The sequence below is a fragment of the Scleropages formosus genome, chromosome 19, assembly GCF_900964775.1.
Source record: "Scleropages formosus chromosome 19, fSclFor1.1, whole genome shotgun sequence".
Taxonomy (NCBI): Eukaryota; Metazoa; Chordata; class Actinopteri; order Osteoglossiformes; family Osteoglossidae; genus Scleropages; species Scleropages formosus.
Genome location: NC_041824.1, coordinates 9,976,682 through 10,522,310, shown reverse-complemented (window position 1 = coordinate 10,522,310; position 545,629 = coordinate 9,976,682). Strand labels below are relative to the sequence as shown.

At 44.1% G+C, this 545,629-nt stretch overlaps 12 protein-coding genes and 1 long non-coding RNA gene across 45 annotated transcripts; 5 read left to right on the top strand and 8 right to left on the bottom strand.

Moving 5' to 3' along the window:
- Positions 1–37,438: 37,438 nt before the first annotated feature.
- On the bottom strand, positions 37,439–56,667 carry LOC108931904 (histamine H3 receptor). Its single transcript, XM_018747994.2, has 3 exons — positions 55,721–56,667; positions 49,450–49,616; positions 37,439–39,869 (listed from the first exon to the last, which is right to left on the bottom strand). The coding sequence occupies exons 1-3, from the start codon at positions 56,034–56,036 to the stop codon at positions 38,997–38,999; spliced, it is 1,356 nt and encodes a 451-aa protein (XP_018603510.1). The 5' UTR covers positions 56,037–56,667; the 3' UTR covers positions 37,439–38,996.
- Positions 56,668–69,307: 12,640 nt separating this feature from the next.
- Positions 69,308–109,933, bottom strand: impact (impact RWD domain protein). Of its 2 annotated transcripts, none has more exons than XM_018748007.2 (11): positions 109,862–109,933; positions 108,343–108,471; positions 108,195–108,247; positions 107,652–107,714; positions 107,205–107,290; positions 101,168–101,305; positions 100,558–100,652; positions 91,411–91,484; positions 88,123–88,213; positions 80,479–80,613; positions 69,308–71,455 (listed from the first exon to the last, which is right to left on the bottom strand). In XM_018748007.2, the coding sequence occupies exons 1-11, from the start codon at positions 109,901–109,903 to the stop codon at positions 71,396–71,398; spliced, it is 966 nt and encodes a 321-aa protein (XP_018603523.2). In that variant the 5' UTR covers positions 109,904–109,933; the 3' UTR covers positions 69,308–71,395. The 2 variants fall into 2 exon arrangements, with proteins under 2 accessions (XP_018603523.2, XP_018603525.2); XM_018748009.2 differs by lacking the exon at positions 69,308–71,455 and adding an exon at positions 79,928–80,353.
- Positions 109,934–110,346: 413 nt separating this feature from the next.
- On the top strand, positions 110,347–147,958 carry osbpl1a (oxysterol binding protein-like 1A). Of its 4 annotated transcripts, none has more exons than XM_018748036.2 (29): positions 110,347–110,631; positions 116,392–116,552; positions 117,535–117,620; positions 118,046–118,120; positions 118,811–118,922; positions 119,210–119,295; positions 121,586–121,730; positions 121,977–122,044; positions 122,741–122,785; positions 122,918–122,991; positions 123,096–123,159; positions 123,402–123,503; positions 123,831–123,953; positions 124,671–124,752; positions 125,112–125,218; positions 135,175–135,337; positions 137,141–137,309; positions 140,568–140,643; positions 140,842–140,976; positions 141,077–141,174; positions 141,836–142,018; positions 142,347–142,454; positions 143,329–143,418; positions 143,662–143,788; positions 144,481–144,591; positions 144,682–144,805; positions 144,986–145,076; positions 145,341–145,361; positions 146,318–147,958. In XM_018748036.2, the coding sequence occupies exons 2-29, from the start codon at positions 116,429–116,431 to the stop codon at positions 146,418–146,420; spliced, it is 2,892 nt and encodes a 963-aa protein (XP_018603552.2). In that variant the 5' UTR covers positions 110,347–110,631; positions 116,392–116,428; the 3' UTR covers positions 146,421–147,958. The 4 variants fall into 4 exon arrangements, with proteins under 4 accessions (XP_018603552.2, XP_018603543.2, XP_018603561.2 ...); XM_018748027.2 differs by having other exon boundaries at positions 137,138–137,309; XM_018748045.2 differs by lacking the exon at positions 145,341–145,361 and having other exon boundaries at positions 137,138–137,309.
- A 9,303-nt stretch (positions 147,959–157,261) lies between these two features.
- Positions 157,262–161,846, bottom strand: cts12 (cathepsin 12). The gene is made up of 7 exons (XM_018747569.1): positions 161,706–161,846; positions 160,690–160,812; positions 160,404–160,568; positions 159,955–160,176; positions 159,316–159,484; positions 158,441–158,546; positions 157,262–157,361 (listed from the first exon to the last, which is right to left on the bottom strand). The coding sequence occupies exons 1-7, from the start codon at positions 161,844–161,846 to the stop codon at positions 157,262–157,264; spliced, it is 1,026 nt and encodes a 341-aa protein (XP_018603085.1).
- Positions 161,847–166,938: 5,092 nt separating this feature from the next.
- Positions 166,939–175,987, top strand: ankrd29 (ankyrin repeat domain 29). Of its 4 annotated transcripts, XM_018747513.2 has the most exons (11): positions 166,939–167,035; positions 167,382–167,397; positions 167,519–167,629; positions 170,965–171,063; positions 172,260–172,358; positions 172,644–172,742; positions 173,263–173,361; positions 174,666–174,764; positions 175,072–175,167; positions 175,301–175,399; positions 175,609–175,987. In XM_018747513.2, the coding sequence occupies exons 1-11, from the start codon at positions 167,010–167,012 to the stop codon at positions 175,690–175,692; spliced, it is 927 nt and encodes a 308-aa protein (XP_018603029.1). In that variant the 5' UTR covers positions 166,939–167,009; the 3' UTR covers positions 175,693–175,987. The 4 variants fall into 4 exon arrangements, with proteins under 4 accessions (XP_018603029.1, XP_018603039.1, XP_018603048.1 ...); XM_018747523.2 differs by lacking the exon at positions 167,382–167,397 and having other exon boundaries at positions 166,952–167,035; XM_018747532.2 differs by lacking the exons at positions 167,382–167,397; positions 167,519–167,629 and having other exon boundaries at positions 166,952–167,035.
- Positions 175,988–188,742: 12,755 nt separating this feature from the next.
- On the top strand, positions 188,743–238,442 carry bcl2a (BCL2 apoptosis regulator a). Its single transcript, XM_029246280.1, has 2 exons — positions 188,743–191,552; positions 235,999–238,442. Exons 1-2 carry the CDS (start codon positions 190,956–190,958, stop codon positions 236,134–236,136), a joined length of 735 nt encoding a protein of 244 aa, XP_029102113.1. The 5' UTR covers positions 188,743–190,955; the 3' UTR covers positions 236,137–238,442.
- LOC108931722 (uncharacterized) lies at positions 215,352–225,721 on the bottom strand. 3 transcript variants are annotated; one of them, XR_001965936.2, is made up of 4 exons: positions 219,246–225,721; positions 218,778–218,883; positions 217,211–217,443; positions 215,352–216,998 (listed from the first exon to the last, which is right to left on the bottom strand). It is a non-coding gene; the product is annotated as an uncharacterized LOC108931722 (long non-coding RNA). The 3 variants fall into 3 exon arrangements; XR_001965933.2 differs by having other exon boundaries at positions 215,352–217,443; positions 219,246–219,418; positions 220,043–225,721; XR_001965932.2 differs by having other exon boundaries at positions 215,352–217,443.
- A 4,522-nt stretch (positions 238,443–242,964) lies between the features above and the next one.
- cox4i1l (cytochrome c oxidase subunit 4I1, like) lies at positions 242,965–252,880 on the bottom strand. The gene is made up of 5 exons (XM_018747459.1): positions 252,759–252,880; positions 250,933–251,026; positions 247,305–247,472; positions 245,478–245,609; positions 242,965–243,292 (listed from the first exon to the last, which is right to left on the bottom strand). The coding sequence occupies exons 2-5, from the start codon at positions 251,024–251,026 to the stop codon at positions 243,159–243,161; spliced, it is 528 nt and encodes a 175-aa protein (XP_018602975.1). The 5' UTR covers positions 252,759–252,880; the 3' UTR covers positions 242,965–243,158.
- A 4,085-nt stretch (positions 252,881–256,965) lies between these two features.
- LOC108931742 (5'-AMP-activated protein kinase subunit gamma-2-like) lies at positions 256,966–359,200 on the bottom strand. Of its 9 annotated transcripts, XM_029246430.1 has the most exons (17): positions 344,377–344,660; positions 344,004–344,160; positions 339,623–339,694; positions 329,215–329,494; positions 290,717–290,922; positions 282,882–282,933; positions 272,492–272,601; positions 268,640–268,721; positions 265,665–265,723; positions 263,810–263,855; positions 263,646–263,700; positions 262,999–263,125; positions 261,565–261,730; positions 261,420–261,457; positions 260,917–261,063; positions 260,563–260,656; positions 256,966–257,315 (listed from the first exon to the last, which is right to left on the bottom strand). In XM_029246430.1, exons 3-17 carry the CDS (start codon positions 339,674–339,676, stop codon positions 257,284–257,286), a joined length of 1,548 nt encoding a protein of 515 aa, XP_029102263.1. In that variant the 5' UTR covers positions 339,677–339,694; positions 344,004–344,160; positions 344,377–344,660; the 3' UTR covers positions 256,966–257,283. The 9 variants fall into 9 exon arrangements, with proteins under 9 accessions (XP_029102263.1, XP_029102260.1, XP_029102265.1 ...); XM_029246427.1 differs by lacking the exons at positions 344,004–344,160; positions 344,377–344,660 and adding an exon at positions 358,818–359,200; XM_029246432.1 differs by lacking the exons at positions 344,004–344,160; positions 344,377–344,660 and adding an exon at positions 358,814–358,835.
- A 3,920-nt stretch (positions 359,201–363,120) lies between these two features.
- Positions 363,121–387,526, top strand: galnt11 (UDP-N-acetyl-alpha-D-galactosamine:polypeptide N-acetylgalactosaminyltransferase 11 (GalNAc-T11)). Of its 3 annotated transcripts, none has more exons than XM_018747985.2 (14): positions 363,121–363,371; positions 363,901–363,932; positions 365,735–365,839; positions 372,208–372,528; positions 374,764–374,887; positions 374,978–375,144; positions 380,185–380,310; positions 380,399–380,648; positions 382,254–382,371; positions 382,552–382,704; positions 383,739–383,957; positions 385,137–385,241; positions 385,318–385,455; positions 385,809–387,526. In XM_018747985.2, the coding sequence occupies exons 4-14, from the start codon at positions 372,222–372,224 to the stop codon at positions 385,938–385,940; spliced, it is 1,839 nt and encodes a 612-aa protein (XP_018603501.1). In that variant the 5' UTR covers positions 363,121–363,371; positions 363,901–363,932; positions 365,735–365,839; positions 372,208–372,221; the 3' UTR covers positions 385,941–387,526. The 3 variants fall into 3 exon arrangements, with proteins under 3 accessions (XP_018603501.1, XP_018603482.1, XP_018603491.1); XM_018747975.2 differs by lacking the exon at positions 363,121–363,371 and adding an exon at positions 363,750–363,780; XM_018747966.2 differs by lacking the exon at positions 363,901–363,932.
- A 968-nt stretch (positions 387,527–388,494) lies between these two features.
- Positions 388,495–493,476, bottom strand: kmt2ca (lysine (K)-specific methyltransferase 2Ca). Of its 14 annotated transcripts, none has more exons than XM_029246334.1 (62): positions 492,779–493,476; positions 480,755–480,919; positions 468,007–468,095; positions 463,196–463,352; positions 459,116–459,295; positions 455,463–455,611; positions 455,070–455,179; positions 448,864–449,026; positions 447,553–447,724; positions 445,264–445,378; positions 442,680–442,855; positions 441,285–441,448; positions 436,264–436,380; positions 435,406–436,133; positions 432,766–432,885; positions 430,317–430,433; positions 429,271–429,372; positions 428,676–428,780; positions 426,564–426,745; positions 425,903–426,067; positions 424,460–424,569; positions 424,099–424,194; positions 423,796–424,008; positions 422,769–422,897; positions 420,732–420,851; positions 420,435–420,565; positions 417,729–417,924; positions 416,313–416,417; positions 415,940–415,987; positions 413,364–413,504; positions 412,892–412,924; positions 412,668–412,799; positions 412,251–412,404; positions 411,802–412,016; positions 411,646–411,719; positions 410,760–410,945; positions 410,392–410,463; positions 407,901–409,955; positions 407,455–407,783; positions 405,661–407,360; positions 405,311–405,422; positions 405,149–405,215; positions 404,993–405,056; positions 404,496–404,728; positions 401,931–403,508; positions 401,428–401,634; positions 400,461–400,625; positions 398,928–399,069; positions 398,656–398,791; positions 398,146–398,324; positions 397,123–397,259; positions 396,457–396,700; positions 395,198–395,355; positions 394,593–394,700; positions 392,923–394,039; positions 392,674–392,810; positions 392,357–392,499; positions 391,354–391,522; positions 390,225–390,341; positions 389,870–389,943; positions 388,885–388,993; positions 388,495–388,607 (listed from the first exon to the last, which is right to left on the bottom strand). In XM_029246334.1, exons 2-62 carry the CDS (start codon positions 480,916–480,918, stop codon positions 388,515–388,517), a joined length of 15,003 nt encoding a protein of 5,000 aa, XP_029102167.1. In that variant the 5' UTR covers position 480,919; positions 492,779–493,476; the 3' UTR covers positions 388,495–388,514. The 14 variants fall into 14 exon arrangements, with proteins under 14 accessions (XP_029102167.1, XP_029102170.1, XP_029102169.1 ...); XM_029246337.1 differs by having other exon boundaries at positions 392,369–392,499; XM_029246336.1 differs by having other exon boundaries at positions 398,928–399,066.
- Positions 493,477–506,750: 13,274 nt separating this feature from the next.
- On the bottom strand, positions 506,751–509,423 carry xrcc2 (X-ray repair complementing defective repair in Chinese hamster cells 2). The gene is made up of 3 exons (XM_018747679.2): positions 509,141–509,423; positions 508,319–508,400; positions 506,751–507,670 (listed from the first exon to the last, which is right to left on the bottom strand). Exons 1-3 carry the CDS (start codon positions 509,177–509,179, stop codon positions 506,931–506,933), a joined length of 861 nt encoding a protein of 286 aa, XP_018603195.1. The 5' UTR covers positions 509,180–509,423; the 3' UTR covers positions 506,751–506,930.
- Positions 509,424–510,815: 1,392 nt separating this feature from the next.
- On the top strand, positions 510,816–522,765 carry actr3b (actin related protein 3B). The gene is made up of 12 exons (XM_018747446.2): positions 510,816–511,072; positions 512,081–512,136; positions 513,154–513,278; positions 513,534–513,644; positions 513,915–514,010; positions 514,119–514,226; positions 515,568–515,711; positions 516,262–516,435; positions 516,836–516,928; positions 520,434–520,559; positions 521,069–521,152; positions 521,802–522,765. The coding sequence occupies exons 1-12, from the start codon at positions 511,029–511,031 to the stop codon at positions 521,895–521,897; spliced, it is 1,257 nt and encodes a 418-aa protein (XP_018602962.1). The 5' UTR covers positions 510,816–511,028; the 3' UTR covers positions 521,898–522,765.
- Positions 522,766–545,629: the final 22,864 nt, after the last annotated feature.

Genomic DNA, 545,629 nt, shown 5'->3' with positions numbered 1-545,629 from the left:
AAATATGTGCGCAGGTCTTCCAACTTCTCCTGCTCAGCTGTGAATCCACGGGGCCACGAGTCCCCCCGTCCTGCTCGTTTCGAACAAGCTTCAAGGGCATTTGCGCCAGTCCAAAGTTAGCAACCGGAGTTGGACCGCCCTGCAACATCCATTACTTTAAATGGGGTGCTAACTGGCTGCTCATATTTGTGATTTAATTAAATTCACTTGGAACAAATATCAGACACGCAGTTTCTTTACGGCCAGCTTAGTGGGCAAAGTACCACTGAATTCGAGGCAGCGAGTTTTCTGCCCAAGTGAAGAATTTGTAAAAACTTGGCAGAGGCACTCTCAGGGGCCTGTTTAAACCGTTATAATTACATATACCCTGGCCGTCTCTGACAGTTTGATTGGACCGCATGGGTTGCGCAAAGATGTCTTTGCTGAACCAATTCTCAGTGGCGCTGTAACAGCGCGCAATCTTGCCAACGTGCAGATCTAAATACCAAATCACTCTGCCATACTGTGTGAGGAGAGGCAATTTAAAATTCTAAAGGGCTGGCTCTCGCACCCCTCCCTGTCTTTCTGCGTCTCTCTTACTGCATCTTGCAAATGATGTGTGCGCTGTAATGTACCCAACAGGACGTCTTTAGTAGATGTGTGCTCAGGTCAGAGTTGTTAATTAATAAACTGCTGGTAAGTTTCTCAGTTAGTCGCGTGTTTCAAACCTTCCTTCGGCACTTTTGTGTTTAAGGGACACCGTCTGGGTCCAAGCTGGCTATAGGCTATAGCTTTTTTTAAGTTGTGAAACACATTTCTCTGGAAGTTTTGAGTGTTGTTCTAGCTGTGCTCTTCTACCCCTGCCCATTTGGTGGTCCCACACGCAAACGCTCCAAAATCAAAAGCACCAAGGTTCTCGGTTCTGTCTCTGATGTGGTAGAATGAGTTACCTCTGTCACTCAGAATGCTGAATCCCTCTCAGAATTCCAGAAGGGTCTGAGAAACCTCTCTTTAGTACTCATCTCCCCTGATCTCCTAAGTGCTTGATAAAGGTATACATGCTATGTGTTTAATAATTTTTTGAAAATCCTATATAAAGTTACTCGAGTGATGTACACTGGTTTATATGGTGGTATGTGACCAATTAACTGTAGAATCACCTGTCTGTATCCAAATCTCTGCTTCTCTCAATGTTCGCTGAGATGCACATGACTTTAGAGAAAAGCATCTGCTAAATGAATAATAAATGTAAATGCATGATGCCACCTGATCTACCACCTCTCCTTCATTTACATTTCTTCATTTAGCTTTTCTCCAAAGCAAATTTTACGATGATTTCTCCATTCATACAGATACGTAATTTTTACTGGAGTAATTTTAGGATAAGTACCTTGATCAAGGGAGTTACAGCAGGAGGTGGGGTTCACAGCCAGGGTTAAGCACGTGGCATGATTGTTAGCTTCTACTTTTGGACACGGAGGTTGCAGGTTTGAGTCCCACCTCCTGCTTTGGTATCCTATAATTAAGCACTTAACCCAGGTTGTTTCTCTAAAATTTACCTAGTTGTATAAATACGTTGTTTGTTGTGTATATGTTGTTGTGTATATTGTATGTAAATGTTTGTGTACCTTTAAAAAAAAATTGTAGGAAGGTGATCAGGAATTGTCTATTCTGAGTTGAATAAAGTGTATAAAGTAGAAAGAAAGAAATTAAGTTTACTTCAGAATCACATGCCTGCAACTGTTTCTCTTTCTCCTAATGTAATGCACAAATTGTATTTCTCTGAGATGTATGTTGCTCTGGAGAAAACACACACACACACACGTTGGCTGAAGCCGCTTGGCCCACGGTGAACCAGAGCCTAACCTGGCAACACAGGGTGGAGGGGACACACCCAGGATGGATACCAGTCCCTTATAAGACACCCCACGTGGGACTCGAACCCCAGACCCTCCAGAGAGCAGGACCCAGCCAAGCCTACTGCGCCACCACATCCTCTCCTTTAGAGAAAAGCGGCTGCTAAATGAATGAACGGTAATGTAAATGTAATACGTAAATAGCTACAGGTAGCTTAAAACTGCAAGTTGCTTTGGAGAAAAGCATCATCTAAATGAATGAATGTAAATGTGGTACAAGCACAGAGCTAACTTGCTGCCTCCTTTGTCACTCCTGTCCATCCACTGTTGTTCAATGTCAACCTTCACTATTAAGGAGGCAGTGATCCCCAGCATGTTTTCTTGAATGTTATGTTTAGAACACAGGAAGGGCTCTCTCTCCTTATCATACTGGATACCGTTGGCTTTCCAAGCAGCATGACAAACATCTGCTCAGCGGAGGAGATGTGAAAGATGAGTCTTTATCAGATCATCTCAGTGGAATTGATTCCACAGGGACCCCTTGCATACGATGGGTCCTCTGAGGATGTGCCCACCTACGGCAGTATTTAGTACATCAGTAAATGTGGTCGCACTCCTGAATGCATTTCACTGGGCCTCCTTTCCGTACCACTTTCAAATGACACAACTGCATCACAGCATATTTTTATTGTTTGGTGGTTTGATCTGTCATCTTTCTCTCTTTTTTTAACTCTCTCCCCAAACACTGTACTACACATTGACAGTAACACTGCATTTAATCTATGCTGAAATACTTGATCATGATAAAACTTTCATTATGCGGACATGTTTACACATTTATGGAATTTAGACATCAAAAACAAATATCTGTCAATAGCAGAAGGAGCCTGTGTACATTTCATACCATGAACCTTTATAATTAGATAGATAGATAGATAGATAGATTTTATTGATCCCACAAGGGAAATTATTATGTTACAGCAGCAGAATACAAGTCCAAAAATACTTGCAATATTAAAAATATAAAAACAATAACAATAATATGTTAATATATTAAAACCTGGACACTGGGCATGAAGACAATGATAGACATTGCATACGATGCGTCAGATTCCAAAACCCATATTTTAATGTTAATCATAATTTTATACCTGATTTATGTAGTAATTTTTTTCTGAGCTTCCTGGGCATTTAAATTTTAAACCTAGGCATGTAAAATGTGACTGTTGTGTTCATAACTTTGAGTATTATTATGAGAAACATATGATTTTAGAAGTGTATTTACATGCCCATGTTTTGGGAAATATGGCAAAGACATAAAAATTCCAGAAGACGATACCAGAGACAAATAAAGTTTAGGTTGTAGAGTTTTAAGTTTGTTACATTCATATTTATTCATTTACTACATGCTTTTCTCCAGTGCAAAAACAACTCTGAGTAAACAAAAGTGCATTTTACCAACACACAGGGACAGAAATGCAGTTCTCAAAGCACAGTCAAGTTTTATAAGAGAATGATTTTGACAGCCTGAGTCTAACTCAGTAAACAACATACAGTATTTCCACAATGTGACAATAATTATATCTCATTCATTCAGGGCAGGGTAATCACACACAAACTGTAGGCATTTTAGAGTCACCAGTTCATCGGAAAAAATGGCTTTGGACTGTGAAAGGAAGCCAGAGCATGCTGAGGAAACCCACACAATCACATGCAAACTCCACAAAGAGTAATACAAAATCAGTCCCACATATTTAATCTAGAGCTCAGTTGCTTTGAGGCACCAGTGCTATCTGCTGAGCCTCCATGCCACACACACAATGTGTGCAACTGCTTGTCCTGAGCAGGGTCACAGTGAATTGGAGACCCACCCCAGACGGGATGCCAGTCCATCACAAGGCACCCCAAGCAGCACTTGAACCTCAGACCCACCCCACAGCAGGTCCTGGCCAAACCCACAGTGTCACCACGCTTCCCTTAAATACGAGCCACTTAAATGTAATTAATGTATAGGACACCAAGTAGTACTTTTCTTGCAACAATGACTCATACAACTATATTATTATAAACGTTACTACATGGTACGTAACATGGGGTGGTGTTTTGTGCCATACTGTGATTTAGATTAATTTGCCTACTGTACCGAACGCCCGCCAACCTGAGCTGTTTTCACTTTAAAATAGCGTGCCAAAATATATATGCTCACTTAAAAAGATTACATTCTGTACTTTCCAACGAGTTGTATTCTCTGGGTCTTCACTTACTTCCAGAAAAGAGGGTGTGTGTGTGTGTGTGTGTGTGTTCATAGCCAGTTACTTGTTTAGACTCCTGTTCGCACCACAGTCTCTCTTCTTCTATTTACCAGGTCGCGCTGTACTCCGCATCTGCGTTGCAGCTTGTGATCCGCCTTTGTTGAGCTGCGGTCCCCCTCGGGACCACGTGCATAACCCAATCTCGCCGGCCCGCCATCCCTCAGCGGGAGCCATCTTGTGTTGCAGAGTCACAGACTTGCTGTGCGTTTGAGCAGCGTGCCAGCAAAATGGACACGTCAACTTTGTTTCCACGGTCACGTGCACGTAGGTGAAATAGCCATCGCGGATTTATTTGCATTGCACCAGGAGGGAGAAACTTTGTCTCCCAAACCTGGCTAACTCTTGCAAATACTTTTCTTCTTTTCTTTTGCGTCTGTGTTTGAGTCTCCTTTTGGACTCATTGTGTTTGAGTCCAAAAAAACGGTGGAGGAATGTCACCTGACCTCCAGCGGATTGTCACTACTGCTTATTGACAACTCCAATGCTCTTCGTGGTTCAAACAGGGAAGAGCATGTGTAAGAAGTCACCAAGCACTGGGTTTTGAATGGGTGGGTTGCGATTCGGACGTGGAATTATAACTAAGCGCAGAGAAAACGCGCTGATTTCCAAAGTGGATCAGTAACAAACAGGCCTGTTAGCTTCACCATCGCTCTTGTTCTTCCACTGAAACTGTACGGCAGGTTGACTTGAGGTAGGGATTAACTGACTATTTTTCGACCTAAACCTTGGGATTTGTTCTTGCTTTAGTGAGTTTTCAACAGAAACAAGATGTCCCCACCTCTTGAATGGATTCCATTTGTCCAATACAGTTAGGGGCAATAGCAGCACTTTCCAGATCCTTTTTAAAATGTAACAATTTATAATTTATCTACTATTATTTTTCAATACAAAATATTGTTCATAAAGTTGTTCTACCAGTGCTTTGGCAATACAAGTGTATGCAGTTTGACATGCCAATAAAGGCCACTAAATTGAAATTGAAATTGAAATTGAGTGCGTCCCTGTTGTAGGAAATAAGTAAAACATAAACATGCTGTTAAAGAATCGTTACAGATCGCTGTGTGTCAAGTACCAGGTTTGTAATGTGGAATCTGTAATATGTAGTCATTATACCACCCGAAAACATTTTAAACATTGAATCTACAGTCAATGATACAAAAATATCTGTGGAAACAAAGTCCAGAAACTTGTCCCCTGGGTGTGAGCGATGGCTGGGATTCTGCCATCATCATTCATGCATCTATAAGACTGTGATTGGAACTGGGAGAAGAGCACTTTCCTCAAAGCATATCTTCAAAGGCCCGAAAATGAGATAGTTGATAATACTGAAAATTTGGAAGAAAAAGAGGTAAAATCCATTTTAAAATGTTTGCAATGAGAAAGCCTACCAACCCAAAACCATAACAATTTCATGGAAATTACCTATTTATAGCTGTATAATTACTGTTATGGAAAGTGTGTTTGCTTTTATACTTTTACGATGCCGTGCTCACCCATTTTAACGAGGTGGATGTGAAATTCTAGTTAGGGCCACAGTCGTTTTGCCATGTACACAGCGTGCCGGCAAGGGGAGGGCAGAAGGAGCATGAAGCTCTAAGCACTTTGCACCTACAAAAGGACCACCAGACAACAGCAGTCAGCTCAGCTCCTTGCTATTCCACAGCTAGAACTAAACCCGTAGATGACATAGATGCTATTGATGTTCCCATATTTGGAATTCAAAATATTTTGAAAAAGTAAATGTACATAATGGAGCTATGTTTGTCAGTTTGATTAAATTAAATACTGAGAATGAGCACAATGGCAGAAACTGTAGAAGGCACTTCAGAACATTTAGAAATCACCATAGTAACTGTTGCTGTGAGTCGAAAAGTTGTAAAGTATTATTAGAGACAAATTATGACTTGTTTTGGCAAATGCATAACCATATACCGATGGTTTTATAACTCAAAGTAGCTTTAACAGTCACATCTGTTTTTTAACCTTTCCAGTCAACTTCAATAACTGTGGATTATACAGTATTGCCACAATGAATCAATAATTATGTACCCGCTAAAACTAATTAATGTATAGCTCTCTGAACTGTAAATTTCCTTTGCAACAGGTATGTAAGCAATTTTTCTATAAATGCTTGACTTCAGTACTTGACTTCAGTATTTCAGTATACTAATATTTGAGTACACTAAAGTTTTGCAGGACTAAGTGTTTCACATCATTCTGTAATGACGTAGGTTTAAATACTGAATGTTTGCCAAGCAGAGCTTTTTTTTTTTTCATTTTACAGCAACACATTAAAAATACATTTGCTTAATTAAAAGCTGCATTCAGTGCCATCCAACAAGTTGCATTCTCTGCGTTTTCATTTCACTTACAGTAAGTGTTGGTGTTGTGCTAACCGAAAGCTCTTTTTACAACTGCATGCACATGTGCCAACAAATGTGCATCAGCATATATAAAAACATTGACAATGCAAATACACCAGTTGATATATTACTCCACCGCCTCTCCCTCCTCAATTGCTCGATCCTAATAAGCGCACGTGTTAGAGCAGATCCGTACGCGTGAATGCTGATTTGCTTGAGTGCTCGACTATTTTAATATCCTCCATCCTGTTCCAGCAGCCAGTCATCATGTTCTCAACGGCACGTGCCTTTATTTATCTAATGCATTTGTAGCCTGCTAATAAAATGTTTTGATGCATGGCTCCTGATTATAAAACCAAATATAATCAATGATGCACTCCTCTTAAACTAAATGAACAGTTGGCAATGCACCTCTGCATCTCAATCAAAGGTACAACAGCATAGCCTTTAGCCTTGGTTTTCATAATGCAACCAAGCTGTCTGATCTCTTGACATAAGGAAATAATAGCAATTAATTTAACCTGATGGAAGGTTTAATGTCAGGCTACTGGCTGAAATTAATTAACCATATGGGCTATATGTAAATTTTTTATGATGTTTGTATGTGCAGATTATTTACATATTGGATATAAGACACTTTAGAAGCAGTGAGAGGACAGTTAGTTGCTTAGGTTTTTACCAGAAATTTCCCTCTGGTAGTCACATCACATCACATCACATCACATCACATCATAAATTATGTAAATCCAGAGAAATCGTATAAGATGGTAAACTGTTGGACCAATTCAGGAAAATGAGCATGGGAACATTGTGTTATTAATGTGAATGCAGTCCATGTTGTGCCTCTTTCCCGTGCCATTGTTAGCAATGATTGTATTTGATTTTGCGACAGTGGGCATGGATGTCTCTCTGGATAAGAATAAGAGGATGACTGAAATGTAATTAGAGAAACCGGTATATTTATATTGCCACCCTCAATGCAGCCCCTCAGCTCTCACCCCCTAACCGCAGTCATAAGCTGTCCCCAGATTACATTTTGCATTCCTACTCCATCGGTGTTGCTTCTGTCCAGGTGATACGTCCACCACGTCGTGATCAATGAGCTAGAGGTGGTAAGAGCTCAGTGTGGGGCCCAGAATGCTCCTCCATAAATAGGCAGGTAATGAAGGCAGATCTGTGGCTATTTATGGAGCCGCTCACCCGAGCCTCGGTTTACACCATTACCAAACCCGTCTCATTTATCCGTCCCAAATATATCACCCCTTTGTGCGCCTACCCTCTTTTCATTACATTACATATTTCTACTAATTTAGTGATCTTCTGTGAGTGATTAAGTGAGTTCTCACAATAGCCACAGATCATACTTAATATCAGTTTACCCTCGATTGCTCTTGGCTGTACACCTGAAACGTGTACTGTGAGGTCCCGTAACCTCATCGTGGAAGGGATCGATGCCGATTAAAAACATCGTTTCAAGTGATGCACTGGACCGTGCGCTATCCTGGTTGTGGTGTATCTATACGCCGGTGAGGATGTATCGTTTTGGCTTCTCGGCACCGTCCAAGCTGGCGCGGGACCTGAATTTAAAGGCACTGTCTCCCGTCCCGTCTCTGTTGTACATTTAATAAACACACTCAGTTTGTGTTTTACAAGTCGTTTCAAATCCTAAAAATCCTGCACCGCACGGCAGCGCTAGCTAAACAAGCATGGGTGTGTTTCGGGAGCTACTGCAGTCCAAACCGCCCTCGAGGGCGGGTTGCGGTCAAGCCTGTCTTACAGAGGGGGCCGGTTCATACCCCTGCAACTCCCCAACCTTCACTTCCCGCCAGTGTCCCCAGTACTGGCCCACATCCGCGGCGTGGGCCTTTCTGCTGGTCTCCATGCGCTGGCGTACAGCACACTCCACAATGCATATTTACTAACAGGATTAGCAACCCGGCTGGTGTTCTACATCTTTCAGTGCAAGATTAGCAGGGATCAGTGCTGTTGGAAATAATGAATTCATAATAGTATCAGTGGGGAATAATTTCATGAAAGTCATAAACAATGCCGTTGTAGAAAAGATCTCCTTCTCTGTGGGGCCCACAGCACTATTACGACTGGCCTCCCAGTTTGTGCTTTAACAGAGATTAATATGATGTCTAAATACGTACATAAACATTATCAAAGATTTAATTAGCTTTTTAACTTTTCTATCTCCCTCCTCTGTACGTATGCATATTTTCATATTGGAAAAATATATCTAAATCAGCAACATAGTAACTGCAGTGTGATTAAATTATCATAACATAAATGGCTATGGATTGAAATAAACATTTAATTTTGAGAACATAAAGCAGGGAAAATGGTCTCAGGTTAGAAGTCTGCATTTTAATTGTGACATCTAAATTCAATGGAATGTATTAATGATAATTAAAATATCTTTAACCAAAAATGTTTGTTTTCCATTGTTGTTTGGCTAACTGTAAAGAGTGTATAAACAATTATCAACAAGCTGAGATTGAAATTTGACAAGCAGTTGTGACACTTATGCTTTTTCAGTTGATTCAATCAGAATTTAATAACACAATTGTAATTAGAAGGAAATTAGGTTAAGATTAAATAATGTTAATTAATGGTAATGAAGATTAGTTAATGCAGTGTTGTTTTTTTAACCATGTCTTGTTTTGTCAGCACACCAAAATGTCATTATCACAACAATAACAAACTGCTTGTTTATGAAAAATAATTTACCTCTCAGTTCTAGCATTTTATTCAGCATTTATGTCAAAGGTTTTGACAAATAACCTTTCATTTAAAAATATAACAACTCACAAGAAAACAGCTGAAAATATTTCAACCAGCTATTTAAATCATGGGGGTGCGGTGGCGCAGTGGGTTGGACCACAGTCCTGCTCTCCAGTGGGTCTGGGGTTCGAGTCCCGCTTGGGGTGCCTTGCGGTGGACTGGCGTCCCGTCCTGGGTGTGTCCCCTTCCCCCTCCGGCCTTACGCCCTGTGTTGCCGGGTAGGCTCCGGTTCCCCGTGACCCCGTATGGGACAAGCGGTTCTGAAAATGTGTGTGTGTGTGTGTGTGTGTGTGTGTGTGTGTGTGTGTGTGTGTGTGTGTGTGTGTGTGTGTGTGTGTGTGTGTGTGTGTGTGTGTGTGTGTGTGTGTGTGTGTGTGTGTGTGTATTTAAATCATAGTGGGCGCGGTGGCGCAGCAGGTTGGAGCAGGTCCTGCTCTCTAGTGGGTCTGGGGTTCAAGTCCCGCTTGGGGTGCCTTGCGGCAGACTGGCGTCCCGTCCTGGGTGTGTCCCCTCCCCTTCCGGCCTTACGCCCTGTGTTACCGAGTAGGCTCCGGTTCCCTGTGACCCTGCATGGGACAAGCGGTTCTGAAAATGTGTGTGTGTGTGTGTTTCAATCATGGTTACCTCACTCAGTTTACATGGTAAAAAAGATTACTACAGTGGTAGATTTTATTCCTACTTTGACATCAGAACTGACATTAACACATCTTAAAATGTCTTCTTCCTAATGCTAACTCTGTCATCTTTTATTTGCACAGTCATGGAGTTGTGCAACTCCAGTTATGCTAATATCTGCCCTCTTACTGTGTAGAAATATAACAAGGTATTTATAAATGAATAGCTGACTAGTTGTCTTAAATTTATAACACTTCTAAGATGTAGGCCAATGTGAACAATGCCCTGAAACAAAAATACGACCGTTTCGCAGAATTTCCCAGAAATACTAGGACACCAAACACCATTGTTTCTACAGAAGAAAACAAGGACCATATGGTAACCTATTGTGAAGAGCAGCAGCTGAAATAGACACACATGTGGACATTACTGGATGTTTTAAAGAAGCTTTTCTCTGTGACATTAATGGTGGGCAAAAGTGTATCCAGTCAGTCCTACATCCTTGGACATAAAAACTGAAGAAAGCACACACACACACACATTTTCAGAACCGCTCGTCCCTTACGGGGTCACGGGGAACCGGAGCCTACCCGGCAACACAGGGCGTAAGGCCGGAGGGGGAAGGGGACGCACCCAGGACGGGACGCCAGTCCATCACAAGGCACCCCAAGCGGGACTCGAACCCCAGACCCACCGGAGAGTAGGACTGCGGTCCAACCCACTGCGCCACCGCACCCCCACTGAAGAAAGCCTTATGCCAAATTCTATTATTTTTGATTGGAGTGTATTTTTCCTGTTTTTTTTTTTTTTTCATGGAAACATCAACTATCGAAAAGGGACTTTAAGACTAAACCAGCATATGTGTTATGGAGCGACTGCCCAGAGAGGTTTGACGAAATCATCATCATTATAACAGAACATTTGCACATGTCTAAAATAGCAGAGTACACTTTGAAAGCTTCTTCTGAAGTGCCGTGACCGCACCCCTCGCCGCTGCGTAATGATCTTTTATCGCTGTTGCTTTTGTTCAAATTATGTTTGTCACCGTTCCGCTTAAGCACTTCTATACTTTCCTTTTCATTTTCCACCATGACCTCCTTGAAATCTTAGAGAAAAAAATACGTGGAAAGCACCGAGCTTTCGACTCGGAGCGGCGAATGTCAGACGCCGTGCTACGCAGGCACCCGGGCAAACTCGAGCGAGCGCTGGCCTAGTTCGGCGCTCGAAAACTTTTCAGGTGATAATTGCAGGGGAAGGAAGAAACTTTGCACTGGGAATTCAACTCTCTGTCTTGGGGGAATGGAACGGGAGCTGGCATCGGCGAACACATCCGCCCACGCGGCATCGCAAATGCATCTCAACATACACTTTTCCTCTTCATCATCCGTCTCCGGCTGCTTTTTTCATTCGCTCCCCTAACCTCTCACTCGGAGGGCCACGGAGGCTGAACCGCAGAGCCCCGACGCCTTCCCATTTTCTAACCCTGATCGCCAATTATTCTCCCTCCCTCGTGGATTGGGCTAGCTGAAGGCAAGCGAACCGGCCCTGCCAGCTCCCGCTACGCGCACCGGGAGAATGTTACAACAGAAGGCTGCAGAGAAAAGGGTATTAAAAATACACACGGTGCAGAGCTGCATCCAGACCTTATGAATGTAAGTCCTACACTGTGTAGCAACTGTTGGAAAAAAAAATCCGCGAGGGTTCACTGAGGGGTATTTTTAAAATGTGGCCAAGGACCAAGCAAAGATGCTGCAGGAGACAGCAGTGAAGTTTTTCTTCTTTTTTTCTTTTTTCACGTTTAAACGGTCAGCCGGCGTTCGGTTTACGACTTTCCTTTGTTCTCGTTGGGGCGACAGCTGTCATTATGCTTTTTTGTCAGAAAAATTGAGAGGCGCGGAGCATTGTGGGGAGGAAAGCACTTTCAACTCGGTTTGACTTGTGAAGGCAGCTGTAACAGTGGGACCCTGCTCTCTGGCTCGGGCCTCGATGGGTGAAAGGAATGATGGGAAGTTTTGTAGTCAGGGAGAAGTCCCTACAGAAGTGTGACTGTGAGGCTCCAACTGAAACAGGGAGGGAAATATGCTTTTTTTTTTTCCTTTTGCCCCCGCTCCTCACCTCTAATTCAAATTCATTAGTGCGGGATAGAACAACCGAACACCCTCAGGGGACCAGGCGGTTCTTAAACTCTCGACATAAGAGAGAAGTTAGGTTTTTGATTAGGTTCATTCAGGAGAGTCTTGAGGAGAATCCTCGTTGCGTTTGAACCCCGTCCTTCCTCAGCTTACTTTAGGCAGAAATTAATTTTTCACCAGACTGGTGGGGGTGGGGGCGAGTCCTCGTTGTTGTGATGACTTCTAAAGACAGGAACCACAGCCATTTCTAAGACTTTGCCGGGGAATAAAACGGCTTCAATCGAGCACAGAATCGACTAGCGCCAGCATAAATTTGTCGTCGTCAAAGCGGATGTGCATTTTCAACATTTTCTTTTTTATGTACAAAAGTATTTCATTACAGGAGGCTGTTGCTTCTTGAAAGTAAAACAATCACAGAAGCAACTGTGTTACAGAGTGCTTTTTTCCCCTAATTCTGACAAGGATATTATGCCTTGATGTCAGATACTTAGAAAATGAAACTCTGATGAGCCATTTGTGATTTTCTTGAAATTTGAAGCCAAGAAATGCTAATAACCAGGTTTAAATATGACTGTGAAGTGCAGAGTAAACGTGGAAATATTCAGGTTAAAGTGTTTTTGGTCATGACTAATTCCTGCAAGTTGATGGCATGCCCTTTGCAGTATTTGTTTATTCATTGCTTGCAAACATTAAGGTTTAATTTTTAAAAACTGCATCAGTCATCTCTGGTGCCATGTGCCGAAACATAAAATATTATCCTGTTTTAAAATCTATATCTTTTAGATGGGGTTTTGACACTTTTTTGCTGAACTATGTATGCACTGGTTAAAAGTGCAGCGATACGACCCCACGGACAAAATGGCACGTGGGCAAAAGGCAGCACCCTGTATTTTTGGATATGTTTTTCACTTCAGTGATCAATCGGCAAGTTGGCAGCAATGAGACTCATGTTCGATTGGTCAGGCGGTGGATTCGCCTGCTGTAGCAAGATCCTCGCACTCACAATGACCTTCGGCATCTTTCGCTGCAGCTTGTTGGATCCAACTACAGACACAAGTATCTCCACACTGCTGGCATGACTTTTCAAAAATGATAAAACACACAGAAAAAAATTTGTGGCCAGTAGGCCTGCATGTGTTACAGTAACAAATAGATGGAGATATTTTGGATTATAAATCAATTTAAATACAGTATACATGTATATGCACGTGTGTGTGTGTGTGTGTGTTACTAGGCAGCATCAATCTGAAAGCAGTGGAAACACTGTAGGCCAAAGTGGATTGACCAGCCTGTCTTTGAATAGTGGGAAGAACTGTGGGAAACCTATAACATGCCAACACTCCAGAAACAGAGCTGGAGCTATCATCAAGCTTGGCACCCTGGAGCTGAGACGGCAACACCACCCATCGTGCTGCATGCATTTCCATTTTGGATGAGAAACACCAGAGATTCATTGAGATTCATCTATTATTTACTTTCAGTTACTTTGATTTATTGTTTCATTGTCTAGTGTAGCAGTTAATTTCTAAATGTCAGTTTTGTTACTATTAGTTGTTTGTTATTTATTTTGCCGGGTATAACTGTGCACCTTGTTGTCATGTCATGTTATGTATGAAGTTGGTGTGTGTGCAGATTTCCTAGCATGGGTTCATGAAGTACTATCTTACCCTTATTTAACTGACACTTTTGTCCAAAGGGGCTCACACTGTTAAGCTGCCGACAGCGATTTACCCATTTGTACAGCTGGGTAACTTTTACTGTGTCAGTTCAGGGTATGTACCTCGATCAGCAGTAGTACAGGAGGCGGGATTTAAAGCCGAGTTCTTCGAGTCCAAAGGCAGATGCCCTAACCCCTATGCCACCTGCTGTCCTTTGTTAGCTTATGGAGAGGTTAAGCCTCTATGTTACTCTTATTTGCTTTTTCACACGTGTTTCCACCCTTCTGTACAAAGGGGTAGCCTTGTGCAGCCAATCCCGGTTTAAAAAATGTAATTTTTTTTGCATTATTCATTTGACTGATGCTTTTCTCTAAAGCAGTCTGCAATGTTTATAGGGTTGGGCATTTTTACTGCAGCAATTCAGAGTAAGTATCTTGCTCGAGACTAGTACAACCAGAGCTGGGATTCAAACTTGCAACCTTGGGGTCCACAGGCAATACCTCTAACCGCTATACAAGCCCGTACTAATGAAGTGCTTGTAGGAGCACCTGAATTAGCCTTGAGAACAGTGTGAGAAAGGAACTCGCAACTATGGATCCAGATTATTTTAAATTGTTAGCTTTTTTTTCCTTTTCCTCTTCATGAGTGTGTTTGGTGGGTGTGTGGGTGTGTGGGCGTGTGCCCGACACCCCATAAAGTTGCCAGGCTTGCGAACTCTCCCGATTCATATTCAAAGTTAAAGCACAGTTAATCAAGCCAGCATACCACTATAATTCAAGAATTCAATTCCCTTCAAGATTCAGCGAGACTTTGATAAATTAAGGTTGCGGGGAAAAAAAGTGTAATTAAACTAAAAATAAACCCAGTTGCCATGGCACCGCTAACTCGCTCTATTCCTATGACACACGGCGGCATTTTCACTGTGTGTTCTACAAGTTGGGTACATTGTGCCGAACTTATTGAAGGGGGACGAGAAGTGGCTCCCGGGTGGGCGTCCTATTGCCAGGTCACGACAGCTGTGGGCTGCGTGGGGTTCACGTGTCGCGCACACGGTGACATCCTTCCTGTCAACACACTGACGCGAGCGGCGACGAGTTCTTTTGTGTGCGCGTGCGTGCGTGCGTGCCTGTGCGTTTTTATCATCCCATCAAGTTGGGGAGCTTGCTGAGCACTTTTTTTTCTTAACTTTCTAGTTCCTTACATGCATTTCTGACCTTAGGAACGTCTCGTAACAGAGAGGACTGAGGGATGCCAGCGTTCAGCCCCCCGTCCACCCGCCAAGCACATCCTCGCGCACACCCTCGCCACGCGCCGCTGCGCGGTACCGCGTTCACAAAATGGTTGACAAAAGCCTGACGCGGGGTCTCGCCCGTGTTCCCGGGGCCTCCCTTCTCCGCTCGCAGCTATTTGTTATTGTCTCTCCGCCATCGCGTGTTCAGCAGTAGGAAAAAAAAAAAAAAAAATACAGCAAAGTTAATTAAATATGGAACAAGCCCGAGCAACATCTTTTAAACCATCATGTCATTAAAACCGTGTCCCTCAGAGAGCAGCTTAAAAGAAGCGGGAGAACAATGTCTGTTCAATCAGATATTTATGGCTATAGTTATGTAAACACACTCTTTATTGTCTATGTATATTTAATGTAATTATCAGTTTTGTACCGGCTCTCCCGCGAGAGCCGTAGAAACCGGGAGTGAGCTTTTGAAGAAATGTCAGCAGAAAAGACAATTATGTTACCATCCCTCTATTTAATTAATTAAAATCTGTAGAAAGGAAAGAATCCTGCAGTTACGCACGGGGTTTTTATTGAGGAATGTTTAGCAAGGGGTTCATTACTGCATAATACTCTTCACTTGCACAATCATTTTTAATATCCTGTTTCGGGCGGAAAGCACTGACGAAGCAATGCTGGAGAGGAACCGCTGCGCAATAAATCAGATTTAAACAAGGAAACTGTGGCACAGTAAATCCTTGTTTTGCTTCGCCACGTCTGCCGCGCTAGAAGTTAACGCAGGAATGATTTAAAGTGAGAGCTAATATTGTCCTTTTCAAGGGGTTGGTCAAGGCATTCGCAAGCACCAATAATAAAAAGTGGTTTCCCGGGGGAGGTGGCAAAGTGCGTTGGTTAGAGCTCATGTGCCGGATCTCGTTGCGTTTCACTCCGCTTCATGGAGGAACTACTCGCCGGAAGTGTGCGTACAAACGGTTGTTATATGGCCCCTGCGCAGACAGAGATGTCAGGTGATTATATAGTCCTGCGGAGGGGAAAAAGTATGGATTTCAGCAGACGTGTCCACGACCGGGGTTGTGGTGGACCGTTGTTTACGCTTGACGAAAGATTCAAAGTCAAAGGAGCTGTGGTCGTTCTGTCCGGTTTGGTCCAGGGCAGATGCGCCAAGTGTGGCCTCTGCTTACGACAGACCATCGTTGAAAGTTACATTTTTACTCCAAAGCGACGTACTTCTCCGAGAACAATATATAAGTGTGATATATAAGGACAAGGAGCGATTTGGATGCAGACACGTGATTCTTGAGTACAGTCAATTTGTCACATTCCTCTATGAACCAGTATACATGACACAGGTAGCTACATATTGAAGTGTATTATTGTTGTTGTTGTTGTTGACAATGATAACAATAATAATCACTAAAATATAATAAATAATAAAACAGATAACATATGACACATTTATGGAGTATATAGGAGAAGTGAGTCCAAAAGAGGGGGCTGTGGTGGCCCAGCAGGTTTGGCTGGGGCCTGCTCTGTGGTGGGTCGGGGTTCGAGTCCTGCTTGGGGTGCCATACAGCGGACTGGTGCCCCATCTGGGGTGCACCCCCGTGTTGCTGGGTTAGCCTCTGGCTTGCCGTGCCTCACCGGGAACAAGCAGCTGTAGTCATTGTGCGTGTGAGTCCAAAAGAGATGTGTTCTGAGACCCTTCTAGAATGCTGACAGTGATTTGGAGGGAGGGAGGGAGGTCATTCCACCACATTGGAACAAGAACTGTATCACCCAGATGCTCTTGTGAAGAAAGTGGCTTGGACAGAGGTTGCGATTACATTTTTTTCTTTTAAGGCGGCTGTTGGTCGCCTTGATATTTCATCTTGTGAAAACTCATATTTGGTCGATTTCGGTTACTGTTTCTGAGGTGTAAATTGATGTGCTGAAAATAAAAAAGCAGCAGCGTATCATGAGGAGTGTGTCACGGTATTTGTATTATTTCTGTGGTTTTGCTCCTGGGTGTTACCTGCCACACGCCCTTTTGTTGAATTTGTAATGCGGCATAATTGAGCAGGTCACAAATCTCCCTGATCACAGGGCAACAAGAAGCTCTGTGTCGCTGAAGAGCACTCAGATGGAGTTTTACCATCTTCAGAATCCCCAAACAACCCTTGTGAAGCCCACGACTCCCTCCGTCGATAGCCCACGCGCGGACTTCCATATAAGCTACTTGACGAGCGAACCCACTCAATAGGGCACTTAAAATCAATGGCAGGACTAACGGTTCAAATATGGTAATGCACACATCACAATATGGTAATATAAAGATCAAAATATGGCAATGTGCAGGTCAAAAACAAGAAAAAAAAGTAGCTGATACATTTGAAGCTGTGGAAGTTGTCAGATGTAGGGATTAATGTACACTTTCATATACAAAATCACTTCCATCAGCTGATACTGTTTCTGCTTCTTTGTGCAAGCAATTATTGCTGTAATTTCAAGAGCAAATTAAAATTATTTTCATATAAGAATTAAAGTCATCTGAGAAACTTTTTTTTCTGAATTTAAGGCCCAGTGAATTAACAGAAACTCACAGTACTTTTGGCTAAATGAGTGGGATGTAAGGTACCCAGACCCCCCCCTTTATAATAATTTTTCAGTCTCCATGCACCTTTACTCTGAAGCAGGGGTATTATTAGACCTGCAGTGCCAACACTCTTCCTGACCCCCACAGCCAGTAAACTTTAACCGCCATGGCCTCCAAACTCACCCATAAACCACTGATGAATTACTTTTTAATCAATGTCTAAAATGAGGGTGACTTGCCAAGTTGCCCTGGCTGATTAAAATTAATTGTTAAATTGCCAACTGCTGGGACTCCATCCTGAGAGAATTGTAACAAAATTATTTAAAATCCAAGTCTTGAGACATACAGGCAGAAAATAACACGGAAAATTAGAGGAAAATGGAGGGGAAAAAAAAAAAAAAAAAAAACTCACAGGACCGTCTTAATGAAAGTCATCTTAATGAGAAATCTTGATTTAGTTGTACTTTTCCAACCTCCACTCATTAGTCTGAAGCTCTGCTTCGAGTAATTTGCTGGAGATGAAGCAGCGGGCGATGGGCCTCCTATGGACGAAGATCTCTGTGGAGGTGTGGAGTCCCACCCGCTGGAGACGTGGAACCCCCGGTTCACCTCATACTATTGCTAAGCAGCAGAGCAGGGGGGGCGTCTGGGCACGGGACCCCTTACTTTTACTCACCTGCCCAAGCATCGATAGCGCAGGTGGAGGGGCCTTTTACAGCAGTTTCACAGCTGGGGGGGATGGGGAATGAAGAATAAAGTACCTCCTTTTCCAGTAAGTTCGCAGGGAACTTTTCCATCCCTGCATGGTACATTATAAACAAGACCGAAGGGGACCGATGGAAGCAGCTGTTCTCTATCAGGACGCCCGGTCAACAGCCCCACTGCATTCCTTTCCTGCCCATGATTGCCGGTGTGAAGATAATTAGCGTCACAATGCCATAAGCATCTTAGGAATGTTCCAGAAAACTCCATTAACTGCATCCGGTTTTACATCTGATAACCCTTTTTACCTCCTCCCCCCACCATTATGTGTCTTTCTACCCCACTAAGATGGCCTATAAAGCAGACAGTCACAGGTGGGTGCAATTATCATCCACTGCTTCAAACAGACCGCTGTGGGACACAGATGATCCACTAAGCGCGATACAGGTGTGACCGATCTGACCTCCGCGACGACGCCATCAGTCCCAGTGGTCAGGTGACCACACCATAATTCTGGCATTTTCAGGCCTGATATGGATATGAAAGAGTTAAAGCAGAAATTACTGCAGGCAAACACAGCTGTAAATGTACTTCGTCCACGATACGCACCTTGAAAGCCGGCTTTTTCTCCCGCTGCGATCATTCCGGACCAGTGCCTGTTTTTGCATCACGCCTGTCCCGTTGTTGTCGAGCGAATTTAGCGCAGAGAGTCTCTCCAGCTGCCGGGCCGGTCGACCCATCGGGTCCGAGCGGATGGCCGTGAGGAATGTTTCTAGCTGCAGCCTGCAAACACACCGCCCCACGTGCAGTAACACCAGCAGCGTGTCGGACTGAGATCCCAGCCCGGCGCAGTGACCCAGGACCACACGGAGGAGAGCTGTGTATGTAGATAGGGTCGGTCTGGGGTGAATGTTGTGCCGTCCGCTGGCGCCCGGCCCGGGCGCTTCCTCTGGCCGGGAGTCTCGTCGGCAATCCCCGAGCGCATCCCAGAACCGGCGCAGCTCTCGGCGTCTCCTACGTCACCCGCACCTGCCACGAACGCATCGGTCTACCGACTTACGTCTCGCAATTTCTCCATTTTTAATTCTTTTCACAATGTTGCGCGTTCGCCAGTGGAGGGAGATTGAGCTGTGCGCGGACAACATCGTGGAAAAAAATTTAAAAATTGCTAAGAGCACGATTGGGAGCCCAGAAGGAGAATCGCGGCGGTTGAAGTTCTGCTCCAGGATAGAATTCCGTGAAGTGAATGTTCTGGTTCTGTGCTCTACTGGTTTATTAGCTCATGAAGTTCTCAGCCGTGGTCATAGCAGCGGAGCATTGACAGTGCACCTGTCTTTATGCACATTTGCATTTATCCATTTAGCTCACGCTTTTCCTCCATAAAGACAAAGGTGAAAGAGTTTTGGAGACTCATTCTGTTGCAAACATACTTACTGATATCTTGATAAAAGTCTATTTTCTGATTTATTTAATGAACAGCAACAACCAGAAGGCAGTGCAAATATTTATTTATCAGACACCTTAGTTCAGCATTACAACCTTGCAATGTTAGGTTTGTACACCACGGTACAGCGATTTACCCATCTATTGCATATGGCTGGGAAGTTTTCACCAAAGCAATTCGGAATCACCCTGATTAAGGGTACTACAGGAGGAGTAGGGATTCGAACCTGGGGTCACCAAGCCCGGAGCCAGCAGCCCTAACCACTTCACCACCAGCTCTTACATACGCAGAGCCCATCTGAGATGTCCGTCGCTTTGGAGAAAAGCGTCTGCTAAGTGAATAAATGTACATGCAAGTATACAGAGGGGGGCGTGGTGGCGCAGTGGGTTTGACTGGGTCCTACTCTCTGGCAGGTCTGGGGTTCAAGTCCCACTCGGGATGCCTTGTGAGGGACTGGCATCCCGTCCTGGGTGTGTCCCCTCCCCCTCTAGCCCTACGCCCTGTGTTGCCAGGTTAGGCTCTGGTTTGCCGCGACCCCGCTCGGGACAAGCAGCTTCGGTCAACGTGTGTGTAAATGTACAGAGTGTGTTTAGCTATTGCTTTTGTCCCACAGCAAGACGTCCGGCACCGCGCTCTCAAATTAAACGCAGGTGCAGTCGGATCTCCCCCTCACGCTACCGACGTGTACGGTGCAGTATGATGTTAAAGTGCACGGCCGAGGGGACGGCGGTGACACGGCTGTCATCCGGGGGAACAGGGCGAGGGACGTGAGCCTAACAGGCGTTGAGCTTTTCGGGGACGCCCCCCCCTCCCCCCGCGCCGATCACAGCCAAGGGGGCATTAATGCAACTCTTTATTGACGTGTCCTCACGCTATAAATCATCCTCCAGGAAACTCCTGACACTTTCTCTGGGGGCTTCCGGGGGCAGACAGCTTCTCCCCCGGTGTTGAAACGCTCAAGAAGTCCTCTCAAGTTCATTATGCTGCTAAAGAAAGAAAGGAAAAAGCGGACAGGCCGTTTAAGCGTTGTAGACCCCGCGCCCTCCGCCAGCAGCACGGAAGTGTCCTGTGGAGTTTGCGGCGCAGCTCCGAAAGCGACTCGCATTTACAGATATTAGCGTGTCAAGCAGCGCGGCTCCAAACAAGAGCGCAAAGCCGTCTTGTCTGATCGCTGCGCGGCCCATTTACATGTCACAGGGAATGAAGCTTTGAGCGTGATCAAATAGCAGGCCCCGCTATTCCCCGGGCTCGTCTGCTGCCGAAGGCCGCGCCGCCGCCCCCCGTTTTTCCCGCGAACGTCGACACGGCGCCTCGCTCCAAACGCGACCGTAATTGATGATTATGAATCGAAATCGGATCGCGTCAGCGTTCGGCGTACGCGCCGTGGCGACGTAAATACGGTGAAGGGGAACGGGGGGTACAAATAATGAGATGTGGTAAATACAAGGTAAACAAGGTACAAGAGCGATGAGAGCGCACGAGGCAGACTGGTGCGAGTCCTTGCCGTTCAGCCGTGTGTCATCATATGTGGTTAAGAGCTTAACGGTTCAAAGGGGCGGTTTTGAACGGACTTGAGTGCGACGACTGAATTTCAGTGTACTTTGCGGTGAAGAGACCAGCGAAGGCACACCGCTGCCTTCATCAGTGGCTTTGTCTCAGTGTTGCCGGAGACACCTCTTGTTCCGGAAAGTCACGCACTGGAAATCCAACAGTGACACCTGCTGCCGCGATGAGGCCTGAACAGCAACGTGACCGTTTCTTCCCCGATATTATTATTCAGGCCAGTACTCGGGAGTAATGAAAAGGTTTTCGAACAAATTAGAATTTACATTTGTTCATTTAGCTGACGCTTTTATTCAAAGCAACTTACAGCGTTAATCTGCTTACATTTTTTTACACAGCTGAGCAAAGGGGGGTGTGGTGGAGCAGCGGGTTTGGCTGGAGTCCGCTCTCTGGCGGGTCTGGGGTTCGAGTTCCGCTCGGGGTGCCTTGTGACGGCCTGGCGTTCTGTCCCGGGTGTGTCCCTTCCCCCTCCAGCCTTGCACCCTATGTTGCCAGGTTAGGCCCTGGTTCACCACGACCTCACTTGGGACAAGCAGTTGTAGGCATCGTGTGTGTGTACCGCTAGACATTATTTTACTGGAGCAATTTAGGGTAAGTACCTTGCTCAAGGGTACCACAGCCTGAGCTGAGATTCCAGCTTGCAACCTTTGGGTCTGAAGGCAGAAGTTCACGCACACGACCAGCTGTCACCGAAGGATCCACATTGAAAAGTAATATCTATATCTTCAAAGTGTTTTGCTTATTTGTCAATGTCTGACATGAAAGATGCTATTCAGTGGGAAAGGTGTTGCATTTGTCATTGTGGATATGATTTGCTATTGTTTGTTTTTAATGCATAATTTATTTTCTTTTTAATATTTTGTTGTTATTATGTAGATTATATTATGTATGTACAGGGACAGCTGGTAAAATAGTGGCTGGGGCTTCTACTTTTGGACCCAAAGGTTGCAGGTTCAATCCCCACCTCTGGCTGTAGTACCCTTGAGCAATATACTTACCCTAAAACTGTCCCAGTAAAATTGTCCAGCTTTATAAATGGGTAAGTAACTGTAGGTAGATTAACCTTGTAAGTTGTTCTGGAGAAAAGCATCAGCTAAATGAGTAAATGTACAAGGATGATATGAATTTAACACACACACACACACTTTCTGAACCACTTGTCCCATACAGGGTCGCAGGGAACCAGAGCCTACCCGGCAACACAAGGCGTAAGGGACACCAGTCCATCACAAGGCACCCCCAGCAGGACTCAAACCCCAGACCCACTGGAGAGCAGGACTGTAGTCCAACCCACTGCACCACCACACCCCCATGAATTTAATGTTGATATTTAATAGTGTTAACAGACTAGGGATGGCAATAATTGGCACTACTCTGCATGATGGAAAATTATTTTTTTTAATGACAGATATGTTGTGCTGTGAAGTTGCAAAGTTATGGAGCATGACTGAGCTTTTTTACTGAACGCTCTTCACAACATCTGGCACCAAACAAAGTGTCATTTATCAACATAACTTTACATTCTTGCTCTTCTGTAAACTGTGTGATATTCTTTTACAAGCTGTGTTGATAAGTTATAACACAATCATCAAACGTAGGAGCACAAACTGCGCTGGCTTCTCAGAACGGACCTAATAGCCTAAAGCGACACTAAAACCGCTCCCCAAAAATAAAATTTTACCTAATATAACAGCTTCAGAAAATAATTGGTTCCTTAACACCAAAAAAAAAAATTACATAATATAAAAGTTTCAGAAGACAAATGCGTCCTTAACACTAAGAAGTAAAAAATAAATAAATTTTACCTAATGTAATAGCTTCAGAAAAGAAATATATCCTTAATTCCTCTAAATATAAAGAATGTAGGCGACACAGTCACACTGTGTTAAGAGCATGTTCCTAATTAAGGCCATACTGTTTAATAATTTGTCCATTGTCATAATCCCCGTGTTTTTTTTTCTTTTTTTGGCTGGGAAGCAAACTGAATTTAAATCACACTGATTTTTATTGTGCGCACTGAAGCGGCTCAGTTAAGCCTTTTGTGTAGAGTTCAGCAGAAGTTCCCTGCAAAAATCTGGACTTTATTTCCAATCAAGGCACAACTTTCGGAAGTGAAAATACAGCCAACCACCAGGGGGCGCTGTGAAAACACAGCTGTTGTTCCACTTGAAGGAAATCGAACAAATTTGAACTCAAGTCCAAACAAATATCCATGTATTTATCATGGAAATTGATGAACCCTACAAACATATGTTTTTTTTTTTTTTTTGCAGAAATCATAGAAAAGGTTACATAAAGGAACTTTGATAACACTACATGGAGTTCATTTGGAAGTCGCTTTGTCTGTTAAATAAATACATGTAAGTGTAAAAGGTTGCTACATTGCAGCCAGAATTTGCACATTCTACAAATAACTTTCTTCGTTCAGAGACATCCGAGAAGACAGCAAATCTCTGATAGATAGATAGATAGATAGATACTGACATACTGTCTTCTGCTTGTTTTACCTTTAATGGTAAAAACAATGAAAAAATATGACATAAACCAACTGCATTATATCATCTTTGCATACAGGATCAGGAAATATTCTTCCACAGGAGGGAATTTGGTTTCAGCACATGCCCTATATCAGATTGGCCAGAATGTCAAGGCTAATGGCCCCAGTCGCGTCTCTATCTGTTGAGTAAAGTAAGCCCAGCGGAGTGACGGTGAAGTTTCCTCAGCACCAGCAAAGTGCACTGATCATCTGGGGCTTTTAATTCATTTCTTCTCAATTTTTCCATTATTTTTCATTTCTCGCTTCTTGTAAAACATCAAGAAATTCGATTCTTCCACCCGTTTTTCCATTCAGGTCCACGTGGTACTGAGTATATTAGTAATTCAGATCCCAGTAAAGGGGGCTTATGATAGCCACTCTCCACATGTCCATTTCTGCCAATCACCACTTAGCACTACCGGAATAAAGTGCACCGAACACTCATGTAGCGTCTGCACCCTCTGCAACAGCAGCCAGTTCCACTCATTCCTCAGTTCTGGTCCATCCTTTCTTCCCAAGCTGTCAGGTGATGTGATTTACTGCCATGGCTCTCTGGTCACAGGTCACCTCCCATGGACCTCCCTCTCCACCTGCACCCAGGTTTCAGTTGAGGTTGCATCTCCACTGCGTTTGTCAGGAATGGGTCGTATACAGGAAGGAGCTGTGAGAAATCTGATACCCTCACTTAGACAATGTAATAGTAGACCAGCCAGTTCTGATTTGTTACTTTTTTGTCATGGCTCCAGCGACCCCACAGAGAGGCCTGGACCAGCATCACATAATCCCTGGATAATCCCCAGCACAAGGATCATCACTGGTCACAAGTTCAGATTTATAGCATGTTCTCTGCTTGCAGCAGCCTGTCTCTTTCTGCAGGTGAAGGTGCTCATTTTTGGTCATGTGATATGAATGTTATAATTCCTAAATCTCAGCTTTAGGACCCAGCTAGATTTCTTTACTAGTAGTGACATTTCCACATGGGATGTGCATGATGTATTAATGACAAACTCTATTAGCTGTAGGCAATCTAAAATAATATAATATAGTAATATTATATTGTATTACTTATATTACAGTTTATTATGATATTATCATATAGTATTAAAGGAGAAGCTCAAGTCAATGTGCAACAAAGCATAATAAATATTGGACTCTAACAGTCATCGGCTCTTTGCTAATGTTGCATGCAGGGGTTAGAGTCGACTGGACTCCAGATCCACATTTCTCTATAAACACCAGCACTGATTTCTGCAGAACAGTCAGAGTCTGTATCCTAACTGAATGGGACCTCCAGTTTTGTCAAAAAATACAGCAATTTCCTGATTGTTTGTCGACTGGTACTTTGCAATGTTCCATTGTCCTTGGGGATGGACATAACTAAAATGATAATATAATAGTCAAAGAGTAATAGGACGGTTCAGAAAATGTGTGTGTGTGTAAAACCAGGTTTAAACCGATATCCTGCATAGCCTTTGCAGCTGTATAAATGGGTAAATTGTTATGAATCAATCTGGAGAAAAACATGAATATATATAAATACGTGAAGATTTGTGGTTAGTGATATAATTCTACGTATTAAGTTGGATCTGTATTTGCCCTCAGAAACTTTGCTACTGGGCAGCGGGTGGGATAATGATTAGAACTAATGCCCTACATTCAAAGGCATCGGACTGAAATCTTTCTGTAGTACTGTAGTACCCTTGAGTAAGGTACTTACCCTGAATTGGTACTCCAATAAAAATTACCCAGCTGTATAAACGGGGAAATCATTGGAAGCCACTTTGGTAAAAACTGCCAGCTAATGAATAAATTCAAATACACACACACATTTTCTGAACCGCTTGTCCCATACAGGGTCGCGGGGAACCGGAGCCTAACCCGACAACACAGGGTGTAAGGCCGGAGGGGAAGGGGACACACCCAGGACGGGACGCCAGTCCGTCGCAAGGCACCCCAAGAGGGACTCAAACCCCAGACCCACCGGAGAGCAGGACCTGGTCCAACCCACTGCACCACCGCGCCCCCCCTTAAATTCAAATAATAAGAGGAAACAAGGTAGACAAGAATTTATTATTATCAGCTATTGATTTCTTTAAACTTTACCTTTGCAGAGTCAAGACTTTCAGTGTTAGTTTCGATCAAAATCAATCTGTTAATTCTGATGTGAAATCTCTATCTGTGGTATGATTCCTGCTAAATTGGAGCACAGCAAAATTAAAACAATTTCCTTCTCTTTAAAAGGAAATAAACATTATATACAATCTGCAGCACTCTCACTCACTTCTGCTTACTTCTTGTCCTGGTCAGGAGCCTATCCTGGAATCAGAGTGCAAGGGTTGTCTGTAGCATGCTAGGCTGTTAATAACGCTGGACCAAGCAGGTCGCAGAACCTCGTCGAGCCATCCGCTCACCCACACTTGCGATCTTCTGCAATTTCCTGCTTCCTTGTTTTCCTCCTCGTCCTTGTTTCCGTACCTGTTCCAGTACTCCCCGAACCCAGTCCCCCTGTCTCCTCGTTCTCATCGTTCCCTGACCATTGGCTTCATTTCATGGACTACGGCTTTGGATTCTCCTGGTATCGACATCGGCTCACTGGTGACCCTCGCTACGACAACGCATTCGGTCTGCCGAATCTAAATAGAATAACACCGTGCAACTGCACTTGGGTCCGCATCACTCTGGCAAACATGACACACACACACAGTCCAAAACCGCTTGTCCCAGGTGGGGGGGAGGACAAGATGAACCAGAGCCTAACCCGGCAACACAGAGCGCAAGGCTGGAGGGGGAGGGGACACAAGTCTATCTCAAGGCACCCCAAGCAGGACTCAAACCCCAGACCCACCAGAGAGCAGGACCCAGCCAAACCCGCTGCACCACCGCACCCCCTGTGGACATTTGCATTTCAATTTAAATAAATCGCCTGCTGTCAGTACATCCTTCACAGGGAAGACCCCTAAGCTATGGAGCTGTCTACCAGCCAAGGTTAAACTTGCCATTCAGTCCAATATTCATACCTAGTCTTTCCGTCCACTACTTTCCATTAGCAAACTCTGAGCCAAACAGTGGGAGTCGAGGACCATGCTGCTCTTTGTCCATCTCTGTTGCTACATATTTGTGCTTCTTTGTGACTCCAACTATATTAATAACTTGTATCTGTTCAATATACAGAATTAGGTGTGAGACATAGCTATGTTGTGTTGTTATGGGCACACCCAAGGTAACCTGCAAACTCTGTCTCTGCATGACCCACTGAAGACCACCTGCTGACTAAGATGTCCACCTAAATGTTCACTTTTTTTCATTTTTAATAGCATTGTCTACAATTAAAATTGTCTACTATTAACACACCCATCACATAGAAAGGTGGGCAATCAGATGGACCCCAGAACCTCCTCGCTCCGGCACCAACCTTTGGTTTTCTGTGTTCTTTCTTTTTTCCATACTTGTTTTTAAATGTATGTTGCCGTTATTCCTAATGCAACTTCTCATTCTTTCTTTTGCACATTAAGTTCGCTAAGGACTGCTGCTGTAAAGGAAGCTACACAGAAATAAGCTGAACTGAATACTCTTGTACATACTAATGTAGACTATATTCCAAATTAATTTCTGCAGATTCAATTCGTAGGAGGACCCTTGTTGTACTCTCGAGCAGTGGATTCAACCTTAAGTGTCGCAATGAAATATCAAGATGTAAAGATATATTAATTTGCATAGTTAAGTTGAAATTCAGCTGTTTTAGTATTCTTGTCACAGATGCAGTCTAATGAAGTTGTCCTTTCATATACAGGTGGTGTTCGATTTCTGGGGGGGTTTTGTTATGATGACCTCATCATATGTCGACTTTGCTGTAAGTCGCAAACCCCCTTACGTTGTGTTATACAGATGGTTTACCTACATGAATGCTACATCATATAAGGCTTTGTTATATTTTGCATCGATTTCTTGCATTGTTCTGTTAAAATAATACCAATATAGAAAAATAATAATAATACAAATACAGTATCATATTATAAATACACACACACACTTTCTGAACCGCTTGTCCCATACAGAGTCGCGGGGAACCGGAGTCTACCCGGCAACACAGAGCGTAAGGCCGGAGGGGGAGGGGACACACCCAGGACAGGACGCCAGTCCGTCGCAAGGCACCCCAAGCGGGACTCGAACCCCAAACCTACTGGAGAGCAGGACCCGGTCCAACCCACTGCGCCACCGTGCCCCCCTAATAGTGAACAATTACATAAAAAATTAAAACAAAAATTAATTTTTTAGCACAGCGAGTGTCATAGTGTAGGACATGTCTGTAGTCACTCAGTGTACCTTAAGTAATTTAAAACTGCAGAGGAAAAAGTACGATACTGTTACCTGGTCTATTAATGTTTTTAAAATGTCAGTATTTTGTTTTAATTTAATATATTAATTGTGTTTTCCTGCTGCTTTATTTTCACTTTCATATTCAAATCTGTTTTCTTTCATTCATTATTTTCTGCACCACCACAGTACTCATGTTTTCACTTTGTAGTCATTGTAAAAAAAAGAAAAAGTAATCCGAATTAAAACAAAAATAAACATTGAAAACCTGAAAAAATATCATAAAAAATATATGCTGTTGCACCAACTTGAGGACTAACTGTAGCACATTTTTTGCAAGCAGGAGGTCTCAAAGCACTTCACAGCACATTTTTCCAGAGGTAACAGAAAAATAAAAAACCTAAAAAACCAGTGTTCATTAAATTTTAAAACAATTCCTGATCCCTGCCACCGAAAGCGACCGGCTGCATTAGTCTAGAATGTAACCACAGCCTTGTCCAGTCAACATTAGTGCAAAACTGGTGCAAAAATGGGACGAGAGTCACGTGCACAGATGCAATGGCTCATCGCATCTTTGCATCTCTGGGCATTTTCGTAAATCAATCTCAAACTGCTTTGGCCTTGAGGTCAGTACCATAACCTTCCTGTAACCACAGAGGGCTGGCCTGCATTATCTTGTAGGGGCAGGTTAACAGGCACTTTTGGACAAACCATTTCATCTTGACACAACAAGTCTGACCTTTAATTTCAATCCCTGCCATTGCCAAGCCTGATTCAATTGTGTTCTTAGTATCCACGATGATAAAACCCCAGCCCCATAATGTTAATAGTTTGTCTATTTACTCTTTTGTCACATTTTCTGTCTCCTGTGCCACAACTGTTTGGTAATTTTTGCATGGAGAGTTAATGATCTCTTTACAGTGATACCGTCACAACAGCAGGTTTGTTCATTTTTTATTCATTGCTCCACATTATTTATCACATAGATTTTTTATTATTGTCTAACACTTGTATTTCTGTTTTTCTGTCTAAAAAGTGGACAAAAATACACTGAAGATACAGTTATGCATTAATTACCCCAGGTCTCTACAAAATCAGCACCTCACAATTACCTTTTAAGATGGAATTTATATGTGTCTTCTTTATTATAAATTATTACTATCAGTCTTACAGCTCAGAAGAAAAACAATTGCAAAAATTACAACAGCCATTCCAATAACAACTATATTAGAGTTTGCTTGGTGAAAAATATCCTGCTTTTTCTGGCAGTAAACCTCCATAATTTCTTCAGCCAAATGACCATTGAGTTGGACAGCGTTCTAGCTTCCATCCCATGGCATATACAAGGAAACTTGGCACGAAGCAGAAGAAAACAATTTCCCCAACTGTACAATACACCGAAACACACACAGAAAGCAATGAATTAAGTCAGAATTTCTAAAATATCTAGCTAGTAATAAACAGAGCTGCATGGAACCTTTCCGTACTTGCTAAATGTAAGTAAACCAGTCAGCAGCTCCAAGGCATGAACAACCACTTCTCGCCTTGAACATTAATTGAGATACATTAATCAAAGAACCACTGCTGAGAAGCACATCTAAAAAAAGTGTTTTTTATAATAGTCCAAGTCTATAACAGACTACAGCAGAACTTACGACCCTATGCTCAATATGAACCATCACATCTTCTCTTAAAACTAACACATTACAGCCTGCAAGTACAATTTTCTCCTTAAAGAACATATTGTGAAATCTTCTCTTACTCCCCGGTGTCCAGAGATTGCATTTCTTGTTGTGTTCATCAGCAAACGCTTCCAGCACAGCACTTTATGTTTGTCCTTTGGCCTAATATTTGACAGGGATTCAAGAAGGGGCGGAGCCTTTCAAGTGTCTCAGAATAACAAGATGCTGCTATAAATAACTGAAGAATCTGTATAATACAAATGCTCAGATTTCCGAAACCTTTTTCTTTCCTTCCCAGGGGGTACACTAGCAGCTCCTTCGTTGCATTTGAGCCTGCTGGCCTCAGATAACAAATTGAGCTCTTTAAACACTACATGACATTTCTCCTCCAGCTTCATGCGGAGGCCTGCAGACAGGCTGTCTCCAGCCGATGTAGACATTTTCTCCCTACCTACTTGTGGTTGAGATTACCGGGGTAGGTTTAATGAGACAGCACGGCTTATACAAAAAGATTCAAGAGTGAAAAATCCCATGCACTGTTAAAAAAACAAATCCTCCTAGTTTCATTCCAAGAAAAAGTTTACATTACAGGGAAAAATTTTCAGAAAGTATGCACCAAACAAAGTTTGTACACATAGACACACATTGACTAAAACCACTTGTCCCTAGCAGAGTTGCAGAGAGCCAGAACCTAACCTGGCAACACAGGGTGCAAGGCTGGAGGGGGAGGGGACATGCCCAGGACGGGATACCAGGCCATCACAAGGCATCCCAAGTAGGACTCAAACCCCAGACCCGCCAGAGAGTGGGATCCGGCCAAACCTACTGTGCTACCATGCCCCGCATACAAAGTCTGTCGTTCAAGTGAAATAATGTTTGGATGCAAATACCATAGTGGAACACTCCACACAGTGCAGTTAATCTAATCTAGAGAAGCGGGGACCATGCTGGCTACTGGAGTAAGCTAAGGACTAGGTCACATTTCTGGAATTATCCCGAAATGATGTGCTCTGAGACACAACACATTATCTGCAGGAAGTATCAGTTTGAGAAAGGCTAAACTGGCCATGAAGGGGTGCAACTGATCAACAGCAATGTTTTGGGACGTTCAATGAATGCTTAGTATGTGTTAAAAACTCTAGTTTGTACCAAGAAAACATTTCCCACATCATGACACCCCCACCACCACCAGTCTGTTCAATTAACATCATGGAGGATGAGTCCTTGATTTCATGCTGTTGACACCAAACTCAAACTGTCAGCATGTCACAACAGAAATTGAGATTCATTAGACCAGACACTTTTCCACTCTTCAATCATCCAGTTTCAGTGATCACTGTGGCCTCATTTTTTTATCTTTATTTGACAGCAGTAGAGCTCAACATGATCTTTTGCTGTTGCAATTCTAGGTTCAGTAAGCTGTGCATTCACAAATTGCTATCTGGAGTCAAAGAAAGTGGCTGTTTACAAGATGCTGGAACCATGTACCACAGCTCTATAAGTGTAATGGCCAGGTCTGCCTAGTAAAAGGAAAAGTGAGTATAGATACAATAAAAACCTCAATCCAGTAAACTTGTATGTTATCGCATTCCCAGAAATAATGCATCAAAGTGCCTGGACACACTTTGGATTTAACACAGCTGAGATGACCGCGGGAACATCCTGTGAAGACGCATTAGAGTGAGGTAGATTCTGGGAATGAACTTGAAGTTTTGTTCCTGGAAGTTGAACGAGGTGCAGGCAGAGAAGACTTTAGCACATATAGATGATCATTCATGGTCATTAAAAGACATGACCAGGTCCTGTCCCCAAGTCTCCCTCAGTGCATGAAAAGAGCCAATACTAGCGCTTGATAAAATAATATAAACAATGCATAAATCATCCCCCTGGAGTTGTTTGGTGTACTGAGCTGCTTCTCAGTTTTTGTTAATGCTGTCCATAATCTTTTCTTCTCTGGAGCAGCAATCAAGTGCCATAGTTGCAGATATTTACATACTACTGTATTCAGTAAATTGAGATTATTTCTTAGAAGGTTGAAGCTCACCAGGGACTGATCTGAAAATAAAAATGAAATATACAACATTCCTTTAGACAACCATTCTGAAGTCCAATTTGGTGAATAGTTGGGGTAGATTAAGACATGGATTTAAACAGTGTTAATTCTCTCAAACACTAAAATAGGTAAAGAAGTCCGAGAGGCTTGGTCCTCTTTAATATTTTTAATTAGTACAAGTAGTTTGTGTCTAGAAAGCAATTGAGATCTGGAGTAACAAAGATACCTGGTTATCTCATTAAAGATACACAGGACAAGATGTTACACCCCATGCGTATATTACAACGGCTGAGCACAAGGACCCAGTCCAACCGACTTCACCATAAAACCACAGAGAAAAACATCCACCATTGCCATCATATATCTCCATGACTAAAGACCAAGCAGTTTAAATTCCTCCTCTGATCACTAAACCACAGGGTACCAAACATGGATATTTCATTTAGGTTTCAAGTGGGTGCCTCCCTTCGTCGGTGTTTCGTTGAATTAGGCCCACGACACCTTCGGAAGGCTCAACAGTGTAGTCTGGAGTGCCAACCTGAGAGGAAACGCCAAGTAGAATTAAGAGGGGTATTCAACTGCACGGGCAGAAATTTAGAGAGATTAATTTTATAATCTGAGGGCAGCTGGTAATGTAGTGATTAGTCCAAAGACATGCTGTTCAGGTTTCCCCATAGTGTGTGAGTGTCACAGAGTGAATGTGTTTCACTGATGCATGGATGAGTAACCCCTTGTAAGTAGTGTATCTAGCAATCTAGTCACCTTGGTGAATAAGGTGTGTGGGCTAGTAACACTACATAGTATCCGTTGTAAGTCGCTTTGGACAAAAGTGTCTGCTAAGTGAATAAATGTAAATGAGTGGCTGCCTTTGGATTCAGAAGTTGCAGGTTTGAATACCATGTCCAGCTGTAGTACTCTTGAGCAGGGTATTTACCCAAAATTGCTCCAGTAAAATTACCCCACTGTATAAATGGGTAAATAATTGTAAGTAGCTTAACACTGTAAGTTGCTTAGGAGAAAAGCAGAAGGAAAAGCATGAGCTAAATGAAAGGTAAAGTATTTTATAGTGGGATATCACCTTTAGTGCTGCTGGGACCGAGGTTTTGCGGTGACTCAGGTACAACAATACATCATCAGCATATAGAGAAATACAATGGTCCTCTTCATCTACCCTAATACCAGATATGTCTTGATTTCTCCTAATACCTTCTACCGAAGGTTCGATCATAAGTGTGAATAGTAATGGAGAGAGGGGGCAGCCTTGTCAGCACCCTCTTCCAACAGAGAAATTACCTGACAGACAGCCATTTGTGTTAACTTGTGCCAAAGGATTTGAATATAAGTGCTTGATTAGGTTGGTAAAGTTATTACCCATTTTAAATCTATCCAAGACAGAAAATTGGAAATTCCATTGTACGCTGTCAAATGCCTTTTCAGCATCAAGAGAGATGATTAGAGCTTTCAAGCACTGAAGTTTAGAATATTTAAGGCATGACATACATTACTGGAGCCAAACCTGGCTTTAAAGAATCCAGTTTGATCAGGTTTATTGATGTTTGGAAGGACCGTCTCAGGCCTACATGCCAATGTTTTGGTTACAATTTTAAGATCCACGTTTAGCAAACTGATCGGACGAAAGAAGGAGTATTCTAGTGGATTTTTGTCTTTCTTTAAAACAAGACTAATAGAAGCTGAATTCCAAAAGTGGGGGATAAGGCCCTCATTAAGCGTGTTATTAATTACTGAGATAAGTGAAGGGTAGAATTTGGGCCAGAATTTATTATAAAATTCTACTGGGAAATGGCTGGAGCGCAGTGCTTTACTACAGGGCATTGACTGAATAGTGTCCAAAATCTCTTCATTACTACACAGTGAGTGTAGGAAAGAGCAGTCCTCATCAGAGACACTCGGCAGTGATGAAATTTCTAAGAACGATTGTATTTCAACAAGAATGATCGTATTTCATCTGTTGAACCCTGCCCCTGAGGGGAGTAGAAGGACCTTAAGTATTCTTTAAAAGCGTTATTAATCATCAACGGATCATATGTAATATGTCGGTGTGCATATGGGTTTAATTGACCTCTCATTGTTTTCTGATTTTAGCTGATAGGCCAAAAGACAATTAGTTTTATTCCCAAGTTCATAGTGGTGCTGTTTTGTAAAGAGCAAAGTTTTTTAATATGATTTGTATAAACCAGCTAGTATTTGGCCTTTGCCTTAGTTAGTCAGTTCCATTTCCCCTGGGTTGGAGAATGTTTGTGTTGTTGCTCTGGGTGCTTCACTTCTAATTCTAAATTTTTATATTCCTTCTCTCATAAGTTCTTTTTTTTCTGATAGGAGACTTTGGAAATGATTAGACCCAATAGTGTAGCCTTAGTTGCATCCATTACAGTGGTGGCTGAGATTGTGGGGCGCTGGCTGTCTTGTCAATATAGGTCTATACCTTCACAAATCTCCCTGCAGAAAGCTCTACTTTCCAAAAGAGTGAAGTTCAGTCTCAGTTGTTTAGTTTTGGGAGATAGCCATTGAATACCAACAATAAAATTAACTGAGATAAACTACACAGTTGTTTTACAGTGGCTGAAGAATGTGTGCTTATTATTTGTAATAAAATGTGTAAAAGAACAAAGTGTCTGACATCAGGAAGTATTTCCAGTGGTTCACAGTATGTCGTTTTCTCACTGAGTCTTTAGTAACAAGACATGACATAACAAGGCATCCTATTACTATTCTTGACGTGTTACCTCATCTAGCATTTATATTATTATACTTGGGTCAATAAGATTCAAAAGTGCATATAAACATAAATTCAAACCATGTTTGGTCATATTTTGCATTTTGATACTGAGAAAACTCTTCACTCAGATACTCAACTGACCTACTGCAGAGACAATCCCAAGCTATGGCGCTGTCTCAGCAAGCAAAACTCCATCCCAAAGAATTAAAAATGAGAAAGAAAGAATAAAAAGTAATATCAAAAGAATGCCAGGCAGCTTGGTTTTGTTTATCAGCCTACCTGTGAGATGCGTGCTGTTTGCATCCGAGAACTCGCCAAACTAATGTTTTAAAACTTCACGTCCAACTTGGAATCTGTGAAGCTCAGAGATGTACAGAGAGTTTGTAAACAGTGCAGGCATCACAGAAATCCGAGGTAACTTGCCCATGTTTTGCATGAGTGCTAGTGTTGGTATTTGTCAGTGAAAACCTGTTATTTCCCGCTACAGATAAGCCAGTCTTTGCCCCACGGTGACAGAACACCCCCCATGCTTATACACCTTATATTTTGCATGTGGTTAGTGTATGTTTAGCTTGTCAAGGTGTGTATGAAACTCCCCTTATGGCTTCCCACTTATGATAATCCTTGTTCTGGGTTTAATGGGAAAAGTGTGATCCAGATCTGCAGATGGCACATTTCTAATTTCCAGGGCTATTTGTTTTTAGATTTGTTATTTCTGTTTTTGTTATAGCTGTGTGTTCCTCCAGCGCATCCCTTTCGGTGTCTGCTCACCTTTTGGAAACACCATTAAATCAGGTTATCGGCGTTTCTTTCAAAAACCCTGCAGCTCTTCGCACCGATAGGCTAAAAAGAGAAAAAACCCCCCTTTGAAATTTCATTATGACAAATGAGTGAGAAAAGCAGGAATGTATTTTTGAGAGTCCGAAAGAGGAACTACAACGATATAACAGATATTAATAATTAATCTCATTGAATAATTTGAACACTGTTCCAAACCGCTAATATGCTCTAACGTCTGTGGGGATCTCGAGGAGATGTGGGTCTATTAGATGTTTTGGATTCTTGTTTTGATAGGTGATTTAATGATTTGGAAATTTTGCACTTCATTGGTTTTCTTTGACTGCGTGTGCCTGGCGTGTTGTTGGATGCTCATTTGCCATGCCCCGTTTCACGCTGCTTGGAAAAGGCTGGGTGAAGTAAAGGAGGTAATGCATCGGCTATGGAGAGGTATTGGTCACCAAACGGATGCAGCTTTCCTTCCCAGGGTAGGTCCTGCTATTAAAGAAAGGTACTTAACCTGTACTGTTCCAGTTAATGTACAATAAATGACAATAAATAACAGTATGTTTTAATTCCGCCAGTTGAACAACATAAGAATGGTCATGGAAGACCCATAAAATGCGACAATGTTGGAATTGTTTGTACTATTTCATATCTCTCCATTATTAGTACTTGATACATCTTTTTCATTGAACTGACATAATTTGACTGCCTATTTGTTATTTTCATGTATGCGTAAACGTATCTGTTTATTCTTTTAATTCATCTACACAAATATAATCCAGACAGGGCTGCAGAAACCAGAAGCTGAACCTGGGAAGCACGGAGTGTGAGGTGCAACACCATTCTCGCCCCATTGCACACAAACACTCGGTCGCAAGAGAACTTTTATATGTACCCCATCTTTTTCGAATGAGGAAGGACCCAGAAGCATCTGAAGGAAACCATGTAAACTAAGTGAGGACATGGAAATTCTGCAGAGGTTCAAGACTGAAACCTTGGAGCTGAAAGACAAAAGCACTGCTTGCTGAGCCACCACACAATCTGTTGAGAATATAAAAGCATAAAAACACCCAAAACAGCGGCGAAGCAGCTGGTAATGTAGTGGTTAGAGCTGCTCTTTCTGGGCCCAAAGATCACATGTTTGAATCCCACCTCCAGCTGTAAAAACCTTCAGGAAGGTTTTTTCCCTAAATTGCACCATTAAAAAAAATGGTTAGTTGTGTAAATGGGTAAAAGTTGTAAGTAGCTTAGTTGAAAAAAGCATCATCTAATGAGTAAATGTAAAAAAAAAAAAAAATCACTTGGAAACTTTAGGGGAAGAAACTTAAAATATTGATGGATTTCATGTAATACTCCCAAGGATTAGCTCCTATTTTTTAAACATTTTAATAATCCTGTTTGGAATGAGTTGTTCTCTGTGTACATATCCTTAAAAATATCATATGGGACAGAAACGGTGACTTTTGCTGGTTTACAGAATACACACACACACATTTTCAGAACCGCTTGTCCCTTACGGGGTCACGGGGAACCAGAGCCTACCCGGCAACACAGGGCGTAAGGCCAGAGGGGGAAGGGGACGCACCCAGGACGGGACGCCAGTCCGTCACAAGGCACCCCAAGCAGGACTCGAACCCCAGACCCACCGGAGAGGAGGACTGCGGTCCAACCCACTGCGCCACCGCACCCCCAACGGTTTACAGAATATAATCTTTAAATTAACTCATCTAGTTCTGTTTTAGACTCAGGAAGGAGGAACACCGTCTGGAATGCTAAGTACATGTTCATATAGCATATCATTTTTTGCACTTCCATCATCTATTTAATCACTATGCTAAGATGTGGAGGTGACAAAGATGAGGCTTCAAGTAAAAGTTTATTCCACAAACGGATAAGACCCTAGTCAATTAAAGCAACACAATGACTTTAATTTAAAATCAAATTTTGATGGAACCAGTAACTTTTGAAATATTTTGCTTATTTCAGATTTGCCTTGGGTGACTGAGTTTTAAATAACAATAACAATAAGTGTCCAAAAATGTAGATCTTTAAATAATGATATTCACTTTTTTTTCTTGAAACACATATCAGACAATGATAATTTCTTCATTAATGCAGTCTTGTTATCTTTGTATAGACACAAAAACCATGAAGTTTTTCAATAGCTCAGTCAAAATAAAAATCCCGGAGGGCTTTCTTATCCTGATTGGACAAGGAGCGTTTTTAACATTTTGAGTCTCTTATTTATTTATTTATTTAATCTTAACATCCATTAAGAAAAAAAATACATGCACTCTGGAACATTCAAGGTCATCGTGAGTCCCTTCTGGGATGCTGCATGTTTAAAAGGCTTGACAAACTGCACTGCACAGTCTCACCTGTCTTTATGCCGAAGAGCGAATGAGAAATCAGTCATAAATACATCCCGCAAACGTTTCCGTGGCGATTTTCCTGACTACAACAAAACGAAGCAGCCACTGATGAAGGAACTGTGGAACATGTGCGTTTCAGTACATAGGACGAGCGTCACCCAACACCGTGTTCCCTCTGGGCCCCAGCAAGGCGTACGAAGGCTGGAGCTGCGGGGCAGCAGGGAGCATCACGCCTTCATTGCTGCGGGAAAACCTGCAGCTGTATGCGATGGCATGAGAAAAGTAGAAAAACACACATATTTGTATCCTTGAGTTTGAATGTCATTTTGGACTGTGGCCCTAGAATTGTGTCCCATTGCCTCAACTTCATAGCCCATAACCCATAAGCAACCGCTTCCAGTAGACTGCTATTTTTCCTCTGTTTGCCTTTGCACGAGCAATTAGAGGCAAGTTCTGTTAGGTTTCTCCACTCAACTGTATTAGCGGCGCAGTCGAAAACCTGCTCACCAGGGCCTTTATTTGAATTTCAGTCACATCAAAGGACAAACAAAGCGACTTCATATCCGCAGCACAGATGGTGTATGTAGAGAGTATTCGGAGACAATGACCGTCACACACATACACCAAACCTTTGTTTATCAGTATCTAATATGAGGCACATCGTTATTTTTTAAATAAACCTTCATATGTTCCATATCTGGACTACAACATCTTACATTGAAAAATGTATTTTTTGCCGGTATATCTGATAACGTTTTATGCTGGATGAAATAGGTATGGCAAATATTCACGCAAAAACAATATAAGAACATAAACCAGTTTTTGCAGCTATTATCCCGTGTTGGTACTTCTAAAATCCTTTGAGAAAGCCTTGAAATCACGCCTTTGACTGTCTGAATCGTTAAAATGTGAAAAACAACTAATTGTTTCTCATAAGCATTTACTGCACAAAATGGATCCTCAATTCACAATCTCGTCTCATTCATTTAATTCCAAAAAGTAAATTACTCTCGCCAAAAAACTTATATAAGACTCAGTACAAGGTAATTGCAAGGAATGGGTATTTATAAACGCGCCTCATGTAAAATATTTATATTGACCAAAAAAGCACTGCCTGAACACACCATTTTATACATCGGAAAACTAAATGAAGTTTACCTCTGAGCTTTGCTTGTGATAAAATTCCAGTCAATATTCACACAAAGCCTGTTTTCAGTCCAAGCAAAGCTCTGAAACACATGAAGGAATAGTCTTGAAGGCTCACTTTTGAGACAAAAATTTTACATCGAAGTGATAAGACTGTTACTGGCAAGACTGAGGTTCAATCTGAGGTTGTATAGACTGCCGCTTGGGGCACAACATCTTGGTAAAGGCTCTCCTGAAACTACTGTGGCACAGGGGGTAGAGGAAAGGGTTGATGGCTGAGTTTATCCACAGGAGCCAGAAGGTGATCTCATACCAGTGATGCTCGACGCAGCGTCCGCCGCAAGCGGCCCGGATGATCATCAGCAACGTATAAGGTGCCCAGCAAATCCCAAAAATGCAAACAATAATGGCCAGGGACTTGGCAATCTTTTTGTCACGGGAGAGGCGAGAGTGCTGCGTGCTCCTGTTGGCCACACCATCTAGTCGGCCTTCACAGGAGACGCCAGCGGCCACAGTCCGGGTGTTGCACGGCCTCAGCTTGCTGGAGATGGTCTTCCTCTTCATAGTGAGGGAACTGTTGCTCAGGCAGCTGGATGAAGGGGACGGCTCATCATCCTCGATGACTGCTGACACGGCCGCGGGCTCGCTGGAAGAGACCTTACGTGTCTTCACAAAGAAGACAGAAGATGTTGGGGCCACATCTCGCTGCGCCAGGAGGAAGTCGTTGGCCTGGTCTGCCTGCAGTGCTGCCCGGCTTTTGTTCCTCCGCCGGATGTTCAGGTAGATGCTCAGGTTGAAGAAGGCCACCGAAACAAAAGGGGAGAAAAACTCAAAGGTGGAGGCACAAAGCAGGAAGTACCATGTGTAGTAGAACTCAGCAAAGCACTCATCACTGGGAACATTGCTCTTGCCCACCACCGATTCCCAGAAGATGATGGCCGGACCGTAGAGGAGGAAGGCCAGCACCCACACAGCCACCATCTTCCCCACGGCCAAGTTGGTCATGCTTTGCTGAGCTCTGTATGTGACCTGAGTGAGAAGGAAGACATCAAATTAGTAAAACATCTATCATAAGAAGCCAGATGAGCTTACTTTGTATAGGTTCTCTTACAGGGATTAAAATAAATACCCCATATTTCTACCTGAACTGTACCATGGCTTCAAGTCTCCCCTCCACATCATTACCCATAAGCTCTGAAGTTCACTCAGCTTTTACTCATCTTCTGAGACACACTTTGGCTGAATGCTTTAATCTGGTTTTGCACCTTAGAGCTTTATTAAGAGAAGTGCAAATGGGAATATTCATTCATTATAGCCTTTTTAAGGAAGAAATGTTGCATAACATTCGAATAAAAACCACCAACTGCAACTCATTGACTCAAGTACCACATGCACATATGTACTCCATTAGCATATCTGAGGGCTTCATCTGTAATCAAATAGGAGTGCATGCCTTTTTTTCAAAAAAGAGAAGGTTGTGAAAATATACAAAGCAACCCATTATACTATATAAAATTAAAGACACCCATAGTGCTTGGTCTGATCCCAAAGGCCCAAACAAAGGATCCAATTCACTGAAATGAGAAAAAACATTAACTTGGCAGATTGTATTAACTCCACTGGGGGTAAATTTTATCAGAATGAAGATTTTACTTCTTACAAATCAATCCATTCCCCCCTTATCAATAACAGCTTGTCCAATACAGGGTCACAGAAGCTGGGACCTATCCTGGGATGTATGATGCATGAGGCAGGGCACACCTTGGGGAGGACACATCAGAGGGCAATAACATACCCTTACTCACACACACTAAGGGCAATTTAGCATCACCAGTACACCTGATACACGTCTTTGGACTGTGGGAGGAAAGTGGAGCACCTGAAGGAAAGTCACACAAACACAAAGAGAATATTGAAACTATATATAGAGACTGAACTGGATTCAAACCTATGTCCAAACCATTAGCCGTGAAGCCATGTTGTTATAACCCAACCTTAGAGTTCACACTAACCCTACTGAGTCGTAGAGACAACCCAGTATGATGACTTTTATGCCTTCCTAACCCACAGGATGGCTAATAAAGCCTATGAAAATACCACAATGATTTGTACAACCCAACTGTGAATGGTTTTGTAAAATAATATACAGGCATACCCCACCCTCACAGTATCCACGTTTTTGCTATAACACCTCTTTAAAATTAATATATTCTTCGTTACTCGCCCAGACCCTTCCTGCTATAACTCCTTTTGTCAAAGTGCCTCTAAAAAAATGAAAAAATTTGCCTCTTAGAATATTTTCTTACTCAGACTGACAAAAATGCTACAAAAATGTAGTGGCAGCAATGGAACTGGTAGCTCTCCCATAATGCTTGTGGATATAAGCAGTTTTGGGGCAACCACTGCGGGGAATAATGGGGATTAATGACACCAGTGAGTGTTGTGCGGGGGGCGGGGGGTACAAGGGAACGGTGGTGCAGTGGGTTGGACCAGGTCCTGCTCTCCAGTGGGTCTGGGGTTCGAGTCCTGCTTGGGGTGCCTTGCGACGGACTGGCGTCCTGTCCTGGGTGTGTCCCCTCCCCCTCCAGCCTTACATGCTGGGTTAGGCTCTGGTTCCCTGCGACCCCATATGGGACAAGTGGGTTAGAAAGTGTGTGTGTGTGTGTTGTTCTGGTGTTTGAGAGCTTTTGGCCAGATGTGTGAGTGCTGCTGTCTAATGATTATTATCTGAAGAGTTTTATATAATTTTTAGGCACATTTGTTAAAGTTAGTTGGAGTTTTTAAGACAGGCTGAGAACCAACTATACTTTCCCTATAATGAATAATGGGAAATGGGATCCCGCTATCAGCATTTTAAGGTGAAATGATATGAAGAATTATGACATACACAACTTCAAGCCAGTTTGATGATGATTTATACTTTCAGACATGTAAGAGTTGACATATGAGCATCCTCCTTCACAACACTTGGGAAAACCCTCTTCTTCCTGTCTCACCAATCTGAAGGACAAACTGGGGCTCACAGGAAGCTGCCCCTCTCACTGAGAGCTTCATCTGGTCAGTCCATGGCTCTCCCGGGTCTTGACACCAGGGTCAACAACATACCCGGGTGCTTCCTCTCAAGTAGGACAGCAAACAAACAGCTGCGCATCCCCTGTCTTGCCCCAAGTGAAAGTTCTTTTTTATTTGAAAAGTTCGAGCCTTAAATCTTTGCCACGAGAAAGTTATAAACCACATTTGTAGCTCAGTGTCCTTGGTAGGATGTCCTCCACCTCTCAGTGCAGATCCTACAGTTTTTTTGGGTAGGCTTTTGGGTCTCCTTCTGGCACTAATTTTTCTGTACAACCAACTGCAAGTTTCTCTGTGCTGTTATGGAATACAAGAGCCTCCGTTGAAGAGATGGTTCACATGAACAAGAGATGAAACAGTTCAGGCTGTCCCCACCCCAGGACACCCCTTGTCACCGAAGAGTGGTACCGCTTCTACCAGGGAGTCCACTCCCCAGCAATCTGAAGAAAAGTGCTTTTAAGCAAATGTTCCATACATATTCCTTCCTTCTGTCCAATATGTCCCTTTGAGTGTCCCTTTTTATCATAGACAATGCCTCTACCCAAAGGGGACATGAGAAGATCAAAGAGTACTTTTCGGGATATTATGAGCAAAGGCTATTTTCCTTGATTTGATGGTCTGAGTTTTTTGTTGTATAATGTTCTGAAAGAAACTACTGTTGTCCTTTCCGCCAGCTTACAATGAGAGCGGCAAGGGCTGTGGGAAGTAAATGTGGACTGTGAAACTCTTTCACACCTTTGCTGAATATCCGTGGCTTACGAATAATTTTTGAATATGCACTAATAAATGAACGGTTGCATAACCAAAATGATGCATTGCTGAGTAATCTTCACTTTAGGAAAGGGGGCAGTGTATTTCAGTACTGATTTTAACACTGCAGTACGGACTCGGTGAAGGCAGTAAATTAACTGAAGACAATATATATTCACTGAAGCCACTGAAGCAAATATCATCTTCCTGCACAAATGAGAAGCTCTGAAGGGGCACTATGTGGACCACACAACCCATCCAAGTGACAGCGATGATGCCTAATTACATATAATGACATGACAATATAATTGTCTATTGACTATAACATAGTGCACACCTGCAGTGCAAAGCTGTGATAGGGACACTGTCAGTTCTTTGCTGTTTCTCAGTTTAACTGTAGGGCTAAATGCTGATTCAGCATTGACAGCGACAGTCAAAGAGGTTTAAAATTGCTCGGCATTCCGAGAAAATGTACTTTTTTGTGAAAACATCTATTGAAGCATCCTGCAAGACATTTTTTTCTCTGATAAATTCCAGTCTGCCTTTATACTTCTGTGTAACCTCATTATCTCAGATAATTGCCGTCACATCCAGCTCCCTGAGTGAAGCCCAAAACAGTGGCGGCCAAATCAGTTTGCAAATGGGGCCTGTGGGTCACTATGGGAAGGACAAAAGCGTGATGCTAGAGATACCCAAAAACCTTATAGCCTGGGCAAGGCTACACTCACAAATGCCTCATAACAAAGAACTTATTTGTTTTATATTTATCCTCTGCCTCCAGTTTCTACCTGTGTTTCTGAATGCGATTTAGAAATCAGTTAATATGACCCTGCATTTATACCACCTCAACAAGGTGTAATGAAACCTGCCCATCCACATGTACTGGAGAAAAGAGCAGCTGTGACAACAAAACATAATTCCACTTTTCACATCTGCAATAAAATTAAAATGGCATTAGATGAAATTGTATCTTTATAGCAAAAGAGAATAATTTTGCAACAAAAAAACAAGGCAGCGTGCCCTTGGTGAGCGCTCTTTCTCCCCTTGTGGCTCTGTGGTGTACAAGGTTCACCTGCTTGATATGGCAACACAAACTTCACTGTCCCCTCTCCCGTGGATCATGGTAAGAGTCGGTGTTTTGGGAGTTTTGTTGGGGTGAAGCCGAGGGTGGCAGAAGGGAAGTAATTAACCTGCACAGATGGCCACGTTGGGGGTGCCTTGTTGTCAGCAATCTGAAAGACCCGGGTGATTTGAAAAAGCAACGTGGCAGGGTCTTCATTAGCGCTGATGTGGTTTTCACGGACAGAGCAACAAGAGGCGCCATTTCACTCAACCTTACTTACCAGCATGGAAAAAAGGCGGTTCTCAAATAAAATGTATAAAATCAATTTTTTGGTTTATGCATTGGTTTATTGCTGTGTCTGGTAAGGGGGGGGTCAGAGCAACAGGGAACAGATTGATTGTCATGGAAATTACTTTCAGCAAAAGGTTAAAACACCCTACTGAGAACACAATTAAATTCCACACTGTCCATCTAGAGCTCCATCTAATGTGCGAGTGCGGTCAATGGGACCAGAGTGGTAGGCACTCAAATGTCTCTTGCCACATTTCGGAACAAAAATGTCACTTTTGATTTGCTGCAGAAAAACGGACGCAGACAGGATGCATTTTTAGGATTAGGATTATTAGGATGCATTATTAAAGGCAGTGTTGTAAATGCATTGTTTGCTTTTTTGTATGTAATAAATGTGTGAACAATATAAAACTAAGCCAATTCTTTCACTCCCTGATTAGACATATGACACATCAGTATCACAGGCTCTTGGCAAAAACATATCCTCATCAATAAATATGAATTCCAGGCACATTCTATATAAAGATATAAAATAATTTAGTAACAAAATTAAATCACTTAAATTTGAGAGTTTATGACAATATTTCTAAAGTATTTAATAATGGCCACCTCCATCTATAACAAACAGTTGCAATTTCACTTTAATCTCTTACATTTACATTTCATTTCTCATTAGCAACTTTCACTTTTCCGTTATGTAAGTTATTTCTAGTATAATGAATCCTTCATACTTTCTTAGCAGAATAATCTTCAGAAATCCAGATTGAAGGTTATGTGTCACTGCTCACGGTTTCATTTGATCCGGCTGGGTTCTTTTCAGCATAAGTGACTATGCAAATCTCCCGTGGCACTTGTGTTGATGTACTAAATTCCCCTATAAACATTCCACACTTTTTCATTTTTCACATATGTATTAGGAGGGCCGAAAAATATTAGCAATAGTACTCAAGGGAGTGATACACTGATACGGGCGAACAAATTAAGGCTTTTTTAAACACTGGAGGGCCACATTCCCATTGTTATGCCAATTACTATTATTGCATTGCTTTCTTAACACTTTTATCTTAAGAATTTGTTGTTACATAAATATACATAAGCAGTACAACTGTTTTCCTAAGTTGCTGTCCTTTACTAGTAGAGCTGGGTCTCCTCCTTTTTGGTCCAGCACTGCAATGCAGCTTCACCTCTTACATTCATTTAGCTGATGCTTTTCTCCAAAGCAACTTCCAATGTTAAGCTTCTTGCAACTATTTACCCACTTATACAGCTGGGTAACTTTGGGTAAGTACTTTGCTCACAGATACCACCGCTGGAGGTGAAGGCTCAAACCCGCAACCTTTGGGTACAAATGCAACAGCTATAACCACTATGCTACCAGCTGCCCTAAGGGCCCTACTTTCATTAATTTATCTGACACCTTTCTCCAAAGCAATTTGCATGTTAAGCTATTTACAGTAATTTACCCATTTATACAGCATTTATACAGTATATGGATGACACACCAAATTCTGCTATTACAGCAAGGAGGTGTCATCGGGGAAGTGGTGCTCATATGCATACCATGTATGTGGTACCATGTCCTGTCTAGGTGCAAGAGAGCACTGTCACTACCCCCTGACTTTCCTCCTATAACAATCAAGTGGTTTGTTATAGAGCATTCCTACAAGCTACTTGTCTTGAAGTGCTGACAGAAAAATGTTATACAGAGAGAATAAAAAAAAGAAAAACCAGTGTCAAGTGGGGAAATCGAAATAATTGTTCTGTGACCCCAGAAAACTTAGCTGAGTGAAACTTCTGGAAAAAAGTAATGAAAGGCATTTTGAAGTAAGATTTGACTGTGGGGGTACACCCCAACATGAGCCCCCAGAGTACAGAGATCTGAAATATGCCTTTCTTTTGATAATGTTTTTGGTGACCGCGGGCTCAGCTGAGTGGGTGAGCGAGATTAGAGCTCTCTGTTGGCTCTGAATATTACAAAATGGGTTCTGACAAGGTGAGAATTACATTCAGGGCTAAACTGTCATTCTAATCCAAGGTCCGGTCCCTGTGGCTTTGGAGCCAAGAGATTATATTAACTTTGTTTGTGCCCTGTCCGTCAAACGGCAATAAAGGCTGATGTTTAATGTTCGGTGCGTTTTGGACACAGTTTTGGACACCGAGCGGGCTGCACTGAACATTGGGCTCATATTTCAATGTACTAATCTTTTGGTTGCAAATTCTCACCTGGTGTGATATATCTAGCACCATAAACCATCAATAAAAGGTACTGTGAGCTAGTGGGTGGAGAGTCCATGGCAGGGGGTAGGATAGACCTTGAATGAAAAGCTCTTCACTACCCGGCCCTACCAAGGCAAATAACTGATGACTTGCTGCCACTTAAGAACACATCAACATGGACATACAAGAAGTTGGTCTGAGAGACTTCGGGAGTTAAGTGGAGATCAAATGGACTCCCCTGCAGAGGACTGCTGGGCTATGGTAAGACTTTGGTCTTTAAGTTTTCAGTCTATTTCTGCTATTGGTGTTTGCCCAGCTCAGTAACTTTATGTTCTGCCTTAAACAGGTTATGTCCCAATTTTTGTTTGATTTGACTTGGTAAATAAAACCCTTTTTGTTTGGGAAACCAGCTCTCCTGTTGTCTCTGTTCTGTCCATGTGGCAACTTCCAGTCCACATCTAGCCACATTTTGCTGTCCAGGTTCTCATGCAACCCTAACCAAAGAGAAGCATCAAAATCATGTCATTTTGGCCCCTTTCTGTGATGAATCATAATTCCCTCAATTCCCAGAGTGACTCACAGCTGTTCCTCCCACTGTCGGATTCTTTCTCCCGTAACTGCTGGCTATATATGACTGATGCCTGAGATCAAAATAGAGAACAGAAAGGCAACAAAAATAACAGAAGCCTTTAAAAGACAATTTATACAAGAGAAGTCAGTTAATCAGGACAGCCCCCCTCACATGGCCACACTGTACATCCCTGCATTCCAGTTCAGGAAGGCAAGATGGGGTGTGAGGGGAAGAAGGAAGTCGAGCACCAGCTGTGGATTTCAGAGACCAGGGCAAATGTGTTGTTTCGCTGCTGTTGCAGGACTGATACATTGTAGATACAGGAAATGTCAACATCCCATCCCACAATGCTCTGGAAATATGTCAGCCTTTTTGTGACCTGAAAGAGAAGAATATCTTTTTTGCCAACAGTTCTTGAGAAAATCTAACCAACTTTTATTTCCAATGGAACTGAAAGTATATTGTACAAACGCACAACCTTGAGCAAACACAATGTCTTGAACAAACCTGTCAAACAAAGAAAATATTAATTTTTCTTTTTTGCTTGAATGGTGACAAACCTTTAACAAACCAAACTAGGGGCATAAGCAAACTGATCCAAGGGTGTTTGCTCCTTTTGAATGGACACAAATACACTCTGCTTTAACTCTGTGAAGTTATTGTATGTGCTTCATTGATGTGTTAAAATGAAATAAACAGAAGTTCTCAAAATTTTTGTAGCTTGTCACCGAAGACTGCTTTAATCTGTATTTTTCTCATAAATAGGCCATTCCCACTTTCAATCCATTCTTAAAGTACAGGCGGTCCTCTACTTATGAGGGAGTTCAATTGCAAAGACCTTGTTTTAAGTCAACTTTGTTGTAAGTCTTAAATTGCCTTATATACATCATTGAGATATAAATAGTTTACATGAATAAATGCTATTTTGTATGATTGGCTTTGTTTAGTTTCAGTATAGTTTACTGAACTGGATTTGAACCTACACCCGGGCAGAAGCACTACTCGCTACACCACTGTGCCGCTCAATTTCATACACACACACACACACACTTTCAGAACCGCATGTCCCATACAGGGTCGCGGGGAACCAGAGCCTACCCGGTAACACAGGGCGTAAGGCCAGAGGGGGAGGGGACACACTCAGGACGGGACACCAGTCCATCGCAAGGCACCCCAAGCGGGACTCGAACCCCAGACCCACAGGAAAGCAGGACTGCGGCCCAACCCACTGCGCCACCACACCCCGCTAATTATTCATATTAAAGTAATACCAAAATAAAATGTTAATAATATAAACACAGTACAATATTATAATTATATTTTTATGCTGCACTATTATTTATAATTTCATTTCCAAATGTTTTCTTTCGCTTCTTCCTTTCTGTACAGCCAAAACATATTTTTGTTTGGTAGCCTTTGTAAAAAAAAAAAAGGGGACTTGAATAGAAACACAAATGAATCATGCTGTAAATAAATCAACAATTTTGTAAATAAAACACAATCACTAATCGACACACAGTCAACAAGAAACGTGGTGCCTTGCAGCAGTGCGGACAGCCGATGTTATTGTACAGCAGGTAGAGCGGTCGCTGTTAGACATTATGACTAAGTGGCACGATTCAGAAATAAAATAATAAGGTTGATTGGACAGCTTTCATAAGTCAGGGTCTTCGTAAATCACATATGTTGTAAGTCAAGGACTATATATAAATTCTGAAATACCTTAAAAAGTTGCAGCAAAACAGACATCACACCATACTTCGTTCACAGAAGAAGACAACCGTTAGCACACATTAGAAAAGATGCATTTCAATCACTATTGCTGAATGCACCGAGTTCTGTGAACAGAAAAATAAAAATCACATCAGCATTTCTGCACCATTCACAAAACAAAAAGAGAACACGGCCACGAACCCATCTCGCAGCTGAGCCCTGTCAAGCAGCGTCCTCCTTCTGCTCCTTTCACTCTACGAAACATGCATTACTGTACTCTGGAAGTTTTGGACTAGAGGTCTGCTGTGTGTCAACAAAGGCATCTGCACAATCACCATCACTGCAAAGGTGGCACCGGTCTGGAACAAAGTCATCTCACTGATGCCAGCGTGCATGACTCACTGCTAATGGACACAATTTGGTGTCTCGCTTTTGTGGGAGCGCGGTGCTGTCAGAGTGCCAGCGAGGAGAAAAGAAAGCTCAAGTGAAGTCAAGCTGACTTCCTGTAAATTCCTTCTGTAAATGGTGCCATTTGAAAAAGTCACTTATTGACACAGGTAATTTTGAGAGCTTAATTCATAATGTGAAAGGAATGGCTAATTTAATTATTTGTTCTGCAAATGATAACACCATCCAGATAGAATGAATTAAGGGGTGGCTGATTCACAGAAAATCATGCTCTATGTAGAACTAATGGTCCACAAAACTGGTGTATTTCAAGTGGCAAACATATGTGTGATACAAATGTAAATGACATTCATTTCTCCGCAATTAGCTAGTGAATTACACGTTTCCAGGTTCCGGATAATTTTCTGATGATTTCCGAATGTTGCTGATTTAAAGGCTCACAAAGAGTAAGTTTGTTTACTACATGTCATGTTCATGTTCAGGAATGAAATCAATCATGTGTGCAGCGTAATGGAGTTCCCCCTTACAGCTCTGGTGACGGACAGGAAGCGGTCATAGCTGATGAGGACGATGTTGAAGACGGAGGCAGTACACAGCAAGTAGTCTATCACCAGCCACAACTTGCACAGGCCTCGTCCAAACATCCACTTCCCCGTCAAGATGTATGGGATGTAAATGGGGATGCAGAAGGCACCTGGCAAAAAAAAAGAAATAACATGTCACGTGTGAGCTTGAGAGTTCAGTGCTGAGAAAAACATCAATAAAATTAGCAGTAGCTGAGCATTAACCTGTCTGTACGAAAACTGATATTGCTTCCAGTTCAAAAACTTTGAGCAAAAAACAAGTACTAACTGAAAAATAAAAACCCATGCTGAATAAAAGCAAAGCTATTTTGTTCTGTACAGTTTCCAGTTAAGTCATAACCCTGAGAAATGTACAGGCAGCCCTTGATTTATAAACTCTTATTATCCAAAATTACAGTACAATGACTTGGCTTTTGATACCAAACTTTCAATTTACAGAACAAAAAAAGTTTGTATTATTAAATTTATCCAAACTGTAAAAAAATGTTGCGTGAGTGAAGTGGAAGTGCAGTAATGTACTGTTTGCATATCTGTTTTCCGATCTCTCTATTAGTATTAAGAATGTGAGAGTGCTGCTTTAAAAGAGTGGGGTATATAATGGGAAGTGTATGAAATCCGCAGAAGTGTCTGTTGGCCATACTGAGTGTGTCATTTAATCGAATGGCTGCCGAGACAGCAGAGGAATTACCAGGGTTTTAGCCAATGGGTTTTTAGGTATGTATATGCATTTTAGCAGCAGTGTGTAGTTTAAGAAAATTGTTCACAATTAACAGCACACGCTCAGTGGATCACTGTTTGATTTACTCATCTTGTGAAAAACTCATCAATTAAAAAGAGAAGTGGGAAATACCTAGGGGCAGTAAGTGTGTACATTGACATTTATTCATTTAGCAGATGCTTTTCTCCAAAGCGACATACATCTCAGAGAAAACAATTTGTGCATTACATTAGGAGAAAGAGACATAGCTGCAGACGTGATTCTTAAGTATAGTTTGTTTCTTTCTACTACATGCACCAATGTTCATCATACGTGTGATGTGTGTAAGATGACACATGAGAAGTGTGTACATGTAAGTGTTTTATACTGTACTGAAATCATGGGTTCATAGCTATATAGGGGTTTTATAATGTCCTAGTGATATTTGGGGAAATTGGACTGGGGTTTCCAGATGGGCATTATTATTTTTTCCCCCATTTAAAACAATGGGAAATAGGCCTTTGGTATCTGGAATTTCAATTTGCACACTGTTTTCAATGACTGATTAATTTTGTGAATCGAGGGATGCCTGTACATCAAGTGAGGTGATGTTGCTGAACACATCACTGAACAACCTATCAGAGCATGTTAGACAGGAGTGAACTCATGTGAAGGCCTCCAAAGCACGAGAAGACCCCTGTTACACGCACTTGCCAGCAGCTTCCCCATTAGAGACTGCTAGATAATGGGATAACTGAAGAATACCGTGTGTCTCTCACATCTCGGACAGTGGTGAAAGGAGCCCTGATAAGAGCAGTGGGATCTCAGCACTGTGGTGCAATGGACCCAGTTGATACACTCTGCTTAACAAACTTTGCTCGGGTGTCTACGTCAAAAGTGAAACCTGACAAATGAGAGCGCGAAGCCTGGTTAGCAATGTTTGGGTTTCCCTATTATGTCCTAATTTTGTTCAGAACCATTGATTTGCTCAGCACGTTACCAAGTTGGTTTTCTGTTTTGTATTAAGAACTAAGAAGAACTCGTCCAGCACTTGCAATTTGCACATTTTCCTCCTTTGCTGGTGGTTTAGCATTTACATAAAACAAAAACAATTTTAAATAAAATTAGCTGAAATTTTGAAAAGACTGAAAGTAAAATACACTCTTTAAAAAATAAACTGAAGAGAAGTGAACCAGGCAGGAACTTCACTGCACATCCAAACAATAACATAATTGAAAAAGTAGAAAGTTGTGTATGCCTGGGTCAACTAATTAAAATTAATAATGGTATCAATAAAGAATTTGAAAGAAGAAAAGAGGAGCTTGGAAGGTCTTAAACTGGATTAAAAGCACAATAACAAGCCAAAAAACTAGACATAAAAACAAGAGCCTATCTGCACACAGCCACATTCTCACTACTTTAACCTGCGGCTGTCAAACATGGAATACTGTACCACACTGGCTGAAGAAAAAAGTCTCACTACTATCCTGAGGGCAAAAGAAAGACGAACTTTTAACGTTAACAAAATGACCTACGCCAGACACTCGGAAGTAAGGAGAAAAAAAGGAATCAGAGATGTTGTAGAAACATTATACGAGAGTAAAAAGAGAAGTGCAGGTCACAGGGCAAGAGTGAATGACTAAGGTCACTAACTAGCATCTACAGAACATCAGAAAAAAGACTAGGGAGACCACTTGTCAAGTGAGAAGAGCCCCTTATCAACACTTTTGGAAAAAACTCTGAAGGACTGCCCAAGATAGCTATGGCTTTGCTGTGGCCTGCAACCTTGGAGAAATCTAGGCAGAAAGCACAGATCCAGTACGGGATCAAAGGATCCTACTTCGTTTTAGTAACTGTTTGGTAAAATCGACAGTATTTTAACTAAATAGTTAAAAGTTCAAGGGGGCACGGTGGCGGAGTGGGTTGGACCGGGTCCTGCTCTCCGGTGGGTCTGGAGTTCGAGTCCCGCTTCGAATGCCTTGTGACAGACTGGCATCCTGTCCTGGGTGTGTCCCCTCCAGCCTTACGCCCTGTGTTGCTGGATTAGGCTCTGGCTCCCTGCGACCCCATATAGGACAAGTAGTTCAGAAAGTGTGTGTGGGTTAAAGGGTTGTGTAATTTCTTTTAATGAAAGACTTATCTTATAAATCAGAAATCTTATCTCATAATCTCAAATCTTTTTTCGGCTAAGGATTAACCTCATTGTAAAAAGTTGTGTTTTGGATTCAGTAAACTTTGTCAAAAAGGTGACCCCATCCAGGCAAACCAGAGGCCCAGTGCCAAACTGTCAAAGCAAATGCGCATTGGCTACACTGATGCTGTCAGACATCAGATGAGTTTGCTAAGAATCGCACGCCACATAGGCAAGAGGTGCTGGCATTGACTGGTGATGCTGCTGGGAGCAACTGAAAGCCTTTTACTTCAACCTCCACTCAGCGCCCAAGTGGGATCTCTTAAAACTGAAAACATGAACGAGCTGGACCAATTTAAATTATTTTCCATACAATCATGCATTCATAAAGTCAAGTAACATATGGAACAAGGACAGCAGGTTCAAGTTTCCCTTTCATTTTTTCCAGCCAATGAAGGGATTAATGAATGCAGAATTTTCTTCACAGTTTGAAACATTGCCTTAGCCTTATACTGTTTCTTTTTGGACATCTGGATATTTGCTATAGCAATGTACTGAACTTGAAACAAATATAGATCTCATCCTCTACAGCACCTGCTGCCCTGCAAGTCTTTGCACTGAATTAATTTGAGATTTGTGCATCAGGAAGGAGATGTATCTGAACAGAACACAGCTGACACTTATCAGTTTATTTTAATCAAGGCAAACTATTGGTGTCCTCCCAGTTCATATATGAATATTTAAATGAAAAACTCTACTAAGGAAAACCATTAAGTTGGCTTTTCATCAACTGACAACTTCACATGGAGCCTGGCAAAAATTACTACATGCGTCCTGAGAGAACTACGGGTCGGTTTTCTAATCTCACTTGTTTACAGCGTTTCATCAAAAGACAAGAACAGACATAGAGAACATTTTATACCGCCAACAGATCAGTGGTCATGATGCCCAATCCAGCAAACCCACTTCATGAAGGCCTATTGTATTGTTTATTTTAAAAAACTACAAAAAATATTACATTTGCCTCATAAGTCATCTGAATTTCCCCTTTAAGTCATATGAAATCCACAGTGATTTTTTTTCAGCACACACCACTTTATCTCACAAGAGCAATCAAAAGCCAAGGTTATGACACAGAGTCTGTGTTTTTGCCAAAACTAAGAAATTACATTTACATTTACTTCAGAGTTAATACAGCGTAGGAAGAACTTGTCCTTTAGTTTGCTGACTGTTTCTGTGAAGTTCTATGAAGTGCTCTTATCTAAATCAGTGTAAAAAAAAAAACCACTGCAGTCTTCTTATTCATTTCAATTGTTACCCAGATGGTTCCTATACGGTATTACAGATGAAGTCATGCTAGGTCACAATGAATGGGGAGTTCATTTCTAAAACTTTTGTTAACATGCATTACATTAGCTCATTACTTTTATTTTTTAAGTACTGGTATTACAGCGGGATGACGAGGATGTAATACTTGGTGACAAATCAATGAGGGCAGGAAGGAAAACATTTGTAATGGGATGCACTTATGTGCTTAAAAAATGCCACAACTGGCAAAAAGATAAAAAATAGCTAGTGAGGAAGACGGAGACCTGAAGCATGACTCTGGAGGGCTGACAGAAAAGAGAACATTGCTCTGCTGAGGTCACGCGTCAGTTCACAGCTGCTCTGGCTATGGAAAATATCCTGGGAAACAGGAGTGACATCTGTTGAATGACAGCTAGCCATGGACACAAACTACTATTGACACCTGAAAATTGAACAAAATGGGAGCTACTCCTGGTGTAACCAGTATGAATGACAGCTGACACATCTCACTGCTGACCTGGCAGAAGCCACTTAAGTGAGGGCTTGAAAACTATTACTTTTCCAGGCAATACTGACAGCTAAATGAATTGTAAAACTGGCTGGGTGAAACAATGAAAACAGATTACTAACTAATTTTAGCTGACACTTTTCTCCAAAGTAAGATATAAAATTAAGCATTTTACAAATCATTTAACTGTTTACACAGCTGGGTAGTTTTTTTCAATATCAGCTCAGAGTGAGTACTTTGTTCAAGGGTACTACAGCAGGAGGTCAGATTCAGCCTGTGACCTCCAAACTCAGAGGCAGCGGCTGTACCCATTACAATACCTGCTGCAACATGGTAAAAATGGAGCATACAATCCATTTGTTCTTTAAATTACTTTTCAGCATCCTTCGGGCGGAGAACAGCTGATCAACTTCACAGATGTTGATTTTAACCACAAATCTGAGTGGTAATAACATTGGCATAAAGGAATAAATGTAAATGTGAATGTATAACCACTGCAGGTGGACATATTTAAACTAGGAATCAAAAGATATATGGGCTTTTATATTTTTATTCAAAAAATAATGCCTTTTGCCATCATAAAGGCTGTTTGAGAAGAAAATACTACAACGATACGTCTTTTATAGTACGATATGTTGTTGCTTCCAGCTACTACTTCATTTCATTTTATTTACCGTATGATCAAAGACAGATCTTCAGGAAGACAAGGAAAGCTTTAAGCTGTAAAATTTGCTTCATGTAGCCAAAGTCTAACATCTGTATCATTGATGCTCGTCAAATCCACTGGTGTGAGTGTGTACGTGGGGCAGTAATCCAGCAGATGGTTTGCAGTTTGTTGCCGCTCTCCGCATGGGCATCCAGGGATGTCTGCTAGTCCCATTTGGCTACTACTCTGACTCACTATACCACCATAATGTAGGGGGCTGCATCTTAAACAGCCTGTCAGTTTTGCTGAAAATCAAAGTCTAAAAGTAAATTCAGACATTTGTTATATATTATCACTTTATGCATATTTTGGGTGGACATCTCAACTACACCGGATCAGTACCAAGTATTTTATAGTTGTTTTCAATAGGAACAATGATCCCCGGTATGCGTCGTTTCGGTATAAGGCGCACTTTTGCGGTTCATAGACTACCAGCGTCCTATAGCGGGGACGCCCGCACCTACAAGGTAAACACACAGTTATGGCAAACATTAAAAAAGGGACCGAGAAAGTGGCATGGTACAATACCTTCGTTTACTGTACTGAGTGAGTGGCGCCTCGGTGTCACTAAGAAATGTAAATTGCTAACATTTTCCAGTGATCGCCCTTAAATGACCTCATTTCTTTTATCGAGCTGCAGGCTGGACCCGCACAGCAAAATGATTCCAGAGTAAACGTACTCGGCGGCTCCAGAAATTCCTGTCTTCGCATCATCATCCGATGAATGAACACGGACGGAAAAAGGTGCGATGGGACGGTCGCTGCCATCGCACATCATCCAATTCGGTCGGTTAATTGACACGCACGTGCGCGGGTACTACGGGTGCGTGAATATGAGCGGAGTTCAAGCCCACACACACTCACCTACGAGGAAATCCGATATGGCCAAGTTCAAGAAGAAGTAGTTGCTCTGGTTTCTGAGGCTCCTGTCCACCACGAACGCAAGAATGACCAACGCGTTGCCGACCACGACCACGACCACCAGAGTGACCATGAGCACGGCCAGGATGACCATCACGTATCCCGAAAATGTAGCGCCCGTGCCCTGGAGTCGCGCCGATCCGTCCTCGGTGAAGTTAAAGCTGGAGTTAATCTCTGGGATGCCTGCTCCCATAGTCCCCAGAAAAGAGCGCTGTTCACTTCTGTTTAAAACCGGAATAAAAACGCAAACAAACAGCATCCATCGCTGAGCGCCGCGCGCCGTCTGTTGTACCGCTTAAGTTGCGCAGTTACATAATGTTTACCGTCCGTTCGTAAAAATGTTCTCAAAAAAAAGCCACAGAGAGGGACGCGCGAACGCGGATGCGGGTCCGAGCGCCAATCAGAGCGGAGCGCGCGGCTCGGATTCCGCGAGGACCGCCGCTTCCGCGCGCTCCACTGCCAACTTAAGGAACTGTCCACGAACTGCCCGCTGGCCGCCTTGTCCACGCGACGCGCAACGCGAGCCCCAAGTCGGTGCGCCGGGGACCGAGCAGCGCGCGGGAAGTACGTCTCATGCACTGAGCGAAGGAACGCGCGAGCAGAAAACCCGGGAAAGGTGCCCGCGCGGTTCCGTGGCTCCAGTATGAATATATAAATAAACAAATAATGATTATAGCTGGGCAACAGGCTTGTTCGGAGCACGACCCGAAACCGGAAACCTGCCTTACAGTTCCCTTGTCCAAACTGCATTTATCATGACCTAATAAACCCAAATCCCATCGTCACGATAATCATGCTTAAAAAAACGCACAACCGAAGTGTTTTTCTGTAAAACAAAACCGAAAAACGCTCGTTGCTGTTATTTAATACAAGGGTTAACACGAGCCGTGCGTAAGTTACCGCGTTTGTCGTTCTGCGGCCGTGAAGAAGCAGCGCCTCAGCACCGTCCCCCCGAATGCACGCGCGCGCGCGCGCGAGCACACACAGTTGTGCATGTCAAGGTTACCGTTACTACTGCCCCGCGATAATATTTACCACTACTTAGTGTTTTACACTAAACCATCGCCTCAGAAATTTCCACATTGAAGATTTTCCTTTGCACAAAATGCAGATAATTGCATTTTGTTTCTAATAACAATTAATTAAACGCTCTACGTAAATATAAGCAACACACCCTTCACTAGAACAAAAACAAGCCGCAGTAGCTAAAACATGATGTTTATAACGAAGTTTTTCAACGGTTTTATCACCGTGTTCATTACTACCGCCTGTCCTTCAGTCCTTTAACCTGAACACTTTTCACCTCTGAATTAATTAATTGTGATTAATTTCGCGATCCCTAATTATTACTTTAATACAGCCTCAATAAATCATCTTCTGATTAATTTCGTTCTAAAAATTCTTCTAGAACTATGTTTTCAATGAAAAATGCTTCCAGGCAGGAACTGCCTTACTTTTTGTCTCAGAATTCGGTTTGAACTGAAATAACATACTTTGAAGGCCATAGTAAAAATGCTCTTCTCATTGCGGAGTCCTGTGCATATCTGCATTTTGAAACAAACCCCATTTTTTTCTAAATTCTTCATAATACTAGTAATGCTAGTATTACACCATGAAGAGAAGTATAAGGAAGAGTTAATTAGGCACGACAACAAGGGAACGTAGTGCACAGAAGATATCACGAGAAGCATTTACTGGGGGAATAAAGAACTTCAACGACACAGAAAACAAATGTACTATTCTGGATGGAAGCGCCCACACGTAGACCAGGCTGACATACAGAGCCATGTGACCGTGTCCCTCGTCCTCGCCGAGAATTCCCACAGAAACCGACAGCTGCATCCATGGTACTTCAGAAACAAAATATATCTGCAAAGGTTAGAGGGCCTTGGATGCGTTCCCTCCGTAGCCGTGGATCCGGATCTGGGCCAGAGAGCGAGAGGCCACAGTTGTCCTTCCAGGTGAAACATCTCATCTCAGCCAGCGGTACCTGAGTCCTTTTCTCCAGGAGACCTCCTGATCGCTTCCTGAAATGAATACGACTCTGAGTCAGCCTTGCTGAACTAAATAGCTTTGTCACAGCTCGCAATCTTATTGCCTACAGGAAGATGCGTGTGACGCACAGTAGAAGGTATTAAGAGTGTGAGGTTAAGGGCTCGACAACAGAGTCTCATTGAGGTCATGCTGATTTAAGGGTGGTCCCTTTCCGCTCTGTGCACGGTGCAGTACCTCTTTCCACAGTTTAAATAGACTACTTTCAGGATTTATTTGCCTGACTGGACGGTCTGGCTGGTAGCTGAACTGGATAAGTCAAAAACAGTTGCTGGGATAGTCCTATTTTTCAGCGTTCTTAATACATATTTGATAGTCTCACTTGTGTTTAACAAAGTTATGAAGAGATTGAATAAAAAAATTATCATTTTAGGCTACTTTCTTTTTAGTCTCCTTATTATGTACTGTGGGGGGAGCGGTGGGTTGGACAGGGTCCTGCTTTCCAGTGGGTCTGGGGTTTGAGTCCTGCTTAGGGTGTCTTGTGACAGACTGGCGTCCCGTCCTGGGTGTGTCCCCTTCCCTTCTGGCCATACGCCCTGTGTTACCGGGTTAGGCTCCGTGACCCCGCATGGGACAAGCGGTTCCGAAAATGTGTGTGTGTGTGTATTATGTACTGAGGGGGGCGTGGTGGTGCAGTGGGTTGGACAGGGTCCTGCTTTCCGGTGGGTCGGGGGTTTGAGTCCCGCTTGGGGTGCCTTGCGACGGACTGGCGTCCCGTCCTGGGTGTGTCCCCTCCCCCTCCAGCCTTATGCCCTGTGTTGCTGGGTTAGGCTCCGGTTCCCTGCGACCCCCCTATGGGACAAGCAGTTCAGAAAATGTATGTGTGTGTGTGTGTGTGTGTGTGTGTGTGTGTGTATTACGTACTGTATTTATCTTCACTCGCGTTTAACAATGCTTTCACTCATAAGAAAAAATTTTTTCTTATTCCATTTACTTCACAGCTATATTTGAGTGCAGTCTGTTGAGCATTTAGAAGACAGTGATTTTGAGGTGAATGCGTTTGCTTTTTTAAACCAAATTCAAGCCTGTTGCACACCAATGAATGTGCACCAGTCTGAGGAAAATGTTACAGCAAAGGGTTTGTTGTATGGGGTAAATAATGTTTGCAATCAAAATGATCAACGTCCAAGCTCTTAAGTATTTTTAACATAGATTTGGTATGTAAAATGCTGCACCATCAAAGCAATCTATTTCTTATACATATCTGTTAATGTGTAGCGACATTTGGCAAAAGTACCGTCCAAACTCCAGTTGTCAGAGCCCTTCTGTATTCTGTTCAATGTGAAAGAAAGAAAATGACGAATGCTTCCAACAGCAGATACACTGCTGAGTGACGGAGGCCAATGGTGATACATGTGATTTCACATCCTTACAGAGGTGACTGAATTTGCTCCCTTCTTGAAAACACAGTAATTATGTTTGAACAAATAACATGATCCCTGGTGAAAGTCCCAGCCAGTGTTCCCCGCAAATGGACTTTACAAACAGATGTGTGGCGCATTTAGCATTAAACACAGGTGAGATTTACTGTACGGTGCTCACGAGGGTAAAACTGCACACTGATTAGCTGCAGCACTATGTTATGTGTTCCTGTAAAAGCATTACAGCTCTCCCCAAAATTAATAAAAATATAGTTGTTATTGGAGTGGCACAGTGGGTTGGACTGGGTCGGACTGGGTCCTGCTCTCCGGTGGGCCTGTGGTTCGAATCCTGCTTGGGGGGCCTTGTGACAGACTGGTGTCCCGTCCTGGGTGTGTCCCCTCCAGCCTTACGCCCTATTTTGCCGGGTTAGGCTCCGGTTCCCCGCGACCCCGTATGGGACAAGCGGTTCAGAAAGTGTGTATGTAGTTGTTATTTGTAGACCTTCCATTAAAAAACATAGACAGGTTAATGATTTTCTATCACTTTGCAGCTTTTGCCGACACAGTTGCATAACTTCATTGCTTATATCTTTTCGCGGGGGCTGGGGGGCTAGTTAAGAGGTAATCCCAGGACAAATTACCGTGTAGCATCAATATGCTACCAATTAAAAAAGTCTGGGGCAAAAAGGGTTCAGTTATTAAGAAAGTGTTGTGAAAAGAATTATATGCTATTAATGACAGAATATACAGTATTATTCTCTTCTTAATGGCATTTAAGTGGGTTATTAAAGCAGGTTCTTTTGAAGTTATTCTGAACCTTGAGCTGTGGTAAAATGCAAATTACTAAGTCCTGTTGGCATTTGTTAAAAGCATGGAGAACGAATACATAAAGGTCATTTTGAAACTGAAATAACTTGATGCAGAAAACAAGTAGCCTTCAGTAAATTATTTCACATACTGGAAGAGTTTTCATTAATATACCTGCAGGATGACTTCATTGAATAGATAACACTTTTCTCACATTACTGTACATTTAAAGAGTTAACATCCTAAATTTAAATGTAATTGTTTTCAAATGTGGGGGGCGCGGTGGCGCAGTGGGTTGGATCGCAGTCCTGCTCTCCGGTGGGTCCGGGGTTCGAATCCTGCTTGGGGTGCCTTGCGACGGACTGCCGTCCCGTCCTGGGTGCGTCCCCTTCCCCTCCGGCCTTACGCCCTGTGTTGCCGGGTTAGGCTCCGGTTCCCCGTGACCCTGTATAGGACAAGCGGTTCTGAAAGTGTGTGTGTGTGTGTGTTTTCAAATGCACAGACATGACCCTAAACATGGGCAATTATTCAGTTATTTCTCTTCTTGAGATTTATTTTGCTTACAAGCAGCATACATTTTTACATTAATACCCCAAACTTTTTCATTAGTTCAACAAATGAATTCTGTCAACAAGACTGTCTGACCGACACAGACAGGTCCTTGTTTTTGTTTCAGTGGCTGATCACATAATGCGATTCTTTTTTGTTTGTTAAATTACTGCAAATATCCTAATGTGTGTTCCGGACATTCATTGAATCATTACTTGGAGATGATACTGATTAGATTCTTCAAGCGCCAGGCTCCCCAGACAACCTGTATCACAAGCAAAGGTAATGACTTCTCTGCATCTCCCAGGATTGACAAAAATGTGCTAATACAAAGTAAGTACGTGCTAAATTGGCAGCTGGATCTTTTTTTTTTGGCATGAGTGACTCACTTCCCCGTGAGAATAAAGATCACGTCCAGCCCTGCCAGGGCAGGGGACAAATTTGACGCACAGCTGTGGCGAAGGCGGAGATGGGCGTCCCGGTCCTGCACAGGAAGGACTTAGAGACTGCCAATACAGTTAATTGGTGTCAACCACAGAGAAGTAGATGAGTAAGTCCCTTTTAAAGCAGTGCTCAGTTTCGAGTGCTGCTCTATTAAATGTCAAGGTGATAAGCTTGAGTAAACCAAAATTCTACACTTACGCGTAAAATTGGGCAGGAAAGGAAACCTTTTAACTCATCAGTGACCTCCTCCTTTGACACCAGGCAAATAATTTATCTGGTAGAGTGAGGCATGCACTGAGGAAAAGGTCACCCCTTCTGTCTGCCAGGAGGTCAAAGTGAGAATTCACTGACCCATCCAATTAGTGTGATATCAGCCAGGTGCAAGCACAAAACCAACTGGAAGAGGGCTCACTGTCAGAGAAGCTTCAGAACTTGATGTTGAACCGCCAGGCTGGATCTGGATGCATTTTTTGTGCGACCATGTGTGGCATATACTCTATAAACAGGCATGTGCTCTTTACACGGGCTCCTCGACTTGCGAACAAAACTTGGACTAGAAGTCTATTTGCCGCTGTTTGCAATTTCAGTTTTCAGATTTTACCATTTTAATAATTTAGACGTTCCTTGGTTTATTTGCTGGTTTGGTTTTGTAAAAACCTCAGATCAGAGCTATAATAAATAGGAATTACTCTGCAAGACTTATTTTATTATTTTTATTAACCTCAAACAATTTAGCTGACTGAAATTTGCTGAAAAAATACACCATTTCCTCATCTTAACGGTTGATTGTTTCATTGTTTTATTTAATTTCATTTTAAGTATGTGTTACATTTGCCAGTTTCTGGCCACTTTCCACTTTATTACCTGCACAATCTACAAAAGTTAATTATGTCAAGGTACCTCGAGTTATTTTTAATAACATTTTACTTTAATATTTCCATTAACTTTAAACTACATTAAAATTAAAACTAATTTAAAAATTACATTTATTCATTAGCTGATGCTTTTCTCCAAAGTACCTTGTAATGTTCAGTTACAATTATTTACCAATTTATACAGCAGGATAATCTTATTGGAGCAATTTAGGGTAGCTACCTGGCTCAAGGATATTAGAGCTGGAATTCAAACCTGCAATCTTAGGGTTCAAAGACAACTACTACCCACTTCTCCTGATCAAAATATACACACACACACTTTCTGAAACCGCTTGTCCCATGCAGGGTTGTGGGGAGCCGGAGCCTAACCCGGCAACACAGGGCAGAAGGCTGGAGGGGGAGGGGACACACCCAGGACAGGATGCCAGTCTGCCGCAAGGCACTCCAAGCAGGATTCGAACCCCAGACCAACCAGAGAGTAGGACCCGGCCAAACCCACTACGCCCCCCACTTGATTAAAAAAAAAATTGAAATAAATTAAAATAATCAAAAACAAAAACAGCTGCTTCACATGAGCTCCGACTTTATGTAGATTTTTACCAATTCATTATTATTATTGATCACTAACGCTCAGAAACACCAGACACACACTGTAAACACTGTGGACATGACATGAACTAAGGCATTCCAACACACATGTTCTGTTTGAGTGCATTTTGCTGTCAACTAACAATAGAACATGAAATGACAGGTTCTGCTCTGAAAAGAATGAAATTTTAAAAAATCCATAAGAGCAAAAAATTCAGTTAAAAAGAAATAACTGGGAAAAGCGCTTGTATCATCGCAAACTCGTAACTCAGTTTTTTTGTAAGATGAGGAAGCAATGTACCACACAGGATTAGATGTCATCTTCTAGCTGGAGGTAGTGGTGAGCTAGTAACAGAGCCAAATTGGGGGAAGAGGTAACACATAAGCTTTACTATAAAGATATTCAAACAGACTCACTGTGTCAGTCAGTATTTGAAGAATAACTCTGAGAATGTAATAGGTTCACCCACCACTTTTAGGCAAGGGAAAAAAGTTTGACACATATAATTGCTTAAAAATTAAATCAATTTAGAATGAAATGTGTTTGTGTGTAAGAGTCCTATCACACAGTGGGTTAGGAGGAGAACTGAATGGTTCTTATTTACAATGTTCTCTAACTCTCCATTGGACTAATTTACATTTATTAGATGCTTTTCCCCAAAGCGACTTCTAATGAACACTATGTAGTGTTATCAGCCCACACAGCTTATTCACTGCGGTGACTTACACTGCTAGGTACACTACTTACAATGGGTCACTCATCCATACATCAGTGGAACACACTCTCTCTGTCTCTAACACACTATGGGAAACCTGAACAGCAAGTCTTTGGACTCTGGGAGGAAACCAGAGCACCTGGAGGAAACCCATGCAGACACAGGGAGAACCTTAAAACTGCACACAGACTGAGCAGGGATCAAATCCATGTCCTCTCGCACCACCCAGGCGCTATGAGACTGCAGCGCTGCTCGCTGTGCCACTGTGCCGCCCACAGTAATGTAGTTTAATGTAGTTTACGAAGAGCGTTCAACAGCGACTGAGATTCTCCTTAGATTTCAAAGGAGTTTGAAGACAACTAAAAACATGACCTGCTTAAGTTCAGTAACTCAGATGATAATTGAGCAATATATTATTACTCCAACATTTCTAATTTTACTATTTATGTACAACAACATATCTCAGAGGTAAATTTTCTATTCACAGTGTCTTAGTAAGGAAACATTTTTAGACCATAGGCTTTACTTCAATAAAAGGAAGGAAGCAACTTATTAAATCATTCATCTTAACAGTAATTTAGTCTGACTTTTTCAAAATCCTGTCAACATAAATCAGTTCATTCATCAAATGATCACTTCCAGTGTGGGGAAAAAAAAAGGTTGTTCTTAGCTTTTTCAATCAACCTCAATTTTAAACTGACGTTTTTCTTTTCAAATTTACCATCACTTTCTCCCTCTATGAATAACCAATGAATTGAATTTATTCAACAATTTTTTTCTGACAAGACTGAATATAATTGAATGATCAATGCAAACTGATCTACCTGCACAGTGAAAATATTAGCCATTTATTATGACAGGAGGAATTTGTTCCCAGGAAAATGTGCTGTATATTATGTATATATGTTATGTGGAATGGGGGGCATGGTGGTCCAGTGGGTTTGACCGGGTCCTGCTCTCCAGTGGGTCTGGGGTTCAAGTCCTGCTTGGGGTGCCATGCGACGGACTGGCATCCCGTCCTGGTTGTGTCCCCTCCCCCTCCGGCCTTACACCCTGTGTTGCCAGGTTAGGCTCTGGCTCCCCGCGACCCCGTATGGGACAAGCGGTTCAGACAATGTGTGTGTGTCATCACTATGACAATGGAAATATAACAAACTCTCTGATGGATGGAATTAATGTGTTTATTAGTAAAAAGAATGCAAGCAAGTGAAGTGCTGGACACTTCTGCACATTTTATCGCTTTTTACTTTAAATGAGTTTTACACTCAATCCCTTTAATTATGTTTGATCTCTGAAAATAAAGGTGCTGCATTGTTGTTTGTGTATAAAGCACAAGCATCATCCATTTAACTTGAAAGATCAATAACTAATGAATTTCCATCCCACTCTTCATTGTTATTCCATAAAGAGGTTTCAATGACAATAGTTAATTCACTGATTTAGAGTTTCCTCTCTGTAATTATTCATTGACATCATTGTCACAAAAAAGCTAATGCAGGGCACATGAAATTCAAATAAAGGTGCTATTTTTATGTCAAACAACATTTATCGAAATCTGTGTGTATCCTGAAAATCACTGCACAAGATGTAATTTACATGGGAAATACATTTACCTTTCCTGGAACTCGGCAGTTCTATGTCCGTCTTGTTAAAAACACTGCAGTAGGAGACCAGCTCGAGCTATGGATAGATCACCTGAAATACACCCCCAGGGAAGCCCAAGAGGGATGGAGAATGAGCATCCTGTAGGTTTGGACTAAAAGTTTTCAAAAACTGGTTTTGCATTAATGTTGATAAGCACGGAATATGTGTGTGGGGCAAAGTTTCAAAGAACTTTGAAGAAGTGAAGGTCCACCAGGCTGAGTTGAGGTAGCATGGGAGGAGGAAAGACAACGCACAAACAAAACAAACACAACCGTTCATAAAGGTTATAGAAGACAGAATCACATAACTGTATAGCAGACATTTTCCGAAGCATACTGCAGCATCTAGATATAGTTTTAAATTTATAGTGTCAAAAAATTTGTGCAAACAAAATGACTGCTGTCAACTGTATAGGTGAACTTCTATCATAGTAATCTGTCTTTTAGTGTAAACACAGAGAGCTGGTAGGTTTGAATTCTTGATGCTCAACAGAAAATAAGGACAAATGTAAGTTACTTGGCAAAATTCCAAAGGCTACCTCCAGAGCAATAAAAAAAACAATTAGAATGAGCTTTAACAACTGGAAAATGATGATGATTATTATTATTATTATTATTATTATTATTATACAAGTACTGACATGTCTCTCCCATCTGTTTTCACTTAAATTAGTATATATACTGACAATATTGATAAAGGTGATCTAACTCAAGAAATAAAGAATTTTTTGCAATCATTTTGGCAAAAATGTCAGAAATGCAATTGTCTGCTGTGGAAAAACTAAATACACCCTTAGGTTCAACAGCTCGTGTTGCCCCCAGTGTCTTGCTTTGGCTTGGAGAAGTTGTGTTTGCTCCCTTGTGCAGAACTCATTCGAATGTGTGATGTTTGAGGGATTCCTTGCAGGCATTGCCTGCTTCAAGTTCCCCTCACCCCCCCAGCAGTAGGGCTACGATCTGGGCGTTGACTTGGCCATTCCATAACCTTACATTTCTTCTTTTTGAGTCATTCTTTTGTGGATTTGCTAGAGTGCTTTAGGTCATTGTCTTGTTGCAAGGTTCACTTATGGTTCAGCTTTTTGAAAGATAGCTTCGTATTTTCCTCAAGTACTCTCTGGTACAATGTGGAATTCATGGAGGTAGAAAAGCAGCTCCAAACCATAATGCACCAGCATCATGTTTAAGCACTGGTATGAAGTTCATTTGGACAAAGGCAGGTTTTGGTTTTGCCAAAAATGATGTCTTCCATTATGGCCAAAGAGCTCCACCTTTGTCCCATCTCTCTAGAGCACATTATTCCAGTAGTCCTCATCTTTACCTTGGTGTTGTCTGGCAAACTTCAGTTGTGCATCTATATTCTTTTAAAGACCTCCCTCTAAAATGCAGAGGTGTGCAGTCCATTTCGGATGGTTGACACATTGACATTGACTGAGACAAAACTTACCTGTAATTTCTTTGATGTTTTCCTGGGGTTCAGAGACTTCCTGCAGCACTTTCCAGTTAGCTCTTGGGCTGAATTTGGTGGAATGATCTGGCCTGAAGAGATTGCTAGTGGTCTGAAATTTTCTCTATTTATAGATGATCTTGGAAATGGTTTCAAAATCCTTCCTAGACTCATAGGCATCAAAAATCTTTTTTCTGAGAGCCTCGGAGAGCTCTGTTTGATCCTGGCATGATGTAGCAATATATCTCCATTGCTAAGACCAAACTGGACCACAGCTCTCTAATGTTTATGTAAGGTAGGGCCCCAGGCTTGTCTAAATATGTTCTAATCCTTTGCACCTGTTTTTATAAACTTGATTCTAATTTTAGGCATTTCACGTAATGGTAAAGACAGCAATGTACTAACAATTTCTGCTCAATGAAATTGTCTTTCTACTGATTTAAATAGTACAAATAAGTGTAAAATATGATTTTTCAGTGTTAGACCACCTTTACTGGTGTTTTTTCTTAAATGACTGTCAAATATTCTTTTGTTCAAAAATTTAAAAGAGACAACTTTTCATCAGGTGTACTTTATTTCTATACAATGGCATAATAAAGTAAGAACTTAACTTAGGAGGGTTGTGGGAGAGGAAAAAAAAAAAAAAAAAAAAACTTTTCCTGTGAACCAGATGAATTGCAGCTTTTGTTTATTTAGTGTCAATTTCCTCACAAATTTTTAGCTCCATTTTGATATTTTTTTTCAATTTCGGTGCACATTTGAAGACTGCAGTTATTTTGCTGTGTATACTCAGGGAAATGCTCTCTACTTAATTGCTGTATTCCTGGGGAGATGTGCAGGGCTCTGTACAAAGTACAGATAATTAACTATTAACTGGATCACTTAAGATAAGGAATTGAGGTGAAATGAAAACCAGTTCTGCCAGGAATTGAGGCTGACACCTTTGCTTTATAAGTTTGAGATACTGCTGATTCCTTAAAATGAAAGGAGGGCTTAAGGATATTGCCTAGTATCCCGATGGTCATTTTTTCCAGTCTCACGGCACACCATGCTCCACTACCCTTGTGCAAAGTCCTGCCTTTTAATTTCCTTTAATGAAGTATCCAGCTATAAAAATTTCAACTAAGCAACAAAAATAAATAGAAAAACTACTGCCCAATTAAAACGATACTCGAATGATATATGCCTGTGTTCACAAAACCCAATGTGTTCCCCTTTGACATAACAGCTTTATTAAACACGAACTTCCACTTATGTAGAAGCAACAATGGCCATACATTGGTCATGTTTTTCTTATTCATGCTTGTATATTTATACTATACTCACTAGAGCAATGTATAATCTGACCACATTCAGAATTTAAACTGTGAAACTTGTCTTAGATCATAAGCTAAAATCCAAGACATTTGCAAGGTGCCACACTGGGGTCAGAAAGGAAACATTTAAACCCAAGATAAATAATGAATTAATCTGCTTCCTTTTCATATAAGCACAGTGTGTTCCTTTATGAATTCACACAATTTTTATTCAAAGTAGCAGAAGCAATGTTCCTGATGTGTCGAGACAAACGAAGGCACCATCTTCCATGCATAAAGGGCCAGATGTAAAGTGAAAAGCTGAAAATTAAAGAAGTCTGAAAGCAGAGATGCTTTTGTTTCAGCAACGAAAGTTAAAAAGCTGCAATAATGGACTGTGATAACACTACATGCATAAATATTATTTATGTACACAGTGTTTTGTGTGGTTTCTCAGGTCTTACCATTTAGTCTGATGAGAGATGAGTCCACGCTCTTCTGTCCAACCAGCACAACTTCCATAAAAACCAATTTTTTGAGGGATTGGTGCTACTTATGTGAATGGTTTCCATTATTGTGGGGTGCACTCAAAAACAAATTGATAGTGTGTTCCACAAAAAAAAAAACAAATGAAACTGATTTCAATTGAAATTTAAATGGAAACCCTACATATTCAAACAGAATTCTAGTAAAAAGTGAGGTAATTTGGTTCATCATCAGATTTCATATTTACAGTAAAATAATTTACAATTCATAATTTAATTAATATAAATTTATCATTTAATTTAGATACATTAAATATAAAGGACAATATTCCCACTCCATCACAGGATATTTGTCTTGTGATTTATATATAGTATGCATAATATCACACATCAACACTGTAATGTTTATTACTTAGCTACAACTTTCCCAAAGTCACTTACAATGTTAAGCTACTTACAGTGATTTCATTTAGCAGACACACACACACACACACACACACACACACACACACACACACACACTTTCAGAACCGTTTGTCCCATATGGGGTCACGGGGAACCGGAGCCTACCCGCTAACACAGGGCGTAAGGCCGGAGGGGACACACCCAGGACGGGACGCCAGTCCGTCGCAAGGCACCCCAAGCGGGACTCGAACCCCAGACCCACCGGAGAGCAGGACTTGGTCCAACCCACTGCGCCACCGCGCCCCCCCCCCCCATTTAGCAGACACTTATCTCAAAACCAACTTCCAATAAACACTATATAGTGGTACCAGCCCACACCTTATTTATCCAAGGTGACTTACAATAGTAAATACACTACTTACAATGAGTCATTCACCCAAATACCAGTGAAACACACATTCTGTTTGTCACTCACACACACACACACACACACACACACACACACACACACACACACAGATTACAGATTACTTTTTTTAAGTCAACAATCCACCTGAATGTTTTTGATCTGTGGGAAGAAAACAGAGCACCCGGAGGAATCCCACACAAACAAGGGGACAACATGCAAATTCCGTACAGACTGAGCAGGGATGAAAACCCATGTCCTCCTGCACCACCCAGGTGCTGCGAGACAGTGGTGCTAGTGGATATGAACTTGGGTCTTCACAAGTAAGGTGGTTACTCTAACCACAACAATATGAGTTACCAATGTGCACTGTGTTGAACACATTGAAAAAAGCTACCCCCAGCAATAATTGGTTTGAAACCTTTATTCTCAGAAATTCAGCAAACATTTAGAACAGTCTACATGATGGCCAAAACCTCACTGGGAATGGCTTGTTACTGCCAGCCACCATCTGCGTTCCACATGCTACCAAAACAAAACATGCAAATGATCATTTTGTTGCTTATAAAACTGAAACAAGGACACTGACATCCCCGTGTAATTTCCCATCAACCTGTGCAAGATCCAGCAGAGGTAGAAAACACTGCCGAGAAACAGTACACAAAGAAAAAGCTGACAATAGCAACATTAAAATGTAACAGTGTTCTGCCTATCATGAGCCCAGAAAATGATGCTGAAGTGAAGGCACAAGTCTGAAACAAGCATCCTAGAAGAAAACAAATTGTTAGCTTGGCACTTCTAAGAAATATTGCTATTGAAGCTTCGTCATTGATATTCAGGCATTTTTAGATGTTGAAATTGAAATAAAAAGAGCTTTGACAGTTCAATTTGGATTCTTTCTTTGCTCTCTCCTGATGGGGGAAAAATGGTATAGATACATAAACTAAGCCCATGAAGTCACCCAATGGCACAGTTCTAGCCTTACAAAGAAACAGCCTTCAGCAGCCTGGAGGTGTTAGATGTCTCTGCATTTAAAAACTCAATTTTATATAAGACGCCATATTCTGACTACCCTCGTAGCCTAATTACATGCCTAGCAGCTTATTCAAATATGCTTCCTTGATACAGCTAAAGAGCTCTGTGTAATCACCATACATGGGGAAAAACAAATAGCAGAGACCAACAGAGACCATTTCAACCTCCGAGTCATGCTGTCATAGGGCTTCGTTGAGGCCATTTAATATTGTGCTGGAAAAGGCAGGGGACGCTGAGGGTAGAAACCAGGGAACACAGACGGGGACGTGACTAGAAGACCTTCCTGCGCCAGCAGCCCGCCTGTCCAACCCAAGGCTCAGAGCGCCAGCTGCCGCAACTCCACAGCATGCCAACATGAGTGCGCTCACTGCTGCACTTGCATTGTTATTGAAATCGCAGCACTGTTGTGACCCGCTGGTGAAAGAAAATGATTAATCTCAAATACCAAGGTATTCCCATGTAATGCTAGAGCAGCAATGTATTTGCAAAAGTGAAAATGAGAAAGCAAACAAGAAAAAAGTTCAACAGCACTTTGTGTAATGAAATATGCATGAATCTCACACTGTAATTAAACCAGAATCACAGAATGAAAACAAAGCCTCAGACAAAACAAAAATAATTAAACAATTAAATTCCTTAAGATCCCAAAAGTCTTTGATTTGCAATTGTCATATTTATGGGCAAAGAAGATCTCCCTGGTTAAATATGCCTCTTGCACCCCATTATGCTCATTCTGATTTTACCCTATTGTGTTGAGACTGCGGCACAATCATTACTACAGTGGTGAAAATTAAAAAGAAATAAAAAAGTACACGAATATTAGGCTTAAGAATCCACACTGATAACCCCTATTTAATAGTTCACTAGAGTGAATACCCATTTCCCAGATCGCTGGGCAGGGGATGCTGTTGTTAGGAATCTAGCAAAGAAGAAATCAGTTCCCCTCTCCCCAAGCTCTGTGGAATATTTATTCATTCCTTCCTCTAGGAGGAATGAATATGAATGGTTATGAAAATTGGGGCAATTTCCTTTCGAGTAAGCATATTATTGCTGAAGAAATAAAAACAGAATTCCACCTGGGCTAAATTTTAATCTTGTGAATGAACCCTGACCAAAACCCAGTCTCCAAGAACCTAACTGAACTTGATCTGTAACTCAACATGTCCTTCTCAAGAGGGGTTAATGAAGCACTCTTCAAAGGGTATTATGAAAACCTTCATTTGGATGCCAAAAACATTTATTAGTCACATTCTCTCTGCACGAGACACCTTTACATAAATAGTCTTCCCCATAGCAATGCTGCTTTCGTATCATTGTCAAAAAGTACATTAGAATAATAGAGGATATACATCTGCATCCCTACAGATTAACCAATTATGTTCAATAGATATAAAAGTGAAAGCAGTGCACTGACAATTTTATGAGCTCATTCTCCTAAATTTTTCTTTCAACAAAAGCGGCGTATGGACTTATTTTAGAGTCGAGCTCCACTCCTGTTCTTCACCAACGTCGCTTATTTTGCCTTCTTGCTTTTCTGCTTTTTGTTCTTCCCTCCGGCTTTGGATGACTCATCCTGGGGTGGAAGGATGAACGAAAAGAATAACAAAAGACTCTACACAGGCAACAGCATCTTCAAAAGCTGAGTCAATAACATATTGAATCCCAATCAGTTCATGAACCCAACACTTCCCCCATTCTTCTAGCTACTATAAATGCATAAAATTATTAATTTGCTCTATACCTGTCCACTTCTTGAATGACTTTTAAAAGGTTAGTCTTTTCAAATAGGCATTAAGCTGAACAGCTAAAACTCAGTTGCTGGTGTTGGCACCTGTCTAGAACCACCCAGAGCAATGAAGAAAGGGAAAGCGTCAAACTAACTACAGATAATACTTGATATGAATAAGCAGACATCTGAAAAAAGGCCAATTATTATTAGAGACATTAAATACTGTTAAAATAACATAAAATGTTGGCAAGCATGCATTCCAATATGGGTTCAGTGATATAAAATAGTGGATAATATTTTAAGAATGAAACACTGAAACATCACAATGACAGAAGTATACAGAGTACACTTAGTCCTCAACTGACAAACAGAGCAGGAACCAGGCATCTGATCATAACTCAAAGTGTTTGTAAAGCCATCAAATATGTCACAATGGAAGCGTATTAATATTGATGTCTCGATTTATTCACAAGTTAGATTCCGTGAAATATTGGAAACATCAGTTAAAAGACAGGGAACTCCACTGAGAGGATACCAGTCTGATGCACTTTTATCTTTTATTAACCTGAAGCAATATTAAAATTAAGTCTACTATAAAATGACTGACAATAAAAAATACATAATCTCCACAACCTCCTATTCAATATATCGTGTTCTGCTTTATACAAGCAAAGACAGTATCATGTTCCTTCTGGCCATCAGGTGCAAAATTTGAATGAAAAAGTGGAGCAGAGAAAGGAGAATAACTTTGACTGTAATGGAGGATAGTGTCGGGAAAATATATTAAAAAGTGTCTGACATTAATTACTGGCTGTATGTCTCATTTTTTACTGAGAACTTAAAACAGACCTTGAGCATGGAACAGATTCATCACATGAGTATTTGCAAAGCTTGTCTGCAATTGGTCATAAGTTTACTTTATCGATGGAATCAAAAAAGCACAATATAACAGACACAAACCTTCAATTTGTTTTAAGCTTTTCACTTTACATTTATGCATGGAAGACTTTTTGTTAACTTTGAGCAACATTAAAATTAAAAATACTTAGTCTCCACAAACTCCAATTCAATGGCAATTGTTGTGCATAAATAACAGGCACTGAATAAAAACTTTGTCATCTTGTTATTGATCACTGAATGTCAGCAACATGAAACAGGACCTAGAAACACTGAATAACTCATTCTGTACTAATAAATTGTGGTGAGACAAGCAAGGTGAATTCATCCAGTCCCACATCTCCACTCTGGCTGAATTTTGCTGCCAACTAATGAGTGTTTGCAGAAATGCAGGTGGCATTCTATCAAACACATTTTTGAAATTAGATTTGACGTGAAGGGAATACAATTTAAAAAAAATAAACTGAAAAATGTGTAACTTAAATTTTTGTAACAAGGTACCATCGTATTTGCTTGCACTATGTCACACCACTTAAAACATTCTGTAGAGGAAACTGGCAGCCAAGTATAAGAAATATACTTATTTCTTACAATGGGATGGCACAGTGGCACAGCAAGTAGCGCCGCTGTCTCACAGTGCCTGGGTGGCGTGAGAGGATATGGGTTTGATCCCTGATCAGTCTGTGTGGAGTTTGCATGTTCTCCCCATGTCTGCGTGGGTTTCCTCAGGGTGCTCTGGTTTCCTCCCACAGTCCAAAGACATGCTGTTCAGGTTCACCCATAGTGTGTGAGTGACAAAGAGAGAGAGTGTGTTCCACTGATGTATGGATGAGTGACCCCCTGTAAGTAGTGTATCTAACAGTGTAAGTCACCTTGGTGAATAAGGTGTGTGGGCTGTTAACACTACATAGAGTTCACTGGAAGTCTTTTTGGAGAAAAGTGCCTGCTAAGTAAATGTAAGAAATATATGCTTTTTATGTCAGACTGTAAACTCACACTTTAGCAACTTACTTTCTTCTCTATAAATCCAGCTTTCCTATTGGATGCTAAATCTCTACCACCTAAACCACAAGTTATCTTTCATTTCTCATTCAGCATATTCATTCTGTATATACCTGGACATCTATTCAAAAATTCAATTCCACTAAAAGATTACAGAAAAGCCCATCCTACTTAATCATGATGCGCCCAGTGGGACTTGAAAAAATGCAAAGTCTCCTGACCTTAGGATTGCAATCCTTTCTTCCACTATCTAACTGGCCTGACTTACAATTGACAACTGTGTGGTCATATGACACAATAATTCAAACTCTTCTAATAAAGCCAGCACTGCAGTTTCTTTCGTCCATTTCTCCCGCAGAAGTGGATGATGCAAAAGTAGGAGAAGTGTTTACGAAGTCCCTGTCACAACAAGGTTATCTTCCATAATCTCTGACAGCTTGTAGTGCACCCAGGGGCATCTGGCAGGGGGACGATTTTAAATAAGAGGACCAATCTCCTTCGTATCCTGATTATTTATTGGCTACTCATCTGCCAGATCCAGCTGGAAAAGGCAGGAAATTTCTTGTGTTTTAATTTTTGTTTTTAAAAGAGATCCCTCAGCCAGTAATATCCCTTTCCAACCACTTATTAACAATGTTGTTACTGTTGGCAACAGCCCTGTTTTTGGGGATGGGACTAGTTTTAAAAGAAAAAAAAGCCTAGCAACACCAGAATGTTCCATATACAACTATATGATACCATATACTATATAAAGGAGGTAGTATTTTCTTACATGGAGGCAAAGATATTGCCCTTCCAACACGTAACATATGTACTTAATGTTATAAAACTGCTACAGTATGGCAACATACCCAGAACTGTTCAGCTGTCTCTAACCAAGTAAGATTCAGATTTTCTGAACCAGAGACTTAAATTTTTGATGATACCCACACAAAAACAGCAAGGTACAGCACAGTAGAAAAATCTTCTGCGTTAACATCTTTCCAGACAAACTGTTTCAAGACTCTTACAACTCCTCAACCATAACCGAATGAATAATAGGCTAGTGTGACAAAGGTAATGGTCTTTGTTTAATAAATAAATAAATAAAATAAAATTTAAAAAAAAAAAAAAAAAAAAAAAAAAAAAAAAAGACCTTTCGCTTTGTATTACTTCATATCTGAAATTGTATAGTCTGGGAAAGGAAAATAACAGATTTGACTCTAACACAAAAACCAAGCAGAATAAATGCATTTGCTGAAGCACCCTTTGTTGAAGTTGAATGTTGATGGCAGTATCATAAAGAGGCTTATTTTTGCTGAGGTTCATGGTATTCTATGAGGCAGACACAGGGTTGCACTTTGTGTGTGAGTGTGTGGTCATTTTCTTATTCATTGAGGCGATGCTTTTGAAGGAAAGGGCCTCACTGGAATAGTAAACCCAAGTAAACATTTTATTCTGTGGAAATGTCTTTGTATGTTTTCAGGGTTGTACCCAAAAATGTCTCTAGCTGGCTTAAAATTATCATTGTTAAAAAAAAAAAAAAAACAGGTTAACTTTCAAAGATTTTTGGGTTTCACCGGGGTGGAATCACAGATATGAGAGTCATTCTGAAATCCTTACCCAGATACTAAGACAAACATGCAAACATGAGTGTTCGCTTGTATATACTTGGGTGCGAGAGTAGTTATCTGAATTACTCTCCAGTTTAATCACTGAAGAATCAAACCAGATGGACGTACGTTACATTTATTCATTTCTACAACATTTTTCTACAAAGTGACTTACAATGTCAAACTACCTACAATTATTTACACATTTATACTATACAGCTGGGTAATTTTACTGGAGCAATTTAAATATGTATTGATGAGTGACCCATTGTAAGTAGTGTATCTAGCAGTGTAAATCACCTTGGTGAATAAAGTGTGTGGGATGATAACACTACATAGAGTTCGTTGGAAGTCGCTTTGGAGAAAAGAATCTGCTAAATAAATGAACGTAAGTAAAGTACCCTGCTGAAGGGTACTACGGCTGTAGGTGGGGATCAAACCTGCGACCTTTGGGACCAAAGGCAGCAGTTCTAAACACTGTGCTACCAGCTGCCCCAGCTGCATGTTACACAGCAATTCATGAAGACACTGATTATACAGAGGCTGGAATAATAAGGATCTGCAATTGAGCTTTCTTCAGAGAATCTCATGGCAAAAAAAAAAAAAAAAAAAACTACCTCCGCACCAGAGGCAAGCAATCCTAATTCCATGTCTACAAACACTGAGTCATCCCTACAGCCTTAGATGGTAAAAGCAGCAGAAAAAACTATATACATTATAAAAGCTTATATGATGGAAAAACTGCAAAGACAATAAATCAGTACAGAGAACAGTCCAAGTATTGGAACAGGCAGACATCCACAAAGTGTACTTAAGTACAGTTAATGTTAAACTTCACCCGTCTCCCTAACAAGAAGTCAGCTAGACGGAAACCTGGCAGCAGGATTTGAATTGGTTAAGATGATGAGGAAGTGGGACTTTATGATTACAAGTTTGTAGGTCTGGGCCCCCGAGGGGGTACTGTTGTAACCTTCAGAAACATATTTAACCTGAACTGCCATGTGAAGGAATCATGTCCACAACCATGAGGACCCTCAGACCACCTCTCCCCAGCCCTCAATGGTAACAATACAAAGTTTGAAACACAGACAGCACTGCTAGTCCACCAAAGGCCTTTAATTTACCCTTTCGAACCCATTAGGCTTCATTGAGCTCCTGAAGCGCTGCAATATTGCTGTGTTGCAGTAAAATGAAGATACACGATACCCAAATGAACCAGCTGGTAAGCTACTGCCTTTCTGTACCAGTGAAGCATGGAAATAAACTCCCAAAGCATGTAGAATACCGCGTTTTGCAGTGTCTTTAAATCAGTAGTCAGTGAGCTTGCCTGTGCTCCTAAATAACTAAAAAGGGACATATTTTACATTAATTAAATTCATGGTCACAAACTCTTATTTATGAGCACTCATTTGAATATATGCGATAACCCTGATGTAACCACGGGTGAGTAGTAATGAGTTACATTTTACTCCATTACTTATACTTAAGGAAATCTCTGGAGAAACTTCATTTTTCAGAGTACAGAGTTTTTGGCATCAATACTTCTAACATACTTTCGTACAGTCGTAAAAAAGTATCTGTGCTCTGTTAGGTTTCTGTCACACTATGCAGGAATAATCCCTATTGTTCTTTTTGAATTTTTGATGAATTATGTATTTCCATTTACTAGAAAGAGCGGCTGCACTAAGGGCACTGTTATGAGAAATGTCCACCTACAACAATGTTACAACAAATGTTTGCATACTAATTTTTCTGAACTTATTGCCTATGTACTATAATTTAATACTGAATGCAGGTTTTGAATACTGTGAACACATTTCCATAATTTTACACTAAAGCTGGCTAGTTTTTCCCCCCCACTTTGTGTTGAATGCAGCTTTTGAATACTGTGAACGCATTTTCATAATTTTATAGTCAAGCTAGCAAGTTTTTTCTACGTTGTGCTAAATACAGGTTTTGAATACTGTGAACACATTTCCAAAATTTTATATTAAATACAGTTATTTTTTCCTATTTTTCCTTGTTGTACCTTATCACACATCAACACATCTAAATGAAAGCGGCAGTCTGGTTATGTGGGTTATCTAACATCCATCCCAATCCAAAAGCATACACTGGCTACCCAAACTATAAATTGTGTGTGGTGTGTGTGTATATAGAGTTCACTAAATTGGTCAACAAGCTCTGCCTACCTTTTAACCAGAATGTCAAAGTCAAAATTAGTAATGGAATACCACTTAAACAGCCAAATTAGATTCAGTTTAGCCAGCTGACTGACTAGTTGAGTTCAAGCCAATGCTTGTTGCTGTCTGATTTTGGTGTCCTAAATGAACCATTTCCTAGTTAGACATACTGTAGATCAAATCAGCTAAAATGAGTAAAGCAAGTTTTGGGAATGTGACTAATGCCATAGGGTTTTACCTTTCTTTGGACTTTGAACATCTGAACTGACAGGCCTTTTTCATTTGTTTGTTATTTGGATGTTTTTATTTTGTGTCTGGTTTTGTTTGTTGGTTATGAGGCAGTTGGTAGTGTAGTGGTCAGGGAAAATTACTTAAAAGCTGTTGATTTGGCTTTGAATCCCACTCGTGCCACTAGTATATTCCTTAGGATAAAGGTGTTAGCTAAATGGCAAATGAATGATACAGCCTTGTTTGGGACAGAGAGTAGTGTAGGGATAAAAGCCGTTCCCTGCCTCACCACTCCGTGCTCCCTAGATAGAGGAACACTGAGATCCTGCATCATATGTGCTATTTATGAAGAAAAAAGAAAAAGAGAGGAGAGCAGGAGCCAGTCCAACCCACTGCGCCACCACACCCCCATAACAACAGTACATGAGAATTGTTTTTTATGAATAATGTACACTCCTCTAGATATAACTGAAAAAAGGTTAGGAACTGGTTTGAAAGAATAGCAGCTATATAGATTTTCAGGGGGGAACAAGGAATTAAACATTTTCTTGCGATTAATTTTTTCTAATTATCTTGTGGTTTTAGACTTTAAGGGTTAAAAGGACCTAACATAGTTTGTGTTAATTTTACATAAAAATGGCATAATTTTTCAAGCATTTAGATGTTTAATTCTGACCATTTCTCATACTTACGTACTGCCCTACTTGTAACCTCATGCTTTATCAAAATGTAAAATGTTACGCAGGGTGGGTATTAAAATGCCTGTACCCAGTGATTTTATATATATACATATACACACACAAACACACACAGTGTATATACACACACATTATAGATTGTGTATATATATATATATATATATATATATATATATATATATATATATACACAGTATACACACACAAAATATATATATACTGTATGTATATACACACATATATATATATACACACACACACATATATATATATATTACATATATATACACATATATAGTGTGTGTGTATATATTGCCTACATTTGACTAACAAGCTGTTTCCATTATCTTAAATACTAGAACACACACACACACACACACACACACACACACACACCATCTGAAACCACTTGTCCCATACGGGGTTGTGAGGAGCCAGAGCCTAACCAGGCAACACAGGGCAAAAGGCTAGGGGGGAGCGGACACACCCAGGACGGGACGCCAGTCCGTCGCAAGGCACCCCAAGCGGGACTCGAACCCCAGACCCACTGGAGAGCAGGACCCAGTCCCACCCACTGCGCCACGGCACCCCCTCCGCTAGAACAAACAAACTTGTATTATTACTGAAGTATGATTCAATGGACGGAGACCAGTCGTAATGAGTGAATACTTTGCGACAGCAGGTAACAGAAGCATTTCATAATAACAAAGATTATGGATATACTCAGGTATCTTGCTGAGCGGAATACTGTATTTCAGTTTTAATGAGCAGCAGACAGACATCAAAACTAGCTTTACTGTCATAATAAAAGGACAAATGGTGCTCCATCCAAGTTTGCTGATACCTCGTCCGAGAGCGATGGCACCCTGAAGGGAACATGAGACGGAGCAGCTTTGAACTGTTGCATCACGGCTGCTGTTCCTTGCACCCCCCCTCCCAGCACAAGTACTGACAAAAATCGCCCAAACCTGGTAAGATTTTCACATTTAGGAAGGACAGCTAATTGACACGGGTGTTTCTAAATGCACCTCCTTAGACTTCAAAGGTAGTGCTTCGCTAGGACAGCAGAGGTGCAGGACCTCGGAAAGGGGAAGCAAGAAGACCGTACAGTGAGAACAACCTGCCCGTTGTATGGCAGAGTGTGTCTCTGTGTGGGTATGCTTCTATGCACCTCAGATATTTCCATTAAGAGAAAAACACTTGTGTTTCTGTTATTTCTTTAATTAACGAAAAGCATACTCTGAGACACTGCCTTGCCACACAAAATACCAGCAGTATACTGGGATGTAAACGCTGGTTTTTCAGAGCAAATATTATTGTTATGAAAATAGTTATGGTAACAAGTTCACAAAATGTGAGAAATTAGGCAATATGAAAATAATGGTAAAGATTATAATAAGTTGTTTCTGATCGTTTTCATTTTTGCTGCTAGATGAATAAAAACATTATTTCACTCACTCACTCACTCTCATTACTACTCCCTGAACAACTAAGATGTGGAAAATCATAAACTAGATAAAATCCAACATTATTCTGTTGTTTCAGTTTCACAAATAATCGAATGAGGGTAACATTTCATTAGCACAGATACACATGAAACAGTTTTTCCAGTACTTAACTTGGTTTTACAGAGCAGAAAAATAAAAGTGAGTTCTCAAGTAGTGCATTACATTTAATTTGATTTCAGTTGTGCAATGAAATTAATTAAAACCCCAATCATAGCTGAGTAATTAAGAGACAGGCTGGAAATAAAGCAGTATACCCTGTGGCCTGCAAGGACAAGAAGAGGGAACCTCTGTCTTCGGAAGTAAATTAGAGTGGAGTGTCTCTACAATAGATGATCTTCCAAGCCATCTAACAGATTCACCTTTAATCTTTCAGAGACGCAGACTTCAAGAACAGCGGCTCCCTTTCACTGCGGCTCAAACAGCACCTCATCAAATGGTGTGCAAGGTCCCCGCAGCACAATGTACACAAGCACTTTGCAAACAATAATGGACAGTCTCCCTCACGCTAACTGATGGGGGATGGCACCAATGTGGCAATGACATTCGAGCAGACTTTAATTGCAATAAATGGAGGGAAATGTCAGACAGTGGCAGATGAACTGCAGAGATGGGCCTATTATCGTAAACAGTGAACCTGTGGGACAATGTGACAAAAGTATAGAAATTAGACAAGTCCCTTGCCAGGTCCGAAATTCAGGAGCTTGGCTTCCAGAACTTGCCATGTCCCTACTACAGGTAAGTGCAGAGAAAACCCCTTACCGCAGACTCAGTATAGCCTTCCTGGACAAGGATGTTCCGGGCACAGTTGCAGATGTGTTTGAAGCGATCTGGCCCCAGCAGGATACCTCCGTACCACCTGGACACAACAACCATCACGTTCCGGACATCTAAGATCTGAGAGAAGGCAAAGAGAAGGAGAAGAAGTGGGGGTAGGGCAAGTTCAATGATCCCGCTGGCAACTGACAAACCACAATCCCACTCTCTCGGTGACCTTTCACACTAGAACGCAGTCGGTGGGCCAATGACCCACTGTGGGCTGCAGTCACGCACCTGGGGCAAAACAGTTGACAGATGTTGAAATGTATTTGTTTTATTCATAGCCCTCCCACATCCTCAGCACCTACATCCCACTGCAACAGCTCCTGAGTGGGGAACCTGCTGCTGTGCTACCGTATAAAATCTAAATACCACCTGGTTACTCAGTTAATGAGAAGGGCAACCGGGGGACACTGCTGCTTTGTAATTTATATATAACATACAGAAACACCTGCAGAGTAGTCAACCCTCACTCATTATTTTGCTGTGTCAAAGTCAACTGAAATTATTGTTTTTGTTAAGTGCCATCGAGTTAACGGCAACTCTTAGAAATGTCACAGTATATAAATTAGTGAGAAGGAGGGGTCATTCCACAACATCAGACCCAGAACCAAAAACCTTCATGCTTATGATTTTGGATCTCTTGTATGAGCGATCACCAAAACGGGCTGAGGTGGAGGAGTGTAGCAACCTGGCTGGGGTGTAGCAAGTCTTATAGATATCGGGGAGTGGATCTGTTGATAGTTTTGAGGGCCATAAATAGAGTCTTGAATTTGATCTAAGCAGCTACAGGAAGCCAATGGAGAGAGACAAGGGATATACATGGGAGCATGAGGCAGGTCAAACACAACTTGTGCAGCAGTACTCTCCATTAGCTGGAGAGTTCTGATGGCAGATACCAGAAGGCCAGACAGGAGAGAGTTGCAGCAGCCCAGGTGGGATCATCGCAAATAAATGTCTGAACCTTTTGGGAAAAGCAGAGGTATCGTTAACATAGCAGTGATAGGAGAATCTGTGGGATGACAGGTGATGGGAAGAGATGTCAACTGAAAAGAGCTGGAGGCCCTTTTTATAACAATCTGCATTGGGCCCTGTGGTTCCTTTTTTTCGTACTTAATACAACTTAAAATCCACTGGTGTTGATTCAGATCAACTGGTGTTAATCTACCTGTGTTAATTTTCATAAGTGGACAGCAAGTACTACTGACTCTGTGAGAACTCACAACTGAAACAGCAAAGCCCATCAGTTGCACTGTCACAAAAAACCAAAGACCTGTGCATGGAACAAGACAAAGCTGGAGGCAAAAAGTTGGCGGTAGTTATAAACAGAGTGGCAAATCTCTGAAATTTCCCACATTAAAGTCTACTGTCAAAATAAAAAATAACAGAAAATATGGTACATGGAAACCACTAAGAAGAGAGATCCCTCCAGAGATCTCTTCAGTACTACAAAGATAGAGCCTCAATGGAAAAGTGACTGCAAAAAACATACCTTAGAGAAAGCCCACATTACAGACCCTGATAACATCTGTAAGAAGGTTGTATAGACTGTATGAGACTAAAGTTGAGATCTTTGACCAGAAAACAAAGCTCTATGTTTCACACAACCCAAGGACTCATCAGCCAGGTAACACTGACCTACCATCATGCATGTAGGTTGCATTCTATCGTTGGGGTGGCTTTTTTTTCAAGCAGAAGGAACTGGGAACCTTTCTGCCATGAAAGGCAAAATAGAAAGAACTAAATACAGGCAAACCTTGTAGGTGGTCTGGTTTTAGTTATCAACATATCTACACTTAGGGCAAAGACATCCCAACAGGACAGAGCTTCAAAACAATACTGTCAAAACTACAAAATAATGGCTTCAAAACAAGATGATCAGAATTCTAAAAAGCACAGACAAAACCCAACCTTCAGTCCAACTGAACGTCTGTAGTATGAACCAAAAATGGCTGTCCACTTATACTTTCCCTCCAACTGAACTGGAGGAAAATTGTATGGTGGAATGATAAAAAATTCAAAATGTGCCAAGCTCATGCAGAAATAGCCATAAAAACTCAGAGCTGGATTTGCTGCCAAAGGCCTATCAGCAATGTATTGACTCTAGGGGGGATCCCAAAGCCAAATTTGTCATTTGCACAAATATTTTCCACAGGATCTGATAATAATTGTAACATGGGAATAAATGGCGACATTAACTTACCCAGCACCAACAGCAAACTGTGGAAAAGCTACAGTTTAGCTGACACTTTAATATAGTTTTTACAATTTTTATTTAAGTTTAATATATACACACTATATGCCAGATGACACTTGGACTTTTTGTAAGTAAGAAAAGTATATTTTTTGAAAATGTTAAATAAATAGATTTACATAATGAATGTGCTGAATTTATTACATTATCGAAAGGGGGCAAAAGATTGTCATGGTTTCCAATGACTTCTGGAGGCACTGTATCCCTAAATATCATACCCCAAACCATGAGAATGTGGACATGCATGGCTTCTCACAGGAACCCTGCCTGCCACTTAAAGTCACGGTACAATGACAGCATCTCCCCGCCTAACGTCCTCCCTCTGCTGCGTCCACGGCTATATAAAGACGGCTTTGACGCAAGCCATCCATTAAACTGTAGCTTGTGTACATCCTGCCCAATACGTGGCTTTGTTTCACAACTGCTCAACTGCGTCTGCAATCCTCAGCCTCTTACCGTGTGATTGCTATCCTATATTCTCAAAAGCACTAATACACTGGAACAATCCTGACACTGAGTCACATCAGACAAAGGTGTCAGCTAAACAAATAACAACAACAACGTACTATTGGTTTTACTTAAGTATACCTTGTCACACACAGACACATTTTCTGAACCACTTGTCCCATACGGGGTCGCGGGGAACCGGAGCCTACCCGTTAACACAGGGCATAAGGCCAGAAGGGGAGGGGACATACCCAGGAGGGGACGCCAGTCCGCCGCAAGGCACCCCAAGCGGGACTCGAACCCCAGACCCACTGGTGAGCAGGACCCGGTCCAACCCACTGCGCCACCGCGCCCCCTAGCTATACCTTGTCATTTATTCCCATATCATAATCAGATGTGGTGGAGAACATTTATGCAAATAAATTTAGCACAGAGAATACTGCGTCATTTGCAGCAAAGTTCAAAATAAAATGAAAAGCAATTCTTTCCAAAGGTGTGGAATTTGGTTTCATATTACAAAAATCATAAGCACACCTGTCCGTCACATAAATGAGATAACCTCTTCCTTGAAATCACCCCGTCAGGAAAATTACTGCTTTGAGGAGGTCAAACTATTATGTATTTCTTATGGGTGGGAAATCAGCTTCCAGATTAAAATTTGTCATTTAAAATGCATAAAGATACAAAAACAAAAGGTATTTCTAAACATGACAAAGATAATTTACTTTAAAATCAATTTATTTTAAAATATTTGTGACAAAAATTATTTCCTGCTGGCATTTTAATGACATAATAAATTTGCACTGCTCCTAATTCAGGGACATGGAGGTCTGGAGGATATCCTGGAATTTGTTTAGTTGTTGGATGTAAATGATAGAAATAAAAAAGTTCAAAAGATGACTGCCTGTGTCTTTCACTCTGTGAATCACACTGATAGTATGTGGTTAAAACTGCTGTGCTGCATTACTACCAAACAGCTGAAGCTAGACAATCATTTCATCACAAAATCAAGACTTTATCTTTTATCTTAGACTTTATTTTTCTTCATGTTATAAAAGCTTAGTTATTTTAATTGACTTAATAATTATGTTTACAGTTCAAATCTCACTTCTGCTGTAGTACCTATGCGCAGGGTACTTAACACTAAACTGCTCCAGAAAAAAGTACCCAAGTTCAGTAAATGGGTAAATCATTTAAAGCATAAATAAATACCAGGGGACAGTGGGTAATGTAGTGGTTACAGCTACTACCTTTGGACTATAAAGTTGCAGGCTTGATTACCACCTCCAGCTGTAGTACTCTTGAACAAGGTACTTGCCATACATTGCTCCAGTAAAAATATCCAGCGATATAAATGGGTAAATAGTTAAGTACTTTAACACTAAGTAGCTTTGGAGAAAAGTATGAGATAAAGGAAATAATGGTAGTTCTGAACCTTTTATTTCAGTTGTGCTTTACATTAAGATTTGTCTAAGGTTATGATTAGTTGGGTTCTGCCAAAGTAATAGAGAGAAAGTAGGAAGAACATATAATAGTTGATTTTGAAAGGAGTGTTGGAGTGTTAATAATCCGCTTGAGAGAATATCTGGATTCTGGATTAATTCAGAACTTCACACACTAGATTTAGCCAGAAAATAGCCAGATTGTTTTGTCCATCGGTTGTCAGACGCCAAGTATCTCCGTCCCAAAAGGTCTGATACATGTGGCAATATCAATGTACAGAATAACATTCCAGTCCCAGTGGAAGTAAAATGAACACATTCCAGAAAAAAAAGCTGCAGTAGTGAATAATATAGACGCTGTATGGAAACAGGATAAACACTGTCAACCTTTGTTATTTTTTCTTGCGGACTGGGTTTATGAAGGATGAGTGTACTTCCACAGCACTGTTACATTATTGCCCACAATGCAAGTTTTGCTAGATCAAATGAAATAAAACACATTTTTTGTGCACCACCTCATTGTGCCAGTCCTGCAAGCACGGGGTAAAATTTGACTGTAAATGTAAGCGATGGTAAGCATGTAAGATAAGCAAGAAAATAATAATATTCCTAAACACCTATTTAACCCACTCAAATACTTGCATTGTTGTTGTTGGTGTTGTTCTATTATGCTGATATTTCATTATGTTATTGTCTGCGGTTACTCCTTTGGCACTTATCCTCGCAAACAACGAAGGCACAATTATCCCGATCTTCTTGCTGCACCGCTGTCATGTAAATAAGTACGAGAACACACACACGCTGTGAAATTGCCCCTGGTCCCCATTCGTTCCCGTGCCTCCGTCGCTCCCTCATCAGAATTACACTCAGCCGTGAAAAAAGCCAAATCGGAATGCGACAGAGCGCAGGGCTCGGGAAAAAAAGAGAGTAAGATTAACAGGAAAGGCTGGGCCTCAGTGTAATTACCTGCTATTGGGGGAGGCACAAGTGGAAAATGAATTAACATGGTACAGGAGAAGAGGATGGCTCCGCTTGCCTCTTTATGGCGGATCGCAATCGGGAGCCGGTGGAGGAACCTACCCACATGGGGGATTTTACATAATAATGGGCACATAATTGCATCTCAGCTAACGACACAGCTTGTTCTTTTTCTGTCACACGCAGTTGTTCCCTTTCGGCACCGTGAAAGGCCCTGCACATCTCGACAAGCCGCCCATTTAGGTTTCGCTGGCTGCAGACCAAGCGAAACTAAGCTCATCTGAGAAATAACATCCCCTTTGTTGGGCCATCATCCACTCCATGATTGGTCAACAAGGTTTTCATCCTGGTTGTTGTTCCTAACTAATAACTAACAAACTCTGCCTTCTTTACAAATTTGCCAACCCTGAAAGACAGATGGAAAGGCGAAATACGGCAGGAATACATTATTTTTTTATTTTGTGTTCTGCTTGAACTTTTTATACACAGCAATTTACAATTCTACCCTTTAATACAGACTAGTACAAATACAAATATTTCACTAGTGTATTTTAAAGGTACTTTTCTCCTGGGTCTAACAGGTCCCATCTGGGACATCAATTTTGGGTTAAAGATTTAACCTCCTTGCTTTGAAGTATCAGTGCAGATTTTCAACATGGCAAGGGTTCTTACTTTCAGGGATTTAAAATTATAGCATCCCGCTTCAGACATTTACTAAACAGCACTCCATGGGCAAACAACAGTAGAGCTGAAGGTGCGATTTAGTCAATTTAAATGTCACAATCTAATGAAAACTGACTTCAAAAAGCAGCAATCGGTGAGCTGTGATAAACCCTCGCATTGCAGCTCTACACCCTGAAAGGGACTCCGTGAACATCACAGGGCTAACATATTGTCAATATGAAGTAACTACAGATGGACTCATAAAAATTTCTTTACAGTCAAATGGATTAGAAAAAAAAGATTTAGCGTGCAGCGTCCATTTAAAAAGAAAAAGGACGTATGACTCACCGCACACACCCCAACGACAGTCTGAGATGAAAGGTAACCAGAACGAAATGGGGTTTTGCTTGAAATGGGCTGTTAGTGACAGCTCCACCATCAGGCGTACCCTTCCCACGCACCCACACGACAGATAGTTAGGACAGTTCTTCACAGAAAACCACTGTGACGAAAAAATCCTCCTCCCAGGATGAGTGTGAGACCAAGTGCCCTGCCATCAGCCAGCATGACCCTTGATTACAGGCGTCAGGCGCTTCCGCTGGAGAAAGGCTGCTCAGGCACGAGAGCCAGCCTGCGTACCTGCTTGCTGTTACTGGCGCCGAGCATGCTGTTTCAACTGACACGCACACTAATGCATATGCAGAAGCCTGCTTTCACACTCACAAACACCTACAAACAGGTAGAAACACATACGCAAGCATATGCAGCGACACGTTACACTTACCGTCGTTAATAGACAAAATATCTTGAGGACTCTGGATAGTAGTTGTTTCTGAATCATACAGATTATCGGACTACTCACTGTGTTTAATTAAGCACATTAGATGGGCAGCACACTGGCCGGCTAAATGATGCTTAAAATGTGATCAATCTGAGGGCGTGTGACAGATGACTCCGTCCCCTTCACTCCAAGGATGCGGCACCACCCCGGGTTCAAACCTTCTCTAATCCAACCTCAGAACCCAGCAGATGATCATATGACCATATGGAGTAAGTGAATGAAAAATTATATACGGCCATATTCCAGGAGATTGGGTAAGGGCCTCCAGGCAGAGAGACCCTCATTCCTTAACTACAGCTGTTTGAAAAGCAGGACAGCTGCTCTAAATCAGGAACAGGAACAAATCCAGCTACCAGAAGTATGCACTTCACACTAACCAGCAGGTATAAAGCAGTACCTATCCCATCTGAAACGAGTTAATACATTTTTTTAGAAAAGAAAAAACAACTTGCTTCCAAAAATTAAATCCAACAACTAGACCTGCTATTCCAAGTTATTAGAAATGCATGTGTTACACAAAAAGCATGTAACACACTCTAGTGGCCTGTTGTAATGCATAAAAAAAAAAAAAAAAAAAAATCTGTTTTCTGGAAATACAAAAAATGAATATCAACATGAGCATGATCCATATTAATGGATATTTAAAATTCCCACTGCAGAGGAACTTAAAGAACAGCAACATAGTGACCATCTCCATTACTGGCACAAACCATCACTATCAGTCCCATTTAAACCACTGGAACACCTGTACCTCAGGAGGTCATGGATCAATACACCAAAAGATCATCAAATCAATCATTTTCAGCTATTTTTTTAATCCTGCTACTTTGTCTGCTTTCGTTCAACCAAGCAACAGCTGTTTTTTCCGCCTACTGTCTGCCCGACCTACAGACTCATTTATTCCAGGTGTACGGCTCTGTGTGTGTGTGTGTGCGTGAGAGAGAGATGGGGGGTTTTGATACCTGTAAAAGATGCAGCAGCCTTCCCCCAGCCGCTGTCTCTCCATCATCCTCACAGTCTTGCAGGAATGTGTGCTTGTCCTCGCAAAATATCCTGCAGGTGTGAAGACACACAACACCTTCTGTATCTTTTCACATGTTGTTTTCAATGCAGAAAAATGGCTACCCGCTCAGATAGTTTAAAACGGGGGTTATTAACCTGGGATCCACAAACCCCAAAGATTTCAGGGGGTCTATGAACGTGGATGAGAAAAAAAATTTACATAGTTATTTTCAGTAACCTCTAGCTGAAATGTAGCATTTCCTTCAAATATGAATGTAAGCAATAGTAATATTTTGATAAATATATTTCAATATAATCAGTTTCCTTTACAACCCAGTGGATTTCATTTTATGCATTCAAAAACTTTATTCTGAGAAGGGGTCCACAGGCTTCACCAGACCGCCAAAAGAGTCCATGGCATGAAAAATGTTAAGAACTCCTGGCTTAAATAAATATACTGTGTATATGTGTGTGTACCTAATATATTTAGAGCCATATGTATACATGTGAGTTTATATATCACACACAAATACACACACTTGCCATATACAATATGTGTGTGTGTGTGTGTGCGCGCGTGTGTATATATATTATATATATGACCTGCTGAGATTTTCATTTTTAAAAGATATTACAAATCATCTGATGTCTGCACAATTACAATGGTGATGTTTTGACTCACGGACAGAACCAGCACACTTCCATACACATAACGACTGCGTTTTATCTAGGTCTTCTTGTTCCACTGTCATGACAAGCAGAACTACTCTGGCTTCCTCCAGACAGAATGTGAGATACATGCAGTGATCCAGGTGATGGTGGGGTTCACTGACAGCAGCAGACGCAGCAATGGCAGGGCTACGGATGGATGGCCGCATTCCCCGAGAGTGGATTTCGGCCCTCGTTACCACATAGAAACCCTCATTACAGCAGACTTGAGATGGGACTGGGAACACGGTGCAGTAATTGACACCTGCTGCAGCACACAGCACCTTTCTCTTAAAGGAGCCACTCCATCCATATTCACACTGAAGAGATTACAAGCACTAACCCAACCTGAATCACAGCCCCTTTAAGAGCATATCCATGGGAAAGATTAAGCAGACATAGTGAACTGAGATAGCATCATTTCAAGATTTAAGAGATTATCCATGGAGCACCCAACAAACTGGTAAATCATGAACGTTGTATATTGAGCTGTACACCAGCCGGATCTTGCTCCCAAATGACTTGCCAGTTTCTTGAAGACTGATAAATGTTAGGTCGTGAATGTTGCCTAGCACTGACGCACAGGTCGGTGGGGTCCAGAGGCTGAAATGCAGGAGATAGTCTAGTTTGCCAGGTACAAAGAATTCCCCAATGGCAAGAGCGGTAATGTATCCCTGCTGGCAGTCCTTCAGAGCCTTCGGAAATCACTTTAGCTCCGGTGGCCAGACCAAAATCCTGTCTCACTCCCTCACACCGTTGATTGAGGCAGCAAGTTTACACATAACATCCAAAAAAAAAAAAAAGAGGTGAGAACACAATGTTCTACCAGGATGTCCTTGATCTGAGCATTTCATCAGCTGTCGTCCTCCACCGATTTGCTGCGGTTCTTGTGCTCCTCCCCCACTTCAATTTGCAGCTTCAAAAACGATGTCTTTTCAGTTCAAAAATCAGCCGAGCGCAATTAAAACAGCAAACAGAGTTGGAGAAATGTGGTGCAATAGCATAAATTGCTTTGACCACAGCTCCGTATGTGTCTGCACACATGCATGGCCACAGTAAACCCAGCAAGCGGGAAGGAATTCTGGGTACACAAAAATCTATGTTGTCCTTTTATCATCACATGGCAATTAACACCACCCCCAAAACAACTGCTATAGCACCTAACCATAGTATAACACCTTAGATCAGTGCTAAGGAAATGTTTGACTGTAGCACAGGTGCCCACAGCTAGTCCTGGAGACCACATACGTACGCGCAGATATTTGGTCCAGACAGGTCAGTAATTTAGGCTTCTTTGGAACATTTGCCTCAGTAAAATATCAACATGGACTTTTTTTTAGTTACATGTTTATTCATAGTGGGGGACACGGTAGCGTAGTGGGTTGAACCGGGTCCTGCTCTCCAGTGGGTCTGGGGTTCAAGTCCCACTTGGGGTGCCTTGCGGCAGACTGGCGTCCTGTCCTAGGTGTGTCCCCTCCCTCTCTGGCCTTACGCCCTGTGTTGCCGGGTTAGGCTCTGGCTCCCCGTAACCCTGTATGGGACAAGCGGTTCTGACAATGTGTTTATTCATTTGTAAAAAAAAAAAAAAAAAAGGAAAATATATTTCCCATACCTAAATTTGGCTTATATGTATTTCTTAACCAAACACAGATCCAATTTTCTAACCAATAAATAATCCTGGTGCTAATTATTAATACCGAGGAACCATTAAGCATAATCCACACGGCTTGGCCATAAATAAATTTTTAAATTAATAATGATGCAGAAGTTATATTATTATTTAAGTTGAAACTGCCACCAATTGTAATTAACTAAATGTGGCTCAGCTGGAAAGAAAAACCCACCTACACAGTGGTGCCCTGAGAACCAGGCTAAGAAATGCAGCCACTTCACCTCACAAATTGGAAATACTGCAAAAATTGTGGCATCGCTCTTTAAGTGGGTCACATGTGGGATGTTTTTTAATTACACTGACCCCCACAAGGGTCCTGAAATGCCCCAACATGCAAAATGAAACAACCACTATGGAAAAAAGTAGAAAAAAAAGAAATATTATCAGGCAATCAGACACACGAATGCACTCATCACTCTAAGACTTCCTCACCTGAACAGAGCACTTCATCAAGCAGCCAAACATGACAGCAGAGCCCTTTAACCCACCATGTGAGAATGTTGCAGAACTGAAGTTATCAAAGAACCATAATGTTAAATTCATCTTCCACAGTTTGAAATTCAGAAAATTAAAGTAAGACCTCCTCTCTGCCTCCACATATAACCCATTTTATTCACATTAAAGGTTTATTTTTGCCCCCTTCACATTGCCTTCATGTTTGATGTCACTCGGGAATGTCGAAATGGCCAAAATGGAAAAATTTTAAGCAAAAGGGTTTCTAAAAATGGAATAAGTTATTTGCAAAGGGTGTATCTATACAATGCTTTCTGCTGCTTTAATATGTGTATATGTAGGGTTAGGGTTTGTTCCCATTATATAAAATAATGTACCACTATAATCATCACCTTGACTTCTGGTTTTCACAAACCTGTATGCATAGATGTTGTGCGTAGCACTTGCAATCTTCTTATTTTCATAGAGTTTGTCCAGAACCATCTTGACCTGAAATTAAAAAAAGGTACACTGGGTACTGCCATTTTTCTTGTCCATCAAACATTTACATTTATTCATTTAGCAGACGCTTTTCTCCAAAGCGACTTGCATCTCGTAGAAAATACAACGTGTGCGTTACATTAGCAGGAAGAGAGACTTAGATGCAGATGCGTGATTCTTAAGTGTAGTTAGTTTCTTTCCACCATATGAACCCGTGTTCATCACATGGGTAGTTGCATAAAACTTTATCCAAGCATCCACGATTCCAAATCACCTTCCTAGTATTTTTTTAGACATATAGATATATAAATATTTACATTAGAAACCTCACTAAAATCCCCCACAGCATTTAAGCATTGTCTTTGCACAATAAAATACAATACACTAGTCTATGTACAAACCTTCATTATCAGTGTGTTGAGAATTCAGCCCTGTACCACTGCCAATGTAATGTTCTTAACATTTTTTTTTTGTCTAAATTATGAAAACTCTTGGTGTGATGGTAGAGGGATCAATATTACTGGAATTGGAGGATGAGCAAACCAGGGTGAAAATTATCTAAATTGACTGGGGCACCAATTATTACCTGTATTCTCCAAATAGGCCTACAGCTGAGAAATGAAGCCCTTAATTCAATATAAAAATGTTTTATGAACATTATTACAAAAACAAGACTACTGCCAAAGGAAGTTAACTTAAGACGTGTTGAGTTTGGCCAGCCATTCGCTGACAGCCACAAACCTAACCTCTGGTGGGCCTTGAGGTTCCTCCATTTGTTGTTGGGGAACCAAAACAACACACGGGCCTCATAAATTGGGGTTTCCGCAGAGCAAAAAACCATTACGACAGCTTTTGTGCAATATTTACTTGACACGACAGACAAGTACAACTTAAAATGTGCTCAAAAAAACCACGTAGGTGATTCCAGTTATTGGCTCAGCACAGTCGTTCAACACCAAAGTACCACATACGTGGAACAAGCACTCATTGGAGCATTCAAGTAAAATTTTAAAAACACAAATTAATTTAATTATGTACAGAAACTTAATTATACTTGGCGCAAGGCAACATGCGAGAACTGCTTCGATTTCTAATCACAATCAATCACAACCACTGATCAATGTAAATGCAAGGTGCATTGGGGAGGGGCAGAACAGCTCAAACACACCAATAACACAATGCAACAGAAATTCATTATGTTGATTGTTTTCCATTTTTCATTCAGTTTTGTTAATCATACTACTGACGTTAGTTCGCACTATACGTCTAGAAAAATAGTCCACGTTCTGGAAATTAGAAAATTTTGGATAATTTTGGCACCGGGTTCCAAGCACCGAATATTTCAGTACCTTTTAGGATATGATGATACCTAAAATATTTTCGTGCCTTCTAGAATCTTGCAACGGCTGTAAAGTACAAAAACTGAAACTGACACTGTAGGAGAAGTAGTGGTATTTTGCAATCAGCCAACTTTGAGTAAAATAATCACAATCAACACAAAAATCAAAATAACTAAGAAAAGTTTTGTGTTGTGTGTAAAGAACCCTTTAATAACTGAATCTTCTCCTCACTCAGTACAAAAAAGTGAGAGAAGACAGCCAGACCCAGATGACCTCTGTGCCTCTGTTTCATGCCATTATTATTATTTTTTTATTATTACTACATTGGGAGGGTGCAGTGATGCGGCGGGTCTGGGGTTTGAGTCCTACTTGGGGTGCCTTGCAATGGACTGGCATCCTGTCCCGGGTGTGTCCTCTCCCCCTCCAGCCTTACGCCCTGTGTTGCCGGGTTAGGCTCCGGTTTGCTGCGACCCTGCTCGGGGCAAGCGGTTTCAGACAGAGTGTGTGTGCGTGTGTATTGTTATATTTAGCTGACACCTTTCTCCAAACAGCTTGCAATGATTTATTTATTTATCCAGCTTGCTAACTTTTACTGGAGCTATTCAAGGTAAAAAGCTTGCTAGAGGGTACAAGAGCAGGAGTGGGATTTGAACCTGAATTCCTAGAGAAATAAACCATCAACATGTAACTACAACTCAGTTATTTAAATTACATTCTGTCAAATGCTGCCAGGGTGGCATGATGTGGGGAGGGAACAGCTGCCCCCTAGCACACCTGAACCTAGGTAATTCATCACTGAGAGCTTATGAAATATGTCTCGCTAGCAGGATGTGACAGATGACCAGACTGAGCCCAGAGTCCCAGAGAGGCAGTGTTGAGACTGCCCTAGCTGATCCTTGGTCACACACAACCCCAACACCTAAAGCCAAAGGCATTTCTGTCAAACACCAAAGCAAACACTTATGATAACATCTTACCCTAAAGTCCCGTAGAACCAGCATAAAGTTTCACAACATGAACACCTTTAAACTTGCGATTAAATGAAAATTACCTAAAGGCATAGAATCCAAGTATCTTAGAGACTGAAAGACATAGAGTGATCTTCTGAACTTCACTTCTTTACATCATAAATATCTTTGACCCAAATTATGAACATTTTTCCATCCAGGGTGCACAGTAACACGCACTCTATTCCTCCAGGATACTCTGCAAATTCCTACATTAAACAAGCAGTGACTGATAATGGATGAATGTATGACAGCATTACATTAAAAACAAGGCAGAAATAATACTTTTTGTTACAAATAGTCAAATATATCAGTGTTAACATTTCCATACATAAAACACCTTTTAGTTTTGTAGTTTCAGTTAATTTTAGTAGCAATGCTTTTTGTCCGGGAACCGATTATTTCTTCTGTAAGAAATAACGTCCCCGCAGTGGAAATTCACCTAACAAGGTTACATCCATGATATAAAGAATGGGTGTACTTTGTGTTTTTTTTCCTGGAAATCTGAAAAAGTGTTTCTCAGTTGTTGAACAGTGTCCACAGCTTCTCTCTTCCTTTGGACATCTTGTTTGCTTGCCTATATTGACTTAAGAACCAAGGACTAGGCACTTCAAAACCTACTATTAGTCCTAGAGTGCAAGTTCTCAGTATTTGGAACATCCAGTTTCAAGAACCATCTTCAATTTGTTCCTGGATTCATCTGGAGCTGAGGGAAAACTACAAGCCGGAGCAGCTGAAATGCATAATAGTAAAGTCATGTTTCTGAATAAATGACCTCTGACCTACGATTATGCAGCTTCCCGTACCATTATATGTGACTGCCATCTGTGTAAAGCTCCTTCAGAACTGCGCAGTACTGATCTCATCAATCACGCCTCCTTCTGCAAGAGGAAAAACGACAGTTATTTGCATCTCCGTGGTGTCATTTCATACTCCCTCCCCTTCATACACAGCAACGAGAAGTGTAATCAGGAGAGGCGAGCATGAACCGTGGTATTGATTCCGTTGTGTAACGTTTCATTCTGCAAAACAGTACTAAATGAGAATCCACAAAGTAAAAAGGGGAACTTAGGAGCCATTACAAGGTCTTTTTAGGACTGTCACATCCCAAAAGGCCTGAGGATTGACTTACACACACACACACACACACACACACACACACACACACACACACACACATTTTCAGAACCGCTTGTCCCATACAGGGTCACGGGGAACCTGAGCCTAACCCGGCAACACAGGGCGTAAGGCCGGAGGGGGAGGGGACACACCCAGGACGGGACGCCAGTCCGTCGCAAGGCACCCCAAGCGGGACTCGAACCCCAGACCCACTAGAGAGCAGGACTGCGGTCCAACCCACTGCGCCACCGCACCCCCCGATTGACTTACAATGAAAGCATATTTCAAAGCGCAAAACTGTTGGCACCAGCACGCAACACAGGACATGAATTGCAGCTCACCATTGCCATCAGTTCTCTGTAAAATACATAGCAGACGGTCTGGCTAAAAACATTATTTCAATCTCCTCTATTGTAAATTATGATAAATGCTTCGATCTATGAAGAGTGGGATATAAATATGTAATATTGTGATAGAGATACAGGGTTTCTTTTTGTATACATTTTGTTTTTTTAAAGAAAGTTACCGTTAATGTTCTTCATACTGAAGTATTCACTTTTTCATAACAGTGGCATTTATAAGAAGTGCTGATGTTTATGGGGTTTTTAAAATGTATTGTTCAATGCTTTTATTAGCATAATGTATATGGAGATCCAGTACCTGAAAAACTTGCATGAAGTGTTTTAAAAGTTGAAAGCAATCATTTTAAATAATGACAGGCAGGTTTTCCCTGTCATTACTCAGATCAGTTATTTTTCTGGATACATAAATGACTCAAACAGATATGTTACATTTATAGCAGATGAGCTGCAAAATAATTAAGAAATCCTAGCCAAGAGATCAGACTGCATTCTAATTTGTAGTGCTACTGGAATCATTATTATTGGCTGAAAACTGCACAAGTATAGAAAGAAGACAAGATTAGCCCATAAGCGATGGTTCAGGCAGAACCAGTGATGTTATAATGCTGGAAGTGCTGGATACATAATAGTAGGTGTAGTACCTTACTGCTCGTTCAAAGTCCAAGGAAAACAACTGCTGCTGTACTCATAACTCTGGTACTTTACTACAATTCACACTCTGATGTGGATGTAGATGTCACATCAAATAATTTGCACCACCTCAAAGCACCCACCTACCTACTTAAATCAGTACTCTATAGGGTTCCGCCTTGACGTGCAATCCTTTCTTGAGTTCATCCCTCTGCCCTGAAAAAGCTGGACCCTTTCATAGGATTGCAATTCAGTATTTAGTCAGGACCAGATGCTTTGGATGGCTACAACTGAAGCCATCTCGAAAAGAAACAGTTACATGACCTAACTAATCCAGAGGTGGTCTGACTGATGATGGGGACAAGTAACTGGTCAAGTTAAAGAATGCCAAGTGGTTGTGGCAAAACCAACACAGACCAACAAACAGTCCAACCTATCTTTTCTAGACTCCAAGTGACTCAGGGCTTGAAGAACTGTAGATTTACACTTACATGTATTTACTTAGCTGACACTTTCCTCCAAAGTGATTTACAATGTTAAGCTACCTACAATTATTTACCTGTTTAAGCAGCTGGGGAATTTTACTGGAGCGACTCAGGATAAGTAGTTTACTCTAGGGTACAAAAGCAGTAGGTGAGATTCAAACCAGCAACCTTTGGATCCAAGGGCAGCCACTACAGCATCAGCTGACCCTATTGAGGTACAAGTTAAAGGTGGTGACCTGTTTTTTCCCCACATATGAGAAAGGTATTCATCTGAATGACAAGATCAATCTGAATGAGTGCCGTAAGACAGAATCGACTATGAATGATTAGAGCAATGAATGTAAGCTGTGAAAATTGCTTCCGATAAAAGCGCCTGCTGCGTGACTAAATAATGTGATGTAAATAACATTAGCAGCACAGGTCCGCTCATCAGGGTTCTCGCTGCGTCCATACTGCTTGGGCCCGAATGCAGATGAGTGGGCCTAGAACAGGTGCCCCGGGATTCATCACAGCCCCCGCAGCAACGCTGCCCTTGTTCACGCCCCCTGTGTCACACTGAAATGAGGGGCCTTTTGAGACCCAAGAGAGATTACAAGGGATCATCATCAAGGAACAATGAAGCATAACAAAAACAATGTTTGGTCTCAATTTTATTCTCTTATTTGCAGCCAAAAAAATAGAAGGGGGGGGAACACTAAAATATATCTGGTTTAGCATTTATATGATAGATTGGAAATTTCAGTTGTTGTCATCTCAGGCAGAGGGACCAGGACAGAAATCACATTGCCCGCAAAAGGCCTGAAGGAATATTAACATTAAAATAATCAGAACTTGACTGCGTATTGAAAATTTTCAGTTAACCGTCCTCAACAGTTTTTCTGTCCCCAGCAAATGGCACAGGCGATTGGACATAATCGTTGTTTAATGTCATTCAAAGCGCTCCAAGTTCATTTATGCTCAAAAGACGATGGTGACCAGGTCACTGAGCACGGCAAAATGAACAATGTCACAGATCGACCAGCCACTGTAAACGAGTGAGAAACAAATAAGCCGGGCAGGATTTTAGTCATTCAAAGGTTGGGTGGGTGGTGAAGAGAAAAAAAAAAAAAAAATCACGAGCAATTACGCACATGTCCTATCACTTCGGTTTACGGTGTCTGCTAAGCGAATAATAATGCCATTCTTCTGGGATAAAGAGGGTAAGCCAGATGTATGAAGGGTTACAGCATTAATGCTGAGATTGTTCAGCAGACAATAACTGCCCAACATCGCGGCAACAGATATGAAATAAAAGTACCTCAGCGCAAACAACCGATAAGGTGCGCATCTGTCGGAGGAACAGGTGCGCCTGCATTTGCATTTTGTCCCAGCTCACGTGATGAGAACATTTAATAAAAAGAAAAAAGAAACAAAAAAAGTGTCTAGCGAGACAGAGTTTTTCTTAATGAGTCAGCTACCTATGTCAAAGCTCAATTCTGGTTCTCATTCCCGCCTCCACAGGCAGCGCTGAGGAACCCCTTCACGGAATGGACTTCTCACTCCACCAATATAATAGTGCCATTTAAGAAAGAACATTGCCTGGGACTGGATCCACATAGCTGGGAAAATGCTGGGCTTAACTAACTCAGTGCACACAGTTATGACTGCTACTCCTGCTTAATGCCAGCCCGAAGGCCAGGCTCAGGCCACAAAGGGAAAACTTACTACAAGCGGTCCTTGATCAATGCCAGGGTTCCATTCCCACAACCTCATAAGTCAACTTCATTACAAGTCGCAAATCTTCTTATTCTGTATTATTGTAACTATAAGGATATAAAAACCCTTAACATGCATGGATGCTACATTGCATAATAGAGCTTTGTAATATTTTTTCATTAACCTCATAAATTGTTCATCTTAAAATAATAATATCAAATATAAACTACAACACAATTTTGTAACTGCAGTTATTTTCACTTTCTTTTTTTTCTCCCTTTCGCCTTTTCTTTTCAGCACCACCAAAACACTCACTTTTTTGTGGCAATGCATTTTAAATAAAAAGTAACTTGAAGGGAATCGCAAACAAAAAGTTTTGGAAATGTAATGCAACCACTGCTAGACACCCAAACACCGGCTAAGGCACAAACAATAAGAAATATGGTGCCTAGTGGGAGAGCGACCAGTTGACTTTATCATACAGCAGATGGAGTGGTCAGTGTTAGATGTCATGACCAAACGTCAGGACTCAAGTTTATAATAATAGGTTAACAGGACAGCCGTCGTGAGTGGCACATGTCATGTCAAGGACCACTTTGACATGCTGTTAACCGAACTAAACTCATGCTCACTAGGAGAGACTGTAAGTGGCACAGCGGTCAGTGAAATATAAGGGTCACTGTGTTGGCCTGCAAGAACACAGAAGAACTAGCAAACATTTTTGGGCTCTTAATCCTAAAATCTTCAGTTTATATATGTTTTTTAAAAAAAAAAAAAAATTTCAATTCACAAGCAGCACAAGACTCTTCTAATAAAAGCATGGGTTTTGGAAAATCCAAAAATGAAGGGAGCTGTCCTGAAGTCCTGGGGTTCTCAATCTCTGTAAGTTGTATGGCACACTGGTGTAATCGGTTCTGATGTCCAGGGCTCCTAACACAAACAATGTGGGAACATAAACGTGTGAACAAATTTTGCTTGAGGACAGGAAGAGAAAATTCCGTGCTCCCAGCGCTTAGAGAATTTGGAAGCATTTCATCATCTCATTGTTTCCGTGGGGCTGAGGTCACCCATTTGCAACACAGTGTAAAGCAGAGGCATCTCCATATCAATGGAAACGTTCAATGAAATCCTGGAATTTCATTCTGAAAGTGCTTGACCGCAGCTCCTGCGGTAATTTGCAGCGTAGGAAAGCACGCTTGCGTCACGTTGGGTACGGCACGGTTGCTACGATGTGCAGTTGTCTGTCTGCCCAACATCACACACAAGCATGCCTCTCTCTCAACCCCCCAACACACACACACACACACACACACACACACACACACACACACACACACACACACACACACGGTGCAAACAGTGAACTCACCATCGGCTCCGATTCACATTTTGATGTCTGTGTGAGATTCTCGTTTCTCAGGCAACCGACTCCCCCAGCTCCCCCCACGCCCAAGCCAATTTCAAATAACAACACCATATGCTAATGTAGCGCCTCGCTTGAAAAACCGCCCCCAGGTTGGTCGGCAAATCACAATTTGCTCAGGCTCAAGACACGTGCGGCCCTCACGCATCGTAACAACGTGATGGGAGTTTTATGTACAAGTCCTCTGGCAGGGACCTAAGTTTCACCACAGAGTGGGGAGCGCCACCAGCCCGCAGGCACAGGCACTGCTGACAGTCCACTCTGAGACTCTCCTAAACGACAGCAGCTCTACAGCCAAGGCACAGAACAGTCAAGTGCTTCCCACTGTCAGTTCTTTGCCTGATGTCAGATCATAAAAAAAACAAACAGTGTGTGATCACGTGCAGGGTTGGTATGGGGGTGGGATGCAGGGGGGGGGTGCCAGTCTGCTATCTACATGGTGGCCAAAGCAAAGTCCTACAAGGGTGGAGGAACACGGGAGTCTGATAGGTGAAATCAGTCGAAAGCAGACCTTGATGTAAGAGTTTCTGCCGTAGCTTTGTTTACCCCCAGCAGGACCTGCGGCGACAGTCAGAAGCACGGGTGTGTGGAACATTGCCAAAGGAGCCCCGGTGACTTGAACCACCCATCAATGGGGAAAAAGGAATAAAAAAAATAAAAGTTCCAGAGATTCTCAACATTAAGTGCAAATTAAACTACTTAAAGTCCTCCAGGCTAATTAACTTTAAGCACTTCAACATGGAAGCTCATAAGTAACACTGACAGTAAAAACAGGGGGTGGTGAAAGAGATTCTGGGGCTCCAGGCAAAATACCTCCCCTGCACCCTAAACAGTGATTAATCAATAGGCTGTAAGCATCACTCGGCTGAATGGTGAACTACGGACGCACTCTACACCCCCCCCCAAAGTCTCTGCAGGGCACTAGGTTAAAAACAACAATCCATACTGGAGAAGATGGAGTGAAAACACTTGAAGTGGAAGGGGTATGGAATGGGACGGCCTGCCGGGAGTGATAAAGTACCTGTCGTGGAGTCACCACGGGAGCCAAATGGGGCTGGAAGGTGCTCCGGCGATCTGTGATTGCCTCTCCGTGCTTAATAGGAGGTAGCTCTTCGTCTGCAGAGGAACACGAGACACACGCCAACTGAACGTGCTGACGGCGAAAGAAAAAAGACCTGCACCACCTGGAAAATAATCACTTTTTCCCACCATACTGCTCCATTTAGCCAGGTGGATGGAGGGCTCTGCCAGCTTCCATTTTAAGGTGGTCCTAGAGCTTGGGGAGGAGGTTTTATGATGCAGAGTTCCTACTGGGGACCTGCTGACCTCTCTCGCCTGCCCCTCACCCCACTCACTTAGTTGCCGAAGCACTTCAAGAGCCTCTGGGCTAGTCCTGTAGCACTGGTTTGGGGGACTGCTTGTTAAAAGCAATCAGAGAGAAAGGTTGCAGTGGTGGGCTGGGGGGCATGAGGTGCCCCAATTGGTGTACCTGCTGACACAGGTGCAGCACTGCTGGTACAAAATGGAGGGAACAACGTTGCGTTTCATGTGGAAACCACATGAAAACCATCCCCCCTACTTCCATGCCATTTTCCTTCCTCTCTGTAGGTGAAGTGTAGGGCGGTTTGTACCTTCAGAGGTCTCCAAGCAGAACTGTTCCATCACCAGCCTCAGGGCACAGCCCCCGGAGAGGTCCCCTGCTGCAGCCTCCTCTTCCTCCTCCGCCTCCCCATCCTCCTCCTCTGTCCAATTCCTCGCCTCGGGGCCTTCCGGAGAGAGAACGGCATGAGTGTGCACACATATTCGCTCACATGTCAGCGGGAGGACTTCCTGTGAGGCTGCCTTCACCTCGGGGTGCTCGTGCCAAAGAGAGAGCACTGAAATGGACCAGCAGAGGCATCCCCGCATAGAGCAGCACTGCGTGTGTGTGATCTCCGGAGCCTGACCACCAGAGGCCAGCCAATCCAGATGACTGGAGACATGCCAGACAGATAGAAATAGCAGATGACAGTACAAGACATAGTACATATACATACTCAAATCCTCCTCTACACCTATCAAGGGAAGACAACACAGCTTTGAAAAGGTCTCCAATTACTATTGCTCTTATGTTAAATGGTGCAGAAAGGGCGGGCTTGGTAGAGCGATAAACACTTCTTAGCTTCACATGGTAAAGCAGCACAGGCTTTCCTGATGACTCCTGGCCCAACATATAGGCCAGCTGCAAATGACATTAAAATAATCATTATCGTTCAACCAACGACCTCCAATGGCATTTCCATGTCCAATTCGCCTTTTATTTTCTTAAGCTGCTCTGAAATATTCATCGATTTAGATGCCTTCTCAAAGCAATTTAATCCCTTCTGAGGCTGGCACTGTGAACTTTAGCTGCTACGCATTAACATAATTATGAAACTGGATTACATACGCCTTTTTTTCCTAAAGCGTTAAAGAGTGGTCAATTAAGATGACATGCTCTTTAAGTCCTGCCAATCTCTTCTTTTACACTCTAATCAACTGAAATCAAATAAATGCTTTATTTTCCTCCTGAAATCAAGTTTCTTTAGAAGAAAGACAAGGATCTGTGGCTCAGAGTTAAAAATCTCTACGCATTGGAAGTTTTGGCATAAGAAAACTGAAATAGTATATGTATTCAAACATATGTGGAATTCACTGACTGTTACATCAGAATGATATTAACATTCAAACTGTGCATCACCAACATAAGCCTACCTATTTTACCATCACTTAATTTTGTTGCGGAATTTAAAACAACCCATCTGACAAATCAGTAATGCATAAAAACATTAAATCATTCTGACACACATTTGACGTGCGTTAATCCGGAAAGGGACACTTTTTTTTAAACGTCTCTTTAAACATTTTGATCATTTCCTCAAAGGAACATCAAAAAGCAGCCATACAGGACAAACACTGAACATCTTACTCTCCTTACTCAATTTCCTGTCACAAATCATTTCGACGCATTTACATAATAATTACGAGATGACAGCGAGGCAGAAATACGCCACAGCTACTCTACTCGCCACGTCAGTGAAATTTCAAACATCCCCTTTTCATTACGCCTATTGCAATCCTCTGCGGTTTGTTTTGTCACGCTTCTTCTTTATTATTTATTTATTTATTGAGTCTATTACTGGTGTTTTCAATCTGTTTCTGATGTAATGCATCCACCGCATGCCAACCTCCAGTAACGCGAGTGTACTGTTATGCTGAAAAACAGGGTCCAGGCTTCACTTTTTAGTTACGCCTCCAGTTGTGAGCTTTGCTCGCTGCTGTTTGAGTATCTCCACCCACAGGGAAACACAACCGTTCTCTGCTAGGATTCTTCCTCCGTTTCCAACATCCTAGCCTGAGCAGAAAGGGCTCACTGCTGGAGCACAGGGACAAGACATTAGCATGACACCCCCGTCTGGACTGCGATTTCGGGATTCCAGGTCTGGGGCTCGAGCCCTGCTTTGGGTGCCTTATGGACAGACTGACGTCCCATCCTGGGTGTGTCCCCTGCCCCCTTCGGTATGGCACCCTGTGTTACCAGGTAAGGCTCCGGCTTGCCGCGACCCCACTCGGGACAAGCGGTTGTTGACGGTTAGTTGGACTCTCTTCTGCCAACCCAAAACTTGAGGACCTTTTTACCTTGATTGCTCAAGTTGAGATATAATAAATAATTAAGACTTTTATTGTCCCTTTTAAACCATTCGCAAAGGGTAAACACATGCAAAATGAATTCAGAATTACCTCCACTTGAGACTAACATATGAAGGTAACAGGCTCATTGTTTAATATTAGTGGCGCTGTACTAATATTATGAAGTAGAAATCCGTATACATATGGCTCATTTACACTGTAGTAACATAAGCCCCAGGTTGCACAGCAATGACATCAGTTCTACTCGGCTGGAATAATCGTGCAGATGCTGAAAGGCTGCTGGTTTGAGTCCCTGGAGGGCCTGTGCTGCACTGCATTTTAGCACGTTTATTATTGTTATTATGTTTAGCTGCTATTTCCAAAGTCATAACTGGGTTTTCCCTTTAAAGACATTCAGGTTTAGTATCCGTACATCCGGATTTAAACTGAAAACCATGTGGTTTTGAGCCCGAGTCCTTAACCAGCATACCCCCTGCTGGAGCTCCACCTCACCTCCGCTACACTGAGCTGCTTCACTTCTCTGGCAAAGCGCCTCACTGAACACAGCCACATGCTAACCCAACAAAAGCCATCAGCAGGCTTCTTCATAAAGATGTCTTTCACCACATAAAACACTTGGCAGAAAGGTACCGCAGCGCAATTTCAGATGTAGGCAGAACAAAAGAAAAACAACAAAGGAGATGATACAGGAAAATGCACTGTCAGAAAGGACTTGTTACTCAGCGTGTCTAGAAATTCAGAAAACCAAATTCATGACAGTCTACATCAGAGTCATGGTTGAGATCACAGAAATATCAGCATCTCATTACGGGCTCCTCTTCAACTTTTCTCTCTCTCTAATTAGTTTATGAGCTATAATGGTTTAATATTTAGTGCAACAGAGCCAGTGGTTCTGCTTAATGTATCCGTTTACAGTAAAGTTCATTAAAAAAAGGAACAATGGGGCCTCCCCAGTGGCACATCAGTAAACCACTGTGCTACACCCCCCCCATCCGTGGTGCAGAGGTCTGGGGAACACAGATTGGCCATGTTCCCTTGTGTCCCTTATGCAGATAGGATGGTGGAGGTTCTCTCTCCAAGGTTGCTCACGACATATACGGCCGGCGGGCATCCACAGGGTTGTCGGTGGAATCAGAAAATAAAACTCCTCCCAGCGTGCCATGTCACCTGATGAGGCCTGCGGAGTGAAGACTTAACAGAAGTTGTAGGCTCATTGCATATACCTTGGAGGATCTGTGTGCACCTCTATTTACCATACACTTCGGCAATAGACAAACCGCATTAATGGGTACGACTACACTGGAAGAAAAGGGGGTAAAATACGGAAAACACCCATTATAAGTAACAATCAGTAAGTTCAACTGCAGTCAAGCCATCAGTCTCCATCTCCTTCCTCCTTCATCTACATATCTCATCTCATTGTTTCATCTCAGCCTCTGCCCTCCTTCCCTGTCTGTCTCATCTCTGAAAGAGTGCCACTGTCACATCTCCAAGTTGCCCAGAGTTCTCTCCTTCCCACCATTATCCTGTCATCAGATCACACATCACAGTGCACAAGACCTGGCATGCGCACAACAGTCGTGACAGCTCACATTTAATCGGGGGGCCTACAAGGCGTCGGGAACTACGTTTCTGTGGCCATGGAATGCATGTGCAAAGAACACTGAAAGCAAAACATCTGAACTGAGCTCCAGATTCGTACTTGCAGAAAAACACATTTAAAACAATAAAGGTTTTCAGCTGCTATGCTTAACAGCTGCCATGAATAATATTCAGAACTATGGGCGTGAACCGCGATAAATCAACCGCATCTCTTCACTTACAAATCCAAAAAGAGGTGCCGTAAATAATATTTCAGAACTGTCATTTGCGAACCGTACCTGCAATAAACTAATGGGGGCTCCCAGCTAAGAGTTAGCGAAGCTACCGTAAATAATATTCATTTCCATATTTACGGGATGCACAGTGCAGATATTATGGAGAATGACGGTAATTAGAAGTCACACTCCACTGCATGGCTGCGGCACGCACAACGAGCGCATGGTTGGACGCACGAACAGCTCCAGCAGTCGCTTTGTTCGGTGAAGACAGGCTCTGGTAGTGAGCTGAGAACCAGGTGTCTGTGATGAGACTCATACAAAGAAGGTGTTTAGCTCAAAGGATTTAAAGCAACAGTGGAGTCGCTCCATCCTTCATCATCCTCACCTCCTTGTTCCCCCCATTTCTCTGCAATCAATATGCTCTCCATATTACCTTCAAGTCATCCCCAGAGAGAGCACGTATTGGTTCACACCTCAAATACATCCCAGCGATCACTCTTCAGCAGGACGACACTCATTAGCCTGGTTCAGTGGGACGGGTTTGGAAGGGGTTCTGAGGGGTCAACCGCATCCTTGGGACCTCTGTTCACACTTCCATCAGCCCAAAGGCAGCTGATAGCATAGTGGATCAAGCTTCTGCCTTCAGATCCCATCCTCACAGCTTGGAATCCCACCCACTGCTGTAGTACCCTAAAGCAAGGTACTAACCCTGAATTGCTCCAGTAAAAATTACCCAGCTATATAAATGGGTAAACAGTTAGGTAATTTAAGATTGTAAGTCACTTTGGAGAAGTGTCAGTTGAGTGAGTAAACGTAAATGCAGACAGCACATTCTGATCTCCTTGATCACCATCATTCAATCTAATATGGTAAAGATTAGAGTAAATTGTGAAAATGTATTTCTGAAAGAAAAGGGGGGGTTTAATTGGGGTCTGGAGTATTTGGGATTAAGCAGCTCTTACAAGGAAGGATGTCAAGGTTGACAAAAGCACTGTCATTATTAACTACTGTACACCTGACACCTTTGCCCAAGGTGACTTTCAGTGTTCGGTTTGAAAACTAAGGTACTTTCAAATATTTGTGCAACTGGGTAATTTTTTTTACACTATCAAGTCAGAGTTTTTAGATTGATGAAACACAAGGGAATATTCAATCCCAAGCCTTCCAGCTGCAGTCCTCAGACTAGTACTTTGGAATGTCACCTTCAATTCCCTGGAATTACTTTAAATAGCCAATTTGGTACAAGAAAATTATGACGTTCCACTTTATGTATTACTCTATATATGTTGAATTTTAACTTTTTGCTTTTCAATGATGGCAATGAGATGGGTGACAACTTAGAGAGATAACTAGTATATGAACTCGAATAGCACGATAGCGCCACCTTCTGTGCGTTGCTGAATAACACGGGAAAAGGTTTTATATGGTACTGATTTCATTAAATACTATTAAAATCAGGAAACCAAACAGCTACACAGCACCTTTTGTATAGCAAGTAATTTAAGCAAAAAGAAAACTAGGTTGATTAAAAAAAAAATGAATACTCTAAAGCTGAAAATTAAGCTTATTAACACATGACCTCTACTCATCACACATTTTCCCTTCAAACTAGTTTAGAAGAAATACACAGAAAACTGTAAATAAAATTAAGCAGTTACCAGGGATTTTTTTGGTGGTCGAGTGGCTCCTTTGGAGAGCAAAAATGGAAAAGTGCATTGTAAGACAATACTCTTGGCAGGGTAGCTGATATCATAGCGGTTAGAGTTGCTGCCTTTGGACCCAAAGGTCGAAGGTTCGAGTTTTACTTCCAGCTGCCGTACCCTTGAGCAACATACTTACCCTAAATTGCTCCAGCAAAATTTCACAGCTGTATAAATGGGCAAATAATTTTACGTCGCCATGGAGAAAAGCAACTGCTAAATAAACAAATGTAAATGCAGTCTTTAAATATATCTTGATAACTTTCACAAAAGGGTAAGCCTCCTTGGGGTATTTCAATTAAAATATTTTTCTCTCTTCTTTTTCCACTTTTCACCCTGGTCTCAGGAGTAATTTATCTACTGAGAGAGACAGCAAAGATCTGAAAGCTATTCCCTGCGATCATTAGCTGCTGTGCATAATCAAACTCAATTAACATAATCAAAGACTTGGGCAAAAATGGGAGGGCTCTACACCTCACCTGAGTCACAAGACTGGGATTTCTCCAAGAGGAATTCCCTAATTCTCTCCACCCACAGGTAAAGGATGCACTCTCCAGCGTTCTGCCTGTTGGACAACAAACAAATCTGCTCATCCTCTCCCGACCAAGTGGTCGGAAAGCCTTCCACCTCGCTGAAAGCTCCGGATGCGGAAAGCTGCGCTAGTAGCATGAAGATTGAGGAAAAAGCTCTTCACGCAAACTCAAAAAGTAAACGCAAACATTTCAGTGCTGTAACCTTGTAATTTTGTATAATTAGCAAGTTTGTGTAGCTAGAAGTAACAGCTATACCGAAGTCAACATATACAGAGAGGAACAGCAGGATTTTACATATATCACTCACACACACACAGAGGGCAAAGACAATATAAGAGAATATGGTATGTATATAGTATGCATGTTTTATGTTTTCCCAGGTATTGAACTCACACATAGATCTCCTCCAGGCTGTTGGAAAGCTCGACTCTCTCGGGTCCTCTCAGCCATGCTCCACTACATCATAAAACAAAAGGTAATAACATAATTAGCACTTGAGCATATCAATATAACACTCTACACAATGCATTCAGCCCGTTGTTGTATAACAACCAGAGCGCCCAGAGGAAATCCACACAAACACTGGAAGGACTCCACATGGCGAGCAGGGTCCGAACCTATGGCCCACGAGCTGTGGGGCATTGGTGCTGCATCTATTGGTTGTAATATTTTGTGAAAATAAGCCAAGATGGAAAGATATTCTTTATATTAATGTGTTATTTATTCCTAAACTTTGATAAATTGCTATTTACTATTTTCAGTATGCACTTATAGCTAGGGCCATGGGCTAATGGACCTTTACTATTTGTCTACTTCACTTTACTCAGACTTGCTGTTACTACTTTACAGTTTTCAGCAGAGACCTGTATACTGAGTTTTCCAGTGCATAAATAATAATGGAAAATCTACAAAGGAAAGGGATAAAGAAAAACTTACTTTAACTGGTAAATTGGCGGTGCCGCACTTGGGTAGTCATGTGGAAGAATAATCTATTAAAAAAAAACATTTGCAACCTTATGAATTAACATTAAGCCTATGTGAGAAATGCACAATGGTTTATTATGGACATAATACTGTACTTTACCTGAAGACATATGGTCCATTTGGACGTATTTATGTCACCTGAAATCTTGATACAGAATATCCGTGACGCCTCATCAATCACACACCATTCATCACCATAAATAGAAGAAAGTGCTTCAATCTCATCGATCTGAAAAAGCCCAAAGTGTACAAAATATAAAAATACCATTTTAAAACACATGGGGTGAATGCTTTAAACATCTATAAGGAAATATGGAGCAATAATTAATAGGCAGCTCTTGTCTTAATTGCTCGCTGTTAAATAAATAAAAACAGGCACATTTCCGGGAAGAAAACACGTCAATCCTGTGTAAATTATACTTTGCTCTTTATTTATGACCAAGTCCAGCTATAATGTTTTTACCCTGCAGATACATCTCTACATGTGCGGTAGGATGGGTTTTAACTTCACTTTTATACGTGCTTCACACGTTAATTCTATTTTTATTATTTTTGTAAACCCATCGTTTCTGAAAAAACAAAAAACTTTGCACGACAACTGTTTTCAGTGGACTATAAAAATTTCCCAGATCCCAAATATATTGTTACATCCACCTATGGTGCTACTCAAGAAAGGACTCTAGGAAAATGCTATTTATTAAACACATTCATTATTTTTTTCTACAGATCATAATGGATTTCCAGCCTACGAAAGGTGTCTGGTTCCATACACTGCCCAACTTGACAGATAAAAATTTTTCCATTCATCATTCCTAATGACTGAAATCTTTATTCAATAAATCAGTCCCAAAAACTGTCATGCCAATAATAATGTCTAAAATAAAACAAAAACCAATAAGACCAACTGATATAAACACAGCATAACAGAGTTTAAAATACTATTTTATGCAAAAAATAAAAAAAAAAAGAGGAGAAAAAGAACAAAAACCCCATATCCCAAGAATACCTTCATATCTATTTAATAGCTGCTCGCATAAAGACAATTTACGGAACAACCATGAGTTCCCCTACGTCACTCTGAGCCCCCCTATTCCACCTAATGGTTAGGAGGTCATCCCTTGAACTCCCCCAGAATTCCCCTGTGGCAGACTAAGCATCAGCAACATAACAGCCAATCAGAAAGGAACACAGGACTACGTACAGGAACAGACACCAAGACTATAAAGTTTAGAGTCATCCACACCAGTCCCTCTCAACGCTGTTACTATATATATATATATTTCACTGTTAAAATTTAAACTACCTTTGGAATATTTAGTGCTTGGGCTCCAACTGATAACTACTTCCGACACCAGCAGACTAGGGACAATGACTGAGCCCCGCAGCTGAGCTCGTCGTTTCGTAACTTAAACAGACGCTCGTTTTCAGTCCATTCGTCGTCGAGAGCGGACCGGGATCCCCCTGCACTTTCTCCGCGGACACACTCACTGTCCACCCGCCAACGTCTAAGTCCGACTGACACCTTCTTCCGGCCTTTAGAAGTCTTTTTTTTTTTTTTTTTTTAAAAAATAATAATAATCGCCAGCTGTCACAAGATAGCACCCCCGCCGAACACGTACTTGTGCCTGAAGATCGCCAGCGCTCTCTGCGAGAGTCGCCATTCATTCCTGCCCCACAGCGATGAGCTAAAGACCTGCGGCAGGCGGACACGTGGGCGCGCGCACGGCCTGCTCGTTTCACTTCCGGGGCAAGGCAGCTTAGCCGTTCAACAGCAAATGTGTAGCGCTTATAATATGCTGACGTTTCATATGGCGGCGAAATTCGGACAATTACAATATCCACTTTCTCTGCACTACGAAGTGGGGTAACTGCGATTGTTTTACTTTAACTTTTTAACCGGCGAAAAGCAGCAGGGCCTCGTACACCTTATTACAGTAACGTGTGGGTACGGCAGCCTAAATTATGCAACACTACCATATCTTTTTTTGGCCATGTATAAATTCCTACGTTTTGAAAGTACGTGCTCCAAGCGTTCTAAGCTTTCCTGCGGGCGCGTCCACGTGCCTCGTCACGTGCCGGACTGACTTGCAGCCGGTAGGGGTGTGAGTTTGTGTGTGTGTGTGTGTGTGTGTTTGTGTTTCCACGTGACTTCTTGTCCGGTGATCACCCACATCCACGCGGGGCTTCCGCAAAGTTAAAGATCCGCTCGCGTCTTGTCATCGAGAGCGAAAGTACGGAGGGTCCGTCAGTGAGTCAGCGAGGAGTCACGTGCTCGTTTGCAGGGGAGGACCGGTCCGTCCGACGGTGTCCTGCGCTGCTGCTGAGCTCGGGTTCGAGTCTGTAGCTCGGGGGTGGACAGCAACTGTGACAGTTGCACACTAAGACTAAGGTACGTGTTTCTCCGGCGCACACACACACACTGGTGGCCTGTACGACGACCGTGTGAGACACACACGCCCACCCTCCCATACTCTCCGTGACTCCTCCTTGCTGTTGCCTGCTAGTAAAGTGTTCTGCATAAAAAAACACAGTGGTGGCATTTGCTTCACACCTGTGCCAGGTGATGCGAAAATGGGGTTCCTTCTCTCAGTTCATCTCTAGATCAGGTAAAGTGTGTGTGTCCATGTCCATGCAGTGTAGCGCTCTGTAAACAGGAGGTGAATGGAGCTGTACACTTTCTTACATAATAATAATATATATTAAACAAATGTTTGTCAATCTTTCATTATGAGACAATGAGCTAGGGTACTAGATGTTGGGGGAAAGTCGTTTTTAAATGACCGTCTTTTGCCATGAAGTTTTGTCACATGAGTTGCGAGCCCTTTTTTTTTTTTTTTTTTTTTTTCCACCCAACAGAGAGTTTATGTAAAACTTCAGACTTGTTGAAATGTACAGGAAACCCAGCTTTTGACTGACGTGCACTTCTTCGTGAAACCCGCTCGGCCACGCAGGGTTTCCTCGCGAGCACGTCCTCTTTCCGAGGTGTGTACGTGCGCTGTTCGCTGCTTATGTGCTTTATTCAATGACTTGTTGTTATAATAATAATAATAATTAATAAACTATCGCTTCACACACTCGCTGTGTCATGTGGACCGTGACCAGCCCGCTCATCAGTGCTTCTTATCTCTCAAAGTTCAGCTGCACAACAACCACATCAGTCTGTTATTCCTGCTAAAACCCAGTTTTCAGTTTTGGTTCTTCTGGTACTAAACCTGAATCCATGTAAAATGTTAATTCCTCCCTGGGAAAACTTATAAACAATGACTTTCTTTTAATTGATGGTCCACACGAAACCACAGTGTGTTGGCACGATATCTAACATTTTAAACAAATTCTAACATCCCCTGAAGTTTGGGATTTTTAAAAAAAAAAAAAATGAAATTTTGATACATATAGGTGTAATTTCCTTGTCAGAAATGCATGGTATCGCTAGAAGGTGATTTTTTTTTTTTTTTTTTCCCTAAATTCCCAAAACTGTTCACAAGTTGAAACTAGAGTACATCATGTGAAAGGTGTTTCATGACAAGGAAATCAAACAAATTGTGTTTTGCGTTCTTACAGCAACTTTGTAGGCAACAAGGAAGTCACAAGACAAAGTTTTGAAACAGCGGTTTAATTGTTGTGCTGAGAAGCAAAACCAGTGCAGGGAATTTGTCTAATAATTGTAGCATCTGCTTGGCTTCATTTAAAGTGCATTTAATATAAAAATTATATAGACATATTTGGTGGAAACTATCAGGATTTGGATTGTACAAAGTTTACAGATGTGGAAAATTATACTTCAGGTGGTTTATCTATTGTTACTGCGGTGTGTGAATAGTTTGTTTACACAGGAACTGCAGTGAAATCTGTACAAGAAATGTAGAATCATCTGTCCATCCATTCATTTTCAGTAACTGCTTATTCTGAGCAGGGTCGCAGTGATCCAGAGGCTATCCCGGAAGCATTGCATGCAAGGTTGAGGGTTACATCCTGGGCAGGATGCCAGTTCATCAGAGAGCAGCCACACTCACACATTCACACACCAAGGGCAATTTATCTTCCCCAATTCAACTGAACTGCATGTCTTCGGACTGTGGGAGGAAACCTGAGAACGCAGAGGAAAACCATGCCGACACAGGGAGAACATGCAAATTCCACACAGGCTGAATTGTATTCAAACCTATGTCCGAACAGGCCAAGCATTGTGAGGCAGCAGCACTTCTCACTGTGCCACCATGCTGCCCCGATGCAGGGATCAATCAGATTAAAATAGGACAAGCTGTAGCTATGCAGTGTTTGAGAACTTAAACACAGAGAACAACAGGAATGACATGCACAGTTACTCTATGGTATGGAGGGTGGTCTCATTTAACTGGGTTCTTGCAAAAGAAAAAAACATGTGATCTAAGACTGCAGTCTCTGACAGTCCAGGAATTTGAACCGGTACGGTGGCACAGCGACTAACGTTGCTGTCTCATAGCGCCTGGGTGGCGTGAAAGGACGCAGGTTCGATCCCCACTTAGTCTGTGTGGAGTTTGTATGTTCGCCCTGTGTTTGCGTGGGTTTCCTCCCACAGTCCAAAGACATGCTGTTCAGGTTCACCCATAATGTGTGAGTGACAGAGAGAGTGTGTGTGTGTTCCACTGATGTATGGATGAGTGACCCATTGTAAGTAGTGTATCTAGCAGTGTAAGTCACCTTAATGAATAAGGTGTGTGGGCTGATAACACTACATGGAGTTCATCGGGAGTTGTATTGGGGGGGAAAAAAGCGTCTGCAAACATGTAAACCCATAGCAATAATGCCTCATCCTATATACTAATGCTGTACAGTTTCTGCCTTTTATTGTTGTAAGTACATGAGGTATGGGTCTGAGTGTATTTCTAGCTATGGTATCTGGCTGAATTCCTTTAGTTCTACCAGTTAAAGATTATATTTTAATTATATTTTGTACATTTCTGGGAATTAAAAATTACCATATAAATTAATGGCCTTTTACAATGGAATTCCAGTATAACATTTTTGTCCTGATAGTGAGCATTGAAAATCATTCTGGAAGGATAGTTGTACAAATGATATTCCATTTGAAATCATATTCTTAGTAATATTCATTAAGAAATGTAGTTCAGCCAGGTTTTACATGTTGGTAATTTTTTTAAAAAATATTTTTTAATGAAGAGGTTTTTTCTGATGAATTTCCCATCAGACAAGCTGAGAATTTCTTCAGGTCAGGTGACTAATGATCTAGGCTTTGCCTGTAAGTTAGGTTGTTTTCCACATTATCTGCCCTCAGGAATGCCAGACAGACCTGTTTGGTTTGAGTGTTTAATGTTCAGAACACTTCCTTTCCTTTGACGTAGTTTTTGATGAGAACCACGTGGTTACTGGGTAAGCCAAAAAGACAACTTTGAACCACCTGTGGACCCTTCATCCACAAGGTGAGTTGTGGAGCTCAGGGGGTGGTTAGTCCCTGTAGGTCAACAGGCAAGGACCGAACAGGGCTGTAGGGTTTAGACCCACACATTGTAAACTGGCTGTAGTAACACGGAATGTCACTGCACTGATAGAAAAGTAGCTGTAGTTTGTCCAGGAGCTAGGGAAGTACAGATTAGATATTGTAGATTGTGCGTCCACACACAGTATTGACTCTGCTGCCAGACTTCTTGTTTGGGATGGTCTCTCTCCCTCTTGACTTGCCCTGTGTAAGAAGCCCCAGGCAGGTGTGGGAATACTCCCTAGCCCAGCAGTGGTTGCTATACAGTTAGTTTGTCCCAGTGGGTTGCAAATCTTTTTGTGAAAAACTCTGACACTTGTGCATGTGTATGCTCCAAACAGCTATACTGACACTTCCTAGAGGCGACGAGTGCAGTGCTGGAGAGCGTACCATTTACGGATTCTGTAGCTCTGCTGGGAGATTTTAGTGAACATTTGGGTAGCAATGCAGATAATTTTAGTTGAGAGGACTGGCTTGCCTAATCTGAATTAGAGTGGTGAATTGTTGGACCTCTAGGGTAGTCATAGATTAACCATAACAAGTACCATGTTGAAGCACACACACACACACACACACACACACACACACACATTTTCGGAACTGCTTGTCCTATACGGGGTCGCAGGGAACCAGAGCCTACCCGGCAACACAGGGCGTAAGGCCGGAGGGGGAGGGGACACACCCAGGACGGGACGCCAGTCCATCGCAAGGCACCCCAAGCGGGACTCGAACCCCAGACCCACTGGAGAGCAGGACTGTGGTCCAACCCACTGCGCCACTGTGTCCCCTCATGTTGAAGCACTAAGGTCAAATTTACTCAGTACCTTAGGTCAAAGGTAATTGCTTAACTTTTTGGTTGTGTAAGATGACCTTCGACCATATATTTTGGACACTTAAGAGGGGTCCTAAGTAGTCAACTGATCACCACATAGTGATGAGGTCCTTGATGTATTTGGGGAGACCACCAGATAACCCAGGATGGCTCCAATGAGTAGTAAGGGTATGCTGGGCGTACCTGGTGGAGGACCCTGTTCAAATTGGACTTAACTTGCAACACCAGAAAAGCTTCACTTCCATTCAGAGAAGTCGGTGATATGGAGTCCAAGTGGATCTTGTAAAAGCAGCTGTCAACCTCAGAAACCTTTTCATTTGTGATGGAAGGGGGAATTGCATGACTGGCTAGTGGTTTGGTACAGCAGCTGTTGTACTGTAGATGATGTATAGAATTGTGGTGGTGAAACAGGAGATGAGCTCTCAGTATAAACTTCTGTTGTTCGGTCTACAGCCTCCTCATCACCTGTAATCACAAGCTTTGGGTAGTGACCAAAAAATAAGATTGCAGATACAAGTATCAGAAATGGGTTTTCTCCCTGGGATGGCTGTAACAGTGCAGAGCTCAGCAGATAGGGAAGCCCTTGGAGTTGAACCACTGTCCCTCTTGATTGATGGGAACCAATTGACATGTTTCAGGTATCTAGTTGGAATAACCCATGGATGCCTCCCGTAGCAGATTTACAAAGTATGTCCCACTGAGAGGAGGCCCTGGAGCAGACCCAGGACAGACTGGAAAGAATATATTGCTCAACTGGCCTGGGAATGCTTCAGAACCACTCAGGAAGAGCTGGAGACTAACACTGCAGACAGGGAAGACTAGTCTGTCCTGGTCAGCCAGTTGCTGCCAAGACCCTCACCAGGATGAGGATGGGTGAATGGATGGATGTGCTCTGATGTACAGTTGTTGCACTCTAGATATTGTAATTCATTACCAATGGCTCTGTTTTAATAGTAAATAGATAGATGTGGTAACACTAGATTTGAAAAGTGTTCTTTATTCCTTATGTCAACATAAATATTCTTTGTAATCTTTCCATCTTTGTGTTTCGTTGTATGGGCGTCATCCTCAAATGTTTAACTAGCATCATCTGTTTCTCAAGATTCCCTCAGAAGCTCCAATTACTGCAGCTTTTTTTTCCTCTTTATTTATTGTGAGAAAGTTTTACTCTTCCAGGAGACTCTATAAGGTTGTTGTGGCATTCAGATTATTCTGAACTGATATTAAGGGGCCTAATGTACAATGTTGTAACAATCCGTGATTACCTTATGTGTGGGCAGGAAGATTTGTTTATTGTAAATAGTTGAATTGTGGGTGAAAAGTAATAGAGGGTTCAGCCATTAGGGCGCTTATGAGGAAACTAATGGAGTGACTGTGTTTGGCAGTGTGTCGAAAAAGCCTGGGACCACTATGCAGACTAGGAAGCCTGGCTTGGTGCGCAGGTCGTTGAGGAAACGGGGTCCTCGTACCGAGAGCTTTATTTCCGTGTGTCTGTTTTCTAATAAAATGTTAATTATGAACGCTGCCTGTGCGTCCTCCTTCACCCCATCCAAACACAGAAAGCTCCATGCCACAATATCTTGTTGGAATAGAAACTGAGAGTTTCCAGACTTGGCAACATTTTTCCACTCTTCAGTCATCTAGTTTTAGTGTTGGTTCTCTTCCCCAGGATCTAATAAGTTTTTTACATTCTGTATAATAAATGTGGGTGTTCTGTTTAATAGGCACTCTTTCTATTATAGAAGTGAAATAAAGGTATAGTAAGCCAACATATTTGTGGTATTAAGAGAGGAAATAGGAGGAACCTGAGCACTTATTGTTCTCCATGTTCTTATTTCCAGTGTCATGTCTTCATAACTACACAATAAAAAAGGAAAGATGGAGGACATGGACCCTGAAGAGCAGTTTCTTTATGATGCCAGGAATGGGAACCTCCCTGGCATTCAGAGTCTCTTGCTGTCCAGGGCAAAGGAGGAATCCAAAATTAACATCAACTGCAAAGGTAAGCATGTTTAGTGTTCTTTTGTATGGTACAGCCATATCGGTGACTAGAGCTTAACTGTACTTGGGCCCATTTGTTCATACAGCCCTTACCTGTTTTTGTAGAAACGAGTGACAGTTAAACAGCTCTTTTCCAGCCGAGGGACTGTACAGGCAACAGTTTGATCGCTGTAGTGCAGAGTACTGTCTCATGAACAAGCATCAAGGTGCTGCTAGTGTAACTTTTTTCTCTCCTCAGATTGTGTCCTTGTGCATCGCTGTGCAGCAGGCTAAACGCTCTTCTAATATACCCAGGACAGGAGCTGACTTTATAGGGAGCAGCGTGAAACTGTTGGACAACAAAATCAAAGAGCGTGTGTTTCAATATGCATATGCAAACAACATAGTTAGTCTATAATGACTTAAGTGAGCTTTGTGTAAAGTCAGCTTGCACTCTGCAGTAGATGTGCACATAATCATGGCACAGTATTCAAACATGGTTTATAGAAACTGAGGGTAGTCTGAATAGAAAGTGAAATCTCTCAAAATGTAAGATTTTTAACAAATTCATACAAAATGTATAAGGTACAGCAAAGAACACTATTTGCAGATAATGTCTGTGCAAGGTCATACGGTACATTAGAATTCCTACGTGCATCTATTATCAAAATGTCAGAAACACTGTGATGCAATCCTACAGGTAAACGCAATATGAATCACCAAAATATTTTATCCAAAACAATTTATACTTGTACCCACCCATACCACCTTAAAATTTTTTTTTTTTTTTTTTTTTTTGCTGGAGCAATTCATGTTAAATACCTTGCCTTGGGCTACAACTGCAAGGTAACTCTTGGATTTTGAGCTGTTAGCCTTGACACCCATGTCATTAACCACCCTGCTACCTGCTGCCCACTTAATAGGCATGAGGCTGCGCTGCTGGCTTTATTGCCTTTGAACACTGAGATATTTAACATGGGATGTGTGTTTCCTTATTATCCCAGGGAAAAGCAAGTCCAACCTGGGATGGACACCTCTGCACTTGGCATGTTACTTTGGGCACCGGGATGTGGTGGAAGAGCTCCTGAAGGTCAGTGACACTCACATTTTCTATTTGTTGTCACTGGCTACAATGTGTTGCGGATGACAAACGTTCTAATATGTATTGCACTATAGGTCATTCCATATTGGCTGTAACATGGGGACAGCCAGTAGTGTAGTTGTTAGAGTTGCTGCCTTTGGACCCAAAGGTCACAGGTTGGAATCTAGCTGTAGTACCATTGGGCAAGGTACTTACCCTAAATTGTTCCAGTAAGAAAGCTGCCCAGCTGTATAAATGGGTAAATAATTGTAAGTAGCTTAGCATTATAAGTTGCTCTGGAGAAAAACATCAGCTAAGTGAATAATGTAAATGTATTCTGGTTAATCTCCAGTTTGGGTATTTTCACCATAGATTTTTGTGTCATTCTCTAATATTTGGAAATGCTTATCTTCATCTTCCACCTTTACACACAGGCCGGAGCGGATGTGAACCTGCCCAACAACGTGGGGGACACAGGTCTGCATAAGGCTGCCTTTACTGGGAGAAAGGTGAGGGGTGAAAGCGAACAGGAAATAGGGCCCTTAGTGGATGTGTTAGTCCTCCACCTTCACTTAATTCCCATTCATGGAATTGTGTAGACATGATCTAGCTGTGTTTCTGTGGTGTGACATCTAGCCTCACACCTACTTGGCAGGTCCGTCTGAAAGGGATCGTAGCTGTTTCACTGAATACCACAGGTGTTAGTAAAGCAACTCTATTGGTTGCTTTTGTTTTTCTGCCCAGTGTTATCACACTTACCTTCAGTTGTTGGACTGCAGTAGAAATGTGGGAGGATGCCTGCGTTCATTAGGGTTTGGAGCGCGGCAGTTCCAGCATCATTGCGCTGCACTGTCAAGGAGAGCAGCTCTGTTCTATCTCAGCAAAAGTCAGAACAGTCAAAATTATTCCTGTATCCTAAGTTTACAGTATTATGAAAAACTTTAAAGAATATGTTGGCTGCTTTGTGAAGTTTCATATCCCAGACTTCATCAGCTTGTGTATTTGCATTATGAAATATACTAAAGTGTGTTTTCAATCATGTTTAGAAGAGGGAATAATTTATAATGAGCAATATACAGTACATGTTCTAACATTTCAGCAAGTTGTTTTACAGATGAACAGCTACTAAAATGGCTTGTTCTTCCTGCGGTGTGTTAATGACATGAGTGTTTCTTTTGACGTCACCTCTGTCTCATTAGGAAGTTGTGATGTTGCTGTTACAATTCAATGCATGCGCCACCGTAATTAATGGGACCGCTCAGATACCAAAAGATGTTACAGAAGATGATGAAATAAAAACTATGCTGGAAGGTATGTGCTGTAAATAAATTTTAAATATTCCTTAAATTTCTTAGGTGAAGTGGGTTTTTTTTTTTAAGTTTTTGTATTATTCCTTTTAAATGTATATGTAACCTGTAAATCAGAAATGGACTTAATTGCTTAACAAAACCCCTAAACATGCCTGGGGTAATCATTTGTATCTGTATGATGAAATACTGTGAAACAGGGCTTCAGGGTCTGAAAATACTAATGTTACTGGTGTTATTTGTCTTATGCTCTGCTTGTTTAAATGGCAATTTGTCCCTTTCACCCCTCAGCTGCAGAAAGAACAGAGGAGAGGAAGTTGGAGGAGAAGCTTCTGGAAGCAGCGCGGGAAGGCGATGCCAGCACTTTGACCCAGCTGGTGAGCTTCGGGGCTGTCTGTATACCACTGGCCAGGGGGCTGACTATGGAGGAGGTGTGGCTTGTAAGATGACCTGCCTGTGAGCTCTGATGAAAAGTCTCACAGCATTAACTGACTTTGGAGGTGTACTGCCAGTGATTGCCAGCAGGAGGCATGTCAGGTTAAGGTTTATTCAAAGTTGGAATCTGAGGTCTCATCTCCTTGTCCTCCTGCCTTCTTAGTACAGCCATGCTAAAAGTATTTGTTGGGACTTGGGTGTTGTCCTGAAGAACAGTTCCATGATGAACTTTCTTCAGTACATATCACAACCGTAGTGAGTATGTGTGGCCACATGCTTCAGCTAAGCAATGCAATCATATACTACGGGGCCAAAAGTATGCAAAACCCCCTTTTAATTAATGGTTTTGGCCATTTCAGCCACACTCATTATTGATAGGTGTGTAAAATCAAGCAAACTCTCATACAATCTCCTTAGACACACACTAAAATGGGTTGTGCTAAAGAGCTTGGTGACTTTCAACTTGCTACTGTTATTGGATCCCACTTTTCCAACAAATCAGTTGATCAGATTTCTGCTCTGCTAGATCTTCCCAGTCAATGGGGACAGCTGCTGGAATAGTGGTTAGAGTTATTGCCTTTTGATCCAAAGGTTGAAGGTTCAATCCTTACCTCCAGCGGTAGTGCCCTTGAGCAACTTAACCTACTTGCTACTTACCCTAAATTGCTCTAGTAAAAAAAAAAAAAAGAAAAATTACCAAGCTGTATAAATGGACAAATAATTGTATGCTTGTAACAATTGCAACTCTAACATTGTAAGTCACTTTGGGGAAAAGCATCAGCTAAATGAATAAATGTAAACTGTTTGTTCTGTTATTGTGAAGTGAAAATATCTAGAAGCAACAACAGCTTAACCACAAAGCGGTAGGCAACACAAGCTCACAGAATGGGACCACCGTGCTGAAGCATTTTCTATGTGAAAATAGTCTGTCCCTTGTTTCAAAACTCATTATCAAGTGTTAAACTGCCCCTGGATGCAACGTCACTGTAAGAACTGCTCATTGTGAGCTTCGTGAACTGGGTTTCCGTGGCGGAGCAGCTGCACAAAAGCTTAATGTTGCACAAAATTTTAGGCGCTTGCTAGAGTGGTATAAAGCACACTGTCATTGGACTCTGGAGCAGTGGAGACATGTTTGCACTTCATCTGGCAGTCTGATTGACAAGTCTGGATTTGGTGGATGTCAGGAGAATGCCACACGTCTGTATGCATAGTGCCAACTTTAAAGTTTGGTGGGGGAGGAAAAATGGTCTGGGGATGTTTTTTCTGGTTTGGGTTAGGCCCCTTATTCAATGAAGGGAAATATTAATACTAAAGTGCTACATACAATGATATTCTTCGAGAATTGTGTGCATACAACTTTGTGGCAGCAGTTTGGAGAGGGCCCTTTTCTGTTTCAGCATGACAATACCCCTGTGCACAAAGCAAGGTCCATAAAGGAATGATTTACTGACTGGCCTGCACAGAGCCCAGTCCTGAACCCTTCAGACACCTTAGGGACGATTTGGAAGTCAGGGACTGATTTCTCCTACATCAGTCCCTGACCTCACAGATGCCCTTCTGTCTGAATGTGAGCAAAACCCCACAGACATCTTCCAAAATGTAGTGGAAAGTCTTCCCAGAAGAGTAGAGGCAGTTTTGTAGCATCAAAGGAGGACACTACTTCCATATTAATGCCCCTGGTTTTGAAACTAAATGTTAAACAAGTTCATGTGTCCACATACTTTTCGCCATGTAGTATAGTTATAATAATGGTGGGATGTGGTTTGATGACCACTGCCCATTCATCAGTTGCTGTAAGGTTTAGTGGAACTGCAGCAGTCATTTGAAATGCATCGCTGCCTGTTTTCTGGTGAGAGGACTCAACTGTCTGGGTGTTGGAGGTACCTATCTGTCACCGGTCATTATGCTTTTGTGCATTAATCCACCCATTAGTCACCCTTTGTGTATCATGGTTTTGTGCATTCTAATGTTTTATTTTCTCAGCAACAGATTTGGGACTTAAAAATTAACATTTTCTTGCATACAAAGAAACACCAGCACCTGTTACAGGGAAAAATCTGTATCGTTTATACTGTGGTGATATCTACCACTGTTAGAGTTCTTCAATACCTGACATGTACAACAGGTAGACCTTAACGTGGCAGAGCTCCGCCAAGCATAGCTGACTTGCCTGGAGAGTGGGCTAATGCTGTCAATTCCTCTACCTGTTTATACCTATGTGCTGTGTTCTAGCTCAACAGAAAAAAGCCCCCAGATCTGGGTTGCAAAGACTTGCTGGGCAACACGCCTTTGCACTGCGCCGCATACCGGGGCCAGAGGCTCTGTGCCCTCAAGTTGCTGCGGAGCGGGGCCAGCCCCTATGCCAGGAACAAGAATGGTAAAGAGTGTCCCCCCAGCCTCATTGTACCACACATCTAAACCATACTTTTCAGCTTTTTTGCCCCATCATTCTTTTCTGTGACTTCAGTCATCATCATGAACATCCATATCTATGTGATCTATAAGCGCTTAAAAGGGGATAAGTGCACAAGTCGAAAGAATGTACAGGAAGTTTTCAGCTTACAGTGCTGCGGTTCACTTTTGAGCTAGTTATTTGACCACAACCATCTGACCTGTTCAACAGATCAGACCGTGTTTGACCTTGCCAGTGATGCAGAGATGAAGCAGATTCTTGAATGCAGTGCACTGAAGGTAACTACTTTGTGGCGCATATTTCCCCCCCTGCTCCCTTATTGATTTGGTACTGTGCACAAATCACTTATATTTTAAGTAAACAAGTTTTGAAGCTGCAGTGAATATATAGTTTGTTACTGTTCAGGTGATTCTGTATAAAAATGTGGCAGAGGAGAAAGACACTGTTCTGGCCACTCTCTGAGTGACTGGAACCTGGTACTGTCCTACATGTTAAAGGAACACCAAACTTACTTATGGTACACTATAGACCAAGCTTTGTACAGCAAGTGAGCATTGGTGTTTTCTAATTAAGTTTTAAAATCTTTGAGTCACATGTCTGCAACCATGTCTCTTTCTCTTAATGTAATGCATAAATTGTACTTTTGCTGAGATGTACGTCGCTTTGGACAAAAGTATCTGCTAAATGAATAAATGTAATGTAAATGTAAAACCTCTATTAAAAAAAAAAAATTCAAATAATTTGCATTTAAGTGTCTGACTGAATCTTTAAATGAAGTGTACACCGTATTACTTGTCAAGGACACAATCCTGGACTTGAAGCTTAATCAAATGAACACACAATCCATTTGTATTTGCTATTTAAGTAGCTTCATATTGTCACCAGAACATGTAATTAGCTGAATTGTTTTAAAGTTTAAATGTCTAATATCATTCATGATTTTTTTTTAATCTATTTTTTCTCATTTTGACAAGGGTGTATCTCGGACTGTGCAGACATTTGAAGGTCCGCTTTGGAAGGTAACTTAATACTGTATTCAGTCTTCAGATGAAATTGCTATCTTTTGAGGTCAGCCTTGTATCAACTGCCTGTTCTAGGGTTATTATGCAAAGCCCACGTGGTCTCGTTGGCTTCTCTTTTGACTTCTCCAGAGTTCTCGCTTTTTCGGATGGCGGTTATACTGGGTTGTCCTCCAGGATGGTGTTCTCTCCTGGTACTCAAATCAGTAAGGTCCCCCCTCCCCCGGGCCTCTAGCAGGCGCTCATCTCTGTGACACGCATTTCAGCTGAGTCTGCAGCTAACCATCCACCTATCCTCATTTCTCTCAAGGTCGGATGCAGGTGTCAGTGCCCGAAGGCAGGGGTGCAAGCCTTTGACCCAAGCTCATTGCATGGTGAGTTGCAAGGTGCACTTCTTCAACAAGACTCTTCACACTCCTACTCACAGAAAAATTAAGACACCAAAGTATGTTTGCATCAGAGCAAATGACTTATGACATACAGACTTCAGCTGTTAATTGTGTAGTATAATAGGATATGTTTTTCAATGTGATGTCAGCAGAAATTGATCATATTTTTCTTTATTGTGTTCCTTTTATTTGATGCTGAGATATATTTTCCCCCTGTATTGCTCAAGATCAAAGCACGGGACAGCTGCTTTTTCACGCTTAAGTGCTTTGACGACAGCGTTCATCACTTTAAGGTGTCACCCAAGAATGCGCCTGAAGTGACAAGACAAGTAAGCAGTTTTTTTAATGTAATGCAGGCTGCTCTGGGGGCTTGAGTTGACAAGTTTCATGTAGCTGAAATCACTGCATTAACTTTTGTCTTGGTTGTCTGGGATCTTGCTGTGGAATCATCATCAATTCCTGAATGGAATGCACTGAAAACATTAAAAGTGGTTGTTGCTTTATACTGCTTGATGTATTTTGAATGATGCAACAGACACAACTGAACATAAATGAAAGACCTACAGTTAAACAACCTGGCATCCTGTTCAGTGACCAATGCTGTGTGTGTGTGTGTGTGTGTGTGTGTGTGTGTGTGTGTGTGTGTGTGACTGCAGAAGTGGCTGGATGCACTGGAGGAACATGCAGCCTACAGCACTCACTACTGCTCTCAGGAGCAGGGCAGCGAGGAGGACGAGGAGGATGCGATTTGCCTGGGGGAGCTAAGTGAGTCACTTCAGGTGAGAAAATCTCGGACCTTTGTCAGTATTTTTCCCGTTAGCTGATTCTGTCACTCGGTGACATGTGACCACTGAAGCAAAGGTGTTCTAGAAAGTGTCAGACATGGTCCCTCTAAGGTTAGGTTCAGGATGCAGCTAGAGATGAGATCTTTGCAGGTACTTTGTCTTGGAAGCCACCTGTCTAATGTCAAAAGAAAGCCAGGTGTTTAGTCTGGATGTCCCTATGGACATGTCAGTATTATGGGGATGAGTCAGGGGTTTGTGTTTATCAATAAGATTTAGCAAAAAGTGGATTGTGCAGAATTCATAAACTGCTCTGTTTGGCAAAAAGTGTTGTACATCATAAGTGTTCTGCCAGTTTGAGAAAATGTGGGAGATTTTACAGCATATATCCTGAACAGAAACAGCCTTAATATTTTGAAAAATCTTATACATAAGAAAATGTTATTAAAAGTCTGCAGTGTTATATTGGTGGTGAATTTGTTTCCTCTTTACGGAAGAGGCAATATCTGAGGGGTGCTGATAGTGTGGGACAGTGGGAAAGAATTTCTGTATTCAGTAATAGTAAAATGAAAAAAGATTCTGGGATATCAGTCTATTAATAAAATTGTATGATTTCTGTTAACACTTATTTTACGCATTATCAGATTAGGAAAGATTTCTTCGTTTGGGATTTGGGTGGACATGTCTGGTTCAACATGGTCATCTTCCGCGCAGACTGCGGAGGCCTGTCAGCAAAAACTGGAGACAGAGGTGACTGCCCTCCTGGCCATGGTGAAGAGAGATGAGCTGACTGGCCGTAAGTCCTCCATCTCTTCAGTGTCCTGACTAAGCAGGAGACCCACTCTGGAACCAGGGAAGCATTTCCATAGATGCATTATTGATCTTGCACACATTAAAGCCGTGGTCTTGTCATTTTCTTATTTAGAACATGAGAAGAAGTATTCTATCGCAGGTAGCGATAGTGATTAAAATGGATTTCATATGTACTGAGTGTCAGTAAAAAAAATAAAAAAAAAAAAAAAAAAAACTGGTGTTTAATTGAAGAAGGGGGAAAAAAAATCATACACCCATTTTCGCTCTGTACTTTTTCATGTAGTGTCTTGGCTTACAATCTGAGTGGTCACCTGTTTCTACTCCGTGTCTCTGTCTCTGTAGAGCTGCCTTCTCCGGCACTCCAGAAGCTGAGGGAAACATGTGAGCTGTCCAGCGAGGCGTGTACCACACTCCGTCAATGTTTTGCTCTTTTCTCTCGCCAGGAAGGGGTGTGTACCTCTCTTTCTCACACCAGCCGCTCTCATGCAGGTCGTACTGGAGCTTCCTTGAGTTACCTAGATTTCATTGCTTTTGGTCATTCCTGTGATACTGTGTTTTTATTTACATTTACACTTATGTTTTTGCCGGGTGCTTTTCTCTAGAATGACGTATAGGGGTAAATGCTAGTCTATCTTCCAAAAGGTTAGAAGCTGAAAATCAGTTTTTCACATTGGCTCCACTTACATTTTTCTGATTCTTAATATTGTCTGTGTACCTTTGGCTGTTCATCTTTTTATGAAAGTAATTTCATGAGTTGTAACCTTCAGGAAAAATTTTACATATGTTTTGTCTGATAATTCAAGGTAGTAGTTTGGTTTCAGAAGTTCAATGCCAGTAATATATACTTAACCCCACTTGTGTACTTTTAAAAAAGTAAATGCAAAGCTGAGTTTGAGGAAAAGCTGGAAATGCAGGTTTGGTGATTTCTGAACACACAGGTCAGCCAGCCTCCCTTGGAGATTTTTTCTGAATACTGACCGCTGGTTTCTGAATTCCAGTGTGGCTAATCTGTGGTTAGATCTGCCTCATGGTAGCGTAGTGCTTTCAGGCCTCGGAGATTGGTTTTAGGGGGAATCGCTTAAGGGGTTGCCAAGTAGAACCAGGGCGGGGGGATTGGGGGCAGCATAGGAGGTATTTGTCGTGCACTACTTACACCATCGCTTGCAGTCAGCTTAGCAACGTTAAAAGGCACACACACACCAGCACCTACATGCGGAACGCCAGCAGACTCACGCCTATGTTCAGATGAGGAGGTGTGTCGCTCGCGCAGCCACGCACACACACACGCACCCAGCTGATGCAGAAGGAGCAGAGCAGAACAGGAGCAGCTGAGAAGAGAAGGTATTTGATAAATGTCCTTTTTACAGTGAAGGGTATATTTTTAAAAAAAAAAGCTTTTTCATCCTTTTGAACTTGTTAGTCTTGTTACACTTCATTGCACACTTCAGAATGCAGATTCTGGCAGAACATTACAGTAATAACACTAAGAACGCTGAGAAATCCTATGAAAATGCATGTTTTAGACTGATAGAAACATTCGGTGACGAGTCCAACTCTGGTGCATGTACTCGCATGAAAGCGATCGTGGAGGGCAATACTGTACATAAAACCTTCAGTGCTGGTCTAGCAGCTGTCGCTGGGATTCTGAAGGATATATTTTTTTTTAATGAGACGGTAGTATTTTTCTCTGCCGGAGCTGCATCCATGTGCGATCACAGGCATCGCTAGGTGTAGTTGCTTGTTTGCTCTCATAAAGTTTCAAATGTGTGCCGAGAATCTCTGACATTGTTAAACTGTGGAACTGTACCTTAGATGAACTGACCAAACCATTTATCTATGCGCTGATAAACGAAGGCTTTCTCAAGGATTTCCTGTGTTGTACTTTAAAACCGTGGTTAAGCCCATGATGTCCTGTAAGTGTGCAGCGCACTCAGGGATTAGTGGTTTTGCATGTATTTCTGGCAGGTGTTATGGGGAGCATAGCGCATGGTAACAAACTGTGGTACCATCTTTTACCAATGCACAGTGAATAAAGTAGCCTGTACCTGGTACTAGAAAGCTGTGTTTGAATACTTTTGTACTATGTAAAACATGGTAAATTATACTGTTACCCTCTATGCCTGCCCTCCATGTTTTGTTTTGCTAACAAATTTGTATTTTACTCTCAACACTTAAGACTAGTGCTTACAAGTGTGAAAGTACTTGCTTTCTTTATTCTAGCTTCTAAAACTCAGAATGGTGAAGGGAGATACATGAAATTATTCTCTTCCTGGAAAATTGATATATGATCAGAGTAGAGGCATTTCCTCAAAGGCCCTGACCATACAGACTCATTTATTTGGCCTGAAATGAAAACTTTCAGCCCCTTAAAAATACCAGCGCCCTTAAGCCCTGCTGGTGAATGTTCAGCTGTTAAAGTATGTCCTATGCATCTCCCATTTCAAAGACACCAGCCAACTAAATACATTATGTGGCAAACAGTGTAAACAAGGTTCTGGACTATACTGACAGTAAATTTCCAACAGTAAAAGTTAATATCACTGTTCACTACTGAGCGGTGGAAATGAATTTACTGCGGATTTTGTGTCTGGCAGTTTGTAGGTTACTGCAAAAGTGTTTGAGCACATAAAATGGAAGTGAGATAAAGGTGCTGCCCGTTTGCCAAACTTTGTTAGGGAAATGAGGCGGTAAGTGTATACCGCACTACACCAGTGGCAATGTCCTTGTTATTGGAATGATTGTGCAGAAGCCGTTCAATGACTTGCATGATCTTGAATTACAAAAGTCTTCCTGGGCTGTTTCATCACAACTGTTAAGGAAGTCTCCCCTCTTCGAGTGTCATCTTTGCTGTGTAAAATTCTCAAGGTGATGACAACCCTGAAAGGCACTAGATTGATTTTCTGAGTGTGGAGGTCAGCGGTCAGAAGCATAGTGTCTCAGCAGAGGTCAGTTTCTGTGGCAGTTTTCTTACGCTGCCTGTTCTGACTAAGCAGATCTGTATCCACAGAGAGACATGGCATAACTATAGGGGAAGGAGACGACATCATCCAGCATAATTTTCAGGAACTGTGGATTACACAACATGTACAGCGAATGTAAGCACACGGCCAGCTGTCAGCTACAGCATTAGCCATCATGCTCATTGAAGCCTATCAGGCCAAAGGCTTTGGGAGCATTAAATCATGAAGACACATCTGCATCTTAAATGCTGCAGAAAGCGTAGGCATTCCAAAGTAATCTTAACTGTGACTCATTTGTAGCTCCTGCTCAACCTGAACATAATGTCAGTATGGAGTTAAATCATATTTGTCCTATGACAAATCCTTCAGTAGAGTAGATTACATTGGTTATGGATGTCTGAGACCCTTAAATTTCATACCATTGTTCTGCTGAATGGTTGACTTAACACTGTTATTGATATGAACGTGGTCTGGCCAGGCTAAAGATTAATGGAGGATATTTAATGTAAGGTCTTTACTTAAGGACTGAAGGGAATGCTGACGCCTCACGGCTCCTTAGCTGTTGTTTCTCATCCTGCTGATGCTAGACTGCTTTTACAGTGCATTTGAGGTCTCTCCCATTGGAGGAGACCTCATTGACACCCACCTGGGCTTCATACAGTATGTGCACATGCCAGCCTACATATAGTATAGATGCCAAGGCAGCTAATCCTTGCTCCACCCCACTGTTGAGTTGATAGTTAGGTGCTACCTTGGCTCATTTTAGACTTCTGGTATTCAGGAACCTCTACTTTGTGAGACTGTCGGGTACATAAGCCCAGCAGGGCATTAGACAAAACCTAATAATGTCTCAACTCTTTCCAAGGCGATGCACAGTTCCTTTTCTGTCGTTCTGTCTGTCACTTTAGGAGGAAATCCTCTGAGTTGCTCAGACAGGGCACTCTGGGGTTTCTGTCAGCAGGACAGCCAGACATAGGGATGTACTGTAGCCCACACTGGATAAAGGCTGTCCACAAGCCTGTTATTAGGTAAACAGTGGAAAATGCAGACGATCTCATTTCATGGGCAGGCAGCAGCCCTTGACACCGTATCTCTCCCCATCATTGTTACACCCTTGGACATATCAGGAGAGCAAATTTTAGATCCCTTGAAGTAAATAAAGCATGGTCTGCGTCCACTTCCAGTGCAGCATTTTAAAATGGTGTCACAAGCACTAAGGTTATGCGTAATTGAGGGATGCAGACATTGCCTTTCTCTGCCACACAACCAAGGGCACCAGATGGACCTTTGCAGTGGGATCTGATTGGACAGCAAGCATGTTTACTTCATTGCGGGCGGTCACACAGGTGGCTTTATACACCTTAAGTAAACATTTCCAGTCCATTAGGAGTCGTCATAATGTGATTTCAATCCTTTTTTCCAAAATCTGTTTCAACAGGCTAGAAATAGGTATTGCAATGAGTGTATTATGTTTTGTCTCTTAGAGCATCTGCTGCTGTTTGTTCACTAGTGCGTGTGAGAGTAAATTGGCATAACGTATCTTTTATTGCACTCTCACTGATATCAGAATAGACTGGACTCAGCATATCACAGTCTGAAGTCGAACTTTTTTTTTTCTTTTCTTTTCTTTTCTTTTTATAAGTTAAATTGGTAAATGTCTGACACTGTGGTGTTCCACCAAAGGAAGGTCCCACATTTCAGCAGAACTGCTCGATGTATACTAGTTGCACAGACCTCCCAGCGACAATCGTCCCTGCACAGATATACAGATTAAGACATAATTGATGAAGATGAACTCACGGTATTTTATTTGCGATGTGTGCATCTCTGTCCGCTGTCTCGATGGAACTGTCTGTTCCCCCCCCCCCCCCCCCCCCCTTTTTTTTTTTTTTTTAAGTCTGGTAAACAATTCTTGATTATCATCACTTGAGACTGAACAGCTCAAGGCAATATGTAAGGAGAGCGGTATTAAAAAAGCCATGTTTTTAATTAGTCCAATCCGTCGTCAACAGCCACTTGTCCCAAGTGGGGTCGCGGCGAGCCGGAGCCTAACCCGGCAACACAGGGTGCAAGGCCAGAGGGGGAGGGGACGCACCCAGGATGGGACGTCAGTCTGTCGCAAGGCACCCCAAGCAGTGCTTGAACCCCAAACCCACCACACAGCAGCCACCAGCTGAACCCGCCGTACCACCACACCCTTTTTCTTAATTAGTATTAAAGATTTATGTTATTGGAAGTAGTACAGGTAACGTGCAGCTGCTGGGGCCGCATGTGGTGTAGTGATTAAAGCTACTCCCTTTGGATTTGAGGGTCACAGGTTTAAATTCCATCTCCTGCTGCAGTACCCTTTACCAAAGTCCTAAGTCTAAACTGATATAGTAGAAGTTACCCAGCTTTGTCAGTGGGTAAATAATTGTGTATAGCTTAACGCTGTAAGTCACTTTGGAGAAAAGCATAAGCTAAATGAATAACTGTAATTGTAAATTGGGGCAGCATGGTGGCACAGCAAGTAGTGCTGCTGTCTCACAGCCCCTGGGTGGTGCAAGAGAATGTGGGTTGGATCCCTGCTCATTCTGTGTGGAGTTTGCATGTTCTCCCCATGTCTGCGTGGGTTTTCTTCCACAGTGCAAAGACATGCTGCTCATGTTTACCTGCAGTGTCAGTGATAGTGTTCTGCTGATGTATGGATGAGTGATCCAGTGTAAGTAGTCTATCTAGTAGTGTAAATCGCCTTGGTGAATAAGGTGTGTGGGTTGACGACACTACATAGAGTAAATAAATGTAAATCTGCTGTGTGTGCTGACAGGAGAGGAAAGGAAGTGTTTCCTAATGAGAGATTCTGGACTGAGCACAGCTGTCCATCGACATACAGGGAGAGGGACAGTGATGTGGGGGTGAGAGACAAGAGAGGGAGGGCAAGAGGGAGAGAGATGGAACGGGTGAGTGGGAATGTGCCAGAGATGATTTCACTGAGCTGTGAGGCAGGGTCAGTAGGGCGCAGAGCTCTGGGAGGAATGCGGTAATGCCGCCGCCGCTGCTGTAGTCTCGATCCTCATCCACCTCCGTCCGCTTCCTCGCAAGAGCACTGATGTTTCCGCATCTGAGCACCCAAGGTCCGTCGTGTAAGCATGAAGTGTGTTTCGGAGAATGTGTTTGCCGGTCTAATCGCATTGTCATTTAGTGAAATGGGGAAAAACTTCATAGGAGGCTGTGATGTCTTAGGATGAGTTTTTCAGTTTCTAGCCTCAAATTCATGCACCTGGCGGCGCTTAAACGTACACACATGCGCTGCAGTCATGTAGCCACTACAACTGGAACTGATTGCATAATACTTCACATTTATTATTAATCTCCCCATCATGCTTAAAAATGTGAGGATATTAGGTTACTGAGTAACAGTTTTAAGTAGGATTCATCGGGAAAGTGCTCCGGAAAGCATTTGGGCTTCTATTGCCCAGGAAAGCAAATCTCTAACGGTGCTATGAAATGTAGGCAATGTCCATAGTGTGGTGGAGGGCAGTTAGGGCTCCATGGGGGGTTTTGGGGTATTCATTGCTGGGGCCTGTTGGAGGAGGTGAGGTGACACATTGGTAGGGAAGGCAAGGGCTGCGTTTAGCTGTGGTGTGAATCAGATTGAGTGGGTTTGACTGGGAGAGGTGGTGCAGGATTGTAGGGTGCATCTGTAAATTTATTTCCTGATCACAGCTTTTCAATGATCAGCGTGGGCTGAACTAAAACAGTATGCTTCCTTGGGGGTTTGTTCCTGGTCTGTCAGGGTTGACGTTGCAGTTATTTAACAGGCACCATCACGGTGTTGTGCTGTCCCCCTCGGGCAAGGAATATGGTAGAAACTGCAAAAATGTAGAACTGCAGGTTTATGTTGATGCTTCACAACTAGAAATAACCACAAGCAAGATGCGATGCAGTTAATCTCAGTATGGGGGGGGCAGGAGGTAGTGCAGAGATTAGAGCTGTTGAGTTGCACTCGATGGATCCAGGTTTCAGTCTCATTTCCTGCTGTAATACTCTTAAGTAAAGTACAGTACTAAAGTAAGAGCATAAGAGTAGAAATTACCCAGCTGTGTACTGTAAATTGGCTAAGTCATTGTAAATAGCTTAACATTCAGTGCTCTTTGAAAATATGTGGATTCTGTAGGGGTGGTCATTTTTCTTCTATAAAATATTAAGATGAATAAGTGATGACTTGCACACCCGATTCTACTTACCTACTTGGTTTAACCAGTGCAACTTGGGGTTCACTTATTTTTGCCCCTGCACTACTTCCATGTTTCCACTACACACATGATTTCCTCTAAAGCAACATATGGATTTGGTCATTACACACCTATTATGCCAGATGAGAATGACTGGTTATGATCAAGTAATGTTGTGGTAAAACTAAGGGACACAAGGACTTCCAGTACTTTCAAGCAGCACTGTAAGTCACTGTAGAAAAGTCAGTTCAATGAAATTGTCAGACGGAGGAGGGACTCGTGTTGTTGCACCCTTGCAGAAGGTATTTTACATCGCTGTGCTGTTTGAATTATTTCACATTTTTCCCCTCTAAATTCCTCAATGCTACTATAGCCAGGTCTCTTGCTGTAAGTGTAGAGTGTATCTGCAAAGCGAGTCTTAATTGGTGGGTCTAGTGCCCCTGGATTCTGACAGAGACTCTCATCTCAGTTTTAAAGGCCTAATATGGATGCGGGGGCAGGCAGACGCAGTAGGACAGCTGGCTGGTTCATGGTGGGAAATCCAGGCTGCAGGGGGTGGTGGGAGGAAGGTACTCGGTGAAGGACACAGTCCGGGTAGCCGACGTACACCATAAATGCACAGAGAAACTCGATGCCGGTGGAGCTGTGATGTTTACAGCACACCAAATGGCATCTGAGGTGATAAATTCTAAGAATAATAATAAAGAAGTGCCCCTGGTCCTGTGGTGTCAGTGTTATTGTCATTCATTATGTGGTTGTTCAGGTTTCACTTACTGTTAAATCAACTGTTACTTCTGTACCTGATGGCGATTCTGCATTTTCTGGAGCCCCATAGGAATGCGGAGGCTCCTGGTTTGCGAGCTGGTGAGGGCAGGTCAGGACCTGAGGAGAGGGTTAAGTGAGGTCAGTACCCTCAGGAGGGCCAGGAAAGGTGGCTGTCTGAGGGGAAGGGCAGGGCAGGTATACTTTGCAGATGAGGAATAGGTCAGGTTTGTGCCTTCAGGAAGGGCAAGGAAGGTTGGTATCAGCTAAGAAGAAGGCAGATCAGGTCAGTATCTGAGGGGAGGCCTGGGGCACGTTGGTACTGTGGCCAGAGAGTGGGGCGGATGAGACTTTGCTTGTGTTCCACTCCATCCTCAAAGGTGGTGCTAGTTGTGTGGTGGTGAGGTTCACATCCTCCACAGAAGCCCTTCCTCCAGTTATTGGCCTAGTTACAGGACAGCAGTGGTCACCAACTGTGGACAGAGTGCCTCATCTCCCAGTGGCCTTTCTTACTGCCTCCGCATGTCTTCAGGGTTCTGTCAGTGGAACGAAAGCATCAGCATGTCAGGTCTTCATGTTTTCCTCATTCTGTCACCAGGTTGTGGCTCGCCTGCTGCGACTCATCGAAAGGCGAGTGGGATGTACAGCTCATGAGCAGCGCCAACTCTTGATGAACCTATTCTGATGATTTATTTAAGTTTATACCGCTTCCTGATGTGAGGTTGTACTGCTATCCTGGTCTTCTCACACAGCCTCCTCAGGGCACTTCAGGAATGTCCAGATTGTCTAAATGCAAAGTAAACATAATAATTAATATCAAAAGGAAAAACATCAAGATTTCAGTGAACTTTTAATTCCACACACACACACACACACACGGTTCCCCGTGACCCCGTAAGGGACAAGCGGTTCTGAAAAACTTTTAATTCCATTTTTTAAAATGCTTTGCTCTGGTTGTTATTCTGCCCCAATGTCAGACATTTGTTTGTGTTCCAGCCTCACTGTACATTTCAAATGTATTCCTTTAACTGACACTTTTCTCCAAAACAACTTACAATGTTTAGCTGCTTACAATTATTTACTGACTTACACAGCTGGGTAGTTTTTACTGTAGCAATTCAGGGTATGTATCTTGTTCAAGGGTACTATAACTGGAGGTGAGACTTGAACCCGCAACCTTTGGGGCCAAGGCAATAGCTTTAACCACTACTGTACTGGCTGTCTCTGTATTTATGTGTAATGATGTGTTTGTTGGAAATGTTACATTATATTGTTGACAAATGGCTTGTTTATGCTGCTGAATGTGGGGGTGTGGTGGCGCAGTGGGTTGGACCACAGTTCTGCTCTCTAGTGGGTCTGGGGTTCGAGTCCCGCTTGGGGTGCCTTGCGACGGACTGGCGTCCTGTCCTGGGTGTGTCCCCTTCCCCTCTGGCCTTACGCCCTTTGTTCCCGGGTAGGCTCTGGTTCCCTGCAACCCTGTATGGGACAAGCGGTTCTGGAAGTGTGTGTGTGTGTGTGTGTGTGTGTGTGTGTGTGTGTGTGTGTGTGTGTGTGTGTGTGTGTGCGCGCACCGCTGAATGTTTACTCAGGTTCTACTAGTCTGTTCTTCAGGATACTGCTGTACTTCTCCTTTTGGCAGTTAAACTGGTGCCCTTCTTGTCATCAACATGTTCCTCCTGATTACCGACCGGCTGGTCATCTGTAGAAAGAATCAAATTAATGCAAGAGCAGCCCGCGAGTCCAAGCAGTGCTGGAAGGTTTTGCTTTTTTTTTTTTTTTTTTTTTGCTTGCATGCGATTGTGCCAACCTGAAAAGCGATCAGTTCCTTTAAACAAGTTAGCACAGCTCACATGACCACCTCCTACCCCACCTTAAACCGCCATCCGATCTGTACTGAGGCAAGAGATCATGTTCCGTCGGACGGAAACTGAAGACTCCAGGGGGCATCAGGGCCGCTGTCGCTCTGATGGCGTCCAGAGGCCAGCCTATGAAGTGGGACAGTAATGATCATGGCTGCCCAGGCCTCTATGCAAGGATGCCTGACTTGGTGCTTGTCTGAAGGGGTCTTTCTGACCACAACGTCTCCAAATTAGAGCTTTGTAGGACCCCCAGGTGACACAGCTCTCTGACTGAGAATGCCTCCACTGAGCAGGCGAACAACGTGACTTCAGTGAGAGTAGCACGGAAGTACAGTAATTTTCTTCTGTTGCTGCCAGGGGGTCGATAGTTTCCGCTGATGATGATGAAATAGATTCTGAGGCCAGGAGTGTGTTTGTTTCCTACACCCTAACTGGTCATTTGTCCAAGTGTTGAGAATGTAGTTTATGATGCATTGCACAGGATTTAGCTCTACCAATGACATGCCCCTTTAAGGGGTCTGCTATCTGAACATCCTTATTTATGAATGGCTGAGGATAACCTGGGTGACAGCTAAGAGTCAAATCAGTGCTCCTCTCATTCTTGGCTCAGGTACGGAGCTTGAAGCTGGAGCACGAGGTGGAGAAGAACAAGATCCTCTCCGAGGCCCTGCAGACCCTTGCAACCGAGCACCACGAACTGGAGCAGTCAATCGTGAAGGGCTCCCCACCCCAGTGCGCACTCAGCGAGGATGAGTTCTATGATGCCGTCTCTGGTGAGCATGAGTGGGGGAGACAGATGGCAGGAGAGGTGGGAGAGACAGCGTTCGCTGAAGTTCAAAGTCCACCACAATGTTCCTTTAATGGTCAGTTTTTGACTTTTGTAATAAAAGAACCTTCTCAATTCATCAGATACTTGCACATCTAATGCAGCATTACAAATGCTCATACATGTTTTTTAGGAGGCTTGGGTTGTTTGGATTAGATTTACAGTACCAGTCAAAATCTGAGTGCACCTGATCCCCCTGGGAAATACCTGTATGGGTGAACTGGACAGATGAATGGAAGCAAAGCTACCCACAAGTGTCCTCCATCTCTGGGAAGACATGACACCTCATTTTCTGCACAGACTTGTTAACCTTATGTCAAATTTGAAAAAGGTACTTTCCAGAGGATGTTCTCAAACTCTTGAATGGCACTGTGTTTTTAGGAGGCTCATGTATTTCCCCAGGTGTTTGTGTGATGCAATTTCGCAAAGCTTTTGTTGGGAAATCCATTCCTTCCTTTGTAGTTAAGGGAATGCAGTCTCGCTGTGGATAATGACAAAGGGTTTTGCTCTTCTTTCTTTGTGGGGTGTTACAGCATGAGTGAACAAGAACTCCCTTGGCAACATTAGCATGATTTCAGCCTTAGCTAAGGGTATGGTGAAGAAACGCTTAGTTATCGTTTTCGGAAGCTCTTGTTGTTAAAGGGTACTCTTGCTGAGGTAAGGAGAGCTCTGGTTACAGGAGCATCCAACTTCTCCGTTCTCAGCATCACACATGGCGATATTTTGTGTAACGGCCACCTTTTTGCAGTCCCCCGTTGTACTGGAGACTTCCCAGACTTGTGTTCCTATTAGCTGTCACTAGCCATGTCACTCAGGTGAGGTGTGTCACTGAATCCTAAATCAATGTTTATTGTAGGGTTTTTGCCCCCCTCCTTTTTTTTAATTGCCTCCAATTAACCAGTTTGTTGTAGTAAAAGACAGTGTTCGAGATATATTCCAATTTGGTAGAATCACCTGGCTGGAGGAGTAATCAGGTTTTTTGTTTTCTAGCTGAGTCACTTAACTGCTTTGATGGTTCAAAGAAGTCCCAGACTTGAGTCTCACAACGCAGGGAAGAATCGGTGTGTCATCATTCATTCACATTAGGGCATTAAATGAATGAGAGATTTCTGCTTCATTTCTCCAAAAATGTACTGTGAATGCCCTTGGGATTTTTCCTGATCAAATGTTTTTAAAAAAAAAAATTTAAATTTAACAATGCAATGCATTGTAACCACCTGTTATCAGGTCTGAGCATTAGTTCTTCTAATAATTAGTCTTTACATAGTTCTCATGTTCTTTGATTATTGTGATGAGCATTTTGTCACTGGAATTGTTGCAGTTAAATCTGGCTGATGCTTTTGTCCAAAACAGCTTAAAATGTTGCGTTTGCATACTAACGTACTTTTCGTTATCTTATTTTCATAGTATGGTCATTTTTACTGGAGCAAATTAGGGTAATAATCTTATTTCATGGTGCTGTAGCAGAAGGTGGGATTCGAACCCAGGTCTTTCTATTTCATATAGATAGCTCTGACCATTACGCTACCTGCCGAGTTGTTGATGAAATGGCTGGTTAGCTCAAGGATGCTGGGCCACACAGTAAAATGTCACTCTATCCTCAGATCAGGTTTCCCCAGGCAGGCAGGCGGGACTGAGGGGTGTATAGTGTTGGGTGGGGCTGCCAGGTGAGTCTGCTCCTCCAGGGAAACGTTTGCAGTCCCTGCAGGCTCCTTACATTGACATGCTGCCTCCCACTCATGGCCAGCAGAGTCTGATTCGGAGCACTCCGTGAGCGGGTTCGAAACTGTGACCACTCACTCCTGCGAAGAGGAGTCCATCCAGTTCATCAGCGGTCGCAGCAGCCCTGTCAGCATGTCGCAGGGGGAGGAGAGCCGCTCCCTTCCAGAGGTCCAGTCCAACGGGATCGGGAAGCACAGGTGAGTGGACTTGCGCCTGACACCGTGCACGCACATGCACACGTGCACGCACACACAGAGCCACTTCTGCAGGTTAGTGTGTTTCGGCAGGTGAGTTGTATGGGGAATCATGAAAACAAGCAGTGGCTTGAAAGAGTGCTGGATCAGGATTCCTGTTCGTTGACTGACCTGTTTGTAGAATTCCTCCTATGGCCCCCAGTTGCTAAGAGGCTGTGGAGTTGCTATAAGGTTTATGTCACATGGGACCACAGGGGGCTGCACTGAGCAGGGAGCATTGTTTTCCTGGGATCCACTGAACCATCAACAGCGCGTCTGTATCCTGATCTGCCAGCGGGTATCACGTCTCTGGTGTCAGTGTCGCTCCTGTCCTCATGCAGATGGCTGTCCCTTTACCTCCTCCTCTGCCTCTCGCCCATCCCAAGCTTTCGTCGGTTTCGGACCCCAAGCTGTTCAAGCCCAGTCTTTGGCCCCCCTCACCTGGACAGCAGTGGTTGAGTTCAGAGGAACCCTTGTCACTGGTCCCAAACTGCCACATATCTTGTTTAATTTCTCTGTGGCTGACAACCTTTCGCAAAGCCTGAATAATTTACAGCACCTCTGTGCCTGAGGTTAAGAGGAGAGGAGTCCTCAAAATGAAACTGCCCTCTGCAGAAGGTATGAAACTTTGATGAAGTTCCAGTGTAATATAGTAATTCTTGTAATTAAGTAGTGTCCTGTGCTGAGTGATGCTCATGTGCAGTGTTGTGTTCTGTTGGAGGAAACCCGGCCTCCAAAGGGACACGGCTCTTCTCAGGTGGATCACTGTCATTCTAGTTAACTTGAAGAACCTTCACATCTGTTTGAGGGTGTTTTTTGACCTCCCATAATCACTGTGCCATTAAGACACATCTCACTGTTGGGAGGCTGATAGGTACATGGTGGAGCAATATTTCCAGTGATGGTTGTCCCAACAAGCAGCAGTTAAAGAAATCTTTTCAGGAAGCCATTAATTTTTCATAGACTTCTCCCGAAAGGCCTTTCATGTCAAAGCTTGTGTGCATGAAAAGATTGAGGAGGCATCTGATAGGCCATTTTCAGCTGCCAACCCTTGCTATGATGGTTCCCTTTATGCAGCTGAGACTGAAGCACAAATTGGTGCCACACCAGCTCAGAAACACGGTCACGTGACGGAGCTGCCTGACTTATTGCTTCTTTGTATATTAAAGAAGCCAAAACACTGAAGCTCAACTGCTGTCAATGAAACCTTGGAGCACACGCAAGGCAGCTTGTATTTCTGGGTCTCATTTCTGAAACACAAGGGCTGTGTGTGTGTGTGTGTGTGTGTGTGTGTGTGTGTGTGTTTTCGTGCGCGCGGACACACCTATCACCTGTGTGAATGTGGGCATGTTTATGCCACGTTCTGCTTCGTTAGTCGCAGGTATTAATGGCATTCATTTTTAATGTAGTCTAGGAGAATTGTGTTAACGCTACAATAAATCCTAGAGATCTGTGACATATAAATTGCACTCATGTAAAATCTCATAATAAGAAAAAATACAAGGTGTGCAGGAAACACACTTTTAAATTGTTCTTAAAACTATTCCCTACGGAGTTTCTTTGAAAAATTTCATGTAAAGACTTTTCTAATGCAGATGCCATGTGTGCAGTGCTGTTTAAAAGTATGTAAGCCCTACAGGGTTGGTCATTCTTGTCTAAAGTATTAACATAAATTAATAAATATTACATCTTAAACTAGTAAAATGAATAAATGATGACTTACACATCTGATTCTACCTACTTTGTTTAACCAGTGCAACTTGGGGTTCACTTATTTTTGCACCCACACTACCTTGTTTCTGCTACACACATGATTTCCTGTAAAGCAGCATATGGAATTGGTCATTATGTTCCTATTATGTCACATGAGAATGACTGGTTCTGATTAAATAACAATTTCACGGTAAAACTAAGGGACCCAATGGCTTCACATACTTTCAGGCAGTGCTGTATACATCTGAGGTTCTTGGAAATGTAATCCCCACGTCTCCCGGGAGTTACTGTATATTAGCTGTATGTTTCTTACAAATTTTTGAAGATATATTCTCCACCTTTGATTTTTAGTTGTATTTTCTTCACTATTCTGTTCTCTAAAATGTATCTGTTGCACAGCAGAAGTGACCAACATTTCTTTGTCCAGCTATTGTCTGGCTGCAAAATGAGCTCAGACATAATTATTAGAAAGGAGTGTTGGAAGGTCTTCATTCAACTCACTTCCATGGTGTTTATAGCTCACCTTTGGTGTTACTCAGTGTGGGGGTCACTAAGATGAGAAGGAGGAATGTTGCATACGTTAAGAGAACGACTCAGTAGACAACTGGAATTCTGTAGGGCTTTGTGGAGACTGACTTTTTATTTTCAGTCTTTCTAAGGTTGCTTAAAGTTAATGAATGTAGTTTTTTTTTTTTTTTTTTTTTTTTAATTAGCTATGACTACAAGCAGTGCTTTTATTGAACATTACCCATAAATAGAGGCACATTTGCTTTATTAAGCTTTTTTTGATTGTGTAAATGATAAAATTGAAAGTGGTCTGGCAGACACGACATCGGTGTGTAATAAATCAGTCTATGGCATTGACTGAGAGGCTAGATGAAGTAATTTATAGGAAAAAAAAGTATTGTGTCATACTGTGTGTGCTCTGAGTCCAGGTTTTGTGCTTCTGGGATATGGCACACTGCTGCACTGTTATTTATACAGTTATTTATTACTCTTATTTATAGTATATACTTATACTGAGTATTTTTTATTTTTTATGGCTTTGTTTTTACAGGACCTAACTTGTTAATAATAGTAATGAATTGTATTATTCAGCTTTCGTTGATTGTTATGCAAAAATGGAGTTAGAAATACACTGAAGACCCATTGTCTTTCAACTAATATACAGTATATATGTAAAATGCATTAAAATTGATTTTAACTATACTCTGATCTCTGAAATCTGATATTCTGTGTGAACCTCATGCACTCAGTTTCTTATAGCAAAAGTAGCAGTGATCCTATTAAATATTGACGTTACTGAATTTGAATATATTAATGAATTTGTGTGTAATGTTGTTTGAGCTAATCATTGTGTACAGCCTGTGTATTTGCCAACTGTGTTCTACGGTTTGGGAGACCAGCTTGCTGATGTGAGTGTGGTACTCGGAAAAGCAAGGTGTAGCTGTTACTGGGAGCACGGTTGATCTCCATGTAAATATCTCACTGTTGTTATCTCTATTGCAGGACAAGCCTCCCAGCTCCTATGTTCTCAAGGAATGACTTCAGCATTTGGAGCATCCTAAAGAAATGCATTGGAATGGTGAGGGATCAGAGTAAAGTAATTGAAAATGCAGTATACTTCTCGCATCAGTTTCTGTATTGTGTCAGAGTTCCTGGAATAATGTCATGTCTTGCTGTGAATGCAGGATTTCATTTGGTCCTGGTATAGTCTTACCCACAGCTGTGGTTTATGTCAGGGAGCATGGCTGATCTAATACTTGTTCATGCTCTCTTGTAGGAGCTCTCCAAGATCACCATGCCAGTCATCTTCAATGAGCCCCTCAGCTTTCTGCAGCGCCTCACTGAGTACATGGAGCACACGTACCTCCTCCATCAAGCTAACAGCTCCTCTGACTCCATGGAGAGGATGAAGGTAGCCAGCCCCTGGAGGCTTACTAGTTGGGGAGCTATTCATGGCCTCACATGCCTCATTTGCAACTGTGGCCTAACTCAGCGCTGCCCCGTGTCCACAGTGCGTGGCTGCCTTTGCTGTATCTGCTGTGGCCTCGCAGTGGGAGAGGACAGGCAAGCCCTTCAATCCGCTGTTGGGGGAGACCTACGAGCTGGTCAGGTAAGGGCTTCTAGTTCTACAGTTATCCCACTCACACAGTTGGCATGAGAAGTGGTTCAGTTATGACCAGGAGTTAAACCTGTGTCTGTAACAAATGACTCACTTGACCCCTGATGTAGGATTAGTGCCTTGACATATTTTCAGTGATTGAAGGAGCCAGTCCAGGACTTGCGCTTACGGTTTTGGTTCAGCCAGGGGGTTATGTGACTGCTGGAATCATGTCCCCTGCTCCTGTGGATGTTGTGTGTTGTTGTTTTGTTTTTTTTTTTTTTTTTTTAAATCCTCTGGAGAGCAGTACCGGGGCCTTTGTAAAACCTGAAGGAAGGCAAAAAAATAGAGCAACTCGTGGTGCAGGTCAAAGGATAGGTTTTTTTGTGAGTAGAGGGGTACTACAAGGCCTGTGTTTGTGTGTGTATATGTACATTTACTTATTTAGCTGATGCTTTTCTCCAAAGTGACTTAGTGTTAATCTACTTACAAGTATTTACCCATTTTCACAGCTGGGTAATTTTATTGGAGCAATTTAGGGTAAGTACCTTTATCAAGGGTACAACAGATGGAGGTGGGAACCAGCAACCTTTAGGTCCAAAGGCAGGAGCTCTAACCACTACACTCCCAGCTGCCCTTAATGTAAGATCTTTGTATTCTCGTCATCCGTCAGGGAGGACTTGGGTTTCCGGCTGGTTTCGGAGCAGGTCAGCCATCACCCCCCAGTGAGTGCCTTCCATGCTGAGGGCCTGAAGGCTGACTTTGTGTTCCATGGTTCCATCTACCCCAAGCTCAAGTTCTGGGGCAAGAGTGTAGAAGCTGAGCCCAAAGGGACCATAACGCTAGAGCTGCCCAGGTGAGCCTGTTCATCTCTCCCAAATGCTCATTTATCAGATTACTATTTTCCTCAAGGTCAAGTGACTTGCCAGTGGTGGCAAGAGCAAGTGTCCGGCTTTAATTGAATGTCAAGTTCCTGTACAGAATACAGAGATGTAAATCAGGAAGGTTCTTAAACACACAACACCTTTCAGAAAGTACCAGAAAACTTCTGCTGAGCTGTGCTTTGAATTGATTTGTGATCACATGACTCACTCAGTTACTCCAACGGTGATTTGTCTCCCCGGCTCCATTCCATGCATTATGTTATAAGATCCTGTGTAATTTTAAACCCCACCTTTTGGCAGGTACAATGAAGCGTACACATGGACAAACCCTACCTGCTGTGTTCACAACATCATAGTGGGCCAGCTGTGGATTGAACAGTACGGCAACGTGGAGATAATCAACCACAAGTAAGTGAGACAGTGCTCCTGTCTGAGAGCTGTGGGAAAACAGCACTTCAAAGAACACTCACCCTTGGTAATAATTATATTAACAGAGGTTTGGAGAACTCCGTGTTAGCTGCACTATTCTGTTGAAGATAGGAACATGCATGAGTGGAATTTAAGCATGTCAAGAACAAGAAAGACTCTCTTCCCATTCAACATAGAGACTGGAATGCAATTAATCTTTGTATAACTGGACTGATATGCGGAGAAGGGTTCCGGTCATGCAATTGACCAGTCATTTTAATTTATTATTATTATTTCCTCTCCCCTCTTTCCCCCAGGAAATTGTTTTACTGACTCATCATTGTACTACTAGGGAGAAGTGTTGCTGATTTAAATGAGGGAGGCATACAATGGAAAGAGAACTTCTTTCAACATTTATGTATTGCGTGCGTGCGTGCGTGCGTGCGTGCGTGTTTCAACCAAAACAAGGGGGTATACCCTGGATGGGATGTCATTTCATCCCAGGGTAGCCACACAGTCACTCACTACTGGCAATTTAACGTCATCAGTTCACCTGGACTGTGCTTGGGAAGCAGAGCACCCTGAGGAAACCCACGCGCGCACACACAAGGAGAACGAGCAAAATTCACACAGACTAAGCAGGGATCGAACTCGTGTTCTCTGGCTCCACCCAGGCCCTATGAGGCAGCAGCATTACTAGCAGCTACACCTTACCACCCTGGGAAATTTTTAAAAATTTTCTGATGCTCTTGAGTGTGCAGTCATCATAATCTGTGGTCACATGAGCTTCAATTCTAGACAGAGGTTAAGAATAGAAATGAAACACTGCAGAAAACTGCATTTAAATGTTTTGTTTTATTTATTGTTTTTATAGAACGGGGGAAAGATGCTGTTTGAATTTCAAACCATGCGGTCTTTTCGGAAAAGAATTGCACAAAGTCGAGGGCTACATTTTTGATAAGAGGTAAGCGCTTTATCACTTGGCAAACAAATGTTTCCCATTTGTAAAATCAGCACTGCTTAGATTAGCCTTAGAGCCTCGCTGATCAGCAGAAAAGTTAGTTTGGTCTGAAGCTGTGCTGTGTTGGCAGGTGTTATTGATCATTATTTTTTTCCCCTGAGTGTGTGGTCCAACAAGCTCTGGAAGAGAAACAACGCCTGGTTTTGCAGTGTGACAAAATCAGCCTCTGTGTTTTTGTTGTCGCAGCAAAAAAAAGGTCTGTGCACTTTATGGCAAGTGGACCGAGTGCATGTACATCGTGGACCCCGCAACCTTCGATGCCCACAAGAAGAACGACAGGAAGAACACAGAGGAAAAGAAAGGCAACAAACAAGTATGTGTTGCTTATAGCCCGTTGCCCCACACAGTGCCAGTGCAAACCCAGGGAAGCTCCCTTTAAATTAAATTCATGTTGATTTTAAAAGCTGGTTTCAACAAAATAGTAATAATCCTAAACACAATAATCCTTGCGTCTGTGATGGTGATAGCGATTGATATTTGTATCTGCTACTGCAGAAATGTGTGTTTAGCAGAGACTTTATTGTTTACAGTATATGGCTTATAAGTCTGTTCTGAGTACAAAATACACGTAGTAACATGTTTCAAAGAAGCTAAGTCAATGGTGTTGGAGAGCAACCACACAGGTCTCTGGCAGAAATCTAATTATAGTACTGCAAAGTTCTCAGCCATGAGTGGAGATAACATAGCCAGAGAGTAATTTTCATTTCAGGCCATCAACAACCCTCTGCACTGTAGGACACACTCTACTTCCTTGCAGTCACTTACATTTATTCACTTAACTGATGCATTTCTTCAAAGCAGCTTACAATACTTTACCCATTTATACAGCTGGGTAATTTTACTGGAACAATTTAGATAGAGTAAGTAGCTTGCTCAAGGGTACTGCAGACATCTGTAAGATTCAAACCAGCAACCTTCAGGTTCAAAGGCAGTAGCTCTAATCCCTATGCTGTCAGCTGCCCCCGGGAAACTTCCTTGTAAACTTCCTGTCTGTATTTGTTCCAGGGCACTGAGGAGCCTGAGGAAATGCCCCTTCCAGATGCTGAGACAGTGCTGATGATCCCAGGCAGCCAGTTACTGTGGAGGATAGCCCCCAGGCCGGAGAACTCTGCCCAGGTTTGAGCTGGATAGAGAGAGACTGTCCTGGGACGTGCTACTCTTCATCCCTGAAGCTTCCTGATGAATTTATCTTCCATATCTTTACAGATGTACAGTTTCACCTCCTTTGCCATGCAGCTCAATGAGTTGGATAAGGAGATGGAGGCCGTCATACCCAAGACAGATTCCCGATTAAGACCAGATATCCGGGCAATGGAGAATGGAGATATAGGTGCTGCACTGTGATATTAGCATGGGTGTGCTCATGATTTTGACTTGCGTGTCCCAGTTCTTCACTTCTTATATTTTGTAAAATAGAAGTAGGTATTTACAGCTGTGTAACTGGTTTCCTGCTTTCCAAGCCCTGGTCATGTGTTGGACTTTTGTCTTTTACATTTTTGGCATTCGTTAGATCTGGCCAGCGAAGAGAAGAAGAGGTTGGAAGAGAAGCAACGGGCGACTCGCAAAATGCGCTCAAGGTCCGATGAGGAGTGGAAGACCAGGTCAGTGAAGACGCAGAGTCTTCCAGAGTTCTGACTCCACAGTTTTATTTATTCTAACCAAAGACAGACATGCTATAGCCCACACAAAAGCATCCATGTGTGTTGTACTCAAAAATGTGCATTAGCCTAGCAAATTGTTTGTGCTCATTTCATTGCTGCTGCCTTGTGTTGACGCTTATCTTGCTCTTGCTTCTGCTAACACGTTGCCTCTTTTTCTCCTTTTTCTCCCTCCCCTCCTGTATTGCCCTTTGTTTTGCTGAGAAGAAACCCTGCTCTCGGCCCCAGGTTTGAGTTGCTTTCCGCTGACACGCTGTGCTTTGGCTTACCTGAGGTTGAACTTAGTGTTTCGGCACCACCTGCAGGACTGCTTCTTGAGCAGCTGTAGACTTAGTTGCACAAAAAGTTTTTGCTTTTGACCAGGTCTCAAAAGACCCTCTAGGGTGCGCACACACACACACGCACACACACACACACACACACACACACACACACACACACACACACACACACACACACACACATATATATATATTTTCTGAACCGCTTGTCCCATACGGGGTCGCGGGGAACCGGAGCCTACCCGGCAACACAGGGCGTAAGGCCGGAGGGGGAGGGGACACACCCAGGACGGGACGCCAGTCCATCACAAGGCACCCCAAGCGGGACCCGAACCCCAGACCCACCAGAGAGCAGGACCCGGTCCAACCCACTGCGCCACCGCACCCCACCCCCTAGGCAATTCAAGCAAAAAACAAACATAAATTATATGAGAGAATATAGGTAGTCCTAGAGGGTCACATTGAGTATTAAGCCCTGCATATGCTTATTAAGTTGTACTTTCCAAGGTATTTTGTTTGCAACATAGCTACAACACACATTGAAGTAGTAGTTCTGTATCAAGCCTTTAATAGCTTTATCACATGGCCTAACATGCTAATGACTTTGCAGAAGTTACATAGAAGGGCAGGGCTCAGCACCCCCATCCCTACATGTGTGTACGTGTGCTCAGTTAGAGTGCATTTGTCATGTTCTGTTGTCTGTTGCCATGTTCTGCTGGCTGTTATAGTTAAATGAAAGCACCAGGAAGGTAACATCAGCCTTAGGGAATGTGACTTCAGCGGTGCCCTACCCCTTTTAAAAATTCTATGCTGCTGTTGTCTCCTTGTCCGAGTGTGTGCGATCAGAGGTGGGACAGGTGCATTGCACGCATTGACAGCAAAGTGTGTTTTCATACACCACAGGTGGTTCCACCAGGGACCCAACCCACACAACGGCTCCCAGGACTGGCTATACTCTGGCGGATACTGGGACAGGAACTACTCTCAGCTGCCTGATATTTATTAATCGCCGTTGGCCCTGAAGTGGAAACTCTCAGCTTAAAGCAATTCACTTGTATTTTTTTTTTTTTTTTTTGATTTTGGTGTCCTTGTTGTGGTTGTTGTTTTTGTTGCTGCTGTTTACTGCCGTTTTGTAGGACTCTCACATTTTTTCCAGGACTGGCCTTTACACATGAATAACATTGCACCAATTGTACTTTTTTTAATGTGTGTCCTACTTTGACATGTATTGAAGAAATATATTTTGTTTTATATGTAAACTTTTTCCCCACAATACTATTTTCTCATGTGGGTACCAATGTCAGAGCATCTAATGTGTGGACTATGAATAGCCTCATTTTTTTCTGATCCCAGGGGAGAACCATACCTGGCCCATTACAAAAATAATTATGCACATTGACATTGTTTATTGCTTCTTTATGCCTTTATAATTGGCTACCCAGTTTTTAATACTTTGCACTATGTTGTCTTAAGTTTTCTGTTCTGTTAACACAGTTTCTTGAGGTAAATGATCTTTTGTGTTTTGTTTCTTTCCTCAGGACTTTATATTGTTTCTGGTAACCTGTCTAAGAAAGTGTACAGCTGTTTTATGTAAAGAATATTATTTTATGCATTACTGTCTCAGCTAAATGAAGTATATATTTAATCGGATGTCACCGGTGAGCTTGTACACACAGGTAACTTGTTCAGAAGATGCACATTTGTCGTATTCATGAGGTGGGACACTTGGGTTGAGTTGGCTGGAGAACCTTTTTTTTTTTTTTTTTTCCTGCACATCAGTTGCCCACGTAATACCTTTATGCTGGACAAGATTTCCACTAACATGGTGCTCTGAATGTGAGAATGCACCCAGCCGTTTGTTCCCATTTCGCTGTCTGCTTGGTCACAGCAGTGACGGGCAGTGGTGGTGGGGCCTTAGGCGTGCTCTCACCTCAGTGATCTTCTCAGGACATACATTCAGCAGCATTCAGTCCAAGGCAATACTAGTGATGGAATGAACGTCTCAGTATTTCAGGAATTTCGCTTTCTGAAGTGTGTCGCTAAAGTCCACCTTGTGTGGTTAATATTAAAAGAGGCTTTAGTCTAACCGTTGGGCAATTGACCAGGAAGAGAATGAAAATTGCGATTGTCTGCTGGAAGAGTCACGTGTTGGGTTTTCCCCCCCCCCCCCCCCTCTTCTTTTGGCGGACTAAACCGGGATGTGCAAGAATGTGACTCCAGGAATCTGGGAAACTTTTTCATTCTTCATACCTTATTCGTCAAAGTGTGAACAGCAGCGCGTTCAACTCGCAGCGATTATGCACAGCAAGGAGAGAGACTTTGGACTGAACGCACGGCAGCGTCTTCGCCGGGTCACACTAGCATTCCTCTACCCTGTGTGACCATACTTTAAAGCTAGTCCTCGTGGACATTTTCAGCGTATTGTGCTGAAGCAGATGAGCCCAAGTGCTCTTTAACGATGTGGTTTTATCTAGTGTTGAACTTTTGTGTATACTGACCTGAATACAGAATTTCTAATGCTGCTAAATAAAGGCATATAATTATACCGGATCGGTGCATCGCCTCTCATTTCCTCTTGCGTTTGAAAGTCACAGGAATGCATGTTAGTGGAAAAAGTGTTTTTCCTGCAACCTGTATTTTTTTTTTTTTTTTTTTCCCCCTTCATGCTTTATATTCAACAGCTTTCACACACTGCTTATAATACAATTTTGGATTCCCCCCCAAAATGCTACAGACAAAAGTCCTTAGTGGTTGTGCTGTAGTGTGATGCAGACTCATAGTATGAAGACTTCTCTTATATGATGAGTGCTCTATTGATGAGAATTTGGATTTCGGAACAGATGTAGTTAGTACCATAAAATTTGCCTAATGAGATGTCCTCTTCAACTTACCTTGGAAGACTACAAATTTTGTATTTTTTTTTTTTTTTTTTTTTTTTTTTTTTTTTTTTTTTGTTGTTGTTGCATTCATTAATTTAGCTGATGGGTTTTTTTTTTTTTTTTTTTCCTCTCCCCAAAGCTACTTAGTGTCTAACTACTTACATTTACCCATTTATGTAGCAGAGTAATTTTACTGGAGCATTTTTTCAGTAAGTACCTTGCTCAATAATTGAAGGAACAAGGAGAAGAGGAAGACCCGCAACGAGATGGCTCGATACGTTGACAAGAACAACGGGGACAACACTGGAAGAGCTTGCCAAACTAGCACAAAACCGATTTCTTTTTAGATCTTTAATTCAAGTCGCCATGATTTGAACCCAAGTCGATTCCACTTAACTAACCTTGCTCAAGGGTGCTACGGTAAATTTTAATTCCGAATATGAGCCTTGCCGACATCAAGCTCCATGCACAGTGAGCAGCCCCTCCCCCCACACAAGCCGCAACTTCTGGACTTCTCAGTTCTCACAAGCCTCTGTGCCCACAGTCTTGGGCACCTCCAAAATCTGGTGACTTTGGGGCCAAAAGGAAATTTTTTTTTTTTTTTAAAGCTAGAAGTTGAAAAGGTGAAGGAAGGCTTTCAGTAAGAAGTGATAAAAGGCATGAATTCTATGGAAAGCCAATGTCATTATGCATACCTTAGGGCCATTTGATTTACTGTCTATAACACATTATACTTTGCAGATGGGAGATATGAGTATTGCAAGTGTTTACAATAAGTCCACAAATTCCTGTTGGGTAGTATCATAATAAATACAATGGGGAAAAGTGGTAGTGTAGTGGTTAGTGCTGTTGTCTTTGGATCCAAAGGTTGCAGGTTTGATTCCCACCTTTAGCTGTAGGACCCTTGATCAAGGTACTTATCCTAAATTGCTCCAGTAAAGTTACCCCGCTGTAAAAATGGGTAAGTAATTGTAAATACCTTAACATTATTATTTTCTTTGGAGAAAAGCATCAGCTAAATGAGTAAATATAACATCATGGTAGCTGCCACTGTCCTGAGTTGAGCTCAGGAAGCCTGGGCAGTTCCCGTGGGCACGTCCTTTACTGGCAGTACAGTACAGTAGATGGTGATGCGACATTGATGCACTGCCAAAGTTCGTTTTCACTGTTTCTTCTCACTTTCTGGGTCTTTGCTCATGAAGATGACTCTAATGGAACTCGTGATCTCTGCTCCCGCATGTCTGTCCTGAATTGAGAAGAGAAGCAGAGTTTCTTGCACTCGTTCAGAACTAATTGGCTGAGACTGTGAAACAAGATCTGCGACAGCAAGGAGCACCTCTTCGCAATCCTCGCAATGCACCAAAATACACACAAAGGGTTAGATGACTAGTCCTGTAACCTGGGTGGCGAAATTTGCACCATCTGACAATTGTGAGAACAACCAGAGAACAAACAAGGTATTATTTGCCATCAGAAACTCTGCTTGTTCTTCTCGAAATTAGCAGGGTTGCCATTTATTTTCCTGATGCGTCTTTCATGTTTAGGGAGATCGTGGATTTCTATGGAAAGACTTCTGCTGTGTGATTGAGGCGTAGCTAAGTAAGGAGTAATGATACTCAACTAGAGTGGATGGAAGTCACTTGCTGTGTATGAATATTATGTGTGTCAATATCTATATGGCACCCAGACAAGTTACAAAGTTTTAAATGGCGGAGAGGGGCGCTATGAGTTTATCAGAACCATGGACAGCACCAGGTAAGGAACATTAAAACAACACACACACACACACACACACACACACACACACACACACACACACACACACACACACACACTGTCTGAAACCACTTGTCCTGAGAAAGGTCATGGCGAACCGGAGCCTAACACAGTGCGCAGGGCCGAAGGAGGAGGGGACACACCCAGGACGGGACACCAGTCAACCGCAAGGCACCCCGAGCAGGACTCAAACCCCGGACCCACCAGTGACCGGGACCGAGTCAAACCCGCTGCCCCTCGCTTAAAACAACATAGTTTCAGCAAATTACAATAACTGTATAGCTGAGTATGTTTTGCAGCCTCAGATTTTGTCAAAGGTTCTTTCTCTCTGAAAGCTTACAGAAGCAAGTCATACATTTATCTGACACCTTTCCCCAACACAGCTTACTATTGTTTACCTCTTTATATAGCTGGGTGATTTTACTGGGGCAATTTAGGGTAAGGACCTTGCTCAAGGGTACTAAAGCTGGTGGGGGGATTTAAACCTACAAGTTCAGGCTCCAAAGGCAGCAGCTCTAACCATTACACTACTAGCTGTCTGTCTGGTTTTAATTAAATTACTGTAAATGGAGGGGCGCTATTGGGTCCCTGGTTGTGTCCCTCCAGCAGGATCCTCAGGGCGGGTGCTTTCTCCATCATCAGGGGCTGCGTACATTTCATTTACCACAATTTACTTTCATTCGTTTCGCAGACACTTTTCTCCAAAGCGACATACGATGATCACAATGTTTAGCTGACTCCTTTAGCCAACGTGACTTTACAGTGCAGGAAGCACTAGAGTAAACCTCCCAACGATCACTGATCCAGCTATACGTGGGAACTGTGTACTTGAACTCTGCTGTGAAGCTGAACCAACTGCCATGTGGGAATTATTACTTATGTCACAGGGCTGTACTACATAAAGGAAAGGAAACATGAAGGTTGTTCCACTTTGCGCTGGGTACACTTAAATTTGCTTAAATATATTGCATGGTACAACGACTATGCATAACTTGTAGAAAAAAGGTGGAGATGACACACACACACCCACCGGGGTCACGGTGAACCAGAGCCTAACCGGGAAACAGAGGGTGCGAGGCTGGAGCAGGAGGGGACACACCCAGGATAGGATGCCAGTCCATCACAAGGCACCCCAAGCAGGACTCGAACCCCAGATCCACCGGAGAGCAGGACTGTGGTCCAACCCACTGCGCCCCCATGGCAAAATGAAATCATAATAAAATATATACTGTATTTTAGACAAATGTTAATCACCTGCACTTCAGCATTTGTAATATATATTATATGTATAATTTGTAATAAATATATAGAAATATGTATATAGTTCACTTGCAAATACATATATAGATATACACCTTTTTTGTATTTGTGTCATGTCCAGTACAGTTAGTCCAATAATTTTCCAGAAATACCATTATGGCAGTAAGTACTTTTTATAGTGAATAAATTCTGTGTTATTTCCCAAGGTCTTAGCATCACAGAACACTTACAGTAAGGTTATGAGGAGTAAAATAATGGCATTCCTGCTTTAACTACAGTACAGCGTTAGTTACAGCGTAACTCGTCCAGATACACACCAGCTGCTGAGCTCATGATAATGCAAATATGTATTGCGGACAGTTTCATCATACTGGGGGGCACGGCTCCGGGGGCGAGCAGGCCTTACCTTATCCTTCACTACAATTCACCACATGTTAATGAAGAGCGTGAGCGAACCTGCGCTGCAGTAATAATCTGGCAGGAATGATTTTAAAACATCACTTTTTTCCACTCTCTAAGCCTAATTGGGAAAAGTTACATTTTTCTGCATGCAATGAGCGTAACAAATTACTCAGGTGGGGAACTTACTAAAACGTAAAAGGCAGCCTCCATACACACGGGAGGGGGGGGGAATGCAATTCATTATTCATGGCGCTCTTTGGCAAATCCAAAGTCCTCATTTGTTAAAAGAGGTAAATGATTTGGTTTTAGCTAGTATATAATAATATAGCTATGCATGATTTTGATTCTGGTGTATCAACACTTCTTTCATCTTTTTGTGACACTATAACTGGAACAGTGAGTTATTTGCTAAATCGCACAGAAATCAGTGCAAGTGTACTATATGCCACATGTCCATCAATTTGGGATTCAGAGCGGCTATAAATTTGAATTTCCACTGAATCCCCCCCAGGAATCAATAAAGTATCTATCTATCTATCTATCGATCTATCATCTATCTATCTATCGAAAGAATAATCATAGGTCACCTGTAAATATTTTTGGAAAAGCCAATGTGCCAATTGTTCAACTTGTTACGTCTATGACAGCCGATCATGTCCGTGTTCATCACAGGTATCTACGTCTCTGTCTTCTTTTCATGTGTGAGGTGTAACTGTGAACCTTGTAGTGTAATGGTTAGCGCTCCTTCCTTTGGGTCTGAAAGTTCCTGGTTCACATCTCACTGAGTGCGGTAGTACTCTCAAGCAAGGTATTTTCTGTATCTTACTCCACTGAAATCACTCAGCTGTATAAATGAGATAATAACTAGAAATAGTTTCACACTATGAGTTTCTCTGCTGAAATGCATCAGCTGAATGATTGAATTGAGATGTAATGTGCTCACGGTGCATGTTCTTGGGTCCTTTTCCCAACACATGTCACCCACACCCCCCCCCCATTCACTATCATTAGTCTCTTGCCATTTTCCAGGTTGTGGTGGTTCACACCCTATCCTTGACTGCTGCAGTGCATTCTGTTTGCTACAATTTTATTATCATGCACTTCGCATACACTCTTTATTATATTATGATTTGCTTTTGATTATTATATTATTATTACCTTTTGCCTTTAAATAATCCCTGAGACTTCTTTATTTGGGGGGGGGGCGTGGTGGTGCAGTGGGTTGGACCAGGTCCTGCTCTCCGGTGGGTCTGGGGTTCGGATCCCACTTGGGGTGCCTTGCAATGGACTGGCGTCCCGCCCTGGGTGTGTCCCCTCCAGCCCTTCGCCCTGAGCTGCCGGGTTAGGCTCCGGTTCCCAGCGACTCCATATGGGACAAGCGGTTCAGAAAGTGTGTGTGTGTGGGTGTGTGTGTGACTTCTTTATTGTATTGTTCACCATATGGTAAAGGGTTGAGGAGGGAAAACCTGGACAATCCATCACTGAACATCTGCACCCATCCTTCAGCAACTGCTGTGAAAATGTAACTCTTTCTTAGATCTACTCCTGATCTGCCTTCGCTTTCAACATTTTACCCAACAAGAAAGTAAATTGAAGGGAGCGACACATATCTATCAACGTTACATGCTAAATGAAGGAGATGCACACTGCTCTTGTGTTCATTATGCGTGTTCTACCACAGGTGTTCACGTGCACTTCCCTGCTGAGAAACAGATGCCTTAACCACACTGACACACGCAACCCAGGAATAAATTTTGGTAAAACAAACTGTAAGAGTGGGTGTTCTGCAGTATCTTCTGTCTTGTCATTACAGAGTTTGGGCCCCAAAATCATCCTGAGCTGTCATCCAAAAAATGATGTGGTCTATTTCAGATGACACTTGCTGGAGGGGACGTCACATTTTACACTGCTCTGACTAACAGAAACCCATCACTCACTTTTTTCCCTCTTGAGATTCCCTGCTTTCTATTAATAAAATTTGTAATCCTGTTCATTTATCAGGTCTTTAATTGTGAATTAAAAAAGCACTTTACCTATTTTTTCTATGTGTAATCAATGTAGAAAAAAACACAGATGAAGCAGCGTCGGTTTATTACGGGTGTTTTGAGTAGATGGTGTGTCAAGGAGCTCACCATTTCTGCAGACCAGTGGTTTAGTGATGTTTCTGTTTCACAGCAATCAAATGACAAAAACCCTGCAGGACTTTAAACTTGTTTCTATTCCTTCAATGTGATTTATTGGTCGGAGTCTTTCTGTCATGACACTGTTTCACTGCCAGGGGGCGGCATCTCCAAATAGAGGGGCATCTCAGCATGTAAGTGACGGTTTAAACCTGGGTGAGCTTTTCACCGTGGATAGCCTTACTATATCTCACACACACACACACATCTTCTGAAGCCGGAGCCTAACCCGGTAACACAGGGCATAAGGGTGGAGGGGGAGGGGAAACACCCAGGACGGGACACCAGTCCATCACAAGGCACCCCAAGCGGGACTCGAACCCCAGACCCACTGGAGAGCAGGACCCAGATTAACCCGCTGCACCACCGCACCCCCCTTATTATTATGTACGTTATTATTATTAAGAACATTATTTTTGGAAGCATTCTCACTTTACAGCTTTTTCCCCTAAGTGCCTAAAACTTTTGCATTTTTTTCTTATTTACTTATTATTTTTTTTTCCCATGTATAAATGTACCTCCAGAGAGCGAGAGAGGACCTGAAGAGCCAGCTCAAAGGGAAAAACAAGGTCCAAGAAATCGACACCTACCCCCTACCGGTCATGAGGTACCCAGCTGGTGTAGTGAGGTGGACAATGCAGGAAATAGAAGCTGCCAATATCAGGACCCGGAAACTCATCACGATGGATGGAGGATTCCACCGGAAGTCCAGCCGGAAGGAAGGGGGCCAGGGCTTAGTGAGTGTCAAGGCCAGTGTCTTGGATGAAACGCAGAACATCCAGAAATGCATCGGAGAAATGGCTCTTGGGATGTTAAGCCAATGCCTCTGACTGCACCAGACAGGGCAGATGGTTAAAGAATTAAGAGAAGTGCCATGGCTGGACAAGCTCCTCTATGGATTGTACTGATGGCATATAGCAGAGGTGGATGATATCCAGAAATCCTACCAGTGGCTGGAAAGGGATGCACTGAAGGACAGCACAGCACTAGGCTCTAAGCACCAGATCAACAGAAGGGGTCTACCATACCAGGCACGACCCAAGGTGCAGACTCTGTAAAGAGGCCCCAGAGTTAACACAAAGTATGGGTTGGCGCTCCCCAGGTCCGAGCGGAGGACATGGCAGAAGGTGGTTGAGAATGACACGGCTAAGATCCTGTGGGACTTCCAGATCCAGACCGACAAGCAAGTGCTGGTGAACCAACCAGACATCGTGGTGGTGGATAAAGGACAGAAGATGGCTGTGGGTATACAGTAGATGTATCAGTCCTGAATGACAGCTCTACCCAGAAGAAAGAGTAGGAGAAGCTGAAGAGATACCCGGGGCTGAGGGAGGAAGTGGAACGGATGTGCAAAGCGAAAGCCAAAGTGGTCCCAGCAATAGCGTGAGCCCTCGAGCGACGCCCAGGTTGGAAGAGCGGCTCCAGCAGATCCCAGGAGCAACACCAGAGCTCTTTTACATGCTTACTGCAAGAAATGAAAGCAAAGAAAAAATATTTACATTTGTAATATGTAAAATATACATTCTCACTGCAAGAAATTAGTTATATTATTATACAATATTATAAAATTTTAGGAATATATTTTGTAATATTATAAAATATGATATTTTTTCAGAACCGCTTGTCCCCTACGGGGTCGCGGAGCCTAACCCGGCAACACAGGGTGTAAGGCCGGAGGGGGAGGGGACACACCCAGGACGGGACGCCAGTCCGTCGCAAGGCACCCCAAGTGGGACTCGAACCCCAGACCCACTGGAGAGCAGGACCCGGTCCAACCCACCGCGCTCCCCAAAATATGATATTTTATATATAAAATAAATAAATGTAATGTAAATGAAACACTTTTTGAATTTTTTCTTTTAAATTTTATACAGCTTTTTCGCAAAGTTGTTCAGTGACTGGACTCTTTGCTGTAGTCTGATCTTTGTGGACATCTTTTCTGACCCTGCGCTGAACGAGGAGTCATCAACCGGCTGACCGGCATTTATCTGACAGCTTGCGTGACGTGTGATGCCCCCCGGCGCTGCCCGTCCCTCAGACTGCCATCGAGATCCCGCGTGTGTAACTGCCACTGTGGGCAGGTTTGGAACACGTTGCGTTAATTGACACACGCACTTGTACCCTGTCATCTGTGGCCTGCAATCTCTTGCGGAAAATAACAGTGATCGACACAAAGGAAAGGCGGCGTGTAACGGCTCCGCAAATCTCTGCTGATTCAGGCTGAACACACTCAAAGTGCGTGGGAAAGAAGGGCTTTAGACGCTAATATTGTTGAGTGATTGATTATTAATGTTAGTAATTCTTTATTATGGACCCTAGCAGGACGGGTCACCAGTGAGAGCTGCACTTTAATTTTAATTGTGTATCTCAGGGCTCTTTTCACCCTAAAAATAAAAAAAAAAATAATCAATTCGTTATACATACATAACTGCAACACACATATATATGTACATATTTACCAGCAGATATATACTTGCTAGGGAATGTACAAGCACAGCTAGTAGCACTGTGGTTAGAGCTGCTGGTAATGGATCCAAAGGTTGCAGGTTTGAATCCCACCTTGAGCAAGGTGTTTACCCTGAATCATTCCACTAAAGTTGCCCAGCTATATAAATGGGTAAATAATTGTAAATAGCCTTGGAGAAAACTGTTGTGTATATATATATATTTTTAATATTTATATTAAGGAAACCCTGTATGCAGTTAGTGGCAGGTTGGGCCAGGTCCTGCTCTCTGGCAGGTCTGGGGTTTGAGTCCTGCTGGGGGTGCCTTGCAATGGACTGGCATCCCATCCTGGGTGTGTCCCCTCCCCCTCCAGCCTTACACCCTGTGTTGCTGGATTAGGCTCTGGTTTGCTGTGACCCCACTTGGGATGAGTGGTTTCAACCTGTGTGTGTGTTTGTATGCAGCTACTCATGTGACGTACACTGCTCGTATGAGACAAACTGACTGTACTCAAGGATCATGTGTCTGTATCCAAATCTCTCCTTCCATTGGTGTAACACACTTTCTGTATTGTTCTCTGAGACACACATCACTTTGAAGAAAAGCACCTGCTGCATAAACACATTTATATCATATAAGTAAAGTAAATACGTAAGTAAAGCACGATTCCGAGGACTGGGAGCACACAAATAACGAAGGGGAAGCGCTGGAGGCACGTCGTTCCAAAGAGGCGCTGTCAGGGATCAGTGCAGCGCTGCATTTATTAAAGACGAGTTTTATACATGTAGCTGTGACATATATGAAAAATCTCAGAGTTTGATCCGTCTAGGAATTGATCCATCTACCATCCCTGAGAAGACAAACAAATACATGGGAGTCTGGGCCAAGAGGCCGTCCTGCGGCTGTCATACGATGGGGTAGAGGGAGTAGCTGGCGATGCCGCAGGCGTTGTCCTTGTTGCGGGCGATCCTCATATAGCCGTTCTCTCCCCAGCTCCGGCCCCAGCTGCGGGGACAAAGCGAGTCAAACCCTCATCTCGTCGCTCACATTGCTGGAGCATCGGCGGTCCACCGACTCTCGCTGTCCACCCGCTAAACAGACTTTCGGAAATATCGACCCCAGAAACGTTGCACTCATGCGCGGTATACGGACCGACTGCTCGCGGCATCGTGGACTTTTTTACGGTCTTTGAGCCAAACTTTTTCCCAATGATGTAGCAGTCATGAGCCAATCGAGCACAGACTTTTCGACAACGTATGTCAGCCTCTTCTTAATTCTGCGTTGCTTTTCAACTTGTGTTATAACACTTTTGAGAAATATTTTCCTTTCATTTCTTACATTTTTGTTCATCTACTTCTGCACTGAGAGGGGTCTCAAAACTCATCTCTTTCTGACTCACTTCTCCCTGATCTCATAAGTGCTCAATAAACATGTGCGTTTGTTTTTAATCATTTCTAAGAATAATTTGTTTAATATTGGAAAAACCTCCATTAGCTACTCGTTAAAAAAATAAAATATACAGCTACTCATGTTCGCTGGTTTATACATCGGCGTGTGACAAATTGACTGTACTCCAGAAGGACGCGTCTGCATCCAAATCTCTCCCTTTATTGATGCCGTGCACTTTTTGCATTGTTCACCGAGATGTAAGTTGTCTGCTAAATGGATAAATGCAAATGTAAATGTAAATGTATGTCTTTCGTCTGTTTAAATGTACTTACTGTACAGTAGTTTAATAAACAATAAAATTTCCTAACTTAAGTCTCTGTTCATTTCCTTCCTGATTATTTTAATATCTTGTCATCCTAAAGTTTCGATTACTATTTCTTAAGTCTGTTTTTAAGTCTTCGGACGGCGTTTCAGGAAAATTCTGGGCATGTGCGCAAAGTCCAGGAACGTTTTTTTTTTTTTTTTTTTCCCCCCCATTTAAAATAATGGGAAAGGGCTTCCTGGTTTATAAACTCTTGGTATACAGGCTGTTTTCAGGGACAAAGTGTACCTGTATAACAGGACATACCTGTATTTGTCCCCGTTTTAAGAGCGACCTTCTCGGTTGTTCATTGGTGAGGCAGTTAAGGGTTCACCTGTTTTTGATGATCCAGTACTCCTTCTTCCCTTCGGTGCCGTAGCCGACCAGCAGAACAGCGTGATTCAGGTTCTCAGGATTGCACTTGGGCTCCTCGTAGATTCCTGAAAATGAGTTGCGAAATATCAGGGCCGCAAACCCGGGCAGTTGTCCAGGGGCACCGAAATTAGGGCGAGTCAAATTTTGCAACTGAAATTCGAAAATAAATTTCATCTTAGAAAAAATTTATTTTAAGTTTATTTCTTAACAATAAAGAAACAGTTTTATGAGAAAACTGAAGATCTGCCGTCTGTTATATGATGTAAACAATATAAAGCATGAAAAGTTTAAAAAGCTGCAGCTTTGCATGTCACATTTTCTATGAAACAAACTGCTGCTCTGTGCAATAAACAGTTGATATTTTTCTCCTTAACCAGCTTCAGCCTTCAAACTAAATTTAGCTTTCAGTCTGTTTTCAGCTGTTAAAGTATAAATGTGTGTTCTGTACTTAATAATGTTCACATATGCGTTATTGTAAATAACCATAGAAAAATACCTTCTTTTATTAATAGTAATGGTTTGATTTATATAACTGTTTCAGTTCAAAATTCATTTTCCCTTTATCGTGATCAATATGTAAATTTAGATAAAAATATTTCCCACTGGTGCAAAGAGAACGATCAGGTCAAAATAATAATAATAATAATAATAATAATAATAATAATAATAATAGTAATACAATTTGTCACATTTTTTTGTTTTCGTTTTTGCATGGAACAAAGAAACAGTGTTTTTCAAACCAGACTTTGTGAAAATGAGCTTTATTTAATGGTTCCTTAAAAATGACTACACCGACTGACATTATGACCCTTTGTTTTAGAAGTGGAACCATACCTGAGCTGTAGAACATGAAGCTGGAATGGTCCGCATCCAAGGCAACGGTAATAGGACCGATGGTCGCCACGGCATTGGCCAGCGCCTCCTCGTCCCCAGCGGGAATAAACCTGTAGTCCTTGATTCGCGCTACAATCCTGCTGCTCTCGTAGAGACAAGGCTGGCCGTCCTGGACGCAAACGGGAAACAACACACACACACACACACACACACACTGTCTGAAACCGCGTGTCCCATGCAGGGTCGCAGGGAGCCAGAGCCTAACCTGGCAGCACAGGGAATAAGGCTGGAGAGGGAGGGGACACACTCAGGACGGAACGCCATGCCGTCGCAAGGAACCCCAAACAGGACTCGGACCCCAAACCCACCGGAGAGCAGGACCCGGTCAAGCCCACCGCGCCCCCCAGGAAACAACAGTTCCGCTAATTTGACCGTTCTGTTCTTTACTCTACCATATACTGTCTTTCTCCAATTAAGCAAGAACGAAACAGAAATTTGATCAAAATAATCTATACCCCTTGTTCTCATTACATCATCAGTTAATGCTGGACTGTGCACACAAGTTAAGGCTGCATTATTACATGAAGCTTCCAGTAAAACGTAGCAGCTAGCGTGTACCGTGCAGCACATATAGCTCACCATCGCGGTGTAGGGGTAGGTGTCCTCGGACGGCAGTCCGTTTTTCACCACGTAATCGTAAGCGTTAGCCATCCAGGCCCCGCTGCAGCCGTACGTCCCGTAGGAGCGCGAGCAGTCCATCAAGTGCTGCTCGCTGAGAGACAGGAGTCGGCCTGTCTTCTTGTATATTTGTCCCTCGATGGCTCCCGTGGTGCTGAAGGCCCAGCACGAGCCGCAGTAGCCCTGCAGAGAGGAGGACAGGTGCTCTTGGAAGCCTTTCTCCAGCAGAGGAAAGTGGTGACACCAACGAACAGGACATGAAATGCCACATTGCAATGACATTCGTACAGTATATAGATGCGCTGATGATTCACGTTTCACTGGTACCATGCGGCACGCAGCCTGCCTGACGCTTGACACTAGTGTCCAAACGTGTTCCGGTTCCCAGCGCTGGTGGAAGACGGTCCTACCTGGTCCTTGACGCGTGTCACATAGCCTTTGGTCCTGTAGTCAACTTCGGCAACATTTTTCTTCTTGGCAGCAGCGCGAAGCTTCTGAGCCGACACCGTCTTACCTCGTTTCATCGTCCTGCTGTTTATCATGGCCCCCTGCAGCCTTCTGTACTCCTGCTGGGTCTGAGGAAGGTTTTGCAAAGCATTGGCAATGGACCATCTCACTGCCCATCAGGTACCAACGTGCAGATGAGTACTTTTCATCTGAGAAGACGGATATATGTAAATATTCATTGTCACTCACAAGGTCCCCGTATCTGTTCATGGCCATTATGAATGAGCTGGTTCCTTTGTGGAAGTTTTCGTTGTTTGCCTTTATCTTCTCTAAATTCTCCTCCCAAATGTACTTTCTCTGCTCTTCGTCGTCCTGAAATTTACAACATAATGCCCTTTAAAAAAAAAGATGTGTTCTTACAAATATAGAGAATGTGATGGCAAAGCGGGCTTTTGGCCATGTCGAGCTCTCTGGTGGGTTTGGGGTTCAAGTCCCGCTTGGGGTGCCTTGCAGCGGACTGGCATCCCATCCTGGGTGTGTCCTCCTTGGGCCTTGTGCCCTGTGTTGCTGGGTTAGGCTCTGGCTCCCCGCGACCCCGCGCGGCGGGACAAACAGCTTCAGCCAGTGTGTGTGTGTGTGTGTGTGTGTGTGTGTTACGAATATTCAGCTAAGCCTTGCACAACGGTTAACTGAATGGGAAATCAGATGATAAAAGATTTGCAATACACTAAACAACACATATGTTCTTAAATTCCATTATTTATTTCCCCCTTTGAATTATTTAACCCTATTCTTATGAAAATAGAAAATGTAGGACTTTCTTCTGATACAGAGTACGTAAAATAGCATGTAAAAATTATACCATATACCATAGGTATAATAAGGGGAGTGTGGGAACATATCCCTCTTCGTGTTCAAGCAAACCTAATGTATCACCCAATATTTCTATATCTAATAAGTGCAGCTGCTCCAATACCTGAAGAAGTGTTCTCCACCGAACAATGCTATATGTAATCAATACTTCAGTTTTATATGTACTCACTGAGTTGTTGTATGTAGCATTTGTGGTAAATATAGTACATGTACAAAAGAAGCTGTTGAGCCATTGTATTGTGTATAAATTACAAGATTAAATTGAGCACATCCTTTATTCTATGTCATAAGTGAATTTTATATGTCGTGTAAAATATGACAAAATTGGTATCAATTTTACATTAAAGAGAAAAAAATGGTGGTTTGGGTGTTTCTTGGAGCGTGCACCTGACCTTTGCGCCGTAGGAGACACCGTAGTCCCACTTCCACTTGGTCCACAGGGTGTCCATGTCCTCCTCGGAGCACAAGGCTGGTTGGAGACGATGGTGGCACACGAGGAGCGACACCAGGACTGCTCTTAGGAGTGCAGGCATGCTGGATCCAGATGAAAACTCTCACAAGCGGAACAGTGGACCTGCAGAGAAGTTTTCAACTTGGCTGCAGATGGTTGACTTTTTGCTCCAGATTTCCATTTGTCTTTTATAATCCTGTCCTGTGCTCTGTTGACTTGAACCTGTAGTTAACACCTTCTGCATAACTTGGGTTAACAATAATCCCTGGCCATGGAGAACAACTCTTCCAGAGTAAGGTCCCTAAACACTTGGCTAAGCTCCTAATACGTCATAAATAAAATAATATTCATTACACATGCATGCTTTAACTTCAATGTTTAGTCTTTTCCTTATGCAAGAACCACCATGGTCTATTCTATTGTCAGTCTTTACTGTCCCGTATTTGAAAGATATAAACCTCAAATAGCATTGGCATGGCACGTTCAAGAAAATTCTCATTGTTTTCCAAAAAAAGTCCATCTTTAGTTACAGACAGAAGTTTTCTCACCTTATCGTCACCTGCGCTCCAGTCTGCTGCCCTTCTGGAGTTCTGCGAAACCCTTGAAGCTCAGGAGGCTCCAGCCGTGGGTTGATGTCACTCGGTGCGCAGACTGGTAATGACGCACTCGCGGGCCATCTTTTATTCTTCCGCTCAGTGGGTGTGCTTACTACGGACATCTTAAAATCTCTCTGAGTCCTCCGCCACCTCAATTTAGAGAGACAAAACAAGCGAAAACGAGAAATAATGATACAGGTTGCAAACTCCGCTAACGTACGCTGTGGTCTATTCACATGCAGAAACAGCTACTCAGAAAAAAAATACCGGACTTGGAAAGTCCTGACATATAAAACTTAGAATTCAGATTTTAATAATATAGTGTTACATTCTTAAACATTTGAGAATTTCTGCAATGTTTCAGCCTTAATTTTGTACTTTAATTTTAATTTGTGGTTATATTCCCCAAAAGGTGACATCATCAAGCACTGATGTTGAAATAGCATTGATCAACGTAGACGAATAATTGAGCTGTATATTTGCCCTTTGCACATCTGTCAAAGCTTTCTAAGTTGAGCAGATCTGCTTGTAAACTGTTTTCTCACATGATCCGTAGGGCCTCAGACTGGATTTTGTTTAATGATAGACCACCCTTAAGAAAAACTATAATCAAAGCACGAGAAGAAATATACCTGTCACCTGGTCAACAAAGCATCAAGGCCTCTTCATCTCTCAAGCAGGCAGGTGAAGACTTATTATGTGGCTGGGCTTCTGATGGCTTGCTTAAAAATAAATGACAGTCTGAGAGGTGATAAACAGTTAAATGGTAAGCTGTGGTGGCACTTATGACTGGATTCATAATACTAGCAGTGACAGGGCTTTGAATGAAGACATCTTCTCAACGGTTACCTTCTACTCCTGAAATCTTGGTGATCTTCATCCAATGTTGGGATAATGAATGTCTTACTTGGATAAGCTGACAGTAGCTAAGAGCAAAGTCGGGACTGCCTGAGACGAAGGGTGTGCCACCAACTCGAAGAGAGATGTTGGACAAGGTGGCTGAGCTGAGCGTTGCACTGGTCTGAGGATCAAGTCAGTTGATGAGCCCTCATTCCTTCTGCTCTGTGAATGTTTCTTTCCTTCATAAAGGAGTTGCAGCACAACTGGAGCTATGACAGCTGCCCAACTGTGCAATAACACCAAAGGGTGGCACTGCTACCTAGACAACTACTAAATCCTGTACTCTTAATTAACCCTGTCTGAGCCAGAAACCAAATACTCTGGTCCCCTTGAACTATTAAAATCCAAGGATTAACTTCTGTTTTGTGTGTTTGCTAATATTCCTGAAAAATGGTTGGTAGAATGAGAAAAATATATGTATTCTGATCCTCATCTGATCTGGATGGGCCCCTGCAAGTCACAAAAAGGTCTTTGCCCTTTGCCTGTATGCCTTCATGAAGCCTAGCAAATCAGTCCTAAACTTTATGCCATCCTTTGAATAACAACCTGTCTTAAACCACATATTATAGGTCCCTTGGCCTGATCTTTCCCCTTGCGTCAGTGGGAAAACACTCATTAGACATAAGTGCCCTGCATTTGCTGACACCCTGCTTTCCTCTGATATACAGCATACACACACACACATACACACCCACACACATACACGAGGCATGCAGTGCGCTGATTACTATGACATTATAATAATAGGAGGCAATCAGTTTGTGTTTTTGCCTTAAGTTTCAGCAACAAGCTTAAAGGAGTCATCCTATTTGTTGGAGAATCTAAAGCATAAAGACTCTTGGATGGTTTCAGAAAGTACCACAGGGTTCACTGTACAATATGAGAATCCCTTGAAGAGCCACTTTTATTCCCAGAGTTTATAACTCTGCCTTTGATTTCAAAAAAGTACTTGAAGGCACTTGAATGGTTTAATATCAAGAAAGTGTGCTTTTAATTTTAAGAACTTTTGAGAGCACGCTATGCCCAGACTTAAATTAGCTTTATATTAAAGGAAATAACTGTTACTTAAAAATCAAATATATTGTGCAGAAATAATCAGAAATATTGTATTTTAAAATGGCAATCTTATAGCAATGATAGGTAAATGTATACGTAAGAATGATAAGCCAGTCATCTGTAAAATCACACACACACACACACACACACACACACACACACACACACACACACACACACACACACACACACACACACATTTTCAGAACCACTTGTCCCATACGGGGTCACGGGGAACCGGAGCCTACCCGGTAACACAGGGCGTAAGGCCGGAGGGGGAGGGGACACACCCAGGACGGGACGCCAGTCTGTCGCAAGGCACCCCAAGCAGGACTCGAACCCCAGGCCCACCAGACAGCAGGACTGAGGTCCAACCCACTGCGCCACTGCATCCCCTCTGTAAAATCAATAATGTATATTTGTTCAGTATTCAGGTACTTACAATTTTTTATCCATTTATACAGCTGCGTAATTTTACTGGAGCAATTCAGGGTAAGTACTTTGCTCAAGGGTACTACAGCTGGAGGTGGGAGTAAAACCTTTAACCATTCTGTCCAAAAGCAGCGGCACTAACCACTACACTACTCGCTGTCACGTCGCTAATAAGGGTACTTTACAAACTATGAAAAATAATGAATCACAAATGATTTAAAAAAAAAAAAGTTTTTTAAACAAATATCAGGTAGTGAGAACTAAGTCGCACATGAGAGAATCACACATCTGTGACTAGGGTTAGGCTTCCTGCACCATGCATATGAATTGTTTATGGCACCAATAAATGCATATCTAGCATTGGCTCTTGAGTCCATCCTGTCACCTTAACTGACCCCATATGCTGTAACAGCCTACATGTAATTTGTTAGATCACAGCATATTACATTGTACAGTGCTGTAAATGGGCAACTAAAAGAGTGTAAACACATGCATTAATATATTTAACTATATAAGTATACAAATGTAAACATATATATACACTGTAGAGTAGCGCTGCTGTCTCACAGCACCCGGGTAGTACGAGAGGACGTGGGTTTGATCCCCGCTCAGTCTGTGTGGAGTTTGCATGTTCTCCCCGTGTCTGCGGGGTTTCTTCTGGGTGCTCTGGTTTCCTCCTCCAGTCCAAAGACATGCTGTTCAGATTCCCCATAGTGTGTGAGTGACAGAGAGAGAGTGTGTGGGTTCCACTGATGTATGGATGAGTGACCCATTGTAAGTAGTGTATCTAGCAGTGTAAGTCACCATGGTGAATAAGGTGCGTGGGCTCATAACACTACATAGAGTTCATTGGAAGTCGCTTTGGAGAAAAGCGTCTGCTAAATGAATAAATGTAAATGTACTACAGCTGGGGGTCAGACTTGGACCTGCGACCTTTGGGTCCAAAAGCAGCAGCTCTAACCACTACACTAATCCGGCTGTCCCCAGAGGCACTTTTCACTTGAGCACTTTTTAAAAGTACCAGTATTTTTACTTGGTTATTATTTCTGACTGCACACCCGCTGACGCACTCTTTCTCAGAATTTTGAGGCAATCTTGCTGAAATCTGTTTTCGGTTCGTGTGCTGTTTTATACCAAGAACGAATCATGGAGAGTTTTGCAAAAGAAAGGTTCCTGTCAGCCTGTAGGGTGTAAGTTGACAAAGGTTAACTGTCATTGGTTAATTCTTAATTGAAGCGGGAATTGTTATAGGCCGCACTATGTCCAGCGCGCTCTTTTGTCGCGCGGGAGCGAAAGAGGTTTCACGGTGAGATTGTGGCACGAGCTGCTGTTCTTAATAAACTCTTATTTGTGCACTCCAAGTGTTCCAGTAAAACCTCCAAAGAACGGTGTACCTTCTTTTTGGACACCAGTGTGGTACTGTTCTTTCTGCAAGTTTCAGAAATGATGATGAGTATTTAATCAGAACCAGCATCATCATGATCAGATCATCATGTCGAGACTAGTTTTTTTTTCCCCCCACATTTCCTTGACTGTGTGTTTACTGTGAGAATATGATATCAACTACTCTAGTCCCCTCGCAAGTGATTATAGCGCACTGTTTTCTCTGCGTGAAGAATCTATGTAAATAAATGAAAGTTTACGTGCAATAAATTGGGGGGCGTGGTAGCGTGGCGGGTTGGGCCGGTACCCGCTGTGGCGGCTCTGGGGTTCGAGCCCTGGGGGGTGACTGGCGTCCAGCCCTGGCTCGGCCCTGCGCCCTGGCCTGTGCTTTCAGGTAACTTAAGGCTCCGGCGACCCTGCTCGGGACAAGCGGTTGTTGACATTGGTTCGTTATAAGTTAATAATTCCACTCGGAAGCCTCCATATCGTGTCCCGCACCGAACGAGGGGGTGTGCGCGCGACACAGCACGCGCCCACTCTCTCCGTTTCCCGCCTCTTCGCTGCGCTCAGGCGTCGGCAGCACAGGCACCCCGTGCGCAGGCTGGCGGCGCGCGTGAGCGAGCGAGGGAGGGCGCGTGCCGCGGCTGCCTCTGCCTTCGCTGCTGCGGCAGTACTGCAGTAGCTCTGGGCCTGTGGGTCTGCGCGGCTCCGCTCCGAGTCTCCTCACTCACAGTCCTTGCTCTGCGCGCAACCGGAGGCACAGGCAGCGAAAACGGCTCGAGTGTGTGTGTATGTGGGGAGGGGGGGGGAGAGAGAGAGAGTGTGTGCGTTTCTGTGCGCGCGCGCGCGTCTGCAGGCGAAACTGAGATGAGTCACGAATGAGACCGACACGATGTCTTTCAAGGTAAACTGCGCGCGCGCGCTCCGTCGTAATCACCCCGTAGACTGCGAAGTTGCTCTTTATTCGGGATGAATGGTGCGTTTTGACAGGGGCGCGGTGCCATGCGCATTTTTATGTTATATAACTATAACGACTGCGCGTGTGGAAGAGCGCGTGAGGGGTGGGGAGTCTGAGGGAGGTGGTACGGCATCCATCACTGACCTTCACGTGCTGGGATGAAGCGGTGAGCAGGTGACGGTGGGCGCTGGATGCCCACTCCTAGCACTAAGTTTAGTTAGTCCGGGATTCAGCTCGCATTTTATAATATTATTCATATTTGTTTTATTGCTTTTGTTGTGGTCGATTTTAGCCGTTATCGTCATGTGGTGAGTATAGCTGGAATACCTGGAACTGATCATAACATAGGCCTGATGATTGTTAATAGTGTACAGGGGTGTGTTCTGCATGAATAAAGTGTTTCACTGTTATGATTAATACGTTTTGCAGAAGGAAACCCCTCTGGCCAACGCAGTGTTTTGGGCTGCGAGGAGGGGGAACCTGGCGCTCCTGCAGCTGCTGCTCAACAGCGGTCGCGTTGATGCTGACTGCAAGGACAGTGTAGGGATGCTGCATGCTCAGGCCTCCCAGCTGCACGCTTTACCCGTGTGTGTGTGCGCGCGCGCACGCGATTGTGGTTACTTGTGTCTGTCTGCATGCCTCTGTATGCATGTGTCCGTTCTTGTGCGCACCTGGACGTGTGTTTCTATGTGTACGTTGTCATTTGTGTGTGTGTGTGTGTGTGTGTGTGTGTGTGTGTGTGTGTGTGTGTGTGTGTATGTATGTTTGGGAAGGGACTGTGGTTTGGGCAGGAAATGCAAAGAAACCAAAATTACTTGTTCAAAAGTGAAGAATGTTTCAGCAGATCGAACACAGTATTGTGGTCTTTCGCTGCAATAAATGAAAATCAAAAACAGAAATTTGTTGCAGAAACACAAGCTCTTTATTCTCTGATTAATTTCAAGCAACAAATGGTTTTTGTTTTAAAGATAAATGCCGAATGAAGGACTGTCCCTGGAATTAAATGAAATTAGAGCCAGAAATAATATCAAATTCTCCGGTTCTCTTTATCTGTTGAAGTGCTTCATTAGATGTGAAATTTGAGGGCGCACAAATATTTTTCCACCAGTCAACACTAAAAGGTTTCAGAGAAAGTCTGGATTACAGAGTGATGTGTGTGTCTCAGTGCGCAGTAGTTAAATACACAAAAAAGGATTGTTGGAGAACTTTGGCAGCTATAGTGATCTGAAAAAGAAAGTAGAACATCTTTCAATTTCATAATTTTTCACATTACAGCAAAATTTACCCTATTGTAATCCTTATAAACCTCCTTCAGCAGCAATGTCAAAGTTATTAAATTTTTATGTGAATTTATCAGTTTCTTATATCACATTTGAGGAGCTCTGGCCCCACCCTCCTTACAAAACTTTATTCACTCACTCACTTGCACTAACCACTTGTCCCGGTTTGGGTCATGGTGGTCTAAACCATATTCCAAAATCACTGGGTACAATGCTGAGGGGGTTGCATCCTAGATGAGATTCCATACCAAAGCAGGGTAGCCACACACACTTGCCCATTCGCACACTTTGAACAATTTAGCATCAGCAATCTACCTGAACTGCATATGTTTGGGAAGAAACCAGAGCTCCTGGAGAATACCCACACAAACTCCACACAGACTAACCTACGCCTAAACAGCCCAGGAACTGTGAGGCGGCAGTGTTTCCTGTTGCACCCCTGTGCTGTTGCAGAACTTTACCTCGTTGATATTTGAGTGCATTCATTTAGGAACAGATACTACTATATCTTGGATTTGACTGTTCCAAAACTGATTTTTTTTTTTTTTGGTCATTGATTCATAGATTTTCTTGTTAGTTAGGTCATTATCCTGCTACTTGAGCTGCTTTCAGCCAGATTTTTAGGTGCTGGGAAGATGGTCTTGTATTTCTTGGGAATATCTGGTACAGAGAGGAAATAATGACAGTGTTAATTGTGCAACATCCAGGATCATGACTCTTCCACCACCATGGTTGAAGGTTGGCATAAGGTCCATGTGGTGTTTGGTTTTCACCAAACATGTCAGTGAGCAATACGGGAAAACAATGGTACTTTGGTCTCATGGGTCCAGAGGTTTTCTGGTTCATTCAGGTTCCATGTTGCAAACCTAAGCTATACTACAAAGTATGCTTCCCCCCCCCCCCTTCACCTTGCTATTCATAAATGAAAGTAATACTTTTTCAGTCTTTTCCTCAAGCTGGAATCATAGAATATCAGCAAGGTGCTGTGGTGACATAAGCCTGTAGGTTCGTCTTATTTTTAATTCTTTATTTTTCTGAGCATTATACAATCTTATCTTATTTGCTAGGACACCAGCTTCCTGGTAGACTGACATCATACTTTTTAAAGCGATTTTTCTTACTGTCACTGCATGACACCATACTGTTTGAAAATGGTTTTATAACTCTTCCCAGACCAATTCACATTTTACATTCATTTAGTTTTTTCCATAACAATGTACAGCTGCAGTGTGAACAAAAACCACATCACACAACAAAAAGGTTTTGGTGTAGACCACCAACTAGGAAGCAAAGTCAGTTTGTGCAGTACCACCATTTTTTGTCACATATTACATGAGTAACTGCCTATAGATTTGAGTCTGAGGGTGGTTGGACAGGTAGTGCGACGCAAATTTATGAAGCAGATTAGGAGAGGAGTGGACCTGAGAGCTGTGTTTTGAGGGATTCAGCAATTATGAAGGACAGAGAGAGTTAAGTCCACGATATTGGAGCCAAAATCAAAAACCACTGCTGACTTTCGATTTTGGACCTCTAATCCATGGGACAAGCAAGCAGCCAGATGTAGAGGAGCACAGCACTCTTGCTGGGCACTAAGGTTTGATTAAATCCTGTAGGTATTGGGATGCTGATCCCAATACTGGGATGCTGACTGTCTTATAGGCCCTATAGAGAGTTTTGAACTTTCTATTGGGAAAACAGGAAACCAGTGGAGACAGACTGGGAAAAGGGAGATACAGGAGAATGCTTTTGCACATCGAAAACAACTCTTGCTGTGCTATTCTTCATCAGTTACAGACGCCTGATGGCAGAAACTGGATGACCTGAAAGGAGGTAGTTGCAGTAATCCGGGGTAGTTATCACCTTGGTGTGGACTGGAGTTTTCTTGAGTGAGTGGTGAGATATGGATGCATCCTGTGAATGTTATACAGGAGGTATCTGCACAATCAGGCTGTGGCATCAATGTGCTGGAAGAAGCAGAGTTTTGAGTGTATTCTTACTCCAAGACTCTTGACTGATGAGGCAGATTAAATTAGCAAATTGTCCAGTATATTGGAGAGTTCCTGTAGGTGGGAAGACCTGTTGGGAAATGTTTTCATACAATCTGCTGTAGTTTTTCAGAATTTGTGAAACTGCTAATCCAGCCCTTGAGCCTTCAGCCTTCTTGGCTTCCTAATGTAGAGGCAGTAAGAGTGCACTTGTTTTGTCACACGTGGCTTCTGCTTGCTAATTTATTTTTGGTTGAATAAACAATAGGAAAACAACATCTGCTATGGGTTGCTTGTCATAAAATGTTACATTTATCTACTGTTAGGAAAGGGCCTTTTTATATCCTACTTTGGTAAACCATGGAACTGAAAGGTAGTGTACTTTCTTTTTCATAACTTGTACTTGTGAAATAGAGGAGAATGGTCTTGTTGAATGGTCACATTAATACTTTTAGTCCCTTCAGTAGAGGTTCCATGGCTTTTTTTAAAGCAATGTCCCTTCCTGTTCTTTTTAAAAGAAACGGTCTATCAATGGTAGTACATGGAATAATGGGTAATGAGGAAATTGAAGGCTGGCTGCCAGCAGACCCTGATGTCATTTTCTTTTCAGTATGGGACCACGGCACTGATGGTGGCATCCTACAGCGGGCATTATGAGAGTGCCAGAGAGCTCATCATGCAAGGAGCTGACATTAACCTACAGAGAGAGGTACTGGGGTGGAGCAGAGGATAGTTGAGTCGTACTGGTCTTTCACTCAGGTGCATGTAAGCAAGGCCGTTGTTAAGCAATCTGGGCCCCCAAAACAATATTACTGTGTCCTACTTCGATTTAAATTAAATAAATTGATTACTGCTGGAATTTTTGTGGACCCTCCCCAGCTGTGCATGCCTGGCATTTACCCCAATCGTCAGCATTTACCCCACTGTCCCCTATATAGAGGTTAACTTACAAGGAGGTGTCTTCGTGCTAAACTTGGCAGCCAAGCATTTAACCTAAATTGTGTCAGAGACATATTCATCTCCACCAATGTATTTTTCACATGATTTAGTCATAATTGTTCCAGGATATCCAACTGAGTGATTGGTACATGTCTAGTACAAATATGACCTTAAGGATCTTATAAGACATTGAATAAAACGTTTCAATTAAAAACTCATTTACTGAATTATAGACTGAAAATCCCATCTCTAAATCAAGCTCTTTGCAGTTTGGAGTTAAAGAATGTGAAAAAGTAGACTTCCTTCCATCTTTCATTTTGCTGGAAAGGGACAAGCATTCTGCAGAAATAGCTGCAATTTTCTAAAACCCTTGACTGAGCACAGGGAGGGACTGGTTGCTAGTCCTTTGAAAGTCTTTCTGCCCATGCTGTCAGCTTATTTCAGTTTTCATTTATTCAAGTTTTAAAATGTCCCCCCCCAAGCAACAAATGCTGTATGTAGGTCAGTGGTTTACTCAACTTTCCATGATCTCTAAAAATGCTTGAATATTTAACTTTTTCAGCCTTTTAGTGCCAGTAATGTTTAATCAAGGCAAAAATGCACTTGTGTGACATCAGTGTTTATCTAGTTTCTTCTTTTACTCTGTCATATAGCCCTTTCTTGATCATGCTCTTGATCAAAATGGGCTAAAAGTCTCCAGTCAGGAAGAGCAACAGCTAGCAGAGCATGTAAAAATGCAAATAATGCATTATTCATGTAGACGGGCTCCATTTTTTTTCCCCCTGGGGATAAAATAAGACCACATTATCACTACTGGCACAGAGAAAATTTTTCCTACGCTTTATAGTGTTTGACGTAAGAATCATCCCAGTAATTTCAGAGGGCGACACCTCCAGAAAACACAGGTGTTAGAATTATTTAACAGCAGAATTGAGTGATTGCTAGAAAAGGCATGTTGTCTTTCAGACGGGCTCCACGGCGCTCTTCTTCGCCTCCCAGCAGGGACACAATGACATCGTGAAGCTCCTACTTGAGTTTGGGGCCTCCACAGAGTTCAAAACCAAGGTACCTCACAGCTAAGGAAACTTCGTCCAAGAGTGCTTCAGCAGCCTCCACAGCTCATGAAATATGGGGCAGAGGGGAAACGGATCAAATTTACAAGAGCCAGAGGACGTCAGAAGGATGGCCAGAGCATGCTGACAGGCATGAAACAAGATTGCCATCCACCATGTCAAAAGACTTTTACTCTTAGACAAAATAAGCTGTAGGCCACTAGTGTCTGGTTATCGGTGGTTTAAGACCGAAGTGGTTTATTTTGTATTTACATATGTATTTTTTTATATTTTTTAGGACGGAGGCACAGCTCTTTGTGCAGCATGTCAGTACGGTCACCCCAGAGTGGTGGAGACCCTGCTGAAGAATGGAGCCAATGTTCACGACCAGCTGCACGTCAGTGTTTCGCTCCTCCCTCTTGTCACCAGAGCTGTTCCGTTCCACTGTTCCGCAGTGCAGCGCATCTGCAATGTGTTTATAGCTGGTTTTGATACCTCAGTACCATGCAAAAGTGACTAAAACACAGAACTGGGCAGACTAAAAATGCTGAGTTAAGAGTGATCTAGCGCTCGATCAATGTAGTACAGGACACATGCAGCATTGTTTATAGCTTGCTTGGTGTGAACCTTCTGCCACTTTTGAATTACCATAACCCTGAAGTTGTATAAACTGCTGTAATATTTTCAGTCTTTTATGATCTGATTCATTGGTTAAGAACATAACCCATCCTGCAGGGTCATATCTATATCTCAGCATTCTGGGTTGGGTTTTATCTCTGTGTTGTTCCACACTAATTCAGCAAGAACTACATTTAACAAAAGATTTTTTTTCATGTTCAGTAAAAGTGTCTTACATATGAGGCCTCTAATAAATGTTTTGGATGTATAAAAAAATCAAATTAATTTTCCTTTTTAAGGATGGTGCCACTCCGCTTTTCCTCGCTGCCCAGGAAGGTCATGTGACTGTCATACGTCACCTTCTGTCATCTGGAGCCAAAGTCAACCATCCACGAGAGGTGAGGCCCTGTTACAAATGAAACTCATAGGATCTCCCAGCAGCAGTGATACAGAGCACTGCGCCCTTCACTCACTCGCTCACTCTGACCCCAACATGCAAATAAATAATGTTATTAAATCAGTATTGCAACTTCCTGTAAACAGCTGTCCTGATATACAGTATTAAGTTGTTAAACCCAGTGTCACTGCATATTTATACTGTACATAATCTGCAGCCTGATAATTTGACCCATGTATACAAAGTGAGAAAAAAAAAAGGAAGCATTTCCTTTATCCTTCTCTCCTGCTATAACATGCTTTCCCCCTATTAACTGATCCATATTCATCTATGAAAATTGACCAAATATCAAAACCAGATAAAGAAATTTCTCATAAATTAAAATTTGTTCCAGCCACATCCCAAGTTCAATGCAAAACGCATGCTTAATGTTGCCTGATCGGGAAAAAGTTGTGTAACAAAATAGGAAGAATAACATTATACCTAAAATAAATTTTAAAATAGTGATTTTGTAAACTTAAGTAAACTCACTGTAATAAGTAGGAGCAGGCTATGTGAGCTTTTTTTTTTTTTTTTTAAAAAAAAAAAAAAAAAAAAAATCCTAACCATAGTGTGTGTAGACTGACTTCAGGAATACAAAGGCAGGTGGCTTTAGGCAGTGCAGTGGGAAACAGGCAGTGGAGACTGTGATGGACATTTTCAGCCCTTTCCTTTATTTAATCTCTCATAGAATCATTCACACTGTGGCTTGAGTGAACACTTTCTTAAATGGTTATCTTCCTTAGGGGCTTTTTTTTAAAAAAAAAAAAAAAAAATACAGTGCTATAATGAATGAATAATCCATTGATGAAATTGTAAGGGTGCAAAAGAGTACGCAAACATGAAGTGAATATGAAAACCAGACTGTTACACTGCAACCGAGAGCATGGGTACCTGGTTCCCACAGTGCATTGTGTCAGTCTCTCGCACACAGCTGTCTGACAAAACTTTTTTTTTTTTTTTTTTTTGTTAGACCAAATTTCACTGGTTTCATCTGGATGTTACTGACTGGATGAATGAAAATACGAACCAATTAATGATAAGGGGTATTAGTAATAACGTACTAGATATGTGAAAAACTGGATATTGGAAGATTAAATATCAGAGGATGAGGATTGTGACCTGACCTTGTGGCCTGTATGTCCAGTGCTTTAGTCAACTCTTGAACACCTGCTGCTCTTCTCATGTGCTTTTCTCTTCTGTTTGTTGTTTCAATTCGTCACACCCCATTCCTCACCTCTTCCACATTCCGAATTCTCTTCGCAGGATGGAACTGCCCCCCTTTGGATGGCCGCCCAGATGGGGCACAGCGAAGTTGTGAAGGTCCTTCTGTTACGGGGAGCTGATCGGGATGCAGATCGGAAGGTAGGGGGCGTGCTTGCCCCACAAAGGGTTCTCAGTGCCTACTAGACCAGGTGGAAGGTGGACTCATTGATAACCACAGGTCAATGACTTTGTGTGTTTAGTCACTGTCCCCCAGACATGCTTTTCATGACATTTGTGTTTTTAATGTTGCGTTCTTCTCTCATATCTGTGGTATATGCTGAAAATCACCCTTTTACTTCTTTATCTGTCTAGAAAGACAAGTGAACCTATTGTTGTGCAGTTCAGCGGTGGAAAACCACTGTGTTCAGTGTTTTGGGTCATATTATTCTTTGTTTGTTGTCTGAAGGATGGATCAACGGCTTTATTTAAGGCTGCTCACAAAGGATATAATGATGTTCTTGAGGAACTCCTGAAATTCTCACCTTCTCTTGGCCTTTTAAAGGTGATTTTTATTCTTTATGTTTTTCAGCAATTTTTCTTTGTTATGTTATATATTTAGTTTATTTAAACAGATTACATGGACTCTCAGGCCAGTATTTTTAAACTCTGTCCATCTCACCTCTTTTCATGACCAGAATGGGTCAACAGCCCTCCATGCCGCGGTGATGGGTGGAAATGTGCAATCAGTTGGGCTTCTAATCAGGGCCAATGCAGATCCCACTTTACCAAACGAGGTACTTCTCACCCTTATCTGTGTTCACTTACCTGGTCAGCTCTATCTTTAGGGCTTGATTTGTAAAGCTAATCCAGATAACCCCATTAATCATGACATCATTGTAGTTAAAGTAAATTTAATCTTGCAAGTGGTTAAAACATCTAGGGAAGGGTTAAAAAGTGCAGGGTTCTCTAATGCACTCTGTAATAATATTGGTTTTTGCTGTAGAACAACGAACTGCCAGCCAACCTTACGAAAAATGAGCGCATCCTCAGAGTTCTGCGACCAAAGATGTTGAACGGACGGAGTTGATGATTGCCTCCTGTCTTCATTGCTTGGCCAGTCATTCCTGGGTCCAAAAACTGCACTAAGATCCGATGAAAGGCTGCCAGACACACAAACTAGAAAAGACGGCTGGCTCACAGTGTTCCGGTGCTTGCTTTCAATTGCTGCTTGGGAAGACATGCATTATTAAGTAGCCATAACATATACAGATGAGGAGGGTCAATTAATGTATCACAGAACTAATGTGTTTGCAGCAAGAATATGTGTCTTTTCCTTTTGATGTGCATACCTAAACTGTTTTCTGTTTCTTTTTTATCTTTTCTTCCAGTGCTTTATATCTGTAAATATTTTGCTAACTCTTATTTCTGCATTTCTTATAAATGTAATTATTTGTGAAATAAATATATATATTAAATTCATTTGTGCTTTAGTACTGTTTTTAGAAAACTAATAGATATTTCTTAAATTTTTTTATGCGTCGCATATTTAAAAACCCACAGCAACAAATATTTACACAACAGTAGGCCTAGTATATAATACAATTACATATATTGGGGAAAATACATCATAATTGGTTTCAAGATCTGTTTTTTTCCACTATTATGTATCCGTAAAACTTAAACCTAAATAAAATAGTACTGTCATGTGTTGTGGAAAAATTGGCCTCGTTTTAATAACTCGCAATAACGTGAAAGCGCGTGCCCGTTGTAACCGGAAGTGACGTACCGAAAATGACATCACTGCACACCAGCGAATGGGAGCTTCCATTCGTCACGTGTTCCGAAACGACGGTTGTTACCGTATATAAGTGCTTTTTGTTCCACTTCTCTTCATTCCGCGCTCGGAACTGTCACAGTAATGGAAAGCTGTGGCAACTGACAGTAATTTACAGGTACGAAAACGACAAAGTTCAAAAGAAATTAACGGATAATGATTTTAAGGCTGTAATAAACCTTTTATACGCTTTTGTGCTCTATTATGTCAGCGTTCATTTTGAGTTCGCTGGCCCCGTACTATAGCTACTGAACAAGAACTACTACTAATATTATAATTATAATATTAGTGATTGTTGCTGTTGTTTGGTAGCTGAGCAAAGGACAACCACAGCTGTACGTCCATCATGTTTTGCACATCCGTAGGTGCCTTTCAGTTCCACACATACGCTCTCAGGATAACAGTACACAGTTAAGTGCTAAAGTCAAGAGTACAAACGTAAAAATCATATGAGACCAGTGTGAGATGAAGTACAATGCTCATTTTCTAGACAAACAGCCTATTTGTATCACAAACAAAATTAAAGAAAGGAAATCAAACAATGAATAAGAACACGCTGAGACTGAGGCGTCAGGCGAGGTCCGCTGAGGGACACTTAGAGCTGGGGCCGGACAGTCGCGTCACGTAGTTCAAGGAGAAGGGACTCGAGGAGGTGCGTGAAGATCAGGAGACTTGGAGCATATGTGGTGTTCAGAGGAAGCACGTGGCACCCACCGAGAACTGGAGAGAGAATGAGAGATCGTTTCGCCATCTTCACGTGGGCAGCAGGCACAGGCCATATGCTGGTTTTCTCAATGAAGGTATGGAGAGAAGACATCCTGGTGGTAATGGTGAGAGACGGGAGGTGGAGGTCTAAAGGTCGGAAGCGGAGTCCTCGAGCTGGATCCTGGCTGCGGGAAGAAACCAGTGGAGCAATCGCAGCGGTACAGAATCCAGAAGCTCAAAAGAATTTGTCAGCTTTTGATACATTGGGATGCGTTCATACATGTCTTCCCACCACATCATGAGAACATTTGGCCAATGAGCTATGTGTTGTAGAGCATTTATCAGCTGGATTTTGTTTGCCTTTTCTTGGCACTCTTTCAGTTATTCTTTGAGTAATGCTCTTAGAATAATGCTCTTTCTTTACATAACGCTGTAGACCTGGCAAACAACGCTGATGAGAATGATAAAGCCAAGCAGTACGAAGGGGAGGGGCTCTGCGCTTTCTTCATGCTGTCAAGTATAAGGAGTGTCACAGGGTTGGCCGATATGCGCCGTGTCAGTGCCATGTGATTCCAAAGTGACCTTCATTACAGCATATGAAACACGGTTTCTGAATCACACATACGGTATATATTAACCTAAACGCCTCTGGGTTAGAAGCTTCAGATTAGTGTCTAAAACTGTTGTTCTTGCTGTTGCAAACTGTTGCAGGAAATTCCTGGCACCAAAATCATGGCACTTTAAATTGTTGCTTTTTTGGAAATTAGTTTAATAAAGAGCACAGGGTCACAGCAACATACAGTTAGAGGCAGTACACTGAGAAACTGCAAGTCCAGATACATAGAGAGAGGGCTCAAGGTCAAAAGGTTACAATATATCACAGCTGTGATCATGTTGCACTTTCTAATAACTTCCAGAAGGGTCAGAAGGAGCCATAAATTATTCTCTCTAAATTATTCTTCTCCATCACATCTTCACGCCTGCTGTCCACATGGCTCATGGAGAGTGAAAAGTGAGGACCCACGTGTTTTGGGGTGGGAGTGAGGGACCCTAGATGTGCTGGCATGTCCAGTAGATGGTTCGTTTCTCATCACGGTCGGAAGCACTGTTCCACTGAAGACATGCGGGGTCAGTTTCAAATATATTCCCTTCACTAGTCAACCCTTTCACATGGTACCCTCAAGGGCACTACAGGTAGAGGTGAGATTTAAACCTGCAACCTGTGAGCTTGAGCTCAGCTGCTCTAACCACTATATTACCAGCTGGAATAGGTGAATACCTATTGCTGTGTGAAGAGCACTATATAAAAGTAAATTGTGCTGAACTGAATTGAATACCACACTCACACAAGCACAAGACTGTTCAAATAGACAGTGAATTGCAGAAAAGAAAAAAGCAGACAGAAAGGAAAAAGGCAGATAGCTCAACTGGACCAATCCACTGCTGAAAAGAGTCCGATGAGACTGCGGTGAGTGGACTGGTGTGTCCTGTATGAAGTCTCATGACTGTGGTGTGAGTGACATCAAATGCTGCTTCCACGCTGTCAAGTAAAAAGGTGTGTGGAAGGCTGTGGAGCGTGGGCAGTACGTCGCTACAGCGAGTAGTGCTGCTGTCTCAGCACCTGGGTGGTGTAAGAGGGTGTGGGTTTGATCCCTGCTGAGTCTGTGTGGAGTTTTCATGTTCTCCTTGTGTCTGTGTGGGTTTCCTCTGGGTGCTCTGGTTTCCTCCCACACTCCAAAGACATGCTGTTCAGGTTCACCCATAGTGTGTGAGTGATAGAGAAAGAGAGTGTGTTCCACTGAGGTATGGATGAGTGACCCCCTGTAAGTAGTGTATCTAGCAGTGTAAGTCACCTTGGTGAATATGGTGTGTGGGCTGGTAACACTACATAGAGTTCATTGGAAGTCACTTTGGAGAAAAGTCTGTGCTGCAGACCTGCTCTCCAGCTCTAGTATTTCTGGCATGACACCATGCTCTGTTCAGAAGCACAGCAAGCCCACCACCTCTCCTCCCAGCACACTGCTGGTGATCTCCACGTGGCTCGCACACTCCTCTGCAGCCCAGGCATCCCTGCTCATGCCCACCTTGAAAACCAAGCCTCTGCCAGGCTTTTTTTGGACCCATCTGACCCTCATCAATATAAAAACTCCACTGCTGTCACAGCCGCAACCTTCAGCGAGATAAATCATCCCGTGAAGCGACAGCAGAAGCATAAACGAGCTCCACGGCCACACCACGTTCATTGTGATCAAATAAGCAAAAACTGCCGGTATAGCTTGAGCGGCAAAACAAAGGAAAAAAACTGAACAAAAACACTAAATGAGCACAGAGACCGAAGGAAAACTAAAACATTTAGAAAAATAATGGTAAGAATACATGAAATACATCAAGCTGCTGTACCCAAGACAGCTGCATCACATGGCGCAAACTCAAGACATTTATTGTAGCTTTCAACCTTAACACAGCAGCACCAAATAACAGTGCCAACAAGAAAACAATGGGCCTATCAACTTAACAAGGGACTAAATGGTTGCGTAATCTTTTTGAAATAAGCCAGAAACAAAAATAATGAAATTAATTTGCCTTCCACTGGATGCCAGCATAGGCAAACAATGAGGTGGTTAAAGCAACACTTTTTTTTTCCACTATTAATTCCCATGGATTAGAGCTTCTGCAGGTGTTACTATGGCATAAATTGTTAATGTTCTATGGGTTGGTGTTTATGATGAAGGTCAATTTGAGAAAATAGAGTAAAAACATACAGCGGATTCCAACGACTGAATTAGTTTTGGAAATTCGCTTGCTTCTGCAGAATGACGTGTTGAAGATCCTGTTGAAAATCAAAACCCATAGTGGATAAGCAGGACCTGGGAACGCTGAAGGAGTTCACAGAGGGCTTTGGTCAGGAGGACTGATTTACATTTAGATTTACATTTTCTTTATTATTATTCTTTATATAATCTCAGGAGTGTGGTGGTGCAGTGGGTTTGGCTGGGTCCTGCTCTCTGGTGGGTCTGGGCTTGGAGTCCTGCTTGGGGTGGCTTGTGATGGACTGGCATCCTGCCCTGGGTGTGTCCCCTCCCCCTCCAGCTTTGCACCCAGTGTTGCTGGCTTAGGCTCTGGTTTGCTGCAACCCTGCATGGGACAACCGGTTTCAGACAGTGTGTGTGTGTAGTGTTAATCTCTGTATGCATTTCATTTGTGTCTGATATGACCGGTAGAAGTTCCTGGAGTTTTTCTGCTACTGGTAAAATTCCACTCAACTGGGATTGGGTGAAGAAGACCTTGGATGGTCTTTGTGCCTGGTACAAGGAGATAAAGCAGGCTAAGCGATAGAAAAAGACACCGCAGAGACGTGCAAGTGTGTGCATCTGTGCTGTTGAACATCTGGTGATAAGTGCATATCTGTGATGGATAACATCTGGTGAGAACTGTAATAAACCAACTTTATAATCCTATTGAAAACTCCGAACTGAAAGAGATCAATTCCAACACTCAAGAATTACACATACACACATCATCTGAAACTACTCGTCCCATACAGAGTCACGGGGAGCCAGAGCCTAACCCGACAACACAGGGCATAAGGCTGGAGGGGGAGGGGACACACCCAGGACGGGACACTAGTCCATCACAGGGTATCCCAAGCAGGACTCGAACCCCAGACCCACCCAAGAGCAGGACCCAGTCAAACCCACTGTGCCACTGCACCGCACCATCGCACCCCCCACCTGAGAATTCTTTATTCCAAAATCTTCTGTGCCGGTGATCCTTTGTGCCAAAGAAGCGGCTTCAGTGAGAACAGCAAGACAAAGACAAAGTACCAGCACACGCTGGCCTGACAGAAACCGGCAGCTACCAGTGAATTTACATTTACATCCATCCATCCATCCATCCATCCATCCATCTTCCTCCGCTTATCCGGGACCGGGTCCCGCGGGGGCAACATATCTAAAAAATTTTAATAACTCTAAAACAGTTGCTTCACACGTGCTCAGTTCCTTCAAGCAAATTCCATGTGTTTAATCACTTGAGGTTTTCAACAGAGAGATAAGGCTTACCTTTGCCTTTTCAATATTTACTCAAGAAGAATATTCAGACTCCACACATATTGAGCCAGGTTCAAACCAATATTTGAACCCTCTGCTCAAGAGCAGCGAGGCACCTGCGGCACCACCATACTGCCCAAAAACAAAAAAAAAAAAAAACAGCATAAGAGGAGAAAAAATATTAAGCTAAATGATGACGAAAAGGTGAAACATTCTGAAGGACGACACTTGCCGCTAGCAGGTGCCCCATCAGTTAGAGGCCCCACAACAATTATTTTCCATCAATTCACATTCTCTAAATTTCAGCAAATATACAACATGAATACATTTTCAGGCAATAATGGTTTTCTTTTATTTAAGTGCAAGAAAAACCTAATAAATTAATTGGCTCCAGTGTCAGTCTCTGGGTGACATTAGGTCTCTGATCCTCTTTTACTGATTTAATCTGGTTTTCCATTCTTTTAGTTGCCCAAAAGCTTTTTACATAACTAAATGTTCTCAATGCAGTATTTTCAAATTTCTGTCTTTTTTAAGAAGCAGTGCTTTTTATCACTCTACTGTTATTTTGGTTTACTGAGCCAATTCACCTTGTTACCTGTTAGGATCGACCAGTGTGAAGGAATAATTATACTGCACACCTCAGCAGAACATGCATGTGTAACAGAATAAAAAAAATTATCATTTAATTATGCATTTTTGGAATGGCGTTAGGCCCGATACCACTTACGGTGGCAGTCAGCCTTTAGTGAGTTCATCATTCATTTGCTGTTGGTCTCTTTTCTCATATTTTGGAAAAGTAAGATTCTGGCCCCTCACATTACAACTGGTCTAATCACAGATATACAGATTCCCATTTACTGTTTTTAACTGCACTTTTTCAGACTTCCTCAAGTTTACCGGGGAACAATTACAACCTATATTTACACGGCACGCGTTTAATAGTGCGGGACAGACTTAATGCGGTTCAGTTCCACACCGTTTGCAGCTCATGGCTTTGTGGGCGATGGTGTCAATAATTAGATGACAAACATGATGATGAAATCAACTGGTCAACAATCAGCACCGTATAGGAGTTTGTGGCATGTACGTCATCGATTCGGGAATAATTTCCCAATATTTTTATTGTCAGTCATTGTACATTATTATTATTATTATTATTATTATTATTGTTGTTGTTGTTGTTATTATTATTATACATGTAGCTCATTGTTAAAAATATATATTTAAAATTTTATTGATTGTGGCTTAGTGGCTAAACCGACTTTGGGTTTGCAAACAAATCAAACCGCAAACAGACTTTGGGTCGGAATTGTGCTCGTAAGCTCAGAAGTCAGTGTATTTGTTTCCAAACTGAGGATTTTTCATCCGCGTGTCTAAAAACGTCAAGACGTGAACCAGGAAATGTGTCTTAGTAGCTGTTCGTAGTTTACGTGTTTGAAGAGACTGCGGCCGAAGGAAAACCTCGCGCTAAAGCCATCAAAGATTGCATTTGGTTGCATGAATTGATAACGACATTAAAAAACGGAACGAGTGACATTTATCTGTTGAAAACTGCGCGTGAGCTAGTTATTTCGTACCGTCTTCTTTTACCAAAAACAATCGTGCGGTGTAAACAATGAAAAGAGCGTCTCCTTTCTCCGCTTCTTCGTACACGCGTTGACGAAAGACCCTTTAAAGTCCACGGGTCGATTTCCCGCACCTCTCGGACGGACGCGTAACGTCGGCCCGTCCGGCAGCTCCGCCGAATTCAGACTTGAACTTCCTCATTCTGGCTCTTCCAAGCTGCTGCGCGTTCGCTTTGCCAAGTTGGCTTCAGCGCTTGATATTTAACCGATGCTGTTACCAAAGACGTAGCAGGAAGAAATTGTGCAGAGGGTTGGTCCGGGTCCTGCTCTCCAGTGGGTCTGGGGTTCGAGTCCCGCTTGGGGTGCCTTGCGACGGACTGGCGTCCCATCCTGGGTGTGTCCCCTCCCCATCCGGCCTTGTGCCCTGTGTTGCCGGGTAGGCTCCGGTTCCCCGTGACCCCGTATGGGACAAGCGGTTCTGAAAATATGTGTGTGTGTGTGTGTATTCCTCAAAGCAGCAGCCTGGTGTGTCTTTCTGCACGAGGAGCTCCTCCCTCATCAGTTTAGACGATGTGATGTGCCCTGGGCTCCCGAGGGCCACACCTCAGCATCCGCGAAGCAATATCTGGGACGCTCTGCTTTCACCGAGGACTTCGGCATATTAGATTTCAATGTGATTACTGTATTATTATTTTGCTGCTTAGCTACAGCAAACTGGGAGACACAAATTATGACGTGATAACATAATGTAATGTAATACGACGGGACTGCCAAGGTGTTTCCATGTGCGGCGTCGCGCTCCCGTGTTTTCGCTCCTCTTTCTTAATTCTGTCTACTAACCCATTTGTTCGCGTAGGTGTTGAAAGGCAAAGACGTCAGAAGTTCGGTAATTTCGCCGCGGGTCAAGTGTTTCCCCTGCGACCGATAGCTAAACACCCGTGAAGCTGCTTCGAAACTCATCAGTCAGAATAGTGCGATCTATCATTACAGATGTTAAATTGCTAAGCTTGTATAATTTTATATTTATACAGGCTTAATAATAGAAAATAGATGTAAAGAGGATCCTTTATTCAAAATACTTCAAATCAAAATGTTCATTCATTGACTTTGTCCTTAACCATTTTTCCTTATGCAGAGTCACCGTATTAAAGTATATTTAAGGAAATGATTGTTTTATACTGGAAGCCAGAATAGTAGAAGAGCATTTTGTGACCAGATGAAGGAAGTTTCTACTGTTCTGTTTTGTTTTACCACGGAAGGGGTTTCCCACATATTCCGGGGGACTTTCCTCATACGAGACCATCCTGCTACACACCTGCTGCCTTATTTATTACAGAAACATTGCAGTGCAAGTCAGGCTCCAGGAAAGAGAAATGCAGGGGAACTTATAAGAGCGAGAACCCAGCGTGGGCTCGGGTTACTGACACGCTTCTGCACATCGTAGCTATAGGTTTTCTGCGTTTTAATCCAGTTTTACCTGAACTCAAAAGCATGGTTGTTTTAACATATTTATGTCTCCCGAAAGCACGCTGATTATAGACAGGAACTCACACGTTGGCTGAAACCACAGCAAACCAGAGCAAAGGCTGGAGGGGGGACACCCAGGACAGGATGCCACTCCATCGCAAGGCCCCCCCAAGCAGGACTCGAACCCCAGACCCACCAGAGAGCAGGACCCAGCCAAACCCACTGCACCACCACACCTAGACAGGAACTCGTTGCTTAAAATTCTGGGAGGAAGTTACTGTCGTACGTTGGAAAGATACCCTAAAGTACCCATGGGAAGATGGTCAGCAGCAGTGTCAATTTCATACACAAAATTTCCATCACGGTGATTAGTTCTAGTTACACGAGGCAGATTTTTCTTTGTAACGAAGCGCATGGTGCTCTTTCCTCAATCTGACTTTAAATTTCAGATAAATATGCAGATTCAGACTTCTGGTGCCGAAATGCTCCTACAACTTCACCTTGCAAAAGCCGGAAGCACAGCAGACACTACCTGTACCCCCACACGTGTGCGTTATAATACTGATCGTGTATTTTCTTCATTTTGGTAAAATACTGTGCTTTTAAGATGAAATATTATTTTTCCTTTTGGGGGCAGTATTGGACTTGTACTGATTCCACAGTGTGCGCTTCCATACAGAGGGTCTACTGTGAAATATACTTATAAATACTCATAATTTACTTATGCCGCACATACTAAGCTGTGGGAAACACAACCGGCAGAGCAGCACACGAGGATGGGACGCGCCAAGCTGCGCACGAACTCTTATTCATGCGTCATTTAAAAAAAAAAAACATCACATTTACTTGGTCACTTTGGGTAAAAAAAGGATGCATAATTTTGCCTTGTCAGTAAGCAGCGCTGATTTCACTGTTCTCTCCGAGAGCCTCGAAAGGACTTGGACTGTGACCCCGTAAAGGCCACGTGGGCTCGATAGAAATGTTCCTTTGGCCTGATTTCGGGCGAGCTTATTGCGATGGAGCACGGAGCCCAGAAAAAAGGAAACACCCACAAGAGCTCAGGCCATGCTCTCTGTTTGTTTTCAACCAAAATAGCACCCCTGTCCTGCCCCCATACCAGGAACCCACACAGTCTGCAAAAAGCGTTACTAAAACAATAAAATCTTTGCCTTTAGATACTTAAATGGCTGCCTAAATCTTACATCATTGGCCAATAAAGACAAACTTACACTGCAAAGATGGATAAAAAGGTTGATGTCAGTAGCTGTAATTTCATCTTTATATAATTTTTTTATATAACTCTAATATAGAGTATAATTTTGACTTTAAATGACAGGATAGCTTCTTTTATTACCGGTCTTTCGCTTACTGCGCTGTGATACTGGACTGATCGTACTAAAAATAGGAAAAATGACATGTCGAGAAGGCTGTCACATGTAGTTTCCTGTCAACAAGTGGCAAAACCCCTCGTTCGCTTTATACACACGAACGTCAGCTTTGTCAGCCAGATTTACGTGTGAAGCACCGAAGGTGTCCATGAACAAAAAAAAAAAAAAAAAAAAAAAAAAAAAAAAATCACCTGGGAAAAAACCATTAGCATTTTTCACATTTCTGCAAACTTATTGTCTATTCCTGTGAAAACGATACATTTTGGATTGGATGCCGGTCCATCACAGATTTTACACACACACACACACACACACACACACACACAAAGGGCATTTTGGACAACAGTTCAACTAAAACACATCTCTGGACTGTGCCAAAGGACTGGAGCCCGTTGAAGAGACCCACAGATACGCTGAGAGGACATGCAAACTCCATACGCATTTTCATGTTTCAAAGCCGGAATCAAAACTGTCATTTGTACGTTGTGAGACAGAAGCACTATTAGTTACGCCACCGTGACACCCTTTGGGGAGACACATGAACGATAACTACGTATACAATGGGCTTAACCTGCAGCTCCTATCCAGAAGTCAGCATGTTAGAATTAATATTTTCAATAAACAGTGATGTGACTATATATCTTTAGCTAAATGACTAAAATGGACAAATACACAAAGCAAATAACTAAATAACTTCATCTCTTTTTGTTAATTCCAACTGGAAACTCAGACTAAGAATGCAATTGTCGGACATATATTAATTTTTTAATTTTTCTATTTCACACTAGCAGCTCCAAAAATCAGCGGTAATAAAAATGCTACCCTTTATGACAGGACCTCTAGACTTATAATATCAATAATTATATTACGCCCAGCAGTCTTTCTCTTGAAGCTCCTCCATTCATTTCTAAAGCGCTGACACCCTGGATAATGCACTAACTATAATAAATATTAACATGGTTTTAAACACATACCCAGATATTCAGTCTATTTAGTACGATACTAGTACCTAAACAACGACTTAAAGTTTTTTTGCACTGATTTTCTGTTTCTTGGCATTGAACTGTTACCAGTCATCAATCTACTTTTTGATTAAATTATATTTTTTAGTTTTTAAAAGTTTTAAAACTCAAAATTCACAATCTGCACATGTGCTGCATTTCAGATTTCTACCTCAAGCAATTCTTTAATTAACTAAATTTCAGTTTGGTTTCATGATTATTCCATTTTCTCTGCAAACAGTCGAGATTACCAACCATTAAATTATGTTTGTCTGCTTTTATTGTTTTAATTACTGTTCAGATACTTTTTATCCTGTTTTGCCTTTTACCTTGTTTAAGCACTCATTTCAGATGTAATTGCCACGTTGATTTTGTTATTTCCAGTGACATACGTGTTCCAGAATAACTTGGTTTCACCACCAAGACTTCCCCCTCATTGGAAATTTCCATGTTCTCTCAAAAGAGCAAAGAAAAATAGATCAAATCGCCCTGTGTCATTAGCTATTCCAGGAAGACATGTCCGAAAGATTAGCACAAATCTGTTCCACCCTCACACTCAAGACAGACATAAAGAACATTGTGCGGTGCACAGCTATGATGCCACATGCTGTAAACATGGAAATTTTTCAAAGTATAAAATTCACAGGGGCAGCCCCATTGATAAATATTTGACATTTATGTCTGTTGAAAGAGAAAACTATGTAAAGTGACAATATGCTGATTGTTCTGCTTCACGGTCACTGCAGAGAAAGTCAAAGCGTTTTAATAATTTACGAATTCGAGAAAAGCAGTCTCGCGCAAACCTGTAAATGCTGACCGTGTGCTCGAAAACGCATAGGGGTTATTTTCCATTCGCCTGTTTACCTGCAGGTTTTTGGAGTTGAATTTTCTGCATAGCCTCAGATTGTTGTCATTAAATAAACAGCACTTTAAAAATGTAAAAATTCTCGATGAAATCACCTTAGTAATAACAAAATAGTAACTGTTCCGTCTACGTTTGCTCCATCATTGCAGTTAAAAAGGTAGATAATCCCCCCTAAGCACTTCTGTAATTAATCATAAAATATTCTCAAGGTAGGATGAGAGTGAATGAGTTTCTGCTGAGCAAACATGGTGCTTCTACCTATTAACATTTTGAAAGTCTGGCTAAACCTGTAGACCAATATAATTAATAGATTTGCAAAATGGACCACAGCATCAAGAGAAAGCTGAGTTTGAGCTTTTTCCTTCCAAATGATAAATATAATTTTCTTTTGGCACAATAAGTTGTTAATTACGCTCTAATAGTTTCATTCTTCGTAAATGACAGTATCTTCATGCTCCATCCCATTTGAAAAAGGTAAACCTAAAACTTAAAATACTTGACAATGACACATTACACATTATCTGTATTTCAAGAGCGAATGGAATTCCTTTCCCCCAATTTTGGCAGTTATATTAGTTTGCCGTGAAGTAAACGAAAAACAAAAAAACACACAGAGAAGCAGCCGGTGTTTCTTCACTCTTTTGTTTCTGTAACGTGGGACTCAAGCGTTTGCACGGCTTTCCAGTGACCCTCGACATATTCTTTTCCCGCACGCCACCCATTCATTGCCGGAGCATCATTGTTTGGCTGCAGAGCGGGAGAGCCCCCCCGCCATTGCTCCGAATAATTTTTTTTCTGTTGTTGACCTAGTAAAATAACTGTCGAATACTGGAAGCTGTAGGGGGGAGCAGGTCTCCATTGTGCATCGCTGATCCAGAGGGCTTCCTGGGCCTCTCTCCCCTCCCGTGACCCTCGCACACTCAAAGGACGCCCCTCTGCTTCGGATCATTTCAAGTAAACATGGTGTCATCCTCTCGCTCGCTCCTTCATTCATTGCTCTTCTGAGCAACGCCTCCTCTATCTCTCCTTGATTTGTATGATTTAAAAAAAATTATATATTGGCAACAGCAGCTATGCTGGATCACAGCAACATGTTACGAATATGGGACAGCTGGTGGCATCGTGGGTAACGCTGCTGTTTTTCGACCCACAGGTTCGAATCCCGCCTCCGGCTGCAGTATCCTTGAGTAAGGTACTTGCCCTAAAACAGCTCCGGTGAAAAAATGTCTGGCTGTATAAATGGGTAAATAAGTGTAGGTAGATTAACATTGTAAGTTGCTTTGGAGAAAAGCGTTAGATAAATGAGAAAATGTAACCCGTGGAGAAAACTGGCAATGTCCTGCAAATATTTTTTACAAAATTGCCAGATTCAGTCAGATCTTGAAATACTGCAAGATTCATATTATGATTGTTTTTGGGGGGTGGGGGTATTACCCTCACGATACCCTAAAAGCCCCCTAGTAAGCAATGTGCCTGTACACTCTGCAAAAGCTCATTTGGACACTTTATTTTTTTTTATTTTTTTAAAAAAAAGGGTCCATCCCAGATAGAAAAAAAACGGTGAAGGGTGGAGGCAAAAGTGAGAATGTGTGATATTCACTCATGTCGCGGGATTCAAAAATTCTGTTTGAGAGGCAGCCTTTCATGTGCGGAGCTGCAGCCTAAGCTCAGCGCTCAATAGCAGGACCCCCAAGAGCACAGGCCCAGCCAGAGCCAGGCAGAGGAAGGCAGGAAAAAGAGAGAGAGAGAGAGAGAGAGAGCGAGAGAGAGAGAAAAAAAGAAAGTATGCGCACGGAATCATGCGAGGCAAAAGGCGGGGAAGTGTGTGGGGGGGGGGGTCGTTAACCCATTCCACCTTTTCCTCCCTACTGTCTACTGTATGGTAAAGGGTGCGTGCGTGCGTGCGCGCGCAGGATCTCCCTCCTGCATGCGGACCGCACACACCAAACTACGTACGCAATCCACGCGTGCGCTGGAAATCGGACAGCACGTGTCCAGCGAGTGTGCCTCGCGCGCCGCTCCGAAGAGAGCACGCGCGCGCACGCACACAACCGCCGGCCGACTGTACTTGCCGATTTATACTGGTGCTGTTTCGTGACCCTTCCCTTGAAACGACACACGGCAAATAAAGATGTTTTAAAAAAGAAAAAAAATTAAAAGAGGAATTAATCAGGCAAGCGACGCGGTTCGAACCGTTCCGCAGCACGCACGTTCCACCTCACTCGCAACAAGTAAAGCAGCGCCGCGCGCGCCCGCGTGCCGCCGTAGCGGAGTGAATGGACGGGGTGACGCAGAGGAAATACCTCACAGCGCGAGGAGGGAAAAGAATAAATCGCGAGGCGGAGGGAGCGAGTGCGCGAGAGCGCTTCCAGCCAAGGATTGAGCGCGTGCTCTGTGCACCAGCGGCCCGCGTTACGGGAGCGGCTTCCTTCCCCCCCTCCCCCCCTTCCTCCTCTGCTCTTGACAAGGTGCAAGCATCAAAAGTAAATCGTAACTTGGTTTTGCGGACTGGAGATTTTTTTTTTTTTTTCCTCGGTTGATTTTTTTGAGACTATGTTTTCCTTGCATCTTTTCCCCCCTCCCTTCCTCTCTTCTCTCCGCCGGGATAAAAGTGCATGTCGCAAGCTCGCGCGTTAGCTAACGCATTCTCTTCCGTTTTTCTTCTCTTTCCTCAGTCGCGGTAGATGTCAGTGGATTAATTCAACCCTGGAAAGGAAGAAAACGTTGTTGTGCAAATAGACACGTTGCACTACTATTTCGCGTGACGCGTCCAACCGAGCAATATTACTTTCCAAGTGCTCGATAATAAAGAAGATAAAGATTTTAACGGATTTCAAAATATCGAGAAAAAAAAAAAACTTGCTACTTTCCAAGGATCTTTCTCGCTGCTGGAAGGGGCGTGATCGTGAGGCAACATAGCGCATTCCTTGCGGATTTCTGGTTTTCTTTTTTTTTTTTTTTTTTTTTTTCTTGTGCAGCATTGGATCACGTTTTTCTGCACCGTGAAGTAAGTTTTTTTTTTTTTTTTTTTTTTTTTGCAAGAGAAACAACTTACTTCGCACGAGGAAAGGAAAAAAAACAAAAAAAAAAAAAAAACGGTTGCGCGGAAACGCACGCACGCGCGCACATTTCACGCCCGATGCGAGCTTTTTTTTCTCGGGTGATGTTCGCACGCGCGATTTGATCGCGGCAATAAGAAAGAAAATGCATTTTATTTTAATGGTTGCAGTTAGAAAAACGGAATAGGTATAATCGAGGGAAGGGGGGTGGATCGCAAAACAGCCCAAGAACTGCGAAGAAAGATCGCCGCGAAAAGGAATTGCCGTCGGCGGCTGCAGATTCAACCACCAGAATTCGGAAAGGGATTCGGATTGTTGGAACTGGACGAAGTTGAGGGGACAGAATGCGTCCTTCTTCGTGTTCCTTCTGAAACGCCTGCCTGGGTTTCTCGAACCGCTTCGGGCTTCGGGGCCGTCATGGCAAACGAGGGCGCGTACGACAGCCGGGACATCGTGGAAGTGTACCTGTACCACAAGCTGCTCAAGACGGGCTATGTGTGGGAATTCCGCGCCGCCGCCGCCGCCGACGCCGATCCCTCCAATAACGGATTAACGGACTCCGGCTCGCCCGGCTTGCCCGGGTCGCCCGGCTCCCAGGTGGTGGCACGGAGGTCGCAGGCTGCCGGGGCCGCGGACGCAGAGGACGCGCCCCTCTCCCGCAGCCGCGCGCCCCACTGCGACCCCCGCTGCGACCACCACGCCGCACTGCACCGGGTCCTGCGCGAGGCGGGCGACGAGATCGAGCGGATGTACCAGCGGGACTTCGCGCAGATGCCCGAGCGGCTGCACTTCACGCCCAGCACGGCGCAGCGCAAGTTCACGGCCGTCATCGAGGAGCTCTTCAGCGACGGCGTGAACTGGGGGCGCATCGTGGCCTTTTTCGAGTTCGGGGGCACCATGTGCGTGGAGAGCGTGAACCGGGAGATGACGTCCCAGGTGGATAACATTGCGCGCTGGATGACGGAGTATCTAAACGGACCCCTCCGTAACTGGATCCAGGAAAATGGAGGATGGGTATGTGCGCCAAGCAGAGTTTCGCTGCGAGCCCTGGCTGCCGTGCTTGCGAGGTCCAGCGTGTGTGCGGGTCGGTGTATAGCGTCCCTCCGAGGGGCTCCGCGTTGTCGCCGCGCTCCCCCCTCCTCCTCCTCCCGTCCTCGTGACAAGCGTGGTCGACGTGTGCGTGGCGGGAATGAGTCGTGTCAGCTTCGCGTCTTCGCACGTTGTGTCACGTTGGTTGGTACCATCTCGGAACGGACCCTTTCGAACCTTGTCGCTGTCCGTTCGCCTCCGCGACAGATCGCGAGTAACCCAGCGGAGACCCGCGAAATACGCGGAGGAGCACGAGCTGAGCCTGAGTAAAACGCCGCATGCTGGAGTTGCGTCTCCCACGTGCTCGGTATAAATGCTGGGAACCCGTTCCAAAGGCCGGCGGGGTTGGGGGGGGGGATCTGTTTTTCATTCTTAGTTTTCATTCGATTCTCGAGAATCAGACATGGTTGTCATATCTGAAGTGATGCTGGGAGGATTAAGTGCTTCTCGAAGTGAATGGGGGGGGGAGGAGGTTGTTCCAGCCCCCCCCCCTCTGTGCGCATGCGCGTACTACTGTGCTAGAGTACACGCACACGCAGTCAGTCGGCCTGCTGCCACACGTGAGACTTGTTTCTGGTCAGCGTCACATAGTGCGAGTACTTCACCGAACACCTGGTTACCGCACTTATTTTACTTTCGTCACCATGATAGGCACGCGCAGGTGAAAGTGAGAGTGCGATGAGTGTCACGGGACAGGTGTGTTGCCAGATGTCAAAGTTTTTCCCCCTTCCTTTTTTTTTTTTTTCTTTTCAAACTCGCAGTCGTAGTGTTTCTGATTTTGTTACGGGATGTAAATCGGTAAAGGACACGTTGGTGAATATGCCTCGATAATCTGAGGAGGCAGGTAGCGTAGCGGGTAAGGACATAAGGCATGTAACCTGAAGGGTATCGGATGAAACCTCCTAACCGCCTTACTGCTGTCAATGTTCTTGAGAAAGGTAAGCAAGAAATCACAAAAGAATTTTTTTGGAGCAGAAGTCCAGTTACAGGATGGGAAATGAACCTGTGGGTCAAAGGTTGGATGGAAAAAGCAGCGCCGTTGTCCAGCTGTACCCTTCCAGTGGTCTCTACAGGGCAGATAGAGGCTATAAAAAAAATCACTGTCCTCTTATTCGTGGCGAAGGAAAAATATGATATTGAGTCTTGGGCTTGACGAATGCCGATGGTGCTGCTGCGTGTCTCTTTTCGACGTTGTCCGTGACTCGTCCCTTGGCGCACAGTCTGAATAATACAGAAAATGGTCCACGAGGACCTTTTTAATTTCCCGCAAGATGTTGAATATGAAGAGCATGACCATATGCTTTAACTTCAATCAGTATTTATGTGTTCTGGTAAAGTGCTCACGGTCATTTCCACCCCTTTTGTTCTGCAGGTGATGAGATGTACTGCAATTAGGTCATAATTAGCACATTTTAATGAGAAATTGAAGATGCGCTTACATTATTTAGTAGTCCCCAGCACTTTGTCCAGGGGCTATTGGTGATATATTTCATACTTGATGAAAATAACATTTACTGCTTGCATTTATGCTTCATACAGGTACCGTAGCAGCTCGTGGCCTAAAAACCTGAAAAATCAGATGAGAACAGCACTTTGCTCCTTCCCCTGATTTTGTCAGGGTTATGCATTTAATCATACAAGTGTTTTAAAAAGTGACACTTGACACCTTCACAACGCAAATGCATTTTTATTTTCAGAAAATGATTGTGTTCCTCATGGTTCTGTGTGACATCTGATTCAGAAATAAGGGCTATGATGCTTTCTTTGTTTCTGTAACAACAATTCGGTTCTTTTTCCTCAATATCAGATTGGTAATTTGGGATAAAGAGGAGAAAGTCGTCTCCTGCGAGTGTCTGGCAAGCTGTAGTTTATTCCTCCTGGATTTGGACTTCACGCAGCGCATAGAAATGGCAATAAACCTCCTCTGCTAATTCAATGTCTGAAAATTCCTTCTTGTCTAAGGTGAGATAATCTTCTTAGCAGAACGTTTCATATGGATGCAACAAAGTTAATCCCCTGTTACTGAAGCAGACAATAATTGGGTATCTTAAAATATCGCAGTTTTTCGAAACCAGATGATCTTAACAGATGAAATTTTGAATTGACATATATTGAAGATCAGAAATTTCTGATGTATATTTCAGAGTAAGGGGGTGCGGTGGCGCAGTGGGTTGGACCGCAGTCCTGCTCTCCGGTGGGTCTGGGGTTTAAGTCCCGCTTGGGGTGCCTTGCGGCGGACTGGCGTCCCGTCCTGGGTGTGTCCCCTTCCCCCTCCGGCCTTACGCCCTGTGTTACCGGGTAGGCTCCGGTTCCCCGTGACCCCGTATGGGACAAGCGGTTCTGAAAATGTGTGTGTGTGTGTGTATTTCAGAGTATTCGTGTGGCCATAGACAATCCCAGTTATCACTGCTGAGATGTAGCCAAACAGAATTCCAAAAAAAGTGGAAGGTCACGGTGTAATTGCTGGAAAAATGTGGTCAGGTGGTTGTTCTGAATTAATTTCTCAGTCGATAAACTGAGAGCCAGTTGTGCTCTTTTGAGGACATACCTGTTCGAAACAGTTTAGTGCAATCTGCAGTTTTTTGAGCAGTCGCTGGAACAAAGCAGAAGCAATCTTGATTTTAGAGTGTCTAAGTCTTTGGAAACTCCAAGGATTTAGGGGAATTGCCTTTGCGTTCTGGTCGGGAGCCTATTGGAGCGGCGAGAGCATCTTTGAGCCGTACTCCCTGGTTAACACGGAAAGGCTGATCCACTGGAATGTGGGAGTGATGGAAAGTCAAAGGTATACAGGTTACTTGTTACTGGCAGTGGGACAACCTCTGGTAACCCCCTGCACCAGACTTGTATCCCTTGCTAAAAATAGCATGGGGGGCATGAGGTGGGCTTCTGATTTTTCCGATGAGGACGTCCAGTAAGAGCCGTGACTAACGTTGCAATTACTGGCCCCTTCCCACTCTCCTCGTGTGTCTGGGAAGTGCAGCGTTCATTTCTCAAATTATGAGTCCGTGCCTCATCATTCTGTAAATCGTGGTCTGAGTAAACTCTTCCAAAATAAGATAAAACCATTGCGGAGGGAGGGCTTCCTATTTTAACAAGACCTGCTTATTTCCTATTTGAGCTGGTTTACACTTCCGATCCTTGAGTAGAATTTCCGCTCCAGCGAAAGCGAAGCTCAGGCCATGTAGGGTCAGTCTCCGGTGACGTGACCTGTTATTTTTAGGCGTGTCATTGTCTGAATAAAAATAAAAATTATGAAGCAATCAGATAGATGAAGAGAGTTGGCCTGAAAGACTGCATAGACATCCCTGATAATAAATCACTGAGATGCCAACACAGAACAACCTAGAGAGAAACATAAGCGGAAGGAGACGTTCCTTCTTCCCAGGTAGATTTTTGACATTTTAGCACAGTGAGCACTGATAGAAAGTCAAGAATGGGAAAGTGCATCATCTCAGTCCGAAGTAGTCATTTGGTCAAGGACATGGATGCACACAAATGTTCTTTTTTTTTTTTTTTGCAGTGTGTGAGCAAACCACACAGTTGGGTAATCACGATTGGTGTTTCGGGGTCTCTGGTAGGCTGTCAAGAGAGCGCTGACATATTATGCAAATAACGGCAGGTGCAGCCTAGAGATTTGCAAGTGAAGAATAGGGTCTAGTATAGAATAAATGCCTCCCAATGCTACGCTTCCGCTGTGAGTTCATAAAGAAAACATCTGGAAGAAAGGTTGAAATCCCATGTAGCTTCACAGCATTTATTGGGGAGACAGGAAAAATCTCAAAGAAATTTGCAACAATAAAAATAATTCTAGGAACTTGGCCTTCAGGTGCACAGTCATTTATCTGAAACCGCTCGGGTCAGATGTTTTGGAATTCACATTTTAGAAAGGTAATAGGGTGCCTGTACCGTATATTACGTAACACACCTAGTGTGGTCTGAGACAGCACCCTATAATCCCTATAATAATGTGTTAATATTTCTGCAGTGAAACATATGAATATTGACAGTAAGTGAGGTAAAGACTATAAATAGTGCTATAGTTTATTTACACAGTAGGAATCTGGAGAATGAAATAGTGGGATAAATATAGACTAAGTATCCTAGGACTTCTAATTTCCAAAGAAATTGTTCAGCAAAACTTCAGACATATGCAGGTTTAGACTGCAATAAATATCCTGTACGTATACATGCAATAAATGTTCGTGGCATCTGGTTCCGTGAGGATCTTGGAGAAGAGCGTACATCGGGGTTGTCGTTGCTTTGTTGCCAAATTTACAATAAAAAAAACTTGGCTTTCTGAACTTTTCTGATGTCGGAATTGCAGATAAGGGATTGCGGACCTGTGGTTGATTTCCTGTATGGGTCCTCGTTCGAATTGTGGTAATTACCTTAAAACTGAACTTTTTGTAACGTGTGTGTCTGCAGTGCGAGAGCTGCCTGTGCTCTTTTGACTAATGTATTGTCCTTACTTCAGGCGCCCTGTTATCATCCTTCTGCTTCCTCCATGCGACATCTATTTAGCCCATTACAGCCATTCGGCACGATGTACGTTTTGAAACGGCCGCACCTTCCCTCGGCACATCTCTCGCATCGACAAAACGTGCACGTATGCACCTCGTGAATGAATGGTGGTGAATTTTCCAGTTTCGGTGTTGTCTCGCCCAAATTTCCTGAACGAACTTCTGCATGAAGTCGAGCTGAGTTGACACGGATGAGAATGCAGAACCTGAGCAGGGTGGTCAGAGAAACTTGTGGTCTGGGAACAAGGGGGGATGGTCCCCATCAGGGTCGTGCACCGAGCAGAAGCCGCCGCTCTGGATAAGGCTTTCGGTGCGAACCCCCACCGAGACACAAGTTGCACTCTTGAGCAAGCTCAGCTGTATTGCACCTTAACCCAAATTGCATCAGTAGATACGCTGCTGTATGAACATGCCACCGTGTGCAAATTGTAGGCTTTGAAGGATTCCCTCTTATTAGGGGTCTAAGCGAGCGCGTGATAATTTTCATAAATAGTGGCTACATCAAGACTTTTGTTAAGGGAGCCCATGCAATTGACCAGGAAAGAAACTTTTCACACGTGGCGCTTCATCACCGGTCATGTGTACCAGCGTGATCTACACACAACGCAAGCGCACGCCTATCCAGGATACGCACAGTCGGCTGCAGCACGTCGGTGGCCGTATCAGGCGTGGATGTGCTTGTTTATCGATTTGCGGATCATTGGTGAAACGTGAGGTGGGCACGCCTTTCGCACGCCTACGGTTTCGCGATAGGTGCGCGTAAATGCTGCCGTGCGGCTTTATGCGGGCGGTAAATAACAGGTAAATAGGAAGCAGCGACACCAAGAACAATAGGCTTTGAAGCAGCACTCTGGAAATCCAGTGAAGCCGGCACCTTGTGTAAACAGTCGGGCGGGCATGTGTGTCATTTGCTCGGTTTTGCTCGTCGTGTTTGTTTTGGTCTTAAAGGGCACCAGAGTCTCACAACTTTCCTCGCGGTGCGACGTGGAAATGGAACAAAGCGAAAAGCGGCCGTGGGTGGAGGGGGCGTGCAGCGTGTCCCTCCCCACATGTGACAAGTCGCGTAGGTTGTGTATGCCTATCCGCGAGTGTGTAGTGTGTGGAGTTTTTTTTTTTTTCCCCCCCCCCTTTTTTTAATGGCACGGGGGTTGTGGAACCACGCGTTCCTCTCTGAGCTGCGGATGTGCCAGGTTTCAGACACGCTCTGTTGCATTTTGAGCATTAATCGTCCTTTTGTTCCTTATCGTTTCAAGGTGTGTGTGTGTATTTGAGCATCACGGCGTGTGCAGAGGGCACCTGGAAACTAGCGTGGGGTGGTGGGGAGGAGAGGGGGGCGACTCGCCAACGCCGTGTTTATGCTTGACCCACGCATGTGGTTCCAGACGACCGCCAGGTGAGCCAGGTGACGGCGGAGAGTCACGAGAGGTGTTCCGAGGGGGTGTCGGAAAGAGCTCCCGCCCCCTCCCACCGTCTCCACCAACTCCCCGGGGCTGCCGAAGGAAGGCGCGACGCAGGCAGATGATAAATCACCGCGTGCGTGACCTGTTTTGAGGGCGAGGAGCACAGCGGCGCAGCGATAACAGCGCGTGACGGAGCCAATCAGAGGGCTGTTGCTGGAAACGGGCTGCTTTGCTTGGCTTTTGTTTTCAAAGAGCACTACCTCGTTTCATTTATTTATTTATTTTTTTTTAACTAATCAAGGTGATAGAGGACAAACCCGAGGTGACTGTAAATGGCTGTATCAGCACTGAACAGTCGGGCTTCAAAAGGAAATAACCCCCAAGCGTGCAGCAGTGCGTCATGAGAATGTACTGTTTTTGTTAAAATTTCGTTTTTACTTTTGACTGAGAAGAGCGATATGTGTGGTGAATCTCCAGTCTCATATAGAGGTCTCCTTTTAACTGGTGCATTATTGCATATGACGTGAAACATTGCGTAATTCCCCCGATGTTTGTGATCCTTCTGTTCTCCGTACCATGTGTTGCGAGTTGTGTCAGCAGTGGGTAGATGTAAATCCCGACGATAACGTCGATTATCCCCCGGTGAAGAACACCTTTTCCGGCCAGAGCGAGATCATCCAGTTGGAAATTGATCTTGTTTATCAAAATGTGTAATTGGCTTATTTTTCGGTTTTGGGTAATTAATCACCGTAGCGCGTTATCGTATTTGGCTTCGGATGGATGGTGAATAAACGGGTAACGTGGTTATGTTAATGAAAGAGATGCAGTGATTCACAGGCAGGCAGCTGCAACGCAACTGGTTAACTAAATTACAAGGGTCTAACATTACATAATGCATAATCTGTCCCGGCCTGTAATTTTGCATGGTCGAATGGAGTGGGTGCACGGGGGGGACTTCGACAAAAAAACAAAGTGAGGGCATTAGCCTTTACAGAATCTCATTTATTCACAGTACTTTGGTGTAGCCAGAGAGGCAAGAACTGGAATCTGCTTTTACTAATGCTTTATTAATAGCGAACGTTACCTTATTTATGTGGTACATCACAAAGCACATAGTTTAATGAAAAGGCTCTCGGGGTGGAGGAGGTCAAATAGCAGTTTCCGAGTCCCCTGATCACCCTTCCATTTAGAAGTTGCCCCATATTATGGGTAGTTAATAGGCCGCCAAACACAAGGCTGCTCTGCTTGGTACAGCGGGGCCCCAGCTGCCCTCGCGTCCATTTATTGAGCCGGGGAATGATCGTTGCTCTATGGCGAGAGGTCACTGCGTCATGGATACGCAGGGGAAGATGTCACGCGTGCTGTCGTTTTTCGAGTTCGAAGCGCTTAAAGGGGAACTAATGGTTGCCTTGTCCGTGTCTGAAAACCTGAAAAATGGTCAATATTCTAGGGGTGCATCTGTTCCCAAAGCCACGGGGCAGCCCGTCCAAGTGGCGGAGAAAGCAGATTTTCAGTTTAACACACATATGACTTGTGCCAGGATGTTTTTTTTTTTTTTCCTTCTTAAACATGATTTTAGCCACCCACACAGTTATCAGCACTGGCATTTGATTCTGTGGAGCAACAATAAAATCTCAAAACCAAAACACAGACACCAAGCAGGCATATGGGAGCAGACATGACACGAGGAGACAAAGGCAGACACACACAAACACACACTGCGACTCACATAACTGCAGGCGGCAGACAAAAGACCGAGCGAAAGGCCGGACTGAGCTGACTTTGTGCTGCTGAGATCCTTCGTCGTACGTTTTTTGGACGGGGAAATGGAATCGCTCTCGGCGTTGGGTTTATATCCTGCCAGCTCCCCTTTAGATGCAGTTCATGTCAGATGAAAGGGTAGTTTTTTTTTTTCTTTTTTTTTTTTTTAAATATGTCAGATTTTATTTTACTTAATATGTCTGCCTTTGATACTTTTATGATTAGGATTTTTTTCTCGTCCTTCACAGGGCCGTTTAAGTTGAGTTCGAGGGAACTCTTGCTCTGTCTTGTTTGTATGATTCACTGGACAGATTTTCATTTGTAATGCTTTACTGTGTTACATTATAATGCTTCATAAATTGATTTGTTGAAGCTGGTGGAAACATTCGAAATGTTTTTGTCTATATTTTTTTTATAATGCTATTTTTAAGATCTATATGCAGTGTTTTAAAAAAAAAAAGAAAAAAAAAAAGAAGCCCTACATTAAATGTGAGCTGGATATTCTGAGAAATTCTTGGTCATTACCTTAAACTCTTAAACATTTTACCTGGTTCTTTTATGCAGCTTTACTGACATTAGGCTAGGTTTCGGTCTACATTATTGACATTTCCATCGATCTATGCCCCGTAACAGTGTCTTTTTTACGAGCTGTTAATGCTGGCAACAGATAGCAAGTGGTTAAGAAACTGCACCGAAGGCTCCCGGATCAACACCTTACTACATACGAAGACTGGCCACGTAGGTGAGGAGGGCAAGCTATCCGAAATGAGCTTCTACTAGAATATCCAGCTGTATAAATGGATAAATTTGCTTGGGTGAAAGTCTCCACCAAGCAAGGAAGCGACGATCATACCGAAAACAGTAATAACCCTTCTCTAGGGTATCTCTTAGTAGAGCTACAAGTTGAATGAAAAGTGCCATTAAGCAACGGCTTCAGTTGTTTGGCCGGAGACCCTTGGATTGCAAGCGTTCTCAGTCAGCGCGCGCAAGGGCATCCAGACGCTTGCTCGAAATGTGATTTGCGAGAGCCTGTTGGAAGGAGGGTCTCTGTAAAAAGGCTTCCAGCGCATAAAGAGTTGCTCCAGCCCAGCGCGGCCAACTTTCCCCCTCTCCGGTACCTCCAGGTCAAGTCTGGTCCCGCCGCTTGCCATCTGCCCCACTGTTTGCACTCGGCGCTGCGGTGCCTGTAATCTCGAAAACATTTCCTACCGATGGGCCAACCGGAGCTGTGAATGCTGGGAAACATGAATGCTCCTCTTTCATGCTGTATGTCTGCAGTAATGCGCCTTGGCCTTTTATAGCTGTTGCTCAGTTAGCGGGCTGTTTTGTAATATTCCGAATCGAAATCAGGGCCCAGCGAGCCGGCGTCAAAGTTATATCTCGGCTTTTTTCACAACTCCCGGGTTTTGTCTGTCTCGTTTTTTGGCCAAAAGGGAAAGGGTGCGACACGTATCAAGTATTAAGTCATTATTGGTTAAGTAGGTTCTCTTACCATCTTTTAAATAAATGCTTTACTCATTTCAAATGGAAAGACGACTTTGTTGTTGCCGTTGTATTAGAAAAAGGTAAGCCAAACCCAACGGTTAAGAACACAACAATTTTATTAGGCTACATTTATGCCAGATGTGTCAACCAAGCAACGTGAACGACCGCTTGTCCTGAGGGGGGAGGGGATACACCCTGGACGGGATGCCAGTCCATCGCAAGGCACCCCAAGCGGGACTCGAACCCAGCACATGGCGGGCACCGGCCAAATCCCCCCAGATGTGTCAAATCAAAGTTAAAAAAAAAAATCCAGTCACTAATCTGCCTTTTAGATTCCTGAGATATTTTATTATTGTAATAAATTATAATGCATATCCTAGAGAAAAGGTTTTTTCCCTGTGTTAGTTTTTAACTAACACGTAAATAAAAATAGCTGCGGATCTGTACGGGGCTAAGACCACTGGCACGGGAAAGTTAATAGTAATGATGAAACCCGCAACATTTTAAGAATGAGCTGAGCTTGTGCTACATGTTGTAGATACATATTCCCAATGTGGCATCTGTCATTGGTGCTGCTTGGTATCTATTAATTTGCTGAAGGATTGCAGGGATAGCAGGAAGGACTCTGACAAATCAGACAAGATGTTCGTTTCAAATCAGCGCTCCGCTGCAGCGGTGGCAGATGAGAAGCAAATCTGCCGAAGTTTCTGGGGAGACAAAAGTGTTTCTCGAGTAGCTAGCAGATGGAATTTGAAGGAACACCTTTCACACTCTGAATTTAGGGTGGGCTGTCACACTATTTAAACATGATCAGACATATAGTCTTGTACCGTACGCTCAGTATTTAGCAGTCGCACGTCTCCGTTGGATCAAGAATGCTCGGGAACAAGTTGGCGGAAACACACGGGTGTAAATAATTACGGAAGCATTACCGGCCCGCAGGTATGGATCTATGGACTCGTGCTCGTGCTGTCCGTGGGTGGGGCGTTGAATAGGTATACATTTTGGTAATGTAGAGATATTCTGCTGGATCTGGATTACAGATGTTACGCAAAAAGAGAACCGGGCTCGTAAGTGGTCATTTTGAATCTCGTAAATGGGAATCTTACGCTTTTCATTTGTTCGTGTTTAGAAGCTGTCCGGTAGTTTTGGAAGCGAGCGTCAGCTTTGGATGCCGTCGCTAATTGGGTTTGCTGATCGCTGACTGAGAAATTCTTCATCTTGAGCCCGTTCGGTCCCCATTCCGTAACTTTTCACGATGCACTCAAGTGGATGGCGGGTGAACAGTCTTCTGAACCTGAACTGGGTGGAGAGCCATGCAAGAGGTTATAGGGATTTTGAAAAAACGGATTGAAGTGTTACGCCACTGTAAAGGACTGGACTCGATATATTGACTGTTCTCGGTGGGCCGCCTCTTCTTCGCAGCGGGACCTGCACGCTCAGCTACTCGTTTTTGAGTGTTCAATCCCCGATGATTTGTGGAATGCCGGTTCTTACGCTGGAATTGCAAGTGGATAAATGCTGGCGATGCGGGTGTTGTTTTGCGGCGTGTCCGGTTCGGGGTGCGGAAGGTCTATTCTCAGTGGGGCAGGTCGCAGAGTTCATCCGGAAACAGAAAAGTGGGCTGCTGAGAGCTCTAGCCAGTGTGGACTTGAAGGGCTTTCTGCTGAAACCACACTGCAAACCCTGTGCTACCTGCAAGGTCCTGTTCAGATTCCGGTCGTTGGAAACGTACGCTGTAGGCGCGAGGGAGCTTCGAGTGGCCGTTGTTCCAGGGACATCCTCAGGTGTCACGAGTCCCGCCGCCACCTCCTTCCCTCCCGTCGCTCGTTTGCATTCCCGTGGGTCTTCAAGCAACAGGAGCGTATCCCGTTCGTGCGCCGGTGCCTCTGCCTGCTGTTTTGATTGACGGAGCCTGCCGTTGGGGTCTAACGAGGAGGAGAAAAAGCTTGTAAATAAATAATTGATTGGCGTAGCGAAGTAAGATTCCCCTTTGAGTTGGGCGGAGCAGAACTAGAGCTTCCTCCAAAGCGCCATCCCTCCCCAAGGCTTCCGGGCGCTCTTCACCTGAGGACACCGGGGGTGGTGTCGGATGACAGTCGTGTGGTGAACGAGGCAGGGACATGTGAGACGATTCTAAATATAGGGGCCTCGGAGCGCCAGTGCCTTGCTTATTTGTTACAGCATGAATACCTCACTGTGTAATGTGCTGTACTCTGGTCAGGAGCACGGCGGCAGTTTTCGGGTACTCCCGGCGAGCGCTTGGGCGACGCTCTATGTACGCGCAACAGATTAAGCGCCTTCCGTACAATACGTACATCTGCGTTGTATTGTTCAGAACTTGTGAATGCAGAGCAGTTAATGATTTAGTGAATGCGCCGTACTGTATTCCTGGACTCTGACATCTAGGCATGACAAATTCTTTACCTAGATGTCACAGTGTGCAGTGGAGGTTCGCGCACCTGACAGTGCCCTGTCACCATGACTACATGGCTCCAGGGCTAGAAGCTAATGATGTGTCAGGCGGGAGGTTCCTCACAGCAAACTTATGTTGACTTGTGTCCGCTGCCTATTAGTGGAATGTCTGCCCTGCGGAGGCTGGAGAAACAAACGGTTAATTGCAGAGCTCCGCTTACCGATGCTCATACCGTAAGGCTCGTCTCGGGAGGGAGCGGTGAACAAATAAAAGGCACCGCCCTCTGCCCCGCGCCGCCACGGACAGTGGAGCTGTGGGAAACCCGAAACCGGTTTGTATTCCTGCAAATAAGCCAGCCCTTTTTGTCATTATTTATTTAGGCCGCAGGGTCAGGTCGCGCTTCGGAAATTGACAGGGCGGTTGCGAGGCCAGAGCCCAAGAAGCGCTGGGGGGTTTTGTTCTTGGTGGAGGTATGCACCTGAGCCTTGGCTTCCTTGTCAAACATCTCGGCTCTTCCTTGTGATGGCGGTATATATGGGTGTCTGCCAAGAGGATGAATAATTTGCATACCGATACCTTATCCACGATGGCTTTATATAGCATGGCGTATGTATTGCGAAGCATTGCCACGAGCTTCTGATGCCACGCCGACTCAATCATGTCGGCTCATATATGATGGCCAGTAGTGTTGGCAGCACAGGGCAGCCAGTGGGGTTTGAGGAAGAGACAAAGGGTTGTAAACAGTCAGGATATGTGCTCCAGAAAGCATGATGCATTGCTGTCAGGGTACAGTTCGCAGCAAGCGAGGGGAAATGGGTGGAATGATACAGGAGTGAAAGCGCAGCAAGATGGTAACTGAAGCTCGTTGTCTGTACATTGTTGTTATGGATCGATCCCGAGAGTCTCAATGTTGCGAGGTGTTTGCAGCCTCGGACTGGGCAGGAACTGAAATATAAGATGCGTAACATACCATGATATGTCTGCCCAGGTGCAGTGCTCATCTTGGTGGGATTTACTCCGGACATTGCGGAAGGTGACATAGAAACTAGAGCCAACGCCTTCCATCTAAAGGACTGAATCCCACCTCCTGCTGTTGTAGCTCTTGCCCTAAATTGCACCAGTGAGAATTACCCTGCTGAATGAACGGGACGATCATTGTGAGTACATTTATTTATTTATCAGATGCTTTTCTCCAAAGCGCCTTCCAGTGAACTCTATGTAGTGTTACCAGCCCACACACCTTATTCACCAAGGTGACTTACACTGCTCGACACACTACTTCCAATGGGTCACTCATCCGTACATCAGTGGGACACACACTCTCTCTCTCTCTCTCTCTCTCTCTCTCTCTCTCTCTCACTCACACACTATGGGGGAAGCTGAACAGCATGTCTTTGGACTGTGAGAGGAAACCCACGCAGACACAGGGAGAAAATGCAAACTCCACACAGACTGAGCAGGGATCAAACCCACATCTTCTCGTACCACGCAGGCGCTGTGAGACAACCGCGCTGCTCCCTGTGGCACCCCGCTTGCTGTGCTACCATGCTGCCCCGAGTAGCTGAACATTGAAAGTTGCTGTCAGCCGAAGAAATAAATAACAAAGAGAAGAGCATTGTACTAAGGAGTGAGCCGTGAGGTACGCCTAGCGAGAGGAACACAAATGTCGGTCCGGCACGCATCCGAGTCTGTTGAATTCTTACAACGGAAAGTAAGTGCATGATGTTGGTGGTGCCCCAAATGAATAGGGTAGGTGGCAAACATCAGTCACACAAGGCTGTGATTGAAGAGAGGGGCAGCCCTTGAATCCCAGGGCCCGCGGCTGAGAACGGCCGCCAGCAAATGGGGCTTTCCGGGATTACAGCGGGGCCAGTGTAAAAGGCCATCGGTTGTCTCCTGCTGCCAGCCAGACGTGCCCTAGCGCAGTTAAGGCACCGAGGGCATTATCTCAACAATTTGCAATTGTGGCGCGTGGGGGGTGTACGTCCACAGTGTCCGGTTGGAAAGAGGAAGTCTTTGTGCAGGATGCTACAGCCCCTCTTTCTTATCGAGAAGCGTACACAGTATTTGTGGACTGCCTTCGGGGTTTGCATTTCCACAGAACACATTTGTGTGATGTGTAGCACAGCTGAGGAATTAGTTTTACAGTGGCCCTTTCAAGGGAACCGTGTATGGACCAAGCTCTATTAGCATGGTTTATTTCAGGTGTTTTTATGCATTCGCTTTTAATACCAGTACCATTTTCGGACTGTAATATGGGCAAGGGGAAGAAGGCAATTGTTCAGAAAACCATTTTATTCTCGTTACTGCTAAGGGAATTGTTTTGCAAATTGTATTTACCAGTAGCACGCAGTGACAAATATCTGTAGTGAAGAAGGAATAACTCTGCTGTCACTGTTGAATGAATGTATGAGATGGATGCTTGAACAACCGTAGGAAATATTGAATAGGCCCGAGGCTGACACACTCACCTGGCACTGATTTTAAAGTAAAAAATACGGTAGGAACATGTAATATGCTTGTGTTGTCTGCTCATTAGGCTTATGGTGATATGTTTCAGTGGCCGCAGTGGACTTCTGTGATATAGTCAGTCGGGAGTTCTCCTGCGTAGCTTAAAAAGGAAAGGTGGAAGAAAAGGAGTGTCTATATAATGATCTCTTACAAAAAAGTAATCTTTATTAATGCTTACATTTCTCATGCATGGGGTGTGGCGGCGCAGCTGGTTTGGCCAGGTCCTGTTCTCTGGCGGGTCTGGGGTTCGAGTCCCGCTTGGGGTGCCTTGCAATGGACTGGCGTCCCATCCTGGGTGTGTCCCCTCCCCCTCCAGCCTTGCACCCTGTGTTGCTAGGTTAGGCTCCAGCTTGCTGTGACCGTGCTTGGGACAAGCGGGTTCAGTCAATGTATGTGTGTGATTTCTCATATAGGCTGGAGGTGGTTAAAGGTCCTGTTCCTTCCTGATTCCCCTCCCCCTCCAGCAAATCATCTCAAGAGTCTTCTTTATGGCCAGGAAGAATGAGGAAAAGCAGTACCTGTGTGAAGACACACAACGAGTCGTGAACCTTTGGTGTTATCCAGTGCAGTGCTTGTCTAGTGAACTGGGACGGCGTGGAGAAGCTGTCGACTGATGACCCGCTTTCCGATGAGCCGTGAAAGTGTCAGCCCAACTCCGGGTGAAAGTTTACGGCTGTGACATTTGCACCTCATTTGTGATGTAATAACAGGGGTTAATGACCAATGCTCACACTTGTGCGCTGGACACGTCGAAGTAGAAAATATTCCATTTATTTCTTACGGAAGAACCACTTTGCCCTTGTTTGGGTTTGCCTTGGCAAAGATATGTGGAGAAAGTTGAACTCCAGGATGTCTAGACGTGGTTCACAGTCTTAATAAACAGCATACCAGAACTGCTTTAAGTTAAACCACTGGTTCACTAAATAGGACCAATAAAATGAAATTTGTTCTCGTTGTTGCGCAACAGGCGAATAACGTGAAATGGTAGTAAAAGTCATTTAAAAGAAAATGTTGCGTATCGCCCCGTGCCGTGTTTCTCGTCCGGTTGCTAGGTAATGCCATACCGGCAACCCCAACATTAAGAATAACGGTCTTAAAAACTCGGAGGGAAAGGAGAAAAACTTGAAAGAAAAGTAAGCTTTGCATTATAGTTTGTCGGTATTCTTTATGCCGTTGTCGGATATTGTTTCGCGTCTCTCAAGGAGCGAAGGATTAATCCAGAGCGCCCTACATTTGTTGCTCGGTTACGTGGGGGCGGCAGGAGCTGTGTAAGTTTTTAATCTTCGGAGGAGGCTGGGTGGGGGGGCGGCATCTGTGCTTTGCCGCTCAAGCAGTCCTCCTCGCTTCTGTGCACGGTGAAGTGCGTGAGGCTCAGACCACATGAGAGGCCTGGGGCTACGTGAAGACGCATGGTGCCAACCTTACTGGGGGGGAGGGGTTAGTTCACGGGACCGAGGTAGGTCTCCCGCGGCAGATGGGCGGTCGCGTCCGACGGGGGGGCCCGGTCCGGGACGCTCGGATGGGGACGTGCGTTCTCACACGGGACATACGTCGAATGGAGCGGAGGGCAGTTTTTATTTTAGGTGTATAGGTGCTGTGCACTTAGCGTGCGTTTCGCTTATCTCCGTATTTCCGGAGACTCTCTGGGGCCACGTTCATCACATTCCGCTGCCGGTACGGGTCCGTGCTCCGCTAATCACTTTGCGGAAGAGTCGTAGCACATGAAAGCAAATGTTCGGTGAAGTAAACGGACCGAAACGGTTTTAAGGCTTGACGAAATGTAAGAAAGGCGAACCGTTTTATATCGGCGAGGAAGCAAGGAATTTTCTCCCATATTTTCGGCGTCTCTCTTCCTGGCGTCAGTCCATCCAAGAACCTGCGCTGCTAGGTCGTCCACCCCAGGACAGGAAGCGAAGGAAGAGGAGGAAGGCCGACGGACGGATCCCTCCCGAGAGGCGTACCGCCGCGCACCCTGTCCTCTGCCTCTTGCTGGCGTTCGTTTCGGCCACGGTGCCGTCGTCTTTTCAGCGGGTTTCTTGTCCTCGGCCGCCTCCGTAACGCCGATGCCCTCCACCCCTGGCGCAAAATGTTCCCCGTGTCACGACCGCTTGCTGAGAGCTGCCCAGAAACGGGCTGGCGATTACTCAGTACCGCCTTAATAAACCGTAGAAATCCACTCATGGGATTGCGGTAAGTCAAGTTCGAGTGCAGGGATGGGTGAAATCCCACCTTCTGTCAGCTTTCCGAAGCTCGAAGGCATCGCTTTGAAAGATTCCCAAGGAATGCACCAACGGTCCGTTAACGCTCGTCACAACAGCTACGTTATGAAGCTTGACGCGCTGCGTCGGAAATGAATGCGCGAATGCGTCCGAAGCTTCTGTCTCCAATGCGAACGGGGAATCGAGTCGATAAGTCATTTTGAAAGTCAGCTCGTCTTAAAATGTCTCATTTATTTTAGGATTCAAAACTAGATTTCGGATTAAAAACAAACTGTTTTGACGCTAATGCAAATGGCAAAGTCAGAAAGTCCCCATTTTAAAAAATGGTACCTCTACTTTGTTTACCATGATGTCTATGAGACAGAAATTGAAAGTCCCCTTGGTATTCCCCCTGCTTAAAAAGATCAAAATAATCACGAAAAAAAACTCAAGGACTCTGTGCAGCAACATGAATATTGTTAATTATCTTAATGCTGGATGCCAGAAATAGGTTGGAATGTATATTTTTAATGAAATAGAATATTTAAACAAAACGCTTGAGAAAGATTCTGTGAGGATTTCGTGTTATTACCATAAATCATACTTAGAATATGAGCGTAGAATCAGTCGTCGATAGGAAGCACGGCACAGATACGTCCATCCAGGGTGTAATGTTTTACATTCAGACGGCAAAAGCAATATCGGAGTAATTCAGAAAAATTATTGATGAAATTTACATCAGCATTTGGAAAATGAATCGCATGTGAAACCGGTTTAGAGAGAGCAGTTTCGTGAAGAAATTAATTCATAATTTAATGTATTTCTTATATGAGGGCTGTCGTTTGAGGAACATAAATGAGTCTGATTGATCTTCCATGTTAATGAAAAAAACGTCATCGGACACGTCATTGTACAGCTGCGTCAGTCACAAAACTCTTTCTAAATTGTTTCAAATTCCTGTCTAGGAAGGCAGAACAAAATGTATAAATAAATGTGAGCATTGTGCGCTGCTGAGGTTAACTTCAAAAATGTTAACCCACAATGATGAAAATGTGAATATTAATTGTCCGTATTGACGCTTCTGTGTGTATGAAACACTTCAGGGATTTAGAATTTTAAGTTGATTATGTACAGAACATTTGTCTTTAAAAAACATCACATAATATGTCATTGATATTTTATTTTTTATAGCATTTAACTAAATTGCATGTTATGATATTTAACGTTAAAAGCTAATAGAAGTGGGAAGATGAAATGGAACATCGATTGTTGGTTATTCTCAGGGACATATGATAAAGATTGATGTTAAAAATTAAAACTATTTTGAAATCACAACCGCTCTGTATACAGTTAGAAAGAAAGTTAGAAAGAAAGCCAAAATATTGAAATACAGCAGCCAGATTAACTGGTACCTACTAGATGTCCAAAGCATGACGAAGTTGTGATTTTCCTCTAAAATGCAAGATATATTCATGCATTCATATCCATCCATCCATCCATCCAGAATTGTCAAATTACAAAGCAGAAATTAGTGTGATTTAAACTGCAGTAGGCAGTATTGTAAATATACTGTATATGTCATTGATTAAAGGTTTAAAATCCTTGAGGTCGATGAAGATTACCTCCCTATACGAATGAACAAATGCAGAAAATCTCGTGACTTTGAGTGAAGTGCAGTGAACTTTGGAAGAACAATTTTTTCAAAAAAAAAAAAAAAAAAATTTCACATTGTATCTTTTCACTTTTCTATTCCCGAAGGCAAACATTTTAAAAAAAATGTCATTTATTCTTCTATACAGCGGTGGAAAAAAAAAAAAACAAGAACACAACATTTTGGCTCAAGGAGAGTATGACTCATCTAAGAAATGCGTAACGCGATACACGAAAATGATCGTCTTCAGAAGTATTGTTTTGAGATGTGATGTCCTTTTTCTTTCCAGCGTGAGGGATGTGTCGCTCGCCGTGTCGATACACAACATGCTGTCTCCAAGGAGCCCTTTCCTTTCTTCGTCTCCGCATGAGCTCATGGGCGTTTTTATATGTTCCGTTTTATGGAGAGCGCTTGTTGGGGCACGGAGCCTCGAGGTGTAACGCAAATGAACCCCTCCGTCAGGTAGATGCCATCCATGTGCCCTCTGTTCTGCTGCAGGGTATGTTTATAACTATATAACTATATAACTATGACTATAATGTGTGGCAGTGCTCACCTTCAGCCTAATTAGGCATCATCCTTGCTTTTGCTCGTTAAAGGTTTGTCTTGCTCTCTGCTATCCATCTCGTGTTGTTTATGTGTGTGTCGCACTTAGGTGAGCTCGGACGTCTTATTCGCGGCCCCTCGGCGCGTTTCCGCTGGGACAGCAGCCCAACTTCGCACGGCCCGGACCGGCAATTAAGTGCAGCGTTACATGTGGCTGACGCAAGGCTGGCGTGGCACGCAGTGTAATGTGGGTGCCTCCACAGCCCCGTGTTTTACACCTTCATCCTTAACCAGTATGGAGAAACCGCACTCTGCCAGTAAGCTCGTTTCGTTTAATCGTGGGAAGCGGATCCGCAGGGCGGCCGTCTCGACATGGTACCGGAGAACAGAAATTGCCGACGAAGCAGAATCTCGTGTCTCGAGGTTATTAAAAAAGAAGACGTGCACTAAGCCATCTGTGTTGTGCAGTGGTTATTCCCTACCTGCCGCTGGCGGAGAGGCTCGATGATCGGTGCCTTTTGTTCTAAGGGCTCTTTGCAGTTGGTGAGCAAACGTGGCTGATGGCCCATGTGGAAGGTCTCAGGTTCGAACTCTGGAGTTGGTTCACGCTCCTGCCTTCTAGCACAGCGCCGGGAGTGGAGGGACAAAGAGAGATTGTGTTGTTGTGTTTTTTTTTTTTTTTTGCCCACATCAAGGCATTCCTGCCATGCCTTCCCCAGGTCTTGGCAAGATTGTCTGATATCAAGCAGAGGCCGTTTAGAATTTTTTTTGTTTTGTTTTGTTTTGTTTCCCCTAGCTTCCTTTCTCTGAGAGCAGGAGGTGGAGCAGGGTGGTGGGTGGGCAGGCAGACAAGATCCAGCAGGGCATGGAACTGAAACCTGGATCTGCCGTTGCTCTTTTTATTTATTTATTTATTTATTTATTTATTTATTTATTTAAAAGCCATGTTGTCCTGCAGCATGTGAGCTCACAACGAAAGAATGCCTTACTGGGTTGGTGACAGGGATCCTGCAAACTGGTCCTCTGCGCGGTTGCCACCCACGCTGCCTGCGTAGGCCCGGGAAACCAGTGGGAGGCAACAGGAGGCGTGGTACATTCGCAGGAGCGGTGTATTTGATGGGGATTGGCAAAGGTCTGGCAGCACAGCGCTGAAAAACCCGAAGGATTTTTAATTCCTCTCCTTGTTTCCAAAGCCCAGGAGGGGAGCTGAACACAGACTTCCTCTATCTTGTGATTTGCACATAATTTTCATCCCGATGGCAAACGCAGCTTTTTGGAAAGATTTTGAGTGCCGGTTAGCGACGTCAGTCCGTTGTTGTTGTTGTTGTTGTTGTTTATTGTGGTTACGCGGTGCTGTGCTGCAGGTGATCCGCTGCCGTGCAGTCGCTTCCAAGAAAGGAATCCACGTTCCCATGATCTCCAGCTGCCTTTCTTCCTCGAATACGGAAAAATTGATGCGCGCCGGGGATGTAAAGGCAAGATGGACAAACCCGGCCTCGAAGCCCTCCTCGAGCAGGCCTGGGACCCCGAAACCCGAGGGATCCCTCGTGGGCGAGACGCATGCCGAGCGTGATGTCGCTGCCGTGAAGGGGGACGGTTGAGGTAGCTTAGCCGCATGCTGCACCGCTGATGTCATCGCACCGAGTGCTTATGCCTGGGCTCCAACTCATCGCTGGCATCACTCAGAAGTTAAATTCTTAAGATACCTCACTCCTGTGGTACAGCGGTGATTCATCCCGGGAGCTAAAATAAACATGACCCTCCCCAACATGTGGTGCTCGCGTGAATCTGTACGCTCGAGCCGAAGGGATGTTCCCCTTATTTGCACGGACTGACTCATAGACACAAGGGGTTTAAAGTTGCCGTTTCAGGGCTTTAAATTGCCATTTAAAAAAAAAAAAGAGGAAGCCATATGTTGAAGCGTGAAAGGGGCAATTTTTTGATGTATGCTGGCTTGCGCTCAGAGGACAGGAGGCGTAAAAGGCCGGTCTAGGTGCCACCTTGATGCCGTTGCACGACAAATGTAGAGTTGCACGTGCAATTTGCTGTGCGTGATGAAGCTCAGGTTATGTTTTCCGTAAGAAATTTTTAAATATTTTCAGTAGTTACAGCGATGCTGCTGTAGTAATAATAACAAAGAATACCGTCGCCTTTCTCCAAAGCTACCTACGATGATTTATGTCTTTATACAGATGGGTATTTTTTTTTTTACCGAGGAAATTCACGGTAAGTACCTTGCTCACGGGGAAGCGGGAGGCGGTATTCGAAATTGCGACCTCCGAGAACAACGGTAGCAGCTCAAACCACCACGCCACCCGCTGCCCCAAAAATGAAGCGGAGGCGAAGTAAAGGTGGAATCCAGCGGTTTTGTGCGCTGCCGTCAAGATAAGTGCCAAAAAGTGGGAGACGTGGCACCGGACGTCCGCTCGCTCCCCGGGGCCGGAGGACGGGCTGCATTCCTTACGTGCGGCTCAAGCAGACGCACGGCGTGTAAACTCCCGTCGCGTGTCCTGTGCGGCAACTGCTCAAAATCGGTTTCTCATCCATTCTCGCAGTAGCCACTTCAAAAGGGAGACTCCGAGAAGAAGAAATAACCGTTAGCTCCATTATTACTCGTTACGAGCGTCGGAGAGCCTCTCTTCTCCGACGCGTGCCGCGCTCTTCAGCCTGCGGCTTTTGATTCGGGCTTGCGAAACAACGCACGCGTGCAAGATTTCGGGAGCCGCCGGTGCCTCGGCGGCATACTAACGGGCCGTCTAATGTGCCGAACGACTGGCACGACGGTCCTTGGAAAGATGCAGTAAGGTGATATTTAGATCCGGAAAAAAACAAATAAAAAATAAATAAATTGAGTCGAGTCTGAGAAATGAGCTTTTTCCGGACCTGAAATCGTATCGGACGCCGCGTTACGTTTTCAGTTAAACTAATTTCCATTGTTTGTCGTCTTCCCAAGGTCTTCGTCCAAGTCATCCGAGTTCTGCATCGTCGGTCGGTCGGTCCGCCCGCCAGGTTTTCATTCGCGTCACTTTCACTTTCGCAGACTTTTTCGACTCTTTTACCCTTGTATCTTTTCGCCGGTGGCGCACGGTTTGGCTCGTAATACGCGGCAGCAGACGTTGCTGTGAAATCCAGCCGTTTTTGGTGGCATGTACGCTTACAAGCTGCAGCGCATTTCAGATGATATCGAGGTGCAGCGGAGGGAGGAAACTTGAGCTCGTTTCTTTTTTTTCATCCTTTATTTGGTTTTGTGGTTTCACATAGTTTATCAGAAGCTTAATTAGAATCGCGCACGCATCTGGCGTTACCAAGAAAGCCCTTCCAAGTAATCGGCGACCTCATTTTCCTTTGTTAACCGATCAGCTGAGGCCGTCCCTCCGCTGCAGCCGGGTCACATGGCCATGATTCACAAGTTTGGTGTGTCTTTGCGGAGGAAACGGTGTTCAGACACCACTGCTCTGTGTGTGTGTGTGTGTGTGTGTGTGTGTGTGTGTGCGCGCGTCTGCCCGCACCATCTATTCCGTGAGCTGACCCAGCTCCTGGACAGGGAACAAACACACAACAGAAAGCATCAGCTAATACTTTGTTTTAGCGATGCTTGGAAATTCCCTCTAGGGCAATATTTGATGGCGTACGAACAATGGACATCAGTGTAACAGAGGAGCGCATCCAGACGTGGACTGGTCCGCTTGCACCGATCCAAGGAGGTTATGCTGGAAACATTATACTTTTATAACAGATATTTATTTATTCCTGTGAATGTTGCTATTGCATCCTACAGTTTCCTTTGAGATTGAGCATCCATCCATCCATCCATCCATCCATCCATCATTTTGAACAGTACAACGTGTGGAATGGTGTCGTTGGCAAAGCAGTTCTTTTCCAGTTAAATACTTGACATTTAGTGAACGGCTGGGAGGAGCTGGCAACTGATCGTTGCAGCTGGAGGCGGGAACTTCATCAAGGTCTGGGACGTGGCGAACAAAAGCTGCGACTACAGGCTGAGGAGAGGCGAAGACGCAGGAAGGTCAGGCTTCAAGTGGAACATATGAACGGCACCCGGCACATCTGTTGCAACTGCGGCAAGGATTGTCATTCTCGTTTGGGCCTTCACAGTCATGGCCGGCGATGCAAACCACCGTGAAGTGGACAAAACCAAGGCGCAATTCCATGGTCTTTCTAGACTGATGGATGCCAATGATGACTTGACATTTGCACAGTTAAGAGTAACAAACCTTTCTGAACTTGACCACTACGTACATTTTAATGCAATGATACATTAGCGTTACGGTATCTGTAATATGGCAGCGTTCTGGACAGATGTCACTGTAGGCGAAAGAAATGAATGGGTTAAAATGGAGACATTTAAACCATCGCTTCTGTTCCCGTGCCGTGCGGTGCTCTATTTCTCCCAAATCTTGCAGGACGCATTCCTCTCTGATCTGCTTTGCTGGTTAGTTACGCTCCGAGGTTCGGTGGGAAGCAGCTGACTTCATTGTGCTCCAGGTGTAGTTTATTTCCCCCCCGGCCGGGTAGCCCTGTTCATCCTGCGATACTCTCAGCTGTCATCCACTTATGTCGGGTGAGCTCGATAGTGAGCATCCGTGAAAGGCGCTTCAGAGTTCAGCTTCTCCCTGACTGCGCTGTTGAAATAGGTGTTGATGAGGGCTTTCTTAATGCAATCACCATGGTTTTCTGCATGTGTAAAGGAAGTGTGTTGCTGGGAAATGACTCCAGGTGCGGGACCGGTCGTGTGTTTTGGGGAGGAGGCAAACGCGCATTTCCGTCGCTCGCTTTGCACCACGAAACCATGCCGGTCGGTGACACGGATGCCACGGACTCCCGTCGAGAAGCGGACGGCGGTGGCGTGGGGGCGGCCGATACGCTGCGCGGCGCTTGGAGCCGCTGCCTTTGGGTCTGAAGGTTGCCGCTTTGAATCCCACCTGTAGGGCTCATGAGCAAGGTGCCGAAATTTCCGCAGTACAAATTACCCTGCTGTATAAATGGGTAAAATCGTTGTAAGTGGCTTTAGAGAAGTGCGTCGGCTCGGTGAATGTACGTAAATGGGCGTCTGGCACAGGCCGGCTCGTGGCGCGGGAGGTTCGCGCCGTGCGCCGAAAGCTCCCCGGGGCAGTTGTACGGCACTCCCCCGCCCCTCCGCCCCTCCGCCCCGCCATCGCTCTCGCGGTCCTGGCTGCTCTTAGCAAGAAGACCGTTGGACGGTGTCGTGCGCTCGCTTGGCTTGGAGTCGGATCACGGAAAAGCCGCATTGAGCCAAGCGGTGACTTCAGCCCCCGTGGCCCCCGCCGCGAACATAACCCGCACGCACTCTGATCCTTCTCCTCCTCTTCTGGCCTTTCAAGGGGAGAGAGAGAGCGAGAGCGAGACGGAGGCGTGCGGAGTTCTGGGAGGGCGGAGAGTTGCGGGTGTGTGCGAACTTGACAGCGGCGTCTCGGCCCGAGCCTGGGAAGCACGTGCTCCCCCCCGTGAAAACCCTCCCGAGCGTTTCTCAAGAAACTGTTACGACACACGGCGCTGCGTCTTTGCGCTTCTGGCTGGCGTACAGCGGCAAAGCCACAGACGTCAGCGTCACGCGATCGTCCGCTGCGACGCCGCCGCTTCCGTTGCAATAATGGCTCTTAATGCTAGGGTAAGCGTAGAGGTGGCGCTCGTCGGAAAAGCAAACGCGGGCGGGCCGGGTGCCGCCAGGCCTTCTGCGGTCCGGTCCACGCGAGAGCCCGATTCCGTAAACCCCGCTTTGCAACGAGCTCAAGCGCCGTAATCCCTCCGTAAATGGGGAATATTGGGCACGAGTGTCTCGGGCTGATAAATGTGAAACCACGGGAGTTCGGGGCCAGCCCTCGCACTTTCAGCTCTAGGAACGCGCCCGTTCGTTGCATCGTTTCAGGGCTCCTGTTTCAATATTTCAGGTCTAAACAGCAGCGTATAAATAATAACAAAAGCGACGGTAGAACCCGCAGCGCACGTTTGCGAAGCAGCTATATTTAGACGGGGCTATAGACGTATCCCAGGCTGCCCTAACTCTAAGAATACCGGTTGTGGTGAATACTTACATTCTAAGAACTGGGGTGAGGTTTCCAGAGAATAAGAGTTTGACATTTAAGAAGATTTAAAAAAAGAAAAAAAAATCAAATGCAGAGCTGCAATGTGTGGAACCTGGCAGTTTGCTGAAATGTTGCAGTGTGTGGCATAGCAGAGACACAACTTCACATTTCTTTTTGAGATTATAGACTTGTTTATGAATTGGTTGCACTACTTATATTTACTCACTTAGCTATAACCCTTTTCTCCAGCGTGACTTAGTGTTAAATTACTCACAATAACCCATTCATTCAGCTGTGCATTTTTACCGGAGTAATTCAGGGTGCTCACGTTGCTATAGGCTAGTACGGCAGGGGGTGGGATTCAAACCTATGACCTATGAGCACAGAAGCAGATGGTCTAACCGCTACAGTACTAGTTCACGTTCTGTGGCTGTCTGCTCTGTTCTGGACTTGTTCTTTCCTGGATGGTAGAGTTCAGTAAGGAACGAATATATTAATATCATTACATTTAAATGTGGGGGAAATGGAGCAGGACTATGAGCTTTTATACATGTGCCTCCCTCAGCAGGTGAGGACAAGTGCCGATCGCTGACCGACGAGCGGTCGGAGTGGTTGCATCATCACTTAAAGGACGTTCGTCGTGCCTCACAACACTTGAGTGAAACCCTTGTGATGTTTTTAGTTGCAGAATTTAGAGTGAACTGTATACTTGGAAAATACCCAAGTGTGTGTGGGTTGTGGGTGTTCCTGTTTGGGGGTTGGTCGGGGTGTATTCGGTAGTGGAGGGGCTCGCAGCAGCGTAGATGTGATCCTCCCATGTCCTTAAACGACCGCAGAGAGAGAGAGAGAGAGAGAGAGAGAGAGAGAGAGAGAGAGAGAGAGATGTGTAGTGGTTAGAGCTGTTGCTTTTGGACCCAAAGGTTACAGGTTTGAATCTTATCGCTGCCAATAGTACCTGTGAGAAAGGTTTAAATGGGTCAATAACTATACGTGACTTCAAAGAAAAGCATCAGCTAAATGAATAAACGTAAACCTTTTTCATGTGAATGTGCTACTGGTCTCTTGGGGTATCTCCATAGCCGCTCTCCCCCCGGTTGTGGACGACTTTGCCCTTTTGTCGACTCTTCGTTGGGACGCTGTCCTTCAGGGGTCCCTCCCTGACGAATATGCCCTTCCGGCACAAGTCCACGCGTCGATGCGGCACTGGGAGTACCGAGGCGCCGCATGTCCGAGGACACGGTTCCTTGCGTTTGTGCGTCTTTTTCGCTGTAAAATAAGAAAGAAGATGAAAAAAGCAAGTTAAAATGGGAATGTTGTAAAATAAATGAGGGCAGGTTATCTCTGGAGGGCAAAGCTTCAGTTGGAGAAGCAGAATTCTGGGAACAGATCTGCTAATAGACACAAAACAAGGATTTGGGATCCCTTTTGTAGCGCTATGTTTTAATTTGCTCTTTGTTCACCTTGAAGCATTTTCTCAATCCACTGCTAATTTATGCATTTATTTTTCTAAAAATATACAGATGTGTGCATGGTTATGTTTCTTTCTCATCTCCCGACATTAAGACAACTCATTAAGGTCTAACAGAGACTGTGGGGGATGACAAAAAGCCAATAAAAGAAATGTTTCTGAAATTAAATCTTATAATTTTAATTTCTATTTTGCTTGTTTTTAGTATAAAAATCTCTATTTCCTTATGAAAAATTAAGTTTTAATATATCGTTTTATTCCCAAATAGTTATTTTAAGATATTTAAACCATAATAGTTGTATTAATTTATTATACTATTGCTAATACATGTATAATAAATAAACATAGATGAGCATAATTAGTTAATAGGGAATTTCTGATTTTTGCCTCTTATCGCACTGTTTTGCTCATTTGACTGTTGAGGGAAAACTGGCAGATAACTGCGTGTCCATGTGGACAGATTGAATCCATGGGATTTGTTTCACATATCACATCATCCTAGCAAATGGTCAGGATGTTGGCTTTGAATGAAGCTACAGCTTCCATATAAATTCCCCTTTGTTTCAGCAGAATTTCAAGTTACTGCGAATCTGATTGTTACCATAGCTGTGTAAAAGGAAAAAAAGGTTACGCCACAGCTACGGGAAAAATGAAAAGGACAGCGCCTGCAGTAATTGCAGAATGATATTGCACAGATCTGGAATGGTTCGACTGTTCCGTTTACCTGGATTACCACTGCCGTGGATCGAGGTGGAAGAACAACACACTTTTACATCTCTCGACTCGTCTCTGTACATTTCCACAGTGCAGATTAAAAGAAAGGTTATAGACCGATATGGGCAGAGAGACAAGTGTGAAAGAGATGCAAATTTAAATAAATATTCAAATACTCTGGTATCTCCACAGCAGATGTAAGATTTCATGGGAAAGGTGGTGGGAGCATCGGCACTCATTAAGCAGTCAAGTACGCTTGATCCGCGTCTTAATTTTAATAATTTTTCTGAAGGGTCTATTGTTTTGAAGGTATTGCTTATTCAATTTTTTTTTTTTTTTGCCGCGACAAGAAAATTCTCATTAAAATGATAATGTTAACAAGTTGTCCGTGAATTGAACTGGTCACTCACTCAATTACCTCTCGATTCCGTCCGAAGACGCCGACGGCGCCCGGTAGAATGAATAAAATGCATGTTCTTTTTGTCTTCCGAAGACCTGGAAGCAATCCCGCGTATCGGTCGTCACTATAATTAAAAACAACACAGACGATATTGTACAAGTATGCCACATGCTTTGTGCTCTTCAAAGCGGTGGGAAGGATGTTGGGATCCCTGCTCGCAAATACAGTAATTGGATTGAGTCCCAAACCCCAGCAAAGCCATGGTTTTAGAGTAGCCTCCCATTTCAAATGCAGCCCTGTGCGCTAATTGGACACAAGTGGGCGGGGGTGCGATGCCTGTGGGTGCAGAGGGCTCTGAACCCCATGGGCCTGAGCACGGTAGCCTCAACCAAATGTTTTTACAGTGGAACGCTGAGAGGATTTCAAAAGATTTAAAGGGGCCCACGTGACACCCCCAGAGGCTTGAAATAGACATCAGCATCTAACCTGCGGTATCGTGGTGCAAGCTTGGCGCAGCGGTGACCGTTCCTTGAGCATTTGTAGACATTTTTTCTCGCTGGCTGCCTGTCTCCATCTCCTCCCTCAACTAGCCGTCTGGATGCCACTTTGGGATGCTCGAAGGGCCCTTAGAAGTCGAACCAACGGCGGCGCATCGTTGTCTGTAGCAAAAAGGACACGACAGTGGGCCCGCGTAACCCAAACCCATGCGGGCCAGCAAAAATGCTGCCTTATCCAGTGGTGGTTTGGTAACAGTGGTTGTTTACTGTGGTGGCATGACAGAGAAGTCTATGGTTAGCAACGCAGAGCTGTGTAACCTACAGGAAGAGTAAACGTTTTTTCATTTGACTTGTACGTACAGTCTTTCCCCGTCTTTCAAGGGTAAATTTCCTTGAACACCCCATCGTAAGGTGGATTCTCATCAAAATAAAAAAAAAATGAAGGGCATAATTACCGTTGTTCTTAATTTTTGTCATAAATGCGAAGAAACGCCTCGCAAGCTGAAGCAGGGGTGTTAAATGGAACTCCTCGTAAAGTCAAATTCTTACAACCCAAATGGGAGAATCTTGGGGAGTGGCTGAAATCTTTACTCGGAACGATAACGCTTCATTGCATCGTGTGTTTTGACATACATTTCCACTCTGCGAGAGGGCTGATCTCATTGTAAGATGACATATGGCCTATGGTTAGCATCATGGTGACATAACTGGAAGCTGAAGTCATGACCGTCAAAGATGTTTCCCTTTATCCATTTATTACGCTTAAGTAGGTGGTACTTGATTTACCTAGAGGATCTGCGCCTTCCGTGCCTTCCTGTTGGCGGACTGGCAGTATCTTACATGATGAGCTCCGGTGTCGTAGGAGGAACAAAAGGAACGCCGTGGCAGCTCTGCAGTCTTAAGGCACAACGCCTCTTGGGAACGGGGCCCTGCGGCAGCATGACAACCAGCGCGACTCCCAGAAGACCTGCTGCCAAACTGCAGCGTCTTGCTCTACGCAGCGAGTTCTTGCACCAGTCGGCGACCGTGTTTACCGCTTCTTACGGCACCGGTGTGCGTTAGCGGTGTTGTCGGTTTTAGAAACATCATAGAGGATTTACATTTGTTGCGAGGAAGCCTTTCGGAGCTGGTGTTGACGTGGACTTGGATCGTCCGCTATAGTTCAAGTGAGTGGTCGGTCCCTCTGAAAGCTGAGTACTGAACGATGATGACATTATGACATTGTCTTCTGTGACAGTTTTCAATGCCACCATTGATCCGTTGACTAACACACATGTGAGTTCATCTCACCTACTGTGTTTCAGCCAACACTGCTAAATGTGAAGCCAGACAGGCTGTCTCATGGACTCTATTTGTAGTCAGATGGGTTTTTCTTCTTTTGTTGGGTTGGTTGGGTTTTTCTTCTTTTGTCCCTTTGTATCCCTTGGTCTGTTTTCCAAAGCTTACTCACTAGTCTGGTAGAAGTCTCCAGCTTAGCTGTCGCTGGTGGTCATTTCAAGAGGCCTTGTGTCTCTCACAGCTGCGTGGAAACTGTTGCTGATTGTGTGTTATCAGCTTTTCGACGAAACCTCAGCATTTTGGGTACTTTTATGTGCCCATCTTGGTGCTTTTGGAGCCGCAGCTCTAAAGGAGCTCCATAGACATTCTCACTTGTTTGACTCAGAAATTTGTGTGAATGCAGGCTCATGGTTGGTTGGCATCTGAATGCTCTTCCTTCTAGAAGATCTCCGAGTTACGGCACAGCAGAAAGTGAGCGTTTCTTCTTGAGTGCAGTAGATGGGTGACGATTTCGTAGGTGAGTCAACCTTAAGATGGCATGGGAAACGGTCAAAGCTTTAACAGCGAAAACTTCACCTAATCCCCGAGTTCAATTTTGTACTGCTTTCATGACAAAACTAATTGCGCCGTAACACAACCGGTTTGAAGTGCGACACAGTGTCAGCCCCAGAGCCAAAACTGCAGCGGTTCACTGGGGCAGAAGTGATAAATTGGATTGTTCTGCAAAAATGGCTGAGAGGAGGGCAGTTGGGGATCGGGGGGGGGGTTCGTGGGGTGGTGGAGGGATATCTAAAATGGATGTACTCCCCAGAAACCCCATAGGAGGCTCTCATCCCTCACCCAGGAAATGCGATGACTCACTCACCCTCCTCATTCACAGCAGCAGCCCCTTGCTCGTCATCCCTCGCCTTTAATGGACTCCCCCCAGGATAAAACAGGCTTATTGAATTCTGCTAGGCCTCACTTTTTATTAATAGCAGAGGTCAGCTTGGGCTTCTTTCTCAGCTTTTTTGCACCCAGCACTGTGTGTGGTGGTGGTGGTGGTGGTGGTGGCGGGGGGCGGGGGGTTGCCGTTGACCTTTACGGCACTCGCATTGCCAGGCTGTCCCAGTGGCCCACGCACTGCGGATGAACTTACACCGACCCGCAGGCTTTGGGCTTCCTGCGGCTTCGGTGTAGCGGTTAATGACCGGACTCGTGGCCAAAGGGTTGCATGTTTCAGTCTCACGGGGGTGGGAAAAGCTGCTGTTGATAATTGAACTGCTTCAGTTAAACATCCGGCTATATTTGGACAAGCGGGTTTGCTCGAAAGCACGACGTGAAGGGATAAGTAACGTAGAAATACGGTTCGATGTTTGGGAGCGACAAAGTTGCTACGGCCCGTCCTAGGCCGCAGCGTTTGGTTAAGTATAGGTTTAGTTTACCCAGAAACGATGCCCCCCCCCCCCCCCCTCCCCGAGGCACACCAGACACGCGCGATGTATTGTAGGCAGCGCCATCCTTAACTCCACGCCGGATGAATATTTCATGCGCTAGTAGTAGGAGCAGGTCAGACCTGTATTTACAGCGTACCTTACATTGCTAAATTATGCAGGTATTGCTGTCGATAAACATCAGTTCTAGGCTCCCGGACGGACAGCTGCGCGCCGAGCCACTTTGACTCCAAATTGTCGGGAAAGCCTCCTCGGACGTGAATCGGATAAGGGTCTGAGGTGAAAACATAATCAACAGGATTAGGCAACTATCTGTCTGATAAATGAGAACGAAGTCAGCCGGGTGCCGCATTTTCATAATTACGGCGCCCATTCGTACAGGGCGATATTTCAGCGGAGTAATTTAAGTTAACTACTTACTCGTCAAGCGGGACCTCTCCTAGGACTCGAGCCGATAGCGTCGAGGTTCGAAGTCCGGTTCCTTAACTGCCGTGTTGATTCCGTCGCTCTTTAGGGTTCTTCGCGAATCGCATTAGCCCGATGGTCGATTCCACCGCTGCCCTCGCATCAAGCGCGGCCGAGCACGACGCCACACGCTCGTCGGCGAGTCCTCCGCAAAATTAAGGCCGTATTTGCTATAAAATTAGGTGATGGGCTTCACTAGGTTGCCTTCCATGATGTAGCTCATCAGTTCAAAGAGCCCTGACATGTAATCTTTCATTAAATCGACTATGTGCCAGTGTTTCGGAGTGGCAGAAGCATAGAGCGGTATATGATATAGATCTGTGTTTGGCCTGAGATATAGATCTGTATTTGGGTTGCAACACAGATGGGTAGTTGGGGCGTGAGGCGCGGAAGTCCTCCTCTGCCGGTTCACCGTCCCCTGGGTTTACCAGTTAATAAACCCCTTTGTTTGTAATGGGATAGCGGAAGCTGGCTGCGAGAAAAAATCAATACACAAAGCAGGATATTAAATAATTCAATCGTGGAGCCCGGTCATAAGAGAAGTCCATTTAAAAGGCTGGGCGGGGGGATGTATTTCGGAAAGAAGCCCCGAACCAACGGTCCTGTGTGATATCGAGCCAGATCCCGCCGGGCAGGGATTCGTAATGGTGCCCCTTTCCAGTCAAAATGAGAACATTATCTTGCCGCTCTTCTGCCACGGCACCACGTGAGGTGGCACGCTCTGAAAAATCCAGTCTGAATTTTAAGCAGCTGTAGTGTGCGGCACTGCAACTGTAAGATATTAATGGAATAACTTATTCCCATTTCGGGAAGAGCGGAGCTGTAGCAGAAGAGTAATGGGGTCTCTGGGGGACTTGGTAGTTTGTAGGGTTCTGCCAACGCGTGTTTGACTTTTTCAGAATTGGGTAGGGGGTGTGCCTCATCTTCACTTTCAGGCCCAGTGGAGGGTTGTAATGTTGAGATGACTATTGCGCACGAGGAACGGGCCCTAAACGGATCGAGAAACGGGTCCGCGTGCCCGACCACAAGCCATCTACCTGGATCTAGAGGAACTGCTCGAGAGAAATAGACATCCATCGCGATTAACACCGTGTCCATGGGGAAGACTTCATCTGACAGTTGAGATAGGATGGCGGAAGAAAAAAAGATTTTTTTTGTTTTCTTCTCAAAGACAAATAATCCCAACAGAGAAATGTTGTATTGCATTACAAGGAACAGCGGTCTCGTGTAGGCATATAATAATAGAACAAATATGAATACATTTTGTAGGGCTCCTTTCATCCCAGGATTTCAAAGCATTTTAGACTGAGAAGGTATTTAACCTGAATCCACAGCCTTGTATTTTGTAGTCCTCATGGTGTTGTGGAGTCAAAGGTCACCAAGAGGCATCAAATTTCCCAAACCACCTCGTTTCTTTAGCTAAGTGGGACATGCTCAGTAGCATCAGGCATTGGGTTTAGAGCTCTGAAATGCGACTCTAAGGGAAGGTCAATAAACTGGTCTCCAGAGGGTTTCGCTGCCAGGACTGGTAGACTTGTGACAGGGACACCGTTCCCGATCCCTTCTTTTTTTTTGGAAGGGCTCGGCACCCGCGTTTCGCATCGTAAAACCCGACTGCGGCTCTTCTTCTGCCTCCGTTCGGTAACTGTGACTTACCCTTGAAAAGAAGAGGTCGTTGGCGATCGCTGCGATTACCGCTAGTGAGAACACGTATAATCCCTGAGTGTCTATCCTGTTTGTAGAGGGGAGGGTGCGAATGGACTGGAACCTTGGAGTCAGAGTCACATCCGCAACCGCGCACTGCTCGAAAAGGACTGGTGGAGATTTTTCCTTCCCAAAAGTGGTGAGGTGAGTGTTGGTGGCGGGAGGGGGATTGCATGTCCAGAGAGGTGTTGGGTTACGATGCTCACAGGCTGGAACCAGAGATGTGGGAACCCGGGCAGGCATGTAAATTGGGAAGGGGGTTGGGTTGTGGGGCTCGGACTTCAAACGGCAGCGGCGCATTGTGTCACGTCCCCGTCGCCCACTCCATGGAAAACTGACACCGCACACTTTCTCTTGTTCATGGCCACGGGAGTCGAATGTCAAGGAGGAAGGGAGGGGAGGGAGGTTGATTGGAGGAAGAGGTGGCAGCAGTAGTGACAGAGTGGGTGCGAGTGAGAACGCACACTCAGGATGTTCATGTTAACAGTTGTCCTTGATTCTGTTTTCCGTATTTTGCGGAGCGCGTACCGTCTGCGTTTCCTTCGCCGAGACCCCTTCGTTTTCCCTCCCTTCCCCTAGCCACATCTTTGGCTCGTTTTTGGTAGACGAGATGTAAAAGTCTAAAAAAGGAAGCTCCTCTTACCCGTAAGGCGAAGACTTCCGAGCTAAGTAAGACGGGCTGAGCGGCCCGAGCCGTGTTTGCGTTCGCAAACTCCCGCAGCCGGAGGAGCGCACCGGTGCCGGTCGGCGGCTCTTGGGTAAGCGTCCCGCTCGAGACTGGCGCCCGCGGCGCTCGGGTCGCCACGCCCTCCACCTAGAGGGCCCGGGCGTCGCAGAGGAAGCGCGAGTTACGGCACCATATGTAAACGCACCAGGGCGCGCAGGGATTTTACCCCATGCAAATGAGCAGTGAGTCAGAGTCTCCAGCACCCCCCGACACACACATCGTCAGTTTTCGTGCTGGTTGACCTTTTCTTCTCTCGCGAGAAGGGCTGACTCGCCGCGCTCTCCCCCCGGCATCTCGGGTTCAAGCGAAGCAAGCTTTACTGTCACCGGAGTGACCGCCGTGACCCAAATGGCCGCGCACTTTTTTTTTTTTTTTTTGTGTGTGTCATTTGTCTCCTCTTATTTTGTCCCCAGAAGAAAGCAAAGAGGTTCTTTATTTTGGGGTTTTTCCAGCCACTTCTTTACTTGGAAGCCTTAAAAGCTGCTCATGGGATCAGTTAGGGGTTTTTTTTTTTTTTTTTGCTGTGAAACCTGTCAGCATGCCAAGCTGTCAAGGGCAGTCCCTGATCAGAGGGTCTGTCCCACTGCTCAGCGTAGCATTGCGCTGTCATGCCAGCGTGTCAAAGGCCTGCTAGGTAGGATCCTTCTTCTACAGCTATCCATTTCACCATCACTCCATGGCCATCAGTTTTACCATCACTCCGCAGTCGCCCATTTCATACCGAGCGTTCTGCCAAACAGCAGAAAATTAAACCTCGTTGTTGACAGAAAACGGATAAGTAAGACAATAATGCAAACGGTTGTCTGTTGTAGGGGGTGCAGTGGCGCAGCAGGTTTGCCCAGGTCCTGCTCTCTGGCGGTTCTGGGGTTCGAGTCCCGCTTGGGGTGCCTTGCGACGGACTGGCATCCCGTCCTGGGTGTGTCCCCTTCCCCTCCGGCCTTACGCCCTGTGTTGCCGGGTTAGGCTCCGGCTCACCGTGACCCCTCTCGGGACAAGTGGCTTCAGCCAGCGTGTGTTGTCCGTTGTATCCGCAGACAAACCTTTTGTCAAGAAGTGACCAATGTTCATGCATCTGTAGCGATCAGGGTCAGTTGGTTGATTTTACGTTGTCCGTCTGCCAACTTGGACAGATGTGCTCTCATTTTCCGATTCATTTTTTCCCCCCTTTGGGTAGTTTCATTATTGTTTGTCTTTTTCGTCTAAATGACGTAGCCCTAACCCCAAGAGTGCGGAATAGCAATTTTCTTAATAACGTCAGTAAAACACTGTAAAGGCAATATTAAAAATAGGAATCAAATGATGCGATCTTACCAGAGCAAATGTTATGACCATTCATCTCATTCTGGCTGCAGCGTGAAGCTTGGGTGGTTCACCAAATAGGGGGACTGCAGTGATTTGCATGGTAGGGTGAGGCAGGATTCTCAGGGGGAAGTCCACAGTTCATGAACAGGTCAGCACGGTGGAAACCCACGCAGGCACCGCGCGTCCTTGCTTCCCTCATAGATGCTATCGGCGCTGGTTCTCCATCCCCCGCCCACGGTGTCTCACATCCTGGACTCGGAGAGCTTGATTTACGGTCTTCTTGCCTGCTTGCTTAGCTCTGATATGGAAAGTTCTCATTTTAAAAGGGTTTTTGTGCGCATGTGGTTGAAGGGGAGCTTAAACTCGTCTTTGAGCCGTAGGATCGTACGTGCCGGATGCTTGCGGACGTTGTCGCACCGGGTCTTCTGATAGCGAGCTGCTGGGGGGGTGTGGGCAGGGAGGTTACGGTCAGAACAATGAGAAGGGCCACCAACTGAGCGCCCTCCCATTTTACAGTTGTGGCTTCATGTCTTGATCGTTAGCAATTACAGTTACTTCACAAAACACTTAATTCATCTATCAGGTTCCCCGTTCAAGGACGTCTTCCACATTATTGTCATTTCGGTGAAGTAGTTTTCCTAATTTACACGTTTTTCTCTTTGACAACTCTTACACATCAGCAAGAAGTGGCCGGTTCCGTCATCGACGGTGTCGCGACCGTGCCCGCACCTCAACCAGCAGCAGCCGGCTCCGATTAGGTGTCTGTCGGCAATCAGAGCGCTTCGTTTTAAAAACAACCCTCAGTCCCTTAGCAGCTGCAGAATCTCTTTGAGACAAGCGTCCCTCCTTCGTCCGCGGCGCTTTCGCAGCGCCTAGGCTGTCCTTCCCCGTGGACCTCCCTCCTCGTTCCCTCACCCGTATCCTCGTCTCCTACGGCATCGAATCTCGCTTCGCTTCGTCGACCGCGTCTTCGGATCCTCCCCTCGAACCACGTTTGTACCTCGGATTCACCACGCTCGTCCCCGACTACGAATATCGCCTTGTCCCTAGAATCTTTTTAATGAACGATCCCGCAGTTGGGTCCACACCCAGGTCTCCGGTCTGGTTTGTGTGACAGACGGTCGAACTCGAACCGCCTCTTCCTTTTTCTCACTAAGAATGAGAGAGTCCTTTGAGGTGAATTAACAATGAAACTGGCTGTATGGGCAGTTGCAGCAGAAAAATGAACCGAAACTCATCTCGTAGTGACATCAGGTCCTCGGCGTGTTAAGAGAAGTGACTTCATCAGCGTTGGAGAAAGGGGCGCTCGCGGACTGCGCTTCCTGCTAGCCGTTCCACCTCCTGCTGAATAAGTCACTTTTCACTGGAGACCGTTCGGTGACTCGTTGCTCTCGATATATGCTTTCGTTTGAAATTATTACAATTTATATTATCAATATTGCAGTATTGGGAAAAGTACTCAAAGTGGTACACGTTGCAGCTTTCGGTACTTGTGGTCAAGCACGGTCATGCATGGGATGAGGAGATACTCAGAAATACAGCGCAGCACGAGCAGATTGAACGGGGTTGGTCGTCGGCTGCATCGCGCGACCAGCTCCAGTCCGGCGGTTTCCTGTAGCTCGCTGTTCCGGGGACCAGGACACTCCTAATGGTCCCTGCAGGAGTAGTCGCGTCTGTCCCGGGTACAGGAGGAACCCACATGGGTTCCACATTATTCCACATGCTTTCACACCGGTGGGTCTGGGGATCGAGTCCCGCTCGGGGTGCCTTGCGACGGACCGGCGTCCCGTCCCGGGTGTGTCCCCTCCCCCTCCAGCCTCGCTCGGGACGAGCGGTTGTAGACGTGTGTGTGCGCGTGCTATCGCACTTGGGCCTCAGAAGAGTGAGTGGCAGCAGGTTCGAGGAACGGTTGCACTCCTTTTCACGGGCTGCCTGCCCTGGAGATCGTCTCTAGAAGGAGCGGCGGAAGTTCAACGCTCACGGACACTACCAACGCAAGACTCATTCGGACACTCGGCTGGTGGTGCAGCCTCAAACCAGAGGGTGACGCGGGAGTGGGGGATCTTCCCACTTATTGAAACGGGTGCTCTGGGTGTGCTGGGGATCTTTTACAAGGCTTGACTGAAAAGTTTTGAGGCTGTAGTGCATCTGTCCTGTGTGCTGCGGTTGTGCGGTGGGGGGGGGTCACGGTCAAAGCCTTGTGGCCGTATAACTGTAGTGGCACTGCTTGCTCTTTAGTCCTTGAGTGGTCGCAGTCAGTGGTTCAACCTCTATTCTGCAACAGCGATCACTAAGGGTGTTTCTTCAGCCGAGCAACAAAGACACGAGGCTTGGGAAAGACGGCCGAGGAACGTTTGAGATGTCGATGGGCGCATATGGAACGGGTACAAACGGAATTTTGCGAGGAGGGAAATTTCCGTGTGTCGAGGCAAAAAAGCTACAGCCGCCGCATTGGAGGGGAAGAGGGAAAAAAATTGACCGCCGCGCCTCTTCGAAGACTTTAGGAATCGCTGCAAAAAACATATCGAGTGTGAAGGAATGTTCTTTGAAAAGAAAAACGGTCCCCGACCCCGAGGAATCTTCACGTGCGGAACGACGGGTACGATCTCAAAACGTTTCAGCCTCCCCTCCTATAGCTGTTCCCGGCTCCTGGCGGGCGAGTCTGCAGCCGGGACGCAAGTAGCCGTCGTGGGAAAGCGGGCGTCGTACAGTTCGCATCGAGCGCCGCCGAGGACATCGGTGACGTGTGGCACCGGGCCTTCCCGCCGCGTGCGGGTCCGACAAAAGCCCCATCGATGAGGACGGACCCCGGCCGAGCCTGGCGTGGGCTGTTTCGCCAGGTGACTTTGCGGGGCAGGTTGTCCTACAAATGCGCCGCCTGGTTACGCGAGAGTGATGTCGGCAGCGGTTGGCCCCACCCCCCGTTCGACATGGCGGCGATCTCCAGCGCCGGAACGGCATCGCGCCTCGTTACTAATTAGAGCTTTAATATGGGCTTTATTGCAGGAGCCTGGTGGTTAGCGAGCGCGCTGCCGGGGGGGAGGGAGCGGCCCCCTCCAGGCTCGGGGTTGACCTACATGCGGCTTCCCTTTGCTTTGTCGCGGTCTGCCTTCCTTCCCGGGGGTGTTGGCACGGCAGGGTTCGACACTTCCGACGCCGCTTCCGCCTGCCCGGCGGCCCTCGGAGAGCGGCCCCTGCCGGGAGCGGCCGTCCGCAGCCGACGTACCGCTCCGCTTTGAAGCGGGGGCCAGGAGGCCCTGGGGGGGGCCCCGCTTCGGTGCCGCCGAGGCTCCCGCTGTTGCAGCCCTGAGGTTGAGGAATGCGACAAGCGCAGGGCTCGGGGACGGGAGGCAGCGGGAAAGAGCTCTTCGGATCAGATAAAATGAAGTGCTGCGTGGAGACTTTCTTCGCAACGAGGGAAGATCCGCATCGCATTGTGCCGAAAACCTCCTTTCTCCTCGACCCACTTTTATCTGTTGGGAGCAGCTGAGCTCATGCGAGATGTTCCACTGGAGTCTCCAGGCCGCAGCGGGTCGTCCCACTTTACGCCTCCGCGGGCTGCTCCTCGCACTCGTCTCATGGGATTAACTAGGCGAAGGCGGCGTGATGGTGAGCCGGTGGACCTGTCTTGCACGGGTGCTTCTTCAGAGGGTCGCTGGATCGGAACCCTGTCGTACGTCGCCGTAAACCAGGGACATATAGACTGTTGTCATGCACGAATACTGCTGTAAAATAGGGCTTTGTTTTTTTTTTTTTTTTTCTTCCCACTCATTTTACATATTATTCATGGGGAAATAGTACTTATATGCAATAATTAGTATAAGTACTGGACAGTATTATATTTCATGCTCCACTATTCTTTTCACAGGGGGGTGTGGTGGCGCAGCGGGTTTGGCCTATGCTTGCTCTCTGATGGGTCTGGGGTTCGAGTGCCGCTCGGGGTGCCTTGCGACGGACCGGCGTCCCGTCCCGGGTGCGTCCCCTCCCCCTCCGGCCTCACGCCCTGTCTTGCCGGGTTTGGCTCTGGCTCACCGCAACCCCGCTCGGGACAAGCGGTTTCAGACAGTGTGTGTGTGTGTGTGTTATTTTCACTTTCATTTACCACCCTGTTTTCTTCTGCTTTTTCTTTTCAGCACCGTGACACTTTCTCGCCTGCTAGACTCTGTAAATAAAAAGTAACTCGAAGGGAATAGAAAACAATATATGTTCTATTTTTGACAGACACCGAGTAAGACCCAAACGATAAGAAATTCGGTGCCCGGAGGCCGCGCGATCAGCCGACGTTGTCGTACAGCAGATGGAGCGGTCGGTGTTGGTCGGTGTTAGACGTTACGACCAGACGTCTGGACCTAGTAAGAGTGTAACGAGACTAACGGGATGGCCGTTTGGAGTCCGGGTGGCGTTAAGTCACGTGCGCCGTAAGTCGAGAACCGCCCGTATAGCTTCTTCGGGAGGTGGACCGTCAATGACCATCGAGCGACACGTTACTTAACGCCACCGGTTCTGCTGCTCCGCCGCCGCTGTTTTTTACATCCGCCGTATCCCCAGTCCATCAAATGGGCTTTCGGTATCGACGCGCTCTTTCGTGTCTCCTCCTGTCATGCTTTGCATCCCGTGAAATATCTTGTTTTGCTTTGGTTTTCATCCCATTTCTTTCCCTGCTTCCTTCCTTGCGGTAAGAAAGATTTTTTGTGGTTTTTTTTAAACCGTTCCCATGAGCCCTTGCACTAAAACCATCACGGGGGGGGTTTCCTCTCTTGGCGGACGTCGTTCGGAGGCTCGGGCGTGTCCCTGTTGCTTTAAGAGTGCCGCTCGTGGGTTTTTCAAACTGCAACCCGATGGATGCGGAAGACTCGGCCCCGAGAACGCCCGAACGACACCAGATGTGCGAGCGTACGGTGGAAGCGTCGCTTCGCCGTCGCCCACACGGCGGTCTGTAAGGAAGAGGCGTGCTTATCGCCGCGGGAGGTCCGTCCGCCAAAGGTCGGTATTTTACTGGAAAGATCTGACAGTAGCCCCAGCGAAAGGGTACGAGTTGCAACGGACCACTTCCTGTAAGGGCGATTCAAAAGAAGGTGTTGGCAGAGCAGCCCTGCCCACTTCCACCGTATCGGACTTGTCCTTTTTCAGCACGCCGGGGCACGGCGAGCGTCGCGCCGAGGTCGCTGCCCGCGGTCCGTACGCGTAGAGAGAAGTGCATGCTGGGAGATGGCTCGTTCCGTATCGGCCCCTCCCCTCCCTCCCCCGCAGCCTCTTCGCCCCTTTCATTCACCACGCGAACGGAGGATATCCTACTCGCCGAGCAGCTGCCGGAGAAAATAAAACCAACTTCCCGTCCGGCTGCCCCTTCCCCTGGACACCCCCCGCAGACCCGCTGGAGACGCTCCTTGTCTTGAAGGAAGTTGTTGCTTCCTGTAGTTCAGCATGGAACTGCTTTTCTGACACGCGTGCCTTAAATCGCATCTCACGCGAAGCTTCTTCGGTAACGAGAGAGGAGACGGTTAATAACGTAACGGAACGGCCGGCCGGTAAACGGGCTGGGAGGAGGCTCCGCGCGGACGGCAGAGAAATGGGATTTTATCGCCGCGCGGGAGACGGTCGCCCGATCGACGAAAGAAATTTCTCGAGATGCGCGACACGCAGATGAGGGAAGCGGATTGAAGAGCTGCGTTTTTAAATATTTCATCGAAGGGAATGAGTCATGCGTGCATTTCGGGGAAACAAAGCAACGAGATAATTAAACTAGATCTCGTTAACTTCCGCCTCCCCCCTCCCCCCCCACCAGCCGCGCGCACTCGCCCGCCAAATGAATTAATAATGAAAAATAATAGATGAAATGCGATGCTTCCTCATATGCGCTCACCCCACCCCGATCTCTGCCTCCGGGCCGTCCCCTGGCTGCGTGCCCCGTTGCCCGGGAAGTCCGCTTCCGGACAGCTGTCGGATCCTAAAAAGGAGCGTAGCGGAGGGCGTGGACGACCGCATCCATTCACAAGCCGGCCGGGGCACCGCGCCAGACCCGGGAAGCCGCGCGCACGGGAGTACCAGTAAAGGAAACGCTGCGCGCTGCCGTTATTTTTAGGCCCCCAGCTGTCGTGCGGAAGATGCGCGCTCGAGGCGAGGGTTAGGCTGAGCGTTTCCGCATCGGGATCTCGGAGGGGAAGGCTAGATGAGCTCGGCGGCGAGCGCAGTTGACATCTTCGGTTCAGCTGCCTGTCCCCCATCGGGCTTTTTTAAGAAGTTTCCTGCGCTCTGCGGTTTTGCTTGCGTTTGTAACCAGGAACGCGGCCCCCGGGCGCACTCCCCCCCCCCGGCTCACACCGAGGACCACGGTCGGCGGTCGCTCCCTGCTTGCGCGTGGCTTTTCCGTGCCGTGCCGAGGGCCTGTGCCGGTAGCGCCCGCTCTCGCTCCGCGGTCAGCAGTTACCGGTCACTTCCTCCACGGGGGAGGGGCGACCCCACGGTGGCGGCGGCCACGGGCTCAGCCTGGAAACCTCTTTCCCCGTCGGAGGCGTGCAAACGGCTTCCAGGAAGGGAAGCGTCCGCGTGTACGTGCGCGTGTGAGAGAGAAAGAGAGGCCGAGCGTCAACGTAACGGAACACGCGGCTCACGAGGCGCGGGGTGGGTTCGAGAGCGGAGCTCCCTGACGGCCACCCGGCTGCCGGACGGCCCCATTAGCGCAGGCCCGGATAAACGGGAGCAGGCTGATCAAACACGGCGCGGAAGCTGCTCCGATGAGGATGTTTGCGGAGGGCGACGGCAAACAGGGATCAGATGCCTGCTTGTCAACGCCCGCCTCTCCCCCCACCCCCCCCACCCACCCGCTACGCTGAAGACACCTCTATCCCTGGTGAGAGCACCCATTAACCCCCCTCTCCACCCCATCGCACCCCACCCTCGTGTCTTATGGACAGGTGGCGCGTGTGTGCCCGACGGCGGCTCGGCCAGATAGCGAATCAACGGGCGCTGTTGGTGGTGTAAACAGGTGCCCCCCCCCCGGGCACCGAGCCCATGTGTCATACTAAAATACACACCGCGCTGTAGCCCTTCTCTCCCCCCACCGCTCCTCGGTCTCCTGGTACCCGCGCTATCGCAGGGGTCCACCTGCGGAATTAACCATGACATCACCGCGCGCCACCGATACCTTGGAAAAGAAAACATGACGCCAGCATGGACGTGTCACATTCGACAGCCTTTATCCTCCGCGATCCTCTCGGTAAAGGTTACCCGCTGTTTTGGCTGGCAGCGCGTCGCTAACGGAATTACCCGTGACGTCAGAGGACGGAAAACAGGGATCCGGCTGAGGTCACGGCGCTCTTGTCGACGCTCGCGATCCGTGGGCAGCCGGTTCCCGCAGAGCGTTCGGAGGCGGGCGCACCGCGGGGTTACCTGTGACGGCGGTCCGCTCTGGAAGCGATCGGGGGGAATTCAGCAGCGCGCTCACGGAAACGTTTATTCGTTTAGCTCGCGCTCTTCTCCAAAGCGAGTAATGGCGTGAAGTTGCCTACACCGATTTACCCATTTGTACCGCTGTGTCGTTTTTACTCTATCTCCATCAAGGGTACTGCAGCCGGAGGTGGGATTTGAACCCGAGACCTCTGGCCCCAACATGCCGGCTCTAACCGCTACGCCACCTGCCGCCCGCCGCGGTAACATGTCACGGAAATGCAAAGAGTAAGGAGGTGTTTTTGGGAAGGTGTGAGAAGGAACGCTTTGAGAAGGAACACGCTGTAAGAGAGTCTGGGGTTTTTTTTCTTTTTTTTTTTTTTGAACCAGCCGATGGAGGAACGCGCTCGGACTCTCCATCGGACCCCGTTCCCGTGTCTCCGAAGCATCGGCTCCGTCCATCGATCCCGCAGCTTTCTCCCGGGGTACGGGAGGCATGAGGTTTCGGTCTCGTCCCTCTTCGGCTCGCGACTCTCGGCTCCTTCCTTGTGCTGGAGCGAAGCCTTCCGAGATTGTTGTTTTTAATCGATAATGTAGCGACAGCGTATGGGGCAGATGGGAGATCATGAGAGGGGTGGGTCTCAAAGCGTCTAAGCATGAAGAAGAATCTGGACGTTCGGAAGCTTACGGCGTAACGTTGAAACACATACAAGCTTGCGTGTGTGTGTGTGTGTGTGTGTGTGCGTGCGCACGACAACACAGACACACAGAGGGATGCTGCGCTGTGTGACGCTCATCTCCACGCGCTACTCCGACAGCGATGCTCATCGGCCTATTGTTGAGGCGAGGGGGGCGCGAAGGAGCCGTGAGACACGGCCACCGCGCAGACGGGCGACGCGAGGCTCCACGCTGTTCCGCCGCACCTGTCTGCATAATAAGGGCCTTATTAGGATGCTCCCTACGTGGCAGGCTGCCGCTCCACGTCGGAGCTGGGCGAGAGGGCGCCGAAGAAGAGCGCGAAGAGAGCGTGTGAAGGTTTTCTAACGCCTCCCCGCCTGGGAGGGGGGGGTCGGTTCCGAAACGGACCGCGGCTCCGCTGGGCGGGACTCGACGGCATGGTGTCTGGCGCCGCTTAAGGCCGGCGGGACCGGTTTGCCACCGAGAGGCGGGGGGGGGGGGTGTTTGTAGATAGCGGCGCCCAGCTCTCGAGCGCCTCGGGGTGGGCCGTAAACTAATCCCGCGCTGCCGGGGGCCATCATTAGCAGCGTCGTTACGGCGCCGCCGGCTCTTTCCTCGCCGCCGCGTGCAGCGGTTCGGCCGGTTTCGCGCACAGCGATCTCCCGGCAAGCACCGCCGCGCCGCCTGGTCTCCGATCACGTAGCGCGCGGCCGGCAGGTCCGTCCCGGACGGGCACGAAAACGATCGTCGCCCGACCTTTCCTCGGCGTCCATCTCCATGGCAACCCAACGTGCGATTGGCTCAAAGAGCCGGATCGCCTCCAGCCGCCTGCCGACCGATGGAATTAACGCTCGCGTTGTCGGCCTGTGATTTTCCACTGCCGTGGATGGTCCTCGCTCCGGTTTCTCCTCACCTGCCGGATTCCCACCCTCCGCTTTTGGCAAGGCTTTGATGCTGTGGCCTTGGGTTCGACCCCCTTCGGGCAGCGGTTAATCCCATTAACTATTCGCTCCTATTCAAATGGCCAGATTACCACGGTTACAGGTGGCCCTTGACAAACGATGGGGTTATGTTCCAACGACCTTATCGCAAGTCACACACACGCTTACGTTGCATAAACTATAGGGGCGTATAAACAACATGTGAATGGATGCTGTTATATGACAGGTATTTGTTATATTTTCTCGCTGATTTTGCACGATTTGCATTAAAATAATACCAGCGTAGCGCAATAATATAAACACGGTACAGGATTGCGTTTTTATTATTTTCACTTTCGTTTCCGGATCTCTTTTGCTTTTACTTTTGCGCACCTCCAATCAGGTTTTCGCTCGTCACTGTAAAACAGAAAAGTAACTCGAATGGAATCCCAAAAGAAACGTTGAGCGGGCGAAAGAAGGCAGCGGCCGAGAGACGCGCTCACCGAGTCGACGAGAAATACGGCGCGGCGCGACGAGCCGATGTCCCCGTACGGCAGACGGAGCCCTCGGCGTTCCAAGTTACGATCAAGCAAACTCAAAAATAATGTAATGAGGTTAATGGGATGGCCGGTGAGGATGTCGTGTGCTTAGAAGTCGCGTTAAACCTCCTTCCTCCCCATTTACATGAGTTGGGTGTCACCTGTAAGTGCGGAAATATCACCGCCGTCTTCGTACCACCGCCCGCTTACGGCGAAATGTAGTAAATCGGCGGAAGTCCCCGTGGCCCCCCGGAGGTCACGCTGTCTTCAGGGCTCGTCAACTTACCCGGATGTTCTCTTTCCGTTGCAGGATGCCTTCGTGGAGCTCTACGGGCAGCAGAGGGGCTCCGTGTTCCGCTGTTCCTGGCCGTACATAAAGACCGTTTTCGGTCTGGCCGCTTTGGGAGCGGCCGGCGTCACCATCGGGGCGTACCTCACCCACAAGTGAGAGGGGGTCCGACCCCGGTCCGGCCCGGCGCCGCATCCCCCTTCGGAGTCCTCGCTTCTCCACAGCCTTTCCTGCTCCCGGGGTCCCAGAATGCATCACACTCTACAGACCTGTCAAACACACACACACACACAGCTTAGGATATGGAAACTTAGAGGAGCTTCACAAAGGGGGGAAATTAACCACAAATATAGTTACCGTGCAAAGTCACAGAGTTTCGTGGAAAGTACAGCTACACTTGTTTTTATTTTTTTAATGCCAGCATGAGTCCGTGACGTGTGTGTGTGTGTTAGTGACAGAGAACTGTGCGGTGCTAATGTACATACAGCTGCCGGTGCCTCCGGGGGGTGGGGGTGTTTCAGAACCGGTCACGTTAGGCCTCGCTACGCTGCCACGACCGCCCCGGATCCCAGCCCCCGGAGCCCTCGATCGTGGTGCCGTCCCTCCCTTCAAACCCACGCAGAGGCAAAGCGACTGCAAAGCTCTTCTTCTCCGCGGCTGTCCGCGTTATCGAAATAGAGGGGTGGGCCCATAACTCGACCGTTGATTTTACATTTATGCTTTTGATAGCGAAAGGGGAAATTTCCGCCCCCCTCCCCCGACTTATTTTCAAGTAAAATCGTTTTCCCCAGCAGTATAATTGCCTTTGAAGTTGGAGAGTCCGTGACCGACTCGATGTGCTCTTGGACCCGGTTTAGCAAATTAATGCCACAATAAAATGCATTATTTTTTCCAGCTACCGACTATGGCGTGCGAGAGCGTGAACCGCACAGCCGGCCCTTAAATAAAGTCAGAGAGGAGAGCAGAGCTGGTCTCCCAATTCCTTCTGCCCCCGCTTTCCTCCCTTGTTGCTTTACAGTAAACCCTCGGTACATCCAGGGCCTCGCCGCTGGGATTCGAACCCGCGTGCGCCCGGTACCCAGTCCTGCCCGGCAAGGTCCCCTCCGCCGAAACGGCAGCTTTGCAAGAGCTTTATTCCTGGCCGAGTATCGCCGCCTCTGCGGGCGGTGAGCGGCGCGCGTCTCCCATCGCTCCCATCATGCACCTCGCTTCAGCCCGTGAGCTGCTCTGCTCATCCCTTTGCCTAACAAGTGAGGGAGAACTGAACCCACCCCCGCCCTCTGTGTTTTAGGCAGCAGCTGCTTATTGCCTGTCATCAGCTTATGGTTTTGTGCGCTTCCCGAAATCTCCCAAGGCTACTAGCAGAAGTTATCTGGTGCGGCACAGCCTACTGTTGAATTAAATATATATGTGCAGCAGTGTTACTCCTCCTCAATCCCGAAAGTGGGGCCGCGCAGACGAGCTCGTGGGGGGTCTCGCTCGAGCCGGCCGGATGGCGCGACGCCGCAAATGCCGCCCGGCCCGCGGAGCCAGGAAACCCCGGCCCCGGTGCGAGGAGGGACCGTCTGTCCGGTTTCCGGCCCGGGGACGGCGTCATCCATCATCCGGCCCCGAGTAACGTACGGGGGTTTGTTCCTATGGAACGGGGGTGTCGACCCCCTCGCCCTGCCCCCAGGCCGCCGCCGCCGTCGCCGCCGCCACCCCCCAACCCCCCGGGACAAAGACCGAATGACCATCCTCAGCTGTTACTGTGTACAGGAAGACCTGGACCTGAAGGCAGGATGCCGTATTTCACGTACGATGACCCATTATAACCGCCCTTTTGTTACCCCTGGCAAATGGCTTATTTATGACTTTTGTAAAAACTTTTATTATTTAAACACACTTGTGAGTTGTGATTTGTGTACAGTTTAAAAACAACGGTCATGCTTGTTATGTCTGTATAGCTTGTATCGGTTGTGGGGAAGAGAGCAGGTCCAGAGGCGGGTAACTCGTGGGTTCGAATTGCTGCAGTGTTTCCCCAGGGGCCAACGGCAGCGGGGCTGCACGGCTGAACCGGTGTCACCAGATGGTACCGGGCTCAAATCCCAGTACGAGCACCGTCCTTTTACCCTGGAGGGGCACCAGAGTGGAGTTGGTTCAAGAAACGGCGAGATGTATAAATGGGTAAAATATTGCATGAAGTCAAAAGTTACATTTGCAAATAATAGACTAAATGTAGAAGCAGAGGCGTCCAGCAATGAGCCTTTACCAGCCAGAAGATCCCTCTCTTCACCAGGATCCCCCCCCAGAAGCAGGAGGACACGATTTTCACAATTTGTTCTCTAACCAGACAGAGCAACCTTGGTGTTAATGTCACTCTTCTATACAGGGAGGTCCAGTGCAGTTTTTTAAAAATAGTATTTCTCCTAGCTGATGTTTTACTCTGTGCCAGTTTTTTTTTTTTTTTTTTTTTCAAGTTTACATCTGCTAGCAACATAGAAAATACATTAAAAGTAAAAAAAAAAAAAAAAAAAAAAAAAAAGTATAACATTTATATTAAAAAACTATCAACTTGGCTCCCTAATTTTATGGTTAATTTATTATATGGTACCAAAATATGCATTTATACATTCATTGCTATCAATTACTGAATGTGAGCACTTGCACCAATTCTCTTTGGCGCCGAGGTACTGTACACATTAATGTCTTTAAGCCTTTTGAATCGCATTTCGTGTAATTCGCAGCTGCTAATGAAACGAGTAAGAGTAAGGAGGGCTCTTTGTGATGTAATTTTGATGTTTTCTAGAGGCGGGTTTTATACTATGTAAAGCTGCTTACCAGAAATAAGAGAAAACAGCAAATACTGCCACTTGCGGGTGATGGCCTACTTGGAGTACACTGCCAATGTACTTGTTTTTCTTTCTGTAAACGAAATAGCTTTAACGTAAAACGTGAGAAATAACCTAGACGGTGGCTTTGGAGTATGAAGCGTGGTACCTGGGCTAGAAAAAGAGTTTAAAGTGTTTAAGAGGCCGCAGCGACACTGGAGGAGCTTCGTGGAGGACACCTTTAAGAGCGTCATGGATGAGACTTCCAACGAATGGTGCCATTATGTGAGCGAAACCACTCGGCATCTAACAAACGCAATGGACGATACTTGTGTGGATTACCTTCTTGAACTGCCATTCTGACCTGGACGATGATGGAACTGCTTGCTAGAGGGGAGCCGAAAGTCAAAACGTTGGCCGAGGACGACAAAAAGGGGAAGAAAGGAGGGAAAGATGAAGGTGGACGTCTTCAGCTGCGGACGTTCCACCGTGCGGCTCAAGACGCGAGAGCTACGTACCGAGAGCGAGATTATAAGGGCGGGTGATGATGTAAAGAGACAGAAATGCATGGATCCTGTGATGAACTGCTGATTTTTTTTTTTCCCCCAAGTGCAGGAATGATCGCAAGATTTTTTTTTAAGTTCTGTATTTCTCAAAAGTAATTTCTATGCTTCTTTTACGGTTCAGTGACATTCCATTACAGGGACCCCTTCTGAAAGCGCAGCTGGGGAGGGAAGCCAGCGTGCGCACGAGGAAGGTGTAAATATGTATAGAGGAGAATGTAAAGCATGCTGACCGGTCGCAGCTGAGCAGAACCGTGGTCTGCAACGAGATGCCGGCTGACCGTGGTATCTCTGAGTACAGCACCTGTTTGTTGTTTGAGCTGTGGTCAGGGGCCATTGTGTTTGCCCTCGCCTCCGATCATCACGTCAGATGAACTGTTTTTGCGTAACTCGAGAATCTATCAGACTATTGCATGTTCCACACGATCGTTCCATTGCACAGTTCCGCTTACTTACTAGTTGTGACCGAGTCACAAATAGCAGCAGCATCTTTTACCGGTTGACCTTCGCGTCACAGCCGAACGAATGCTTTTAATTGAGGGACGACAAAGATGGACCATTTATCAGTCAGGGATGTTGAAAAGTTCTATGTTCGTGTTCTGCGTCACTAATTATTTTTGTCCCCTGTACGCCGTGGTCGCTTCTTGTTTTAAACGTTTCTGTAGCTCTGCAATCTGTGTTTTTCGACTGCATCAATGTGTATTTTATTTGCATAATATACGGATGAATGTTTTCTGGTTTTCTTTTAACGTCATGGTTTAATTTCTTCAACTTTTAGGTTTGTTATTATTTAAAACTGTTATTCAGCATTGACTTAAGCGCTACTATGTTTGTTGTACCGAAAAGTAAAGGTCAGTTGTTCCAGACTGAAAATGCTGTCGAGTTACTCCACCGGTCGTCCAGAGCCGCCATCCCGTCAGCAAAGGCGTTACCGTAGCGCTCAGCATTCCCGTCAAGCTCTCACACCGGCTGAACATGTGGATGTGTCTGTCGTCTATTTAATAGGCAAATTGAGGGATAATGGACTCCTAACCTTTCATTCTGATGTATTCCCGGAGGAGCACATTAACATTTTACGTGTGAATTTTTATTTGGGGGTAAACTTTGATGAATGGCAATTCTTTCTGATTTTCTAACATTGAGCATATATTAATTTTTAACTGTCTATTCTGATTGTCTTGTTTTGTTGTATAAGCTTCTCAGATTTATTCTCTATGTAAATGATATAACTCAGAAATTCAAGATATTTGATGGCGTAAACCCGCAAGCTACTCTAAAACTTCTGGCTGCAGTTTTGTTTTGTTGTAATTTGTCTCCTGATTATAGCACTTATGAGTTGAAGTATGTTGGCCTTTGTTTTCTGTTATGTACCAATGTCATAAGCTACTAGAAATGTTTTTGAATTAAAATTAACTGCCCTTTTAACTTGTGAATCTTGTGTAAGATTGAGTTCAGGAAAATAAGTCATACTGTTGCCTTCTGTACCCGTACTCTTTAGGTACAACAGAGCGGGCCGCTAACTGCGTTCTCTAAGTGCGATTAACAAAGGTAGGGGTACTAAGAGCTACGGGGGGGTCTTCTGCATGAGCGATGAGCAGGACCGTCATCATTGCGGCACCTGCCAGCCAACAAGAGCACCTTCAAGGCACCTTTCTTCAACAGATGCTTGTTGTGTCAGTTGTTCCCGGACTTGCAGAGCCGTTCAGGGCCACGACCGTAGTCGCGGCCCGGGGGTAAGTTCCCAATACGTGCTCCCCAAAGACAAACTCCGCTGCCAAATTACGCCTTTCTGAAGTGCCTGACTTCGTGCCCAAATTTTCAGAAAGCATGATGCGGTAAAACCGAGCCGAAATATTCCCTCGTGGGGGTGTGCGGATTAATCTAATTTGAGCCCAGGCTGCTCCGAAACTTGACTTGCCATGTGTGCGCGTGTGAGATACGAGATGCTAGGAAGAAGGAGAATTTAAAATTGAGAACGGCTTTCAAGAGTGAAGTTTTTTTTTTTATTATTTTTATTTTCTAGGGCAGCAGCACTGTTGGGGCTGGAATGTAGGTTGCTTGGTAATTGGTGCTGAACGCTGCACTCGCACTTGGCACATCAGCATTTGATGACAGTGGGAAAATAAAGGATGTTTTTTCCGGTCATGGTGTTCGGGATGGCTGGCAGGCACGTTTGTGCTTTTGTAAACATGAGGGAATCCATGACGAAACCATTGGGAAACGAAACGCAGCTCTCCTCCGAGCTGCTGCTGCTGCCTGCTGCACCACCTCTTCTCAGGTGAAGGCTGGAGGGATGCGGCACAAACAGTGATACGTGGAGCCCTGAGAAGCTCTGCCAGTTTATCCTCATCCTTGGGGCTTTTGTTGACTCAGAACGGCTGGCAACGGGGCAGAACGCGCCCTTCATCTCAGCTTTGGCAGCTTGTTACTCGGCAACGAGGGGATGATACAGTATCTATCTGCTGGAGGCACCTCTTAAAAGCAGGTTGGGAGACAGCCAGGCCACGTTAACGCTCCCCTTTGTCCAGTCCAACCACCTGATGACATAACTAGATCTCATTACGCTCAGCCGGTCCAAATGATCACGCGCCAGTGGACTGCGAGAAGGGCACTTGAACACATCCCAGACATACAGGATGGGCACCGTGAAGCCACCGGCTTCAAGTCGCGGTCTTTATTCGAAGGCTGGCTGTCGCAGCAGATGATCCCGACTGCAAAGTGTAGCGCCACCCTCAGGGGCAGAGCAGTTCATCAGTTGTGAACAGTACTTTAAGGTGAACACCGGGAGAGAAACGTTGTAACTTACCTCTTCTGTCCACTGCTAATGGAGTCTGCTGTTTTTTGGCACTTGGGATGTTGAAGGTTCATGCTGATTGGAGCTGCTGTCTTTGGACTCTGAGGTGGCACCTGCTGTAATACCATTGAGCAAGGTACATACCCTAAATTGTGCCACTGATAATTAGTATAAACATAAGTAGAGAAATAACTGTAGGAGGCTAAACACTGTACATCACTTTGGAGAAGAATGTCATGGAAATGTGGTATTTGACAGCCTGAAGGCCTTGTGCCCAATAATACGCATAATTCAAAATTAAAATGCAGTCAAATTCATTACAATATCCACTGTGGCCAGCACTGATCACCAGATTTTCTTTTTTGGACCAATAGAACCCACATGATGTCTGGCAATAGGAAAAGCTCCTTATGACTGGGAGAAGCTACATGACATTGAGGGGTGGTGGGGTGTACTTTTACCACACATGAATATTGTACAGTTTGAATAGTCTTAAAAGGGTGACCTGAATGTAATGCAAACGGTATTCTTCCAGGGTACAGAAAGTGAAATGTGTAATATGTAATGAAAGTGGGCCAACGACACTAACCAGAACGGAGCATACAAGAAGTGCCCTGTTTAAAATAAAATACATACTGAAAGTGGGTCAACAGGGCATGCAAAATGTTTAAATGCTGCATGGTCTATATTTTTGAAAAGCCAATGTAAAGATGATTTAAAAGAAATTATATTCTGAAAGCAAAAATGAGGCGTGAACTGGACCATGACCCAAAAATGTAAAATCCGAGCGCAAGTCAGCAAAGCACAACAGCCGTATTTCATACCTGAGATTTCATTTACCCTATAACATACCTGCATCGTACGTGTTATGCTGGCTTTTTGGGCCTTTATTCTGTTTCAGTAAGAGTACATGTTAAGGCTGCAGCACATTCATGAGTGACAGGCTTTTTTCGGGGGTCATGCTGGGCCCCCATGACAGTGATCACAACCCCACACCTTCCCTCCATCTCTCGCCTACTTCCACTGCTTCTTGTCGTAGTCCCAGTGTGTGGAGATGCCTTGGATGGGGTTGGTCCTCATGTCAAGCATCCGTTTGGTCTGCTTCTCCACCCAGTCCTCGGAGAAAGTTTGGGGCACATCTCCGTAGACTGGAAGACACAAGGTCAAGTTTGAAAACAGCCAAACATCTTAAATGCTGCAACGGTATGTTTTCTGCCCCAAGCGGTGGCTACATCCTCTGTAACAGTGAGTGTGGCGATTCAATCCCCGAAACCCCAACACCAAACTACAGCGTTGAACTGAAAGAGAACAAACAATTTTGGATACGTCTTTATAAACATTTCAACAGATGGGACAACAAAGGTTTACTCTGAGAAAGATGTTTGCCCCTGTGGTAACATATTCCATATCAGAAGTCTCTGTGAGGACTCCACTTGTGCCTCTCGTCCTTCATGCCACGATACGTTGTTGATGTGGCTCATGTTGCAAAGGCCAAACGAAGTCGAAAGAAGCATATTAAAAGTGTCGTCGTTCAACGAATAATCTCTGGCTGCACTAGAGAACAGCGGTGTGCTGCAATCTCACTGAATTTGACTGAAAAGAGGACAGGGACATGACATAGTTAACAGCATCCTCGCCAGCAGTTAACTGCATCTCTCAGATCAAAACTAGGTGTAGTTACCATCACTGCCAGGAGTTTACACAAAGGCAAAGGGAGAAACTAATTGCTCAGACAGCTCTGGTGGGTGAAAAAAAAAAAAGGACAAAGCAGTTAAAGAACTCGCTTTTGCTCCTGGCTCCTGGCCACAGAGTCAGGACTGGGTGGGGAAAATATGGAAATGACCAAATGATTGAAGGGCCCTCACTGTCTTTGACAGAGGAAGGTGACAGTGAAAGGCGAGTCGCCTGGGGAAGCCAGGAGCACTATTCTGGGACGTACCTGCTCCTATGAGGCCTCATGCGCTTTGCATTGCTGATTCTGCAACGGAAAATTTTTTCACACGCCTCCTCCATTGTCTAACGGGTGCGGATCACATTTGTATGGTAATACGTACTGCGAACCGCGTACTGCTCTGCGCAGTCTTTGCTTTTTTTCATGCAGGTGCAGTAAGTCAGTGCGTCTCTAGTATCACCAGTCTACCGGCACCTTTGTTGTGCCTTGCTAGGGGTAGGAATGTGATGTGTGAAATTCACAGGTGAAGCGTGTGAGAAAGATCTTTCAGAAAGAGTACATTCTCTGGAGACGACGTCCAACTATTAAGTCACGATAACTTGCTCCCAAATTACTGATATTCTGTGCCTCAATGAAAAGAAAAAAAAAAAAAACGTCAAAGGGCTCTGGCAATGAAACAAAATTACTCCCATTGTAGAGTGAGACATTCCAGAAATGAAGCCGGATGGGAGATGTGTGTCCTTTCGAGTTTTAAATCACACTTAATCCCCCGCGGCAGGGTGGTGAATTCTTAACAGGACGGCATCTTCCGTGACCCTGATGAAGCAGCCCGGAGCAAAACTCGCCTGCAGCAACACCTCGCCTCCCACCGTCCCTTCCAGTCCAGACAGGATCTTGTCGGTGCGGGAAACTCCCAGCCGTTCATATCATGGCACAGCGCCTTCCGTCTTGGACCCACACCCAATCCCGCTGTTGTGTCTACGGTTAGCATAACAAGGCGCGCACACGCAGCCAGCAGTGGCTGGCCGTGACCGAAAGAGGCGTCTAAAAGAGGCGAGGAGACCGGCAACTGACGGGTGTGCTCGGTAGCACAGGTACCGTCATCTCCCCACCCCCCACCGCTTCATGCAGCCCCCTCTCCTGCACAGTCAAGTGTGACTGCATTGCGGTGGAAAGAAAAGAAGCTCTGCGCACCAGGCAAAGTGGAGACGAGGGTCGGGAGGGGGGATGGGGGCTACCAGGGGACCCCACAAATGACAATGATAAAGCTTTAGCGTCTAATTCTTTCACCTTTGCCGCAAACGTGAAAGGCGCGATTGTTCCGGCGAAGGCGCCGTGCATTGCTGAGCGCGTGCGGCACGTTTAAAGAAAAGAGGGCACCTCCTGCCTCTGCCTGGAAACGGAGTGCGACGCCGTCGTCAGGCACATCTGCACACATGAAAGGGAGCAGAAGCGAGACTGCGCAGCTGAAAGAGCCGGGCCGGGCCCCGGGGGAGCCGAGGAGGGCGGGCCGTCGGGCTGCGGCCTGGCCTCGGTGAAAACGTTCGCGCGCCTGCAGTCGCCTCTACCTGATAAAGCGAGGGCGGGCAGGGTGTGCAGTGCTACTTGTCAAGTCACCCGAACAACGACACAAGGTAGATGGCGGAGGCGGGCGCACCCACCGTATACACGCTGCCACCACACCACCAGGCCGGTGAACCCCATGAAATAGAGGATTACACCAACCACGGTCTTCCACTCATTGGTGCCCTTCCTCATCTCGGCGTAGGTGAGCTCATGGGAGAGCCGGTACACTGTGGAGCACAAGGAGAGGGTCGGTCACCGTTGGTTCGCACAGCACGCTGCAGCCTCCCCGAACCCCCAGGCCCCCCCTCGCCCCATGTCACGGCAGCAACGGGCTGCATCTTTGCATTCACATCTTGTGCCTGCTGAATCTGGGTCAAACCGCAGTTCAGGATTCCAAAATCAAATCCTGTCTACGGCGTTTCAAGCAGGCTTCGACGGGTTGGCTGCTCTCCTCCGGTTACTCTGTATTCCCGTAAGACACTCACAGGATGACAAAGAAAATCTAAATTCTTATGAAACCCAAGTTATGACTTGATGGCAGTATTAAAGATAAATTCAGTGCTCAAAGACGGAACGAATGCAATAATGACTCCAGAGTGCATCCCGGATTTTACCATCGTCACATGGACATCTGCTTGTACTGTACCGCCACCTGGTGGCTCTGCTACCAGACGCATCTTCACTCAGGAAGGAATCCTAGTGCTACAGTAATAACAGACATTTAATCATTAATGCATGGATGCAAACTGAAGCAAGACTGAATTGAAGGGGATACATTTGCAGGTGTTTGTTCTGCTTTTCGGAAGTTAATTTTCAAGCAGGCAGATCATGAGGTGGGGTAGGGTAAGGTGCTGTGACTCCACAATCTAGGAGTTCAAGTCGAGTTGCAAGAGAAAGAACGAAACAGCATGGCAGTAGTTACTATGCCAATGACTTCATATTTCCTCATTCTTAATACAGATATTAGTAATATTACTTGTACTGAACTACTGCAAATAAACAAAAATGTTATGAACATTTTTTCCATAATACATTTGCAAGCATAAATTTAAATGTCAGTGAATTAGCACCTGCGGTATCAAAGAAATACTGCAAGCCATGACAGTAAGTCCTGCACTATAAGCCTGAATTGAAACCTGCAATTTTCATCAACTGCAACCAGATTGTTGATGGAAAAAAAGAGATTTCTTCCAGAGCCAGGAAGTCACAAGCTAACTTTAGTCTAATAAGGTCAATGAACAATGGACGATGTGTACACAGATGGGAGCTCTACGAGGGTGTGACTGCCAATAAAAGCCATATCATGTTCCTGGAACAAAAGGCAAGACGAAGGCACATGGAAGGTTAATACCTTCTCTAAGTACTATGTTGTATGATGGGTTACACATTTCAAACTGACTACAGAAATAATTTTGTAAACCTTAACAGATAGTTTTCAGTAAAATCTTGTAACAGTCGAAAACTTCTTAGTTGCCTTTGTTATTACCCAATACGTTTATTGTATATTGGTTACTGTAGCGATAACTAGTTACTAATTGCTGTTCACCTAAGACTCATGTAATTTCTACTCTAACCTCTCAAAAAACACTAATGTGCTGTAAAAATATTGACATTATGTCACATTGGACAAGCATTTTAAATCACATAAATCAGACCGGCTTCTACTGCAGTATTTCTTATTCTATATAGGTTACATTTATATATCTGTGGGGCTGTGTTAAATATTTACTTATTACAATGCATTTTAAAATGTGGACCTTTTAATTATCTGGTGTAATACCAAGTGAGTCCTACAGATGGTGGAATCACATACAATGGAGTAACAGGATTTTTCCATGACTAAGGACTCCCCACCCCACCCCACCCCAACTTGTCAATGTGATTATGTGCAGAACACATGGCACCAGTGCAGGTGCCCTTACATGCCAGCTTCTCCTCCATGGTGAGCTTGGTCCAGGGTCCTTTCTCCTTTTCCTTCAGCTTCATCTGATCTGCAGTAAGGTTCCTCACAAAGGGTATGTCCGGCAGGGGTGTGTCCGGGCGGTTGCAGTACTGCGGCTGGGAACAGTCCAGGACATCTGCACTAACATCTGGAGCAACACAGAGGCAATGGAGGGAGAGTACAAGCAGCGATCAGAATCACGCTCATCAGCACCTCCAGCACCTCCATTCTCGGGGGAGTCCAAGCCTTTTTGGTTGAGGGCACAGCCATTATTGTTAACTGGCCAGCAAGGGGGGGGAGGCTATACATGCAAAAATCATAGCTACATACCAAACACGTAAATTGAAAAAACATAATTGTGTCTATACTTGGATTATCTTGTGATAGAATTTTAAAATTTTTTTTTCCACTTATGATAGGTATAGTATGTTTGTCAGAAACCGAGAGGGTCAGGCGAGTTGTTGTTGTCGGAAACAGGCGAAAAGTCGGTCGAATGCAGTCAGAGCGGGAGCGAAAATCCGTGGATGTAGTCAGGAGATGAGGCGAATGGTCAGAAGTCAGGAAACGAAGAATAGGGACTGGGAACGAAGGCAATCGGGACATGAGCGCTAAGGACAGTTGTCTCAGTGAGATTCAACGAGTGTGAAGGAGCCAAGGAGGGACTTTTAAAGCCGAGTGTTCTAATTGTCATCAGGTGCTTGATCGTCTTCCAGTGCTGTCTATTGCGGTGTGGGCATGGAAGTGACAATGTTTTTCGACACTGTCAATCAAACTGGACAACTCACTCATTTCGCCTAGCTCCTTCGCTAAGAGTCTGGGAGTAACGATTGATGCGAGTCTGTCATTCTCTCAACATATCGAAGCCACAACCCGGTCCTGCAGATACATCCTGCATAATATTCGTAGGATCCATCCCTACCTCACTACTGACTCCGCCCAACTACTTGTCCAGGCCATGGTGACTTCCCGTCTGGACTACTGCAACTCTCTCCTGTGCTAATGCCATCAAACCTCTGCAGCTTCTACAGAATGCTGCTGCATGAGTTGTGTTTGATTTGTCAAAGCACTCCCATGTATCTCCTCTACTTATTTCTCTGCACTGGCTTCCTATAGCTGCCCGAATCAAATTCAAAACCCTGGTTGCCGTGTACAGATGCATCAATAGAACTGCTCCCGGCCATTTACAGGACTTGATCAACCAGTACACCCCAGCCAGGTCCCTTCGCTCATCTACTTCTGCTCGCTTGGTGGTCCCGCACACGAAAGGCAAAGCTCGGAGGTTCTCGGTTCTGGGTCCGTTGTGGTGGAATGACCTTCCCCTGTCACTCAGAACTGCGGAAACGCTGTCTGTTTTCAAGAAGGGTCTGAAAACCCATCTTTTCCAGATCCACTTCCACCAAGATCTCTCCAGCTCATTTATGGTGTAACCGTTCACGCATTGTAACTCCATAAGCATCCCCAGATACAACCTTTATTCAGCCATTACTCTGGCATTGTACTTGCTCATTTGTGTATCTTATAATATTTAAAAAAAAAAACACTGGTGGGAAGGTATCGGGATTTGTCTATCCTGTGTCTTGTGCACCTACTCGAACAAAGAACCTCAGTGCAGCAAGTGGTAGGGAAGAAATTAGGTTTGCTTAAGACTTTCATGGCTGCAGTTATGTCTCCTTCTCTCAATGTAATGCATAAATTGTACTTTTGCTGAGATGTATGTTGCTTTGGACAAAAGTGTCTGCTAAATGAATAAATGTAATGTAAATGTTTTATGTTTAAAAATTTCAAGTGAAACAAATTAAAAATCTGATTGACTGAAATAAAAATAAAAAGCTTAAAACAAAGGTATTTTTGTTTGTATTATTGTAGTGTACTGCATTAACTGTATAACTCTAGTCTACATTCAAAAAGGGTCTGAAAACTCACCTTTTCCAGATCCATTTCACCCAAGATCTCTCCAGCTCATGCATGGTGTAAATGTTCACGCATCGTAACTTCATGAGCATCCCCAGATAAGCCTTTACACAGCCACTAGTCCGGCATTGTACGCGACTGTTTGTGTATCTTATTATGAAGAAAAAAAAAAAAAAATTGGTAGGAGATTATCAGGATTCATCTATCCTGCATTTTATGCACCTACTCAAGCGATGAACATCGGTGCATCAAGCGGAAGGTAACAAACTAGGTTTACTTAAGAGTCACATGTCTGCAGCCATGTCTCTTTCTCTTAAAGTAATGCACAAATTGTATTTTTGCTGAGATCTATATTGCTTTGGAGAAAAGCTTCTACTAAATGAATAAATGTAATGTAAATGTGGGGGGCGCAATGGGTTGGACCACAGTCCTGTTCTCCGGTGGGTCTGGGGTTCGAGTCCCGCTTGGGGTGCCTTGCGGCGGACTGGCGTCCCATCCTGGGTGTGTCCCCTCCCCCTCCGGCCTTACGCCCTGTGTTACCGGGTAGGCTCCGGTTCCCCGCAACCCCGTATGGGACAAGCGGTTCCGAAAATGTGTGTGTGTGCAATGTAAATGTATTGCTGTAATGTATAGAATTTTACTACATTATACTGTTATTAGAATGTGTAGATGCTGTCTTTTTATCCTTTTTAACCTCTATTACTATGCTTAATTACAGTACTGTACAGTAATATAAAGTTGTACAGGTATTGACTAAACTTACTGTTCCTATACAACAACAAAAGCGGTGTTCCAACAACGACCAAATCGTACAACGTCCTATTTCTCAGAACGTATCTAGGACATCATGCGAGGGGTGACTGTAATTGCTTGCGGGCTGCACACCGGACACCCCTGACCTTACATGCTATTAATAATCCTGTGCTGTAGGGTCCCCGGGTGAGAGCAGTGAGGCCTACAGCTGTGTACATAGGGCCCCGTTCCTACAGCCCTCATAAAGCCTTCCTTGTGCTCCACGTCTTGTTCTAATGTGTGTAGTGCACTTAGGGAGTATGATTTATACAACCTTTTAAATTTCCTGTTTAAAGCATCTCAAGTGTCTTTAGAAGGTGACTGGACAGAATGTAAGGTACACCAGCAAAAACATGGCATGTGGTATAGGTCTGCACGTTGTTCATTTGTTGTCACCTCAGTCCACGTGAACAAATTTGTTTTCCATTATCTCCTAGGTAGGCAACATCACATAGGGTGGCCACAGTCCCTATGCGAGCTAATTAAACTTCATTAGAAACTGTACGCTCCCCTCCATTCTCCACACAAATTCTAATCTTCCCCCATGTTCTTATCATCGTGATCTTCCATGATGACAGTGGGATGTCATTAAAGCAGAATCTGACAGCTGTTTTTCAGCCCTCCACTGCATGAATGCATGGAGACCTTGTGGCCAAACTGTACAGACAGTAGCTCTGCTCTAAGTGCCACTTTTTCTCTCCTTATTATTAGCATTGTATAAGTAGGACACTCTGTCCAGTGACTGCACAGTAAAAATCTCAGTAAGGTAAACAGTAAACCGTAAGCAGGAAGCAGGTTCCGAAAGGGTGTGACAGCCATCTGAATGGTAAAGACTGTCAGATTCAAAAGTGCCGCTGTGTAGGATGTGAACCCAGTGCGTTCACTGTAACCACGGCGACGATCACCTTTCCCATGGGCGGCTTGCACACAGCGGGCAGTGGACAGCGCCCTCCAGAGGCTCCGCTGCAGTCCACGCACCGCCGCCTGCGATGCCAGCATCTGGGTACGGGAGGAGGTCACAACACGAGACATATCTGTGAGCTGAACCCTGGTTGGGGAGGGTTCTCACTTGTCAGATTATAATTAGATAATACTTTATTAATCCCCACAGGGAAATTCACACAAATTAGGACTAATCATAATTTTGGGAACTGACTCTCTCTCTTATTAAAGGCCAGGTCAGTTCAAGTGACCCTAGAGATGTTAGGTCTAAGCTGGGACACTTTTGACTCTCTCGAGGGCAATGCTGAAACACTAATCTGCACTTGGACAGGATGCATTATAAGCAAAGGGAAGGAAAGCAGCTGGCAGTGCAGTGGTCACAGCTGCTGCCTTTAGACCCCAAGGTTATAGGTTTGAATCTCACCTCTAGCTGTTGTACCCTTGAGGAAGGTACTTACCCTAAATTGCTCTAGTAAAATTATCCAGCTGGATAAATAACTATAATATTCACTTGGAGAAAAGTGTCAGCTAAAAAAAACAAACACAATGCAACCAAGAACTTGCAAGGGGGCAGTAGGTATCATAGTAGTCCAGCTGTCTGATAATGTGAAGGTCCCAGTTTCAAATCCCATTCCTGCTACAGTGCACTGGATCCAGTGAGAACACTCAGCTATACAAATTGGGTGAATGACTGTAAAAAGTTCACAGTGTAACTTCATGAGTTACTTTGGACCAAGGGCTCAGATAAATGACAGACACGGATATATCCTGGATATGCAGAACTGCAGCCATGGATAAGGGCTTGTTTACCTCTGGATCAGATTAATGCTCCACTTTATATTCACTTTTTCACTGCTCAAAGGCACTGCCTCTTTTCTTGACACTGTTTTACACGGTCGCGCTGACGGCCACGCCGTCCGCTTCTGTGTTTCCGGAGTTGCTTTTGCTTTCGCCGGTCGAAGGGCACGAGTCCGCGCAGGACCCCTGTATCGGGTCACGCGCAGCCGAAAGGCGCCCGCAGCGCGCGACAGGTGCGTGGCACGAGACCGAGCGCGCCCGCGAGGCGTCACGTAGCGCTGGGGGGCACAGCGCGCGCGCCCAGCTAAAATTAAACGTGCGGTGGCGGTGGCGGGAGGCGCGTGACAAAGTCACATACGAACATGTAGGACGTGCAGACGTAGTGCAAAGAAACAAACACAGAGAAACGCGGAGAAAAACGTCCAGAGTCCTACAGCAAGCATCTTAAAATATATATATTAAACAATAATCATTTAATGCAACGCCTTCGTTATTATTATTACACTGATTTTATTATTATAAAGTTCAGCGTCGCCTCAGGAATTTCTATACCCCTCTACAGGTGCCAAAGACATTTTTTACGCGCAAACAAAATTCACGTAAACATTCATTTTTTTTTTCATTTTTATCAGTAAAACGAATGACGCAGCAACATTTATTTAACCTAAAGACAAAACTGACCCTTAACTGCCGAAAAGAGGCGTGACAGAAAATCCGAAACGTCGATTTCTTTACGTATTCGCTTCAATAAATACTTTCCATGATCGTAAATAAAATTTAAAAAACAAGCAGAAATACATTAAATATGCATATGCATTATGTAAATATATGTATTAGTTTTATTTCTCTGATGGTGTCTGTGTGTGTGTTCCACTTCGTGAAGAAAGCGTTTTAATGTTAATAATTGAACGGAGCGGAGGCCACTGCTCCCTCCGCCTGATACCATTTTTCAAAATAAATGATATCATTTCGAAAAAATAACGCAAATTACCTTCAGCTTCAGAGACTATGTCCTTGAGGAGAGAAGTGGTGCGTACGTGCGATAGTCGCCGCCGGGTATGGATCACATTCACTACTGAAGTCAGGTGTGTGTGTGTGTGTGTGTGTGTGTGTGTGTGTGTGTGTGTGTGTGTGTGTGTGTGTGTGTGTGTGTGTGTGTCGGGGTGGGGGGTGTGTGTGTGTGGGGGTGTGTGTGTGTGTGTGTGTGTCCTTATCAGAGGAACGGGCCAATCAGAGAGCGGGCTGCGGGAGCCCGTCCATAATAAAAATCTCGTTGTATGCGCGGTCACAGGGCTCCGGGAAGCCGAGTTCTTGTAGGAGGTTGTATGTTCGAAGTCCGCGGCTCGTGAACGCTGTAATTCCTAAAACAAGGTACTTACCGCGGATTACTACGGTAAGCATCCGCTGAATAAGTCAAATACTGTAAGAGTTGTGAATGACTCCGCGGAGCGGAGGAGTAACGGATTAATGCCTCTGTGTGCGCGCGCGCACACACACAAAAAGACACCGCACACACGTTTAGCAAACGCAGGATGTGAACTTCCGCGTGTTTGCCTTCTGCCTTCGCGATTTATGAATTCCCTAAACATTTTGATTTTCACACTTTTTTAATTTACATTCCACTTCATCGGCTACATAAATCGAATCACGCATCATAACTATAAACAATGTAAAATCGATTAATTATGAATGTACATAACTTCATTCCGCTCAACTGCAAGTCAACTGGCGACTCGTGAACTTTCGGTTCAGCGGGAAACACGTAGCTCCATTTTGTGTGTGTAAGTGTGCCACGAATAGGGGGCTAACGTATAAAAAGGGCCGTGAAGAAGTGCTTCTGGACACTTGTGGTCTCCATGATGCGACACAGAAGATTTAAAAAAATAAAAATAAAAAAAATTAAAAAATCTCGTAGTTCACACCAGTAGGAATTGGGACACAACCCCAGAAACGCGGATATTTGCTATACACGGTTAAAAACTTTCTTTAAAAAAAAAAACACCAAAGGGACTATAAAACGTTTTCAGCTCAAATATTTCAGAGGATTCAAAAAATAAATGTAAATATAATACACTATGGGCTTGTAGGTGCAACAGTGATTTTTTTTTTGTGCAAAGGCGACAATGTGACAGACACATTAATAGAACTAATTCTAGTCCCCAGAACTGTGTGACTGAATGGCAGGTCAACCTTTATTTCCTGTAGGAGTAAAGATGCTTTAATTTATAGTCTGTACAACATACTGACAGCTCCAATAGGTATAAAGTGGCTTTTATTTCTTCATTCCCCCCTTCACCTTCTCCCTCAAGATTTTGCCTTATTCTTTAAAGACATAAGTGATGCCACCACCAGTAAGTCCCCCTGTCAGCAAAGGTCTTTAGATGTTGTCTCATCCCTGCCTTGGGGTTTTGCGATTGATCGCTTCCTTACCTCATTGCTTAATTGTTGCTTAGTTACCCATCTGTTCACCTGTTGTCTTGCTTCCCAAACTTGTCAGATTGCTTACGGTCCTCGGCGGTTCTTGGTAGGTGCCGCGCTTTGCTTTTAATGCCCCCTGCCCAAGTTGGAGTTTGCATCGTAAGGCTCTGATTATCTGGGGCTGATGTTCATGACGTTGAAGTTCACCTTCAGCTGCAGTCCGATTCTTTTTCCTGTACGGGTCCTTGAAGATCCTGTCTTTTTTCCCTCGTTGAAGACCAGTACATCTCCACTTCCACCTCTTCCACCAATGCCAGCATTCCCAGCAAGGCCTTGTCCTCTGAATATCAATCCCTTTCCGAGAGAAACGCAACTTGCCCTCTTGACCAGTGTCCCTCCTCCCACCTTCTTTACAAAATCTGAACATGCCTTTTAAAGTCAGCTGTCTAAATTCTTCTCCCAGAATGATAGTGATGGATGATGGTCTGAATTCAAGATGAGTCATTTCACTGAGAAAGGCCCATCCCACTATCATAAGTTTTACAGTCTTCGAGAATTGTCTCCCTCTCCCTAATTTTTTGTTTTTCTCAACCATACAGCAGCGTTTGACATAGTCCACCACCGGTTCCTCTGCATTTCATTAGAACAGCATGGAATCAAAGGATTGCCACTGAAATTCTGTGAACTGTACCCGTCAGATAGATCTTCGCAGGTAATGAGGCTCATCCTCTGCCTTAGTCCTTCTCACAGGCCTTGGTGCTGTGTTCCTCACTCTTCTCCAGCTAGAAGACTTCCCTTGGCTCACTCATTGCCTCTCATGCCTTCTCCTATTCTGGCTACGGAAACACACAGCTCACTCTTTCCTTCCACCAGCCAGCCCAGATGCTGTTTATCCTTCAGCACTGCAGCACATTTTGCTCATCATTTCTGCCTCGATGTCCACTTACCATGAACAACTCAACCTTCTACATGTAGAACTTCAAGAGTGAGATCCTACATCCACTTGTACCGTCACAGACTATCAACCTTTGCAACTCACTTAACTACTTCATCTCGGACTTCTGAGTAAAAATTCAAGTCTCTGCTTCATCAAGCACGTTGAAGCCATGACTTGATTTTGCTGACAACTCCTCTGCAACATTTGTAGAATTATGCTTCATCTCACACCACATTTTATCCAGCTCATGGTCTATGTATGGTGATATCTACTGCAACTTCCTTTTGTCTGGGTGTCTGGCCTCTGCCATGAAGCAACTCTAGCTGATCCAGAATGCACATGTGTTTCACCTGTGTTCACCGCTCTGTCTCTCTGCGGGCATCAAGACCCCCGTCATGTTTCAAAAGATGGTCAAAGGAGCTACATGCACATACCAACAATACCTGATCACTCCCCATAGCCTTGCAAGAGCACTACGCTGCTCTGCCTTGACATTCATGATTTTGGCTCCAAAGTGATAGGATGAGGTCCCTTTGTATCTCAGAACTGCTGAATCCCTCATCATTCAAGAAGGATTGAAAACCCCTCTTGCACACCCACATTTCTCCTGATCAGACTATGCATTTAGCATTTTTAGTCATTCTTTGTTTAGGCAACTAATTAGGTACCCTTGGCACTACAGGTGCATAAATCAGACAACCATTCAGGTGAACAGGGACAGAGTAAAAACCTGTCCTTTTCACATCATTCTTCCTACAGCAATAAAAGGTACAAAAATGAACATCAGGTAGAAAAATTCAGTAGCATCATTTTTATTTTTACTTAAATCAGCAAAATTAAAAAAAAATTACAGCATTTATTACTGTTAGTGTCAATTTCATGCCAGTCATGTGCATTTAAAATAAAAAAAAAAAATCCTGCCCTTAAATAATAAAACGGCACAATAAAAATTACAAAAAAAAAAAACTGCAGTTTTACAAATATGATTTTACATTTTCATACACAAAAAATAGACCTTTCTCTGGCACTTAAGTTTCTTCAATATTAATTTATTTACAGTACGACTAAGTACAACAGATTTCTTCTTGCATGCCCGGATAAATTGAACGGATATTTTGTAGGATATTCAGACGACTGCTGCTCTTTGTATTGTTGAGAACATCAGAGATTGTAAGCTAGCGTTTCAACTCGTAAGATGGGCAGAACCACCATCCCCCACAAAATCCTAACTATTAAAAATAAAATAAAGCTTTTAATAATTATCTTTACAGCGTATTTCAGAACATTGTTAATGAGCGTAAAAACTCAAGCTTAAATTGGAGGGGGGGGGGGCGAAATGATCAGAATTAGGTGTTAACATCGTGAAGGTATATATTTTGGTTTTCCGGTTTAAAGACTTCTTTCACATTCAGCTGAGTTGTTGTGAACATTCGACGATGAGAGACACCGGGGGACACAAGGCACTCGTGACAGGGGTGTGACGGGTCAATGCCCCTCTTGCCCCAGCGATGGGAACCCCTGCAGAAGTTTGTGGCCCGGTTGGGGAACCCGTTACACACCTAGAGCAGCCTGTCGGATTCCCCAGCGAGTGCCGCCTACCTTGTGGCTTTGTGCGATTGGCAAGAAGCGTGGACGTCCTGCCCGGAGCGCAGCGTTGGGAGTACAGGGGAGAAGGGGAGCTTCGGGAGGAGAACAGTGAGAATAAATAGCAAGTAGTACAAGAGGAGTAACCTCACCATTGAAAAGAGAAAATAAAAAAAAAAAAAAAAAAAAAAAAAAAAAAAAGGGTAGCATAGAGCACGTGGAAACTAGGAGGTGATGTGGTTGTATAAAAAGGCAAGTTTACAACAGACTCCGTTCAGTAGGAAAGAACAGAAGTAAAACCCACTTGAAGTAGGTTTTACCAAAAGACAATAATAATAACAACACTAAAAAAAGAGAGGGAAAAAAAAAAAAAAAAAAAAAGAGTGACCATTCTCCAGTTTGTCGTCCTGGTTGCCCATCAGTTTCTCTAGTCTCCTTTCCAGCATCAGCTGTGCTTCCCAACCACCACCACCACCCTCACCACCCCGACCCCTGAACCCCACCCAGCCTGGCCCCACCCGCTGTCCAACTTTCCCCTACAGCAGCCAGCATCACGTGACACATTGCAGCAGTTAAGTCACTCCGTCTCGCTCTCCTTCCTGTTGGCACCTGGGGGGGGGACGACACAGAGAAGCAGGTCACACACCCTTCACTGGGGACCTGGAAGTTTCCACACAGCACACTAGGGGCCTGCATGGTTGTTCTTCCAAAATAAATTACATAAAGGTCCCCATATCCTATATTGTACATTTTTAATAAATAATGTTTACATGTGTAATATATATATATATATATATTTTTTTTTTTTTTTTTTTTATTTAAATTCTGTCACTGTGTGTGTGTGTGGTTACCCTGTGATGCACTGGTGTACCCCCCTCAGCCTTGTGCCCAATGGTTCAGGGATAGGCTTCAGATCACCGCGACCCTGCTCAGAACAAGTAGGTATTCAAATTGGATATATGTACTTGCTGGTTAAAGCTACATTAAGAACCCATCTACATTCTTAGACATGAATGTATTTCCAACCCACTTTGGGCTCAAAAGTGAAAAGTCTGTTACAGGTACACCCATCCCTTTTGACCTAATTTGGTCCTAGAAGTTAGACTGATGGGGAAGAATTCGGAAATCAAAAAAAGAAATACAAATTTTTCCCTGTAAGAAATAAAGGTAACCCATTCCAAACAGAACAGAGCAACACCCAAAAACCCAAACAGGAAGGTTTCTTATTCTACCTCACCAGAGAACACATTATATAAATATTAATAAACAATAACTATTTCAATACACTACTGTACATTCATCTACGTATGCATGTAGTGTTTGCATGATGAAGAGAAAGGAAGGACGATTAGACAAATGTTACACATACCCATTTCATCATACATTATCGTAACTTGATAGTTTTTCTCAAGTTTAACTAGTTAAAGAAAACAGAACTGAGAAGTCGGCTGCTTAGCGCACGATTCAGATTAGTCTAATTTTTAGCAGTCAATAATCAGAAAACACAGCACAAGCCCTCGAGGAAACGCACAAACTGATGTTCCTTCCCACAATGCTCAGCACCAGAGGGATGCAGACACTGGATTGCTGGGTAACAATACAAAACAAGGTGGATGGATGGATGGATGATGGATGGGGGCAAAAATTCTACAACATAAGAGGAGTTTGTATGTGTGAAAATACTGATCGTATATCAGACTTCAATACTGGACAGCTGGTAGTGTAATCGAGTTACTGCCTTCGGACCCGAAGGTTACAGGTTCGAGTCTACTTTCCAGCTGTAGTACCGTTGAGCAAGGTACTTACCCTGAATTGCTCCGGTGAAACTACCCCAGTGTACAAATGGGTAAATAATTGTAAGTACATTAACACTGTAAATAACTTTAGTCCCAGCTAAATGAATAAATGTGAATGTATAAATTCTGCAGGTCTGCAAAAGTGAAAATCCCCAATTCTAAGTGACCAGTCATGGAATGGGGCGCTTAAGTATAGCACGTCTTCCTTAAGTGGTTAAGGGGCAGGTCTCAATGAGTCGGTGCCGGACTGGGTGTGGAGCCCACGGGCGGTGAGCAGCACTAACGTTCAGAGACACCACCCCCCACCCCCACGAGTCAGGAAGCTCAAGGGCGCCTGGGAACTCATGCTGCCATTCAGGCCCCTAAGCACATGGTGCAGCCGCACCAACGTGGCTCTGCTCAAGTCCCCCCTCTTTTCGGGGTGTCCGGGGATAAACGCGGAGGGGCAATGATATTCTGCGATGTCTGGGGTCTGGCGGCGGAGCAGGGCAGCGGTGCGGTGCTCTGTGTTCGCCAGCGATCGAGTAGCAGACACGATGCAGGCAGATGGCCTAGTCAGATGGGGGGGGGGGGGGGCGGGGCACAGGCGCGAGTGGCATATTAATCAGGCCGCCCGTCTGGAACTCGCTCCCCCTCAACAGGACGCACCTGCTGCATACCAGGAGCAGCCCCGCTGTACGGCTCCCGTAGCACCACAATGGCCTACAGTTCTCGCTTTGGCTGCGGTCACATCAGTTGATGACCATCACAAAGCTGTCACTTCTTCCTTCGGTGACACTTCACGAGTAGCGACAAAACCGCCACTAGTCCCGGGGCCGCCCGCCCGGACCTGTCGCTGGTGGTTAAAACGTCCCTGTCCTGGAGCTGTGAATCTGGTCCTCTACTTCACACTCTACTTCCATCTAGTGGTGGACTGTTGTTACTGCAAGAGCATGTCATATAGTGGGGCAAGATGGTAGTAAAAATTAATATATATTTATTAAATGTATATATCAAGCACTCTTCATTGTCCGGGATAGTCAGAGAGTGCTTTAGAGAACATAAAAAAAAAAAAAAAAAAAAAAAACTCTCTCATTACAAAACAAATCCAACTAAAAGAACATTCGGTAGGGTAGTGGTTAGAGCTACTGCCTTTGGATCTAAAAGTCACAGGATCAATCCCCACCTCTGGCTGTTAGTACCCTTGAGCAAGGTACTTACCCTAAATTGCTCCAGTAAGTTTACCCAGCTGTATAAATGGGTTAATAATTGTAACCTTAATAGTGTAATTTGCTTTGGAGAAAAGCATCAGCTAAATAAGTAAATGTAAGAAGGCTGAAGTCCTTTTCAAAAAAAATATAACTTTCCATTTATATGTATCAATCAATGGATCACAGACACATCTTGCTGAGACTAGTGTCACAATATCAGTCAAGCAAAGTCCAAAACAAAGTTTTTAGGTTCTCAGTTTTGGTGCCCATGGGGTGGAATGAGCTCCCTCCCTCAGAACTGCTGAACCCCTTCCAATACTCAAGCAGGATCTCAAAATATCTTGTTTGAACTCACTGTCCTGTTGACCTCCTAACTATCGCATAATTTCGGAGCGCATTATCTGTCAAGATAACCTCTGAATTTCCTATCTGACCTGGTTCATAGGCAGCTACTCGTGTCACGCGCGCCCGCCACGTCAGCTGCTGCGCCAACCGAGTTTGAAGCCTCACAGCAAAAGGACAACAGACAGCTCAGCATCTACTTCATGCAGCTGGACTTCCCAGGTGGCCTCAGTCCAAGCGAAAGCAGGACAGTCCCGCGGGTGGTGTCCAGAGCTGTTGTTCAGCTGGACTCGACGGTTAGACGGAATTTCTCCGGGACACTGAGGAACGAGGCTTCGTGCGAGACGTCATGTCCACACAGGCACATGCACTGCGATAGGCACAGTGCCCAGGCAGGCAGGCAGGCACCCGCTCCAGTCCGCACCGAGCCATGGGGACGAGGTGCCCCGGCCTACCTGATGGGCCCTGTGGTGGGGGGGGAGGGGGATGTGCGGTGTCCACAGGATCAGGAATGTTGAGCATCTATACCTGCTGGCGTGAGCACCAGGGCCTGTAGGATGTCGGACAGGGAGACGATGCCCACGATTTTGGAGTCCTCGTCCACCACCACCAGCCGATGGACCTGCAGGGACGTGAGAGACGTACAGATGAAATGCAGCTACTGCTGGATGGCTGCAGTCACCCGAGAGCCGCAAGCAGGCTAGCAGTTCAGAAACTGGACCAAATCAAACCGGGCTTTGCTGGATTAAAGCCCAAATTCCTTTAGCACGGTCTCTTCCGATCTCACGTAAAATTTGCTAAAATTCCGTTTCCGAACTCAACGGCGGGCAGCATCCGGGACCGTGCGTCGGAGCGTCCGGTGCCGAGCGGAGAGGCGCCCACCTCGGCTTTGACGATCCGGTCCACGATGGTCTCCAGCGTCTCCAGCCTGTTACACTTCATGACGCCCTCGAAATACTGCGAGCGGTGGCGGAGCGCCTGCGTCACGGTCAGGTCCAGGTTGTTGTACGTCTTCTCGGCAGCCAGGTTCTGTGCACGCGACGGGAGGCGGTTGCACAGGGGATCAGCGTGCGAGCTCGCTATTTCGCACATCCGCTTAGTCGTTTAGCCGACGCCTTTCTCCAGAGTGACTTACGGCGTTAAGGTACTTACAATTATTTACCCATTTACACAGCGGGTCACTTTTACAGTATCAATTCAGGATAAGTACCATGATCAAGGGTACTACAGCAGGAGGTGGGATTCAACCCCGGGTCCTCAGAGTCCAAAGGCAGCGGCTCTAACCACTACGCCACCTGCTGCCTGCTAAGCACTATGACACGAATGTCACATCCATTAGGCTGTAGTGTTTAATGATGAAAGTGAAAAGAGAGAGATTTACTTACTATGACATCAAATTTGGAATAAATATCAACAACTTTTCCTGCAACAAAGAAGAAGAAAAAAAAATTGTTCAAGTACAGTTTTTTTTTTTTTATTAAAGGCCCAAGGGATCCCCCCCCCGCCCAAACACCATGCCTGCGCACACACCTGACTCGTCGACCACAGGCAAAGCCGACACCCGCCTCTCCACGAAGATGCTGAGCGCCTTGATGATGGGCGTGTTGGGGTGGATGAAGGCGATGTCGTGGTAGGTGCCGATCCCGAGCTCTTCGAGCGTCTGCTTCATGAAGGCTGGCTTTGGCATTTCACACACCTGGGGGGTGGGGCATCATCACAATAAATCGCCATCTCTTCGGTGGGGAGAGCACATCTCCGATTTCCCAAAGGAGGAATGTACTGCGTATTTATTTCATTTGCGCACAATGACAGCGACGGCGAACGGCATGGTGTGCGACGCCCAGAGGAGCGAAGGACACTAAAGGAACTAAAGCTGTTGTCGGGGGGGTGTGGGGAAGGTGACGGGTTCCAGTAATCCTCTTTTGAGCGAGATCGAGCAGCTCAGCGGGTGAAACGGCACCGGCCCTCTTTTCATCGCTTCCTCGGAAAATCCCAAACGGGACGGCTCAGCAGGCCGATGCCGCCCTGCTACTTTCGACACGTATTCTCGCTCCGGCAGAAACGCTACCTAAACGATAAAAACCTGCAGACACTGCTACACATCTTTATACTGGAGTCCCAGTCCGATGAAATAAGCCGCACCTGCGCCAGGCGTCCAGCAGGAGGCAGTACAATCCAGCCACTAATAAATATTATACCGTATATAGAGTATATATTTTTTTTTGGATTGATGAGTCATTTACCGAAAGCTGGAAAAATGTGAGCACATGAGCTTAGCAGGGTAAACATTTTAATCTGCACAACACAGATGCCTCCCTCAACATGTGTATACATTTCACAATAAGTAACAAATACAGTGTCTGCACCACGTGGCAGGTTATGACAAAAGTCCCTACCTTGTATTTCTCCGATCACTTATGTTTGCACTCATGAACCTCATTATTTGGGCTTCCCTTGTGTTATGGTTACCATTTCAGTACCGGTCTCAGCTGCTGATCCAAGGACAATGTCATCATAACTCGCCGTGGTCGACATCATGTTGCATTTATGCCACTCCTTACAAAATACACACACACACACACACACACACACACACACACACACACACACACCCTGAGGGAGGCATCTGGCTGGAATGTGCACGTGCTGTACAAATTACAGTATTTGTTCCACTACGCTTGAGTGCGCTCTCATCTTTTTTCTTAATTTACTGCTTATTATTTGGATTCCAGCACCCGAGCTTGCTTTTCATTTCTGACATCGAGTTGAGCACGACTGTCAATCGGCCTGCATCATTTACTGGCAATAAGCAGTTGACACCTTTACGGCACGATTTTCAGAGAGAGAATTAAATAAATAAAGGTCAACCTCGAACAGCCAGCGCGCGCGCGCACACACACACACACACACACACACACACACCGGGCTGCAACCGAGATGCTGACAAGGAGGGGTTTCACTTACGAAAAGCTGGAGGAACTTGAGGATCCTCTTGTGGGTGAGAATATAAAGTGCGTTCCCGCTCACGGGGTCGATGACGGGCAGTCGGTGGATCTTGTTTTTTATCAGCGAGTACACAGCATCAAATATACTGGGGGGGGGAGGGACAAGACGGTGACGATCACAGGGGGTAGAACCGCATTCTGCAAACACGTTCTTGTGCGTTTCCGGGTACGACAAGAAATATCTGCAAGGCCAACAATCACAGCAGCAGTCCCTCCTGCAGATTCACCAGTCATTTTCATTGCTTTCTAACCCGAAGTATGATGCTGTGAAGTATTTCGGGCAGCACAGTAATTAGAGCCGTCACCTTGAAATCAACAAGACCCAGGTTCGAATTCCTGGTCCCCTGAGATTCCCTTCCATGTACTTACCCTGGACTGACATAAGGAGGAGGAGGAGGAGGAGGAGGAGAAGAAGAAGAACTTGGCAATAGGCCGATTAATGTGGGGGGGGGGTTTAGAGCTTTAATAAACGTTTGACAGGTTAAAAAAAAGGTGCTGCTGCAGCTGGGCTCTTTGACTGTCTTTGGGTCACTGCAGCGGTGCCCCACACACACACAGACACACACACACCTGCTCGTATGGCCACTCCTCAGTGACGCTCCTTACCTCGCATCAGGCGATATGTTCACCAAAGGCTTGAACGTTTCTTGAAGGTAGAGCTCTGTAAAGCGCAGAGAACAACCCGTCACCCACTGGCCACAATCCGAAAGAGAGCTCACGATGGCCTGCGCTGGAGATGATCGGTTAAACTGAAGAGCGTGTGAACATACCTCTCCAGGTCTCGATCTTGTGCTCCTCTAGTTCGTAGATCTGTACCTGAAAGACACCGACCATCAAACTTGTCTTCCCCTTCCTACGGCGAGGCCGACGTGCGTGCGCCAGCGCTTTGTGGTCTTCCTTCCACCGTTGCTGCACTAGAAGGTCTGGTCGCACGTTCAACGTCCTCCAAACAGTACCGCGTTTGTCTACACATTGATGGACACCTTCGCCGCAAGACGCCACTTACGCCTGCTCTGCCCACTAACCTCACCTGGGTTTCACTAGAAGGTTCTCCAATTCCAGAGACGCATCTAAAAATAACACCAACTCTGTCCTGCAAGGAGGGTAAGGGGACAGCGTCAGCAGTGTCTTGGGTCGCTTATTTGCCGACAAGAGCCCAACAGGCACAGAGGGACACAAGGAGCAACCCCGTAGTGGGAGGGAGCTGAACAGCAGCTCTACTGTGTGAGAATACCCCTCTGTGACCAGAGGCAAGGTTGTGGAACTCAAGATCTTCAACGTAAAGGGCCGGTTAAAAGTTTGAGCATACTTGCTGGAAAATACTTCTTTAACAAGTTTGAGCAGGAGACCAGGCATCATGTCTTCCCAGCTCTTCTGCAGCAGTCCTCAGAGGTGCGGGACACTTGGGGGGGGGGTCGCTTTGCTTGAATGGATGCATTTAACGGACACTTTTCTCCAAAGCAACTTACAATGTTAAGCTATGTGGTACAATGTCAATTATTTACCCATTTATACAGCTGGGTAACTTTACTGGAGCAATTTAGGGTAAGTGAATTGCTCAGGGGTGCTACAGCTGCAGGTGGGACTCAAACCTGCAACCTTTGGGTCCAAAGGCAGCAGCTCTAACCGCCACGTTACCGGCTGCTTACGCTCTTCTGTCTAGTCCATCCCACATCAACGCCCAAGTGTACTCAAACTTTTGACTCGTCCTGTACCTTACAACCAGATCTTGGCAACTGAATCCTGCTCACATGCAGACCGCTGCAATGTAACAAATCTTCTACATTTACACTTTGCGGGGCCACGCATTAAGAATTAAGCCCGAGAGGCTGGAACCCGTGACAAACGGTACCGTTTGGGTGTCGTTTCCTGGGTCTGGTCTAGAACCGTTTCCCCGTCCGTAGTCGTTCCCGTTTACCCTGCCGACTAACGTAACTAACTAACTGCTCCAGCGGTACAGTACCGGGCAGCACTACCGTACGGCAAGAGCACCGGAACGGCCCGGCACCAGGCGAGAACGTGTTTCTACGGCACTCTAGATAAAGGCCCACTAGAGCAGCGCTGCAGTGCGCGCTTGGCACCGCGGCGAAGGCACGACGGTGCAGAGAAACCTCCGGAACAGAGCTCATTTTCGGCGGCGGGGCCCCACATTAACGGTGCTCCGGCTGTCCGGGACGGGCGGCTCGAAGATGCCGTCACGCAGCTAGAATGGCTCCGACGGCCGTCCAACGGGCAGGCGGACGGCAACGTCAAGGGAGAACATTAAGAAAATTTGATGCAAAATGACAGTGGCAATCATAATAAAGAAACCATGTGCATTTTCACTTCAAAATCATTTGGGTACTTGACAGCAAGAACATTTGACAACGAAACAAAGTAATCCCAATACGTCGCTATTTCGGGCCGTTCCTTTACGTTGGAGCCCTTCTGCAAGTACCCTTCCTTCTACGTGACGCCCTTATTGACTTTGCTTACAATTTAAAAAGCTATTAAGCTAAACATTTACATACGTGTATCAATTCTGATGGTACTGATGAAACCTACCTGTCCTCTGGACAAGCAAACACAAAAAATTAATATCAAGCCCTTGAATGGGAAGAAGGCTGAACGGAAAAGGACACGTACCATAGGGGACTTATAGTATCTGTGTAGTATGTTGATGAAGTCTGTGATTGTTAACATCCCTGAAATGAAGGGGGGGGGGGGGGGGGGGGGGGGGGGGGGACAAAAAAAAAAAGCTGAGTTAGCATGGAAATCAGTCACCAGATGAGTAAAAACATCACCAATGGGAAGGAAATTAGTAAGACAGGCATCCATTAAAAGCGACAAGGAAAATTTTTCACCGTGCCCTCTAGAACCACGGAGGCCCTCGCGCGGCAAAACAAACCGACGCCACGTTCCGATCCCACTTACAGCTGAGAGAATACGGCAATAACGCAAAGCCGAAGCCCGGATTGTTCATTTTCCCCCGTCCGGTCAAACGGAGGTCCGCGCGAGGCCCACCTTCCCCGAGGCGCGTGATTCGCGGCGCTTTGGAGCGGTCCCCAGTTCCTCCGCAGCGATGCGAAACGTCGCGTTCGTTTCTCGCTCCGGCGACGGCCGAGAACGCCGAACACTTTCGCTGCAGTCCCATCACATTTACCCATTTGGTCCGATCATTTTCACGAAAGCGACACGCGACATGTAGCTACTCGCACCGATTCGCCCCTTTACAGAGCTGAGTGTACAATTTTATCGGTGCAAATTCAAGGAAGGTCCCTGGGCTCGATCGGTGGTCCTAGAGCAGGAGGTGGGATTCGAACCTGGGACCTCTGAACGTAAGGTGGTGGTTCTAAGCACCGCCCCACCCGCTGTACCCCGAGACCATCAAGAGGAGAGAAAACGCTCCTCTGCCTCCAAGGGGATGCGGTGCGCGTAAATCCGGCAAATCCGGTCGAACGGGAGCGGCCCTGCGCACGCTACCCTCCGACCGTCCTCGGAGGGAGGGATGGAGGGAGGGATCGCTGGCGACGACGACGACGACGACGACGACATGAACCAACGCATCTCATCCATCAATCGCCACGAACCTCCCATCTCCTACGTTGATGAATGCCGCCAGCGCTCGCGCTTCCCGGCACCGACAGCGCCGTCATTAATAATTCAGGAGAGGCCGCTCCCACGCACCGTGGCACCACGGGCCCAGCCGGGCGCTCTCTAAATATAGGATACGGTCATCGCTCCGCAGCGCGGGGCTTTAAAGGAGATGAGCGGGCTGGGAAGAGAGCCGCACGCAATCATTACACCAGAGGGAAAAAACACACACACACACACACACGGACTGTAACGTGAAAAGCAGCAACCGTCACTCGGCGCCGAGGATAAAACAACCCTAATAAACACGACGGCGGATTCACGTGGATCGCTGCAGCGACTCCACCTCGCTGACGCGATGTTCCTTGCCGACCCCCCACCGACGTTTACATCTATTTGTCCGCCGCACTCCTTTGTCCGCGGCGACAGAAGAGACGCGAGCGTAAACAAAAGGCACCCGCGAGACAGCCACCGGACCGGATCTGCCTCCCGCGCCAAGACTTCTCGGCCCCAGCGCTACAGGAGTGTAAACTGCGGTCCTGGAAAAAGTATTTTCGCATGCAGGGTAAACACCTCCCAGTGCGAGGCACGCAAGCTCCACGCAGTCAGGATAGAGCACGGCTCGATGCGTCTTTGCAGGGCTTCCGGTGGCCACGTCGCAAACTCCTGACCTACGTCCCCACATATCAACCAACTTAGCTATTGATCTGCCCCTCTAGTTAAATACCTACCAGTGCACTTACCTACAGATCTATTGATCTACACAACTACCCTTCAACATTTACATTTATTCATTTAGCTGATGCTTTTCTCCAAAGCGACTTACAGTGTTGAGGTTACAATTATTGACCCATTTATACAGCTGGGTAATTTTACTGGAGCAATTTAGGGTAAGTACCTTGCTCAAGGAGGTGAGGCTCAAACCTGCAACCTTTGGGTCCAAAGGCAGCAGCTCTAACCACTACACTACCAGCAGTCTCCTTCTCTACATTCTACACACCTACACACACCCATCAACCTTCTTATCTACCCATCTATAAATGTACTCAGCTACCTACCTAGGTATCTACTGACCTTCCTTCCTCCCTCCCTCACCCCAGGAACAGGGAGCAGGCCATCTGTCTCCAGACATGGCTTTCAGAAACCACAAGATGTCTACAGCGACAGGAGGCTGAAGCGCCAACTCCCGCTATCCCGCCAAGCTGAGGGCCCCGAAGTCACTAGCGACGGTGAGCCAGCAAGCCAAAACGACCCCTGACTGCAGCGCTCTAATCAGTGTGACCCGGAGCCATTGGACTCGCCACGTTTCGCTATTTTGGGAATACGCCTCGCTTCGTCATGGTAACAGACGGGATCTGCCGAGAACGACGCCCCTACCGAGGAGGCTTGACGATGGCTTCCGGGCGTCGTCCATTCCCCTCTCTCCGCAGCCTTGCGCGTGCACGTACGACATCATCTGTACGCTTCACATTCAAACGAGGGAAAGGAGGCCCGACATCGCATTGGGTGAATGCCTATTTTGCTGTCCACAAAAACACAATTAAAGACAGCTCAACACACACACAGTGTACAGAAAGGACTGCGCGCTCCACAGGGCACCCCAGTTGGCTCGGTCCACGTGAAGCAACGGCAATGCGTTCGGCATCAGACCCAACACCCACCGACGCCGGCACCCCAGCGCGAAGACGGCTGGCTGCGCGCGACAACGAGCGGCGTATCTCCGGATGATGCACGAAGAGCTCCCACGGGGACTCCAAGCGCTCACGCTCATTAGCGGTGGACACACGACACCGAAAACAAGGTGCGAGAGGACACTTGGGTACCAACCATGCTTCCCGAACGCTTAAGGAGAACCCGGTGTTTTTCTCGTCCCGGCATAAACACGTCAGCACATCGAAGCTCAGAGAGAAACATCTAGAGAGCCGCGGTGCTCAACGTCCTCACCGCGCACGATCGATACGGGCCAGATGCTCACCGGCGCTACGCGAGACCGGAGACGTCCCTCGCAGACGACGCGGCGGACCTACCTACGAAACTCTGCTTCTTTGTCTCCCACAGAGGAGCTGCCCGAACTCCATTGGCGACGAGAGCGAAGAAAGCCTTCTTCACCTGCGTGGAAACAAGACGAGACATGGAACCCATGCGAAGCACACGCACCGTGAGATTTTCCACGCAGCGCTGTTCACGGGGTGGATGACTTCACATCCGGAGAGTGAATCCAGCTCAAGTCAACTCATATCATGTAAACTTTTCATTTACATACATCTGCAATCACATGTGAGCATTAAAAGTAACAGCCTCTCCATGCCAGGGCTCCACATTAACGGCTGTCCAGATGTCTGGGACAGGCGATCAATATGCTGAAGCCCTTAGTATTCAGACCGAAAGAGTCATTCTGAGACCAGTCTGATCCACAAGTGGATGATTAATTAAAAATTAAGACATGTGATTCAAAGCGAGGACCCCATCAGAATAAACTGTGTGACATCACTTATTTTTTTCCATCCGTGTTTCCAACGCAACATCAATTTCCCAAATTTGTCTAAAACAAAGCAAAAAAAACTGTGCCAATATCTTGCCATTTCAGGCAATTTGTTTATTCTGGAGCTCCCACCCCCCCCCAAGCTTCCTTTCACATGACACCAACAAGCTCGCTATAATGACGTTTACAAGGCTATTTTAAACAGAGACATTTATTTTTGTCATTCGGACACGTTCCAAAGTTGAACATGTGAAACATTTCATGGGACAGGTCAAATGTAAAATGTCCCTCTTCTGTTCACAACAGAAGACACACACACACACACACACACACACACACACACCAGCTGAAGCCACTTGTCCCATACAGGGTCACGGGGAACCGGAGCTTAACCCGGCAACACAGGGCGTAAGGCCGGAGGGGGAGGGGACGCACCCAGGACGGGACGCCAGTCCGCCACAAGGCACCCCAAGCGGGACTCAAACCCCAGACCCACCGGAGAGCAGGACCCGGTCCGACCCACTGCGCCACCGCACCCTCCCCAGTAACGGAAAACAGAATGAATGAAATTTAAAATAAACGAATAAATAAACATACAAATATTTATGTTGAGCCCTGCCTTCCTACTTTGCATTCATGTAAAAACCAGACACAAATGTAGAGGCCAACAGAAGAGCATTCAGGGACACCGTCAACGTCTCTCGGTGCGTCCAGGACGACAGCTTGGCCCTGGAGCACGAGCAGGTTGGACTGCCTGTCTCTGCGGCCCATCCATCTCCCACCATGAATCTGGCAATAACCCCCCTCCCTCCTCCTCATCATCTTCTTGGGCAGAGAGGACAACCTCCACTATATAACTATAAGGACCATGTTGAGAGCTGCTGCTGCTCTGCTCTGCTCTCGCTGGATTTCCTACTACCCCGGTACTCCAGTTCCAGAGCCCATCATAAATTCATTTCAACTCAAATCAATTCAATTTATTTTTATAGAGTGTTCTTCTCACACAGTGACACAGAGCGCTGAACAAAGTATCGGAGGCACAGTACAAAAGAAAGGTAGGCTATACATTAAATCACTACAATAATTATGTAATTATTAAAGCTGTAATTAAGTCAACTGTCCATGGAAAAAAGGAACAAAAAAACTCCAAACTGAAAGGCAAGGGAGAGGGGGAGGAGGAGAAAAAAAAAAAAAAAAAAAAAACCCTCTTGGGGGGTCCAAGTGCCACTAGCTGCTCACTCCTCCTGGGCATTCTACATAGGAAAAGGCTTAAGTCAATTTACAGTTATTTATAACATTGTTGCTAAATGCTAATAAGTTGTCCCAGTTCCCAAAGGCAGGTCTCCTAAAATGGTGAGCGGTAGATCAGAAAGGAGCCACTTTGGCTTTCTTATTCCTATGTTGAACCATAAAAACTATAGAGCGCATCCATTATGGTTTATATACACAATGTATAGTCACCACTTCACCTGAAACACACATCTTTGGATTGTGAGAGGAAACCAGAGCACCCAGAGGAAAAACTAATGGAAACGTGCAAACTCCACACGGAGTGAACTGGACTCAAATATGTGCGAACCAACAATCCAAGAGCTGGGGGGTATGGGCACTACCCATCGTGGCACCATGCCACCTTGATGTATACCGTAAATGAACCAAACAGCAGGTATGTGCAGAAATATCAGCCCATTGCCAATAGACTGGAGGGAACTAAAGGACTACTGGTGACTATGAAGACTGAACTTCCTGTTCACCAACTAACACGGCACACTTCGGAAGAGAGGCACGATGGGTTGCACGACAGGTTGCCAAACTTTCAACCTATAGCTTCTGATGGACTTGGTTTGGGTTCAGCACCTTCCACAACACTAACCTTACCTGCTGTAAGTCAAGACTAAGAATCGCAAACACGAAATCAAGCGTTTTCCCCTACAGTCCCCAGTAGCCAAGAGACACAAACAAGCCTCTGCATCAGGCAGGAAGGCCCTAGGAGCACGTCCTCAAAGTGCTCCTCCCATGAGCTCCACTGCACCGCTCTGCTGCGGACGCCACTCTCTGGACACGCTCCAGGAGCCTGATGCATGCTATGCAACAAATCATATTGGCATCACAGACTTTGGTGTCCTGCATGGACACAGACGCAGGTACCCCCAGCAGGACTCGAACCCCAGACCCTCCCGAGAGCAGTCACAGGCCAAACCCACTGCGCCACGGCATCCCCCCTTCAAGCTACAGTACATTAAAAGTAATTTCTAAGGAATGGAAATGCCTTGTACACACAAACTCCTATTCAATGTTGAATGCTTACTCAACCCAGAAATGTGAAAAATGTTCACCTTGTTATTGATCACCAGCACTCAGCAATTCCAGACACGAGCAGTGAACGCTGATAAAGAAAACATAATTAAAAATGAATAAATTGTCATCCAAGTGCTCTAAGTGTTTGAAAATGTTTAAAATTCTTAACCGGTATGAAGAGAGGAACGGCAATTTCTGTGGCACAAACCAGCAACCCCCTCCCCCGTCACCACCCCCTTTCGAGTGACATAATTGATTGCTGTTGGAAAGACATTAAAGCAACCTGGAGAGGAAGGAGATGATTCAGCAACCATGAACAGTGCCGATATCAGGGTTGCAAAACGTACAATGAAGCTGGCAACAGACTTGAAAGACACAAAAAGCTCCATTGTATGACTTAAATAGAATCATAGAGTCTTGTCCGTGGTGGAATCGAAATGGAGAGGAGAGCTAACATCATAACCAGTACGACTGCCTTTATGGCGTCTTCTCCAGGATTAGGGTGACTGACATGTCAGCTTGATCACTTCTTTGGCCTGATGTTAACCATCAACTGAACATGACAAGAGCAAGAGCTGCAGCAGATCAACTTACTGCACACACTCGTGAGCTTCTCTTATGGGTTGATAGATCAATATATAGAAGTTTGACAGCTGTAATATACATGGCAGACAAGTGGAGGAGAGGCTGCCAGCTGGGGTTACAGGGCACCAGGGGAAAACACTCATCCTTTGATGGACGCTGCCTTGGCCCCTGGACAGTTCCTGAACGGGAGTATGTGAGGATTACCCACAATCCACTTCTCTGAAGTCAAATTTGAAGTCATTTAACTGCAGGTCCCCATCAGGTCATGAGGTACAACGAAGCTGTTTAACATCGGCACTTTTTCAAAGATAACATGGTGAGGCTGCTTTAACTCGAATTGGAGGAAGGAGAAACAGGAGCAACTACAAATTTAAAAAAAAAAAAAAAAACCTGAGTAATTGTGAACAATTAAGAGTTGCATCACACTTCTCTGGAACAATCGCACTTCTACTGCAGCAGGAACACACCAGTCATCCTAAAGCACTTTTACAGCTCAGGAGAGCGGAGCACTTACTTGCAAGGTCGTGTCAAACACCACTAGTTTAGAGCTCGTCGGAACGATATCATAGCACTTGTGGGACTTCATAAACCGCATGTAAATATCGCTCTCGGACTCTTCGACAGCTGCAAGAGAACAAAGAAACACGCGTGAGCACACTTCTCTTTCCGTATGCGGGTTACAGACCAACGAGGTGATGAACACAAAACAGCTTGAAAACAGAAGTTTTTTTTTGCACAGCAATGCATTAAAAAGTAGATGCAAGACATTTACAGAAGCTGAAAATAAATGTGATCAGATATACCACCTGCATCCTACTAGGGTACACACACACACACACACACACACACACACACACATTTTCAGAACCGCTTGTCCCATACGGGGTCACGGTGAGCTGGAGCCTAACCCAGCAACACAGGGCAGAAGGCTGGAGGGGGAGGGGACGCACCCGGGATGGGACGCCAGTCCATTGCAAGGCACCCCAAGCAGGACTCAAACCCCAGACCCGTCAGAGAGCAGGACCCAGCCAAACCGCCCCCCTACTAGGGCAGGTCTTCTTAAACTGGGATGGGGGGGGTCAGTTTAAGGGCTTCGGGGGGCCCAGGAAGTGCAGACATGCTTTGAAAATAAGACCATGTATTACTAAATGAAACTGAAAATAAAATACCCCTAAGGGCAGCAGGTAGTGCAATGGTTATGGCTGCAGCTTTTTTTGTAGCCGAATGTGGTAGGTTCAAATCCCACCTCCTGCTGTAGTGTCCTCGAGCAAGGTACTTGCCCTAAATCTCTCCAGTACAGAGTATTGTATAAATGGGTAAATCATTGTAAGTACTCCAAGACTGGAAGGTAGACTGACACCTTACTGGAAGCCGAATAAACCGAGTGCAGCATTTCCTCCCATTCATGACCACTTTTTAGGAGGGGGTCCTCAGGTTTCCGCAGATTCTTAATGGGGTCTGAGAAAAGGGTAAGAACCCCTGTTCTGGAGATTTCTTATAACACAGGGACACAGACCATCAATATACTGCAAGGTCTACTCTATTACTATAGTCATGACAGTGTGTTCAGGAAAGGACCATTACAAATATAATGTTAATGATTCCATTAGAAGTAACGGCACTGATTGCAGGGAAGGGCTTGGGTGTCCAGTTCCCATCCTTTCTATTCCAGAACCGTTCTTGCATAATGAACTAGACTGCCGTCGTCACACACACGGGGCACCTTTCCCTTTCCTACGGGCAACAAAGGGGGGTAAACGTGCAAGGAAAATACACCGCGACAGCAGGTTAATGCATAAGAATGGGCTGCAAATGCTTCCTGGAAAAGCTCTACGAAACTGGACTGCGCTGGACTGCGGCCCCAACGCCAGCCAAGCGCGGAAATTAAGAAATGAACGGTTCTACTTAGTCAAACGTTACTCATTAAGAGAAAAGGCAGAGCGCTGGAGTCGCAACAAGTTCGACTTACAACCACCGGGACTCACGACAGCCGTCCCGTTACATTTACTCATTTTGCCGTAAGTCGTTTTGGAGAGAAGCGTCAACGTTAGTCTACCTACATTTATTTACCCCTTTATACAGCTGGGTAATTTTTTCCCCCTCTGCACTGGAGCAATTTAGGGTAAGTACCTTGCTCATTTACATTAATTCATTTAGCTGATGCTTTTCTCCAAAGCGACTTACAGTGTTGAGGTTACAATTATTTACCCATTTATACAGCTGGGTAATTTTACTGGAGCAATTTAGGGTAAGTACCTTGCTCAAGGGTACTACATCCAGAGGTGGGATTCAAACCTGCAACCTTTGGGTCAAAAGGCAGCAGCTCTAACGCTACCAGCTGTCCCATTAACCTCATTACACTGTTTTTTGCGTCCCAACGTTTGGTCGTCTCACTTTACGGTAACTGCTCCGTCTACCCTACGATAACACGGGCCGGAGGCGCTGCCGCAACACCGCAATGTCATCGTTATTTATCGCCGGGCTCTCAGTCGGTGCTTTGGTGTCCGGCACTGAGAGTTTTGTTGACAAAACTTGTTTGTGATCCCCTTGAACTTATTTCATTTTTATTTACAATGGCTCGAGAGCGAGGAAGCGTGTGATTTTCAGGTGCTGAAAATAAAAATCGGAAGACAAATTTAGAAACGAAAGTGAAAACAGTGCTGTGCAAAAAAATACTGTACTGTATTTACACTATTATTCTATACTAGTATTATTTGAATATTAATATGAAAAATCAGCAAAAATATACCAGCCCTATGACACAACATAGCATTCATTCATGTTGTATTCCTATGATTCATAAGAAGATTTTTGACTTTTGTCAATGTTGTTGGAACAGAAACATGTCCCAAAAAAATTTTCAGCTGCATAGCTTTACTACGTTGTATGTCTTCATGAAGAGCTACGTGTGGGCGGTGAGCCCCGACCCACTCGGCCCAGATATCGGGTCGGTCCCCGCCGCATCCACGCCCACGGGCTCGTGCTGCACGGCGATGTCGAGCGTGCGAGAAGTCGACGGTCGCGGCTCCGAGGCCGCCCGAGTCGATTTGGCAGCCTCCCGCGCCTCCTTGCCCCGCGCGTGATGCTCACGCTTCCGCTGAGCCGGCGTCTTGGCTGGCGTCTTTCGAATCCCAGAGGCCTCGGCGTGCTCCCTAAGTGCAGCTTGTCCGTCGCGATAGTACTTTGCGTCGTTTCTTGGGCATCTTCGAAATGTTTAATTCGATGAGCCGCCTTCAGGCCCCCTACCTCGGTCTAAATGAAGGTTTTCCCGCCGGCGCGATACGTGTCCGACGGCGCGGCTCCGTAGCTACGAGCTGAGGCGCTGACGTCAACGCTATGACATGTGGTTCGAACGTGATGAGGAGCAGCGCAACACGCGGCGACTCCAGAATGAGCCGAACGCGGGACATTTTCGCAACGTTGCCAGCTCGCTCAGGCTGAACCGGCAGCGGCCGTTCATATCTCGTTTGATGCGGTGTTCCTTCTCTCCAATGGTATATGCGCCATCTATCCGTCTTTTCATTTGCGAGCAGTAGCGGCGAGAGGGGGTTGCATTTTTACGTGACGGTCAATTCCCAAGTTACCCCCCCCCACCTAGTGAGGAGAAAGGCGTAGTTCTACGTCAAAAGTGTATAGGCATACCTATATACTGAAGTGGCACAGAAAACCCTGCAGTGTGCAGTATCACTGAGGGCAACATGGCCCAATTTAATAGGAAAAGGAAGGAGAAAAAAAAAAAAAAAAAAGGGATAATTTTCCTGGATTCCCACATATAAACACGTCCCCAATGAATTTAGTTTGTTTAAAAAGGAAGTACGAGTAGCATCCGAGTCTCCGCGAAAACGACTATAATTTGTTTTCTGTAAACACTGGAGAGCTGCGGAGTTTCGAATCTAGCAAAGCTTTAATCCTATGGCGAACAGAGCAGCAGTCTATTGTAAAAGGTGGCGCACGGCGATACACAGTAACAGTGTGCCCACTGAACCAAGGGCCACAATGATTTCAGTGCCCGGCTATTCCGCCCATCCCCGTCGGCCCCCACTTGGTCGCCATGGCAACTCTCACGGCAATCTTCCACAAGCCCACCAAACGGGCGAGACGAAGGGGCCATCGCCGCAGTGACACATGGACATCGCGGGGGGCCGTCGCCTCCCAAAGCCCAGACGCCACGGCTGCAGGCACTGCTGTGAGGCTCCTGTAAACTCAATCGAAGCAAGGTAATCTGGGTATCATACCGACAGAGGCGTACTTTTAAAAATAAATAAAAAACAACATCAGGGAACCGTCCTAAAACACTGAGATATGGGGCTCTTTTTGCTTTGTCTGACAAATTTGGGAGCTTTCCAGTGAGACAGTGATTTTGAAATGAAAATACAGATGAAGCATTTAGTCACATCACAGTACTTCATTTTCATTGTGATCATTTTCACCGAATTTCTTAATATTTTGCGGTCCACCTGTCCACTGAACAGGCATCGGAATATTTCTGTCACACTATGAAAATGAGGGGGCTGGTAGCATCGTGGTTAGAGCTGCAACTTGTGGAGTGAGGTTAGAGGTTCAGATCCAATTTCTTGCTGTTGTACCCTAGAGAAAGGTGTTAGGACTGAACTGAGAAAATAAAATTAACCCCCCCCAGGCCACCTGCTAATGCTGAGTCCTGTCCACGACACAGGGCAGGTCCATTCGGATCCCACCTTACCTGGCGGCCCTCGAAGAGCTCCGTCAACTCACATTATAGCGAACGGCTGCGAGAAACCAGTGAGCCCTCCTCCTGCTGCCGACAGCAGACCGAGAAAACACGCGCACGCACGCCACAAACCCTGAAACACCCAGCTAATACAATCCTCTTTTCTACTTTCTATTTCCCCCCTTCTGACTGTCAATTTGGTCAATTTCCAAACAGAGTGAAAGGGAACAACAAGACTTTCACATAAATACGATTAAAAATAGGCCTCAAAAGGAAACTTTCCTGTGGAGGAGGAAAAAAAGAAAAAAAAAAAAAACTCTCCTTGCTGCTGGAAGCTGGCGTGACAGAAACCGTGCCAAGGTTCTCTTAGTCATTAACGACATGCCAGGCTGGGGCCTCGAGTCACGAAAACCTACAGTCGTGTTGCGTACATTTCATTTTTTAATGCTGTACTCATCTGAAGACCTGAATACGAACCTGGCGCACGCAATCCCTCTCGGTCTCTCGCCCAGCGTCGGGTCCTGGAGTGATCCAGAGTCTATCCTGGAAGCATAGGGCATGAGGCGGGGCACACCCTGGATGGTATGTCAGTCAGTGGCAATCTCTGTATGCATGTGTGAACCCACAGCCCAGACACTGTGGGACACCAGCACTGCCCACCTTGACCGTAAAACATCAGATGCTTAATGGCTTCACCCTGTCTGGCTCGCGATAATCATTCTCCTCTGTCTCGGAGGGCAACATAAAGCATTCTTTGTCATTCCCGATTAAAGAGCGAGTGAGAAAGGTTTAATATAATCCTGCCAATACCGCACTGCGCAGACCAAGCAAACCTAAAACGCCCAACTGGGACAGCGTCGCTACTTGTGAAACTGTCCTAGAGCCCATACAGCCAAAGCACTCAGGGACTCATTTTAGCGCCTTAATTTAAACAATTCAACCGGGCAGAACCTTCCAGAACTCACTTCACTGAAGTCAACGCAAACGTCGCCATCATCTGCACATTTGCCATTGAAATGAGGGGATGCTTCTCTCAAACCTGCACCATCACCAAGACGTGTGCTTTGGCCAGATGCCACAGTCTCACCGACGTTCACATTAGCTATTCGACCACTTTATTAACTATATACTCATTCGGTTAACTTGTACCCAAAGGGCACAGGTTCGAACCCCAGTAGTACCCTTGAGAAAGGAATTCACCCAAAAACATCTCCAGCAAAAGGGTAAAAATACCGTAAGTTACTTAACACTACAGGTCATTCTGAAGAAAGAGTCAGCCAATATATATTAGACATAAATTGTGATAAAGTCACAAATTTGCCACATTTACAGACCCTTGTGGGCATGAAACATTCTAACATACGTCTATGAAGACGGAATTTATTGAGAGCTTTGGTCTTAAACGCGTTACTGAGCACAGACGTCTATCATCCTTCACTACTGCAGAGTCACGGGGCCTGGAGATCCAGCTGGTTTCACCATCGTCTTTGTTCCCGTCATCCAAGGCAACGGTCATTGTCTCTTATCTTCTCACTATTTTTAGTGCTTCACATCTTCCACACCGCCCCACATGTGCTGTTTAAATTTGAGTTCAGTATTACACGTCTTCATTATCTTTTGTCATGGGCCTTAGAAGTAGAAGTGGGATATCAGGTCTAAAACCCATCGGAACCAAACACCCTCAAAACGAGACGGATGATGTGATGACGACGACGACGACAAATGGACAGAGATGGCTGCTGTGGAACTGCACCCTGATGGCATCTCAGTTCACAGGTTGTCCCACAGGGATAAAAAGAGCACAGCTGATCACTCCCTGAAAGGATAAAGACCCGATATTGCGTGGGGTGGATCAAAAATTTCCCCTAGTAAGGTTTTATACCGTTGTACCTGAAGGTGTGGTGCTTCTCAATGTCCAGTCAAATATTCACATGAAATATTCACTGGATTCTTAACATACAAACAACTGGAGCTGGAGGTCTCTTCATATGTCACTTTGTTCAGAAATCAAAGCACTACCCCAATCAATTAGAGCTTAAAAATACTGTTATTCAGGGCCTACGTGCTAACATGTACTGTACGTGTAAGGTTCAGTCAAAAAGTACTGGGAGTATTAAAAATCTGGACTGATAATTATTGGAGATTCCTTTTCCACTTAGCCTTGTATAATCAAGTAAAAATTAAAAGAAACACTGTTTATTCCATTTTCCTCAACTGCTCTTCCTATCAAAGATCACCGTGTTCCAACGCCTATCCTAGGAACAGAGAACGTGAGGAATAGACCATAATAGACAAGACCCAAGGCCACCCCAGGACATTTATTTGATTAACTTGAAACGTGTAACACACACACACACACATTTACAGAACCGCTCGTCCCATACGGGGTCACGGGGAACCGGAGCCTACCCGGCAACACAGGGCGTAAGGCCGGAGGGGGAAGGGGACACACCCAGGACGGGACGCCAGTCCGTCACAAGGCACCCCAAGCGGGACTCGAACCCCAGACCCACCGGAGAGTAGGACTGCGGTCCAACCCACTGCGCCACCGCACCCCCGAAACGTGTAACATTTGGCAGTATTTGGTCACTTTCAGGCTGGTTTATTTATTTATTCAATAGAGGTATAATAAGAGACATATCTCAACCAATTTGCTTAGTAGGTCCTGGATATTGCTATGATAATGTTAAGTTGAACTGCTTTAACAGTTTTATTAACTTCAAGAAACAGTACAATCGAAATTAACTTAAAATGAGCGAAGAAAATGTCACATTTAATATGGGACGAATCAGTTCAATATTTCTCATCTTGTTACCGATCACCGACATTCAAACAGCAGATACAAGCTGTAAACACTGTAAAACACGTGGGTGTGTTTTGCTGCCAACTAATGTCTGGAAGTGGAAGTGCAGGCGACATTCGCTGTACAACAAAAATTTCTCCAAATACTCAGAAACATATAATTAAACTGAAAAACCATCTTCAAAAATTCGGAAGGCCAGCGTTGAAATGGAGGATCCGGAATAAAACGTCACCGTGACGGAAACAGCAAGTATCTAAACACAGCCTTTAAGAATTTAGGCCACAGTCGCTGGATCTGAAAAGGTCTATCTAGGTCATCAGACGGACGAAGCAGAGATGAACACAAGACGTCTGGCAGTGCAAACCCCTACTGCACAGTGCGCACACTTCCATTTGTGCCCAACGGCCAAAAAAAAAAAAAAAAAAAAAAAAAAAAAAAAAAAAAAAAAAGAGCAACAGGTGGCTCTTGCACCTGTCCAATTTTGGAACACATCAGAAAGAGAAAAATAAACTGTTGTCTACGCTTAAATATCTTAATTACTAGGAATTCAACAAAAACATTTACTGCTCACAGCTTTACCAATTACTTTCTTTACTTGAAACAGAACTTTTTAATCCAAAAATAAATTTCACCGATAGGTTTAAACAGCAGAAGATAAATTTAAATGAAGCACTAAAACAGAAGTATACATTACAAGGTAATGTGTGAAAGGAAGCATATCTATAAAAGATGCCAACATAAAGAAATTGCAAAAAAAAAAAAAAAAAGCAAGATACTGAGGCTATTTTGACAAAAATTGTGTGCTTTATGATTGAAACGAAAACGCCAGATGAAATCATGAAGAATCACTTAATTGAATCTATGTCATGGCTGGCTGTAATTGTGCATCAAATTTCTTAATAATTTTACCTTAATTCACTGTCCGCCATAGCTAGCCGAATGATTCTACATTTAGAATTTGTTCATTTAGCTGCTGCTGCTCTTCCCCAGAGCGACTTACAACATTAAGCTGCTTACCCAATTTAAAATATTAAATCGTAATTTTTTTTTTATTGGAGCAATCTTGCACAAGAGTACTACAGCTGGACATAGGATCGAAACCCGTGACCTTCGGGTCCAAAGACAGCAGCGGCCCCATGTCTCTGAAAATTTAAGCATCCGTCCTGGACATTCAGGCTGCGGTAAACGTCAAGCCCTTAGTACCGAGTCGGGCCCGTCTGTTACACAGAATTCACACCGAGGCCGAGCCGTGCTCGAACGTCAAATCCCATAGAAGCGAACAGAAGCAGAGTAGGTCACAACCTCTGACAAATTAATTTAAAAAAATAAAAAAAAAAAAAGAGAATCCTCCTGGAGCAGAGCTACCCCGAGGCTACGGACACAAGATTAACATTAAGCAGGGACAAGGCCTCTCCAAATATTGTATTTTTCAGATAATTTATCTCACTCGAGGCCCATAAGGCCTTCTTCCCATCCAATATACAAGCTAATATCCCAAAAAAGAATGACAACTATATAATTTAACCCACACGTGAAAATAAATGCGTAACAGTTTAAATGGTCGGCAAGCTTACAGTACAACAACAACGCAATAAGTAAACTAACACAGCACCAATATTGACACTAAAACTGATGGCAGTGAGCAATGTATTTAATGTTCTCCCACACAATGTGGGCCAGAAGTAGGACGTGGGATCAGCCACGCAAGACTAAATATGCACTGTTCGCGATTCACGCAGAAGGAAAATGGCACGGGGGGGAGCGGAGAAAGGGTTAACACGCTTCTCAGGAATGCTTAACACACTCGGGAGATGCACAGCACAGGGGGGGAAAGAAAAAAAAAAAAAATGCCTGTAAAGGAAGTCTCCAAGGTCGTTCCAGGCGGACCGTGTCGGGCACTCCCTCAAAGCCAAGAGGCCCTAAACTGTACGACTGTCCAAAAACACGGGCGACGGCCCGACACTGGGGGGGTACAAACACCTGAACCGCTCGCAGTCATTTCAGTCTGCAGGTGACACACTGATCTACCTGATCCTCAAACACAGCGCGGAACGGAAGCACTAACCGAATAAAGAATAAATAGTAAGAATACCGGACTGCATTGCTGAGACGAATTTCCACTAAGCAGCACCCTTCCGCAGCCGAGGGGAACGAGCGCAAATTGAGCAGCTCAGCCATTTGATTGATTTACATGAGCACGGTGAAATATTCAGTTGTCAGTAAACAAGGCATCCGGAACTAAATGATATCAACGGACGACTGAAACGAAAACACAAGATGTCCTGTAAACAGCCCCGGAGTTTGTCCTGCAACTGCATGCGACTCTAATGACACATGATCTTCTCATACAGGACGGAGCCGGATAGATCCAACCGGATCTCGTCTACTGTAACCGCGGTAAAAGGCTTCCCGAGGAGGACGGAGACGGTCAGCAGGTGAGAACCGACAAACGGGCTGCTCCGGGACGACCGGGACCTTCTCTTCTCCATTTTCTAGTCGTCGTTGACACAGATGTCCGAAATCACACTGCTGGGTGGGGGAGGGGCGAACAATAGACATTTACACAGCAGCTCAGCAGAAGAGCTCATAAAAAAAAAAAAAAAAAAAAAAAAAAAGCAACATACAAGTATTTCACATTTAGGGCAGTTAGTAGTGTCCCATTTAGAGCTCTCGCCTTGCAATCTGAAGATCCTGAGTTGAAATCCCACTCCAGCTGTAGTACCCTTGATCAAGCTACTTACTCTGAATTGATACAGTAAGAACTCTCAGCTTTATCAATGGATACATTGCTGCATTAATAAAAGTAATCATAAGCAAATTAACACCATGGACATAGTCAGTTGTAAATAAGTAAATAAGAACAACAACATGTGGCTATGAGTAAATCGTATTAAATTCTACAATAAATAAAACAAAATTTTAGGAGTAAAGATTAAGCCGCCTGGACAAAGTCAGCGACTAAATTCAGAAGAGCAGTAATAACAACTATTCCCTGCTGCTGTACACGAATTGAGGCCAGTAACTGTGATAAGTTTTGTAAATAATAAAAGCAAGGGCTCCGACACTGTAACAAGTGACAAGACAGAGTGTGAAGAGCAGCAGAGAGAAGAGCAGCAGCTGCGACATCAGCGACAGGACGCGATCAGAAGCGGTTCTGAGCTTCATCATCATCATCATGCAGCGACGCGGGTGTCGCAGCCCACGGTGACCCTAACACTCACTCACTCACTCAGCTCGAGCCCCACTCTCCCTCCACGCGCACACACACAGAGAGTGGAATGAACAGCGGCAGCACTCGGACATGCGGTGACTGCGAGCGCCGACGATGATGATGCCGGGGCGGGGAGGGGGAGGAGGCGACCGGAGGCGACCGGAGGCGACCGGCGGGGACGGCGGCGGCGCGGAACTCACCTTCCTCCTCCAGGTCAAGTTTCTCCAGCATGCCTTCGGGCGGTCCGGGGACCTGCGGGCGACACGCACGGTGAGAGGGGCGGTGGCCGCCGCCGGCCGCCTCGGGAGGCTCGGCTTTCGGAGAGGAGGGGCAGAAGCGCGGCCGGCGGTGCGGGCGACGGAGCAGAGCTGCGGCGGCTCCGCGATCACGACTCTATATGGCGTGGAAACTGGCTGCTCGTGCGCGCGCGCGCGCGCACACACACACACACAATACACACACACGCACAGCTCCCTCCTCCTGCCTCCTGTCGCGCACCCTGACACCAAAACACCGAAAGCAAAAGGAGAAAGGGCTGGCCGCCGCCGCCGGGACGCTGGCAGCTCGTGCACTCAGCGTGTGTTGATTTATAAAGCCTCCTCCCCGCGCGCACCACGGCCGTAGTCTACGCGCGGCTCGCGCACCCCGCCCGCGCGCCGCGGCGAGACGAGCGTCGCGCTCCTCCAATACGAGCCCCGGTACGCGGAGGGGGGGGGAATCCATGCAACAATTCAATGAAAGATCATTTACTTCCCACGAACGTCACGTATCATCATCGCGCACACGGTGGCCCAGCTAATATCCACGTAATTATTATAAATTATTATTGTTGTGCGGAGCTGCACCGCGGCGAGGAGATCCTTCGTCACCATTTAGGAGATCGGCGGGTTTCGGAGCTGCCAGCGACGCCCCTCCGTGCAGTAACTTACTGCTGCTGCCAGCCAGTCCACCTTTCTTTCTAACTTCATCTCCGAAACGTCTCTCGTGGAAACTAAGAAACTAAGTGGTGCACGAGAGAACAAGCCGAGGCACTCTGTGTGTGTGTGTGTGTGTGTGTGTGTGTGTGTGTGTGTGTGTGTGTGTGTGTGTGTGTGCGTGCGTGTGTGTCGTCCACACGAAGCAATTACAGCAGGCTCTCCCAAACTTTGCAGAAATGCTTAGAAAGAGCCATCATCTGCGTATCACTTCCCTCTTTTTTGCGGGGGGTGTGATCCTCTCTAAAGAGCAGCCTGGCTGTCAAAAGTTTGTTTCTGCTGAAAGGTCACATGAGGCCTCCTCTTTATTTGGAAAGGGGGGGGGGGTAAAATACACACACACACACACACACACACACACACACACACAGTGTCTGAAAGGAGCATAACCCGACAACACAGGGCGCAAGGCTGAAGGGGGAGGGGACACACCCCGGACAGGACGCCAGTCTGCAAGTCCACCACAAGACACCCCAAGCAGGACTCGAGCTGCAGACCCCCCACAGAGCAGGCCCTGGCCAAACCCGCTGCGCCGCTGCGCCCCCCTCTGTTTAAACAAAAATACTCAATATTTCTCAGAAATGTAAAGCTGTGAGTAGCGCTGCTATCTCACAGTACCTGCATGGTGTGAAAGGATGTGGGTTCGATCCCCACTCAGTCTGTATGGAGTTTGCATGTTCTCCCTGTGTCTGCATAGACATGCTGTTGAGGTTCCTCCATAGTGTGTGAGTGGCAGAGAGAGAGTGTGTGTGTGTTCCACTGATGTATGGATGAGTGACCCAGTGTAAGTTAGTGTATCTAGCAGTGTAAGTCACCACGGTGAATAAGGTGCGTGGGCTCATAACACTACATAGAGTTCATTGGAAGTCGCTTTGATGAAAAGCATCTGCCAAATAAATAAATGTAATGTAAAGCTCATAAGTAGGAGATCGACTGCCTCGACCCGGATGAAAAAGTGTTGTGATGTGTTTTGCACATTTGACCAGGGGCACAGTGCGAACACGGTCATGAAATAAAGTCAAGATAAAGAAAATCCAGATGAAGGTTTGACAAAAACAGAGGCCGTTAGGGAGCCTCGTGTGTCGCCGCTGTGGGCTACTGCTTGAGCGAGACCTTTGCACCAGCTTTTACCAGCTCACACCACCCTGCACCGCTCGCTGTGTGTACTTAGGGTTCGGCCATAAACGACCCATTACATTTAGTTCCATTTGCAGGCATTCACGTTACATTTCCTTGCTCTGGAGAGATCCCGCAGATGCTCCGACAGCTGTGGGCTGGTGATGCCTTTCCACCTCTGGAGTTTCCTGTCTGCAGGCGCCTCTCTTTCGATTTCTGCACGATGAGTAATTAGGTGTGGCGGACAAACAAAGGTGTCTCTGTGCGATGGCACGATCTGGAGGGCGGATATTACGGAGAACGTTCCTCCGCTGCTGAAAGCTATTCCAGTCCAGTTTGGGTTTCTGTGCCTCCTCTTTGATGTGTTTCCTAAAGATGCTGCTCAACTGCAACAATTTCTGAAATTACATACAAATTAACTGATAGCAAGGCACCGTCTTCCTCAATGAAACAAACACACTGATGAGTTGCTCCTTCGGCAGGGATTCCCATATCCAGACTTTTATGCCTCCGCTTGTGGGTGACTTACTGCATATTTTGCTATGAATCACACGTGTCAGAGTGGAAAAAAAAGCTGGATTTATGTATGTTTTATCTATTTTCAGATGGATTACTCAGAAACCTCTGTTAGGTAACCGCAGTGCTTTTTTTTCATTAGACCAAGGCATTGCTTTTGAATGGTTTTGAAAACTAGGAAAACAAAAGCGCTGTAACGTTTTCCCACCACCTACCTACAATAGAAGGTAAATGAACAGGTAAGGTGTGATCCGGGATGGGACAGGTAAGAAATACTCACTGTAATTTTCTTGAATGGCGAAAGCGGCCATGCAGAAAAATGGATCTGTTCATTTTGATAGAAATCAATTGCCCTTCGATTTCGGAAAAGCATCCGGACACATTTTTTTTTGGTTACAGCAACTACAAAATGTCCCTGCGTGGACATAGTTCTTTCCCTCCTTTAGTCTTATTTTCGTGGCTCAGCTTTATCTTCAGTAGCCGTGCTCCTTAAACACAGATCAGCGCTATTTGGTCCGCTGCACTTTTTTTTCTGACATGTAATCACACTAAGTAATTTTTGTTTGCATGAGTTTGTTTTACAGAGCTATGGAATTAATCAGCTTAATGGGTCAGACTTCAGATTACATTTTTCCTCCTGAAATCGTAATAAATTATGTCTGAGCCCCCTATTTAGTATTGTTGGGAAATATCACAGTATGATGTCATGATTCAGACGATACCTAATAACCGCTGAATTGCTTAGCACATGACACGCAGCGTTAAGTGCGCTCGGCTACGTTTGCACTTATCACATTACATGTATTTTATCTCGTTATCTTTATTTCAACGACTAGCAGTCAAGTAGCAAAGTGCTAGCGCCTTGTGAAGGGTTCAAATAAAATTACAAATGACAGATGCCATAGAGATTCCTGCACATAAATTGCAAATGACAGCTTTGGACTTTTTTTTTTAAAGGTTTCATTTCAAAGTTCTTATAAAAAATGGTTAAAGGCAAGAACTTCCAAAAGCAGAAGGTGGAATGGTGGTTGTGTAGCCACGGTAAAATGAAAACTTGTACTGTAACTGTGTCTGCTAGTTACCCTTTAAATGTTTGACAAAAACAGAGTAATTATTAACCTGGTGTACAGGGTATAGGCTCAGGATACACTAATCCATAGAGGGTTAGCTTGACCACACTTGTGTAAGCGTGCAGTATAATTTACATTAGAGAAAGCTGACAAAATATAAAATTACTGTATGATTTGCAGCGCAATGGAGTGATGTCCCGTCCAGGGTGTACGGACCTCCCTGACCCTAACCAGGACAAGCGGTTAATGAAAACGGATGGATGTACGATCTGCAATTTTTAAAAAAATATCACAGGAAAGATACTAATCAATACACCTGAATGATTATCCAGAATGCTGATGTTTTATGAATTGTGCTTATTAGTATTACGGGCAGGTTAATGCCATATTATTCCTACAAATACCCGTTTTTGTTTGTTATGCTGCTACAAGTTCAACATATAAGTGTGTAGTTTCGGATGTCTATAAAAGTGCCTTGTTGTTTCAAGAATCTTCTCTGAAGGCAAAAAATTAATTACGTGATAGTATGATGGTAAATTATATGTATGAATGTATATATAAAATATGTGAATTAGCTTTGAAGACACAAATTAAACAGCATTTTGACTGCAGAGGCCAGACGTCTCAGAGTGTTATTTCAGTTTAGAACCGAAACAATAAAAGACTGAGAACATCCTACAGGTGCCTCTCTCATACAAAGTTGTGTATTATTAAGTAAAGCTCATAATTGATGATAACTTCAGCAGTATTTACTGAAGTCTTGTACATATCCGCTGGGGGCGCAGTGGGTTTGACCGGGTCCTGCTCTCCGGTGGGTCTGGGGTTCGAGTCCCGCTTGGGGTGCCTTGCGATGGACTGGCGTCCTGTCCTGGGTGTGTCCCCTCCCCCTCCGGCCTTACGCCCTGTGTTGCCGGGTAGGCTCCGGTTCCCCGTGACCCCGTATGGGACAAGCGGCTTCAGATTGTGTGTGTGTGTGTGTGTGTGTGTGTGTGTGTGTGTGTGTGTGTGTGTATGCTATACTTATCCAGAAACACAATAGGATGAAATTATACTTTGTGGAACGTGAGAAAATTAATATAGTAAAATCGTGAAGCAGTGTTTTATCCAACTATTACTTTGGCATGCGACATGAAATACATTGTTCTTTTGTAAGCTGGAATAAAGTATAATTGGGACAGCCGTCGCAGCTGTAACCATACTTATTACGATATGAAATCTGAACATAAATGCATTTGAGGCACCATCAGCATGTACAGACACTAATGAAACATAAACAAACACGTGTGTGGTTAAATTTCACACTCAAATTTCAGAAATTAATGCATACGCGGGTCAAAAAGTATCCGTAATAATACTAATTCCTTTTTTTTGATAAATATACTCTGGATACTTTTTGACCTACTCTAGGATTACAGCTGTGAGCGCTGTCCTAAGAATATGTCATTTCAGCATATTAATAGGACCCAGCAGCCGCCGTACTAATATTTCCACGGCGGCTACGGTGAGAATTTCGTTCTGCTGTAAGCTGTCAGTGCCATTTCAGTTTGAGAGCAAAGCGCAGAAAACGTGACTCTGTTAGCAAACGGGAAAGTATTTATAAGAGAACCGCAGCTTATCTTCCTGGATATGGCACTAAGGAGCCTGTTTGTCCAGCACTGTTTGTCAGGATGAAGCAACAGGACAAACCAGAGCTTGCTCTTTTATGAGGCCGAGGCGGTGAAATCGGGACCGGAGTGGCTCTTTCGGGGCGATGCGAGACCCACCTCGCCTCGTGGCTCACATCTGCGGAACACAAGGCCGGCCCCCGCCGTGTTCGCCGGACGGGGTACGAGAAGAGCGACGCAGATGGCCACGAGTCTATTGATTTTGGCCTTCTCCTTCTCAATAAGCCAAAGGTGAAACCCCAACAAAACAGCGAACTTTGAATGAATGAATGAAAGAATGCTCGACATTTATTGACTGCAGAGATCCGGCGCCTGCTGCTAAACCGCACCGGCACGGAAATGACAGAATTACCCACGTTGCTTCACCGCCGAGAGACAGCCTAGCATTTTCTTGGTAGCTCTTCTGAAACGAGATACAAAGCAGGTGGGACTCCTGCGATCTGTGAGCTTACGGGCTGTTTTCTGGCTAAACTCTAAGGCTCGCGTTCCGCCTTTGAAGCTCGGTCCCCATTCCAGACCTTCGCCCACGCGGGGGGACCGGCCGAGCGACCCGAGAGCTGCGCTCCGAGAGCGTCGGCTCACGGTCAAAGACCGGTCGGCAGCTGGACGTCGAACCGGATGAAAACGCCCCGAATCGGTTCGCCGCCCCGACCGCCCCCTCCGATTCTCAACAAGGGCTCATTTCACCGTACCGCGGGAAGAATTCCAGCGGCGAGGCAAGGGCTGGGACGTGCGTCGGGGAGCCACTGTTTGCAGGAGATTGTCAGATTGCCAAAGCAGGCACCCAGCTGTACCCACTGTTCTTCAGTAAATATCCCCACGAGCACTCGTGAATAAAAAACACTCTAGAAACCGGGCGACGCCAGAAAAGAGCTCCTGCCTCATCGCTTTCCCTCCATCACGGGCTTCTTCGCAGCTGCAGCGTTACGGTGTGAGGTTATCGGGAATAAAGGCGCCTTTCCTATCTTCTTCACGCAAATTTCCCGCTTCTGATGCTCATTTTCAGCTTCTTGGAACCCCGCACTTTGGTTGGCCTCGAAAGTTAATGGGTTTATAAAGCAGCCGAGAAATTAAGCGTTTGAATCAAACGCATTTTGCGGTTATTAACACCTCCGGAAAGGGAATCTGCCGAAATTGCCCTTGGCTGCTTTTTAGCATTCGGTCCACGCGTTCCAGTAGAGAGTCCGCGAGACCGATGCACGAACGTGGCCTTGGAAGTGCGATGAGCTTAAAATGCGGTGAGAAGAGCTAGCTGTGACTTTCATGTTGTCGCACCCAGGTCCAAAATGTATTATATGATGCTGAACTGGTCCAGGACTATCCAAATTCCATTCAGCATCTGCCTATGTATCAGATTTCATTACTTCCACTAATTTATAATCAATGATATATACAAAGGATGCAGAAACTACAGTACCACTCCTTTGTGTAGTCCTATTGGTCCTTTGGCTTTCAGTAAAAAGGCCTCCTCCATGTAGGGGCTTCCGTCGCGTAATGAGCACAATTTGGTCCTGAAAATTACATTTGCATTTATTCATGCGGCAGACGCTTTTCTCCAAAGCGACGTACATCTCAGAGAAATACAGTTTGTGCTTTACATTAGGAGAAAGAGACATAGTTGCAGACGTGCGATTCTTAAGTAAACCTAGTTTGTTTCTTTCCACTTTATGCACCGATGTTCATCGCACGAGTAGGTGCATAAAACAGAATATCGACGATTCCTGATCTCACACACACACACACCGTCTGAACCACTTGTCCTACACAGGGTCACAGGGAGCCGGAGCCTAACCCGGCAACACAGGGCAGGCCGGAGGGGGAGGGGACACACCCAGGACGGGACGCCAGTCCGTCGCAAGGCACCCCCAGCGGGACTCGAACCCCAGACCCACCGGAGAGCAGGACCCGGTCCAACCCACTGCGCCACCGCACCCTCCGATTCCTGATCACCTCCCTGCTATTTTTTTTTTTTTTGAGATACACAAACATTTACATACAATACAGGAGTAGCGGCTGTGTAAAGGCTTATCTGAGCATGATCACAAAGTCATGGTGCATGAACATTTACACCGTTCATGAATTTGAGAGATCATGGGCGAAGTGAGACCGGAAGAGGTGAGTTTTCAGACCCTTATTAAATGTGGACAGAGATTCAGCAGTTCCGAGTGAGAGGGGGAGGTCATTCCGCCACAACGGAGCCAGACCCGAATACCTCCGTGCTTTACCTTCTAAAAATGTGCTGGTAAACTGAATTCTCGTAAAAAAAGAAGTCTTTGTTACCATTAATTTAATTGGAGAAAAAAGATAATGCATTTCTAAATCACAAGAGGCTTTTTCCTCAACTGTCTTACACATACAGGTTCATAACGAATGTAAAACTTGGGGAAAAAAAAATTAAAAATCCCACTTACTGACAAATTCTTAAAAAGAAAATTAAAAAAAAAAAAAAAAAAATCAACACACAAGCACAGTGAACACTGTCAGCGCTCCGAGAATCTCTGGAAACGTTCTGTGCGTAACACTGTAAGTGCGCTGCATGATCGTAGGCGTGCGATTCGTTGGTAAGGAAGTCTTTCCGAACACGCGATTGACAGGGATGCGTATCTTCGCGCTAACCTGGGCACGACAGCCAAAGCACATAATCGATGGAGCGCGTGCTGCGCGAGGGAGAGACCGGCGGCCGAGAAGTACTCACGGGTCGCGAGGTAGCGGGGGGCGCCGAGGTCGGGGTCGGGGGCTTGGTGTAGGGCAGGGAGAAGCGCTGGCCCGTTTCCGGGGGCGACGAGAAGGATCGCATGCGGGCCTCGAGGCGCTCCGGCTCACTCTTGTAGGCCTCCAGGGGGAACGGGGGCTGTTTGGTCGCTTGGGTCGGCGTAGCGGGAGGCGAGGAGAGCCCAGACGCTGCGGGGAGTTAACAGGGGCACGGGAGCATTAGAATTCGGCTGCGGAAGGGCATGTGCCGCAAGACAAAGGTCTGCAACAAACCCCACCGTTCCACGTCTGCCGTACCCGCAACCGATTGGCATTTTCCACCGTGGAATATTTCCTCCGCATCAGCAAAAGTGGCTTCGCAGGAGACGCATCGATGCTTAACGAGTTCACGGCGCAAGGGCGAGATGATTTCCTGCCGAAGTAGGAAGGCCAAGCGTTGATGTTCTGCCAGTATCTATGGCGGCATCCCCTTGTCAATTGCTTCTGGTCCGAAGGCTCATTAGAGAGGATCTTTTCTCGCTGCATCAAGGTCAGGTATCCTTGTAGAGATTTTTGGAGGAAACGTGTTACCGAGACGCACGGCAATTCATCCGTGACATAAAACACCCGCCGTGGTGGAGCGGCGGCGCTTCGAACCTCCGGGGGTTCGAATCCGTGCGCTTCGCACGTTCTCTTTGCGTCCCCGTGGATCTAAATGACCCGGAGCGTGCGCGTGGGTGGGCGTTGCGTTGCTTTCCTCTATAAAAGGGTGAACGACCGCATGAAATTCACTGTGGTGTAATTAACAGTAAGTCACCGTTTATAAAGGTGTCTGCTAAATACTAGTTAATAATCTTTGTACTTTGCTCTGGAGAAAAGCATCTGCTAAATGAATAAATGTAAATGATTAACATCGCTGTGATGGAATACATCCAGGGTCACTCTGATGGCGATTTCAATCCTCAGTCCGTCAGTCGGGCAAAAACAGAGGGCGCGGCGCGGGAAATTAAAGGGCTGTTTTCCGAGACCTGCTTCCGCACAGGTACGATGACGCTTTGCTTCATACGGGCATCGGAGTTTCGGGCCCGTGTTCTTCTCGCTGCTTCGCTTCCTCCCCCGAAGAGTAACCGGCACCACGCTGACAGTTTCCCGAAGCGACGCCACTCGGGGAACAAACCGCTCATTTCACACGCGTCAAATCCAGACTTTAAAACAGCCTGGATTGTCTCTGTTATAAAATAGGGTCCAGATGACCGGCTCCGTTTATAGGACACGTTCTTTCAAAGTCACACGCGTGAGCATAATCGCATTTCTTATTTTTGATTTTGGCAAGTCATTAAATACACATAAATTTTAACGAGCGAGCAGAGTGCCGGGCGCTGCAGACGTGCGATGGCACCGGGGAGAGCCGCCGCGCTTCCACGCCGACTACGCCGGGACCAGTTCAGTCCGGCTCCGGGGTTCGCCGATGACATCACGGCGCGCATCGTCACATCCCTGTCGGATTCATTAGCCCGTCTGGCCAAACCGATGTGAATCGCTAAGGACTAGGACCACAAATAGCACGAATGCATGGGGACGTTCTCCAGACGTACACCCAGCACATTACACACACACACACACACACACACACACACACACACACACCTTTCTGCCCCCCATCAAGCAACAAAAACAGGAGGAATTTAATGGAGGAAGAGCATTGTACAGTCTTGATTCCTTGGGTTAATGAACTAAAAGAACATTGAATTACTCAACCGATGATGCGTTCAGGTGCGATAAACAGCATCGCTTTCTCGACGTTTACTTACGTAGCCGGTACCTTTCTCCAAAGCGACTTAATCTACTTAAAGTGACGTATCTATTTATACAAGCGATTATCCATTTTTGCTGGGGCTATTCAAGTAAGCACAGCAGCGTGTTCGACGCTACTGGAGCAGGAGGTGGGATCTGAACCTGGGTCTTGCCGCCCCGCTTCTCTCAACTTCGGTCTTTAAACATTTTCAAGACAGCTGTCGAGTGTCATCCCGCCCCCGCGCCGAACCCTGTGCCTTTCGTCAATATGCTGCATACTTTTCCAGGAGGTGCTCCTCGAGCACAGCGCCCCTCGACCTGTCCAAGGTGAATGACACCACTCTCTTTTCCCCACTTTGAGTTATATAACCAGAATGTGCATTAAAATCCCTTTTGACCTCACTGAAATCCCTTTGAAAGGGCCCGGCAATAGATAACTCTTCACGGCTCAGGGAAAAAAAAAACATCAAGAGAAAGTCCTCCAAAGCTGAGCTTCACATCTACTGAATGTGAAAACAGGCCTCTGCAGGGAGGAGGAAGGAAAGGGAAGGGAAGGGAAAGGAAGGGAAGGGAAGGGAATGAATGGGGAGGAGGCTGCGGAGATCCTTTATTCTTCCAGGTCCTGTACGATGATTCATCCGTAGGGGTCCTGTACAGTGACAAAGTTCACGAAAATGAGGCTCCATGGGCCGTGGCCTCACATGATGGCTGCAGAATGTTAAGTAGAGGAGTGCCCGGTGGCCACACGCACGCGCGCACACACACACACACACACACACACACACACACACACACACACACACACACACACACACACAGTCCCTGTTCATCGCCCTGCTTCCGATGTGCCAGACGGGCGCCCCAAAAGTACGGGGCTGCACGATGTCTCTCCCTCAGCACCGGCGTGTCAAATGCAAACGACTTCCCCCCGAAGTGTAAACAAATCCAGAGTGTGAACTCACCCGGCTACGCGCCACACTCGGGTTTGCCTTCTTCTCAGCTCGTCGCCGTACAGACATTGCCAAATGTCAAATCCCGGAACCGACATACCGAGCCTCCTCTAAATTAGTCAAATATTACTTTTTCCAGCTCCATCCCGCACCGTCGCTTTCGGCATCTCCGCAAACGCCTACGTGAAAATCAGACACCTAAGAGATGGGATATTGCAAACAACAAAACACAACTATATATAACTACTGACAGCTTCGCTATACAACAAATACCCATTTTCTTGACTGTAAGCCCTGCAGAGCAGGGGCTGCTTTACCGACGAGCTCCTACTTCCTCAGCGAATCCTAGATGGGACCGTTCCAAATTTTAACAAAATGAAACAAATGCAAATTAACCTGCATCTTGTCTTCCCGGAGCCTTAGAGAGCGTAAGCTATTCCTACACGGCGCCAAACGACTACATGTTTGCTTTGCAAATAAAAATAAGCGAGAAACCCGGGCTGTACTGTAGCAGTTACTGGAGTTATTATAGAGGTTACGGTGCATCCTTCCCTCTTAAAACTGCCCTAGCAGAAGTGTCCCTCCTGGGATTTGAACCAACAACATTTCATTCACATGTGTAATTGTGTAATGTCTATACTTCTTACCCCCTAAAATGATCAAGTCCCTTTGACTTCAGTTGGGTTAATTACCAAAGGCGGCAGTGCTGGTGGGTAGTGCTGGTGCCTCAACGTGCCTGGCCTGCACAAATGGATATAGGCTTGCAGCCCTGATAGTCTTTGTGGAGTTCGCATGTTCTCTCAGTGTTTGGGAAGTGTAGCCTAGGTGCTTGAAGATGCGGCGATTCCACGTTGGGTTTCATAGCGTACGCTTCTGGGATAGGCTCCGAACCTCCGTGGAGGAGGTCTAATTACGGTCTGGTCGTAGTCTCAGAAAGACCACCCAGTGAGAGAACCCACTGCAGATACTTTGGCCTTTGACCATCAATGGTTAAATCACAACCCAAACTCCTTTCTTGGTGATTTCATGGTAAACAGACTATCCATTCTGACATATTTGGCAAAGAAATGCACATCGTTGTATTAAAATGTTGTGGCAGACACATGAAGTTTCCTCTGGAAACGTGCACGACAGACAAGTTTAAATCTCTTCCAGTCAAAAAACTGACATTTAATTTGCATGATAATTTTAATCCATCCATCGTCAAGAAGCACTTGTCCCAAGCAGGGCTACGGTGAGCTGGAGCCTTACCCAGCAACAGAGGGTATAAGGCCGAGGGGGGAGGGCACACACCTAGGACGGGATGCCAGTCCACCACAAGGCACCCCATGCAGGGCTTGAACCCACACCCACCACACAGCAGACACCGGCCAAACCCGCTGCGCCCCCCCCCCCCCCCGACAATTTTAATGAATTCTGAAATATCTGTACACCCTTCTGGAAGTTACTAGAAAGTGTAACATGATCACACCTGTGATAAACTGTATCCTTCTGACCCTGAGCCCTCACTCTGCATATGTGGACGTCTTAGGTTTTTCTTGGTGTACCGTCTTTCCGTATGCTGTTTTGACTCTGTACTGTGCATAAAACCTAAAAAAAGAGACCATCAACAGACCTGCTGTCCAACACCTACAAGATCTGATCAGTCACTACATTCTGAACAGACTACTCCCCTCACCTCTGCCCGCTTGGGGATCCTTCACACAAGAGGTCCAAAATCAAAAGCACAAAGGTTCCCGGTCGTGGCTCCAGTGTGGTGGAATGAGCTCCCACTGTCACTCAGAACTGCTGAATCCCACTCGACATTCAAGAAGGGTCTCAAACCACCTTTCAGACTCAGTTCTCCCCTGAGCTCCTATGTGTTCCATGCTGTCTGTTTAAACCCTATGTGAAGCAACTTTCGTAATATTTATAGAGTGCTACGTGACAAATTGAGCGTACTCAAGAATCATTTGTCTGCATCCGAATCTCTCCTCCAGTTGATGTAATGTGCTTTTTGTATTATTCTCTGAGTTGTATGTCGCTTTGGAGAAAAGTGTCTGCTAAATGAATCAATGTAAATGAAGCTCTCAAAATGCACGTCTGCAGATTTGTCACATGAATAAAGCTGGAATCCTGTATTCAATTAAACGAAATGAATATTAATAACCACAGTACACACCAGCAGCATTTTATACTTAGTAACACTGATGCCCCAATTGAAGCTCAGGCCTGTTTCCCACATCCCCCAACCCTGTAGTAAAACCCAACTATTTACATGACACGTCAAGCTGCGTGCGACAGTGTGTTTGTACAGCAGTTTGACGCTGAGCAATAACTTACTGAAGAGTCTGAGAACATCTTTCTTCGCACTGCATGTGATGCAGATGGAAGTGGAAGCGTTCCTGCACATTGTCATAGGCACCATGACCCCAGCAGGGGCTTTCACTGCGAATTCTGTCCAAAAAAACCACGCTTCCCACATATTCCAACATCTCCCTCCTTCTCTCCCCATCTCCCCCCGTCGCCTTGCCGCATCTCTCCGCATTTCCCTGCCTCTCCTATCTCCGCACATCTCCCATCAGGCCATCGAGCACAGCCTGTCACACCGCGGGCACCGGCCATCAGGCGCTGAGCCACTAAGAACGGATTAGGCTGCGCAACAGTAAAATCCACCCTTCCCACTGCACTCCACACCCTCAGAACCGCCAGGTCTCCGGGTGAATTCAGGACACCTCTTGCCTTTCGATCCCTATCGATCCCTAACATGCGGTCCCAAAATGCAACAGTGCCGACCCAAACCTACTGGATCTGGTTTCAGAGACTCGGGGCTTCGGAAACTCTGGATTCTCTTCCTCCACCTCACTCACCTTCAGAGCAGCAGGCAGCACGATGAGTGAGCACATGGACCTGTAACCTGCAGGTTGTGTGTTCAGTTCCCAAGGGTGGTCCTGCTATACATTTCTATAGCAGAGTACTTAACCTGATTTGTATCAGTAAAATTCAAAGTTCAGTAAACGCATTTACCCAAACATATATATACCTGGGGGGGGGTTGGACCAGGTTCTGTTCTCTGGTGGGTCTGGAGTTCGAGTCCCGCTTGGGGTGCCTTGCGACGGACTGGCATCCCGTCCTGGGTGTATCCCCTCCCCCTCCGGCCCTACGCCCCATGTTACCGGGTAGGCTCCGGTTCCCCGCGACCCCGTATGGGACAAGCGGTTCTGAAAATCTGTGTGTGTGTGTGTGTGTGTGTGTGTGTGTGTGTGTGTGTGTGTATACCTGTAGAAACGGGTATGTCATTTTAAGTAGCTTCACACTGCAAGTCACTTTGGACAAAAGCATCAGCTAATTGAATAAATGTAATAGTAAGCAGTGCCTGTGCAAGAAAACAATAATGTCTGTTATTAATGGTGTCCGATAAAATAATAATATTTATGATAAGAAATTTTCCATTCAATATAAGATTTGCCTGTGCACTAAGGGTGTTTGACAAACAAAAAATAGTAGCCTGTCCATCTAATAATTTAAATTGTGCCATGGATTTCAAATCAGTGCGTGGAACTGAAATGATCAAAACTCTAGAATACAAAGTAATAAGTATAACTGGTTATGTTTTTAGGACTGCAGTACAGCATGTATAAAAACCAGGTGATGGTCAAGAGAGACAGGAATTGAAATGATGACTGAGATTCGTGACACAAGGCCAATGTAAGCAAGGAGGTAGGCAATAATTATAAAACAGTGAAAGGCCTGCCTGTGACATTATGGCTGCATAAAGACTTATGAGTTATAATTTCACTTTAAGTTAAACACCCTTCACTTCTCATGCAGCTGGAACGATAAGTCGTGAACGTCCTGCGGACAGCGATTTGTAATAATCCCAGACGAAAGCAGTTTCCTAGTAAGGCCAGCTATATTTAAACTGTGGGGAGGGTGTGTGTGTCGGGGGGGGTGCTAAACACTGGTGTCAGGGAAAAGCATGCTGACAGGGACCCCGACCCCCACAGTGATCACTGATGAGAGAAAGGGCAGTGCTGCAAGGCACCCTCCCGGGGACAGTGTTACACCAGCTGGGAGACTGCCTATAAATGGGTGACCCTCCTTGAGACACTGGGGGGGACGACACAGGGAGCAGGTGGGAGAGGGGACTGAAGTGCCAGGGAGCACTGGGGAGCTCCATGCAACATGTTCCAGGGCTCCGTTCACTGACTGATGTCATCCGGCCTAAGCAACCGCACGGTCAACATCACATGCGGTCAAAGACAGCGCACTTCAACAACCGTGCCATTTTTGGACCATATTCAGTAATGGTCGCTTTAGGAACCATGTTCATAGGTACATTTTCATTAATATCCTCATCTACAACCAAAACCGTACCAACCGTATTGGTCTCCGTACCTGAACTGCTGATATGCGCATGATGAATACATGCTGATATTCATCAGTTATTTCCAAATAAAGGTGCAAACCATACATTATAATGTTCTTTACTCAACATTCTGCCGCATATGACATCAAGAGAAAAGGTAAAATTATTACACCTTATTTTAAAATACACACACACACACCTTCAGAACCGCTTGTCCCTTACGGGGTCACGGGGAACCGGAGCCTACCCGGCAACACAGGGCGTAAGGCCAGAGGGGGAAGGGGACACACCCAGGACGGGACGCCAGTCCGTCGCAAGGCACCCCAAGCGGGACTAGAACCCCAGACCCACCGGAGAGCAGGACTGCGGTCCAACCCACTGCGCCACCGCACCCCTCTATTTTAAAATATTTTAGCTTTTTTTTTTTTTTGAATTAATTTTGCAACTCTTGCATATTTTTAATATGGACTTATTTGTTTTTCAACAAATTTCTACTAAAATATCGTGATTTTTCCATTTCGCAACAGTTCAGCTAAAACGGTAGCAGCGGTTGGACGTCACAGGGCGGGGAACGTCCCTCCGTTGCGCACTTTGTGGACAAGTGTGACTTGCACCAGTGTTCTTGTTCCTTAAACTGAACACTAACCGGGCAATGACAGTACCGTATACGTGCATGTATGGTGCATACCCACAGGGGCTGGAAACGCCAGCGCTTGGCGGAAAGCGCGCTCACGGATCCCAGAACGGGTGCCTGGGGCGGAAGCGGTGAACAGATGGAGCCCCCCTGGGACCAGCAGGACAGTCTTTAAATGAGCCTGGGCTGCAGATGGAGCGTTGGCGCTGGGCTGAGGTGGAACACGATCATCTCGACCCGCCAATCGACCACTTGGTTTGGCACCGAATGCAAAACGGCGTCTCGGTATAAACCGTCCCGATCCTTCATATTTTTAGCAATATTTCAGACGCGCAGCTTTTTTTCCTCAGAATGGAAGTTTAAACGAAGGTCTGATTCATGAAAGACAACGTAAAAAAGAAAAAAAAAACTACAGAATGTAATTATTCGGTAAATGTCCGTGTTTAAAGGGGACATAGAAAAACGAGAATTTAAGCCAGTATCAAATTGAGAAAGATTAAATTTCACTGAAAGCCTTCTAGGTACATGACTTCACTTGATACATAATAAGTGAAGTGATGAAAGCAGAATCGTGTTCTATCCGTTAAACCTTCGACACGCATTGGAAATTAGGTTTATATTTCGAAAGGAGGGCAACTGCAAATAATCACGTACGTCTAAGTGAATTATACTATAAATGCCAGCTATATTGATGACAAACTGCATCTAACCACATAGAGCAAGGCCAGGGAGAGAGAGGCAAGTGAGAGAGAACACCATGGTAACAGCGTGGTACAGACAGGGTCTCCGAGTTGCACAAATGTCCGTTGCTTTTTTACAGGTAATAGGAACAGGGTGTCTGTGTGAATGAGCGGAGCCGGTGGGTCCGATTGTCTTGAGCCCCAGGAGATGCCCTGCCGTCGCACCCTTAAACAGGGTACCTGACTCGCTTCTCCAAACCACCCAGGTGTTACAAGTAAGAAGGGATGGAAAACGGCTCCGTGTGCGTGTCAACTCATTTTTGACTTCGCCATCGCCTTCGCAACCACCTCACATCTATCTGGCACGAAAAATTCAACACGGGCTTCTACCGGCTCACCAGGGAACGATCCGAGACCAGGAGCACGAAGTTCCATGGCTCGCTGTACTCTGTGTCATGAATTTCCAGCTAAGAAAAACAGTTTGAACACAGTAGAGCAAGCCTAGACATAAGTAATATGCTAGAAATATATGATGAATGCAGTGATGAATGGTTATTTATATGTGTCACGAAGAAAACTGCTGTATAATACAATCAGTTTTTCATATTAACTTGTTTTCCATGTCTCCCAGTTAAAAACTCTTCATTATGTGTTTGTAATTAATTCAACAAAATTATGTGAATAAACATCATGTATTAAAAATAACTCGTTATTAGCACACTACGTTTATTCATTTAGCCGATGCTTTTTCCCAAAGTGATATACATTGATTACTATGTAATATTTAGCTGACACCTTTATGAAAGTTCTGGACACACTACATCGAATAATCACTCATTACAGCAGGCAATTTAACCTGTGTTTGGAGTGTGGGAGGAAACCAGAGTACTCTGAGGACACCCCCACAAACACAGGAAGAACATGCAAGCTGCGCACTGACTGAGCGAGGGTTGAACGCGTCTAAGTGTACATTTACCTTTATGTATTTAGCAGACGCTTTTCTCCAAAGCGACTTCCAACCAACTCTATGTAGTGTTAGCAACCCACACACCTTACTCACCAAGGTGACTTACACTGCTAGATACACTACTTACACTGGGTCACTCATCCATACATCAGTGGAACACACACACACTCTCTCTGTGTCACTCACACACTATGGGTGAACCTGAACAGCATATCTTTGGACTGTGGGAGGAAACCAGAGCACCCAAACACTTACACTGCTAGATACACTACTTACAATGGGTCACTTATTCATACATCAGTGGAACACATACATTCTCTCTGTCACTCACACACTATGGGGGAACCTGAACAGCATATCTTTGGGGTGTGGGAGGAAACCAGAGCAGCCGGAGGAAACCCACACAGACACGGGGAGAACATGCAAACTCCACACAGACTGAGCGGGGATCAAACCCACATTCTCTCACACCACCCAGGTGCTGTGAGACAGCAGCGGTACTCGCTGTGCCACCGTGCCGCCCTCCCATAACTGTACCATCCAAATGCTGTGACCCCAGTGCTTCCCACTGCACCACTGTGCCACCCATCTGATAATGCTTGCACCATTATTTATGATTTACAGGCCAAGACAACATTGTGTTCAAGGTTACCACCCAAAAAAGTTTAGGGACCACTGGTGGAAATCGAAGGAATAAAATCAACAGCATAAGCCGCCATACACAAGGGAAGCGGTAAGTCAGGCAGGAACACTGAGTGCTGTCGCTCATCTCTACTGCCTTCGGTGCTCTACACATATATGGATCTGCAGTAGGAGGAAGCAAACTTCTTGTTTGTGCTGCTAAGTGTCCAAGCTTCTCACACAATGTTCTCGGAGCAGTGTGGAAAAGAGCGGCAGCGCCATCTACAGTCGGTCCGCACTATGCGGCGGTTGCCGGGGGACTACATATCCCACAGTCCTTTGGGTTCCGGATCCCCTCCCCCCCAAAGTGCTTCTGCGCAGCCTGGTTTCCTTCAGCAATCCGGTCACTGCCTTCAATGCTCCCCCCCCCGCATCTTGGACCTTGGTGGACTGAAGCAAGACTGAGAAGTTATGTCCCTCTGTGGCCTAAATATAAAAAGCAGCTTGCGTATGAGGTCTGGTTCCACATCAAAGCCATGTAATGAGAACTAGGAACAGATTGTGAGCTCATACTCATTAGTGAGCTTAAACACTAAAGCTTTTTCAAATAACATACTTGCAGTCGTGGCCAAAAATATTGGCACCCTTGCACCAAACTATTTGGCCTCCACATACCAGCGGCACTTTATTTATTTCCATCCAACTCAATATTACAGAACCTTTGCTTTTGAGTCAAAGAAAAATATACCTTTTAAATCAGAAAATAAAAGAAAAAAGATTACTCTGACAAAATTCTCAACACTCTGGAGTCAATATTTGGTAGAACAACCTTTGGTCAAAATAACTGCAGTAAAGTGCTTCCTGTAGCCATCGATGAGCTTTCCACACCTCTCTACTGACACCCTTGAAATGTGGGGGACCTGGAGTAGTTTGCACAAGAAGAGTAGACCAAGGAGCTTTATATAGCCCTTTAAATCCAAAAATAAAAACACCAGGCATTGACGAAATTCAGCACACCTTGGAGTCAATATTTGGCAGCACGGCCTTTGGTCAAGACGACTGCAGTCAAGCATTTTCTGTAGCCACCAATGAGCTTCCTGCACCTCTGTACTGGCAACCGCATCCCTCTTCTTTGCAAACTGCCCTAGTTCTCCCATATTTCTTGGGTATCTTTCAGATGGGGAAAGGCGGGAGACCCATTGTGATCCAAAATGCACTGGTGTTATCCAGATGCGATGACGCCATGCACGCATTCATGGCACCCAGCGCCAAGGACAGCAAAGCGACTTGAAAACCTCAGTGAAGCTCCTCCATGTTTCACTGCAGGGAAGATGTTCTCTTCTCTGTATGGGAGGAGACCCAGCAGGACCCCACTGAGCGAGAGACATACGAAAGCCTGACAGCAACATGCCAAACATGCCAAAATCTTTCCTGGAGAAAGTTCTGGGAGCAAATTAGAGGTGCCTGGCGAAGTACACCATCTCAAAATGAAGCATTTAAAGAAAGGAAGATCTTTTTTCTATGGACTGTTCTCAAGTGGGTGGCACAGTGAGTAGCGCTGCTGCCTCACAGAGCCGGCGTGGTGCGAGAGAATGTGGGTTCGATCCCTGCTCAGTCTGTGTGGAGTTTGCATGTTCTCCCCGTGTCTGTGTGGGTTTCCTCCGGGTGCTCTGGTTTCCTCCCACAGTCCAAAGACATGCTGTTCAGGTTCCCCCATAGTGTGTGAGTGACAGAGAGAGTGTGTGTGTGTTCCACTGATGTATGGATGAGTGACCCTTTGTAAGTAGTGTATCTAGCAGTGTAAATCACCGCGGTGAATAAGGTGCGTGGCCTGATAACACTATATAGCATCCACCGTAAGTCGCTTTGGAGAAAAGCATCTGCTAAGTGAATGAATGTGAATGTAAGTGAGCAGTGAAATGAGACTGTACATGCAAAGTGAAAATACACACCTTTGAAAAGATTGGTTGCATCACACAGCCAAAGCACCTACACGGTGAAATGTGGAGAATGATCATCCAGAATTGAGGGAAATGTCACAGGGCTCTCAGATGAGGGGCTTTGGGATGCTGGCATTTCCGGAGCGCTCGGATTCAGCTCAGACCCAAAGCTCCGGATGTCGTTTGAAGCGGGTAAAAAGGGCCCTAATCTCATGATTATCACCGTGCACAGAACAGAGAGACACGCTCAGGTCCACACTTGGGCCACGAGAACAGTTCTGACCCGCTGCAGCACTACTGTGGTCAGAACGGCAATGAAGTGTTTTAAACCCTCCCAGGTGAGTTAAGTTTTCCTAGAAATTCTTGAGGAAACAATACCCTGAAATCCTTGAAAAAAATTACCGTCCTATATTTAGCTTTTCCTTGCCTCTAGTAAACAAGACCCCTGTATCTTGTGTCGGCACCTCGGTTACCTCGACCACAACAGTGGCACTGAAGCATGGAAGGTAAACAGTCTTTGGATGACATTTGGATGGCATCCCAACACAAGTGGGACCAGAAGTCTGTTCGTAATTCATTCTGTTTGTAACTCCAAGCCACATTTACATCCTAAGGCACAATGAATAAATCCTTAATAATACTCAGATGTCTTTTCATTTATTCATGGGTTAGATTCTTTAAGAATTAAAAATGTAGTTATGATAACTGGAGAAAAAAAAATCTAAGACATTTTACTCTTAGAACTACATTCAAAAAAAAATTTAATCAATAGACTGGGAATAAAAATACATTACCTCCACAGACTCCGACTAGTTCCTGACTTTTGACCCATTTGCCACGTAAATATATACCTCATCATGTTATTGATCACCAGGACACACAAATACCAGATACTAGCTGTAAACACTATGGAAGAGAGTTGAATTAAGGTGCTGCCAAACTCTTATTGTATTTTGGTGCACTTTACTAACTCCTGTTGGTCAGGACCAAAAACACAGATAGTTTTTCCTTAGAAATGGAATAAACATAAACTTTAAAAGTGACATTAAATGAAGGAAAGGCTATTAAAAATAAAGAAGTAATATGGAAAACACTTGTATCTTATACAATTTGTTACTTGACTCTTGGCAACAAGAAAAGGCTGTGTACAAATTTTTCATGCAATGAAAGTTAAATATCACAGTATATAAAACATAGAGGGCAGCATGGTGGCACAGTGAGCAAGACCGGTTTCCAGCAACACCTGGGCTGCATGTTCAGACGTGGGTTTGAATCGGGCTCAGTCTTCCCGGGGTTTGCATGTTTTCCCTACATTAGTGTGGGTTTCCTCCAAGTGTTCCCGTCTGGACTACTGCAACTCTCTGGTGTGACCTTCCTGCTAATGCCATCAAACCTCTGCAGCTTCTACAGAATGCTGCTGCATGAGTTGTGTTTGATTTGTCAAAGCACTCCCATGTATCTCCTCTACTCATCTCTCTGCACTGGCTTCCTATAGCTGCCCGAATCAAATTCAAAACCCTGGTTGCCGTGTACAGATGCATCAATAGAACTGCTCCCGGCCATTTACAGGACTTGATCAACCAGTACACCCCAGCCAGGTCCCTTCGCTCATCTAGTTCTGCTCGCTTGGTGGTCCCCGCACACGAAAGGCAAAGCTCGGAGGTTCTCGGTTCTGGGTCCGTTGTGGTGGAATGACCTTCCCCTGTCACTCAGAACTGCGGAAACGCTGTCTGTTTTCAAGAAGGGTCTGAAAACCCATCTTTTCCAGATCCACTTCCACCAAGATCTCTCCAGCTCATTTATGGTGTAACCGTTCATGCATTGTAACTCCATAAGCATCCCTAGATACAACCTTTATTCTGCCATTACTCTGGCATTGTACTTGCTCATTTGTGTATCTTATAATATTTAAAAAAAAAAAAAAAAATTGCTAGGAAGGTATCGGGATTTGTCTACCCTGTGTCTTATGCACCTACTCGAACGAAGAACCTCGATGCAGCAAGTGGTAGGGAACAAACTAGGTTTACTTGAGACTTTCATGTCTGCAGCTATGTCTCCTTCTCTTAATTTAATGCATAAATTGTACTTTTGCTGAGATGTACATCGCTTTGGACAAAAGCGTCTGCTAAATGAATAAATGTAAATGTAAATCTAAGTGCTCAAAAACTGCCTTACTGTGTGACTGTGTATAGAAATGAATTGCAATGCTTTGCACCCTGCCCATTGTGTAACTTACCCTGCATCCAGGACAGCATCCTAGGCTTTCAGCATAGAATCCAGACCACCATGACCCTGCATTGGTCGAGTGGTTGTCAATAAAGAATTAATTACAGGTATAATTTTATTTTTCCATCAAATTCAGGCTTACAGTATATTCCCTGTCTGAAATTGAAGTTCATCTTTGCAAAACCTGCATTCCAGTTTCTGAAATATAAGGCTTATCGTTTATTAAAAGACAACACGGAACAAAATCTTTTCTTTTCCTTCTCAATTTTGTAAGACTTCTTTTCGGTAAGTAAGTATCGAGGAGGGTAAACAAAGCAGTGACTTAAGGACGACCCCAGCTGAAGACCACAGGGAGCGGGTGGGCAAACAACAGGTTGCCTTTCTTTCATCGGTCAGACTGGCGATTCAGGACTCCGTCCCTAGGTGGTGCATTATGAGGTGTTCTCTGATCTTGCATCATGTCTTCAAACAAAGCCAGAAACATGCCAGCAATAAGTCAATGGCTCCCAATCCATAGATTAAACCAGATTATCCCTAAAGCCCACTGCTATTGGAGGTCACTGCGTGTACAGCGGTCCCCCCAGGCACCCAACAAGGTCCCATTGATGTTGAGGCCAGAGAGTTGGCTTAGGATTCGCGCCTCTTTCAGTAAAACTGGCCGGCATTTCAACTGCAGGCTGGGAGACTGATGGAGGTACGCAATTAAATGAATTTAAATGAAAATGCATTTTCATTCAGGAACACTGGCGTGACCTTGTGTGAGCAAAGGTGTGAGAGCAAGACTCAACGCTGGTTGCTTGGTAGATGCTAATCTTGTTCACGCCCGCCAAAGCACGGGCTCCCTCGTCCCTGATCTCGCAAGACCAGAGTCTCCAGAAGGTGTCACTGTATAGTGCTGCCAGTGCAGGGCATTGTGGGGTGGAGAGGGGGGATTGACGGTAAAATCCAACTTTCGCATTCTCTGGTGTGCAAAGAGAGACAGCGGAAAGTGCTGTGCTGCTTTCCTAGCCAAACACCAGGTCAGAAGGGGTACAGGCGCCAGTGGGCACATCACAACGGGGCATCCCTCCCGCAGCAAGCTCATCACAGCCATCCGCTTCACATTATGAAGTAACGATTAAATTAAATTACTCAATTTCAAAGTGGCATATATCCATCTACTCATTATCAATAACCGCGTGTCCAATGCAGGGATGCGGTGGTCGAGAGCACATCCCGGAAACACAGGGCACGAGGCAGGGTACACCCTGGATGGGACGCCAGTCCATCACAAGGCAGACACACACACTCCTTCGCTCACATACACACTGCGAGCAATTTGGAGTCACCGATTCATATAGAACACATATCTTTGTACTGTGGGGGGGAACCAGAGCACCTGGAGGAAACTCACACGAGCACAGGGAGAACATGCAACTCAAAAGAGACAGAGCAAGACTCAAACCCACAGCCCAGGGACTGCGAGGCTCCAGTGCTATCCAGTGTGGTACTGTGCTGCCCTTAAATGCAATTTATAACTTAAAACTTTTGTTTCTAGGTTGCAGGACTGGATTCAAGAGCGCAGCGATGCATCCCTCCAGGGCCCCGAACCTTCAACCAAGGTATGGTGCGTTAACCACTTTACCACCCTGCCTGCAGCTCTGTTGTGCTTACAGATACACTTACAGATGACCTCTGCAGCGTGGAGCACAAATCTACTGCAGTTTGTTCCAGAAAAAGCCGCCACCATGACTTACTTCTTGACAAAAGAGCACTGAAGTAAAACTACAAAGGAATATTAATGGCCTCTGCTTTTCTGCATGGACAGGACGTGCTATGATGCATTATTCATTTGCTTACGAGACATTTCCTCCAAAGGCACGTAATTTGCATTTTTAATTCAGCTTTCAGTTCAGCAGTGCAGTTCAGAAAGAGGTCGCCTCCCAGGATTTGTACCAGTAACCTTCTGTCTAATTCCTTAACCACTACGCCATATGTTACTGTGTTCTACTGGAGTAACACATGGTTCCGGGTTGCGTTTCCATTATCTGCAGATGTTCAGCTCTACGGTTAATTCACTCCCGGTACGTAAAAGCCTTATTATAGCGCACAGGGCTGACTTGTTTCCGAGCTGGTAACATAAGACAGGCCCTGCAGAGTCTCTCTATAAGATGCATCCAAAAATCGTTTCAAAAGTTCTTTTTATAAAAGCACCTTTACGATAAAATGAGACATGTTGCACAGCCTGATGAATAGTGCTGAGTAAATGTTAGGAAGGAACAGAAGCTCGCTCTCTTTCTTTCTCTCTCTCTCTCTCTCTCTCTCTCTCTCTCTCTCTCTCTCTCTCTCTCTCTCCCCCCGTCTTTCTTTCTCCTTCCGTTTTCTACCACTGGGGTTACTATTATTAAACAGTAAAACAGTTTCCTGCTGAAATTATCACTTGTTGTTGTTACTATCATTGTTTCATGTCATTGGTATTATTATTATTATTATTATTATTATAGGTAGGAGGATTTCAATAAGTTTATATAGAAAGTCGTACTGTTCAAAATTGCACTGAAATCTAAGGACTTGTGGGTTTTTTTTTTTTTGTCTTAATAGCATTTTGTAGTTGTCTATATTTGCACTACTCTCTATATGGATGATCCTAATGATGAATTTTCTTCTTTTAAATATCATTTCATTTTTATGACAACTCGTGGACTCGCACTCTCGCACTTTCGGACAACAAACTTGGACAATGGGACTGGAGCGTTTGTGAAAAACACTGATTTGTTATCCTTGCTTCGTATTTGTGGATGTCCCCAGAATTTCTCATTGTCATTGTTTGTTTTTTGTTTTAATTAAAGTTAAAACCAAGCAAGGAATAGAGGGGACTTGAGCAGACCCGCTTAAAGTTCAGGGAGCACGGTCATCGAGCGGTCCTGGAGCACCAGTCCCAGGGGTCTCGGGGAAGCTGTGCCATGGGTCGCGTCATACCTCTGACTCTGACCATCTGGAGACATATACGGAAGCGCGTGTGGTCCGGGGGTTCTTTCTCTGCAATGTCGCTCATGCCTTGTGGACACCGAGGAAGGGGATTGGGATTTTATTTTGCGTTCGTGGATTTTCACTAATTAACTCAATTCCAAAACTACTATTGGATTGTTTAAAATATTCAGGTAATATGACATTACATTTGACATGTAAGTTAAAGCAAAGAGATAATTTCCTTTTTTAAACATTACTTTTTTTACTCTTTGTATATCTGATCGATTTACAAGACTACAGTCCTTATGATCTTTACACTCCAGTTGTATGGCTGGCACTGTTATAGTATAAGGGATGCTTTATAAAGGGAAGAAGGACAGTAAAGTCCGAACTGTACTGCTTTCCCACAATTCCCTGTAAGCTAACTGGGCCTCCGCTGAGCTGTCCTGTCATTTTCAATGACCAGATGTGACCGTGACAAGATGGTGCGAGTGCCTGCAGTGTCAGTTGATGCTCGGTACACCAGGAGTAACCCGAGACCGGTCAACCGGCGTCTGCATCACCGCACGGACCCTCCCCCTCGTTGCCATGGAGCACAGCGGTCCATCAAGGAAACTGGTAACGTGAAGCGTGGCCTGAGGGGCTGACAGTGACCCTCACCCTATCTGACTGTGTGGGACGAGAGCCAGCAGCATCAAACCTCCGAGTGACCTCACAGCGCTGCCAGTCACATATCCCAGAATGCCTTGCACAGCACCAAGCAGAGGGTTTGACAGGTCAAACTTCCATCGGTTAATGAAACAGTGGCAGCAAGTACTATAGTGGTCAAAGCTGCTGCATTGGGACCTGAAGGACCCAAAGGACTCGGGTTTGAATCCCACCTCCTGCTACAGTACCCTTGAACCTGATATCATGGACATGGTTCTGCTCTGACATTTTTACCATGGTTAAATCTAAACAAACTCCAGCGGAGCCTCTATCCACAGCACCCAGACCAAACACGGGCTCAGTTTTATAGGACAGCACAGAGGCAGAGCAAAAAATACCCCCTTTACTGTCATAATCAGGACAAGACAACCTGCAACACACACACACACACACACACACACATAGCTTCTGAGGAACATCGTAGCCCTGAACAAAGCACTGAAGTCTTCCACAGGGACAAAACTTCACGCTCATCCATAGACTCTACGCCACTCCAGTGCGCGTTTATGGGATGATTTAAATGGCACTTTGACACATCTCTTGTGGGAACCAAGTTCACTGGAACGGGGTTTACTCGACCGTTCAAAAAAACCCTTGAGAAAAACTTTGATTTGCCCCATCTATTCCTTGTTAAACCACGACCCAAATTCTATTTTCGATGACGTTATGGAAAGTCGCCTCATTCCCCTCACACATTCGACAAGGTAGCGTTGTTGTATTACTGTCATGATCAGCAGCTGAGGATTCTCCTGTAAATATGTGGGTAACCAACGGGTTTAATTTCTTTCTCCGGGAAAAATCAACATTTGATCAACATGTCAATGGAAAGGAATTCTGAGATTTTTTAAGACCCTTTCTGAACGTACTGGACTGGGATATGTGATCATACTTGTGAAATACTGTAATATTTTGCCCTTGTGTTATGTGTGGCTGTATCTGCAATCTGGGGGGGTGCGGTGGCGCGGTGGGTCTGGGGTTCGAGTCCCGCTTGGGGTGCCTTGCGACGGACTGGCATCCCGTCCTGGGTGTGTCCCCTCCCCCTCTGGCCTTACGCCCTGTGTGCCGGGTTAGGCTCCGGTTCCCCGTGCCCCGTATGGGGTGAGCGGTTCGGACGGACGATATCTGCAATCTGTACTCATCAATGTACCGTTTCCCCTCTGCTGTGGTGTTAATAAGTAAAAAAGAAGGTACACCCCTTGAGAAGTGGCCCCACAGAGGGTGCTGTGCTACTTTACATGTGTGTGCCTGTTGGGGTTTGCTAGCAGCTGAACCCAGCACCATCCCTGGGCTACACCACAGGGACCATCACGTTACATCGAACCCTTCTCGGAGGCACGGGTGTCACGGTTGCCCCGTGAGACCTTCCTCAGCCTCCAGCTCCTCCCAGATTTCCACATGGCCCTTATTTTGAGTTAAAACCCATAATGGCACAATATGTCCTTGGAGGTCAGAAATGGACTTGAAGGGGCAAGCTGGTTAGAACTGCTGCCTTTGGACGACAAGGTCACGGGTTTGAACCCCACCTCCAGCTGCAGTACCCTTGAGCAAGGTATTTACCCTAAATAAGCTCCAGTAAAATTACCCAGTTGTATGAACTTCTGAATAATTGTAAGCAGCTTCACATTGTGAGTCACTTTGGAGAAGAGCGTCAAAGAAACATGCATTAGACTACCTTAAACTACACCTGCGGCCTTCATTCTGATTTCTGCCCTGAAATAAAAGTAATCGTTATCAGTAGAACCGTAATGTGTTGCAAAAGTTGCAGCTGTTGTCAAAACAACCCCCCCCAAACACTGTTGAGATTTACTACAGGAAAGGCCCGGATCACTGCGAAATGAAACTGTAGTCTACTACTCGGGATCGTCAGCATTTCAAATATTTCATTCACATCAGAGATTAAAACACTGGAGCGGCGTCAAGAGGCCATTAATGAGGAATGCCACCCCCTGCGGCTGTCCCCTGCCAACTGCAAGGGTGTGTGCGCCGTCATCGCTGCCGGTGTGGTCCACGCCCCCCCCCTCCCCCCTCCCCCCTCCCCCATTCCTGAATTTTCACCTGAACACACATCTGATTTAACTGATGAGTGCTACAGTCGGGCAGGGCGCTCCGAAACGCTACACGCGACCCGGTACCTCCCTCACGCGTGCCCTGCCTTTACAGCAAAATTCCATACGAAGCTGTCGGCACATCGGATGAGCTATTAGGACACAGACAGCGAAGCCGCATTGATTACCCAGGGGGCCGTGGGGCTCGGACTGCCGCCGGCCCATCCGCCGCTCCTGGTCCTTGCGCTTCTTGCTCCCCCGCAGGCTGCCGAATCGCTTCATCGGGTGATGTGGCGGGTCGAGGGACTGATGTGAGCGATGGGCATACCCAGCTCCGGATGCCTCGAGATCGGGCGGAGAAGCCGTAGCTCCTCGGACCGCCCCCTGCGCCCCCTGCGACCGCTGCCGCCGCCGCTCACCACAGCGCACCTCCTTGAGGACCACCGCACAGCAGATGTCCCCCACGCTGGATCATACTCCTTTGTGGGTCAGTAGATGGATGGAGGGATGGGCGGAGGGATGTACGGAAGGATGGACGGGCGCGGGACCCGCAGCCGGGGGCCGGTCCTGAACCGAGCCGCGGAGAACTAGAGGGAAATGAGGAACGAGCGCGGCGATAAAAATCCGAAGGCGAACACGTTCCCCCTCGACGGGAGTCCGGGAGGAGTGCGGTCACCCCTTGCGAAAGTTCGGCAGGCGCGCGGTCAACTCGGCGCGAGCGCGGTCTCGCTTTCCCTGGTCCCGCTGCCGCTCGCGACGCAGATTGTCATGTGCAGCTGTGCATGAGGCCTCTTTAAAATAGCCTGCATGGCAGGAGGCTGTAAAAGGAAACCACCCTGCTCACAAACAATCTCTGGCAGTGATTGGCTCCCTGCTTCCACCCCTCGTCCCCCCCCCCCCCGGCACCGGCTTCCTGGGGTGTAACTCTCGCTCTCTCGCTTGCTCTCTCACTCTCGCTCGCCCTCCCGCCCAGTCTCTCTTCACACACAAACACGCGTCTCCGTGCGCGGCGAACCACCGTATCGCACGCATCTGTCGATTAACATCTGGGCGAGCGGAACTAGCAGGTGTATCAGCCGTCTGCACGGCCTTTTTTACATTTACGTACATTTGCATTTATTTATTTCGCTGATGCTTTTCTCCAAATCCACTTGCAATGTTAAGCTAGTTACAATTTTTTACCCATTTATACATCTGGGTAATTTTACTGGAGCAATTCGGGCTAAGTACCTTGCTCAACGACTAGAGGTGGGATTCAAAACTGCAATCTTTGCCTCCAAAGGCAGTACAACCTCTACACTACCAAATGTTTATTTATTTTTATTTTATTTATTTTAGTATGGGTGGGGGAGCGGGGGCGCAGTGGGTTTGGCTGGGTCCCGCTCTCCGGCGGGTCTGGGGTTCGAGTCCCGCTTGGGGTGCCTTGCGATGGACTGGCGTCCCGTCCTGGGTGTGTCCCCTCCCCCTCCGGCCTTGCGCCCTGTGTTGCGGGGTTAGGCTCCAGCTCCCCTCGACCCCGCTTGGGACAAGCGGTTTCTGACTCTCTGCGTGTGTGTGTATTTTTATTGCCTGTCCAGATTTGATATTAATTCACACCAGCTTCATTCCAGTGTCACAACTTTGTTCTATGTATGTTTCTGCAGCCTGCTGTGATTTCCTTTGAGATTAACAAAATGTACCTCTTTAATCTATCTATCTATCTATCTATCTATCTATCTATCTATCCATCCATCCATCCATCCATCCATCCCTAGTAAATATTCCAAGTGTTAGAAAGTGATGAAGACCCCCTGGCTCATTAATCTATTTGTTGGGCATGTTTAGAAAACACACACACACACACGGACTGGAACCACTTCCAAGGTTCTGCAGCACTGTGCTGGAAACAGTGCAAATCAAATTTAAGCCACCGCTTTTTGAAAGGCAGGGGTGGCTCTCATTTACCACATCCCTACCGCCCGCCCCCAGTTTTTACATTCCTACTGTACTGTACAGACGAGCAGCTCTATCTATACCCAGACTGACTTTGCGTGTCGGCCTGGCAGAGCGGAGGTCAGCGGCACGCTCCTAAACACACCGGTGTTAGCCAGCTCAGCTTTTTCTTCTGGAACAATCCAGACTGAACACCCCCCTCCCCTAAACACTTGGATGCTGGCTAGCGTGGTGGTGATCAGAGATGTGTGACCAGTCCACGCTCATTCCAGGGGCAGCAGGGAGCGTTACGGTGAAAACTGCTGCCTTTGGACTCAAGGGACCCAGGGTGGAATTCCACCTCCTTCTCCGAAGCCCTCGATCACGGTCCTCACCCTGAATTGCTCCAGTAAAACAATACCCGGCCGTATTAATGGGTAAATAAATGTAAGCAGCTTAACATTACAAGTCAACGTGGACAGAAGCGTCAGTAAAAACATGAATGTAAAATCCACTATGAGAAGGAGCTCTGTGGTACTAGCAAAGTACTTGACATTAACTGTTCAATAAAAAATATGGAATATAGATTTCTTATTTTGGTTGGTGTCCCTGCTCATGTTGCACAGTGTGATTTTGAATAAAAGTGGCTGTTATCAAAAGAATAATTCAAGTATTAAAAAGTGATATGAAAAATCACTTTTTAATTTAGCGAAGGGCTCAAGCTAAGGACCATCGCATGGCCGCAGAGAACCTGAAGTGACCTTCCGGCACTTTCCAGAAAACCGTGTATAACATTCCGGTTCAGAGTTGGCAGAGGTGATGGGGTGTTTGTTCTGTCCCCGCCTCACCCACACCAGCACAGAGCAGGTTTGACCACCTCTTCCCATTTCGCTCATGGTCTCAAGGCCCCATGGGCTGTTGCAGGTGAGAGCAGGTACGTTCTGGTGTAAGGAGCCTCCTACTCTTTGTCTGAGGCCACATGGTTGTGCTCCGCTTGACTCCGCTAATGAGAACAGGCAGGTGTAACTGCTTATTTTTCATTCACTCATTCAGCTGAAACTTTTCCTCAAAACAGCTCATAGTGTTATGCTACTTACATTTATACAGTGAGGTATTTTTTACTGTACCGGTTTGGGGTTAAGGGCGGCATGGTCAGTAGTGCTGCTGCCTCACAGCACTTGGGCGGTGCAAGAGAATGTGGGTTCGATCCCTGCTCAGTGTGTGTGGAGTTTGCACGTACTCCCCTGTGTCTGGATTTCCTCTGAGTGCTCTGGTTTCCTCCCACAGTCCAAAGACATGCAGTTCAAGTGAACTGGCCAGCCTAAATTGCCCACAGTGTGAATGTGCCAACCCTGTGATGGACTGGTGTCCTGTTCGGTGTACGCCTTCAGCCTTGCACCTGATGCTCCATCATGACAAGTTGAACGTAGAAATTTAACTAATTTCAAATCGGGGGGGATTTAGGGCACTTAGACGCAGTTCTCAAAAACGTGTTCATCTGCCTCGAACCCCTGTCTACAAGCAGGTCTCCTTCTCTGGGCTCAAAAGCGTTTTGGAAGCACCTCGGTACCTCCTACCAGCTTGCGGTCAGGAGGTTGCCAGGTCACGTCCCCAGAAGGGCTTGGTGTTGTGTCCTGCGGTGAGGCTCTTGGCAATTAATCCTTCATTTTGACATATTTTTATGAAGTTTTACTGTTTTGTTGCTTGTTCCTGTAAAATAAATTAAACTTTTTAAAAAAATTTTGTCACATCTCTGAAGTTTTTTTTTAAATCTCTAGTAGCCAACGTAGGGCCGTATACGAGCTCACGTGGAGCCCGTTTCCCCAGTCTGCCCACATCGAATGCAGGTCATTGCGTTTCGCATCCGCAACGGTTTCCTTCGTCAATATCGTTTTTTACATGAAACACGTGCTTCGCAACAAATTTCTATTTAATTCATTATTTTAACTGTTTGTTTTAAAAATAAATTAAAGTTTTGTTATAGTTTTTAATAATTATTTCATTATTTCAATTATTTTAATGCTGAATAAATTTTGAAATTTTTTTAAAGGTTTACTGGGTCTATAGGGAAACTATTTTGAGCTGTTTCTGGAAATTTCATATTCCCCTGTGAACACGAAGGGTTTACTGTACATGTAATGAACAGTATTAATGCTTGGGAAATAGCTGGACATAATGTCTTCTGTTTGTAGATCAACATTTCTTGGTTTGTCAGACAGAATGAAGACGCACAAGGTCAGCTCTGCACCACCTCGCTGTTCGAAACTGCAGGTTTACGGTGAGTGGCGGAAGCAGGATGCTCCTCCAGGGGCCCCCTGGGGGACTTCCGGGTCTGGGCTCCCGGTCAGAACCACTGGACTCTCGACCTCACCCATACGCTGCTCACACTTACAAAATACAGAAGCAAGTCATTAATTCTGCAAAAGAAGTATTTTGGTTGATGCTTTTCTTCGAAGCAACTTACACCGATTTACCCAGTTGTATTACAGGGAATTTTTGCCGTATCAATTCAGGATCAGTCCCTTGACGATGGGGTGGGATTCAAACCCGTGTCCTCCGAATGCAAGGTGACAGCTCCAGCCGTTACGCCACCGGCTGCCCTGACGCCCATCGTGAGCACAGGATTGTTATTGCTGTAACTGCATTTAACAGTATTGATTTAAAAGTGGATTATGAAGAGAAACGTCCCAGCTAAGCAGCAGTTTGTTCCCCTAGTAACCGCATTCCAAACGGTTCCAAGTTCCCCTGGCGACCGGGATCGCCCTGCTCTCTCTTGACCACTGGTCTGCACCGAGGGCCGTCCGGGAGGAATCGGGCCCTTTAACGCTCCCCTGTTCGGCCCCCGCTCGCTGGGATGCCAAAGAGCCAAGGAAAGTGACCTTTCGGAGTGCTGAAACAGGCTTGGCAGCTGGGGCTGAAAGCTGGGTGAGTGTGTGTGTGTGTGTGTGTGTGTGTGTGTGTGTGTGTGTGTGTGTGTGTGTGTTTGTACGTAGGGGGGGGTGAGGATGCAGCCAGCTGACTAGGCACTTTTCCACCAGCCCAGGACCTTCCGCACTGCACCGTTCCATTCCCCCCCACAATTACCAGCTAGGCTTAGACCCCTCCACGGTACCTCAAAGTCTCTGCCCGAAATCATTACAAAGTCATCTTGAGAGACGATAATCCCCCTGGCGATGGCGCCCAGCGAGGAGCGCACGCCACGGCGTGGCTCAGACACCTCTCGTCAGCCCGCTCCGAAGAGTGCAGAGCGGCCGCGTTTAGGGTCGGGATCGAGACGCTGGCGCTGCGGCTGAGGGTCACCTCGGGATTCCGGTGTCGTTCCAGACCTCCCCTTCTTATCCTCCACGGATGTAAGTGGAAACACGCTTTTATCTTTGAAAATACTCGACAGATGCGGGGAAGGCAGGGCAACGCCAGCCAGTTACGCTGCATCGCGGCAGAGGACGAGCTGCTCTGTTGCTCCGTGTCTCGGCCTTATCGCAAGCTGCCTCCGCCGCTTAGCGGAAGCGTCCCGCGGCGATGAACGGGTTGGAATGCCGCTTGAGACACGGCCGCTGCGTCCTTGAATAAAGTGACAGTCTACCGCTGCAAACTGCTGATGGAGAGATACATTTATTCAAATATCTGACACTTTTCCCCAAAGAAACTTACAGTGTTAACCTACTTACAACTATTTACCCATTTAAACAATTTTTACTAGAATAGTTTAAGGTAAATACCGTAATAATAGGTACAGCAGCGGCATAATGTCACGCGGAACACGGGGAGCCGGGACGGCCGAAGCCAAGCGCAGCGTTGTTCGTCAGAAGTTGAGGGAAGAGGCAAGTTCTCAAAACCAGGGACGGGCGAAGGGTCGGTGGATCGGCGAACGGGACAGGAACGAGGATCCATGGACGTGCGCGAAGTAACGCGAGGAAGGGCGGTTGTCCCGAACGAGATTCCGCAACGATACGGGAGCTGAAGAGGGTCTTTATAGGGAGAGCGATTACTCGGGAGCCGGTGCGGAGTCAGGTGTTGTCGCTTGTGTTGTGGGCGTGGACGTGACACATAAATCAAAGGCATGTATGCAGAGTAATTATAAATTATAAAATTATTAAAAAGTAGAAAAACAAGAGGAGAGCCCTATTTTAAAACATCACCATTACTACTACTATTACTATTATTGTTGTCATTATTATTAATAATAATGATGATAAGAATAATATTAATAAATGTAATATTTATTAATCTTATTACAATTTCACTGTCTACTGTCACTAAGTTGTATTTATCATAGAATAAATAATAAAAATCACAAGACCTGGCACTGTTACCTGCCCAACTCAAACAGTCACACACACACACACACACACACACACACACACTATTAGTAGTAGTAGTAGTAGCAGTGGTAGTAGTACAGGTGGCATAGTGACACAGCAACTAGTGCTGTGGGTTTGACCCTGCTCAGTCGGTGTGGAGTTTGTATGTTCTCCCTGTGACTGTGTGGGTTTCCTCTGGGTGCTCTGGTTTCCTTCCACAGTCCAAAGACATGCAGTTCAGGTGAACTGGCAGTGCTAAATTGTCTATAGTGTGAGAATGGGTGAGTGACTGTGTGTGGCTATCTGCGATAGACTGGTGTCCTGTCCAGGGTTGATCTTCCCCTTCGCCTTGTGCCCAGTGTTTCCAGGATAGGCTCTGATTCAGAGCAGCTCTGATCAGAACAATAGCTACTGAAACTGGATGGATTATTATTATTATTATTATTATTATTATTATTATTATTATTATTATTATTATTATTGCTGTACAACATCTTACTCTGAAACTTACAGATACCATTTTTTATTATGAACATATACTATTCTTTACCTTTAAACAACAAAATGTTTCTACCGTTTATCGGTATGGCCCGGTCCACCGCCTCGAGCCCACGAGCTGTGGATACATGGCTGGACATGTGTGTCTTAAGGAAAGAGAAAACTCTCCCAAGAGCCACTTAATAAAGCAAAGCAAATTTAAATATGTCTTTTTTTTTTTTTATATATATATATATATATATATATATATATATATATATATATATATATATATATAACATACACTGTGGGGGGCGCGGTGGGTTGGACCGGGTCCTGCTCTTCGGTGGGTCTGGGGTTCGAGTCCCGCTTGGGGTGCCTTGCGACAGACTGGCATCCTGTCCTGGGTGTGTCCCCTCCCCCTTAGCCTTACTCCCTGTGTTGCCGGGTTAGACTCCGGCTCCCCGCAACCCTGCTTGGGACAAGCGGTTTCAGACAGTGTGTGTGTGTGTGTGTGTGTGTGTGTGTGTGTGTATATATATATACTGTATACAACACTAAATAATATATCTATATTATTTTGTTTTATTTTTTAAATATTACACAACAAAATACAAATTATTCAGCACAGAGTTGTGCTTCTTTCTGGCATGTCCTCCTGTCTAGGACCGCGGATCCCCTTGCGGAAATGTACTTGTTCTGCCGTGCTGCTGGGGGACAACGGCACCCGGGTGGGTCCGGCGCAACGCGGCTTATCAGTGGCCCTCACATGCGACCTCGCTGCCTGTGCGCTGGTGTCATCAATAGAAGGCCCAGTTCCTGAAAAGGCTCTTGAGACCGTACACACACACGCAAAATCTTCCGCATGTTCCGAATATGGGAACCACAGAGCAATCATCACTTTTTAGAGGGCTGCGCTGCAAACGCAAAGCCGACGCTGAACTGTAAATAGACTGAGCTCCTTTGTGGCGGGGGGCGGATTGGCCGTTCACAGATAAGGCTGACCGGCGCTCAGGATGCCGGGCATAGCGGGACCCTGACGCTGTCCAGACATTGCTAACAAAGTCCGGTGAAAAACATTAAAGCCCATAATGTGTTGTGCTCTCCTGCAGTTCAGCACCTCATATTTTTCAGCTTTCGGTTGGAGCTGGTGAGTAAGAGGGAGGAGGAGGAGGAGGAGGAGAAGGACTGCTGCTCCACCACTCGCCTTGGGGAGGTGTCCAGGACCAAAGCAGCATTTCGTTTACATTTACTCATTTAACTGAATGAAATTTAAAGCAACTAAAAATGCTGAACTTCTAAAAATCATTTACACAGCTGGTCATTTTTACTGTATCACACACACACACACACATCATCTGAACCGCTTGTCCCGTACGGGGTCGCGGGGAACCGGAGCCTAACCCGGCAACACAGGGCGTAAGGCCGGAGGAGGAGGAGGGGACACACCCAGGACGGGACGCCAGTCCGTCGCAAGGCACCCCAAGCGGGACTCGAACCCCAGACCCACCGGAGAGCAGGACCCGGTCCGACCCGCTGCACCACCGCATCCCCCACTTTTACTGTATCAATACAAGGAAAATAGCTTGATGAAGCAGGAGTGGGATTTGAACCTGGGTTCTGCAGATGTCTTTAAAGGCACTGTATAAGATGGATTATTATTAAGCAGGATTTACGCTAGCTAACGAAGCAGCCGTCACAATTACTGCGAGCGCTCGTAACCCCTCTTCGCTAAGCCGCACGTACAGAATCCTCCGCGAGGGGCGGCTCTAACCGCCACGCCAACTGCTGACCGCCGAACGCTCCCGCGGCATTCCGACACCAACACGCCCTGACCCGGCGAAGCGCTCGTGCTTTGTTTTGACCCGCTCCGTACCCCTTTACCAGCCTGGTCACTTACAGCATCGTAAGTGAACTCGGCGAAGAAGAGAGGATGGATGAAGTGACTGCGTTGGCACTAACAGAGAGTCCTGCATTCCCAGCCATTCATTCCCAGCTGTTCCTAGAGGAATGAAAAACTCTGTTGCAAGAGAGCAAACTGTCACACGCAGTATCACTGTGTCATTTCAATAATTTCAGGGTGAAGAATCAGAGACTCGACAGATACAGGGAAATTAGTGTTTTGCTGCAATTACACACACACACACACACACACACACACACACACAACCTATGACTTCAGAGAGCCAGGTTTATTTTCCTATGTCAGTGAGTCAAGCCCCCCGAAGTGGGATCCGCAGGACTAAGTTATTACCGGACAGACATGATGGGCGGCGAGACCTCATCGCCGTGACCCTGATCTCCGAAGGGATCAAACACACATATTTTCCCCAACATGCTACCATCCCATAAAGCCTGGAGAAATCAGGGCTGTCGGCAGCGAGGCTAAGCTTTACGGACATTACGCGATGACAATATTCCAGCGTCACTTCTGAAAAAGCCAGATAAACGCAGCCTTTCGGGCGAGAATCTCGAACCACCGACTAGACGGCGGGCTACAGCTCACCACGAGAACATAGCCGCTCTGAGCCTTTACAAAAATACAAACAAATAATAATATCCAACACGTGTAAATGACACGTAATGTTGCGGTATGTCCTATGGGTTTCCTCCAGTAGTCCAAAGGCACGCGTGCGTGAGTGTGTGTATGTGTATATAACCGCTCTGAGAAGGAGTACAAGGGTGTACCTTGCCTTGCACTTTACACTTTTGGAATAGGCTCCGCCCCTCCACAACTCTGCATTAATTAGAAAAAAAAAAAAAAAAAACCGCAACAACAGCAGAATGGAGCGCACCTTGGTAAAAGACGGACGCCGTACACACGTACGTGGAGCACGTTGCAGCGGCCCCCATAACAGGATACATTTACGTCGCGGAGGCCCGGATTTACCCTGCCGCGCTTTGCATACCTTGGCCGGCGTTCCTTCCACTCTGCCATCTCACCGACTGCTACTGTATGCAAAGCTCGGCTCCGGCCGCGCGATATCGCTCGCTTGCGCGTTCGCGCTCGCGCACACGCAGGTGCTGCGGCCGCCGCTCGTGCCGGGGGATGATTTAGAGGCCTATGGGAAATTTTGCTTTAGAGAAGTTGGGGCGAATATCAGTGGGGGAGCAGAATGAACACGCGACACTAATGACGTCGGCGCAAAAGCGGTCGAACCGGCGCCTGCTAAACATTAGCACTATTACACTATTATACTCCATTATTACTGCGATGTGGGGGCGCGGTGGTGCAGCGGGTTGGACCGGGTCCTGCTCTCTGGTGGGTCTGGGGTTCGAGTCCCGCTTGGGGTGCCTTGTAATGGACTGGCGTCCCGTCCTGGGTGTGTCCCCTCCCCCTCCGGCCTTGTGCCCTGTGCTGCCGGGTAGGCTCCGGTTCCCCGCGACCCCGTATGGGACAAGCGGTTCTGAAACTGTGTGTGTAACAACCTGTGTTACTGTTTTAGCGGGAAATGTGTTTTATTGTAATTGGTTAGCGTTTGGTGACGTACAGGGAATATAAGGGGGTGTTTGCATCTCCCAAGGTGGGAGAAAGAAAAGAGAGCCTGGGGCCGCTAAGCGGGCCGGGAAGGCTGGCTTGCGGTGCGGGTCCTGGAGGAAACGGGGTCCTCGGGCCGAGAGCCTCATTTCCCCGCGCGTCGGCGTTCAAATAAAACGTTCGAAACGAACGCTGCCTCCGCGTCCTTCTTCGCCCCATCCAAACCCACGGAGCTGCGCGCCACATTATAATAACAATAATTTGATGGCAGCACTTGCATAGCGCGCACGGAGCATAAACACAACGTTAAAGAGCAAAAATAAATCAAAGTGACCTTAGCAAAAACAGGGTTCGTATCCTGAAGTTCACACCACACGGGTTACACGTATCACTTCTCCCCCCCAACAGCCTTGTGCCCAGTGATTCCAGGACAGGCTCCGGACCGCCACGACCCTGACCAGGACAAGGAATCACTGGATGGACAATTAAAAATGGTTTTGAACACACTACAGACATGCAGCAGTTTGTCACACACACACTGCGGTGCGAGAAACACACACACTTCGTTCCCTCTTTCGTCATAAACCGAAACAAAGACGGGGTGAGGGATCAGTTTGGAAATACACTTTTTAAGGGTCGGTATCTGCGTACCGGACGATCTCCGTTTCAAATGGTTGCCAAAATTATTTTGGACACCTTTCACCGGAATCGCGGTGCTGCCGCTGGATTGGTGACAAACAGGTCCCTTATTTGGGTTCCGCAACTGGCAGCTTTTACATAACAGTCAAAGTCGGAGGCATGTGAGAAGCCCGAGCTGCGAGCGGTGATACATTGATATGTACGGGCGGCGTTGCGGCACATGACATCCCTCGAAGGCCGCTCATTAGTCAGGCGCTTGCCATACACGGCCGCACGACTCCGCATGTGCTTGTTTATTTAGCCGTTGCCGGGCAACAGGCGCCGTTAGTAAAAAAAAAAAAAAAAAAAAAAAAAGGGATTACAGCACGGCCTGTGCTAATTGGAGCAGCTGCCTCGGGATGGGGCTTGTCAGAGCACCGCATGGCGCGCTGCCATCCCCGGGACCAGACCGGGATGGTGAACGGAGACCGTTAATGAGCGGGACCGGCTCCGGCACCTGCGATGCAGCAGGTCGACACTGCGTCCGCGTGGTTCTGTCGCACACCGTCTCTGGTAGAGATGACGATCCGGCACAACGTAGTGTCGCTACACCACCTGGCCGACAAACACGTTACACCTGTGCATTTTCACTTGTCCGCGCAGCCGCCGCAACCTTTCTGTTCGCTGTAAATATGCAGATTTAGAATATACGCTTCTTACCGTAACCTTATCGCTGTTGTACAAAATGTGCAACGTATAATAAATTGTCGTGATGCATCCCATTAAAGTTCGAAAATATGAAAAAAATAAACAAAATTATTGCTTTGATCAAACAAGGTAGCTAGTTTGGGGCCTCTGACTACGGTAATGGGTTGACAGTCATGTGCAGTATGAGCCTCTACTGGAGTGAAAGCATGGTGAAAAATAGCAACTGCACACAGACACCCCCTCCTCCACACTGAACCGTACGCTTCGGCGCTCCAAACGCTCCCCGTGCCCCGTGATACCAATAGCATCTGCGGTGACATCATGGGGTCACGACCCTTATCCTGGCTCCCATGCTCCTGGGCCCATGCTTTATGCTGGTCCAGTCAGTGATGTCTGGGAACGTCTGACACACCGCACAGATGACCCTGGTTCAGCCGGGGGTACACGGGTTTGGAAATTACCTCTAACGGAGGAGAACACCCTAGAACCTACCCCCACCCTCCCTCGAGGGAAAGGTGGAAACAAATTTGTCATCTCCAGGCTATTTTCCCATCCAACTAAAGGTCAAGAAGTTAAGGGAAAAAAGAAGATCATAAATCAGTGAGATTCAGGACACGTATTTATTTATGTACATAAAGAAAACATCACCCCACAAGTATATAAATGTCCGGAACCATTTTTTTTCCGAAAAGCGCGTTTGGAAATGTACCATCGCAGGTGCTTTGTGCAAATTCGCAGCCCAGGAAGGCCTTTCCACGTGTTTAGCGTGTCACCGTGTCCACCTGGTGGCACAACGCCGAACGGCAGCTGTCCCTTCGCGTCCTAATTACAGCCGTCACTGATCATTAACGACACTTTGGGCTCAGTGAGGGTGGACTTGCCCCTGACCCTCAATGAAAAGGGTAAGGTTACCATCCGTGTACTGAGAGCAGAAATGAGTCCAGAAACGGAGAGAGTGCCAGGCATCAATCCACCCCCCTCCTCCCCATCTGCACTTCCTCTTTGGTGAGTAATGCATCTGTTTTGCTGCCTGCCGACATCTACGGCGGGACCTGCTCTCTCATCAAACTCGGCAGCATTGCAGGGTGCTACATTAACGCTGGGGTCCCCGATCCTCTACAGAACTTCACCCAAACCCAGTATCTGAGTAGTCTTCAAACCTGCTTGAAGGCAAAGGCATCCCTTTTCAATGATGGAATAAATACACCATCTCCATTCTTCCATATGCCCTGATCACTTACTGCTCCCCAGAAATACCCTAAGCTTTTCCACATCTGGCCGTTTAGTGGCTCCATGCAGAAAAGCAAAATGAAAAGCCTGAAAGTTCTCAGATTTGGCTCCAGGGTGGTGCAATGAGCTCCCTCTGTCCCTCAGGGCTGCTGAATCCCTCTCAATATTTAAGAAGGATCTTAAAACACATCCCTTTCAGACCCACTTCTCTCTTGATCTTCTAACAGCTCCATAAATTTGCATCACACCATGTATGACGATCACCTTTTTAATTTCCTAAAGCACAATCCTACACGTAGCTGCATAGAGCTACAACGGTGCTGCTGACAAACTGATGATGCTTCATCAATAGTACATTTGCACCTATAACCACCTTTAATGCTTGTTCTGTTGTTTACTCTGAGCCGTATGTTGCTTCGGAGAAAAGCACCTGCTAGACGAATAAACGTAAACAGAACAAAACTGTGACGGGCAGTGACAAACACGGCCACGGTGCGGCAGCGCGGCTCCAGGGGAAGCTGTAATGAGTGAGACCATCAGGAGATCCCAGCCGAAGCCCCTTTGGCTCACGCCCTTTCCTGGGAAATAAAGTGTGCGATAAGTGGTTCTCGGGAAGCCCAGAGGAGGCACTTTCTGTGCTTTTGCTCTGCTTCATCCACAGACGCGACAGCGCCCCAAAGGTACCGCGTTTCCCAGCTGTGGGCTCCTATCTTTTACCGTAATCGGTTTAAAAATAGAACCACTCCCTTGGTGCGGCCCTTAAAGCGAAACGCTCCGACCGATCAAATTAAGCCATCAAAACAAAATTCCAAGCAATCCAGGCATTTAATTGGGCCCTTAACTGGGATTTCCCCAGTAAGCCCCGCCCTCCACCAACTGACACACCCCCATTACTCCGACTGTTAAACCGCGCCCCCCTGGCTTCCACCCACTTATTCGTCAAATTTCTCTGCCCGGAAACAAGAGGCCAGAGGCGTCCGAGCACCCGGTAGTCTCGGTCCACGGGACGGAAGATGACCCTCAGCTGGGTAGGAGACGCTAGTCAATGAGTCCCCGGCAGTCTAAGACCCGCTCGAAAGGAAACGTGCGAAACATAGTGACGTGCAGATATCCGCACAGTAGACATGCATAGCAACATACAGTTATGTGTCCCGACATATCTGTGTAGAGCTGGTTACAGCTGTCACCTTTGGGCTCCAAAGAGGGCACCGGTTCGAATCTCACCTCCTGCGGTAATACCGTTGATCAACATATTTACGTTTACGTTACGTCATTTAACAGACACTTTTCTCTAAAGCAACTTCCAGTGAACACTGTAAGTAGGGTACCCAGCAGTGTAAGTCACCCTGGTGAATAAGGTGTGGGCTAATAACACTACATAGTGAGTCACTCATCCATACATCAGTGAAACGCACTCTCCGTGTCACTCACACACAACGGGTGATTCAGAGTCACCAGTATACCTTAACGGGAGAAACCTGTCTTTGGACTGTGGGAGGAAACCAGAGCACCCGGAGGAAACCCTCGCAGACACGGGGAGAATAAGCAAACTCCACACAGATTGAGTGGGGCCCAAACCCACATCCTACACACAGGATACAGGGGCCTAGGCAGGGGACACCCTGGACAGGATGCCAGTTCCCAGGGCAATCAGACACACACACACACACACACACACACACACACACACACACACACACTACAGGCAATTTACAGTCTAGAGAGGAATCCACCTGGATGTCTATGGATTGTGGGAGAAAACCAGAGCGAGAGAAAAAAAACCCACGTGACAAGAGAGGGAGCGTGAAAACTCTGCACAGACCGAGCTGAATTCGAACTGACGTCCGAACCCGCAGCCCAGCGCTCTCTTTTCAAAATCTCAACAGCGTCTTTCAATGACGACGTCCGTGACCAAAGGAGGTGCGTGTGACATGACGCGGACTCGTTCCGACATCCACGGGGGGAGACTTTCGGACAAGCGCTCGGCGCGAGACAAATGGCGGTTCGGCGATGACAGCGCACACAACAAAAAGGCCTCCGCACCCTCCCGTCACAGCCCTGAGTCACATGGCACGGGCTGCTCCAACAGCTCTGCGGCTCAGCCCCGGGGGGCGGTGGACCTGCGCGGGAAGCGCCGGGACAGCCGCACTCAGGGTTGCGCGGGTCCCGGCCGCTATCTACGCCGTTCGGGGGATTTTGTTTAAGATAGAGAAATAGGCAAACGCAGAGGAGGCCCGAGAGTGGAGTTATATAAGAGTTGTCTGTGTGTTTCTCTGTGTGTGGGTGTGCGCGAGAGGCGTTGAGGAGCGCAGTAAGTGCTGCACGCCCACTCGGCTGCAGCGCGCAGCCCCCCAGACGCATCGCCGGGGGGCTTTGATGACTGGCAGGAGCATCCTTTGGAAATGGTCACAAACCCGTGGTAGCTGCGGTCGCACACACAGGAGATGGAAATGCATTGATAAGGTCTGATCAATAAATCTGTAGTCCTTGATATTAAAACAAAAAAATATCTGCTATGTTTTTCTCTTCTTCGGGAATTTTTTTCTTTAAATATGGAAAAAAAAACAGAACATCTCCTTTTGTTCTAAGAACATAATGTTGTTTTCTGCGCTGTGATCAACGAGTGAAACGAAAATATGTCCACATCTGTTCCGCCTTTCGTATAAATAAAGGCTGCGGCCGGCGAACGTCCGTGTTCTTAAAACAAGTGGAGAAGGAAAGAGGAGACAATGCAGTGTGTGCGGCGTAAAGCGCTGTGATGTGACGCAACACCGTTCGGAGACTTCAGCGAAATTAGCCAGATGCCCACTACTGTTGATTTTGAACATTTACAGGCTGTGGTTACACATCGGGGTTACATTTACATTTATTCACTTAGCGGACGCTTTTCTCCAAAGCGACTTCCAATGAACTCTATGTAGTGTTATGAGCCCACACACCTTAATCACCAAGGTGACTTACACTGCTAGATACACTACTTACAATGGGTCACTCATCCATACATCAGTGGAACACACACTCTGTCACTCGCACACTATGGGGGAACCTGAACAGCATGTCTTTGAAGTGTGGGAGGAAACCAGAGCACCCGGAGGAAACCCACGCAGACACGGGGAGAACACGCAAACTCCACGCAGACTGAGCAGGGATCGAACCCACGTTTTCTCGCACCACCCAGGCGCTGAGAGACGATATTCGGGGCTTCCACAAAAGCCCTGTGAAGTGCCGGAATATTCCTTTAATACAGAACGGCAGCAAACAGCAGCCAAGGAAAAAATTAGTTTTGCCCTCTTCATTAAAATAAAATACTAAAATAACACCAAACGGTCCCGAGGGGATGCCAAAGAAATAATAATAAATTGCTCCCATTTATTAGATGCTTTTTTCTAGAAGCGACACAATCTCAGTATAAACCCCCATACGGTCTTTTAAAGGAACGAAAAAGAAGACTTTCGGGCTACACCTACATGGACCGTGGTAAAAACTTTGGGCTGTCTCTGCTGTCGTGTCACCATGTTGTTCTCGGCCTCCCGAAGTCAAATTTCCTCCCTTTTTTAAAGTGCTATTTATAACTTTGAAGATGGAGCCGCAGGGAAATCACGCAAGTTGCATGTTTCTCATTTGTGTCGGCTACTCTTGGCGTCCTGTCGCTGCCCGTATCAAGTCCAAGACTCTGGTTATAGCCTACAAGACCATCAACGGATCTGCACCCTGACACCTACGGCACCCGATCACTCGCCACACCCCAGGCGGATTGCTGTGCTCATCCACCTCTGGCCACTTGCTGGTCCCATACACAAGAGGTTGTCCAAAATCAAAAGCCAGAAGGTCTCCAATGCAGTGGAATGAGCTCCCACTGTCACTCAAAACTACTGAACCCCTCAACATTCAAGAAGGGTCTCCAAACACAACTCTTTTAGACTCACTTCCCTCTTGATATTCCACCTGCTCCATAAACTTTCATTACTTAGGTCATTAAAAGCTAATCAATCTATCAGTCCTATAGACACCTGTATGGTACGGTAAGTGCCGAGTCGAAGCCGACCCACCGCGACCACTCGCGTGGTTTTCAAGGCAAGTCAAGGGAGGAAACAGAGGTGGGTTGCCAGGTCCTTTCTCTGGATGGTGGAGGAGGCAAGCAGAGGGAGAAAGACAGGGCCACCGCACCCCAAGCAGGACTCGAACCCAAGACCTGCCACACAGCAAGGCACCGGCCAAACCCGCTGCGCCACCGCGCCCCCCATAGATACATGTAATCCCTATCAATTCTATAGCTATTCATGTAACGTATCCTATGTGCTTGATAAATTTGCAATACATTATCTTCTTATACATGTGTAAATTTTACTCCTTTAACTGGCATTTTTCTCTAAAGCCACATACAATTTTAAGCTACTTACAATTATTTACCCATTTTGCTCAAGGATACTACAGATACATTTGAGATTCAAACCTGCAGCCTTTGGGACCTCTAACCACTATGCTACCTGCTGCTCCTTATCGATTCTATAGGCAGCCGCTCTTATAATGTATGCCGGTTGAAACGCCGAATTTGCAAAAACTGACTTTGCGAATCGTGCGTCTGCATTTGTATCGCAGTCTGCTGTTGAAATGCACTTCTGTTTTCTTGGAGATACGCGTCGCTTTGGAGAAAGGCATCGGTGACGTGAATGAACGTGAATGTAGCTCTTCCGAAGTTTGCGAAGGAAACCTCAGAGACGAGCAGTTTAGAAATCGAGAGAAAACGCCGTCCAGGCCAAGTTGTCCTTTGGCGGGCAGCAGGCGGCGTCGCAGTGAGGGGGTCACCTCCTTGCGCTTGAAGAACACGGGTTCTAACCCTGCTCAGACAGACGTGTAACCTGAGTAGCAACAGCACCCCTCTCTGGCACATGCCACCACCGCTTACATCCTTGCCTGTGTTGTCGTGGATGACGTTAATAAAATAAATTGCTAAATAACTGCAAAATTAAGAGAAATCCGCGTGGGAGTATGAGCTGGATCGACTCTCGGGCTAAACATACAAAATGAATGCTGTCTTGAGGCGAAAAAAAGAAAAAAAAAAAAGCAATAAAATATGGAGACAACCAAACCCACAGTCTCCTGTCCCACCTTCCCGTGTCCTGCTCCTCGGCCGAATGTCCGTTCTTTTATTGATCAGCATCTAAATGCTGTCCGGAGGCACCAAGAAGAAGGAAATTAATAGGAAATAAAGCTCATCTTACAACTCTGGACTTTTTCAGCTGTGAAAAAAAACGTTTGTCCCGCACCGTTACGGTCCTTTCAACGGGCTTAATCCGAGAACCGCGACGTAACCGCATTACGTCACTGCGAGGACGGAAAGGAAGCGAGCGGAGCTTTTACAAGCCGCAAATGTATAAACAACGAGGCCTTTTTCTAATGGACGCAAAATGAAAATAACTACTTCAACCCAAGCCAATGAAGGCTTTATATTTGTATTGTGTAGCGATGTCTGTCACTAATATTAATGATGCGCTGTTTCATTGGACATGACAATAAAACTGCCACCAAGAAAACACGTGGGCGGACAACCGTACCAAACTACGCTCGGAACGGAGCGCAATTTCCACAGTTTTTCCAAGCATTGCTGCTGCTTTTGAATAACTTTATATTAGTGTGTGCTTGAGTATGCACGTACATCCAACAGGACCGTATTAACACACCAGTATAATAAATGATATATATTGTATTACTGATGCATGATGATATGATTTTATCCTTCTTACAGAAAGAAGAGATAACTATATTACAAACACAAGATACTGTCAATTTCCCAGCAGGGATTAATAGTATATTATAGCCACACAAGGCCCAAATGTTTAGGTGGAGATACATATGTGAACCAAGGGGTGCCACGGGTCCTCTGTGGGGAGGAGCTTTATCTTGTGTGTTCACCTACCTTTCCTGGCCCGGGAGAAGAGCTTGATGCTGACGGGAGAGGTGGAGGTGTTTGAGGTGGAGGACTCCTTGGAGGACGAGCGGAAGATCCCGCTGAAGCTCATGCGACGGGGGGACTTGGGCGGGGAGTCTTGGTGAGAGGGGTATGGGAAGATGGTCTTGGGCGAGCTCGGGCTGACCCTGGACCTGGCGGGTGCCGACATGGGGCTGGAGGGCCGGCTGAACGGACTCCTCATGAAGAAACCCTTAGTGGGACTGGCTGAGTGGCAGCTTCCCTCCACCTGGAAGACACAAGCCATGATCGTAGTCAGTGACGACAGGCCAACACCTTCAGCTCCTAAACCACACCAGCGTCATGTGCAGGTGGTCCTCAGTTTATGTTGGGCTTCTATTACAATGACCTCTTCGTAAGTCAAAAATCGCTTTACATTGTATAAACTGTAAGGATATAGAAACAATTAAAATGCATGAATGCTATGTTGTGTAATAGGGCTTCATTATATTTCTGCATAGATTTCACACACACGCAATGTCTACAACTGCTTGCCCCGAGCGGGGTCGCAGTGAACCGGAGCCTAGCCCGGCAACACAGGGCGCAGGGCCGGAGGGGGCGGCGACACGCTCAGGACGGGACACCAGTCCGTCACAAGGCACCCCAAGCAGGACTCGAACCCCAGACCCACCACAGAGTAGGCCCCAGCCAAGCCCGCTGCGCCACCGTGCCCCCCCAAGATCTCACACATTATGTTAAAATGCGCGCACACACACACACACACACACACACACACACCGTCTGAACTGCTTATCCCATACAGGGTTGCGGGGATGGGATGCACCCAGGACGGGATGCCAGTCCGCCGCAAGGCACCCCAAGCGGGACTTGAACCCCAGACCCACCGGAGAGCAGGACTGCGGTCCAACCCACTGCGCCACCGCACCCCCTCCAAATTTCACACATTATGTTAAAATAATACTAATATAAAATATTAGTAATATAAATACAGTACCAATTATATTTTCATGCTGCACTACTATTTTCCACTTTCATTTCTAAATCTATTGTCTTCCACTTTTTTCTTTCAGCACCACTGCAACAGTCACTTTTTCACTTGCTAGACACTATAAAAAAAAAAAAAAGTAACTTGAAGGGAATCACAAACAAAAAAAAAAAAAAAAAAAAAAAAAAACTGTAAATGACACACAATCACTGCTAGACACCCAAATATTGACCGAGACCAAAAACAAAAAGAAATATGGTGCCTTGCCGCAGCTCGGCCAGCTGATGTTATCGTATAGCAGATGGAGCGGTTGTCGTTAGACAATACAAACACAGGGATTTGAAAATAATGTAATGAGGTTAACGGGATGGCCACTGAAAGTCTGTTGTCGTAAGTAGTATGTGTTGTAACTTGAGGGTCACATGTATCTTCAAAGATGTAATGGCTCCTAGATTTTATATAACCCTCCATATTTTCAGTCCCCTTGATGAAGGAACCAACCATACCGTGTAGGATTACGACACCTTTGTCCACCATCTGCAGCGGAACACCTCCGCAAACCTAAGACTGCAGCGCTTAAGTGAAAAGTCAAAATCCATTGACTCCTTCAGATCAGTCTTGTTCTCTTCTGCTCCCAGGCGATGCCACCACAGCATTGCATAATGCCAAGTGAAAGACGCCGTTGAGAGGAACCAAGTTTTGCTTCCTTCACCCTTACAAACCAGCTGACTGGAACAGTTTCTTTGTGTCTTCAACCAGCCCACACATGTGCCCTTGTGTGATCTTCTCCAAGGGTATATACAAGGTCTATCCTATCCAGGGTGGGTAAAGCAGGGTAAGATGTGAAGAACCATGAAAGAATCATTTTGTGTTTTTCTACCGTTGCTTCTGGGTAGAGAAAGAATGCATGTATTTTCCCAAGAAATCAAGGTCCTTCGGCACATAAATAATTCCCTTTGCACAGACTTTTTCAGACATACAAGAGGCCTTTACTTTTCTCATTGTAATTGGTGATACGGAAGTACAGAATAGGTTTAAGACTATCAAGTCAGTGATAAATACGCCCTATAAGTATCAGGTACTGTCAGATTGTCTGCTCATCACGACAAGTATACAGTGCAAAACAGAGTGAGTGAAACTGTACGCATCTGATCTCTTAATCTCTGCACACCATTTATGTGACTAAGGTCGCATTTGTCCGAATGTCCACAGCAGCAGAACTTTAATCACGAAGTTGACTTACACAGGGTTGTGTGTATTTTAAAAGCCTCCAACAATCTATCCCACATCGGATTTATACAAGGGTAAGACTTTTAAAAAAAAAAAAAAAAAAAGGATCATTGCAGCAAGATGCTTTTCCCTTTTTGCTGAGGTTGTGCAATAGTTCAGCATAACTCATCAGTGTCAACCGGTAGATTGTTTACGTCCAAAAAGTATTCACCCCCTTGGACCTTCTTGTGTCTTAGTGTATTACAAACTAACATTAAAGAGGATTTTTATGTCGATTAAAGTCAAAAAGCCTAGCCTAAATCCATGGTGATTTCAAGTCAAACCACATTACTATCAATCAATTTTGAACTAATTACAACACACAAGATAAATGATTGCGTAAGTATTCACCCCATTTACTGTGACATTCCTGAATCAGCTGCGGCACTAATTGTTTTTAGAAAGTACTTAAGTTGAATGGGGATCACCTGTGTGCGATTAAGGTAATTCATGTGATTTCAGGATAAGTGCAAGGGGTGCAAACACTTCTGAAGCTACTGTAACTTCAGCATCCACTAGACTGATTTATTTTCTAAAAGATACTGCCAAATCGGTACAATAAATTCTTTTCTTGCGCAGTCAAAAGCACTCCAGCATTGTAAATAAAGCCATCAAAACAGATAACTGAGGGACATTATCACATCAGCCGAATTACAAACAACTTTAAAACTGTTACTCCAGAACCTGAGAAAGTGAACAATGCATTTTCCTCATGACTTTATTTCCATGGAAACCATTTTGAGCTCTACAGCTCTTCTCAGGACATCGACTGTACAACCAGCAATAGCAATCTTAACAGCAGGACAATTGTAACCTATTACTTCATTTAAGATACAGATGCACATGGATTCTGCCAACCTGTCTAAATAAGCTGGTGAAGTACTGTAAATATAATAAGGTGTTTATCTATTAATTAGCTTGTGGTGAAAGAAAATGGGTTTTCAACAAATATAATTAACAGGGAGAGGGGAGATTTACTTTTCTTATTAGTAAATTTACCTTAGACTTAAAAAAACCAGAAAAACTAATTAGACAAACAGCTGAGATCCATTCCACAGCAGTTACAGGAAGAACAATGGAGATGGAAAACAGGCTCGCAGACAAAACAACTGTCCTCTTCGTTTTGGATTGATGTCCCCCGCATGCCCCCAAACCAGACCTCAGCATCCCTCTCTTAGAAAGGAATTTGGTTCTGTGTAAACAAAGCGCAGCGATGTTAAAACTGTTTGTTTTGCTGGCCAGATGAATGATGAATGATGAATGCAGTGTGTTCTTGCGTTTCGGCCAGTACGCCAAGACCTTCTACGCTGCTTCAGCAGAGCCACTCGACCTCATGGCTAAAGAAAATTACTCAATATATTTTTATATATCTGCCACCTAAAATAAGAAAGAAACCTTCAACTAAATGGTAAAGTACTATAAACTGTCCCTTTAGCATAGGCACGGTTGTCCCCCTTACCCTGGCATGACCTGACTGTACTTTGTCTGCTTCACATGTAATCGCAGTTACCTCATCGGTGTCGGGGCAGGCCAGCTGTGGTACATGAGGTCGCTGAAGCTCTGGAAGCAGGTGCCCAGTCCAGGTGAGGGCACTACCCGTCCTGACACTGGCTTCCCAGTACTCCGACAGAGGAACTCAGCAGGACGTGAACCTTAAATCGGATGAAGCTCTGTGACTCCTGAAAGTTTCCAGCCAGTGTTGAAAACTGAGTAAAAAAGGTGGTCCAGGTAACAACTGTTAAAATAACCACAAGGCACATATGCTTTAAAATGTGGCCAGTACTGTAGGCTTGGTGAAGGACACTGTTGAGTGTTGCAAAAGGAAGTAACTGCACCTCAACATCAGAAAGTCTAAAAAGATGGTTGTGCAGGACTTTAGGAACTGTATGAGCCCACTATGTTCGGTAGCCATTGATGAGAGGTGGTGGAGATGGGTGTGTACAGGTACCTGGGGTGAACCTGGACAACAGACTGGAATGGTCTAGCAACACTGAGGCTCTAGTGAAGAAGGGCCAGAGTTGCCTACACTCTGAGGAAGCGCAGGTCTTTTGGAGTATGCAGATCACCACTGCTGAAAATCACAAGCGCTGGTACTGTGTACCTGCCCGATTCAAACCCTGGATCTGTCTGTACCACACTGAGTCAAACGGGCATTTGAGGATCACTACTTGAAAGAATCAGCAACAATGGACCTGGACAACAGCTTCAGCATCCTTGGACCACAGCTTTACCTTGATGGACATTCTGATCTTTACACCAGAACATACCCACACAGGTTCCACCACAGTAGAATGCCCAGGAGAGGTGGGTAACCATTGGTACTTGGAACCCCCAAATGTTCATTTTTCTCCCTTTCTTTTCTCCTGGGAGTTTTTTTCTTCTCCACTGTTGCCAGCTGGCTTATTCAAATAGTTATCTACATCTGTCGCTGTTATATCACTCTCTGAACTACGTTCAGTACTCAGAAGCCTGTCTGTATGTGTTCTCCAGGAGCAATTTAGTGCCTTGCCAAAAGGTACAACGGAGGCCTTCCTACAACAACCAATTGGCGTAACCAGGCAACGCACAGTCAAGCTGGCTCAGAACATTTCGAACCACCTATTCTGCACTTCAATTTCTAATAAAGGACAGCCCTTATAAATATCAGATTACTGAAAAAATAGTTTGGAGATGGACACTGCATAGACACAAAGCCTTCTGCAGTCTATGCTGGGTACCAACCTCTGCAGACAGAACACATTTTCAAGTGGAGTAAATGCAGGATGGCACTGGACCATTTACTGACAAAGTATTGGCAGGCCTCGCGATCAAGGAAAAAATAATCTCACCAGTTTCATAAACCAGTTTCAAGGTCTTCTAACTCCCATATTCATCAAAGAAAGTCACCAATAGGAAGAAAAAAAGAAAGCGAGAGGAATTCCAACAGCTTTAGAAGGCTAAACTAGACGAGAAGGTGAAGCAGAGGCAGCAGGTGGTGTAGTGGTTAGAACTGCTGCCTTGCATTTGACGAACTCAAGCTCAAATCCCACTTCCTCCTGGAGTACCCTTGAGCAAAGTACTCACCCTGAATTGGTCCTTCACTCGGTACAAATAGGTCAGTTACCAAAAGCAGCCTTACTGTTTATCCTCAGCTAAATAAATGTAGATGTACCAGTGAGTGTGGTACAGGTCACCAGGAAGCCAAGACAGCAATGGCTGGTAGACTGTCCCCAAGTGACACCACCATCTCCATCCAGATTAGAAGCCCAGGTCAGCAGCAAGGAAGCTCTCTGAAGCTCATTACAGCCGAACCAAGCCGTGTCCCTCCCAACAAGAACCAACACCATGCCGACGGGCTCTGGCCGCACCTCCTGCACAAAGACCACATGGGATTCTCCAAGGGACGCCTAATAACATGAGTGTGGAAGGAAACGAGAAGAAGTGATCCAGCGTGCATCTTCGCCCCTCCAATAATGACAGTGAGAACTACAGTATAAAAACAGCGCCGTGAGTGAGCTGAGGGACCCCAGATGAAGTCATAATCGCAAAAAAACACTCAAAAAACGACAAGCACTGTTCTTCCTACTGACAGAATAACAGGTGAAGAGAACAGCTTGAAATACTCCTCTAAGAAAACTCTCCGAAGAGAAGTGAAAAAAAATTTATATAAGACACCATATGCACAATGTTTGGAAGGGCAGTGCACTTTTTTTGGCAAAACATGTGCGTTTTTGGAAAACCTTCATTAACTTCAGACCGGGAGGTGTGACAGTGCTACCGACACTTAACGCAAAATAAAAATACTTATGTTCTCATTGCACACATGACATGAAAATAAGCATATAACGGACCTCACGCAAAACTATTTGTGTTCACAGCAGTGAGTAGAATTTTACCGATTTTAGTGCCATAAATATGATTTTATTATTATTATTATTCTTTACAATTACTAGTTTTATCCACCGCCCAGCTCCATCCATAACTGGCAGCGGCTACCCAGTGTTCTGCTGCACCGCGTTCCAGGACGATGACCATAAAGCTCAATCTTCGAGGGGATGTGGAGGCCCTGAGCCCTTGCAGCGTCACATTCCCCGAGTTAAAGAAAAGCTGCCGATGTAAATAAATAGACAGCGGGGTGAGAAAGGAAACAGTACCGCATGCTGGCATCTTATCATCCCGATGATATTTACAGGGTTTGACATAGGCTGCTTCTTAACCACAGGTCATTTAATACATGACTGAGTGCTTTAACCCCAGTGGCCCATAAGAGGAATGCAAACCTTAGACTGGGTTCTTCATTGGCAACATGTAAACTGCTGAAGAAGAACTTGGCTCAGACTAGCTATTTATTTATTGCATTATTAATTTATTGCAATGGCAAGTAGCAGAATCTGGAAGCACTATGTCACTCAGCAGGTATGGCTCACAGAAATGTGCACCGTAGTCTGTACGGCAGTCTCAAAAGTTATTAATAATACAGAAGACGGCATCTTGTCTTACAGACGTTTGAGTTACGAATTTTGGAAGATACAAAGATGTTTCTCTTTATTTGTGTAATAATAACGTAGAGTTTAATGGGGACGTCTGTCCTAAATCCAAGCAGTCGTTAGTTCCGTGTCGAAACATGAGGCCCACCGGTGCTCACATCTAAATGAGCGTTCGGAGAGGATTTTTGTATCCCCAAGGTGCCCTTAGCCCACTCATCCGCTGCATCTGCTGAGGTGTTCAAATCCTGCCCATATTATGGACCAGTCATGTGGGTCCACAGCTTTACCCTCTTCCATATGGGCTGGGGACCTAGCTGTAAACACACCACTTTGCATTCAGTGTGCAGTGCATAAAAATGATGTGGTTCGCAGGGGGGTCAACAACCATTCACAGACCCCGAGTCCTGAGGTACCAATTACCGGCCCTGTACTCCATTAGTGCTACACAACTCAACATCTGTTAGTGAACACCTGTTTTTAATTGCTGCACATTTGCAATGCAGAGATTTGCAAACTGACATGGGCAGCTGGCAGCATGGTGTTTACTGACGCACATAAGACACCTTGACGGGGACCCGTAAGTTGCCAGGAAGGACGCAACTGTTTTCGACATGATCAAGGCGCTGCACTTCACTGGAGCTGCTCTAGTGAAACTTAAAAACTATTTATATTTATTTATTTAGCAGATGCTTTACTCCAAAGAAACTTCCGATGAACTCTATGTAGTGTTATCAGCCCACGCACCTTATTCACCATGGTGACTTACACTGCTAGATACACTACTTACACTGGGTCACTCATCCATACATCAGTGGAACACACACACACACTCTCTCTCTGTCACTCACACACTAGGTGAACCTGAACAGCATGGCTTCGGACTGTGGGAGGAAACCAGAGCACCCGGGGGAAAGCCACACACACAGGGAGAACATGCAAACTCCGCACAGACTGAGCAGGGATCGAACCCACATCCTCTCTCACACCACCCAGGCGCTGTGAGACGGTGGTGCTACTCGCTGTACCACCCATTTATATAGTAACTGGATAACACGGAATTATGTTCTTCTGTGACTCACCATAAATTTCAAATTGCACTTGAAGTCACCTCCTATCCTGCTACTCTATATGTCAGCATGAACATTTCAGTTTTGATAATACAATATATTTAAAAAAATAAATAAATAAAAAAATAAAACATATTCACCCCCCCTTCCCCCCCAGACTTTAATATTTCAGTGTTTAGGAATTAAATCACAATGAGTTTAACTAGGCTTTTTTGACACTGATCAACAGAAAATTAATGTCAAATTGAAAACATATTTCTACCACTCATTTCTGAATAAACTACAAATGTGAAACGCATATGGACTGAGTGCGTAAGTATTCACCTCCTTTACCACGACAGCAAAATGAGACAAGCATCCCATATCATTCTCAGCCACATATATAGACATGGCATAGAAGTACAACCTGTATCCAGTATTTTCCATTATAATTATTGTTTTGTTGCTTCATCATTGTAAGTTGCTTAATCAGTTTAAATAACTGAGGTTAAGCTCATTGTAAGACCAATACCATACAGCTACCTCTCTGACTTTAAGCATCAGTTTGTCAGTTATAGCTATCCTGCACCATCATCAGACATCATAGGCACTCAGTGACTTACCAAGTCTTGACAGTTCCATAAATTGAGTATTTTTATGAAGATAATACAAAGCCCACATAAAGATCTTTGATGACTACAATACAGGCATCTTTCACTCCTATGCCTTGAAACTGCTGAAGGCATGAAGCCCTCCCATCTTTAGCGCGACGCCATGCCACAGATGACCATCACAGACGCACCAGAGGCACAATCTGGATGACGCGGCTGATCCGATCGTGAGAACCGCCGGGTTCATCCCAGGCCGCCTGCCGATAAATACACCATTAAATCCCGTACGGGGAATAGACGCAGCTTGTCCTCTTTCCACTGTTTATTCACACAGATTATGTTTATATGTCATTTTCATTTCAGAGATGTCAGTTCAGCTGAAACTAGACTTGTACAAACTCCAGCAGCAAAAGGGGGAGAAATGAGGAAACTGCTGGTACAATAAGACCACGTGACATGCTGCCGTCTCACCAAACTCACGGCAGAAAGTAGCGGTCTAACAGCTTTCGTTTTCCATTATAAAGGCAAATCGATTCACAGAATGAACAAGTAGAACGGTGACGGAAAGAGAAGGGCTGCGTTTTCTCGGCAGACTTTTTGAGCACCGCTGAAAAGCAGAACGGCAGCACAGTAACAAATACACAAATGCAGGTGCCTTTTTTTTTATCCTGGCACCGATTCTCCTCTCTCCGTAGGCCTTCGCCAGGAGCCCATTAAAGACGTCTCAAAGGGCCGTTTGTCCAACAAGGCCACCGCTCCGGAGCCATCTGTCAAGGATCCAGGCATGGCCAAGGCAGCATACGTATCTTAACATGTCATATTACTTTTATCATGCTGTGAAAATGTCTCATCATTAATCTTTTAATAAATACATTTTGCTTTACCGGTTTCACCCAAAAATCTTTTAACAGTATGTCACGTCCACGCACACAACACAAGCGACAACACCTGACTCCGCACCGGCTCCCGAGTAATCGCTTACCCTATAAAGACCCTCTTCAGCTCCCGTACCGTCGCGGAATCTCGTTCGGGACAACCGCCCTTCCTCGCGTTACTACACACACACTTACTCTATTCACGATCTCGCCTCTTCCCTCAACTTCTGACGAACAACGCTGCACTTGGGTTCGGCCGTCCCGGCTCCCCGTGTTCCGCGTGACACCGTACTTTTAACATGATGATTTATATAGGACCCGGGCAGCATGGTGGCACAGCAGGTCACGCTGCTGTCTCACAGCACCCGGCCTGAGCACTTGGGTTTGGGTTCAGATTGATGACTAAATTCCCCATCGTGTGCGCGTTACACACTGTTACACTGCTCTGATGTATAAGTGAGTAAACAACCGTAAGGAGTTCAGCGCAGTGTATCGAGCACTGTAAGTCAGTGGGACTAGGGGACAGCCAGCAGCAAAGTGCTTGGCGCTGCTGCTGCCTTTGAACCCAAGGGTCACGGGTTTGATTCTCACCTCCAGCTGTAGTACCCCCGAGCAAGGTACTTACCCTAAATTGCTCCAGTAAAACTATCCAGTTGTATAAATGGGTAAATAATTGTAAGTAGCTTAACTTTTTAAGTCGCTTTGGAGAAAAGCATCAGCAAAAATAAATGTAAGTCACCTTGGATGAAGGTGCCAGCCAAATACTAGTCAACAATCACTGTATGTGGCTTTGAAGAAAAGTGAGTACAAAATGAATGATGTAAATTCACCCTGAAAAAGGTACATAGAAAACTGTATTAATCCCAAAGGAATCTGCTCAAAAAAAGTAGCGTGAGGCCAATAGAACAGTGTTACCTTATAGCCACACAGGCTTATATATACACACACTCACTACAAAGATAACCTTTTCTCATAGAGTTTCAGATGAAAACCAAAACAACTGCAGAGCCACAATCCTCAAGGTGTTTGAGATGCCTATCAGCGAGAGTGTGGTGGAGACGCAGAATAACAGGTCGTTCAGGCCCTCCGCCGCGGCCCCTGAACACAGAGGAGCCAATGTAAGGCTCTTGAATCACGGTATTACCTTGTGCGGTCCATCCTTGTCGGGGGCGTCCACGTCTCCCTCCAGGAAGGGCATGGTGAGCGAGCCCAGGTCCTGCGCGGAAATGGAATAACCGCGATGTCAGTGCCGACACCAGCAAGCAACACAGAGCCAGACAGAGGTGCGATTGGGAGCAGCCCTCGGTATTTAGCGAGTACATGCGCGTGGCAGCGGTCGGGCCCCCGTTATCCCGCGTCGTACCGCGGTGTTCCGACAGCCTCCTGAATGTAGGGAAAGTGGTGCTCTGTGACAGGAATCGACGGGGCACAAAAAGCCATGCGGAGTGTTGAGTATTTACAAGAACAGCCCCTAGAAGCTGCCACTACCCGTTGCACAACGCTACAATTTTTTTTTTTTTTTTTTTTTTTTTCTTTTGCAAGCCTGCATAAACACCACAGAAGGACCCATGGTGTGATGCTTTTCAGCAAATGAAAAAAAAAAAAATAACAAATAAACATTCACCTTAGAAGCAGTACAGAAAAATGTCCAGCAATGGGATTTGCTTCTTATAGTAGTATTATTCAGTTATTAATATTAGTGTTCTTTGTTTCTTAAGTGTCATTTTCATGGGTACAACAGAAGGGTTCTCTTCAAGAATAAACGGCATTGCAAGTCCAAGGCCAGGACTTGGCTAAAGGTGTATGGCAGGATGACAGACACCAGAAATGCAGGTGCAACTGGTGGAAGAACTGAACTCCTGATGAAGGGTGAATATGTCTGAGAAACCAGGAAGGTCCAGAACTTCAGAACCTCATACCTCTGTCACGCACAGTTACACCGAACCAACACGGGACCGGCACGGGTCAGAGCGCAACCCGAACAAGGGGCTGATAAGGCCAAGAAAATGCTCGATGCTCCCATGAAAGGACAAAAAAACACTTCCTTTTCCATGCTTATCGAGCCAGAAGGCATGTGAAGGGACCTTCGCTGTGACTTGGCTGTACGACATGTTGACAAATGGGCCACCCACACACGTCTGCGAGTGCGACTCTACAGACACCTCAGCATAATCTCATTTTAACAAATGTGTTCGGGTTGAAATGAAAAGATTCTTATATTTTTTTTTTTTTTCATACACCATGCTAAAACATGTTTAACAACTTCAAATTGAAGCATTAAGAGCAGGGCACAAAAACAATCTCAGTGCTGGGATAACCTGTCAGCGCTATGAATGTTATTTAAAGTCTAGTTTAAGTGCACATTAGACACTATTTATGAAGCGTGACTGCGTGGAGAATTGGACGCACAATAATCTAGTTTCAGACACTGTGACACACAAACATAATGAAAATCGATCGAAGGCTTTGAACTGGAAACGCTGCTTTAGCAACGCAAGTCCCGCATCTCGGCGAGAAATGAATCAACGCCCTCTTATACATCGCAAGTTCCACTCAAACAGACAACTTCCTTTGAAAAGCAGAGGCAACCAGTGATGTAGTAGTTAGAACAGCTGGCAGTGCAGCGGTTGGAATTGCTGCCTTTGGACCCAAAGGTTGTGGGTTCCAATCTCACCTCTGGCTGTAGTATTCTTGAGTAAGGTACTTACCCTAAAACCGTTCCAGCAAAAATTACCCATCTGTACAAATGGGTAATTAGTTGTAGGTAGATTAAAATTGTAAGTTGCTTTGGGGTAAAGTGTCAGCTGAATGTATAAATGCAGAACAACCACCTTTGGTCTTGAAGGACATGGGTTCAAACCTTACCTCCTGCTACAGTCCCTGTGATCAAGGTATTGACCCAGTAAAAAAAATGGCATGCGATAGAAATCAGTTAATCACTGTTAAATTGCTCTGCAGAAAAGCATCAGCTAAATGTAAATTAATTGGCATATGCTAATAGATAGGTTGCGGGAGGGCAAAAAAAAAAAACTCAGCTCAGGAGTCATGCAAAATATCTGGCCTCCCCAGACAGCTGTGTGAATAAATCTCGCAAACTGGTATCTCAGGTCTGGCGTTTTGAAGCCGTTTGGCTTCAAGCGCAGTGACTCAGTGCCTTTGAACTGCATGGAAGTGCTGCCGCACGCTTGGCAGGCGAGAAGGGCTGCAGAAAGTGTCACAGGGAAGGGGTCTCGAAGGTGATGTAATCCCGAGGAAAAGGAGCAAAGACCGCTTACTCAGAACGGAGCTGAAAGACGAAGAAACGGCCAGCAATTTGGACTCGGGGGGGAAGAGCACCGATGCGGAAACGGAAAAGGCAACGGAATAAGAACAAATATCTTATTCTGATCCCAGATTACGTGCAGCATAAAGAGGTGTCAATTTTACTCTGTGTCAAACTACTCATAACACCTGGCGGTGGCCCTTTGAGAGCTAAGTTGCGTAAGGAGATTATGCAACAGACTGATTAGCGGAGGAGTCCAATACGTCATGAGAAGACGGCCCTTCACTAAGTTCCCGGCGGATGGTCCCATGCAACCACGGCGCCACATTACAGGAATTCTACAACCCGGACTGCAGCAGTAAAACGTTTTGCAGTTCCATCATGGTGCTGGATCCCATTCCGTGGCAAGACCCAGGGGTCTTCGTTCCATTAGCGGTTACAGCTGCAGTGTTTTCGGCTCACGCGTAGCGTTTGCGATCGAAAACAAGATGACGAACGCTGCACGTTCATGGGTTAAATCAGTCAGCAAATAAACTGAGCTATGTTTATTATTACACTTCTAATCATTGTATAGATAATAATAAACCAGGCTGATAAAGGCCAGATCCTGACTAATGCTGCATGTTTTTTTTTTTTTTTTTTTTTTTTTTTTAAACTTAATGAAAGGTATAAAATAAAAATGCTGTGCTGCTGCCTTTGGAGCCAAAGGTCACAGGTTTAACTCCCACCTGCAGCTGTAGTACCCTTGAGCAAGGTACTTACCCTAAATCTCTCCAGTAAAGTAACCCAGCTATATAAATGGTAAATAATAAGTAACTTGAGAAGAATTAAGTTACTTATTATTTACTTAACTCTAAGTTGCTTCAGCTAAATGAATAAATGTAAATAATTGTATACTGTAGATTAAATTAACACTGTAAGTTGCTATAGAGAAAGGTGTCAGCTAAATGAATCTTAGCTCCATTAGTATTTCTGGGTAGAACAAGAAAACAGCCATTTTCTCTGGTTAGTTCTAGTGCTTTTGGACATTAACTCACATGTCCAGCGTACTGGTGCGAATCGGAGAAATTACGTGCAGCAAATTGGTACAAAATTCCTCTATCACAGCTCTGGCCCCTGACAACCCCCATGTCACATCTGGCACAGTGTTAGCCAATTTAAATTCCATCCGACAAGCTTAATTTTTAACGGACACCCGGGCAAGACATTCACGCGAAGATACTTCATCTGAAGTCAACTGAAATTTTATCACGAATACAGTATATTCTTAATTTAACAGACTAACTGGGGAGGGGGGGTGTCCAATAATGCCAGATGTTCGTTAAATCCATATTTCCATAAAATAGTATCCACCCTTAACCAAAACTCATGTAAAAGATACTACGTTCACATCAATTCATTTAGCTGATGCTATTCTCCACAGCAATTTACAATGTTGAACTACTAGTTATTTACTCATTTATGCAGCTGGGAAAATTTTTACTGGAGGGTAAAAATTACTCAAAGATGCTAAACCCAGAGAGAGAATTTGAACCTGCAAACTTTGGCTCTAACCGCTATGCTACCAGGGGTCCCGAAAGAGCCACTTGTAATTTTTCCAGTCAATTCAAACTTTTTTTTGCACACTTAAGCTTGCTTATGCCCTTTTCAGTGTCCATGATGTATTAATTTAAACATCATATATTTGTATCACAGCACAGTACAGATTTAATTGGCAACAGAAAAATCGATGTACTAGACACACGTTACATTGACAGCTTCACTGGCAAAGTACATACAGAGCAACATATCAACAAGACCATTTTGGAGAAGAACCGATGTAGCGACATATCAACTGGAAAACAACCAGGAAGCACGGAATTTTCTCAGTTCAATCCGATATCCATTGAACCGCGGTGCGGTTAAACGAGGGATTTACTGCGGGTACCAACTCTTCACTGTTGCTGTTGGGGACAGCTGGTACCGTTAGACCCAAAAGTCACAGGTTCGATCCCCCCTCTAGCTATAGCACCTACCCGAGAAATTGCTCCAGTAAAATTACCCAGCTGTATTCATGGGTAAATAATCGTAAGACACTCTGAAGAAAAGCGTCAGCTAAATGAATAAACGTGAAAGTTGTTTCAGAGGATCTGTCCTATATGACTAAAAATCTGGTAGTTTCCAAAGAATAATCTCTTGGTTCCATCTGAGAAGACCTAACAAATCCTGGGCTCCTTCATCGGGGGGGATACATGAACTGATGTCAATGACATCGAGAACTTACTGGGCTCTGTGTCACGGGAGACTGAACGTCTCGCTCGGCCTCCCCCGCCAAGGTCGCAACACACCGGCTGACGCTGCTTCACCGCCGACCTGGAAACAACGCTGCGATTCCGGATCTACAACGTGCTCCCTCAACGTCCTTCGCTTCCCTTCCCTTCCTGAGGAGAAGACCACAGAAAGACGCTCGTGCGTCCAACGAAAGACTCCAAACTTTCCACGTTACCTCGTATGATCTTCCATCCTCCCTACTTCAAGGCACAAAACGTGCGCTTCTGAGTCAAATGAGTATATTTAAAACACCTCACATCCGCGGAGGAGCACAAACTTCCCCGCACGCTCCCCGGTTCACCCTCGTGACGTCATCCACGCCTTACCTCCGCCGCACAAGTGCGGAGCGGCGATCAAAGGCAGGCGCGGCTCCTTTTGTTCTGCATTACTGTGTGTCCCTCCCTGGATCGCAAGCACTTCCTTACTGCGAGGACCAGCTTGACCCATGCATCACGGACATCGCAGACATCACATCCAGGCGCCTGCCGGCGGTAACAAGTGATGAGGGTCCGAGTCGAGAGAGCCGCAGCCGTCCGTCCCCGCTAACCGGCGAGCGCAGCTGGAGTTCCCATAGTAGAGTACCGTACCGCGGTCAGTGACTGTGCCTGCGCGTAGCAACAAGTGCTGAGCGCTAACAAGGTGGCTGACAGGAAACTGCTGCCTCCAGCACTTGCAAATCCAATTTGGACAAGCGCGGCTGGGCCGGGCAGCGATAGGCAGGCGGGCGGGTTCGCCTCCCGTAAACGGATGAAGGGGGGGGGGGGTTAGTACCGCACTTGTCCGTAATAAAAGCAGCGGCAGCTCAGCTGACCGAGCTTTTGCTGCTTCTCTTACTAGGGTAAAGAGGGTAACAAAATCACAGACACAAATGCCATGGGGATCGGATCGCATCGCCCCCCCCCCCCCGACCCCCGGACCCCAAAACAAACATCAGTCAGCGTTTCGCAGCGAGAGAAGGGAACAACAACACATCGGCCCGCGCTGCACGTGCACGGGACCCAAAAAAAAAAAAAAAAAAAAACAAAAAAACAAAAACTAACCACGCGCTGACTCACACACAGTGCTGTACAACAAGCCTCACTGGAAAACAGAGGAACTCAGTTGAATCAGACATCAAATCCGACTGAATTCCCCCCCCCTCCCCCCGGGAAACGTTTTCGAGTCCAGCTGCGCCGTAATACGTCCTGCGGAGGAAAGTTTTCTGGAGCCGCAGCGAGCCCGTCGGCACCCGGTCACGTGCACGATGTGATGCGCGACAAGTGGACTGACTTACTACTACTGGCGTCGCGCGTGTCGCTGTCGTCGCGTTCCGTGTCCTCTTCGTCACGGCCCCGAGGACACGGAACGCGAGCCCTGCTCACTGAGGGACGGAGGGAGGGAGGGAGGACACGGCCGGGTTCGTCCGGACTGGGGGGCGGGTGTGTGTCGCTGGTGCGTGTATGCGCGTGTCGTCAACTCTCGTGTCTTAAAGCCCAGCCAGCGGCAGCGACTTCCGCCACAGCGAGCGGCGCGCGAGCTCCCGGCGCGAGCTGGTTCCGGCGGCAGTCCGAAGCGGACCGGACGCGCGCTCCGCTCCCTCGCCGTGTGATCGTGACCGGGCGCGAGGACGTGTTATGTCTGCGGCGCTGCTGCTGTCCGATACAGAGGAGCGCTCAAAGCTGCCATGTGTTATACAAACACTGGTCCATGACCAAGGACAAATCAATACAGAACTCAGAGACTGGGCTTTTTTTTTTTTTTTGTTTGTTTTGTATTTTTTTAAGTACATGTATTTATTTAGCAGACATTTTTCTCCAAAACAACTTCCAATGAACTCTGTGGTGTTCATTCCTGCAGTTATTGCCCTGATTTTGACATCGTGGATGCATACTTCTTCAACGCACGCTCGAAAAAGTACAATTATTTCTGTTATCTCTTTAATCAGATTGTATTTCAGAGACTATGACTTCAATCACGTCACATTTAAAACTATATTAAGCACAACATCTCCAGCGGTTCAGAACAATAAAAAGCCTCATTTAAATCAAAGTACAATTGTGGGGAAAAGTTTGTGAACGCATTGGAATGATCTGGATTGACACCTGAATGGTTCCTGTAATGCAGTCTAATCTTTAAGTCATGACATGTATTTATTTATGAGACGCTTTCCTCCAAAGCAGCTTCCAATGAACTCTATATAGTGTTACGAGCCTACACACCTTATTCACCAAGGTCATTTACACTGCTAGATACATTACTTACACTGGGTCACTCATCCACACATCAGTGGAACACACACTCTCTCTCACTCACACACTACAGTACAGTAAAGTATAGCATTAGCCATCATCGGTGCCTAATTTAGTTCTTCAAAGGGATAAATCAAATCAAGTTCCATGTTTCTGGATGGAACTATGTGAGGAAGATTGGGTACATGGGTTTAATGGATTTTCTTACCGACAGTAGAAACCTGGGGGGTGGGGTGGTCAATTACTGTTAAACAGAAAAACTACTTAAACCACAATGCCAAAATAACATGTTTACTCACTTATGTGGATTTTTTTAAAGATTTAGTTTATTATTCTGTTTTTCTTTCTTCAATTAGCTTTATTGTTGCCTGGGGAAAACCCTGAAGAGAAGAGAAACTGGCACAAATTTGTTTTCGATCCTTTGTTTTTCTGTGTGTGTGAGTGTGAGAATGAGAGAGACAAAGAGAGGGAAAGACATCTAAATTTTGCTCTTTGGTGACAAAGTAGGTTTAAAGAGAATGACCACTAACAAACCCAACAAAGCTACTTTCTTTATTATTTATAACCTATTCAAGCCAAGTTATTCAGATCAGTTGAGGCAGTGATCAAGGTGCAGAGATTTTAAAAAATGCAGAGGTGAGTTGCTGTTTTAAAAGAGCACCTTAGGAAACTGAGACTTTGCAATGACGGGTGACGGGTGCAATGGCCCCTCCGCGAACCGCCACCTCCACGTGGTGGAGGGGTTTGAGTGCCTGAATGATCTCAGGAGCTATGTTGCCTGGGGCTATATGCCCCTGGTAGGGTCTCCCAAGGCAAACAGGTCCTGGGTGACAGACGAGACAAAGCGTGGTTCAAAATCCCTTTATGACTATTAAATCAAGGATCTCGTTCACCCCGCCCGGTATGGGGTCACCGGGGCCCCACCCTGGAGCCAGGCCTGGCGGGGGGGGCTCGCATGCGAGCGCCTGGTGGCCAGGTCTATGCCCACGGGGCCTGGCCGGGCTTAGCCCGAAGCCAAGACGTGGAGCCGCTCTTCGATGGGCTCACCACCTGCCGGAGAGGACGTAAGGGGCCGGTGCGTTGTGATTTGGGCGGTGGTCGGGGCCGAGTGCCCGGCCGACCCAAACCTCGGGTGCCAACTCTGGCTTTTGGGACTTGGAATGACGGGTGGAGTTCTCCCATAAAGAACACTTCTCTGGCCCACCGTTTCACAGGTTACCATCAAAAGTGAGCTGTACTTTAATTACATTTATTCATTTCGCTGACGCTTTTCTCCAAAGCGATTAAGAATGTTAAAATATTTACAATCACTAACCCATTTATACAGGTGGGTAATTCAAGTGGAGCAATTTAGGGTAAGTATCTTGCTCAAGGGTACTACAGCTAGAGATGGGAATCGAACCTGCAGCCTTTGGGTCTAAAGGCAGCAGCTCTAACCACTACAGTACTAGCTGTTCCAAATGAATCAATACTGTAGACCGCTATACTGTATGTGTCTATATATTGTTGCTATATATACTGTGCAGTAGTATAATACATGTATGGTGTGTATAAATTTTGCATATCAACACCAAAATTGAAAAGTGTACGAATAGCCTATGTAGTCCTTTAAAAATTAAAGAATTTAAAAAAATCAGGAGCCAATTTTCTTCTTTAAAAATTAAATGACTGATGGCTTGCACTGAGACTGCCTGAAATTTTGTACTCTACATACACTGAAGTATTTTAGGATGAACTCTAGAATCAAGAAAAAGTCCTTTTCCTAACTGTTCATGTTAAATTTCTTTAAAAAAATCAATATCAATGGAAAAATGTTAAAATTACTTCTGTGTCAATCACTGGCATAAAAGTAAGTAAAACACAGTCAGTGTCATAACAGATGTTTTTGAGTTTGCTGGGAGAAGCAAAACTTTTACAGGGGCAACAAACACCATCCAAACAGGAAAAATAAGATTTCACTTCAACACAAGGAATGTTTTCTTGAACTGGAAAAAATATGCAGAAATAAGGGACCCATTACAGTAAGTTGCTAACAACCTAGTCACTGGGAGCCATACACAGCAAGAATGACAAACACAGACGTGAATCACGCAGAATTTTGAGTGCTGCAAATCAAGCCCATTGTGCTGCCTATCCAACCAAATATTTAAATATTTCTGGGATCCTCTAAGGAAAAGAAATTGCACAAGAACCATGTGACAGCTTTTACAATACAATTTTTCCCTTTTCCTCCAATAACAAATTGTTCTTTTAAAGTACAGCTCACCAGAAATTTAAAAAAAGGAAAAAGCCTAAATGTGCGTTTCGTTACGTCAGTTCAGACACCACAAACAGGCCTTTAAAAAAGTTTCAACTAAGAAGAGGAAAGACTAAGAACAAGTGAAAACTGTTAAGGGAAACACACACAGTCATTTCTGGATTTTATGATACCAGTCCTCAAAAGTACTAAACTGACAAACAAGACAGTCTACCGTAGATTAGAATGTTGGGAGTAAATAGAAGTAGAAAAGCATTGTCTCGAAAATACTGCATTCCTGAGCACCAAACTTTCACTCATTTTATTCACTCACCAAACACGCAAAATTCCTGTCTTATCTTTTAAACGCTGAAAAAAAAGGAAATTCAAAACCAGAACAACGGAATGATTGTGGGCACCTTTAAAACGAAGCTTAAGAATGACATCCTCAAAATCTGTTATGTAACACATCACTTATCTCCATTCCACACATTCTTTATCTTATTACTATTTTGGCATTTCATTTTGCTGTTTTATACTGTTGTTCTTGGGTGCCATAGTGGGTAGTACTTTTGCAGATTTAAATGGTGACATTTATTTAAATTATCATTTTATTGATATAAATTTTAGTATTTATTTTTATTGTAAATTGTTTTAAAGATGTAACTCCATATATGTTTCATCTTTGTTGTAAAGCATTTTGATTTTTACAGTTCCTATATAAAATAAAATTACTATTATTAAAACACTGCCAAAAAAGGCATTTCCCATGAGGTATTTATACTTTAATCTTTCGAAACACTTGTAGCTCCTCTCTGCTGAGCTAGTTGTATCATTTGCAATAAATAATAAATAAAAAGTCATCACAAAGCCATTAGTGATGATACTGCTTTTCAAGAGAATGCTTTGCGTTTTTAACACTTCAAATTTTTAACTGATGATTAGGATCTTCCTTTGCCATTCTGCCTTCCAAAATCTTTTAGCAACATCTTAGAAATGTTTCTCCCTTTAGGGCTTTGAAAAGTCATGAGATTTCTGGAAGATTGTTTGCAAATGGGCACATAGCTGTTTAATTTTGTCAGTACAAATAATTGTGCTGAGAGAAAAGCTTGTTCTTCCTTTTTTGTTCTTTCTGGAAGGATTTTAGAGAAAAAAAAAAGTCACTAAAGGAACAAGCTCTTTCGTTTCCAGACACTTGAAGTTCTTTCATTGTAAGTCAAAGGTAACTATTACCCAGCCTGTTTAATGCTTCTAATGGCTCATTCATTTCAGACGTTTGCGCCTTCACCTATTCACATTATTCAATCTAGCTTCACAGTGAATGAAAGAAAACCACTGAAATGCCCTAACTCCTTTCAGACTATCCAGCCAACTGCTTTAGTTTGGATTAAAATTTCAGGACTAGCGTTCCTGTAGCGAACAGAATGATTTCCATAATTTGTTGAGATGTTGGGAATTGCACGGAAGGGTACTCTTCTGCATGTCATCCAGGTTGCCAAGGTACTACATTCTTTCCTGCTTTTAAAGTCTTTTAGTCACAGAGGGCGGGGAAGAAAAAAAAAAAATTGCAAAGAAGCTTTTTTCCCCCACTTTGGCTTTCACTTGGATTTTTTTTCATCCCTCTATAGTAAAAACAGAGGCCTTAAGACTCTTACTTATTGGATGTTCAAGCATTTTGTCCTCTAGTATGCCGTAACAAGCTGTATCATGCAATATCCCAACATTTATGGGATTTCAGGTGCTTTACTAGGGTTTGGATTACAACCACCTTGCAAGACTGAGGTAGTAGTAAAGGATATACTTCAAAAAAGGCAATGTGATTGACATATTCTTCTACAAGGATTAAACCTAAACCCAATCAATGAGTTTCCCCTCACACGGCAATTCATTAAACAGTAGAGCACCGAAGAATTTTGTGAATATAGCAGCTTAACAAACGTTTGGTCTTATTTCTTTCCTCAGATATCTTAAACACTGATTTCATGTCAGAATAAAATCAAAATTGTTCAGTTATATTGCATAATACCAGTCAATTATAGGTAATGCCAGTAAATTAACACTGAAAAATTGTGTGAGTATTGGAAAAAAAAAAAACAGCTGTCTTCTCCAGTAATTTCTCAGCTAATTTCACAATGTAATACTAACACAAAATTACTCATGTATAACACCGGTAAATTACCAAATTAAGTAGGTCCCACTAAGAAATAAACTTTGTTTATCATTAAGATTAAGATGCCCCATGCTGTGAATGCAGGATATGTTTACCATAAAATAAAGGGACAAGCTGCAACTTTTATCATTTAAATTTCATGCTTATCATCTCATAAAGACAGCAATTGCCTCATAAAGAATGTATTAAATGACACAAAATCAAGCCAATGGTATGACATTTCCCTCAAGAGGACAAAAGTTGGTCCTTGACAACCAACAGCATTTTTGTATGAAATATTGTAACATCTATCTAAAAAACCCTGTTTACAACATAAGGACCAAAGACACAAAGAAAAGAGAAAACAAAGAAATCATAAGGAATACAAAGAAACTTCAGCGGCAATAAAACAATGTCCTTAAATGACCTTAATCTGAAAGTGTCCTTGGTGTGTTTGACCACATGATGCACTTGAGCAGTGATGCTGTTCTTCAGCCAACTTTAGATTTATGTCTCATAAAACAACAATATTTCATAACAAGCCAAAAATGGATACTTAACAAAGCCAAACCTTAGAATAATTTGGTTTAAAGCCAAAGTTTTCTTGAGGTTAGTAACATATGACTTTCATTAATTTCATTCTCATAAATTAAGTGCAGGTCAAAATCTTTCAAATACTCTAGGTCCCTGTGTTACAGAGTTGCAAATTTTTGAAAATATGAACATTTGCTTTTTTGAAATTTGAACTGTTTTCTTTTCAAAAGAATTATTTAATGAGCGAATGTCATTAATTCAACTCACTTCCAGTTTTTTCAGATCATACGTAGTTGGTGATCAGTAAGAAGATGATGAATGTTGCAAATTTATGGGTTAAACAAGTCATCAGATAAATGAAGTTGTTTATCATTACAATTTTAATGATTGTACGGATAATAAATTAGACTGAAAAAGGGCAGATTCTGATCAATGTTACACATGTTTTTTTTTTCCAAACAAATAGAAGGTAATAAAATAAAAGTGCTGAGCTGCTGCCTCTGGACCTGGAGGCTGCAGGTTCAAATCCCCCCTCCTGCTGTAGGTACCCTTGAGCAAGGTACTTATCTAGAATTACTCCAATAAACATTACACCACTGTATAAACTGGTAAATAATTGTACATAGTTTAACACGGCAACCCGCTTTTGGGGGAAAGTGGATTTACATTTACAATTAAAGTCCCTCGTCAACCTGGCGTCCCGTCCATGATGTCTTAACATTTACATTGTTTTTAATTGCCTTTTAAAATTTTTGTCTGTCTGATATGATTTTTCTCCAGAGGAATAAATGTTCACATACAACAAACTATTTTCCAAAATGACTCAGAGACCCGTTTAATGCTTCAAAGAGGCAGAGACATACAGCAACATAAATTCGTTGTAGAAATGGTTGTGCACCGTACACATACAACTAACTTTAGTTTCAACAATATTTCAGATATTTCTTAAAATTTAGTTAAAAATGTTAACATGAGTCATCACCAGAAAAACTAAAGTGAAGTCCCGCATGCCCTCCTTGTTAACCCTCCCTAGATCCTCTGCAGTTTATTGCACCAATAAAATACACATTTAAAAATTTCCACTCTCTGTTCTGGAGTTCCAGTACTTTCCATGGCGGTGGTATTCTTAAATACCTCACACGTCTATGTTACAGTTTCAAGGTACTGCAAAAAATACCACGGTGAAGGAAAAAAAAAAAGTTTCAAATAAAAACAATAATCTGTCAATTCATAATCCTTAGCAGCATCAACTTTCTGAACATATACAAAATATCCTACAATGTATACTTGCTTTCCCATAGTATCTTTGCTGTACACAGAAACTAGCCATAAATTCATAAGTGAAAAAAATTAACTACTATTACCCTGAGGGGCCTTGATTTACCCTGGGTTTGCTGAGAGAGGGAAAAAATACAAACATATCAGTAGTTATTGCTTAACCAAATACCTTCAATAAACTGGATGCCAAAAATTACTTAGATAAGGTCTTTGATCTATTTGCCTCCCGTTTATAACGTGCTGTCTGGATAATAAGACAAATTTAAAGATGCACAAACTTAATTGTGAAATGAGCACAGTTCATAAATACAGCAAATAAACATTATATACCTGGACACAGATCTGCTCCCATTTATACACTGAGCACTTAACACACACACACACACACACACACACACACACACACACACACACCACTTACTGTGCAAGTTTTTATCAATATCACGTCATCAAATAACTCTTACACTTCATAAGTGTTACACTTCAGAACTCTCAAGACCGAGTAATTTTCAGCACGTATTAGTCACTGAATTATTAACACGGGTCCAACAATACCGGCACAGCATGAACAACAAGGACATTATAAAAAAATTCTCATATGGCGTTCTTCCAAAAGTTACACACATGCTACACATACACTAATACATTGTTAAAAATCATCTGTGGGCAAAGTGGCTTTTACATAAACAGCTACTTCAATTAACTCCCCAACGTCTGTAATACAAAAAAAGGAAACTCCCAGAATACACACACACACACACACACACACACACACACACACACACACATTTTCAGAACCGCTTGTCCCATACGGGGTCACGGGGAACCGGAGCCTACCCGGGAACACAGGGGCGCAAGGCCAGAGGAGGAGGGAACACACCCAGGACGGGACGCCAGTCCGTCGCAGGGCACCCCAAGCAGGACCCGAACCCCAGACCCACCGGACAGCAGGACTGTGGTCCAACCCACTGCGCCACCGCACCCCCCCCACTCCCAGAATACTGTAGTTATTTTAATTTCTCAATAACAACACACGCATTTGCACATTTCCTTTTTCGACATTCAACAGGATGATGAGGAAAAAATATTGACGTCACCCGCTAAGATTTACATTTCATATTCTCTCGTAGTTTGGTCTCTTTTGAGGAAGCGTGATGCCGAAGGTCGAAGGCTGGGAAGGGGATTACACATCACTATTGATAAACACAATTAGGAGCATAAATATTGTGTTCCCATTATCAACACAGAAGATAACAAAGCCATAGAGATTACGGCGATAGGTCTCCGGCAGGTCGCTGCCCTTCGCCGATGCGCTGTAGAGCATTTATGTACTTAGGCACCTTTGTATGCATTGTATTTTCTCGCAACATACATGCAACTCATGCAACTCAGCACTAAAAAACACAGTAAAAACGCCTTTCATTTGATACTCTGCTGAAACATAAGTCTGGAAATCAGGCTCAGCTGCATAAATATGTTGAGAAATACCACAACCCACAAGTACTCCTTTCTGCATTCTGGAGAGATCAAGATGCCAGCAAAGATACAGAGAGAGAGAGACACACACACACACACACACACACACACACACACACACACACACACACACACACACACACACACACACACACGGAGGTTTTAACTAACCAAACTACACAACTGAGATGTCTTCAGTGTGGCCTTCCCACTGGCAACGCTTCCCCCGCATGAAAATCCGTGCAGCCAGAACAGTTTCTAACTTCGGTTTCCTTAGCCAACAGTCAACGTAGAACACAACTGGGAAATCCAGACAGGTTCATCCTCGTACTTTTGGATTCAAAGAGGTGATGACCAGCGACTGAGCAAATGGAACTCAGATGAGAGGCTCCATAATGGAACAGTAAGTCAGCAGACTGTACAAGAACCGTGGTACTTGAGGATACTGCAGTACTGGTGGAGTAATAGTGGACAATGCTTTCAGGTCAGGGTGGGATTTTACAGCTGAGCTGGTAATTATTCAACAAAGTTAACCAATCAGCTCTTAGAAAGACCTCAGTAATAAACTGATATGTTAAAGGCTTTCAGTCATCCGTCCTGAAGGAGTTGTCCTTGACATGTAGTCGAAGGCCAGTATAAATTGCAGAAATACGCAGGTTATCACTTAACGTGAAACTCAAACTACGAACCGCCTTTCGATAAAATAATGCAATTCCAGGAGAAGCAACCAAGGGCCATTTAAATAATTATTAATAGGTAATAGTTTACAGCAACTAAGTGTGAATTATTGTGATGTAAAATTATTTTTTTTTATACCGTTGACTGATTTTGGATCATTGCTGTTAAGTCCAGCCTCCAAGTAAAGGTAAGCATGGATTACGGAAGGGAGAAAAACAAATATGGGTAGTCCTTGAGTTACAACATATGCCACATACCACCACCTGGTTTTACAACAGCGCAGACCTCATTATAAGGAGTGCTGACGTGTGATAACGCTGGCTGGCCACACTGCTGCAAGACACCATATTTCTTACTGTTTGGGTCTCAGTCTGTCTCTAGCAGCGATTATGCAGTGATTATGTTTTATTTACAGAACGTTTCTTTCCGCACATGAAACAGAGCTCGGCAGAAGAGCCCGCTCATCGGCTGAAACTGCACCTTTCGTGAAACTAACAGATGACACCTACTCAGCAGGAGCATCTCCTACACAAATTTGGACTCTTTTAGTAACTCTTTTCAATAAATTTCTGCAGGAGCCAGAGGCTCCCACATGTTTAAACATAGTCTGGATTTTTTTTCCCCCCCAGTACTCCTTCCACAAACAAATGAGGTTCACTCCCTGTGAAGTAAGAACAGCCATGAAGACTTGACCCAGACCAAGAACATGCCAGCAAGAGTTAATACTGTCCAGCCTAAATAAATTAACCCTGGAGCCTAAATTTCCCAAATGGAGAACTCATGAAGCAAGAGAGTTAGAGATAAAAATTAAAATTAAACAGCAACGCTCTTGGCTGCAGTGCAGCTGCTGTAACGCAAGTGTGACTAAAGAGCTTGTAGCGAGCAGCGCCACTGCAGATGTTTCCTGCGCCTCCTTCGTTTCCTCTCTACGGGAACACGGAAAGCGAAGAGTTGCGGGACTGGGACGAGAGGCGAGCAGGGCAGAGGACCAGTGAAGCTGAGCTCCCAGTAAAAAGGCACAGAGCGCTCCTCTTAGAGACAAGTCAGGGTTCAGTGCACCACTACTATTTTTAATTTTTATTATTTATACTATTATTATTCACTCACTCACTCACTCCCTCCCTCACTCCATCAACCACTTGTCCTTGACAGGGTCACAGCAATCAGAAGCCTATCCTGGAATCACTGGGTGCTAGGAAAGGAGGTACACCCCGGACGGAATGCCAACCCTATTCACACACTACTGGAAATTTAAAAACCATAACATTATTATTATCAATAATAATAATAATAATAATAATAATAATGATCCTATTTCAATAACAACTTTTCCTGATCAGGTTTGTAGAGAACAGAAGCCTAACCCAGAAGCACTGGGCACAAGGTTGAGGGCGATGCACCCCGGAGAGGACACCATTCCATCGCAGGGTTAATAATAGTAATAATAACCATGATAACGATAGGAAATAACAGTAAAAATAACACAATGATTTCTTCTCCTTGCTAATTTTAACGGTAATAGATGGTACAAAAGTCCCACCTGGAAACTTCTCATTTTGCCCCAAGAATGTCGTCGTTCCAAATTCCACAGAAAAGGGTCCTTAGTTTCTCCTGCTTACAAGAACCTTGTTGGAGACTTGCAATAACTATTAAAAAAATGCAGTGTTACCAGTAAAATCTTCAACTAACATTACGCTAACTAAAGCATGTCAATATTACTGATCATCTTCTGCACAGTTTATTATTATTATTATTATTATTATTATTATTATTATTGTTATTATTATTGGGGGGGTGCGGCAGCACAGCGGGTTTGGCCAGGGCCTGTTCTCTGGTAGGTCTGGGGTTCGAATCCCACTTGGGGTGCCCTGCGATAGACTGGTGTCCCATCCGGGGTGTGTCCCCTCCCCCTCTGCCCTTACGCACTGTGTTGCCAGGCTAGGCTCCAGTTCACCGTGACCCCGCTTGGGACAAGCGGTTTCAGACAATGTGTGTGTGTGTGTGTGTGTGTGTGTGTGTGTGTGTGTGTGTGTGTGTGTGTGACCCTAACTCTAAACTACTCTGGACAAAGAAATATAGAAAAAAAAAAACTTATGGATTGAGTTTAATCTCAGGATAATGCTCCCTCTATACATCCAGTCACACACACAGATTTATGGAGTGTAACTCATCTCTGCAGATCGTGAGCACGGCTGTCAGACGCTCCCACACTCAGTGCTGGGAGCGTTAAGATCATGGACAACACCACAGGGGACTGGGACTCAGGGCTCACTCCAAACATATTCCAATACACACATCATCTGCATGTAGATGTTACTGATGTACTACACTATTTATTATTATTATTATTATTATTATTATTACTACAGTATTATAATTATGGTTTTGTCACCATGGTGATGACTACTAATTTCATTAAATACTATAAAAATTCCACCTTCTTCAATACCTGTGTACGTACTTCTAACAACATTCACAGTCCCGTTTGAGTAAAATATGCGATGAGGAGAATAAGCAAGAGGCGACCATGCGGTCAACGGTCATGGTGTGGACTGACTAGCAAGGGCACATAAGGGCAGAGGTGTCCGCTTCTGTAAGTACTGTCTGCAGTTATAGTACAAAGCATATTTCCTTGAGGCCCTCTTAGCCAGAGTGTTTTACGTCTTACGTTTCAACTGCGTACTAGCAGTGCCGGACCAGCAGATGGCGCGGCAGTTAGAGTTGTGACCCTCTAATCGAAACGCATTGGTGCACTGAGTCTTTCCTGCCGTTGCAGTGCTGGTGAACAAGGTCCTTATCCTGAACTGATGCAGTAAAAATAATGTATGAACGGTGAGGTTACAGAAAGTAGCTTAGCGAACAAAGTGGACACTGTGAGCTGCGTTGAAGAAAAGAGTCAGCTGAAGGCATGAATTATAATATCTACCCTGTTTTAGTATCTCTGATTTGGGATTCAAAATGTTGTTCAGGGACATTCTTTAAGAGGTTCGGATTAATGCTCTATGAGTCATTGACTGTACCCTTGAAACGGATAATGCTTCTCTTTGAAGGACGGGGGGATATCACGTAAGGGGGGGGGCTGGGCTCACAGCCTCCATCGTACAGTAAATCACCCTGAATTACACCTTTCCTCCTGAACAACACCGCACCTACTGTATGAGTATCACAAACATCACTGAAGGTGTAGAGCTACTCCAAGCTGAGAGGCTGCTGGCAGCTCACACCATCTGGTGTGCCCCCCCCAACACACACACACACACACACACACACACACACACACACACACACACACACACACACACAGAGAGCTCATCCCACATCAAGGCTCTGTTCACATGTGGGTAAGATGCCTCACTACTCACCACATTCCTCACACACTTCACGCCTTGATCATTAGTCACCGGTCAGCCAATTCACTACTTGCTCCTTACTCACCCAGTACACACCGAGACACCTGTGGGGGTATCGAGCCTGACAAATCATGCGACACACACCACTGAACTTGACTGATGACAGCGATGTCCCGCCCTGGAGATGGGGGTCAATCACAGTGACATGAGCTGATCTCCCACCCCACCTCATCCCACCCCACCCCCCCCAACCTTACACTTACTCACAACAGATTAAAGACAGTAAGTGCAAAAAAAAAACCTTTGTGGTTTGTAATGTATTTCTGTATGAGCAGAAGGTAACAGCGTGACACTGTCTACCTCTTTATTATTTAAATGCATTACATAACACTGTTGGTGTGTGACTGTGTGTACAGTCTTATCGCCGTTCCGCACACACCCATGTGTTTTCATGCAAATGACCGACCGCGCAACACAATAAAACATGAAGTGTGTGATGCCGTTTACAATCATGTGTAGGTGTGTGTGCTCACGTGTGTGAAATCTGTTCACGGCAGAACTGGACCGCGAACAACAGTCACTGACTCGCTTCCTCATGTCGTGGATTTTTTTGCGGTCATTATCATGAATCATTTGAACTCGAGGTGAGACCCTCAGTGGACACCAGCGGGACGTCGCGACCCGAGAGAGACGCAGGGATCCCCGCCCACGTGCGCGGCTCAGCTCGCGCGCTCACGGACGCGGACGGACACGGGTGACAGCAGCGGCCGGGGCTACACGATCGGATCATCATGCATTCATGGGCCATCGGGCACAGGCAGTCAGCGGACTCACTCACTGGCATGTTGAGGCGGAGGGTCCTCCTCTTCTTGCTGCTCTTCTTCTTCACATCTTTCTTCTTCTCCATCGCGTTGCTGCCCATCTTCTTGGCCAAGAGACGCGAAAGCAGAAAAGATGCGCGGGCGCTCAAAAAAAGCCGATCCAATCCAAAGAAGCCCACACTTGTTCTTTAGAAGACTACACTCGGTGTCCGACAGTAAAGCCGGTGCACCATGGCGCGCGTCACGCCGATGACAGCTCGCGCACTCCGGGTGTCTCCAGGTGTCCGTGTTCGTGCAGCTCAGTGTCAGTGAGTGCGACCTCCCGCAGAGCCCATGCAGCTCAGTGCCGTTTGCAAAGCACATCCGCATTCACGTGTCCTCCCCCCACACGCCCAGCTGCGCGGGACCGATCCATCTGCAAAACTCGCGGCGGAACTCCTCTTTTGGGGGGGAAAAAAAAAAAAAAAAAAAAAGTAGCAATTCTTTTTATCTGGGGCGCGCGCGGCGACTCGCCTTCAAATCAAAGGCGGAGGAGCGCGCTGGGCGCCGCGGCCACACCTTCAGCGCTCGGAGCGATAGCGCGGCGCGCTTCGGCTGGAGTCCGTGCACGAGGAAGTTTTGAAATCGCGAGCGCGAGCCGAGCACCGCGGAAGAGAAGGGGAATGTGCGCGTGCATGTCGTCGCGCAGGGCACTGCTCGCGCGAAACGCGAGCTCAGGGTTCGTGCGCGTGCGCGCGCGCGCCGAGAAGCGCGCCAGCGCGTGGCTGACTCTGCGCGGCTCGGTCACGTGCTCTTTGTTTACACTCCGATTCGGACGGAGAGGAGCGCGAGGTGTGGACCGTGACGTGCGTTCCGAGTTTTTAACAGGGTGCAGTTAATGGCAGCGAAGCTCTGCTTTTATAATGTTTTTATAACGAAAACGCAGCGTTCCGATTATGGAACAAGTCAGAAGTCGAGGAATTATCTCCTACTACAGAACATTACGATGAACAACATGATGATGTCACACATTTGACATGTAATCCACATGCGCAATGAATAATGATTGAACTTTTACATAATTTGGTTCAATACGGGGGGTGCGGTGGCGCAGTGGGTTGGACCGCAGTCCTGCTCTCCGGTGGGTCTGGGGTTCGAGTCCCGCTTGGGGTGCCTTGCGGCGGACTGGCGTCCCGTCCTGGGTGTGTCCCCTCCCCCTCCGGCCTTACGCCCTGTGTTGCCGGGTAGGCTCCGGTTCCCCGTGACCCCATATGGGACAAGCGGTTCTGAAAAAGTGTGTGTGTGTGGTTCAATACGAATTGATGCTACAGATATAGCAGCAGGTGGAGTCGTAGTTCGAGGAACTGCCTTACACACGAGGGATTCAGGTTCCAATCCTGAATTCTGCTGCAGTGCCATTGATTGATCGAGGAGCTTGCCCTGCTTGATAGAGTAGAATGACCCCTACTCTCTTACAAATCGGACAGACAGACACACACACACACACACACACTTTTTGAACCGCTTGTCCCATACGGGGTTGTGAGGAGCCAGAGCCTAACCCGGCAACACAGGGCATAAGGCAGGAGGGGGAGGGGACACACTCAGGACGGGACGCCAGTCCACCACAAGGCACCCCAAGCAGGACTCGAACCCCAGAACCACCGGAGAGCAGAACCCGGTCCAACCCACTGCTCCACCGCACCCCTTAAGTACAAATCGGACACTTTTCTTCAAAGCAAATAAACTACGTAGTTTCACCCATTTATACTGCTATGGCTTTTTTCTCTTTACAACAGCACTTTTAGGCCCAAGTACCTAACTCAAGGGTTCTACAGAAGGGGCTGGGATTTGAACCGAAGGCTGCAGCACTAACCGTTATGCCACCTAGTGGTCCTGTTCATTAAAGCATTGGGTAACACATCATAAATCTTCAGGAGAAACGCATCAGCTAAATAAAAAAGGCAAATTTATGAAAAATACCATATATAAGATGAATGTCTAAATATATAAGCAGCAAACACATGGTGTTCAGGCATCCAGTGGCACTACTGCATCCCTTACTGATGACTGTTCGTTGACTGGTGTGAGCACAGGGCAGGTGGCAGTCGAATCTCTCATCTGCTGAAGAGCTGAGCGACACAGCTGGATTCCATAGAGGAATGTCGTGGGGACACATGTCCACAACTGTCCTCAATGTGTCACGTGGTGTGAGGATTGCACAAGCGCTGGGAGCAGGACCAAGGCTGCAGTGTTGGCACCGTGGCTCCCGGGGAGGCAGCCGAGCGCGATTTGTTTCTCGGGAGGCCGGGAACAGGCCATGCTTCGTGCTGGCAGCTCACTGTGCTCCTTCCACATTCCCCGATAATCCCGCCCTGGACATTGTGGTGTGCAGTTATGGCTTTGCACAGCACGCCCTCTCTTTGCTCATTATTTCCTCCAGTTGTGTATAAAAAAGCAGGTGGTATTTTTACAGTCTTATCTCTGGAAGGCTGTGGCTACAGCTGGAATCCACCACAACCCTGCTCACATTTTAATGGCTACACTGTGGAGGCAGAGTAATTCACTCTTTGTCTCATTTCTGGACAGTGTTAACAGGGGAAAAGCAAAAGTCACCTGGACCTCCCCATCTAGTACTCGCTCCACCTGGCACTTAATCCACCACTTATGGAACCTGGTACACACACCATCTGGTACTCATGTTACCTGCTACTTAATCCACCTAATACTGACTCCACCTGGAGAATAAGAGCAATAAAAGCAGAAGTATCATTAACCCACACATTTATTCATGTCACTGACACTTTTCTCCAAAGCAACTAACAATTTTAAGCTACCTACAGTTATTTACTCATTTACATAGATGGATAATTTCTTTACTAGAACAACATAGGGTAAGTACCTTGCTTAAGGGTACTACACCTGGAGAAGGGGAGCAAACATGCAACCTTTGGACACAAAGGCAGCAGCTCTAGCCACTATGCTACCAGCTGCCCCATTTCTAAGAACATTTTTTTTTTAATGATCAAAGGCCTAGAATGTTCAGGAGTTTATATATAAACTTTCCTTCTCTAATGTTTTCCTCTAATTATAGCCTTCCAAAGCAGGCCTTGCTTTAAGCAGCATGTAGTTATTAATTTGTTCAAGGATGGGGTGATGTACAACTCTTTCCAGTTTGTGTGTGTTTTTTTTTTTTTTAAAAGATGGAATATTATAAGCGTGTTACTCATTTTTATTTTGGCACTTGAGAGTAAACCGTTGCCATGGCATCCAAGTGATAATGATGTGATGTTACTCTGCAGTTCCGAATTAACTGGGTGTCAGTCATACAGACACACACACACACATTTTCAGAACCGCTTGACCCACACGGGGTCACGGGGAACCGGAGCCTACCCGGTAACACAGGGTGTAAGGCCGGAGGGGGTGGGGTCACACCCAGGACGGGATGCCAGTCCATCGCAAGGTACCCCAAGCGGGACTTGAACCCCAGACCCACCAGAGAGCAGGACTGTGGTCCAACCCACCGCGCCACCGCGCCCCCTGGTCAGTCATACATAATACATTTATTTATTTAGCAGACACTTTTCTCCAAAGCGACTTCCAATGAACTCTATGTAGTGTTATCAGCCCACACACCAGGCTTATTTCACCGCAGTGATTTACACTGCTATCTACGTACAATGAAAACAATAAAAACAGATTAACAAATGTTGGTTGTTACACCTTCTGTGTGTTTAAACGACCAGTTTTTGACTCCTGCTTCTGCTAATTATATGAAGAAATTATCTATGTCCCTATTTAATTAATTTTAACTTTACAAAAAGATTTAGTGGTGTTACAACTTCTATAGAATGACGTGTTAAAAAGAAACAACGCTCTGAAATCACGTCCTCGCCATACGTTATACCCTTTAAAATTCGAAATATGTCAATGAATCATGTGGCTGAGACGATAATAATTAATAAATTTGTGTTTAAACTACATCATGTACTATACTATAATTTACAGTATGCAATCGCACGACAGTGAAATTAAAGTATATGCATTTTGCAAATAATTGTCACCTTTCTGTTTTAAAAACAAATGCCTCATGCACGTCTGCAAATTTCTCCTCTTACACAGATATTTTGTTTAATAACAACAGCGATCTGATTAGACCCAAGAGTAGAGGATGAGGACCAGTCGGGCAAACCAGTTCAATATGCAGGTTTCAGTATTTTGATTGGTCAACTCCGTAAAACACCACAGAGATGATTGGCCACAAGCTGGAAAGTTTGGTCATGAGTGCTCCCGGGGTTCCAAGAAGATATTCATGGGTCGTGAGTTTGCGTCTGCTGTCCAGCGTGTTTGGTTGGACGTAGAAGTGGAACGCCTCGAAGGTGATTGGCCGTTACTGGAGGAGGCCAACCGCAGCTGTTCCCGGGGTTCCGAGGAGAACGCACGGAGAGAGGGTTTAAGCAAGGATGCAGTGACGGGATTAGTACTGTACGGCGAAGGGCTGATCGAATCGCGAGCTGAACGCGTCCGTCGTCAAATCGCCACCTACGCGCTATCGCGTCGGCACCTCCGTGAGAGCGCGCGGTCAGCAGGTAAGAGCGCAACGCGCCACTGCCAGGCCAGGGAGAGGAGTGCGCGCGCTGCCTGCTGCTGGCTGGCTCGGCGGCGTGACCGTCCCCGCGCTCCGCTAGCATGTTAGCTCCTCTGCTAAAAGAACCTCCGCGTCCGGGAAGAGCGGGCGCGCTCTTCCCCCGCAGGACTGGCAGCGCGAGCACGAGCTTTAAAAAAAAAATAATAATAATTTATTGTTTATTGATTGTTCCTTGACTTTGACTGCTGGTGCAGCTAAGTGCAACAATGATTGCGCTCTGCCAGTTGTTTCTTCCCGTTAGCCCCCCTCCTCTCAGACTCTTGTAAAAACCACATTTTTTATATAATATGCAGAATATATTAATTTAATCTGGAAAGTTCTGTGGCGACGTACGTGCTGACATTTTTTTGGTAAGTGCGTTTCTCTACGAGTAAGAAAAGTCGCTCATGCCTTGTCGTGTGTCCGTCACGCGTCAGCTCAGGTTTTGGTTTTGCAGAATTTTTTTTTTTTTTTTTTTTTTTTTTTTAAAGAAGAGCAGCATGTTTTTCGAAATAAAGAAGCGGTACGTACGTGTATTTATTTTTGTCAGTGTTCGCTGTGGAAAAGGTCTCTTTTTTTTCCCCCCTTTTTTTTAAAAAAAAAAATCCTCTTGTAACTTACTCACTACGGTGTTTTTGCCGTTTGACCCCCTTGTCTAGACTAATGCTAATGGGGCCCTATTGTGTCCTCAGGTACTACCTTCCTCTCTGAGAGATGTGTTCACATCCAATATGGTTTTGCTCTTCAGAGAATCAGGACCTTCCGGTTTAAATCCCAGACAGGTGGTGTCCTGGAAACGGAAGCCTTCCGGGAAGGTTCATGGTTCGAGTCCCACTTCTGCTTAGGTCCCCTTGATCCTTACCCTGAAATGACACAGTGTAATGGGTAAATCACTGTAAAGGGGATTATCAGATGCTGCGTCACTTTGAACGGACAGCTGAATAAAGTATAATAATAATCATAATAAAATGAGAACGGTGCAGTACGGCATCGGTGCCGCATCCCGGGTTGAATAGAGACATTTCCTGAGCAGAAATTATGATTCAGTTTTGTAGGAAATTGCCAGAATGTGGCAGGTTATTGAAATCCAGTTTGTGAAAGAGCAGATCCTCCAGTGCTGCACCATGGAAGGCGATATTAATATTTCATAGTTCTGATGAGATCTTGTTTGGCGGATCAGCCATCCTACGCCACACATCTGTTTAGAACTGCGTTAGTGTCTCTTCGTTGTATTGTGTGGAACCATTTTTACATTTATTCAGTTAACTGATGCGTTTCTCCAAAGTGACTGGCAGCGCTAAGGTTTCAATTACTTACCCATTTGTACAGCTGGGTAATTTTACTGGAGCAGTTTAGGGTAAGTCCCTTACTCAAGGGTACTATAGCTGGAGGTGGGGATTGAACCTGTAACCTTTGGGGCCAGGAGGCAGTAGCTCTAACCACTGTGCTACCAACTGTCCCTTTTTTAGGGTGATGTAATTCTTTTTAGCTAGAATGTGCACGTTCACTCGTTCGTTGATTTATGCTGATGTTTTCTCCAAAGTGACTTCAAATGTTCTACGTTAAAGTGAACTTTGTCGTCATTCCACCTAGAGGTGAGTTGCACATACAGGGGAATGAAATGTCATTTCTGTTTGGACCTCTGTCCAAAATAGGACATATAGTGCAAGACAAGTACAAATACATGACAGTGCAGTTCCTCAGCAGGCTTGAGTCTGGGGCAGTATACGTAATACGCAATATACACAGGCAATATAAATACTATTAAAAATATTTACAGATAATATGCAGTACAAAAGAAAACTATACAGAACATATTTTACATTGTAACATCAGTTTTATTACAGACAGTGAGATATAGGGGCACATAAAGATATAGGTGGACAGTGTGTGTTAAGAATAAATAAATACATAGGGGGGACAGTGTGTGCTAAGAGTTTAAAGGTTTAAATAGATATTTGGGGGTAATGCCCATCTTTGGCGTGGAGGATTCGGTTATTGCGTTTGCGTGTTTTGCGTTACAGTGACGTGCTTTTTGTACAAAGTGGCATGTGCCATGTTCAGGTGACCTGTGCAGTCTTTGCGCAGACTCAGCCTAAGCTACTTACAGTAATTTTTACTGGAGCAATTCAGGGTAAGTACCTTGGTCGAGGGTACTACAGCAGGAGGCGAGATTCAAACCTGGGTGCTTCAGGTGCAAAATCTGCAGCTCTGACTGTAGGTTACCTACTCTGGATTCGTGTTGTTGCACATTTCTTGTTTAAAATATACCAAATATATATATTTTTTTGCCGTTTCACTGTTTGTCCCTGTTGTTCCCCGCAGACCATTTTGTCAAGACAACTCTGAAGATGGCACAGGACTGATGGAGGATGAGTGACATTTTTCAGTCTTCCTGCTGTGACGGAGGAGGGACCTGTCGGTGTTTGTGTGAGTTAGAGAGCCGTGTGTGTGTGTTGCTTCATCTCGGGGGGGTGGATCGTTTCCTTCTGACCACGTTCCGGTTCACTGGACGGTTGGTAAATTGGCTGCAAGATTTCGGTGTTATTCATAACTGCCGCTTTGCTTTCGCCGTGCTGTGGGAGTGCTGCTAAGGTGGGGGAGGGGGTGATCTCACACGTTTCAGCAGTTCTGAGTGAGAGGGGGAGCTCGTTCCAAAACAACGGAGCCAGAACTGAGAAACTTCAGGCTTTGAACGCTGTTCCACCTGTCACCCGCGATGTGTGAAATAAACGACTGTTTGTTGTAGATTGCGATGCTAACATTCCTGTCTAGATGTTTCTTTTCAATGTCAGGAATATTGTTCTGTCACATTTGGACTGCTGAAAGTAACATCGTACTTAATGCTGTCTGGGGACTGGGATTACTGCCGTCTCGCTGTCTGAGGACCGCCGTCTGCCTCCTCCGTGCCTAAAGCTGTATCTGTCAAACTCTTCTAGCCTTTGTTGTCAGTGAAGAAGTGGACAGCGTCCAGGTGCACAGTTTCTGCATGCTTTATATGTTTTTATATTTTATCGCCTCTTGCCTGCATTGGAGGCCCTGGCCTAGCCTTTCTGGTGGCGCCTGGTGTTTGAAAAGTGCTGACAGCCTAATGCTGTATATCCAAGGTAGGAAAGCAACCGTGGATGTCTTCCATAAGCCCTTTGTGATTGTTTCATCTGGGACGGGATTCACTTCTCCAGGTGTCTGATTATACTCTGTAGCAGGCTTTTTTAAATCTGTCTTTATTCTGTTTTTTTTTTTTTTTTTTTTAAAGACATCAAAAGTTTTAGTTAGGCTTCATTTTTTTTAAACTGGGTATTTACAGAAAGTGTGTGCACACCCTGTTTCTAAACTGGAAACACAAGAGACAGGATTTTATAGAGCTGTGAGTTTCAGTACAGTGTGTAAGATGAAATCAATGGAGCTGTTAGACATTATTGTCATTAACCATTATGTTAACCTTTACCTTTATTACCTTACCAGGGTAAGGAACCTTTCATTTCAGGGGGACCACTATAACCATTGTGCCACATGCTCCTTTACTTTTCTGTCTTCTTCAGTTCTTCTTTACGCCTTTGTTATGACGATGGCTAGAATGATGTTTGTTTTTATATGGATCCATTAACGTTGGCCCTCTATGACACACCCTTTCTTTTCCTTACACACGTGTACCAGGCAGCTCCTCTGCCAAGAGCTGTAAACGTGTTCCATGCATTTCGGAATTTTGATGCAGCCACAGATTCTTACTAAAAGATATGGGACACGCAGAGTGATGAATTAGGGTTAATAATGTGCTGGATTGCTTTTGCGGTGTGTGTTTGGAGACGTTGGAGACTGGTTTCTGCTGGAAAGCCAGAGACACTGTGTGTCCAATCCCAATCTTCTCTTAAAGCCTTAGAATTCTCCTCCTTTCACCCTATTCTGTGATTGACTTCTGCCCAGGAATGTTCCACCAGGCTGAAATCACTGCAGTGCTGCAACATTATTCTCAACAAACATACATGTCTGGATATTTTGTAGGCTTATGTGTCGCTCTGCAGTCAGGTGGCGGCGGGGGGGGCGGGACTACGTCTCTGACCCAATTAAGCAGTTTTTGCATAAAAGAACCTGCATCTCCATGAGGGATCAACCCGAATGCAGCAGTTTGGTCCTATCGTGAGATTTCCTGCTCTTCAGCTTTCCTCCCTTTGAATCCAGAGCTGTCACGTGTGCAACGTGTGCACGACTCATAATTAAATCCTGGTGCCGAGCAACATATGGGCCTCCAACAGCTGTCCTTTTCTGAAAGCTGGTTGTAGAGCTTCAGTTTAGAAACTCCTTTTTTTGCCTTAACTGAGCACTGATTAGAAATATTGTTTTTGCTTTATATTTATTCATTTAACAGATGCATTTCTCCAAGGCGACTTGCTGTTAAGCTTCTTAGACTCTTTTGGCCATTTATACAGCTGAATACATTTTTCTGGCACAATTTAGGGTAAGTACCTGACTTAAGGGTACTACGGCAGGTGGGATTTGAACCTGCAGCTTCCATATCCAAAGGTAGCAGCTCTAACCGTTGTGCCGCTTCTCTTAAATTGATCATATTTGGAAAATAATTGAAATCCGTAAATGATGTGCAAGATAAGAGAAGGTAACCAATAATAGGACATAAAGAGGGGAGAACGAAATGGTCAAGACAACCTCTTAGAGTTTCAGTGCCTCCATTCTGCTCCAGGGCAGCAGATGAGATTAACCTGGGCTAAACGCAGACCATTTCACAGAAGAGATTAGCACACATTTCCCCGAATGTGTTCTCTGGCCTCTTACTGTAAGCGATGCCTGGCATGACAGCTGCAGTTATGTGAGCTGCCTGGCTTTCTCCATGCTTGTTTGACATGGCGGAGGTTTGATGCCAGCCCGCTTAAAGCTGCTAAATGGCTGTCATGGAATGGCTACAAATTAGACTTGGTTTTCAGTAATCCAAGAACCCAACTTCTGCGCTAAGCAGCCAGTCAGTCCATAGTTTTGGTATTCCGTACTAAACAAAAGTCCTTTGTACAGCCAGTACGGCAGAGAAGATTGCAACCCAGGTACCGTTTTGAATGTAAACCAAACAGGTGGTGCACTGAAAAATGGAATAATTACTGGCCCGTTAGTGTGATTTCCCTTTGACTGATGGTGACTCCTCTCGATCTCCGGCATTAGTCCGACTGATTGGGATGGAAACGGCTTTTGCTGGCATCCCTTCAGACCCTCCCTTGGACGCCCTGTGGAATTGAGTGTTGGCCCAGTGAAGGGGGTCTTTGTCTCCATGCACTGAACAGCTGTGCCCTGGCAGCGAGGACCCTGTGAGCCTCGACCACAGCGGCCTGGAAGGGGCCCTTTTCTGGCTGCAGACCCAGCCTTGCTTGTTAACGGAGTCTTTCGTAGGCCTTTCCACTTTATGATGCGTCCCAGAAAGGTGGAATACCGCTACCAGTACATTTACTGCAAGCAGAGGTCCCTTTGGTGCTCGTATAGATACACTTAGAAGTAGAACCCGAGGAGCAGCGGGGACTGAAGTATTTAGGGTTGCTGTTTGGTAAACTGAAGTCTGCCAGTTTAAATCCCACTCCTGCTTTAATACCCTTGATCAAGGTACTTGAACAAGCACAGTTATTAGCCAATTTCCCTTATACGGTTAAGGACAGCACGTTTTAAGAACTGTGCCATTTTTGGACCACGTTCACTAATATTCCACTAATATTCACATTAGGGACCGGGCACATAAATATTTTTTCGGCTAAACTCTTTCGGTCTTTGACCGAACCTGCAAGACGTACCAAAAATATTGGCCCCTGTATAGGTGTCGTAGTTTGCACACGTGTATAGCTTACAGTTTATCGATGAATAAATATCAGTATTTACTAGTTATTTGGAAATGGACCTAAAAAATACTTGAGTGTAGATGTAACTTTAAACGAAGAAGGTCGGTCTTTCCAGTTTTTCGTATTTTTGGTGGGGGGGAATCAACGTGGAGTGAAATTAATAGTGAAAATACCTCCTATGACGGGGAATTTATTCCCATCGCACAGTTGGCAGGCAAGTTTGACTACCAGCAGCACCTTGGTCCCTGACCTTGATGTCAACGGGGTAACGACCATATATGTTTTCATAGAAAAAGTGGTTTTTCACGGTGCGAGACGCTGACTGTGTATGAAGAGGATGATGACGGATAAGAAGTGCCGTAAGACATTGTACTAAATGAAGTGTCAGTTTAGTGATTAGTTTTCTGCTTTAACACATTGAAACGTCGTGGAGTGGAAAATGACATCAGAGATGGAGTTTCCACCAGGATCGTTGATTCTCAGTTGTGTGTAAGTTCACTTGGGTGTCTTTGTGTCCCCAGTAACTTTTTACTCCTCTTTGGGCCCATGTAGTAAACACAGTGTTAATGGTTCACTTGTGACTTTTGAAATGTTTGCACTTTGTCCTGTGTTCCATCGGGCAGCTCACAGATGATTTATCAGCATTTTGGTAGACGATATGAAACGAGAATGAAGATTGAGAGACTTCTGTCCTCAGTCTGAGTTACAATTTTTGCATTCTTTGGTAGATTGTTGCTTTTAAAAAGTAAGTTCAGACGTGTTGTGCCCTTCTACTTAGTGTGCCAGGGCGTCACCCGAATGGATACCCCAATTCGCTGTCACATAACGTCTCTGCTCCAGGTGGCTGTGGACCAGGTACAGGGCCGTACCGTCACAGGGCCCCATCCTTCCACCGACTTTTGTTCAGCTCCTGTGCGACGTGGCACTTCGTTCAAGTCCCCTGGCTCTGCTGGCCAGTGGGAGATTGAACGTGACGTGTCTGGTCTTGGCTGTACTGCCCTGTCAACAACCCATTTGTTCGTTCTTCTGCCATCTCCCCCCCCCATTGATGATGAAGTTCATTATATCAGCAAAACTGTTTTATCTCTGGTGTAGATTAGGGCTGCAGCTAGCATTTACTTTAACAGTTGGTTATTCGCTCCATCATCACTTAGGCAAACTGGTTAATAGAGCCATGGAACATAATCGTTTTTGCAATGCTGACATGAACGATTCTGCATCGATGCGTAGAAACAGAAGAATAGATTTAAAAAAATGTAGTTAAATATATATAGTACTGTTTTTATTGTAAATAAAGTACTCTTATTAAAGAAATATTAATAAAAAAAGTTGCCTGTGTCCTTCAGAAGTAACACACTTGCATCTGATATATTGTAGATACGAGACACGGCGGAGGGAGAGCAGCAGCCGAGCTGGTGCTTAAAAATACACGTAGCTGCTTGAAAGCAGATATTTGGGCACATTTTGGTTTTCATGAAGATAAGAAAAACAAGCTTTATAAAAATTATGCAGTGTGCAAGACATGTTGAGCCAAGATTAAATACTTCAGCAACAGTACAAATATAAGGAATCATTTCTCATTTTTACCCAGAGCTAAAGTTAGCAGCAGCCTTACAAAACGCAGCCAATCGGCTAACAATACAACAAGCGAGGGTATCGGCTTTACCTCAGAACTCCGAAAGGGGAAAGAAGATCACGCAATCCATTTCCACATTTATGGCAAAGGCTCTCTGCCCTTACTCGGTCGTGGAAAACACCGGCTTTCGCTTCTTTCTCCATGCCCTGTAATAGAGCTGCTACAGAACTTTGTTTGTAGTGTCAAAACTTAATTTTTGTTGGTTATATTTAGAGTGCACTACAGAAAAATATTTTGTGTTTACACATACTGCTGGGTAACTTGAAAAACAGAGGTTGTCATGTAATTTGACATGTTCTTTTGTTTGAAAACAGCTGGTTAATAAAAAAACTGAAAGAGTTTCAAGTGTGTGTATTATTGATAAAATAATTGGAGGACAAGATGCATCGTGATGCATCAAGAATCGGTTTATAATCGAATCGTTGCTCTCTGAATTGTAATCAAGTTGTGAGGCAAGCAAAGATTCACACATCTACTGGTTAATATTAAAAACTGCCAGTGTATTTCCAACTTTAAATGCAGCTGTTCTCAAAATGAAAATGCAAGTGTTTTCCCTCATCTTGCACAAAGGTGTCTTTCAAACAACAAAACATGTTTGTGCTATAAACCATGTGCAAAAAATAACTTTATTAAATGCATTGCAGCAGGACTGCTTGCATTGTTGAAGCCAATAATATTGAATATAAATAATGAATAATTGGGAAAAAAATCATCATGGGAGTCATGCAGCATTTTTTATAAACGTAGTCATTCATGTGAACTTGTGTTTTTTTTTTTTTTTTTTCTTTTTTTTTTTTAAACCTGAAATGAGAACATGGATCGCACACAGTACAATAGTATTAATGTGATTCAATACATGCCTCAGTTTCGTTAATGTCTCGGGTAGAGGGGCAGTATAGAGAGCATAACATCACTGTGCTGAAATAAATGGTGACAAGTGCACTGGGGGAAAAAAGGAAGTATGAATTTTTTCAAGAAATTTTCCCCAACCGATATTGCTCAATATTTCAGCAATGGAGAAATAAGTGTTGGATTTATTTTTCTCACTTTGTTTAACTGCACGGTTACGAAGGGTAACAACAATGAATGTCACAAGTTTGTTGCGTAAGCTGAAAATCGTCTAAAGTTGGACAGCTCGCCTCATTGTGATTTAACTTGAAAGTTCTGTAGACAGCACAAGTATTTCTGTGTTGCTGAAACTCCTCTCTCGATTTGTCTGTCAAGGACCTACATGGGGAATCTCACACAGTAAGAGCACCATGCAGATCCTGGGATACCGGTGATGCCCATTTAACTTCACGTCTTTTTCTTTTTTTTTTCTTTTTATGTTGTAGGGGCTTGAAAATGGATGTTCAATGATGCAAGGGCTACCATGGGCAGCGTCACACTGCGCTACTTCTGCTATGGGTGTCTTTTCACATCTGTGACGTGGACCGTCCTGCTCTTCATCTACTTCAGCCTCAGCCAGGACAGCCAGCCCTTCAGAAATGTGCCCGTCCCGGGGTCGCATCCCCTCGGTTACCAGCACCGCTTTCAGCCCCGCTTCACCCGCGGACCAGGGCGCGAGCTCCACCCGCCCAAGGTGGAGCGCAGGCAGCAGCCCCACGAGGCCCCTGTGGCCAACAGGAAGGCTCCAAACCTCTCGCCGGAGATGGGTAGGTGGTGGCTACCCAGACGGAGACTTCGAGCTTCAGCAAAAAGTTCACTGTCAATGGAACTCAGACACGCGGTGTTACCATCCAGTTAATCTCACGTCAGACACCGGTTGTGCAATGCCCGAAGGGTTGGAATTGGAGGGGCTTGTTGTCGTCTTTTCTTTCCAGCAGGGTATTTCTGTCTGTTTCTTCATTCGGCAAATAACTCCTTTACAGAGTCACAAACACAACTTCCAGTTTCTTGAGTTTAATGTTGCTATATCTTTCGATCTGCCCTGTTATCTGGGGAGAGGATAATAATTCTTCCATATTGAGACCATAGCGGTAGGGTCAGTTTTGGTATGAGCTAAAAAATGAGGATGTTCCTCAGCCTATAGCAAAAGGTTCCTGGGGATGATTGGAAGGGTTTATAAAATTTGAATGCTTCTTTTTTATGGGTCAAAATCTGATACTTTTTTGGCCTCTCTGAAGGTACTAGATGGAGGAGTGCGACTTCATAAGTGTTTTGCCTTTTCGACCAAAGTCCAGTCTGTGGTCCATAGTTGCTAACAGCGCAAAATTTGCCATCATCATTTAATGTTGCGGAGATAAGTTGGGAAAGAGTGGGATGAAGCTGACGCCGCCACCCTTCAGCTTCGATTGTTCAGGATCTCTGCACCTTCCTGATGGGACACTAGTGTGTTTCAAGTTCTCTGAATAAGGGGCAGTTTTTATGTTTTAACCTGTGTCAAGGCTACCTGAGAAATTTCTGCAGCTCCAAACTGTTCTTAGATCCCAGAATTTCTGGGGCTGGTTGTTACGAAGAAAATATTGAAGTGTGATCAGATGCTGTTTGTCACATTCCGCTGGCTGTGCTGAAATACAGACCGTACTCGACCTGCAACCACTTGTACACGCAATTGCCATGGCCTAAAGGAGGAGCTGGACTCGTACTTCTGGCATAACCTCTGGCCTGTGTGCATTTTCTTTTGAGTCCAGATGTTTGGTGGTATCGCATAACGACAGCTGCCTCTGCTGTACGACAACATCGGTTGGTCGTGCTGTTCCTGTTAATTGTTTGGGTAACCAGTAATGACTGTTTTATTTAAAGAAATTCCCTTTGGGATCCCCTTCAAGTTACCGCTCGCTTAAAATGGCTAGCAAGCAAAAAAATATACGTTTTTTTTGTTAATGAATATTGTACGTCATTTAAAAAGGTGTTTGTAGGTAATTAGCTGTATTGTATTTTTAATTTTACAATTTATCTACTTGGACGTACCATGCTGAGCTGGGAATTCAGGATACCATATAGCAACAATATCGTTATTACTTGTTAACAGGTTTAAAATTGTTACTTAATTTAGAATTTCTAGGAAGGGTGGGCAGCCACTGGCCCTTGGACCCCCAGAGGTTTTTTCTCCCTCGATTTTCAGTTGGGAGTTTTTGTTTCTGTCCTCCGTGGCCAGTAGGCATACTTACAGCTCTAAAAAAGTACTGTATTATGATAGTCATTGGTCAACTGTCTTTTTTCTTATTTATGTGGTGTATTTGTTTTCTTGCCTTATGCCTGTGTTAAAGCGCTCTGTGTCACTGCATGAGAAGAGTGCTCTATAAAAATAAATTGAATTCAATATACTGTTTATTATTTTAACACGAATGTGTGAAAGTGAGAAATATAACGAAGCCCTTTTATACAGCATACCATTCACACATACACACAGACATCTATATATCTCCTTATTGTTCCTATCATGTGTTTTTGACCCCTAATGAAGTCGTCAAAATGGAACCATGTCGCAGGAAGGACCACGTGTATTTCCTTTTTCACCCAGCAGACTGGATGTTGCTGAATGTGAGAGTGCGCTCAATGAATGAAATTTAAACCTATATGGAAGATGCCTTAAGTCCAGGTAAATTGCATTAAAGGGATTAATGGGATGAAAGGAAGACATTTAAAATATTCCAGGCGCTGGGCTAATTTGACACTGTTCTCAATGGCTTCTTGTTAGTGAGGCTGCTGGACTTCAGCCTTTGGTGTTGTGCCTGGCTCTGGGGAGACGTTGCCATGGCGATGAAACTGGCACTATCCACCTTCCTTTGAGAGCCGGTTCTGATGGGTGTTCAAAATGGCACCCTTGACAAACGGGGCATTGGTGTTTGGAGTCGTCTTTTGGTAGCTAAACGAATCGGGCCATTTTCCGCTCCAGGCCAGTTGCACACGTGGTGGTTTAACTGAACACGACTTTGTTTTGCCAGGTATGATCTTCAATGAGCAAGACCAGGAGATCCGGGACATGGGTTACCACAAGCATGCATTCAACATGCTCATCAGCAACCGGCTCGGGTACCACAGAGACCTCCCTGACACCAGGAATGAGAAGTGAGTTAATATGAAACAGAAGATATTCGCTGCTTTACTATGAGTGGCTCTTTAAGCCATAGTTGACCTCTGACCTCTGAATGCCCACAGGTGTAAAGAGGTGACGTATCCACTAGCCCTGCCCACTGCCAGCGTGGTCATCTGCTTCTTCAACGAGGCGTTCTCTGCTTTGCTGCGCACTGTACACAGCGTGCTGGACCGCACGCCTTCGTACCTTCTGCACGAGATCATACTGGTGGATGACAACAGCGAACTGGGCAAGTGCTGGTACCATGGAAAGGGATCAGCCCTCTTGGTTGGGTGCTGTTGTGGCAGGAAAACCACAGAACTACATTTGTGTGTGTGTGTGTGTGTGTGTGTGTGTGTGTGTGTGTGTGTGTGTGTGTGTACACATGAAGATATCTACTGTCTTACTAATGCCTGCCCAAATGTTACTGCATAACTGCCTGTGCACGCCTGGTTTAAACAGTAAATGTAATGACTTGTGTTAATCTGAAGAGTAAGAAGTGGAGTTTAGGGTTATGATACGACTGGTAAACACATTTCCTGTTGCAAAGGGCATTCGCAGTGTTAGTTCTCGTCGTATCCCTTTCGAACATCAGTAGTGTCACTTCTCATCTGTAATAAAGAGCAATACGCAACTGAAATACGCGACAGGTGGTAATTGAGGAAGGGAGACAAAACCCCTGACGCTAGTACAGGAAGGGAAAAAGGTGTTGGGGTCAAAGGTGTGACCTAACTGCCGACCTCTCTCTGTTATGAACATGGTAACAATATGAAATGACGGAAAATGCAGTTGAAAATGTAAAATATTAAAGTAAATAAATAGTGAGGTGGTTGTCTAGACTCTCGTCTGCTTTACAGTTTATCTTCTGTGGATCATGCGGTGCAGACAATAGGGGATCGCAGGCTTCAGGAGTCATTAGCATTACGTTTTTAATCACAGTCACTGAACATGGTGGTGGTTCTATTATTATTAATATTACCTTTATCCAAGGCAACTTACAGTGCTGAAAACACTACAATAAGCTTAATCTACCTATTCACAGCCCAGAGCAATGTAATACACACACACACACACTTGCACAGTGACACAATAAAAATAGTTGAGTCACTAGTCTGTGTGCGTTCTATTCATTCGTTTTTTGATTCGAACTTGAAAAACAAAGTGCGAATTACGATGCCTTCATTCATTTTTTGATTTAATGTTGAAAGCAGAAAAATGGCTTTTTATTCTTTCTGAGCGCACAAAAAAGAAAAGGACTTGTTTACTAATTTTCTGTTGTAGAAAGCGTAGAAATCAAAATCTCACAGTACCAAGTATGATGAATGCCCTAATGTGCACAATATTTCCGATCTAACAAGTAGCCTCACATAGAACAGGTGGCACAGCGAGTAGCCCTGCTGTCTTACAGCACCTGGGTGGTGCAAGAGGACGTGGGGACGTTCCCTACTCAGGCTGTGTAGAGTTTGCATGTTCTGCCCATGTCTGTGTGGGTTTCCTCCGGGTGCTCTGGTTTCCTCCCACAGTCCAAAGACATGGTGTTCAGGTTCACCCATAGTGTGTGAGTGACAGAGAGAATGTGTTCTGCTGATGTATGGATGAGTGACCCAGTGTAAGTAGTGTATCTAGCAGTGTAAGTTGCCTTGCTGAATAAGGTGTGTGGGCTGGTAACATTACATAGAGTTCATTGGAAGTCGCTTTGGAAAAAAGGATCTGATTAATAAATGTAAACTAGAACTTCAACTAACACCTGCGCTTAATTAGTTGTAAGATTCTTAAATAGCAGCACCTGAAATATCCTGCCTCTTTTCTCAGACATGTCATCCTCCCTTACTGTCACTCTTGCTGCTTTTGAAAAGCACCGAGTGATCCATATTAACTTATGATCAATGTCTCGGAATAAGACAGCATGTTCAATGAAGCCACTGATGGATTATGCGCAGTTTCAATTAGTTTACACCCGGATTGTTCAAAAATACCACAAAACGAAATAACTCAAAGTCAAAAAATAAGATGGCAAGAAACGATGAGGCATATTTTCAATATTTTACATTTTGAGCAAAAAAGTGGTTTTTAAACATAGTAATTCATAATTTGTTTTTAATTTTTGAAAGAAAAAACAAATGAAGGCATCGTAATTTGCATTTTGCTTTTCAATTTCGAATCAAAAACGAACGAACGCAACATGCATGGAGCATCACTGTTGTAATTACTGATTTTTATTTTCAGATGTTCTATTTTAATATAATTGAAGACGTGAAATTTAGACAATAGAACTGAGAAAAGATAATCAATGAATAAAAATCATTATTCTCCAGCGCTTTTATATATTATACCTCCTGCTTTTTTAATTTAGTAGCCTTTGGTGAACTTAATTGTCTGCCCAACTTTAATTTCTTCCTCCTTGGAGGCCCCCACACTTATCTCATATATCCTGCAGAAGTGAAGAGAGGCAAAGGATGTTTAGGTGATCGACTGCAGAACAAGGCCCGTCTGGTGTCTCGTTTAACTGTGTGCTAAGCAAGTTGCTGAATGCTAATCTCCTAGAAAAATATTTATCATCAGTTTCCCAGGTGGCTTGTGAACAGAGAAATGAGATGTGTCACCCTTTGTTCTTCAGCAGGATTTTGATGCAAATGTTGCGTCTTTCAGGATAGTTGTGACATGCGACCTCCTTATTAATACTGATGTACATGAGTAGTGTGGGGCGTACAAGGAAGTGGGTGAGGGAAGCAATTTGGGTCAGTTGCTGAGCCGATCACAATGAAGGTACAGGGCCAGTCAAAAGTTTGAACGCAGTTGTAGAAACTAATTTTTTGCCACGTTTGGTTAAGATGCGAGGTACCACATCTTCCCATCTTTTTATGCAGCAGTTCCCAGAAGTGTAGGACACTGGTGTGTCACTTTGCTATATGCTGTTCTGTCCAGTTCACCCATGCAGGTGTTGCACAGGTGCACTCACACTTTTAACTGGTACTGTATGCAACTGCTTAGTGTTTTCAATCTTCTTGCCGTATGTCATCAGTTTTAAATGATCCTGTAGCAACTTATTTATGACTCTTGAGGACGTTTTGTATGGACAGTATGTTATGAGATCATGGTCTCTGTATTGAAATGGTAGTAACAGCCAATTAGTTTGGTTAGCGGTAATTTCTGTAATTGCCCCCTTGAATATTTTAAGGGTTAAGTGCATTGTGCAAAGATCTAGTAGTGCTGACAAGAGCAGGAATGTGAGCTCGATAACCCTGCAGCTATTGGTTCAGTTGTCCAAAGTGACTTGTGTTAAGCTACGGATTGAACCATTTATACAGTTGGGTAATTTTTTACTGGGTTAAATCAGGGTAGGTACCTTGATCAAAGAGGGGGCGTGCTGGGGCAGTGGGTTTGACCGATTCCTGCTCTCTGGTGGGTCTGGGTTTCGAGTCCCGCTTGGGGTGCCTTGCGACGGACTGGCGTCCCATCCTGGGTGTGTCCCCTCCCCCTCCAGCCTTACGCCCTGTGTTGCCGAGTTAGGCTTTGGCTCCCCGTGACCCTGCATGGGACAAGTGGTTTCAGATAATGTGTGTGTATGTACCTTGATCGAGGATAATACAGCAGGAGGTGGGATTCAAACCTGGATCCTTCAGGTCTGAAGGTGGTGGATGAACCACTCTGCCACCTACTGCCTCACTGTATGAAAACATTTGTTATGTTGACTTAGATGAAACAATAATATCCTAATGTCTCGATTGTAAAATTTGTATGATGCTCATAGTGGCGTTTCATCCTAACTTTTTTCCAACATACCAAAATGACTGTAGAGCGTAGACCTAATTTAAATTGATCCCTGTACCATTGCACTCCCTTTGAGCAACAGTGCTCTCAATGAGATCCCATATCATCCCCGTCTCTGTACTTCTGCGTGTATTTAGGCCTTTATTTTCTGTCCTCATTCATTTTGGAGCCATTTATTTGTTCTATTTAGCTTGAGTTTATGTAGAGTAAGGCGTAATCATTACAAGCTTAAACAGCCTTTACACGTCAGTTCAGCACAGATTCTACAGAAAACTGTGAAATTTGATTTCACTTCCATACAGTAGGTGGCGATAGCGCTGTAACAGCAGAAATACAACATTTGTACACTTACCATGTCTCGCAAAGACACCTGTGGTCTTTTTCAGTGTGTGGTCTGCGTATTTACTACTGGCACTGAATGGTAAAAACTCCTGTTTACTGTTGGGGGGAGGAAAATTCTTCTCAAGTATTCAGAGTACATTGGCTGCTGTTTCATAAATAGCAATGAAATGGTGATGCTGTAGGAGTCTTGAGTGTGTGTCTGTCTTGTCTGTGTGTCCCTTTCTTCCTGTGTGTTTGTCTCAGTTATGTTCTTCACCTACTGCCTGAGCAGTACATGTTACATTTGTCTGACACTTTTCTCCAAAGTGACCTACAGTGTTAAGTTACTCTGATTTACCCATTTATAGGTGGTCCTCAACTTACGACATATGTGCCTTGCGACCACATGGACGTTAACCTTATATTACGAGTCCTGATTTCCTGATGACTGCGGCGCCATATTTCTTATTGAGTGCGTCTTTAAGCTACTGCATTTTGTTTATAAAAAAGGCGTTTTGTTTACATAATGTTTAGTTTGATTCCATTCCAGTTACTTTTTATTTAAAATAACAAGTGAAAAAGTGAGTGTTGTGGTGGTACAGAAAAGAAAAAGTGAAAGAAAACAGATTTAGAAATGAAACAATAGTGCACCATGTAAATATAATCATGCTGTGCTGTATTATTGTAATGTTATTTTAATAACATAACAAAGCTATTATACTGCTTAGCATACATGCATATTAATTGTTTATATATCCATATCCATTTACATTTATTTATCAGATGCTTTTCTCCAAAGCGACTTCCAATGAACTCTATGTAGTGTTATCAGCCCATACACCTTATTCACCACAGTGACTTACACTGCTAGATACACTACTTACAACTTTGGGTCACTCATCCATACACCAGGGGAACACACTCTCTCTGTCACTCACACACTATGGGGGAAGTCCTTATGATTCAACTGATTAAACAAGGTTGTCAGAACAGAAGACAGCTGTAAGTTGAGGACCACCTGTTTACATCTGGGTCATTTTTACTAGAGCAGTTTAGGGTTAGTACAGTAGGCGGCGGGATTCACACCTGGGTTCTTCGAGTGCAAAGGCAGTGCTTCTAACCACCGTGCCACCCGCTGCCACATTATGAGCCCAGTTCAGCTTCTGTGCGACTCACTGGCTGTGCTGTGCCTCTGCAGCGGACCTGAAGGAGGACCTGGACTCATACATCGAGCAGAACCTCCAGGGGAAGGTGAAGCTGGTGCGCAATGAGGAGCGCCAAGGCTTGATCCGAGGGAGGATGGTGGGGGCGGCGCACGCGACAGGTGAAGGCTTGGGTCCGCATTCCCGCTCCTCTCCAGCGGTCGATGGGATCACATATTTGACCCTGGCACTGTGTTACTATGGAAACAGGGAAGGTGCTGGTGTTCCTGGACAGTCACTGCGAGGTGAACGAAATGTGGCTGGAACCGCTGCTGGCGCCAATCAAGCAGGACCGGCGTACGGTGGTGTGTCCCGTCATAGACATCATCAGCGCCGACACGCTGGTCTACAGCCCGTCGCCCATCGTCCGCGGGGGCTTCAACTGGGGCCTCCACTTCAAGTGGGACCCCGTGCCCCCATCAGAGCTCAACAGCCCCAATGGAGCTGTCGCCCCCATCAGGTACGAGCTCTGCCCTCCTTCCTGAAAGACGTTCTGGGAAGGTTGCCTGCATGAGGTGTTGGCTGGGCATCACACCACCTGGCCAAGAGCTACAGAAGCCGCTGGAGCCCAGCCTTCGGGACAGAATACAGTCTTTGTGCACCTTTTTTAAGCGTGGCTGCATTATCTTCATGTGATAATTGGATTTTCCAAAAAGTCTGAACACATTTGTTTCCGTTTGGCAGCTCTCAAAGAAGCAATGAATAAAAAGCAAAAATAATTTCCTTCAGAGGAGGTGGGGAAGCCCAAGTAGCCTTTATACGTGCCATGCTTTAGAATTTAGTTATAGTTGGCTCTCCAGTATGGCTTATTGTTCGGATTGTGACTTTTGACAGCTTTAATTTGTCAACATGCACGCTCATGAATAGTAATCGATGAAATATTTACATTGAGAATAAGTAAGTTGTCCAGAAGGAATGCAATCAAGATATTGCGCACTCTGCAGTAATTTTTCATTTTCTTACAGATGCAAATCATCCAACAATGTACCATTTAAAGTAAACATACACCCATCCCTCAGCTAACAGGGTTAATTCATTCAGTGAAATCACCTTGTTAAGCCAGTTAAGGGGTTGCGATGTTGTTATTTCTTAGGGAAAAAGGTTAATTAAAAATGTCAGTTAAAATTAAGTTAACCAAACTAAATAGCATTTTCATGTGTGAGGTGTGTTTTTTTTTAATTAATAACAAATTTAATAACTAACAAAATGATTGAATTCTGTCACTTATCCAAATTAAATGTGGTACAAGTTATTGGAAATGGTACTGATAAGCACAGGAAAATGTGGATCACCTTTGGACTTTAACTCCATAACCACAAGAGGAACATTTTACAACAGTCCAAGAGTATTATTGTTATAAAAGCGGTTTTATATTATTTAAATAGAGGTAACATTTACATGTTTGCCCAGTTTGTTTCCTAAAGTTAATGCTAAATGTGCTGTTTTAGTTGTGATTTAGGTTTGTTGTAAGCATTATGATTGAGATTGTCTGTATGACATGAAGTACAAAAAAAGTACAGTTGTTAGTTTGCAAAGTGAAAGACACAGTAGATGTCTTAAATCACAAATTACTGTGTTACCAGGGTGGGGAAAAAAGCCACTATTGAATAATAAGCCCCTTGTATGAGAAAAATGGTATATGTTTTGTTGTAGCAGTAATTGTATGGGACACTATTATACATGGGAGGGGTATGTATTACCTTTTTATATATAAAAAGGAAAAATATACGTGAGTTTTACACTTGTATTAGCAAAGCAATAGCTAAATAGTGTAAACAAGATTTTCTAACTTGTATATGCATATATAAAAATAAACGTGTGTTTATTACGTAAAACACCACAACCCTCAGCAGGACACGCGGGAACTGAAAAATGTACAAAACAAATAATGATGAAATAGCTATTTGTAAAACTACACAAGCTGAATGATTTTGCTTTTTGGGAATGTATATATGCGTTTGTTTTAATAGTCATCGAGCTGGTTACTGATGAATCTAGACTTGGATGCATGATGTCAGAGTGCCCTGCACGCGCGCTAAGCAGCCCTGTGAACCTGACCTTGCAGGTCTCCCACGATGGCAGGGGGCCTGTTTGCCATGGACAGGGGCTACTTTGATGAGCTCGGTCAGTACGACAGTGGCATGGACATCTGGGGAGGGGAGAACCTGGAGATCTCCTTCAGGGTAAGACGAGACAACGTGGCCCTCCGAGTCACCTTCAGCACTTCTTAACCTAGTTTTAACTGTTGGAGAAATGGTACGGAAAGGTTTCCGTTCCGGCGTTACCTGACTTACTCTGCTGCGAACATGTGCTACGCTGCACCCGCTGTAAAGGTGGCACTGCTGTGATCTTGCTCTCTGCAGATCTGGATGTGTGGGGGTCAGTTGCTGATCATCCCCTGCTCGCGGGTCGGCCACATTTTCCGCAAGAGGCGTCCCTACGGCTCTCCGGGGGGGCAAGACACAATGGCGCACAACTCCCTGCGCTTGGCCCACGTCTGGATGGACGAGTACAAGGCAGGAGGACCTGTCTCATCTCCTTTTTGGGGTGGGGGGTGGGGGGGACTCACCTTTGTTCCGTGGAGATGATTACGAGGTTTCACACAGTAAGAGATACGGCAGAGGAGAGCGGCTCAGTAACTCAGTTACACATTGAGGGGTAAGCCGCTCTTAAATAAGTTAGCGAATGCAAAATGCTTGACTGTCAGCATGTAATTGCCAGATTGGACTTTCACAGTAAGCCGCCGCCTTGTGAATTTCATTAATCAATGAAACTCTTGTGTGACTTTTTAAGGTCTTTATGGAGATTACAGTCAAATTTTGACTGTAATGCAGTTACGGGGCATTATTCTCACTGTTAGCAGCAACGAGGCAGAATTAATCGGGCTTTTAGCAACTGACGTGAGGAGGCAGTTTCCTCACAGCAGATGATGTCGTTTCTCCTCTTATTTTCGTAAATGCCGAATGCGGAGTTGAGTGACTGTGGCTGACAGTTGCGCTGCTGTACGCGAGGAAACGGGCGAGAGCGAGGTGTCCAGTACAGGGCCTCCTAGAGCTTCTCTCGCACAGTTGGATCACACGTAACCGCACGTGGCGCACAGGTCCACCTCTTAGAGATGGAAACGTGTGTGTGTGTGAGATGAACCTGCACGAGGCCCTAACAAGCTCAATGGAATCCCCATCCCTCTGTATTTAGTTTTTCTTTGGGTAACTCCTGCCAGAGTGAACGGAGAGGTGCCACTAGGTGCATTGTGGGTAGAAAACAAGTGGTGTGCGGACCCCTGAGCTGTATGTAAACTTTATGCCGAGTGACTGCGAATGCCCCGTTACACCATGGCATCTCCTTGGAAAAATCTGGTCAGGCTGTGATCACACTAGACAAAAAAAAAAAAGCTCACTGAGATATTCTAGGTGTTCTACAGTCATACAATTTGCACGTCAAGAATAAAGAAAAGGAATAATAAGATTTACTTATTCTATATTGTATGGTTTTGAAATCCTTGAGAATCAGTGTTAGGTTTTTAGCGTTCTTGTTTCTGTCGGCCCATCAGGAGCAGTACTTTGCCCTTCGCCCGGAGCTGAGGAGCCGCGACTATGGGGACATCAGCGAGAGGCTGGCGGTGCGCCAGCGGCTAAAGTGCCACTCCTTCAAGTGGTACCTGGACAACATCTACCCTGAGATGCAGGTGTCGGATCCACGCAATAAAGCGCAGCAACCTGTCTTCGTCAACAAGGGTTTGAGGAGACCCAAAGTGCTGCGGAGGGGAAGGGTGAGACCTGCTGAGGAGCCTTTGGAGAGCTCTGTCACTAAAGTACCTGCTTCTCGGCATCCCGCCGACATCCTGACCACGCGCTCGCTGAGAAACGGGAAACGGTGACATTGCAAATCCTGCGATTCTCTAATTGCCAAGTAATGAGACTCATTATATTTGGTTTGCTGCATGACAGAACTCGTAAGGAATGTCTTTATGTACATTGTTGTATTTTGATAAGTTGAACCCTCCAGTGAGTGTTTACAATGTGAATAATTTGCCCTCCTTGGCTTGCTAGCAGTGAGCCTGGTGCATCATCCCCGTTCTGAAGATGGGGCTGTGCGCTGAGCGTCTACAGGGATCACTCATGTTGAATTTAAAAGTCGTAAGCACATCGCTTTGAAACAGTCAGCGCTTTGATGAAGTGTCTTTCCCACGAGAAACATTAATCAATAATGAGCCTTTTTCAACAAACCGCTCACGAGTTTTTAGTCTCGCACCACAAGCGCGCGCCGTACAAATCCCTTTCCGCGTGTTCGTTGTGATGAAGGTTTCGCGTCGGCCGGTTTTCCTCGGGCAACGGTGAAAAGGCAGTCACCTCCTCAGCTCTTTCCACACGGCAGCAACTTTTAGAAAGTGTGCGGATTTAACAAAGCTCTGTACGGTGAACAAAGAAGCGCACAAGTGCGAACACCAGGAGGTGCTGTGGTGCAAAACAACCAGCTGTTCTGCACTGGGGGGTTGGAGATACTTAAAAGGTTTGTTTGACTCAATAGCTACTGTTGAACATCAGTTCCTGTCCTACAATGAGACAATAGTGCTTATTGTACATGTCCGTTTCAGTGTAAACTAATATGTCTGTGGTTTGTTAGTTTACACTTGTAGCTAAAGCTATGCAGGTCAAAGTATGATTTTTGTAATTACATTTATCCATTTAGTAGACATGTTTCTCTAGTGCAACTCAGAACAACCCAAAAAGTGCATTACATCGAGCGTATAATACTGTAAAAATTGCGACACCCAAAATACGGATCCGTCTCCTTCGAACAGAAAACGTGCCGTCATTAATGACCCGTGAAATGTGTGTGAGGTCAGTAAGATAGCCTGCACTGCAGCCTCCAGCCTCTAGGTGTCTGTGTTCCCCATTATGCTCTGCTGAGGTTGACTGCTGCTCTGTTCCAATCTCTCCCTTTTCAGCTCCGAAACCTACAAACGGACAAGTGTCTGGTGGCCCAAGGCCGTCCCAGTCAGAAGGGTGGCATGGTGGTGGTGCACGCCTGCGACTCCCACGATGCCGAGCAGGTAAACGTACTTCTCTCCGCTGACCTTTGCCACGTCAGCGTGTGTCTACATCGGGACGCTTGTCGGCTCGTTTCAGGAGTGGACCTACGATGAGGAGCACGAGTTCATCCTGGCCGGGATGCTCTGCCTGGACGTGTCAGAAATGCGCTCGTCGGACCCGCCGCGTCTCATGAAGTGCCACGGCTCGGGGGGCTCGCAGCAGTGGACCCTTGGGGTGAGAGCCTGGCCTGAGCAGATGTTCTTCCTTCGTTCTTTGAAACAACACTTGTGAAGTGCAGCAGGGAGAGCAGGTGGCGCACTGGTTAGAGGTGCAGGCAGCCTTTAACTTCTACTACAGTACCCTTTATCAAAGTACTTAGCCGCTTCAGTAAATAGCTTTGGAAACAAGTGTTACCTAAATGAATAAAAGTAAACACAAGGCTGGCTACAGACATGAAGCGTAAATATACTGAATGAAATACTAAAATGAAAATGTGCGTGTGGTTCCAATTCAACAGTCTCCTTGCTGAGTGTTATTTGTCAACGGATGAGCTTGTTTTTAAAATTCCTCCTCCCCACCCCTTCCAGAAGAACAGTCGTCTTTACCAAGTGTCTGTGGGCAAGTGCCTGGCAGTGCTCGACCCACTCAGCCATAAAGGGTATGTTGCCATGGCGATATGCGACGGCTCTCTGGCCCAGCAGTGGCGACTGGAGGACTGATCCCTGCCAAGCGGGAGGAAGTGGGGACATGGATGGGAGGGCTACATAATTCATGGACCCCCCTCTAGGGCAGTGCTCATCCTGGCCCCCTTTGTTGGCGCTGAAGCTACTCACTGTTGCAAAGAGTAGAAGGCAGGATGCATCCTTTTCTGCGGCAAGACATGTGTGTGTCCAGCAGGTAGGACACAGCTGTGGGCTGAACATGTTTGTGGTTTCAGAATTTTAAAACAATACAATGCCTATTTATATTAATCGGATTTTAACTACTTTCATCTGATTTTTACATAATTTGCAAGTGCCCACCCCTCCCCCACAGTTGCAGTTGTATTCCAAACATTAAGATATGATCAATAAGTTTGTAGTACAACCAATACCATTGTGTTTTTTTTGTCAGATAGTTTGAAGGTTTTAATCACCAGAAAAGACCTCTGTCGGCTTGTCCAACAGTTAAAACAGGAGTGCAGCACGTTTCCCTGAGAAGAAATACTTGTCAAAGGTTCGAATACACATCATCATGAATGTATTACTCTACATTTGGAACATGCAGTGGTCATTTTGTAAATACAACAAAATAAATTTTAATGGAGTTCAGTTTTTTTTGTGGAGGGGCTTTCCTGTCAGTCTATATCACCGCATCACACTGATTTACCACAGCTCTACTGTATAACTGCATTACTGGCATACCTGTTATGTCAAAGGAGATATCTTAAAGCTATACAACAAGATGTAAAATATTTTATTTTCTTGTAAATGCTTCTAAATCTGGATCCACAAACTCAAAACCCATTACACTCTTTATACTTCAAAAAGGTTTTTTTTTTTTTTTTTAAAACAGTAGCTACTACTATACAGGACAAAAACATAGAACAAATACTGGTAATATGCTGGAATATTGTACAAGAGAAAGTATCCAAGGAACAATTACAACTATTGCAGGAAAATATATATACACAATTGATTCTTCTGAAAGTTAAAAAATACATCATGCCATATACATTGAAGTTCAAGACTGCCTTTGCGTATAGCAACACCTGTACAGTCCATTAAAGTTGTGCACAAAAAATGAGAAGTTCTTGTCATTTCAAACTTGCTCACAAAGGGTCAGTACCAGATTCTTTATTTCTTAAGTCAAAACATCCCATTTCAGAAGATCGATCATTTTTTGACCAAACAAATATTTCAATAAGCGTAAACAAAAGCAAAGTTATTTCATTTTAAATCATTTTCACTCTGATTGCCAAGCTCCTTAACACAGCAGCAAAGGCCAAACTACTTCCAGAGAAATCTGACAGACTTTTAAGACTGCATGATTTGAATGTTAAAGTGAGACCATTTGCACATGCTCAAGTTAAAAAGCTTTAAGTTTCATATGGGATGTTTTAGAAACCTAAATTCACAGTTATCACTATTTCTAAACTCAAATGTAAGGATGTCACCATGATTTCCATCTGATCTGCCTTGTGAGGCCACAATCCCACATTTCATAACAAAATGATCATTAAAGGCCAAAAAACCTTAACAGGGAAATAATGTTCAAGTGGTCAGAAAACATTAGATCAACAACAATACTAAACTCTAAGTTCACAAGAGTATTTTTGTTGTATTTTTTTTTTTTTTTTTTTTTTTTACATATTTTGTACATATTTTTACAGTATATATACTCAAAAAAATTATGACATCCTCTTTTTAAATAAATTTTTTGAAAAACATCGTCCAAACAGCTGTGACGTTAAGGTAGCTTTTGGTCAATGATTTCTATATTTTCTTTAGAAAGCTTCTTCAAACTATGTACACTTTTTTTTTTTTTTTTTTTTTTTTTTACACAGAGTAACGGGATCTGACCCAACCACAGGCAACCGGGAGGTGGTCCGGTACAGTGCCTGCTTTTCATCATTTTAAAAATAGCTTCATTCAATTCTTCAGTAATAAATACAAAAATGTTTTCTTATTTTACAGAAATTGAAAGAAAGAAAAATAAACTGACTCATGGAATCAAGTACTTTAAATGGATTTTTTTTTTTAGTGCAAGTACATCTTTTTTCCTTAGAGCTACTTCTAAGGAAGTCGACTCGGTACATTCCTTGTTCAGTGGTGTCTACATTTGAAAAATATTTCTCATGTGCGTGCGTGTATGTATTCATCCATCTTTAAACCAGAGGGCCTGCCCCTAAGTATATGTAATAAGGCGACGGACAGCACAGTGCACCCTCTTGATCCGCTGGTGAATTCAGCCCTTCCCACCCCCAACCCCCAACCCCACCACATACGCGCGCGCGCACACACTGCGCAGACAAGCTATTCATCCTTCCAAAATATGTATACACAAACATATATACTATATATGCTTTTTATACCCACCTGACCCACCCCTAAACACTTGTGATTGTGCCTTTTACAACCTTTGGACTCCAACCTGAATCCTTGCAGTTGTGTGCTGCCACACACCCCCCCCCCCCCCCCCCCCAGTGACAGTACATTTGTTTTCCACAGGAAGGGGCTGCTTCAAAGGAAAAAAAAAAAGAAAAAAAATAGGAAAAAGATTAAGGAATGCCTCTTTTTTTTTTTTTTTTTTTTTTAGTTCATCCATTTTCTGCAGTTTACTGCCCCACAGTGACAAGGGATCTTGTGCTGGTCATCTTCCAGGTCAAATTTGTAGTCGTAGCACAGCTGAAACGCAAACAAACACACTGGGCTGAAACACCTTGGCTGCAGCTAATTAGGAGCCAAACAAACAAAAGCATCATGCTGGGTAAATGTTTAGAAAATTTGTGCCACCAACCAGTCGTGTAGTCGAGGGACTGTAGGACAAAAACGATCTCATTCAAACCAACATTTTTAAAATCACAATATAGGTTTACAGAAAACTGCTCTGGGTTTGTGGCAATAAAAAATACCATTACAAATAGCTGACACACAGTACATTAAAACAAAGTAAACACCACACCTCCTCTCCTCTCTGAATCTTGCGATTTGAGCTGATGATGATTTTGTGGCCCTTTTCAAATGTCACCACCTCAGCCACACAGTTTGGTGCACATGAATGGTTGATGTACCTGTGTAAGGCAAAAAAAAAAAAAAGCTAGTGTGGCACAATGATCAGCAAGGGCCTGTCATCACAGCTAGAAAACTAGGCAATTTGCAGAAACATCTGCAGCTCAGATGTACAGATATGGTGACTAGATGACTAGTGTCTAAAATAAAGGAACGAGTGTTATCCCAAGTGCTCCTGGCGTGTAGAGCACTCGGACTTAAAGGGATTGTTACAGATACAAGACCCTGCCATGGTTGGCCTCCTGCTGCAGTGTAGACTTCTCTCCATGCCAATGGCTGCTTCCTCCTGGTGTGTCCTCATCACAACAGGAACCCTGAGCCTAAACACGCCTTTAACAACCTCTCCAAAGAGTGCAAGGGGACTCGAACTGACCAGCGGCACATGGGAGATGAAGGGATGTTTCCAGGCCAGTATGGAGGCTCTTAAGCGCAATGTGCACTGAAGAGCATTGCCATCAGCCACTGTGTTGGTTAAACAGAGGACTGCTGCTTCCAACACACCACTTTTTGACCCTCCAGTCATTGAAAACTAGCCTCATCAGCCCTTCATCCATAAAATGAATGTAGCTTCCTATGACAGAGCCCTTCATGGGGCAGCAGATAGGGTAGTGATTAGAGCCACTTCCTCTGAACTTGAAGGACCTGGGTTCAGATTCCACCTCCTGCTGTAGTACCTTGGATCATGGCACTCCATCGGATTTCTTCCAGTAAAAACAGCCAAGCTGAATGAATGGTTAAATTACCTTTGTGTACAAAACCTCACATTGTGAGTCTCTTTGGAGAAACAACTAAACAGATAAGCATAAACACCTGCACACTGCAGGGTCACTCAGGAGCAGCAGTGTGAAAATTTAAGTACCGAATGCAGACACACCTACCTTGCGGGACCTCCTGTTATCGTTGCATCAATGACATGTTCACTGTCAATGCGGAACATATACACGCCACGGTTCTGCAACACCACAGAAACTGGTCACATACAAGCAAGCTATTGCAGTATTTCGAACACGTTGACCAGATGTCCTCCACTGATGTAGCAAAGATCACAACTACAGGCAGGCCCCAGATTACAAATGAGTTACATGTCCTCAGTTTGTCTTTTAGTCAGATTTTGATGTAAGAACAGTTCGGTATGGTGGGTATCTAACGTCAGTAACATTTGACTGCTTTACAGGAAACCACAGATGAATCTGTATGGCAAACATACTGCTTTGCAACCATGTGTCCTCATACCTGGGATTCATACATCTTCTCTTTCCTGTTGGCCACCTCATTGCGAATGATTGTTCCAATGTACTCAATCACCATGGTGTACTTCTCTATGTCCCTGGCCGCATACAGTCCGAGGCCCTGAAATAGCAAAAAATAGGGAAAAGAAAGCAAGTTCCATTTGAAAGGCATATGTCTCAGTTTTTTTTTTTTTTTTTTTCTTCTTTCTTAGCAGAAGCTTTTACCCAGTACACCAAAAGTGGTAGCCACTCATATTTGAGCAGTTCTATCCCCAACACTGTAGGCAGACCTGGACGATATCACAGAATAAGCTCACTACACTTCATCATGCATTCTGCATGTTATAGGTGCATGTCTTACATCATTATGCATTACCTTTTTCATATTTTCCATTAGAAAGTTCAGCAACACCTACTGATGTAACATGGAGCACATTTTATTGTAGGCTTAAAGCTGGACCAACCCTGGATGACACCTGTCACACCACCCTCCAAGTCACAAGAGGAAATACTTTCCCACTGACAGTCAAAGACCCAGGACATACAACCAGATATACTTTCACACTGCAAAAAAACAGCTGTCATTTTTATTCAGCATGCCCCTTTTTCAATAGAAACCATGGAAGCGCAGTGATGACAGCTGGAGTTTTTATGTAGGGGCACAGCCCTCCAGATCAGGCCCAGCTAAAGCCTTTCATCACCACAGGTCGGTGGAGCAGGCCAGTCAGCTTGCCAGGGGCCTGACGCTGGAAGCCTTGGGGTCCCACGGGCCATGCTGTGTGCAGGAGGGGCAGCAGCTATCAGGCCCAGTGATGGGTTTTATTTAACTTGCAAGCCTCTCGCAGTGGCAGACGGGCATGGACTTTGATGCATGCTTTCTGTGCTCTGATCTAGCAGTGCATTGTTTTGCCTTCAAAGTCATCTGCCATAGACTTGTACAACGTGACAGCTTTTGAGAGTGGGCCTTTTTCAAATATAGAAATGTGTGTTTACTTGGCTCTTTCCCTAAAGCGCATCTGCAGTGAATTCTTTGTAGCTGAAAGATACTGAAGATCCCGAAAAGAAAACGTGGTAAATAATTGATGGCCTGGCACAGCAGTCATGTTCATGTGGAAAGGGGTGGTTTTAGCGACCTGGATGCGTGACCGGGCCAGGTATACGTTGGTCTTCCACTCAGTCTTCATCTTTCGGTACTGGGAGGACTTGGAGTGCACAAATTGCTTGCTGTAGGGAGCGCCAATTTCCCCAGTGATGGTACTCTGGAAGGACTTTGAGGTGCTGGTGCTAGTCAAGGTGTGAGGCCTGGGAAGAGATGGGTGGAGGCAGAGGGCACAACATGTAAGAACAATACACACATCTCTTGCCCAAAAGCTCATTCATTCTGTCCTGACAAAGTCCTGCTGAGGGGATCAAATTACCACTATTTCTCATGGTGAGACATCAGTTCAAAGATAAAAGAGGTAACCTAAAATTATAAATTAACCAAAATAAATGACATTTTTTATGACTATTTCTGAACATTAGTATTGAATCTATTTTACTATAATCAGTGTGACTGGTTGATGTTGTCAGTGTGACACAAACAGGAAATACGGTTTTATGGAAGAACCACAGCAAAGGCATGCTTTGCACAGTGAAAGGCATATTAGACAGCGAGTAAAATAACTTTTGTAGGTAAAATTGTGTTCAAGTATTATTGTACTGAATATGGCGGTCATATGAAAAATCAATTTTTTTAATAAGCTGTTGTAACAATTACAATCATTGTACTGGATCCCATTATACAAGGGAAGGGTATTCCGCTTTCCCCAAAGAGCCTATTGTGTGAGAGGTGCGGAAAAGGAAGAAGGGTACAGCGTTGAGGAAGGAGAGATAACCGCAGGTGAAAAGAGGAATGCAGAAGTAAAGGAAAGGAGGAACGAGGCAACTGAGAAAGCAGTGCCACACACTGGCATTGAGGAAACAAGGGCAGCAGCCAGACCTGTCCTAGGACAAGGAGATGTCAATAAAACAAGACTAAGAGGCTAGAGAGTCATCCCTTTAATAGAGATGATCATCACATTTATTTAAATTAAAAAAAAAAAAAAAAAAAAAACAACAAAAACACACACAAAAAAGCTGAGTCATACAAAATACCTTAACACAAACCTCTTGACATGACAGGCAGCTCTGGGCTCAGATCTGGCACAGCCAGAGGGGTTGATGGCCAGCGGCAGCTGCATCAGGGGGTTGCGGCCATAGCGGAAGGCATAGTTCTCACACGCCTCCACTCCTGGGAGCTGTAAGGGGTTGCAGGAGAAGGTACACGGAATCCTTGTTAGCACAACCAGTTTCTCCATAAACCTGCTGAACAGGTCAAGCTCAAGTACTGCTGAAGGACACCAAAACTCACAGACAAAGGTTACACAAACACACACTCAGAGGATTCAGGAGAGCTTGTTAAAAGACCTTACCGATTCTATTATTCTGGTCACTGCAGAGACAGTGAGGCCAAAGAGATCTTCTCCTTTCAGGTAGACTGGGAAGAGTTTGAGTGTCCCAGTCTCTGTCCTATGCTGTGCTACCTGCTCCAGAACCTGATCCCAGACCCCTGTGGAATACAAGGGCACCAAACCCAAATGAGAGGAAACACACACAATAAAACACTGAAATACTAGTGTGTGTTCAGCCAGAAGTTTACTGGAGCATGTAGGAGTTTTTACCTTTGGGGGTGGTGCCCTTGAGGACGAGGTCCTCATAACCCTGTTCCACTACGCGGATGATGAACTCAGGGCTGCCCTCCTTCTCGTCAATGGAGCACAGATAGCGGCAGCGCCTGTTGCCATGGCGCATGCTCCAGTAAATGCGGCTGGATTCGTAGCCCACAGGGAAGATGGCAGAGGATCCATGGAAGGCGGCCATCTGCTGGGGAAGCAGCTGGCCCACTGTGTGTAAAACCAGACTGCCCACACGGAAGGTGTGGTCCCGCTCGCTCCGGCGCACAACGCTGGCCAGCTGTCGCACCTCATCGCGCTGCACATATACGCGCCGGAAGACGGCAAAGTAGCGTAGTTCATGCTCCTGGCCGCCACCACCGCGCGGTTTGTGGGCATGGCACAGCATGGTCTTGTCCTTGAAGAACGTACACTGGGCCTTGAGGGCGCAGGTAAAGTGGTAGACGTTGGTGCATCGCAGCCGGTGGCACCCGCTGGTGGCACCTGTGCGCTGGCAGTACACACATCGGATAGAAAGGCCCCGGCGCAGCGCTAACTCCACATTAATGAGGGCACCTGCCTGTGTCTCGTACACCTCCGTGGACCACAGGGCACAGTTGAGGTGAACCCACAAGTCAAGGTCCAGGTTGAGCAAACGGGCTGGGCCGTCCGTGAGCCCGTCACCCTCCTCGTGACAGAAACAACACTTACGCTGGTCTCGGGGGAGAGGCTCAGGCCTCAGCGAAGACCCCAGTTTTTGCAGGAGCCTGTCTACCTCGTCCTCACTTGGAAGCTGGGAGCTGCTCCGGGGCATCATGACCTGCACACTCCACTTCCGCCAGCGAAGGCCTTTCCAGCGCTTGACAGTGTGACGTGGGTCATCCACTCCAATGTGAACGGCACGAGGCCGTGGTTTCAGCTTGACCGTGACCTTGAGAGCATCGGCCTTGGTAGCATCATAGGCGGCAGATGGAAAGGTGATGGGTGGGGTGGAGGGAGGAGACTGCCTAGGCTGCAGTTGGGCCAAACAGTGCACATCCAGGGTGGAAATGTTGTTACTGTAAGGGTGCAGTATTTTGGAGGGGCTCTCCTTGATGTCCGACTTGGGAAGCACAGAGAGCGCTTGCTGCATTACGCGGTTTACAAGAGGACAAGGATGACAAGACAATAAAGCAAATAAGCTTTTCACAAAGACAGGCAGCTTATTGGATGAAGCCATGAAGTTATAACCTGAAATGGTGTCATTGGAGACACCACTGGGGTGTATAAAGTGATTTTTCTCACACCCTACACAATACTCAGGTCAGTTAAGGCTACATTCATATATATATATATATATATATACACACACACACACACACACACACACACACACACACACGTACATAAGTACTAAAATGCTCTCCCTGCCTTCATACATTTTCATTAGTCAAATTCCAAATTAAGCTAATTAAGCCTCCCTCCCCAGAATGATGTATACTACTAGTTTCAAAAAGGAAATAACGAATTTTGCGCCATTATGGCGAAATTGTAGCACAAGCCTCTGTCGTTCGTCCTTACACGCAAGTCTTGTAAATAATAGTGTCCTCCAGAGCCAAGGAGGAGACAAGAGATACTTTTCCAGTTGAGCTCATCACTAGAGAGAACACTGGTATGCGCACGCGCACACACACACACACCTTGGTGTCCATGGCCTTGGACTGCATTGTGGCTGAGTAGAGCACAAAACAGCTGTGGCTACAGAAGACCATGTCCACCTCTGCCTGGTTCCAGCCATCCTGCACATCCTGGAGGAAACAAGATCTGGGCCTTCAGCAGGGCATGATCAGCCAGCAGTACCAGCTCCCCACCAGCCCCCGCACATCTCGACCCATCACTGAAATGTGGCCTGGGAGACAAGGCAGGAACCGGAGATCAAAGCAGCCTGCCCCTCAAACCTTGGCTGATGCCAAAAGGAGTTATTACATTTACATACTGCTGGGAACTTCAAAGGTGTCTGGGATTTGAATAACCTGAACTGAAGGCTTAACCACTGGTGAGCGTCACTGCTCTGGAACCCCCATCACCCATACTGTGTGACCCTCTAATTGCTCTGGGACAGTGCATTACACCCCACAGAAAGAATCTGCATAAATCAGGCAGTCTATCCATTCCTTGCCCTGGAGAAAGATCTTTAAATATATAGAATCTGAATTTGATTATGATCTCCTGCCCCTAACCTGCTGATGTGTTTGGGATCTCCTGCAAACAGGATCAAGGCCTTTTGTTACCCTTCTGGATGTACCTGTTTGTTGCACAGCAGGTCTTTGGAGGACTTCTGCACTCCAGTTCCAAGGACAACCACCTTGCAGTGGCAGCACCACTGTGACTTGGATCCCATGTTTCCTTTTGCTGCCTGATGCTCTCCTTGGTCCACAGCTACACCTGGAGCGCTGACCCATCCTTTAGTCAAGGGTCACACACACACACACACACACACACACACACACACAAGGCATAAATACGAATTCAATAAACCCTACTGGTCAACTGTGGTATGGACATTACATACATGTTTTATAAAATGTGTAAATATATATATACACATACATATATGTATATATGACTGTATTTTGCAAACCTCTGTTTTATTAGGGTAATTAAAACTTGGTCACTTTAAGTCACTAGTGGAAAGCCATGCATGTTTCAGGCCTTCTGCCAGTTGGCTATATTCATTAGAGGACATCAGACACTGCAAACTTGAGAGAGGTCGCACACTAACAAGCTCTGTGTAAAATCATTACTCCATTTCATTAACTTCTGAGATGTTGGGCATGATCAATAATGATGTGCATCAACATCAGAAGCCAGAAACCCTTCTGCTACAGACAGGGGGGCTGTTTGCGTAATCAATAGTGATTTATAAATCTTTCAAAAGGCTAATTTGAAAGGGATTACAAGACTATCCTTAAACACAGCATCAACAAGATGAAGATTTTATGAAAGGATTTCAAACCTAGTAAAACCGACAAGTAAAGCATTACTTCTATCACAGGAGTAAATTAATACTACTATGAACAATCTCTAGCGGCACCAACATTTGTTAATAATGGTTTATTATTAACTATTTTATGACACTTCTCTGGTGCATTTATCCAAACCATCTTAATTTAAATTCTTTGTGCAGGCCATATTTAGTTAAGGTTCAGCACCAAACCTAACAGTGCAATATAAATTTCCCTTCTAGGATCAGAGCTGTCAAACTTTCTGCAGGACTACTGCACAGCCTATTCTTCCTTTTCAGTGACATGTATTGCCTTCTCCCAGTACCATTTTACATTACATCTATTTGTACATTTATTCATTCAGCTGACAATTTTCTCCAATATTACTTAGGACGTTAAGATACTTAAAGATTTACCCATCTATAGACGGATCACTTTTACTTCCTTGCTCAAGGGTGTTACAGCAGGAAGGAGATTTGCACTTGTGACCTTCAAGCCACAGAGGTGGCAGCTCTAACCCCAATGCTACCTGCTGCGTCCCAGGTTAACTTCTACTTACCACTGCTGGGAGAGGGACAGTGAGCCTGAGGCCCTGGGGGCCTCATGAAGCGCATGATTCCCTGGGAGCCAGTGCTATGCATGGAGTACATTGCAGAGAGGTGGCGATCTAAGCCCTGTGAAGGAATCCTGAGGCCCCCGAGCATGGCCAGGGGCCCACGGTCTGGGGTGCTGCTGACTTCATAGCTGTTCGGGATCTTCACACAGAGAAGGTCGGCCATGGCAGCCATTACGCCAGTTATGTTCTGCAACATGGGAATGAGAAGACTCATGGCCACTGCTCTGTGAATCATGTATATTTATTCATTTAGCAGACTGTTCGCCAAATGAACTTAAACATTAACAGTTATTTTGCTGGGTATTTTTTAACTTAAGCAATTCAAGGTAAAAAAAAAAAAATTCAGGGTACTACAGTAGGATGTTGACCTCAAATCTGAGACCTTGGAGACCAAATGCTATACTACCTACTGCCCCTGTGAATTAAAAAAAAGACTAGATTGTCATGTTTTGAATTTTAGAAACAGCCCTTCACAACTGTACAATGTGATCACCTAAAATCAGTTTTAAATCAATGCATATAATTAAACAGCCCTATTCTTCAGACAGAAGCGTAATTTCCATCCTGATTTTTCTCTTCTCAAAAGTGTTTAACTGCAGAATCTCTCACCTCAGCTGCTGTGGGGTTCAAGGTAATTGCTATGGACACCAGGCCTGTTTTGGAACAGTTAGGAAGCTGGCCGAAGTGGGGTCCAAATGACATGCTCTGAGGCTCCAGCTTCACGTCCCACTGCTTGGCTTCAGAACCTGCTTGATCAAGCAAGTCACAGAACGCGCCATTTTAATGACACTTAAACAGGTGAACACAGAAGATACCGAGTTAAAGACACGCCTTTAGTGCACCTTAATGCTCTCACTCCCACACAAGCTCCCACACAAGCTCACAAATACACAGATGACTATGATGGGACAAGCCTATAAGTATTTCCACCTAAGTTTTTTTTTTAAACAAAATATCCCACCTCTTTTGAATACCTTTTACCTGTACATTATTGGTATTAATTGTTAAAACGTATAAAAAACTGACTAGATAGACAGTATTTGACACTGTCCACAGTTCCGCCCACACCATTAGCACTTGGTATTTTCTTTTTTCAAATTCAAAAGATGTCACATGCATTGTGGACCTCCTCTGTGAAGTTAATGTGTGTCTGGCAGTGCCTGGTCTCATGCTGAAAACATTGCTTTGCTGGACCTTGGAAATGCTTTGCTAAACCTTGAACATCATGATGGAATTCACTATTCCCTCTGAATGTTTTCATTCCTTTGTACCTTCACCTTTTTAAATTTTATTTTCATTTTTTCTTTCATTACATTGTCAGCTGCTAGTTTATGATAAGGGTAGGTGACAGGGTTTGGAATTGTTCTGTAAAAAATGGGGTTATGTGCTATAATCCCCCCAGATAAAATCACAAAAAAAATGCATACTAAAAAATTTTGGCTTAACAGCACTTTGTTGCACAGCCAAAATTTGAAAACAGGTGCTCTACCCTGGAGCTTAAGTCTTACACATTAAGTGAGTAAACATCACTGTTTTCCAGTCTGTGCCCTCAAAGCCAACTTTCCTGAATGCCTCCAAAGCCAGCCTTTGCTCATGACACGCAATACACAGCAGGCAGTGAAAGGGCCTCACCCTTGCCAATGGCGCTGGGCAGCATGGGGATGACAGGGGAAGGAGCTGGGGACGGGGGCTCCTTCTTCACCCGGGACAGGTCTGGGTAGCGATTGATCTCCATGCCAACCACGCTCTCGGGGGATGAGGAAGGTATGAAACTGTCGGGTGTGTCCCGGTCCTCGCACATATCTTGACCCCTGTGGGTGCCAGAAAGCAAATACATCATATAGGGGACTGTGAATTGTGGATGCAGAACAGAAAAATGTCAACCAACACACAACCTAGCCAGTGGATGCTGCATTTAGGTTGAGGTTAAAACCAAAGGTCCAGTTGTATGTTTTTACTAAGGCTTTTCCCTGAAAATTAACTCCAGAGTATCAATGAGGAGCAGAAAGTCATCACAGTATTGGATTAAAGCCCAGGAAGTATGCACGTTTTGAATGTGTACTGCCATATAAGTTATTGTACTGTATAAATCCATGGGAAGTATGTGACTACATGCGTACACACATGTAGAGACAGACACACCTCAGCTCCTCCTGATTATTGTGGGGAGGAGTGGGTAGGGACGCAGGCACATCCACTGTTTTGGGGCCCTGAGCAATCGCTCGAGCCAGCAGGTCTTCCTCAGGTCTGAGCTGTTTTGCACCCAGGGTTTTGGTTACTGAACAGGGTAAATGGAAACAGTCGAGACACATCAGACAACAGCGATGCTACTGTCATTGTCACTGCATCTGGCAACAAGAAAGAATCAAAGCACACTGAGGAATGTGTACATGAAAGCACAAATGGTGACGTACCATCATGCCCTGCCAGGACAACTGACTTCCTTGCTAGCTCCTCTGTAGTGGCAAAACCATTGACCATTTTCTGGCGAGCCACAGGGGGTGGTGTTGGGGGGAGGGAGGCTGGTGGTGTTGGAGGGTTGCTCAGGTTGTTCTGCTGAAAAATATCACAGGAGCACTAGAGTAAATCAGTGTTGTCACATTTCTGGTATTACAGCCCTTTTCTAGAATAAACAACACTGATAATGTCTGAGTTTAGGAAACAGCAGTAATGCATCCTGAGGGTGTGGGGGGAAGCGTGTAATTCAAATAATTTCAAGTTTAATAAATTGCACAAAAAAAACAAGCTTCAAAGTCCTCTTTTCAATGTACCGACTCAAGAAGTTTCAGTCGTAGTCCTGAAGATCCTAACTGTGCCAAGAGTAAGAATGTACATCTTGCCATGCGATCTACCCTTCCGCAGTGGAGGAGCAGGTAATGACCATATACCAAAATCCAAGATGAAACTAAAGCAGAGATTTATAAATATTGTGTGTATATATAAATATAGTGTGTGAATGACAGTGTGTTCCACTGATGTATGGATGAGTGACCCAGGGTAAGTAGTGTATCTAGCAGTGTTAAGTCACCTTGGTGAATAAGGTGTGTTGTCTGATAACACTACATAAAGTTCGTTGGAGCTTGCTTTGGAGAAAAGCATCTGCTAAATAAGTAGATGTAAATATTTAAAAAAAAAAAAAAAAAAATCTTATATGGACACAGAGTTATTCACTTATTTGATCCTCGTTACAAAATGACTGATGGGGAAAATTACTGAAACCTGAGCTAATTTTGATTATACAGCCCTGATATAATGTGTCCTGTACAATGATAAACAGCTTATGGAAATATACTTTTTCATACAACAGGCATTTCAGTTCAACAGCATATTTTCCTAGTAACACAGTAACTTTACATGCCTGTAATGTTTCACTCTGCAAAGCACACAGACACTAACTATGCTTAGTCTAACAAGCCTACTGTACATAGTCTAAATCATTGTGTACATTAAACCTAACTTACATTTTTTTAAATAAACTGTATATACATGCACATTTTAACTCTAACATAAGCTACTTCAATAACATAAATATTCTGACACTATCATAAATAAGTGTTTTTCTGGTGGTTTACAAGTCAGAGGGTGACACTAAAAATCCAAAAATTAATTACTCCTGCACAGTTCATGGTACCAGTTTAAATAACCTAGATAATAAGTGATACAATTTAATAATTTTGTTACTGCTACCAAAAAAAATAGTGTTACCACTGTCATGGCCTAAAAAAAGCATTTTGGGCAAGTTAAGTGACATATTTTCTTCCGGGAACTGGAAAAACATTTTCTTCATAAGAAATAAAGCAACCCACTAATAAAGTGAATCTGCCTGACTAGGATCAATTGAATTGATTATATTGAACAAGCTGTTCTGCCCACAAGACTACTGCACCGGAAGTCTTCACAGTGGGGAAACGCCAAGAGATGAAGGCCAACGGCAGTGGTGTCATTACCTTGTAGATGAGCTGCGAATAGTAGTCAGACACACCATCCAGTGAGGCACTGCCAAAGGTTCCCGACAACCGGCTCTCCCCATTGATCTGCCCACTGCCGTAAGGAGGGAAGTGGGCAAAGTTCACACCCACTAGAGGCTCCATCAAGGGTAGAAGCGACAGCTGCTGTGAGGACAGAGATGGACAGTCAGATGTCAAGAGCACAAGACACCCAATGGCCACATCTCCTTGGCTCAATTTCATTGAAAATTACTGCAGTTTTGCACTGCCATTCCACTTTATTTTTTATATTTAAATATATGCAGTCTAAACGGTTTATTTGGCCTGCTGCCCAATTTATATTTGAACCCAGTAGTCTTCAGATCCCTAGCATCATGAAAAACAAAAGACTGGTATGGCATCTGCACTAGAGATATTGCTCTTTTAGTGAAAATTATGAAATGAAAAGTCATCCTTGGACTGATTCTCCAGAGCCGTGCCCATGCTGCCCAAAGCCAATCAGGGTGTTACTCCACAGAAGGGGTTCTGACATAGCCAGACTGCAGCAGTACATCATTAGGAGCATGGAGGTCTACTCTCTTGAAAACAATTAACTTGTTTCTTTTTATGGTTGTTTATAAGAACCATAAAAAAAACCCCAAACTGGAGTTGCAGGTAGTGGTTAGTGCTGCTGCCTTGCAGTCAAAGGATCCAGGATCAAATCCCACCTCTTCCACTAGTACCCAGCTGTATAAACTGGCCAATCATTGTAAGCAGCTTACTACTGCAAGTCAATATGATGAAATATGAAAATTTATTTACTTTTCATTACTAAGCTATTATGTGCCATCAATGGCTTATATTTTATGTAGTTTGAACAGGACTATGAAAATGTGCCTGTCTTTGTAATGTGCTGTGACATCTCTCCTTCCTATTTGTACACTGCAGATCATCTCTGGCCAAACACTGATGTATAGCTATGTTATACCTGCTTAAGCTGGGTCATCAGTGTGTCAGTATTAGAGCACACTATCTGCCCTCCCTGCTCTTCATCCTCTTTCTTCCTCTTCTTGTAGCGGGACACTGCCTTCTCTGCACTCTTGGGGGCTCTCTTGGTGCGCTGCTTCTTTTTGCTGTGGTCAGGGGCCAGTGACCCCACTTCCATGTCACCTGACAGCTGGCTGTCCATGGCCGCCTGTGGAACGTGAAGAGTGCAATGAATGACTTTCACCTCTTGGGAACAGAGGATCCAATGCACAACTATAATCTGTAATCTCAGTATTTCCTTTGATAACAAAAACCATATCACATATTCAACAATATCTTAGTAAGTCACGAGTCTCAAAAGACCACAACAGAATTTTTACAGCACTTAATTTTGAAGTGCACAAATTAGTTTTCTTTGTCACACATTTTTTCCCCAGATCTTTGACAGATATGATGGCCACTTGCTCAAAAAACCAAAGATTGAAGGGGCAGTATGGAACTTACCCTGGAAGCATCTACAGAGATGGGTTTGTTGTTTGCAGAGGTCTTGTCGTCTTCCAGTCTCTGCTGCAAATGCAGTGGTGGCACATCCTTGTTCTTCAGCAGATGCTTCAGCAGCTCATTACCAGACTCTCCTTTACCACTCTGAGAAGAATTCTGGTCTGTCAAAAGGGCCAATGTTCCCTCCTCTACCTTAACCACTCTAGCCTCCTCACTCAGCTTCGGTTCTCTAGGCCCGTGACATTCGTTTGTCTCCATTCTCTCCAGCTTGATCTCACCAGTGATATTTTGCTGCTCATCTGGAGGAGCTCTGTCTGTTTCTATGCAGGTTGAAGGCTGCTGGCATGGTCCTGGCAGAGGGGGAGCACCACCTCCAGTACTATTGCTGCCTCCTGACAGCTGCCGCTCTAGTTCGAAGGGAGGCTGGCCACACAGGGAGCCCGGGGTGGAAGACCCTAGGTGAAGTTCACATGAATCCTGTTCTCCCAGATGCTGAGAGCCCCTGGTGGGTGTAGAGGATGTGTCAGACACGCAAGGGGTCAGCGGTGCTGTGAGATCAGAGTGAGGAGTGGAGGGTGTTTTCACAGAGTCCACATCATCATCTTTCTTCTTTTTGCGATTCCTCTTCTTCTTCCCTTTTTCTTCAGGGATGATGTTGGAGTAGAGCTGGATGAGCGACTGACCTGAGCCAGGGTAGTTTGGTGGAAGTGGTGTAGCAGATTCAACGCCAAATGGTGGTCCATCAGCAGAGCCCTGAGGCATCATGCCTGGGCCGGTAAAGCCTGGGGGCCTGGGCTGACCTGGACCAAAACTTGGGCCTTGTAGCATCAGATGTTTGGGCCTAAAACTGGGACCCATCTCAGAGCTGAAAGACCCATTGCCTATCAAAGGCCTCCGCTCTCCAGTCTGCATAAAGAATGTACCCGGTGAGGAGCTCATGAAGCTGGGCTGGACACCCTGCTGTGGGAACATCTGCTGTGGTGCTGATGGCCTCTGTGGCTGCATGAAGTCACGAGGAAGGTCAGTGCCGTAGAAGGCCATTTGCGAGAGAGTATCCTGATTCCCATCTGGACCAAGGAGACCCTGCTGCTCCATCTCCATGCGCTGCTGCAAGGCACGCTGCCGCTCCACCTCCTGCATGAGCTGTACCCGCTGCCTCTCCTGCTGCTCCCGTAGCCGTTCCTTCCGCTCCCGCTCCTGGAAGCCTTCGCTGAACGGGTTGTTGTCGTCAAACTTGACGTGTGGCGCCCCACCTCCATTGGCCGTTTGCACCGGCTGGACTGTGTTGGCTGAGGGTGCTTGAGAAGCCATGGGGGCAGGAACACCAGGACCTATGGGCCTGGGGGCACCGGGGTGCCACCCTGGAATGCCAGACATGCGGGGAGCATTGGGTTGATTGTGGTATGGCTGCATCTGCATCATGGGACTCATCCTGGGTTGATTTATGGGAGGACCTCCTGAAAGCATGACTGTCTGAGGTTGCATGCCTGCCACCATGGGGGGCTGCTGCATGCTGCACTGCAGGTGCTTCACACGATACTCCTCAATCAGTTCTGCATGTTCTTTCTGCTGCTTACGAATCTAAATAAAGGCAGGAAAGGTGGCAGAGGAAGGGAACAGCGTGTGAGCAAATGTATTAAACAGTAGATATATGCCAATGGAGGACCAGAAGCAGAGAAGTCCTGGAGAAGAAGCACGTTCCTTAGCTACATGGGGGAAAACCTTGGGATAATACTGACCGGCTAGAGAAGGGAACCTAAAAATATTAAGATGTAATTCATTCTTCTGTGCTCTCAAGGATACCAGTCTATGCCAGATGTCACTGCTCTCTGCCATAAAATGTTTGTCAGCACTGAAGTTCACTTAAAGAAGAGAGATTCTGTACATTCCAGATTTCCAGCAATGCAAAAGCTACAGAGCTCTGTTGAAATAATGTTACCTCCAGTGTCTTCCTGCATTGAGAAAACTTGTCTGTTACAGAGAGGTGGCACACTGGTTATAGCCGTTACATTTGGACATCAAGTAACTTGGTTTGATTCATACTTCCTGCTGTAGTACCCTTGAGCAAGATACCATAAATTGTTCTAGTAAAATTTACCCAGCTGTATAAATGTGTAATGACTGTAAAGAGGCTAAAATTAAGTTACTTCAGAGAAAAGCAGCTAAATGAATGAATGAAAAAAATGTAAATGTACAGGTAAAAGCCAAAATCAGACAGATTACATCACAGTGGAGTTTTCATAAGAGGATCATCAGTCATATGTAAAGGGAAGATATTCAGTGTGATAATGTTCATTGACTGTCAGCTGTCCTGCATCAACTGCTCTGACAAAGTAATAGGGGGTGGAGAATCAAAAATGATCCAGACTCAGACGAGCACATTGCTGCTGTGCATCAAAAACGAAACCCTTTGAGATAGCGATTTTACCACGGCTCATTTTAATTCCTTTTAAAATACAAAGCCTCCAATATAACGTTGAATACATTCTGCGATGGCACATCACCAGACATGCCCATGCAAAAGCAGCCTCAAGGCACTTCTTGGCAGAGCTGCAAGGGCCACGTTACCTGCTCCAGCTGCTTCTGCACCACGCTCTGCTGCTCTGTCACATGCTTCAGCTGCTCTGCATCCTCCTCAGGGAACTCACGGCCGGCCTTCTTGGCAGTACGTTGCTTTGCTGAGAGGGCCTTCTTGGACTTCCTGTGGGCCCCAATCTGCTCCTCCAGGAACTTCTGCTGCATCTTCAGTAGCTGCTGAGTGTGCTGGAGCCATTCCTCATACTGCTTCTTCTGAGAGTCATCTGAAATGAGGGGAAAAAGTGAGGTATGAGAACCCGTACGCAAGCCTGGAGGTGCTTGGGCTGCTACATTATCACTGTCTCTGGGGGAAACACACACCATGGCCATAAGCAGGAGTTCATGAGAGACTGTTAAAGAACATCTGGTAAAATCCCTATGCCTTCAATACTTAATCAATCTGTAATTTAAAAAGGTAAAAAGTAGCACACGGCACTAAAACAAGAGTGCTACTTTAAAACTGTACACATCCATGACTAGTAACTTACTGACAAATCCTGGCCCAAAATTTGGTGGATTACGCCTTGGCAGCTGTGATGCCAACTTGCCATCCTGAAATGAGTTTTGAAGCAAACTAGGTAAGCTCTCTGCTCATTTCACAACTTAAACAGAAAACAATTCTTCTGAGGAAATTCTTCACTAACCTGGCCAATCACCTGCTGAGGAACAGCAGAAACACCTTCAGGTCCTTGCTGACCACCCATTTGAATTCTGTAGAAAGATGATGTATTTAACTTGTGTGATGTCTGTCAAGCAAAAAAAAAAAAAAAAAAAAAAAAAAAGCACAGCAAACTCAGTATTCACACCTGTTCATGACCATGGGTGGCATTCCCATACTGCTCTGAACCATCATTTTATTGATTCCTTTCAAGGCCACCATCTTAGCCTTCATGATGGGATCGGTGATAGCATCAAAATCTGAAAATGGAAAGGAAAAAAAAAAAATTAGACAATGTTCCCATGTCAAGTTGATACAGTGCTGACCTAGGGTGCACAATACTGCACATATCTATGTATTCCATGTACTGTATCTTCCCTTAATTGTAAGGTCTAATTTCTACCATACAGATTAAAAAAAAAAAAAATCAGCAGTGACAGCAGCTATTTACTTAGTGTGGCCACTACATCGATCTACATCAAGAAGCTTGCAATATACCAATGTTGGGGAAAAAGGAGTCATTGGACCGCTGTCGGATCATCGCCTGCATTTGCCGCTGCTGCTGCTGCTCCTGTCTCTCCTGGTCCAAAAGGTCCTGCAGGAGTAGTGGTTGCTCTTCCAACAACAAAGGGCGGTTCTGCTGGTTCAAGCCCTGAGAAAACATGAGCTGCTGATTATGGGTCATTGGCTGACCCCCTGTCGGGATGATCTGTTCTCCCTGTGGACCAGCAGCTCCATAATTTGGGCGAACAGAAGGTCCTTGCAGGAATTCTGGATTGCCCATGGTTGTACCAACTGCAGGAGAGGGATCCATCCTGTGGCCTATGGTTACACTGGGGTTCATTTCAACCTCTTGGATATGTCCTGGTGCCATCAGAAGGCTAGAATTTTGTGGCATGCCTGCGAGCTGGCTACCCTGAGCCCCTGGACCACTGTGATCAGTAGGGACCACTGAAGCAAAGCCAGCATTTTCTAACTTCTCCTCAATCAATAAGCTTGAAAGCACTGGAGTAGGAACAGGATGGGCAATGGCACAAGACTGGGTAACTGGATGAGCAGATTTGCCAGTGAGACTGGGAACATTCCCATCTCCCCCCTGGTTTTTTGCCACATTCTCATCAGACAGACCTCTGTAGCCTGAGGACTCATGAGCACTGTTCAAGCACTCTTTAACTTCAGTTTTAACCTCAGTGTGCAAGGGATTATTTTCGTTAGAGCTGGTGCTTTCCTGCTTGACTTTACCCTGCCCTGGAACAGATGGGTTTGCTACTGTAGAGTTAGTTAAGGCTGGTGAAGGTTCAGTGCTGACAGAACTGGCATTCCTTTTTTCTGAGAGTGCTTTTTGCAAATCTGAAGCCTCACTCTGGTCATCAATAGGATCGCTGAGATCCAATTCTTCATTAAACATATCCTTCTTGTCCCCCAGATCAAGGTCTGGATCTGTGTAGGCAATGATGTCAAATTTTCCAGATTTTAAAAAGTCATCAAGATGCAAGTCACTTGTTTCCAAGTCTAATTCTTTAGTACTATCTGGGTCAAGGTTAAGATTTTCAAGGTCTTCATCATCTAAATCTTTCACCTCCACATCTTCCAGATCTTTCACTGCTGAGTCATCAGTGTCCAATTTCTCCTCAATTCCCTCAGTATTAACAGCAATATCCTCTGGTTGGTCAGCAGGTGTTATGGACAGAAGGGCAGATGGAGCCACATTGAAAGATTCAGTAGTTGCTGGGTGACTCGACCTCATTACTGGAGCTTGCTGAGGCTCTGTGTTTAATGGCAAGGACTGCTGGTGGGGGTTTTCCATGCTGGATGAGATCTGCATGTGACTGGTAATTCCTGATGGCTGGGACAACATGGGGTCTGCTGGTCTTTGAGATTGGACTGACTGATCCACAACATTCCCTGCAATTGCTGGAGGAGCAAAGGGAAGCCGCACCCTGTTCTCAGGAGCTCTGTGTCTAAGCTCAATAAAAGGCTGTCCCATGATATTGTGTTGCTGTAAAGGTATGCTCCTTGGTGGGAAATGTTGAGGTAACAATAGTGAATTGTTCCCTATGGTTCTGCTCAGATCGACAGACAGAGATCTCCTCATCTGCTGGGGAACGTCAATCATTGGTCCTTGCATGTGATGTGGAGATCTAAGGAAATGCCCCTGTCCTCCAAGAGTTACCTGACCTCCAGAAGGGAAGCCAAACCTTGGAGAAGAAAAATAAATAAAAATGAGAAATAAAGTACAATACAAATTATTAATCAGAATAATGGCAATATTAGCAAAAATGCAAAATCTACCTTGGTTCAGGTGGTCTCATACCCATGTTGGCAACGTCAGCAGAAAACTGGGCTCTGGGAAACTGTCCTTCATTTTGGAAAGCCCCACGCTGCTCTCCAGGAAAGAGTCCTGGGAACCTCTGCCCTGTAGATATCACTGATCCTCTTGCAGTCCCAGGGTATGGAGGAGGTGGCCGATTGAACAGCTCGTTCTGTTGTCCCGTTTCCTCTTGCGACCACTGTCTAGGAGTTCCTGGTATGGAAGAGCTTGGCTCCTGCAAGCCTTTTTCCTGTCGAATAGCACTCTTCTGCTGTTGCTGTCTAAGGATAAGCTCACGCAGCCGTTGCCGCTAAATAGTAACAAAAACATTGAAGATTATCAATAAAATGTTTACAGCAAGAATTTTGAAGCAACACAAGCAGCAGTTCTAAAAATTATATGATGCGAACCATGTCTAAGCATGTACCTGTCTGAGCTTCTCCTCAGTGTCCCCCAAAGGCAGCTGCGCACCACTCTGAGACTCTGTACTGTTACTAGTTGATTGCTGAAGATTTGAGAATTGTCCCACACCATGAGAACTGCCCTCGTGTCCCACTTCAACCTGGTCTTTGACTTCACGTGCAAGTCTGTCTCCCAGCTGTGGTCGTGGGGTCATTGGAGCCTGCGCATAGGGGTCATGAACCGGAGTCTGGCTAGCAGGATTAGACTGTGGCTGAGCAAATCCGTCATCAGACAACCCAGAATGTTTTGGTGTCTGAGGCCTAACAAAATTTTCCTGCATTGTAACCTGAGGTGATGAGAATGGGTCTTGAGACACTGGTCCAGTTCTGGCAACTGGTCTGTTAAACACTTCTGGACCTACCCCTGGTCTCGGTGTCCCTGGTGGCTGGGAATACGGGTCACTCAACACTGGTTTTGGAATATTAGGTTGTTGAGCATAGGTGTCATTCTTTACTAGCCTTGGGGTTTCAGGTTGCTGAAAATAGGAATCAGCATTTCTTTGGCTTACAGGAGATTTAGAGAACCTCTCTCCCGTACCAGGACAAGGTGTCCCTGGTGGCTGAGGATAAGGCTCCATGGCATGGGAAGGGGATGACCTGCGATTAGAAGGTTGTTGTGGAGAATACTGGTCTACCCCACCTGGACGAGATGCTGAATTTGAAAATGAGTCCGAGGCTGGCCTTGGAGTGCCGGGTGGTTTACTGTAAGGGTCAAACGGTCTAGGAGTGCCAGGAGGTTGAGCATAAGGGTCATAAGCAGGTCGAGGTGTGCCTGGGGGTTGAGCATAGGGGTCAGATGGGCGAGGGGTGCCAGGAGGTTGCGTATAAGGGTCAGGTGATTTCTGGGTGAAGTCTGACCTTGAAGTAGAAGAGGCCTGTGCAAATGCATCTCTGGAAGGATGGCGCACCATTGGCATGGGCTGACAAAAGGCATTGCTTTGGGGATGATGCATCATCTTAGGAGAGTTTGAAAAATTATCATTCATAGATGTGCAGGGAGTAAGTGGAGGATGTGCATATGGGTCATTCTGTGAATTTTGAGAAAACGTATCAGATAGCCTTGTAGGTCTTTCAAATGAGTCTACAGAGTTACGCCGACCTATTGAAGGTGTGGAGTTATAAAGATCTTGTGGATGAGGGGGTGGCATTGGAGCTTTGAATAGAGGCACCGAACCAGATTCATTACTTCCTGGTATAGGGGTCAGCAAAGGCTTGGAGTAGGGATCTGAAAGAACCATTTTGTTATGAGACATTCGTTGATATGCCTCAGCTCGGTGGGAAGGCCTAGCAAAAGCATCTCCAATGACAGAAGCTGGCATATGCCTCCCCTGTGACTCTAAAACAATGCCTGCTTTTGGGGGACCCATAGGCTTCACAAATGGATCTGCTGTCACTGCAGGCCTGGGTGTGTCTGGTGGCTTAGCATAAGGATCAACGCTTGCAGATGTTGGTGAACCAAAGGACTCATGACCCGAGGAGGGTCTCCCTCTTTCTTGCTGCTCAGATGGTAGTCTGGGAGCACTGCAGGACTCTGTGGAGTTCCTCCGAGGTGTGCTAGACCCTATGGGGGGAGGCCTTGGAGTTCCCACCATTTTGGCATAGGGATCCCATGGAGAAGATGGTCTTGAGCTGGATGAAGCAGTGCCAGTGGAAAACATCTGAGGAGACTGGGGTTGGGATGCCTGACCCTGAGAACAGGCTTCTGTCAAACGTGTGCCTGTGGGAGGCGGGGGCTGAGGTCGCAAAAACACGTCATCCAGAGATCCTGATGTAGGCGTTCCAGGGAGCTGTGAGCAGGCTAAACTGTCTTTGGGCACCATATGCTGCACTGGCGATGTGCTGCCATTGGTGGGCTGAGGAGTCATGGGGCTCTGGTTGCCACTGTTGGGAGTATTACCCCCAGAGTGACTGCCAAACTGCTGTTGCTGCTGCTGCTGTTGAAGCTGTTGTTCATTCTTCACCTGCTCCAACTTTTGACTGGCTTCAATCTTGGCTTGTTGTTTGCTTTTTTGTCTCATTTGCTGTTGGAGATCACAAGAACAAACACTTGTACTTTAGGAGAGTAGGAATTAAAATTTTACATCATGCAGTGCTGTGAGTTTTTAGTACATTCTATTAAACCAAAATATTGTCTTTATTTTGAAGTTTAATACATATAAACAAGGAGAGAATATTATAATATTTCCAGCAAATGTGAGAATGTGAAAGTACAGTGATGAAATCCAGCTTGGAACCTATTACTGTGTTTTGGGCCAATGACTGATTTAGCAGTTGGGAAAAACTCCCTACAACCTACTTACTGTGCTTTTTCTTGCACCTTGTAAATTTATTTTATTAGTTCTTTGTAGACAATTGCCAGCACAGTGTCTTGCCTGAGATCTTACCAGAGAATTTTTTCCACATCCTGCAGCTATAGGTGCCTAGCTGGAATGACCAAAAAGGGAATTCTTTGACAACCTGATGTCCTTGGGTTTTGGGACCTTTTCCTGCTGTTTCATAAGGGGTCTCGACAGCTGATTTTAAGTCTCCCTTTTCAATGCAAATTAAGACTTAGAACACTGTATAATGCCAAGTGCACAAAATGACCACTCATCCATGCACATATAAATAATAAAAAATGAAGTCCTGTTAACAATATTCCATTTTTCCAAATAAACATACTCCTGAGAGCCCCTCCTGCCATGCCAATCTAATTGATTAGCATAAGAAAGTGGGAGGCCAACAAAGCAGCTGTATGGACAAACTCCCTCACCTTCATATTCTCCTTTGTTTTCCCACCACAGTGAAATGCTACCTATTTTTTCCTCCCATCAACTAATCCTCACCTGTCGGAACTTCCACTCTTGCTCATGTTCTGATTCCTTGTGCTTCAAGGGGTCCTTAAAAAGGATATCTGAGTCCAGTGGGACGTTAGGGTCAAAGAGGTCAGACTGCTGCTGCCTCTTAGAAGGGTCATTAGACATCTGCACCTTGTTTATACGTAAGGCAGCTCTGTTGTCCCTTGCTTTTTGCTGAAAAAAATAACATATTAGGGTACAAGTAAGAATGACGACTCTTCAAGACTCAAAGATTGTACAAACTGAACAAAATAGCATCATTTAGAAGCAATTACTAAAACTAGCACCTAATTGGTCCTTTGAATACCCTAGTATGAGAATCTAAAGAACTTCTGAAGAAAAATTTCAGAGCACCTTTAACATTGTATGAGAGATGAAAAGTATATAAATATTGTGACATACTACAGGATACTGATTTATGAATATGAAAAATTTTAATGCACATTTCAATATTGGTGAAAGTCTTCTAAAATAATAAAAAAAAAAGGCAGTAATTTTGTAACACAACAGTAGCAAGAAACAAAGGACTTTAATAATTTGAGGGGAGAAAAAAAAAAAACTCCACAGAACAAAAGTACATTCAACACAAATGCTCTCCCTAATGCCCTCTTCAAACTTTACTTCAGTGGGCTAAAGTTATTCTGAAATGTGCTGTCTGCCTTTCGATTAAAAACTGCTGTATCTAAGATATTGAGGCACACCAATTCACAATACTATCTGTACTGTATGCTGATGAAATTTTTCTGAATGTTCATTTGTAAATTCTAACACAAGTCAGAATCACCCATGAGAAAAATAATGGAAAATTAATTAGTATAAATAGCACTCTGCACTGTATCAGGAGATAGAGCAGATCTTAGAGAGAGCACCTTACCACATACGGTGATCTTTCCTGGGAGCTGGCTTTTCGCCAAAGCTTTGCAATCTGTTTAACTCTTGTAGACCAATCTGTAACGAAGACACAACCAAACACACTATTAGCTATTCTCTATCAAAGAGACAACCAAATAAATACTCAATGACGACTGACCTGGAAACTCCTCCTTGAGGTTGGGAAAGTTCATGTTGGTGTAAAGGACGGGTGCCACAGTGGCCATTTCACCAAGTGTCTCCTCTTTTTCCCACTTGAGCGTACTCCTCTGAGCATTCGACATGGTGTCCACCTCACCCTCAGCTGGTGGTGGGGGTATAGGCATGCCCCAGGGTCCCACCACATCACCTCCCATTTGGCTGAATTTTTTGTCTCTGGAGAGCAAAGTTTTATGTCATTTCTGATCCAAAGACAGCGTTCCTCAACATCTAAACCTAACCGTAAGAACTGACCCATTGTGACATACCTCGAAATCATGGGATCTCAAAGTTTTAAGCAGATGGCATTCATCATCAATGCATCTGTAGGTTTTGAGGTTTTGTATCTGACAATTCACTAGCAAGCCAAAACATGATCTGTACAGCAGGCAACTTGGTCCCAAGGCTCACCTTGCGTTATCAGGGAAAGGCATGCGGTGGATAGGAGAGAAGTTGCTGGGGGTACAAGGTCCCGCTCCAGGCATCATGGGTGGCGTTGGGGGGAAGTGAGGGCTCAGCCCGATCATCCCATTCATCACAGGCATTCGTGGAAACATGCCGTTTCCTGCAACAGAAACTGCAGTAATTCAAAACCAGTAGCATATCAAGGTTACATGATTCTTTGAGAGTCAAGTGATCTGTAACAACAAAAACATTCTACACAGAAGAGAGAACATGTTTTTAAGGAGAACAGAGAAATGTAAATATATTTCAGATCTAGAGATTTGTGTGCCTATCATATGGCTCTGTGTTACAATGCCCACCACAGATGAATTCTCTGCTCCAGCTGTCTGGGCAACTCAGACAAAAGGTGGTCTTTGGAGGCACCTGAGTTTGGTAAGGGTGATGTGGAGCCAGATACAGCATTAGGGTGCTGCGAGTGGGAAGGCAGCAATGTCTGGCTGGTGCTGGGACTCAGTACGGCTGTGAAGACCTCCTCCACGTCCTTCCCCTCCAGCTCTGCAGAGAGCAACAGTAGCAACAACCAATGTCCGTCAATCCCACCCTCCCACTTAAACATGGTTCACAAAACGAAAGAAACTGACACATACCTGGAATTTTGTAAAGCTTGCCAAGTATTGCACCTGAAAATTACAAAAAGGGTTAAGTATAAAAATAAAACACACACTGCAAGTGAAAAACATGAATTAAATATTTTTCCCTACATAAAACACACACACACACACACACACACACACACTTTCTGAACCGCTTGTCCCATATGGGGTCGCAGAGAACCGGAGCCTACCCGGCAACACAGGGCGTAAGGCCGGAGGGGGAGGGGACACACGTGAACTAGATATGTTTTGAAAGATAACCTTAACTGTCCACAGGGTGCAATCATTCAGGGTACCACTAGACAATATAATGAGCCTTCTTAACCATTAACAGCTGTTTTGAACTGAACTCTATTACAAGTACTAAGAAAATATGGACTGCAGGAAGACCATGTGTCAAACTGGCACTTCTACTCTAACCATCTCACTGACCAGTGACAACTCAAGAACAAGTTCTCCGTCTCACCATCAGTGACCATCTTGTCAAGTTCAGGACTGAGAATCCCATCCAATGGCTCATCTGGGAGGGTTCTTGGCCCTCGGCCTGGGTGGGGCTGCGACGGAGTTACAGCGGGTTCATCTGGGATGGGATCAATGTCCAGACCAGCTGGAGGAGAGGGAGGGGTAGTACAGAAGATGATGCACTGTTACACAGGTGTGCCCAGGCTAATGGACACAAACAAGCCCAACACTATGCAAAGAACAAATCACAACACAGCAGAATAAACTAAAGCCGACGAGCAATTCATTATCCTCAGTACATCTGGGTGCCTCTGGAAAAATAGAGTGGAAAGCTGATCTTTCATGTCATCTAGTAGAATAAGCACTGCGCCTTCCTACTTTCGTTTGTAACTCAATTTTCAAAGAACAATAAGAGCATAATTTGTTTCTTGACCAGCCTAGCATGAAAAGCAGACCCTCTTCAAAAAAAGTAATCCATTCAGTCATAATGTGTCTCAATGTATTTAAAAAAAAGTTAGAATCTTTATTAATGGAAAAAATAATCACCTCAGATAAATCATCAAAACTGATACCATAAATGTCATGCATCTTATTATCATTGTATGAAGTGCATTAGTAGAAGAAAACTTGAGCGATGAGGCTTGGTTTGTTACCCTGGCACCATGAATTGATATACTCCAACATTTTTTACATAAATGACACATGACTTTGTGGTTCACTCTCACAGATAGCATTATTTCTTCACCTGCAGAATCAGGAACTCAATGAAGACACTTCAACATTATATCCAGAATTATCACTATGTTTCCTCTACATTTCAAACATCAGTTGAGAAATTTCCACAAAAAAATTCTGCAGTTAACTACAAACATCCATCTGCTACAGAACTTCACCAGGTCATACTTGAATAACCCATGAATATTTAAAAGTAGTAACTTTTGATAAAACATAATTTAGTTTATTTATGCAGATTTTCTGACCCCCGAGCAGTATGAGCACCAACAGCAGCATCTCGGTCCTTTTCGAAAACACAGTTGCTGTTGAGCTCTTCCTCACACGTGCTCTTGTTTTGAGCAGTGATGATTATGGCTCCTCCTTTTAAATGATCAATGTACTGAGGCTGGTACAGCACATTTTTAGCAGAATAGTGAGACCGTTTATTCTACCACTAATATAGCAGCAATACTGGAATAGAGTTCAGTAAAGTACATGGTCGCCAGTCATACAGTATATGATATACGACACAGGAGCACTCCATAGATATTTAGACACTATCAAACATTATCTGACCTGGTCTCCAGAAAGAGTGAGCATTGCATAAACCTGCTGCACTACTGAGCTACTCCTGTACCTAAAAGGACTTGTACGTTATCAGAATCTGACAACTCCTAATGTGCTTTTGACAACGAATGACTGACAAAGATTTAGAATTACATCCCCAACCAAATAAAGTGGCTGTATGATTAATCTTAATTAGAAAACTAATTTGCACATTTTTATAGAAGAGGTTAGAGAAACATTTTACTTTTCATTAGCATAAACTAGTTTGTAACTGTGACCAGCAATCTGAATCAGTATGTTCTTGAACAAAAACCCACACTCTGCGGGTTATCTAAAAACAAAACGCCAGTGAAATCCAAAATTCACAAAACAGAGGAAATTAAAATATAGATACTCCAAGTCACAGCTTTACCCCAATCAATACTGTGTGATAACACAAGATGTCTCACAAAGTAGATGTGTGAAGCTTGCTGGGAAATACCGCAGTCGTGCTGCCAACATTTCTTCAGAAGGGTGGACATGATTTGTGCTGTGGCCATGATGGATGCCCAGGGCCTCAAGCCATCTCATTGCTTGCTCTTTAATAAACCATTCAATCCCAAGGAATGCAAACGAGGTATAAAAATACAGATGCACTTGGAAAGCTGTCACAATAACCAGAGAGCGGAGTACTGACGACTGAGATTTTATAAAATTCCCTGCTGAGCTGCAATACTCATTTGCTGTGCTGAAAGAAAATGTCCTGGCCAACTGAATGAATCACACTGCGTGTGGAATTAAAGTCATTCTTTATGTCAGCTTTGCTCTCAACTGAAATTCGGTTTATTGCTGTGGAAAAGTAATTATAAAGCAAACGCAGAGATGAACACAATATCGGCTGATATCACATCTCAACATCTTTACTGGAAGTCCACTTCACAACGGTGTGTAATTTTATGTTGTGGAGGATCACACAGTTTATGAATTAAGACAATAAAACCTTTGCAAAATGTTTTATCAGTTTTTATTATTAGAACATACTTTTATGGTTTCTTTAAGAACGGTACATGGTTTTGAAAATTAAAAATATTTTACTCACTCAGCCAAATATGTTGCATTTGGTCAATTCATATGAGATGAAGCATGCAGCCTATGAGTGGTTAGGTCCCAGTGAGGAGAAAAGGGAAGCACTAGAGACTAATGGTGTGACAGTGAACAGGGACACACAGGGCATGCACACACTGGAAAGGTGAGGCCATGAACCCTAGAATAAGACAGCACTACTGCTAGCCATGGATAGGCCATGGACTGGTCTCTTACCAAATGGAGAGGAAGAGATCTCGACCTGGAAAGGGTATAAATCAAGACCTACAGGAACCCAAACCAGATAAAATGAATGATTACAAACAAAGGAACTGGAAGAGACAGAAAGCCAAAGCTAAACAAAAATGCACACACAAATGGAAACAAAAATGCTGTAAACTGCCAGGCTTTAAACAAAAACGGAAAATAATGCAGAAAAAGAAAAAAAAAAAAAAAAAAACTGCCAACAGCAATAATGTTGAACTAAAGGAAACACCAGAACAGGCAAAATGCAGTATAAAGGAGGCTTCAAAGCTCTGCAAGGAGCATACCGGGTAGCACGCATACTGACCCCCACAATACTGTCAAACAGTACTTGGTGGTCATTTACCTGAATCATCTCCTGGCTTCACCAGGTCATCCGAAAGCATTCCTAGGAGGTCGTCATCAGTGTTCAGCACCTCTGACAGGTCTGCCAAGGGGTCCTCAGAACTGGCTGTAGAGAGTAGAAAATGCTATCTAGGTCACTGGCAATGTCAGTGGTTTAAACTTAAGGTGTTGACTATGTCAATAACTCCAGAAAACCTGTCCCATTATTTACACCATTTGCAACATTTTTCTTCAATCTCCTACAAGCCACAGTGCTTACAAACTGTGGAACAATTTGATTTCCGATACATCATGGAGACAAAAACAACTGAATTGAAATAACATTAAAGTGGGCTATCAAGAGTTAAAAAAAAATTAAACTGCAGAGAATAAAGCATTTCTGCTCTGAAATCAGAAATGCGGCTCAAAAAAGACCTTGTATATGGCACAGCCTCAGCTTCCTAATGTAGAGGGGGAAGTGGGGAAGGGGGGTACGCTAAAAGCCTTGATCGAAAGCTTGAAAATGGTTAGTGACCGCTTTCCAAATGCACGTGACAGACCATTAAAGGAGAGGCTGCTTTGATTGCCTGCTTCTATCATTTCCAAAAAAACAGGGTAGTGAATTTGGGAAAGAGGCCAAGTCTACGCAAATTGAGATTTAAGTGTACTTCAATCCCAAATAAATAAATAAATAAAGGGTGCTGTATGCTGTCACGCTGACTACAGCACAAATGAGAATTGACAGAGCTGAAGGAAAGAAAGCATGTTGAAGGCAAGGGTGGTAAACAAATGTGCTGGTCTGCAAGGTTCTTTGATGAACCCAGGACTCCTTTTGCTGCTCATATGGACCAATAAAACTTCAAAAAATAAATCTACACGTTTACTGCTGAACTTCAGACTGTGACTCCACCGTCAGAAAGCATAACTCAGACAACCCATTCTGATCACAGCAGGCCAATGAGAGCGACACCAACATTGCCGTGGAGAAAGGGATGTGAGCAGAGTCCTCACCCCCCCCGAGTATAACACATCGCAGGCAGAAAGATTGGACCTGACAGGTCGTTGCCAGGGGAATATCTGCAATCATCTGTGAGTCTGGTAGGTCAGCGGTATGTGTGTGAGGGAGACAGGTACAGAGGGAAAGCAGTGTATGAGCAAGACAGAAAAACGTGGCTGTACGAACATACTGTGTTTTCGTGGGTGTGACAGTCTGTTGGCAGAGCTGTCTGTGTGAATGTATTGCATTCATAATGGGGAGAAACACACAGTGGCACATATTGTCTAAGTTATACATATAGAGTATATGTGGAAATGTGTAGTAAAAAACGTATAAAAAGGTTGAGCAGAAGTGTGTGCGAGGAAAAAAAAAGGTTTGCAAAAGAAGAAAGGAAAATGTGTTTCTGGAGGTTAGAGGAAACAGAGTGGTGTGTTCACATACGTAAGGTTCCTGCTTTGCCGGACACCGGTGTAGTTGCAGCACTGAGCAATGGGTCTGACAACGGGTCCAAGAAGCTGCTGTTGGCACTGGGGGGTTTACTACCGGCCTGGACAGGGTCATCATCGGAGAGGCCTGGCTCCAGGGTCTGCTTGCTTTGCTTGCTCCTGTCCAGCAGGTCCTTACCAAAGAAGGCCTCCTGTGGAGGTAGAGGTGGATGTGACTGCCAAGCCAGCTTTCAAACCACACATGGGTAAGGAGCACCACGCCAACAGCAGTCAAGGCAGGCTGGTGGGAGATATCACATGCACCAGAGTTATTTAAAAACCAGACTGTATCCATCACTTTGCATGTCAAGATGCCTTGGGTTTGGGGGTCTTTTCCTTTTCAAAGCACCTTCTATACACTTTTTACTGTGCTCCAAAAACATCTCAAAGATGTGAAGCAAATTTGACATAGCAGGGAGGTAGCTTTTCTCACATCTTAGTTTATCCACATTTTTTTCTGCCACTTACCACCTCTGTTCCACATACTTCGTTCAGCATTTCAAAAGTGCCTAGACCACTTTTTCAAAGCTTTACAGAACTCTTTTGTTGCACACGTGAAGAAGCATCACTTGCGGCTGCCATCACAATTTAGGGGTTTAACTAAGTCTGAAAACAAGGATAAAATAGAAGCGAGTGCCACTACAGGTGTACGGCCACAAGGCTTTGACCGTGACTCCCCCACGACTGCACAGCCGCAGCACACGGGACACGTGCACCACAGCCTCAAAACCTTCAACCGACACTCACAAGTTTGCAGCCAACGAAGTCATGTTCATCCACAATGAAAAGGTAGTTTTGAAAAAGGGTGAAAAAAGGCAATCTTGTTCTTCTGAAGTTCTTGTTCACCTGAAGTACCTTACCTTTTGGCCAGACAGTCCTAGCAATACTTTGGAGTCTGGCTGAAGACTTTGGTGCCAGGGAGTACTGGCAAACTTGCAAGGCTACAGGGCACCAGTGGCTCACCAGTCCTAACTTTCCGTGATTTTAACACCTCTTGAGAAGCAAGACAGAGCTCCAGGCTTCCAGCTTATCCAGACACATGGGGCAGCTATGTCAATGTGCCAGGCCAGGGCCATAATCTCACACACGTGCACACACTTGACTCATGACCTCCTGCAGGCTGTTTTCTACTTGTCCAAGCCAGTCTGCAGCAGTTCAACACATTCGACAGCTTCAACCAAAGCAGCGACTACTCTGCACTGCACTAAAACATTAAAAGCTAAATGTGCTGGGATTTAAATAATTGATTAAAGTCATTCCTCTAGTGAGGACCTTTAAGCTTAATTTGAAGCTTGCACTACAAGGAAGCCCACGGTGACAGCTGGCACACGTTTAATACAACAGCAACTGTGCTTTAAATGGTGCCCTCATGAAACACCCCGTTCACCCTACCACCTCACCCCAGAGTAATCCTGCTCTGGAATGGACCAGGCCATGCAGAAAGTGTGAGGAGATGAAAGGCTTTTTTTAAAGTAACATTTTGCAAATATTAAACACTTTTAAAAACCTCCACAAGAAGAAAGGTTATGAACTATGAAGAAAGGCAAGCTTCAAAGGAAACAGCAGAAGCTTGCTCTCATATCTGTGAATGCAGAACTCAAGAAGGAAAGCCTTGGTAGAGGGCGTCTGGGCTACAGTTTGTGTGGAAACTATTAGAGTTCAATCAAAACTCCATGTTGTCAAAAAAAATCTTATTAAAAAAAAAAAAAGGACATTTTAAACGAATATGATCTCCATAGGGCAGTCTTATAGTCAAAGTCTTCCCCAGCCTTATCAAAGTGAATTGCTTCAGAAAACCCCTTCATAATATGAATTCTAATAAACTGAATACATAATGGCCATTGTTTTAATTTGTATTTATACATTTGGCTGACTATTCTCCAATACAGTTTACAATGGTAAGCAATTTACAATTACTTACCCATTTACACAGCTGGGTAATTTTATTGGAGCAATTTAGGGTAAGTACCTTGCTGAAGAGTACTACAGTTGTAGGTCTGATTCAAACCTGCAATCTTTGAGTCCAAAGGCAGGAGCTCCAACCATGACATTAACAGCTGCCCAATTACTTTCATGGGTTAAAATATATTTATTCCCAAGTCCCAAAGTTAAAACCCACTTATGCTAAAATATCACCTAGTAACATTAAAATGGACACAATTACTTCAGTAGTGTTCATTAGTTATTAAAACATAAGGCAGATTAATTCCATTAATTACTCTATAATACTGTATTTGTTCACTTGTCCAAACAAATGAAAACAATGAAGATGAATTCAAATTCAAACTGACAATTGGACAATCCAAACAGGTCACAATTACCAGGATAACAGGTGAAGCCTCCAATGGATAACGGACGTTGAGAACCTAACGGTGCACAAGCAAAAGTAAGAATATAACTGCCAAGATGATCACATGGCAGCTCTAGATGTGTGTGGCTCAGCTGTTGAGCGAAGCACAAAATCCTAAATTTGTTCCTTGTACATATGAAGGGCCTCATAAGCTGAATGGTGTATTAAATGACAATCCTTGTAAAATGGAATGCTCGTAACCTGAATGAGCATATTTATATATATCACGATCCCTAAGATAAAGTGAAACACAAAGATGTCGACTGTTTAACAGAAATGTCACCGCTGACCTACCACGTAAGACAAGCACACCTGTAGATATGAGGGGAACTCCTCCTCCAATTTCGTCTTCTTCTTTCTGTACCGCTTTTTGACCTTCTCGCCAGTATCTGGTCCAGGCAGGATGTCGTCAATGGGCATTTCAGAAGCCAGCTCGCTCCAGCCTGTGAGGAGAGGTAGTTATATGACTACCCACATCTAGAAAAAGGTACGCCACCATGCCACTTTCACCGAAATGCTAATTATTCCAAACTGAACACGTCTCTGAAACACCACAGCATGAATGACATAGTCCAGATCAGAGACACTAGGAAAAAGCAGGTCTCCTACCTTCATCTTTTGTAAGGAGGTTCTCAGACACAGAGCCTGAGGAGTCTTTCCTGGAAAGTGAGCGTTTGGCTTTGCCTTGGCCTGTGCGGCTCCTCTGGCGCACCATGAAGCCACCGATACCTAGGGAGAAAAATGGGGGTAGGAACCTCAGCTTGATGACCAGGCAGCACCAGACAAGAACCTAGCCAGAAATTAATAATGTGAAACATGAGGCAGTCTTGACGGTGGAGTACCATCATTAATCTCTATTATTAATAATGACATATGAGAGAGTCCGATCCCGGGGATGAGTGATTCATCTCCACAACACTTTTCCTTAACAGAACATGTCGGCCTAGGCTATTTCTGGAGCCCGAAGACATGTCTGGCTTCATGCTCACATAACAGATCCCACCATTATCACATCCAGAATTCCTATTCCAGTACCACTGGATTTTGATAGGTCCACAAATGGGAAGAGGTTATAAATATTCTAATCCCTGATGATACATACGGAATCCACACACACACACACACACACACACACACACACACAAATACAGCTATCAAAGTGGGCACTCATGAATTTTCACTAGCATTGAAAGGGGAGGTCTTTTTCAAGAGATTAACAAAGACAAGAAGGGTTTTTAATAGTGTCAAAGCCCGTGTCTGTTGAGTCTAGCAGGCCACATAGTGGGAAAGAATATTGACTTGTAACCTGAATGTTTCCTGTTCCTGTAAGGGCTCTGCTGTAGCACCCTTGAGAAGGCACTTAAAATTAGTATTTTTACCGAAACAGTTAAGTGATAAAACTGCAGGGTTTTTAAGAAAAACATCAACTAAGTCATAAAGTCTTCAAATGTAAAGCAAACCATTCTCATGAGCTTCTCATCAACAGCCACTAATTAAGTAAAAGCAGCAGTTGGTAAGGATTCAGAAAAATCACAAAATGTCCTGCTGTACTGCATTATCATTCCTCGTGGCTCTATGTTCACAATTAAGAGAACAACCACAATTTGACCGGTGACACAGCAAAAGGTGGAAAAGTGTGGTAGCAGTAACACCCCACCCCTTTGTCCCCTAAAGTGTGTGAAAGGCTTGGGTAGGCAGGGCAAGGTGCGAAAGCACTAAATAGAGGCACCGCCTGAAACCGCTGCAGTATGCCAATGTCCTTTAAACTGCTGCTACGGAACAAATGCTATCGTGCACTCGCCGAAATTGCTTTCGAGATCAAAGAACCTACAATTCCTCAGCAGCTTTCATGGTAAGAGAGAAACATGCCAGCAGAGGGTAGATTAAAAGAAGGGGGAAACTAGAGAAACAGCAGCATGTTTGCCTTGCGAGAATTTAAGTGTACTTGCTTAAGAAATATGTTATAGCAGCAAAACCAAATCATTACAATTGCATCCAAAAAAGAAATCCAAATATGTTTTGCCAGCTTTGCCACCATGTGCTGCTGAACGCTAGTCTGTGTGAGGTGCTGACTCCATTTTACAAAGAACTCAAAGTGCCACTTCTAGTTAACATACCTCAGTAGCAGTAGGTGCAAATCCAACCTTGAGCCCCCTTGCTTGACAGCTGCTAGGGAAGGGGCTTGACAACACTCCCTCTTTAGTCTGCACTGCAGTTACAATCTTCTTGTTACAACAGCATGAAAGGCTGATGACCTACACTATTGGCCACACTTACTCCTGTTTCTCCAAAGCTGCTGGTCCACCTTTCTAAGGTTTACTGTTTGATTTGGTTCAGTGCCACAGTCACTACACCACCTGCTTCCCTTATTGGACAACCATTCATAGACATAATTCCATAAATAAAATTCCACTACCCTCTGACAGGTGGTAAAAAAACCCCAGACAAAACCAGAATTTTCATCTTACTGGCTGTGACTTGGACTGTTAGACAGAAGTATTAAAACAAGACATGGAATAAATAGCACAACAGAAAAATGTCACTTCACCCACCATAAACTGATGGTTTGCGGATGACTGTGCTAATGGACAAGGCCTCTTATTCCACACTCCGGTGGAGCTACCCCACCTCGCTGAGGTCCTGTACCTGGGCGGTAGGGTTTCCTCTTCCTCTTCTTGGTGCCATCAGAACCCTCAGCTACCTTGGAGTCCTCCTCAGGGGGATCTCGCTCGGGGCTGGAGTCCGACTTCCCCTCACAATCAAGAAGGTCCCCCTCTACAGTAATTTCCATTAAAGGAATTAAGGGTCATCTATTCGACATATGAAAAAGGGACTTAAAAGCCTGAATTACCAGAACCAGTTCATGGAGGAGCAAACTGAAAATGAAAGAAAACCCAACACCTAAAACTGTTACAGAACTCTCTTTGCATTGAACAAATAAAAAATGAAGGCTAATTTGATTTAAAACAGCATACTGGTGCATAAAAAAAAAAATGCTTTTTAAAAAAAAAAAAAAAAACAGGTTTGCACTGCCTCGTGAGGCATGTTGTCTGGACAAAGAAAATCACAAAGTGACCGAGAAAACTTTGCCACGTCTGTTTACAAATTTAATTGAAAAAACAGAGCCATTGGTCTACAGAGGAAAGGACAGAGTGAAAAGATGTCTTGGTACCACATGCTGGCACCATTTTGCTGGGGAAAGGGTTAACTGCCATCCACCAGAGTCCCCATTAGCCCGGAAAGCTCTCCCCAGGCAGAGCGCTGATAGACACGTTGCACATTAATTTGCTCAAACCCTCAGTCTTCACACCGAAATGCCAGGGCAGGTATAATTTGCTGACTGCTGTTTTGAAAGCCTTCATTACCTTTCTGAGTTTAATTAATTACACATATTCCCTGTACCAACCCTACCCCTTCAAAGAGATCTGCTCCAGTTTGAAAAAGCTACCTTTGTTTTTTGCAATAACATGCATCTCAAAACCCAAGTAATTGGAATTTTTCTCCCTATCCTCATACCTGTGATTTGTAAAATAAAATCATAGTGGGGTAAGCACTTCAGCTCTGGTCAGAGCCCTGATTAAAATTCATAATAGAATAACATCTCCGGTCATCTGTATTGCAGGAAATATTAAATTCTTTCCGCAACAGTAGCACAAAAGCAAAATGCTTATACCTCTGCTGTCATCCACATCAGCGTCACGGGAGTGCTCTGACTGGGGGTCCGGCGGGGTCTGCAATACCGCCACACTGTTTTGGTTGATGATCTTGAGCTTCAGCTTGGGTTTCGGACGCTTGCGGCGGGATGCAGCAGCTGCCAGGCTCTGCAGCTGGGACAGGCCTGACTCGGTCAGGCACACACCATCCTGGGTGTACGTCTTCTGGGGGTCTGAGGTGGACACAGCACAGCGGTAAACATCACATTCACAACCTTTGAAAAAGTATGGAGACAACATGGAATGCACAAGCTGAGCATTACCTTGCTCTCTCATTTTTAATACACACTGAGCTGCAACAGCTGCTGCTGCTTCGCCGGCCTCAGACATGACTGCAGCTGCTGACGGTGTTACGGCAGCTGAGGGTGAAAACAGTGTTACCGGTATTTTTACAGGAGTAGAAATGGCTCAACTCACGTGTCTCATTAACATTTATTTATTTAGCCAATACTTTCCTGTATTTTTTGTCTTTTACAAGAAGACACATCCACACTTGTACTGGCCTCTGTTACACCGTGATGATGATACCAGTGCAAGTGAGACACAGCTTAAAAGGGCAGAGGAGGCCCTGGGGTTGAAATCATGAGCAGACACCAGTGCAGATCATGCAGAAACCAGACTTACCCTGTGATGGTGGCATGCGGACATGGCACATAGCGCATTCAAAGCCATCATCTGCTACATTCTCCACCTCCTCGTCTGAGTTCAGATTCTGACAGCACGCGTGCATCCATCTGGTAGTGGGATTTTGGGAGGGAGTGGAGTAGCAATAGAGCATTTTACTATTATGCAGGTGAGAGGGAAGGGTTTTGTCTGTACAACAGTAGGTCGATTACACTCTGCCCATAGAGGCAGTCCCCAAGTTATGAACAACTGACTTATGTACAACCCGTATTTACACACCACCCCCTTACTGACCAAAAGTTGATTTTTTTTTTGTCACTCTTAAGCAGCAATCAAATGAAAACTTCATAATTAAGCCTATTGTATTAAAAATTTGCATTGCAATACATACAATGGTTCCCAATAATAAACAGGCGCTACTTTGCGAAGGCCTTCAAAACATTGCGCATCTTCAGCAGTTTGTCGGCTAGTGGGAGGGGCATGTGAGCCCAAGGTAGGACAGACTTCCTTTTCCCCATTAAGTGTCTCGTGGTACTGTATTTGGCTTTAATTTTTTTTGTTTGTATGCTCTTAACCAAGGCACCAAAGCAAAAATGTGATGCAAGTGATGGTGATGCATCCAAGAAAAAGGAAACGCTCATGACTGAAAGTAAAGAGTAAATAATAAAGCGAAAAGTGAAACACCAATGAACAATGGAAAAGCAAATGTTAAAGTTTCTTTAATGTTTTGCATGTACACAAACACTCACTCTTTCCCCAAGAGAGCACTTGGCTACAAAAGATACTTCTTCCCAGTTGCAGAATCTCACTCCAGACAGCAACACCCCCCCCCTCCACCACCTTCTAAAACCCCCCCTTGCTCTGCTCTTCCAAGTCCTGTCCCTCATCGTTTTCCATTCCACGTCTCTTTGATTACAATCGCCCTCCTTGCTCCTTGACCACGAATTCAGATCCTCGCCTGGACCAACCATTTGCCCGTCCCCAACCACATCTAGTCCTTTGATTCTGGATAAACAATCCTGCACTTAGGTCCAGTCTCCTCCGTATCCTCTGTTCATCATGACTGTAGCAACATTTATCATCTTTCTATGTCTCCCTCCATAATAAATACTGTAGTTACATTTATTATTACATCATTACATTGTATTACTGTATTGTTATATTAAAGATCTTTTAGCACATCCGAAGCATTTATTTAATGTTTTTTTTATGCATAGTATATTGTATATCGTGTACCTTTCTAAGTCAAACATTTCACAAACTGACAGATACCCAACATACCTAACTGTTCCGAGGTACATCAAAATCTGACTTAAAGACAGACTGAGGACATGGAACTCATTCGAAATTCAGGGACTGCCTGTATTTAGTGCTGATCTTATAATAAGACCATCTTCCTTGTACAACAAAACAAACATGAGGCAATCGAGGGGCAGGGTTTACCTGTCGCACTGCCGGCACTGCACGATAAGCTCGTCTTGCCGGTAGTCATGGCAGCAAATGGGACACACAGTAAGGCTAGCACACGGGGCACACAGTGTGTAATTGTTCTGCCACTCGCAACCCACACCTGGGGAGGTGGCACCACACTGCGTACAGGAGACACACCTGGGGAGAAGACAAGACACAGTGGTGAACCTCACACACACAAAAAAGGGACAGGAAAACAGAGGCAACCTCAGACAGACTTAAGTCAGATAATACACACATACATAATTACCCCTAGGAACTGCCTTCGCTCCTCACTGCTATGAGCATGACTTTGACTGTATCACTCACTCATAATCCATGTCGATGACATATATGGAAATGGCAGCTCCAGAAATAACTATAAATGGCAGATTTTATTCTCCATTGTTTTCCTTTTGGAATCCCTCAATGAAAGTGTCCACTGAAATGCAGTTCAAGGTTTATTTAAATTGGGATTATATCAGACATTATACACATAGAGAAAACATCTAGAAATCCCTTTCAATCTTGTTAGAGAACAGCTGCTCAACTTTCAACTAAAGATAAACAGACACACGGGGGTGGGGTGGGAGACGGGTAGTGAGGTACTGGGAAAGAAGCCATGCACAGGAATGGCGGAAGTGGCAGCTCACACCATTTACACTTCCAGCTGCCCTTGGGGACAGTCTGCAGGGGCGGGTCCAGGCAGTAGGTATGGTAGCTTATGTCGCAGTCGTCACAGAGCAGGAGGCGACCTGGGTCACTCGCTTGGCCACACGCTTCGCACACTGTGCACTCCAGGCAGCGCCAGCCCTTGCTCAGCACCACTCTGGTGATCTGAAACCAGCAGCAAAAGGTGTCAAAGGTTTTGATACAGAGGAGGAGAGAGGAGAATCCAGTTTCAACAATAGGAAAAAGGATCAAAAAGGGATCGCTCCGACAACCAGTAAGCAGCTTCAATTTGACAAACTGCGAAGCATTCAGGACCAGAACTAGCTGGCACGGGGAAATTCGATGACAAGGCTGCTCCATTACTTCCAGAAGTGTCTGTGTTTGTTTATTTTTCCTCGGCACCAAATTAAAGATTGTGAAGGACGACGCCGGTTAAGAATTCCACAAACTTCATTTGTACTGGCTTTTGTATACTGACACACTGCCACAAGTCTTGGCTCTTTTTGCAAAAAGAGCCCTTATTTGGTTTTGGGAATGAACAGCAGAGGAAGAAAAAACTATTACAAAACAACCCCAGTTAAATGTTTTATCGCTTATAATGTGCATTTTTCCGAAGTGGAATATCATTAGATCTACAGATGCAGAGCAATACTGGTGGCAACGAAGAGCATTATGACCAGTCTATGCGATTATTAACGGCGTCTCCGCAGCAACAATGAGCCCCCAACGCTCCTCCTCTTGAACAAAGTGCCGACTGCTGGAACCCAATTAGTGCTTTATGAGCTTGCAGCCCTTTATGAGTCAGTGATCTCCAACAGAATTTAACCTTCCACGTCCATTACCCTCCGTCGCTGCGCATTAAAACACCTTCAACATTAACTGCTCTGTTTACTATCAATTAGGTGACCACTGATAAGCTGTGACAGTCTGCATTGGCTGAGGACATTACAAAATAATGAGGTCTGGCTGGCTGCGACCGGGGGGGAAGGAGTCCCTGCAATTCAACAACACAGCAGTAACACAACAGGGTTTACACATATGGGGAAGGTTTCATTATCAGACAACAAGGATGTATAAAACACAAACTTATTTATGTAAAAAGACTGACAATTTCATCAGATTGAAAACAACATCCAGGAAATTGAGTATTACGGTATTTATACAAGAGCAGTACCCAAACATCCACTGGACTCCAGGCATCTTAATACTTGCTGCCAAAAACACTAGTTGAAGGCTGCCTGGTTGTCTTAAGTTACAGCCTCTGCCAACACAGGTCCAATGTATTTCCATTTATCCACCGAGCTGACTCTTTTCTCCAAGCCAATGGACATTGTTAAGCTACTTAAAACTACTATACAGCTGGACGATTTCCCTGGAGTAATTTTAGGGAAAGTACCTTGCACAAGGGTACGAAGGTTGAAAGTGGGATCTGAACCCACAACCTTTGGGTCCAAAAACTACTCTAAACACTATGCTACCGGCCACCCTACAATGTAAAAGACTAGAATGACCAGGAGGTGGGCAGCCACTAGTACTGGATCCAAGAAAATTATTTATTTATTCACCCTTTCCTTGCGGTTGGGAGTTTTTTTTGTTTTCCTCTCCTCAGCTGCCAGATGGTTTAATCAGTTATTGTTTCCACCTGCTTTCATTCTTGGCTTTTGTGCTCAAGTGTGCAGAGGTCTATGCCACTTTTGAGAAGAGTGCAATATAAAAATAAATTGAACTGAAACTGTAACTGACACAGCTGCCATAGGTGGAGTTTATCAAAGCATCGTGCTAAAAATGTTACCAACCGTTTGAGCTGGAGATCAAAATGAGTATCAACTCAAACCCTGAGCCAAAAGAAGAAATACTTCAGTGATATGCTAAATGGATTAGGCTTCACACAGTGGATCAAACGACACCTCACTAACCAAGACTTAATATGCTATCCCTTGACCTAAGCTGTATACAATAAAGGGAAAAGCTTACATTTGAGACTTCGACGTAGAAATTTCTGCACATGCCCATTCACCTATCTTATGGCTACCAAGACGGAAGGCTGAAAAATCTCCCATATAGGGACAGCCAGCAATGGACCAATAGGGCTTACCTTGATGTTAACACAGTATGGATGGTAGCACTGGCCGCACTGGGAGCAGGCCAGCAGCCTCCCCTCGGCCCCCTGACCAAAGCTTCCACACACCACGCACATGTCCTAAGGGAGGAGAACAGTCACACTGGTCAACTATACTGCACTCCCACATTCACTGCAGAGCAGCAGTATGCTAATCAACAACCAAGTGTGCAAATCTGATACCCACACTTGGATTTAAGGAATGAATAATGAACAGCCATGACCCCTGAATGCAATTCTGGGTAACAAAGAAAGGTTTAGAAAGTCCAGAGGGTAAATGGACAACCTTTATTACCAGAGAAATCATTACACAAGGCTTTGTTTACATTTACTCATTTAATACACTCTTCTTGAAAGAAGCTCACTCATTTATACAGCTGAGTAATTTTTACCAAATCAGTTCAGGCCAAGTATGCTGATCAAGGGTACTACAGCAGGAGCTGGGATTCAAACTTAGGCCCTTAGAGTCCAGAGACAATGTCTCTACCTACTATGCCAACTGTTGCCCCATTAAGAGGTAGGACACAGTACTTCCGGTTGAGACCCTCAAGAAGTGGCAGCAGAGACCCACCTGTCTCATGGTGAAGACATCACTGCTGGAGAACATGACCACTGTGTTATGCATGGTGTTCTCTTCCTCCTCCTTCACCACAAAGGGCTCGATCATGCTGACCTGTAGACAAAAAACACACAACACCATAATGTAAACACCATAATGCTTAAAGCAGATTCCTAAGACCACCGGTCTATGTGCTCTCAGAGGCTGGATTTGATCCTAGTTTCACCATAGCCACCACCTAGTCATGCATGCACCATTACTGAAAGAATTGCAGTGACTGGTGACTACATGCAAATATTGATCTGCACTGGTATACGCCATTTAATATTACAGCCATTTAACGGAGACTTGGGTGAGTCAGATTGGCACTACCAACAGGTACGTCACTATGCAAACACGAGCTCAAAATATTTACAACACAGTATGCAACATCGATCAATGTGCACATTCACTGCGTGTATATGCATCTAGCTGCAAAAATAGCATCTTAAACTTTAATCTGGAAAGTATAGGGCTCAACAGTTATGGCTGTCTGACTGTCCAAAACAAATAATGTTTAAATTTTCATAACTGAAAAGGCAGAAATTATGGTAACATTAAAATCAATGCAATATGTGTGAAATGATAAAGAAACCATGAGATGTCACTACTTGCATCATCAGAATTTAAAAATTCTAAGTTACCAAATTTGTTAAAAATAAAGCAAAATAACCCCTGTATCTTATTTTTGTATTTTTATGCTAGAGCCATTTGTAACTGTACTTCCTTTCAGATGATACCCTGACTGCCTTGCTTTCATCACAGTTTCTAAAGAATATTTTAAACCTAGACATGTACCTTTTTGGACAACCAGACAAAAAATTAATGACAAACCCTGAAGTAGGACGTGTGAAGGCAGGTAGACGTCAGTAGTCTAAGGAGGGCTGGGCAACCTCCACTCTGCTATGCTGGAGTGCAAGCACTAGAAGCCTTTATTTCATTCAGTTCTCCAAACACTAGTAGAAGCTTTTCTGTTTTTTTTTTTTTTTTCGAAGTTGAGAAAACAAGATGTGACATACTCCAGGGGCGAGCAGGGGCCCAACGTCATTCTTGAGTTTGGAGCGGCCCCGGCCGCCTCTCCCAGACAGGTTCGTTCCCCTGGGCCTCCGCCTCCCCGGGAAGTTGGATCCTCGGCCCTGTCAAAAATAGTGAGTCATTTCTGCAGCTCCAGTCCCCCCTTCAGACCCCAAGGGAGCTTATTAACAGCTCTAACACCGCCTGAGCCCCCAAAGCAGTCGGTCAGTCTTTACATCCTTGTTTGGTCCTGACCCACCCATCCCGATGCCTGTCTGACTGCCATTTATTTTAATTACAACATGTCCCACCCTGGACCCTAACCAAGACCAACCCTTACTTGTTTACTGATGACAGTGTGATATCCTCAAACAAGTATTCTCATCAGAACAGCACAGCCTGTTTGTAGAAAGCAACTTCAGCGTTATTGTCTGACATATTCCATAAAATTGACCGTTTCTTGTCCCCTTTCAACGCCATGTGGGACATGAGCACATTTGAGAACTCTATGACAAAGTACAAGGCATTTTTCTAAAAAGTTTGAGTCCCAAGAAAATCTGCCAGCAAATAAGGCAGATATCATTATCCAGAACAAAGAGACAGCACCACAACCCCAAACAGAAAATATCTCAACTGGTCCAAAAATGCTAGTTTAGGTTTATACATGGACTGAATTTATAGAGATTGCTATAGGGTGGCATAAAATAAGTGGCAAAAGTTCCAAAAACAAGAGCAACATGACAAAAGCACAACCTTTATGGAAATTGGATCGTTTATTAAAAAAGCAAAATTCATTTAATTACTAAAACGAATTTTAATGTAAAGCTTCATTTGTCTCTCTCAGTCCACAATACATGCTATACCGATAAATATATGGTTGAAACTTAAGGGTTGGCTGTATGACCACTCTGATCTTCTGTAACCCTTTGTCTGAGAGTTTTACTATGCACATGTCAGTATTGGAATTTACTGGTTATGTCACAGTTCTTATACCAATCAGAGGTTTTTATCTTTCTATAAAATTACCTAAGACGACCTCATCTGAAGACCAGCTTCATTTCCAACTTTATGCAATCTAAAAAAAAAAAAAAAGCAGGCAGCATGACGGATAGTGACCCAAAGAGAAAATTTCCACTTCAAGATCAACCGCTAACATGGTCATCACACACAGAAGGACCCGAAGATGAACAAAGAAAAAAAGAACAGCCCTGAACTGCCCCCTCTCTGGGCTCCACTACCCGGTGTACCTTGGCTGCCTGCCTCAAACACCCAACCCCCTTTTGACCACAATGAAGGGGGCAGGGGTTTCAGTCATCCTTCTTTACCTAGGAAAGGATAGCGGTCAAAGTGCACCATGATTTCTGAAAAGTCTTCTTAACAGAGCTTCATTAAAGGATTTTTTCAAAGGCAGTTTTAACAGTCTCATTTAAGCTCCCTGCTATTGAACTCATCCTAAATGCAACCAGGTGAGCGTGTCAGTAACCACAGGTAAACGAACAAGTCCATAAGAACGAACAGATAGATCTAGTTGGCAATGCATGTGCAGAAAGACACAGGAGGACATGCAGGCAGAGCAGCATTCAAAGCTTCTCCTCATACTCAAGGAACTTTCCTCCGTGGCAGTTAAAAATGAGCTGACCTTACATGTACACTCATTCAGCTAGCTGACGCTTTTATCCAAAGCAAATTACAATGTCAAGCTACTTACAATGATTGACCCATTTGTTTACAGCTGATCAATTTTTTTTACTGAACCAATTACCTTACAGCAGGAGGACAAATTCAAATATTGGACTCTCTGAACCAAAGATGGCAACTCTATGCCACCTGCTGCCCTGGCTAATAACGTTTCAGGAAAGTGCTGCATTTCAGAGGACCGTGCTTTTTTTTTTTTTTTTTTTGGGGAGGGCAGAATTCACTGCAAATGCCTAATACAAAAAGGTCAGTTCCAACCAACATTTATCTACCCTCCAGAAAATGAGTTTGTATGCTCCTCAATCATGACGTTCAACACAGCGCATGAATAAGTTGCAAGCAGCTGAATTCAGACATAATCTAGAGGAGGTAATGTAAGGACAGGCCCTGTATGTAGAAATGGTACTAATCAGTGTCAAAAGAGCCAGATGTATTTAGCAGGGCAGGTTTCTTTAGCAGCAGCTGAGGGTTACTGGCATGCTGACAGGGCCCCTGCCACAGCTTCTTAATGATTCCAGCTTTGTTCCGGCTGCTGCTTATCACTACACAGGGGTCCTGCTGACCTCTGACATTCACTTCCTCCTGATGGTGAGGGCAAAGTCAGGGACCTGGTCAAACCACTGGGCCCAGACTAAAAACAGGGTGACGTGTGTAATAGGACAGATGGCAAACATGTGCAGCTGCTGGGCCCCACCCATGGGAGAACACCTGGCCGGCCACCGCTGGATCTCAGGGCAGAGCGTGAGGCTGGCTATTTACCACTTTGATGCTCCAGATGGGGGTGTTGGCAGGCTGCCTGGTCTTTGCGGCGTCCCACCCATCCCAGCGGTCAGGGGACCATGAGGGGGAGCTGAACACACTACGGTTGCTCCAAGTGCCCTATAAAGGTGTGGCAGGTGAGAGAAGGGGGACAAAATGCAGCAACATAAACGGAAAGCCAGCAAACAAAATGGGGGGAAAAAAAAAGGAAGAGGAAAACCAGCCTTGAAGCTAGCCTAACACTCAAGAAGTTCGGGACAATTCTGGCCATGTGAGGGAAAACAAAATGAGCTGAAAAACAGTTAAATAACTCTTGGCTATGCACTTTATTTCCCTTCCATTAAGCATCCAGCTTGTTGTCATGGCAACAGCATGATTAGCAGGTTTACAAAACAGGGCTGATTATGTTAGCATGATGGCACATCATTCTCCCAGACAGAATGGCCGATATGTTGGACAGTTTCACATAAAAAGTCAAAGGGATCGTTCAATCTGTTTCAATCAACTGTCAGGAGGCACACTATGCAAGTATGTACAATTACTGTAATGTGAAAAATAATTTTGCTTCACAAAATGGTTATGTCATAAATATTAGAAGTCCCATTGGTCTGAATCTTTCCCCATGTATAGATTTGTCCCGATCTTACAATTTTAATATCAAGCAAACAGTCTTGCAACAAAAATATACCAACAGGCTCAAAAATCTTTAAATATGTCATTTAAACAAAAATTTGGAACAAACATTTAACTGCAAGGCCTTTAAGGGAAAAGGAAGAAGGACTAAGCTGGGATGGAGGGTTAAAAAGGTTTTTAAAAAAATTTAATGAAAAAAATCATGCTAATTTTCAATGCAACCTCATGCAAGAAAACATGGTATACGTATGTACGCAAGCAACACATGGAAGGACTTGTAGTTTGACAACAACCTTAAAAAAAATTGTATCTAAGGCAGAAGCATATGGAAGGTTTCGAAGCATTTCAATTTCCTGAGACATGCAACAAAATGGAACATTTCCCTTGATACAGAGATGCAAAGGCCTTCCACATCTCTTTCAGGAAAGTGAGAAACACTGATGACATGAAATGGTCCCAAAACCAATGAAGGAGGTTCAGTCAACCAACTGGGAGGAAAAAAAAAAAAACCCCATAAAAAAATGCATAGTGTATGCTTGAAAAATAAAATACGCACAAGACCCCACTTGAACTTTAAGACAACAAGAAAGTCAAAGCAGGACACAGTGGATCACAGTTCCCAGTTGCACTGCCTAAATCTGCACTAAGTTTGTGGAACGACTAAGAATATATTCATTCTTCTACCGTGAAAATACATCAGTTAAGACCTTAGCCTTCCTTACAACTGCTATCCTCCTGAACTGGAAGCCATTTTCAAGCCTTCTGAAACTCCAAAACTCAGGAGCAGCATGTCTATGCAAACAAGGTAGGAGGAAATTGGCACCACCCTCATGCCTCAGTCACACCTCTGTTCCTGCCCTGATTCAACAGAATTTTTCTCCACTGTGCTGTTTTTCTGTAGATTTCCTCTGCAGACACACCCTGGCAGCAAACTGCAGCCCACAAAAAAGTATCAGCAGTACCAACAAATTTAACTGGTCATATCACCATGTTAGCACTGACTTAGCATTCAGGTTAAATGAGCGCTGAATAATCTTCTAGGGCACAGCAGCCATTCACATTACCCAACACTGGATTAAGAGAACACTGACACTCAACACAGCACAATAACAGAAATAAAATACAAATGCTGCCCTTAAACGCATACTGTCAACTTTTCCTGTTACTTCAATGCAAAATGTTGGGATTAGGGAAGCGCTGAGCTTTTATTTGAATGGCAAAACCTCAGGCGCATAAACAGGAGGAACAATGGCATATTGAAATCATACACATGCGTACAAACAGGAAATCCCCAGCTGAACCCAACTACAACCCAACTACCCTTCAAATTACAGGCTGCCGACTAGGAGGATGGCACAGGGATGAAGAACATGGGAACCTGAATTAAATTATTCCTCACAAAGGAGCTCATCACTACACACCCCTAAAGACTTCATATACTTCCCTTGTTCCCTGAGGGAGTAAAGTCCCCTTTCAGTCAGCAATCCCCATATTTTGGCATAATTCAGTGATGCCATCATTCTTCATGGTAAACAGCAAGCCTCATTGTAGAACTGCATAATTTGTTTTGCATATTTGAGCCAAATCACTTACAATTTGGAAATTATTTAAAAACAAAACAGACCATTCTTGCAGTTTCTGTGATTTTAACAAAAAGGTCCTACGGCTACTTTGCCCCCCCAAAAAAAATTGTCCATCATGTCTCACAGCTGGATGAGCAGTTATCCAAATTACACACCTCTTTTCAACAGCCCTTTGTTTCTGCCCAGCACGAAGTGTTCAGCCCCCAAAGTGCCCTCCCTGTCGCTTTGGATCACCAAGGAGAGGAGGTTCGGCTCTGCAAGAACCTTTCCACGATAATTAACACTTGCTGTGCACTGAAAATAATTATAACTCAACAGCTGAAAGACAAGAACTCGTTGCTCCCAGAGGCCTCGATGCCAATCACACCAGGGAGAAGGTGACTGTCGGAGATACCAAAATTCCACAAACCCCAGCAGGACCTACCTGCTTCACCCTGGGTCTTCCCGGGGAGAACTTCCTTTTAGAGATGGCCGGCTTTCCCATGCCAATCTTTGGAGTGACCGGTATGAAGGTAGCTGACGGCACGTTGCCGATGTAGCCAGCTGCCAGTGAAGAGCCCTGAGACTGGGAAATCTGCCTAGGTGAGGCCTCTGCAGAAAGTGGTGATGTGGCCAGCTTGGCTGAGCTCTCCGAGGAGGCCTCAGGGGAGTACTTTGGGGCTTTGTCCTCCGCAGTTGGTGAGCTCAGGTCTGAGAAGCTGTGCTCGCTTGGGGGGGTAATGCCCCTCTCGGGCAGCAATGGGCTTGCATCCGGGGGTGGCAACACAACTGTCTCGCCTGACAGATCACCCAGCAGCATGTCTCCACCCTTCGGTGCAAGGTCCAGAGCACTCTGCTCATCTGCCTTATCCAGATGCAATGATTCGGAGGACAAGACTTCCATGGGTTCATCATCCATGCTCAGTGGCTCTGGATCGGTTTCTTTGGTAGGTGGAGTCAAAGTGTCTGCCGGTACCTCTGCTTCCTGCTGGACCTCCGGCTCAGTCCACGTCAAACACACAGTTTTCTCGTCCGTAGTCTGAACGCCCTCAACCCGTTCACCCACCACCGCACCAGCACGGCACTCATCCACCAGGTCCTGTCTCTCTTCGGGTGAGGCCATGCCCTGTGTCACAGTCACGGTGACCTGAATTTCCTGTGTGGGATCGATGACTGAAAGAGAGCACAGGAGTGAGACAGACTGAGAAAGTGGGTGGGTACGGTGCACCTCTGACAGAAGCCAAACACACATTCAGTGACATCCACAATGCACCAAGAACAGAGCACAGGCACCAACACAGACCTGATGAAAGCCCTGTGTGTTCTTCATGAGCTCTGACAGCAGCCTCTTCTTCCTCCATCTTATCCCCATCCTCTAGCTGCCCCTGTGCCACCCCTTCAGCACCAGTGTCCACAGGGCCTTGAACAAGGTAAGTGAACAGCAGTGTCAGCCAAAAACTGGGGAAAGGGGAGGGTAAAAGCATAAAATATTGTTTTTTTTAGACTGTGGCACTAAATGAAATGTTAATGACGGAGAAAATAACTGACTATAATAAGAGTTTAATTAAAATATAAATTATATTCTTTCCTGCAGGCAAACTGTGGCAGTGAAACAATATTCCTTTTTATGCATGTTCAATCCAGATATGGGAGAGTTCTCAGGTTCATCCACTGATTGATAGGTCCCATTTTGGATCACAAAGACAAAGACTTCCTGAAAGCTTTTAATAACACTGTTTCCTGGTTGCTGAAATCTGAGTGGAGAGCAGCAAGATTTCAACCATCTACAAGAAACTCAATAATTGGCAACACAATTAAATGAAACTAATTAAGCTGTTATTTCCTGCAGGTATACATGACCATCCCCTCCCTGCAGAGGCTGGAGCCCATATGACTAAGAACTGGTATATGCCAATATGAGATCTGAGGTAACTTGACTCCAGACTCATCCTACACCATCTCAAAGTATTATAAAACTGCAGTACATCAAAAATGATGACCACTGAGAAATATAGCAAAGGAACTGATTGACCAGAGACTGAATGCAATGCACTTCATGTGGCGGTAAAAAGCCAAAAACCATAAATTGACATTAAACTACTCAGCAGATATGACAACATCCTTCCTCTGTGGATAACTAGTGCCATATTCATCCCCCTCATTATCTGGGAGAGGAAATGCAGGAGAATCATTACTCGGGTCCAAGATCTCCATGACAACACAGACGGTCCAACACTGCTTTGGCCAACCACCGCTATGCACGGCTCTAGACTCAAGGAACAGGCCATTACCCAGCCTATGGGAACCCAGTCTGGAGACCTCCAGAAAAGTGCAGTACACAGTGATACACACATCAAACAGCCTTATCAGGTAAAAGGTCCTGAAGTCAAAAGGTGAAAGGCACTCAGAAAGGTGATTCAGATCCTCTTGCAGAGGCCATTCCTGCATTTTTTTTTTTTTTTTTTTAAAACAAACAAAGGCTAAACAAATGAGATGATTCCAATAGAAGGAAACAAAATGCTTGAGTATCTTGTTTCAGGGGTATATTGATTCCTTTCCATGACCAGTGGTTTACATCGCTTTAAAACTGATACCTTCCAATATCTATTTCCTAATGACAAGATATAGAATTGTACTGTACTTTGCAAGACCTTTGGAATCAGAATGTTTTAAAGGTATCATTACAGGAACTAACAGCAGCAAACTCATTGTATCTAGGAGCAGAAATAAAGGTCCATGGTATGATAATCCATCATAAATCCAAGTCATATTGTATCGTCTTCCTCCACCTCATTAAAGTTATTTGTTCCCGTCTGTAAGGTGAATTCTCATAAATAAGACAATTATCAGAAATTTGCAATGGTAAAAATTGTGTTCTTGAGCCCCAATACTCATACCCATTTGCTAAAATATCACCAAACCCCATTAAAACAGACATTACTTTAACAGTTATACTTAGTTATGACAAAGGTCATTTCCCTTCATTAATTACTCTATAATACTGTTCAGTTGTCTACCCATGCTATTCAGCTTTCACAACTATTACTACTAGCTATTCCATAGTATACACTTAAAAACACAAAGAATGCTATTCAAAAAAACATACATACTGCATCAGCATTAATATGTATGTAATGGGGAAAAAAAAAAAGGAAATGGAAAATCAATAAAAACAATACAAATTAATTCAACCATGGTGACATAGTTTAGCTCTGGAATACTCTGGCATATCAAACAACTTGTGCAGCAGCATTTTGCATCAGCTGGAAAGGTCTGACGGCAGAGACCAGAAGGCCGGAGAGGAGAGAGTTGCAGTAGTCCAGGCAGGACAGTACCAGGGCCTGGATCAGGAGTTGCAATATTTGTTGTGAGGCAAGGGCGGATCCTGTGGATGTTATGCAGGATGGATCTGCAGGTCCGGGTTGTGGTATCAATATGCTGAAAGACAGACTTAAGTCAATCATTACTCCGACTCTCAGCTGATGAGGTGGACAAAATTAGCGAGTTGTCCAGTTTGACAGAAAGTTCTCTACAGGAGAATGAGGCAATTGGGAGATAAGATATCCGTTTCGGAGAGATTAAGCTGGTGGTGGTGATGATGATGAGACATCCAGGCAGAGATGTCTGAGAAGTACGCGGTGACGTGCAAGAAAAAGTCTGTAGCTCCAGGAGGAAAGAGAGGAAGAGCTGGGTATTGTCAGCATAGCAGTGGTAGGAGACTCCGTGGGAGGCAATGACACAGCTGAAGAAAGAGGTGTAGACTGAAGAGTAGGGAGCTCGGTACCAAGCCCTGTGGGATCCCAGCTGAGAGAAAACAAGGGGGTGATCGGGAGGCCCACCAGACTACTTGGTGGGATCTACCTGACAGGTAGGACTCAAACCATTGCAGTGCAGTTCTTTCGATTCCAAGGGTTTCAAGTTGCAATGGTGCACAATGTGTTGGCCAGTGACGTTTCACAAATCCCTTGGTTGTACATTGGGCCTGGGATAAAAGCTACTGCAAAAAAACAGTGTTCTCTGGGAGGTGCTGTCTCCAGTCAATTAAGTCTGTCAAACTTCTTTCGACCAGAAGAAAACCGGAAGATTGTAAACAGCAGGAATATTTGAGCATGAAAGTGCACTTATGAGGGCTTGACAGGAGTTTTGGCTGTTCTTTGACCACAGCAGAGGTCAGGAAGCTGTCAGTAGAGCAGATCTCATCTACAAGCACAGCACCATGTTCATCTGAAGCAATCAGCAGAGAAGGTATGGGGACTAAACCTGAGGCAGGGAGCAAGGAAGTGAGAGTAGAAAATGCAGAGACCACACTGAATGGAAGGAAAGGAACAACACTGGTGTCCATAAGAAAACCAAGCAAGCATTGTGGCATCAAAAAAGAAGGGGGGGAAAAAAAAAAAATGTAAATTCAGGGTGGCCTCCTAGGTGGACAAGACAGACTAGTCCCGAGCAGCTAGTTCACCCATCTCTGTGGTGGTCAGGGAGATTCAAGGAACTGGAGGATCACTTATTTAGCTCTGCAGACAGTTTGAGATTGAAACCCACAGAGATGCTCATCTCTGGAACATGTTTACAGAGGGGGTGGAGTGTGATTGGGTGTTTCAAACATCAATTACCGTATGTCAGGTCTGCAGACTGATACAGGGGCCCTACCCAAGGGGCTTGACAGTGAAGCAGCAATGGCTCCTGACTCAGATCAATAAGGTGCACATTCATCAAAGCAAGCAGCCTGAAGAGACATGGCCTGACAGTGGGAGGATGCTAGTTTAAATAGGTTCCCGCTCCTGCCATTAGCAGCTCAGCCTTGATCAAGTCACATCTGAAGTTCTACTGCTGGAGAACTTTTACTTGGACATATTCTGGTATTACTGAGGAGCAACATGTCAGAAATATAAAACTCATGTGAATCAGAGCCTCTTTCAGTGTTCCTGTCCAATGCCTTGTGCAACGCTGTATGCACATCTCCACAGACTTCCATCACAATGTGCCCATCAATATTTACTTTTTAAATGCAGTTTTCCTTTTTTGCAGTTTGTCACTAGAAAACAATTTTAATTATTTCTTTATTTGATCACATCCACAAAGCTTTCATGAATACCATGTGCAGTTGTAATGACAAATACAGGCCTATATAGAGTATGAAAAGCTTCCTCACTTTGTTATACCTGTTTTCTTTGAAGTCTACATTTGAAATTGAGGTAACAATGAATTTTCTTTTCACTTTATTATAGTTTGAGCTTTTTCCCTTTTCTAACTTACAAATGCAAAAATTAAAGTTTCTAATCTTAAGGTTTATTGTGGCAACAAGCTATTCACAGAGATTTGATTTTCCCCTGCAAAACATTTTTGAGGGGTCTATTGTCTGCAAACACAAAATATTCCTCTGAAATCTGTAAGGTGCTGAAACATCCCCCTAAAAGGACTATAAAATACTAGACATAACTACTGGTTTGTTTCGCATGTGTATCACCCTTGAGAGCGTACAACATTTCATGGGTCAAGTTCAAACTATTGCTCCTTTTTCTTGATAGTGGGGGGGGGGAAGGCTTCAGAATCAGGTCAGGAAAGAACATCAGCAGTTAAAAGGGATGCACCTTTCACAATAGGCTGCCTTCTGAGAAAGGTTTCGTTCATATTTTAAATGACATTCATTCATTATGCAGAACATTAGCAAGTCATTGTGGGCCACCAGCTCATTCTCAAACAGACAAGACAAAATGATCAAGTGCATTTGAGATGTTCATGCACCGTAACTTTATGATCATGCCCAGACAAGCCTTTACACAGCCGCTGCTCTGGTATTGTATGTAAATGTTTGTGAACCTTTTTGAAAATAAAAACAAAAATAAAAAAAATTGTAGGAAGGTGATCAGGACTCGTCTATTGTGCGTTTTATGCACCTACTTGTGCAATCAACATTGGTGCATAAAGCGGAAAGAAAAACTAGGTTTTTACTTAAGAATCAAACGTCTGCAACTATGTCCTTCTCCTAATGTAATGCACAAACTGTATTTTCGCTGACCTGTACGTCACTTTGGAGAAAAGCATCTGCTAAATGAATAAATGTAAATATAACCCACAAAACTAATAAACACTCACCATGACATGACCACAACCACACTAATTAACACACCAACTGTCAACGATGGTTGGGGAACCAAAAACCAACATTGGTCTCTTAAAAGGAACATGCAGGAGGAGACATACTGAGCTCCCACCTTCCCAGAATGCCCAATTTCCTATGTTTGCAGAAGAGAGGTGGAAGGCATACTCATGTCTACTGAAATGACTGCCAATATCACCCTAAAGCTGAATGCCTTGACTTACAGGGCAGGGACTCCAGACTGGGGGCCAAGGCTTCATGAGCAGGACAGGTGTGTGTTTCAGCCACTTCCAGCTCCATGTGTTTGCAGAGTGTGCAGATGTAGCCCTCTCGGTCTAGAGGGTCTGTACGTCCCCCTGCCTGGCGCTCACATTCCAGGTGCAGATACCTGCAACAGCAAGTTCCTTCATTTAAAAAGTCAATGCCACAAACAGGAGTAAAGTGAGGAAATTAGCAGGCACAATTTTTTTAATTAGTTGCTGGCAGACAACACATTCTGACAACTTGTATTTCATCCTGTTTATTGGGGGGTCTATTATTGGATGCGACTTGACAGATGGCCCTTTCCAACCCTCTTTTTGCATGTTGATACCCCACAAGCATGCTCTGCGGGATACCCCATGCCGATGCACCGTTCCCTTCGCTTCCTACATCAGCAGTGTTATCAGACAGGCGTGGGTGCAAAGGTGAGCGCAGCAGCAAAGCAACAATGCACACAACTCCTGTCAGTTTCACTGAAAGTACAATTGTAGCAGTGCTAACAGCAGTATGGTAATATGGGGCACCCCACAGCATCCAACAGCAATAACGAAGTATGTACAGTATGTCCTGGACCAACTAACACCGTGGGTGTAATCACCGCACTTGCAGGTACCTTCAGGAAATTTCAATGTGCAGCAAGTAAGTTCAGAAGACTGTCAATTCAGAAATTTGCAAAACAACCAGAGCAATCCCCATTTACACTTTTATGTTCGTATTTATATTCCCTGGGGAAAATTATAACGTTAAAATACATAAACAGACAAATATGTAAGTGGATAAAAAAATAGGTTGAACCAATTAATAGCTTAAGACCAATTTGCTTTTGAGAAAAGTGTCAGCTATATAAAGTGTATATAAATCTACTGGGCATAGACATGGAACTTTGTTTTAATAGCCTGATCATCAAAATCCTAATGGAACTTATTCAAAGACAGGCCTTGTAAATAGCTCTATGCCTGTTGTCATCACCTACGGTGATTAGACCAACTTAAGAATTACTGTTAAAACTCAAAGGACTGATTTTAACTACATCAATGTAAACGGTAACAAAACCATGCAAGGAAAAGACACTGAAAACTTAACATGTATTTGTTTACTCAGTTGCTTCTGCTAAAAAACAAATGTATTTGGTTGATGTTTTTCTCCAAAGCAACTTACATTGTTTAGTTATTATACGCTAAGATAATTTCCCATTTGTACAACTGGGAAATTTTTACCAGCAAAATTTAGGACAACTCCCTTGACTGAGAATACTTGACTTGAGAAACATGGAAACTGAACGTGCAATCTCTAAGCCCCGGGGCGGTGGCTCTAAACACTACACCACTTGCTACCCATGAAACACATTTATACTTTACCTCTTGCAAGACTGACAGGTGAGGTGGTCTGAAAGGAATTCGGCACCAAGGGGTTTTCCACAAAGAGGACAGGAAGCACCAGCATCTTGCTGTTGGTAGCAAAACTCACACAGCAGGCAGTTGTGGTGCCATTGGCTGCTGGTCTTGGTTCCACACTGAATACACACCCTGCAGTTCTGTACAAGAAGTAAAAGGTCAAGCATAAAACCGCAGACACACACACAGACCAAGTAGCTCTGAGGTTCACGTTTGCACACGCACGAATGCATGCACACCTCAACAACTTACAGTACTAGAGCACCACACATGGGATTCTACAAGACTGGTTAGGGTGCAGTAAGCTACCAAAGGATAAGAGTAAGACACCTCCTCTGCAACAGTGAAACCCACCTAGTAAGACATGAGGGAAGCAAGAAAATTAAGAATACCGAACATGTGATGGATGCCCTGGTAGCAGAATTTTCCTTCAACTCTGACTGAGTGTTACACCACCGAGACACTCCAGTTACAAAACATCCCACTCCACGAACATCCAGAGAATTTAAAGTGTACCATAATTACAGCTTTGATAAATTTCAGAACATCTCAGGCTGCACTCAAGATGGCAAGGCCAATCGTTACATCACCAAATTCACTGTAGCTCCAAAATAAATACTCATGCCTCATCACACACACAAAAATTAACAGAATGTGAAGCCCCCACCCCCAGTCCACCACATCCAATTGAAGGACTGAAGAACAGGCCTCGACTAAGAGCTGTTGGTCTCAGCTCTGCTGGACTCCAGGTTTTAAACTGTGCCCAGGCTGATCAAGCAGACCCCCATCAGGGCACAACAAAGCTCTTGGGGACAGCTGGAACCACTCCCCTGCTAGCAGGTTTTGAGGGGTCAGCGATGCATGGCATGAGCCAGATAACACCATTTGCACTGGCAGTGGTGTCCACCCTCTCCGACGGGAGGTACGCAGGATTAATTACAGGAAAGCCAGCAGCCAGCTGCTAATCGGCGCCTGGAATCAGAGGCCCCTGCCCCTCAGTGGTCATTTCACCACTGCCCCTCCAAGTCCCTGGGCACCTTAAAGCAGGATATTACACTGCTGTCTTGACATTTAACACGTGCCCAAACACACGCCATCTCAGACCATCAATGACCATCTCTTTCCATTTTGATAGCAGGACCATCTGCTGCTGGGGCTCCTTGCAGAAGCCACATCAGTCAAGAAGAGGCCACAGCGGTGTTAAAAAGCTGTTACGGTAAACCGATTTAGATCAGTATCGTTGCAATTAATCACTTCATACAGGGAAGCTTCAACACTTCCATTATCCGCAAACATCTGAGGTGTAGCAGCTAGAGACACCTGGTCCTCAGACAATACAATCCCCAACAAACATGTTGCAGTTGGAGTCCGAAATGTGGTTATATTCTACTGACCAGGATTACTACATCACCAGATCTCTGAAAACCTCATGCTTTTGATCTTTTCGCCTTCACATCCACAGGTTGTTTTTCATAATGGCTTCAAGAACCTGACTCGGAACGAAACTGCAGTACTGCATCTGGTAGCCGCAGCATGCAAACAAATGATCAAGAAAGGTGGGGGAGAGAGAGAGGTGATGAAAAGCAGGCTAATGTGGACTGTGTCTGCTGTCATGAGGCTGCATGGCTGAGTCACACCAAGCAATCTTCCGGGCATGCCAGCAGAGCTGCATGACAGCAATGTTTTTTTGCAACGCACTAAATAAAGGATCACAATAATAAAAAAAAAAAAAAAAAAAAAAAATTATATATATATAGGGCCACACAGACACACACCTCTTCAGAAGGCAATTAGCGACACAAAAAAGTAAAAATCCTCTCCCCCCGTGGTCTTTATACTTAAAGTCTCTAGTCAAGCCAAGCAAAAGGAGGCTAGAGGTCTCCGGTGTTGTGGCAACATCTCTGCATCAGCATTGAACGCACTGCATGCAGCCGTTCATAAAAGCACAGTGGGGGGGGCACACAAGAGAGAGGCTTCTGGGAAATTAACATTTTAAAAGAGCGACAATTTAAATCCACCCCACCAATCGAAAAAGGACTTTGAACACAGTTAATGCTTTGTTCTTTTTTTTTTGGACAGGTTTCCAAACATCATTATATTTACCAAATGACTGCAGAAAACAACAACCCAGAGACTAAGATTTTAAATGCAACCCACAGACTAAACAAAACCTTGGTACTCCCCTGTGGCGGGGGCTTTGGAGTTCACAGGGCAGCATAGCGTGGCCTCTGCTGTTGCCTCAGTGCAACAGAGCTTTGGCAGATCCCACTCAGACTAGTGCTGCTGCCCAGGACCCAAGAATGACAGCCCTGTGATCTCACCGCTGCCCACAAACACCCATCCTGCCAGCGAAGGCCTTGTTCTTACTCCAAGGCTGAGCTGAGAACTGAAACCAAAACACAAAGCAGTTCTCACCAACTCCTCCCACCATCACTCCCTGCTGAACTGTGAGTATGAGTAAAGAGGCATCAAACAATGATTAAACCCCTTAATCACTGTAAAACCAAGGTCACCCCCACACACAGACAAAGCTGGAGTTTTCCCTCACCTTACACCTCCATCCATTGGTAGGGATAGAGTCCATGACAGGCTGCAGGCAGAACGTGTGGTAACCTTTGTCACACGTGTCACACACTAGCATCTTGCTGTCCTCTCCAGGGTTCCTAAGGCAAAGAAAAAAAACCATACTGTAAATGCACGGCATCTGCTATCTCACATTGGCCACTATGGCCCTGGAAGTCACCGATTCCCTTAAGAACCAGCACTGAGCCACACCCTCTGGAGGCAGAGACACACACCTCTCCAGCGCTGCAGTAAAAAAATACACACCTGTGAACTGAAGGGCCTTGCTCTAGTACCCTTTAGAAAGGCATATTAAAAACTGTACCCCGGTATACAGCTCTGGGGCAACACACTGGTGCAGCAAGTAGCGCTGATGCCTCACAGTGCCTGAGATGTTCAGACTACCATTTGAATCTGGTTCAATCTGTGTGGAGTTCACACATTCTCAATGTGTTCACGAGTCTCTCCTCCAGGAGCTCTGGTTTCCATCCACAATCCAAAGAGATGTTTCAGGTTAAACTGCTGACTGTAAAGTGCCCATTGCCCATTTTGTACGTGTAGCTACCCTACAATGGGCTAGCCTCCCATCCAAGGTGTACCCTACTCAGTCTTGCATCCTGTACTTCCGGGATAGGCTCCAAACCATAGCAACCCCTGACTCTGACAGCAGAAGATAGTGAGTAAATAGCTCTAAGAAATTAAGTTATATTACATCAAAGTATTGGTAATGAAAAATATTTTGTTTGCCAAAACAACCTCACAATAAAAAGGGGGAAAAGGAAAGGAGGGGAGGGGAAAAAAAAAAAAAAAAAAAAAAAAAATTGTGGGAGGGTAGGTACCTCAAGAAAGACTGGTCCACACCACTTGCATTGCTTTGTGCATTTTGTGGTTCCTTGCGAAGTCCCCTTCCCTGAGACCAAGCACTCGCTCGCCTGAAGATTTGTGCAGCTTAACTTGTGCTGAAAATAAATCCAAGGCTTTGGGCACAGATTTATGTTTCCCGAGTTTCATTTAAGATTGCGGGATCTGAGAGATCAATCAGAGCACCAGTGTGGAATTTAGGGGGCAATGCAAATCCATACTAAATGAGTGTGTCACTCGGTATTTACGGCCGCACGGCACCATTAAGCTCGTCGCTCACTTCGGAGTCGCTGCACACCCCGCACCTTGCCATGAAAAACCTTGCTCTTCTGCAGCTTATTTTGAGTTTGTGCAGCCCCCACCCTCACCACCCTCTTCCGCTCTGCCATCCCCCTTCTACCGCCAATGCCTCTCGCCCCCAGGAACAGTGTCGTTCATGCCTCGCCCTCTCCCACCAACCCCTTCCTGCACGTATGTGGGTGCTACCAGCCGAAGAAACCCACCCCTCCCACACATCGGGTCCCAGATGTAGCTGCCAAGTGTGCACAAACCTCGCCCCATACAGGATGCCCACAACGCAGTGTGAGCAGCAATGACGTGCTGCCTCTTCATATGATTGTGAAACCCCAATTGCACAGATTCAGGAGCCCCAATGCTCACCCCCCATCTACAATCCCCCACCACTCAGTGTTGTTCCACAAAAACACACAGCAGAGTGTAAAAAGGCAGGTGGGTTTAAACCCCTCCTCTGCCTCTCCCAGAAATGTCTGGGGACCAAAAAGGGGGGCGGGAAATAAGTGTTAAAAAAAACATTTATCTATACTAATTTAGCAGAATATTTCCTCCGAAGGGACTTACAATGATTACAAATCTGACACCTTTATCGAAGGTGACTTACAATGATAGATATTAACACTAAAGTCCCTACAATCACTAATATAGCTATGCAGCAGAGCAACGTACTAACACACAAGACAATTTAGAGTCACAAATCAACCTCAAACACATCTATGTACTTTGTACTATACTCGGCAGCATCTGAACCCGGGTCCACCGCACAGTCAAGTGCTGCGACATATTAGCACTGCCCTCTGTGACAATATGCCTTCCAACAGGAGGTGGGACTCAAACCTGGATCCTTGGAGTTCAAATGCATTAGCTGTAACTACTACATTAAGCGCTACTGCCCATGAAAAAATAAACATAAAAGTTTAGTCTTATCAGCTCATCCAAAGCAACAGCACACCAATTAACTCTCAGCTGAAAGAATTTTAATTATGGAGCTCCCTGGATTTTGTGTTTTTAACAGAACCCTGATATTCTTGTAATGCGACATGAGTTTTAATTGATTCAGCCCAGCCAGGATGACTCCAGTGCACTCTTGCCACCTGGGCGTGCGGAGTGGGTGACTCACTTGCACGTCTGGCAGACCTTGCACTCGGGGCACTGCCAGCCCGCCCTCTTCAGTGGGGTCACGCCGATGTCCAAACACGTGCCGTGATAGTGCTGCCCGCAAGTGGTGCAGAAGAGTTGGTCCAGGAGATCTCCAGGGCTGTCGCACACCGCACAGTTTGCCTCGTCCTTGGCTGTGTGTGTGTGAGAGAGAGAGAGAAATAGAGGGGTCAGGTCCCACATCCATCACACTACTACTCCACCCAGGTAAACCACTAGTGTGGAGAATAAATCTCAAGGTGGACATTCATAGACCTATCGATCAGCCCTTCAGGCAAAACTGTGGATTCTTTGTCCAGTAAAAAATTAATTGAATTCTATGATAAAGTGCAGAGCCAGACACCAAACGATCGCATTCACCATGTTGTCAAACTCCATCAAGTTTTACTGTATTATCAGTTCATCTGTCCATTTTAAAACATCAGTATCCCTGTTTGAAATGACATGGAAATGGACCAGCTGCAACAAAAGCACATCAAGGAGGAAAAATTGTTTTTAAGAAGTACAGAAGATGTAGGCTATAGTTTCTATAGTGGGTGTAGAAAGTATTACCTCCTCCAGCTTTCTACCACCATTTTCCCCTATTAAAAAAAGTTAGAATTTTGAACTGGATTTTTGCATGGTTAGCAAAACATACTAAACATTTTGACAGGACATGATAATTTTTCTAATAAAAGTAACTAAATGAAATCAAGAATTCAGATGTGAAACCTTTTCACTCTTAGTTCATTTAATTTTTGGAGGCTGCAACCATTACAGCCTTACAATTTGATGAGACTGCAGCCTGAAGTCTTTCATGGCATGTTGTAACTGGTTTTATTTATAACCGCAATTGTAATTCAAAACTTCTTTGTGCTTTCAAATTAAATTTTTCTTCTATTGATCAGTGCCAAAAAAGCCTAAATTTATTGTGTTTTGTATGTAAAAAAACAATACAACTTCAAGTCAAAGCATATATATATATATATATATATATATATATATATATATATATATATATATATATATATGTATACATATGTATACATATGCACACAAATATATACATGCATATAGTCTAGTCAACTGTCTGATGTATTCGTTTCTTTGCCTTGTGCCTTTGTTCAAGCGCTGTGTTACTGCATGAGAAGAGTATAAAAATATATTGAACTGAATATACAGTGTATCAATATAGTATGTACAGTTTATCGATTTATACTTCTATGGGTGTTGAAAGCAAAAGAGCACTTCCTGTTCTGGTGCTGAGGTTGCTCCAACATGAGGAGACACTCACATCGTTCAATGGCAAGCTCAATGTGCTTAGGACACAGCAACGTGAGCTTCCTGAAGTCCTGGAAGGTGCCCGCAGCAGCAGCACAGGGGTAGTGGTACGAGCGGGAACACTCCTCCTGACAGCACTTGATGGATGCTCCAAGGCGCTTACAGTATGCACAGGACTGAGTAAGAGGTGAGAAGAATAGGGAGACAGGGGTGAGCACTTAAGACTATACATCTTCACAAATAGGCAGAAATAATGAACACAAAATAAGAGCATTAAAAAGGTTTAATTTTCGTAGTGCAACATTTCTCTGAATGCAAAAGGTTGGGTTTAATGGTGCATTTCCTTTCTAAAAAAAAAAAAAGAGAGAGGACAAAGGAAAAAAGACAACTAGATTCAGTTAAGATGACTAAGGACCAGCTCTTTCCCAGGCAGACCCCTAAGCCTTACTCATAAAGAAGTGATTAAAAAAGTAACGTGGGTCACATCAAAGCATCCCTGACCATAATTATAAGGATCCAAGCCCCTCCCAGATGGTGCTAATACATAAGATATTGATGGTAATGACTGGCTCAATAACAGCAACCACAGCGAAGAAGAGAATTACTTTCAGATGGAACTTAGAACTCAGAGCTCCCTACGAACCACCCTGAAGCTCTGTGGGCAAAACATTAACTGGGAAAGAGAAAATATACACATATGTACACACAGAGCAGAGTACTCTTTGGGTAAAACTGAGTGTCAGTAATGAAGGAGCTCAGTGTTTGAGCAGAAATGTTCTGTTGCGTACAAGGCCCTTGGCTCAGTGGAATCGGTCACCGCACCCACTCAGCCCAGTCCTAATAATCTGGCAAAAAGCAAGCACTGACAACCTGGCGATTAGCACTTCCATGCTGTCTAGCTCCTATGGGACAAGATGAGGCTGCAGGACATTACTTGTTCACAGCCACCATTTCAGCCCAGTCCAGGACAAGTAGGATTTGTAGGCTGTCTAGAAGTTGCCTGGAGGTTATGAAGTAAAAACACCAGCATCCCCTTTTAATACTCTGGTGCAATTTAATCACAGCTGCTGCCATTGCCACACCACATGGTTGTACCCAGAACAATCACACATGACAACAGTAGATAAATCAGCCCATGTCAGCACTGTCAGGCTAACTTTAAATTAGAAGAAATATACACAATACAGAGACTCGCTTTCAGTTAAAATTAAAAGAGTTTTCACATAATGTACTGGGAAACAAAGCAAAATTCCAAACTGATATGAAGGAAGGATGGGACATAAGAATGATTAAAGGCAGATTTATTTTCATTGACCATTACACTGTTCTTGCCTGCAGATATGAACAAACATCTGATGGGAGGAAATTTAAAAATGGAACTGCTGTGGCAAAAAAAAATGCCTCCACTCCATTAGCCACCATCCTGCAAAGCAGTTTTCCCAGCCAGCCTTAGTATGCGCACACACCATCCGCATGCATGCAGCAGTCCTGGCAAACCGCTAGAAGGCAAATGAGTGTCCTGTCGGTAGTTAAGCAGATTACGGGTGCAAATGTAATTTTGGTAATAAAATGAGGTGGGGTTTGCAGAGGGGGGGACTCCACAGCACAGTGACCTTTTACTTTCACAGCCGAATGAGCCTCCTGGCTGGGGGGGGGGGCACCTTTCAGATGAGCCTGATCCATCAAGCTGTTGTGAGACCGAGGATGAAGGAGGGGGAGCAGTCCATCTACAGATGCCCACTGGAACACTGCTAAGCAGCAGGTGGCAATGAGTTCCCTCCCATGAGGAATCCTTTCCCAAGGAGCTATGGGGGGGGGGGGGGGGGGGTTACAGCTCTTCACCCTTGGCCTTATCCTTACCACTATTAAGGCATTATTTGTGTCACAGAAGGTTTTTTTTTTTTTTTTTTTTTTAAATTGATTAACAGAACTGGGTCACTGAGAGAAACACTGCGGAACTGCAAATACATTCAACAGCTTACAATATTTCATGGAAGTGAACAATGTGAACATGTACCATTATCTAAAAAGATCCAGTGAAAAAGGTGCCAGAATTAAAATGAATTATCATGCAGATCAAACGTTAATTTTTCTAGCAGGAACAAACTTAAACACTCCGATCAAATACGTACTGTACTTTCATAATGAACATCAGGCACAGACTATACCAAAGGAAGTTTTCTTGTCAACACAACCCATTTGGTTTGAGGTTTCAGATGAAAATAAGATCACAGAAGATTTATTCAAAATACAGATTAACAAAAATATTAAACCCAATTACAGGTGGTCCCCAATTTACAATGGTTCGACTTATGATTTTTTTTTTTTTTTTTAAACTTTAAGATGGTGAGCTGGCGATAGACATTCAGTACAAACCGTACTTCGAATTCAGTTTTCAATCCAACAGTGAAGGCCTCTATCATTCTGCATCTCTATCTCCAAACTGAGGCACAATTTTGCCTGCATTTCTGCATAAATTAAAACACAAATTAGTGTTTTAAAGTTCTTATTTAAAAAAGTTGCCAGTAGCAAATTTTGTGTCAGCCGTGGATGAGCACAAGTGTCATCCTCATCTGCAATGGCTGATCAGTCCTACCAGGGTACTCAGAACAGGTATACGTATGAGGCATCCTGGTTTACCAGAGGGTGGCTGTTTGCCCATCGTCAAGAGAGAGGCAGTCTGCTGCACCGCCCTGCTCTCATACAAAAAAATCCACTGTTGCCTCCCACCCTGCAGAATTGCCTGGGTTACAGACACATTTATTCATTTAGCAGTCACTTTTCTCCAAAGTGATATACAATTTCGAATACACAAAAGCACATTTCACCAATAGACACATGTACAATTCTCAAAGTAGTCAATCAGCTGGATACCACTGTTTCTTCTTGTACAGATTACACAAATAGCTGCATATAGAATGGATGACGAGCCCCCCGCCTGTTGCATGTCAATTTCATTAACAAACTGAGTAATAAACCAACTCTCTGTATCAAGTTCACAAGGGGATCCAGTGCATCAAGCAAGCGCATGTCTACAAGGCATATAGCAGTCATGAGGGCATCATTCCTTTCTAAATAAAGAACTACAAGACAAAGAAATCCACACTGTCAAATCAGCAATATGCTGTACAATTAACAGATATGTCAGATATTACTCAGACTACCGAGTAATCAAATGTGAAACAGTGGACCGCAGGTGAGCAACTTTTTCAGTGTAACCACCAAATAAAAGTCACCTGAGCCAAAAATGTAATCCCCCCCAAACATACATTTTGACTACAGTTACAATTGTCCAAAACGCAAATGATTAAAAAAAATTATTCAAATTGAAACGATGATTCAAGTCCCAAAAGCCGGAGTTGGCACCCGAGATTTGGGTCGGCCGGGCACTCGGCCCCGACCACCGCCCAAATCACAACGCACCGGCCCCTTACGTCCTCTCCGGCAGGTGGTGAGCCCACCGAAGAGCGGCTCCACGTCTTGGCTTCGGGCTGAGCCCGGCCAAGCCCCGTGGCCATAGACCTGGCCACCAGGTGCTCGCATGCGAGACCCCCCTCCCAGGCCTGGCACCAGGGTGGGGCCCCGGTGACCCCATACCAGGCGGAGTAAATGAGAACCTTGATTTAATAGTCATAAGGGGGTTTTGAACCGCGCTTTGTCTCGTCTGTCACCCAGGACCTGTTTGCCTTGGGAGACCCTACCAGGGGCATATAGCCCCAGGCAACATAGCTCCTGAGATCATTCAGGCACTCAAACCCCTGCACCATGTTAAACTGGCGGTTCGCGGAGGGGTCGAGTCGAACCTCGGATCCAGGAGGAGCAATGCAGTTTTCGCCCTGGCCGTAGAACACTGGACCAGCTCTATACCCTCACTAGGGTGTTGGAGGGTTCATGGGAGTTTGCCCAACCAGTCCATATGTGTTTTGTGGACCTGGAGAAGGCATTCGACCGTGTCCCTTGTGGCATCCTGTGGGAGGTACTTCAGGATTATGGGGTTCAGGGCTCGCTGCTACGGGCTGTTCGTTCCCTGTATGAACAGAGCAGGAGCTTGGTTCGCATTGCCGGCAGTAAGTCAGACCTGTTCCCGGTGCATGTTGGACTCCGCCAGGGCTGCCCTTTGTCACTGATTCTGTTCATTATTTTCATGGACAGAAATTCTGGGGACAGCCAGGGAACGGAGGGTGTCTGTTTTGGTGGGCCGCAGGATCTCGTCGAATGTTGGCTTCATCAAATCAAGACGTACAGCGTGCACTGGAGAGGTTTGCAGCCAAGTGCAAAGCGGCGGGGATGGGAATCAGCACCTCCAAATCCGAGGCCATGGTTCTCAGTCGGAAAAAGGTGGATTGCCCCCTCCGGGTTAGGGGGGAGTTGCTCCCTCAAGTGGAGGGGTTTAAGTATCTCGGGGTCTTGTTCACGAGTGAGGGAAAAATGGAGCGGCAGGTTGACGGACGGATCGGTGTGGCGTCCGTAGTATTGCGGTCATTGTACCGGTCTGTTGTGGTGAAAAAGGAGCTGAGTCGTAAGGCGAAGCGCTCAATTTACCGGTTGATCTATGTTCCTACCCTTACCTATGGTCATGAACTCTGGATCATGACCGAAAGAATGAGATCGCGGATACAAGCAGCAGAAATTAGTTTCCTCCGCAGGGTGGCTGGGCGCACCCTTAGGGATAGGGTGAAGAGCTCAGTCACCTGGGAGGAGTTCGGAGTAGAGCCGCTGCTCCTCCGCATCGAGAGGAGCCAGTTGAGGTGGCTCGGGCATCTGTTCCGGATGCCTCCTGGATGCCTCCCTGGGGAGGTGTTTCGGGCATGTCCCACTGGGAGAAGGCCTCGGGGCAGACCCAGGACACGTTGGAGAGACTACGTCTCCCAGCTGACCTGGGAATGCCTTGGGGTTCCCCCAGAGGAGCTGGAGGAGGTATGCGGGGAGAGGGAAGTCTTGGGGGCTCTGCTTGGACTACTACCCCCGCGACCCGGATAAGCGGAGGAAGATGGATGGGTGGATGGATGGATGGATGGATAGATGGATGGATTGAAACGATTTAAAAAAGGACTGCAGAACTTGCCAATTCTTCAGAGAATGTCAGAAATTTTGTAAAGAATGTGGATTCTCAAACCCACATTGATCCAAAGAGAATTTCAAAATGCCCAATGTCAAACTTGGGAGATATTCGTGCTTAAGGCATCGGCACTTCTTCCACAGGAAAGGATGGTCACACCATGCTTCTCTACTAGAAGACGACCGCTAAGATAATCCAGTGCTGTAGTATTATTTCTTGGTGTGGCAACCTGACTCTCAAATACATGCATGCAGTGCAGAGTATTTAAATGGAAACACCACATGAGCTCTCTACTCCAGTCCACACACACACCACTACTTCCTTAACCTGTACAATCATACCAGTAAGATGCCTTGCATGGCTTTAAACTTTTGAAGCCAGGATTAAATATAGACAAACACACCAGCAAAGGCGGCTTTTGGTCCCTTATGCAAAAACTTATTTCCATATTCCCTTAGAATAGTATGGACTTGTTCTCCTGGGTGCCAGCTTTCCATTATCAATGCTGAGCTGTGTCTATGGGAGATCTATCTTCCAAAACCTCCAGAGGATCACTGCATCCAAAGCACTCTTCATAAGATCACAATAACTTAACTGGGTAAAACCCCCAGTTACCAGCCATTTGTGCATAAAACAAAAGGCTACTGGAAGCAAAAACACAAGAAAAATAACGGACTGAAGACAGATTGAAGTCGAGCTATATCTCAAGAACATCAAACTCCAAGGTGCACACCTTTTCTGTAGTGTTTCAGTACTTGCACTTTATCTCTGTGACCAAAATCAACGAACACATTTTATTTTCTGTAGCTTTTCCAACTTTATTCACAGGGGTTAATAAAGTATTATCCTATCCTATTCAGACCTCTATTTAGCTGATATATTTCTCCAAAGCAACTTATGTTACAGTACTCAATATTTTCTACCCATTTATTCCTCCAGTAATCTGAGGTAAGCACCTTCATCAAGGTGCTATAGCAGGCAGTGGGATTCAAACCTGGGCCCTTGGACTGCAAGGTAGGACCTTTAGCCATTATACCCCCTGCTGCCTAGCACTTTGTTTTTGACACCAAAACCAAGGAACAGATTTTGTGCAACTTTTCCAACTTGACCCATAACAGGACATACAGAAGGCAGAATGTGTGGAGAGGTTAACGCCTCACCTCTGTGCTCCCTGAGTCGATGGCTTTGTCCACATTGAGCAGCGATGTTCCCTCCCCCCTGCACACGCCCCGTGACCAGACCGCACAGCGTTGGTGAGCACAGCACTGGCCTGCAGACAAAGGTGGAAGAACTCAAATATCACTATCCTCAAGGATTAAACTGCACGATATCCTACTGGAAAATTTACTTGGTTTATTCCAACCTCAAAAAAGTAAAAAGACTATGAATACACAAATAAGCAAGCAAACACCCAAATCGAATAACGAAGGGTTGCCCTCTTCTTTCACATGTTGTGCAAAAATTAGTTGTGAACTTTGTGATCTTTACATTCAGTAAAGGGGTTAGCTCTATGTCCCTACTGACAGACTTTAGGGCTATAGTATGGAACTCACCAGTAGGGTCGAAGAGAGACTGGACATCGGTGCCATCAGGGAGGCCGATGTTCCCAAGCTCTTCCCAGGGCTTGTGGGAAGGCTCTTCTCGGAAACCAGTGGCACTCCCGGTAGCAGAGGAGAGTGGCCCGCAGTCAGGGGAGCTGACCCTGTTCGGTACAGAGGAGGTGGGTTAGCACACTTTGGCTGACACACAAGGGCCAACTTGTTTCAGTCCCATCGACTGAACCGGAAAAAGAGGAGCTCCCAGAATTACGGGCCTCTTGGATGGACCACTATGGCCCCTGGCGCCGAGACGGGGGGGAAGAGCGGAAAACAGGCATTTACATGTAAAAAGGCCTGCGAGTGAGCGGCCCGGCCAAGAGCGCCAGCACCGGGACGAGCTGAAAGCCCTGCAGCACACTACCTCTGTGTTGCAAAGGCACATCTGCATATGGATAAATAAAAGGCTTTTGGCCACTTCCTCCTCCATTAGGAGCTATATAAGAGAAGGAACAGGAGCTCTCTCAGCCTTTTAGCATTCTGGATCTAGCATCCTAAATGTAGGGCGAAGGAACGCAATTAATCATGACTTGGTGACCAGCAAACTGCAACCTCCCTTTCATTCACACTCCACCTTTGTTTAATTCGTCATTCAGCCTTAACTCTGAAATATATATTCAAAGAGCTAATATGCTTCTTTAGAATTGTGGGAGGAACGTGTGTGATTTATCCTGTGAACAGCAAATATCAGTTAGGGACAACCTAACAAAAGTCCTGAGCACCCCTGGATCCAATTCTAGAAGCCCAGAAACCTGCCTGTGTGCAATTCAGGGTTAAATTTGGGTTTATATTGAGCTAACAGGATGAAAAAATTACTTGCCTAAGCACATAATTCCTAACCTTTATCTGGTACAGGTCAAACACACTAAATTCCACATTCTTGTAAAAAATTCTTTTTTGGTACACAAATGAAACCCAGTATTACGTCCAATGCTGTACTACATCTTTTAAGAAATCAAAAGCAATCTCTGAGATGAACGCTGCTTTGGAGAAAAGCGTCTGCTAAATGAATAAATGTGAAAAAATGCTCTAAAAATTGTGTCACTCAATATTACAATAAATTGATCCATCCATCCACCGTCAACAGCCTGTCCCGAGCAGGGTATTGTTCCAGCCTCACAGGTTCCAATGTAAAACCACAAAAACCTCAGTGCTGTATTGAAACATGACTGCCCATATCATGTAAATGCCAAAAAGAAAATCAATTAATCAAATCATTATTACTACATCAACCAACGGTCATGTTCACTGCTCCTTACAATTCAGTTTGACAGATTCCTGAATAATGCAGGTTCTTTCTCAAACTTCTTCATGTGTATTTCTTTCCCAACGAAGAACACAAGAGGTTTTATTCTGTATAATAACTATATACAGTTAAGTTTGATCACTGAAGAGGTTTTTTTTTTTTTTTTTACAGTATATTACAGTACTGTGATAATTATTGAAAGGCAGTACACAAAAAGTTACTATTGCCTGAACCTTAAAAACAGAGACCACTCTGACACCATTCCTGAAGGAAATACATGCAGAAAGTTCAAGTGAACCCCAAAGAGACAAGATCACCCGGAAGGCCAGTGAAATCTTATGGGACAGACAACGTAGTCAGCTGTGGGACTTCCTTAAAACAAGAGCCACCTTAAATGGAATTCAAAAGCCCTCTTTTTGTTGATGTTTTTTCCTCCATTCTTTCTTCTTTCTATTACTGGCACACCTCCAGCACCAGTGACCAATCGCATGCCTCCAGCAAAACAATGCCCTGCCGCTTGGCTGACCGCCAGGACCGCAGTTGGAGCGCATTACATCATCACTTCCAGGGAGACGCTTCATTGGTTCCAAAGAGCTAAAACAAATTAGGCAGCCATCCAATGAATGCAGGGAGTAGTTTTTGATGAGCCTCAAACAGTGGCAGTCACGTGTGATTACCGAGACAGACGGGACAGAACCGAAAACAATACAGTAAGGTCCTGACCACATGTGGAATACATTTATGCATTTTCTTAATCAGATGACTAATCATTGGGATATTTTGGCAACAAACTAATTGACCTAAATTGAATCGTGAAGCCCAGTTCATTAGCATTTAGATGTTTATTTAGGTCACACTCACAGTTCCCACAACAATGCACAACACAGAGTACACTGACTCAGCTGAATCTGCAATGGAAGTAAAGCACAATTTCTGTAATGGAGTCACCGCATGCTTAAAATCACATGCACTCAACAGCACACTGCATCCATGCCATTTTTGGACCATGTTGACCAATGGATGAAGCATGTCCCATTTGAGCAGTTACCAGAGAAGTGAAGATGGTGGCAGCATTTTGTGGTCCCCAACCCTGATAAAGCAGTGATTACTCCCAAAAAGGCAAATTGTGCATCTATATCTGACCAAGTAGTGAGAAGATTTACATTCCCTGCTGTCACTTGGAGCCTCACTACACATGAGATGTTAAAGTTCCCATTGCTGGTGTTGCTTGTCTGATGACATCACACAGCTTTTCCAGAAACCTCAAGTATGGGTGTGGCTACTCAGAAGGCTCCCTAGGACTCCACAGCTCAACAAACCACTCTCTTTCATGGGGTGTAGTGACATCGCAAAATTTATTCCCAAACTGTCAAGTTCCCGGTGTGGTGTGCTGATTAATACAAAGAGAATAAATTTCTTAACTTTTCACGTTTAGAAGCTATGTAAAATTCCTGGTGATGCAAGGAAAACCCAAATGAAATTAACAGAAATGGAAAGTGACATGTTTCTCAGTTGTAAAAGAATCTGATCAGCGGTTCTAATTGTGCTGGTACAAAAATCATCATCAGATGGTTTCATCATTTTGTACAGATGTACACTGATTGCCCTACAGAGACAACTCTTTTTCCAAGGGTCAGTGGCGCTACCAAACACCGATAGCACTGCTGGGTAGGAAAACCATGATTACACCCTGCTCAGCCAAGAAAAGCTTTTACAGTATAATCAGAAATGCCATTTTCTGAACAGTGGAGGGGGGGGATCAATGCCATCAGCCACATCCGCATTGTACCCCTCTATTACCTCAACAATGATCATCCACTTTGATGTTCTCCTCCCTGTGCCAAATTACAGAAGTACTAATGACTGACCAAATTAGGCCTCTCCCAGTCATTCAGTCTCCCTTTATGGCTCTTGGTGAAGCAAAGAGTGACACCTGAAATCGGGCATTTGTTTGTCTCACTAGAGAATCAGGACTATGACAGATAAACTGTCAAAGATCTGTTTCATAGGTTAATTTGCATTTATTTCACAGATGCTTTTGTGGTAGTCCACACTTTTCTCAAAAGTGGATTACAATGTTAGCTGCTCACAATGATTTCCCCATTTATATAGTGTTTACTCGAACAGTTCAAAGTAAATACCTTAAATGTATTACAGCAAGAGGTGGCATTCAAACCTGGGTCCTCTGACAAGAAACAAAAATTCTGGAGCTCTAACCAATAAACTACCTTTTGCCTCAAGTAAATTGCGATAAATATTTAAGGGTCTCAGTTTTGTAGGCTTATTAGCCTTCCATACTAGCCGAAGGCAGCAGGTTGCTCATGAATTGGATTGTCTCGATGCAAGGAATCACCACAAAACTTACCTTGCCAAGCTGCCAACAGTATCTTGTTCGGGGCTTCCGTCATCGTCATTCTCGGAACACGCCCTTCGGTTGCGGATGTGGAGTGGGACGTAGCCGGGCGTAGGGCCAAACAGTTTCAGCTCGCCTTGACCCAACAGGCTACGCTCCCCACAGTAGCAGAAGGCACAGAGCTTCTCCCTGCTGAAACAGGCGATATGGTTTAAAAAAAATAAATAAATAAAAACCAAAAATCCCTGGAATACAGAGAACAAATAAATAAAACATACTTTCTGTGGAAATTAACCAGACAGAAAATAACTGAAAAAACAAGTATTTTAAAAAAGCAGACAGTAACATTAATAGCCTTTTCTGTGGCAACAGTCAGATATAGTTATCACTAACCCTTTACCCCATTTAACAAAAGGGGGCTGTAAACACTTCTACAGCACCCATGTAAAAATTAAAAAGTAAATTCTCCTTCAGAGCCAAATCTGAGCAGGAAAACAGTTTTCAATCACTGAGTGTGTCATCTGTCTGGCACACACTGCACCATAAGTACAGGGAGGTGGACAGCCATTTACCATCATTTCACTTCCGGGACAGCAGAACAGCAATTTGCTTAACCACCCGGATTAATCTGCTTGCACCGCATGATACGCCTGCCCTCCCAGGGAAATGAATGACCACAATTAACGAGGAGGTCAGTGGCTTAAAGGAAGCAAACTGCACCACTGTCACTGATGACCTTTCTCTCTCCGTCTGTCCCTCTCTGTCCCCCCCTTTCCTTCCTTGAATCTCCCCTTACAAAACTAATCTGTAGTTCGGAGCGGGTTCAGAACAATTTAACAGAGATGGACGCTGCAGGTGAACATCCCTATTGGTCTAAACTGTCTCAAATATTTCACTACAGTCACACCCCAAGAAAAATTCTGGTAACCCAAAAAGCTGTAGGTTTGAAACGAGTTATATTTAATGCCCCTACTTCAGCTAACAAGGCCTTTCTTCACATCTACCGAATTTAGACTTCAGGTGCACCCCCACAGCTGAGCAGCGCATGGCAGTCACCATGCAATCCTCTTCATGGTTTGTAATGTGGACATTGTCTATTAAGCTCTCAACTTCCATTACCTCTTGTTTGTTGTTTTTAATTTGTTTTACTTGTCTTGGTAATCACGATGCCCAATATGGACTGCCCAAATGATGTCTGCTTATTTGGGAAGTGTAAATTCATTTGTGTTACGTCTCTTTTGTCTTTAATGTTTTGATTTTTTTGCATTAAAGGTTGAATTAATACTTAAGCAATGACTATCATATGTACATATGTTTGTTTGTGAGCATTTGTTAAGTGCATAAAATGCGCACACACACACACACACACACACACACACACACACTTTCTGAACCGCATGTCCCATACGGGGTCGCGGGGAACCGGAGCCTACCCGGCAACTCATGTAATAACTACCAAAGAGCTGAACAGGTGCATGCAGTCATACAGTATTACAGAGTAACAAATAAAAGCTGCCTTATGTTCCATTATAACTAATAAAAAGGAAAAGTAATTGTACTTAAGTAATTGTGTGTTTTAATGGGATTTGATATATTAGTACAAATGGGTGTCAGTCTTGGGGCTTGGAACAAAAAAAAAAAAAAAAAAAAAAAAATTACCAATGGAAGAAATAGTAATTGAATCTTCAAGTTATCAGAATTCACCTCACTCACCTATTCAAGAATGCACTGCCTTCATAAGACATGAAAAAACTTATTTGCTCACAAAATATTGCACGTGTGGTTTAGCTACACAACTCCACACGTCTAACTGTTAAATAAAACTGGTTCCACAGCTCCCGTTTTTTGCCCAACATGAGGTAGCACACTTAATGACAACCCCAGTACTTCTCAGGAGCAGCATACATTACTCCATTCCAATTTGAGCATGCAGACTATGTTCAACAAATATAATGGGGGAGCTGGTAGATCAAATGCAACTGTGCTTATAACAGCACAGGAAACCCTTCACATTTTGGGTTTTGGGAGATGAGTGTTAACAAGTTCCCTAGAGAAGCCACTTGTCTCTTTCCCTTGCTAGGCATTGGCAGAGCCATCAATCTGAGTGATTGACTGTAACCTTTCTGTGTACGGCAGCCAGGGATGGGGGTGGACTGCATTCACAAAAACATCCAGCTTCTGTTAAATGTGCAAGTCTATAGGTGAAGTGTGTCTACTGCCACATGTTGAGGTACACAAGCAGCTGCTGCCGTTTCAAAATAACTCAACCCACCTTTGTAGAATAAGAGCCACTGTGGCCCTGCACACTGGGCCCAAAAGCACCATTGACTGCCAGCCCACTCCTGTGCTAAAACATGTTCTCAACTGTAAATTCTGCTAACCCACCTCCCCCAAACACATACAAACTAAAAGAGCACAGGATACAGACAAATATCAGGTAAGGGATAAACACTTTTTGCAGGTTAAATGGTCACCTGGTCCATAACCATCACTGCTACCATCAGCTTACAAGAGCAGCACAACTGAAGTCTTTGCATCTGCAAAGAACCCCAGACAGCCTTCAACATGAGGAGTTTGGTTAAATGTCTCTAATACAGCTATTCCTCAATTTACAAACTTAATTTGCCTTTTCATTGGACAAAAATTCTTAAATCAAAATAACATTCCTTATGGGGAAACTTCCAATTCCAAGCAGAACTTAAGCACATACACAAACAAAAATTACACAAAAGTTAAATACTACTCTTATCTCACCAAAATCTACTAGAAAAATTCCTAACAAAACACAGCACTGTAGGGTGGTCCCCGATTTACAATGGTTCGACTTATGATTTTTTTTTTTAAAATCTTTACGAGGATGAATTGGAGATGGACATTCAGTAGAAACCATACTTCGAACTTTTTCCTGGGCAAGCAATACGCGGTGGATACTCTGACACTGAGCAGCGGCAGCAATCTGCATCACCCTGTCTGTCACGAGAGGTGTGTATTAAATGCATTTTCAACTTACAAAATTTGACTTATGATGGGTTTTGCGGAACGCAACCCCATCATAAACCACGGATGACCTGTACATGCAACAATGTACTTTCTTTAGCGCATGTATGGCGAAGACAAAGAAAAATATTAGACAAGCATGATACAGAAGATTAGAAGCAAAATATTTTGTCACAAATTATACTAAATCAGTGAACAAACTAGCTGAACTATCAAGTTAACAAGTTAGAGAAGGCAATAAAGGAACTTGCCTAATTAACAATTCAGATAAATTTTCAGATTAACTACATATAATTACAATGCAGAGCACAAGGCAGCACCTTGAGGGAACGCATGCACTAATATGGCATTTGTTCCTACAATGCTCACTATCAGAAAGATATAAACACTGGACTGATGGGTCCAAATCAAAATGGGACACTGATGCCTTACCAGATGTATCTCCAAAAATACTGATCGTAAATCAGACGTAAAGGTTCAGTGGGTCCGCAAAAGTGAACATTCCTAAATCAAATGTTTGCAAATAAAGGAATAGGTGTTTTCATCTGCTGTGTCTCCTTTCAGTCAACATTAAACAAGATAGGGTGTGTGCTCAAGAGGTGTGTGTGAGGGGGAGGGTGCTGCGGAGGATAAACCACTAGAGGTAACAACACTCCACGCATAACAGGGATGGTAACACCTCCCAAACACCTGTTGTTCCCGGTACAGTGCATCCATGCAGTCGCGATCTGCGCTAATTGGGTACAATACCTAGGAAATGGTGTACTCCTCCCCTTGCTGCCTCTTGCGCTCCCCCACTAATTACAGCGCCAGCCCTCCAGTCTGCAAGCTGCCAGGCTACCGCAGGGGCCGGCAGGCTTCATTTATCCTGCCGCTTTCCCTTACCCAGCATTCCCCGCTCCATTATTCCTGCTGTTCCCTGAACCCCTCCCCCCAGCACTCTTGCTCACTGGAGCGTGCATGCACGTACGTACGTACGCACGCATGTACGTGCGCGCGCGCGCGCGCACACACACACACACACACACACACACACACACACACACACACACAGCTGTGACTCAGCACAAACAGACCCTGGTCTGGCAATCTAACCTGCTTCCGGCATCATCAGCGGCAAAGGCGACAGATCCGGCAGAGTCCAGCGATACAGAGCGTTGGAAGAGAGGGGAGCACGGCTTGTCCTCGTCTGGTCCCTCTGCAGACTGGCTGTCTTCACCGCCTTCACCATCCCCCTGCGCCTCCTTTGTCCCTGTTCAAAAAAGATTGTGGATAAGGGACAAATGTGGTGGATGTTTTCCTTTTTAAAGGTTTACATTTATTCACCTACCTGACGTGTTTCTCCAAGTCAGCTTAATATTAAGCTACGTACAGTAAATTACACACTTTTATACAGCTGGGTGATTTTTACAGGCGCAATTCAAATTAAGTACCTTAAGAGCACTGCAATTCAAACCTGTGTCTGGCAAGTGCAAGGCAGCGGCTCTAACCACTACGCCACATGCTGGTCCACTTAACACCAACCATAAGTTATTTTTAAGGCACTGTTGCAGATGGGGGGGTGGTTTCTCACTCATTACTGAAAAATAGAGTAAATCAGATATTTAGTGGGGATGTGAGGAAGATGAAATTCGAATACGGTCGAACTTTGAACATTCAGCAGATCTGAAATCTGTCAAATTTTATAATGCTTTTTCAACAGATACAAATTTTATCTGCCGGAAAAAAGCTGTCAAAGCAATGCAGCTAATTATAAGCTTTATGTTATATGTATAGGCGTCGCTGTCTGCAAGTCTAGGTGCACTTGAGACATTGTACAGTACTACAGACGCACTGATATACAACCTTCATGCGAATCAACTATTTGTATGTATACTCGCGAATTGATTACACAGTGAAATGCAGTAGGCCGACTTTGTACTCTGCATGCCATGTCACTGTGGTCTTTCGCATAGCGCAAGACAATTTGTGAAAGTTTACATATATGCAGCTTGTTTTAAGTGCTCATACTGTGATACCAAGAAGTATTCATACTGAAATGAAAGCGTATGTCTTAATTTATCAATATAGAACTTTATAATAATCACCTGCCAAAGTTTATCGTATATTTTGTTAAGAAGTGATTTAACCTGCATAGAGCTGCTATTCTTTCGGTAAACTTTCATTAAAAACCACATTTGCATCCATACAGATTTATAAGTTTAAACTGGCACTCAACAGATGCCAATATTGATCAGCCTTGTCAGAACTTTAATATTCAGGAACAAAAGAAAAATTAAGTGTGATCAGCTAAGGGAAACATGAACTGACAAAATAACACAGGCAATGTGCTTATGTACAACAATGGTCAACTATCTAAAGCCTGAAAAGAGTAAAGTGAATGTACTATATTCTCAGAAGTAATGTCAGCCATTCTGCAATGTGTGCTGACTATATAACACAGCACCATTACCAAGCAGTGTGTGCAGCCATGTGAGCCCTAGTATGGTAGCCTTTCATTACAACAGGAAACGCAGAGTGGCGTTGCCTACTTCTCAGAAACCTTATATCTCCACTTATACACACAGGACCCCTCAGCGACAAGATGGGAAATCAAGTGACTTCAAGAAGAGAGACACAAATCAGCAATGTGAGAACATAGCCCAGCAGGAATACTTTTGTTGCTTCCAGGTCAAGGGTTTCAGGCATCAATGATACAGGGCTTCCCGTTTCTAAAAACTGTTAAATGTAATTCCAGCAGCGCAAACTGAGCACTTGATACGAGAATTTACCACTGGTGCAGAGGCAGTAAGGAAGTTGTCTGTACTTAAAGAGGCAATATGGAGTACAATTATAAGCTAAGATGCCCATTCAGGTTTCAAGAAATCAACTTCACAGGGATTTTCATTTATGACCTCTACTTCAACTTAGAAGGCCCAAATTTGGACTCAAGACACATCCCGACAGCTAAGCATTTAAGGTTGAATTGATCCATAAAGACTGAGTATCAAACTGTATGTACGTGTTTTATTTGTGAAGGTAAAGTGTATGGTACACACGAGCTACAAAAGAGCTAATCAAACACAGGAAGATAAGACTAGTTAAAAAAAAAAAAAAAAAAGCAGTAGAACTGCCACAGGGTTGCCCTGGTTGTTTGCATATACACAGAACTATCATGGGCCAAAATGGGTCCATCTGAAACTTAAGCTGTTGGAGGCCAAGAATCCATACTGCTCCTTTCCCAGAGTTTCATTAGTGTAACAGTGGATACCACATTGAGTGAAATAGGACCACGCAGCCAGCTTCGCAAATCAACAACATTACACAACAGCCTTTTTAGAAATTTCAAATGAAAGGCACATCCATTTTCTAAGGGTATCTTGAATTAACTGCTAAGAATTGCAACAGGCTTCAATCTGTGATTCTGAAAAGCTTTAATTAGGTCCAAGCCTTTCCAAGGTGAGGGGGCAAAGGTGGTGATGGTGGGGGGAGTCATGGAAAAGAGTTGGGATAGTGTGAAACCAAGGAGAGACAAAAGTACCTCAAAAAAAATTACAAGAGCACAGCCTGTCACGCAATAGGCAGCCAAATATGGAAACCGTAAAAGGAAATGATACGACCTTTACGCCGACCTTTAAAACACCCTCTGCAGTCCCGCTCAGATTTGCCCACGCTGTACTTCTGACACAGGATTCGGCAGAACATGGCTTTAACCACAGAAAATCTTTAACACCTTAAGAACATGCAAACACTGTGGATGGACAGAAATAACAGCAACCCTAACAAAGTGACAAAGCTGCAGAAAAAGACTCAGGTCACCATGTGTAAAGGCCACGGGTGTCAGTAACTGACAGACAACGTCAACATTCCGATAAATACCTGGATGTCAGGAGAACAAAAAAAAAAAAAAAAAAAAAAAAAAAAAAACACAAGACCCTGTCGAAGATAACAATTCAGGTTTCACCAACTGTTTATAGGTTAGATAATATACCAGATGTCAACTTTACAGGCCAACGGAAGGTTGCACAAATGCCAAAACTACCAGACATCTTGGATGGGGAAGAAGTGGGGAGGCAAGGAGCCTGGAGTTATTAGAATCTCACTCATTGCCCAACCTTTCCTTGCAAGACATTACCCAGGAGTAACCATATTCTAGAGTTTTGTCACCCATTAATAAAAATGGGCATTTTTGCCCCTTGGCACTTTATTTTGCAGCTTTTTGACATTCAGTTTGATCAGATCTGTCATTTCTAATACTGTAAGAATGAAGCCTAAAAAGAGGAAGACACACCAATATTAGTTTTACATCATTTTCCAGATGCTTAACAGAATAAAATGCATAATCATAGATGTGAAAAACTAATTGCCATTTCACAGTCATTAACTAGTTGTGTCATTTTTAGCAGCAATGACTGCTCTGTCTCAGTCTGATGCAAATCATGACTTGGTCATTTAATAACTAGTCAGCACTGGAAATAATTTCATGGCACTACAGTTAAAGCAGCAAAAAAGTAACAGTACAGCAGCCCGAAAAGAAGAGCAATGGCCACTTCACTAGCCTCAAGCAATTCATTTCAATGAAAGAAACAACACAAGGCTTTTTTTCTTTTTTTTTTTTTGAAGAGTGAACATCATGTCCTGAAAGACTGAGGAAAGTTCTGGTAGTGTATTTCCGCCACAAATTCACTCACATCCCTACGCTCCACTACACTACAAAGGCAAAATGAGCTGTCTGGAATCATTGACCCGAAGATGATTTCTCGTCTCTCATTAGAGAGCTTGGGATTTTTTTCCCAGCAGCATTTATAATAAAAAAATAAAAAAAAAAAATTAAAAAAAAAAGTGAGCTTTGATTTCCCACAACTTAAAAAATTGCACTGGAGCTCATCAGAACATCCCTATTTTTATTCCATTCCACATTGTCTAGACAGACACCATCCCCAGAGGTCTGTCAATGCAGTACCATTCTACCATGACACTAATACAAGGACACAAACTGTGAATGGACGTGATCAAAACTGGCCTTACAAGAGCCTTGCCTCAGATAACATCTGGCCTAACCTCTTCATTCCTGCAACTCCAGCCAAACCTCCTGCTACTCTAAGAGGCAGTGTTCAGTCCATAAAAAGCCACTACACCATGGGACAGCAAGCAGGCCTCGTATCTTGATAAAGGAACTTAAGGGAACGATTTCAGCACCTTGACATTTTATAGTGACATAGCAACAATGGTGACAGCAGGGGCCATTGCAAAGTCTGGGGAAAACTTGCTTACATGAGGGACGTTATCCAAGACGAACACTATTGTCACACTGACATGACCCAGGTCCATTCATATACATATCAATTTTTCACCGGGTGCACTTTATTTTTATTTTACTTGCTGCACTATGGCAAAAAATTGATTACAGTTTTTGAACATCAATGTGAACTACATCTAAATAATGAAAACTGCTGTTTCACAAAAAACGTATTACCACTGTCGTAATCCCATAAGTCCATATGTTAATTGGTATTTTTTTCCTTTCTAGTATGTACTTACACATCTGTTAGCCACTGCCAGGACAATCTGGCTGAAGGCACAGAAAAGCCAGCAGAGCAGAGAAGTCAAACACCTCTTCTGCATGAAGAACGCACAGGATAGGATTTTAAAAAGCTTTTAGAGGGTATTAGTCATCTACCACTTCCGTTTTCTACACCTTGCCAAGAGTTTGTGTGCGTGTTGGGGTGCAACCATCCAGAGGATGCTACAGCTGCAAAGCAGAAAGTTGTCCCACATCAGCTCTAGAGACCCATTCACTCTGTGAGGGTTGAGAAGAGGGAAAGTGAAGGATGCAAAATTTAAGGTAAATATTCTGCCCTCTCCCTGCTTCAAAACATACTCATCAACTCAGGCAAACATAAGGACAGAGGAAAGCTGCAACTCACCGGCCTCCTGAGTGATCTCAGTTTCCCCAGTCTCCATCCCGTCCAGGCTGTCCTCATCGTCGGCTGTCGCTTTGCCTCTGCTGCGAGACCTTAAACCAACAGGAAGAGGAAGCATTACGGCTCAAGCTGCTCCCACCTCGGAGGAGGCAAAGTACCAATTAGTTAAAAACTGCAGCAGCTGCCATGTTCTTAATTGAGATGCTCTTCCTCTGTGCAAGGAGGGGTTGGGAGAGCTTGGGGTTATCAGCAGCAACTGTATGCCTCATCACTTTTCTTGTATGTTCATCCTGGATTGCTTCTCAGCAATTTTGGCACAACCTGCATTAGAGTCCGACCAACACGCTCACCGTGAGGAGCGTAACACAGATTCCCAAACAAAGCAAAAATGTGGTTCAAAGAGTAACCAGAAAAATATGAGTTGTGCACCTCTCAATATCAATATCTCAATGCCATTAATGCTGAATGATATATTTAATACAGAGTTTGTTGAAAATATATGCAGCATTTTCACAAAATAATGACAATTCATGTTAGGTCTACGAGTGCGATAACTCTTTGCTATTAGAAATTAATACTTAGTTTTCTGCTGTTAATATCAATTCATATTAACTAGGCCTGCATTTGTAGCATTATACAGGAAACAAAAGCATTTTAGATACAAATACACTTGGATGTAAAAACCTGGCTAATGTTTTGGCTAACAGCTTTTATTCAAACACAAACTAGGTACATTAGTGAGGCACTACCTATATCAGCAACATTAAGGCCCTTTGCACTGGTATTCCCAAAGAGAAAATTATGTAATTTGTAGATTAAGTGATAATGGCATGTAGGAAGAAATCAAACTATAAAAAAAAATAACATTTTTAATGTCCTTATTAATGAGTCATAAAATTTTACTATGCTGGTCAATGGGCAAAACTGGAAATAACGAAATAAGACACAGTAGCATGACACACACAGTTAGTCCCAGGCTCATCTATGCTAACAGAGAGAGGTTATTTGGCCACAAGTTTGACTGAACAGGATGCACAGCTCACCTTGTCACTGACATGCTGTTATGAGAGTCCAGGGATAGGCCTATTCCGATCAACTATATATATTTTACATCAACTTTCGGAATCAATTCAACTACTTTGTCTCTTTCTCTCGCCAAGGCTTGCACAACAAAGGCAGGTTTTATGTTGAGTACAAAGGCTACCCATGTGTGTTAGCCTAAGACTTTTCAACAAACAACATATGCTTCAGAGGTCCTTTTGGAAAGCATCATCACCTCACATTAACGCAGCAGTATTATTCTGGAAAGTATGACCACATTTACACTTTCCAGTAAATTTGATGAGTGGTTAATTTTGGTTCATTTATACAGGTAATTCATTAATCGTTTTAGGGATTTCTTCTTGTAAGGTTCAAATTAAAATGGCAAGATCACTATTCACTTCAGTTACCCTTATAACCCATCATCTAGTCAACAGTACATCCAAATTGCTTACTTTATTGTGCATTTTTGGTATGGTTTACCAATTTTGAACTGGTTATAGATAAAGACTAACCAGACCCTATTAATTTTCTATTCTCATTTTGACTGGTGACTAAATTTTATACTACATATAGTGGCAGGAGCAGCTCGTAGCATAGAGGTTAAAGTCCCTGCCTTTGGACCCAACAGTCGCAGGTTCGAGATGTAATATCTTGAGCAAGGTATTTACCCTAAATTGCTCCAGCAAGAATTACCCAGCTGTCTAAATGGGTAAAGAGTTGTAAATAACATAATAAGTTGCTTTGGAGAAAAGTGTCAACTAAATGAATAAATGTAAAATATATATATTTTATATGACTATGTGCATATATGCAGTACTTATATACACACATATATAATTACTCTATTGTATAAATACACACACACACACACACACACACACACACACACACACACACACCAGAAAGAACATCTTGGGCATATTTCAAAACAACTCTGATATACAGCAAGATTAGACTCTTTAAAGCTGACCACAGAATGGGGGAAAAGCCACCAAATTCAATAAAAACAAAGGAATAAGAAACCCAGTTAAGGGGTGACTATACCATACCAAAGTGATGAAATACAGTCATGACAAATACTTGGGTATAATGCTAAGCAGGGTTCACAATCTGTTTAGTAGACTTGCACAAATCTTGAGTAATGGCGCTCCCCCCTTTGCACCTTAACAGGACTTTGTTACACATGTTTCATATGGGCATGCGAGGTCCTGAGTATGCTTGTCTACCCATGTACAGCTGTGCTACCTCACTACTAAACTTGCTGATATTGATAAAGCAAAAAATTTGAACATACATTATACTGATACTGTTTCAAACACCTAGACTAGCACCACACGGCAAAAATTTTTTTATAAGGAAAAACGCACGTTTCTTTAGCGGACGCTTTTCTCCAAAGCAACTTCCGGTGGATACTATGTAGTGTTATGAGCCCACACACCTTATTCACCAAGGTGACTTACACTGTTAGATACACTACTTACAATGGGTCACTCATCCATACATCAGTGGAACACACTTTGTCACTCAAACACTATGGGTGAACCTGAACAGCATGTCTTCAGACTCCTGAGTCCAAAGTCCTAACATCCTATGAAACTAACAGGAAGTATCATGAGGATGCCCAAAACCCTCACTGACGACTTCAGCTTCATTTTCAGTCATACATGGAAATGCATGGCTGAATTTTTCCTCAGATGATCATGTTGGGTACACTGAGAATGCCTAATTCCCTAAGACCCAGAAGAGAAGAAGAGGGGGAGAAAAGGGGGGGGGAAACACCTCACACACACAACTTGAGTCAAGCTTCACAACCCTGCTGGCCACAGTTTAATTCACTTTAAAGCTCAGAGCACTGGGAAACAGCCTCAGGTCACCCTCACATATTGCCCTCAAACTTGAAGGCCACTTTTCATTTAAGTCAGGCCGCTGCATTTGGTTTCTACGGCGAGTTCCTGCCTCCTGATTGCTTACCATGTTACGTGGCCAAGCCACCTCCCCCAACCCCCCACTGGCTCAGCCTGCCTCCTCCAGTGCTGTCAGCACTGGTGTCGCACACACCAAGAGCAGCCAATGGGACACACGGAGCCACCCACAGCCAGTTCTCAGCTGTACATTACCATAGCAACAGAATCTAGTTTCATATAACAGATGCTCAGCTGCCAGCACATTTTAAACATTTTAGAAAAACATTTTTACATTTTAAAAAAAATGAGAAATTAATCTTTTAAAAAGGCAACTTTTAGCTAAATGTAAATGCAAATTAAGTGTCCTCCAAAATTTAGAAATCAACACTTAAGACCAAGTTAAACTTGAGGCAGAGGTAATGCACGTTTTTTCCTTAATAATCCAAATTTCTTGTTGGTTGAGGAGTACTTATAAAATCTAGTCAAGGTCAGCAACCCAGGGTGCTTACTTAGTTTCACTGTTTTCAGAATTGCATTTCCTAAATTATATCTCCCCATCTCCAAATGTTCCTGCAACAGAGAACACTGTCCAGTCAACTAATTTGAAAATGTCACCTCCATAACCCCAATAACAAACCTAATTTCAACTGAATTCTTCATCCTACTAGGCCAACTGTGTCAAACTATCAAATCATGTCTGCTAAGCCCAGTACTTGTCAGCAATTGATGAAGCCCTTCTCTGCTTACTACTAGAAATAATTTACGCCACCTCTTCGGTCCAAACTAAACACAAGCCTTGATAAACCCAGAATTTCTGGAGCACAATGAGCAAACGTAGTCCCTCAGTGCAGATGGGAGAAGGGTTGCATATTGAGGGTCCTCACCTGTATGAGAACAGTTTTATATGCTTCCCCACGTTTTAAAGTCACCTCAGTGAGTTACTACCTGGAGGGTGTATGCTACTGCATGTCACAAAGTGTTGAGCTAAAAATTAAGTGCAAATTATAAGTCATTGGTACTCATGAGGGAAGAGAAATTCACTGCAACACTCAGACATATAATAAAAGCATTATTATACGATTACCAGATTACAATCAAGGACAAATAGGCATTTCTAATGTGTGAATCCCTACGCTTTCGAGCAAGAATCACACACTGTTAAATTTATCATCACATCAAATAATTTTACCATTCAAGATTTACCCCAGTGGTAAAATAAACTTTGATAAAGCACTATGTACCATATACACGTACTTGTGCACAGACACTGTTTTGTGTTACATCAAGGCTGAGACGGACAACCACTTCCAGCTGTAAGACAGAGGTGGTAAATGACAGAACCACCGAACATGTGGAGTTTCCCCACTTTGAGGGGGGGAGCAATGTGTACTAAACTTCCATTTGCTGAGTGGGTAATTATCGCTGTTGCTAACGAGGCGCTCAATCAGGCACTGTGACATCACACCTCCCACCTAATGAACTCCCACTTCTCATAAAGTGGCTTTGTCTGCAAACTGGGGGAAGGGTTCCCTCACTGCCATTCCTTCCCTTCTATTATTTTGCCAGCCATACACTTTTAAATGACAAAAATAGACATGAATTCACTAGTGTCACCTCACAATCAATGTCATTGCTAATTCTTCAAGATTAAATTGCTTGCACAAGGGTTTTCCACAATTAGTGGTAAATGTATCCTAATTGTTTTTGTTTGCACCTGACACATTATAATCTAAATTAATCACCAGTCAGTAAGGAAACTTCACCATGATAAAGGTCTAGTCTATCTTTCATTCAATTTGTTAGTTATCTGAAAGGGTAATGCTCATTTTAAATGCGTATTTCAGAAACTCATTTAGTTAAGTCAATAATTTGTCCATGTTAAGATTGCCCATTGTTGCTCAATACACAGACCACATTTTTATTTTTAAACAAAATGGTAAACCACATTACCAAGTTCTAAAATAGAATTTACTGAATTTTATCTTTAAAAATAAACATTTAATCTTTAAAAACTGTATATCTATCTCTAAGAAGCAACTTACAACGTGAAGGCATCTAGTTATTTACCCTTTTATAAAGTTAATCAATTTTACTGGACTAATTTTAGGGCAAGTGCTTTGCTTAAGTTTACTACACAAGAGGGTAGGGTTCAAACCTGCGACCTTCAGATCCAAAAGCAGCAGCTCAACCCAAAACACTATTAGCTGCCCCATTTGAAGAAAATCGCAAAACCAGAGATCACTGAATAAAAGTCAATAAATTCTTCCAGGAAATAAAAAACATTTTTACTTTGCGACTAAAAAGTCCAGTTAAAAATATCACAAAGCGAGTCCGTCTTCTGCATGTCTGAAAACAACAGTTTATAATGAGGACTGAGTTGTGGTATTGCTTTCAACAGTTATGATCAACCAGGCTGAGAACTCCAATTATTTTCATTTGAGGACTGTCAAAAAAGTGCCCTTGTAGGTGCAACCTGTACAAATTTAAAAAAGTAAACACTACTGCAAGCATCAAATCATTAAATGTTTGTGGTTTCCAACAAAAGTATTTTTTAATCCAAGTCCAGCAAACGTGCTTTTTTGGCCTCATCAGTGGAGTGTGTCTGCCATTGCAACTAATTTTCTCAAACAACATCCTGCGATTGAAGTGGGAGGCATCAGATTTCGTGCTGGGTTTCTGGTGGAGACAGATACCACAGGCTCACCTCTAATCAATGACCTATATCAGTGAAAATGCATGTGGCAGAGTGGAGATGGGAACAGGTTTAAACCGGGTCACCCAAACCCCTCTCCAAAGCACAGGGTGTAAACACGTCTCAGAGCAGTAAACGGCACACACAACTCGGTCGCTGTGACTGTTTGGACTTTTACAGATAGCACGTGTGTTGTGGCAAGGAAAACTCTGCACCGTGATATGAAGGTGAATTGAGCTGGGCCACTGCTAGCAATTCTAGCTCTGACACTGGAGCGATTTGGCATTTTAAAACATTTTCTACATGACTGCCATTACTGTACAGCAACTATTAGGTTGTCAAAAGGTTCAAAGTATAGCTGAAACTAATACGGACACACAACGGAACAATATACAGTACAAACTGTTCAGTTTATTCTAAAGCCTTTCTCCATGATTTGTACAATACGCTGTGCTTTAGGAACAAATAAATAATTTCACTGTGAGATAACAGTACATAATCAGTATAGATGTATTACTATCTGCCATCCCAGAACACTTTGGTCTTCTTAACAGGGATTGCTAAATGGATTTTTCTTGTACCTATGCCCAGAAGCAACTGAACAAGCAAGCAATAGGTAACTAGTAACCAAAAGCTACATAAGCACCAAAATATTACAAAACAAGCTAAGTCAGGAAAGTACCATGGAGGCCTCAAGGACAACACAAACTCCACGTGTCACCATTTTTGTTTTTCGGCTCCTCCTCAGTGAGTCACCAACAGCAAGGACTGCGATAGAATTTTTTTTAAAAAAAAAAAAAAAAGTCATGCGCTACGTACCATGTAAAATTCCTACCCATACTTTACATCTGTGTCATTAGTGGACAGGAAAGTCATAATGGGGACCTCAACCTCAAAAATCAAAGCATGAAAACAAATGACAGCTAGCAACTGTCAAAGAATACCAGGCTAAAGCCTTAAAGATTTCTGCACCAGCACTACATGCAAGCACTACATATTATAAACACAGACCTACATGTTTGCAATACACATTCATTAATATTTCACTTAAGGCTGAAAGTGTATATTCTCTACACTGAAACTCTATTCTTATGGCCATTAAAGTATTTAATAAAAGCCTTTTCTTTTTCAGAACAAAACCTAAAATGCTCTTGAAAACCCAACCCCCAGTTCCCTACACTATAACTTATCCTCATGATCCCACTACAGTGGGGGGTTGGGGGGGGTGCTCAGAGGGGGAAGAGAGAGAGAGAGAGAGAGAGAGAGAGAGAGAGAGAGAGAGAGAGAGAGAGGGAAGAAAAAAGTGGCGCAAGTAGTTCCAGCACAGAAGAAGAGTATGAAAACCCGGCATGGAACTATCAGCGGAACAGGAATATGCCCCCTTGTTGGCGACTCTGCTATCTTTCAGCAAACATTTTCTGCTGCTCACTATCCTGGAGGCCAAAGTTTATATTTACAATGTGGACAAATAGCCCAAAGTCAATGAATTTTGTGCAAAAAATTAAACAAAAACAGCAACTTTCTTCAGCTGTCAAAGACAACCCCCACTTTCTGTAGTGCTTCAGCAGTTTTAATACAAAATCATTATAAGTCAAAACATAAAAAGGATTTCACTGAAGAACGGTGTTCCAGAGCATGACAGAGCAGGTATAATCACTTCAGGCAGTTGGGCTGGGGTGCCGTGACCCAAACCTGGACATTTCACGAGGCCCTATGGACTTACTTTCTCCAAAGGAGCTTACAGTGTTTAGCTACTTGCAATCATTTACTCATTTATACAGCTGAGTAATTCTACTGGAGCAATTTAGGGTATCTTGCTCAAGGAAACTACAGCTGAAGATGGGATTTGAACCTTCAACCTTTGATTCAAAAGAGAGCAGCTCTAACCACTACCCTACCAGCTGCCCAGTGCTGTTTAAATGGTTCCTTTGCAGGAGACTGACAATTTATTTCAACTCACCACCTAGATTGGATAAAATTGTGTTTCCCCTTCAAAAGGTGTGAAATAACTGCTACTGAGAGAGGCAGGAGAGACAAAAAAAATTTGTGCACAAATATTACTGAGCTTTGAAGAGGCTGAAACTAAAACTGAACAGTCTTGCTACGAGCTTTACTACACTAAGGGACATCGGTGCAATACAGCAATTGTTTTTGCTCCATATCTGCTTCCCCATTAATAAAATACTTTGAAATGCCGTTAAACTAATGATTACACAAGAGCTCTTTTAAAAACGTTCTCAGATTCAGTGCCAATTTTGACTAAAGTTGAACAATCAGGACCTTACAATATCATTATGGAAATAGTAACACTTGTTTTTCTCTATTTACAGGCAATTAGACAGTATAATGAGGCTCTTGTCCTTAAGTCACTCGCTGTATACAATTTACCACACACCTAGTGCCAGTTTGTCAGTAGCCTTCAAATTAAGAATCCTTGATGAAAGAAAAAAATAGGGCAAGACAGCTGGTAGCACAGTGGTTAGAGCAGCTGCCTTCTGACCCAAACCTTACAGGTTTGATTCCCACATCCAGCTGTAGTACTGTTAAGCAAGGTGTTTACCCTAAATTGCTCCAGTAAAATTACCTAGCTCTATAAATGGGCAATTGTTGACATTACATTTATTTATTTAGCGGACGCTTTTCTCCAAACAACTTCCAATGAACACTACGTAGCGTTAACAGCCCATGCACCTTATTCACCAAGGTGACTTACGCTGCTAGATACAGTACTTACAATGGGTCACTCATCCATACATCAGTGGACCACACCATCATTTGCACATGACTAGTGAACCTGAAAAACATGTCTTTGGACTGTGGAAGGAAACCCACGCAAACACCAGGAGAACATGCAAACTCCACACAAACTGAGCAGAGATCAAACCCACATCCTCTTGCACCACCCAGGCGCTGAGAAAGCAGTGCTACTTACTGTGCCATCATGCTGCCCTTTTGCTTTTCTCCAAAGCATCTTACAATGTTAAGCTGCAAGTTGCTTAACATTTTAAGTTGCTTTGGAGAAAAGTGTCAGCTAAACGAATAAATATAAACGTCAAAGGGTTGGTATGAATTATTAGTATTTACACCAGAGTGCTATATTTCCTCCTCTCCCCTCCTGAAACTCAATTTAATTTAGGAGATTAAAAGCATAGATGATGCGCAAGTGCATTCCTCAAACAAACTGCATCTGCATTATTGACTTACAATACATTTAGATGAACTATGTACTCTGGCTCCTCAAATTGAAAACAATTGTATTTTAACTCTGTTCAAAACTCCATTTGTTCATAAATCCTATCACTAGGTTGTGCTTTAAAACTTTATAAAACGGGCATTCCTCGATTTTCTTCCACCGGACAGGTTCTGTAAAACTACAGGCAGGCACTGAGTGAAGAACATCCGACTTACATACAACCCTGCATCACATTTACGCTTTGGTGCCATGGTTAGGAGGGTACAAACAAAAAAATTAAAGCCAGATACAGTAACACATGAAACGCTTAACAACGTGGTCCAACTGAAAAGAACAGTCTGTCCTACCTCGGGCTCACGTGCTCCGCCGACGAACCGTTGTAGACACCATGTTTTAATGCGGGTTGCAAAGTAGCGCCCGTTTGTTACGAATCATTGTATGTAAGTCAAATTTTAATATAGTAGCCTTAATTATGAAGTTTTCATTTGATTGTTACTTAATGGTGACCAAAAAAAAAAAAAAAAAAAATCTGGTTAATAAGGGGGCGGTTCATACCTATATAGTGATGCATCAAAGAAAAGGGAAACGATCATGATCAAAACTAAAGTTGAAATAAAGAAATCGCATACAGGTGAAACGCCAATAAACGCTGGAAAAGCAAACAAAGTTTATTTTTATGTTTTGCGTGCACACACAGACTATTACAAATACTGTAGTTGTCACAACCACACCTGAACTTCAACCAGCAGCTTCAATCGGAGCACTCGGCTATAAAAGACACTTTTTTCCCGTTGCGGAATCTCTCACAACACAACCGTCCCCTCTGGATTCTCAAACCTCCCTTGCTTTGCTCTTCCAAGTCCTGCCCCTCATCGTTCCCCAGTCCTGTTCCACGTGTCTTTGATAACGACCGCCCACCTTGTCCCTCGACCCCGATTTCGAATCCTCGCCTCTGTTAGTTCACCGATTGACCGACCATTCACCCGTCCCCAACCACGAGAACACATCTAGTCCTTTGATTCTGAATAAACGATCCTGCACTTTGGTCCAGCCTCCTCCATGTCCTCTGTTCATCATGACAGTAGTAACATTTATCTCTTTCATGTCTGTATTATAATACTGTAGCTACATTTATCATTATGATCATCATTACACTGTATTATTACCATATTGTTAAAGGTCTTTCAGTGCATCTTTCGTTTCTTTAATGTTTTTTTATGCATAGAAAGGTACACGATATACTATACAGTAAGAGAAACATTTGACAAACTGACGTTACCCACTATAATGTTCTGACTTACATCAAAATCCGACTTAGACTGAGGAAAGGAACTCATTTGTAATCTGGGGACTGCCTGTATATTAAGTTTGCTTCAATCCACTTTCAACAAAGGCTTCTTTACAGGGTCAGTGTGCTCTAGAGCCTAATGAAAAGAGACACAAAGCAGAAAACCCTACAGATGGAACCCCAGTCCAGTGCAGGACCTACTTATCCTTTATTATTTAAATTTGTTTCACTCATGTTTTAGTTTTCAGTTTGCTATATTACATACATACATATACACACAGACCCCAAAAGTTCTTTGATTTATTTGCATGGTTAACAATGTCTCTGAAATTGCTATAACAAACACTAAGATTTAAGGTACATTAAAATAGCATGATTGAAAATACATTGTCTCCACAAAAGACTATTTAATACCAATTCCTGGTGGAGTGATTTCAAACATATACAATGTTTTTCATCTTGTTATTGACCACCAACTCACACACACCGGTGATAAGCTGTAAATGCTGAAAAGAAGTTGAATTAATTTGGACCCACACTCCTATTCAATTTGAGTGCATTTTACTCCAGTGACAGGATGGAGAAATGCAGATGATCTTCAGTCATATTTTAAAAAATAAGGGGGAAAAAGCTATTAAAAATAAAATGCTTCTATCTTTGGAAAGTCAAACGTAAGTTTGTACCACGAGGACCCAGCATATGAGACAATGTTGCCAATGAAATGGACGAATATAGAAAATGCAGTGTACATTAAAATGTGGAACATTTTTATTAACACTTTCTTTTTTGAACCAGTTAAATACTCAGACATACAAAGATGTGGTCGTTTGACACAAAACTTTCCTAGACAGAGAGTAACCTGCAAGGATGATCTCTCACAAACAGAGTTGGACACAGCTTCAGCGAAAGAGACCTCTCGACAGCAAATGCCTCACAACAAACTATGTGGAAAAACTGCCTCACTTCTTCTGAAGCATAATCCATTTATACTCCTGCTACTGTCTCCTGCTTGGTAATTCCTCAAACTAACAGCAATGTAAAATACCACTTACCCACAATGGGGCCACAAATAACCAGAACAGGTGACACATTAGGGAGGGACTTAGATCATGTTACAATACCAATTGTGCTGACTGAAGCCAAGCCCAGACCTAAGAGTAATTTAATATTCAATGTAAACTGCTTAAAGCGCTTGCTATAGCGGAACTATTATTCTGAACAGGAGTAACACCTAGATGTAGTAGTTCTTGCTCATGAAAGAATCTCATGGGCCATCAAGCATTGTGCCTCACATAGCACTGGAAATCAATGTATTAAATTTCTACCAAAAAGAATGCTACACATGCTGAATGCCAATAAAAGTTCACTATGCGCAAGTTTGCAATGAAATAGCAATAACACATTTGTAGGCTATAGCAGGGCACAAACTTGTTGAGAAGTTCTTAAGTAACAGACCAGCTACTGTACACAGTGTCAAGTGCTCTGAAACATGTCCCATGCCAGGAAGGTTCATTTAAGCATCATCATATGGACCCAGAAGGTGAAATCTACATTCTAGTATTTCAAAGGAACTGTGAAGGAGTAGGCAGTCAGCCTACTGCATATTATTTATTGATGATCAGAGGGGAATCAGAAGAAAGAACCTTTTACATTTTCAACCTTTCCACCTTGCCCGTTTCATGTGCAACAGCATGAATGGAGGACATTTGGACTCCAGCAAAATTCTGAACAAATCCAGTATACCAAAACAAACAATTTTCTTGGGTGTGACAAGTTGAAAGACTACCTCCAGGGCAGGGGTTAGAAGTAAACATCAGTCATCGCTGACAGAGTGATGGCTGTGTTTGGGTCCATATGAGCTGAGAAGCCGGGTGCCTCCAAATTGCATCCCCCCCATCTCACGCCCCCTGCACCCCTTAGGCCCCATGTGTGATTCATGAGGTACTGCCTCTGCACTGCTGCACATAAGTGCACCACCTCCTCTAAGGAGCCCCTGCAATGTTCCCATGTGATGCATCGATGTTTGATCTGCAAACACCACCCAAACCCATCCCCCCGCAAACGCCGCACCTCTTCCTACCTCCACTATGACAAAACTGCGGAAGCATGGGCTACCAGATTAACTGAGGTTACACAGTGACCAGGACATCCCACTGCAGCTCATTTTTCTACTTGTAGCCCTTACAGGAGATTAAATGCCTGCAGATTACAAAACACTTAACAGATCGTGGGGAACCGTATAGTAGTTCCCCAGTTGCCATGAAAAATTGACAAAATCTTTTCAATAAAAGAATATCTTAAGGTATTTTCTAATCTGGTACTTGGATTACAGCACATGATACAAATTAGTGTAGGACAGCAAAGTTATTGACCATTATTTTACTGGAAAAAGCATACAACCCAGAGTAAACAAAAGTGCCTTTCAGTTCAGAAACTGATGTACAACAGATGCAGACCTTGGGAAAAAGCCTTTGGAAGTCAATGCCAGGAAGCAACAAAACTGCTGTTAGAACATGCTGTGTCCCCAGTACAAACCTCACAACCTGCTGATCACGGTTCCACCTCAAAGTGACAACTAACAAAGCTACTTTGATTCATCCCACCTCCCTCTGACAGCAGACCAAACCTACTTCCTCCTGGATTTGGGTGTGGCTGCTGCTGCATCTTTGCGAGGCCGGCCCCGGGGGCGTTTGTCGGTGGCAGTTGGGCTGCCCACAGGCGTTGTCCCGGCACCGCCTGGAGGCGGGGATAGTCCACAGTCAGAGGCTTCCTGACTCTTGTCCTCTGATGACATTCTGAAGAAGACAGAAGAAACAGTGTGGGTGTACATTTTCAGGGTTTTTTTTTTTTTTTTTTAAATGACTTTGTACAGCCTTGGAAAATAGTACAAAGTATTAGCCACATAACGAAAAAAAATGTGCTGTGTCCAAAATAAACCTGAACAAAAGAAAAACCAATAAGAAACTAACACTAAACAGATTGAGGACAATAGTTGAACATTAATATAGATGTCTGACATATACAATATAGGAGACTTAACCAAATACATTTAATAACCATAGTTAATGAAAACCCCATCAACACCACTTACAAGAAAAGTGTGGAAAAACTCTGGTTTTGTACTGCAATTTCAGATTTAAATCACTTGTAACCATGAAGATACAGCTCTACGTATTAAAGCAGAAGGTTAAGCACCATTCTAAAAAAAGCACACCATCACGCAAACTGGTGGTATGTGAGCACAAGTTCTCAAATCTGGAAACTTCCTAGTTCTTTTCATATAGAAAATGAACCTATAGCTCAAAGGTCAGGGAAGACCTAACAACAACCATGGCAGCTTTGGGAAAAACCTGAGAAAAACACTGAGACATCAATTCTGGTGGGGGTGGGTCAGGAAAAAGGGTTATAGTCATTAGTGCCAGATCTTAGACTGGCTTGAGCCATGGTGACTTAATTTTGGAAAGCTTTAAAACCAAGCCTCTCTGGCTGGAGGAGAAAGCAAAACAGGCCAAACCATAGATGAGTCTATCCTCCAAATAAGTGTGATGCTGATGAGCCAAGTCATCCAACATGTGACTTCATATGGCATCTCACAGGATGAACCAGACATAAATTTCTCTTACAAATATCCCCCACAAGGTCTACTCAAAATACCATAGCAGATAATTATGAAGCAAGCATGAGGCCTTCACAGTCAGCAAGGACCCCAGCAGTGGCTAAATGAAGACAAATATCACAAAAGGATCTGTCTGCATGATACCACTTGTCTTCGTGCAAATTAATTTAGGAATGTCTTTCAGTGGTTGTGCTGTGAGGATAGGGAGGGGGAAAGAAATAGAAAAGGGAAAGCCTTGATGCAGTGTTTAGGTACCAGCTATTATATGAATGCTGGCATAACTAGGGGGAGGGACTTGCTACATGGTTAAGCACTACACACTATAGGTAAACCATCAGCTCAGTAAGATGGAACATCTCCTTTAATACCCTCAATGCAAAATATGCACTTTTCGTGAACCTACTAGACATCCTGAGTACACAAAAGGCCTTGCTACAAATACCACTCCACAAGCAAAAACTAAGTTACTATTTCATCGCAGACCAAACATGTTAAGAACAGACAAAGATGAAACCCAGTTGTTTAGGGGGCACCTGGTAGCATAGTAGTAGATTCTGCCTTTGGACCCAAAGGTCACAGGTCTAAATCTCACCTCATGCTGTAGGGCCCTTAAACAAGGTACTTATCCTAAATCACTCCAGTAAAAATTACAATATTTACCCAGATATCCAGCTGAGTAAAAGCTCAATATTATAAGTTGCTTTGGAGAGAAGCATCAGCTAAACAAATGTAAAACATACACTTAAATCCAACTGGCATAGAGAGGACAACTATCTGATAGCTTGACCTTTGAAACCTGATGAGAGAACTGATCCAAAGATGATACTTAGTCAGTGAGCCTTGGAAACAATTCTGTGTTTGTTATAGTCAAAGGTGATTAAACAGACCTAACTAACACAGACCTAAAAAGACAAACATTCACTATAGCACATGTGTACACAATATAACAGGTAACAGCAGTTGAACTATACAAGAAAAAAAGTGATAACATTTAAAATGATTCCTTTAGCTCTCATTTTTACTGGGGCAATTCAGGGTAAATTCCTACAGTATGAGGCAGAATTTGAAGCTTGGTGCTTCCAGTTTAAGAAAGCACCTCTAACCATGATACCACCTGTCATTAAGTACAGTGTTACTATACTGCATTTAAGCAAAGCAAAATTTTATTAACTGTATGCTATCATTAAACAGCTGAGAAACAAATGGTCTGGGCAGAGCAGTCAGGGGTTTCACAGTAGTTGATGAGAACTTAATCTCCCGTCATGCATCCTTCTGTCTCTCAGTATATACACTAATCTGTACGACAGTCATCATTTTTATCTTTTACACGGGAAGAGGGGGGCTGTTGGATGTGCTCATCTCTCCCCCATGTTGCGTTATCTTTTCCCACATAAACCGCCTCATGCACGATGCCAAAAAACAAACAGCATAAGCCTTGTTCAGCATAACTCAGGTTCACACGCCACAATAAAGACAAAGTTACATAATTGGAAATGAAAATCCCAGTTTTTAGTGACACTCCACATTCAAAAGCTTATGTGAGAGGGAAAAATGCTTCTTAATTTTTTGCAATGAAATGATTCCAAGTAATCCATTTATTGTTAATAGTCTCAAGACTTCCATAACAATTTCTCCACTTTCTTTTTAAAATTACCACACCACAGCCTACAGGTTCTGTGAGAAAATGAGGTCCAGACCTACTGAAGAAGCTCAAACTGTCCGATGTATTGAAAATGAGAAAATGTAACTTTTATCTGTCCTATTCATTTATTTGGATGAGATCAAGGCCAAAAATAACATGTTATATTTTGGAACTATTTACCCATTTATACAGTAGAATATCAACAAATGCTAAGTGCCTTGCTAAAGAGTACTACAACAGGAGCAGGATTCCAACTGACAACCTTTAGATTAAGGTAACAGCATTTGAAACTAGTTGCTGCTCCAAACATTGTCATGAGGTGAATTTAATGGAGCATCCAGGTTTTATAAAAATGCCATTTTGCACAATTTACTAGCTGGAGCTGTACACGGACTGCTGTCTAACAGTGCACATGTGGCTGCAGCTGTCAGAGCCCTGTACTGTAACCTGCTGTATTATCCTTTATTGCTTCAGCAGCTGTTCACATTTTTCCATCTCCTTCATAACAATGCCAGCAACAGGAACAATTGTAAGGTAGAATAAAAAAATGTACATCAGATGTAGATTGTGTATTTCCCAATAATAAAAAAAAAAATGTTATTCACAAGCGCTTGCAACATCAACTTGGGTGAAGCTGATTTGTAGTCAACCAGGAACTGACCTAAAACACCATCTGACCACAGCAACAATGGTCAGTTAATAATGGTTTTTACACCAGCTCCATACCAAATAAATAAAACTGTATGCTTTTCTATTAAGTGTGTTTTCAGTAAGCTACTTTGTTTCTGTTGTCACCGTATACTTTCATGATGTTACAATAGCAGACACCGCAAAGATGGCTCTTTTATTTTTGCTTCTGGTCTCAATGCAGAAGAAATATGAATGGAGCACGGTTGTTAAATATATGCCAATGCCAGCTCCCTGAAGATATATTTGCCACCAGCCTAACACTGGAACGTGAATTCAATTTCGAAAAACTAATTCTTTGGTTCTACTATTCTGTAACCTTTCTTAAGATCGTTGGGATCTAACAGGCATGCGAACACTATGTGAAATGATTACTGCATTCATTAAATGTTAAGATAACTACAATGTAATGCTAGAATGTGTAGCACCATTATGTCACCATTGCTCATGAAAAGACTTAAATATTTAACTGTGCCTCACATATTTCCACTGGCAAGTCCACCTAATGTTCAGAGACAGGCCAGCCTTAGACCAAATTAGAGACAATTCTATCTTCTAGTTTAAAATGTACACCAATAAAAATACATGAATCAAGCCTGAAAGCTTCTGTGCAGTCGAGCTGTGAAAAACTGAATAAACTTCTCCTTTAAGTAAACAATATATGCAACAGTTTAATTGAAGTAATTAACACATTCGCTCCCATATTAAGACACCTTAGCTGACCTTTTCACTATTCAGGCAATGCTAAAAAATGTTTGAGTGAACAAAACTAGTAATACCTCAGCTAAGGAATTCAGTTCAATTAACAGCAAAATAAAGCATACTTAATGACCACAAATGACATGAAAACCACAGATCTTTGTAAGGACTAAAAGGACAAGACCCAGAAAATTTTCTTTTTACAAAAAAAAAAAAAAAAAAGGCTGCCGAGAAGAGTGTGTGAGGATGTACCTGTTAGGCCCTTAGGATATTACAAGAACCTGACTTCGAAAAAACGTTTCACGTAACCATGCAAACAGACATTGGGGACGTTATATTTTGAAAATCCCAGGAATATTTATGTCACATCTGGTATGCTGTCTCTGGCACAACTTCAGCAGCTTTTACTGAGGTTCAGCTGTGATGTGAATGACAATATATTGACCAGGCTTTACAGACATCCTTTCCAAGAAAGTCACTGCATAAACTCACCTTCCATTCAGAGAAAGACTATGCATAAGTGATAACCCACACAGAGCTGTACATGAACATATAAACAATACACATTTCTTTCTGAAGTGGTTTTTTTAAGAAAAGATCACCAAATATAAGCACACTTGATTTTGAATATCTTGGTTAAAAAAAAAAAAAAAAAAAAAAAAAAAAGAGTATAACCTGTATATCTTATAGAATGCCACAGACATATCGAGATACAGTGGTTCCCAAAAGGAGTGACTCCTCACATAGATTGAGTGCTCAACATTTCAGTCAAATGATCTGGCTGATTCCTCCAGACTTGCAAGCACACTCAGTGGTCTGAAATGATCTGTCTCAATTTCCTATCACTAATATTTTTATTTCAAAAACACCACCTGTGATTGCAAAAAAAGGTGAAAATACTATAATTCATCTTACAAAAATTTATGCAAACATGCTACACACAAAATTAAACTGACAATTCTGTTAATTTGTAAGTGACCACTAACAGTTAAGTTGTATAGTATTGTTAGCAGTTACATGAGCAATCTATTCATGACAAATAACTTATCAAACTAAAGCAAACCTGATTGAAAATATTAAGCTGTCCTTCAAGCATGAACTTTACATTTACATTCATTTAGCTGATGCTTTTCTCCAAAGCAACTTACAATGTTTAGCTACTTAAAATATTTACCAATTTATACAGCTGGGTAATTTTACTGGAGCAATTTAGGGTAAGTACCTTGCTCAAGGCTACTACAGCTGGAGGTGAGATTCAAACCTGTGACCTTTATGTCCAAAAGCAACAGCAGCTCTAATCTGTACTCCACCTGCTGCCCCAAATTAAATATAAAACATACAACAATGTTCCTTTCAAGGGATATCAACCATAAATTAGAAAAGATCCCATATTCAATCAATGAAACAATATCCAGTACTAAAAAAACAAAGCAGTTAAGCCCACGAAAACAAAGCATTGCCAACATGGGGTGTACCAAGTCAATCAAGCTAAATAAATCAGTCATGACTAATTCAAGGCAATTAACAAGACCAATACTCCACAAAACCATTTCATTTCTTAAAAACAGGTTCACTTCACATGCACTGCCATATCAGTTAGGTGAAGAGTAGATAAGGGTTCAAAAAGTAGTCTGAACAACACACCGTACATAAAAAGGAAGTATCAACATTACTAAGTCACGAACAGAACAAATAAACTTTCTCAGTTTAAAAGTAAAAAATACTACTGAAATGTCCAAAAAAAAAAAAAAAAACCACAAAGGGGGTTCAAAATAGTACAACATCACAGTATGGTCACAGTCAAGAGTTTAACATCTAAATAATTTGTGACACTGACATACAGGGTATCACTTAGTGGTCTCTCAGAGTTTCAATGAAAACACTGGATATTTCAAGTAATTTACTCAATATAGTTATTTTTGACAAGTGGTGGTTACTCTGGGGGGGGGGGGGGGGGGGGGGGGGACAAATGAAGTACCATCTGAATTTTGCAAAATGCATAGCAACGGTTAAAACTGACAGGATCTAGGAATGTTCTAGATCATAACACACACTAAGGAAGACTACATCATAGTCACACCAGCTTATTTTGAAAGAACGCATTAGTTCATTTAGTTGATACTTATGGAGTAAATGGCTCCAAAACAACTATTTACCCATTTATACAGCAGGGTAATTCTAACTGGAGAAACTCATGGTAAGTCAACTGCTCGAGGGTACAACTGCTACACAATGTACATGGGAATGAATTCAACCGTCAAGAATCCCAACGACAATACAACTCTCCTTTCATCCCAAAAAACCTTAAGACCAACACACTGAGACCTCCAAAGGCCGGAAATCGGTCCACACGCTCTTTATTGTTTTCACTCTACCATTATAAATCACAGAAAATGCTGCAAAATAGCAAAAATGTACACAGAAGGATAAAATAAACACAAGAATGTTCTACACACAGATTAATGGCAGCATTAGCGTTAATTTGAGCTACAGTTTTTGAAGAACTCATCCCTGACCAGGAAGTGCAGCTCTGTTATACAGAGGACAATTCTGCACCCTGGCAAAAGTCAAGCTCATTTCCGGCTACTCCATAAATGCATTCTTGCTGGGAGCCTATTAACTCCAATCACTACATGCATTTTGTCTAATTATGACACAGTCCTCCACATCTGCCAACCAGCTGCAGTAAAGTTAGGCACCACTGAACAGTTGAATATCATAATTGGAATGATGTAAACAAGGAAGAAATGAAAAAAATTGTAGGAAGTTATCAGGATTCATCGGTCCTGTGTTTTATGCGCCTAGTTGAGCAATGAACATCGGTACATCAAGTGAAAAGTAACAAACTAGGTTTATTTAATCACGTCTGCAGCTACTGTATGTCTTTCTCTTGATGTAATGCACAAATTTGTTTTTTGCTGAGATGTACATTGCTTTGGAGAAAAGTGTCTGCTACATGAATAAATGTAAATGTAATATAACATAGATGTATTTAAAAATGCACCTGAGACTAAATGCACGGCATGACTTGGCCATGGTACAAAAAGAGAGCTCGTTCTTTAGAAACTGTTTTATACATGGCAAAGGGCACATCTTCGCACCTATATCCAATTTATTTTGGAACATATCCAATTTGGTATGTATCCAAATTCAAATTTAGTCAAATACATTTTTTTAATTGTCACTAATACTTCACATTTACCGCTATAATTTTTACCTCTGCTAAATTAATTAAAAAATAATGAATTTCATGTATTTGTACATCATTGTATATATCAAAATCTAAAGCTGCCCGTTATAAACAGGGCTCATTAATGAACACTAACGACTCATTCACAGAACATCACGCCACTGCAAATCCTTAGTCCAGTTTCAGAACTAAATTTAAAACAAGTAATGTTGGAATAAACCAGTAATCTACCACGGTTGTGGTCGTTTGATATCAGGAACATGACACAAACAGAGAACCTGAACAACCACTTCAAGAAGACAACTTTCAGTAATTTAACTTGACACTACATAATCTATAGTGTGGAGCTGACACTTCATAATGAAAGTGGCAAAGCCTATACGCACCACAAAGATTACATGTAACATGCTGAGACAGGACAAAGGACTCAAACAATAGAGAAAACTTATTGAAAGGCTTTCACTAATGGCCAGTACACAAACTGCTAAGCCAGAGCAAAAACGGTTGCGCGTGTGAATATACATCTACGTCACATACTCGGCTGTTGCTCAGCGTTTGTGAGCATTTTGCCTCCTGAGCCCTACTGTGTCCTCCCTCCTTCCTTTCCAATCAAAACTCCTCTATTCAGCCTTACTTATATACTTCAGCCGACCAACTGGCACTTGAATTCCTTCCTGATTCAACATCTTGAGCATTAAGCCTTCCTTCTTCCTCTGTCCACTCACTGATGAGACAGGCCTCCTGTGCCCAACACACAAGTGAACGGCCATCCATGCTCAAGCTTCCTCGATTTTAGCTCTCCACATTGACTCTGCCCTCAAATAGTCTGCTTTACTGAAAGCCTCTGGTTGTGTCCCTGTACCTATTTGTCAAGCACGGTGAACCTAAAGAAACAAAGGCCCACAAATGCCACTGGGTGCCCCTTTAGCACAGCCTTCCATCACCCATCCATTCACAGATATTCAACAGGGGTGGGGATTACGGGGACCCAGGCACCAAAGCCAGAGCAGTCGCAGGGACTGCACACATGTAATAACTGGACAATTTCCTAGCCTATTTCTATCCCCCCCACCCCCCCTTTGTGATGACCCCTTACCAACAGCAATGGCGCTCTGCCAGCCCTACTGTGAATTCTGGGTAAACACTACATAAAACTGGTGTTACTCCCTCTTGTCATCCAATATGCTGAGCCAATTACTATTTTATCTGATGCCCCCATATACATTTTTAAAGCAAGAATACCTCTCACAATGATGTCCAGATAACTACGTGTTATCAAAAAGCCTCATTTCTACAGCAGATAATAGACACGGAGTCAACCTATTACAGACCAAGCTACTGTATTCGTCAAACTTTGTGTTTAAATCATAAAGAGAACAAAGTATCTAGGAAACAATGTGACTACAGTATAAAGGATGAACAGCAGGAATCTTATTGAAACATCACCTTCCACACATTAAGGTTGAACCATGACAATTTTTACTGAAATTCTGATACACACAAAACTAAATATTTAACAACTCCAGCATTAAACAATATTCCAAGACAACACTGACTTTTTACATTTAAAAAAAGCCACAAATACTGACTTCATTAACAACATGAAATAGAAGTAAAACTAACATGAACTGAATTTTGAGCTTCCACGGATGCATCTTCTGTAGACCTGACCAACAAAATAAGAGGACTGTGGAACAAAATGTGAAATACTTTCACGTTTTGAAAAATTGGTTCTAATTAATCTCTTTGGTACCTCCAAGTGGGTATGCATAAATGCAATATCAGATTTATTTAAAAGGTTAAGAGTTATCACTACATGTCTCCAAATGCATTTTAATATGCTAAAACAAAATTACTTAAGGAAAGAGGTCTATTTCGGGACTTTGCTGGATTGTTTTGACTATTCAGTAGGTGAATGTGAAGAAATGAAAAACCAGGAGAAGAAAAAAAAAATCATTTACTGTATAGCCAAATAAATTTCAATGGCCTATTTTCTGACAATACTGGCATATTTTGGGACCTGTCAAGATTACATTTCAACTTTTAGTTTTTAAACACCGGTTTGATATGCAGATAAAAACATTTGAAGCGTCTGTAGGAACAGGAAGAAGAAGGAATCTTTAAACTGCCTTATAAAAAGTGCTAAGAATGGAGGTGTCCAAGTCTATTGATGACTCAATCCTGGACTCAGTTACCAGCAGAAAAAGACTGGAGGCAGTGCTTCTAAAAAGATGCTTCCCATAATTGTAATTGGTCAGTAATTCTAATTCCAAAACCTTAATTGGTTAAGTATTTCTGCATGAGCCCAACAAGTAAACAGCACCCATACCTTTGCATTTACAGTTATTCATGTAGCCAACACTTTTCTCCAAAGAAACTTAAAACTTATTTACCCATTTATAGAACTGGAAAATTTTACTGAAGCAATTTAGAATAATTACCTTTCTCAAGGGTACAACAGCTGGAGGTGGGATGTAAACCTGCAACCTTTGGATCCAAAGGCAGCAGCTCTAATCACTACACCACCAGCTGATCATTACAGAAATAACATGTACTGTCATGAAAAATTCTGAGAACACTGTAGTGCTCAGATGCATTTTGTGTATATGTACAGTATATTCCATCAAATATTAAGGTCACCATCCACTTCAAAAAGCACTTTAATGCACCCAAACCACACTTTCATTAGCAAAGTAAATGACAGAAGACCAATTGAAAAGGGTCATCTACTGGAAGGCACAGTGATTAAAGAAGTACGCATGAATTAAAGCGAGAAGTCAAAGCAAGTTTGATTCAGCAAAAGATGCGTAATAGAGTAACTGGGAAACAAGATTTAATGAGCAGAAAGTTTAAGCAAATTCAGACAGATTCAAATTCGTACAAGAATGTTAATATGAACAGTTTCATTATTTAGTTCAACTCAGAAATACTTTCTGGAAATGACAAACATGGAAAAGAAACCTATGAAAAGCAACCAAGAGTGACTTACAACGTAACAATGAAACACAATGCACCCATCTATCATTTACCAGAAAACTCCTTTAAACATCATTATTTCCACTGAAGATAAAAATACAACAGGGTCACCAGCAATAAGTGTACAATAGAACACGCTACCTTCCAGAACATACAGATGCTCATTTCCTACAGAACAGGATGACATTGAAGACTGACTACATAAATATGTACTTTGTTCCATTCTGTTGTAAATATGTACATTTTGCATTAAGGAGACAATGTTAAAAGTTACTGTCCATTTTACTCAAATAGCAGGCTTGTCAATATGCTGTGGTATGTAACAAGCACCTTAAATTTGTCTTTAGAAAAAAAAACTCCAATTTTTCAGACAGATCACATGTATTCTATAGCACCGATAAGTACTCAATTTCAAGGTACACCAGAGGTACCATAAGATTCACCTTAAATATATCACACCATATTTTCCCTGAAGTGCACCACTATTCATGATACACTAAATCAACACCACCAGGACTCAGGTACTAATGTCTTTCTTTAAAGTTTAACTGCTTTGCAGAGATTACACCTTTTTTTTTTTTTTTAAAACACCATTACTTGCATCAGTGTGTATTTTTGTAGATCCCAAACTTCACAGATTCACAAGCGCTTATGACTGAACTCTGCCTTAAAAAAACAAAAACAACTTCACAGGAGGAACCAGGCAGGACCCTTTACTGGTGCCGCTGACACACAGTGTGATGCCACCAAATACTTGCACGGACTATCAATTTCAAAGTTACCGGCGACTGCTTGCCAGCCCTGTACCGAAGACCAAGTCACTGTGTGACAGCAGAAAGCTGACAACAAAGTGAAGTATTAAGAAGCGTCACCCGGGCGGGCGAGCAGCGTCGTCGCAGGTGAGGCGAGATGTTCCAGGTTCGGAGTTCAAGCTACATGATGATGCAACTGGTCTGTCATCCCTAGTACCTCTGATATTACTTGCCTTGAGGAGTCGTTATTACTTTCCCTTTGATTATTAAAACAAAACATGCAGCACCACTGTAAACATTGGAAGTCGACACGTCTTTACACTTCCAGGCCAGGGCAGCCTAATGATCTGTGAAGGAATCCCCTCGCAATAAAAATATGACGAAGGTAAAACGCGGACGCCTTTTTTTTTTTTTTTTTTGGACAAACAACCTGCGCGAACGGGGGAAACTTGGGGCTCCCGGAGGAGACCAAAAAAAAAAAAAAACACCAGAGTTGAGACTGACACAAAAGCCGAGCGGCTACACTTTCCGCACAAAATCTACGAATATCAAAATCTCAAGTCAAGAGTTAAAGTGGCTTATTGTCGTTTCACCCATTAATGTAATACGCGGCTGGTAAACACAGTGAAACGAAACAACGTTCCAGTACCACATAAAACAGAGTTAACCGACACAAGAAACGAAAATCTGACATAACGTTTAAAATAAAAAAAAAAAATAATAATAATAAAAAAAAACACAAGTGTTGACGTGAAGTGAAGGCAAATAGAGAGGAGCAGGCAAAACGGCTCGCCTCACGAACGTGCATTTCGAAATAGCGACTATTATATAACACAAGCTCTGCACCGCAATATCATTTTAATTAAACTGCCCCGGTAGGTCATAACCAATTTTTCTCGCTCCTTTTCTTCAATACAAAAATTCTGACGTCACATTTTTCTCCGGTTGTAAACGCAACGTTTATAAAATAAGAGAGACATGTCATGATAGGAGCCAAACTGTTGTTGGCTGAGACGGGACACGGAGACACACAAACCGAGACCACAACGCCACAAAGGTGCCAATTTGCACCCGCTCGCGACAAAAACTTACCTTTGTAACCCTAGAAGTGTGGAATTATTGCCTTCATGACCTTATCGTCATAAGAAATGTGACACTCGTGTTTTTGTATTTTTACAGGTTGGGGGGGTCGAGGATATCGTAAGATCACTGGGGGAAAATGCAATTATTTGGCTTTAAAAACCATATAACTGCCGTTATATTCCGAATACAAGTTCTTCGGTTTGTTTGTGCAGAAACAAAAAAAAAAAATGTACTCAAAAATAGATCCAACGACGAATTTACCAGCTCCCTCCTTCCCTTTAAAAACGGATCACTTTCCTTTTTTTTCCAGAAGCGTGCTACAAAATACAAAAGGTGGCGTTTTTACATCCGAGTCGTAAAATTCATCGTTCGGAGGAAAAGTCAAGTGAAAAAGGATGCCTTGTTTATCCAGTAGACGGAATGAGAAACGAAGAAGAAAAACAACATTCGATTCGTGAGAAACGGGTAATGCTTACGAAATTGATGCAATTCTCTACAGCTCGCTCGCTCCCCAGCCAACTTACACGAGTGTGGAATCCCCGGACAACTTCTCCAAAAGCTACAACATTGACAAAGTATGATATATGTAGTTTTCCGATGAAATGTTTCGTTCTCCAGTAAGAAAAAAAACCCGACTTTCCCCCATAAAAATCTGAAATTCAAAGTTATTGCATTCACTCCATCATGGTGGCCATGTTTGAGAGAGACCGAAGCACTGCCTGTCAGCGACACTCGGACAAATAGTCCCAAATAAACTTTAAGTTGAGCGCAGATCGTCAAAACCGCACATAAACACCTGCGAAGCGCAGAATATATGTATCGTACGCGCTATTAATCCTGAAAACGTGAACATCGCGGCGTGTTGATGTAAAAATAATAAATACGTTGTGTTAAAATAAAAGTCTCTCTAACCTCGCGGAGTAATACGCGAGAGCGTTCTCCAGGTGAAGAGACTTTTTTTTCAACCATTTGCCAAGTGAGGCGCAAAACCCGGCCTAGATCAATCGGGTAGCAGGATCGGGATCGGTTTTTCTCATCCCAATAACTGCTCATGTTAAAGATTCGCTGTATTAGCATTTGCAAACCGATCGTGTTACAAATATGACAAAATGTATACAGTAACTTGAGCCTGTTTAACGGTTAATGACATTATTGATCATGACATACAATACACGATTTGCTTCTGTAATTTAAGACGTTTCATTGGAAAATTAACTCCATCATCAGTTTGCTGTGTTGTTTTTCTAAGCCTTTTCAGTTATTAATATTAATATTCAGATATTAATATTATTCTTTCTTATGTAACACAAATCTAATTTTTTAAAAAGAATTTATGCTCATGTTTTTGTTTTTGGAGACCATTCGGAGACCCAGATTGTATTAGTATAATTGAATATCTTAGTAGGTGTGCATTTCTCAGAATTCTCAAAACCGTAATGTGTATTAAACCACCTACTGCCCTCATCATTCAAATGTATTCTCAATTAAAATAAAAAAAACAGGTTAACTACCCTGAAGGTCAAGATGGGCAGTACAGTGGCACAGCGACTAGAGCTGCTGTCTCATTGTGTGTGGGTGGACATGGGTTCGATCCCTCCTCAGTCTGTGTGGAGTTTGCATGTTCACCCTGTGTCTGCGTGGGTTTCCTCTGGGTGCTCTGGTTTCCTCCCACAGTACAAAGACAAGCTGTTTCGGTTCCCCGTAGTGTGTGAGGGACAAAGAGAGTGTGTTCCAGTAATGTATGGATGAGTGACCCAGTGTAGTGTATCTAGCAGTGTAAGTGACCCTGGTGAATAAGGTGTGTGTGCTGATAACACTATATACAACATTCATTGGAAGTCGCTTTAAAGAAGAGCATCTGCTCAATGAATAAATGAAAATGACCTGGATTGAGGGAATACAGGTGGATATTGGCATCATTCTCTAGAGGGACAGCACTTCACTCATCTGCCTACTCATTAATCTAATTGTGTGCATGTGTGTGTACATTTACTGTCTCTGAGCAGTGCTCTGACTGTCCATATTTCTTATTACTCCACATATTCAGATTCTAGTGTTCTAAGTTAGCGGGACTAAGTACTACATGGCAACAATATGCGGAATCTATGCTAGGCAATGCAGTATCTACCCAAACACGGTATCTCTTTTCCAACCTCATATATTGTTCTCCTTGGAGTTCCCTCTGAGGTCAATAATAAGCTTTTTGCTTGGCAGCAGCGACTGTATTTTGTCACTTGTGCTAAATCCTGTCACTTGTGCAGTTATCTCACACTGGGTCCTATTACACCATCATAAGATAACATCGTTATGTTACCGCAACTATTTGGGACTTTGCGAGACGTCTCCACAAAAGACTAACGATGTCTTTATTACTTTTGCAAATTGAAGCAGACTGAAAAAGGGTTATGAGCTTGACAGCCCAGAAAATGACTACCAGACACTGAGCATTTAGCTTACATGAGTTTATATGTATGCATACACTGTTTTATGATCATCAGTATGTTCTTTTAAGGTTTCTGTTTCAAATGTACCAGAAAAGCTTCTTGAACGAATCTTCCAGCGTTATTGGATTCCCTCAAGAACCAAAGCCGTTTGAAACACGATAATTCGGCAGAACAAAAGAATAATGATTGGACCACACTAATCAATCGGTAGTAATTAATTCCTTTGTTTGCCATCCAGCCAGCTCTGAGCACTTGAGTATCTCAAGCTATACATTTACAAATGATGCCAGAAGGACTCTGTGGCCCACACACAACACCGACCCTATGTAATGATCCCTGCGTCTATTTTACTAGGCAGGTGGTGGACCTGGAAATCTCTAGGCCCCAGAAATCATGTAAGTGCTGGTAATAATTTTCATTCTTTTCCTTTTTGTACCCTTCAACCAGAGAGATGCGTACAAAGATGTCGATTAAATGGGCAAGGTACTGCAGGTTTTACATACATAAATCTTCCACTACGTGTGCATAAGAGACTCTTCTCAAAATCTTCCCTGTACCATTTTATTTGTTGGCTGTTCCCACAGATACATCCTATGTAATTATACCATCCAACACTTTCAAATAGAATTTACATTTACATTTCAAGATATATTCTCCTGCAAATCTTAGTTGTCCTGTTTTGTTTTTGGTAATTGCAGTGAAAGCTTACATTTGTTTAGGTGATGCTTTTCACCCAAGAGACTTATGGTGTTTTACACAACACCTGAGCAGTTTTTCATGGTGCAATTTCAGGTAAGTACCTTGCTCAAAGGCTCTACGGCAGGATGTGGGATTCGAACCTTTGGGTGCGAGGTGGCTCTAGCCCCCGCACTACCTGCTGTTGCTGCAACTGATTTTGTGTTAAGTGCTTTCTTTCTCCCTTGATATTTGACAGCGGTCAAGGGTTGGGTTTTCGACACACGTCCTGTACATCTATCGCTCGGTCTGTCAGACTTTGTACGTGAGTTGTGATTGATCCGTCACGTCCCTTATGTTCATTTCCGCAGTCGTAGCAGTTTGCATGGTATTCCGCCCAGTAACCCATGCTGTAACTCAATTACAGAGACACAAAAAAGAAATTACACTTACTATCTTTCAATTATTTACATATTAGGACATAAATCATCATCTAGTCCTCGCCAAGCCCTGACAGCAGATAAATCTAACATTATGTGACAATACATTACAGAATTCACTTTGTCATCATATATTTGACTAAAAATGAGTCAACATGCAGAAGCCATGTGCGGAAAAATAACTGCACCGTCTTTCAGTTGCTTGTAGAAGCAAGAGAATATTATGATTTCCTTGTTCAGCTTTATTAGTCATTTTATATCACATTGGAGGATTTTACATCTGTATTTTTTTGCCAAACACAAAATTGCATATTAGAAGGAAACAACTTTACTTTGATCTTGTCTGTCCTGAGGACTGTGTTTCAGAATTTCTGGGGCTTCATTCAGGTGCGCTTTTGAGACCTTGAGCTGCAATTTTAATTTCGGGCAGAATGGATTTTCTCCCAGCTTTCCGTAAATTAAAGCAATACTTTTTCTTATGGTATAATCATGAATTCTATCGGTTTGTTTGTTGACAGAAGAGAGCAGACCCTTCAATCTGCATTTGGGTTCTTTGAAATTTCTTTGAGCGTCATACACCCACTCATGGGAGGAAAAACAACTGTCTTGAATGTGGTCCATTTAATCATGATCTTTGTAATGTAAATGATGTTGGTCAAGACTACGATGCCTGATCCTCATTAAAATGCTGTGAGTGGGTTAAGTTGACCACATTTAACAAATAGCACATTTGAAGGCTTTCTTGGATGTACAAATCACTTCAAGTCCCCTCACAACATTTCAGATTTAAATCTGGACTTTGACTTGGCCCCACTGCAAAGCTCTCAATTCATTCTCCTTTTATAATAATAAAAAGGAGAATTTTCTAATTATATAATACACACACATACTCACACACACTGTCTGAAACCACTTGTCCCAAGCGAGGTTGTGGCAAGCCAGAGCCTAACCCGGCACCACAGGGCGCAAGGCCAAAGGGGGAAGGGGCACACCCAGGACGGGACGCCAGTCCGCGGGACTCGAACCCCAGACCCACCAGAGAGCAGGCCCCGGCCAAACCTGCTGCGCCATTGCACCCCCCTATTATTATTATTATTATTATTATTATTATTATTATTATTATTGATTTGCTCAGGTGTTTTGGATGATTTTGCTGTTGGAAGGCCCATTTTCAATTTAGCTTGGTGTCAGGTTTCTTGAAGGGCTTCACATTCTCCTCCAGTTTACCTAGTGCATTGTGTTTTTTATAGCAAGCCCTCTGGTAGCAAGGCAGTGCCAAACTATAATGCTCCCAACATTTCAACCAGGACTCATAAGTACAGACTATGTCCCCCTTTTCTTTCTTTCCCTAAATTCTTGACCATACTGTGACCAGTCAATCCACATTCCTAGTCTAGAATGATCTCTTTGATGTATATTAGTGTGGATTCAAGATCAGCACCCTCCAGTGCACTTGCCCTTCTCACAATGTTAGAAGCTGCTTTTCAGTCTGCTTTGATGCAATCAACCACCACATTTTCCTCACCTTGCTCTAATGGCTTAGTGTCAAAGGAATCTCATTGAAATGGTTTTAATTTTACCTGCTAGGTGGCTCTTATGGGGTAGTCTGGAACATCTTCTTTTTTATCCTTTAGTTTTTCTCAGTGGCTGTTCCACAGGGCTCAATATTTGGTCCTTTACTCTTCTCTGTATATACCACTTTCCTTGGTTACCTCCTGTAGACACATTACCTCTGATAAACACGCATACACTGACTGAAACCGCTTTTTCCAAACAGGGTTATGGCAAGCCAGGGCCTAACCCAGCAGCACAGGGCATAAGGCTAGAGGGCAAGGGGACACACCCAGGACAGGACGCCAGTCCATTACAAGGCACCCCAAGCAGGACTCAAACCCCAGACCCACCAGAGAGGAGGATCCGCTCAAACCCGCTGCTCCACCACATCCCCCTGGTAAACACAGCTCTTCCTATCTTTTCTCCCAGTTAACTCAGATGTATCTTCACCTGAATGACAAACCACAACCTGCAACTTAGCATCTCCAGGACTGAAATCCTCAGTCTCCCTGCTGGTCCTTCTTTCTGTATAGAGCTCTCTACCTCACCAGAGAACTTGCTAGTCTCAGCCTCATCGGCAGTTAAAAGCCCAAGAGCAACAACTGATTCTACTCTTTGCTTCATACTCTTACTCAATTCTGTTATGTGTTCCAGTACACTTAGCATACACTTTTGTCCAATTCTACAGATTCAGAGGAATCTGCCAGTGTCTCGCACCACATTTTGTCTGGCTACTGGTTCATGCTATGGTGATATGTTGCCTGGATTATTGTAGTGCTCTCCTCTCTGGTCTCTTGGCCTCTACCATAAAGCCTCTTTTTTAATAACTATTATCTATAATAATTATATAAGTACATTTAATAACTATATTACAGAATGCTCTGGCATGAATTGTGCTCAGCCTGCCAGACTGTTCCAATGTACCCGCACTCTCCATCGTTTCCTTGTAGCTGCCCTCATCAACCTTAAGAATTTCATTATAGCCTACAAGACAGTCAGGGGGGTGCTGTGGTGCAGTGGGTTGGACCAGGGTCCTGCTTTTTGGTGGGTCTGGGGTTTGAGTCCTGCTTGGGGTGCCTTGTGATGGACTGGTGTCCTGTCCTGGGTGTGTCCCCTCCCCCTCCAGCCTTGCGCCCTGTGTTGCTGGGTTAGGCTCCGGCTCCCTGTGACCCCCGTATGGGGCAAGCTGTTTCAGACAATGTGTGTACAAGACAGTCAAAGAACTATCACCCTGATACCTACAGAATCTGGTCCCTCACATTGCAGCAAGAGCACTCAACTTCTGGCCTTCACAGGGGGCCTAAAACCTAAAGCTCTTTAGTTCTCAGTCTTGCCCCTGATATTGTAGAATGAATTCCCTCAGAACTGCTGAAACCAATCTAGCAGTCAAAAAGGGTCCCTTATCTTTTAAGACCCATTTATCTCCTGATCCATTTGTAAGTTAGTCATTTGTCACTCATTACTTTTTAATTTTCTTTGTTTCATTTGTGTGCCATTTCTATAGTTACTGTGAACATGGGAATGTACAACAAGCTGTGCTGCCACACACACTTTCTAAACCACTTGTCCCATACAGGGTTGTCAGGAACCAGAGCCTAACCTGGCAACGCAGGGTGCAAGGCTGAAGGGAGAGGGGACACACCCAGGACAGGACGCCAGTCCATCGCAAGGCACCCCAAGTGGGACTTGAACCCCAGACCCACTGGAGAGCAGGACCTGGTCCAACCCACTGCACCACCGCATCCCCCTGTGCTGCTACAACGTGTGTATATACGATAGAACTCTTGTGGAATTCACTGTTCTGTACTCTGAGTTGTATGTTGTTTTGGAGAACAGTATCTGCCAAATGAACTGTAAATGTAGTTCGACTGAGGTTCTTCTTATTAATGGTACAGTTTGGTTTGTGCCAAAAGCTGTCTGGCTTTGCAATCAAATTATTTCACTTTGGGCTCATTTGTCCAGAGCACATTCTTTCAGAAGTTATGTTCTAAACCCAGGTGAGCAAATTTTAAACTACAGGTGTCCGTTTATATTCTTTCTTGAGAGCAGAGGCTTTCTGCTGAGCTGTCATAAAGACCAAGTGTGTTCAGTTTCGTTCTGGTTTTTAGCTCATGCACATTGATGCTGTCAGAGGCAAGAGATGTCTGTCAATCCTTTGATGTTGACCTGTGGCTCTTGGAAACATCTTGGACTATCTTATGATCAGCAAGAGAGGTGAATTTGGTGGGACATCTTGCTTTGGGTAGATTGCCAGTGATTTACAATGTTTTTTCATTTGTAAATTATTTTTCATACAGGATAATGATGGACTTGCCAAAACTTTGAAATGGTGTCCTTTTTTGGACACATAGGCGTCAACATTTTTTCTTTCTGGCATTCTGCTCTACTGACCTTGGCGTGATGTATTCCCTCAAACCAGCATAGTTACTTCAAAGCAAATTTCCACTTTTTCTTCAATTTTGTGCCATTCGAACTATGTTTAATTATCTAGCAAATCTAAGCACCCGAGGCACATTATAGTGAGTTAACAAGCTTCCACCCCAGGAAATTGCATTTCTGTTGAATTTTGTTGAATGTAAAAACAAAATACAAATTTCATGTGTTATTTGTCAGCTGTGGTCATCTTAACCCATTGAAACCATTTAAATGAAGATGAGGCATTCACATCTGAACATATTTTAAATGGAGAAAATTTCCATGTGGTGTACTTACCTGTTGACATCACTGTATCAGGTCTGGGTGGAACCCAGTTATTCCTTATACCAGTTAAAAGTGCAATAGACTAAGAAAGACGGGGCTCCCTCAAGAAGTACAGAAATCCAGCAATCGGCAACATATAACAATAGAATGGCTTTTTGGCCCTTTATTATTTATCTTTTATCTTTGGCCTTTTCTCAACCTGTGTCCGGTCAGCTTCTCCCACAGGGAACACATTTTCTCAAGCTTCAGAAAAGGCCCCTGCCCCATCAGTAAACCCTCTAACACACAAGTGAAATAAAACAATCATTGCTAATCAGTGAATTTTTTGAGTTTGCCTATTTTCCATTGTTGAGTAATTTATCAAAACACTAGTAAGTAAATACATGGACACACTCACCATGCGAGTGGGATAACAGGGGGCTTTGTCACTGTTGTTATCTCCAGAGTCCAGAATGTCTTCCCACTGAATCATCTAGTGGGGGTCTTGGAGGGTGCTGATGATTTTCACACACCAACATAAATCATGCATTTTTCAAACGCTGTCCACATCGTCTTAAAGTGTGTAAAGTGCCACGGAAGCATCTCAATTAATTGTCCTGCCTCTAAGGTTATTGAAATGTATGTTGTTTCCCTCAAAAAAAAAAAGGAAGAATAAATTTATATCTCACCTGATATCAAGGGGCAGAAAAATTTTTGTCCTGTGCTCACAATTATAACAGTAGCATGGAAAAAAAACACATGAATATTTTGGTAGGTTAGCAGGCAGTCAGTACTATCTTGGACGGTATTGTGTGTTGGTCAAATGGTGTTTTGTGTAACATACAAAGGTAAATGAAACTGGTGCTGGCTGAATGTAGTAGGCAGATTAAATCAATAGTTTTTAACTCAGGGTCAGGTGACCCACCGTCTTGGCCAGTTCTTGATTGAACCAGTTTCTTAAGTTATTAGAACTGAGTCGGCACTTATACAATGCATCCAGTTTCAATAAGCTGAGCGGGTTTGTCCTGAGCAGGGTTGTGGTAAACTGGAGCCTATTCCTGAATCATTGGGTGCAAGGCTGATGAGAGGTACACCTTGGACGGAACGCCAGTCCACTGCAGGGTAGCCACTCGCACACACAGTCACTCACCCATTCACACACCAAGGGTAATTTAGCGACATTAATCTACCTGAACTGCGTGTCTGTACTGTGGAAGGGCAGGTACATAATGCGGTACTGATACCATGTCACATCTGTTAACAACTTCAGGTTAGTTATCTTTTCAGTCAAAGTGTTATACTTGTGTATAAAGACTGTGCTTCCTTATCCTTACTTTTATTTTTTTTTCATTTTTGGTACAAATATACCCCCAAAAAGTCCCACAAATATTGACAGGACCCTCAATATGTCAAATCACTGTAAAAGGAAAACAGTGCAGGAAAGCATAAATACCTGTAAAACATTGTCCGCTATTGAGGACCTCTTGCATGAAAAATTATTTAAAACATCATATTGCTACTTCTGTAAATACTGATGCATCACAATAAATACAGTAAAATATTGTAAAGACGGGGGAGTGTGGTGGTGTAGCAAGTTTGACTGGTGTCTGTTGTGTGGCCGGTCTGGAGTTTGAATCCTGTTTGGGATGCCTTGTAATGGACTGGTGTCCTGTCCTGGATGTGTCCCCTACCCCTTCAGCCTTATGCCCTGTGTTTCCGGGGTAGGCTCCTGTTTGCCTTGACTCCACTTGGGACAAGCTGTTGTTGACATTGTTTGGTTGTAACAGCGTTGGGGGGACTGGTGTGAATTAATTTAAATAGTTGGTGTTGGTGTCTACTCCTGTACGTAGTCCTGTGTTCCTTTCTGATTGGCTGTTATGTTGCTGACGCTTAGTCTGCCACAGGGGAATTCTGGGGGTTTCAAGGGATGACCCCCTAACCATTGGGTGGAATAGAGGGGCTCAGAGTGACGTGTGGGAATGCTTCAGTGTTCCACAGACTGTCTTTGTCAAGAGTGTTATTGAAATGACATGAATGCATTCAGTAAAGAATATTTTACTAGAATTCTCACTTTTGAACCTGTCACTCCATGGGGGAATGCTAAAATATTACATGGCAGAACTGTATAGGACTCAAAACACTTTTAAGCATTTTACATCATATTCTCAATTTTGTAGGCATTACAGTAGTGATGGTCATGAAGTAAATTAATTGCTTTTGCATAACAAATATATCAAGTTTGATATTGTGCGCCTACGCTGGCTTGGATACGTGCTTTTGTAAAACAGGCAAAAAAAAAAAAAAGTGGCATGGTGGTGCAGTAGGTTGGACCAAGTCCTGCTCCCTGGTAGGTCTAGGGTTCAAGTCCCGCTTGGGGTGCCTTGTGATGGACTGGCGTCCCATCCTGGGTGTGTCCCCTCCTCCTCCAGCCTTTTGCCCTGTTTTGCCGGGTTAGGCTCCGGCTCCCCTCGACCCTGCATGGGACAAGCGGTTCAGACAATGTGTGTGTGTGCAAAAAAAGGTCAAAATTTCAATCCTGATTAATAGGTATAAATTTTATAGTGTTTTTCCTTTTTTACAAATTCAAATGCAGATTACATATGTATGTACTGTATATATGCCTGTATTTAGCTAGCTGATACCTTTGCCCAAGGCATTGTACACAGTTGGGTTAGGGTTAGGCAAGAATATGCAGAAGACTTGGATCATATTATGTCTACACTGTGCTTCAACGGGGTGACGTTAGATTCGGGATGGAGGAGGAAGGTTAACAGCTACTACAGCCGTGACTCTTGAGACAAAAACTCTTCAATAACAGCTATCTGTTCAGAGTTAGTCTATGTAGGCCGCTTGAAGAAGCAGAATCCAACAAAGACATAGGATTTTCTGTGAAAATCACAGTTACTCATATTTACAGTTCCGCTGGAGTGTAGCACAGAACTATTAGCTGTCTCCTTCCATGGGTCACGTTAATTACAGGGTGATTTATGCGTTTTAAAAGGCATTATTGTGGCACGCAGCCTGTACATGTCAGAAGTCAAACGATAATTACACAAAGCGAGAGTGCTCGTGTTAAACACGTTCGGCAATAACCGCTGCCAAGTGACCAGATTTCACCACTTTCGAGACATTCTTCGTGTTTCTTCAATAATGAGGACAACGTAGTAACAACCATGACTGCATTTTCAAAGACTAAGCAGCCTGGAAGAGCCAATGAAGGAAATATATTCAAGGCAAATATTACTTGTCAGCACTTCTACACAGAAGGGTTATGAGCACAGAATCTAACTGAATTCAAAGACCCTGTATCTGTGTCCTCTTGCAAGAAGAGGAAGCAAGCAGCTGCCACAGGTTATTTAACTGGTTTAGCAATTAGAGAAAAGGGATGGGGCAGCACTCTCTAACTTTGTGTATCAATAAACAGCTCAATTTGCATAATCACAGATGCATTTTGGTTAAGTGCCTTCATCAGCGTGCATGTAGATTAGATAAAAACAGACATGCTGTGTATACAATATATAAGACATGTGACAGGTTATAATGTCGCAATTTGTTTACAACACCACTACAGCTTTGCTGATGTTGCTCAAGCCAAATGAATGATAACCATAAAAACTAAGGAATAAGGACAATGTGATATATGAACTACGAGCACAACAATAATAATCAATACAATATAATAACAAGGCTAGAGACATTCACAAGGAGGTAATTACATTTATTCATTTAGCTGACAATTCTTCAAAGTGACTTACAATGGTAAGATACAATTATTTTCCCATTTATACATCTGGGTAGTTTTTATTGGAGTGATTCAAGGTAAGTACCTTAAGCAAGGGCACTAGGCAGAAGGTAATAATTATTAATTAATAATATAACTGAAAGGTATAAATAATAAAAAATTAGAAACGAGAAAACGAAGACCACTGTTGACTCTGAAATTAAAAAAAATAATGTATGAAGGAGAAAATCTAAAGGCATCTCTTTGTTAAGCCCTTTTGGTAATGTTATGCATGTAAATATTTGTTTTGACACAATGTTGCCTTTTTACTACAAATTGGAAAGAAATGCTAATGATTCCAGATGTTACAAAACTCAAATATGTAAGTAAATCTGAGAAATAAATTAGAGTTTAGGTTCTACACCAAAGCAACAAGGAACAAGCAATGTGTGTTTATCTTAGGATATCATGTTGGGTGGCATGGTGGCACAGCAAGTAGTGCTGCTGTCTCACAGCACCTGAGTAGTACAAGAAAATGTGGGTTTGATCCCTGCTCAGTCTGTGTGGAGTTTGCATGTTCTCCCTGTTCCTGGGTGGGTTTTCTCTGGGTGCTCTGGTTTCCTCCCACTGTCCAAAGACATGCTGTTAAGGTTCCCTCATAGTGTGTGAGTGTCATGGAGTGAATGTGTTTCACTGATGCATAGATGAGTAACCCCTTGTAAGTAGTGTATCTAGCAATGTAGTCACTCTGGTCCAGTCAGGTGAATAAGGTGTGTGGGCTAGTAATGCTACAGAGTATCTGTTGTAAGTTGCTTTGGACAAAAGCATCTGCTAAGCGAATAAATGTAAATAATCTTATCCTCTTCTCCCTGTCAAAGTGCATTCATCTAAATATGAGAAAAAAGAGTGGGAAGAAATTGAGGAGGCAGAGGGGTCAGTTTGGGTCATACCTATCTCAACCTAGGCTGTCATAACAAAGCAGCCTAGTGCCTGGGGATGAATCCAGAGTCAGCACAAGCATTTTCCAAAATGCACATCTGGAAAAAAGTGAACAGTCTGTAACATCTGCTAATTCTGACAAAATGAGAATAAGAACCCAAATGAAAAGCAAAAGACAAAAGGCTTTGCTTGAATCTGTCACTTACTTAATATTCATAATCACCCAAATCCATGAAAAATACAGAAGTTCAAACAATTAGAAGTAGTTCAGATAATTTGTTAATACTAAGTAAATAAATGTATTTACTTATGCACAGTCCCCATTGACTTAGAGTCACCAGTCTGCCTGAACAGCATGTCTTTGGACTATGGGAAGAAACCAGAGCACCCAGAGGAAACCCACACAAACATAGGAAGAATATGCAAATTCCACACAGACTGAGTGAGAATTGAACCCACATCCTTTTGCATCACCCATGGGCACAACATGAAAATGCCACACAGACTGAGCTACAATAAAACCCAGAGCCCAGGAGCTATGGGGTTGGAACGCTACCTGCTGCATGACCGTGTTGCTTATTTTTGGTTTTTAAAAGATGGAACAGATGGTTTGGATTTGATTGGGTAGCACCTTCCGGAAACACAGGTGGTTCTCGACTTACAACAGGGTTCCGTTCAGATCACAGATCCCCTTAAGCTGTACTGTATGAATCATAAGGACATATGAACTATTAAAATGCATTAATTCCATATTATATAAAAGGGCTTTGTTATATTTTTTCACTAATTTCATACATTTTTCATGTTAAAATAACACTAGTATAGGATAACATAAAAAAGTGCAGTATTATAATTGTATTTTCATGCTGCCCTATTATTTTCACTTTCATTTCATTTCTAATTGTCTTCTTTATCTTTTCAGCACCACCAGAACACTCACTTTTTCACTTGCTAACTATTGTAAATAAAAAGTACCTCGAATAAAATCACACGTAGACATCCAAGCACTGAATGAGACCCAGACAGTTACAAATACAGTGCCTTGCGGCAATGCGAAAAGTCGATATCATCGTACAGCAGATGGAACGGTCGGTGGTTAGACGTTATGACCAAACAGGACTTGAAAATAATACGGGATTAAAACGGCGGCGTGAGTCCGGATAGTTTTACGTTCCACGTCACGAGTTGAAGATGAGCTGTAAATAAACCTAACCTGAAATTTACCGTGTCTTTGGTGTGAACCAGTTCTGAATGATTTCAGTGAAACATTCAGTTGCATTAGATAAAATCAAACAGTAAGCAGTAATATAATAAAACACAATTTTAAGCTGCCAGTTTTTTTAATCAGAAAAAAACAGAGGACACGCTTACCTTCTAATGCTCTCCCATCTTTACCCTAAGTTTCCTTCACCCTCATTATATTACCTCTGTGTCCACTGTGCAGCCCTGATCAATCTCAGGGAAAGGAAATTAAGAATTTTCTCACTTCACACCTTTTTCAAATATTCCTGTAGAAACGACGACACCTCGATCGAAAAATACATTTTATTAATAACATTCCGGTAAATGACAAGTTATGGTTAAAAGGAAAAACCTTGAAAAACCCATCAACAGATAAAAACAGAATAGCACGTAACAGTAAATGCACGTCAAGGGCACACATCCATTCGCAATTTAGTAAATACGTGGAGAAATGTAGAAGAAAAAACTTAAATAAACTGGACACCCACATCCGTGATGGAAAAGGAGCACTGCTTGGTTCTGTTCGTCCTCGTGCTGGAGGACGCCACGGAGAAAACCTGCTTTCCGTCCCTCCTCGCGTCTGTTTTCGAGAACGCCAATCTGTGTGTGACTATTCTTCGCCACGGCTTGCAGAGGTAAGTCCTGCCGAAGTCCGTGCGGGCGGACGAACTCTGCTTCCACGACGAGAGGGACGGTTCGTCTGGCCCTGCTCCGTCGGGGAAAGAGCCGCGCATGACGGCCTGCGTGGAGGCAAACACCACTATGCGGTAGTCCTTCAAGAGCTTCTCCAGGAGTTCGACGCACCTCCTTAGGTTGGACTCCTGCCTGGCGACGCTGTGCCCTCCACCGCTCTTGTCCGGCCAGTAGAAGGCCGAGATGCTGTCCACCACAAGAAGGCCGAGCGAAGGCCGGCTGCAGAACGTGTCCTCCGCGTAGCGCAGCGTGAATAGCAGCTGCAGGCTGCTGGCGCAGTGGACGACGTAGAGGCGCCGCAGGCAGGACCGCACCTCTTCCTCGGAGCCCTGCGGCAACCGGCGCTCCAAGATCGTCACCAGGCGCAGCATGTCGAAGTGGTAGTCCGTGTCCACGTACATCACCTCCACCTCCAGGCCACCGGAATCGGCGGGAAGGACGCAGCGGGCGACCAGATGGTAGAGCATCTCCGTCTTGCCTGTTCCCTCCGCGCCGTAGAACTCGACCACATCACCTGCGGATATAAAGCATATCGGGAGTAAAACGCGTTCCAGAGCTGACCGCGATCCTGCGATAATTTTATGACTTATTAGCGACACATTTTTTATGCAGACACCCTTCCCGGCGTATACAATCTGCAGTGCTGAGGAGGGCCGCAACGCAGCCGCGGGATCCTGCGTGACCCGTCAATACGACTTGAACTTCGAGTCGCCCTCGGGTCTGTGCCGTAGAGAAACTGCCGCACAAAACTAAGTGATACAGTTACTGACTTTGTCTGCTTGTCCAGCATAGGGTCGTAGTGGTCCAGAGCCTATCTTGGAAGTATAGGGTGTGAGGCATGTTGTAGGGCTATCTCTCACAAACACACACGTGTTCACTCACCATTACACACACTAAGAGGAATTTAGAGTAACCAGTTCATCTGGAAAACCTGTCTTTGGACTCTGGGAGGAAAACAGAACACGTGCAGGAAACCATTGCCAACACAGGGAAAAAAAACAGAGAGTGTGATTTAAATCCGATTCTGAAAGCACAGCCCAGGAGCTGTGAGACACCAGCGTTGCCTGCTATGCCGCCGGGATACAGAATCTAAATCAAACGTGGGGAAAAATGGCAGAAGGCACAGAAAAGATGATGATAAGGCAGGAGTTGGATGACTTACCTTGAGCTGGACTGCTGTCCTCCAGGAAAAGATGGGGCTCAGTGTTTCTCGGGGAACGCCTTCCTTCGAGTCGAGCCAGTAACTGAAAGACGATATAGTGTGTTATGGATGATGGTGTATTAAACAAGATACATTGTGTTACAATATGATGACGGTGTATTAAAGAGGATACAGAGTGTTATCGATGGTGTATAAAGAAGATACAATGTGTTACATATATATTATGATGGTGTATAAAGAGGATACAATGTGTTATAGATGGTGTGTTAAGAAGATACATTGTGTTACATATATATGATGTTGATGGTGTATTAAAAGAGGATACAGTCGAGTCGGTTACATGAAAGAGGATACAGTGACTATGTGTGTGTTACAGATATTAATTAACAGGTGTTTACTGTCGACTTTCTCAAACGGACACGTGTCATGATTGAAAACCACTTCGCTAAGCAAAGAAAACTGTAATTTGTAATTTTCATTTAATTTTTTATTCAACGTGAATTCGCACCCCCTAAGTTCACGTGTTCACGAGTTCTTTTTTTTCAAAAGAAATCATTAGAGACCTGTGAATCAATGATATCTTTTTGACAGCTAAGGAATTACTGTAAAGAATTAACCACAATCTATTTTTAAAAACATCGATTTCTCGTGATCGTTGTTCATTGAGCGACGCCACAACGACGTCGCCCGCCTGCGACTCCACCGTCCACGTGTTGTTTTTCTCAATCGCTCTCACGCAACTCGTCAAGTGAAGTTTCATACGCTTCTCAAAGCGGAATCAATCTGGTTACTAAAGTAGCCTCTGATTTTATGCCGAATTACCTGTGCTCCGGATTCTGACGACATTAGCCGATCTGTCATCCTGCGTGTTTTTGAACCGCTCCCATGTGGATTGGAACGCGATAAAATTCCTGAAGTTTTTCTTAGTAATTCTATTTCCTCCTTCTGCCCAACTTGTACCGTAAACTGTAGTATATATGTACCAACATTTTAAACGTATAACGCCGGTACGAAAGTGAAAAAACGTTTCCTGTCGTCCTCCTCGCTCCCGCGTTAGCATTTTTACCGTATATTGTATGATATATGTGCCCACTTGACGCGTCCCATGCAGGTCTTAACGTACCAAGAATCCTCGAGGCTTTATCCCCATTTTTGAAAACAGCCCCGTACAGCTCCAAAGAAAAAAAGATTTTTTTTTTAAAAAAAATTCCTGACTACTTGCGATATGTTTGTTGTTTTAGCTAACGTACATTATTAAACCTTGTGCCATGCAGCTCCGACCACGAAACCTCACATTGTATAAAATAATTAATATAAAAAGTCTATCCATAAATATTTATAGTCACTCCAAGCAGCGTCGAATGCGACAAGATGTTTTTCTTCTTCCTCCTTGTTTCTACGTTTGCGCTTTACCGTAAAATAGGGTGTATTATATGCAAATAAGACCCGTTAGTGTTTCGTTTTTTCCTCAATGTATCAACACGTCCAGATAGAAATGAATACGAACCCCAAAATGAAAAAAAAAACAGGACATTATTTTGTAAATGTAAGAAATAGTCTTGAAACAGTTGCTGCACCGTTAATCACTGTGTAATTGATATTAACGTAACCGCAAGAATTAAACTGAGAGATTGTTTACACAACTCCATACACTTCAACTGTCATTTATTCAGTCGAAACCACCAAGCCCTCAGAACAGTTGTTTCCTAATATATGAACATAAATTCTCCCCAAACCATTCGAACTCTTTTCTTCACACATTTACACAGTACCTTCTATCATTATGATCCTTGAATTAAAACAGTCCACCACAGCACAGATCATCTGATTTGATCAACTGAAAGTGTGTTGTTTTCATATTCAGTGTTGAGGACTGTATCTTGTATTCTAAAAGCTCCTGGGTGGAAATGTACTCCTGCTGTGTCCTTCATCAAGAAATTTACCCAGAACTGATAACACAGCAAAAATACCTAATCGATAGATGGGTAAATCGACGCAGCACTATGACTTAACCTCATGATAAGTAGCAACGGACAAACAAACTTGCTCTCTCAAAAATGGACGTGGCAGCTTGGCTCTCTGCATAATAAATAACTTGCATAAGAATTTGCATAAATAAATTACACAAATCAATTTGCAAAATAATTTGCATAAATAGATTGCATACTGCATAAATAAATTGCACAAATGGAAAAAGAAACCAAAACACACATGATATTATTAACGCACTTTTTAAAGTACAACTTTTCCAAGTTAAACTTGGGGCGAAAGTTCCAACTTCTCCGCGCTCGTGCCGGAGAGGCGCGCCGCTACGCGCGGGACCGCTCGGCGCTTATCCCGCGGCTCACCGACCGCTCAGCTCCGCGAGCGCCTCTCGCGTGACATTCCGGAACGCGGCCGGTCCGTTGCTATAGTTACAGCGATCCCCGGCTCCGCTCCACAACATCCGGGAACGAATCCAGCGTGCGGCTCGCGCTGCGTCCCAGAGCCCTTTGACTCGGGAAGCAGTCGCGCTGTCCGCGCGTCAATGTAGCGGCGCAGCGGGGGAGGGGGGGCGCTGCGGACACTGTCCGGGCGCCGCTATAAACTCACCTTACAGTGACACGGGCTGCGCTGCGGGACCGGACCGGACAGGACTGGACTGGACCTCAGGCCGGTCTGTATATGCTGTTGTGGGAGCGTTGCTCGTCACACTGACTGAGTCAGAGACATGGCGGTTCGCTTACCTCCGTGCGTCATTGACGGCGGAACCGGGTGAGTTCCGCTATATTATAATTATAGCTTATTATTATTATTATTATTATTATTGTTGTTGTTGTTGTTACGTTATCCATCGCACAGCAGCAGGTATCGGGTAGTTCAACTGTTATACAGGTGCAGAGGGTCACAAGCTTAAGTTACTTTTTAAAGCATCTTAACTGCTCTAATTACACACAAGTTGTTATTATTATTATTATTATAACAAACCGTTATCCAGGTAGCTTGACTAGTTTATTTTGCAGCGATGCCGATGGGTTCAGAAGCTTGCTTCTAGACTGAAATCACCTTGACTGCTCTAATTACAAGTAATTATTTTAATAATCATAATAATTATTATTATTGAGTGTGACCATTTGGCATTTCTTTTAACTAGGCTGTAATGTAAAACTGAATTTGCAGTTCTCAGTTTGGTTTTATAAAAGGGTTTTGTGATTTGCAAATATGTCACTGTTGCTAATTATAGATCCCAGTAATTTATTGAGGTATTGGGTAGTTTGAAGGGTAGGGAAAAAAAAATGAGGTCAAATTTTTAATGTGAGAGTTCTAAGAAGAGGCGTGCTGTAGTGCGCTGTGTACCGGATCGGAAAGTGTGTCTGTATGGTACACCCTGTTATCTGTGTGTGCTCTACGGAAAGTGAAATCTATGAAAATATACATTAATAAGAGGAAATGATTTAGCTGTTGTCCAGTTAGGTAAGTGTCAGAGTTGGGGTGCGATGTGATGGTTCGAGATAAAAAAAAGCATTTGTGTCCTTCCCATACTGAGATGAGACGTGTGAGGTCCATGTGAGTGCTAGTCAATTTAATTAGGATGCAAATAATGTGGATAACTGTTTACTGGATGCTCCAGCAGCTGTGTGCTGCTGATTGAATTGCCATTAACGCATTTCCAATTTTGTCCAGTCTGTCAGCTGTGCGTGTGTGTGCGCATGCCGGACACTTTGCCTTGGAGCATTTTATCATCATGCTGTGTGTTATAAGCACTGCTTTCTTAACATGCAGATACACCAAGATTGGATATGCTGGTAACACAGAACCTCAGTTTATCATCCCTTCATGTAAGTATCAGGATGGATCGTGACAGCTTCCAAATATTAAACTGAGCAATTTGTCAAAATGTTGTGCTCACTCCATACTGCTGTAAATAAACTTGTCTTGCACACCCTGCTGCATAGTTTAGTTTGACAGCTGTTTAGACGTAAGAAGACTTGTTGTGTTGCAGGAGGGTAGCGTGTGGTTAAGGAGCTGAGCTTAACAACTGGGAGGTCACAGGATCTGATGAGGGACCAACTACTGTATCTTGAGTTGATACCGAACCTAAGTTACTCAGAAAATGTATCTAATTAAAACTGCCAAAAAGATATATTATGTCTCTCTCACACACACACACACACTGTCTGAAGCTTCTCATCCCAAGCGGGGTCACGGCGGGCCGGAGCCTAACCCAGCAACACAGAGTGCAAGGCTGGAGGGGGAGGGGACACACCCAGAACGGGACGCCAGTCTGTCACAAGGCACCCCAAGCGGGATTCGAACCCCAGACTCACCGGAGAGCAGGACCCGGCCAAGCCTGCTGCGCCACCGCGCTCTGCTTATTATGTCTCAGTTTAGACAATATTTTTTCAGCAGGTCTGTTATAACAATAAACGACGGTGATAACAGAATAATTTTGCGCAATGCTAAAATTTGCTCAACTATTTGCCGACAAGTAAGAGTATTATTCTATGCAGTGTGTCTGTGAATGAGTTCTCCCGTGATCATGAGGAGTGTTAATGATAACTCAAAGTAAACAGCCTATATCTAGGTAGTCTTCTCAAGCACAGGGGATTATCTAAATTCCCATACTTGTCTGCTTTTTATGCTGTACATGATTCTCGGTACAGCATATCTACGTGTTTTCAGCTGAAATTCATGAGAAGCATGAAGGAGCGGTGCTCGGCCGCACCGGAAATAATTAGGTTCGAATATTTTGTAGCTCTGACACATTTTGACCAATTTAAAGGTCTGTGCATTTTTGATAGCTGTGGAGGATGCACTTATTTCCCGCAAATGAAGACTTTTTATAATGATTCAAGGCATAGCCATCCGCGAGTCGGCCGGCGTCGGAGACCAGGCCCAGAGGCGGCTGATGCGTGGAGTGGACGATTTAGATTTCTTCATCGGAGATGAAGCTGTTGACAAACCCAACTATGCAACAAAGGTGACGGAGCCTCACTAATTATTACCTTTCGCCACAATAAAAGGTTCATAAAACAATAACCTTTCTGAATTTATTTCTACCTTTTCAGGTTATTCCAAAAGATTATTAGTCATAAGGTATTAGTATGATAATATTGCTTTCTTATATGGTTCATAGAACCTAGTGTTAGCAACCTGTTTCTCATTTTTCCTATTAAATGGCAATGGAATTAAACAACTTCATGCTGTTACGTACTCAAGATTTGTTGCTCTACAGTGGCCAATTCGGCATGGCATCATAGAAGACTGGGATTTAATGGAAAAATTCATGGAACAAGTCGTATTCAAATATTTGCGAGCCGAGCCCGAAGACCATTATTTTCTCATGGTAAGATGTTCCCTTACCTCCATATAGTCCTTGATCGCCACATTTTTTCAATAAACTATCAAACATAGATATACCTAGATGGATTTTTTTCCATGAGTATTAAAAACTGCCAGCTGTGGAAGGCTGAATCTTTTTCTGTTTTAATGTTAACTCAAAATGATGTGTACAGTAGTGTAACAAACTTACTGCTCGAACCCGTAGCTGGACTATGTATAGATTTTTTGAATATTGACAGGTTTGAAATGAAATTTGAGAAATATCCTTGTGCAGACAGAACCGCCGTTGAACACACCGGAGAACAGGGAGTACCTGGCAGAAATTATGTTTGAAACCTTCAATGTTCCTGGACTCTACATAGCTGTGCAGGTACGCTGATGATGATGATGATGATGATGATGAAGATGTCATCATCCAGATGGTCAGGAACTCGTGTGTCTAAACTTTGTTTCATACCTGCGTCAAATCCCCCCCCAGGCAGTGCTGGCCTTAGCCGCTTCCTGGACCTCGAGAGCAGTCGGCGAGCGTACCCTGACGGGAATCGTGATCGACAGCGGTGATGGAGTGACTCATGCCATTCCTGTGGTGAGAACTGCCCCCTTGTTCTTCCTCATAGCTGTAATTATTTCCTCCTTGAGCCTGAACACTGTGTCCACGGTGAATACTGATTTACTGGCAGGAAGCGGCAGGTGGTTAGTGCCGCTGTCTTTGGACTCGGAGGATGCGGGTTCAAGTCCCACCTCCTGTTGTAGTAGCCTTGAGCGAGGCACTTACCCTGAACTGATACAGTAAAAACTACCCAGCTGTATAAATGGGTTAATAACCGGAAGTAGTTTTGTAGTGTCAGCTAAATGAATAAATGTAAATTTAAACATAAAACATGCACTGCACAGATGTTTGGAGCAGAGGTACATACCCTTAGGTCACATCTTTGTTCCTTTTTTTTTTTTTTGTTTTTTCTTTTTGAGTAATGTAATTCCTGCTCCAATTACCGGGCAGCTGAGCTGAGGAGGTGGGGGGATGGCGTGTGGGGGGATGGCGTGTGGGGGGATGGCGTGTGGGGGGGGGGGTAATCTGACCATTGGCTGAGCTTCCGTTACAGTTCATTATGTTAATAATGAAATAGCAGAAGTCCAGCATTTTCTGGAAATGTATTTGCTCGACAGCCTCGCTGAAGGACAGGAAAAAATGAGCGTATTATGGGCAGCCGCTGTTCAGTCATTATTGAAGTGTCTGTCACAGAGCAGCGGCATTTGTTTTTTTTTTTTTTTAAATTTGCAGCAGCAACACTGGGTCACAGCTACATAAAAACATTGAAACGGCAACGTGTGTGCGAGTACATCCACTTAGGTGGCGCTAGGACAAGAAGTGCGCTTTGTTGATTTTCCAGTACGTGTCGGTTGGAACGAGGCGGCTCCGGTGGCACGTTGCAAGAGAACAGCAGTCGCCCTTTGTGGGAGACCTGCGGAAGGAAACACCTTGAAGCGGAAGCGCCGTACGCGTCTCGGTGGATCCTCCGTGAAATTTTCACCCCTTGCGTATTCCCAGAAAGGGTAGCATTTACCTGCAAGCCTGTTACACGAGGTAATACCCTGCTTCCTCTGAGGGTAACCTGTTGGAAAAGAGGAGCTTCCCTCCCAGTGCAAGCGGAGTGGAGCCTTTTTAGTGCTGCTCTTGTGGTCATTCCTCAAACTCGCACTGCAACAGGTTATGACACTGCTAATTTACCACAGTGATTAGAAAACTGAACGTGAACTTCCTGTGAAACTCGCGCGACTAAAGTGAGCGTCGCTTTGTTTTCTGATGTGTTCTTGCATCCTTTCAGCCCCTGTATGGAGAAATCCACCGAAGCAAGCGATTGTGGCGTTTGATTCTGTCCTCCCGGCATCAGCTCAGTCTCTCCCTGTGTGTTTCGTCCTTTCCCAGGCCGAAGGATACGTCATCGGAAGCTGCATCAAGCACATCCCCATCGCTGGCCGAGATATAACCTACTTCATACAGCAGCTCCTGAGAGAGCGAGAGATAGGCATTCCGCCCGAGCAGTCCTTGGAAACGGCCAAAGCGGTTAAGGTAGCGCTCGGCTGTTACGGACCGTAGTACATAATACACGCACGCACACGCACGTGCAAGGGTACATTGATGGGAACTGGATAAAATACGTGCGCGCACACACTTGTTCTCAGGTTGCTGTGACGAGTTCGCGCTGGATCTCACTTGGTTTTTAATTCTGTCTCCGAGAAGCTTGAAGAAAGTGGAATATTGATAAGAAACAGTTCTGATGCCTTGAAGTTGAAATACATTAAAAAGAAAGGGAACTTATTTTGCAAAAGTATCACCACAGTATTTTTTTTTTTCAGGGGTGGTTCATTGGATATTCCTTCTAAAAATGACCCCCTCTGTTAGCTAAGCAAGGTTATATATGCATGCATGTATCCACACACACACACACACACACACACACACACACACACACACACACACCTGGACGCAGGCACCCAGACACACACGTTCTGAATTTACCGATCTGCTGGCCTTAAGCACTCGTAAGGTTTTTGCCCAAGATGAAAAGAATATTTCCCTGCCGATGATGTCAGATGTTTAACGTTTCTTCCCCTTATAGGAGAGATACTGCTACATCTGCCCTGATATTGTGAAGGAATTTACAAAATATGATGCTGATCCTGGAAAATGGATCAAGAAGTACAGGGGTATAAATGCCATCAGCAAAAATGAATTTCTCATAGATGTTGGATATGAGCGGTTCTTGGGACCTGAAATATTCTTCCACCCAGAGGTAATACTTTCTTCATAGCTTGTTTTTGTTCATTCTTCTCAAGCGATGCGACCTTCTAAGAGGTTTGAGCTGGAGCTGCAATTACATGCCTCATTTCTTTCTTCAGAGGAAAGTGCGGCGTTTTAGAGCAGATGTGTGAGCTCATGTATTAAAATGGCTTTAGAATGTGCTATATTTATGCGTGTGACCTTAAACAACTGGCTAAAGACCGAGGTCAACAAATCTTCATGATGTTTTTTTTATAGTCTTGTATGCAGTTCTAATCTGAAACTGTAGATAAGAACTTTTTTCAAGAGCATAAAATCACACATGTACTTGGTATGCAAGGAAGTTGAAATCACAGTACATATGGAGTGAATATAATTTGTGATTTTTTTTTTTTTTTTCCTCTTTTCTTTAGTTTGCCAATCCTGACTTCATGCAGCCTATTTCTGATGTCGTAGATGAGGTCATACAGAACTGCCCAATAGATGTCAGGAGACCTCTGTATAAGGTGGGGCTTCAGTTTTCTGCTCAACATCACTCTGGAGTTTGTGCAACACATTTACATTGATTCATTTTGCTGATGCTTTTCTCCAAAGCACCTTACAATGCTAAGGTACCCATTACCCACATTTACCCATTGGTAGATGGGTAATTTTACTGGAGCAACTTTAAGGTAAGTACCATGCTCAAGGCTGTTATAGCCAGAGGTGGGAATCGAACCTGTGACCTTTGGGTCTAAAGGCACGAGCACTAACCACTACGCTCCCAGCTGTCCCTCATTACACAGCTTACGTTTACATACTGCAAGGATTGGAATAAATCTGTACAGTTCTGTATGGTAGTGTTAAGTGCTACATGAAAGGGTGTTTTAAAACAAAAAAGAGACTTACATTAAACAGTACTGTGTATGTACACATAGCTGATGTGCCCTGTAGTGAGGGAGGGTGTTGGTTTAAATCCCACGCTCTGCTATGGCTGTAGCAGTGCAGTAAAAATGCACACCTCTATAAATGCATAACATTCTGTAAGTGGCTTTGTACAGAAGCATTATCTAAGTAACAGAATGATAAAGTAATAGTGGCCAGAAAGAGGAGTCTGGCTAATATACCTTTTAATGCTGGGAAATGCCTCAACCCTTCTTACACTTCTGTTATCAAACGTTTGGTTTATGCTTTTTTTTTTTTCTGATCTTACTTTTGTTTTGTTCACAGGGCACTTTATAGTAGAAACCTATTCCAAGAACAACGCAAATGCATCAAAATATTGGAGGGAACAAAGGAAAAGTCATATTGGATGAATAGTAATAAAAGAGAAACCTGTGAGGGTGCGGGGGGGGGGGGGCTTTCTCTTCCTCCTGCCATTATCGGCTCGGTTGCTTTTTACTTTTTGTGTGCTTTGGAAGCCTTTCAGGTGGGGGGGAAAAACAAAGGTGTTTATTTCTGGGGGAAAACGGTTGTACTTTCAAAGTCCTTGATGATGAAAACTATGGTTGTTTCGATAACTGCCGTTTTAATGCATATGCAACATTCGTTGCAGAATAATTGCACTTTTAGATTTTTAAATGGCCCTTAAATTGGCCCCTCGCCTGCTTCCTTTATCGCTGCCATCTTTGTGTTTTACATAATTTGATGGCTAGGGGGCAGTGTGTACTTTACCAAAGGAACCCGGGTTATTTGAGGATCGTTTAATGCAGATTGAGGAAGGCTTTCATTCTGCTGTGGCTCGTACAGACAGTCCTGCGGGGTTCACGGGACGCTCGGAGCAGCTCGGAGCCGCGCGTCCCGGCTTGGCGGCCGTGTCCCGTGAGCTTTAGGACGGCCCTTTGTGTAGCGGCTTCTTCGCAGCGGTGCTGCCCGCCGACCTTACTCTCTGCCCAAGTAATTATTTCTGTTAAAACACTTAAGACATGAAAGCAGAGCGGCGGCACCACGGTCCTCGAAGGCTACGGACGGTCGACCCCCGTCTCCTCGAAACGGCACAAAAGCCGACAGCCTTGAGAATTGGCTCCTGTCTTAATTACCCGAACGACTGCTGTAATTACGTCTTTACCGGGTTCACGGTGGATCCACCGAGCATCTCCGGTAGTTCTCCGCTAAGTTTACTGGTGTTGCTCCGGCAATTCGTTACTCCTAATTGTTTAAATTGGCGCGAGTGAAGATGGTGTTTCTTTCCTTCGGTCGTACAGGACTGCTGTAGTTGAAGTTTTATGGGCGTCATTCATTTACTCATTTGGCAGACGTACAGTAATACTCGGAGTAAACGGAAGTGCATTTCATCAACGGATAGGGACACACGATCCTCAGAGGATAGTCACCTAGTCCACAGCCTTTGCATGACATGAGTAGTTGCATTTAGAATTGATAGGGAACGAGTTATGTGATTCCTTACTTATTTTAACTTATTCATTCATTTTATTTTATTTATTTTTTTTTTCACCGGTAAGTAATGAAGGTTTATGGAGCGGAAGCTCGGGCTGTGCGTGCGGGTGAAGTGGAACCAAACCGCGGTACGGCACGTCGCTTACCGAGGTGAAACGGCAGAAGTCTGACGACCAGCGTGCGAACCCTCCCGGTTCTTTAGGGCGAAATCCCCGTCGCAGATCACCAAGAACCACGCAATTTGTGCAAAGTGAAACAAAAGTAGTTGATTGATGGATTGTTCGAGTAGATGTGGTCCGAATCAAACGAGGGGGGACTCGCTCGCTTGCTGCTTGGCCCGTGGCGGTAAACTTCTCGACGTAATCACCGAAAAGCATTTGCCATATAGCTAGAGACATGAAGATAAGTATGTCCAATTAATGTGTCCAGCGGGACCGCGGCAGGCACAGCGCCAGGGGAAAATGTTGCACAGCAAATTAAAAGTTTTCACTGGCCGTGAAATCGCTCGCCGTAGTGCTTCATCTACCCTGTAATCTCCTCGGCTGACAATGAATGTTAATGAATGTGTGGACGGAAGGGGGGGGTCCTTTTTTTTCCCCCCTTAAAATGCAGCAAATTTATCTCCTGCTGCTGCCGTGCTGCATCCTAATGTAAACAGCACATTAAACAGGGATTGACCTCCCACGCTGCGCCGTGACACAGGATCTGTCGTAGATCCGTGTTATCGGTGGCCGTCAATATTTAATTTTGCTTAAAGTCTAGTTTTCCCTGCTCGTTCTGGTCTCGCGAGGCCCCTGCTAATTACCTTCCTTTTGACCTGGCTTTGGGCATTAGCATCTCCTCGACCATGCCGGAAGGTAAGGCGCATCACCTTCGTATGCTGAGCCCGGATGAAGCCTCAGTTTGAGCAAGGCGGCAATGAGGTGTTTTCGAATGTTAAATTGTTCTGCCCGGCCTTTTATTTATGAAGTCGACATTCCTCAGCTGTTTCGCATATTATTTAATGCGATGCGAGGAACTCCTCCGTCGGTTGTCGAACCGATTTGCCGGTCCGGTTTTAACAGTTTGATTCAAATCGATTAATTTTTTTCCTTTGGGGGGGGGCATGTGATGTTTCTATTTGCGTCCTGCTGGTAATTTTAAACCCATGTGATTTTTTTTTTTTTTTTTTTTTTTTTAACCTAACCAGTGGTTAGTTCCAAACTAATTCCGAAAGTACAAGGGCAACTTTCAATTATTTAGTTATATATCTGTGACATTCATTCATTCATTTCCTGATAGGGACTCTCCCCCATCCTTTCACAACCGTGATTATCTGTATATATTATCACAGTCTGCATGCATCCACCTGGCCCAATTCTACTATATAATGTATTGTATGTGTCTTATAGTACTGACCACATGACCAGCCATTGACCGCAGTGTCTCATGTTTGAACGCTTTCTGTCTTGCAGTAAACTCAATATGCTGCTGTAAGCGAATCAAATTGTAAAAATCCATTCTCAAGCATGAATTCAATCAGATCGAATTTTTTTTGCTGAATTGCATAGTACTACTGTTGATATTTACAAATAGAGCATCGGTTTCTTTGGCCAATGGTTGATCAAGGATCGATTTCCCCTTCCTGCACTACAGAACATCGTCCTGTCCGGGGGTTCCACTATGTTCCGCGATTTTGGTCGCCGCCTGCAGCGGGACCTCAAGAGGGTGGTGGATGCACGCCTGAAGTTGAGCGAGGAGCTCAGCGGGGGCAGGATAAAGGTAGGTCTGTTCCAGCCCTCTGCTGAGATGGATGTCCAGCCCGGTGTTATTGATTTTGGGTGAGCTGCCTGTGGGGTTGCTGCCTTCCTTTGAGTCTATCTTTTTGTTGGCCTTTGCACTTCATGGCCAGGTTCTATTGCTCTGCTCACCTCAGCTCACCTGTGCTCTGCTCTCAGTATGTCCAGAATTCTTCATTTTAATGGAAACATTCTTTTAGATGGTATACTTTTTCTACATATGTTTACCTTCCCGATGAGACTGGAGCAAAGGAGCAATCTCTGCCATGGTCAGATCAGATTTGCTTTTGAAAAAAAAAATAGAGAACATGTTTGGTTCTCTCATTGAGTACCATGACCTTGACCACAATTTTTACATGTATAAAGATGTCATAGAATTTTAATACATTTAGTCCAAAAAAAAAAAAAAAAAAACAACAAGTGTTTCATGTTGTTGCAGATGGGCTCAGGTGAAATGTATGAACAGCTCTGGCATCTCTCTTTGTACTGTAGCCCAAACCCATCGAGGTCCAGGTGGTTACGCATCACATGCAGCGCTACGCCGTGTGGTTCGGAGGCTCAATGTTAGCTTCCACCGTAAGTATAGACACTCAAGGGACCTTCTGGGAGATACGTGAAAATCATTCAAAATCCATTTCAGGAGTCCTCATGCGTCAGATTTCTCCAAGTGCTCGACATCTGTATGTCTGTTCTAGCATAACAAATATTCCGAAGATATTACTCTGATCTCTCGTGTGGATTTGATAACAGCAATACAATTCCGGGATAACTGACATCAAATATTAACAATTACATACAATTCAGGGCTTGAAATGTTTGAGGAAACAGTCCTGTTTAGTCTCAGAGCTCTGCAAAAGGTGAGGGGAAAAAGTTATGTAGAAAGCTTGCCATCTCTGAAATATTACACAAGCTTACAAATTATATGGCCAGGGTTGTGTTTTTTTTTTTTTTTTTTAAAATATAGTCTTGAATTGGGAAGGTTCGATAGCTTACATTTTTATTGAATTATATTGCCATTCATAATTGATTTTAAGCTGAAGAAGGTTTGCGCTTCGTAAACGGTCATGTTCCACCTGCTACAGATTCAGGTATTGACCTGGAAGTCGAAGCTAAGCAAAGCTGGCATAATTCCTCAAGAGAGCCACTTGGAATGGGTTTTAAGTGCTTGGAAACGGCTCTCGCGTCAAGTAATAAATAGTTGTTTGCTCTTTGTGCGTCCCGACAGCCCGAGTTTTTCCACGTGTGCCACACTAAAAAGGACTACGAGGAGTACGGACCAAGCATCTGCCGGCACAACCCCGTCTTTGGCATCATGTCGTAAGAGGAGGCCTACGATCCCTGGCAGAGGCGCACCGTGGTCCCAGGGGGCTGCTGCTACCAACAGATGCAGTAGCTGGGAGGAATGCTGCCTGTATCCTCATCATAAAGTATCCAGGCAACCAGAAGCTTTCCAGGTGAAGCCATAAACTGACGACTGTTTTCTGAATATAAACTTTATGTATTGCGTTACTTTGGCCATTCTGCAGAGCTTGACACCCTTGTTTAGAGGATAATTATTGAATCTTAATAGCATTTGCTGTAAAATGGATTCACCCAACTTTAGTTTTATAAGAGTTCTCTTTAAGACATGAATGAAGCAGCAGGCTTTCAGGTTGTATGTAATATATATACATGAAAGTACGTAAATAAATATAACAGAGTATTTCGGAGTTAGTATATATTTGTATTAAAGAGGATTGTTTATCAAATCTGGCCGTTGTTACAGGATGCACTGTAATTAACTGATTTACAATACAGGCTGAAGTACATAAAAATGAGATGTGCAGTTTGGTTTCCATTATATTTAGAATATTAGTCATTCATTCTTTGAAGAAATTGGTAATATATACTATATATCGGTTAATATATACATATTTATCTCATGTATTTGCAGTTTTTTTATTTAAAATGTTTGGACTACAAAGTAAGTTATAGTTTAAGAAATTGTCTTGACTGATTATATAATATAAAAATAGCAACCGATGTGTCAGGCTGACCTAAATAAAGGCACCCTTTACCTTTTGACTGTTTCTGTCTTCAGATTGTCGTAAGATTAATTAACAAATTAAATATAATCTTGCTTACTGAATAACTGCATCCATGGTGAGGACAAAGACAGAAAGTCAGTCTAATATTTGCAGAACGTTTCTCCCCCCCCCCATTCTGCAGTTTTAAATCCGTTTTACGAAACATAAAATCCACTTTCACAAACGAGCCTTAAAATACAGTGGCTTAATAAAGAGTGCAGTTCTTTGTTCTTCTTCCAACATGTTAAGTGTGATGCTTTCTGGCTCTGCCATGGTGGAGAATGAGAGAGTGACATATGGGCTGCTGCGGTTCCATACGGTCAGGGAATGTCATGACCCTGTCTTTAGCCCTTTACACAGCGCGTTACTCTCCATCGCTTACCTGCTCGAAAGAATTGTCACTTTAGTATTCCTCAGCACATACCGCGAGCTATCTGACTAGAAAACCCCGACAGAAAATCCTCTTTTGATCCCTAAATAACACCCAAAGGCGACGCAGGGTTCCGGGGCCGCTCAGCACACATCAAACAACTCTGGCTGGTCCCGCTGCTTTTGCCGTTGCATCTTGGGATCTTGTTTCAGCTTTACGTTTGATGGCTACGCCGTGGCCGACAGTCAGGTGCGGGCCGACTGGAGGATTGGAACCCGCTTCGTGTGTCATTTGCAAACGGGGCTGCGTTTTCTTGCCGTGCGTCGAATGGGATCGCCTGTTAAATCCAATATTGTCCCGACAAAGAGCTATCAGCTCCGGACTCAACTATTTTTAACTCCGAACCTTGAAAGCCGGCACAACTGTATTTTTACTCTCCTGCTATTTATACCACCTGAGTGGTTTTCATGTTCAAGATGAACCTGAGACTTATACGTACGCCAGCTTCCTAAAATAAGTCTCTTGGCATTAGATTGCAAAAATATTAACTTTAATCAATTTAGTGACAAAGAAATACTACACCTCCTGTTGAAATGAAGGAGAATCAATAGTTTGTTACGATGGAACCTGCACTGTGGTGCAAGGGCTGATATAAACAAGCCTCTGAAAGAAAGCTAGAAAGAAGGAAAGACGGAACAAAGGTATCCAGAATTACAGGGCCTCGCGAGGTAGTACTGATGAGCTCAGGTTCATTGGTCTATTGTTGCTCCACGAAATCATTTCTCTCTCATCCAGACACGGACAGGAAACAAAGCCCTGTGCCAAATGGGGTTTGCTTTCTTTGTTAGATGCAGAGAAGAATGGAGAGGATGCGGTGACACTCATTCTGCGGAAGGGTATGGAAAAAATAATATCAATTTGGTAGGAAAAATGGATGCTGTCCTCAGCTCGCACCTGAGAGCCAGAGTAATGATTACGTGAAGACTTGTACAAAGGCAAAGCGGAATACACATTTGTATTTAAGTGTGGAAAGAGCATGGAAAATTGGTATGTAAAAGAAATGTTAGGCAAGTTCCTTAAATCAGGGTATAATAAGTAGACTTCAGGAAGCAATGCATCGTTCCACGACCTTTATAATGTCACTGTACAGGCTTGACAAAACTGTTCAAGTTCCTCAAATGAGGGACAGAATGGATTCTTTCCCCTATTTGACTACCGATACAGTTATGCTGGAACGCTGCGCCCGAGGTCAGGAAGGTCGGACAACTCAACAATAGCGCAGCGTAAAAATAGCTGATCAGTCCTTCACATATGTAAATAAAGCTTCAAAGATGGTGCAGGATAGAGGGTGAGGATGCACAGTTCCAAGGAAAGCCTTTGCAGCTCAACATCACAAAGGTACAGTCTATCTGTCCATTGTAAACGTGAACAGATCATGACCAAGTAATCAATATTATTGGGTCACGTTATGCAAAACTTGCTCAGCTCAGATCAGAGAAATGAAATCTGCAATAGCTACAACTGTTAAAGGGCCGGGGTGACTAAAGGAGGTTGCAAGGTATAGTGTGTGATGAAGTCACTGCCACAAAGGGCAACACGGATAGACCGCAATCGTATCATACCTGTATATTCAAACCGAACAAAGTGGAAAAACTTGAAACCGGATGGGGATAGAAGTGAGTGGATTGCCTTACAAAATAACATTGGAAAGATAGTTTGGAAGGGAAAGGACTGCACAAGTTCAAACTCGTGTCATTTTATCAGCTTTTGACCCTCTGGCCCTTTGCGGAGGGTCGTAATGATCGAAACGTAAGTTATCACGTTTTTCATCACAATTTGCAAATGCGATCGGTAAACGCCAGCACCGAAGGACTTTTCCTAGCACGTTCCGAAGTGTGCCGAAGCTAATTGAGACATCAGCTTAATTGACCACGATTAATGATTCCAGCTGTTAGAGGAAGAAAATAAACAGGTTGCTCTCCAAAATGGATTTACAATGTTCATTAGCGTTCCAACTGGGCTTCGCTATAAAAAAAAAGGAGGAAAGGCTTTTTGAGGAAACCACATGCCACTCTGGGAAAACACTTGCATTTATCTCTCAGGTATTGATCTGAAAAATGTCTGAAAAGAAAAGCTGTCACGAGTGGAGTAGCAGCACTCAATTTGGACCCTCTTCTTTCCACATTAGCCCTGCTTAATTTGTAACATGACGCTACGTCTGAAATGCAGCACTACTTGCTAAAACAGCTTCCAGTATCTATGGTGATGACCTTCTGCACTCATGCTGAAAATTTCCACAGACTTGGGGAACCGGATCAGCCTCCCAGATGTTAAAAATTTAGGAGGATGCTCTTGGCTCTGGCTTTGAACCTGTCCCCTTCTTTGTGTTGATGCTGAGCTGTATGTACTTCTGGGTCTCTATAAGAGCTCCCTTACCTGGATCAGTGATAGAAGCATGTATGGCGAGAAGGAAGGATTTTTGTTTGACTGCACAGTCCTCCGTGAACCAGGGATATGGGATCTCTGCAGATCTCTTAATGCAGCTCCAAGGACCCAGCTCGCCCGAGTAGGATCTGAAGGGTTATCTCTCCACGGATAAAGAACCCCACAAATCGGCAGCTCAGATTTATGTTCCAATATGTATGCATCTCCGATACCTTTCCTAGTTGTGAGCATCTGAATTTTATGTCACAATGGGAGACTCTTGACCTGAAACAACCATAACAAGCAGACAAGATGAGACTATTTGTCGCTGAATGAAATCTGTGAAAAGTACTGTGAAAAGAAATGACACACCAGATACCAGCATGATCCCAAAACAACAAAAAAGTACTCATAATTAATTTTTCACTAGGATACATTCCAGCGTATTCTACTTATAAAGTGTTTTATTTGCCCAAAAAAAAAAAACTCCATTTTAGCTGTATTTATATCCAGTAATACAGAATATGTACATTTGCAGTTTCTTTTCAGCAAAAATACGTGTTTCATCAGAACAAGGTCATTGTATAATAAGCAGAAGCAATTCTCAGAATTGGCATTCCTCAGCTCATCTGCATTCTTCTGCTTAAACTTTGCTGCAGACCAAAAATAGATTTTCAGATTTTTTTTGTCTGTCGGCTAAAGTTTCTTCACCACCATGTTGGTGGACACTTGGCTCCCTAGAGGAGGGTGCACAGTTAAAAACAGTATTCAGGTACAAGGACTTATACTTGAGTTATTGCTTTTGTACAGTAAAAGTACTATTAAGCTGAGCAAAAGTTAAAAAAAAAAAAAAAAATCAGGTGAAACAATACTAGTTATGAGAAAAAGTCTGTGAACCCTTTGAAATTACCTGGATTTCTGCATAAATGACTCCTAAAATGTGATCTGATGTTCATTTAAGTCGTAATAATAAATCAAGATACTTGCAAACAGCACACTGTCAAGGTCACAGAGGGGAAAAAAATGTTTGAACCTCGAGGATAATGACATATTGAAAAGGGGTCATTGGAGTCGGGTGTTCCATTCAATTCAGATGTAAGTTTGACCTGCCTTACTGTATGGAAAAAAGCACAATGTTGGTTACTGGCTCTTCACAACAGGATTTTGATGATGTGCAATATAGCCCACAGCAGATCTCATCAGAGGCCCTCAGAAGAAGACTTGTTGAAGCTCAAAAGACTGGTAAGGGTAATGAAAAGATTTCCTCCATCATTCTACAGTCAGGCAAATCATTCCCAAGTGGAATAAACTGTTATTCATTTATACTGTTGGGCAGCACAGTGGCACAGCGAGTAGCGCCGCTGTCTCACAGCGCCTGGGTGGCTTGCGAGAACGTGGGTTTGATTCCCAGTCAGTCCGTGTGGAGTTTGCATGTTCTCCCCATGTCTGTGTGGGGTTCCTCCAGGTGCTCTGGTTTCCTCCCACAGTCCAAAGACGTGCTCTTCAGGTTCCCCATAGTGTGTGAGTGGCAGAGAGAGTGTGTTCCGCTGATGTATGGATGAGTGACCCATTGTAAGTAGTGTATCTAGCAGTGTAAGTCACCTTGGTGAATAAGATGTGTGGGCTGATAACTCTACATAGAGTCCATTGGAAGTCGCTTTGGAGAAAAGCGTCCGCTAAATAAATGTCATGACTTAGATAAAGATTACACTGCATTACAGGAACCATTCAGGTGTCAATCCAGATCATTCCAATGGGTTCACGAACCTTTCCCCACAATTGTTGTTTGATTTAAATGAGGCTTTTTATTGTTCTGAACTGCTGGAGATGTTGTGCTTAAATATAGTTTTAAATGTGATGTGATTGAAGTCATAGTCTCTGAAATACAATCTAATTGAAGAAATGACAGAAATAATTGTACTTTTTCGAGCGTGCGTTGAAGAAGTATGCATCCACGATGTCAAAATCAGGACAATAACTACATAGGAATGTTACAAATGGGGGGGGTGCGGTGGTGCAATGGGTTTGACCAGGTCCTGCTCTCCAGGGGGTCTGGGGTTCAAGTCCTGCTAGGGGTGCCTTGTGATGGGCTGGCAACCCATCCTGGGTGTGTCCCCTCCCCCGCTAGCCTTGCACCCTGTGCTGCCGGGTTAGGCTCCGGCTCCCCGGGACCCCGTATGGGACAAGCGGTTTTAGATGATGTGCGTGTCTGACAAATGCTCTCTGATAGAGACCTCTACAGAAAGAGTCAGGACTTCCAATCAATAAGGTGACACTCCGTTGTGCCTTTGACCTGCTCTCCCCTATGAAAGAAAATACTGTACAACACAAAGTTTTTCTACCAACCGTTCTTCACAGTACAGGTTCAGAGAACTGAAACACGCTACGGACGTCGTGCTCGCCATGGAAAAGTTTCTACGAGACAAAAACTAAAGCCGAGGAGCACAAAGTTTGATTTGTTCATCTTCCTGTGTCTTCAGTGCTCTACTAAGGGACAGCAGTACTCGTGTTCAGCTGTTAGGACGTCGTTTTCTCTCGCAGACTGCAAATTCCAGCAATCCTCAGAGACTCATTAGAAATGGGATGCCTCTCTGAAAGTTGCCTCATGGTGGGGATTTACATCTAATTAGCACATAATCACACCTAATGAACGCTCTTGGCCAGTGCAGGAAGAGATAATCAAAGCTGAAGCAACTCACGTAGTTAGAGATGAGACCCAACTGGCCTCTCTGTGTCCCAGAATCGAGTGCTTCGGGGTAGAACCAAAAACACAGCCCTTCACGTCAGAGGAACAACAAGAAGAAAATGTTTTGTTTTTTTTTTTTTTTTCCCCCGGTTTCAGCCTGCGGAGCATGTTCCGCTTGTGATTCTAGCAGACTTGTTTAATGAATGTCATGGTTAAGGGCAATGGCCTGAACTAGATGCTAAGCAATCGTACCTGTTTGAAGCTGACAGCTGCTTAGAATCCATGATGCCAGAACCTCTCATTTCCAAATCATGGACTCTGACTGGTTGCCTTGGCGATTATGTCACTGCCCGTCAGGTTAGCAACAGCTGAGGCATGTTTTTGCTAATGTTTTTGCCATGTCCAGCAGCTGTGTTTGCCCTACGGGTGATGTCCTGTGGCAAAGTTCCCGGACTTTTCTGTTTGCAGCCCTGAATACAATATTGTCTTGGCCTGGCAACTCTCAACACTGGTACATGCAATATTAATAGCGAGTCATTTTGATGTGTTACACATATTCAGGCAGTTTCAGTGTATTAACTACCAACACATAATGATTTTCAAAGAGTTTTCATTGCACAAAATGAAAAACAAACGTACATTTATGGGTAATAAAAGTTGATCAAAGGTTTCCTCAGTGCCTCCCAGGGTGCTGCTTCATTTCGTAAGTGCGTCTGAGTTTGCTTCACGTTGGTGGGCAGAGCATAAAACGAACTCCAGTGATAAAACTCAGGTATGAAAGTGTACAAACATTTTGAATTTCAATAAAAACATTTAAATGAATGAAAACCATGAATCTGACAATTAATGCTCAAATGACAGCTCCACCTATGATATATTCTGTTAACAGAGCTGTTAAACCACAGGATCCTTGCTGGCCTGCTTTACATAAACACACATTGGATGTGGATGGATGTGAGCATTATTATAAAAAGCATGTATGGATGCCATATCATCCATAACTGTTCCACATTAATTATTATTTTAGTGACTTTTCATACTGTGCCAGTGAAGTATGGTATAGGAGTGTAATATATCTTTCTTGCAGACTGTTCCTTGAATCTCAGGGACACTCTTGCTACCTTCGTTTGGGCTGTTACCATGGGTTTGGGAGGCATTGCTCTACAGACTTCATCTGGCAATGTAGCAGATTTGGAGGACATCACTGTTTGCCTGATTCCACTCACACCGCTCCTGTAGGTGTGCGACCATCTGCACCTCTTGTCAGCTCAGCGGGTGAGAGAACCACAGCCACAGAAGGATACACCGCTCAGATGGTATTCCAAGGTAGTGTGCCAAAGCTGGCACTGGAACCCAGGTCCTTGCAGTAGGATTCACAGCAGCACACAAACACACCCCTGCAGAGGCTCACATCGCAATTTTGTTGACTTAAAAAACCCAGAGGAATTCATTACGCTCATTATAACCCCAAGTGGTTACAAGGATATGTAACAGAATTGGGGATGGCATTTAATTCGTAACGAACTCCCCCAAAATTGTGGTCCATAGTGAAAAGTTCAATGTTCTAATTATTTTTCCATTATTTTTTCATATACAATACTTTGGTATTACTTGTTAATATGATTTGGATGTATTTGCGTGTGTTTGTATAAATATATATATATATATGTATTGCAGCCCGTTGCTGGATGAGTAACACAGCTCAAGTGTATACTTGTTGTTCCTTTCGATTAGTCGATTTTTTTCGAAAACAGGAATATACATTTTCGTGCCGGAGGAAACCCTCTTTCAGTTCAGTTTGTGTTTTACCGAAGACTACACGGGAAACCCATCACAAATCAGAACAAGTTGTTTCTCTTAGTCCCAGATCACAATACACTAACATAAAAGTTTTCCAGCATACCCATAGATGGTCGGAGAGCAGACATGGTAGAAGGTGAAGGGAAGTGAAGCCAGATTTGTCTCCAGCTGACTTCTCTACTTTCAGGTGACAGTGAGATGTGGTAGAACTGCAGCTCAATGTTCCACACGATGTGGGATTCATGTGAGCATGGAATGCACCAGTGGTTGGGCGAAAGGAAAAAATTGTGATTCAGGGTCATTCTTGACAATGTGATGAGCACAATGACCAAGTAGAGCGTAATGTTTCGCTCGCTGTGACGAAAGGCCTCCCCAGCTCAGGAACACTGAGTGCTTTGGTCGGCTCTAAGGTAGACGGTATTGATTTAAACTGGTCCTCATTTCGGTGTTCAAACGATTCAACTTAATGATCCACTCTATACTGTAATTGTCCAGATTGACCCAGGTTTACCACACGATACATCACCGTCACGGAGCATTCTCTGAAATCATAGAACAGAGCACATATTTGATGTTTGAGCCACATGGGCCGCACGCCACAGATTTGTAAAGATCAGCCTCAGGCAAACCTTTATGGAACCGAAAACCCTCCCAACAGTGTTTTAGGGTTACATGCAGACTTTCTTATGGTGCTCTGTGAGGGGTGCATCTTAAACTATGTACTTAAACTATGTACTGGCACAGTTCAAAAATGTGGATGATCTATTATAACAGGCTTTTCTCTTAATTTTAACAGACCTCAGCATTTACTTTTCTTTCTGCTGTCTCACTTTAATGTTACGGAAGGAGCTGTTGTGATGGGGCAGCCGGTAGTGTAGTGGTTAGTGCTGCTGCCTTTGGATCTGAAGGTTGTAGGTTTGATTTCCCCACCTCTGGCTGTAGTACCCTTGCACAAGGTACTTATCCCAAAATTGCTCCGGTAAAATTGCCTAAATGGGTAAATAATTGTAACCTCAACACTGTAAGTTGTTTTGGAGGAGCTGGTTGATGGCATAGTGGGTCAGGTGGCTACCTTTGGGTCCAAAGGTTACCATTCACATCCTGCCTTCTGCTGTAGTACCCTCGATCAAGGTACTTACCCTATAGTTGCTCCAATAAAAATTGTCCAGGTGTATAAATGGGTGAAGAATTATAAGTAGACAAGTGTTAACACCTTCTCTTAACTTTGGAGAAAAGCATTAGCTAAATTAATAAAGGCAATGTGTGGTGTTTGTTCTGGCTGCTGAGCAAGGACCACCTGTGTGGAGCTGCCGCAGGTTCTGCACATGACCCCAACCCCTCTGCTGGAAGTGCTCTTGCTGAATATGGTCTCAGAAATGAGCAGCTTCAGTCTTGGCACTGGTATCTTTCCTGGAACTCAGGTGGGGCTACCAAGTTTCCCTCCACCGAATCAGTGTAATATACAGTTCTAATGGAATTGGTCTGTTGTCTGTCCCTCACTTAATAACTGAAGAAGAAAGTACCACTTTGTTCATTTTTGGCACATCCTATTTTGTTTCTTTGCAGTAGCACCTGCCATGAACAGGAAGTACATCAAGGACATTATACGTTAACAAACATGCATCTGCCAAGTTTTCATTATTTCTTTCCAACTTGCAATTCTACCGGTGAGCAGAATGTAGTTAACTCATGCGGAGATGATTATGATCTGTGGGGAAAAAAAATTAAGACCTCATCATGTTTTACATGTATGCATTTAGCAGACGCTTTTCCAAAAGTAACTTACAATATTAAACTACTGACAGCGATTTACTCATTTCCCCAGTTTAGTTTTTACTGGAGCGATTTAGGGTAAGTTCCTTGCAGAAGGGTACTACAAGAGAAGGTGGGATTCGAACCTGCCCCCTTTACAGCTTTGGATCTGAAGGTGGCATGTTTCGTGTTGGCTTTACATAAGAAGACAACTGCGACTCAGTGTTTCCGCAGGGTGCTGTATGCAGGGACAGATTGGAGAGACAACACAGCGATGCTCATTGCAATATCCCCACTCTGAGTGACACTTCAACAGCAGGAGTAAAAGGAATTCATGTTGCTACATCTAGGTTTAAATCTACATCTAAAACCGTTGGTATTCCAGGGCCAAATAAACAAGTACTTAAAATGAAGAAACCAAAGATTCAGATAATAAAATCTTTCATCTTTCAACAAGCAAGGTGAGACTTTTTCCCAAGGAGGTGATACTGAGACAACACCTTACACATGAAATATGCAGAAACAGGTTTTACCGTGCAGCCACTGGGAGCAGAAATGAGCGTGCACATCCAGTTTAATAGATTCACGGGCCCCTTCTCCCCACCGCCTCGTCTTTAAAATGAGACCAAGGAGCTTTAAATTCAAGCAAAGAAGGAGAAAATGCTCGGAATAGAAACTACATTTGGTGAAGCTTACTTTTATTTTGCCTACTGACAGAGATAATTGGAAACTACAGTCAGAACTCCCCTTGATTTTTTATTATAATGTGTTCATATTATTTTATAAGCTATGCTTTGCAGTTTTGCAATGATTAAATCTATATTGAATGTATTGCTGTTGCATTTGCTCTTTAATATGATGTGAGATTTAAGATTTAAATATTCAAACTGTCATCCGTGTTTACTGATGTAACAGTACTAAGCAATGTGATTGTTTCATAAGCAATAGTTTATGAAATAGGTGCATTCATTATTGCACAGTGATATTCCATAATGAACAGTTCAATTCAGCAGAAGCCAGCTATTCAGATGGCCAGACGTGTATAAAGACCTTAATGAACAATGATTCAAAACTAATCCAATGTCAGTTTGCTATCTGGGAAATGTTAAACTTCAATAACATGAGGTGGACTTGGAAAAAAGAATTTGTTTTCTGGCAACTGGACAAAATTGACCTCTAATTTGAAAGCCTTTATATTAAATTCCGCTCTGTATTTGGCTGACATGATTTAGAGAGGAAGAAAATGTGATTTGTTTGCAGACCCAGTGATACGTTTTCAATTTGAACAGAGGACAATGGAAGCACATTAGTTTTGCTCAAAGCTATTTCATAGGATTGCCTTGCAGTGACCAACCTGACAGTATCTCACAGTTCCATTGGAAGAGACTTTATGGCACTTAAATACTGATATTGCTGTACCCACATGGTTTAACTACCTGAACCACGACTGTCTAGTCCTTATCCGGGTTTACACTATTGTACAGATCTGCTGGGAGGGGTGCAGTGGCACAGTGGGTTTGACTGGTGTCTTGCTGTGTGGTGGGTCTGGGGTTTGAGTCTTGCTTGGAGTGTGCAATGACCCTGTCTTTCTCCCTCTGTTTGCCTCCCCCACCATGCAGAGCAAGGACCTGACAACCCACCTCTGTTCCTCCCCGACTTGCCTTGGAACCCATGCGAGTGGTCGCTATAGGTCAGCACCTTGCAGGCATACCTGTGCTAACTATCTTCAAACAAGCTACACCTTCAACACTGAAGAAGGTATTCAAGAAAACTCAGTAAGATGAAGAAAATCAGACTAATTTTAATAAGGTAATGGTAACTTTTTTGTAAAATTCTGTGTTTTTCTTGTTGTTCATTTTGGAGCTGACCAGGATCATTAGTACAGTTTTGTCAGGCTTTAGCACAACCCCCTGTGCAAATAACCACTTATGGCCTATGAACAGTGTATCACTCTGATTATTATTTGTTAAGGCTCACCAAGTGAGCTAATTCGAACTTTGCTGTTGAATGGAACAGCCGTTCGCCTGTTAATTTGTAAGTGCTCCTAGCCTCATGTACTTTGTCTCTTCATTTTACTGGGTGACTTGACTTCTATTACTTTTCGCCTTGCCCTTCGATTTCCTGACTCAGATGTCCAGTAGCTGTTGCTTAAAATCTGTTCTGTTTAGCTACCTGGAACAGGTACAGCATCCGTTTCGATTTCATGGTCAGAATATAAAAAAAAAAAAAAAAAAAAGCCAAAGGAGGTTAATTATGTTGGTCATGCATGAAGACACAAAGTAGGCTTTTTCAGAAGACGTTGAGCTTCAAATAGTTCTTATTTCAAAGTACTCAACTATAACCAGTTTTACTATTATACCAAAAATGTTTGTGCTGTTCCTATTATTGAACTAAACAAAGACAATCAAATATGATTAATTCACCATTAAAAAAAAGTTATATGATACCCTGGCATTTTATTTTTACGAAAAGTCAAAAACCATAAGTTACGCTGTCACCATGTAAACCCTATGGGATACTATATAATAAACTTGCACTTATGGAAAAATTAATAAAATGTAATAGTAAACACACACTGGCTGAAACCGCTTGTCCCAAGCAGGGTCACGGCAAACCAGAACCTCACCTGGCAACGCAGGGCGCAAGGCTGAAGGGAGAGGGGACACACCCAGGATGGGACACCAGTCCATCACGAGGGACCCCGAGCAAGACTTGAACCCCAGACCCACCGGAGAGCAGGACCTGGCCAAACCCGCTGTGCCACCGCACCCCATAATAGTAAACATCTTTATAAAAATATATTGTAATTACTCAGAAAAGAAACTAAAAATACCCCATGCACACTGTCCGAACCGCTTGTCCCATACGGGGTCGCGGGGAACCGGAGCTTAACCCGGCAACACAGGGCGTAAAGCTGGAGGGGGAGGGGACACACCCAGGACGGGACGCCAGTCCGTCGCAAGGCACCCCAAGCGGGACTTGAACCCCGGACCCCCCGGAGAGCAGGAGCTGGTCCAACCCACTGCACCGCACCACCACACCCCCCTACTAAAAATACCAGTACAAACAACATAAATTTTGATATAAATGGCCCCACATGAAGAAATCCTCCTGCGGCACTCCCTGTTTGGAAGGGTTTCCTGTATGTGCTCCGGTATCTTCCTCGGTCGAAATACACGTGTTTCAGCTGGATTGGTTGGCCGGTGTATGTATGTGTGTGTTTACGTTGCTCTGCTGTATAAATGTGTGAATAAGTTGGGTAGTTTACTGTAATGTGTCCAGCATTGAAAATCGCCTTGGGTAAAGGTAAATACTAGTTAATAATCGTTGTGAGTCTCTTGGAGAAAAGCGTCTGCTAAATGAATTGCTGTAAATATAAATGTGTGGCAGTGCAGGAAACACAAGAAATACAAATTTGGTTCTTGTAAATGGAAAGAAATAGCTCAAAACTGAAGTTGGGTTACTTAATGAAAGTCCTTGTAATGTCAAATTTTTGTAACTTGAACTGACGTATTTTGGGGTATGACGGCACCATTACGTTACAGTGTCCTAATAATAATAAAACAAAGACACAAATTGGACCAAACTATTCAGAACCACGAAAAATCTCCAAAATGCTTTGGATTTATCTCTTAGATGCATATGATGAGAGCAGAGCTGTATTTCAGCTCCCTGACTGGCTGATTAAGAACTGATTTTAATCCATGAAACAGGAGAACCTGTTAAGGTTTGTTCCAAAAACAAGACTTTTCGTTCTTTTTGATTTCATCCAGTCTTTTCATCCAGGATTTTAAAAACAGTAAAATCCAGCACAACATTTCATAAAAATGCCTTCTTTGACTTACAGTTTATTTAACATTTTCCACAAGTATACATTCTTTTTTTTTACGCTGGGAGATTGTCAGATCGTATTTCAAAATGGTTTAAAGCAGCAAATGCTTTTTAGAGCAATACAACTGTGCTTAGGCTTGCAATAAAATATCAGATTGATTTGAAAGAAAATATATAATTGCCTTGCACTGAAGGGGACTAACTGTAATTTCTTCAATTAAGTGTGTGGTGTATTTTTATACATTCCCAACCTTACATCAAATGTTTCTAAATGATTTCGTTCGGCTTAATCAATCTAAACATTAATTACGACCTACAAAATGTTCTGCAGACACTGCATTTTTCTCTGCGCAGAACGAGTGTTGCAGCATCTTGCAAATCTGCCTCTTCAAAAAGTACAGTTAAACAAAGAAAGATTGAACGTTGGCACATTGACTCAGTGTACCATTCCTAGTTCTGCATGTTAAAGATTTTAATATTGCAAATTTCAAAGTATGTTTCCTCTAGGAGTAACCTTGGCCTCGGTTGGGGAATTAAAATCGCACATACGCACACAATGAAGCCGCTCGTCCCGGCGAACTGGAGCCTAACCCAGCAACACAGGGCGCAATGCTGGGGGGGTAGGGCGCACACCCAGGATGGGATGCTAGTCCATCACAAGGCACCCCAAGCAGGACTTGAACCCCAGACCAGCCGGAGAGCGGAACCCAGCCAAACCCTCTGTGCCACCGCATCTCCCTATGAATTAATTAAAATAGCCCAACAAAATAAAAATACACAAACAAAAAAAAAGAGATGACAAGAGAAAGTGGAAGTTGTGCAATGCCCGGCCCAGGATCAACAGCTCTACCTTGACACAGGTACTCAAAGATGCACCGGTTGGTGACACAGGTCATGTTTTCAGGGGTGAACGCCACCATGATGCACAGACACCGGTTCCCAAAGAGGCACTTCTACTTTGCTAAGGGTGATCAGTCATGAATGTGTCAGCCGTCCTTGTGATGCTGCTGCCTTCCTCAAGGAGAACACTCCCCCCACGCCAGCTGGCATTTAAAATCAAAGGCGTCCTTGACTGTGACTTTCCGCACCTTTTACACCTTTTAGTTTTGTTCTTTCTTGGAAGCGAGTTTTCCATGGCATATTACTTCCTTAGTGCGACAAGCTCTGCGGTGAATTCAAATAGGTCCCCCCCCCTCCATATTAATATCCATGAGCAAATCGTGTCACACAGGGACAGCGAAGTAAAACGCTCAGATATGAATTATGGTGTCAAACAGCACAAGCAGATATGAATGAGCTGGTCTCCTTCTGAAACCTCTTCTGTCACCGTCACTTTGGTTGATTAGTTCCGATTCATCGCGGTATCTTCCCCTGCACACTTCACAATTAAAATACATCCGTGCGAAAAGATGTTGCATCTTTCATGATGTCGTCTGCATATGTACACGCGCACGACGGTTCCCTTGCTGGTACGCTGGTAAGCTCTGTCTCTCGTTTTCTGTTTCCGGGCTGTTGAGCGATAGATTTGCGCCAAGTCTTTGTACAAAAATCAAACTTGGAATCCTGCATAGATGCATCTCTGTAAGGGGTACTGTGCTGGAAAACACAGCAAATAGTAAGACTTGAGCCAATGGTTTCACTGGTGAGCTGGCAGCAAATGAATTCAGAAAATCAATTCGCTCTCCTGGATGAGAATTAATAAAGCTCAAAGACAATTTAATTTGGCCTCTTCATGTAATGCTACCGGTCAGTTGGAGTTAAGTTGGTGCAGGTTAATCCCAACATATCAATTAACTGAGCTCAAAATAACGGAGCCCCCTATTAAGAGCATTTGGCGAGTAATTAAACAGGTATGAATTCCTCTCTAAAAGCATGCTATACCCTCGGTGTGTTCATTCCAAATAATGTTATTAATCTATTCTGAAGCCTTTGGTTGTTGAGGTCAGATGTTCTCAGGCAGTCAAAGGATAGAAGAGAAGCTGCTATTGCAATAGAAAATCACCAGAACTGATCATCATTTATTATGGTTTAAGAGCAATACTACAGCATCATGACGGTGCCATCACGCTCTTCACCAAAGCTGTTTCGACGCTCGGGGACTTCACTGGTGTGTGTTGCACGAACTGGAATACCCGGTTTTTAATGCTGACGCGATCATTGCCGACAGTAGTTATTTGAAGGAGTGTAAAAGATCATCTTCTCAAAAATGTTGAAAACTATATCGATTGGTGCATATTTGCATATGTTTTCATGAGGGTGGTGCAATGTCTGAAATTTTTTGCATTTTAAGACCACAAATTACCTTTGTTTTGCTCTCTCGGATGTCTCCAAGGTCAGATTTACCTTTTCAGCTAAAAAAACAACTCTTACTTAATATTGATTTTCCTAGATGTCAAAAAATACATTTGCTAAAGCGATCAAAGTCCATCCTTGTAAGAAAAATGCCTAGGGCAGCTCTTCACAGAAGATTACCGTTCCTCGGGCCAGGGGGAAAGGCATCAGCTCATTTTTAACAGCTTATGTGTGCAGCTTTTGTTTACCTGACATTTTGCGTCTTCGAGAAGGAAGAGGGAAGAAACATAATGAAATGTCATAGAGGAGAGTGCCCAGTCTAGTTCTACTGTAGGCATCAGTGTCTTGGATGCAGGTGCAGGTTACCGCTCAATTAAAAGTCTTATAATTAAGGTCCAGCATAGCTACCCTTTAAAATCTCATATTAAAAAACATTGTTTTTTTTGTGCGGGGGATCAGAAGGGAGATATAGAAATAAGAGCATTAAAAAATTATGTCTGGACAGGTTAGAAGTCTGCTTTAGTCTGAAGTCCAAAAAAATTAAAATTTAAGGCTTTAGAAAAAAATCTGTTTTTGCTTGTTAAGTTCACTCAGATTTTTCATGTATCTACATTCTCTTGATGTCTTCCTTAGTGCAGGAAACTCTTCATATTAGACAGGCCATATTCATATTAACCTTTTGAATAATTTATTTTGAAATACTGAGGACATGGAAAAAAAAGAAACTATTGTTGAAGAAAATGATGTAGTTTAATAACTTCATAGAATATATTAAAAGAAATATTAGCTTCACACATCTGCAGTTAGCAGCAAGAGTTGAGAGGAAGATATGTTGCTGACGTATGTTGCAATCCATCACCTTAGGTGGAATTATTTCCAGTTTGATTACTTGTACCTCAATGCTTCTGAACACGATGTATATGAATTTTCCTTTTACTGCATATATTGTGTTATCCTGTATGTGAGTAAAACAAAAGAGTGATGAAATGTGCATGGAAATAACTTTTTTACTGTATATGTAATGGTTAAGCCAGAAATATGTTTATTCCACCGTCAGTGGGTTCCATCCATTCTTTAATGGATGTATAACCTGTTTCTGGACCTTACAGCCAGTTTTGCATTATCTTGACTATGAAAGCAATTCATTCCAGCAACGCTTGTAAATGGAGTCCATTCTGTGCCCTCTGGTTTTATTTTGGAATAAAAATAACCATCCATTGTGGCTTAATGGCATATAGTAAATAAAAGAAGTGAGGGCGAATGACTTTCACATTTGCTATAAAGATGACGTTGGGGGTGGGGGGGGGGAGGTGGACAGCTCAGAATGCTCAAGCCTCGGCTTTATAAGCACCTGGGGGTATGAGAGTCATTGATGCAAACCAAAGGAGCACGTTACGATGCTTTTCATAATGGGTACAAGAGGATGCTGTTGGGCCCGTTCACATGGACCGTGGTCCCGGTCAAGTGAAAAATTTACATCTGTTTGTTGCGCCTTGGTGCCCAGCGGCCTTGTTTAAACTTCATTGAGGAAAAAGAAAGAAAAGAAAAAAATGGACGTGAATGGATTTGTGCCAAAGGCTTTAATTAGGACAGGTGAGACATTACTTTTTTATATCTGTGTTGGCAGAGTTTCCCTAAATGACTCCAGCTGGCCTCAAAAGATAAAAGGAAGTGCGGGAGTCTCTTGGAGAGAGCGCCGATGCCAGTCTTCACGCCCATATTAAGGAGTGCGGATCAGAGCGTGAGCGCGGTATTGTTACCAGCTTGCGTTCCATGGGAGCAAAGCAGTTCGGCTGTTTTTCCTCACCTCCTTCCAGGCACACGGAGTGGATCGCGGGCCTGCTGGCAACGCAATGCTGGCGTGGAGCCGCCTCTTCCGCAGCATCGCCCTACGCCATTCTGCATCCACGTCGCAGAAAGGAGGGAGACTAACAGGAGATTGTTTCGCTTTAGCTTGGCTGTCAGAATATCTGAATCCCTCTTTTTCAGTGTAACTGTAATTGATGGCATAGCTGTTTCAACAATAAGCTCAAGTGCACCCATGTTAAGTTGTACTTGGGACAGTCGCTAGAGTAGCGGTTACAGCTGCTGCCTCGGAGGGAGTCAAAGGTCGCAGGTTCGAATCCGACCTACTGCTCTCGTGCCTTTACTGACTTGCCATAAACTGCTTCAGCAGTACAAACGGGTAAATATTTGTAGGTAGCTTAATGTTGTAAGTTGCTTTGTAGAAAAAAGCTAGCTAAAGGAATAAATGCAGTTTTGATGATCGAACATTTTATAAGCTGTTATATATAACGAATGCATAAAATGAACATATACATCTATAAGCTGAAACACACACATTTTCGGAACCGCTCGTCCCATACGGGGTCGCGGGGAACCGGAGCCTACCTGGCAACACAGGGCATAAGGCCGGAGGGGGAAGGGAACACACCCAGGACGGGATGCCAGTCCGTCGCAAGGCACCCCAAGCGGGACTCGAACCCCAGACCCACTGGAGAGCAGGACCTGGTCCAACCCACTGCGCCACCACACCCCTAAGCTGAAACATCAGACGAGAAAACTGTAACAACCACAGATTAAAATACGGAATACAATATTTATTCCTTATATTGATATTATAAATTTGACCATCATATTGCCTTGTATTATTGTGTTGTGTCATTTGGTATAATTTTGTCTAGTACTAGTGCTAGTCTGTTTTTTTTGTTAAATATTTCCAGTGCCCTCCTTTGTTCTTCCCACCCCCAGAAAGAAAAGGCTATAGCACAATAATTTTTGTGTGACCATTGAATATGTATTGCAATAAATGTTGAAACCTGAACACGATAATGCCAATATAGTATATTTTGATTATATAGCCCATGTAGTTCTGCTACAAACAGCTGGTGAGCTATTGCAATGTGTGGGTTACATTGCCCTGCTATGGTGGCGCTAAAATTCACACTGCATCTACGTTTAGTCGTCTACAATAGGGTAAAAAACTTTCAAACGTTTCAGTTCTAATTGAGATGCTAAGCACAGCATCTCTTATCTGGAACTGTTTGCCTTTTGGCTCCCAGTAAGCACAGCTGACACAACTCACAATTAATTTTTTTATTTGCCCCTCGTTTGAATTGTAAAGGTGGAAAGTGTATTTTCCCTCTCTGAGCGAAAGTCTGACGGTGGGGAGGATAGTGCGGAAGATGGGAGGGATTGGGGTGGGGGGGGTGCTGGGCGATCAGAAGCCACTGACCCTCTGGAGGCCTCATTAAAACGAAGGACAAATCTTGCCGTGCCAGCTTTTTAAACAGCTACAATACCTCCTGAGGATGAAAATAACTCTTCTAAGGAAATCCAGAGGCTTTGCTGCCCAGGCTCAGCTCTGGACCGAATATGCGTGGGATAAATCATTTTCATCATAAACGTTTAAGATGCTTTTCCTGCGCCCAACTAAGTGCCACTGCCCTGTGCCAGAGTAAAAAGCGCTAGAGCTTTTTCAGCCAGGAAAAGGACACAAAGTCGGTCCGCATCAGCCTTTGCTGCTCCTCCTTAGACTGCAATGACCTTTTCAGCTCAATATTCTCATGCACTCAGATCCACAGCTTCAGTGGTTTTGGGAAGATTAGCCAAGCCAACAGGCAGCAGGACCCTAATGAAGATGTAAAAACTCTTAACTTAGATTTTCCTTTTTTTTGTGTGGGTTGGAGAAAACCTCCTCCTCAGAAGCAAATAATATTCTTCCCAATTTGTATTGCTCCCTCTTTGCGTGGGTGATCTCTTCTGCTGTACTGGTGAATGCGACATGAGCAGAATACCGACGGCGAACTGTCCTTAATGTACACTTGCACTTTGGCTAGGAAAACCACACGGGTGTTTGTGCCACCTGCATTTGTAATGGGATGAAAAGAAAATCATCTTTTCCTGCTAATGATGACGTTTTGTATCGAGGTATTGCCCTGTGACTTGGAAACACGGAAATATAATGGAGCGCAAAAGTCTGAGCCATGCTGCGAATACACTGAAAAAGCACTCTTCTCAATATCCCTCGTGCCCAAGTAAGGATGACATCACTTCGCAAATTCAAATGTGTCTTTTATGTTTTTTTTAGCGTATGCTTCCGTCATCCATAATAAGTAGAATTAAGTAATTATGGTAACTTTATTGTTGAACTGATAAAAATTCTTCTTTGTTGATGGACCTTTATAATTAGGGAGAAAGTATAATACAACACTATGTATATACAAATGCATTCAAGTGTGGCATGGCAAACACATTAAAAAGATTTAATTTGTGAATTGTCCCTGGTTCAACACAAATGCCAACGTTTTTAATCCTTAATTTGGTTATAAAATCTTAGCAAAAACAAGTAAAGGCATACATTAAAAGAACTTGCTGTGATTCCTGCCTGCATGTATGTTTTTCTGGACAATACTACCTTACTTGGAAATGTTGGATAATATAATGAGGTTCTTCCTCAACCAAATTCAAATAACTCATAGTGCAGGCCTAATACTCTAAGTGTACTGATGAACTTTTTTTTTAGTACGTAATTATGCGGGGGGGGCGGTGGCAAAGTGGGCTTGGCCGGGTCCCTCTCTCTGGTGGGTCTGGGGCTCAAGCCCCACTTGTGGTGCCCTGTAGGGAACTGGTGTCCCACCCCTGGGTGTGTCCCCTCTTCCCCCAGCCCCACGCCCTGCGCTCCCGGGTTAGGCTCCGGCCCCCCGCGACCCCGCCTGGGACAAGTGGCTTCAGACAGTGTGTGTGTGTAATTATGCAGGTTTTTATTTGTTTTGTTCTTATTTGGAATCCAATTATTAGCTGATAAATCAGGCAGCAATAAAGGTTAGAGTGTCTCCAGGGTGATAGATGTGATGCAGAAGGAGAAAGTGTTATTATTCTGTACGTAAAATAAAACTATGAAAGTCTTATTCTTCAGACAGCCATCCACAGACACATGCATGTTCTATTGCATACAGATAGTTCTGGCCTTCTATTACCCTGCTAGGGCTTTACGTGAAAAGAATGTCCGGATTTACTGAACTGAAGATGTTCGACAATGCAGACCCCACTTACCAAAATTAACAATTACATTTAAATTGACATCTACATTTTTTCCTCTTTCAGTCATGCTGAATCTGAAACCTTTTCGTAACTTTTCACTGTAAACCATTTCAGTTACTAAAATATCGCATTGTAATATATTATTATATTATCATGATAGAAATATTATATCAATACATGCAAACAATATCTAATGTGTTTCCCTGTGTGGACATCCGCTCCTATAATTATACCGATACTGAAGCAGATGTCAGTTTGTCATCTTGAGGGTGATGCAAAATTCTTGGAACTGCCTGGCATGTGTCCAAGAAGAGTGAGTTGGTGAGAAACTGATATCAGCAGGATTATTGAAACGAGAAGCTAATTAGTGGATAACTGTGCCGTTTCATTTTCCCACAGTTTAATAAGGCTGCACAAAACATTTACAGATTTTCAGATTTTATGAACCAACATGTCACAGAGGTTTCCGCACGCTAAATGTGCTCTGATCCCATCTTTGCTGAACGGGACAGTTGGCAGCATAGCGGATCGAGCTGCTACTTTCGGCCCCAAAGGTTGAAAGGTTTGAATCCCACCCCCAGCTGGAGTACCCTTGAGTAAGGTACTTACTCTTAATAGCTCCAGGAAAAAAATACCCAGCTGTATAAATGAGTAAATAACTGTAGGTATCTTAACATTGTGAGTCGCTTTGGACGAAAGCGTCAGCTAAATTAATGAACGTGTTGGGTCACATTTCAGTTGTTCTCTTCGGGTAGAACATAATGGAAAGAAAACAAAAAAACGCACGTATGGATTTTCTGGGGAAGCGGCACAACTTGTTAACGTGACAAGTTATGTTGCTAACCTTGATCCCAACCCTACGAACAATGCAACTGCTCTACAGTCTGCTGAGGCCCAAAATGAATAGAAAAAAAATCACAGACATTAACGATTTATTCATCTGTATCTTACAGTCCTTGATTTCCTTGGATGTGCCAGCGCTGAAAAGGTTCACTGGGCAGAACTTTGAGTTAGCCGGAGGAATGCAGCATTCATCTGTACCTCAGTCAGGCATACAGTTGTACAGTTAATCCCAGGAGAAGGAAACGCTTCTTTTCTCCTTGTCCGTTCCCCAGTATTTTGTTTCCTCGATTTACCATTTATTCTGTTACGCTACACTTGGAATGCATGATCTTAATGTAGGCACAACCAGTGCTTCCTGCTCCGTTGAAAGACTCTTTTTTGCTAAAGGTTTTACTCCCCTCAGCTTCACGTCTTCGCTTGTTTGCGAAAGCCCAGATCTTTCTGCTCCAGGATATAAGACATGGAGTGAGCTGTTAAAAGATGATTAGTCACTGTCAGCCTTTCGAAATGGACTCCTTATTTATGGACAACCTTGTATATGCAAAGGAATGAGGCAGAAGGGAATCGAAAGAAGGATTGTTGTTAAATGAACTGTGTTCGCATCATCTTGGGTATCGAATGCAAAACGAGAGGCAAGGCTATTCGATGGGAGGGGGCGGCCTCCCGTTTAGATACCGTGCTCATTTACATTACATTTACATTTATCTATTCAGCAGACGCTTTTCTCCAAAGCGACTTCCAACGAACTCTATGTAGTGTTATGAGCCCACGCACCTTATTCACCATGGTGACTTACACTGCTAGATACACTACTTACAATGGGTCACTCATCCATACATTTAAATACCGTGGGCGCACCTGACTGCTATCATTTAATCAGGTGCGGCCAATAATCCCAAAGATGGGAGCAGCCACAATCGTGCGTGCCAAAGTAACGCTGATGGCGAGAACAAACGTACTCTAGTGAAGTGGCCTCGGTAGCTTCCAAGGAGCAAATAAGTCCAATACTAAGCCTGGTGTTGAGACTGCTAGAGGCATCGGATACAACACGAGGACATAAACGTAGCCACACCTCCCTGTGCTTCTAAGCCCCTGGCTGCTGGTTCTCTGCAACCATTCCTCTACTGTTATTTCATTCCCTCCTTTCACACCGCTTCATTTCACCTCAGCACCCCATCATCTGCCTGGTCAATAGTCTCCACTGTTGTCTATGTGATAATCTATATTACTGGCATCCCAGAGACATTAAACTTCTCTCATATTGTCACTGTCCTCAAGAGCACCAGGAACATTCCACCATTCTATTAACCTACGTGTGCACTCATGCATTTTTCTAAAGCTGACTTGTGGCCAAGCACTTACAGGTTGTTGTCAAGGTCACGGAGCCTTCTCAGATTATCTTTTCAAACTCGAGGCGTTCGCTTTGCGCTCGGAATGTGGTCCGCCCTTGGGGGTGCAACACGTGAATGGTCTGAATTGGAATAAGTCAAAGGTGCTCAATATACCATTAGAAAGACATCAAAGGATAAACCTGTCTTTGATCTGCGGAGAAGATTCTTACTCAACACCTGTACTTACCTGTTTAAATGGCACCTGGTTGGTATGATCCCCGTCCTCCTTAATTTATAGCCTGTGCTCCTCAGTGTTCTGTAAATGAAATTTTGTTCGAAGTATCAGATCTTCAAGCCGCAGAACATGTACGTACTGCGAGGTGGCGAAGACTCACTGTGATTTGCACAACCCTCCGTGTACGAGATGATGTTACCAAGGGCAGAGTTATGGGAAATTAAACAATTCAGATGACAGCAGAACCTGCATGCTACTGGTTAAGAGCAACAAACAAACACAGCGTCTCCATTTGCATCACGCCTTAGCGAGCTACATTTCACTCGTAAGGGAACTTTGCAATATTATAATAATCCGCCTTCTTTTGTTTTGTGTCTTCC

What these genes read in the sequence shown, in the direction of transcription:
- LOC108931904 (XM_018747994.2), bottom strand. Translation starts at nt 56,036, where the DNA reads ATGCTGTTTGTTTGCGTTTTTATTCCGGTTTTAAACAGAAGTGAACAG. An exon ending in CATATCGGATTTCCTCGTAG is followed by an intron (nt 49,617 to 55,720) that starts GTGAGTGTGTGT and finishes TTTTTTTGCCAG; the next exon opens with GTGCCTTCTGCATCCCCATT. An exon ending in TCCTGTCCGTCACCAGAGCT is followed by an intron (nt 39,870 to 49,449) that starts GTAAGGGGGAAC and finishes CTTCTCACTCAG; the next exon opens with GTCACATACAGAGCTCAGCA.
- impact (XM_018748007.2), bottom strand. Translation starts at nt 109,903, where the DNA reads ATGGCGACTCTCGCAGAGAGCGCTGGCGATCTTCAGGCACAA. An exon ending in CTGGCGATCTTCAGGCACAA is followed by an intron (nt 108,472 to 109,861) that starts GTACGTGTTCGG and finishes GGGCTTTTTCAG; the next exon opens with ATCGATGAGATTGAAGCACT. An exon ending in AAGGCTATACTGAGTCTGCG is followed by an intron (nt 71,456 to 80,478) that starts GTAAGGGGTTTT and finishes CTTCCACCCCAG; the next exon opens with GATGAGTCATCCAAAGCCGG.
- osbpl1a (XM_018748027.2), top strand. Translation starts at nt 116,429, where the DNA reads ATGGAGGACATGGACCCTGAAGAGCAGTTTCTTTATGATGCCAGGAAT. An exon ending in CTCTCCTGGTACTCAAATCA is followed by an intron (nt 122,992 to 123,095) that starts GTAAGGTCCCCC and finishes ATTTCTCTCAAG; the next exon opens with GTCGGATGCAGGTGTCAGTG. An exon ending in GTGGAGATAATCAACCACAA is followed by an intron (nt 142,455 to 143,328) that starts GTAAGTGAGACA and finishes TTGTTTTTATAG; the next exon opens with AACGGGGGAAAGATGCTGTT.
- cts12 (XM_018747569.1), bottom strand. Translation starts at nt 161,846, where the DNA reads ATGCCTGCACTCCTAAGAGCAGTCCTGGTGTCGCTCCTCGTGTGCCAC. An exon ending in GTGTCTCCTACGGCGCAAAG is followed by an intron (nt 160,813 to 161,705) that starts GTCAGGTGCACG and finishes TGTAAATTTCAG; the next exon opens with GACGACGAAGAGCAGAGAAA. An exon ending in TGAACAGATACGGGGACCTT is followed by an intron (nt 160,569 to 160,689) that starts GTGAGTGACAAT and finishes AACCTTCCTCAG; the next exon opens with ACCCAGCAGGAGTACAGAAG.
- ankrd29 (XM_018747513.2), top strand. Translation starts at nt 167,010, where the DNA reads ATGAGACCGACACGATGTCTTTCAAG. An exon ending in ATGCTGACTGCAAGGACAGT is followed by an intron (nt 167,630 to 170,964) that starts GTAGGGATGCTG and finishes TTTTCTTTTCAG; the next exon opens with TATGGGACCACGGCACTGAT. An exon ending in ACATTAACCTACAGAGAGAG is followed by an intron (nt 171,064 to 172,259) that starts GTACTGGGGTGG and finishes GTTGTCTTTCAG; the next exon opens with ACGGGCTCCACGGCGCTCTT.
- bcl2a (XM_029246280.1), top strand. Translation starts at nt 190,956, where the DNA reads ATGGCAAACGAGGGCGCGTACGACAGCCGGGACATCGTGGAAGTGTAC. An exon ending in TCCAGGAAAATGGAGGATGG is followed by an intron (nt 191,553 to 235,998) that starts GTATGTGCGCCA and finishes TTTCCGTTGCAG; the next exon opens with GATGCCTTCGTGGAGCTCTA.
- cox4i1l (XM_018747459.1), bottom strand. Translation starts at nt 251,026, where the DNA reads ATGCTGGCATCGCAGGCGGCGGTGCGTGGACTGCAGCGGAGCCTCTGG. An exon ending in GCAAGCCGCCCATGGGAAAG is followed by an intron (nt 247,473 to 250,932) that starts GTGATCGTCGCC and finishes GTGTTGCTCCAG; the next exon opens with ATGTTAGTGCAGATGTCCTG. An exon ending in GTGGTGGCAGCGTGTATACG is followed by an intron (nt 243,293 to 245,477) that starts GTGGGTGCGCCC and finishes TGTGTCTTCCAG; the next exon opens with TCTACGGAGATGTGCCCCAA.
- LOC108931742 (XM_029246427.1), bottom strand. Translation starts at nt 358,901, where the DNA reads ATGGGCAGCAACGCGATGGAGAAGAAGAAAGATGTGAAGAAGAAGAGC. An exon ending in CCCCCGCTACCTCGCGACCC is followed by an intron (nt 282,934 to 290,716) that starts GTGAGTACTTCT and finishes TGTCGCCCGCAG; the next exon opens with GTCCCCGGACCGCCCGAAGG. An exon ending in TGTTTGACACGACCTTGCAA is followed by an intron (nt 268,722 to 272,491) that starts GTAAGTGCTCCG and finishes GTTTCCACGCAG; the next exon opens with GTGAAGAAGGCTTTCTTCGC.
- galnt11 (XM_018747966.2), top strand. Translation starts at nt 372,222, where the DNA reads ATGTTCAATGATGCAAGGGCTACCATGGGCAGCGTCACACTGCGCTAC. An exon ending in AAACCTCTCGCCGGAGATGG is followed by an intron (nt 372,529 to 374,763) that starts GTAGGTGGTGGC and finishes TTGTTTTGCCAG; the next exon opens with GTATGATCTTCAATGAGCAA. An exon ending in ACCTGGAGATCTCCTTCAGG is followed by an intron (nt 382,372 to 382,551) that starts GTAAGACGAGAC and finishes TGCTCTCTGCAG; the next exon opens with ATCTGGATGTGTGGGGGTCA.
- kmt2ca (XM_029246334.1), bottom strand. Translation starts at nt 480,918, where the DNA reads ATGTCATCAGAGGACAAGAGTCAGGAAGCCTCTGACTGTGGACTATCC. An exon ending in CGGCAAAGCAGGAACCTTAC is followed by an intron (nt 416,418 to 417,728) that starts GTATGTGAACAC and finishes TACTCTCTACAG; the next exon opens with CCAGTTCTGAGGACCCCTTG. An exon ending in TGGCCCGGTCACGCATCCAG is followed by an intron (nt 390,342 to 391,353) that starts GTCGCTAAAACC and finishes TTGCTATTTCAG; the next exon opens with GGCCTCGGACTGTATGCGGC.
- xrcc2 (XM_018747679.2), bottom strand. Translation starts at nt 509,179, where the DNA reads ATGACAGATCGGCTAATGTCGTCAGAATCCGGAGCACAG. An exon ending in CGTCAGAATCCGGAGCACAG is followed by an intron (nt 508,401 to 509,140) that starts GTAATTCGGCAT and finishes ATCGTCTTTCAG; the next exon opens with TTACTGGCTCGACTCGAAGG. An exon ending in GGACAGCAGTCCAGCTCAAG is followed by an intron (nt 507,671 to 508,318) that starts GTAAGTCATCCA and finishes TTATATCCGCAG; the next exon opens with GTGATGTGGTCGAGTTCTAC.
- actr3b (XM_018747446.2), top strand. Translation starts at nt 511,029, where the DNA reads ATGGCGGTTCGCTTACCTCCGTGCGTCATTGACGGCGGAACCGG. An exon ending in AACCCAACTATGCAACAAAG is followed by an intron (nt 513,279 to 513,533) that starts GTGACGGAGCCT and finishes GTTGCTCTACAG; the next exon opens with TGGCCAATTCGGCATGGCAT. An exon ending in GACTCTACATAGCTGTGCAG is followed by an intron (nt 514,011 to 514,118) that starts GTACGCTGATGA and finishes ATCCCCCCCCAG; the next exon opens with GCAGTGCTGGCCTTAGCCGC.